At 41.2% G+C, this 576,716-nt stretch overlaps 2 protein-coding genes across 5 annotated transcripts; both read right to left on the reverse strand.

Annotated features, from left to right (window-relative positions):
• Positions 1–26,392: 26,392 nt before the first annotated feature.
• On the reverse strand, positions 26,393–416,025 carry LOC126457141 (NADP-dependent malic enzyme-like). Of its 2 annotated transcripts, XM_050093209.1 has the most exons (16): positions 415,919–416,025; positions 354,802–354,861; positions 228,057–228,164; positions 221,654–221,746; positions 131,551–131,806; positions 52,548–52,706; positions 51,619–51,800; positions 51,311–51,491; positions 51,087–51,215; positions 49,177–49,359; positions 48,192–48,417; positions 45,443–45,585; positions 31,841–32,011; positions 28,531–28,654; positions 28,323–28,442; positions 26,393–26,636 (listed from the first exon to the last, which is right to left on the reverse strand). In XM_050093209.1, exons 1-15 carry the CDS (start codon positions 416,008–416,010, stop codon positions 28,327–28,329), a joined length of 2,223 nt encoding a protein of 740 aa, XP_049949166.1. In that variant the 5' UTR covers positions 416,011–416,025; the 3' UTR covers positions 26,393–26,636; positions 28,323–28,326. The 2 variants fall into 2 exon arrangements, with proteins under 2 accessions (XP_049949166.1, XP_049949167.1); XM_050093210.1 differs by lacking the exons at positions 221,654–221,746; positions 228,057–228,164; positions 354,802–354,861; positions 415,919–416,025 and adding an exon at positions 167,227–167,356.
• Positions 416,026–426,014: 9,989 nt separating this feature from the next.
• On the reverse strand, positions 426,015–496,586 carry LOC126457142 (NADP-dependent malic enzyme). 3 transcript variants are annotated; one of them, XM_050093211.1, is made up of 12 exons: positions 496,449–496,586; positions 494,765–494,933; positions 471,088–471,246; positions 464,920–465,101; positions 457,061–457,241; positions 456,580–456,891; positions 453,565–453,790; positions 449,513–449,655; positions 441,359–441,529; positions 436,742–436,865; positions 432,178–432,380; positions 426,015–428,106 (listed from the first exon to the last, which is right to left on the reverse strand). In XM_050093211.1, exons 1-11 carry the CDS (start codon positions 496,475–496,477, stop codon positions 432,208–432,210), a joined length of 1,869 nt encoding a protein of 622 aa, XP_049949168.1. In that variant the 5' UTR covers positions 496,478–496,586; the 3' UTR covers positions 426,015–428,106; positions 432,178–432,207. The 3 variants fall into 3 exon arrangements, with proteins under 3 accessions (XP_049949168.1, XP_049949170.1, XP_049949169.1); XM_050093213.1 differs by having other exon boundaries at positions 426,015–430,433; XM_050093212.1 differs by having other exon boundaries at positions 426,015–431,117.
• Positions 496,587–576,716: the final 80,130 nt, after the last annotated feature.

Consider the following 576,716-nt stretch of genomic DNA (forward strand, 5'->3'; position numbering starts at 1 on the left):
CAACGGTCCCAACGCCTTCTCCAGAATCACCTTGACCTTTTTGCTGCATGGTGTAACCAATGGCTCCTGAAACTAAATCCTTCCAAGACCCAGGCAATCATCGTAGGTCGTACCACTCGCTCCTTCCGGCTCCTGGATTTCTCCCTTACTGTCTGCGCACGTCCTGTCCGTCTCACCCCCACCCTCACCTACCTTGGCCTCACCATTGACCGTCACCTCACCTGGATCCCTCATCTCCGATCCATCCAATCCAAAGCCCACAACCGCCTCCGCCTCCTCAAACTCCTCTCTGGCCGGACATGCACCCCTCCACCATCCTCCACACCTACAAATCCTTAATCCGTCCCATCCTCTGTTATGCCAGTCCTGCCTGGATATCTGCCCCCCCCCAAATTCTATCAGTCCCTCCAGATCCTTGAGCGTCATGCACTCCGCCTCGCCTTCCGTATCCGCCTCCCGTCCCCCACGCGGATCCTCTATGATCTCATTCCTTTCCCCCATCTGCTCCTCTTCCTCGAACATATCCGCATCCTCTACACCTCCCGCCGTCTTGAACCCCCTCACCCCCTGGTTGCTCATCTCCTCTCCCATCCTTGCCCCCTGCCACGTCTTCACCGTTGTGTCCCCCCTACCCTCCATCTCTACACCCTCCATCTCCTTTCCCAAGGTGGCTTCCGTCAGCTCCCCCTCCCGGATGATGCCCTCTCTCCCTCCATTTATCCTTCCTATCAACTCTGATCCTCCCTCCCCCTCCTTTCTTCTGTCCTTTCCCTGGGCTCCCTCTTCCCCCCCCCCCTTCCGTCCTGTTTCCTCCCCACTACGGCTCTCCCTACCTCCCTTCTCCCCCCCAGTCCTTTTGTATTCCCCTCCTCTACCTACCCCCCTCCCTGTCGCGTCTGCCCCCTACCCCTCTTATGGGTCCTCATCCTCCATCAGCTCCTTTCCCGGTTCCCCCCCCCCCCCCCTTCGCTTTTACTCTCCTTTCCCCCCTTTTTGTTTTCCCATCTCCTGTCCAGTTTCCCCCCACCTGCTCTCGACTGTGGTGTCACCTTTGCCGACTTTTTCGTGCTGTGTTCTAGTGCCTATTCAGTGTTGTGTTGCGAACAGAAACCATGCTGTCGCTGGGTGTGAATTTTATATACTTTGCGAACAGAATCCAGACTGTCGCCGTGTTTTTTTAACTGTCTATTGTTTTCCCTGTCTGCTCCGTATGTATTTTTATTCGCTTCATCATCCCTCTGTTGCTTGTTTTAATTTCCCCATTTTCTTTTCACCTTGTTACTCACTAAGTCCCCGATTTTATCGCCTGTTTTTTATTATTATTTATTCTCCTGCTCTTTGTCAGAAAATCTGTAGGCTGCAGAGCGGCGTCCTAAGCTGCTGCCAGCCAGCCCCCTTTGGGGGGAATTGAAATTCAATAAAAAAAAAAAAAAAAATTGTCAAATTAACATATATGCACAGACATGTGTTGAATACACAAACAATATTGAAATCCTGATGAGAATGCTCCAAGCAAACACAGCGCAACATGAGGCAACAATGCTATTAAGAACACCCACATCCATCCTACAACTGAACAATCAACAATATCATGACAAAATAATAAAACACAGTTGGTTATATTCAATACTCTGTGGAACACAGCTGCCACAAACCATGTGTCATCGAACATCACCACAGACAGATCAACCTAACACACAGTCTTAATTTAGGTACTCAAGCTTTGACACAAAATGTGAGACACTCTACTCCTTCCTCTCAAATGATATGTAACACTTATTTCATTGTCAATAAATTCAGTACTTTTATCATTTCACTGAGTGACAGTGTAGGATCTGGCCCACTCGTCACTTGTAGGGTGTCTAAGGGATGCCACATTCTCGGCATGCCATACAACAGTTCAAACAAATAACATAAGTAGTTTTATTTCTATAAAGCAGTTGACAATACTTAACTTTGAAGTTACATCATTTTCACAAGTAACATGCAAACAGTTAGATTCTTTGCTACAGTCAAAGTCCAAACAAGGAACTGATAAGGATCACAACTAGTTGTTCTTGTAGCACGCTCCACAAATATGTTCCATTGAGGCAATCTGAGCTGCCAAGACTGGCAGGAGCAGTGCTTATATTCACTTCTTGTAGGGCATGCTCTTGGTGCAGCGCAATCCAGTTCTGCACACCATTGGCCAAGGTTCCCTCAGCACCTTCTCTGGTCTTGTTGCATTCGTCGTATTCGTTCTGGCGCTTGTGGTTTTGTGGTTACACCAGGACATTCCTCTCCCCCCCCCCCCCCCCCCCCACAAAAAAAAAAGTGATAGACTGTCATCGTGTATGGAGTGTGACCATGATGGGGGATGCAGGAGTGTAAGTGCCTCAACGGCCCGTAAACTGTGGCTGCAGGGGATGTACTCCTTGGCTGTTTATGACCCGACAAAGATAATTCAACTCAGGTTTAAAAAGTCATATTTTTCCAGTCTACACTTTAGTCCTGCATCAGATAACACACAAAACAAAGCACATAAAATTGCAATATGTTCTTCATATGTATGACCTGCTACTAAAATGTCATCCAAATAGTTTTAACAGCTTGGCACTTGTGCAGTCAGCTGTTCCAAATACCCCTGGAAAGTGGTGGGCGTGGAAGTACTGCCAAAACACAAACACAAATATTTAAACAAGCCCAAATAAGATAATTCAACTCAGGTTTAAAAAAATCATACTTTTCCAGTCTACACTTTAGTCCTGCATCAGATAACACACAAAACAAAGCACATAAAATTGCAATATGTTCTTCATATGTATGACCTGCTACTAAAATGTCATCCAAATAGTTTTAACAGCTTGGCACTTGTGCAGTCAGCTGTTCCAAATACCCCTGGAAAATGGTGGGCGTGGAAGTACTGCCAAAACACAAACACAAATATTTAAACAAGCCCAAATAAGTGTTCAGTACACACACTTTTTGAGATTCTTCATCAAGTGGTATTTGAAGATACGCATGCGAAAATCAACTTTTGAAAAGTAGTGTCCAGCACCTAATTTGTCCATGAGATCCTCTGGCCATGGCAATGGATAAGTATCAATGACAGTTCATGGGTTGACTGTAGACTTAAAGTCAACACAGAGGCAAATGTGACCTGAAGATCTGGGGAGCAAAACCAGTGGACTTGCCCACTGACTAGCTGACATGGGTGCAATAATTCCGCTATCTTGTAATTCTTTAAGTTCAGCAGTGACTTTGTCCTGTAATACAATGGGAACAGGTCTGGCCTGCCAAAATTTCAACTGAGCTTTGTCTTTCAGAGTAATATGTGCAACAAAATTGTTAGCTTTGCCTAAACCTTCAGAAAAGAGTTCCAGGAATTCTTTTAGAAAGATAGAGACACTGTCTTTTGTATTGAATACAGACACTGACAACACATTGTCATGAATGTTAAAGCCAAACAAATCAAGAGAATCCAGACCAAAACTTTTCTCACACTGATGTGATTGTAGCACTGTAAAAGTCACTGTTTGCATATGCGAGCAATATATAGCAGGCAAGTACATGTTTTGAGAATGGGAATGTCTTGTCCATTATAAGCCATCATCAGCTTTAGAGAGGCATTGGGAGCCTAACAGTTCATATGTTTGGTGATTTAGCAATGTGTCAGAGGCACCCATGTCCAACTGAAATTTCACACGTTTCCCATGAAACAAAAAGTTTTACTCACGTATCACTGATGAAACTGCATGCTTGTTAGTTGCAGAGTTGGAATATACTGCATTAATGACATGGGCCTTGTGACTAGATTTTTTTGAGTGGACTAAATTCTTATGTTTGTTCTATTGCAAACGTATGGATTGCACATGTCTTTTCCTACCATAAGCATAACACTGAGCTTGTCGGGAAAGGCAGTCTTGGTGTTTGTACCATGAGTAACACCTAGGGCAAGATTTAATTCTGTTCGCCTGTGTCGCCACCTGTTTAGTGAACAGCTCGTGTGGCATGGTTGTTTACCTGGTGTGGCTAGTGCATGCTGCCAGTGTGGAATGGAGCAATCACAAACAAGAGACTTGACCTGGCAAATAGCTGGCTGCTCAAATGCATGAGCCGACAAGGCACCAGTATCATACTGATCTAGTATTTGCACTACCTGCTGAAATGATGGATTGAACTGTTTCAAAATTTGTTATCTGATTTTGATATCAGGTACATTTTACATGATCACATCTCACAACATAATTTCTGAATATAAAGCACCGCAAGCACAATTGAATTTGCATTACCTTGTATACACAGCAAATCTGTTACCCACTCACGGTAAGTTTGTTCTGGCCATTTTTTGCAAATAAAGAATTTGATATCTAGCTGATACAACATTCACTTGTTGGTCATAATAGTTTGTTAGAGCCTGTAACACCTGTTCATAACTAAGTTCACTCAGAGTAGCATTAGGAAAGAGTTTTGAATTAATCTGAACAATGCACTTCCTATTGTTGATAACAGATAGGGAAGTTTCACAGTACCTGGGACTTGTGGGCAATGAGATGAAATTCAAACTGGGTGAACCACAGTATCTATTCCTCTTCTTGTGCAGTAAATTGTTGGAAAGGGGGTATAGCAGCTGTTGTAGGTGGTACTTGTTCTGTCTGGCATGAAGTGCTGGCCAGTAGCTGGTGCACCATGTTGACTAACATGGAGATTTGTTGAGTCTGGAACTGAAACATCTGCATTACATGTGTGGCATCTAATGCTTGTGGCTCTGGCACCTGAGCAGGGGGCACGACAGGATTGGTGAGCATGTTGGAAGACACAGATGTAACAAATAGACAAAAATATGTACAAAAGAAAAAGAAATTTTCTGCAGCACCCACCTGAAAACATGATTAGCAAAACGACAAGAAACTGTTAGAGCAAAGTGAGCGCCCCTGAAAAGTAAAGAAAAGAGAGAATTAAGGTACCAGCACAATATACACAAAAAAGATGGTGGCCATCAGGCACAGGGATTGTTTCTAACACCTCGTTGCCAGTTGGATCTGGCTAGTTTTAGTTCTATAAAGCAGCTGGCAACACTTAACTTTGGAGTTACATCATTGTTGCAAATAACATGCAAACAGTTAGATTCTTCACTATAGTCAAAGCCAGACAAGTAACTGATAAGGATCACAACTAGTTGTTCTTGTAGCACACTCCACAAATACACTCCACCAGTGCCAGCACACTAAGGTGATCTGAGCAGCCGAGGCTGGCAAGAGTGGCTCTTATATTCACATCTTATAGGGGATACTCCTGGCGCGGCACCGTCCAATTCCACACACCATTGGCTAACATTTCCTCAACACCTTCTCTGGTCTTGCATTCATCATCTACATTCCAGCACTACTGGTTATGCCATACAGAATCATATTTCAAACAGATACCACAAGAATCTCAGAACAACAGCTAATATATCAGGCAGACAAACTGTAAGCCACTAATCTTTCAAGTAGTTGGAGTACCAAAATACAAACAAAATGTGTGTACCTAATCGCTGCTCACATATCATAGTGGGACCACTCACAGTGGAGCTATAACCAAATCCCGAACATGTGTTACATGTTAGGCCAGGAACACAAACACCAACCAAGCTCACTACAAACACACCCTGACAACACCTTGTCAGTGCCTGCAGCAAGTAACAAACCCTAACCTGATGACAATAGAACATAGTCAAGGGTAGCCAGTATCTTCACTTTTCAAAATGCATTACCCAGCACTGCAACAGCAGAGAAAAACAGTTCAACAACACTTCCAATTCCAGACACACGTATCAGTATCCTATTAGGAATGACACATCATGCTGGAAACTACAGCAAGTAATCAAAACAGTTTCAAAAAAAGCACAGCTCCGACCCAAAGCGAATTCCTCATCCGACAAAGACCACAGGACATCTGATGGTCCACAGTTCGCATCCAGCAACCAGCAGCCCACCTCTCCCCACTACCATTCTATGCAGCGCCGCATGTGGCATAATGCGGTGGAAGGGGTGGGGAGCGATCAGAGTATAAAGGGGAGGAGATTCAGTGGAGATGCTCAGTCTGCAGGTATCACCTGAAGATGACGGCAAGGAACACTGTCAAAATATCATGGTTTGAAAACGACTGCACCTGGTTGGAGACCCAAGAAAAAGTACAAACAGTTAATTTGCCAGGAAAGCCTAAGATCACACATCAGATTCCTCTATGGAGGAGATGAACCAGAGACTCAAGAAGCTGGATAAGCTTCGCGAATGGAAGGAGCATCTACTGAGCTCTCTCACCTTCCTGATGCGGTACCATGACCACAGCATAATACTGACATTCGCAAGGATTACCTATCACATAAACACCATGGCCGCCCACCGGATCACAAGAAGAGCTAGTCTGGTGCTTGTAAGGGAAAGGATCCGGTACACCCATCAGCGGCTAGACACGGCATCTAAGAAATTACTCGCACCCCACTTAGAGATGGCTTGTTTGCTCTCACCCGATTCTTGGGAGTGGGTCGACACTGTCTCTTGGGCTCATGCGGACCTGTCTCGACACAGCACCACTTCTAAACAAGTCTCCAAGTTCCAACTTCTGGCAGCCAGAGAACAACAGGTGCAAAAAGTGCAATGATGAATAGTAATCAACTTCACTGGGAAGGAGACTGACAACGCAGCAAAATCAGTTCTGGAAAAGGGACTAAATTTCGCACAATCACCAACTACTATACCCATCACAGACTTCATCAGTGGTATAGAACAAGTAATTTCCACCCTTCCCAGCAAAACAGGAGAAGAGATACATCGGGAAACATGCTGTGCGATTACCAAAGCCACTCTACCAAGGCCAAACATCATGAAAGCAGAAAGAGGTTCCATTCGAGAACTATGAAATGATTCTAAAATAGTTATTTTACCCACAGATAAAGGAAATTCAACTGTACTGCTTCCATTATCAGAGTACAATCACAAACTGTACGACCTACTCGAGGATCCAGCATACAGAAAATTGAAGGGAGACCCGACCAACAGGGTGAAAAAGAAGACTATTGAGCTTCTACGCCAGTACCTGCCAAAGGAAATCGTCAACCTCGAGCTGCTGCACCCCCAAGGCTCTATGGGTTACCAAAGGTGCACAAAAAGGATGTTCCTTTGTGCCCTATCATCATCAGCATAGGTGCCCCAACATACCAGCTAGCCAAATATTTAATGGAGGAATTAAGCCCTCACATCAGGAAATGTCAGCATCACATCAGGAATTCTGTACATTTCATTCAATGGCTGCAGGAGCTGTGCCTCCATAACCAGGACCTCATGGTGAGCTTTGATGTGGTCTTGCTTTTCACCAGAGTGCTGCTTGATGACTCTTTTAAGTTGATTAGGGAGAAATTCAACCCAACAATGACTAATCTTTTCGAATTTGTTCTCACATCAACATTCTCTCTCTTTGATGGAAACTATTATGAACAAACAGATGAAGTTGCCATGGGGTGTTCCCTGTCACCAGTGGTAGCAAACTTGTTTATGGAGGACTTCGAAGAGAAAGCACTGGAAGCTGCACCACTGAAGCCTATGTGCTTTTACAGATATGTTGATGACACATTTGTGATATGGCCACATGGAAGAGAAAAACTTCAAGAGTTTCTCCAACATCTAAATTCTCTGCATCCTAACATCAAATTCACCATGGAGGTGGAAGAGAATGGTGAACTCCCATTTCTGGACGTTGTAGTCAAGCGCAAAGCAGATGGCACCTTGGGACACAGTTTATACAGGAAAGAAACCCACACTGATCTGTATCTCCACGCTACCAGCTGCCATTATCCTTTACAGTATGAGGGTGTACTGCAAACACTGGTACACAGGGCATGTGCAATATCGGATGAGGAAATCATACAAGGAGACAAGGAGAACTTAAACACCTTAAGGATGTTTTCAAGAAGAACAGATATAACAAGAGTCAAATTCGACATGCTTTCAGGCAGAATGCACACGCCCAGCAGAGAGAGAATGAAGAGGATGAGAAGACAATGGTGTACATGCCTTATGCCAGCAAAGTATCCAACAGAATCGGCAGAATTTTGGCTTGGTGTAACATCAAATGTGTCTTCCGCCCACCTCCAAAAACACGTGCCCTGCTAGGTACAGTAAAAGATGACCTGGGGCTCCGCAAACTGGGTGTTTACCGTATTCCATGTAAATGCGGTAAGGCATACATTGAGAAAACTGTATGGACAATCAAAGAAAGATGCCAGGAACACAGAATGCACACTGAACTGAAGCAGCTTACAAAATCTGGAGTTGCAGAACATTACATGGATACTGGAGATACTATGGAGTACGCGAAAATGGAATTTTCACTTCTCTTTGAGTTAAAAAAAACCCACATATTTTTGAGGGAAATTCATTTACACATGCTTATGAAACAAGGAACAAACAATATTACATGTTACCTTGCCACAGACCATTTTTTTTTAATACTCCATAATACTCCATATTACTTGGCTTTGAAGCTTAGCAATAAAATGCATTCAAAGTTGAAGGACTGCAAGCTATACTCCATATGGCAAGAGAAGAGTTCTGACAGTTGACATGGCCTTGGCACCTGTGCTTTGGCATCCACGATGGCCAGTCATATTGTGAGCATTCATTCATGTTACTGTTGCAATGCCCCAGTGTTGCCGTAGTGCTGGGCAACCACTGCTTTCAGTCAGTTATACCACATGCTACGTTCAGGTTCATATGTATACATGTGCATTCCGCTACTTCTGTGAGTTTCTTTTCATGTTTATAAGTGGAAAAGTGTGTATAAGTGGAAAATGCCTGCCTGTACTGCAGAGAAGAGGGCTTTTGGGAAAGTAGCTATGCTGAAATTCTAAGCACGCGAATTTATATACAGATTGCATGTTTACTTTAAAAGGGAAAGGGACAATGGTGGGCCTATGACATCAGTGAGTAAAGTGGTTTATAGAGTGTCAGAAGCATTTAACATCTCTACAGTGACAGTGAAGAGAGCCACAAATAATAAAGAAGCTGTCAATTCAGCTGTAAGCCCTGTTATTGTGATGCCTGGAAAGTCAAGAAGAGATCATGTCTTGTGAGTGAAACAGACGACTTTGATGAAAGTACTATCAGGCAACACAAATACACTTACTACAGCAGGAAGGAGTATCCAACACTTAAAAAGTTGATGGCATTACTGTTGGACAATGATTTGTTCACAAGCAGAATGACAAGTCTCTCCATTGTTTTGAAAAAAACTGGCTTCCATTGGAAAAGTTCTCAGGACGAAAGGTATTAATGGAATGTGGAGACAATGTAACATGGAGATGTCATTTCCTGCACAAGTTGCTAGCAGTGAATTTGGAAAATGTAATATGGATTGACGAAACATGGGTCAACATGTGTCATGCACATTCTGTTGCATGGACAGATGACATGCACCATGGAACTATGAGTGTGCCAACTAGTAATTATTTCATGCTGGCTCTATGAATGGTTTTGTGCCCAGTGCTATGATGATGTTTCAGTAAAAAACTGTTGACTACCATGAGGAGATGAATGCAGATACATTCAAAGACTGGTTAATTACTCATTTGCTACCAAACATCAGACGATGAGGACAGCAGCAGCAAAGGTACTGAAGACTATGTGGCTGTGATGAGAGATGACCCATCAGATGGCAATGATGCTGGGGTTTCTGTTCTCCCACATGAAAAATAGAGGTAACATCCTTATTTGATATTTTACACATAACATTTGTGCAATTTGCTTTAACCTTGTTAATGTTGAAAATCTGATTGTGTGTAATTTTTATTTTGCCTGGAACCGTAGTCGTGGTAATTTTTTTAATGATGTTACTGCCATTTATTTTAGTGTTATACTATCCAAAGTTTGGTCATAAGTCATTTTCAAGTACAGCAACTTATATGGCAAAAGATATCAGACTGGTATGAAATACAGCTAAATCTGAACCATATAACAATAAAATAAAAATTGTTGCAGTCAAATGGCTGCAACATCATTAAAGAAATATTTATGTGTGTGTTTGTGTAAGGTGACAAACACTGGTAGTGCATGTGCAAAATTTCCCATCAATGAACACATCGGTCAGCAGAATACTGTCCCTGCAGGAATGCTGCAATGAATGACGCAGCATTGTTAGGTTCTGAAGGAGCCGAGTGTTGCCACGGGCCGAAGGGTAGGATGGGAAGATCTGTCAGCTCGTTCCCCCTGCCACTGGCTCGCTCCCCATCCCTGTTGAATGTCAGGGCTCTTCTCTCGACATATGGAGTATAGAATCCACAAGTGCAAACATTGAAAAATATTTAAAAAGCAAATGCTACTACAGTGTGGAATGATTTTATAAATGAGAACGATAAGTAGGAGATATTACATTGTTTTGTTTTCCTGTCTTTTCTACATTATGTTCTATGTGTATGCTTATGTTCCCTTTTAATGGAGGTATGTGTTCTTTTTATATGTGTCCATACTTATAAACTATGTATTGTGTAAACTATGTATCTAAATATCTAGATGCATACATATGTACTACTTTTATGAAAGTATGTGCTCTTTGTAGCAAGTCCATATTTATAAACTAGAGAAACAAACATGAAAAAGAAGGATTATAAACCTCTGTGAAAATTTTAAGAAACCGGAAGAAATCTAACACGTAATTATCTTTTAATATTTTAATGTGCTTCTGGGAGCATCCATATGCCTTACTTTAATGTATCTTGTTCTAAAGTACACTTACGTGGGCATAGAATTATTCATTGACAAATCACCAATGTTTCAATGAAATGATTGTATTCTATTCCATTCTATTCACTGATTCATGATTTATCACATCTATTATTACTATATGTGTTTATATTTATGAATGAAATGATTACACTTCAACCAATACTGTGCCATATAAACAAGATATTATATTGAAACTACTATAATGCCAAGCTATAAGTATTGTGAAAAATTTGTAAATGGCCATGAATTTTCATCTGACCATACACCATCCAAGCAAAGGAAATCTGTTAATATTCCAAACAATCAGTCTGATTCCCTGTAAAAATGAATGTCATCTAACTAACACAAATATGTTTCATCCTCAGTTGGATATGTGATGGTTACAATATGAATACTGGCAAATGTAAAATCACTCACGTGTGTGTGTGCCATACACACACATAATACCATGGTAATGTATACAGAGCTAGTTTGGAGGTTAGTTATAGAGCTGGGTAATTTGAGATATGGAAGAGAAATATTTATACACACACTATATTTATTTAACACTCCAGAGTTGTAAATTACAAATGATACACATTTCTAACTTATAATACCACTGTCATTCTTTGTAAGTGATGATGTTGCCTCTCAAGTGAAACCTAATCAAGAATGATATAATGTATGTCTATGCATCTAAAGAAAGAAAAAGCAAAAACTTAGCTCTGGAAGTATAGTTGTGAAGATCAGAACTTCTTATGTCACTGAAATAAATCAGATACCTGTGTTTCAAATTATATGCATAGAGACATTCTAGTCAGTCATACATGATCTATAGCTACTTATAATGTTGAATTGGTACACTCTGAAAAATTTTGTGTGCACACATATAGAATACTGTTGTTTACATTGAAATGCACAGGGTGTCCAACATAAAACCAGTATTAAAAGATAATTACATGTTAGATTTCTTCTGGTTTCTTAAAATTTTCACAGAGGTTTATAATCCTTCTTTTTCATGTTTGTTTCTCTAGTTTATAAATATGGACTTGCTACAAAGAGCACATACTTTCATAAAAGTAGGACATATGTATGCATCTGGATATTTAGATACATAGTTTACACAATACATAGTTTATAAGTATGGACACATATAAAACCACATACTGGTTAATCATCTCTAGTTGAATTTTTGTGAAGTGGCATCACTGTCTCAAAAGTTGAGTACATTATATTTTATTGGAAAGTTGAGTACAGCTGTGAGTTTGTGCAAAATTTGTTGTGAGAAGCTCATATTGTTTAGCTGTTACAGAAATGAGGCTGCTTGCATTAGAACAGTGAACTGATATTGTGGAGTGTTACATAAAGACAGGCTCCATCAAGGAATGTAAAGAAATGCTTCAACAAAAGTATCCTGGTAGGAAACTCCCCATGGCCATCACTATTCAAGATCCATTCAAAACGTGCAAGGGAAAAGGTGACCAAAATTAAGGACCCCTGAAACTGCAGACTGAATTTGCAAGAATATTATGAGCAGACCCCACAAGTCAGTAAGGAGTTAATCACAGCAGGTTTGAGCATCTCATATATTATGTCATTATGTACTAAAAGATATGAAATTAAAAGCCTATCATGTGGGTGTGGTACTAACATCAGCTGCTAATTGTTACTTGGTCACCTCTCTTTACTTCATGTCAGATGATGCCTCATTTCAATTGTCAGATTATGTAAACGCCCAGAATTTTGGATACTAGTCGCAGGATGACCCACATATTCTGCACAAAGAATCTCTTCATTAAGAGAAGATAGGTGTTTAGTGTATGTTGTCCATCATGTGCATTATTGGTCCCATATTTTTCAATTGCACCTTAAACAATACCAGACATCTTGAGATCTTTGACTCTTTCTATGCACAACAATTAATAGATGCAGAGAAGCTGTATGGAGTATTCCAACAAGCTGGAGAAACTGCTCGCACATCCAACCAAAGTATGCCACGCATTGCGGTGGTTCTTTATGTATTGGTTTTTATATATTATGAAAAGTTGCAGTTAGTGTTATTGAGCCTGCTTCACAACTGGAAAATTATTTATGTCAGTGATTCATTTGTGTTACTTCTCACAGTTAGTTTGCCCAACACGATGCTTTTATATTAAAAGGCACCACCAACACACAAAATTCCAGATATATAGCTGTAATTGCTATTAAAATTTATTTTTGTTAATTATTGTTTACTTTTGTGAAAATTCAAGGCAAAGGAGATTCTCACAATTTCATTAAGTGGGGATCAAAAATATTTATTAAACTCAGTTTACTCAAATATGATTAATAGTGGAAATATTGACTACTTTTATTGTTTCAAAGGAAGAACTGCTAATCAAGAGAAAGCACCTACATTTACATTTATTTTTACTTGTCAAAACCAGTGAATACTAAGATTTTTATTATGATCCTGGGCCATTATCATTTAAACAATGGTGCTGGACTCTGCACCAATGTTCCCCTACAAAATTTGCATAAAGAATTTAAATCTACCACTTCATGAATATAGAAGCTGGCACAGGTAAATGTTAGCAACATTTTAAGCAATATTTGGTTATAATTAGGCTAAATATTACATGAAATTTACATGTTTCCATGCCTCATAACAAAATGGCTTCTTACACTACAAAGAAACAAAAGGGAAGTGAGAGATCTTTTTGTAAATAGAAACAGAGGTTACAATTACATTCACAGATCATATTAATTGATTACACAGTCTTTTTTATTTTTCTGAGATAAAATTTATGTTTCTTTACGACATCAATCGTGGTATATTTGCGAAGTTATTCAATGTCATTTTTATCACGTTATGTGGTGTACCACTACATGGGCCCCCTAGTGAGGGTGTACCCAAATATTTCTAATGGTGGGCCTCATTCACTACCAGACCCGATCCCTTCATATGCTTTTTTAAGTCTTCAGTCACATTTGTCACTGAGACTCATACAAGTGTAGTTACAAACTTTTCACATTATTAAGTAAGCAGAGCTTTAACTTACACATACAGTATTTGTTTGCAATGTGTTTTCAGTTTCACAATTATTTTTGTCAGGGCTTGTGTGTAATTTACTGTCTGCCATGTGTTTGCACATGAAGGCGAACAGTTCAGACTAACCTACAACCAGGTAGCGAAAGGATTACACTGCCCCATTCGGGTTATGGGCATATGGGAAAAAAAGGGTTGAAAATAAATCCACAAGGAGTCTTCGAACTGTTTACTTTCAGGTGATATTTAATGATTTTTGGGAATGATAGACATTTAAACATACATATATACAACAATTATGATAAAACAGCATTTACGTCGACACAAAACAAAAATAGTTCATGTAGCAGATGCTTATTGTGCAAATTATTACAGAAAGTTTTTTATATTTGCTGGTTAAGAATGTCCATGACATGTTTGTCACTTGAGGTTCAAGTCCATAACAAGATATACTAGTTTCACATATAAGGCAAAAGTCTTTGTCAGTTTAGCAATTCTGATGAAAGTTTTGATGTTTATGGTGTTTTAGCAAATCAAGTTCATTTGACTTTACATTCATGAGCAAAATGTTCCATATTTTTGAATTAGTTACATAAAGTGTTCATGTAGTTTGATACTGAGAAAATACATGTTAGCATTCACATAGCTGTTGCAAAGTTTTTTTTACAAACATTATACACCAACGTTAGTTGAAGAAAATTCATCGATCATCACAACGGCAGTTGACAACAGTGTCGGTCAATATTCAGTGCAGGGCAGCAGCAGAAGCAGGAACAAGGCATGCGGAAAGCAGATTCAATGACCGGTGCCTGACATCAGCAGAGGCAGCGGACAAATGAGTGTCGCCCAGGGCCAATCAGCTGAGTGGCCCAGAACTGCTACACACCCTCATGCCACTAGTGCAACATGAAAAATTAACACACCGCAGATGAGATTTCTCACCAATAGTACTACAAAATACACTGGCTGTAAGGGAAACGTTATTAGGCCATACACTCCACAGTCATGCGTGTGTCTGTAGTCTGGTACCGAGTGCTGTGAGTTTTGAATCCATGCCAGATGGCATGGACCTCAATTACCACTAGAGATCTCTCCAGCCAATGCGCCTTAAGCTGTGGCTGTGCATGCGCTCCTGGCCCGCGTATAATGGAGGGCACCATGGTGGAGCGCGTGGTCCCAGCGGCCAATAGTGACATACTCCATCATGTATTTAAGTGTCTGCCTCTTGCTCAGCAGGCAGCTTGATATTCGCATTAGTCTGTCAACATCTCACCTACAGACAGCGTGTTTACATTACTTTGTTTCCGTGTACGAGTGGACGTTGTGGATTTGTGAGGTTTCACTTGTGACCCCATTGCTATTTGCGTGTTGTGGTTCATTAGGTCTTGCTCAGTCAACCGTTGTTGTTCATGTCCGTCCTTCTCCATTCATTTTGTTTGTTCACAGGTCACTCCCATTTGGTCCTGCTGCGCTTTCATTCTAGGCAACCCCGTGACCTGAACAGTCGCGTTTACAACATTTTAGCGACAAGGTAAATGGTGGTAGTTGTTAGCATGAAGCTGAAGTTGGTCTTGTCTTCTGAAGTAACAGCAGCAGCTCATGCAGTAGCAGCAGCAGCTCCAGTTAGACATCTTACAACAGTCGCTGTAGTTGCTAACGGACAAAGTCGATGCCCAGGACACATTACCACAATGGCTTCCGAGTCCTCCGGTGTCTGATGCTTTCCCACGTCTGCCATCGTTCCCACAATTTAATGACGCTAAAGAAAACTGGGAAACATACGTACATCAGCTGAAACAACATTTCACAGTTTTTCAAGTCACAGATGACTCCTTGCAGCAGTCGTTTTCGTCTTGGGCCTCCTCCGACTTGTTCTTTCTTCTCCACAAGTTCGCACCGTTGTCCGATCCTGTGGCTCTCTCCTTTCAGGAGATATGCCTTTTGCTGACCAACTATTATTCCCAATGCTACCATGTGGTTGCCTCTCGGCTGGAGTTCCACCAGTACCATAAACAGCCTGGTCAATCATATAGTTCCTGGGTCACGGACTTGCAGGGTCTCAGTCGTCAATGCGATTTTACGCAAACCAATCAGCAGTGTAAGGCTTTGTATGTGGACTCCCTGATCCAGGATGTGGTGGTTCAGCTGGTTCCTGATTCTGAGTCCACACTGCGGTGTTGAAACTTGATAACCCTTCCTTGGAAGTGATTCTCTAAATTGAACACTTCCATGAATTACTCAAGTGGCTAATGAGCGTCTTATGGTGCGGCCGCAAGTGGCGGCTATGGATGCATCTCAGCGGGTTCCGCCCTCACAATGTCGACATGGCCCTGCCGACAGAGGCGAGCGCCATCTGGACTCCTCTTTGTCTGATGTCTCTATGGCATTGGCACCTCCGGTCGCCCCTTGTCACAGATCACACAGCCCACTTCCATCTTGCCCACAGTGCTTTACCGCACATTCTGGAGCTGATTGTTCCCATCGCTGGAAAACGTGCATGCTGTGTAACAAGGAGGGCCACATCTGATCAGTTAGTTGTAGTCACTTGACTCACTCCAGTCTTGCCCTTCCTGAGCCTCAAAATACCGTCCACACTCTGAAATCGGTAGTCCCACAGGATGACCCATCAGTGCGGAAGCATTTCCTCACGCTCCGTCTTTTCACTGAGGATGTCAGTTTTCATGTTGACACTGGAGCCACCGTCCCCCTGATTAATATGGTGACATATACCCACATGGGCTCTCCTGAGTTGTCACCTCCCTCTCGGCTTTTGGTCGCCTATGGAGACGGTTCCATTCCCCTTCCTGGGCAGTTTGTCATCCAGTCTGAATCTATGGATTTTGCTAGTAATTATAACAACACTGATAATTCGCAAACCCAATCAACCACATAATCAGACAGTGATTGGCATTCAGCCATACTGCTTTACTCCGCTCAGCTCGTACAGCCCCATCCCCTTTTGTCTGTGGAAAGTTTATTTCTAGATGCGATGAGGATTCTCCTGACAGATATCACGTACACTATGCATCCATTCAAAAATCAACTTATGTTGCATTCAGAAATCAACTTAAAACCTGTTCAAAAATGTTCAAAAATCAACAGGGATGCATTTCAAAATCATATGAATGATCAATAGACCAACATGAGCTGGATGCTTTGTGAAAGAAATTTTTTTCCTCAAGAATATGAATTTGGCACATCCTTTTCCTGGTAGCATCTAGCCGCTTGCAGCGACTGCTTGCGCAGCCAACAGCCACATTCCTGTAGCCAGAAGCAGGAGCCCACTCATAACTGCTAAGCTGAATCTAAAGCCTAGTTTACATGACAACATTGGGTTGCACCACTCGTTGCATGTAATGTGTTGCACATGAGTTGTGATGAAGTTGAAACTTGTTGCGTGGAATTGCTGCATAAGAAAAAAATAAGAAACATGTTTCCATTAGTGACTGGATGAAGAAAATAGGTCAGCTTAATTTCTCGGTATTCTTGCTGAAATAATTTGTAATGGAAGACCCAAGAAGTTATTTTAATTATCTTACAATGTCACCATAACTGTTCATGTTTTTTCCAGGTAGAGTTCATTTTGCAATAAGGAATAAAGATACTGTAATGCATGAAGCACTTCACCACAACTGAAATTACTTATCACATTGCATGCATTACAATTGAGAACACTCGACACGCTATAAGATGCGAATTTAGTTGGTGATGACTCTTTTTCATTAACACCAATAATTATTAACATTAATAGTAATAATTATTAACATTAATAGCAGTAATTATTCAAACAGGCCACATTAAGAAGAGAATGGTTTGCAGTCTACAGTCTTGAAAATAGATCTGTAGAGTGGCAATATTTCAAAATTCAAACATATGTGAATGGGGAGCACTGTTGCAATGTTTTAAATAGATGAATATTGAATACAGAATGCAGCTTCTTGATTTGTGTAGCCTTCCATCTTGTCAGAGTTGGCCAACTCGACCGATGGGATTTTAGTCTTGTAGACGAGAGCATTTCCACAGCTAGAATTACATTTGTTTGTATTTTTCTTAATTCAGTTGTATAAGTGCTTCTAATTGAATAAATTTTGCCCTGCAGCTCCGATATGTTCAAACTTTGTGTGTTCTGATTGCACATGAAGGTCTCATGAGCAGCAATATATTACTTATTTTTGGAATCAGCATCACTGAAATCCCACAAACACCTACACAAAGCATAGATATCCAAAAAGGATATTTCAATTTGTTTACACTCTGCGAACACACATAACCTCAAAACTCAAGCAACTAGTGTCGCCAAAGTTGGAACATGCCAAAACTGTTTAGTTTCACCGATGAGTTGCAGAAACGCGCGATGCGCATGCACAGTGGCCGGTAGTGCAGTTGCCTGCAACCTAGTGTCATCGTGTAAACTAGGCTTAATGTAAACAGTTGTGACTTCACGCTCATTGGAGGCAATTTGTTTTTATGAAGCATTGCACAGTCTTTCTAAAGCCTTTGACACATTTTGCTGTTGGCTGACGCTTGCATGAGCACTGTGCGTCATTGCTGTATGTGGCGCATTTCCTTTGCAATTTAAGTTATTTTCATTTTTTTCCCTCATTTATGTTTTATTGTTGAAGTATTACTCTGCAGTAGCAGGATACAGTAATACCCTTTGTTAGAGTTCTGGTTCTTACCAGTCATAGTTGCGAAAGTTTGACAGAAAACTAATACAATGAAAAATCCCCAGAGTTCTAAAAAATTCCCAAGGTTTTCCAGATTTTCTCTCAGATGAAAAGATTCCCAGGTTTTTCCCATATCTTTCAGGTTTTATACGCCCTGATTACATGTATCATTTATCACATATATTGCTGGTATTTTGATTATTACATTTCTTGTCACTAATTGGCTTCACAGGTAGCAATTTGACTAACAGCTTTTCTTCTCACTGATTATCTGGATTCCTACTTATTTATCATGTACCCAACTAATTGCTGCTTAATTACATTGATAAGTAACTGTTAATTTCACTTATGTATGTTTTACTGTGCTACGCTGTGTTGTCTCAGGCTCGTACGTGTTCTGTAATTTGCGTGTAAATACCAGTTTTCTTGCTTTTAATTGACTTGACACCCACAATACTGTATTGCCAGCACATTTTGTATGATCTTTTTAGATATTAACTCAGTTTTTTTCCACCAACGAAAAACTCGTAATTTTTACTCCAGAGCATCAACTATTTAAGAGACTTATCTTTCACTTTTTTTTATACGTCCTGTGATGGAACATTTTTACAGCAGGGTCATGTGTCACATTTCAGATATTTCATGATGATATTGTCACTTAGTCTAGTCCTACGTGTTATGGAATAAGCCTTGGTAGCTGCACCACAGTTTTGCTGGATCACCATCTGAAAGTGCTGTAGCAGGGCTTATCTTTAAACTGAGTAGCCAGAAGTTTCACAGTGTAATAGTTCGAACCATGCAGTACAGATGAAGTGATCAAAAGTTGCTTCACATGCAGTTAAGTAGAAAAAGTCACAAAAGCCTCCTGAGGCTGGGATAAAGAATAGACTACCTATATCAGCTGAAGGCTAAGAGTAAAATGAACAGAATGGACATACTGACTGAGAACTAAATGCTTACTGACAGAAAATGGCACAAGCTTTGGGCTTGTAAGGACCCACTTCATGATATTACTGAACTTTGTCAAATTATAGTAGTTTATAAATTCTATAGGTCAAAATGTTCATCTTTTATTGGCCACTGATTTTGTCATTATATTTTGCTTGCATGAGGGGCAATTGAAAAGTTTCTAGCTCGAGATTGTTACTGTAATATCTTGCACAAACACCACTGCCTACTCTTATGGTGACTCTTTGTGGGTAGGAAGTCAATTTTTGTGGCTCCAGCTTTGTTAGTTTTGCTTCTAAAATGTGTTGTATACCATAGTTTAAACAAAATGATGAATACCTAGAGAATCAAGAACCGTGCTGTGACTGAATATCTTCATTTTAAGGGAATGGTGCCCAAGGAAATTGCAGAGGACATGCAGAACACACTTAAGGCCAGTGCTCCGTCTTATGCAACAACAAAAAACTGAGGTTCCGACTTCAAACATGGGAGAACAAGTGTGGAAGATGTACCAAGGAGTGGAAGACTTGTCACCATTGCCAATGATGAAACAGTGACTGCAATTCACAATACGATTTTGCAGATTGTTGAACAACATTGCAGCACATTGAAGTCACATTTAGAATCTCCCATGCGCATGCTCATGACATTGTTGTGGATATTTTGGGAATGTGGAAAGTTTCATCTTGGTGAGATGGGAACATGTGCAGTGTTGTGAAGAAATGGTCTGCAATTTGAAGTGGATGAAGATGGCTTTCTTGCAAGGTATGTGACAATGAACAAAACATGGGTTCATCACTCTGATCCTGAGACAAAACAGTCACAACAATGGAAACATCCTTCATCCCGTAACCCAAAAAATCACGAGTGCAAAAATCAGCAATCAATGGTCTGGTGCACAATGCCCTCTCTACGCTGGAAACTCTGCATGACTAAGTTTGAATTGTTACGTCATCTGCCATATTCTACAGATTTGGCTCCATCAGTTGTTTCTCTTTCCTCAAACCTAAAAAAAGACCTCAAAGGACAACAATTTGACAATGATGATGCAATGATTGATGGTGTGAACACTTGATTGGACTCGAAATTGAAGACCTTTTAATTGAATGGTTTGCAGAAGTTATCTGAATGTGCCTGCAAGTGTATTAGTGCACATGGGTATTACAAGGAGTACAACTCTGCTTCTGCTGTTTGCTCATAGGTGGCGACAACGGTAAGTAGCAGTCGAAAGAAACAGATCGCAGACGTCAGGCAGTTAGCATGGACCTCGGTCAATATAACCTTATTCAAACATTAGTCAATTTGTCTCTGCAACATAAAGTTGTTCTTGATTGAAAATGTCATTTTACGAGCCTAATTTTCGTCTTTTACAGGAGGTGTTATTGTTTCGTTTCAGTATGAAGAAAACAGCGGCTGAGTCTTATTGAATGCTCTCAAGTACATATGATAAGGATGCTATTAGTGAAAGAACATGTTGTGAGTGGTTTCAACACTTCCAGAATGGTGATTTTAATGTCGCAGACCGGCACAGTGGTGGAAGAGAGAATGTTTTCAAAGATGCAGAATCGGAGACATTGCTGAGTGACGACTCACTTCAAACTCAAGAAGAATATGCACAATTAGTGGGAGTGACACAGCAAGCCATTTCAAAATGTCTCAAGGCTATGGGCATGATCAGAAAGAAGGAATGTGGGTCCTGCATGAGCTGAAACCAAGAGACATTGAAGGCATTTGTGTGTTTGTGGACAGTTGCTTAAGACGCAAAAACGGAAGGGATTTCTGCATTGCATTGTGACCGGGGATGAAAAATGGGTGCATTACAATAACCCTAAAAACAAAAAAATCACAGGGATATCCCAGTCATGCTTCCACATCGACGACCAAACTGAATATTCACGGCTCCAAGATCATGCTCTGCATTTAGTGGGACCAGCTCGATGTCATGTAGTATGAGGTATTAAAACCAAGTGAAACAATCACAGGAGCTCTTTATCAAACACAATGTGTTTGAGCAGAGCATTAAAACACAAACAGCTGCAATACAGCGAGAGACACGATAAAGTGATTTTGCAGCATGACAACACTCAGCCCACATTGCAAAAGAGGTCAAAACGTACTTGGAAACATTAAAATGGGAGTCCTACCCCACCCACTGTATTCTCCAAACATAGCTCCCTCTGAGTATCACCTGTTTAGATCAATGGTGCACAGCCTGGCTGACCAACACTTCCGATCTCATGAAGAAGTCAAAAATTGGATTGATTCGTGGATCACTTCAAAGGATGAACAATTTTTTCAATGCAGGATTCGTACACTGCCTGAAAGATGGGAGAAAGTAGTGGCCAGTGATGGAAAATACTTTGAATGATACATGTGTAACCAATTTGTTTCACTAAAGCCTTAAATGTTGGGGAAAAAATGGCAGAAGCAAAGTTGTACGCCTTGTATATTGAAACTAAATTGGTATTATGAAATTTCTGTCATTCTTTGTTAGGCTAGCAACTTCCTGACCCTCCCTTGTATATTACTTGTCATAAGCAATATCTATTAAAGCATGCAGTACTGCTTTATTCCTATGGAATGGGAATCCCATTTTATGACCAAGGGATCCATCTTTTGTTTTACAATGTTATTAAAAATTTAGTAATTATTAATTAAGAACCCTTGCTTATTAATATAGGTGCCAAGAGATTCACAAAAATCAGGCAACCAAAAGTATGTCAACAGTCAAAAGTGTATCAACAGATCCTGGAAATTCACAATAGTTCAGCTATAACTGGCTCTGAAAGTTCGGACCAGGTGAAATCTTTAATTAATAATACCTTACAAACTAATTAAGTTTGGGTTAGCAAACACTTTACTGAAAAGAGGAAAAATAATTCTTTCATTTGAAAGTGGTCTTTCCTCCTGAAATTATCCCTTAGCTCTAAAAATTTTTCCTATGGGTAGATGTACAAAGTTTTTTAATTGCAGTAACTTTCTATTACCATCATTTCTGATAAAACTAATTAGCTCATTGTAATTAGAACAACAATCTGAATGAACTGAATAATAAAGTTTTGTTTGTATCATTCTGATAATTTACACAATATGTACTTCATGTAGGAAATTTGACATTGGAATTTTGAAAAGAAAACTAGTGACAATTTTATGTAGATCTTAATACATGAAACAGGGGTGTATACAAAGTAGGATGGTGGGGGTCAACCTACTCTGTCACAACATGATAGATAAATTACTCGTCAGGGACAACGTAAAATGGGACATTTTGCAGTGATAATTTCTCTACATAAACTTTGGACATGACGCTGAGGAAAGGAGAGTGAAGGAGAGCAGAGAGAAGGTAAGAAAACAGGAGAAGAATGAGAAGAGGAAGAGCATACTAGAGGGAACCAAAAGTATTGTAAAAGAAAAAGGTTGTGTTGTAAATCTGTTATACATATTCTTTTCCTCCATTTGTTAATTGCAGCCTAAGGAAAATCATGACCAGTTTCTTTTGTAGTGATTCAACAATTAACAATTTCTTGTACTTTTTTAATATATAATTATGTATTTTTGCATTTTACATAACAAGTGCCAAGTAACTGTTTTCTAGTTAGTAACACACTTTCTGTTTTAGTCAGTGCATGTTGCGGCAGAATAAAAAAAAAAAAAAAAATAAAAAAAAAAAATAAAAAAAAAATGGAGCAGTTGACACAGGAATACTCGATACTCAAGTCTTGTATTGTACAAACTCACTGTGAACACTCATTGACTTTCGTTAAAAATGTAATTGAGACTGTTTCTACTGATTTGCTTGATATCTCACTTTAGATAATGCTGTACCACACAGCCAGTTTAATTATGAATTTAATTGACTACAAAAACAATCTAGTAATGGTCAAAATGCATGTACTCCTAGGCTCAAGACATCACAATTTTGCTCTGTGTAAGTTATTAGTTATATGAAAAGCATTTAATACAAGAATACTTAAAAGATTTTAGCATCTTTTGACTCACTGTAATTTTGTAGTATTTTGATTACTAATAAATAACATTCCTAATTATGTCAATTTTATGTAATTCTGCGTAACATAATGAATGCTTTAGTAAAATTATTAGCAAGATCAGAACTTTGCAACAAGCCAGAACCCTGTCCTCTGTGAAATTGTATAAATAATCGGGTAGAAGCCATGAAAAACTTGAAAAACTCAATCTTTCAGCATACTTTTGTGATGCCAACTTTACACAACTTGAGTACATAAAAATTAGTTTTCTGAGTACACAAAACAGTTTGAAATAATGTAGCTGACACGAAATTTTTATTGAAGTTTAAGCATCAAAAGTGTTCTGACAAGCACGAACATTCAGGCATCAAAATTTTAGAATAGTGGAATGCACAGTTAAATGTGCTGATGAATGAACAGCAACTTAAAAAACATGTAAAATGTATTCAAAAGTTGCATTTCAATAGGAATATGTTAATAAGGACACAAGAGAATAATAGCTGTACCATGGATAAAAATCCAGTAGCTACAATCAAGGTTGCAAATCAATAAAGAAAGAAAAAAGTAGAGATCTGAATATGCAATCAGATATAAATATAAAAGTGATTACACACACACACACACACACACACACACACACACACACACACACACACAAATATAGTGAAATGTTGTTAGCAAACAAGAAAATTGTATTTATGGCCGATTGTTTCACAATTCCAGTACCATTACAGAATTTGAATTTGTGGTAACAATAAATCAATAAATGAGGGTCAAATCAAAAGGGGGAAGAAGATGGACAGAGTTTGTGTGGAAATGATACAGAAAATTAGGAGGATGAAATGGACAGATTGAGGGATTAGCAAGAGATGGAGAGAGAGAAATGGGGGAGGAGAAGAGACAGAGAGAGGGGGAGAATATGATGGACGGAGAAGAGGGAGGAGGGAGTGATGGACAGAGATAAGGGGAGGTGGTGATGGACAGAGAGGGGACATAGAGGTGATTGACAGAGAGAGGAAGGAGGAGGAGGTTAACAAAGAAAGTGGGTGGGGGAGTTGGACAGAGACAGGCAAGTGAGATTGGATGTATATCCAATTCCTGTACATGTTAGAAATGTGCACTACCTCAAACTTTCTTTTCCATTCAAGCAGACTGAGCCACAACAAAGGAAGGATGGCTACAGCTACCTAATAAATAAACTGACAGTGTATTGTGCAGACAGCATTTATCTACTGTTTACATCTACTGTACTGAAAAACCAGTATTTGTGATAACTAACTACTGTGGGCTGTGAAAGCTTTGGAGGCCCCTCATGAAAGTTTTTCTAGGAGCCCATGAAATCTATAGGTGGCCCTAATGGCAACAAATGTGACTTGTTACTGAGTAAAGAGCCTGCACAGGAGTAATTAACATTTATATTTCAAATAACTGTGTAAATTTATTACTGTGTATATTTCTGAACTTTGTCCTTCTTTTCTGTATTATTTTTATACATCTAATGATGACCTCTAACAGCTGAAACTAGTGATCATAATCTAAACCACATAGCAATTGAAACTGAAATAAACAACACATTTTATGTTTCACAATTTTTCAAACTTTATGAAAATGGTTTAAATCAATATCTTAAGTAAATGGTCATGACTGCATATAGTCTCCTAGTTTTCTTGGATTTCTTGCCTTTGATAACCATCAATGGTGTTAAGTCAGTCTTATTAAGACCAATCCCTGTGTAATTGTAAGACCACTACTTCTGAACCAGAGCCTAGGAGGATATTTTGATTAACACATAAATAGGAGAAGATATTAAGGTCACGAGGACTCAGTCTTTTGTTGCTATACTACACTTTTTAAAGTAGAATTCATTTTAGCCATTTAGCATGTTCTGTAGATCCAATAAAAATTTGAATTTTCATGAATGTGAAATGAGTCATGGGATGTGTTAATGAAAGATAATCAACTCTTAGAAATTTAATCTGCATCCGGCATCAGCAGAAAATTGTCAATGCATCATTTAATACTCTTTGTACTCATGCCAGCAAAATCTGCTGTAGAAAATTAGCAGGAAAGCAGTTATAGTTGGATCCCAAAGAACTTCAAATAATGCGTTTCATTTTGCATATGAGCATTAATGTGTACTTCGTGTCCCAGCAGCTCATTTTTTGTTTGTTTTAAATTGCACAATATGGGCTTTTGTGAGATTAAGACAAATTGTTTGCTGTGAATCATTTTGTGTTTCATTTATGTTATATTATTAATTTACATTATTATTAGAAGGAATGCAAATAACACTTAAAAGTGTTTACCATCATAAAAGGCTATGTGATCACATCAAAATTGTGGTGATGATCATAATTAAAGATGACTGTAATGGAAAATCAGCTAATAAACTTGCACTACAAGTCAGTTTTACTGGACAACATATATAAAGGGCTTACAGTAAATATCCATCACTGCATACAACAATTTTGACACTAGCCTAGAACTCTTTCAATATTCTATATTGTACTTGCTCAGAATTGAAAAGGGTATGAAAATGTTACCGACTCTACACAAGGAATTGTCTCAGCATTTGTACAACAGGATCTAAGTAAGCCACTAAAAAACTAAAACTAAATTAAGATTAAAATACAATCCATTGTTCTGTAAGAGTGTAGTGACGGTAAAATCCTTTAGGTTGTTAGGCTGCAATATGATCTTCTTCAGTGTCTTCTTAAACACTCAGGATACCAGTAGAGATGAGCTGAGTGATCAGATAACCAGAAACACCAAAAGATCTTGAAAAAGATCCCAGCAGAGGGGTCGAAACATTGACTGTGGAAGAAAAAAGTGAGGAGAATCATAATGTGACCTTACAGTGTAGATTTTTCCTAAAATGACAGTGGTCATCAAAGACTGCAGACTTACCTATTAATTTTATGACTGTGAATGTCTTTAACCATATCACCTCTTATTTGTTGCCAAAAAATGTAATTTTCCCTTACAGTTTTAAGTCAATACTAATAAGGAGTGAGGGGAACTGTTTAGGTTGCTTTCAAAACAATATTTTTAACAAAAGTATTTACATTTATTGTATATGAACACAAATATTCACAATAATATATATTCTGTAACACCTGTACACAGATAAACAGACAATTTAATCAAAAAAAGACAATATTTTACACATTAAAAATAAATAAACACAAAAGACAATTTCACAAGAAATGTTCATGTATCCCCTTTGCTCCTTATCTCCATTTCATTGAGGGAATGAGTCAGTGAAGTAGGAAACTGCTTTCATATAAGCCTGAAATTAGAAAACAAGGTATAAAAATAGCTACTAAAAGTCACAGACTTGAGAAATATGCAAATTCATAGTTTCCTCATTAAATACAAAATGTTTTATGGATGCATCCACAAATGAAGCTTAACATCTAATTATAATGTCAGATCTACTCTGTAGTGGCAACACAATAATCTTTTCCCTAAACACAACTATTAAAAAAAGACATTAGGGTTTCCACTAGAGTTTAAGGAAAGGAAAGGAAAGGAAAGGAGGGAGATGGAAAATATGATTAATGAGACAAAAAAATGAAGAACAAGGTGCTAATTATCTAGCCAATGTGCACAACATTCTGGTCATGTCAAAAATTTAAAGAAGTTATCTGTACATCTTTTTTATAATGAATTACCTCAATTAAGGAAACATGAATCAACAGAAACATTGGAAGAATCACTGTATTCATGTCTAGAGCAAAACTAAGTTGAGAAATACACAGTGTGGTACAAATATGATGTTGTTCAGGCTATCACTTCAGGGGAAGGGTACTTTCTGATGTTTACAAATAAATTTATTTCTCATTAGGCAGCTGGAAAAATCAATAGTTATCAAGTTACATGAAACTTTCCCAATTTTTACACGTGCTCACACACATACACCCGTACATGTGTGTTCCTCTGATGAGTATTCAGGTGAATTTTTTTGTTTTGGCAGATATTTGCAATTTCAGTTTTGCCATGTATAGCTGGAGTCAGACCAAACAAATGATGCTCATCATGTCTTTCATGTGAAGCTTAGTGACAATGGAAAATGTTTGTTTCCCCACTACAAACAAAATTATTTTTAAAAAGGAATTTTACATGCCCTTGTGATAGAGCATTCCCAAATTACTCTAGTGTGATATTCATTTTACTGATCTGTATTATCAGGGACAGTAAAACACACAGAATAACCAGTACTCCAGCAGCATCTGACTAACATTACTGCATGGCAGTAGCAACTTGCATGGACCAGTACAGTGCTGTTGCTGATTCATCGTGTTTTACTGTTAATATGCACTGATAAAACTAATATCACACAAGACAAAATTGGGATGACTCTTATAAAAGGGCATGTAAAATTGCACTTAAAAAATTATTTTGTTTGCAATGGGAAACAAACCGACACTGAGTTTCTCAAGAACAATGAGATGAGCAGTACTTGTTTGGTTGATTCCAGCTATCACTGCAAAAATGAAATTGCAAATATCCATTGAAACACCAGACAAAATGAGGCTGATAACTTATTTTTTGTCCCCATGATCATATGCTGGATATAAGGCCAACACCAATGAATGGACATCATCACCTTCAAAAGGTTCATAGCTTCGTACAGCATCTTATCCTGCCAGTGTAATCGTAGGCACCCCTGAAAATCTTAGTATGACAATCCACACATTTATGGTATCTCCAGTCTGATTTTTTTTTCTGGTTCTTTCTGTGCATAAACTAATGTTGCTGAAGGGAATAGTGTACAACTGAGTTTGCCTGACACACTGTGGAAATGCTAAACACTTCCAGATATGCTAGAGTACATTAGGGAAAGAAGATAATGAAATACATTACACATAATCTTAAAAATGAAATACTTGTCCAGTGTGTTCCCATTATTTTGTCTAATTTCTATATCCATCTCTCAGAAAGAATAAAATAAATAATAATATGTTAGACTTACCATTTCATAATTTAGGCCAATCATACACTGCAGGAACGGAAGATTTATAGTAGTAGTCATACAGCTGAGCTCTTATGAATTTTTCCAAGTTTTCAGGTCGTGGTAGAGTTGATGCCACTCCTAAAAGCAGGGGAAGTGCAATCAAAATTTTCAAATGTAAAACTACACAAATTTTACAGTAAGAAAAAATTAAGAGCGTTATGTTTACCTGTTTCATAAGCATACTCTGCTACTTTGACAGCAATTTCAACTGAACACTTCTGTATACTTGATAAAGGTGGGTAAAGGCTTCCTTTCTCCAAATCATCTTCACTGACCAAATCAGAAAGTGCCTGAAATAAGTCCAACCATTAGTGTATATCAGCACAAAAGGTATCAATACTGATCAAGCAAAGATTTAAAAAATACCAAAACTTTAATGGAAGAAAAAAAAATTGATAAGGAGGTGATGTGAATATATATGTATGTATGTATTTATTTATTTATTTATTTATTTATTGAACTGGGGACCTAGAAACAATGGAGAAGCTCCATCCTCACCGCAGCCCTCAGTGGTACACAACCCCTCAACTGGCTAGAGCAGTCCACTCACCCCACTGCCGCCCCACTCCGGTACCTTTTACGGTACAGAGTTTTCCTGTTACAGGCATTTGCATCACCGATGAGTAGTTTTCGAATTCCAGTTTGCCCTGTTTTCATCTGTGTTGTGATTTAGCAGATGTTGTTTTTCTGCTTTCCCTGTATGTAGTGTAAATCTTCAATATGCTGCCTCTTTAAATACAAAGCACAGCAGCTACCTTCATTATGGAAGAACCCACCATATGAGCATGAACAACTTGCTCACATTTGAATTCTCTTAGCTCTGACATAATGCACTCACAACTATACAGAACACTGTTCTGACCATGACACACACTTGCAATGTCTTGAGGACATTTCACAGATGGTGTTTGTGGTCTAATACAACAGCACAGTCTGAAGGCCTGGCATGCATTTCTTGCAGTGTTTTCATATTTTTGTCCAACCCCTGTAAATTTTGTCCCATACAGCCACAGTGAAGAGATCCTTATTGATGTAAAACATACTCATAAAACAAGAATGCATATCACATATCCAAAGTAACAACAACAAAAAAATAATTCTGATACAGATTTGATGGGCTAATGACAACTATATAGCTCTCAAGGTGATCCTTTGAGAATAAAACTAGTTGCATGCAAATAAATGAACAAATGGGACAGAAGAATAAATGATATATTACAAAACAACAACATATTAATGTGCATTTCTTGAATCCTAAATGAAATGGTTCTCAAATTTGGAATATGTCAATAATCTTAAATATATTAATATAATAGAAGGAAACATTCCACATGGGAAAAATTATATATAAAAACAAAGATGAGGTGACTTACCGAACAAAAGCGCTGGCAGGTCGATAGACACACAAGGAGATCTCCTTCCCTCTTTCCTGATGAGGCAACAGTTTGTTGCGAAAGCTTGAATTTTGTGTGTATGTTTGTGTGTCTATCGACCTGCCAGCGCTTTTGTTCGGTAAGTCACCTCATCTTTGTTTTTATATATAATCTTAAATATATTTTCATTTAAAAGTCAATTCCAAACTTGTCACTAATATGCAGATGTATGGATGCTGAAGAACATAAAATAATTAAAATTTTATAGGATTAAGATTGAATCCAGTTCTAACCAGTACCTTCATCTTGATTTTCAAACTTAAAATCAATATGCAGAGGAGTCTCTCTGGATTTTGGGCACTAAGAAAAAGTTGTTAGTAGATTGAAGCTTTGAATCTGATTACAAGATGTGCCAAGATATCTTTGCCACAGCTTCCACTCAGATGTTGAAATGCCAGTTTATTAAGTGTTTTAAGCCTGAAGTTTTCATTGAAACATAAAAAGTAACAGTGTAGCATGTTATGAATCAAAGAAGAGTTCTAGAGACTGCTTAAAAATTAAATAATCATAATCAATGTTTAGACTTTCAAAAAGCTTACCACTTCACTGTTGCTTCAAATTAGGGGCACCAATGAGATAGGAATGCCTCTGTAGCTTGCAAATTAATACCAAATCAAAAACTCTGTACATTAAGCAAAGGTCATTGTAATATTCTCTACTTTACCATTTGTTCAAAACCAAATACACTAAATGGCCAAAAGTGCAGTGCACACACGATGGAACATCAGGGTATGTATGTATGTATGTGAGCTTTATAACACTGCATCAACAACACAGATATGTCTCCTGTCATAAAAATTGAATGGAGAGACACGAACTTTAAGAACAAGTTATATGGACCTAGATGGTCACTGAATTACTGTGAAGGGGAAACACTACAGGAACACTAAATGTTATTTTAATTGTAATAGGAAGGGACTACAGAACTCTGAAGTGTACTGAATAACCTGATCATTAGATATTTGCCAAGTACTGCAGAGGACTTCATTTCAGTTCAGATAAAGATGGTAATATGAATTAGTTTTCATGATGATAGTGCTGCCCAGAAGCCTATGAACACAATAAGGAATGTGATATAGCTTTCAGTGGTGAAATTAATTCCACTGTTTTTCTGTAAAGCAGCAAAAGTAGAATTTACGGAGTGACGAAACACAGAGCATGATGCAGCTTTTGTGTGGTAAAGTGAGGACCTAGGAGATGTAACACAAACTATATGTCAGGGTATCAGGAGGGGGTGGAGGAGAAGGAGGGGGTGGAGATTAATGTTCAACATCCTGTCGACACCAAGGTCATTAGAGATGGAGCACAAGACTGGATTAGGGAATGAAATCTGTCGTGCCATTTCAAAGGAACCATCCCGGCATTTGCCTCAAGCAATTTACAGAAATCGTGGAACACTGCCAGTGTATTACAGCAATAGTGAAGTATGAACCAATTAGGCAGTCCTTGCTGATATGGGTAAGGACAATTCGTTTTTATCAATGGAAAAGCAAAACAGCTGTTTGTAAAAACATTATAGGCAGCCACATTGTTCTGAAAATGTACAATAGCTTGTAATCAGACATGCGAGTTTCATTGTGATGATGTTTCCACCAACAGTGGACAGGCCATTTCAATAATCAAATGGCCATTTGCCCAATCCGCATCCTCAACCCCAACAAAAAAATCTTAATTGTTTGAGAACTGGCGGTGTGACAGATAAATTCACTAAAAACTCAAATAATCACTATTCAGATGTCTTCAGTGAAAATGAAAATAAATTACATAGTCACTATATCAGGACTCGGTCCAAAGATTTTTCCCAAAATTGATGATAGTAAAAGGCTGCCCTAACCTGTATTAGTTACATTTATAGAATGTCAGGAACAAACAGTCTTGGGTGGAAACACTCAATAATGTAACTTATTTGATGCAATCCATTTATGTTAAGCATTATTCCTATGACTTATATTAACCATTAATATACACACTGAAGAAGTTGTTCTCTAGAGACAGAGACTATTCTGATTCTGATCAGGACATTACATGCAAAATATACTATACCTTTGCTGAAATGAGGAAAACTTCTTCACTTATGGTACGAATGCCAGCACAGATAACACCTAGTGCAACTCCAGGGAAAATGTATGAATTGTTACCCTGGCCAGGATAAAATGTTTTTCCTTTGTAAGTCACTGGATCAAATGGTGACCCACTGGCAAATACTGCTTTACCCTAAATTAAATAAATTAATAAGTGGTTTGCAGAACATATATAAACTTGGGAATATTATCATTTTAAATGCACATTTATGTCTACCAAATACACATTCCACAATTTTTATTCTGATCAAAGTATAAAGTCTCCTGCATTATTTGCTCTTATATTAACTTCACCTAAAAATGAGTCCCATATCTGATTTTTTATGTACTAACTCACATAATAGAAAATCCAGTATGGAATAATGACAATTTTATGAAAAAAAATAGACTGCTACTCACAATATAGTGGAGGTACTGAGTCCCAGACAGGCACAGTGTCTTCTTCTGAGTTAGATAACATACACACACATTCACACAAATGCAATTCACACGCTTATGACTTGTCTCTGACTTCCAAGGACAGACTCTGATCTCGGCAGCCAGAGAAAGTGTTCATGTGTATGAACTGCATTTCTGTGAATGTCAATGTTTAAGTTATTTAATTTGCGAGGTCTTTTGGCTGAAAGCTTAGTATTTAGCAGTCTTTTTGTTGCACCTATCTGTGGCTCAGCACCTCAGCTACATGGTGATTAGCAAGCTATCCTTTTAATAACTTTTTTTATTGTACTGTTGTGAGTGCCTTGTTCATTCTCCTTTTTTTACTTATATAATCTGTAATTATAATCTGCCATTATTAATTTAAAAATATCATGGAAACTTAAAACATTCCTACAGCACAACACTTAAAAATACAATTACATAACAGCTGTGATGACACTCTGTGTAATGTATACTAAATTGTTCAAAAATGTAGTAAAAGTATTTCAATATTCTGTTCTCTAACACACAATAAAAACAATATTTTGGCAGTAAAGAACATTAATTATCTAACTTTCAGCATAAGATGTGGCTTAGTATTTCAAAAAATAAATTATTCTTGTCACTAACAGTTGACACATCACTTATGATGGACTCATGAAGTGCACTATGAAGAAACTGGGGAATTAAGGCTAGATTTAACTTTGGCAATGATGAGGACAGGAAACAGGCATTCATCTCTTTAATGGTACCCTTCAGGGCATCATCTTTAACAGTTTAAAGAAATCACAAAAAAACCTACATCCAGGTGACCAGGAAGATATTTTATTTCCATTCTTATTGAGTTTGATTTTAGTACCTTTCATTAGGAAAAAGCAGGTTATTGTGTGATTATACACTTTCCCTTTTTTCCTTCTCTTTTCTTCATATTATATTCTTCAATGGATTTCTCCGCTTTGGGCATATCTCTTCTTTTCCAGTAATTTCTAATTTCAATTTATTTCTCCTTACAAGTCAGTTCTTTGTTCAGTACGTACTCTTTGAGTGGGTAAATTGGTTCTCTTTTACAGCACAATCACTGAAATTAATGTACTTCACAATATTTTCTTCTCAAATTTTCATAGCTAATAATATGTGTTTATTCTACTGTCACTACAGTTTCTAGCTTCTTCCTTTTCAAGTTTAACTGATTATCTTATAGCAATTTCACATGGAATCCCAAGGAAAAAAACTGACTTGTTCCTTTAATTTTGTCTATTTCATTTCTTCTGCATTACATTGTTTCTTAACTCAAAAGACTAGGTGACTTAACCTTGGAACCGAAATCCCATTTTGAAAGCTCAAGGCTCAGGTTATCTTGTCCACCCTAGCAAGCTCTACTGTCAAAAGTTTTGGGCAGATAACTAATCTGCTATGTTATGTACAATTAAGGCAAATCAGAATTATAAAAAAATTATCTTTTGCACACAGTTCATCAGTTTCATTAACACTTAAAACATATACATAAAATTTCAAATTCTTCACTAGATGCAAGTGAAGGGATAAAGCAGAAAGAATGAAATTGTACATTTTTGTTTTAAGGCACTGTTAGCTAGATTTTTTTGTATTAAACCTTTTAGTTTCTGCCCTGCTATTCTATATTCTCCAATTTTGTATTTATTACAAATTATTTCATACTTTCAAGAAAGAGAAATGTGCTTTACAAGTGAGGATATTTTAGGTGAGATGACAGGCACACAATGCTTTTGATATGTTACAGCTAGAACATGAGTGCATTGCACTCACAACCTCTTCCGCCAGACAGACATACAGTGTGTAAAGTTTTAGATGGCAGACTTCTCCCTAGTCCTGAATCGATAGAAGTTGGTAAACGTCGGGAGGCTTTGGTAGGCACGCACTTTCAACTGCTGCCAACATTATGTCGCTGACTGTGTTGTACAAGGTAGCCATTGTCGTCTGCTTCGTTATTGTTTTGCGCTGTACTGTTCTGCGTGTTTTTATTGTGCAGTTGTGCTAAACATTATCAAAATGAGTGAAGAGGCAGTTGCTGGCCCATCTCGGGAGTCGCCAACAACCCCTACCGGTAGGCCTACAGTTAGAAGGAAACCAGTATTACGTAGCAATGCTCGCAAAATTATATTGCGTGTGATTGAATGCTGCGAAAGAGAAAGGGAGCAGAAAAAATTGCTTCACCCCATTTACAAATCTTCATTGAGAGCTGCTACATACACAGGAGAAAGCATGCGTAGCATTGGAAGATTCATATAGTTTTCCAAGAATCATCCTCACCAGAAACGCGTAGCAAGAAAAGGTGAGTTTCCATTTCAGATATTTTGTTCGCGATCGCTTTGAAGGAGCCCCCTATTTCGTCCGAATTACCTTATATTTCATTTTTCCTTGCTACTGTATTGCTTTGTATGGAAACACCACTGGTTACTGTATTATTTCAAAACACATTCATATTACAGTACATTTCCAAATTCAAAACGCACAGAGGTCAGACATACATACATTCATTTGTATATATAGAGATTGACAGTTAGGTTATACTACATGACCTGTTTAAGTATATTTAAATTTTATAATTAATAGTTTAACATTGCGGAGAATTAAATAAAAAATTGCGAGCAGTGGGAATCAAACCCTGGTCTGCTGCATGACAAGTCTTTACCTAAACAATTGCGCTACGCACGCAACAGTATCCTAACTGTTGAAACATTGTCTATTACTCTTTTCGGGCATTTGGAGAACAACTCACCAAAGTTTGATTGCAATCGGATGAATGGTTTGTGAGTGCATAGTAGACAAACATACATACATTCATTTTTATATATATAGATTTCAATGTACATGATGATTTCAGTTTTGTTTACGAACAACATTTAAAGCGAGTTTTACTTCCAAGCCTTTCGTCTGCTTTCATGTAAGCATGACGCGCAATTTGTAGTGCTAGCACTGCAACTGGTAGGCGTGCCTTGTCCCCCCTCCCAACGGCTCCTCTCCCCTCGCCAGCCAATGCTTGCTTCCTCCTCTCCCCGCACTCCCCTCACAACTCTGCCGTCTTACAGTTAACACACCGTATGTACACATTCAATGTCAGTTTAAAGAAAGCGTGAACATGTAATGGATACTGACTAACAGCAAGTGCACCCAGAAGCATTTGTAGTTAAATCTCAACTGTTTTGCTTCCCACAGTCTTGTTTTGTCTTTGGGTAACAGTTTCTGCCATATAAAAGCAAACTGTGAGGCTGCAGTCCATTGCTAGTATTCAAATACTTAAGAAAAAAGCTTTTTTTAGTGTAAGAGCCTTTGGTTTCATACAGAAGTAAGCAAAACAATTTTTAGTGCATTACTCAACGCAATGTATTGAGGTTGGTTTGTTTAAAAGAGGGGGGTGGGGGGGATGACCAAACTGTGAGGTCATCAGTAAAATAATTACAGAAGAGAAAGATGAAAAAGGAGATGTATAGCATAATAACAGGATAAAGGAAGAACCAGAAGAATGACAGAAGGACAACCAACACAACTATGGACAAAACAGGAAAAGACCACAAAGAGAAGCAAGAAACAGGTAGAAGGGGTAAAAACAAGAGAGCAGATGACCGTGGCTGGCCGACCACAAGAATAAAAAGGAAAAGCCAGTCACTCTGTTGCACATTAAAACATCCACCCTAAAAGCATTAGAGTGGAGAACACAAAGAGAAAAGGACATGTGCTGAAACTTACACAGAATGGTAAAACCCACCATCACATACAAGAAGAAAAACTAAATTAGCTGATGAGGCGTTTTCAGCTAAAATTAATGGCAATGAGCCTGGTAACTGAAGAGTCTGTCACAGGGCAGCCAAAGGACAGCTCACCACGATCTGGGCCACTATCACCTTGGCACCGCACCGACACTGAGGTGGGTCATCACTCCGCAGGAGGCAGCCATGCGTCACCCATGCATGGCCAATGCGTAGTCAGCAGAGAACCACAGAGTTCCTGCAAGAGGCCTGTATGGAGGACTGCCACACATTCATAGTTTCCTTAATGGCACGAAGTTTCTTCTGCATGCTGAGGTTATGCCATTTCGTCTCCCAAAGCCACAAAACCTTGTGGCCTAGTACTGAACGCAGGTCAGTTGCTGGGAAGCCGATCCCCATAAGTGGTTTCTGTGTAGTCTGTTTGGCCAGCCTGTCAGCAAGCTCGTTGCCTTGGATTCCATGACCTGGATCCAGACAAATGACCGGACCATTCCAGGGCATAGATGGACTCCTGGATGGTTGCTACCAAAGGATGACAAGGGTAGCACTGGTCGATAGCTTGTAGACTCCAGGAGTCAGTACACACAAGAAATGACTCCCGAGGGCATAATGGATGGATGTGCTCAAAAGCACGAGATATAGCCACCAGCTCCACAGTGTAAACACTGCAGCCATCGGGCAAGGAATGCTGTTCAATATGTCCTCTATGGACATACATGAAGCTGATGTGACCATCAGCCAATGAGCTGTCCATGTAAACCACGTCGTGGCCTCAGTACATGTCAAGAACCAAGAGGAAGTGGCAGCAGAGTGCCACAGGGTTAACTGAGTCCTTAGGGTCATGTGAAAGGACCAGGCAAAGCTGTGTCCTAGGTGTACAATATGGAGGTGTAGGTGAATGGACCTCAAGTATAGTTGGTAAAGTCAAGGACTCCGGTTCGGAAAGAAGGGAACAGACATGAACTGCAGTTGGATGCCCTGACCTGCGCTGCCAATGTGGGAGATGAACCGTTGTGGGTGTGGGTTGGAAAAGGAGATGGTGATTCGGATGCACAAGAGAACTACAAATGTGTGCAATGTAAATGGCCAGAAGTTGTGCATGCTTGACCTGCAATGGAGAGACTCCGGCCTCCTCAAGTCACTGGTCACCAGACTCTTCCTAAAAGCTCCTGTCACTAGGTGAACACCACAGTGGTGCACTGGATGAGTAAACGCAACACTAAGGGCACCACTGAACCATAAACCAGACTCCCATAGTCAAGGCGGGATTGAACAAGGGCTCTGAAGAGCTGCAGCAGTGTAGAGTGATCTGCACCCCAATTGGTGTTGCTCAGGCAGTGAAGAGCATTGAGGTGCTGCCAGCACTTCCACTTAAGATGACAAAGGTGAGAAAGCCAAGTCAACCGGGTGTCGAAAACCAGTCCTAAGAAACGATATGTCTCCACTACAGTGAGTGGATTGTCATTAAAGTAAAATTCTGGTTTTGGACAAACAGAACGATGCTCACAGAAGTGCATAATACACAACTTTGTGGCCAAAAACTGGAAACCGTGGGCTAGAGCCGAAGACTGCACATTGTAGATGGCTCCCTGTAGGTGGTGCTCAGCAACACCAGTACTGGTGTAGCAGTATGAGATGCAGAAGTCGTCTGCATACAGAGAATGTGAGACGGACAGCCCTACAGTTGCTGCTAGACCATTAATGGCCACTAAAAATAGAGAGAGACACACACACACACACACACACACACACACACACACACACACACACACAATACAGAGCCCTACAAGACCCCATTCTCCTGGATATGAGGGGAACTATGGGAAGCACCAACTTGGACATGGAAAGTACGAAGCGACAGGAAATTTTGGATAAAAATTGGGACAGGGCCTCTGAGACCCTACTTGTATAATGTGGCAAGGATATGATGTCAGCGGGTGGTTTTATACACTTTTTGTAAATAAAAAAGAGATGGCAACCAGGTGTTGGCATCTGGAAAAGGCTGTTTGGATGGCAGACTCTAGGGACACAAGATTATCAGTGGTAGAGCAACCCTGGCAGAAGTCACCCTGACATGGGGCCAGAAGACCACGTGACTCCAGCACCCAACCCAACCGCTGACACACGATACATTCCTGCAGCTTACAAAGAACATTAGTGAGGCTGATGGGCTATCCACATCAAGCAGGTTGTTACCAGGTTTGAGCACTGGAATGATGGTGCTCTCCCGCCATTGCAAAGAAAAGATGCCATCGCACCAGATGAAGAGGACAAGGAGGTGTCGCTTGTCGTCAGATGAGAGATTTTTAATCATCCAACTGTGGATCCGATCTGGCCCAGGAGATGTGCCGTGGCAGTATGCAAGGGCACTGAGGAGCTCCGACTCTGTAAATGGGGTGTTATAGAATCCTCTGTGGTGTGCAGTGAATGAGAAGACTTTCCCTTCCAGCCACTGTTTGGGGGTGCAAAAGGCTGGGGATAATTCTCCGACACAGAGGCTTGATCATAGTGCTCAGCAAAGTACTCGGCAATCGCATTTGCATCTGTAGATAACAGGGCATTTATGTTAACACCAGGGGCACCTGTTGGGGTCTGGTACCCGAAAACATGTTTTATCTTTGCCCAGACTTGGGAAAGTGATGTATGGCACATAATGGTTGAATCATATCTCTCCCAACACTCCTGCTTCCACCGTTTAGTAAGTTGGCGAATGCAGGCACAGAGCCATTTACAGGCTATGAGGTGCTCCATGGAAGGGTGCCACTATAGAGCTCACCGATACTCCTTAATTGCTTCAGCAACTTCTGGCTACCACCAAGGGACTGCCTTTTGACGGGGGCACACTAAAGAGTGAGGGATCATGTTTTCTGCCACAGAAACAATTGTTGTAGTCACCTGCTCAATCGTCACATTGATGTTTCTGTATGGGTGAGATTCAGCAGTGACAGCAGAGGTGAAAGTTTCCCAGTCCACCTTGTTTAAAAGCCATCTGGGCAGGCACCCATGGGCCTGACGCCAGAGCAGTGACAGGAAGATGGGGACATGGTCACTGCCATACAGGTCGTCATGTGCTCTCCAGTGGATAGATGGGAGAAGTCCTGAGCTGCAAATTGATAAATCAATGGCTGAGTAACTACCATGTACCACACTAAAATTTGTGACAGCCACAGTATTTAAAAGACAGAGGTCGAACTGAGACAGTAAAGTTTCGACATCTCTGCCTCGGCCAGTAAGCACAGTGCCACCCCAAAAGGGGTTATGACTGTTAAATTCTCCCAAAAGTAGGAAAGGTTTTGGTAGTTGGTCTATCAGTGCAGTTAATACATTCAGGGATACTGCACCATCCAGAGGAGGATATACATTGCAGACAGTTATTTCCTGTGTTGTCCTTATTCTGACAGCCACAGCTTCAAAGGGGTTTGAAGGGGCACAATTTCACTAAAGACTTAGTTTAGGATATAAACGTGAACTCCACTTGACACTCAATTATAGTCGCTACAGTTCCTCTTGTATCCCTTGTAGCCACAGAGGGCAGGTGTCTGCATTGCTGGGAACCAGGTTTCCTGGAGGGCAATGCAGAAAGCAGGTGTAAAGCTTAACAGTTGCCGTAGCTCAGCCTGGTGGTGGAAAAAACCGCCGCAGTTCCACTAAAGGATGATGTCATTGTGAGACTGGGAAGGCATGGAACATTCTATGAGGTAGTTTACACCTCACGGTCACCTGCTGCTCCAAATTTTTGCCTGAGCAGTCTAAATCCATTGTGTTTGAGGGTCCGGCAAGAACTAGGTCCTCAGCAGATGCCAGAATCTCCACCTCATCTGCAAATGCAGAGCTTGTAGGTAGCAGTAATGTGGGTTCCACCAGAATTCCATTGGTCTTGGGGACCTTCTTTTCGGATTTCTCTGTGCTCCTTGGGTTTCCCTGCCTGGGACGACTTCACTGATTCAGTCTTTGGGACTGAGAATGAGCATGAAGCCCTATGACCAGGTGCTTTTGGGCTCTTCAGCCACTGGCGGGTGTCATCTATCCTACTAGCAGAAACCTGGGAAGGGAGAGACCAAAGGGACCAAGGGACCCCTTCCCAGCAAGAGGAGCCAAAGGAGACTTATGCTTCTGCAGCTCAGAAGTGGGGACTGATATCCCCGATGATTGGGGGGGGGGGGGGGGGGGGCGTTGCACCAGAAGTAGGTGGTGCGGGAACAACAGAGATGGAAGTGCCCCCCACCATCAAGAGGGCAGGTGTAGTCTTTCAGTTCTGAGAGGCAACAGGAATGCGAGTAACTGATGGGGTGACAATTGTTCTCATAGTGACAGCATAAGAGGAGGTCATAGCCACAGGATGTAGGTGCTTAAATTTAATCTTAGCCTCAGTGTAGGTCAGTCGGACCAGGGTCTTATATTCCATGATTTTCCTCTCTTTCTGTAAAATCCTGCAGTCTGGTGAGCAAGATGAATGGTGCTCTCTGCAGTTGACACAGATGGGATGTGGGGTACATGGAGTATTGGGATGTGATGGACATTCACAATCTCGACATGTGATGCTGGAAGTATTGCGGGAAAACATATGGCTGAACTTCCAGTGCTTAAAGCACCACATTGGGGGAGAGTTATATGACTTGACATCACAGGGGTAGACCATCACCTTGACCTTCTCGGGTAATATGTCACCTTCGAAAGCCAAGGTGAAGGCACCGGTGGTAACCGATTAACCCTTGGACCCTGATGGATACGACAGATGAAATTCACACCTCGCCACTCTAAATAGGTGCGCAGCTCGTCATCAGACTGCAGAAGAAGGTCCTTGTGAAATATGATACTCTGGACTATATTTAAGCTCTTATGGGGTATGATGGTAACAGAAACATCCCCCAACTTGTCACAAGTGAGTAATACCCGTGACTGGGCAGAGGATGCTGTTTTTATCAAGACTGACCCAGAGCGCATTTTGGACAAGCCCTCCACTGCCCAAACTTGTCCTCCAAATGCAACACAAAAAACTGATGCTTCATGAACATAAAAGCTTCCCCCATCAACTCTCATACATACAAAGTATCGGGGCGAATAAGCTTCACTGCCATCCTTAACCTGGCGTTCCTCCCATGGTGTGGCCATGGAAGGGAATGATTTGGGGTCATATTTCTTAGCACTGAAGTTAGACTTTGCTTGCTTTGAGACTACTGGCAGCAGACTACCAGCAAGAGATGTTGTACTACACTTCATGGCGTGTCATCCACCCCGATGCCACCCACTCCGACCAGGGCCCTCCCTACGTGCACCACCCAGCCCCAGCAAAGGCCATCTGGCAGGATGGCCATTTCTGGGAGTCCCGATGCCCCGGGGAGATAGGCATCTACTCCATGGCATACGTGGGGAGTGAACAGCACAGGCATCAGCAGAGCTATCACTGTGTTGTCAGGGGGCTACAAGCAACAGGGTACATGGTGGTCCTACCACAATGGACTGGCTACCGTGCTGGATATGTGGTGGTAAGAAGTCCATGGTCATTGTCTGTGTAGAAAGTGACACTGCATAGTGCATGGTGGAAAACACACCCTGGAAGGTGGCCTTGGCCAAGAGATGGAGAATGAGTGGAACTACAATGCAACGATGAGAAAATGGGCTAAAGATCTCAATGCACAATGGACACGATGCACCATGTTAGGTGCCCTTCCCCAATTGGCTTGCTCTTCAGGAAAATTTACAAAGATGGAGGTCAAACCCAATGGGGGACCATCACATAAAGGCTGAAACGTGTGAGACTCTTTTTGGTAACCTCTTACGACAGGCAGAAATACCTTGGACCTATTCTAACCCTAGGGCCTGTGGGGGACAGGGGAGGGGGGGGGGGGAGGGGGGTGGGGGTAATGTACTGAGTATCATGTTATTAATCATGTTATTAGGCATTATTTAATATTATTTGGAACAACTGAATATTATGCGTGTACTGATGTTAAGCATGCTTTGTCATTAACAAAAATTTGAATATCAATAATTTGTTGTAACATATTTAAGAATTTATATTCATTTAAAATGAAACTATCAAGTGTAAAAGATCAACAACTCTGTTCTTTTCAACCATAATTTACAAAGTTCCAAAAAGTCAGCATGGAAAATTCAAGACTCTTTCATAAAGGACCTTTTTAGTTCAAGATGTTAACCTATTAGAATTATTAAAGAATTTCAGCAGGATCCAGATAGCATAAATCAGGGAATCTGTGGTGAACATACTTTAATAACAATGTTAATCATCATCAAATTATGAGAAGTATCATTTCCTGCTCTAAAAATTCTACAATTACCAATACTCATCAAGAAAATTGCAATCTAAAACCAGGAAATTAAATTTTTACATATTATTTGGCAGTAGAAATGTTACACAATGTTTATGCTTCCAAGTTCATATTATACTCTATATTCTCCCAGCCAATCAACGGAAATTTATTTTCTGTCATGTTGGAATTTACACAGCCATATTACAAGCTACAAGCATGTTTATTTGTAAACAAATTTGGACACACTCGAGAACAGAACAACAAAATTCCACAATTTGCAATTTATTTTCTCAATGGGTTATCTTCAATACAAGAACAGTAGTCAATAACTTATTTGCAATCAAAAATAAGCTCAGAACAACCCTTAATAACTACTCACACTACAAAATTAAGCATTTACAATTAAGTGAACTTGAGGAGGTGCAGTGGTACTACACACATCTAAGAGAGGAATGGGAAGAAGTCATTTCTAGGTTTCCTGATTTGGTTTTCCTACATCACATCATGTGAGTGTCATAATGATTCCATCAATAAAGTTACTGGTGACTTCTCCTTATTACTGTCCAAATAATTTGGTGTTCATCTGTATCCACCCCATTACCACCAGGACATTATTTCTTAACTTTTTCCAATCTTACAGTCAGATTTTTTTTCTCTGTTTACAATGCTCTACGAAAACTTTTGATTGGTTGATTGGGAAGGTAAGGGACCAAGCAACTAAGTCATCAGTCCCTCAATTCAAGCATGTTGTATCCAGCAGCAGAGATGTCCACCAAGAACATTTTCTGATCTAATAGGGAGATTCATAACAGTAAAAGGTACAAGGCTAAAAACATAATGTATACCATGTGTACTGTCAATAATAGGAGCAAAATGAGGGAAATAATAAATCAGCGATTGGGCATCCTCAGGGCGCTGCATGCAACAGGAAACGTCGCATCCACAGCTGTCCCACCCATGATCCATTAGAATCAAGAGTGCCAACTGTTCAATGAAGTGTGACACCCAGTCAAGGAATCTGCAGCCTACATTGTCACAGAACTGTCTGAGCCTCTGATTCAGACCCTCCACTCGGTTCTGTACAAGAGGTCCACAATCGGTCCTGTCGACTATGCTGATTTGTTTGGGTTAATGTAGTCAATTCGAAGTATGTAAGTAGCCTGGCTGGAGGTAGGTAAATGTTGCAAATCATAATCACCGAGGTCCTTTTCACCCACACCCTGTTGTCTCCAATGAGGTATGAAGGGGAATTCACTCACTGACACCATCTGTCTGAACCTAACTACAGACCCCTGCAGTTGCCTTCTCAGGACCAGCACTGTTCTTATGGAATGCATGATAACCATGCAGCATTGAAGAATGGCCATCAGTGAAATGTGGTTCTTTGTGAGCAATGCAAACTGCAAAAGAAAATTAAATAAGGTATTGAAGTTCTGGTGGGTGGAAGTAGCACCATTACAATTCAACTGAATGATCACATGATTGGTGGTCAGAATAGATCTGAATGGGTCAGGAGGACTGGGAATGGTGCAGAACCACTGTCTGTCATTAGGACTTCACTAGGGGATCTAATGCTGGTGCCTCTAGGGGCACTGGAAGAGTCTTGTTCCAATTCTTCTTCTTCTTCTTCTTCTTCTTCTTTTCCTTCATAATGTTTAGTGGGCAAAGTTCATTTAAGAAGCTATCAACATTGAGCACTTGGACAGATGAAGAGTGGATAGCCCTGGGACCCACAAGTCATGGCTTATTCAGCCATAATTTGGTGTCGAGCCTCCAGTCCAAGGGTTGCTTGGAAAGGGACCCAAGAGGGAGCCCCATCACCAGTGGACACTGAAGATGGAGAATGCCTCTCAAGCTGGGTGTGGGAAGTAGTTCCTGAAGAAGGTACCACAGGAACCATGGAAGAGGAGGGTGGTGGGAGACATGGTTTGGGGAAGTTTGAGGTAGGAGGCCATGTTTATGACATTAGTATAATTTATAGTCATATCCATGAGATGTGGGCATTCCTGGATCTTCTGTTATTCCTTGAAAACTGGGCAAACTGATGAATGCACATGGAAATGTTACACACAGTTGACACACAAAGGTTAATGTTCAAAACAACTATCTTCGTTGAGTGATCATCCACAGCTGCCCTGTTTTGGGTCCACTATGAAGCAAGATGAAATATACCCAAACCTCTGAAGTACCTCATAGATAATGGGACACACAGTTTCGCATTACACCTGTACGCTTTCCCTGGAAGGACACTCCCTTCAAAAGCTAAGATTGAGGCACCAGTATCAGTGCAATTATCCTTATGTCCTTTCCTTACCTGTCTGATGAAATAAGCACTTCAATGCTAGAGATTAGTCCACCGGTCCTCATCTGTTTCCAGTGTAAGATCTCTGAGGAAGATGATTCCTTGGAACATGTTCAAAGTTTTGTGTAGGGCAATAGCCACAGATATGTCACCTAGATCATTACATGCCTGAAGAGCTGTAGACTGAGCAGCAGTACATACCAAGTACAAGTTGAAATGTTTCACTCCCAGACATGTGGCTTGTCCGTCTTCTCACATGTAACCAGGGAAGGGAACATTGTGTGGTCATATCTCTTTGCACTGTCTTTCCTATCTGAAAAGACTGCCGGGACCTTACTGCCATCAGTGGAAGAAAGTTTAATTTGCTTAGTATCACCAACTCTAAATGGGGCAACAGTTACTTGTCCAGAAACCTCTGCCCAGGGCCCCAGTGCTTCAGCCGTGATAGGCGCATCCTCATTGGCTTCCATGGGGAGTTTCCTGCTCATTCACCAACAGTGCAATCCCTGCTTGGTCAGCAGCCTAACATTGTGCATGCCCATTTTCAAAATGGCACAACCAAGTTCATAGTTGAAAATCAAACAAGTTTGACATGTCACTCATGTTTGCCTATGGCATAATAGGATATGCCATAATATTTTGCTCTCACGTGTTAATAGTCCATGAAAATGCAGCTCACATTAGTTTGTCACCCTGTTGCCCCCTCCCCCACTTCTCTCCCATGATGCACCTTAAGGTAAATTTTGATATTGCCTTTTTGCCATGATTGTTTTAATAAAGGAAACATTCTTTCCCTCTTTATCACATTGATAACAAGAAACACTTACATCTGTATTTATATATGCTGCCTCAGCAGTACATTCAGCCTTTGTAGTTGGATTGCTCAAAGCAAATATAATTGGATGCTCTGAAAATTCTGTCAAACTTTTCAGCAGCTCTGGGGTGAATACTCCTCCAACAGCAGCTGCACCTTTGAAATCAAATCAATTACAAAGTTATTAATTTCCTCACAAATTAAAAACAAATATTGGTACTTAATTTTAGTGGAATAAGTTATGAGAAATGGATGGAAAATGTGAAATGTAATGACTGTAAATTGTCCATTCTGAGAAACTAATCTGCTACTTATGTTAACCAATCACACAAAGTTGTAGATGCATTTTTCTATTTTTGAAGTATGACCTTTCACATTCCTATGTAGGATCAAACAGAAACTGAGGCGTCATGAGATAAGATGTTACATAATTATGAGAATTAGAAAAGTAAATTTAAAGAAAGAAAGGAAGAAAGAAAGGCACTTGAAAACATTAACATTAACTTTGTGCCTACCACATACATTTAATATTAAAACCACATTACTTCCATCTTCCTTGATCTTTTCTAAATGTTGTAACATTAATGCTAGAACATTCTGCTCCAGTATTGAGGTTGAAATATTACAGATGACAACAGAACAATTACAGACAAGATAATGCAGTGCAAAAATCAAAAAACTGTCATGGCAACTGACAATGGCCACAAAAGCCTATAAATAGCCATCTACATCTACAATCTGCAAACCACTGAAGTGCACAGCAGAGGTTTACATCCCACTGTACAAGTCATTAAGGTTTTTCCGATGTCATTCACATATGGAACATGAGAAGAATGATTGTTTAAAAGCCTCCATGTGTGTTGCAGTTAATCTAATCTTCCCCTCATGATCTCTATGGAGGTGATACAGAGGGGTTGTAGTATAATCCTTTAAACACCATTTAAAGCCAGTTCTTTAAACTTTATATGTATGCTTCCTCGGGATTGTTCACATTTATCTTCAATAGAGACTTCAGTGTCTCCGTGATGCTCTCCCATGGATTGAATACACCTGTGACCATTCACACTGCCCTTCTCCACATACATTCAATATCCCTGTTAGTCCTATTTGATATGGGTTCCACAGACTTGAGTAATATTGTAGGATGTGTAACATGAGTGATTTGTAAGCAATGTTCTTTGAAGACTACTTGTGTTTCCCCACTGTTCTACCAATAAACCGAAGCCTACCACCTGCTTTTCTCATAACAGGTTATGTGATCAGCCTGCTTCATATCCCTACAAAGAGTTAAACCGAGGAATTTGTACAAGTTGACAGATTCCAACTGTAACTCATTGACACTACAGTCATGGGATCCTAGTTTTTTTTCCATTTTGTGAAGTGCACGATTTTAAATTTCTTAACATTTAAAGAACATTGCCAATCTCTGCACCACTTTGAAATCTTATCAATATCTGATTGCATATTTATGTCGCTTCTTTCAGACAATATTTCATTATAGATAACTGCATCATCTGCAAAAAGTTTGAGGTTATGATAACACAGTCTGCTAGGTCATTAATATACAACATAACATCAAGAGTCCCAACAAATTTCCCTGAGTCATATGCGAAGTTACTTCTATATCTGTTGATGACTCCCATCCTCCCTACCGGAAAGTCATCAGTCCAATCACAAATGTCATTAAGTACCAAACTCAAACATACTTTTGATAGTAAGTATAGGTGTGGTACTGATTCAAATGATTTTAGGAAATAAAGAAATACTGCATCTGTCTGACTGCCTTGATCCAAAGCTTTCAGTATGTCATGCGAGAAAAGTGTGAATTGGGTTTCATATCACTGATGTTTTCAGAACCCATGCTGGTTGTCATGGAGGTGTTCATTATGTTTCAAATACCTCATTATGTTTAAGCTCAGAATATATTCTAAAATACAACAAACTGGTGTCAAAGATGCTTGATGGTAGTTTTGTGGATCACTTCTACCACACTTCTTGCAAGAGAGTGTGACCTATACTTTCTTCCACCTACTGTGCACATCTTCTGTAACTGTTTTCAAATTGAGAACACAGAAATGTATTTCAGATCATGGAGCTTCATTTATCTGGAATTTCATCAACTGTAATTATACATCTAAAAGTAACCATTTCAACCTACTAGTGAGTGGAGGCATTTGTATGAGAAAGTTGTTCGCTTTGTTTAAAATTACTTGGCATTCTTTAACCTAGCAAGGAACAGGCATTAGTGAGCACAAGAGCTGGAATACATATGCTATGTATATGTGTGACTAAGACTCCATTGTATTTAGTTTCTCAGCATTGTCTTCTTATGTGTCAAGAAGTAAGCACCATAAAATGTTTTGTTAACTATTTCTGCCTTGTGCACTTACTGTACAGTGATTATTAAAGTATTAAACAGCATGGCTGATGAACTACCAGATATTGAAGTATATGCATGAAGATCGTAATCAGAGCCACAAACAAAAGACCACTGATGCTGTCAACCATAGCTGTTTACTTCGCCATTTGTGGCCACTTGCATGCAGAATCTGTTTCCACTAAAATTGAAATTGTTAACCTTAAACAAATTTTAAGTCACATAGATATTAAATAACAGTATCCAGTTCCTTAACAATGAAAAATTACCTGAAGAGTAAGGAGACAGCTGAACTGATAAATGTCATTTGTACTAACTAAATATCAAGTCATACAAAATATTGAAGTACCTTTCAAGTCCCAGAATGTTTAAAGACAATAGTTACCTATGAGAACAGTAGGGCGTATTGTTTTGACTATATCTTCCAGATTTTTGATGGGCTGATGATTCTTTGCATACTCCACTTTGTGTCCTGTAACTCCACCTTCTGGTCTATCTTTCACAATCAGACCTTTGGAGTCCACCATCCAGATTCTGTCTCTTGCATCTTGAAGTGATGTTCCTTCCTTCTGCATTGCCATCACACAGAGCCCAGCTATTCCAAGAGAGGCCTACGGAAATAATTCTTTAACTGTGTAATGTTTCAGTGGTGACAATTTTTAAAACTATTTTTGCACTTGTGCTCATGTAAAAATAGAATGGTTAAGATTTTCACGCCCATTAAAAAATAATTTGATTACAATTTAGATGTAGCTTAGTTCTGGAGTATTAGTTGTATTTCTCCATATTACATATCCCATGTTAGAGACCATCAAAATGGCAACCCCATAAGTTCTGTTCTTTGTTTACTTTTGTTTTTACTACATGTCAATGATCTAGAAAGAATATCACAGTTCTTCTAAAAAATTTCTGAACATAAAGTTTTAAATAATTTAGGAGTAAAGGAGACCACTCACTGAAAAGTGGTAGCAATGAGTCATCAACAGGAACACACAAAACCGAGGAAAACTTGCTAGCTTTCAGAATTAATCCTCTCTTGAGCCACAGTACAAACAAACCAACACATACAAACCTCATTCACATAGAAACCTCGTTAACTCATTCTGCTGTCAATGACTCAGCATTTTGCTATTTGGTGAGTGGTCTCCTTTATTCCTAAATAATTTATGTTCTATTAGAACTTTCCTACTATGTTTACATGAAGCTTTATGTAATAATACAACAAAACAATACATTTCTTAGAAGTTTGTATAGAGTTCAAACTTAAGAATTTCTTGAAATTGATCAAGTTTTGAAAATAAAGACTGCTATATGTACATTTTTAATTATGTTTCTTAATGTGTAAAAATTATGAACATATGTTAATTTACCTCACCAGCACCCTGGAATAGTATGGTGTGATCAGAAAGACGTGTCTTTGTGACCCGAAGTGAAGCCAGCAAACCTGCCACTGCTACAGATGCTGTCCCTTGGATGTCATCATTGAATGTGCAATATCTGTCCCTGTACTTTTCAAGGAAGCGGAAGGCATTGCTGTTTGCAAAGTCTTCGAACTGCAACAACATAAGGAAAAACATACCAAATGTTGAGAGAGGAAAATGTTTGACATAATTATAATGAGTCCATCCAAATGGTATTATATAATCAGTAAAATTATAATGTAACAGTAGTTTTGAAGATTCTATGTTTTAAACTATTCTTCAGCAATAGGCTTATCTATTGAGGCAAGGGCAGGAGCAAAATTTTTAGTTTGTAAATGACTGTACTACGAGGGCAGTTCAATAAGTAATGCAACACATTTTTTTTCTCGGCCAATTTTGGTTGAAAAAAACCGGAAATGTCTTGTGGAATATTTTCGAACATTACCGCTTCATCTTGTATAGTTTCATTGACTTCCGACAGGTGGCAGCGCTGTACGGAGCTGTTAAAATGGCGTCTGTAACGGATGTGCGTTGCAAACAACGGGCAGTGATCGAGTTTTTTTTGGCAGAAAACCAGGGCATCTCAGATATTTATAGGCGCTTGCAGAATGTCTACGGTGATCTGGCAGTGGACAAAAGCACGGTGAGTCGTTGGGCAAAGTGCGTGTCATCATCGCCGCCAGGTCAAGCAAGACTGTCCGATCTCCCGCGTGCGGGCCGACCGTGCACAGCTGTGACTCCTGCAGTGGCGGAGCGTGCGAACACACTCGTTCGAGATGATCGACGGATCACCATCAAACAACTCAGTGCTCAACTTGACATCTCTGTTGGTAGTGCTGTCACAATTGTTCACCAGTTGGGATATTCAAAGGTTTGTTCCCACTGGGTCCCTCGTTGTCTAACCGAACACCATAAAGAGCAAAGGAGAACCATCTGTGCGGAATTGCTTGCTCGTCATGTGGCTGAGGGTGACAATTTCTTGTCAAAGATTGCTACAGGCGATGAAACATGGGTTCATCACTTCGAACCTGAAACAAAACAGCAATCAATGGAGTGGCGCCACACCCACTCCCCTACCAAGAAAAAGTTTAAAGCCATACCCTCAGCTGGTAAAGTCATGGTTACAGTCTTCTGGGACGCTGAAGGGGTTATTCTGTTCGATGTCCTTCCCCATGGTCAAACGATCAACTCTGAAGTGTATTGTGCTACTCTTCAGAAATTGAAGAAACGACTTCAGCGTGTTCGTAGTCACAAAAATCTGAACGAACTTCTCCTTCTTCATGACAACGCAAGACCTCACACAAGTCTTCGAACCCGAGAGGAGCTCACAAAACTTCAGTGGACTGTTCTTCCTCATGCACCCTACAGCCCCAATCTCGCACCGTCGGATTTCCATATGTTTGGCCCAATGAAGGACGCAATCCGTGGGAGGCACTACGCGGATGATGAAGAAGTTATTGATGCAGTACGACGTTGGCTCCAACGTTGACCAGTGGAATGGTACCGTGCAGGCATACAGGCCCTCATTTCAAGGTGGCGTAAGGACGTAGCATTGAATGGAGATTACGTTGAAAAATAGTGTTGTGTAGCTAAAAGATTGGGGAATAACCTGGTGTATTTCAATGCTGAATAAAACAACCCCTGTTTCAGAAAGAAAATGTGTTGCATTACTTATTGAACTGCCCTCGTATAACCTGTACTTTACTACATTGCAAAATAATATTAATAAAAACAATTTTGGTAGCAGTAAATTGCAACGTATCACATTAGTGAGAAAAAGTAATTTAGTATGATCTATTTTAAATTTTATCATAAAAATTGTTGCCCAAAGTAACATACTTAAAAGACTACCAAATTACCTGTATAAGTGTGTTTTGACCATATCGCTTCACAACAGCTTGCATGAATTCATCTACAAAGTCATCATATTCTTTCCCTGTGATTCTCTTATGCCTCAGACCAATGTAGAGAGGATCATCGAGAAGTTTCTGGAATAGTCATCACAGTAAACACATAAAAGTTGTTCACACAAGACATAAGATCAAGAATCTTGAGTCAGTCATCTGCATATTATTAGACATACCTGTGTATTGGTCCCTACATCCAGTGTAATTGGCAAGCATTGGTGAGGTTTAATTCCAGCTAGTGCAGTATAAAGTGCCAGCTTGCCTACTGGAATACCCATTCCATAAGCCCCTAAGTCACCGAGACCCAAAATTCTCTCTCCATCAGTAACTACAATAGCTCTGACGTCAGACTCAGGCCTGAGGAATGGATAAAACGATCTATATAACTTAACATATATCAAACAAAAACTTCAATTGAAGGAAGATATAAGTTTACTAGTATACATAAACCAGTTCACATAATAAGTAATGTGTGTGCTCTTACCAGTTCTTCAGAATTTCATAGACATGTCCTTTATCATGAATAGTAATAAATAAACCACGTGGCCTCCTGTATATGAGACCATAATTCTGGCAGGCTAGGCCTACAGTTGGTGTGTATACTATTGGCATCATTGTTTGCACATTTTCTGATAAGAACCGGTAAAACAGTTTCTCATTTCGGTCCTGTTGAGGTATCAAAAAACAATTATTTATTACATACTTGGTCCAGTTTAACAAATTCATTAATACTGTACCATATAACTACAACACTTGTTGTTATGCAGTTAATAGAAATGATGGTAAACTGGTAATTATGATACAGGACAATGCACAACATAAGCAATTTTTTTTTTCAAACCATGTAACATTATTTTACTTATAGCAATAGTATCTGGCCTCTTCTGATTTCAATCTCTTCTTCTTGAGTTTTGCATAAATAAAAAATAAAAATAATTTAAAAATTTGAAAGGATACTCAGAAATATGAGTTCTCATAACTAGTTCTGTTTGTTTCTGTTATATGGACAGTACCTGAAGAATGAAAACTCATCTATTAGATTTGAAATTAAGTGAATATTGATGCAATCCTTGATAACCTTATGCGATATCCTTTAGAAATTTTAGTCTGTTTCATGGCAAATGAAACACTACACTGAAAACAAGCATCATGCTCAAACAACTTCGAAAACAGGACCCATCACAAGCAGTAATGCACTGTATCCATTGTTATTGGGTACAGTAAAGTATTAGTGAAGTGATATAATGACATGTACCACAAAAAGGAAAGTAACTATGGTCTTAATTCAAGAAATATCTAGCATGAGATCACTTTGCTGGACAGCTAAAGTACAGAATTATATCTTACATTGTAAAATGTGTTTTGTCTACATCTGAGTGGCATATAACTCAGTTTTTGTAAATCTTCACTCACCTGGAGTCCCATGAGGTAAATATACTTGTTCAGATCATCTGGATAGCGTTGTACATTAAGCATGCACAGCTCCATCTGCTCCTCCTGAGTTTTAATTCTCGGGGGTAATAGTCCATGAATCCCTAACTGTTGTCTTTCTTGTAGGGTAAAGGCCATGCCCTGCAAAGAAAAAGAGGAAAAGATTAATAAAAATTGCTTCGGGTTTCTCCCTTATCTAGTATGTCACTCCTTACTGTGGGTTCCAATTCATTGATAGTTTAGTTTGCTATTTTCCACATTTTCCTCTTTTCACTTAATTATTATACAAATAAAGCAATGAACTTATGGTCCCAAATTATTTCAAAATATGTCTGATAATGTCCATGTAGCTTGCTGTCAAATCTCCCATACTGCCGCTCATATCTATCACTGAGAAGTAAGCTTGGATTTCAGGGTTTCTGATCAGGCCAGACCACGAAATTTCAATTCCAAATTGTTTGTGGTTAGGATTGAGATTTCCATATTTCTGTTATCAGCAACAAATTTCTGATACAGTTGGTAAAAGAATTTTCTGCCAATCATCTAGGTTGGTGGTGATGAATTATTACCAACCAAGCAAAGAAAACACGTGACCTGTGAAGGAGATAAAACGATGCAGGCAGGGGAAGTAGCCCTGAGTGCTCAGTATTGTAAATTGTCTTTATGTACTGCAAGACACACTAAAATTTCAACAGACTTACTATTAATAGCCTACACTGTGTATGGTGTTCAATTAGAACAACTACTCTAAGTAATTCAGCTGCCAATGTAAACGCTCAGTTGTACTGTTGGCTGAGATATCCTCTTGGGCATCGGGTGACCATATTGAAAATGTTTCCCTTGTTCACATCTACTGAACATCTTCCCTTTGTGAAATGGAAGGATTGTCTCTTAAGTGTAATTGTCACTTGGGTAACTGATAAGCAGTTTGGAGTGTAGTGATTATGATGAAAAAAAGGACAATATATATGACCTGTCTGCCGTCGAGTTACGGCCAAAAAAACTGTGCTAGCAATTTACCAGCATGCTCTATGGACGTCAGCATTTTTAAACTAGCGTCAACAATGCTCAGAAACACTAATTTGTTAGGTTTCTTCACACACGAATATATGGAAAAGTTCGTGACAGTATCTCGGGGGACTGCTAAGAGACTGTTGGGTGCCCACTTTGCTAGAACACAGCCTTGACCATTCATATAAATGAAAGCGGAAGATCATTAACTGACAAGTGAAAATTATTCTTTCCTGGCCTGCATTTGTTGGTCGAGGTACATAACAATGAACAATTGCACCATAACAAAAATCATTTGTTTCATATTTTCTTTATTACCAAATATTGAAGGTGATCTTGACCACCGGCGACAGGAAGGTGGTAGAATAACGTTAAACACGGTGTGCGCGAGACGTGCGAGGAGACACGGCAAGTATTCGCGGTAAACAGTGCAATGACATTACGCGGAACTGAGAAAGCGTGAACCGCTGAGCGGCGTAGGCTACGTGCAGCTGTCAGCGTACTCACGCCCGCTGTTTTAGCAATTCGGGGCAACTCGGGTGCTCTATCGTTTCTTCATACTCAAAGTCATCTCCACTTGACTGTGAGAAAACTTTCTTCATTTGAACAGTACCGGCACGCGACTGACAAGATCTCAATCAAACCAACACCAAACTTGTGAGATTCTGTGTGTTACGTGTGAAACGATGGTGGAAACCTTCAAAACGGTCACCGGTAGTTATCATAGGCAAATTCCCTTCCAAAAGGAAATTGGCAAGTCCACTGCACTGCACGCTGATTTGTGAAATATAGGTTTCCGTAACACACTAAAGCCTAGTTTACACGACGACATTGGGTTGCGCCATTAGTTGCGTGGAATGAGTCGCACGCAAATTGTTTCATATTTGACTAGACACGGCAAAACCAGTATACACTTCAGTTTCGTCGTTTTGTGGGTTCCTGAGTCGTGTCTGAAATGAAAGTTTTGGCAGCTGCAAGTCGCAGGAGTTGTGATGGAGTTGAAACTTGTTGCGTGGAATCGCTGCACAATAAAACATTAAGAAACGTGTTTCGATTCGTGACTGGATGAAGAAAAGACGTCAGCTCGGTTGCTCAGCATCCTTGCTGAAATAATTTATAACGGTAGATCCAAGAAGTTATTTTAATTGTCTTAGAATGTCACCAGAACTAGAGTTAATTATGCGATAAGGAATGAAGATATTGTAATGCATGAAGCACTGTCGCCAGAACCGAAATTACATATCACATTGCATGCATTACAATCGAGATCACTCGGCATGCTATAAGATGCGGTTTTAGTTGGTGATGACGCTTTTTCGTTAACACTAGGCCTAATAATTATTAACAGTACGGTAATAATTATTAACATTAACAGCAGTAATTCGAAGCAGGCCGTATTAAGAAATGAATGGTTTGCAAACTACTCTCTTGAAAATAGATCTGTACAGTGGCAATATTTCAAAATTCTAACATGTGAATGGGAAGCACTGCAGCGACGTTTTAAATAGATGAGTATCCAATGAAGAATGCAGCTTCTTGTATTTGTATAGCCTTCCCTCCTGTCAACAATATTCCTTAACAAAGAGTTGGCCAACTCGAACGATGGGATTTTAGTCTTGTAGACGAGAGCATTGCCACAGCTAGAATTACACTTTTTTGTATTTTTCTTAATTCGGTTGTATATGTGCTCCTAACTCAATAAATTTTGCCTTGAAGCTGAAATATTGTCAAACCATCGATGTTATTATCGCACATGACGGTCTCAGCGGCAACAATATGTTGCTTATTTTTGTTATCAGCATCACTGAAATCCCACAACACCTATGCAAAGCATAGATATCTAAAAAGCGAACGTTATTTTCCGCTCCCCTACGAACACACATAACCTCAAAACTCGTGCAGCTAGTGTCGCCAAAGTTGGAACACGCCGAAAGTGTTCAGTTTCACCAACGAGTTGCGCAAATGCGTGGAGCGCCTGCGCTGTGGCCAGCAGCGCAGTTGCATGCAACCTAGTGTCATCGTGTAAACTAGGCTTAAGTCTCACAAGAAATTGTCACAACAAGTGCTAACAAAACAACTGTACGTCAGAGAACTAATGGAAACAAACAAAAGATTTTGAGAAGTCCCTTCATGTGAACAACTGTAGGTATCTTTATCCCCTAATATCAGTTCACTTGTGTTTCAACACTACTTCACTGGTGGCGTTGACGCGGCGCAGTCTCTCGGCACGAATAAGTTTCATCAATCGTCATGTTGGTGTCACTGACTGTACCAGGAGTCTGCCAACCATTGGGAAACTTATTGGATCTTTTTTCTGCTCTTCAGTTTGCATTTTTAATCTATGACTGATATTCTGCTGTCTGGTAGTGTTTCTCTGTGACCACATTTTTCCTTATACTCAAGCAGCCAGACACTGTGGTCATGTGTGTGTGTGTTGGGTTTGCGTAAGTGTGTGTATGTTGTCTATTTTCGACGAAGGCCTTGTTGGCCGAAAACTGACTTTCTGACAATCTTTTTGTTATGCCTATCTGAGACTCAGCATCTCGGCTATATGATGAGTAGCAACTATCCTTTTCATAACATTTTTACATTCCATCCTGGATTTTCAATTGTTCAATAACGCAATTCAATACTTTAGCGTTATAAGGAAGGATGCTATTTCATACACGTAAAGAAGATCTCGAAGCAGCCTCAGAACTAGTGTCGCCAATTCCTAAACTGGAAATCACAATCTTAACAAAAAAGTATTTGAAATAAAATATATGTCACAAAAAAATACTAACGTAGAGTAATAAACACAGACAATTAACGATCGTACACTAAACCTCTACCTCTCTTTGTGTATTACCTCACAGCTGATGCTGAGCTGCTTTGCTTACACTGTGACAAGTTTAATCAAAGTCATCAACCCAATGGACGAGTGGGCCTAGTTTGCCCCCCCCCCCTCCCCCCCCCCATCCCTCGGGCGGAAATTGCAGTCTCACTGGGGGAGAAATGGAGGAATGTTTGGACCAAAGGAAAGAACGAATTGACTTCAATGAGTCCTCCTTCGAAGGTAACACAATTAAAAGAACATATCTGGAAAGTGAACAAACAGTCAACACTAGGGCAAAGTCGCACAGGGCCCGTAGCACTAATGAACCGTAGGGTCCCTTTTCAGGAATACATATTTAAAAAATCATATTACTGTACTTTCACATAAAATAAGCTTATAACTTTGGACAGAACAAAATATCTCGACATTCAATAGGGCTATGCTACATAGGAAAGCGTCGCGAATCACAGATTTGGACAACATGTTTTAGGTTGTGCTGAGCTGTGGAAACTGGATACTTTCCACTGCAACATTCGTCGGCATGTAACGAATAGACACAGGCGTATCAGAATGTACTCAACATTAAAAATTGCTTACGTAAACTTGACAGAAATGCGGCACACTGTCGTAACTTTAAATCACTCAAAGGAATACAAAAAAGGGTCACAGGAATGGCGCTATGTGTGCTAGCTTGTCGCTAACCTTAATTCAAACGGATTATCATTATACAATTGTTTCGCTTAGCGGTCCACCTAGTTTGACGTGAAAGTATATCAACAAAAAATTTTTAGGCCAGATTTTAGCAGCTCCATTTGTGATAAGTAAAACCAGTTAAATAAAGTAGAATTTTGGTCAATACAGTGAAGGTAGTTTTAGTGCAGTATCACTAAATCTCTGGCAGAAAAATTTTTTGGGGAATGCGATGTTGAATGCCACAGAAAGCATCTAAAACTGATAGTGCGTATTTTGACGAGGTAGCTTTAATAATCACGATTGAAAGTCCACTATTTTCTGCTATGGAAAATCATTGCTTGACAAATTTCACGATTATACGACGTCGTCAAAAGCAGAACACGCAAATACTGAAAACACCTGGAACAAACGTTACGAAAATTGGTTGCCTGAAAGACGCCTCTGGTAAGTAAATGTATCAGTGTTATCCAGTCGAGGTTTATCAGGAAGCTTGAGCAGTATAGCAATCTGATTGTTACGCCTGTGCTATTAACCACAGTATTTAGACCAGGAAAGTTCATAGCCAAGGACATCGAGACAATGCAACGCCTGGTGGAAAAGATATCATCAGCATTCTCACGCTGCTTACTGGCGTTTATAAATAATTCATCTGCGATCAATACTAAGCCCTAGAATGATGGGACTGCAACGCCAGAGAAATGGATATTCAGCACATTCCTGCAGAAATAATTTCCCGCTATTTGCAAACTCTATATCTACAAAGAAAGTAGAACAGGGTGTATCTCCTATAGTTCTAAACGTTTATTAAAAACGCGCGATTTATATGTATTCTAGACATGGCAGCTGATGACAAAAATAAAAGATCCGGTTCATGCAATTAATATTCTATAAATGAAGATACTTTTCCTTACTCCAAAAAAAGCTCTGTTAAGGCTGTGAAACTACTTCGTATGTGATAAAAATTTTATGAAAAAGGTCATTCTAAAAATTTGTAAGGAGAAGCACGTATTTTTTAGGGAAACATAACAGCGATTTTATACAGGAAACATAGTACAAGCATTGTCAGAGAGCAATTACTGGAAAAGGAAAAGTGAATCATGACTACCTTTTTTGTTACCTTTCCCAGACGGTATTTCTTCTTATTCTGACGAAACGGGTGTGTGCTGTACAAAACTCTTGATTTGTATGAGAAAATGGAAGAGTATACTGCATAATTTACATGCAAAATATACATTAAAAAATATACAAGTGTTTGTGAGTTAGTTAATCGTCGAATATTTCAATCCAAGCCAGTTCCAGACTAAGACGACTTAGCAACGTCGGCGTCAGATTCTCCTCCATAACGGCTAACAGGTATGAGGTGAATAACTGTTGAAAGGAGAGGCGACGTAACGGGCCTTACAAGAATCACAAAAAACTAAAAGGCAAAAGCTCTAACTTTAAGTATTTACAGACACTGGACTGTGTGAGTGCGTCACGCTGCAGTCTGGAACCGCAAGGCCGCTACGGTCGCAGGTTCGAATCCTGCCTCGGGCATGGATGTTTGTGATGTCCTTAGGTTAGTTAGGTTTAACTAGTTCTAAGTTGTAGGGGACTAATAACTTCAGCAGTTGAGTCCCATAGTGCTCAGAGCCATCTATATAAGGAGGAGGAGGAGGAGGAGGATGTGAGTGCGTCAACGAACTAATAAATCGCGCTTCTCAGGATAGATGACTCACTATAGCCTCATAGTATTACGTAAAAATAACATTTCAATTAATAATGCATTATTTCCTTTTATGTATAAATGTTTGTCTTTTAAGATCGTCCATGTCCTTTCTATTATTATTTTTTTAATTTGCTGTAAGACCTCCCATAAGTCAAAGCATCGAATCATAGTTGTCTATGTGCTTCACAGGAACAGTGTACCAAGCTCATTTCATATAGATCAACTGTTAGCTGAAAAATATTCTGCAGCATACGTTCAGATCAGTTTCTACGTTATCCCAACCCACAGGCATGCAGTCTATTACAAGGTAGTCCAATGGGCAAGAACCAATGGAGGCTTCGATGCAACGAAAAGTAAGTGATGAGGCATCTTCATGTTGAAATATGGACCCGGGTGTGTGCTGAAGACAGGATTTACAATACTTGAAACAATTTTTAAAACGTAGGCACTGATTAAAAAATACCAGTGTATCATAATTCGAGGCATGAATCTATTTCGACATTCCACATGTGTGCCAAAGCGTAACTTATGTTGCTATAGCATGGTATGTTTCTTCGTTTACCACACATTCGAGACTTATCGTCTATGAGGAACTTGCCCGATAGTCTCTCCTTACAGAAAATGCCAATAAATGGTCGACTCGTATCCTAGCGGACTTGTGGTCTATATTTGAGAAACTATTTAAATTCTTTCCATTTCGAGTTTTAACGTATAGAAAAATCGCGTGTACCTGTGGTTTTCTACAACAGAATGATCTAAATCATTGCTACTCTGTGTTGCAGAAGAATTGTGCGTGTCTATAGTAGCCTACTGATTTACTAGAAGATTATACGATAAGCGTTCATAGTGGGATTAGATACAGGAGATGTGTTCTTGATGATATTTGATTACGAAAAGTTGGTTATCATTCTACTCCTTCAATGGTAGACGAGTGAAGTACTGAGCGAGGTGGCGCAGTGGTTAGCACACTGGACTCTCATTCGGAAGGACGACGGTTCAATCCCGCGTCCGGCCATCCTGATTTAGGTTTTCCGTGATTTCCCTATATCACTTCAGGCAAATGCCGGGATGGTTCCTTTGAAAGGGCACGGCCGATTTCCTTCCCCATCCTTCCCTAACCCGAGCTTGTGCTCCGTCTCTAATGACCTCGTTGTCGATGGGACGTTAAACACTAATCTCCTCCTCCTCCTCCTCCTCCTCCGAGTGAAGTGTGAACACTACACTTCTGTTCCGGACACGATTCTAGCAAATATGGATGTCAATTTGACCCTGAATCTGTTCAAGTTGGCATGGTCACTTTGAATTCAGCCAAAGAAGCACTGCGGTTAAAGCTGAGGATGTCACTAGGATTTCCTTTAAGTCTTCTACATTAAAAATTTCAACCGCGGCATTTAACGCAAAGAAGAATGGGAAGAATAGCAGGAGAGTCTCCCCGGCATTGAGTGCACTACAACTCAGAGCACTAGCTGGCACGCATCGTTATAGAGAAAACCACTCGCGCGAAGTGATTCAGCGAAAATATTTGTAATAGAAGTCCGCTGACTTAATAACTTTATCAACCCGCTCAGTGAAAGGATGAAATAGCGTTGTTTGCCCACCTCGCTATCGAACAGTATTTGCATAAGTTATCAAGTAGCGAGAGTTCACCCACCCCGATATTGATTGTTTCCCTTCCGACGGAATATGTTAGAATTTTGGGCGTATCCAGTGAATTGGATGGGGGGGGGGGCGGGGGGAAGTTGAGGAGAGGAGGGATGAGGCATTAGGTGTGTCAACTACCTTCTGCCCCCTCCCCCTAGGAAAAAAATTACCTAAATTACCTACACTTAATCAACTCACATTCTGCTCCGCCGAATTTAATGGCTACTGACTGTAGTAAATACCCTCAGAGCCATTTTCGTTAAATCTGAGGTCTACTTCTCCATTCAGCGCAAAACACACAGGAATGTTTTACGTTTTCTTTTCTTTTTGTAGGTGTGATCTTCCATTAATTGAGAAAAAGATGTGTACCGTAACACATTACAATCGAGTATTCACCCTCACCTAGTACCTTTGAAGTGTCAGCTACTCAGAAACCGAAAAAGCCTTAATTTACAGAGAAGTATATTAAGGATACATCAGTCCAGTCCAACAGCAAGCGGTTGTACGACAAGATCCAGAAGAAAGGAATGACACCCAAGTGCTAACACTGCAAAACTTGATTGACATGCAAACGAACTGCTTATGCTTTGAGATGCTACTAAGTCTGCACGACACATATGTAGGCTGTACGGTCTCCCACTATAATAGTAGTGACCATACAGCATTTCCAAGGTGTATGACGACGCATCCACACAGAATGTGTGTTGTGCATTCGTTGTTCCCAGGAAGATGGAAACAGAAAACGTGTAGCCTTCTGTTGTTTGTTCATGTCTTCAGTAGTAACACCAGATGGGGCAGAAATAAGATTTATTTCGGGCCGACATGGTGTGTAATCTACCTCGATGTTCAGGGACTGGACAAAAATCTGAAAACACCGCAAGAAACACATGTTTGAACATAAATTCAGATGCTAGCCAAGCTGCAGATTGCGCTGTTGTCTCTGGCCACGAACGGCACCACTGGATTGTCCATAATAGGCTACGAGTGTTAGTTGTGGTCAGAACAGTGTTCTGTGTAGTTATGAGTGAATTCTAACGTGGGCAAATTGTTGATGCTCCTATGGTGGATACTTCCGTAACAAGGTGGCCGAAATGTGTGGTGCTTCAAGATCCGAGATTTACACAGCATACAGCGAAAGCTAAGTCACAACGCGGACAAAAGTGTGTGTTGAGTGATCGCAACAGACGGTTATTAAAGTAGACTGCGACGAGAAGTAAGCGGACAACAGCTGTGAAAGTCGCTGCAGAGCCGAGTGTCGCACTCGCGAGCTCTGTCAGCACCAAAACAACAGTAAAGGGGCTCCGCAAGCTGTAAATTGCAGCTTTAACTAGAATTCCAAAACACGCTTCAGTGATGCAGTTCCCCGTAACAGGAAAACGTGATGCCGAAGCCATAAAACCTGGACTATGAAGCAATGTAAGAAAGTCCTTTGTTCGGATGAGTCTTGTTGCGTACTGTTTTCAACATGTAGCCTAGTTTACGTCCTAAGAGTGAAAAATTGCGAGGGTTTTGTGACTATTTAAGCAACCATATCGTTGTATTCCATGATTGCTCTGCTGGAGCGCGTTACTGCCAGGGATTATGTGACCATTTTAGCTGATCGGGTCCATCCCATGGGACAACGTTCGTTTCCCAACGATGATTCTGTGTCCCAAGACGACAAGGTGCCTGTTTACATCGCTCGCATCGTCCAGGATTGCATTTGTGAACACGAGGATGAATTGTCGCATCTCCCCTGGCTACCACAATCACCAGGTCTCAGTATTATTCAGCCTATGTGGTATACTGTGGAGAGAAGAACGTTTGATCGCTATCCACCTCCGTCATCGTTACCTGTCTTTGCCACTATTTTGCAGAAAGAATGGTAGGATACCTCTGTTAACCATACAGAACCTGATTTACCCACTCCGTCACGACTGGAAGCTGTTTTGAATCTGAACAGGATTTTCTAAACCATATTGAGCCTGCTAATGTGTTGTGCCTGTGGTGCTTCCGTCTTTTTGTCGAATTCCTGTATATGTTAACGAACAGAATTCACGCAATTGGATCGCAGATTATTCACATCTGCTACAGGAGTCCCCTCCGCATGCAAAACGCCAGTGTTTATAATCCTTCCAATTCATATGTGGCATACAGCAAACCAATGTTTAACAGTACTGGTTAAAAACAGACTTGGTTGCAATTTTTGTTTCTTATTTTTCAACGATGCGTTTCGCCTTATTTAGGCATCTTCAGGTTATCTTTTCTAAATGGGCGCGAGAGGCACCAAGATCTGCATAACGCGTTCCTGTTCACAGGCCCCCCATCTTACTGTTACTCGCGCCTGTGAACGGGAACGCGTTATGCAGATCTTGGTGCCTCTCGCGCCCATTTAGAAAAGATAACCTAAAGATGCCTAAATAAGGCGAAACGCGTGGTTGAAAAATAAAAAACTAAAATTGCAACCAAGACTGTTTTTAACCAATAATGTTTATAATGACAGGTAAGAGAATCTCTATCACATTCTTTCATGGCCTAATGAGCAGAGTGAGCTACATAAATAATTATAAACATTACACATGAAGGCCAGCTATGGTACACTTGGTTTCAGTAGGACAATGCTACGGCGCAAACAGCCAGTAACACTATGACTTTCTTTGTCAAACCAATTATTGTGCTCGACTTCACAGCTTCTACTGGAGTTAGCGCATCCAAACATCATTGATTAAAATTTTGTGGCATATGGAAACGACTCCGGTGGAACATACAGCTTCAAACCGACTACAATGTAAATTAGCTCATCTTCTTGAAGACTTCGTAAAAATGTACACCAGATTAAATATTTGTAGATAGCCGAAATTTTAAAGAAGTCCCATATAATGAGGTATGGAGGGATAAATTAGACCGAAATACTTTTTTAGTACATTTTGCTATCGCTTTTAGCAGACTTCGGAATCGACACATCACTGTTGCTATTACCTTACGCTACATTTAGCTAGAAGATTTTCCTTGTCTCCGTCGCGTGTAAACTCGTAATAAGAGATTATCATTCTCTCTGCGCACCCTGTCTCTCTCTTTGTAGGTTGAGTGAAACGAGACATAACACTGCAATTTCAGACATCACTGTTTGTGACCTAGCCCCTTTCGTACTACCCCTATATCATCTGAACATTTCACGTGATAAATTGATTGTCATCTGGAACATGTTTCGACTCTCATTGACAGCAGCAGTGTACACTCTTGAACACAAGGCTACCTGTTTTCGAAAAAAGTATGGAATTTTTGTAACTATCCCAAAACACAGCAGCCAGTATCCAGAATGAGGGGGGGAGAGATAAAGAAGGAAAAAAGGCCATTAAGAGAAATGTCTGCGAGTTGCCGAGGTCTTAAAGAATGAAAGAAGGGAGCAAGGAATGGAGGAGGATTTGATTTTAGCGTCCCGTCGACGACTGGATTATTAGGAACAGGCAAAAGTTCGGAACCATTTCGCCATTTGCCTAAACGGTTTACGGAAACCATGCGAAGAACTGGGCTTGTTTTAATCTCTCGGAAATTTCACCATAAGTGTTATCATTCCGTGCGATATTTTATACACCCTCCCGTTTCCCAAGGTGTTCATAGTTAAATTGTGAAATATATGGTACTTAAACGAAAAGCCATTATACAAAGCGCATCAAAACCACGTTAATGAGGTATGATATTTACTTTATTGTGTTCAGAATATACCTGTTATTATGTTTCTATTATAGGATCACCGATGCCCATGTATTCTACGAGTCTAGCTACTGGTTAAATTCATAGTCGTTGACGCTTTCCCATGGTTCTCTCAATCACAATATCAGCAATTCTCATTTGACGTGTCATCCAGAATGTGGAACCAATGCGAAACTGTGGAAAACATTCAGAATTCGCTTGAAGTTTACGTCCTTTGTTCCACGTCCTCTTCAAAAGTTTATATCGAATTTTTCTTTGCGGAGACAACTATGACTCGTTCCATGTACTTGGACATGCTGCAGAAGAGTGTTATGTTGCAAGTGGGACAGTGGAGACTCCACTTTGCAACAAGACGGTGCTCCACCATGCTTTCTTCCGGACGATCGTGATTACATAAACGCCGAACTGTTCCAGCATTGCGTTGGACGTGTTGCTCATAATGACTCTTCTTCAGTGGCGCCAACGTTCACCTACTTAACTTCATGTGGTTCCTTTTTACCGGGTTATGTTAAAAATCGTGTGCTCCCGCCTCCGCTGTCAATTTGAGATAGTTGCAAGAAAGAAAATTAATTTGGTCGATGATATCCAAGTATTGAGACTTATGGCAAGAGTTTGACTACTGTACTGATTTTTGTTGCGTCACAAATGGTGCCCCATATTGAGCCGCTGTAAAGTGAGGACCCATCTGCTATTTCTGTCTTTAGTGATCACGACTAGCTAGGCTAATGTATCGGAACCACACAGTTGTAATCTTCCTTTTCTTCTTGACACGAAATATGGAACTCCGTTGCTGTGATGCAGACTTAATCTGCTGAAAAATCGTGATACGCCAGTTATCAGTAGTTCCAAGCGGCGCCTTTCCCTGCAAATATCAATGGTTATGTAGCCGCTCAGACATCCTAGTTGAGTAGATCTGTGTTCGAATCTATAGAATTCACCTCCGTACGATTCGAACCAGTGAGCCATATGAATAGTGCGAGACCGTCCTCCAAGATCCAACACCTGACGTTGAAATCTACTTCAATAGTCCAAAGCTTCATCTCACCCTCTTTTCTCACAACCAGCTATCGTCAAGCTGAACTACCAAATATCTTAAAAGCGCAGGCGACACATTCCTTCTCTGAAAGTAAAGTCCAGTAACTGTATGGAATAATCGTTTAGACTTGACGGAGGCTTTTAATTACTCCGCTGCAAAAACTAAAAGATGAGCCGGTTCTGATATGGAAGTCAGAGCAATGTGATCTCTGAGCAAATCTGTCTACGTATATCTAGTTTGTAGGCGGCTGTCTAGACTCAATTTGCGGTCTTTCTGTGGATCTGAACACATTATAAACTTTTTATTTCTACGCTCAACATGCCTTTTTAGCCGAGGTTACAAATACAAGACAGTGCGGTGGTTCTTGATCCGGAGGGCCAGAGTGAGGGGACGCTTTGCCTAAGGTGCTGGACTCTTTCAGGTGGCCTGGGGTTCAGTTCCCCGCCCAGGCATGCATATATAAGTTCTCCAAGATTTCTATAAACGGAGTAAGGCAAATCCCGAGATGTTCCATTCTAAGGGATACCGCCGTTTTATTTCTCCATTCTTCCCGAATTTCGAGGTTGTGACTCTTCTCAAATGACCTCGCCGTTGATGAAACCTTAACCCTATGGTGCACACGTGCACTGTAGTAGACAACTGTTAATGGTCGCTTCTTTGGCGTTTTCAATCAGTTCTGAAGCTGCAAATCTATGGAGGAATGTGCACTGGAGTGAGGTGCGTGCATTTGCAGCCTCAGCACTGACTGAGAACGCCAAAGAAGCGCCCATCAACATGTGTCCACTGCAGTGCACATGAGCACCATTGGGTTAAACGTCAATCTTCCTTCCTTCCTTCCTTCCGTCCATCAGGTATGTGATAAGCGCCCAGGTGACAGAAGAAATTTTCATCGTCAATAAGTCGGCGGCTGGAGGAATAAAATTATTGACCGTCAACTGTCTGTCAGTGTCGTAGAATGAATCTCAAATCCCTACACCGTGTCTCGTGGAATGAAGTAACATAGAGCTGTTGAATACGATTTGGCAGAGAATGATGATCTGGAGAGCGATCATATGATGTACATCATTTTTTATTTGGTTGCCTTGATCGCAAAGTTCTTTTAACAAAAGTAGTTTTGAAACATCATCTTCGCACGATTATGACTTGTTGCAGTGTAGTAGAATGGGAGCTTTTGAAGATAGCTATCGTATAGCCGAAACCGATACTTCTGTTAAAACACTTTGCGACCAAGATAAATAAAAAGCGGTGCGTAACAAACAGTGCTGTTAATGATCCGTTTGTAGGTGGTGGACTTGGATCTAGAACTTAAAACCGTTTGAGCTATTCAAGAAGAAAAGGCTATACCCAGACACGTCGTTTCTCTGTCACTCTTTCATTGTCATCAACAATAAAATCGTGACCTGCTCTCTACACGCTCAGTCGCAGACCCCTACAAGAGATACAACACGCCTGCCTCGTACAAGAAACCGAGCGAGGTGGCGCAGTGGTTAGCAGACTGGACTCGCATTCGGGAGGACAAATGTTCAAATATATGTGAAATCTTATGGGCCTTAACTGCTAAGGTCATCAGTCCGTAAGTTTACACACTACCTAACATAAATTATCCTAAGGACAAACACACACACCCATGCCCGAGGGAGGACTCTAACCTCCGCCGGGAGCAGCCGCGCAGTCCATGACTGCAGCGCCTCAGACCGCTCGGCTAATCCCGCGCGGCTTCGGGAGGACGACGGTTCAATTCCGCGTCCGGCCATCCTGATTTAGGTTTTCCGTGATTTCCCTAGATCACTTCAGGCAAATGCCGAAATGGTTCCTTTGAAAGGGCACGGACGATTTCCTTCCCCGTCCATCCCTAATCCGAGCTTGTGCCCCGTCTCTAATGACTTGGTTGTCGACGGGACGTTAAACACTAATATCCTCCTCCTCCTCGTAAAAGAAAGTTTGCAAGACTGTGCAAACAAAGAAAGCTTCTGCTATTCAAGCAGCTGAATCGCTAGGTGTCATACCATAAAAACATGCTACGTAGTAGGCCTCTGCTTAAAACATAAGGTACATCATAAGATAGTAGACGATTATCATAGGTCTTCCAAAGTCTTTTAGTGGAGGCAGTGAGCACCAAATAAAACTTGAAAATTCGTCGACAGGAGATGAATACTGACGCCATGCATTAAGTTATAGAGCATGTCACCAGCAACGCATATATAACAGAGATGCTACAGTCCAGGCAATAATTGAACGTAATCCCGCCAGATGGGTAGAGCCAAAATGTTAACAGACGTTCGGTAATATTACCCAACACAGCGAACTGAAGACCAAGTTAGGAAGGCAGCACAATTGTGTTTACGCCAGAGAAACAGTGGAAGAACAGAGTACACTCCGGCACTCATAAGTGGAGCGCCCATAAGCTGCACGTCCATACGCCAAACGCTCTGCGTAACACAACAATAACATTGACCGGTGCATTAGCTTAACGGCATTCCTCGCTCACTGGATCGACATTTATTCACAGTATTGAGTGTGTAAAGCCCTGTTTCGTCTACATAAACTACTAGCCGCTTTAACATTCATGCATCATTTTTTCGTAATCTGATGTAGTCTGTATTTGCTTAAACATTGTTGTTTCGTTCGCATGTGACTCCTTTATTCTGGCACTTTTTAAAACCATACACCGCAAACAAAACAAGTTCTAGGATTCTGTACCTCTCTCGGTAAAATATGGAACCCTTATAACACCACTTTGTTGTCAGTCAGTCTGTGCATCTGTTAAAAACCTTTTATAAGGTCTACGTCCCTTGACGGTGTGAAAATATAATCTTCTAAATAAATCAGTGCAATCAAAACATACGGCCATTTACGTCGCAAGTCTTGATACTCGCAAACTCACTTGTTGAAACCTACAGATGAATTATCTGTATACATAATTAAGTATGTACGGAACCCTCAGAGCCCAAGTTCTACTCGCACTTGTCCGATTTTTTATCAGCTGCTTCCTTTGATGTCCAGATTTGTCCGACAGAAGCTGTGAAATTTTCGCAAAGGTGTTTTTCTTTATACAGCCCTTGAATTTATGCCTAATAAACACAATTAACCACGTTGTCAATGTATTATTTATTGTGTATAATTTGCTCCTTCTTTGTGATTGATAATTGAGTCTTGTTCCGCTCACCGCTGCGTCCCTCCTGCTGTAATTTGCACACGACTGAGTTACTGTACTTAAAAATTTCACGTATATGTCCCATCTTTCTTGTCAGCACTGTCACTATTTCCTTTTTATCGTCAATAAATTTAACGGCGATAATTGAAAGCCGATGCCCGGGAAGGCAACTGCCGCGACCACTTCCCGCACTTTCGCTGCGGAATATCAAAACGCGCTACTCTGAACTGGCAGTCGGCGGTGCCTAGTCACGTTGCAGCAGGGTTTGCTGTCTGTTGTGTCTAGTCTAGTAGTACAGATATTGCTCACCACGCTGTCCCAGGCGGCGAGGCACTCCGGCAGGTGTCGGGCCCTCCGCAGCCATGGCGCGGGCCGCGGCTGCAGCTCCCACCAGTCGCCGCACATGGTCTGCAGCGTACTGCCCGACACTCCCCAGTGGCCACTAGCCGCCACAAACCCAAATATCGACCCACTTTCACGGCTAATCCACAATTCAGCCGTAACCGACCGCTGCACGCTAGGCCCTACTACACCCGGAAGACGCTGCGGCGTGTTTGAAACGGGGCGAGCCCTCGTGAATGGCACGCCACGCGCTGGCAACCGAACAGTAGCGCACCAGCCAATGCCATATCACAGTCCGTTTAACAGAAAATTCGTAAATACCAGGTGTAGAAGTATGAAACTGGAATTTCCCTATAGATGGTGCTAGCCTTCAGCGTAGGGCCCGTGAGACCGCGCCTACAGCGCTATCTGCTTCCTGTAGCGGCTGACGACGAATGTCAGCACACAGTCACCCAAGTTCCATACATCGCTGTCTGTTTCATACCCGTAAACATGTCGAGTTTTGTGCCTACGAACTACGATTTGCGGACAGCATTGGTTTTCTGTTATCATTTGAAGAAAACTGCTGCAGAATAGCATCGAATACTTGTCGAAGCTTTCGACGAACATGATCTTGGGAAAACACAGTGTTTCGTCGAGTGGTTCAAACAATTAAAAAGTTGTGATTTTGACGTGAGCTACGATGAGCCCGGGAAACCAACGAGAAAGTTCGAAGGCAACGAGTTGCAGGCATTATAGATGAAGATGATAAACTCAGCAGGAACTCGCGGAACAATTGAATGAGATGCAGAAAGCCGTTTCTCTTCGGTTCAAAGCTATGGAAAAGGTGCAGAAAGTAGGAAAAATGGGTTCCGCTTGAGCTGAATGAAATACAGCACGCAAATCGAAAGACCACTTGCGAAATGCTGCTCGCCAGATACGAAAGAAAGTCATTTCTCCATCTAACAGCGACAGGCGACGAAAAATGGATACATTTTGAGAATTCTTAGAGTCGTAACCTAGGTTGATTCCAGGCAAACCATCAACATCCACTGAAAGACCAAATCGCTTTGGAGAAAAGACAATGCTCTGTGTTGGGTGGGATCAAAAGTGTGTCATGTATGAAGAGCAGCTAAAACCTCGATAAAACCGTTAACACCGATCGCTACCAACACAAATAATCGATTTAAATCGAGTATAACGCGAAAGAGGCCAGAATATGGAAAAAGGCAACACAAAGTCATATTGCTCCATAATAACGCCCATCACACACAGCAAAACTCGTCAGGGAAACGATCTAGGCGTTCAGTTGAGAGATACTAGGGTATGCGGCTTATTCTCCAGACTTGGCTCCGCCCGATTATCATCTATCCGCATCACTTGGACACGATCTCGCTGAACAACGCTTCAGTTCGTTTGAAAATGTGCGAAAATGGCTCGCTGACTGGTTCGCTTCAAAACAAGAACTGTTTTTTGGGCGTGGCATTCATAGTCTTTCGGAGAGGTGGGAGAAATGTATAAATAGCAATGGAGATTATTTTGAATAAAATAATGCTTATCAGTTTCAAACAACAGACGTGTAATTATTGGTTGGTCTGGGGGAGGAGACCGAAAGGAGGCCATCGGTCCTATATGTGTCATCCCTCACCATTTGTCAGAGACTTGGAGCAGATGCAGTACGGAATTACTGTCCCACGCGTCGGCTAATATTAACACCACAGTACAAACGGCTGCGTGTGAAGTGCTGCCGTTACTAGGAACCATGCACTGCTGATTAATGGCGTCTTGTTTAGTTCAATAATAAAATTTTGGTTCTGCAGTTCTCTCGATGACAAGTGTCGACGAGTATGGCGGAGACCTGCGGAAAGGTTACGTTATTCTAATGTGTTACTCGTGGTGCGTGCAGCTATCGTGTGTGACTTCAGGCCACTGCTGGCAGTGAGCGAGGCAACTCTGGCGCCACAATGGTACATAATTGACGCTCAGTGTCCTTACGTCTCACTTTTCATTCGACAGTGTCGTAGTGCCATTTTGAACAGCAGAATTATCGTCCACATGTGGTATGTGTGTCTATGAACTGCCTGCGTCAAGCTAAGGTACTACCGTGGCCACCAAGATCCCTAGATCTGTCCCCCACATAACATGTGAGAGACTAGTTCGGATGTCAACTCAGTCCCAGTGCCAGAGTCCTGGATATTAAGGATCATTTATAACAATTGTGAGTGAGCTTGCCTCAGGACAATATGCACTGAAGCGCCAAAGAAACTGGTATAGGCATGCGTATTCAAATACAGAGATTTGTAAACGGGCAGAATACGGTTCTGCGGTCAGCAATGCCTATGTAAGACAGCAAGTACTTGGCGCATTTGTTAGATCAGTTACTGCTTCTACAGTGGCAAGTTATCAAGATTTAAGCTACTTTATTTTTTGTTATAGCCGGGGCACAAGAGATAGGATACAGCATTTATGAGTAGCGATGAAGTGGGGATTTTCCCGTACGACCATTTCACGCGTGTACCGTGACTATCAAGAATTCGGTAAAACATCAAATTTTGGACATCGCTGCAGTCGTAAAAAGGTCCTGCAAGAATGAGAGCCACGACGACTGAAGTGAATCGTTCAACATTACAGAAGTGCAACCCTTCCACAAATTGCTGCAGGTGTCAGTGCTGTGCCATCAACAATTGTCAGGGTGCCAAGCATTCAACGAATCATGGTCGACACGGGCTTTCGGATCCGTAGGCTCACTCGTGTACCCTTGATGACTGCACTACACAAAGCTTTAGGCCTCACCTGGGCCCGTCAGCACCGACATTGGACTGTTGATGACTGGAAACATGTCACCTGGTCGGATGATTCTCGTTTCAAATTGTATCGAGTGGATGGACGTGCACATGTACGGAGACAGCCTCATGAATCCGTGGACCCTGCATGTCAGCAGGGGCCTGTTCAGCTGGTGGAGGCTCTGTAATGGTGTTGGGACGTGTGCAGTTGGAGTGATATGGAACCCTTGATACGTCTAGATACGACTCTGACAGATGACACGCACGTAAGCATCCTGTCTGATCACCGGTATCCATCCACGTTCATTGTGCATTCCGACGGATTAGGGCAATTCCAGCAGAGCAGTGCGACACCCCCGTTTAGAATTTCTACAGAGTGGCTCCAGGAGCACTGAGTTTAAACACTTTCGCTGACCACCAAACTTACGAGACATGAACGTTATGGAGCATATCTGAGACCCCTTGCAACGTGCTCTTCAGAAGAGAACTCCACCCCCTGGTACTCTTACAGATTTATGGACAGCCCTACAGGAGTCATGGTGTCAATTATCTCTAGCACTGTTTCAACATTAGTCGAGGTCATACCACGTCGTGTTGCGGCACTTTTGCGTGCTCTTGAGGGCCCTACACGATATTAGGCAGGTTTACCAGTTTCTTTGGCTCTTCAGTGTATAATGATTTCATGGGACTCTTCCCAACCGAAACAGTCTATGCATCCAGGCCAGAGCGGATTCATCATCATACTTATGAGTGGGTTCATACTCCAAGTTCTTTGTAAATTTTACTAGATTTTGTAATCACTGCAATAACATTACATGCGCTCCCAATCTTGCAGTTTCATTTCGTTTCCTTTTCTCCTTCTGTGTGCTTCACTGTTTCAGGCAGTGTAAAATGCATATTGTCACACACTCATAACAACATGATTGGAAGATGAATCAACTTTATAAAATTGTATTTCCTGTTCTCCCATAGATGATTATTTTCGCTGAGCACCTTCTCCAATCCAACTACAGTACCATAACTCAGCTTCTAGGAAAAAAAAACCTGTCCTATATTTAAATTCGTGAGCCACGAAAGTCTCCACGCAGTCTAGACCGTTATTTTAATACTCGGCGGTCATCAGCGGATTCTGATAATATTGAAGCTACTTATCAGCAGGGTCAGAACCCGGTCAGGATCGCCAAAACCAGTACTATCCTGTTTGGCTGCAGCTTGCTTAAGATAACCTCGTTCTATCAGTGTTTGGTTATGGGAAACATTTAAGTAACTTATCGCAATTTTGACTCCACTACTACTTCGCAAATCTACGCAATATTACGCAAAATTACATCACTAGTCGATGTTTCGAGAAAAGAAATGCTGTTAGGACGACTCCTATACCAACCATTGGCAGCAGCGTTCTAGTTTCAGATGCAAAACTAAAGCACATATACTATTCCACTGAATGTTCAGTAAAAATAAGTATGAAAATAGATTATTTTCGGTGATGCAACGATCATCTAGTATGTGATGCTTACATGACAGTGAAACGTTTCTAGAAAGTATTTTAATTTCAGATAACTTTTTTTATTCTAGATGACAGGATTATTCTTCTTACAAAAGATCATCTTATTTCCTTTTCGACACATCTCAGCAAATATGTGCCATCATTGAAAGTTTCTTATTTATTTTCCTAGTTTAATCAAGAACTATTTAATTTGTAGAATTTTCATTAAATGGCTGAATAACTGTTATGGTTTGTTTTCTTATACTATTTTACATTTATCTCACGTGGATGACGTTATAGAACACTAGACTTTTTATACAAAGATGGATAATCCGAAAGTCACGCTTGGGGATTTACAAGCAATGATTTTTCGTGAATTTCGGATTATTTTACTTACTTTAGCAAAAAATCCTCATTTTTCAAAAAACAACAAAATACTTAACTCAAAATCATAAACATGGCAGCGAAACAGCAACTGTGTAAATCGGAAAAGGTGAAAAACCAGCCAACCAGCTGCAATACAAAGATTTATTAACCCTTGAAATGGGTTTCAATATTTCTAGAAATATCTTCAGAAGGAGTGGTCCCTGTTTTTAATATTTTAAAATTAATGTCCATGTGATTTTAAAATTTTAAAAACAGGGCCCACTCCTTCTGAAGAATATATTTTTGAAATATCGAAACCTAGTCCAAGGGCTAATAAACCTTCGTTTTGCAAATTTTTCAAAAATACTTAACTGTATCTTGTCTTGCATTTGCTGACTAAGGCAATTAAAAATCAAGTACCAGCTGAAATACACACGATTCTGCATGGTAAAAATTATGGACAAAGTACCAAATTAGGAGCTTAATAAGTATCTTCTGCTCTATTAAGTCAGATTTTGACATAGTAATCTTATATTTCATGCAGAAGCATGAATCGACCTCATCGCGGACGAACTTAATAACATGTGTGTCGCCTTGAACGTCGTATCAGATTCCGGGTTCATAACTTGGATAAGAGGATCCTGTTTCATAATGTACGACTGCAACATCTGACAACGTACGTGAGTCATTGTCAGCGTTCCGCAACCAAGATCATTCATACACGCTAATGTTAGCCGTACTCCCAGGAGACAACTAGTTCCATTCTCGTAATGGAAGTAATTAGCAGGACCAGTATTTCGGTAGCAAGAAGACGAAAGCTGGAGTGTGTTTAGTGATCATCGGACTATGCATCAATGTCAGTCTGCCTTCCCGCATAAATTCGTCGGATAAGAACCTTGAAGTCTAATCATAGTGAACATCAGAACTCATCATTGGTCAACAAAATAATTCACTCGACACTCTCCAAGAAGATGCGCAAGACCTCGGTGTTTGTTGCTTTTCAGGAATATCCATGGGAAAGGGGCGTAATGTAAAAACAAAGACTAGTCAAAAGGCAGTTACACACGTAGGTATTCTGTGGGAAAAGTTACAGTAACTCAGACTGGTTTTGTAGATTTTTTCATGTCACATTAAGAGCGAAGACATCAGTAAACGATTCTTGCTGAAGCTGTTGGCCAGAACAAATTACCCGTTGCATTGTTTTAGGACTTGAATTCAAGTAAATAACATATATCCTGATATAGGATTGAGATTACTGTTGTTGGATAGAAGGTACTCAGATATAGTAGATGCACGTGATCGCCAGTTTGGATTCGTTCTGTTGTCAGGGGAAAGAAGATGTGAACAACTCTGGCATCAGATAATTCAAGTGTAGTACCAAGAAAAGCGTAAATGTTGAGATTATGGTTCCAGGGCAAAGCTTCAAACAAATACAAGGAAACTATGATCAAAGCTGATACAAATGGGAAGTCAGGCCGATGAACTGATATATCTGTGAACAATTACGCAATGAAATTAAAGAGAAGGTGCTAATTTATGCGGCAAGTAGGTGTGCATTGAAAACGCTATTCAAAGCAGGCAGACGCCTTGAAAGGCTTAACGAATTAGTGTCTATTATTATGATCGGTATTGCCAATTAGAAGGGCTATTCTTTGCAGCACCACTCTCGTTGTTTACTCCTATTTGTCAACAACGCAATGTCTTTAGAACATTCGCGAATATGAGCTGCAAAAGACGAGATTACGGATATTATGATCAGCAGTATTCTGTAAATATCCGCTGCGTGAAAAAAGAAAAAAATTATCCACTCAGACTAGCCACAAAGTGGTTCAAGAAAATTGTGCTTCTGGAACAAAATTCTTTTCTGAGATTCGAAACGCTAAAAAAGAAAAAGCAGACGTTAGTGGAAAGGTAGATAATTTTCAGGAATTTTAGAAAGGTCTTCGATAAAATACGAACTCAAGCTTATTAGATATGACTATAACAGGTATTATGGATGTGCGATTGACAATGCTTCAATGATATTCCCGAGTACACAACCATGAGTGGATTATGTTCACCAGAAATGTTAGGAGCATGTCAAGTAATCGTAAAAAGACCACCGATATGGCTGATGTATCAGTTTATGCAGTACGTTGAGACTGTTCGCTTGTCTTGACTGTTTACCATCGGTAAAGAATATTAGGGAACTCCTGAATGACACACGTAAAACTCCTTGTTGATATAAATAATGCTCCTGGACTCTGACTTCCACCAGACAGGTTTGATTATCTTGGTTATCAATGCGGAGTAGGGCGAACGCGTAAAACCGCTTTTAGAGAGGCATATTGAACACTTCCAGTGATAAAGAAAATCCTGGGATAACGCAAAGTATTTGTAAAGAAAAATGCTTAGAAGACTTTCGTGTGAGTCGGTCTTGAGCGATCTTCAAGCGTTACGGATCGTCGCAAACTAGAATTTTGATATATTCATAAACTTAATGCCAATCTCCAAGGAATATTCCTGATGAAACTGTGATAAGAAATAGAGCTTCGTCACGGAAAAGTGATCAGAAAAATTTCGAGACCATGCTGTAAACATGTATTGTTTTTATCGTATACTGCGCCTACTAACCAGAATAGAAGGGAATTGTTGTAACAGACAATTCTCCCTCTCTTGGTCTGTGAGTGTAACGGAAAAACTCAAGAGAACTCTTTCACCATGTACTGTTAAATAGTTTGGATACTTTCTTTGTTGCTGTGAACACATTTTTGCGCTAGTATGGTATCGTTCCAAAAACCAGATCTCTGAAATTTAAGTATTGCTACGACCACCATGTTTCTCTTTTACAGATTTAGACTGTGACAGCAATATAAGGGAATATTATGAATTTTTATATACTACTCACATAAAGCAGTATTATTCGGACAGCAGTGCATGTTGGTGTCTATGATGTTATGACATTTAGGCGATTAAAACGAGCTACGATGATTGACGCATTTAGACGTTCAAAGAAGAGCGTATCGACATAAATACGACATTTTGAGATGGAACCTCCATCTTTCCTGTCCACTTTTTGTAGTTATCATGCTACCTTCGTGAAATTTTATAAGTAAAAATAGCTGAAAGTGTAACGTGTGGGTGTCACTTGAAAAGAAAATTATGGAAATGAAGTTAACTGGGTACGATGAAAACTTTAACTGAAGGAAGTTTAAGCTACCAATACAACCATGTAAATTTTCTTCGAATGCGACGAATAGCAACATGTGGCAACAACGTAAACTTTTCTTTTGGTAGGCAAACGACACTAAATTACAGTTGAATTCATGAAAGAGCCACATAGTATCCCGTGAAACCACGGGTGTATAATGTATCGTTTTAACTGCGTGGGTATCTTGCAGTTCGAGTTACAGATATGAGGTCTCCAGCCATGTGAATGTAGCGGTGAGGCCCTGTACCGGGAATAGAGTGACTCAGAGGAGCCTCGGATAACACAGCAAACAAACATCAGAAAATTTCACGAATTACCCTCGCTGGTGAGTACTGACAACTGGAATCCATTATCAAGACTGCCGCTGTGAGCGATTTCTGAGCACCATATGGTTAAAAGCGATTACTTGCTTAATAAACCCTTCGTGATAAGGGCGGTGAGAGAGGAGGCTGGTTGAGGGGGGAAATAAAGCTTTTAAGGGAACAAAACTTTCAGAAATGCAGTTACAAAATGTAATTAGAAAAGCTTCTGTGCTGTGACAATGTAATTAACTGCAACTTACGTCTTAGAACTAAAAGCAGCATGTACGCGGTGAAGGAGAGGGGGAAGGGGAGGGGGAGGTTTAACGACGACATTTCTGCTGGACCACGCACGGAGTTGAATTAGAGGTTACATTTCGTCCAATTCCCAAAATCGAACTTTTAAGTTTTAGCTGATCGAGAGAAAAAAAATCGAAGACAAAGAAAAAAAAAGAAAGACTCCCTAACCTGTAAGAGGCAAGTTTGTTAAGGTACACATAATAAGAACTCAACAAGTACCCTAAGGACTATGTAATAGAACAGGTTACTTTCCGGCACTCTGAGAATATGCACTCACAGAAGAGCACAGTAACCTAACACGACACATTTCAGCATATCTACTAGTCCGTTCTCCCGATAGAGCAAGACTGTCCGTATTCTTGAAATTTAACTCTAATTTCTAACCAGAACACGGAATGAAAGCACTATAATTTACTACATTCTTCCTTGCCTTTTCTTGCACAGTCAGACAGCCTCTCAGTATCTTCGTAGAGCTCCTGGTTAGGTCGCCTTCTGAATTCCCCATCTTCTTCTACAGGGCCTAGGACCTCCCTGAGTATTCTCCTCTGACTTCCAATTTCTCCATCGGACCTCTCCGGCTCATGGAAAGACATTTTCTGTCATACAGGGCTTTGGTTGTAAGACTGATGTGTAGTTGCTTATTTTTGTGCAAGTGAAAGACTGAGTCCACATCTCCTGGGTATAATAGCAAATTATGTCTATCAAATTTTTTTATTACCATTAAATTATTAGCGGTATTTTTATTACTAGGAAGCAGGTATCACTTTAATTTCTATAGGCCTATCAAACTATTTCAGTTTGGTAATGACTTTTAAGCAGGCATGTGCGAAAGAAAGTCTCCTATTGGGCAGATACTAGTCCCACTTCTTGAAAGACGCTAAACATCTAACGAAACGAGGTCTGCAAAAATTTTGTATGAGAAGAGCTGGATGAGGCATTTTTTTTCAATTACTAACACTGTTTTAGTGAAGGATTTTACAGGTCTCTTTTCGTCTGATCTACCTGGCGACACGAGTTGAACCATTCAGTCACCTGATTTCAGTCCATGTGATTTTTTTCCCCATCACGTGCCTTTTTTCCCCTCTCTGGGGCTTAAAAGTCACTCTGGAACAAATGAACTAAGGGAAGCAATACGAGAACTTTTTTCCATTCCGCTGGTGATGACCCGCAAAATCACGGAATATCTCCATAATATTTTCCAATAGTGAGTTATGAATATTGAGGTGTTACTGAGGGCCAGTTGCCTTTAAAAATGATCATAAAACTTGATTGCGTATATTCTTTTTAGCCGGCCGCTGTGGCCGAGCTATTCTTGACGTTTCAGTCCGGAACCGCACTGCTGCTACGGTCGCAGGTTCGAATCCTGCCTCGGGAATGGATGTGTGTGATGTCCTTAGGTTAGTTAGGTTTAACTAGTTATTAGGTCTAGGGGACTGATGCCCTCAGATGTTAAGTCCCATAGTGCTTAGAGCCATTTGAACCATATTCTTTTTGGCAATAACAGGTTTAGTGTTTCCTTACTCCCCCTTTCTTATTACCTTTGAAACTGAGGGCCGACTCTCAAGTATAATACAAACTATTGTGCAAAACTTGAGCAAGAAAGTACCTTCGGCAAGACGTGCCACCGCCAAGGAACACAGCTCGATGAAAGTTGGATCATAAACAGAGGGAAATGCTACAGTATAGTACATAAGTTAACTGAAAGAAATACGCGGTGTGACGATCAAATATGACACTTTTATTCAAAGACAATAATTACACTGAATGATGGTCTCCACGACGTTACAAAGGAGGGGGGGGCTAGTTCTTAAATAGGGTTTGTGACCACTGCGGACGACAGTGCGTGCTCTGCAACGTACTTCCATCTGGCGACATGGTTGGGATCGAGTTGTTCTGGTAGGCCATTCCATTCCTCCACTAGCGCTGGATGGCCATTGGTGCGTGTGGACGTGCTGCAAAACGTTTCCCCAACGCATCCCGACGCGCACGGTGCCGTCTGAGTAGGGGACACGGGCAGACCAGTCCATTCGCCGAACATCCTCTCGTTCCAAGAGCTCCTTCACCTGCGATGTTAGATGCCGCCTCACACTGTCATCCATAAAAGTGAAGTCAAGACTGAATGCACTCCTCATAACACCCCCATGTTGTTACAATACGTTGACCGGTGAGTGTACCGTGTTCAAAAATTTGGAGGTCAGTACGCCCGTACAAAGTTATGCCTTCTTGCAATACATAACACGTGGATCAGCAAAACGATTATGTTCGACAATTTTCTTGGATGCATTACGTGTTCTCACCTCTCGCCAGTTGAAGGCATGTCCAGAATCGTTACTAAGACAATCTGCTCTCATTCGAGAAGAGCACGCGATCCCAGTCGGTATGCTCTTGGCACCATTGCAAACGGTGCCGCCGACGCGCGGGTGTCAACGGAACAAAGCTTAATGATCGTCTGGTAAGAAGACTACCCCCATGCCGCTGTGGAGCGTGCCTTGTTGTCCTGCTGAATGTGGTTGCAGCTGCACCCGCTGTATAACATAGGTCCCTTCTTGTCTGCTGCTGTAGCTCATCGTGCGCTATTACCTCCTCTCCTTCTAGCAGCGCTGCCTGTGTTTCGGAACGCTCCCCATGGTCGTGAAACAAAGCTGTAACCAATACGAAACTCCTGAGCTACACCCGTCACACTTCGTCCTCCTTGCAATTTTCCTATGATTCTTCCCCATGTCTTCGTGTTGTCTCCACACCACCACAGTGCACGGTAACTGCTCGCTGAATGACACACACTGGCTTTTAGCAGTTCCTTCAAATGCTCGTGTTGCGAGGCCAGCCGCATTTGGCAAAGTACTCTCACTGACTTCACGCCATACGAAGTTCAGCGTCCTGTGGTCTACCGGAAGACATCTGGCAACATGCTCCCACACTTTCATTCACTTCCATCGAGTAATTAAAATTTACGTCGCTTTAACTATCTTGTATCTTGTATCTAAAGTTTAGCAGAGCAGTGTATGTGAACTAATTGCATTATGCTGATGACATTGTGCTGTTTGATTCTAATACAAATGATGACCTTGTTACTGCTGCTGTTACTGCGCTTTCAGCCGGAAGACTGGTTTCAAGTAGCTCTCCATGATGATCTATCACGTGCAACTCTCTTTACTTCTGCCTAACTATTGCCACTCACATTTTTCTGATCCTGTTTACTGCAGTCAAATCTTATTCCTCCTATTCAATTTTTACCCTCCCCCATACTTCTCTATGTAATTAAATGAATAATCCTTGACGCATCACCATGTGTTCTATTATCAACCTATCTTTCTTTTAATCGAGTCTAGCGTAAAGAACAGCTTTAACACAGTTAATGGCAGACTTTAGTCGAGTACGTGTATTATTTAAAATGAAATCGACGTGGGCGACTCTTGTAACAGGCAAATGTGTGTCAAATGAACCAATGAAAGTTCTTTGATGGATTCGAAGACATAAGAAAGGACCGGAAAGACGGCATAATGGTGATGAACACAATACAAATAAATTCGTAGAAGCCGTAACTTGCATGGAACTGTGCGTGAATAATAGAATCGAGAACAGGACGCCACACCGAGTCCTACAGTTTCCAAGAGTTAGCTAGCCTCAAAGTGACGACTGACAATTTGACCGACATAGGTAGCAGCAGAAAGCAAAATACTGAAAAGTTTCTAACGCAAGTGTGAAGCAATGGCTCGACTGCATAACAGTACTTTTTGACAAGGGACGTCAGCTCACAGTTACTGCTGTGCAGCACACTCCCTTCGTCAACGGTACAGCCAACACCGGTGAATTCTCAAACATTGAATTCATAAGGATAGTTATAAATGTCTACTGTGAATGGGTCAACAGGCCATATTCCTGTTATTTCTGCACAGGAAATTCGTGTGGGAGAGATTAATGTCGCTGCGTGTGACTGTGGTGTCGCCAGCCCAGGCTCAGGCGTATTATCGATTGCGTGGGCCGCGGGGCGCAGGGGGAATCCCCTCTGGCCGTGACGTGACGTGACGTCACGTCCCTGCCCTGCCTCTGTCAACTTGCTCTCGGCGGAGCAATTCCGCTAAGAGCGTCGTGTCTCAAAGAGCGCTCTCTTCGCACTATTTTTGGCGACCGTTTCGTGCTAAATGTCTAAAAATACGTAGCCGTTGAACAGCGCGGTATTGTCAGCGCCACCTAATGAGATCGTTAATCGAAACTGCACCGAATGCAGTAACAGAAGGATTTTCTGTATCTTGGTAGCAGCCACTACTGCTCCCTCCGCTGATCTCTGGTTGCTGTGGAACTTTGTCGCTTCGGTGGACGTGAACTAAATTAATTTTTAGATCATAAATTGATTGTTCGAGTGACGTAGTGAGTGAAACGACAGTGAGCGAGAAGGGTGAGACGGACCGCGAGATAAGGTCGCCACGCCGGATGGCGACTACTTGTTCTGTACACCGGCCAGCATGGCTGTGGTTCTTAGGCAGTTTCCCTACAGTCATTAGGCCGAAACTGGGCAGTTCTCCCTTCACAGCCTTAGAAATGCAGCATTTCCCCAGTTAAATAAGAATCCAAAGAAACAACCTAAATACATCCACAGTAAGTTGACGCATACAACACTGCTCTCCATTAACCGAAACGATGTCTTATCACAACAATCATCCCGCAACACAGTTCGCGCCAGTTCCAGTATGAGCGCTGACTGCTAACGGGCATCAGCTCTTCAATGAAAGCAGGACTACAGAAGACTAGAATAAAGCTTTTTGGTATTTTACTTTAAGGTAAAATGGGGATTCAGAGATTAAAATGTTTACAAACTACCTAAATTCATTTAACCTTACTTGTATGTGAAACGTAAATTATCAGATTGGAGAAATGAATGAAACTATTTCACTTTATTTCAAACGACAGTGCAAGGCATTTGATCTGACTCAATTTCGGCAGCTTAGTTATTGATTTCGCGTCTTACTGACGCGATAGGCAGAACTTGACTCTCTGAAAAGGTTGAGAATGTCAGTGTGAATCGAAACCAGGACCTTCGCGTCAGTAGCCACCGACAGTAAACATTACGTTACGAAGACGCTAATACTGCAGTTCACCTGGATGCTGGATAGCACCACCTCGTTATCAAGCAACATTCCATCTTCGGTAATGCCTACGGTTCAGTGGAACACTTTATAAACGCCTTTGTGAACGGATCCTTTCCTTATCTCACTTCTGATTCGTATCATATTGGTGGCACTAAAATCTTTGCATTACAAATTCTTACAACAGGAATTCTCCAACTGCAGCTGACGAAGGAAGTAATTCGTATTATTTAAATTTTAAACGAATACTCTGGAGCATTTGTTATCCAGATAAAAATCCATATGTGCCTTGAACGCTCCATTAATTTTGTTATGAATTCGTTTCTAGGTTTTAGCGAAAACAGATTTGCATGAAATACAGAAGCGACAGTGAAATGAAGTCCTTGAGAAGTACATACATCAAAAAAAGTTCTGCATCACCTCGGTTCTGAGAGTTCCGGAACCTGTACAGAAAATTGGAATACCACCCTACAGCGATACATTCAGATGTGGTGGTCCAGATTGGTGTACAAACCGGTACCGCTAATACCTAATAGCACGTCCTCTTGAATTAACGCATGCCTGTATTCGTCGTGGCATACTATCCACAAGTTCATCACGGCACTACTGTTGGTCCAGATTGTCCTACTGCTCTACGATTCGGCGTAGATCCCTCAGGGTGGTTGGTGGGTCACATCGTCCATGAACAGCCCATTTCAATCTATCCCAGCCATGTTCGATAGGGTTCACGTCTGGAGAACATCCTGGCCACTCTAGTCGAGTGGTGTCGTTATTCTGAAGGAAGTCATTCACAAGATGTGCACGATGGGGGCGCGAATTGTCGTCCATGAAGACTAATGCTTCACCAATATGCTGCCGATTGGTTGCACTATCGGTCGGAGGATGGCATTCACGTATCGTATGCCGTTACGTCGCCTTCCATGACCACCAGCGACTTACGCCGGCCCCACATAATGCCAGCCCAGAACAGTAGGGAAACACCACCTTGCTGCACTCGCTGTAGGGAACCTCCACCTTGTTGCACTCCCTGGACAGTATGTCCAAGGCGTTCAGCCTGACTCGGTTGCCTCTAAACACGTCTCCGACGTTTTTGTGGTTGAAGGCATATGCGACACTCATCGGTGAAGAGAACGTGATGCCAACCCCGCGCGGTCCATTCGGCATGTTGTTGGGCCCATCTGCACCGCGCTGCATGGCATCGTGGTTGCAAAGATGGAACTCACCATGGAGTGAAGTTGTGCACCCTGCAGCCTATTGCGCACAGTTTGAGTCGTAACACGACGTCGTGTGGCTGCACGAAAAGCACTATTCAACATGGTGGCGTTGCTGTCAGAGTTCCTCCGAGCTATAATCCGTAGGTAGTGGACATCCACTGCAGTAGTAACCCTTGGGTGGTCTCAGCGAGGCATGTCATCGACAGGTCCTGTCTATATCTCCTCTATGTCCGAACATCGCCGCTTTGGTTCACTCCGAGACGCCTGGACACTTCCGTTGTTGAGAGCCCTTCCTGGCACAAAGTAACTATGAAGAAGCGATCAAACTGCGGTATTGACCATCTAGGCATGGTAGAACTACAGGTAACACGAGCCGTGTACCTCCTTCCTGGGGGAATGACTGGAACTGATCGGCTGTTGGGTCTCCTCCGTCTGATAGGCGCTGCTCTTGCATGGTTAGTTACATCTTTGGGCGGGTTGAGTGACATGTCTGAACAGTCAGAGGGACCGCGTCTGTGATTCATTATACACAGTCAACGTCAATCTTCAGGAGTTCTGGGAACCGGGGTGATGCAAAACTTTTTTTTATGTGTGTACTTACTTCAACATTTCTCCCTACTGTGTAAGGTTGGCAGGTAATAATTTCGTATCCTGTAAATACATTGTGAAGTATGTTGAAGTGGGAATGCCTAGTGAACACAATTTTAATAACAAGCAGCTGTCAATGGTGAATATAAGCGACAGCTGATACGTTAAATAAATATTAAGACGTGTAAGGGAGTGTATTTGACGCCAACAGAATTTTCAGGTTACGTGACAAATTCTTTTTAAAATACGAACTTAGACTCAGTCGCAACTGAACAGATTCACGTAAGAGGGCTGTGATTTTCCACGATTCTTTTCTTGTAGAAGCTCGATGCCTTCTCGCGGAGCAGTAAGAATGTCCAAGAGCTTCTCCATGCCACCTGCTTTCGTTAATCTGATGTATACCAGTATACGCTAATTAATCATCACATATCATAATTATATCTATCTGTTTCTTCTTCTTCTGTGAATATCATAATCATTATTATTATTACTATTAGAAAATTGTTTGTTGCATTATTAGTCTTTCCTTCACCCTTAAAATTAAGATTAAGAAGCAATTTTTGACTAATCATTCATTTTATTTAATGTAGTCACAAGCGTAAGGCTAGAAATATGGCTCAAAGAAGATAGATTTCTATATAAAGCATTCTCGGACTTCTTGACGCTGCAAGAAGTCTGAGAACTTTGTGCTATTTTCTTCAATTGGTTCTCGTAAGAAACAAAATTCCTTCGATGTGTCTACGAAAATGTGATTCAGTGAGCTGAGTCATAATCTAAACTTTGAAACTAACAGCAGAACTTTTTGTTCTTCAGGGCCAGATATTGCCGTACTTAACACTTTCAGAGCATTTACCCATTACTCTGTAGCATACTGGATGTAACACAGCAATTTTGCGTCAAATTTTATCCCAAAACAAAGTCTTTCATCACGTTACGAAAGGCGACTTTCTGAGAGTGTTCTTGTTCCTTATAGAGCTGGCCCTCATCGCATAAAATGAGCAGTATCAACATCATCTAGTTCATATATTTGATCAGCAGAAGCGACATATTTTGATGAAGATTAATGTGGTTCGCGTACATGTCAACTTAAGAAGGAGAAGGAGGTAGTTTACGTAATTTGCTGGTCGAAGGTGTGAAATTAATTAGAAACGGACTGCTATGAAAGAGAGACAGATGGGATTTTGGAAAGGCAGGAGTTTGCAGCAGCATCACAAGACTTCAACTTGTTACGGTTTACAAAGACTTGCTTTCGGTAATAATTTATTCCGTTATACGCTAATTTGCCACGCTACCCATGAAACTACACATCAGCATCCTTCGATGCGTTAGGCATAGTGGAAATCCTTTTGCTTTACTCCACTTTGCAATAGCAATGAAAAATTATTTACGACAAATTGCTATTTCACTTTCTATTTTTCAGTAATCAAGATAATTTTGCATTTTGGTAGTTACATAAGCTTCGTGAATAACACTGCCTAAAACAGCAAACAATAGAAGCACAGTGGGCTATATCAGTCAACTCTGGAGCTTACAGCTGTTTCCATATCACAGCGCTAGTCTAATGCACTGTAGGCTGGTGCTAGTGGTGAGCGCAGAGACCCTCTTAAAGAAGCGGAAGGGCTATTCATGAGAAGACTCTTGACCCTCCGGTAGGAGAGCAATAAATAGCTCTCCTCACAAAAGCAAAGACATCGGGTGTTCGTTACTGGGGCAGCTCACGCAGTAACTACGTCGACTGCTCGTTAATGTCTTCATTTAATACACTTTTGTTTATTGTAAACGGCCCAGTCTCCATCTGTCAAGTTACACAAGTTCTTTTTTTTTTATTTTGCTATTGAGTACATTCAGTTAACAGAATCAGCTGAAAGCGGAGCTATTAGCCTGTTGTGAACTCTGAAAAGCTATACTTCTTGCCCTGGCATAGTAAGAATACGTTTCCTGTCTGTATATGTAAATTATCGAAGAACAGAGGAGATCGAAAATTGTAGAGAGAGAAAAGATGGGGAGCAAAAATGGAGGTAAGAATGACTAAACTAAATATTTCGTTTTTCTCCTTTACTTGTGACTCAGTGGTCTCCAAACAGGAAAAATTCAAGTTGCACGCAAAAATCTAAAACAAAGTGCTTTGAATGAAGCTACCACAAGCAGAGTTGATAGAGGAAAATGAAAGATTTAGTGATACTTCACTAAATGCTGTCACAAACCATTTCTAAGTGTACACCACTTTGGAAGCAATTTTCCTTTCCTCTGTCGTATATTGCGTGTAACGTGGCTTTTTGTCTAATTTTAGTCCAAAATAAAACGTCTCGTGTGGAGAAGGAAATTCACTCCCTGAGAGCGTCCTCGCTTCTCATAGACCTGAGCTTCGTCACACAAAATGCAAAGTTCCAACATCCATTAGTGTGCTTCTCTCATGTCCTCTACTTTTCAGTCAGACATAACTTTCAGTAGGTTAGATTAACTTCTGTCTGTGGCTCTACGCTGGTCACGTAGTGTTGCGCTGATCTGCTCATCAGGCAATGGGCAGTTCGAGTAATTCTAGAACATAAAAAATCTAAATATGACAATGCATAAGTGATAGTAATGATGAACTCCGTCTCTCGGCTTAACGTCACCTGATTTTGTTATACAAGACACAATTCTGTTCATAGCTTCATCTTCTGGACTGAGTTGACTGCTGAAAATCCCAACTCCAATACCAATGCGACTGGCTGCGTATATGTGAACGACCTGTAGATGAAGATATGCTTCGAAATGTGTTTTAGCCAAAAAGCTGCAATAAAGACAGGTGAAGGGTTTTATTATTAACTGTCGGTTAGCCAAGAAAAGCCACTACAACTATTATAAAAGCAGGTGGATTAACGGTGGTAACAATGTGATTCCTAATGAGTTCCAGATAAAGCTGCAACTTTTGGTATTAGTACTCCACTGCCAAGGAAGTTCACGAAACATTCCCTATTAGCAGCAGGTCGTAATTTTTGTTTATCCAACGATTTTGTTTAATCACTATATCACTGGAGGCACTCGATCCCTCTTGCAGTGGGTTGCAGTTCGGATCGGTGGTGGTGTCCTGATACAAAGGGTGCTTACAGAGGACGAAGAAAGTCTCCAGGCCTCTCGTCGGCCATCCCCCCCCCCCTCCCCACCGCTGATAAATGAAGAAGTATCAATGATAAAATTGCACACACATTTTTCGCCACACAACATCTGTATAGTTTCTTACATTTTCGGCAAAGCGAAGTACAGCCTCAACTCACGATTTATGCCGTAACGGTTCAGTGAGCACTATACGATAGTGAGGGTTCTTTTCTGGCCAACAAGATCAAATGACCGCACCCATGTTACGTACATCTCTCACGCTGTTAGAGACGAATGTTCCCGCAATGCACACTGCGTCTAAGTCCGTTAGTTGGGATCAGCTAATTGTGGTCATGTTTAGCAACGCCACTGCTGAAGTCTCCACAATAAGTCGCTACCATCGGGACTAAAGGAAGTGCTAGTTGTTATTTGGTCGTAAGTGTACGTAGCTTGCAGTAGCGGGCAAGAGACCAATGGCCATGTATCAATGAAAACAAGAGCTTTAGTGCTGCGTGTTTGATACAGAGCCAAATTGGTCTGGCCTGTGTCAGCCGACGACTCATGGCCTCGCGCTGGGCGTGCTGACGCGTTATGTTTGCGTTAGCGATTCACGTTGCGTCGGCCGCTAAAGTGTACACTTGTCAACAGGCGCGACACCCACAGCGTGACGTCGAATAAACACCCTGACAAGCACTGCGGCGGCCGAGTGGATTAGCGCAAAAACTGTGCCTAAGGCTCGACACCGCAGAGCACATTACTGTATTGAAGGGGTGATTCAGCGGATACTGCTGTTAGGTCATTCTACTAATGGCGCAAATGTCTTAATTTACTCTCTAAGATGTTATAATTTCTCCTCTTATGTATAAAAAAAACAGATGTGATTCAAGGTAAAGAAGACGGAACTAAAAGGGAGAGTTGCCAACTCCCTCGCCTCCTTCCCCACGAAAATGTAATAGCAGATATCTACAGAACAGGAACAAAATTCTGGAACGATTGAACCCTAAATCTGCCTCTGCAACGAAGGCTACTAATCGAAGCTGCAGCGGTGGGAATCGAACCGTAGATAACCTCTTCGAATCCTGTTGGCGAAAGAAATTTTCCATCGCTATTGGTTCAAATGGCTCTGAGCACTATGGGACTTAACTGCTGTGGTCATCAGTCCCCTAGAACTTAGAACTACTTAAACCTAACTAACCTAAGGACATCACACACATCCATGCCCGAGGCAGGATTCGAACCTGCGACCGTAGCGGTCACGCGGTTCCAGACTGAAGCGCCTAGAACCGCACGGCCATACCGGCCGGCTCCATTGCTATTATGTGACCTCTTAGGAGAGACGTGGAGGTGGCATATAGACTTGACCCCAAGTATCGAACCACTGCCCTGAATTCGATTTCCAAAACTCTGCGCATCATCTCATCGAGTGAGTGTACGCCATACTGTTGGTAGAGATTGTGTATCTCCTATGGGACCTGTAGCTTTTAGATTCCCCTTGACGTTATACGAGGGAAGCAGACTATGTGCTGGAACCTGGCTCCGCCCTGTGCCTTCCAATATTTCCATACTTACTGAGAGCAATACGATCACAACAATGCGTTACATTGGTCATCACGGTCACCCACACGACATGGATATATATGGCACACTACACTGGAGAAAGGTTAGAAATCCCACCTCAGCACTTCAGTGTATCACAGGAACGCACATCAAAATGTTTCAATAGACTCATTGCAGGCAATGCACGGGCGGCGTTCAATAAGTGCTGCAACACTTTTTTAGCAGGTTAGTTTTATTCACGATTCCAATACGCCATATTATTCCTCATTCTTTTGGCTACAAAACCTAATTTTTCAGCATAAGCTCCGTTCAATGCATTGGCCTTATGCCACCGTACTGGGAGGCTCTGATGGTATCATTCTAATAGTCGACGTGGAGTCAACGTCTTGTTGCACAACCAACCAACCATCTTCAACTTACTGCTTCCCGCGGAGTGCATCCTTCGTTGGTCGAAACAGATGGAAGAGATCTGGGCTGTGGCACGAACGAGGAAGAACAGTCGAATGAAGTTCTGTGATTTCATCTCGGGAGCGCAGACTTTGAGAGGTTTTGCATTGTGCAGGAGAAGAATAAGTTCGTTTGCATCAAGTCTAATGAGAGCGTCCGCACGTTCCAACATTGCAGGAGTCACAGCTGCGTGCGGCCGACCCTAAAGTGGGAAATGGGACGGGTTTGCAAGATCTTGTTGCGATGATGACTGACGCCTTGTCCAATCACTCACCGTGCTTCTGTTCACTATAGGTCTCCGTAGACATTCTGCAAGCGCCTATGAAAAACTGCGATGCTCTAGTTTCCCGGCAAAAGAAACTCGTGACAGCTATGCTTGGAACACGCCTCCGCTACAGATGCCATTTCGAAGGCAGCGTCTAGTGCCGCCACCTAGCGGAACTTTTTGGAACTAAAGGGCCGAAGCGCGAATGTTCCAGGGTGTCCCACAACAAATTCCGCATTTTTTCAACCGAAAGTGGCTGAGAAAAAAATGTGTTATGCACTTCCTTTTGTTCGATGGCCTTTATTTCGTCCGTACGTTTTGTATCCATGATTGCTTCAGGTACTCTAACACTGGCTTAATTTAGCAGGGACTCTCTCTCTCTCTCTCTCTCTCTCTCTCTCTCTCTCTCTCTCATATAACTGGGTGGCTATCGTGGGGAGAAATGCTCTATAGAAATTCTTCCGTATATCTCAACGTCGCAGTGAGTCAACTGCATACTTATATCAACACCAGACTGCTTTGTCTGCCTTCCAAACATTTCAGTGTAACAGGATTTTCAGCTTTCTGCAGTCAAGGGTGTCCTGTAAGAAATATACTGATCAAGACCAACCTGCTCTATTCTAGGACAAGAAAGCGGTATACGGTTTTATCTTACGTCTTCCGGTCAAAGCCTTTGCTAGCCGTTTCTTTGGCCCTGGGTCGCGGAGTAAAAGTGCTTGTCGTCTTCTGATGTCAGCTGCAAGTGAAAGGAACAACTCACACAGCCTTCGTCCTTAAAGAGCATGTCCCCAAGGCATACATTCTGCAGCTATAAAGAACTATGTGTCATGCCCAACTAAATACCGTTCACTTACTGCCATAACCATGCAGTAACTATATTAAAATTAGAATGGAAATAATCTTTCAATGTTAATTTTGCCAAGTATATCTCTACTCTTAGAATAACGTTTTAGCATTCAGTACATAACGTTTTTGTGGCGCGTCTTCCGTGGATTCAATAGGAGAAAAGCATACACCAAGAATAATACCGTCTATGCCAATTCTAGCACACGAATACTATGCTGTTATAGTTCTGCATTTGATCTGAGGCTCAAAGCAGTTTGCCTGTATGCTAAATGTTAGACATTCCCGCAATATACGTCCCGCTAATAACTGTACACCCAGCGTCGTCTTTGACAGTCAGAGACATCGAGATTAGACAATGAGAGCTAGAGAAATGGGCTCTTCACATAGAAATCTCTATAGTTTTCATAAAGATTCTCGACTTACATTTCTTTGGAGGAAAATAAAAGCTGGTACTAACAAACTTCATGGAAAGAAAAATAGTTCGGTTGTAGGAAGTCTTTGTGCATGGAGGTACAAGCTTACACACAGAAAACACGCACACGACCCCAACCCCTCAACTGCACGTAAACCCCTAGCGCATTCTGAAGTCAGACGGGCACAGCCCAATGGTAATTCGTACACAATCAAAACACCCATAGCCTCGTCTTCGCGTGGAGGCCTCACATCTTTATATGTATGGAGCTTACACATATTCTTCGGCGGTCGGAGGGATAACTTAATGCCTACTAAGCAAGGCTGAGGTACCACAACCACAACTCTAATTTTCTTAGATGCAATTGGTCAGCTGTTCCTCTGCCATCGGAACCAAACAGGCATGGTACATTAACTCCCAGCAGATGAAGCTAACCACTGCATGAACCATCACTGGGACATGTAAATGGAAATGGCGGTTTGGCGTCACTGGCCGGGAGGCCCCATGCGGGGCAGGTCCGGCCGCCTTGGTGGAGGTCTTATTACATTTAGCGCCACATTGGACGACCTGCGCGCCGGATGGGGATGAAATTATGGTAAAGACAACACAACACCAAGTCCCTGAGCGGAGAAAATCCCCGATTCAGCCGGGAATTTAACCCGGGCCCCGTCTACCATTCAGCTATCGGGGCGGATACTGGGAGATGTAAATGCAAGCCGTCAACTTCCGTTAATAATCATTCCAGACCTCAACATTACTATTTCTCAGAAACAGGATTGACTGGCAACAGAAAGCTAAAACCACGTCGTAAAGTATAACAGATCGCAGTGTGTCTGAGAGAAATAATTTCTCGCCTTGAATTTTTTGTTACTTGTTTTGAAACACGTATCTGCGATTTCAGAACTTTTCTATATGCATGTATTGGACACGGCTTCATGTCACACGTGTTAGTAACACGCTCCACCTTATTCTGTAAGCCCTTCGACATCCTGTGCAAAAAATACGCTCTCAGTTCTTGATGATGCATAATTTTTCATCACTAATGCAGTTCGTATAAACGTCTAGAAATCAACGGTTTCTTGCACGCTGAAATCTGATTTCAGTAAGAATCAAATAAACGAAATTGAACTCTGAATAACAACTGGCGTCAGTCAATTTTCTTCGGCACGCAGCGAGACCGGAGAAGGCTGGACGTCGTTGCCGTAGTGAATCCATTGTCTTTTTCTGAGCTGCTGGGGATGTCACAATGGAGGGCAGAGAATATCAGTGGGCACCAGCTTCAGAACATACATCTTGTTTACCGATTTTGCTGCCATACCGCAGAAATAAATACATGTGTCGAAGCCCGTTACGGAGCTATTTCTTCCGCTACTACAGTAAGGCAGCAATGTTTTCTTCAGAAACCGATTCACCGATAAAAATGGTAACATTCATACTATTGATACAGGCTCACACAAACACCAAAGCAGGGCATGAATTGTATGCCTGAAACCTCTAGTTCAAAATCCCTAGTATTGGCATGAGAAAATGAAAAATTTAGAGGTATAAGAAAAGAAAAAAATTGTGTTCTAACAAAATTTGCTACACTTAATGAAATTCAAAGTTTTCGAATAATGATACGATAAGAATGCAACGCACTGTATTAATTATTATAGATGTTAGCAAATCACGTCCCGTTGTTTCCGACACAGATATGAGGCACTGTTCACGCCAACTTAGAAACCGGGTAGTAGGTCGCATTGATTAAGATACTGGCCACATATTCTGAAGGTTCCTTTCTGGTCAAAAATACTTTATAAAACATAAATTTTTAGCTCTTGTAGATTTACAGAAGGCTTGTGAGAATTTTGACAGGAAGTAGTACGAATAAAATACAGGGAAACCAGATTGCAGTTCTAATACACGAAGGATATGAAAAGAAAACAGTAATTGAGCAGAGAGTAAGACGTGATTGTAGCCCGTCACCGATTTTATTCACTCTGTACACTGAGCAAACAATGAGGGAAACCAAGGAGAAATTTGGAAACGAAATTAAAGCTGAAGGAGAGAGACTCACAGACGGCAAACGGTCAGGAACATCAGTTAGATGGTTCAAATTGAAATGTGTGTGAAATCTTATGGGACTTAACTGCCAAGGTCATCAGTCCCTAAGCTTACACACTACTTAACCTAAATTATCCTAAGGACAAACACACACACCCATGCCCGAGGGAGGACTCGAACCTCCGCCGGGACCAGCCGCACAGTCCATGACTGGATGGTGACCTGAATAGATCTTATAAGAAGAACATCAACGAAAGTAAAACAAGGATAATGAAATGTAGTAGAATTAAAGCAAGTAATACTTATAGAATTACAATTACAAAATCAGACATTAAAAGTGGGTTTGTTATTTTGGCAGCGAAATAACTGAAGATCAGAGGACATAAAATGCAGGCTTGCAACTGAAGGAAAAACGTTTTTGAAAAAATTAAGTTAATTAATGCCGAATAAAAATGTAGGTGAAATTTCAGTGCATTACAAACAACATCTGTGTACGGGACGTTGATGGAAATCAACGGGGAGAGTTTAAAATGTGTGCCCGACCCGGATTCGAACTCGGTAACTCCTGCTTACTAGGCAGGCGCTCTAAGCCCTTTTTTTTTCTTTGTTGATCTCATTTTGTTCGTTGTATATATGTTCGGGGCGGACGTCTCATGACACGCGTTCAGGTTGTACGTTGATCCGTTCACTCAGTATTTTTTATTACAGAGGGAAGCTAACCCTCTGACCGAATACGCTGAGCTACCGTGCCGGCTTTTTTTATATTTTTTTTATATTTGTATCGTTGGTATGCGAACCGCCAGGCGACGGGCTCGCATGGCACGTTTAAGGAAATGCGGCCTGCCCCACAGGCGGCCACGACACTCCCAGGTCTCCGAAGGGGGGCAAACGCCGCACGCTTCAATATACGTAGCCGACCCTCAGCCAGAAGTGACCCGGGAACGGAATCCATGGACCACAATGTGCAATCGAAACGTCGATGTTCATGTGTCCTGCTGTTCACATGACGCGCAATTTTCTGCATTCTTCATCGACCCACGAGTAATCCACCGTCCTGGGTGAAAGCTCTAAGCCACCGAGGACATAGGAATTATGGCGGCTGCGCGGACTTTACCCAAGCAAGGCTCCGCAGAAGACCCACACTCTCAACTTACTCCACACACTACGAAAGTAGTGCTCCTTGAGCTTAATGGGCAGGGAGCACTACTTTCGTACTGGCTGGAGGAAGTTGAGAATGTGGGTCTGCTGGGGGACGTGCCTGGGAATAAGTCCAAGCAGCCGTCCTAATTCCTGTGTCCTCGGTGGGGGTTAGAGCGCCTACCTAGTAAGCAGGAGATCCCGAGTTCGAATCCCAGTCGGACACACATTTTCAACTCTCCTCGTTGATTTCTAGCAACGTTCCTTACACAGCTGACGTTTGTAATTCATTGATATTTCATTCTTCATGGCTATCAAGAGACTTGTCCGAAAGAACAGACCCCATACACTTGTAAAAACTTGTTACGAACACTTTTCTAAAAGTATTTTTTTGGAGTGTATCCTTGTACGGAAGTGAAGCGTAGGCGACAGAGTTCAGACAGGTAGAGAATAAAGGCTTTTGTAATCTACATCTACACTCCGTAAGTCACCATATGGTGTGTGGCGGAGTGTACTTTGTGTACCTGTGTCACTTTCCCCTTTTCCTGTTCTTGTCATTTATGATTCGCGGGAAGATTCGTTTGGGCTCAAATCTCTGACTTTATCTTGATGATCTTTTTGTCTCGAGACATATGTAGGTGGAATTATTGCTTGTCTCTTCTAGGAACGTACGCTTTATAAACTTTAATGGTAGACCGTACTTTGAAACCCGTCTTGCAGCACCTGCCACTGTAGTTGGCTGAGCATCTGCGTGACGTTTTCGCACTTGCTATATGTACTTTTAACGAAAGGGCTACTCATCTTTGGATCTTCTTTCCTCTTTCGGTCCTATCTGGTACGCATCTCATACTGACGAGCAGTATTCAAATTGTTTGAGGATTCTTCCAATGAATCTCAGTGTAGAACGTGCCTCACCTGCGATTAATACTCCTACATATTCTATAGAATTAATTGTTTCCAGTGATTGTTCTGTAATCGTATAATCTTACAATATTGGATCTTTCTGTCTATGCATACGTCAATATAGTAATTCTATATCTTTCATACTCTGACACTAATAGCAGCTGAAGGCTTCAAGAATACAATAAAAAAAATTCATCGCAGCTGCGGACCCTATCGCATTGAAAATTATGTAACACTAATATTCGACAGTAGGTAAATACTCCTTTTGGATAACATCAGTTAACTTCTACCTACACTGCTGCATGTAGAAAAATTCATGACTTGAAAAATGCGGTAAGCTTCAGGGTGTGTGTGTGTGTGTGTGTGTGTGTGTGTGTGTGTGTGTGTGTGTGTGTGTGTGTGTGTGTGTGTGTGAGAGAGAGAGAGAGAGAGAGAGAGAGAGAGAGAGAGAGAGAGAGAGAGAATGTTCTTAAATAACTATGGATGAATGTGTTTAAGACGGAATTCCCGTGTAATGTAGGAGATCAAAGAATAAAGGGGCGTGTCAGCTTTATTTATCGTAGTGATTAGAGCCGAAGAGTGATAACCTGTGATAATCACAAATCAGGACATGCGCGCTATACCAGACATGTCAAACAGGATCTGCACTATCGCGTGTTAATCAGCTTATCGCCATCAGGCGGTTGTGCATCTCGTTACTCAGGTGCCAATAACCCTGACTTATGGCAGCCAGAACAATGACGAGAAGCTACTTATATCCGTGCAGTAACTACTCAATAAATCTCTAGCTGTAGCTCATGCATAATGCCTGTGGGGATATTGTCAGAGAACTTTTTGCTTCTTATTAAAAAAAAGTCCTGAAAATATACCACAGAATCACTAGAGACAGATAAACTTAAGTCTATTGTCAACTGGACTTTAAACCGAAATCAAGAATGAAAATGAGATCTTTTAAGCAAGTAAGTCACATAATTCCTCGAAGAACAATAATTTATTGTTCATCGCTTAAACAGACAGTGAAAGCTAATAGTTGTCAACTACTACGGATGCTGAGAGCCACCGCTTTTGTCTGATGTTGCACCGTACCCAAGCATCCACGTCCAGTGTGGTAAAGATCGTGTAAAACGAAATAAGTGGTTGTAAGCCCTCAGTAAGACTTGCCGTGCCATCTCCGGCTGTCCGAGACCGGCGGCTTTAGAAAAGGGATGCACCTGCGCGAGGTAAGGTGTAAACCAGCGATTCGAAAACAAAACGTTTCCACCTCCGAACACATTCACTATACAGTCCTCAACCCGCCCGCCAACGCATCTAGTCGAGGAGCTCCTTTATGCAAGATCCTGCTGAGGCAGCCCAGCAGACCAGATCAGAACTAAGGCGAGCAACAATATTAGCTGCTATACTGGATGGCGCCTTCTGAAGAACTACCTCCCTTACAGGAAGAGGGATTTTCGAAATGGATATCACTGAAAAAATTCCACAGACGAGTGGCTGGACATAGAAAATGAAAGATCAGACAAAAAAGCAACAAACAATGATTTATCTTATGAACTGTCAATTATCTCTGACAACATGATCATTTGACGATCTGTTGCTATATACGACTGACTGCCAGATGCCGGTCGAAAATTACACAAGGTGGTCAGGTACAGTCTGAAAAGCTTGTAAGGGTGATGCAGGATAGGTTACGCTGAGAAAAAAGTGTTAAGAAAAAAAATTCAATACGTTGCGCTGTTTCCGACGTTAGCCAATCAGATCACTGTGCGCAAAAATTCAAGCATAAGCAGGCACTAAAATGCGGTAATGCACAGACATCAATGGGTCTACGAGCTACCACTTGTTCAGATGCTCATTAACAGTTAAAATGTGCTTTCTTCGGAAGTGTTTAATTTAAGTTAGGAAACGAAGAACACCTTTGGAAGAACATCTCTGGCAGGCGGTGTGAACATGCGCGTGTAACTAGCTGATTGGCCAACTTCAATGCTAATTAAATAGGAAACGACACAACGTATCAGTTATTTTTCTTAACAACTGTTTCTCAGCGCAACCTACCCTTCACCGCCCTTACAAGCTTTTCAGACTGTTTCTGACAACCCTGTGTACGCTGTTATGTCTTTATGTTACTCTTTTCTTGTAATGGAACATATTTCATCTTTATACTTCCTATACCACGTAGTTCCAATTTCTTTTTATGTTATGTTTGTCTATCCTTTGTACATCGCTTTTCAGGCGAATGAGTGAACTAAAAGTAAAGGTGGTGAGAGTAGTTTGAACACGAAGGAGGACTCTGAAAATACAACACGAAATACGTTATTCAAATGACTGCATTACGAAATTCACGTTTCGCCCCCTCTCCTACTTCATCAGCAGCAGAACCAAAATATTTCTAATCCGAAAGTGCATTTCACAATACCTACATCTACACACGGAAGCTGCACTGTGGTGTGTGGGGGAGGGATACTTCATGTTCCGCTATCTTCTCTTCCTTTTCATTTTTGATTTCACGAATGGTGGGAAGAATGATTGTAAATCTGCTCCAATTTCTCTTTCTGTCGATGCAGTCATTTCGCGAGACGTATTGGTGAGTAACATATTTTACACTTTTGTTGGACGTACTCTCCCGCAATGTCAGTAGTGCACCTCTCCGTGATACAAAACGCCTCTCTTGTAGCGCTCTAGTTTTGACTAAACCATCCCAAGACGAAACACGCCATTCTTCGTTGAATTTTCGCTACCTCTTCTATTAATCCAATTTGGTGGGCGAATTACATTTTACAGAAGATTGTTCCACTAAATCTAGATCTGACATCTGTTTTCTTCGTTAATTGTTTTATGGAGCCCTTCCATTCTTGGTCAGCCCGGATGGTTACCCCTCTCGTATTTTACGGCAGTAATTGTTTCCAGTGATTTGTCGCCAATTGTGTGATCATACTGAGGTATCTCACAACGTCGTACTGTGACGCCCTACTTCCAATTGCAGCTGCCGCATATCTTCGAATATTTTCTTCGCTTTTCACTATTTACACTTTATCTGAATGGAGACAGCTGCGTAAACACAGCTATTCAGAAATTCTAGTTGGCTACAATTCTGTCCAGTGCTTGGGCCGTGAAACCGTTCTCCACAAACACTAATTACCAAAAGCATAAGTTGTGAAGTATGGTAGCAGCCGTTAGAACAACTGACATACGAGTACGAACTGAAGAAAATGATGACAGCTCTAGACATTGTTTGATAACGCTTGAGTATATGGACTATCAGACCAGTTGTGTGATTGGATTGAAGAGTTCCTAGATAACAGAACGCATTATGTCATTCTCAATGGAGAGAAGTCTTCCGAAGTAATAGTGATTTCAGGTGTGCCGCAGGGGAGTGTCGTAGGACCGTTGCTATTTACAATACACATAAATGACCTTGTGGATGACATCTGAAGTTCACTGAGGATTTTTGCGGATGATGCTGTGGTATATCGAGAGGTTGTAACAATGGAAAATTGTACTGCAATGCAGGAGGATCTGCAGCGAATTGACGCATGGTGCAGAGAATGGCAATTGAATCTCAATGGAGACAAGTGTAATGTGCTGCGAATACATAGAAAGATAGATCCCTTATCATTTAGCTACAAAATAGCAGGTCAGCAACTGGTAGCAGTTAATCCCATAAATTATCTGGGAGTACGCATTAGGAGTGATTTAAAATGGAATGATTATATAAAGTTGATCGTTGGTAAAGCTGATGCCAGACAGGTTCATTGGAAGAACCCTAAGGAAATGCAATCCGAAAACAAAGGGAGTAGGTTACAGTAAGCTTGTTCGCCCACTGCTTGAATACTGCTCAGCAGTGTGGGACCCGTACCAGATAGGGTTGATAGAAGAGATAGAGAAGATCCAACGGAGAGCAGCGCACTTCGTTGCAGTATCATTTAGTAATCGCGAAAGCGTTACGGAGATGATAGATAAACTCCAGTGGAAGACTCTGCAGTAGAGACGCTCAGTAGCTCGGTACGGGCTTTTGTTGAAGTTTCGAGAACATACCTTCACCGAGGAGTCAAGCAGTATATTGCTCCCTCCTACGTATATCTCGCGAAGAGACAATGAGGATAAAATCAGAGAGATTAGAACCCACACAGAGGCATACCGACAATCCTTCTTTCCACGAATAATACGAGACTGGAATAAAAGGGAGGACCGATAGAGGTACTCAAGGTACCCTCCGCCACACACCGTTAGGTGGCTTGCGGCGTATGGATGTAGATGTAGATGGTTTATTGTGTATGGAAAAGCAGCCAATAATTTACATATAAATGGACGTTAAAGACTGGCAATCTACAACACTAATCACCTGTAAGGTAACCACCTCAGTCAGCAAATAGCAATACTGCTGTGCAGTTGTTGCTCTGGATAGCGTTTTGAGTTAGCTTGCAGGAGGTCGAGGGTTACATTCTGGGTCGAGGTTTATTTGTTTTTATTTACTATAAAACTAGTTTGCGTGATGCTGTGTGTGACACTAATCATTACACCAACTGCACAGCAGTATTTCTATTTGCTGACAGAGGTAGTTACCTTACAGGTGATTACAGTGTTATAGATTGCCGATCTGTAACGTCTATTTATATATAAATTATTAGCTGCTCTTTCCTTCGCTGCTTTTTCATTATCATAAACAAAACAAAAAACACTACTCAAGCGTAATACAGTTACTACAGTGGGTCTTCAACAAAACGTTTGCAGTAACGTACTACGAATACATGGAAATATAATCTTTTTCAGCGGCCAACTTTTAAAGAAGCCTTCTGCACTTCGTGAACGCGAATTGTTCCGCATCATTGCATCTATTGGGTTCCCAACTTTTTTCGTGTGTACCCTCCCCCAGTGGTCCCATCGATTAATACGAACTATCAATCTTGCCACGTCCAGGTCCATTACATTTCGTTAGTGGCTTACGTCACCAGTAGGGCCAGCAACATGTTTTGCAAATAATTTCGATGGGACCATCTGGGGAGGGTACATAGAAAACAGGTCTGGAATATTATATATGTGCGTATTAAATAAGAACCGCAAAAGACGTAACTGCAACCTCCTGTCACTATTAAAAGTGGAAAATTTATTTTTGATAAACCTAGTACCAACTGCGGCTGGATGTCCCTGATCACAAGTCCAGCAACTTAGAAAGCAAAACCTATTGTGTAAGTTGTACTGTGTAAGTCTTAGTTACCGCTGAGCACTCTAGTGCATGGTTTTAAACCGTGTTCCACGGAAGTGAACAAGTGCTCCGCGGAACACTGTAAAATGGCGGTTTTTTCTAATTTTATTATGATCTCTGTGTTATTAATTATGATATAAAAATTGGAGCAATCAATGAATAAAAGAAGTTTTTGTTATTCTTCAAAATGAATTAATTTTATTAACCTTCAAAATAAACAGGGTGTTCCATCGAAGTGGCAGCATTTTTAAAGTGTTCCTTCAGAGGAAACGTTTGGGAACTCTGCACTGGAGAAGTACATGGACAGCACCTAGCTGCACCCTGCTAGCATCGAGTAAACAATCTGGATTTACGGTCTCGCCTGCAGAATCTGATTAAAACGCTGTTTCTCTTCTGCTCTGCAGTTACCGGATAAACAACAGCCCGGCTCTCTCGCATTCTCGCTCAAGTTGTTTCTGTTCCGACCAGGGCGGAACGGCTGCATTAGTACGCAAAGCTCGAAAGGTACTGTTACAATGCCGGTCAAGTATTTCTTTGTCTTTCTCCCCTAACAAAACAATAACTCGCTGCAGCGTTTCCAACTGATGTTGATTAAAGAATAACAACGATACGACTGACTCAGTGTGGAAACAAACTATGCAAGACGTTACAGAGGGGAAGAAGAATTTGCTATGTCAGTATAATTATTACTGCGTTTAGTAAAAAATAGCAGGAATGCCTGCTGAAACATGTCGTGAGCTGAAATGACTAACTTTTCAACATTGGTGTTTTAAAAGTTTCCAGTGTTCCGGATATGTTGTGTATTGCAATCTAAACTGAAAATTATTTTTTGAAACAGTGACGGAAAGCCAGTCTGAAAATTTTGAAGAAAGCTGTCGCTGATTTGTTAAAAGTATTATGTTTTAAAAAGTGCTGTTCCTACTACGAATGTAAGTCGAGTTAACAGGTCAACAGGAGTGGTCTCCACATTCTCTTGCCTTCTGCAAACGTTTGGACAACCCAAATGATTTGTTGTAAGTCTTAAAACAGTGTAACTTCAAAATAACCGTCAACCGATTCACTTAGTACTTTATCTCTCTGTAATACTTGCGGTTAATTCCGTGAGTCATATGTTCTAGTGTTATTAACTCCACAACAAGAAAAGTTATTCCCACAGACGACAAAAAGTCCATTTATTTGCATGCAATTATGAATACACACTGTCAGTACGTTCATACTACATACCGATTTTTCAGATACCATGAGACCTAAGTACGTGCGTACGGAAATTAAAGGCGTGAGGTACTGGCGGTTATGAAAGTAGCTACCTGATACAGACAACCGGTGATTACAGTAATTAGACGTAATGAATAACTTGTTATTTATTTCGGTGAAGTTATTTCTTGCCACCGCCAACAACTCAATAATGCCACACGTAATCATGATTAGTTGCGTCTACGTCGTTGCATTAAATATAGCTTAGAGTGGTCTGAAAGTAGTGACAGGAAGGGCAGTCAAATGAAAACGAGACAGATGGGAAACTATGTTCAGCCATTTATTATTTCAAAAGTAATCGCCGTAACTACTAATACATTTATCCTACTGCGAGACGAAACAGTAAATGCCTCCATAGAAAAATGTTTTGCGGTTGTCTGCGGTACCATGACTGTACCAAGCATCTACTTACTTTTTTTCCATCTCTCTCGTTTTCATTCGACAGCCCCTTAGATAATGCCGAAGTAAGTGACAGCAGCGCCCTTTTTGAGAGCTAATTTACATCTCCATGACTAACAGGCGAGGAGAGAAGTAGTCATGCAAACTCTCTCACAGAACTTCTGTTCATCCATGGTGTTACTTTTTGGAAATCCTGACATATGATATTCACCATACACCACTGAACTGTAGCTGCTATATCGATACAAACAGGCTAAAAGGTATCTACTGGTAAAAATGTGTGAATCTCTTATCTGTAGGTAGTTATTTATCATTAATTTTTTCCGAATTATCGTCGAGTTTTAAAAAATTTTAAGGACCCTAAGAACTCAATTATGGAAATGATGCTAGAGAATCTCCTTTATTCAAAGAAACTAATCACTCGCCTTTATCCACAGCGTTTCGATAGCTAGCACTAATTCAGGAAGACAACAGATCTTATCGTTGTACAAATTCAAACTAAATCAGCGTCAGTGACGATTTCTAAGTAGTCAATTTTATCACAGTAGTTCCTAAGAAACATGTGCATAAGTGATCCTATCGGTAGATGAATTACGTATATTCTACGTAAAATACACCTAGGCAGCGAATAACCGGAAGATGATTAGCTCTATCTCTCAGTTTCTGGGTACATATACCTTGGAATTTTCGTCTCTGACACCCAGGCTAACATGGTACCTGGTATCCAAATCACCATGCTGATTTGTCCCAGCGTCTTAGTACGTGAACTTCTCACTCCTAAGTTCGCATGCGCTGAAGTAAATGTTTTGGAGTCCCTATGTTGGTCATCTCTAATCTCTATCCACGGCTAGTTCCGAAATCTTGATAATGTGTTCTCGAGACACAGGACAAGATTTCTGCTTTATGGCAACCCTTAAGAGGCACCTCAGCCAAACGCGTGATATCGTCCTTTCAGTACGCTAAACATATTATGCAAGGTGCTTCCAAAAGTAATCATAAAAATGTTGTAGTGCATCGACCTTTACATGGAAATCCGAGTAACAAAACGTAGTTTAATATATTTTTCTTTTTTATCTAGTATGCAACTGTCTAAAGGTCAGATCTTATAATTGTGCAGACCTAAATACCTATCAAAAACACTTACTTTTAGGACATCTCTCTCCAAATAGACGCCAACTCTAAGTCAGATAAAACAAGTCTTCTTACGGAAAGTGAAATGAAAGATCACCTCCTTCCTTCCTTCCTTCCTTCCTTCCTTCCTTCCTTCCTTCCTTCCTTCCTTCCTCTTATGCCTTTATTCCGCAGTTGGGCAGGGTCGGCATGGTTAGATACGGATCTGGCAAAGTTAATGTTAAGGGGTGTCTGGATGCCCTTCCTGCCGCCACCCTGTACCCCCCAGGATAGAAGTAGTGTACTCCAACTGTCTGCATCTAGGGTAATTCATGGAATAGTGCGAACGTGTTCAGATGTCAGAGAGTCGTTTAACTGAGGTGGTACGTGGGGACCAGCCCAGTATTCACCTAGGGGGATGTGGAAAACCGCCTAAAAACCACATGCAGGCTGGCCGGCACACCGGCCTTCGTCGTTAATCCTCTGGGCGGATTCGATACGGGGCCGACACGCCTACCCCAGTCCAGGAAGCAGCGCATTAGCGCTCTCACCGAACCTGGCGGGTGAAATGAAAGATCACTGTTGTGTAATAGTTGTCTGTGCAGTTCCCAGTCTTTCTAAATTAGAGAAATACCACTAACTGTAGTTTTGAAGAACGCCGTTTCTGTTAAAATGTTGACAGGCGCATGCTCATCGGTGTTATGAGTCTTCTTTTGCTGGAACACTGTTCTGAAGGCAGCTGTCTATCACACCTGAAACCGTTAACTGTGGAAGTTCAGCTCGTGACTGGTTTCTAGTCAGATAAAGAATGTAGAAGAATCTGTAAAGTAGGTCGGTGATCCAGACTTTCTCCGAGTCATTGAAGATGGGAATGTAATTGATGAAGCACTATGAAAACAAGTCCCTACAAAAAGTAAAGCATCCGGCGTTTGATAAACAGATTAACAATATGTCTTGGATGCCATAATAGGCGCTCGAACATTGGGCACTGACGTCCGCTTTCTTTCGACAAAAGGGCATTAATACACACTCCATAATGAAACCGTTGCCCGCCTTGCTAAAAGGAGCATTATGGAAGGACAATTCCGTCTAACACCAATCCCTTACTACCAGCAAAACGCCGGTGGCGAGTCTGAACCACATTATTTGGGCATGTACCAAATATTCGGTCGCACAGGCGGTCTTGTACAAAAAAATTAGTTGCCAGAGGCTGCCCTCCACCTGAGAGTGTAATTGCTTTGCTTCACCCGTTGGATATGTATAGGTATTTTTGCTCGCGAACTATATAAAAGACGCCGGAACCCAGCTATGACGTATAAGCCATGTGAATCTTGTCCTTCCGTTCGAAAACGGAGACTTCTGTTTGTGCTTTTGCTTTGCATTAAGAACATATCTTTGTAAACGACACTGTTGTCCAGCTTTTAGTTATAAGGTTCTGTGGATGTCACTTTCCTCTGGAAACGGTCCGGTTCGAATCCTGTATCGTAATTTGGTGTTTTTAACTTGTATAACAAGTTTGCCTTTGTACTTCATCTTCTTATAGCTATACTTCGAATTCTGTTTATTGTTCTACAGTGGACATTGCAATACAGTGGAAATTGTCAACATAGCACTTTTGTGACTACTGTTGGCTGTATGGTCTTTGCTGCCCAAAGCCAAAGATAAACAGAAAAATAGAAAAAAAGCACCATCCAGTAATACTAACAACCTAGAGACATCATGCTCTCGTTGTACCTTGGGGCATTCATACGTGAGTAGCAGAGGAAATGAGAAGCTAGCGACAAAGAAGCGTCGTCCGCGATGAATAAGTGTCACGGCAGCGCTCTGCTGTGTGGTGGATCGTGGAGGGAGGCAATGGCTTCCGTGTAGTAGTACTGCTGCCTATAGAGGCGTGACGACCCCACCGCACGCGACGTTTAGTCGATAGTCCTTCCGCCCACGTACAGTGGCTACCACTGTACCGCGGGTCGCGCGTTCTGGCATTAGCCCCGCACAGCGAACTACAACACCCCTCTAGGAAATAGGTGCCGACTGCGGGATAGTTGTTATTAATGTGTCACTAGTGCAAAAACAAGTAATACGCAGCTAGACATTGGTAAATATTACTGGAAGCCAAAAATAAGAATAATACGAGGTGTGGCTAGAATAAAACCGGACTAGTACTGGTGAAACAATAAAACGAATGCAATAAGGCTGAAAGTCGCGTGGCCTGTCACGTGACTCTCGCTCCGCCTACTGCTCGAGTTTCATCTGCCTCCTGCACTCAGTCTGCCCGTGGCGTCTATTTTAAGTAGTTGACGTTTTGTCTGTGCGTCGGAAAATGTTGAGTGTACAGAAAGAACAGCGTGTTAACATCAAATTTTGTTTCAAACTAGGAAAATCTGCAAGTGAAACGTTTGTAATGTTACAACAAGTGTACGGCGATGATTGTTTATCGCGAACACAAGTGTTTGAGAGGTTTAAACGATTTAAAGATGGCCGCGAAGACACCAGTGATGACACTCGCACTGGCAGACCATTGTCAGCAAAAACTGATGCAAACATTGAAAAAATCGGTAAACTTGTTCGACAAGATCGCCGTTTAACAATCAGAGCAGTGTCTGAGTTAACAGGAGTTGACAAGGAAAGTGTTAGGCAGATTCTTCATGAAAGTTTCAACATGAACAAAGTGTGTTCAAAAATGGTTCCAAAGTGTCTCACAATTGAACAGAAGGAACGCCGAAGAATGATTTGTTCTGACATCCTGGAAAACATTGAAAGTGATCCCACCTTCTTACAAAATGTTATTACTTGCGATGAATCGTGGTTTTTTACTTACGATCCCGAAACTAAACGCCAATCGATGCATTGGAAAACTCCTGGTTCTCCACGACAAAAAAAAGCACGAATGTCAAAATCTAAATTCAAGGCAATGATGATTTTTTTTTGACATCAAAGGGATTGTGCACATTGATTGGGTACCAGAGGGACAAACAGTGAATCAGCATTACTACATTAGCGTCCTGGCTACCCTACGTGAGCGAGTACGGAGAAACCGGAACGATTTGTGGAGAAAAAAAGTCATGGATCCTTCACCAAGACAATGCCCCAGCTCACAGTGCGTTGTCAGTGAAGACGTTTTTGGCAAAACACAACATTCCCATCTTAGATCATCCACCCTACTCACCTGATTTGGCCCCCTGTGACTTTTTTTCTTTTCCCTAAAGTCAAGTCAGCTTTGAAAGGAACTAGATTTGAGACTGTTGAAGCAGTAAAAGAAAAAGCGACGGAAGTAATGTATGGACTTACCGAAAATGATCTGCAGCATTGCTATGAACAGTGGAAAATTCGTATGGAGCGGTGTAGAGACCGAGGAGGAGAGTACATTGAAGGAGATAACATGAAATTGTAAATAATTGTAAATAAATGTTTTTTCCAGCATCAGTCCGGTTTTTTTCTAGCCGCACCTCGTATACGTACATCGATGGAAATTAAAAGTTTTACATCATGAACACCTTGATTGAACCCTACCAAAACTCCGGTAGTTCCATGCCTATGGGATATGGTGGTTACAATTTGATCTTTATTCGAGAATATTTCCAGTTTTTTCAGTCCAAAAATGTCAGGTGGAGAATGGCTCCGGTACATGGCGATCATTGGGTGTGTCTAACGTTACTAGTACTCTTCAGGTCCCCAGAGCACCCTCATACGCAATTTACCGCCATTTTTCGTTATTTGAAAAAGATGGAATCACTGGTATGAGGGACACGGGAGGGTTGTAGCGACAGATTACAGTGACAGTTGGCTGTAGTGCAAGGACCTCGAGGCGAGTGGAGGAGAGATGGACTCAGGGCGACAGTGTGGCAAGAATAGTAGACGGGGGTCCTTCCGGAAGCACTACACCACGGAAAGGTTGGAGGACTGTTCGACTGGCTCTGACGGATGGCAGTCGCTGAAAACGGGCACGAGACACAGGCAGAGTGTCAGCAACAACCGTCGGGATGACATAACTGGAAGCTGGGTTGAGATGTAGAGGCGGTCAGATGAGATGCTAACGTGTCTGCAGACGACCTGGTGTGAGGATACAGGTAGCAGCAGTTATTGAGATCAGTATCTCTCCAACTCCGTGATCATGGTGTGGGGATCTACTGGTTAAGACGACAAGAACGATTTGTTAACGTAGACGAGAGGGTGAATCCTTGAATGGTAAACCCTGTTGTTATACCCTTCTTGACTAGGGCGTCAGATCACATATTCTAGAAGATAATGCGGGAACCACAACGTAGTTCACAACGCAAACGCCTTCAAGAATGTGTAGATCCTCGACTACCCTACCCAGTTCCATGACTTGTCATCCACACAGCAGGTCTGGGATGCGTTGGGAAAACGTACATACTCTAAGAAAGAAAAAAAGATGCGAGGTAGGACTCCAACCACGGTCTCAGCTTCAGGCAGTAGAGACCACGAACGTCACAGCACAGAAGTGGTGGAAAAGCAAAATTTTGCGCGTCATATGATTTAAGTCGTGGAGTAGAAACCAGACACTTTGCGAGACATCAAACGATATTTTGCAGTACTAAAGGTAATACTCTCCGATGTTAACAGCTCCCCATCAGTCTTCAATTGCTTTCATCTACACCCATCGTTTAACAAGCTATTTCTGAACCGAAACGTCTCCTGCCAGTAGAACCCAATTCGATGTATCCTACTTGACTTTCGCTCGAAATACTCATCTAATATTAAATTGATATGTTACGTTTCGTACAGCCTTCTACACTGCGAAAGACAGACGTCATTTTCTACTCGTTCCAGTGAACGCAGACAAAAGACTGAAGCGAGATCTGTTGAATCCATTAAATTATTTTAGCCGCTCTGAGCCTTTGAGTATTTCATTTCCTATTCTCACGGAAATTAATACCTTAATTGATATTCGCGCGCTTGTTGTGGCATCCGTTTGTCCACATCAGCAAGGCAAAATGCGTTTGAAATAATTTTTTTCTATTCTTCCCCAAGGTCTTTTAATTTCGCACGGATCAGCAAGCAGAAATTTCCTCGCGCATCGTGAACTATATTGTTGGCAACTACACTTCTACTGACGGATAAATATTATCGACAACACCTCCACTATGGAGCTATCTTTATAGGAAAGCACACTTAAGTTCAGAGAGAGCGGCAGTATTGCTGATCCAAGGCCTATACATAGATCAGTAGTCAGGGCTCACAGTACTATGTTGTCATTATTTGCTGGCTGATGTGGCATTTACTTTGCTCTCTTCTTTTAGTTTTGTTCGTGACCCTCTATTATCCCATGTGATGGAGTCAGAAGGCCGAAATTACAACGTAAATAGCCGTCAACATTTGTGTGTTGCATCTCTGATACCTAATAGAGCATTTCTCCAACTATTTTTGCGGTACAGCGTCTGAGACCGTTTCTGAGCTCTGTATGATACTCCAGATTACCAAAAGCTATTATTCTAAAAGACTCAGCAAAGGAAACCTCACACAATATGACATTATTAAGTCTTTTTTTACATCGAGAATCATATCCTGGTCGGGAAATGTATTACCTATGAGATCACTTTGTGCATTGAGATTTTTCCTCTTCTGGTGTTATCTTATGTATTTTTTAAATGAGCATGTACATGTTAAACTTCAGGAAAAAGATCTTTTGTTGATAGCCGTCGACAGACCTACGTTTCATCGATTGTGAGGTGTTTAGCTGCGACAGGTCATTGGTGAATACTGGATACCAGAACCTTGCGTTACGCTTTTCTAACGTTCCAAAAACCCTTATTTTTAATAAAGCCACATTTCAAAATCACCAAGAACTGCTAATGAAATAAACTTTTATTTAGAACCATTTTCGTTTTTCCGGTGATCATCAGGTGTCATAAAATTGCTTACTTCAGCAGGTATCGTTCTTACTGTCACGTCAAAATGTAAAATGAAACATGCTGTTACCTCACTGTAACTACCGTCAACAGTAAAATCATTAACTCAGTCAACAGGAAATTGCATTAATATAGTTAACTAAATACCTTCTTTCTGAATCAGCTGCATTACAGTAATGGGGTACGCGATCGAAAACCCGTGCGCATACGAACCTTGGAATCCGTAATATTGGGGTCTGTGAAACTGGAACGTACCTGCAGATCGACCTCGCGGTTGTTTTATATGATTGCCTTAGGCTAATGCACAGGCGCTGTATGGTGCGCTGTCACTCGGGTGTAATGGCGTTCAGAATCAATTTCCTGTCATACGAATGTAGGTTTCCAGTTGTGTCCCAGGACCTCTCTACCACGGAAGGATAAATCATCCCTTTACTAACTTAACGTTCAATGTTTTCCATGGCCTAGTTTTATTTGGATACATGCTGCGTCTAATGACGTACTTCCACGAAAAAATTTGCAGTTAACAGTAGAAAATTCTTCGTTCAGACTAACTATGATGGGCACTTAGTTCAACAGAAGTACAAGCCCTGACAGGTTTTAATTTTTTACGCAGGTTGAGGCAGAATTTAATTTATTGCACAGGTAAGTGTAATATGCAGGATGAAAATTAAAAGACATGTACGTTATCCTAGTACGTAGTAAATATGCAACACAACAACTGCGTGACAGTCTAAGGTTTGTTATTAAATTCTTGTAGACAATTTCTCTGATTCGCGTTGTAGTAAATATGAAAAGGAATTAGTGAACTTAATGCTTGTTGGATATTTATATTTGCACGCAACCCAAAACTGCAGCAAGTTGGACACAAAAGCAAATAGCTCTTTTACACGACTGAGCGCTACAGCCGCATTCCACAAATGCAAGAACAGTTTTAAAAATGTAATGCTGATACACTGGACAGGCAAAGCTACATTTATTGGTATCAGAGCCTAGTCGTAATCTTACAATGAAAACTGAAAGTGTTTACCTGCATTGTACACGCTATCTGATCTGAATGAGGTAGACTTTTGGGGCGGACAACGGAGACAATAGCGGCCCCGAGCGGAGAGAAAGCGGTGATTGTCGACACTAGACAACTATGGTCGTCACATGCCCGGGAAACAATACAAGACCGTTCTGGACTTCGACACTTCCCTCTGTGACGATCATGCACTCCGACATCGAGCGACGGTATTTTTCTCACGTTTTTTCAACTCATGTGAAGAACTCTTTCGCGTTTGTTTTTGCCTCTAGAGCCCAGACAACTCAGTGAAGGGTATTGTACTCTTCAGTGCATTGCTACATTTGAGTAATATTCGTTCCAAAAAAACATTCGTAGCAATCGAATCCATGGACTGAATGGTGAATCAGCTAATAGCGGACGTACCATTCAGGATGAGGAGAAGAGGCTACGATGAACGGCATCAACATCTGCATCATTGCACCAGTTATGGCAGATGACGCTGGAGCGAGAAAAGCCTTTCGTTAATCTGCCAAAGAAACCTACGACAACAGCTAGCACTCTGTTTACCAATATTTAATCACCCATACCAGAATACTCTCTATGTTTGTTCAAATACTGCGAGGTTGCCATTGTTTACCACATGCTGACAGAGGTACGGGTGCTTCGGTCGATCCTTAAGTTACTTGGGAAGGGTGTGGGCCAATCTGAAAATACGCTAATTCAGTCCACAAGTTTAACAACCTAGAGAAAGTTTTCTCAAGGGTCGGTTTTTCAGCTTAATAACACTAATGACCTCGCTTAACCTACGGTGTATACACCCATGTTGAACATTTTTAACGCTCTCTTAAATGAATAGTTCTGACGTCTTTTTTATGCTCCTCTCATGTCTTTCCATGGTTTCCTACATCTTTGTAAAATCTTACAAGACGGAGGGACGATATAACCTATATATTTCTCTACGTAGTGGCCACCCCTTTAGACCTGATGATCCCGCGAAAGCGTGCAACAATAAACAATAAAGTTACCCAGATGTCGAACTGAACCAATAATTTGGCTTCTCTGCGAAAACAGCAATAGATTAACTACGAAACTTTGATTCCTCTCGCCAAAAGTATTTAGCATCAGCGGAAGTCAGCAAGTGCAAGAGAGAACAAGTTCTCCAACGTACTTTTAAAGCAGTTAAAGTGGTGTGCGAGAAAGCCAAAGCAGATTCACAACAGAAACCCATTACGACGCCGACTGTCTTATAGCGGCAATCCGTTCTCCGAATCAGCGCCCACTCCACACTCAGTGCTTTTCGCGTCGTCGTTCTTCCAGAGAAACGATATCCACCATCAAACAGACAATCAGCGCTCCGCAGCCTAGCAATTGTCGTGCGTGCTGCACCCATACCCCGACCAAGAGAAAGAAAGAGGACATTTCGTATGTCAACAGGGCACACATGTCAGTCTGATGGACAAACGTAATTTTCAAAAAATGGTTCAAACGGCTCTAAGCACTATGGGACTTAACATCTGAGGTCATCAGTCCCCTAGACTTGGAACTGCTTAAACCTAACTAACCTAAGGACATCACATACATCCATGCCCGAGGCAGGATTCGAACCTGCTACCGCAGCAGGAACGTGGTTCCTGATTGAAGCGCCTAGAACCGCTCGGTCACAGCGGCCGGATAAACGTAATTTTATTGGAAATGCACTACTGAAGACCAAACGCTTTATATTTACGTACAACTCTTCAACTCCTCTGGGAATACTTTCTGTTTGAATTGATGAAAGCTAAATTGGAGAACTAAGAAGAAACAAAAGTGAAATATGCGCAAGAATTTAAGCTGCAGACATAGTTTTATTTAGGAGTGCTCGCGCCAACGCAAAGCGCTAGACGCAGAAGCTATGAAGTAAGAGAAGCACCTGCTACAACCGAATGTTCTCATGGGACTAGGAACGTGGAAACAGTAACACAAATTACCGTTTGAGTAGTAAGAGGTAACAGCTATGTGCTCAAGGCTCGTTCACTTATCTAAGGCTTCTGTGGAAAGTGATGCAATACCAGCTTTCGAAACTGTTTACGACTTACGACCTTTAGGTCTAAAGCATAAAGAAATTGAGCTTGACGAACAAGTATGTACGAGGGCGTGCTGAAAATTAACACACCCGAATGTATATGATAACTCAAACCTTTTTAAATAAAACAAACTTTATTAACGTTCCACATCTTTATTCTACCTGTCTACATATTTGTTTCTCAACGTAGTCACCCTGGCGAGAAACACATTTCTCCCAACGACAGACCAGTTTATTGATACCGCCACTGTAGAAGGTTTGACTTTTGTTGACGGAGCCACAACCTCACCTCCGTCTGCACGGCTTCATCACTACCAAAGTGACGTCCTCTAAGGAACTCGGACGGTGCCATTCGAGACTGTATGGAGGATTATCGACGACAGTGAACCCAAGCGTCGGATTGCTGCAGATGTCGCAGAGTTCGTGCACGGTCTGGCATAATCATGCTGAAGAAGAGGATGTCCTTGTGTGGACGAACTCTTCAAATTCGAAACTTGATTACAGCACGCTGTTTCTCACTCACCGATATATAGTTACGTTACACAAAGCCACGTTATACGCAACAGTTCGGAGACCTCTAGCGTCAGAGGGCTGCAAATATGTACACATGTGGAATAATGATGTAGAATGTTAACAACTTTTAAATTTAAGACAGCGTTAAGAGTTTTCACATAAAAAATTCGGAAGCGTTAATTTTCAAAACGCCCTCTTAAAATGGAATAATAAAAATATTAAGATTTCCTGCAACTCACGAGATTTTTTTTAGTAAATGAAACAGGCATAATCCTAAAGTAGTTTTAAAAACTATGTATTTTTTTCCCGCTTGGTCCTATTTCGTGCGATATATGCCTTTGCCATTCATTGACAAAAAGAGACAGTTTATCAGGTAGTACAATGAATTTAACGCCCGCATCTCGTGGTCGTGCGGTAGCGTTCTCGCTTCCCACGCCCGGGTTCCCGGGTTCGATTCCCGGCGAGGTCAGGGATTTTCTCTGCCTCGTGATGGCTGGGTGTTGTGTGCTGTCCTTAGGTTAGTTAGGTTTAAGTAGTTCTAAGTTCTAGGGGACTGCTGACCATAGATGTTAAGTCCCATAGTACTCAGATCCATTTGAACCATTTTGAATGAATTTAACAGATTAAAATGGAGCGTAAGCCGTGGTGTAGCGTGAAATTTTACCTAACACAGCGTTCTTCTATACATGAAACAAATATTAAAAAGCAAAGGAGCATTTGGAACAGTCGGGGGATCAAAGCCCGTATTTCAGTGTTTTTGTCTAAGATAATTACAGAGCCACAGGATTTATCAGTAGAGAACTGAAATCGATGATCCATGGATATAAACATCAAAAGGTCACAAAATAACTTGAATTCAGGGCAGTAACTGTTTGGATGCAAGATTATAGGACCCTAATTTGACCAGGATAAAAATAAAGAACAACTAAATAAATAATAAATTAAAATTAGGCATACATCAGCATGTATCACCCACGTTCAGATTAAGGTTTCTGAAAAAATGAATTGGAGAGAGAGAGAGAGAGAGAGAGAGAGAGAGAGAGAGAGAGAGAGAGAGAGAGAGAGAGAGAGAGAGACTGACTTTCCCGGTTTGAGAACCAGCTCAGTAGGTATAAGGGAAGAATTTTAGAGTGATATTTTGGAAAAACGACTCCAGTATATTTTAAAAGACATCATGGCCGCCTTTGGCTTACAACTGTTTATTCACAAGAGTCATGAAACGTTAACTCAACCATTTGCTGTAAATGATAAAGGCAAAAATGTGGATGGGAGAAAGGAAAGAAATTTGGCTACGGCATCGTTGTTATAGTGTAAGGAGAAAAGAAAAGAACCACGAACGAAAAAACATATCTTGGGGAAAAAAAATTACTGGCGGGTAGCAGTAAGTGTGTGTCTTGACAGCAACCGTCCACTTAGTATCAATAACGGCGACAGTTAATAGACTTAAGTACTTGTCATATTGACAGTTCAATTTACAGAACTGTGATGACATTTCATAAAAAGCCGTAAGTGCGTCTTAATTTGTTTGTTAGGCTGCCCAGTATATTGTGTATTCAGAACACCCGCACTTTCGGCTGAAAATTAAGCTGTCATTAATTGCCGGACTAAAGTGATCACTGTTTAGACTCTTAAGGTTAATTTATCGTTATGCGTCTTAGTGAATGTTAGGGCACGCAGAAGACTTATCAACCCACTCAGTGGAAGTGCAGGGAACCAGTATGTTCGCATGAGAATGTACCGGCGCACGCAGGTCATCCGCAGCCGTTTGTCACCGAGTGACACGCAACCGGATGACTGAACATCCTCATGTTACTCAACATCAAAGGCTCTGAAGGAAGTGGGAACCTAGCACCGTTTGCCTCTAGAGCACGACAGCAGTGGCGTGTACTGTGACGGCGAATCTTTGACGCAAGAGAATTCCGGGCTGTGAAGAAACTCCACGTCACGTCCTATGCAGACAGGCGGTCGGGAACGGAACCTGGAGCTACAGAAAGGAAGCATTCTGAATACTGGTGACGTTTCATTACATTAACTGGTAACCAAACTATTCACACCTTCTACATCTCATTTTTTATTCCATATATAACAGTGGAGGAGGGGGGTATAGCTTACTGAAACTAGTTGTCATATTTCTCCCAAAAAGAAATAATAATCATCTTGCGAGAACTGAACAATTCAGAAATCGCCCACACCCAACGTGCGCGAATCACTGTCTCAACTATTTATACAGGATCAAAGAAAGGAATGTTAAGTCGTTGCTTCGTCATCACAAGTGTCAAAGTTGTAGCACTAATAAGTAGGACAAGGATATGGAAAAGCAACTGGCCGTAGCTTTGTCGTAAGCATTCACATCTAATGAACCAGAAAATAAAGAAGTCACGGAGAACATAAGCCGGCCGGTGTGGCCGAGCGGTTCTAGGCGCTTCAGTCTGGAACCGCGCGACCGCTACGGTCGCAGGTTCGAATCCTGCCTCGGGCATGGATGAGTGTGATGTCCTTAGTTAAGTTTAAGTAGTTATGAGTTCTAGGGGACTGATGACCTCAGATGTTAAGTCCCATAGTGCTCAGAGCCATTTGAACCATTTGGAGAACATAAAACAATATTTGAATCGGTCTTCAGACGGACGGACAGAGCTACAGAGTAACAGATATTCAACGAGACTCTTAAATATCGATTCGGAACTCCGTATTATTTTCCTTTACTTCTGTTTTCCCCAAGTATTTCGTTTCCCATTCAGTAATTCCTTTACTCACGTGGTTTTGCTCCCGCCGCAAAAGTATATGGCCACCGACAGAGACAGCATACAAAGAGTTATTTAATGCATCTCATGACAAAAAATACTGTTCTATCTCTGTATATCATTTTTCATTTTGTACAATAGCCAAACATTAGTGAAAAGAAGACAGAAACGCTGACAATGTTCGCACACGAAACGCCTATAAGAAGGGTAAAATGGCTGAAACATAACAGGGCCGGAATTACAAGAACTGCCTGGAGGGAAATGTGTGTGACCTTGAAGTAGAACTTTGATAAGCGCTGGCAGTAACAGAGACTAGAATGTAGCTAGTTTCTTTCATATACACTTACAGAAAAGTTTCATGTAAATTAAGAAAGTTGTGCAAGGAAAGTATCATTATAGTTGCATAAAATATTTTGATTAAGAAACAATGTGTATTACATTCGTTTGTGAACTTTACAGTTGCTTTCGATGTTGATTTTCGAGTTGAACTGTCCACTGTAACAATACGAGCTGAAGAATTTTAAACATTCACGAACTTTTAAATGTTCCAAAATCGGATTATGCCCTCTATATGTAATAATCGTGACTTTCAGATAAATACTACGCTATATCTTCTTGTTGATAGGAAACTGGACCACATTTAGATGTGAAGTCGTCACCAACAAAATTCTGAGCAACACACGAGATGCGTGCCCTCGCCCAACGTTTGCACTGGTATATTACCAGATCCAAATATTTATGGAAGAATATTGTCAGTGTTAAAACCATATTTCTCCGTGAGTGCATTATGCAACACATTAACAGGCAATAGAACGTAGATATCTATACACAAAAACAATTCAAATGTTTTTGTAAGTCACCAGAAAGGTGAACGGTAAAACAGACAACGATAAGAGTAACAATGCACCTTTTCGTCCACTATACAATGTAGTCACTATCTACTGTTGGTACGTCGCGAACGAAAACCGTTATTCTAGTACACGACAAATAACGTCTTAAGGTCTATCATGGAAAGTGTCTAGATGACGGGTACGTTGGAATCTTGTACAACAACAAATAATAACTGCACGGCTTTTTACTACTCAGAACAAATGAGCACAAGAGACGAAAAATGATTCACTTCCCAGGAGGCATCATGCTGACATCGTCTAACATCGCCTATTGCCTTGAAAATGATTTCAGATTGGTACATAACACGCAATTTTTTTTTCCAGGCACGCGATACCCTGCTGAAGCACTCACTGACAAACAGATTACGAAGAGCTACCAAATTACAACTATGTTGATTGCTGTTCCAAGTAAGGAATAAGATGGCGTGATTTAACAAGGCAGGGAAATGCGACGGGGTGTCTGAGAGCTCGTCAAACCCATGCATGCAGCCCTGTACCACGGCTTTTGTCATCTTGGAAGCCGGTGTACCCAAGGCACACTCCATACGAAGATACAGAAGAGAGGATTTCATCACCAAGGCTCTTGAAATAACGATCCTAGTTTATATTCACTAACCTGCACGAGGGGGCCGAATCAAGGTACGAAAAACATACCCAAAATGCACGTTTAAACAAGAAAAAGGGGAAGAAGATTCACCGCGAAGAAATTATCCTAATGGGACGGAAATCGGTAGAGATGATGTACATGTACAGACAAAAATAATTACAATTTCAAAAAAACTGATCGACTTATTTAAGAGAAAGAGCATCACAAAAAATGGTTCAAATGGCTATGAGCACTATGGGACTCAACTGCTGTGGTCATAAGTCCCCTAGAACTTAGAACTACTTAAACCTAACTAACCTAAGGACAGCACACAACACCCAGCCATCACGAGGCAGAGAAAATCCCTGACCCCGCCGGGAATCGAACCCGGGAACCCGGGCGTGGGAAGCGAGAACGCTACCGCACGACCACGAGATGCGGGCAGAGCATCACAAATTGAGCGAGTCAATGACGTGTTGGTTCACCTCTAGCCCTTATGTAAGCAGTTATTCAGCTTGGCACTGATTGATGAAGCTGTTGGATGTCGTCCTGAGGTATATCGTGCCGAATTCTGTGCAACAGACGCGTTACATCGTCAAAATCCGTAGTTGGTTGTGGGGCCCTCCCCACAATGCTCCAAACGTTTGCAATTGGGCAGAGATCCGGTGACCTTCCTGGCAAAGATAGGGTTTAGCAATGACAAAAACAAACAGCACAAAGTTTTGCCATGCGGGGGCCGGCATTATCTAGCTGAAATGTAAGCCCAGGATGGCTTTCCATGAAGGGCAACAAAACGGAACGTAGAATATTGTCGACTTACCGCTGTCCTGTAAGCGGCCGCGGATGATAACCAAAAGAGTCCTGGTTGTCAAGCCGTATGGCGGGAAACAATTAGGTTGGTACCCCACCGCTCTCCAGGGCGTTTCCAGACACGTCTTCCCTGGTCAAGGAGGCTCAGTTCGAAGCGGAACTCATCACTGAAGACAGTTATTCTTCATTCGATGAGATTCTAAGCCGAGAACTTGTCTAGAGACACCCCAGGCAGCGGTAGGATACCAGCCTGACTTTCGCTCGCAATACGGCCCGACAACCAGGAGTGATCCCTGATTGCTTGTCTTCTCACTTCCAAACGCTACCATGGCCAGCAAGGTCGCGTGATCCCTCCCAGTTGCGAACGTTTGGAGTATTATGGGCAGGACCCTCCAACCAGATCGTGATTTTGACGATCTAACGTGTCAGTTGAACAAAGCTTCTCATGATAGCCCTTAGGAGAACATCCAACATTTCTGTCAATCAATGCCAACCCGAGTAAATGCTTGGATAAGGGCCGGACGAAGAAAAACGCTTTATTGACTTGCTCAATTTGTGAAGCTCCTTCTCTTGAACAAATCATCCAATTTTTTTGAAATATAATCATTTGATTTGCCTGTGCATGTACATCACGTCTACCGGTGTCCGTTCCATTCGGATAATTCCTTCGTGCCCCGTTGTCTTTTTTGTCTTAGAGTGTATCACAGAGTCATCTCTAACCTAAACTACACCCTCTACACACGGCAGGTTTAGTGCTTTATTGGGCAGTTGGTGGATATGACGCCTTGCATCTGAGGAGCGAAAATAGCGACTCGTTCAACCACACGACGCAATTACAGTCAGCTACTGTCCAGTTTCTGTGCTGTCTGACTTAGTGAAGCCTTACGCACAGCTGTAAGCAATGGCCTTTTGCGAACTACCCCGGTCCGATGCTGATAGCGTACAATTGCCTCTGCAGTGCTCGCTCGGTAACTCATTAAGATCGACCTGCATTCACTTGCAGCGCATTTCATGCTGGGTTTGAGACCGGTTGTCAATGAAAATGTTTGACGCTCTTCTGCGGCCCCTGTTGGTTAGGATATTTTTACTACCATTGCGAGAGGTACGTGTTTGACAGTCTGCGTCGACACACCAACAAATCGACTTCATTCACGGTGTGGTCACGGGCACGTCCGAACACGATGACTGTTCTTCTGCCACGGCTGCAAGTCCATCCATCTTACTGTCCTGATTCCATACAACCGACTGACACACACACACACACACACACACACACACACACACACACACACACACACACACACACAGAGAGAGAGAGAGAGAGAGAGAGAGAGAGAGAGAGAGAGAGAGAGAGAGAGAGAGAGAAAGGTATATATTTTAGGAAAAAAGACCGTCGACCTTCTGTATTTTGGTTTTTAGGTTTCATTTCCGATATTTAATAGAAATGAAATCTAAAAACTGAAGTACAATTAGATTAGATGTAAATTTCATTTTCGATACGTTTAAAAAATAAAAACAGAAAACAGAAATGTAGACAGTCAATTGACCTTTTTTTAATGAAAAATGCTCACTTCATTGTTAGAAGTGTTCAAAAAATTCCAGCCTATACGCAAACGTTCTGCTTTGAAGAGCAAAGGTAAGACTTTCTTCACAGTTCTTACAGTTGCTAAATGTTTGATTTCTTTTATGCATTATTTGTTGTATTTATGAGATTATGAGCGCCACGTTGATTTGTAGGCTTTATTCTTCTAATTATGAATGAGTTAGTTGAACTGTAAGTTTTATTCTAGGTACACAAGTACATTAATAACGTTTACGTTAATACCTTTTATTTTATTCATTTTGTTGTACCTCGATATATTTCCTTAGCAACTATAAATTGCGTTGCAGGTTTCTGGTATCATCTTAGGCAGCAGGTGTGGGGATACAATTGCATTGAAGTTCCTGTCTTCGTAACTTTTGCCAGTGGCTACAAATCGTAATGTAGCTGAGAGCTTCCCCTCGCAACCTACAGCCTCTCTCATGACTTTACCGTATTCTTGTTCGTTAAGAATTGTTTGATGATATGCAGTAGCTCCGAAAAGCATCTTTTCATTCTTTCTTAGGTAAATACGATATTCATCGGCTCCCACCGCTACAACTAGGAGAGTGACGTTGAATTAATTTCTTTGCATAAGCCACTTGCCGCAATTTCCTTTCGACTTTTTTGGCCGTGTTACCTCGTAGGGCGCCAAGGCAAATCCCCATTGTTTCTGTATAAAACCAAGCGGCATCTCGTCGAACGTAGCCCCATAAACTTCCTATAAACGATTCGCTACCTGCAAAACAGGGTGGCGTTGTAATAGCTGAGTGCAGTGTGTCGAGACGTGACTAGGGTGCCACGAAATTGAACCGTCAATCGCTGAACAGACAAATCAGTGCGCTTTTAGGGCCCCTATAATGGCGCGACTAACAATTTGTCTACTGAGCTTATAAAACTGAATAGGAAGCATAATCTTTACATTTGTATTGTATGTTAACTGGGGACCTAGAAACGACGGAGAGGTTCCGTCCCCACCGCAGCCGCAGTGGTCCACAATCCCACGACGCAGTCCACTTCACCCCTACGCCGCCCCACACCGAACTCAGGGTTATTGTGCGGTTCGTTCCCCGGTGGACCCCCCAGGGAACGTCTCACACCAGACGAGTGTACCCCTGTGTTTGCGTGGTAGGGTAATGGTGGTGTACGCGTACGTGCAGAAATTGTTTGCGCAGCACTCGCCGACATAGTGTAGCTGAGGCGGAATAAAGGGAACCAGCTCGCATTCGCCGAGGCAGATGGAAAACCGCCTAAAAACCATCCATAGACTGGCTGGCTCACCGGACCTCGACCCAAGTCCGCCGGGCGGATTCGTCCCGGGGACCAGGAGCTCCTTCCCACTCCGGAAAGCCGTGCGTTACACCGCTCGGCTAGCCGGGCGGGCATCTTTACATTTAGTATTATTGCTCTCTCCAGAGGACAGAACGTTGATCAGAGTCGCCCTGATAAACTGCATGCTTAGCGTACCCAGTATTCACTGATGTTCTTCCAGCCTTATACTTCGCTAGGCCGAGCGACAATATTAACTCCATCGCTCTCTTCTTGAGGCAGTAAATTATCTTGGTATGACTCGTCATTTTTCAAAGTAAACTATCTGCAGAGCAGCCACACTGAAGGCGCGGTGCAAACAGCTGATAGGCTGGCAGCACGCGCGTAATCGCACATCTCCGGCGAGAGGAAGCAGGCACCGCCGCGCCCTCTTCGCAGGGCACACCGCCGCCGCACACGACCTCGCCAAAATGCGAGCGCACGTCACGGCCGGGTGTGGCGTAGCTCTGAAATAGCGACCCCCACCGCCACCGATACCGCCACTGCTGCCAGATTGCGCCGTCAATGTGAACGCCCACCCCGCCCATAAAATTCCACACGCTGCCCGCATTGAGCAGCTGGCCTTTTCTGTAGCTGTTTTTTACTACTTCAGATGAATTCTGTGGTGCTTCATCCAACACGGCTACAGTAGGCACTCTCTTCACTAACTTCGGATTTTTCGAGTGAGTGTTACTACTCTAACGACAAAAAACAAAAATCTTTTAGTCTTAATTTACGTAACGGAGATCACGTATACGTATTAAGTATAGCACTAGATGTTCAGTTATCAAATACATTGTGGCGTACGCGTATTGAAAAACTAATTTATCTACATTTGCAAATCGCTTATTTTCTGTTTCCAAAAAACTGTTAAGATCTGGGTTGGTGTAAGTGGAAGCAAATAGGGGGTAGAGATTTTTCGCATTGCTATGGGTCTTCGACTGCATTTTATCAAATCGACGTCGTCTATGGCTAAGGTTAGTGATAAGCTGTTCGCGTGTGATAGTAGACTACTCTTGTTCTTTATATGTCTATACATCTCACAACTTTCACCACCATTAATTCTGTTTTACATCTCTTAAAAGCTGCTCTTTACAAAAGAATAGAGTTAATTATTATCGCATAAACGACTCCTGTCTATCTACTTTGACAAAAACCTTACACTATCGTCAGAGGAAAAAATTATTTAATGTCACACTTGTTGAAACAAAGTAGCCGCTATCGTATAAAAAATAAAAAGCCCACAGGTGCTAGATGATTTGAGAGGGATGAGGGAATTCCGGTTGTGTAAAAGACAGGAAGAAGCGGAAAAGAAGGTCCTCAAATCAGCTAAATTCGTTTAGCTCTCCTGCTTAACTAACCTTCGATATAAACTTTAACGTGAATGACAAGCGACTGACGCCGTACCATTCGGTTCAGAGCTTTTTCGCCTTAATTACTGTCTACGCAGGTAAAGAATTTTCTTCACTGTAATTTGGGGATTACTGAAGAATGGGATACAAACCGTGGGCTTTGACCAATGACCTCAAAAGTTACCATAGATGATGTATTGTACAGATTTAACAACAAGGACGAGTACCGAGAAACAAAGGAATATAGGACAGAGAAAACAGATGGTAGACATGTAGTACCTACATTCATATTTCGAACATAATGTTAAGTATATCGCTTCTTTGAATCCTAGTATCCTATTCTTCAGTTGACTTGATTTATCTATTCCTATGAATATGGAAGACTTTAAGTTGGGTTCGTCAGTTGCAGTACGAATACAAATTTTACAGCTGTCGGTTTTTTTTTCGCCTTCGCTAGCACTAGTATCCTATTCTTCAGTTCATCGATATGGGCGAACTGAATATGGGATACAAATTTCATGTATGTCTATTTTTTCGCCTTCGCGTAGTTCATTTGAGTTACAGGATGCCAATGTTAAGTACGTCGATATTTTCGTTTTCGCTAGCATTGGTATCCTATTCTTCAGCTGAGTTATACGTATAGGTCAACTGAAGTATGGGATAAAAAATTTACGTATGTCTGTCTTTCCGCCTTCGCTAGTACTAGCATCAGCTGAATAATAGCAGGTCTGTAGTAGACGAAGAAAGCCACACCTGTAAAAGTTCTATGTTGTACTTCAGTTGACCTACATATGTCAGCTGAAGAATAGGATACTAGTGCTAGCGGAAGCGGAAAAGCCGACATACGTTAAATTTATGGCCTGTACTGCTGTTAACCTATACAGATCAACTGAAGTTTGGGTTTCAACTCATATATGTCAACTGAGGTATTCCACGGTAACGTTACTTCTGTCACTTTATTCTTTTACTTTCTTTCTTGGCAAAATGGTTCAAATGGCTCTGAGCACTATGGGACTTAACTTCTCAGGTCATCAGTCCTCTAGAACTTAGAACTACTTACACCTAACTAACCTAAAGACATCACATACATCCATGCCCGAGGCAGGATTCGAACCTGCGACTTAGTGGTCGCGCGGTTCCAGACTGAAGCGCCTAGAACCGCTCGTCCATAGCGGACGGCTACTTTCTTTCTTGCACCAGTATCCCATTCCTCAGTTGAGCTGATAAATCCATACCTACAAACGAAAATCAAAATGCAAAAATTTTTCAGAATGAAAAAATTTATCCAAAATACACGAAACTCACTAAGTGAAAATAAATACCGAATGAACTGGAACGAACAAATTATTTGGATTAATACAAGCGCCAAAAATCTTACGCAGTATCTAGCCCTGTACTTTAAAAACACATTCATTTGTATCAGTTTACAATGGTGACGTCTCGCCACAAAAGATAACCGATTTATTACCTATGGCTCGAAAATAAAGACATTAATGACTATGAGTAAAGTATGATGTCATTGATCAAAGACAAAGGGTTGTATCCCCTTCGTCAGTGAAATACGATTAGCTTTCCTGCTTAACTAACCTTCCATATAAACTGTAAGATGAATGAAAAGAAACTGATGTCGTATCATTCGGTTCAGCGCTTTTTCGCCTTAATTTCTGTCCACACAGGTAAATAATTTTCTTTACTGTAATTGATTAGATATGTGAGGAGAGATTTACCAACAATTCATTGTTCGTCGGTGTTCTTCATAGAATATTATAAACTGAGAACTTTTTTTACAGTGAATGTTCGTAAAACTTCGTTAGTAATAACAGGCTACTTTAACAAGAAGGAAAAGCGTTTCTTACATGTAATACAGAGGCTGAGACCGAGAAAGAAAAGAAGCCAAGAATCACTTATCTTCTGTTGTTGGCCCAATTTCTGGAAAGATGGGTAGTCTCATATGATAACATAGCATCTAATGAGAGAAAGCCTTCTTTGTAATGTTCAAGACGAAACAGATCTCCAAAGTCCTGATGTGTACCGCATTCTGTGCGAATTTGGTAAACTGTTGGAACAATCGAGGAGTTGTGCAAGGGTCATATAAGCGAAACACTCGACTCTAACAACCAATCAAATAAGCTCTCGCCGAAATGAAGTACGTTTAGGTCGGTATTATGGTGCCAATGCCACGTTTCTGGGGTAGTGTAATGGAAGCGTTTATGGAACTAAATACGTCAGAAAAACAAACAAATCTGGACAGAGGTTTCAATTTAAACAAGAACGAGTGACCATCAAAGGGCGCAGCGGGCACCGGGAGTCGAACTCTGTTATAAATAGCGGTGCGACTGGAGACCACTCAGCGAGTACGAACTGACACAGTTCGCAGCAGCTGAAGAAGGCGGCGCCTGGGTTTATCGTCAACATATCGCGCTTAGAAATAAAATTTAAAAAAAACTCGGCTGAACACGCAAAAGCCTACAACTCCAGAGAGCGCAACAGCACTGTCGCAGTCACAAAACCAATCGGCGGCAGCATTCCGACTGTGACTTCCAGGATTCCGAGCGGTCTCTTCTCGGAATTCTGTTTGGGTACGTGCTCTCACAACATGACGCTGCCGTTCCGCGAAAGCTGACTTGCAGGACCTGGCGTAACGCCGCCTAGTCATGCTGCTCCTTCCGCCGCAATCCCCGACGGGAACCTGGGATTTCCTTGAACTTTCTTTGTTTTAAGCTTTGCTGAAATCAGCAGTCTGCATAAATCTCGATTCGACATGAAGTGGATTTAAAGAATGCGCTGCATCTGAGGCTGGATTAAATACGAGCTTCCGAGGCGCTGCATTTGAAGTATTCCCGCTCGTGCGTCAGAAACGTTAACACCAAGTGAACAGTATCATCCGGAAAAGTCCTGCGCTGTCACGGTGGAGGAAAGTGCACGGTGAGTTTTCATATGACGAGGTGTTCTGGGAAGCTGATGAAAGAAGGATGTTCCCGGCTACCCAAGCTACTGAGGCTTTATCACATAATTTGCTACATCCTACGTGACATGCCAATACGCCGACGACTCGAATAATTCAGTCGATATCAAATACAATAAAGACATATTGAAGTATTAGACTAGGGGAACCCGAAAGTAGCGTCGTCTCTGCGACATTCAACATTCGTTTGTCACTTGCCATCTCAATGTGTACTTCAGAGTCGTGCAAAAGACATATTAAGGGTAGAATGACTTATTTATTCGTAAATAATTTTTTTTGCAGTTTACGGTAAAAATTACCAGTCAGATACCGGGAGAGATACATGTCCAGTATCGTATCGCGAGCATAGTTGCTGTCGGAAACATACGCGATATTTATCGAAGAGCATTAGACACTCGCGAATGTCTAAGTTCCAATCGGTTAATTTTGATTTTTCCGACTAGTATCGACCAGGATAACCAACAAATATACACAATGACATGTTAAGGGCGGAAGCGGAGACAAATCCCTGTCAAGACAATCGAGGAACTGCTAAACTCTCTCAACCAACATTAGTCAACCATCCAAGAGATTCGTAAAGACAAAAAAGCTAAGTGATCCAGCACATCAACTTATTCCTCCAGCGGCACAATACAGAAGAGATTTTTGTCCGCTTGATCGCTGGAGATGAAAAATGGGTTCTCTGTGATAATCCAAAACGCAGTGGCTCTCTCCGAATGAAGCGCTACGGAGTACAATTAAGCCAGTTTTACGCCCCAAAAAGGCGCTTTTGTGTATTTGGTGGAGAGTTCCGGCGGTCGTTCATTTTGAAGTGCTGAAACTAGGACAAACTGTGAATGCAGAAGTTTACTGTGAACAATTGGGTAGAGTAAATTAATCTTTAATTGAAAAGCGCCGAGCGATCGTCAACAGGAAAGCCCTATTCTGCAACACGACAATGCAAGAACGCACTGAGCAAGGGGAATCCTGGAAAAAATTAATTAACTGGGGCGGGAGGTACTGCCTCACCCATCATACTTGCCCGATATCGCGCCATCGGATTTCCGTTTTTTCCGATCACTACAGCATTTTATAAGGGGCACAAAATTTCAAAATGTGGACTATGTCGAAAATTACATCTCCAAATATTTTGCTCGAAAACTAATTGACTTTTATCGGTCCGGCCTCAAAAGTTTGCACAGTAGATGGTAAATTATTGTTGATAACGAAAATGATTACATCATTGATTAAAAAATAAATACTTGTTAACAATTTATGTTTGAATTTAATGTGAAAAGATACTACTTTCCATTCCCACCTAACACGAACGTCTAGCGAATTCTTACGTTCGGTTTAGAATTTCTGAGTGGAGTGTGCATCTGTCTGACAACAAGTGGAGGAACAGGTAGTAATTTTCTTTGTTTTTTTTATCTTTTATGGAATACTTGAGGACAAACCACGAGAAACCTTATTCAGAACTCTCCTAAACGAGAACCTGCCCCTCCGGGAGTCGTTATTTGGATTAAAAATGTCCTTTCAGTTCGCCTTTTTCACAACTGCACAATTTCGGCTGTGCAGCCATTTCAAAGTGATGCAAACCGTAAAAGAGCTATATGTGAGCTACACTCAAGATTTACGTTGACTGTACGTCGTTAAGACATTAATACTGCTTGATTTCATGGTCTGTATTTATATGCTTGGTGATTTTTGTTGTATGGGCTTTATGCTATTGGTCAAACTATGCTTCTGCTACCTTACCTTGTTTGAAAATACTAACGGCATCTCTATATCCTCTAATGATGTTTCCAGCATTACGAGACGAAAAACGTTAGGCAGAGAAGCTTACCTTAGACCGAGGCATAATGGTGGTGGTGGTTGTTGATTCGGGGGAAGGGATCAAACAATGAGGTCATCGGACCCATCGGATTAGGGAAGGAAGTCGGCTACGCCCTTTTAAAGGAACCATCCCGGCATTTGACAGAAGCTATTTAGGCAAATCACGGAAAATCTTAATCAGGATGGCCGGACGCGGGTTTGAACCGTTCTCCTCCCGAATGCGAATCCAGTGTGCTAACCTCTTCGCCACCTTGGTCAGCGGCATAATGCTCATACAACAAAAACCATCAAGGATATTAATAATTAAGCCCTTAATCAGGATGAATTAATGAATATCCAAATCGAGTTTTTCATATTATAAACCAATAGCCAACTCATTGCATGTCGCGCACTGGTAGGGAAGATGTATCTCAGAACAACGTATAAAACTACACCGAAAGTACCGAGGTGCTGCCGGCCGGTGTGGCCGTGCGGTTCTAGGCGCTACGGTCTGGAACCGCGTGACCGCTACGGTCGCAGGTTCGAATCCTGCCTCGGGCATGGATATGTGTGATGTCCTTAGGTTAGTTAGGTTTAAGTAGTTCTAAGTTCTAGGGGACTGATGACCACAGATGTTAAGTCCCATAGTGCTCAGAGCCATTTTTTTTTTCTTTACCGAGGTGCTGGCGCCAACAAACAGCTGTCCAGACCTCTTTTGGAGCAGGAGGAGTGCGTAGCCAAATTACCGTCTGGCATCTGGCTAGTGCTAACTAAACGTATTTGCTCCGATTAGATACATCTGTGGGAATGGCCATGACCTTCGTTCGGGAACCGCTCCAACCGCTCTGTCACAAAGGAAGAAAACAGCGGAGATTTCCGCTCGCGACAGTGTTGTTCTCACGGTCACGAGTCCACTCATTAACTCCTGCCGCAAGACCCATTAGTGTATCAATGTAAGACGCTTCGACACGAAGTGGAAATCGTCCAGGTCTTGCTGAAGGACGACATGGACATTCGCTACACGTATAGCTGGAGCAGGGAGCCCTAAAGCATGTTTTCACACGGATCGACTTTTAACCGAGCTCTCGTATATTCTCTAAATGTTCAGTAATCTAACCAGCAGTCCATCACAGCTCTTACGCAATTGTTGAGACATTAGAACACCGGAAAAACTGTCTCAGAAACGTAGACTGACTTCACAATAAGGAAATGAGAAAATTGCAACAACACGTCCATTAATTTTGTTAAGTTTCAAGAAGTGCCTCTTCTAAACCTTTAACTAATCACTGTTAAGCTCTGTATTTGCGACTTCTTGTATACCTTACAAAACACTTATGCGTTTGGAGAAGGCTGGTAGGACGCAAAGTAATATCCAGATTTTCCTCACAGAAAAGCGCAAGTAACGAACGCGATGAAACGTACATCAACGAATCGTGTTCCTCACTCCAGATGCGCAGAGGAAGTCTCTACAGCTTATCACAGTTCAACAAGCTAATTCATTTTTTGCGGACAAAGTGCACACCACCTAAGGCGTTATCGACCGTCTGCTCGTCAGCGTGACGACTCAGAAAAATCGTGACGTGAAGTTGTATTACTGCGAACTGTCTTATCGTTTCGAGGTGGGCGACGCTTTTCGGTAGTAAAAATCACCTGCGGTGAGACGGACGACGAATAACTTCTTACCTTCACAAGAATCTTTCTTCAAAGTTAAGACATCGTCAATAAGCGGCGATTAGGCTTACGACAAGATGCGAAAACCATTCACAATGTACACAACAGAATTCCATTGCTTTCCACCCTGAAAAGTGAGGCTTCAGTTCTCGTTGCGTTGTGATTAAGGGAAACCACAGAAAGCTAAATTATGTTTTCCTCGTGGGAATTCGAACTACGTTTCTCCCAAGTTCGTTTCTAGTTATCTCAACCGCTACTCGTCGGCTAGGGTACTGTAGTTAATTTCAACTGTCCTTTGTCAAAACTACGTAAGAGAACAACGTTTTAATGGGGCATACTTAGGATGTAACGAAAGTAACTGAAATCGTCTACATCATTATCTAAAATTTAGACTTAATTAAACTTTTAGATTTATGTTCTCTGATTTTTTGTTGTCGTCATGATTGTGCTCTGTATGCTTGCTTAACAAGATGCTTATTTGTTACAAGAAGCGTTTATATTTTGTCGCAACTTTATACGAGGAAACGGTGGTCGTAATACTGGAATAACTCCTTCTGAACAGACTTCGGAAGGCCCAACGGTATCGGCCGATCGCCATGTCATCCTCACTGATAGGTGTCAGCTGATGCGGAAATGAAGGCGTGGTCAGCACACTGCTCTCGCGGCCATAGTCAGTTTTCGTGACCGGAACCGCTTCTTGTCAGTCAAGTAGATCCTCAATGGGCCTCCCAAGGGCAGTATGCACCCTACTTGCCAACAGCGCTCGGTAGGCCCGAACGGTCATCCATGCAAGTGGTGACCTAGTGCGAAAGCGCTTAACTTCGGTGATCTGATGGAAACCGGTGTTACCACTGCAGTAAGACTGGAATAAAGTATAATAACTTCAAAGTTTAGTTTCCTCTCGCACTACCATGTCGTACCTGACCTAAAGTTTAGCATCTAAGCATATCAAAACCATTCACTGTTGTTAAAGCTGCAACAATACCGTTACCAGACTATCTGTCATGAAGTATATAATAAACATAACCGTCACTCACAGACTAGGCCTAGGCCCGTTCCGACTAGCCGACTGCTGCCTACAAGGCAGTACGAGGAGCGACCTGTGATCGTGGGACGTGTGATCACTATGTCGCCAATCCCTCCAGCCGTTACTGTCACCAGATTAAATACGATACTGTCGCTGTCTCTTTATTCAAACAGCTCCTCATTTGGCGTACCGGACTACCCTACCACAGAAAAAAATTTGAGGAAGTACCGGGAATCGAACTCGGGCCCCTACCTAACGAAAAGCGTCGACGCTAACCCTTTTCTCCCCTATTTGTTTCTTCGTTGTCTTTCTTCTTCGAGGAGATCGGCTCTATGCGGACGTCGCAAGGCGTCTCTCAACATATAGAGATGAAAACTTTACTCATTTTTTTAAAATGTTTTTATTATGGAGGGTGACTAGCCGCTGACCAAAAACGCTGAGCTACCGTGCCGGCTGCCATTCGGCTAAGGGGAAGGTTAATTTTTTTTAATGGTCCAAGTGCGATGGGTATTTTGGATTACTTAATAGGAAACCCAGCAGCGTCAGGCTATAGCAGCCCGTCTTATTGTGACAGAGATTGCAACCTGTCTTATGTGCAACTGAGTGATCATAGAATTTGGCAGAGGTGATTAAAGAATTTGTTTAACTTAGAAATTTGAAAACATAATACAATAAACAGAATCATATGGGAAGAACATATTCTACTTTTTTTTAAATGTAGATAACAAGTGACGCAATTTGTAGATCCATATTTTGCAGATCTACATTTGAACTGGTCGGTGGAAAGAAGGTGCTAACCCTCTGTTTAGCGTGAAATTACTTGATTACGGTATTTCTGCATTTTCGAATGCAACACAAGCTTTTAACAAGCAGCTCCATTAGTGCCGCTAGAAGTAACTATCTACGATGTAAATTGTTTTGTCTTACATATTTATATCCTTGCCTCTGAATATAACCAACATATAACCTGCAGTAACACAAAATTACTCTTGTGGATTAGCACTTTTTTCCTGTGGTCCCTTCGTCTGACCCAATAGTACTGAATGGGGACGGCGCACAATTATCAGGAACATCAAAAAACTGAAGTGAGTGAGGAAATCAGTCGAATGTTTCAGTTTTTGCAGGATGTGAGCATTGCTTTAGTTTTTATTACTTATTGACGAAGAAAGTGCTCTCAGATTGAGCTTTCAGTAAAGGCCCAAGAATGCTCTGCGAAGTCGCTTCTTAGAAACGATGTAACCGTTTTTCCACTGCTGACAAACAGCTAAAGTTCATTTATGTTGGTAGGTATGTCTAAAAACGCTACGCCGCCAAAGCAAATACAGGAAATATGCTCGGAGCATGATAGCCCTGCAGCACAATGGTTATCATGCGATAAGGCAAAGTAGGTACAAAGAATTGGAAACTATAATATAGGAAATCATCTTGGCGAAGCGAAAGAGAACACGAAATATTAAAGTCAACATTTCTATATGGCCCAAATCCTTACGCGTATGTGGGTGCGGACTTTCCAGTAGCTAAATGTCGACATTTCGGCTTGCAGCGCCCAAGGCCGCGGGTTCGAAGTCGAACGAGGCCGGCCGGTTCTTTGACAGCAGCTCGCCGGCTGCTGCCCCGCCTACTTTTCACAAGTGCGTGCGAGAAAACAGCTGACCAGACGCCTTTAAAAGCATTCCTAGCTGCAGGAAGAACAGGAAAATGCAGCGAATTGATGCCGTGAGAAATCCGACGTCAATATTACGATGTAATGAACGCAAAAAGTCGAAAACGGGCAATTTTTATTTTTTAATCAATAAGTTATCACTACCGATTTTCAAACCTTGAGAAACAAATCTCCCGTGATGTCGGTCGGGAACAGAGAAGGTGCCTTATACAATAACAACTGAGTCATATTTACCTAACTGTAAATTACTGACAATACTACATTACATTTGAAACACTATACACTCACGCGGGAACCTATTTACTGGAAATACTCGTTTAATTCAACGACAAAATAGCACCTGGCTAGAAAGCGAACATGCATGCTGCATTTAGCTTTTCCGTTGTCTCTCGAGTAGCAGCTTAATGCAGCATCAAACATTTTTCGGAAATGTGTTTCGGGTAAAGTATGTGACTAAGCATAGCGTAAAACGCTGCAAAGTCACTTCGAAACGACCCAAGGATGAAACAAAATCTTTATTACTTTCTTGGACACACCACGTATCGATGACCCTTGAGAAAGGTACAGGAAGCTTCCAGCTGAACAAAACAAGCCAAGAAAATTCCCGAGTTAGGTTGCAAGAGCTATCCTGCAAAAGCTCCAATTATTCGAGTAGCTGTTAAAAGATTTGTGTCATTTCCAAGGTAGGCACATAGGTTTTTAATAGCAAATCGAAACAGGGAAATGAGTCATAAATTGAATGAGAAATTCAGTCCGTTGTCCTGCGACAGGCGTATCATCTTAGTCAATGTAGATTTCGAAGCACAGTTTCATTTTCAGCACTCCATCCGGGCGTTAGTTGGCATTCACTGCGATGTCAACGCGATGGAAAGCCTGTCAGAGAGTGGGCTACCTTACACAGGACATCGCAATGTACTTCTTTCGTCATTTTATTTACTTTGCAGGTGTACTGTTTGTCAGTCAACTATTTTTGACTTCTGTCAATGATCAGTCAAAACCTGTCGACAAATTCATGCGTCTCACGTTCTCATTACTGTTTACAGTGCGACAATTGTAAGATTAAATGTCCCCTCGTCTTGCAGGCTGGCATCTGAGCAGGGAAAACTTTTTGCGCGACGTACCTTATTCAGCTGAGGGTTTCGCAGATGGTCGAGCCCTCTGGTGAGCGAGGGGCAAGCGGAGCTGCCGCTCTCGTTGGCCGCCCACTGGCCCATCTTGTCCCTGTGCAGGTCGGACATGGTGGATGCTGCTGCTTCTGCTGCTGCCGGCTCCGTAGCTGTGGACGTCTCCTTGCTGCTGCCGTCGCCGCGTTTGCACGAACACGCCTTTCCTTCTGGCTGGCCGCTCTCGACGGCAGTACCGCCATTATAACTCATCCTGTTGGAGGGGGGAAAAGCGGCCGTCAGTGACGTCACACAAAGCGTGCGCTTTGGAGGCAGAGGCGGTGGCGCCGCGCGGCGGCGGCCGGCGCTACTGCCAGGCGATCAGCTGAGCGGCAGACGCTACCGAAGCTGGCTCTGGGTCAGCTGCCGTGGATCTCGACCTACATCAACGAGTTTGGGGATCCCTGTCCTTGTAGCTCAGATGTCAGCTGCTCTCATGGCTGCGCGCTTCTTGATTGTGTGCATCTGCAACTGCACTGCACGCACTGTGACGAACCGTATTCAATAATAAGACGAATATTTCCCTGGAACGCCCTTCCTTCTATCGTTAAATACTTCACACCCTTCCTCAGGATTAATTTAACCATTTTGCTCTTCCAGATACTGAAATAATTGTTGATATATACCTGAGACAGGCGAAATACCCTCAGACTTCAAGAAGAATATGACAATTCCAATCCCAAAGAAAGCAGGTAGTGACGGATGTGAAAATTACCGAACTATCAGTTTAATAAATCACGGCAGCAAAATACGCGAATTCTTTACAGATGAATGGAAAAACTGGTAGAAGCCGACGTCGGGGAAGATCAGTTTGGATTCCGTATAGAAATATTGGAGCACGTGAGGCAATACTGACCTTACGACTTATCTTAGAAGCTAGATTAAGAAAAGGCAAACCTACGTTTCTGGAATTTGCAGACTTAGAGAAAGCTTTTGACAATGTTGACTGGAATACTCTCTTTCAAATTCTAAAGGTGGCAGGGGTAATATACAGGGAGCAAAAGTCTATTTACAACTTGTACAGAAACCAGATGGCAGTTATAAGAGTCGAGGGACATGAAGGAGAAGCAGTGGTTGGGAAGCGAGTGAGAGATGGTTGTAGCCTATCCCCAATGTTATTCAATCTGTATATTGAGCAAGCAGTAAAGGAAACAAAAGAAAAATTCGGAGTAGGTATTAAAATCCATGGAGAAGAAATAAAAACTTTGAGGTTCGCCGATGACATTGTAATTCTGTCAGAGACAGCAAAGGACTTGGAAGAGCAGTTGAACGGAATGGATAGTGTCTTGAAAGGAGGATATAAGATGAACATCAACAAAAGCAAAACGAGGATAATGGAATGTAGTCGAATTAAGTCGGGTGATGCTGGGGGAATTAGATTAGGAAATGAGACGCTTAAAGTAGTAAAGGAGTTTTGCTATTTGGGGAGCAAAATAACTGATGACGGTCGAAGTAGAAAGGATATAAAATGTAGACTGGCAATGGCAAGGAAAGCGTTTCTGAAGAAGAGAAATTTGTTAACATCGAATATAGATTTAAGTGTCAGGAAGTCATTTCTGAAAGTATTTGTATGGAGTGTAGCCATGTATGGAAGTGAAACATGGACGATAAATAGTTTGGACAAGAAGAGAATAGAAGATTTCGAAATGTGGTGCTACAGAAGAATGCTGAAGATTAGACGGGTAGATCACATAACTAATGAGGAGGTATTGAATAGAACTGGGGAGAAGAGGACTTTGTGGCACAACTTGACTAGAAGAGGGGATCGGTTGGTAGGACATGTTCTGAGGCATCAAGGGATCACCAATTTAGTATTGGAGGGTAAAAACGTAGAGGGAGACCAAGAGATGAATACACTAGGCAGATTCAGAAGGATGTAGGCTGCAGTACGTACTGGGAGATGAAGCAGCTTGCACAGGATAGAGTAGCATGGAGAGCTGCATCAAACCAGTTTCAGGACTGAAGACCACAACAACAACATATTTCTGTCATCAACTGTAAGCTAACGCACCCGCCCCAATCCAAATGAAGGTTCCAAACCAGCTATTTACTGCCTACGTGAAACTCTTCTCATCTCTTACTCTCTACCTTTCAACAGTCAGCTACTTCCCTCAGATGTATTATACATTTACTTTTTCAAATATTCTCTCCATTACGGTTCCACTAAGGTGGCGCAGTGTTAAGATACTGGACATTCGGTTGGAAGGAAGACGGAGACCGTTCAAATTCGAATCTGGCCTTCCAGGTTTCCACGGTTTCGGTGACTCAGTTAAAATAAATGGCAGGATAGTTCCCCTGATAATGGATACTGCTTCTCCAGATTGTAAGTCCAGTGCCACTTTGCTCTGTGAGGCAGAGGGTGGAGGACAGGTGGAGGGTGGGGGGTGGGACAGAATATTTTGTTCTATATACTTACGTAGTCCGTCGTCCTGCACAAAGACTGAGCCCAGGTATTAAATTACAACGGAAGAATTTCACCATCTGTTGACATAACTCTCCGTTGAGATTTTGCTTGTATATAGCGGACACACATTTGTTAAAATGAACTAGAAGCTATTGTGTACTATTTGGAGGGATAGGAAATGGTAGTAAATTAAATATATGATAAAGCGAACATCTCTCACTATACAGAGAAAAAACTAAAAATGTTTTGGAGAAAGTAAAATAAATCTTCTGTTTAGCAAAGAAAATGACCAAAATAAGTTACATTAAAAATATGTAAAAAAAAAAAAAAAAACAAGCCAAAGCAAACGTTATCTCTGATAGTGGATGTCACAAGTTATAATATTGTTGGGTCAATGGTCAAAGTCTTCGTGATAACAGGTTCAACGTAATATCAGACACACAACACACACATTCATACACACACACACACACACACACACACACACACACACACACATACACACTGGATTAAAAATGTTTCAAATGCCACTGACCACTATGGGACCATAGCTTCTGAGGTCAAAATAGTACGCTGTCCACTGGAAGCCACCTGTGATAGCTTGAAAGCCTCCTCTTTTATATTTTTGACATTAGGAACACGATTACAAGTCATAATTTTGTAATAAAAGCGACTCTACGATAAGTTCCCCATTGCGGTTGCTACTTTCAAAGTGTCTGTCTTCTCAGTTTCTTCGACGAAAGCACAACTTTTGAGAAAAACACGCGAATGATAACAAAAAGAATTAATAACAAAATTGCGAAAAGGTTATATTTTGTTTGTAGGAAAACGAAGCACATATACTGAAAAAGATATTTCTTGAAAACTGCACGAACGTATACAAAATGACGAAAGGGTCGAACACAGGCAATGTCGTACATCTCTCAGGTAAAGCCTAAGCAGGTAATGTATTCTTAGAAACATAATTCTGCATTTTTGAACTATATGAAATTCGGTATCCATCTTTCCTTTATTCTTTTGTATTTCTTCAGTCGAAAGGAGAATTACACAAACTTTGGAAAGTTACAACTATATATTCAATTTTTTCTTAATTCTGAGTGCTTCAGAAGCACTAGACGTCACAATGGATTATCTTTCCTCTAGAACATTATTTTTCTTAATTTATTCTACGTGTAAGGTTAAATTATTGATATCATTTACCATTTCTCAATACCCAGCGTGATAATAAGGAAACCTCGATGTGAATGGGGTGTTGAGCACTAAGTTCCGTCCTTCCAGCTCTAGGAAATACTACAGATTAAGCGATAAGTCTGGAATAAAGAGAGTAACCATTGTACGGGGCTTCTGCACAGAAACGCCAAATTTTTTGAAGTAGTTTAAAAATAGCAAATTTTTTTTTTTTTTTTTTTTTTTTTTTTTTTTTTTTTTTTTCTGATCTAACTTGCCGGTTGGTTGCAGAAGGACCCGGAGTTGCTGCCCAATTTTTGTCAAAGTTTGGAGCATGTTCATTTTTTCATTGTTGCCCGTCAAGTGTCTGGTGTTAGATCAAGAGCAGGCACACATTGTGGTTTGGTACGCAGGGCTTAAATCCACGGTTTGGTGCAAAGCCTTTTTGGTGCTGTTTGGAAGAAAGTAGCACCAGATGCCAAGAGGATAAAAGCATGACGAAGGCAGTATCTGGACACTGAGAGCGGTCTGAAGCGGCATGCAAGGGATCAGGGTGTCTCTGAAGAACAAGCTGAGAATGTTCGCCATCCGTTCCAACGATGTCCACGCAAATCAGTTTGTTGAGCTTCGCAGGAACTTCAGATACCACGTGCAACTACTCATGAGGTCTCCAAAAAGCGGTTGCGCCTGTGTTCACATAAGGTGCAGATTCTGCATGACATAAAGTCTGCAGACAAGCAACTGCGATATAGATTTGAATGTGAAACGCTTAACCGGATCGACCGGAATCCTGCTTCCTCGACAAGTGTAATGCTTTCTGGCGAAACCACTCAACTGTGAATAAGCATAAGGTCACATCTGGAGGTCACAGAATCCGTACAGTTTCACGGAAATGGTACGAGGTCGCCCGAATGTGAACGTTTGGTGCAGCCTCAAGTGCGGCAAGATAACTGTATTGCTCTTCTTTGCTGGGGTGATTTTCACAGAAACGACGTACCTATACATGTCGGAAATGTTTGCTTTCCCCAAGTCGAAGACCTGAAACCAAATCTTTGGTTTCAGCAAGATGGTGCTCCACATTACTGGTTGTCGGATGGTCGAACAACTCTGAATTGAACATTTCTAGGACGCTGGATTGGAAGACATGGGACCGTAAACTGGCCTCCGGTTCTCCTGACTTCACACCACTGGGTTTTTTATCTCTGGGGTAAGGTGAAGGACAGGGTGCTCGCCACTGCAATGCAACACCTTCAAGACCTCCGTATTCGGATTATGGAAGTCATCGGTTTCATCCCTCCTGATATGTTGAAGCTGACCCGGATGGAAACTGAGAGCAAACTAAACATTCTTCGTGTCATCGCACGAGCTCACGTTGAAGTGTTCTGATATCGCGTTATAATTTCTTTGAAATCTGAATTTGGTGTTGGAGCAAATTGAAAATAGGGCATTTCGATGTATAATCCCCGTATTATTACCGACCGAGGTGGCACAAATCTTGGAATTCGACTTACATTTCAGAGGGAAGCAAATTAAATCCATGTCCTTCCTTCCAAATGGTTCAAATGGCTCTGAGCACTATGGGACTTAACTATTGAGGTCATCAGTCCCCTGGAACTTAAAACTACTTAAAACCTAACTAACCTAAGGACATCACACACATCCATGCCCGAGGCAGGATTCGAATCTGCGACCGTAGCGGTCTCGCGGGTCCAGACTGTAGCGCCTAGAGCTGCTCGGCCACCCATGGCGGCCCTTCTTTCCAGATTTAGGTTTTGTATGCGTTCTTGGAATCGCGTAACATAAACGCCGTGATAGATGCTTTGTAAAGAGAAACATCCTATCTTACATGGCCGGTCGGAGTGGCCGAGCGGTTCTAGGCGCTTCATTCTGGAACCGCGCGATCGCTACGTTCGCAGGTTCGAATCCTGCCTCGGGCATGGATGTGTGTGATGTCCTTAGGTTAGGTAGGTTTAAGTAGTTCTAAGTTCTAGGGGACTGATGACCTCAGATGTTAAGTCCCATAGTGCTCAGAGCCATTTGAACCATTTTTTTTTTTTTTTATCTTACATGAGGTCTCTGTTCCGTGATTGACGGGTAGTTAATATGTAATCTCCCTTCCGTCTTTGCCTTTGCAACGTTATGGCTTTATTTCCAGGGATATTCGTTGCCTCCGTCTAAACTTGTGAAGTGTGTCGTATGTGTGACTGTATTGGTTGGTGCCTGTGTCACTGAGGAAGAGTACTGAGGCCGGCCGCTGCGACCGAGCGGTTCTAGGTGCTTCAATCCGGAACCACGCGACGACCGCCACGGTCGCAGGTTTGAATCCTGCCTCGGGCATGGATGTGTGTGCTGTCCTTAGGTTAGTTAGGTTTAAGTAGTCCAGGGGACTGATGACCTCAGATGTTAAGTCCAATAGTGCTCAGAGCCATTTGAAGAGTACTGAAATGACATTTCGTGTCTTAACCACTGCACCATTTCGCTTTCTTTCCAAACATGCATCGCCATAGACACTGAAATGAGGACCAGTGGAGCATTTGGAATTTAATACAGAACGTTGTAATATAGAAACACCATTTCTGCTTCCCTCGCCACCAGAATTCGCGTGGGTAATACGTGTCCTCAACACTCTACAGGTTGGAGTGTCACCCACTTAACATAGTGGCGCGGTACCAGGTGTAGAAGAATGAAACCGGACTTCCCCTATAGATGGTGCTAGCCGTCAGTACGGGGCCGAGAGACCACGTCTGCAGCGCCAGCTGCTTCCACGTCCACAGCGCCAGCTGCTTCCTGTAGCGGCTGACGACGAATGTTAACACACAGTAAACCAAGTTCCACACATCGGTATCTGTTTCAAATCCGTAAATATGTCGAGTTTTGTGCCTACGAACTGCGATCTGCGGACACCACTGATTTTCTGTTATCATTTGAATTTGTGGACACCAATGGTTTCCTGTTATCATTTGAAGAAAACTGCTGCAGAATCGCATCGAATGCTTGACGAAGCTTTCGGCGAACATGCTCTCGGGAAAACAGTGTTTGGAGTGGTCCAAAAAATTCAAAAGTGGTGATTTTGACGTGAGAAAAGAAGAGCGCGGGAAACCACCGGAAAAGTTCGAAGACAACGAATTTCAGGCATTCTTGGATGAAGATGATACTCAGACTCAGCAGGAACTCGCGGAACAATTGAATGAGACGCACAAAGCCCTTTCTCTTCGGTCGAAAGCTATGGGAAAGGTGCAGAAAGTGGGAAAAATGGGTTACGCATGAACTGAATGAAAGACAGAAAGCAAATCTAAAGACCACTTCTGAACTGCTGCTCGCCAAATACAAAAGAAAGTCGTTTTTCCATCGAATAGTGACAGGTGATGAAAAAATGGATATATTTTGAGAATCATAAGCGTCGTAAATCATGGGTGAATCCAGGAAAACCATCGACATCGCATTGGAAAGAAGACAATGCTCTGTGTTTAATGGGATCAGGATGTGTCATCTATTATGAGCTGCTAAAACCTAGTGAAACCGTTAACACTGACCGCTACCAACAGCAAATGATCGATTTAAATCGAGCATCACGTGAAAAACGACCGGAATATGGAAAAAGGCAACACAAAGTCGTATTGCTCCATGATAACGCCACATCACACACAGCAAAACGGGTCAGGTAAACCATCGAAGCGTTCAGTTGGGAAATAGTAGGGCATGCGGCTGATTCTCCAGACTTGGCTCCGTTCGACTACCATCTATTTGCATCACTGGAACACAATCTCACTGGAAAACGCTCCAGTTCGTATGAAAATGCGCGATAATGGCTCGCTGACTGGTTCGCTTCAAAAGAAGAATTTTTTTATTTTTTTATTTTATTTGGCGTGGCATTCGTAGCCTGCCGGAGAGGTGACAGAAATGTATAAATAGCAGTGGAGATTATTTTGAATAAAATATTGTTTATCAGTTTCAAACAACAGACCTGTAGTTATTGCAACAAGTATCTGGTTTCATGCTTCTACACCTGGCAGCTGCACGGACATTGCTTGAAAGTGTTTGTCTTTGAAGGGAATTCTAGCAGTCAATTTTGTTACTCCTCTCGCTGTTCGAAATAACAAAATTTCGAGAAAATTATCAAATGTGTGTGAATTCCTAAGGAACCAAACTGCTGAGGTCATCAGTCCCTAGACTTACACACTACTTAAACTAACTTACACTAAGAACAACACACACACCCATGCCCGAGGGAGGACTCGAACCTCCGGCGGGAGGGGCTGCGCAGTTCGTGACACGACGCCTCTAACCGCCCGGCCACTCCACGCGGCAAAATTTCGAGACAAATGAACTGCTTCGACGGTTTCTTTGGGATCGAGAGATAAGTATAATCGACCAAAACTTATCTTGTTTTGTGCAGTCACACTCGCGAGCTTTATACAAAGAAGCCACTGCAATAAAGTAGGGATTTAGGCGCACTTAGAGAATCCGACTCCTTGCTGAATTTACATTCTCTGTTGCAGGATGGAAAATTCCTGGCACGCAGACGCCCTTCGCTCTAAAACAGATTTATTATGCTGTCGTAACTTCCATGCGACGCTACTGAGAGGCTCTTCGGAGCGCTTCGGGTAGAGTGATGTGCATATCGATTTGGAATTCAGTGTCTAGGCTTACCAACATCCATGAACCATAGACATTCGCTAGATTAATAGCTTCTGTCACGTATACACGATTTCATTATCGATTTGTATACATTTACCATGCTTCTCTCATCCTTATATATTTCCGTTTTCTTCCTTTATTCGTATCCGGTAACCTTACCATAATGAATGTTAATAAGACTGAAATATCTTAAATTACATGTATTTGTTACTATATCTGTTACCACTCTCCTTTTTCTTCTTCTTTTACTACGTATTATTGTTAATATTGGCCCACTCATTTGTAGATGATACTTACATAATGATAATGGTTCCACTAATAAATTATCTCTAAATTCACCAAGTTCTCCAAGAGAACGATGAGCTATTCTGCAGATCTTCAGTAAAACTCTCTTTTGTAGTTCCTTTCAGAGCGATGGACGCATCGGTCCGAATACAACGGATTGTTTAATCTGTTATTATCCTACGGAGCCATAACATTTTGAAATTTGCGTTTTGTACAACATGAGGAGAACGGTATCTGTAGTATGGAGGAAAGCTTTTCTTTAACAGCTATCTCTGTTCCAGCTTTTTTGGCGACCTCAACATGCCTTTCCTAATATTCTGCTATTATTATTGTCATTATGTACTGTTCATGTACTATGCATATTGTAACGTTGACTCACTAAATATGTCTGCTGATCTAGCCAGGTGAAATAAATGCATAAATAAATAAACATACCACATATATTGCTTCAGTGCCGTGGATTTTCACTACCCTAAACAATTTGTACCTCTCTGTAGATGCCGTAAGACAAAACAAATGACTGTGCTGCAAACTGCATTCGCGATCGCGCTTCATTTACGCGTGTTATTAACAGTCCCAATTGTCGCAGCTTGCGCGTCAGAGGTGTTAACCGAGTTGATGCAGTTCCGGATTGTGTTAACTGGAACTGTCTTGAGTATAGTGTGCAGTGTGGTGTAGTGTCGTGTTTTTGTTTTTGTTCTTAATGATGGTGATAATGACGACGACGACGATGATGATGATGATGATGATGATGATGATGATCACGAGAGAAGGGAGAGGGTAAATGTCGGTGTCACGCGAAGCCTTTTCCTCTCGATTAACAATAACAGAGTCTTCAATTTTAACATCCCATTAACAGTGTTATATACCTTCACTCTATGAGACCGCAAAGAGCAGAAGAAAAGAATAACAATGTAAAACCTACATCAACCTTCAAATGTTCAGAATCGGCTGTATAAAGCGTCGCTTGGTTTTGACTCAGTCTCCAAGCGATAATACAGTGCCTCCGTTCCGTCATGAGGGTTTCGCTCCGTGTGGGGATCGTCTTAAGTTTGAAGCCATAAGACGCTAATGATGGTGATTTCTTCACCGGATTAACGTGTTGAGATAGACAGAATCTCTGAAGGAAAGGAGCTATGTACCGGTATATTTTTCACCTTCTAACTTGCTTTGTTTCCTGCTCATCCTTAACAAAACCAAGTCAAAGTTACGATGCGCAAGTAGTGAGTACATCATCCAAAATTTTTCACCCAACACATCATCAACCCAGTGTTGGCAGGTGCTGAAAATCACTATAGTTACTACAAAACAGATACAGACAAAAATCACTGAAAGGATTACAGTTTTTTTTAATTTTCCGTTAATATGTTTTCCAGAAAATTCTGAATAGTATGGGACATTTTGACCCTAGTTTCTTCATTTATTCATAAGAGGAGAAGAGTTTTTACGATACCAGGTGTCACCCTGGCCCTTCGCTTTCCACATTACGAAAAACAAAGACACTGTAACGAAACGCTTGTTAAAAACGTGGTAAATAGAACCAATACATCTAGACATTTTCAGAACGTCCATCTGTCAAAACAGCAACACTCCAAATGCAACAACGAACATACATCCAGACGGAAGGTCCCAATGCGAAATAGCAGCTGAAAATGCCATTGGAAGTCTTCAGGCGACACGGCCATGCGAATTGACTTTTTTCATTTCTGAAAGTATCATCATCAACCGGGCGCCAGTGTGCAGAATGAAAATACTTAGTTGTCAACCGGACATCAATACACCGGACTAGCGCTACTACAAAAAAAAGAATGTCCTAAATTTTTTGAATGATGTGCCGCCATCTGACTGTAATAATTTTTCTTTCATAATTGCGTAGGCTTCCGCGGCCAGAGTCAGTCGACATAAAAGTTTTCTGGGTATGGTACCGCGTCATAATGTAAAAAACTACTGCTGCTGGAGAAAAACCAACGTTTCGGCCACGGTTTCAGCGGCCTTCTAGACCCAAAAGAAGGCCGCTGCAACCGTGGCCGAAACGTTGGTTTTTCTCCAGCAGCAGTAGTTTTTTACATTATGACGCCGTACCGTACCCAGAAAACTTTCATGTCGATTTTTTCTTTTATTGTTATACGATCTAGGTTTCGGCTTTAGGCCATTTACAAGTACAAAAACAGGAATAAACGAAAGAGCATAAATCATAAAAGCAATAATCACGGAAATCATGAAAAATAATGTACACATATCAAAAAAAGTTTTGCATCACCTCGGTTCCGAGAGTTCCAGAACCTGTACAGAAAACTGGAATAGAGATCAACATAAACATCATTTCCGCCCTTTTTATTGCTCATGAAAACCACTCATTGCTTGTTTACCACCATACAGCGAGACTTTCAGAGATGGTGATCCAGATTGCTGTACACCGGTACCTCTAACACCCAGTAGCAAGACCTCTTGCATTGATGCATGCCTGTATTCATTGTGGCACACTAAGCACAAGTTCATCAAGGCATTGTCGGTCCACGTTGTCCCACTACTCAACGGCGATTCAGAGTGGTTGGTGGGTCACGTCGTTCTTAAACAGCCCTTTTCAATCTATCCCAGGCATGTTCGATAGGGTTCATACCTGGAGAACATGCTGGCCACTCTAGTGGAGCGATGTTGTTATCCTAAAGAAAGTAATTCACAAGATGTGCACGATGGGGGCGAGAATTGTCGTCCATAACGGCGAATGTCTCCCCAATATGCTGCCGATATGGTTGCACTATCGGTGCATGGCATTCGGAGGATGGCATTCATGTATCGTATGGCCGTTACGGTGCCTTCCATGACCACCAGCGACGTACATCGACCCCATATAATGCCAACCCAAAACATCAGGGAACCTCTACCTTGCTGCACTCGCTGGACAGTGTGTCTAAGCGTTCAGAATGACTGAATTGCCTCCAAACACGTGTCCGACGATTGTCTGGTCAAGGCATATGCGACACTTATGGGTGAAGAGAACGTGAAGCCAATCCTGAGCGGTCCATTCGGCATGTTGTTGGGCCCATCTGTACCGCGCTGCATGGAGTCGTGGTTGCAAAGGTGGACCTCGCCATGGACGTTGGGAGTGAAGTTGCGCATCATGGAGCCTGTTGCGCACAGTTTGAGTCGTAACACGACGTCCTTGTTGCTGCACGGAAAGCATTATTCAACGTGGTGGCGTCGCCGTCAGGGTTCCTCCGAGCCATAATCCGTAGGTAGCGGTCATCCACTGCAGTAGTAGCCCTTGGGCGGCCTGAGCGAGGCATCTCATCGACAGTTCCTGTCTCTATGTATCTCCTCCATGTCCGAAAAACATCGCTTTGGTTCACTCCGAGACGCCTGCGCACTTCCTTTGTTGAGAGCTCTTCCTGGCACAAAGTAACAATGCGGACGCAATCGAACCGCGGTATTGGCCGTCTAGGCATGGTCGAACTACAGACAACACGAGCCGTGTACCTCCTTCCTGGTGGAATGACTGGAACTGATCGGCTGTGTTACCCCCTCCGTCTAACAGGCGCTGCTCGTGTTAGGTTGTTTACTTCTTTGGGTGGGTTTAGTGACATCTCTGAACAGTCAGAGGGACTGTATCTGTGATACAATACACAGTCAACGTCTATCTTCAGGAGTTCTGGGAACTGGGGTGATGCAAAACTTCTTTTTTTTTTAGTGTGTGTGTAAATACCATGAGTCTTTACCTTATTTACATATCAAACGACATCATACTGGTATGAAATTCAAGTCATTTTTGGAAAAGCATATGCGGTAATATAGTCCAGATCTGTCATTAGTAAAAGTGAGATTATCTCCAAAACGCCTAAACATATTGCAGACTTTCATTTTTGGATGCTACTGCACAGCTGTTATCTGAAACTGCCACCCATGCAATTGTGTCTGAACAACAACTGACATGGAGATAGATGCAACGATCTTCCAAATATCACCTGAGAGACTTCACAGCCTGCACAACGCAGTCTGTGGTGTCTTAGGGAATAAGGTAGTTGAACTGTTTATTTTGCGTGATAAATACGTTATGTTTGCATACAGTGGTACATAACAGTGTTTTCAGTTTATGACATAGAGGTTCACTATTAAAGTTCACATGTAAACATCGTGAAGCGTCTTATCGTAATATATTTGAAACAAATATGGAGTTTCTACATTGTAATAAAGTTAATTATGTAAAACATGGTGCACTATTTAGGCGAGAAGTAGTATGTTTCGTTACAAATTGCAACAGCAGTACGTAAATGCTCCCAAAAGTCCCTCACACCAGCGCAATCAACCAAGAAAGCCACTTATGGTTGGGAGGGTGAAGTAATATGAATGCAACTGTGGAGCCAAAGCTTTTGGATCATATAACAATAAATAAAAATTATGACAGTCAAACGGCGGCGGCACCATTCAAAAAGTTTGCCATGACTGTGGCTTCAACCAAAAAAAAAATCTAAAATTTTTCTTATTGTTGTTGGAAATTTGTGGTAAGTTCTAATGGGGCCAAACTGCTGAGGTCTTCGGTACCTAAGCTTACACACTTAATCTAACTTTAACTTACGCTAAGGACAACAAACACATTCATTCCCGAGGGAGGACTCGAACCTCTTACGGGGGGAGCCGCGTGGAGCGTGACAAGACGTCCAGACCGCTCGGTTATCCCGCGCGGCTTTCTTGTTGTTGCTGTGGTCGCAATTCTCCACGCTAGTCCATCCCATACGTCTCCGCATTACTCCTGCAACCTACATTCATTTGAATCTGCTTAATATAGTCAGATCTTGGTCTCCCACGACAATTTTTAGCCTTCACACTTCCATCCAATACCAATTTGACGTTTTCTAGTAACTAATACCCTTTTTCAATCAAGTTGTTTCATAAACGTTCGAAGGGAAACAAATAGCGTGTAGCAGCTTGTTTTTTTCCTAGTGCTATCCAATTCTCACATTCTATCTCGTTTTATCTTTTTGGTTAGATCAAGAACGTCGAGATGCTCTCCCACCTCCTGAATAACAGCGACCATCACCTCAGTCCAGTTATAGCGGCTGCACGTGAAATCATCACTAGAATTGGAAAAGAGCACAATCCGTACCAACAGACTGTAGTAACGCACAAAAACGAAGCTTTTCCACCTAGTCTCCCGGTACACAGTCGTTTATCTGTCATAAGAAACCACGAAGTTTTCATTCGCTGCCGTCATCATCATCACCGCCACTGTTGCGTCGTCCGAAGAGTGAGCTGCCAAAGCAAGGTTTGGCACCTCGCAACGAAACCACAAGAAAGGATAGTCGCTGCAAGCCTTATCGACGAATGTGCGACAACGGCGTAGCCACGCCCAGAACGTTTCGCTACGCCACCGCAATGAATCTTCTGCTTACGGCTGAGCACACTACCGTTTATCCCATTCCGTGACTAAGACGACAGCATCGTCTTCCAGTAGACCAGCTGTGTGATCAGTTTATGAGGCAGACAATGACGTGAAAGTTATTGTTAACTGTACTCTGAGAGACCGTAATTTGTCTGTATCAAGTGATACGTTTGTCCAGAAACAGTTGTAATTGCTCGTGACATTCCTGTCGAAAAGGATTGTACAAAGTAATGTAATTCTTCTTATCTACATTGTAATAAAGTGAACTAATATTTTATGTGGTATAGTATCCACTCGGTCTCCTCCGGAAGCAAACCAAATACTCCACCGCTGGACCGGCGAGTGTATTTTCGCCCGGTTCAACAAGAATCATCATCGACGACAACTACAACTACAAATAGAAATATAACTACTACATCAATACAGCAGCAACAACAGCTACTACTACTACTCTACTAATACTACAGGGTGGTGCAAAATAGGTGTTATAAAGCGCTTGGCTACTGTGGTTTAATCGTATACTGTATATGATTCTCCTTGCGACTATCAACGATTTCTCAGTTCACGTTTCAGAACGGAAGCACCATCATCGGAAGACTGTTTATCGTAAAGGAAGACGTTTTATGCAAATTCTGGGCATAACTTGTCATGAGACATACATTCAACAGTACATTTGTTCCAAAAACAGCACCATCCTGAATGACCTTTTCTCAAAGAGATTACAGTACAGAACGGAAGTCTAATTCTGATGACAAAATTTGAAAATCCCCTGATACTCATTCTGCAAAATGTTTTCCCTGTTTTTTGTAGCTTGATAAAACGTTTTGAAAACACCTTACTGCAGGAAGGACCACTCATTACGACCAACCTCAATTGTAATACTGGAGAATGTGGAATGAGTAAGAACCCTATTCATTGTGGAGTCCACTGCATCAACAAGACATGCAGCTTAGCAGCTTAAGGTGTCAAGACGATCTCCCCAGAGAATAAAGAAAGAGATACTTAACCATTTCCCTTAGAAAATTCAACAGTGCCAACCTTTGAAGCTCACGAATGTGAAGTGGCGATATTATTTTGCAAATGAGATGACTGAAGGTTTTGTAAACGTAACAGTCGATAAAGATCAGATAAGTTTAGTGGTGAGGCACACTTGTGTCTCCATGGGTACGTCAACAGACAGAGCTGGTGTCACTGTGGTACTGCTAATTGACACGTTCAAGCTCTTGCTCCACTTCATCCACTAAAAGTCACTGTTTGTTGCGTTACTGAACCCATTTTTATTGATGGACTTGTCACAGCAGACAAATACAGACAGGTATTGGGACGCGAATTTGTTCCGGCTCACAGTGGGCCAGATCTATTCAAAACCTGGATATAATAGAAAAACAGATATAAAATTCCGCGAAACTGTGATTTTTCATATAGATTCTTTAGGTCATTGATTAGAAATCCCACGTCAGAATTACAAAACTCAAAGTGATGTATCCAGTTTGGAGGAACAAAAATTATTAATTTATAGGATTCGAGTAAAACGTCGGGTGTAAAGTATAGTGAGGTCGCTGATAATGAACAAGAAGTTGAAATTGCCGTATTGAAGCGTTTTATTCGATATTTTACTTTTTCAGTTGAAATCATTGTCAATTCGTCGCTTCTCTCATTATTGCTTTCAAAAGGGACACTGTCGGATTGTGCACTGGAGACGGTTCGAGAAGCACATCTTTTACCTCTGGTGGCATCTGTTTATCTTGAATGGATTCGAAGATGCCAGAAGCCGATGGAATACGACATACATCGTTTTCTCACGGGAATGTTTGCGTGTAAAATCTACTCAGTAAGGCCGGGTATCCTTATTCCGAGCTTCCTGCGCATCTTCGGATAGCCGACCAATACGCAACGGATTAGCTTCGATTACGGCATATCCGTGCTTCAAAACTATGTGGACTTATGTTGGCATTAGAATATTATGCTACCAGTTGGCACCCGAGTTTCAAGGAATATAGCTCACCAAGAATTTTACAGAAAACGCTAATGACTTTTCTGTGCAGATTATAGTTGGTAACTACAATAGTGAGGGATACATATTTACCGTTTGGCACTGCCGCAAAGAAAATTTTGTAGCCAACAACTTCGGATAATATCGGTAGAAGTTTAGTGTAAAGTCGATATACGTCATTACACTAGTTAAAAATGTCATAAACATAGCTTTTTAAGTGCTATCCATCTTATTTAATCCAGAAAACTAGCTAGGATCGCTGACATAGTAAACAAGCGACATAAACAATATCTGAAAAACGTTTTGTTGTTCGATTCACTGTTTACCGTCACGGCACGTAACACGTCGACTTGAGACTGGAATGATACCGTAGCATTGGGCGAGTATGCACTAGTGCAATCTGCAGAAGATTTCGCGGGGCTAAACTATTACCCGCACTTCTTTTCTATTCCGTCCAGGTTTTGAAGCGATTTGGCCCATTGTGCGCCTGCAGGACGTCAACGAATGCTCCGAAACGACTTGTTTATGCATGATGGGGCACGTCCATACCGTAATGCGGACGCATTCGATTTCCTTTAGGGGAAGTTCACAGATCGGATCGTTGCCCCGGGCACCTTAGCATTCACTATGCGTGATGTGGAATGGCTCCCTTTTGTCTCGATCTCAACCCGTGTGATTATTTCTTATGGGGTTACCTAATGGACAGAGTCTTCAAAGATGCACCTGCAACACTCCAGGATCTTCGTATTGCAGTTACCATAGAGATTCGTGCAGGCGAAAATGATGTTCTTCAGAAAGTCATCAGGGAATTCAGTTCAAGGCTCTACACGCTCATTGCTGCAGAAGGAAAGCAATGAAAACCTTCAGTATTATATTTCAGGTTGTCTGCTATAGCATTAATATGTTAACAAGAATCTGTCTCCCCTTATTATGCCGTAGTATACTAAAACTTTCTCTAACCTATTTTGCACCACCCTACATCTGACACAGTACTGCACAGAGGCTTCTTCTAGGCTCTAGACCAATGGTCGTCAAACATGCGTTCCGAGTCAAGTATGCGTACGGACCGCAGTTCTTAGTTGTATTTCCTACTCAGTAACAAACAAAAGTTTTTGCAGAGACAGTAATATTTTAGGACGTGATTGATTTTAATTGACGATGGTGAATGCGGACGTGAGCTAAGTAAGGTTTGCCGCACACGTCAGGGACAGACGGTAAGTAACGTTGCCACTGCGGGGTTAGAGGATTTAAGGAGGGGAATGTTTTGTTGTTTGTCTCCCTGTACTGATAACAAACGGGTATGTGTTCCTCATCCGATCGGCTGCTATGGTATGAATTTCAAACGGGAGTAACTTGGATTCGTTAATACCCATTACAGAGATGATTTTCAAATGCAGTACATGTTTCTAGCAAGGAATATGAAATTAAATTAACGACGTTGTAATACAGCGCGGCATTAAAAATTTAGCGAACATTTGTGATCGTGTTCCATATTGCACTAGGCACGTAAACTAAAGTACAATTACTGTTGTGAATCAATTAATAATGGCTCACACAGACTATACAACACAACTTTGTCAGGTAATTGCAGTGTCCCAACATTGGGGTCGTTGAATGTGGCAGCAATCTGAAACAGAGAACAGTCGACACGAAGTGTCACAAATGGTGTCGATTTTAAACGGTCAGTACTTGGGGGCCAGCGTCCACACTATAGCTTGTCTCTTGCGAGGCTCATAACGTAATAATTTAGATAGATTACCAATCAATAATAAGATCGGTACTTGTATGGCCCGAGGTGCCGCCCACAATATCAGTACTGGCCTTTGAGCAAGAAAGTTTGACGACCACTGCTCTAGATAGCAATATTCAGTTTCACACAGCCAGCCTTACAACTAATCGAATTTAAAAATTTAAAATGTTGTCATAATCTAACCATTAAGAGGTACAGTTTTACGTCAAATGTTTGACGCAATAGCTCAATTATTACAGTTAGAAGCTGCGCATATCTTGAGGCAGCGGCAGTGGGACTCCTGATGCGCATATTACCCAGACTTCATTCATCTGTTATTAGAGAATAAGAGCACTTAGCGATTTTTAACAAACTTTACGCATAATTTCGAACCTTTACATAATTTTTTTGTCGCTGGCAACCCCCACAAAATGAGGAAAGGAAAAAGTTATACCCTCACTGCATTTTCGCTATTTATGCGGTCAAACTTCAGTGTCAGGCATTAGCTTTAATTTTTTATTTCGTTACTAATAAGTCTATTTGCAACACATTTTGCAGACAGTATCCACATATATCACCGACCGTGCCTGCAAAATTATATAATTGTACGAGACATAATTAAGGAGATACGAAGTCATAAACATTGAGGGGGGGGGGGTTGTTTTGGGAGAGGAGACCAGACAGCAAGGTCATCGGTCTCATTGGATTAGAGAAGGATGTCGGCCGTGCCCTTTGAAAGGAACCATCCCGGCATTTGCCTGGAGCGATTTAGGGAAATCACGGAAAACCTAAATCAGGATGACCGGACGTGGGATTGAACCTTCGTCCTCCCGAATGCGAGTCCAGTGTGCTAACCACTGCGCCACCTCGCTCGGTCATAAATATTGAGATGCGTGTAAAACTAGCTCGCGTTTGAAACGGAACGGCCCGCCGGAGTGGCCGTGAGTTTCTAAGTGCTACAGTCTGGAGCCGAGCGACCGCTACGGTCGCAGGTTCGAATCCTGCCTCGGGCATTGATGTGTGTGATGTACTTAGATTGGTTAGGTTTAATTAGTTCTAAGTTCTAGGCGACTGATGACCTCAGAAGTTAAGTCGCATAGTGCTCAGAGCCATTTTTGAAACGAAACGTAAATTACTCAGACTATACTCATGCTACGTATGATAATGAGATCGCTTAGCGACTGCCAACAACTTTAAACATGTAACTTCTGAAATTTTCTCGGCGTATTTCTTCTTCTAATAATTTTCGGATGTGCAGCCGGATCGCGTCGAAATTTTGCCGCGTTATTTCGGCCCAGAGACGTCCGGGCATCTTCAGATGAGTAGACAACTACTGAAGAGCCCAGGTGCATTCACGCTATTTATGCCGAATCTCGCAAATGTGAAATGTGCTGGCGTCCTTCGGCACAGGTGACAGCATGCGCGGGACAACCGAGTTGTGTGTGCTGCCTTCGGTAGTGGAAGTTAGAGATGATCTAATCGTTGAATATCGAATGACCCCGTCGATTCCGCTGTGACTGGATAATTTTAACTGTAGGATTCCAATTTTTATCCCGTTGAAAGCCATTGTCACGATTTACGATTATCGAAAGACGTATTTCCACCGATCCTTTGATTATTGATTCTCAAAAACTGGAAACTGGAGCTGAAATTTTTATTCTAGTGTATTACATTGAGTGTTCCATGGAAATACAGTGTTCTGCTACTGCTGATTTTAACAGAAACCGAAGACTGGTGTGTCTCTCATGTTCTGTACATCATTCCTGGACAGTTCGTGTCGTCTGACCTATATTGCAACTCCACACTCACAGCGAATTTTGTAAACAGAGGTCAGCACACAAAACTCGGCTGTCCCGCGCATCTCATCACCTGTCGCATGGGCCGAAGGACGCCAGCACATTTCACATGTGCGGGATTCGGCATAAATTGCGTGAATGCACCTGGGCTCTTCAGTAGTTATCTACTCACATGAATATGCGAGGACGTCTCTCGGCCGAAATATCGTGGCAGAATTTCGAGAGGATCCGGCTGCATACTCGAAAACTATTAGAAGAAATTTAAACATAATTTAAAAGCTTTTCTAAAATTTTTCTCCCTAACGTACTTAGTATGAACTATTTAATTCACTAACTCATTTGCAAAGTAATCAGACGTTTGAAGGCTCCGTTTTAAACATGCGACTTCGATTCTTTAAAGAATCGGGGTTTGCGAGTATTTTTCTAAATGTGACCAATTATTATGATTCTTAGTGCACTGAATAACCCGCTGTCTTGGTGATTCGTAGACGCAGCTGTTATTGGCAGTGTTTGAGCACGGAAGGCATAATATAAACAATCGCTAGCCGAACTTTGTGGGTAAACATATGGATAAAGCCACGGGCCTATGGGAAGGAAGAGAGATAGGTCCTGTCGAGAATAAGGTCATTAGAGATACTGCAGAAGCTCAAGTAGGGACTGGACGAAGAAGGAAATAGGCCCAGTCATTTTCAAATGTACCATCACGGTATTTGACATTAGCGACTTGACCACAGAAAATTTAAATCTAAATATGTGGTGGAGGGGTTAAGGAGGAGAGAGGCGACAGAATCACCGTCCGCACAAATGCGAGCCCAGTTGTCCTACCACTGCACCACCTCGCTAAATCATGAACGAATGAGCTATCGAGGCAAAGACGTTTCTGAAAAGATCATTAAGTTCGTTATGGATGTTGGCAGCTATTCTTGACCTTCGTTACACGTTCAATTTATTTCTATGAATTGCTATCATTTTTTGGACTTCTTTAAAAAATATTACAAATATGGCAACTGGTAATTCAATGTCATTTCAATGCACCATTAAACCCGACTCACCTAGATGTCTTTCAAATTAGATGCATCTAATAATCCAGTGCCATTTGGGAAACTACCAGTTTGCACAGTTGTATGACAAGGGTAAAGAAATTTACAGATCCGTAAGTTTTGGAAATTGCTTGAAATTTAAAAACGTCTGTCTCGACATAAATGACTATAATTCTGGTTATCATCCAGATACAGGAACAAAACTTATCTAATTGGAAATCTGATTCGTTGATCTTTACACTGATACGGAACATGGCGTGCTTCTACGTATTTTCAAATCTATGTCATTGACATTGATCTTTGACCTTGAGAATTTCGAAACACCCGCCTTCAATTTTTTTTGAAAAAAGTATATTCTTTTGACCGGTTATGTTACTATAAAGATGGTACATATCAAGATAGCGCGCCAAAGGCATCATTCTCAAACATTTATTTCGTCTACATCACTACACCTACAAAATGCGGTAAGCAGCTATGTATTCTGTTTTCGAACAGTAGCCAGTAGTAGTCACACTATTATTCTGACCAACTAGTGAAAATTTGTTGCTGTGGAGAGCCAGTATGAGATACTTTTATTTATGCTAGTTGTCATTAGCTAGTATCGTGGGTGTGCCTCGTTGACTCCAATTGCAGTGTACGTGTGCTGTATACTACTCTTTAGTAGTAGTTTGAAAAAAAAAAATTGATCTCAAATTAAAATTGTATTGCTACAGCCCTTGTAAGAAGAAGGTCATGCAGGAGCACTGATAAATGTGAGGAATGTTCAGTAGTGGTAGAAAAATTTGCAGCAAATGTTGAAGTCCAATATGACAAATCCTGTCTACCTCTACAGGTGTTGCTCAGCTGTGCTTCCACATAAGATGTAAGTGAAGATGAAATAGCATCTGATCCGGCACTGGAGTCTTTAAATACTAGCCTTCACAATTTAGGTCAATCTCCTGTGATGAAAAAGATGCTTTAGCGTGAGAAAAGGTTTACCAAGCAAAATTTGAAGAAGGTTATCTCAGTGTTAGAGTGTACTTAAGTGGCAAAAGAGCAAAAAGAAGAGTGTGAAAAAAATTGAGAAAGAGTAATCATAGCCCACTCCAAAAGAGAAGTTTCACAATTCAGACAGTATCCACGACGAAGTATATATTTTGAGTGTAATTTCAAAGAGCTGGAGTGCAAGGAAACTTTAGAGTGCATGGTACAGACAGCAAAATAGCTCGCAGTAGCAGAGAGCCAAATCCAAAGCCAGCAAAGACACTGTATGAGAAAACAAATTGGTTCAAATGGTTCTGAGCACTATGGGACTTAACATCTGGGGTCATCAGTCCCCTAGAACTTAGAACTACTTAAACCTAACTAATCTAAGGACATCACACACATCCATGCCCGAGGCAGTATTCGAACCTGCGATCGTAGCGGACGCGCAGTTCCAGACTGAAGCGGCTAGAACCACTCGGCTACACCGGCCGGCTTCAAATGTATGTGAAATCTTATGGGACTTAACTGCTGAGGTCATCAGTCCCTAAGCTTACACATTGCTTAACCTAAACTATTCTAAGGACAAACACACACACGCATGCTCGAGGGAGGATTCGAACCTCCGCCGGGACCAGCCGCACAGTCCATGACTGCAGCGCCTTGACCGCTCGGCTAATCCCGCGCGGCATGAGAAAACAGTCCAGCGTATAAATGATTTCTACTGTGATCATAATGAGACCCGTGTCACGCCAGGAAGAAAACACTATGAGACTATGAAAGAAAAGTACATAAGCAGAAGCAGTTAGTGCTGCACAGTTTTAAGGAACTGGATGCATATTTCGAAGATATATATGCAGATGTATTATTGGAGTCTCAGAATTTTGTGAATTGCAGCAAAAGCAAAGTGTTGTTACCAATGCCAGTGTGGCTGATGTTGACTGAGTGTGTGTTGCATATCAGAATTTAAGTTATGGTTGAAGGATGTAAACTGAAGGAACTAACAAAGTGCGAAGAACACACACTACCATCATAGAAACACTGTGTAACATTTGTTACATGCAATCTCGCACTTTCAGTATATTTCTTCGTTGCATGCCTCTAATGTTCAGGTGTGACAAGACTGGCTGATTATCTATTTGAATGTTTGGTACGAATAGTACTGATGACATTACATAGACTATATGTGTTGCTTAACTACAGACAGGGTAGTTCTAGAGACTATAACAGAATCAGCAACTGTTTTCGACGACGTGTTTGCATCAAGTTTACAATAGCTCCTAACACACTTATTTATCAAGCAGGTGTCACAGCGCTTTAAAATTACTAAAGAAGTAAATGAACCTCTTACTGTTTGTGATTTTGCAGAGAATTACTCCTCCATCATTTAAGATAAAGTACAGGTATTCCACTGGAATAATTCACAGCCATAATTCAGCCATTTGTAGCTGACCACAGAGACACGAAAAATAATGAAATACACCATGCGTTATTTGTGGAAATGTCTGTTCTCATCATGATTCAGTGTGTATGTATTTTTTTAGAACAATTTCATGAGTTTCTTAAAATGCCACTTTCGAACTCCAAAGCACATTCATTACTTTTCGGATGTATGTGCTGCCCAATACAAGAACAGAAAAAATATCATGGATCGGTCCTACTGTCAGGAAGATTTTGATGTTACAGCAGAATGACATTTTTTGCGCATGGTAAAGGTCCTTGGGATGGGATTGCGGTGACTGGCCAGCCTCAAGCGACTGTCTGAAAATCATATTTTGACAGCGCGACAGTTGTTTCAGTGGTACAAATAACATATTCCCTTATGTGTCTTCCGCTACACATCGGCTCCCAAAACTTGTGAAGACATTTCCAAGACAAAGCAACGTTTCAAATAATGCAAGGACGACTCCAGGTACCCATAAGATTCTTTGATAATACGAATTAACAAAGGTGTAGTAAACACATAGACATATTCCAATTCTTTAGTGAGCAGAAGAGACAATGGCCGCTGTGGTGAATAAAATACTGTTAACAGGCATACACGAATATCTTGCCTCTATGTACGGCAGTCATTGGTGGATTGCATGTCTTACAAACTTATGAAGAAATTCATGAAGTACAGGCCAGATTCTTGCATCTCCATCACTTGCGCTTCCTGTCAAACCATACCCTTGTGTTGTAAGAAAATGTCTCACAAGACTAGATCAAGTGACACCAACAGCAAAGACATAGCCCTACACTCTCCCTGCATCAGACCTAGTGAACGTTAGCAATTTAATTGGAGACTTTTCAGATAAGTTGTAAACACTTTTCGTTCCCTTTTCATTGAAGATGCACCGTAAATGGTTCGTAATACGACTAGAATGATATAAATCATATTTTTGTACAAGACTACTTATGAATTGCACTTTTCAATATATTGTGTTCCACATTTTTGTGCGACCTTCCGCATTCTGATAGCGCACTGACGATGACAAAACAATTTTTTTGACACGACGCCTTTGGTATGCCATCTTGATATTAATCCTGTTTGTATTGAGTCACTCGAACAATACGGTGCATTTAAAAAAAACTGAATGAGGGTGTTTTCAGATATTCAAGATCAAAGGTAAGGTCAATCACCTTGTGTGTGAAAATTCTTAGAAACCTGTCGTGTTTCACATCAGTGTAAAGCCCTACTGACTTGTGAGCAGCTTCTCGATTATGTAAATTACACACAATTTCCAAACTTAGTTAGTCTGTAAGTTTCTTCACAATAGTCGTATGCCTCTAAAAACTGGTAGTTTTCCTGATCTTATCCGGCTCATTGGGTGCACAAAAATTTGAATTAAATCTGAAATAATCGGACTGAAACTGTTATTTTTCTTGAAATATCCCAACAGAGAAAGAAATTTTATCGTCTTGCTGAAAATTGGGAACCTGATACAACTATTCCTTCTCAAAGTCTAGATGTACTGCCCGAGTCCAATTCTCGCAAAGATGAGTACCAACGGCGTTGATAAACAGCTGAAATCGATACAATTGAACAAAAATCCGGGGCCCTATGGAATCCCTGTCGGACTCTGTAAAGAATTTGCGCCTGAGTTAACCCCTCTTTTAGTATCGTATATCCCACGAATGAAAATCTTTTCCCGGTAGTTGTAACAAAGTGCAGATCACACCGGTCTATAAGAGGGGGGTGGGACTCTCAAAATGGGTCCACAAAGCTACCATCCTATACCTTTAACGTCCATCTGTTGCAGAATCTTAAAATGTTCTGACCTCAAACATAAGGAAGTAGTTTGAATATATTCCATTCCATACAGCATGTATTGCAGATACACCAGCTACGCGAAACCCAACACACGCTCCTCTCGCACGACATCCTGAAAGCGATAGATCAAGGAAGTCACGTAGATGCAATATTTCTAGTTTTCCTAAAAGCGTTGACCTTCTGCCACCCGAATGCTTGTTAACGGAATGCGATTATATTTGTAACCAACCAAAATTTGTGACTAGATAGAGGGCTTCTTGGTAACGAGGACGCAAAAAGTTATATTGGATGGAAAGTCATCGGCCGCTATAATTTCGGGTGTGCCATATTGTTTATAAACGACCTTAGAGACAACAGCGATAGTAACGTCACAATTTTTACATGTGCTACAGTTATCTGAAATGAAGTACTACTTAAAAAGGCTGCATAATCATCCCTGCATATCTTGATAGGATTTCAAAATGCTGAAAAGATTGGCGACTTGTTTTAAATATCCAGAAATATAACATTTGCACTTCTCAGAACGAAGAAAAACTTAAGAGTTTACGACTTCAATATGAGTGAGGTAGAAATGGAATCCACCATTTCATACAAATATCGGGGAGTAACAAACTGTAGAAATATGAAATGGAATGATCATGTAGATTCAGCAGTAGCTAAAGCAGAAGAAGACTTCGTTTCACTGGTAGGATACTGGGAAAATGCAATCAGTATACGAAGCAGATTGCTTTCGGAACACTCGTGAGACTCATTATATTGCTGAGACGTGTGCGACCCGTACAAAATAGGACAATGGGGGGACACCGACGTATACAACGAAGGACATTACGTAATGTCACAGGTCTGTTTGGCCCATGGCACAGAGTCGCGGGATGTTGGAAAATCTGAGCTGGCATAAGCTTGAAGATAGACACCAATTATCCCGCAAAGCGCTACTCACAATGTTTCAAGGACCAGCATCACGTGATGAACCTATAAGTCTACACTCCTCCTATGTATCGCAAGATTAGACTGATTATAGTGGACACAGAGCCTTTTAGGCAGTTATCCTTCTTGCGCCCCATACGCAGACGAAGTCCTAAAAGTTGGTACAACGGAAAGTACTTTTTGTCATTCACTTTGCATGGTTTTGCAGGGAATGGTTGTAGATGTAGAGATAGATACGTCAACACCTAGAGACTTGTACTCTTCATTCCTATAGCACAGTGTCTGGTTCCGTGATCCGACTAACACAGGGGCTGGTGATCTTTATGGTGCATTCATTGATAACTCTAAGACAGTTTTATAAAACTGTAATGATCGCCTACTAAATTTTACGGTTTTAAAGACGCTCTTGAAACGATATTCGGTAGAGACATGGTGTTATATGTAAGCAAAGGAACTGTAATGCTGCGGGATACTGACATGAACTTGTGCTCTACACTCAGGACACAAAAGTCATGGGAGAGCAATATGCACATATATAGTTGGTGGTAGTATCGCGTAAAAGGGCAGTACACTGGCGGAGATGTTATTTGTACTCGGGTGATTCGTGTGAAAAAGTTTCCGACGTGATTATGGCCGCGCGACGGGAATTAACAGACCAGTTGGAGTTAGATGCATGGGATATGCCATTTCGGATATCATTAGGGCATTCACTATTCCGAGACCCGCACTTTCAAAAGTGTAGTGAGAATACAAAAATTCAGGCATTAACTTTCACACGAACAACGCAGTGGTCGATGCACATATTAACTAAAAGCAGCTGCGTTTGCGTAAATTTGTCAGTGCTAACAGACAAGCAACACTGCGTGAAATAACCGCAGAAGTCAATGTGTGACGTAGCAAGAACGTATCCGTAAGGACAGTGCGGCGAAATTTGGCGTTAGTGGGTTACGGCAGCAGACGGTTGACGCGAGTGCCTTTGCTAACAGCACGACATCGACTACACCGCCTCTCCTGGGCACATGACCATATCGGTAGGTTCAAATGGTTCAAATGGCTCTGAGCACTATGGGACTCAACTGCTGTGGTCATAAGTCCCCTAGAACCTAGAACTACTTAAACCTAACTAACCTAAGGACATCACACACATCCATGTCCGAGGCAGGATTCGAACCTGCGACCGTAGCGGTCGTGCGGTTCCAGACTGTAGCGCCTTTAGCCGCTCGGCCACCCCGGCTGGCTATCGGTAGGTCCCTAGACAACTGGAAAACCGTGGCCCGGTCAGATAAGTCCCAACTTCAGTTGGTGAGCTGATGGTAGGGTTCGAGTGTGGCGCAGACTCCATGAAGCCACTGACCCAAGTTGTCAACAAGACACTGTGCAGGCAGATCCTGGCACCATAATGGTGTGGGCTATGTTTACATGGAATAGACTGGTTCCTCTGATGCTACTGAACCGATCATTAACTAGAAATGGTTATGTCCGGCTACTCGGAGACTATTTACAGCCATTCATGCTCTTCATGTTCCGAAACAGCGATGGAATTTTAATGGGCGAAAATGTGTCAAGTCACTGGGCCACAACTGATCGCGACTGATTTGAATAACATTCTGACAATTTGAGCGAATGATTTGCCTACACAGATCGCCAGAAATTTATCCCATCGATCATTTGTGGTACATTATCGAGAGTACAGTTCGTGCACAAAATCCTGCACCGGCAACACTTTCGCCGTTATGAACGACTAAAAAGGCATGTGCATGGCTCAGCATTCCTAAAAGGGACTTCCAACGACTTGTTAAGTCCACAGCACGTCGATTTGCTGCACTACGCCGGGCAGGTTCAGGTCCGACACGATATTAGAAGATTTCCCATGACCTTTGTCACCGTGGTGTAACAAAGGAGGGAGTTCTGCTTTGTAGTACGTAAATAACTGATGCTAGCAGTTTTCTGCTGGAAGCCCAAAATAAATTTACCTAACATGAACGAACATACCTACAAAGAAATGTCTTGGATTTAGTTAATTACCAAACGATTAATTACAAGTTGTCAGCGATTATCAAATAGCGTTTGGTTTTATCTACAATGCCGTATAGCAATAGTTATCAATATTATTCGAATGAGCCAGGGCAATTGATTATCATAAACCAATTCAGTGCTACCATTAGATGAAAACTACTTTGCCGTAACCAAGAAAAATACCTAGACACGGTTAGTACAATATCCCCTGCATTACTTAACCAGTGATCATGAAGAACGATAGTATCTGTGCTACAGAGTATATATCGCAAACCAGGCATAACTACTACCGAAACAGCTAAATATCGGCTCAACTATTCAAATTATGTCTCAGCACTAGATATAATGAAAACATGAAGTGAAAAAAGAAGAGAAAGACATAAGAATGAGGCAGGAAGTTTGTATTTGGGTGGTTGCTGAAATGTGGAAGAGAGCAAGGGACAATTTTCAACATTACAGCCTATACCGCGAACAATAGGAAGAGACTGCTAAGGAAAAACGGATGACACAAACTTAGTAGGGGACTGAAACAGTAAAGATGAGTGAAGATGCTGCAGGTTAAGAACAACAAAAAGATAAAGACGATCAAACCGCAGTTGGGCACCCAGAAAATTATTGAGATAATCTTGGCGAAAATCAACAATAATTGTAAATATGTGTGTGTGTGTGTGTGTGTGTGTGTGTGTGTGTGTGTCTGTGTGTCTGTGTGAGAGAGAGAGAGAGAGAGAGAGAGAGAGAGAGACCTATTTTTAGTGATGAGATATGACTTAGAACATAAAATTTTCATTGTTTGTATATAAAATTCAGACAAAGTTACACTGTACAAAATGGTAAAAGGGGTAATAAATATCATTATTTAAAAAAGTTTATTAATTTCACTAGTATCCATTGTGGCATGAAATAACTAAAAGGTTATTTTTGTTGCTTAATTGTAACATGTATGTCAGACCATGAGCAGTGTCCAAAGAGTAAAGTGTTAATTTTGCTATTAATGTAAACCATTGTTATATTTAATACTCTGTGAATGGGCAGCTTGTAGCCACACATACACAGAAATCCTGGATACGTAACCTGTAGAGTGATTCTTCCACATTATTTAGAAAGAAACTACGCAAATTATTCATGGGTTATAGAATTACTTACTTTCTACCTTCGCAAAATAGGGCAAACCTACGAATTATTTTCAGAAAAAGGAGAAGAACATCTACGTTTCACCTGATGTATGTCTAATTTAACATTAGTTGCCAAAATTACCGACGTATCTTTCACAATTATCGAAAATAATAAAAAAAATCGTAATGTACCGCAAAAAAATGAGGGTTCGGTAATACGTACATCATCTTGTATTTGTCTCCCTCCATGTAAACGCTGTATACGAAGCTTATAAGAAACTTTTAAAATATTTGGCTGCTGCTGTTACGCAAAAAACTCTGAATGGACTGCTGCTGTCCCACGAAAAACTCCGAATGATAACTGTCAGTGGTAACTATGTACCGTAATTATCTTTGGCTTGGGTCTGAAAGTGATACACATTCTTTGATAATGACGGTGTGTCTGTCGTCACTGCTATTCTGTGCAACAACTACACAGAAATGCTGTTCATGTCTTCGTTCTCCAGTGGTCCGTGGGTATTAAAGAAAACAGCATAATGTGCGCAAACAACGGGCGCTTGTGCCACAAATTATGAAAATGTGTTTATAGCGTACGAGTAATTTCAGTCACAGACGTTAAACGCCTTTTTCAGGGTTAAGTGAACAAATAGAATTTTTTGATGTTCCCTGTTTGTGGATGTCATTATCGTCGCTGTCGAAAGAAATGTAAGCCCTAATCTCCCTTCTTTACACGTCGTTATGACCGCCAAAAAGATATGCCTGTGCTGTACCATAACACAATAAGCTGTTTCCAGAATCGTTAATTTCTCGTTTTAGTGTTTGTTTGGTCAGAACTATACGCTTTTTTTTTAAATTTCAGTTTAATGTCTCGCCAGTAGCTACACTGAACAATGGTATTAACTTGTCGCAAATCTGCGAGTTGCTGGACTTGCGAACTCGATATTGTGTTCTAGTCACAGCGAGAATTTGATGCGAACGAATGTGTATCTTGGAGTAACACCCTATTTCGTTAAATAGCATGCGTTCACATTCAACGTGATAACCAGAAACGTCGATGTACTCGCATATAAAAAAAAGAGTATCCAATCAAGTCTTTTTGCTGAATAACCAAGCGAACGAATAAATAAGAAAAGGAAAACACACCGACAATATTAAAGTCACGGAACTCCGCGCCGCAGCAAGGAGAAGGGGTTACACAGCGCTCCGGGCGGCCAGTGCGTGAAGCCTGTTGACATCTGCCAAACGACCAGCTGATCATCTGACTTCTGCCGTGGCTGTCGCTCGTAGTCACTGTGACCTAATTAACGTGGGTCCCTAAGGATATACTACTGATTAGGACGTTGTTTTAAACAGCTATGTTACTATAAAGAATTTGTTTTGACAACATACGTCTTTTTTAATGACTTAAGACAAAAAATTCCTTGTAGAGGTATGCAACCATTTGTCGTGATCTCTCAGGTTTTCTCTGCGTGACTGAGTAGTGGTACGCTTTCAGATCTTCGACCGAGTTATGGATTATGTGCAGTATTCAACGACGGGCCAAGTGGACTTTTTGGGCCCTCGCAGGGCAGCGTGGTTATGCATACTCGTCACCTGGACTTAAACCACAATAACAGAGCTCAGAACACCTGAAGAAGACTAGTGGGTCGGTCGTCGAAATACTCTGCACAAAAACGGAACCAACAGTTTGGTTGAACGCCCTAAAGATCACCATTAACCATCTTTTGATCAGGACTCAGTGACGAACAAGAAAATCTTTATGGTTAATTTTGTTATATATTGCTCTGCAAAACTTAAGTTAGAGCTAGATAAAGTAACATAATAATAATGCGGGAACATGTTAACAGATGTCACCCAGTCGTGCAAAGAAAGCTGAACGTCCAGATGGCCTGAGGTCAGCGAGACTATAGCGCCAGTAGCATGTGGCAGTTGAAGCAATGGGAAAAAACAGTGTGTGTCAATCAGCGAGTACAAAATTGTTTAGGCTTTCTTGGCCAATTGTTGACAAACTGCCTAGTGGCTTCTGTCTCGGGTTCTTCGGCCGATGTTCATCTGATGATTTTACTGACATTTCGCCAGCCCTAGTGGCTGGCATTGTCAAAGCTTCACCCTCCATTTCCGGTGGTGAACTGGAGCCGAGCTCGCGGCCGCAGACTATATGTACCTGGCGTGCCAACGTCCGAGGGCTTCTCCACGGTCATTTCCGGCGCGGTTCTCCTCTTGCTACCTGCGACGGTCGTTCGCTGCAGTACGGGAAGCCAGGATCCGTTTACCTTAAGGCTTTCCTCTTTCTTGTTGAAGCTATTCGCGTGTTTTTGTATTTCTACAACTTCTCTGAACAAGCGGATGTGATAGTGCTTCCCTACAGCCAGAACTTCCGTGTCAGCGAAGTTTATTACGTGGTCGGTCTCACTCAATGCGTGCTCTGCCACGGCCGATTTCTCCACCTGTCCCAAACTGCAATGTCGCTTACGTTCTTTGATCCTGGTGTTGATTGGTCGTCCAGTCATTCCGACATAAACTTTTCCCGCTGGGAAATACCGTATACCATGCACATGGGGAAAAGTTTATGTCGGAATGACTGGACGATCAGTTAACACCAGGATCAGATAACATAAGTGACATTGCAGGTTGGGACAGGTGAAGAAATCGGCCGTGGCAGAGCACGCATTGAGTGAGACCGACCACTTAATAAAATTCGCCGTCACGGAAGTTCTTATTGTAGGGAAGCACTATCACATCCGCTTGTTCAGAGAAGCTGTAGAAATACAAAAACACGCGCACAGCTTTAACAAGAAAGAGGAAAGCCTTAAGGTAAACGGATCCTGGCTTCCCGTACTGCAGCGAACGACCGTCGCAGGTAGCAAGAGGAGAACCCCACCGGAAATGACCGCGGAGAAGCCCTCGGACGTTGGTGCACCAGGTACATATAGTCTGCGGCCGCGAACTCGGCTCCAGTTCACCACCGGTATTGGAGGGTGAAGCTCTGACAGTCAGTAAAATCATCAGATGAACGTCGGCACAAAAACCCGAGACAGAAGCCATTGGGCAGTTTGTCAATTAGCGAGTAGTTATGATGTGCTATGGTGGTGTTCTTCATTGGAACATGGCCCAGAGACAACGATTGGATGACTTCATATGGGTGAAAATCATTGGAAAACTGGAAGGAGGACTTAGTGTGACGAATGTAGCCCAGCAGTTCAGTATTGCTTACAGCTTTGTTTTACGTACAAAAAAAAATAAAAATGGTTCAAATGGCTCTGAGCACTATGGGACTTAACTACTGTGGTCATCAGTCCCCTAGAACTTAGAACTACTTAAACCTAACTAACCTAAGGACATCACAAACATCCATGCCCGAGGCAGGATTCGAACTTGCGACCGTAGCGGTCGCGCGGTTCCGGACTGCGCGCCTAGAATCGCTAGACCACCGCGGCCGGCGCTTTACGTACATAGGGAGCGTTATTAATTACATGCAGTGCTGTCTGAAGGAGAGCAGATGGTAGACCACGGTCAGGTACAGCAACAGCTGACCGCTAAATTGTGCAACAGGGAAAAAGGTAACCGCGTCAAATAGCAGGTGCAACTGCAACCGCATCTAACAGGACTGCAAGGCACACAATCTCACGCTCCATAGTGGCACTGTTTGTTGGTGCCAAGAGCTGGAGGTGGACCAATGAGAAGTGGGGTCCCGTACTCTTCTCGGATGAGAGCAGTTGCAGTGCGAGTAGTAATTCTGGACGTGCCCTCATACAGAGGGAGGTGGAAACATATAATGTCCCAAGGGACATTGCCTAAAATGATCGTTTTGGCTGTACATGTGTTATGGTATGGGGAGACACAATGTTACATGGGAGTACTGGCCTCCAAATCTTTGTACAGGGTTCATTCACCAGTCAGTTGTTTCGATGCTTTTCTCCTTCCCCATGTGCGTTTCTTCAGGGATGTATTCGGCCCTAACTTAATTTTTATGGTTGACAACGCGCGATTGCACCGAACAGCGCAGATGATACAGCTCTTGGAACGAGAGGATATTAGTCGAATAGAGTAGTCTGTCCATTCCTCCGGCTTAAATCGCATCGAGCACTTGCGGATGCGTTGCAGAGATGTACTGCAGCACGTCCAATGCATAAACGACTATAGACCAGTTGTCAGTCGCGCTGGTGGAGGTATGGAACGGCCTACCTCAAGGACTCCTTACAAGCCTTTTGGCCAGCATTGGAGCACGCTGCGCAACATGGATTGCTGTCCGTGGTGAACACACGCCCTGTTAAGAACCATATTCCGTGTTTTGTAATGTCCAGGGAAACATTATAATTGGGGTGCCTTCAGTTTAATTACTTTCTTTGAATAAAAGTGTCATATATTTTGTTCGTCTCATTGCGTCTTTCTTTCAGTTCCCTTCTGTAATATACTGTAGCCGATCTTTCTATGTAGGGTCCAGGTTTCATAGAGCTACGTTACTTGGCAGTGACACATCGTGTGAAAGTAACCTTTTTCTTAGGTATTTTTTCTTACGTGTGATGCATTCCAGTACTCATAAATTTCTGGGGGCGGACTCTCCGCTCCGCACGGCAATGTTTGGGATAGTTCCATCAAATTATATTTTCCTTGCTTCTGGAGAACTGCGACGTCTTCAGGCAAATGCAGGAGATTCATCAGCAAATTTCTCTACAACTGTAGAATATGTAGGATTTGATTAATGCAGATAAAGTACGCGGAAGGAGGTATTTATATTGAAAGCCCACCTATTTATTCAAACGTAAAGTTAAGAAGAATGCGTAATAGTAGCGCCTCGACTTACGTGTAATGCTTCTTTCTTGTATGGTGTTCACAAACTGAAATACGGCAATCCCATCTCCACCAGACAAAATCAGAAAGCAGCACCAGTAAATACGACTTCTCTAAGATAGTATCCTACGCGAAGGAGATCATTATAAAATAACAGTATCTCCTGCTAAACTAAACGGAAAGATTAATGTCGTTGATTCTTGAGCTATGTATACCACAATTTCACAATTTCCAAACTGTGCTTATCATTCATCTTCAGTTTTCGTATTATATAATCAAATTTACTTTTACATTTCAGAATGAAATACAGTCTTCAGCTGCACAGTTATTTTTGTTTTGCTTTACAGTTTCGACAGATTAATCTGTCATCTTCAGAGGCCCACAAAATTTGGAATAATATAGATCATAATAGCCTTCCCACACATTTATGTAATGTATAAGAAGTGTATTACCTTTACTGTAAATTAGCAATCTGTGGCTATAATTATCACATGTAATACGTACGATTTTGCCATGTTATGCCATTGTACTTCCGTGAAGAAGATATTGACATCTGCTAAACCAATAATAAGTAAGTTTTTGTTACACACTTTTTATACTTCACATAAATCTATGGCCAAGTTCTTATGGTTTATATTATCTCAAATTTTGTAGACTTCTGAAGATGACAGATATATGTACCTAAACCGGTAAAACAAATTAAAAATAACTGTGCAACTGACGACTGAATTTTATTCTGATATATCTACCATAGTACAGTTGCTCAGAGAGTAGCAACTATAAATGAAATCATATGCAGGGTGAGTCAGGAGGAAAGGTACATACCTTGAGGGGTGACAGTATCAGTGATTCTGAACAAAAAAATTCATATGGGCGTATGTCTTATTTCGAATGATTTCCGAGACTGAACACATTAAATATCATTTTTATACGTTTTCCTTTAATGTCTCGAAAATCGCACTGTACAGCGGAAACGTATCCCAGTACAAAATTAAACTACATTAAATTTCCTACAAAAAGGTCCTATTCATTTTTTCTCTAGGACTAATAGTCTGCCCGAAGAGAGCGCGAGAATACTGAAAATCTCGCGCGACGCACTCGCTCTGTAGCGCAGGTAGTTCTTGTAGGTCAATTTGAGGTAGCTTCCCGACGTGATAGGCCACAAGTTTTCTGTGTGAAACTGTTGGTCTCCACTTCCTCTAGACCACTGTGGTACGTTTTAACCAATGACAATGATTGAATAATATCTCGGAAGCATTCGGAATAGGGCATCTGCACAAATGAAGCCTTTGGTCAGAATCACTAATACTATCACCCCTCAAAGGATGTACCTTTCCTCCTGACATCATATACGCACTTTTATCAGGTCAGAAGGCCCTTTGTTAAACGGAAGTTTTCATTAATTTCATACTATCTCTGTCGACTCACGTGCTTGATAGAGAGGTATTATGTCAACTGATACACGTACTTATTAGCTGCTTAAATGTCGAACAGTTGCTGGAGGCAAAATGAATAAATAAATAAATAAATCTTAAGATTAACCATAGTCAAGACTTCCCTATTTATCGCTCATCCTGATTTGTTCCAATTTTATGCGAAGGAGAAGTTCAACGTCTCGTCGACAAAGAGATCACTAGAGACGGAGCACGAGCTCGGTTTAGGGAACGATGGAGAAGGGAAACGGCCGCGCCCATTCGAAGGAACCATCCTGGCATTTCCCTTAAGCGATTTAGGGAAATCACGGAAATCCTAAAACAGGATGGCCAGACGGGGGTTTAAACTGCCGTCCTCGCGAATGCGAGTCCTTTACGCAAAGCACTGCGCTACCCCGCTCAGTACTTTTATGCGGACAATCTTGGTTATCAAGGTGAAAGACGATGAGTTTCTAGTGAAGTGCACACATATAATGTTCTAGAGTGTGTCGTTACGCATATTACAATAGACAGTTCTGGATCAAATTCTTCTTTGTGGGATACTGCAATGCGGAACAAAAGAATGAAAACTTTTCGATCACTATTGGAAGGTGTTCATCACGATGAAGATGTGTAATGATTGGAATATCCTACACAATGATGCAGTCAGATACACAGAAGAACTTTATCAGGGCGCGGAAATTTATAAACATGTATCGAAGACAACTTACTGAAAGACTGCTCCGAGCTTCTCCAACATGTCTGCGTGTGGTGCAAGCCTGGGGCAGACGGACTGGCGCTGGCGGATCGTGACACGGCTGTATATAGTGCGACCGCAGCAGGCTGACCGGGGATTATCAGGCGCCGTGTCCCGGGTCAAGGGAACGCGTGCTGCAGCTCTCTCGGCCGGGACGCGAGCGTGAAGACCACGCAGGGTCCACCAGGTCTCGCGAGCCCCGGGTCGTCGCGTCGCGCTGCGCACTTTACGGTCGCTGCAATATTCTCGGACCACTACTTCTGCATTTTTGCTACTCAGCTCATTTCTTATCAGTGGTCGTGGCATGGAGGTTTGAAATTTCGTCATGTCCTGTACTTGTGTATCTCAGTCTGTATCCGCTATACACTTCGTAAGCTAACTCAATGTCGACAACACCACTCCAGCTATTGTACACGCAGTACAGTGTGTTCAAACGAGAGCTCCCAGATTTCCAGATGCCGGTAGAAAAGAGAGAGAGAGAGAGAGAGAGAGAGAGAGAGAGAGAGAGAGAGAGAGAAGCTGTGAAAGATACATACATAATTGTGGTTTGGGGTATGTAAAGTAAATTAATTTTTTTTCAGGCGCAAAATAACTATCAGAAGTGATTATATCTCAAGATAGAGGCTATTGCGTGGTGTAGTATGCCGAAACGAAATCATCCATTGCTGTCCAAAGAAATTTCCCAGGTAAATTTCAAAGGGGGTTACCAGATGTAAAGACGATTAAGGCTTGGTATATGGGGATGAACAAAAATATGAAAACACAAAAATCACAACACGTTACTATGCGTAGTACCGTTGGCATTCAAAACAGCTTCCACTGGTCTCGGGATGGATATGTATGCGATCTATATGGTATTCAAGGGAATCTAACACCACAAAGGCTCCGATGACTCCGGTAGTCAGGGGAGATGAAACAATTCATTCTCACGCTCAAAAAACCAGTCCTGGATGAGGCAAGCTCTGTGGACAGGGGTCCTGTAATCTTGGAACACAGCATCACCAAAGGGGAGCAAGCATTGTACCGTGGGATGGACCTGATCAGCCAAAATGATCACACACTCCTTGACAGCAATGCAACCTTGCAGAATAACCATAGAGTCCATGGAATACCATGATATGACTGTCCGAATCGTGACTGAAGCCCCGTCACGTTTCAACCTCGCGACGTAAACTCAGTCAAAAGTTGTAAACAGTGTGCAATAAGACTCATCTGACCAAATAATCTCTTCCATTGCCCCACAATGCAGGTTTTATGGCTTTGGCGAACCGTTTTCCGTTCACTGGAACTTGTGTCACTGATGAGCGGTTTTGGAATTTCAGTTCACTCTGAAATTCCCCTGAAGTTCCGTTCGTGTTGTTTTGGTGCTGAAAGGGTTCGCAGATGCGAGATTAAGTTCTTCCGTGACTTTTGCAGTTGTCGTCCTCCTACTTTTCGTCACAATCTTCTTCAAAAACGGTCTGTCGCGATCACTTAACATACACTTTCGTCCTCGTTGTGACTTAGCAGATTATGTTTTCCGCCTTCCCTATATGCCGTAAATATCTTCTGTATGGTGCCTCTTGAAACACCAAAGGCTTCGGATACCTTAGTTACGCAATTACCCACCATACGAGCATAAAAACTCTGCCACCTTCGAATTCACTTAGATCCCACACAATGAACTCAGAACTACACAGAACACTTTTCCGGCCACGACTGACACTTACAGCGTATTGAGGACTGACATCGCACAGATGACGTTCGTGGTCAAATACAACAGTCCTAACTGCAAACTTGACTACCATCTGCATTTATGTTCAAGCACGTATTTTTCGCGTTGTTTCCATATTTTTGTCCAACCCCTGCATGAAAAGTTACTAATCACTGAGAGTGTAAACATTCAGTCAGGTTCTGGCACAAAATGCACACGTAATGAAATGGTATAGGAGACAAGAGAGACCTTCCATAGAAGCCCATCAAAATCAGTTAGCCGAGCATCACGAGAGCTACACATCCCTTGCTGAACAGTTCACAAGGTACTGCACAAACAACTTCGCTTGCACACTTACAAAGTTAAGACTGTGCAAACATAGAAGAGGAGCGACTTACAGCTTCTCCACAAATATGCCATAGAAATGTTGGACAGGCTTGCGCAAAACCCCAACCATGTCGCCTTCTCTGGCTAAACAAGCTTTCACACATGTGGGATGGTCAACTGACACAACGATCGCAAATGGGATTCGGGAAACCTCCACAGTTTCCGGAACCTGTCAGAGATAGCGGAAAGGTGAATGCGTGGTGTGCAATGATGAATAACATCGTCGTTGGACCATTTTTCTTCATCGATCAAAAAGTAACAGCAACCGTGTGTATGGAGCTACTTGAACAATTTATTGTTCATCAGCTTCTTCCCCTTCAGCCAAATTTCTCTTCCAGTAGGATGGTGCACAACTGCACTGGAGTTCGTGGCTTCCTGGACAGAATATTTCCACAGCGATGAATAGGACGTGACGGACCAACCAAGTGGCCACTGCGATATATGGGCATAATCCCTCTGTATTTCTTCCCGTGGGTTGTGTGAAAGTCATTGTGCAAGTCTCGCTTGTACGCAAAAATTCCAACTTACTTTGTGGGAGTAGTACACCGGAGCTACTTTGTTCTATAAGTAGACTTTTATTCATGACTTAGTGCAGCCGTAGTAACTGTCACTTCTTCTGCTTACCAAATGTCTATCATCTGCGTGGGTAACAAGCTTTCTTTTCCGAGAGATTGTAGCACCTGCGATGAAACAGAAACTATTTCATCCCTTGTTGTTGTTGTGGTCTTCAGTCCTGAGACTGGTTTGATGCAGCTCTCCATGCTACTCTATCCTGCGCAAGCTTCTTCATCTCCCAGTACCTATTGCAACCTACATCCTTCTGAATCTGCTTAGTGTATTCATCTCTTGGTCTCCCTCTACGATTTTTACCCTCCACGCTGCCCTCCAATACTAAATTGGTGATCCCTTGATGCCTCAGAACATGTCCTACCAACCGATCCCTTCTTCTGGTCAAGTTGTGCCACAAACTTCTCTTCTCCCCAATCCTATTCAATACTTCCTCATTAGTTATGTGATCTACCCATCTAATCTTCAGCATTCTTCTGTAGCACCACATTTCGAAAGCTTCTATTCTCTTCTTGTCCAAACTATTTATCGTCCATGTTTCACTTCCATACATGGCTACACTCCATACAAATACTTTCAGAAATGACTTCCTGACACTTAAATCTATACTCGATGTTAACAAATTTCTCTTCTTCAGAAACGCTTTCCTTGCCATTGCCAGTCTACATTTTATATCCTCTCTACTTCGACCATCATCAGTTATTTTGCTCCCCAAATAGCAAAACTCCTTTACCACTCCAAGTGTCTCATCTCCTAATCTAATTCCCTCAGCATCACCCGACTTAACTCGACCACATTCCATTATCCCCGTTTTGCTTTTGTTGATGTTCATCTTATATACTCCTTTTAAGACACTGTCCATTCCATTCAACTGCTCTTCCAAGTCCTTTGCTGTCTGTGACAGAATTACAATGTCATCGGCGAACCTCAAAGTTTTTATTTCTTCTCCATGGATTTTAATACCTACTCCGAAATTTTCTTTTGTTTCCTTTACTGCTTGCTCAATATACAGTTTGAATAACATCGGGGAGAGGCTACAACCCTGTCTTACTCCTTTACCAACCACTGCTTCCCTTTCATGTCCCTCGACTCTTATAACTGCCATCTGGTTTCTGTACAAATTTGTAAATAGCCTTTCGCTCCCTGAATTTTCCCCTGCCACCTTTAGAATTTGAAAGAGAGTATTCCAGTCGACATTGTCAAAAGCTTTCTCTAAGTCTACAAATGCTAGAAACGTAGGTTTGCCTTTCCTTAACCTTTCTTCTAAGATAAGTCGTAAGGTCAGTATTGCCTCACGTGTTCCAGTGTTTCTACGGAATCCAAACTGATCTTCCCCGAGGTCGGCTTCTACTAGTTTTTCCACTCGTCTGCAAAGAATTCGTGTTAGTATTTTGCAGCTGTGGCTTATTAAACTGATTGTTCGATAATTTTCACATCTGTCAACACCTGCTTTCTTTGGGATTGGAATTATTATATTCTTCTTGAAGTCTGAGGGTATTTCGCCTGTTTCATACATCTTGCTCACCAGATGGTAGAGTTTTGACAGGACTGGCTCTCCCAAGGCCGTCAGTAGTTCCAATGGAATGTTGTCTACTCCGGGGGCCTTGTTCCGACTCAGGTCTTTCAGTGCTCTGTCAAATTCTTCACGCAGTATCTTATCTCCCATTTCATCTTCATCTACATCCTCTTCCATTTCCATAATATTGTCCTCAAGTACATCGCCCTTGTATAGACCCTTTATATACTCCTTCCATCTTTCTGCTTTCCCTTCTTTGCTTAGAACTGGGTTTCCATCTGAGCTCTTGATGTTCATACATGTGGATCTCTTATCTCCAAAGGTCTCTTTAATTTTCCTGTAGGCGGTATCTATCTTACCCCTAGTGAGATAAGCCTCTACATCCTTACATTTGTCCTCTAGCCATCCTTGCTTAGTCATTTTGCACTTCCTGTCGATCTCATTTTTGAGACGTTTTTATTCCTTTTTGCCTGCTTCATTTACTGCATTTTTATATTTTCTCCTTTCATCAATTAAATTCAATATTTATTCTGTTACCTAAGGATTTCTACTAGCCCTCGTCTTTTTACCTACTTGATCCTCTGCTGCCTTCACTACTTCATCCCTCAAAGCTACCCATTCTTCTTCTACTGTATTTCTTTCCCCCATTCCTGTCAATTGTTCCCTTATGCTCTCTCTGAAACTCTGTACAACCTCTGGTTCTTTCATCCCTTACTGCAGCACAAATACCTCGAACTTAACACAGCGAAATAATAAAATTCTACGTTCAAGAATGGCTACTAGTGCTAATTTGTTGTTTTATCGTTAGTTGGACGTGAACGAACAAAAAATATAAACGGCTCAAAGTCTTCCGACTTCTTCCTTTCCAGAACTGGAGAGCCCAACGCTGAAGAAAATGGTTAACATACAGGGTGTTAGGGGTATAAGTGCAGGTATTATGATCGTTGGTACCTTAATATGTACCCACTTCAGCTTTTTAGTTGCTTTTCCTTATCGTCTAATAGTCTTCCCGCAAACACATCAGATAATTACTACCTGATGGTTTCTGCACGGTCTTAACTGAAATACCAAGTGTACTACGCCTTTCAGTTTAGACTAACCATTTTGCGTCCATGTGTCCATAGTTGGAAACCCGACCTGCCGTCCACGGAAAAGTAAGAATTAATGGGGTGTTCTTGCCACATGTACTTGGGGAGGTACTAACCAACCTAAAAATATACTATTCATAATAGCTATACTTATTAGTCCTGTAAATGAGCTAAGTACTGATGTAATGTTGTTCAGTATACTGCCCACACTCACCAATGAAGATATCTGTACGTATACACCTAACACCCTGTATAGTAATTCGAGTCCTCGAGGGACTCCCTTCTGACGTTTAACATCGTTTCTCCAGATATTTACACTATGTGATCAAAAGTATCCGGATACCCCACAAAAAATACGTTTTTCAAATTAGGTGCGTTGTGCTGCTGCCAGGTACTCCATATCAACGATCTCAGTAATCATTAGATATCGTGAGAGAGCAGAATGGGGGTTCCGCGGAACTCACGGACTTCGAACGCGGTCAGGTGGTTGGCTGTCATTTGTGTCGTACTTCTGTACGCGAGATTTACACACTTCTAAACATCCCTAGGTCCACTGTTTCCGATGTGATAGTGAAATGGAAACGTGAAGGGTCACGTACAGCACAAAAGCGTACAGGCCGACCTCGTCTGTTGACTGACAGATACTGCCGACAGTTGAAGAGGGTCGTAACGTGTAATGGGCAGACATCTATCCAGACCATCACACAGGAATTTCAAACTACATCAGGATCCACTACAAGTACTGTGGCAGTTAGGCAGGAGGTGAGAAAACTTGGATTTCATGGTAAAGCGGCTGCTCATAAGATACACATCACGCCGGTAAACGCCAAACGACGCCTCGCTTGGTGTAAGGAGCGTAAACAATGGGCGATTGAACAGTGGGAAAAAGTTGTGTGGAGTGACGAATCACGATACACAATGTGGCGATCCGATGGCAGGGTGTGGGTATGACGAATGCCAGGGTGCGTAATGCCAACAGTAAAATACGGAGGCGGTGGTGTTATGGTGCGGTGGTGTTTTTCATGGAGGGGGCTTGCACCTCTTGTTGTTTTGCGTGGGGCTATCACAGCACAGGCCTACATTGGTATTTTAAGCACCTTCTTGCTTCCCACTGTTGAAGAGCAATTCGGGGATGGTGATTGCATCTTTCAGCACGATCGAGCACCTGTTCATAATGCACGGCCTGTGGCGAAGTGGTTACACGAGAATAACATCCATGTAATGGACCGACCTAGACAGAGCCCTGACCTGAATCCTATAGAACACATTTGGGATGTTTTGGAACGCCGACTTAGCGCCAGGCCTCACCGACCGACATCGATACCTCTAACCAGTGTAGCACTCTGTGAAGAATGGGCTGCCATTCCCCAAGAAACCTTCCAGCATCTGATTGACCGTAAGCGTGCGAGAGTGGAAGCTATCATCAAGGCTAAGTGTCGGCCAACTCCATATTGAATTCCAGCATTGCCGATGGAGGACGTCATGGACTTTTAAGTCGTTTTCAGCCAGGTGTCCGATTATTTTTGATCACATAGTGTTATTGTTTACGTAGCTCCATTTCTGTAGTCGGTCATACCATCATTCACGTCGTGCCTTGTTAAACCAAATAATATCACGATTCTTGCAGCAAATTTCCCACCAATAACATGGTAGTAGCCCGCTTTGAAACTCCATCACACTTTCAGTGGATGTGAGATCTGGAGAACGAGCTGGCTAGAGCAACCGTCGAAATCGTCTTCTTTTAGGCATATCAGGACAGCACAGGTAACTGCGGTCTTGCAGTATATCGTTGAAAGATAATTTCACATAGATCCTGACGTCATGTAACAGCCATCGGCATTAACAAATCAGAAATATGACTCCTGATATCCAAATTACCAGCTATGTTTTCAGGAGGTGATGGTGTTGTGTGCCTTGTGGCATTGCACATTGTGGTGCCCATATGACCATGACGAATACATGAACGATAATTGTCTTGCTGAAAACAAGCTGATTTGCTGACTAAAGGTATACCGTGAATGGCAAAATGGCGCTATCCAAAACCGGCACCAAGGCATCTGTGGTGCACCTCAGGCCATAAAGAACAGGGATGAATGACGGATGTCGGGATGTGTCCGGGCGAACAGACGTGCAACTGTTGAGCAACCGACCGCCCAGATGAACCAAGTGGCTGCCAACTGTGTCTCCTCGACGACATTTCAGCGAACGTTGCTGCATCTGGACCTACGCAATAGGCACCTGGTTAATACATCCATACTGACTGCTGGCCATCGGCGACGAAGACTAGAATTTGCACGTCAATAACGCAAATGGAAGTCTACTGAGTGACGACAGGCGGTCTTTTCAGGTAAATCTCTTTCCGTGCACCATCGGAGAGATGGCCGTTGGCATATACGGCCCTGCAATAAGTGTCGGAAGGGCCGAGATAGAGGAGGGAGCGTTATGGTCTGGAGAATATTTTCATGGCATCCCATGGGCGATCTCGGCATTCTGGAAGGCACAACACAAATATGCATCAGTTCTTGGGGACGAGGTCGATCCCTGCATGGAGTTTCTTTTTGCTGGGCACAATGATATCTAGCAGCAGGACAGTTGCACTGCTCGCAGTATAAGTATGTGTTTCGAAGCCCAGCACAGTGAGCATACCTTACTCCCCTGGCCACCAAACCCCGCATTTAAATGCATCCGAGAATGTGTGGGATACCTCGATCGCGTTTTTGCTGCCATGGATCCTCAACCGATGAACCTAGCGCAGCTGACCACTACACTGGAGGCGGCATGGCTCCACGTCCATGTCGGTACCTTCCAGAATCTCAATGGCTCTTTCTGCACGTCCTTGCTGCAAAAGGTAATTATTCACGCAATTCGCAGATGGATAAATTAATGTGACTGGGCCTTGTAAAGTGAAATTCAAGTTTTTATGTTCTTTTGTTGCAATACTGTGGCCATCGTACTTTATTTGTGGTGTTGATGGTTCAAATGGTTCCAATGGCGCTAAGCACTATGGGACTTAATATCTGAGTTCATCAGTCCCCTAGACCTAGAACTACTTAAACCTAACTAACCGGCCGGCCGGCCGCGGTCCGGAACGGCGCGACTGCTACGATCGCAGGTTCGAATCTTCCCTCGGGCATGGATGTGTGTGATGTCATTAGGTTAGTTAGTTTTAAGTAGTTCTAAGTTCTAGGGGACTGATGACCTCAGATGTTAAGTCCCATAGTGCTCAGAGCCATTTGAACCTAACTAACCTAAGGACATCACACACATCCATGCCCGAGGCAGGATTCGAACCTGCGACCGTAGCAGCCGCGCGCGGTTCCAGACTGAAGCGCCTAGAACCGCTCAGCCACAGCGGCCGGCGTGATGTTAGTGAAACACAGCCAGGGTTTAAGACTGAATTCACTTCTTGTAGTGTATAACTGCTTCTGTAATTTTCACAAGCCCTTCTGGAAGACTTTCCCTTCCATAAATAATGAGATTGATTTTAATCAATATGTTATTTTCAACTCTATTTCATCCATCTTGCTATTAAAGGCCTTCATCTTGTGTTGTACTAATTAGAATGGTGTAATAAATTAACATGTGTATTGTGCATTTGAACCCACTCCTTACTAGCCATTTTAATCCGACATTCATGTCCTTTATGTCACTAGAATACAGTCCAACTAAACCAGAAAGTATACTGTTCCATCAGAAAGTGAAGTCTAAAACAGTAAAAGCATAAGTACTTCAATATACAGTCCAAGGAAAAAAAAATTACGCACCACGAAGGAATTATCCGAATGAGGCGGAAATCGTTAGAGAAAGTCCTTCGCACTTTGAGCAAGTCAATAACGCGTTGCTCCCCCTATGACCCGTTATGCAAGAAGTTATTCGGCTTGGCATTGATTCACTAGTTACTTCCAAGTCGTGCTATCTAGGCGGGAGCTATGGTTACTGGCCCTACGCTTCATTCCGTTTGTTTGACGTGGTTGTGAAGACATGATCACTATGCCCCCCCTCCCCCCCCCCCCCCCATGACTGACTAGCTCACCCGCCACACATGCATGTTCCCATAATTATTTGATATCACCTGAAGATAAAGCTTTATGCTTCGAAACCGATCGTGGAATAAATCAAGAAACTACTGGAAACTGAAACGGATTTTCATTCCATAAAAATGTTCCATTAGTAGCGGAAGTTCAATTGATCAAATATTTTTCGCTTTCCTGACTGTCTGTTGTGACCTGAAATATCGTAAAATTAGTTAAGTTACTTCTCCATTTCATTGCTTCGGGAAAAATACTATCTGTTCCCAGCCCGGATTTTCGGTGAATAGAATCTCAGACGACTAGTTATTTCTGTAACAATCTCATGTGAGATAGGGAAAGTTAGGTAACTTCAAAGTCTAACATTTACAGTTTCAGTCACAACTAGAATCATCTTCCAGCTGTCTAGCTAACCCTCTTGTTGAGATTTCCTTGTTTCGATATCTTCCTTGTAAAATAATAAATAAACATGTTTATATATCGTTACATATTCTTTCCTTCACTATGATTTTATTTTTTTTCATTTTGGTTCCGCAGGACTCCACGGATATGATACGTGAATTGGGGGTGGCAATCACAGAAACAAAGGCAGGATACTCTCATGAAATTTCAATCACCAACTTTCTCCTCAGAATGTGAGAATATTCTATTGGCGCTCACCTACATCATCATAATAAAATAAGAGAAATAAGAGCTCGCACAGAAAGATTTAAGTGTTCGTTTCCCTGCGCGCTGTTCAAGAGTGGAACAGTAAAGAAATAACTTAAAGGTGGTTCGATGAAACCCCTGCCAACCACTTAAACGTGAATTGCAGAGTAATCATTTAAATGTAGCTGTAGATGTAGATGTTCCGTCAACCAGGGGAAAATACAACGCTCCTTTGAATTTTGGATTCGAGTACATCAGCCGTGAAGTGTACTGATACCGTATAAATCAGACACTAAAGATAATTTTTTCAGTATTAAGCAACGCAATACGCCCATGACAGCTTCCATTTGTAACTAAATGACATCGGCGGTAATTTATCTTCTAACCTGTCTCTATAGCTATAGAAAAACTTGTGAATTCCCAAAAAGTGTGTGTGTGTGTGTGTGTGTGTGTGTGTGTGTGTGTGTGTGTCTGTGTGTGGTAGTACATTGAACCTATTATGAAGACTTTGCCCGTTGTCCAAACAATAATAGAACTTGTGACCTTTATTCGATCTCATTGCTTGATAGGAATGAATGTCCGCTATCAGAGATAAAGTTCCCGCTTGGCTCGTTTGGTTTTTACATGTGTTCAGTGCAACTTGTTTTGGTCAGTGTCTCCGGTTCTGCTTACAGTAAGAGATGGGCGCTTCATGTTATATTTCATTTGGTAATGATTTTTGTCCTTCAAAAACGTACACAGTAGCTTCTCATTCATTTTAGCAAATGAGTATCAGCCATATGCAAGCCAAATATCAACGATGAATTGTATCAACAGGTAGTGTATGTTGCGGTGAAATTCTTCATTTGTAATTTAATACCTGGCCACTATCTTCAAGCTGCAGGGCGGGTTACATAAGTACACAGAACAAAAAATTTCGTCCCATCACCCCCACCTCCCAACCTCCACCCGCCCTCCACCCTCTGCGTTACCGAGCAAAGTTCTTTTTTGTGGAGGGGTGGGAGGGGGGGGGGGGGGAGGAGCGCTCAACTGCGCGATCATCAGCGCCCGTACAAAGTCCCAATTTTTAGTTTTTACACAGTCCATTTTCTTTTCACAATCCAATCTAGCCACTCTCACAAATGATGTTGATGATGATGATATGATGAGAACAACACATACACCCAGTCCCCGGGCGGAGAAAATCTTCAACCCGGCCGGGAATCGAACCCGGGACCCTGTGAGCGAGAAAAGTGACACAATAGTCAGTGCACTGGTCTCACAGTCTAGAGAAATAGGGTCCAAATCCCCTTTTAGAGGAACTATCCTGGCAATTACCTTTAGCGATTTAGCGAAACGTGAGTAGGATTTTGGCTAGGGAGGAATTACCTGTTTGGAACCTTCATTTGGATTGGTGCATGTGAGTTAGTTCACAGTTGATGTCAGGTAGATATCAAGATTTATTTTAATATCTGGAAGAGGAAAACGGTTAAAATTATCCCGTGAAAGGACGTTTGTGTCTGTCTGTGTGTGTGTGTGTGTGTGTGTGTGTGTGTGTGTGTGTGTTCAGGCGCGTGCAATGGCTGCACATGAAGATGAGAAACTGAAGTGAACCAAGATGGGTGCAAAATAAACTTTATAAGATGGCTATTGTCTCAGTAGTTACACTCCAACAATAATAAAAAAAACCGGAAAATCATACTCTCACCTTGGTTTTTCCTCCTGTTCATCGGACTCAACTCCTGCACATGCACAAACACCAAAAGAGGTGCACCGTTATGATTGATCGGCGCTGAGAGGTGATGCTCAAGTCGCACAGAAGACAAACAAAACGATAGTGTCAAAATAATAATAATGCTTCACTAAGACGACGTCTACATAACCAACAACCTTAAAACTTTAGTTAACCTACGGGGCTCCAGAGAAGTGAATTAATGTTTATGTGAAATCTCTTCGATCCACTTCCAGTATCATATCTCAAGGTCTTCCAGTCTAGTCCACCTGTTTGCTTCAGTTTACCTGTGTGCCAACTAATGTTGCTTCAAACCATGAATACCATGAATGAAACTTTTTCCGAAAACTGTGGGAATTTTCGTTGGACAATATGAATGTCTATTTTCTTCCTTTCAAACTACCAAGTGCGTATTACTTTGGCTAAATATTGTTACGCCCTCTCTCGGTGCTTATATTTCCCTAAAGTACCACAGATTAATGGAACGTAGTGAAAACCTGAAATATTTTGTCCTTAATGCTTACAATTAGTTCGCAAATTGTGCCGTCTTAAGAATCCAAGAAAAGGTATTTCCATTTTTGCACAACCCCTTTTTTTTTATCACTTTCAGGAAGCAACGTGATGAATCATTCCCTCCTGTTCCGCATAGTGCACCTAAAAAATTTTATCTATCCTTCTGTAGTTACACATGTGAATAGTTTGCTGCTTCTACAGGTAATTGAAACATAGAAGAAATTAAAACTTCCTAGCAGATTTAAACTGCATGCCGCACCGAGCCTCAGACTCGGCACCTTGGCCTTTCGCGGATAAGTGCCCTGCCGACTGAGCTACCCAAGCACGACTCACGACTCCTCCTCACGGCTCTGCTTCCTCCAGGATCCCATCTCCTAGTTTCCAAACAACGAGTGCACCAAAGTTCTCCTGCGAAACTTGCGAAACAAGCACTCGTGGAAGAAAGTTTCGTAAAAGAATATCTGTGAAGGAGATGGGTTTCCCGAGGACTTAGAGCTGAGAGAGTGAGTACTGAGTGGTGCTTCGGTAGCTCGATCGATAGAGCACTCGTCGGCTGAAGGTAAAGGTCGTGAGTTCGGGTCTCGGTTTGGCGCACAAACGTCCCAGGAAGTTTCATATCAGCGCACATTCCGCTCCACTCTGAAAATTTCGTTTTGAGCTTACATAAGATATTTGTCGAATTCCTTCAACAAGTTCTCGAAATGTCAACAGTAAACCCTCTGTAACACAGTAAATTCTGTCTCAGTAACATACTGTACAACAGGGTATCCTTAACCCACTACGACGGAAATCCTGTTCGTATAGGAAAATCGAAATTCATCTGACAAAAGTGGCCTTGACGATAAAATCGAAACGAGTACCTTCCTTAGCCGAGAGCGAAAAAAAAAAAATAGTGACTAATTGCTGCAAACCCTCCTCAACCTTCCGTAAATTTTATGTGGCAGTTCTGCTTTAAGTGGCTCCGGACGCATCCATCTAGGTAATTGTGAGTCCTGTCTGTATTCACTGGTCGATCATCAATCGTGTAATCAAACAATAACAGGCTTGTTTATATGTAGTACATTACATTCATTCATGTTGGGGCGCAAGCGTTGACCTTCTGCACATCTTTCCGCTGTAACTTTTCGGTGTTACGGCTATCTCATACACAACAGCATCATCAAAGCTCATCAAGTATTCCGTTAGGTCTTATTTCGTTTATTTAGGGACAGTCAAAACTGTACAGAAATCCGAAGTCAAGAGACATGATATAGATCTTGGTTGCGCTTTCTGTTGTCTTACGTAGTTAATGGACGAAGAGAGCAAAGTTAGTAAACAGCATCGGTGTTAGCGGACTGTGCGTTAATTCCTGCAGGAAAGATTTTCGGTGTTCTGGAACATCGTAATACATGAGAGTAATTTACAAATCAGATAAAATTTTGGTTTCCCCACGCGTTATAGTGGGAGCGGTGAGTGGGCTGATTGTGCGAATGGTTACAGTACGGACCACTCCGTACATCCCACTCTGACGGTGATCAGTAGCCAGTATTGCAATCAATGTACGGTAGCCTCTGCATAGCCGTAAACAGTTACGTCAGTCACGAGAAGCTTGAGAATGTTTACTGCCGAGTCGCAAGATAATTTATATCTAAATCCAGAAAAGCTGCATACTGTCACGTTGCCTCAAGTGCCCTGCGACTTCCCCGTGCACTGTACCGCATTAAAAACACTCTCACTTATGTTGCGATTTTAGCCCGAGTACCAAAAATTTTCCAATTGGGCATACTAGTAGGACAATAATCGGCAAGTATGAACAAGTCAATCTCAGCCAGCTGAAATGAGTCTCCTTGAGGAACAGTAAAGATAATGGTACAGATACTCCTCGAGGATTCTATATTCTTGAAGAGAGACGGAATTTTAATTTACTACTATTTTCTGACGTATCCTATCCTCATCTGACCGACTGATAATTCACACTTACAATGAGTTCCACTTTCTAAAGTCTTACTAAGCAATCACAGTGGAACGCAGTGACGTCTCTGATGTGCTTCTTGCCTGAATAACTTAGAGTCACAAACATGTAATCACCATTAATCACTGACAAAGGAGAAATTACCGAAAAAGTTCGGTATTCTCCCATTTCTCGACGTCCAATATCAGCATAAAGGTTCATACCATTACGACACCAAAATTCGAAGAGGAATTATAAAATAAAGCACATTTAGTTCACAGGTCACACACTCATTTCCCATTTTAAATTACAGGACTCTCATTCAAATGACTAAATAATATGTGACCGGTCCTATGCTAAAGGATCAATATTTTTGTAACTTCGTTTTCCCGTGTGACACACGTGTGTGAAGAGAATAACGGCGACATAAGACGTTGATATCCACGAAAAAGTTTTTGCAGAACATACCGCTGAAGCGCTTTTCGAATTACCGATCAGTTTTGGAGAAGAAAGAAAAAATTGCTGCAGATGACAGGGAACCCACCCAAAATTAATGAATAAAACAAGTGTTATTAAGAAATCTCGGTAACGACAGTAAATATATTTATTCCGAGGATCGAATAGGTAAAAAGACAAAGTCTAGTAGAAAACATTGAATAAGACGGGACATATTGAATTTAAATGAAGGAACGATAAAATATAAAAATGCAGCAAATGAAACAGGAGAAAGGGAATACAAAAGTCTAAAAATGAGATTGACAGGAAGTGCAAAACGGCTAAGAAGAAGTGGCTAGAGGATAAATATAACGATTTAAAAGCATGTCTCACTAGGGGAAAGATAGACAGCGCCTACGGGAAAATTAAAGAGGACTTCGAGGCAATGAGAAGCAGCTATATGAACTCAGGAGCTCAGATATAAACCCAGTGCTAAGCAAAGAAGGGAAAGGTGAAAGGTGGAAGGAGTATACAGAGGTTCTATGCAAGGGAGATGAACTTGAAGGAAATATTATAGAATTGGTAGAGGACGTAGATGAAGATGAAGAAAGACCTAAATCGAAACAAGGCCCCATGTGTAGACGACATTTCCTCAGAACTATTGATAGCCTTGGGAGAGCCATCCATGACAAAACTCTGCCATCTGGCCTGCAACGTACGTGAGGCAGGCGAAAAATCCTCAGACTTCAAGAAGTATATGATATTTCCAATACTAAAGAAAGCAGGTTTCTGACAGATGTGAATACTACCGAACTATCAGTTTAATAAGTCAAGGTTGCAAAATACTAACGCGAATTCTGTACTGAAGAACGGAAAAACTGGCAGAAGCCGACATCAGGGAAGATTAGTTTGGATTCCGGAGAAATGTAGGAACGCGCGAGGAAATACTGACCCTACGACTTCCCTTAGAACATAGGATAACGAAAGGCAAACCTATGTTTATAGCATTTGTCGGCTTAGAGAACGCTTTCTACAACGTTGACTGGAATACTTTCTTTGAAATACGGAAGACAGGAGCGGTAAAATACGGGGAGGGAGAGGCTATTTACAACTTGTTTAGGAACCAGACGGCAGTTATAAGGGTCGGGGGGCATGACAAGAAAGCAGTGGTTGAGAAGAGAATGAGACAGGTTTGTAGACCCCCCCAGAGTTATTCAATCTGTACACTGAGCAAGCAGCAAAGGAAATCAAAGAAAATTTTGGAGAAAGAATTAAAGCTCAGGGAGAAGAAATAAAAACAGAAATAAAATCTTTGAAGTTTGTCGATCACGTTGTAGTTCTGCCAGAGACTACACAGGGCTTGGAAAAGCAGTTCAACGGAATGGGCAGTGTCTTGAAAGGAGGATATAAGATGATCATCAATAACAGCGAAACAAGAATAATGATACGTAGCCGAATTAAATCAAGTGATGCTGAGGAAGCTAGATTAAGAAATGAGGCACTTAAAGTAGTAGTGAATTTTGCTATTTCCGCAATATAGTAAGCTTTACTCTGCTTATGTGAGTAATGAATAAACAGTCTAAGCATATGAACTTTTCATTCGGGGCAACCTTTACAGTTTTTGATGACGTGTTTCGATTTCTTAATAGCTTCAGAGTGTCCAAATTTGTGAGAGTATCGTCGATAGCATGTTGTGCACCTATTTCTCTTGCTGCTAGTTTTCTTGCAAGACATGGTTCCGTGAAATTGATGTTCCTGGTGTGGTGATCCTGGTACATCTTTCGGGTTTGCTGTGTGTATCAGTGCAAGTGCAGCTTTCTTTCTAAATTCAGTTATGTGCACATTTTTCTCAATTACTAATTTGTAGACAGTATGAGCATTGACAACTGCCTTATTTGTGTGGAGCTCAGCTTCAGTTTTGTGGTACCACTACTTTTCGTAAAGTGCAGGCATTAGATACTAATTGATCTGACACATCTATGAAGGATTTTGGGCAATTATACTTCAAAATTGTGTATACTTTTGTGGTTGCTCGTTTTCCTGAGGTGGTTGCTACCATTTTTGGAACGTTTTTAGTGGGCAGAAACAAGACATCTCTCTTGTCCTTCCATTTTCCTATAATAACATTTGTGTTACTGTGCATGAATAACATTTCAGCTTTCTTAACCTTTCCATCCGCTACGGTCGTTGGATTGTACTTTCTTTTATTCGCCAATGTATCAACGAGGTGGGTTGAACGTTAGTTCAGCTTATGGGCTAAGGTGACGCTCCTATAGTTCAAAAATGGTTCAAATGGCTCTGTGCACTATGGGACTTAACTTCTGAGGTCATCAGTCCCCTAGAACTTAGAACTACTTAAACCTAACTAACCTAAGGACATCACACACATCCACGCCCGGGGCAGGATTCGAACCTGCGACCGAAGCGCCTAGAACCGCTCGGCCACACCGGCCGGCTGCTTGTATAGTAACTGCCGACGTACAGAGTGCATCCGGCATTGAGCAGTGGACCCATCAACTCCATCATTACACTGGAGGACATATCATGACCTGCGGGTGCAATCTCCTTTTCAGCATTAACGTTTACATGCCAGGTACAGCCTCCTTGAACATACCGAATAAACAGCTTGAGACCACATTTATTACGTTACACCGGAATGTACTGGCGAAAGCCCAGCCTTCATCTGAACGGCACCATAGTTTCGTCAATGGACACTTTCTCGCCAGGACAATATACTTCGTGAAACTGATCGTTTAGTAGATCAACTAATGGTGAGATTTTGTGCAATTTGCCGTTGTTTGTACCAGAATTGACTGAAAAATGTAGCGTACTCAAAATGGCCTCAAACGTGTTCCGGGGTAAAGCTTTACTTACTTGTGTACAGTACATTCCTTGACCAACATTTCTGCAGTGTAAGTTTTCGATCCAAACCAATCCACAGAACAATTCAAGAAAAAAGAAAAAGGACACGCAGGATTGCTTTGTTATCTGTGTTTACCCATCGTTGTAGTCTGATGTGTTCTATGCATTTTTCGTTAACAATACTGTCAATAACTCGTTGCTCGGCATAACGACTCGTGCCGGTGACTATCATTTCTAAAACTTGGTCATCAAAAAACCAATCGGTAAAAATCCAGTTCATTGCATCTTTCGTCTTCAAATGATCGGATATTCCCTCATTACAGTTCGTGGTAAAATCATTAATATTTCCAGTTACATCGCACCAAGTAACTTCGGAGACGCCTCTTTGAGGCAGGGTTGCTGATTCCCCAACGGTTGTTCTTTCTCTCGGTTCGCCTGCATCGGAATCGACGGGACCACGATCGAAACTCTCAGGAGAGTATTCAGGATCATCGCCGTCAGATATGTCGCCGGACAAACCGGCCTCACTCTCACTGAATTCGCTTTCCTTGTCCACCCAACCTGCAACTGACCCTGTCTAGGACGTTGTCACAACCTCACAAGAAAACAAGCTCAAACCTTCAAGGATACGCTATTTGAAACACAAATAACCTCTAGCAACGTTGCCGCGCGAGTTATCGCGATTGTAACCAGAGGTCGTAAACGCAAAGTAACAGAGTCGACTGTCACACTATCCGTCAACGAAATTCGAAACCAAACGTACACGGTCTCTCCAGGAGGCCAGGGCAACTATATACCCATTTGCAATCATTGTCGCTGTTTTCACGATTTATATACACGGCCTGGAATGTGTGTATCATTTTGATGCACACGGCCCGCTAGGCAAGGCATCTTGTGTGTCAATTTGATTGACACGGCAGCCAAAGTGTTTAATTTATCTATGGTTCGCTTGTTCGCCTGTCAGTTGTGCAGCTCCGGGTCATCCTTATTAGAGACATAGTATCAAACAGTTGAGTTTTTAGGTGGGATTTGATATTTGTGAATCTGAGAGAAATTATGTGGAATATTTTATTATGGAGATGAAGACTTATTTGTAAATATCTGTTATTGATCCTACTGATGGAGAAGACTTTTTGGAAGACTTTCTCAAGGTAACCAATGCATGCGCAAGAATGAAATGTTTGTTTCTCAGAACTATTTATTGAAGGAAATCTTTGTCCCTCAGATAACTAATAACATGTAAGATTAGCTTTAATTTGATCTCTTTGTTTTCATTATGACACAACGCAACAGGCAGGAATGTCTATAATTTTTGTAGTGAGAGAATTTCGTAAGTGTCAGGGTCCTCTTATGCTGTACCGTCTTTTCTGGCAATAATCAGAGTTTAATTTTTCAAGAACGTCTTTCTTTAAAATAAAGCTTTTTTCCATCATTCTTAGTAAAGTTTTGAATGTGTTGTCGTGTTTGCATTGCATCTTACGCTACACGAAGCCACAGATTGTTTCTGACAAGCAAAAAACAAATTTTGAAGCGAATAGTTTCCTTTTTCTTGAGCTGCTGCGCCTACTGATTTCTATTTGCTATCAAGAACGTCAGTATACAAAAAACATGCTGAGCATGAGTCGAGTTACTTTCAGTTCAGAGCATATCTCACTTTGCGTTCTTATGAAGAAACAGTTCGTAGTCATAATTAGCAGATGTCGTGCTAAGCAAGCAGGTTAATTTACAGTGAACAGTGTAGGAAAACTCAAATAGTTACTTTCCTTCTGAATAGAGCAGTATTTTAGTTTTTGGTGGACATTTTAAGTCAGAAATTGCACTTCGTGTCACGCAACTTCTGTAATTCACTTCAGTATTGAGTTCCAGTTAAATAGTTTTCAGTGAGCGCACAGTCAGTTAGTTTTGACATTTAATTACTTTTCATTATTTCAAATTAAGTATTTCACTAAGTTTAAAGTTTTGTTTCGCGAAACAGTTCACATGTGCAACATAGAGCCAACCAACTGTCAGTATTCGTCCGCATCTGAACACAATTTCTCGAGGAGAAAGTTTTTGAAAGAAAAAAGAATATTCAGTATTTTTATTTACAGATAAACCTTAATATAAAGCTTACAAAGTCTACGCACTAATATCAATGTTACTGTTTTACTATTTTACAGCCGGCCGAAGTGGCCGGCGGTTAAAGGCGCTGCAGTCTGGAACCGCAAGACCGCTACGGTCGCAGGTTCGAATCGTGCCCCGGGCATGGATGTTTGTGATGTCCCTAGGTTAGTTAGGTTTAACTAGTTCTAAGTTCTAGGGGACTAATGACCTCAGCAGTTGAGTCCCATAGTGCTCAGAGCCATTTGAACCAACCAACTATTTTACATATTTTGTGATAAGATCGGATTGTGCCTCGAATAAGAAGAAGAAACAGTACAAGCACGTGGTGGAATGGTACATTGTCAGGATCGTTGCCTATCGAGTCTGCGGATTACCATTCCGCGTCCCTAGAAACCGAAACGTAGCGGGATCGAAACCTGCCGCCACGGTAACTCAGCGTTTTCTGTCAGAGGGCTGGGCGTCCTCTGTAACAAAAAAACTGAGAGAGGTATTCCACAGCGAATTTGATGTCATGTGACGTCTCCTCATGCCAATGAGAAAGAAGGAAGAAAAATAAAAGCCCAGGGGAACCACGTTAATTTTCAGTAGTAGATTATGAAATGGCTTCTGAAATACTTGCACCCGCCTCTTGAACCACAAGAAAATATCATCATTATCAAACTTCCTGGCAGATTAAAACTGTGTGCCGGACTGAGACTCGAACTCGGGACCTTTGCCATTCTGGAATCATTATCGTTCTGCAATATTGCTCCTAGCGACATTGTCATGCGAATGTGGAATCGAAGGGTTCAGTAAGGCTATAGAAAATCGTGCAGAATCTCATCGGCTCCACGCATTAGCGCCCGAGAGGGCAGACAGTTCTTTTTCTCGGACGTGCAGTATCGAACAGCCACGTCACGTATTTTGAGTCTAGAAATGGGCTTGTTACGGGGAACGAAAGTACCTACACGGGCAGTGTGACCAGTGTGACTACGTATGGACATCGCTTACGGTCAGCATGACAACAATTATTGAGATTCCCTTGACATGGCAGCAAAGAGAAGCTCGCCAACAACACTGGATACAAGAATGGCACCAGGACGTCTTTTCTGACGAGTCCGGATTCTGGCACAGCACCGCGATGGTCGTATGCGTGTATGGAGCCATTGAGGATTAAGAGTCTTGTCAGACTGCTTTCGTCATCGGTTCATGGATTCAGGACCTCGCGTGATGGTACGAGTTGTCCTCGAGTACTCATCATCTGTGATCCGCATACCCGACACATTCAGCAGTCGTTACATTTCTGTCAGTGTAAGACTGTTGTCTGAACCCCTTCTTCGAGGTCCCTATGACGTTATCTTTCAACAAGATAACGCAAGACTGCATGATTCCCGTGATGTCCCAACCTAACTCGAAATAGAGGGTGTTCGTCGTTGCCCTGGTCATCACATTCTGTAGATATCTCACTCATTGAAAACGTCTGGCCACGGGTTGTTGAGACACTAGCATGCCACCCTCCCCAGCCACTACAGCTGATCAACTTTGCCATTGAGCTCAGGCGTTATGGAATGGCGTTCCCGTATTTGTCATCCGAGCTCAGTTCGACTCGACTTTTCAGACTGCATTAAGACTGGTAACAAGACTAACTCATCCATTGGGCGACACTGTATGCTACCCCACGACTGAACAAACAGACAAAATGATTCGACGGACCGAAACTCGAACTTTGTAATCTTTCACGCAAATCATGTGAATGAAGAAATGAAGACCCTGACAGTGCCGACAAGGACCTGGTAAGGGCGCATGGACGCGTGTACCTTGATTACACCCAGAGCGGGCCAAAGTTCTTTATTTTATCAAATTTTCGTAGTGAAAGTCTTACAGCTAAACTGTATGGGTAGCATGACGGCGAACGCAGGGCTTGGCAGGCTGGTGAACGAGGTATGCGAGGACATGTTGTGTCTACGAGAACCGTACACACGAGGTGGAAGAATTCCAAGCTCCCCCGAAGTAGTACATGCAAATCACAGGCACAAACAAGGTCAAGGTTGCAATCGTTGTAGTAAACACAGACATTACAGTAACATAAATAACGCAACTTTGCACACAGCACATGGTTACAGGCGAAATCACTTCAAACAGGGAAACATGGATCATCTCGTCGGCCGGCCGAAGTGGCCGTGCGGTTAAGGGCGCTGCAGTCTGGAACCGCAAGACCGCTACGGTCGCAGGTTCGAATCCTGCCTCGGGCATGGATGTTCGTGATGTCATTAGGTTAGTTAGGTTTAACTAGTTCTAAGTTCTAGGGGACTAATGACCTCAGCAGTTGAGTCCCATAGTGCTCAGAGCCATTTGAACCATTTGATCATCTCGTCGAGCTACGTCCAGTACTCATTTGATATAGAGCCTTTCGCTGAAGTAATAAAAGAAATTGCGCTATTTGCAAATGGTAGACGACTACTTATCTTAACCCTCTGGCACTCTGACAGAACGGACGCCAGAGGACAAATAATAGTCGACGTTATAAACGAATGTAATCTTTTCGTTTTAAACAAACCAGGCCACTTACCATGGAAACAGTGGAGTAGGCACAGACATTTCTCTGGCAAACAGCGCATCTTCAATACAGGTAGCGAACTGGCAGGTGCTCAATAAGAGAGTACACAGTGACAACGCAATAATTATGTACACTAAAACAGACACAGACACAACACAACACCCAAGGTTGCTGCTACGCAAAGCGAACAGGCAAAAACTAAGACACGTGGCTGAAGAGTTTCTTCTATGCGTCACCCAAGGAAGCATAGATTGAAGAGCTCAAGTTCTTACAGACGTCTTACAGAAAGCACAAGCTACAGCAATATCTGCAGCACGCGACTCAGCCAGCCAACGGACACCATGGTTCCTACACTCAAAGACAGCACAGGAAAGAGAAATTAGACTTCAACATTACCGCGACGCTAAAACACGATACAAAGATGAACTACGTAAGACCAGGAGAGACCACTGGGACGAATATTTTTGGACAAACTTACAGAAGATCATCTGGGGGGCAGGGGAGGGGGGGAGCTGTTTAAATTGCAGACTTAACGCATGAAGACTCCTACAATATTATCAACACTTAAGAAAACAGATGACACGACCACAAGAGGCTGGAGATGCGCAGCACAGTGTCTCCTCAACAAGCTACTTCCTGACAACCAGCTTCACACCGTCCTTCGCAGACTACTTTATGACAAATACGAAAACGAAGGTATCACCGTCCCCTTTGCTAGCGAGGAAGCTGCATTGGCAATACACAAAAAAAGACTCTGGGCCCTGACGGTATCCACACCGAAACCATCAAACAACTGCTCCAAGTATCGTACCATACCTGACAGACTTACTGAACGATGGTGCTTTCGACAACTTCTAATGGCCGGCGCTGTTTGCAAGACATAGAGAGACGAATATTCCGCTGGGTCTATACAACAGCCTTAGAGATTGCTGTGAAAATAGGAAATTGGAAGACTGGTCGCCGAAAGGTTATAAAGAGGGTAACAAGGGGTTGTCCGCAAGGATCCATATGCGAACCGATTTTCTGGAACATAGCCATGGAACCGCTACTGAAAGCACTAGAAGACAACGACATCGCAAACGTGGTGGTTGCGTACGCAGATGAACTTATGGTCACGGTATCTGCAAATTCCAAGTCTCAATTAGAGAGTAAAGCCACGCGGCTCCTCTCGCTCATTGGTGAACGGCGCACGAACAACAAACTCACAATAGCAAACTATCAAAACTGTTTACCTAATTCTGAGAGGCACACTGAAAAGAAATCCAATTATAAAGTTGAACAACATATTTACAAAAAAAGAGTGCTATGACAAGATATATTCGCATTTATATTGATGAACATTTACATTTTAACGAACTTGCCAGACTGTTAATTAACAAAGCGACGAAATTCATGCATAAACCTGCAAGAACATTATAAGGTACAGACTACTCATATAGATAATGAGAAAATATTAAACAGCACTCATTGAGTCAACAACTTGTTCTGCGGATAGTGCTAGGGCACATCGATTACGCTTAGGTACACATAAAACCATTGCGAGGCGCGGCCAGAGGAGTGTTCTTCTCAGAATCTTGGATGCTTTCGAGACGACCTCGATTGAGGCACTAGTTTTCCCTACAGATCTTACAGTTCGCCAAAGAGCAGCCTACTAGCTGAAAAGGAGAGAAATAATTGCCGCAAGATGTAACCAACAAACGGAAATTAAACAAGTTGATACATGGCAGACAGAACGGGACACAACTGGTACGGGAAGACGATTCTATTCTTTCTTCCCCAGTATCCGAGAGCGGATGATTTTGAAGTACATAAATCCAACAAGCGGCATGGTGCACTATCTCATGGGCCACGGCTCGTATCCTGTGCATCTCCACAGGTTTGGCCAAAAACAGACTCACACTTGTGCCTATGGCGAGAATGGCACACCTGAGCGCGTAAGTGTTCATCTGCGATGCCCTAGGACACACAAAACCGTGTTTACGGTACCAAGATATAGGGCAATTAATACGCAGACAAGATGACTGGAGCTCTAAAAACAACACTAAATCGAATCATTCTGAAAATGTAACTCTCTATGTAGTTGGTTGCTATACCATTTCATAGCATGTAACACTATATGAAAATGTGACATTTCTTCTTCTTTCGCTGCATTAGGTGTGTCACTGGCACGAAGTTGTAACGAGCTCTAGTACCTGGTACAGCTGACTATTATGTTTTAAATAAACTCCCAATCTCGAATGTTACCCTCACTTCGGAAATAAATTTTAACCTAACGGATCAATATATTATTAATTAATTATTACCACAGTCAGGACAACATATGTAACAGATGTAACCATACATATAGAAAGTATAAAGGTAAGAACTGTCACATCACATCTATGTAAAATTGTCATCTCTTGATTCTTCCATTAAATACACTTTTAATTTTAATTTGAAATACATCAATAACGTATTATGTATCTTATTTATTACCATCATCTAAGTTACCGACAAGTTTAAACAAAACTATACAGGGTGTTACAAAAAGGTACGGTCAAACTTTCAGGAAACATTCCTCACACACAAATAAAGAAAAGATGTTATGTGGACATGTGTCCGGAAACGCCTAATTTCCAAGTTAGAGCTCAATTTAGTTTCTTCCACCTACGCTCAATGGAGCACGTTATCACGATTTCATACGGGATACTCTACCTGTGCTGCTAGAACATGTGCCTTTACAAGTACGACACAACATGTGGTTCATGCACGATGAAGCTCCTGCACATTTCAGTCTAAGTGTTCGTACGCTTCTCAACAACAGATTCGGTGACCGGTGGATTGGTAGAGGCGGACCAATTCCACGGCCTCCACGCTCTCCTGACCTCAACCCTCTTGACTTTCATTTATGGGGGCATTTGAAAGCTCTTGTCTACGCAACCCCGGTACCAAATGTAGAGACTCTTCGTGCTCGTATTGTGGACGGCTGTGATACAATACGCCATTCTCCAGGGCTGCATCAGCGCATCAGGGATTCCATGCGACGGAGGGTGGATGCATGTATCCTCGCTAACGGAGGACATTTTGAACATTTCCTGTAACAAAGTGTTGGAAGTCACGCTGGTACGTTCTGTTGCTGTGTGTTTCCATTCCATGATTAATGTGATTTGAAGAGAAGTAATAAAATGAGCTCAAACATGGAAAGTAAGCGTTTCCGGACACATGTCCACATAACATATTTTATTTATTTGTGTGTGAGGAATGTTTCCTCAAAGTTTGGCCGTACCTTTTTGCAACACCCTGTATATATACACTTGTACTTTACATATTTTTAATTTTGATTTTATTCTTTTGTAAAATTCTCAAGAAAAATGTACCAGTAATAAAACTGCATATTATAGTCATTAGCAATTGTTTTATTCAAAAAATGTTAAAAGTTTTCACATAGAAAATTGGAAGGCATTATTTTTCCGCACGTCCTCCTCTTTAATACGGGGAAAAAGTGGGCCTCCATAGCATGTTTCCTTCCGAAATGTTCAGAAGTTTCTCCTGTTGATGGGTGATATTCTAGAACAATATTACATGCACATATCTTACACAGCTTTATCCCTTAAGGCTTTCATCACCATCTCGTCCAAGTGGCATCATTTATGGTGAACTCAACGTTTAATGGCGTCCTAGTTTCTCAAGCAAGGAATCTATCTAATCCACTTGACAATGACTAAACGTACTCAGCGAGATTGCTTAACTGATTCTCTATAATAGTGTAGGAACGTCGCTTTGCCCCCATGGCTTATTTTTTGTCATTGTCGTTCATTCGTACAGCAGCGGGCGCAGATGGCCAGGAAATAAGTTTTGTAAACGATACGATCTGGCTGTATTTAACTTCCGGACTGTACGAAATAAAAAACGTACTTTCCAACTGGAATCTTAGTTACGATATATAACTTTATATACATCTCTTCTTGTTGACAGTTACTGCGACGGAAGCCAAAACCGCACATGTCTCCATTCATGTTCGTTTCCGTATTATCATACAGTGAACTGCTACTGGTACCGGCGTTGTTTACATCGTTCCTCGCTTTTCCTAACGCTGTGTTCAGTACAGTTTAACAGTATGTCTGAAATTGGTTACTGAGTATCTATTAAAATGTATTTTACATTATACGTGCTACACCCGCATTTGGTCTGCTAGGCAGTGCCAAATAGGAGAACAATGCTCAGCCCTGGGCTGTCCCTGGCGGTTCCTGTTCTCAGACTGACCACAGCTTAACTCAGCGAAAAACTTTCTCCGGTAGCAGCTTGCTCTTGAACTCGAGACATTTTAAGGCTCTGAGCACTATGGAACTTAACATCTATGGTCATCAGTCCCCTAGAACTTAGAACTACTTAAACCTAACTAACCTAAGGACATCACACAACACCCCGTCATCACGAGGCAGAGAAAATCCCTGACCCCGCCGGGAATCGAACCCGGGAACCCGGGCGCGGGAAGCGAGAACGCTACCGCACGACCACGAGCTGCGGACGAGACATTTTAAATCCCTCCACTTCGCATAACGTCTAAAAACATTCTTCGGAGAAAGTAATACCTAAGAGTTGAGGATGTAGCTTTTATCTACAGGCACGCGTAACAACTGCGGATATTCGCTTATGTTAAGAACTCAGCAACCGAAGAGAGCTTCATAAATCGGTGCGTCTTTCACTGCGAAAGCTGCTGAGCTGTAATGCCTCGTTGGCTCTGTACACGGACCTTCTTGTTCTGAAAGCAGCGAGTGTATTCGTCGTAAAAGCTCATTTTGACATGTGCTTTGTCCGTTTCCAGTTCTACATAACAAGCAAAGGGAGCCCATATGTAAACCTATAAGTGGACCTGTGAATTTGCTTACTAACGTTCATGGATGTCGAACTGACCAGCGGAAACCACCCATGAAAAAGATGAATGGAATTGTCTCTGATAGGGGACGATGTGAAGGTGTTGTGATCTCCATTTCGAAGACAAGTTCGGTGCAGCACTCCACGCTGGTCTGTCCTGTGCAAGCCTCTCCGTCTCCGCATGACTACTGCAACCGATATCCATTTGATCCTCTTTACTGTAGTCAAACCTTGATCTCCCCCTATAATGTTTAGCTCCAACACATCCGATCCAGCACCACACTGACGATTTCTTCATGCCTCGGGATGTTTTTTGTTAACTGATTCCTTCGTTTAGTCACGATGTGCCGAAAATTTCTTTTCACCCCAGTTCGATTAAGTTCCTCGTCACCGCATAAAGATATTTCAATATTGAAAAACAGTCTGAGTATCAAAGTTATTTAATTTCAGTAACGCGTTTCGTACTTTTGGGGAATTATCAGATTGTGTAAATGTAATTGGATATAAAAACCGTCCGCCATAGAGTCTTGCAGAACGAGAGGTGAACGTTAAGCACAACAGCGGACACCGCCGTAGTAGCACAGCATAGGACCACGCTTGCAAAAATATAAACGCGGTATCAAGCTGTGCACGGAGCAATAGGTCCGTTTAGCGCTCACAAAAATATACATGTATGTGTGTGTTTGAGAAGTTTGATGATGGCTGAATCCACGGCCTTCGTCAAAATTTTAAATAAAATCATTCAGCTTTAAGCTGTTAAAATATTATTTATTGCGACTGCAATTTCGACACGTGGCCATTTCCAAGCATTGTGGGGTGTTGTAACCCATTCAATAATAATGTGACATATTGTGTCAGAGCAGCTGCATGTGGTGTTGTGAATTGTCTGCTGTTCCATATAGCATAAACATTAGAAAGTTGGTCAAATAATGATATAAACAAGAGTAAAAATGCACACCGTTCAAAATTCGTAAATTTTCGCATTTGAACATTTAGTGTGATGAGTGGGCTTGAATTTGTGACGAAAGCAGGCCCATTCTTCATTGCAACTTTGAAGCAACAACTCGCAGAGACTCTTCTAATTGTATTTAAGACCGACGTTTCGTCTTGATTAACCCCACTGCGAAAAAAGTTCACTTATTGTCATTATTAGTTGTTAAATGTTTGGTGAACAGTTACGTGATGAAATATTACTCACGACGTTTCTCAGCCTACCTACTGACATGATCTACTGCTCAGTTCTTGTGAAATAAGACAGCAAATTAATGCTGGGGGAGCAGCCTAAGTTGCTTCATGGAAATAAATATCTCACGCTAGCAATATTTTTTCAAGGAAGTCTTCTTCTTACATAATACTAAACAAAAATCTTTCAATGAAAGCCAGTGTCCCTCTCTATTACTCACTGCTCCCATCCCCATGGGGCCGCACCAGTACCTTGAAGACGGCTGCGCTAATGAACGTTGGGAAAACGCAATTATTTCGCAATGCTATTCTTCGCTCAGTCTCACAATACGTGGTCTGCCAAGGCCTCTCTTCTAGCCGCTGATGATGGGTCAGTTATTGTATGCATACCTGTAATGCGTGCTAATCAAGAATAGTATTGCTTCTGCGTTATTTTTTAGGTGAGACTGAAATAAAAGAAAATAGAGGTAGAAAATCAGTTCTCGCTACTGAGACCATACAATGTACGCCATTTTGGTGACATAAAACTTGATAATAAGGAATTATGTGTACACTCCCCTAAGTTTTCTTCTTCGTCAACTATACTGCAGACATGCAAGCTTGTCACAGGTACCAACCTACCTTTATTAAAGGTCAATTTTCACGGCGCGTTACTAACATGTGCACCAAAGCGCGTCTCAGGTGACTACGTATTCGAAATGTAAATTTTCCATTATGGACGTAAGATCATAGGGCAAATCAGTAATCACCACTTTAAAAGAGCGTACAGAGAGCCTTGGTACAATGCAACTGCTGACGTAAGTCACGGCAGTGGAGAGGTGTGGATATGCTTGTCGTTTGTACGGAATCAGCGCAGTAAGATGATTCGAGTGGAGACTGTACAGAATGACAGAAAGGAACTATTGTGTACTCTGAGACAAAAAAAGACGCATCACGAACGAATTATCCGAATGGGACGAAAATTGGTAGATGTGAGGTACATATACAGACAAAAAACTGTTAAAGATTCAGAAAAGCTGGATCATTTATTTAAGAGTGTAAGAGCTTTATAAATTGAGGAACTCAATAACACGTTGGCCCACCTCTGGCCTTTATGCAAGCAGTCATTCGGCTTCGCACTGATTGGTGGTTGTGGTGTATGTCCTCCTGTGGGATATCGTGCCAAATTCTGTCCAGTTGGTGCGTCAAAATCCCGAGATACTTGAAGGGCCTGCCCATAATGCTCCAAACGTTCTCAATTGATGAGAGATTCGGCGACGTTGCTGCCGCCCGGCAAGCACGAAGACAAACAGTAGGCTGGCCGTTGTGACCGAGCGGTTCTAGGCGCTTCCGTCCGGAATCGCGCTGCTGCTACGGTCGCAGGTTCGAATCCTGCCTCGGGCATGGATGTGTGTGGTGTCCTTAGGTTAGTTAGGTTTAAGTAGTTCTAAGTCTAGATGACTGATGATCTCAGATGTTAAGTTCCATAGTGCTTAGAGGCATTTGAACCATTTGAACAAACAGTAGAAACCCTCGCCGTGTGCGGACGAGAATTATCTTTATTAAGTATAAGCCCAGGATGGCTTTCCATAAAGAGAAACAAAGTGGAGCGTAGATTATCATCGACGTACCGCTGTGCTCTAAGGGTGCCGCTAATGCCAACCAACCAGTCCTACTCCAGTCAATGAGATTCCTGGCAGTAGAAATGTCTGGAGACGCTCCAGGCAGCGGTGGGATACCAACCTGAATGTCGCCCTCCGTATGACCTGACAACCAGGAGTAATGGTCTGGATGGTCTGGTTTTGCGGCCCCCTTGCAGCACAGAGGTACGTCTACTATACTCTACACCCTCTTCTGTTGCCCTTCATGACAAGCCATCCTGGACAGCAAGATAATGGTCACCCCATACCGCGAAAGCTTCTACTATTTTTCTTCGAGCCTGCGAAACCCTACCTTGGCCAGAAAGGTAGCCGGACCTCTCTCCAGCAGAGAATGTTTTTAGCATCATGGGCAGCGCCCTCCAAACAGTTCGCGGTTTTAACGATCTAGGGCCCCAATTTGACAGAATTTGGCACGATATCCCTCAGGAGAACACCCAAAAACTCTATCAATCAAAGCGAATGTCGAATAACGCTTCCCTAAGGGCCAGATATGGACCAGCGCGTCATTGACTTTCTCAGTTGGTGAAGCTCTTTCTCTTGAATAAATGATCCAATATTTCTGGAATTGTAATAATTTGTCTTTATATGTGCATCACATCTACAGATTTCCGTCTCATTCTAAAAATTCCTTCGTGATGCGTCTATTTCTTTTTTTTTTTTGCTTTTTTTTCTTATCGTGTGTTCGGATGTGACCATGACCACTCCATGAGTTAAGTTTGATTTGTTTCTGTATCAGCGCGGACTGACCAACCTGTCTACAAGGAATTGTGTACCATTCGCAGCAATATAACACAGCATAAGAACAGTGACAGAAAAAATATAAGGGGCGATCAAGTTTCCGTTCGAAAGTCTTACAGTCCAGAATCGGTGTACCAATCAGGCAAAATCGCCTTGAGCATTGAGGCAATCATCCCACCGACACACCGTGTGGAAGATATCCTTTGATAAAACGCCGGGTCCCGCTGCGTGAAGAAGTTCGTAACTGCCTGCTGCACATCCTCTTCCGATGGGAACTGGCAACCCTTCAAGGCCTTTTGTGAGAGACCAAAGGCATGATAAAGGCATGGAGACAGATCAGGGCTATGGGTCCCTTGCCCAAGTGTCACAGTCGAGTTTTGCCCCTTTTTCGAATGATACAAGGCGTCGAGTGCGCTTGACACGCGGTTTGTGGAATGCGTAGTGCGAGTTCTGTGGTCTTTTGTAGACGATGAGAAAGTTGAGATTCCGTGGAAAGATCTTGTTGTAACGCTTTCCACTGTTTCATGAAAATACAAAGTGAACTGCCCTTCTATCAATTTTTCAATATCCTCCGTCAGTTCTGTCTGCTCAGGTTACCAGCCACTGTAGTAGATTTATTACACCTCCTACAGGATCAAGTCACATAAACGTGACTACCCCCTACGTTCGACGTCAACGTGCAATAACCACTCACAGACGACAGGTCGCAGCACTAGCAACGGAGGATATATGAAGTGTGTTGGGGAACGCGGAAAACAGTCCAGGTGTTGTAACGCGGAAACGGAGCGATTTATCAGTCCTCAAAAAGAGCGTGATCATCAGCATTTTGGCCAAGGGCGGAAGCATATCTCAAACGCAAAGTTTATAAGCTACACCTGTGTAGCCCTGGTTATAGTATATAGTGCATAGCTAAATCGGCGCCGAGACAATTGTGTTTCACCGCGGGCCATAGCTGACAGGGTTGAAAGGCGGCTGCGGAGATGTCTACGGGCAAATAGACGTGCAACTGTTGAGCAACTGCCAGCCCAGATGAAACAAGGAGCTACGAACCAAGGAAATCCTCAACGACAGCTCAGCGAACGTTGCTCCGTGTGAGCCTCTAGAGCAAGCGCCTGGTTCATGCAACCATACTGACTGCTGTTTATCGGCGACGAAGGCTGCAGTTTGCATGCCAATATTGCGACTGGGCGTGCACTGAGTGGCGACAGCCGGCCTTTTGATAAGAATATTGTGTTTGTTTCACACATGGCTGTTGGTGTGCAGGGCGTGAAACACCTGGAAGCAAACACTTTGCAACAATCATCGGAAGAGTCCAGGATGGAGGGAATACTCAGGCTGATTTCGTCGTTGTGGCAGGCACAATGGGTCAACACAAGTATGCATCTATCTCTGGAGGCCATGTCCACCCTGCATGCAGTTTATTTTCCCTCAGCACGATGGCATCTACCAGCAGGACAATGCAACGTGTCACCCAGCTAACAGTGTAGTGCGTGGTCCGAAGGGCACCAGTATGAGTTTACCTTACTCCCCTGGCCACCAAAGTCCCCAGATTTAAATGCAGTTGAGAATCTGTTCGCGCCATGGATCCTCAACCGAGAAACCTAACGCAGCTGGCCACGGCACTGGAGTCGGCATGACTCCAGATCCCTGTCGATACCTTCCAGAACCTAACTAACTCTCTTCCCACACATCTCGCAGCCGTCAGCGCTGCAAAAAGTGGCTATTAACGCTTTTGACGGGTGGTCGTATTAATATGACTGATATACAGGACATAAAATCCCGTCTGAGGCCTGCGATCATTTTTATGTTAATAATTGGCAACCAATGCTGTACAATCGCAATAAAGTAATGAGATGTTCATTTGACTCTTTTATTAGAACATGTTACGCGTTTCGGGATTACACCCATCTCCAGACATCACAAACTTCAACTCCTTCCTAACCAACCAGGCGTATAGCCTTCACACTCAAAGAAAGTGGCGAATAACATATGTTCGACACTTTCTTTGGGTGTCAAGGCTGTACGCCTGGTTGGTTAGGAAGGAGTTGAAGTTTGTGATATCTGAAGATGGGTGTAATCCCAAAAGGAGTAACATGATCTAATAAAAGAGTCAGTTGAACATCTCATGACTTTATTGCGATTGTACAGCATTGGTTGCCAATTATTAACAGGCTTATGACTTGACAGTGTATTTTCCTGGTAAATCTAGATGCATAGACGGATCTCATCATCAAGAATATTTAGTTGAATCGACAACATTTAGATTTGTAACAGAAATTTAAGAAAATTATTAACTTCTCATGGAAGGACATCATATTTTATTATTATTCGGGGGCAATTGTTACTTTTCGCGCCTTGCATGTCTAAATCTCTGTTTTGACCATCTGATGACTTTACTAGACGGTAATCGGTGGTAAGATTTGCAAAAAATCTAAGAGAGTTGGTTAGATTGTCTGCTAAATCATTATATATATTAATAAAAGAAGAGAGTCTATATCGTTTTCCTTGGGGAACCTCAGATATAACTTCGGTTTCACTGGTTTACTTCGTGTTAGCTACTGTAAACTGTGACCATTCTGAGAGAAAATCAGGAATTTAGTGGCTCATAGTTTCATCAGAAGCCGCTATTGTGATGTGGTGTCAAGAGCTTCTGTAAATCTAGAAACATGGTATCATCTTTGAGTGGCTTTAGCTGGATACGACATACCTGAGGAAACTTGTGGCCTCTGTTCCTCGTAGAACTGAGGCCATTAGCAAGGCTGAAGGTGGCGTTACGCAGTATTAGAGTGATGTCTCCTAGGAGACAAATTTTTTTGCCCCGTGTACTTACGTTTCAGGCATCTCGCCATGTCGAAGGAGTGCCACGGGAGATCACTTGGATTGAGAGCAAATGGACCGGAACGGTACGTGTGTGGTAGTGAACGAAACAGTGTCCTGGTTGAGAGCAGGTTCGCACTTGGTGTTAGGGCGCCAGACAGGGGCCAGCTGCAGCAGGAGTTTGACCAGAGGCCGGCGGCCTCCTAACCGCCGCTCGTGCATGCCGGGGACTTTCGCCAGGTGTGCTCGCACCGGCTCACTACCTCGTTACGCGGTTCTCGCTTTCCCTGTCGGCCGCAGTATGTGATTACAGGCGAGGACGTCACGCCATACTGCTCTTCGTGATGCAATAGGAGCTCACTGGTATTTAGGTACGACTTCACAGATCCCTGGTGGCTTTAAAAGGAGACAATTAGTACAGTAAAAAAGAATCTGCAAAAATAGACTACGAAATTTACGTTATTTACTGATCTTCTTCCTTACTTTATATGGTATATTGTCACTCTAAGCCCCAACAAGTTAGTTGTTTTTACAATGTTCGGCGCGTTTAGCCTGCGTTTCAGTGAAGCTCATCCACATCTGGGCAAATTACACTTCAACTGCAGGTCTTAGGTGACTGCCTGCAACTTGGTATTTCTATACTTGGTATCACACGTAACTCTGGCGTCTGCAAAAACTAACCAAGCCGGACATAAATTAATCATCCCCGGAGACAGCACGTTATAATCATGTAACACCGCTTCCAGCCTTTATAAATGGCCACAGATCGATGAAGCAGAGAATGCACAAGTTTCACAAGTTTCTTCAGGTACACCATATCGATATGCAGACCATTCATGGATCATTAGATCACATAAGCTACCAAATTTGTGGGGTCGTTGGTTGCTACTTCCATCCACCGTTGCAAACGTACTGCGCAACAGAATTAAAACATCGTTTTTGTTTTTGGCTCACATTGCGACGTAAAAGTTCGAAATTTGGCTCGAAGGTGCCTACGACCTTGCTCTGTGACGGTGCGAAACGTCACCCTTGGTCTCGACAACGCTTTGAACGACAAAATGGCGACACATGGAAAAGAAAAACAGAGCTCAGGAGTTTATTGACATGAAAGGTGGGTTAATTACGTCACAATGGCATTAAGTTTCACCACAAATTACTTCGCCGCCAAAGTGGGTGTGTCACACGATGATAACGTTGTCACAGCCATTCTTAACAGTGTCCCCCCTTCTTTTGACGCCTCTGCGATAGAGACCAGAACCCCGGATCACAGCGTTGAAATCACGCGATTGTCTTATGAGTGGCGGAGGAAAACATTACAGACTCACCGCCGCTCAGAATTGACACGAAAAGGTCTTATGGGATGGCATAAGGGGCGTCAACGAAATTACCCCTTTCCTTAGGGGATCGATTCCTACTCATTTCGCGGTCAAAAACGATAGTTTGCAGTGCGATGGGCAACAGCAAGACGTTCTTAACATCCTTTGACACTACTGACGCCCCTGGACGCACATTGTAGGGCTGCATCCCCATTGAACGGGATCGCACCCCTTTCAAGTGCAGCGCGACTACAATTTTTGCTCTCTTGTGCAGATTGGAACCACTAGGGCCCGTTCAACAAGAACATAATAATTCCAGTCCAAAGAAGCAGGTCTTGACAGATGTGAAAATTACTGAACTATCAGTTTAATAAGTCACAGCTGCAAAATACTAACCCGAATTCTTTAAAGACGAATGGAAAAACTGGTAGAACCCGACCTCGGGGAAGACCAGTTTGGATTCCACAGAAATATTGAAGCACGTGAGGCAATACTGACCCTACGACTTATCTTACAAGCTAGATTAAGAAAAGGCAAACCTACGTTTCTAGCACTTGTAGACTTAGGGAAAGCTTTTGACAATGCTGACTGGATTACTCTCTTTCAAATTCTAAAGGTGGCAGGGGTAAAATACAGGGAGCGAAAGGCTATTTACAATTTGTACAGAAACCAGATGGCAGTTATAAGAGTCGAGGGACATGAAGGAGAAGCAGTGGTTGGGAAGCGAGTGAGAGATGGTTGTAGCCTATCCCCAATGTTATTCAATCCGTCTATTGAGCAAGCAGTAAAGGAAACAAAAGAAAAATTCGGAGTAGGTATTAAAGTCCATGGAGAAGAAATAAAAATTTTGAGGTTCGCCGATGACATTGTAATTCTGTCAGAGACAGCAAAGGACTTGGAAGAGCAGTTGAGCGGAATGGGCAGTGTCTTGAAAGAAGGATAAGGATGAACATCAACAAAAGCAAAACGAGGGTAATGGAATGTAGTCGAGTTAACTCGGGTGATGCTGAGGTAATTACATTAGGAAATGAGGCACTTAAAGTAGTAAAGGAGTTTAGCTATTTGGGGAGTAAAATAACTGATGATGGTCAAAGTAGAGAGGATATAAAATGTAGACTGGCAATGGCAAGGAAAGCGTTTCTGAAGAAGAGAAATTTGTTAACATCGAGTATGGATTTAAGTTTCAGGAAGTCGTTTCTGAAAGTATTTGTATGGAGTGTAGCCATGTATGGAAGTGAAACGTGGACGATAGATAGTTTATACAAGAAGAGAATAGAAGCTTTCGAAATGTGGTGCTACAGAAGAATGCTGAAGATTAGATGAGTAGATCACATAACTAATGAGGAGGTATTGAAGAGAATTGGGGAGAAGAGAAATTTGTGGCACAACTTGATTAGAAGAAGGGATCAGTTGGTAGGACATGTTCTGAGGCATCAAGGGATCACCCAGTACCCATTAGGTATTTTGAGCCCTCGTGTGGCGTGTTCACGAGCGTGAGGATGGGGGGGGGGGGGATGTGACATTGGCACAGACATGAATAAAACGGCAAACAGTCCATCTAAGCCCCCCCCCCCCCACAGTTCGGCTAAAACCGCGGTGACACCCGCCCCTCTTTATTAAGAATTTTAAAAATGAACTTTTATAAAGGAACCTGTTAAGTAAAATTACAGGCTGCCTTTGTACAGGATCAACCAAAAGGCCAGATTCAGCCGCCTAATGGGAAAGATTTCTCCTTCCTTCGCACACAACGGCAGTTTTCTTTCACAAAGTGTGAGAGTTGTGTGTTTAAGTATATTTGTTAAGTGTGTGTAGTGTGCGTGTGTGTGTGTGTGTGTGTGTGTGTGTGTGTGTGTGTGTGTAGTGTGGTGTCATGTTGGTTTTGGATGGTAATGAGACAAAGGAGAGGATGAGCATAGAGCACAGAGCCTACTCCTCCGTAAAAGCACCAAAGGGAGCGCTAAGCTTAACGTCCCCATCCGGCGGACAGATCACCATCGACAGTGTCACAAGCGCTCACGTCATGAGGCACTGCGGAGAGGTTTGGAATTTAATACAGGACATTGGCGCAAAGACTGGTGATTAGGAACTTTACCCACCAACTCACTTCCCCTTTGCCGTAACGTCAATGGGAAAGCAGCCAACAGCACGTGACGTACCCATGTGATTATCCATTCAAGTACTGCTCACTCCCGACATTGCGTAACTTCGATGATCTGCCGAGAACAGATGAAACCAGTGAGGCAAAGCCGTCGGATTTTATGTGGCAGTGAGACGTCTGTATCTTAACTTTTAAAATCTGGCCTGGTGTCTGAGCTGTTCGTTCAGACTTGACTGGACGGAGATCCAAAAGTGTATCAAGATGGCTGGTTCACCCTGTTAATCAGTCAGCCACTAATACTTTCTGAACAGTTTTATCAAAACTTTAAATATACAAGCTGATTCAGTTGCTCTTACTGATGCTGTTTTAGGCAGCGCAATGTTATATCTAGCCTTCAAAAACTGTGCGCGAGATTTTCATATTGTATCGCTCGCTACGCACAAACTGTTAGTCCTACAGAAAAAACGAACAGGACCTTTTTGCAGAAAATGTAATGTAGTTAAATTGTGTACTGGGATACGTTTGCACCAGAGGCTGTAGTTTGCGGGTTAATCAAGAGAAACGTACAAGCGCACCCCCACTCCCACTCGCAGCCCCCGCCGGTCAGAATTTCTAGTATGTAGTTCATGGCAGTTCCTCCTACCAATGTACAAAATTTTGCAACTGCGCGAGTTATTTCCCACATTCGAGCTTTTTTTTTGTCTTCGTTGACTGGCCTTATTACGCCACCGGCTTAGACGAGCAGTTGCATATCGTAACATTGATGTTTACGTAAATTTTACCTAACAATTTTGTGAATTTTAACAGCATAAAATAAACCATTACATCGTTGTATTCGTCAGGCCTTCTGACTAAGAAACTGCTGTGCTGGAAAGAGATTAGTTTGGACTGAACTAGTTTTAGCGTAACGTTTACAAAAGTCTTTCACTAATCTCACGGGCACGTTTAAATTAGTAATGTTAAGAAACAGCTGACTATGTTCAGTTAATAGAGACCGAAAAAGATGGAAAATCGAGAATAGTTCGTGTGGCCGGAAATTTTTGTACTGTGGTAGGAGGCAGTGCCACGAGAAACATACTGGAAATCATGACGGGTGAGGGATGAGTGTAGCGTGGAGGTGCCTTTGAAGGTCACTTTCGTACGTTTCTCTTGAATAGCTCGAAAACCGGGCCTCCAGCAAAACATACCCCAGTATAAAATTTAACAACATTAAATTTCCTACAAATTCGACTCGGTACTTCCTCGCTGGTTATCCATTCTATACATACAATCTCCAGTATTTCTCACTAGCGTCAAATTTCCTACATAAGTATCCTGTTCATCTTTCCTGTACGAGTGACAGTTCGAGCGTAGCGAGCGATAGAGTATGCGAATCTCGTGCGTAGTTTTTGAAGGATTGATATAACTTTGCGGGTTGCAGAAAACGACATCGGTAGGGGCAGCTGAATAACCCTGTATGTCTATTTACACTGCCGATACATAAAGAAGTTTTGTTGGATGTGTATGAAACATTTTATTGAAAAATTTCATAGATAACTGCAGAATTCTACCACAATTCTCGTCTCATTTTTGAAAATATTGCTAATGACATAGTTTCCACCCCCCCCCCCCCCCCCACAACCAAATTAAATATCATATCGACAACTTCGCTGGAGGTCTTCTTTAAGCGTGTCGAGAGCAGATCTCGGTTAATACCATCTGCACTCCAGGAACTGATTCCGGTCCACGAGTGTGAGATTCCTCAGTGAATTGTGGATGACTGGTGAAAAATCATAAATCGTGATTCATCAACGTTTCACTGTTCTTTGATCGTACACCGTCTAATTGCCACCAACTTTAATTAAACTTTTTATTCATATAGTTCATTTAGACACCAAAAATTTCATTTCTTAAGTGAACTTGTTTCATTCTTCGCATTGCGTCCCCAGCAGCTTTTGGTTAGGAATAGTTGATGCAAAAGATGGAAGCCTGTTTTCTCTTGGAGTAGCGGCAAAAGACACTGCCTCCGTGAGGAATATGCTGTGTAGTTGACCATGACGTTGTGAAAACTGCTGATTCTGCCTTCTCTGCTTATCACTTACATAACATGATTAAGGGAAGGCTTTTGCGTAACAGTGGCATCACACACTGCACTGGAGGAACAGCGATGCCTCTGACGAGATAATATTTTCACAATAGTTTGTGCGGAGGTGACAGGCACGCCATCAGAGCGTGAATCAGAGCAAAAGCGCCTCGTCACACTTTCCTCTCGAGAAAAGCACTTAACGTCGGTGAGGTTTCCCTTCGTGTATTGCTCTCGAGGCAGCTGCTCCAGAATACTTTGTAGAGTCATCTAATTGTTAAACCTGGCCTTATTTCGCAAATCTGGAATTTCTAACTTAATCCACACCGAACAGCGGAAGCCCTCAAACAAAATTTTAAAACTGTAAGAATCCGACTTCTTTAAAAGTGTACAGATATTAAGTTGTCGGATATGTCAAAATCTGTTGCGCGTTATACTAACCTTCTTGAGGCATTTTGCGACTTTTGTCTTACTACTTGCCCAGGAATGAATTCTACGTGACAGATACTTCGCTGGAGAAGAATAACCTCTCTAATTCGTCACTATAAATAGCAAATTCACACATAAAAAAAATTTGCATCACCTCGGTTCCGAGGGTTCTGGATCCTGTACAGAAAATTGGAATAGAGGTCAACATAAACATCGTTTCCTCTCTTTTTATTGCTCAAGAAAACCACACATTGCATGTTGTACCACCATACAGGGACCTTCAGAGGTGGTGGCAGCCGGCCGAAGTGGCCGTGCGGTTAAAGGCGCTGCAGTCTGGAACCGCGAGACCGCTACGGTCGCAGGTTCGAATCCTGCCTCGGGCATGGATGTTTGTGATGTCCTTAGGTTAGTTAGGTTTAACTAGTTCTAAGTTCTAGGGGACTAATGACCTCAGCAGTTTAGTCCCATAGTGCTCAGAGCCATTTGAACCATTTTTAGGTGGTGGTCCAGATTGCTGTAAACATCGGTACCTCTAATACCCAGTAGCACGTCCTCTTGTATTGATGCATGCCTGTATTCGTCGTGGCATACTATCCACAAGTACATCAAGCACTGTTGGTCCAGATTGTTCCACTCCTCAACGGCGATTCGGCGTAGATCCCTCAGAGTGTTTGGTGGGTCACGTCGTCCATAAACAGCCCTTTTCAATATATCCCAAGTCTGCTCGATAGGCTTCATGTCTGGAGAACATGCTGGCCACTCTAGTCGAGCGATGTAGTTATCATTAAGGAAATCATTCACAAGATTTGCATGTTGGGGGCGCTAATCGTCGCCCATGAAGACGAATGCCTCGCCAATATGCTGCCGATATGGTTGCATTATCGGTCGGAGGATGGCATTCACGTATCGTACAGCCGTTACGGTGCCTTCCATGACCACCAGCGGCGTACATCGGCCCCACATAATGCCACCCAAAAACAGCTGCACTCGCTGGACAGTGTGCCTGTGGCGTTCAGAATGACCGGGGTTGCCTCCAAACACGTCTCTGACGATTATCTGGTTGAAGACATATGCGACACTCATCGGTAAAGAGAACGTGATGCCAATCGTGAGCGGTCCATTCGGTATGTTGTTGGGCTCACCTGCACCACGCTGCATGGTGTCGTGGTTGCAAAGATGGTCCTCGCCATGGACGTCGGGAGTGAAGTTCCGCATTATACAGCCTACTGCCCAAAGTTTGAGCCGTAACACGACGTCCTGTGGCTGTACGAAAAGCATTATTCATCATAGTGGCGTTGCTGTCGGGGTTCCTCCGAGCCATAATCCGTAGGTAGCGGTCATCCACTGCCGTAGTAGCCCACGGGCGGCCTGAACGAGGCATGTCATCGACAATTCCTGTCTCTCTGTATCTCCTTCATATCCAAACAACATCGCTTTGGTTCACTTCGAGACCTGGACACTTCCCTTGTCAGCTCTTCCTGGCACAAAGTAACAATGTAGACGCGATCGAACCGCGATATTGACCGTCTAGGCATGGTTGAACTACAGACAACACGAGCCGTGTGCCTCCTTCCTGGTGGAGTGACTGGAACTGATCGTCTGTCGGACCCCCTCCATCTAATAGGCGCTGCTCATGCATGGTTGCTTACACCTTTGGGCAGGTTTAGTGACGTCTCTGAACAGTCAAAGGGACTGTGTCTGTGATACAATATCCACAGTCAACGTCTATCTTCAGGAGTTCTGGGAACTGGGCTGATGCAAAACTTTTTTTGATGTGTGTAAAATGCGTTATCATTTCGAGAGTCAAGTTCGTGTTCTGTTACAGTGGAGGGGTTATTTATATTCCCAGCGTTGAATGATGAGCTTTTTATTTGTTGTTGTCTTCAGTCCGAAGACACGTTTCATGCAACTCTCTGCGCTAGTCTACCCTCTGTAAGTCCCCTGATTTCTGCATAACTGCTGCAACCTACACTCAGTGGAACATTTTATCGTAGGCAAGCCTTGGTCTGCCTCTACAATTTCTACCTTCCTCCCCAGATACCCCACTTTGTTCCTAACCAAATTAACGATGCCTTAGTGCCTCAAGATGTGTCCTGTTCACCGATCTCGTTTTTAGTCACATTCTGCCACAAAATATTTTCCTCTCCAATTCGACTCAGTACCTCCTTACTAGTTATTCATTCTAAATACATAATCTCCAACATTTCTCAGTAGCACCAAATTTCAAAAGCTTGTTTCATCTTCTTCACCAACCGTTTGCCGGCCGTTGTGGCTGAGCGGTTCTAGGCGCTTCAGTCCGGAACCGCGCGACCGCTACGGTCGCAGGTTCGTATCCTGCCTGGGGCACGGATGTGTGTCATGTCCTTAGGTTAGTTTGGTTTACGTAATTCTACGTTCTAGGGGACTGATGACCTCAGATGTTAAGTCCCATACTGCTCAGAGCCATTTTGAACCAATCATTTTATCATCCAGTTTTCACCTCTGTAAAACTCTAAAGTCTTTCAGAAAAGAATTCTGAACACTTAAACTTGTTCAAAATAAATTCACTGAACGCGAGTTACTTGGACTCAGCTGTGTTAGATATACAAAGATGTACTACCTGTTGGTGACATTTGAAAATTTGTGTTACATGTTGTCCACGCGAACCAGTTCCCGACTGTGCGGCTGGTCCCAGCGGAGGTTCGAGTCCTCCCTCGGGCATGGGTGTGTGTGTGTTCGTCCTTAGGATAATTTAGGTTAAGTAGTGTGTAAGCTTAGGGACTTATGACCTAAGCAGTTAAGTCCCATAAGATTTCACACACATTTGGACATTTTTGAACCAGTTGCCAACGACCCATGTTTGTACTGCTCAGGAAAAGGCGTCTTAGAAAACAAATCTAGCGCTTAAAATATCATCGATCGCTTTCCACTTACACGGGCCAGTATTTCAAAATACATTTTTCGTCTGTTATTTTACAAATGTATCATCGGACGCTCAGCGACTATTCCTGCCAAAAAGTATGCTATGTCATGAATGAAAATTCCTTGGTACTAGTACAACCCGATTTACACAACTAACGAGTACCACTAAATATAATAGTAAAGCATTTATTTAACCTGTGGTCGCTAGTAGATTGGTTACATCGACATCGTATCTAAGATTAATAAAAATCCAGTACGAAGTTGCTCACGAATTGACAGAGCTCTAACATACAGAATCTCCAAGCACTATGTAATTCCGACAGAGAACGAGACGGAGAGAAGTTACGTTCGGTAGAGCTCTTCTTCGTGTGAGAGCCACTACGAACCTTCGTGCATAAGGTTTTCTACCTAACTCCGCCACCGTATATATTTACGAAACGAAACAATATGTGAAAAACGCATTTGGCCAAGATATGCACCTGTGTTAGAGGCTCACACAATGGGCAGAAATCCAAAAACCATAAATGTAGACAAATGTCACTCTAAAAACAAATTTCCGTCTTTTTTAAAATGGTACGTATATGTTTTCTCTACGGGAATGAAAACTAGAGGTAAAATTAGTGTTGGCATAATTGTTTACACTGTTATAAGCCTTATCGCTCCTGAAATACGTAGACTTTAAAGGATAGCAACGGTGCCACAGTTGCTGCCGTAATGCGCAAAGCAATGGCTGCCTACAGAGGACTTCAGGGCGTTGCAGGCAACCGGCATTATGGCATTACAGCATTTCGGCAGAAATTGCGACACTGTTTCCATTATTTAAAGTCTATGTATTCCAGAGGGCATAACGTTTAGAACTGTGAAACCAAGTCTGCCATCACTAACAGTACCTACAGTTTTCATTTTGGTAGAAAAGACATACATGTGCCATTTAGGGCTTTCCAGATTCAATAAAATAATAAAATAGTACGGGCGAGTACAAGCATGAGTTAATATTCTACTCCTGGAGGGGAGGGAGTGCCATTCGATATTCCATTGAAACGATCAGTTCATACTGGAAAAAATGGTTCAAATGGCTCTGAGCACTATGGGACTCAACTTCTGAGGTCATTAGTCCCCTAGAACTTAGAACTAGTTAAACCTAACTAACCTAAGGACATCACACACATCCATGCCCGAGGCAGGATTCGAACCTGCAACCGTAGCAGTCGCGTGGTTCCGGACTGAGCGCCTAGAACCGCTCGGCCACCGCGGCCGGTTCTGGAAAAAATAAATGACTTCATAAGTGATAACTGTGGATATAGGAAGACGACCTTTAACTGAAGGTGTGACTATTCAGGCAGTTCTCACTAACAAAGGAAGTACGAACTATGCTTCCAAATCCAGCGTGAGACTCCGTGGGGAAGCTACATCCTGCCTCCGTGCATATTTAGACCTGACAAAAAAATGCAATATAGCCAATGGCTGGAATTACTAAAACTTTTTCATCTGCTAATTACGTATAGGCCTATAGTGTACTGGAGATCTTAATCCTCAGGTTATAATGTCTTTATTACCATTTACTGAATATGAGTTAGAAGCATTGTATGCTATTATATGTCACCCATGAGTTGCAAATTCCCGTTATATGGAAAGCATTAAAAGGTTCATGTACATACCATCCAAATATTCACTTGATGAATAGCAGGGGTACTATAGGCATTGCACTTATCTGTCTCTCAGACTCCAGATTGTCTATTACTTGATGGTTTTATCCCTGTGTATAAAGGCTTCTTTCAGCGGCTGTAGCAATACTACGAAAGTTAGCCTGACTTGTATAGTGGCGCAGGCCACAGAGTCAGATTGGGCAAAGATGATACAGGGAGTAAAGTGTAACCTTTTCAGAGGAACAACTTAAATAATTTCAGTGAACTATAGCATAACTAAATCTGGAAAGTAAGTCTGATCTTTAGATCTCGCTTTTTGTGCATTTTAGACAGAGCATGAACCACCTCGAACGGCGGATTTTATTGCAGGCAGTAACGTGAAATCGGTTAGTTGCGCATAGAAATGGAAACATCAGAAAACTGGTGAAACTGTCATTTACTATCGATAAAGCAATACTTTTTGAATTCCTTAGACCATTCAGCCAACATATCAGTTTAGTAACGTAGTCATCTAAAAGTCATTTATTACACATTGTCTTTGTTTTATTACTGATGAATTATTGATTTTTTTCATTCTGTGTCTTTGTGGATCACACGCAGTACAGACGCCCTAGTGCGGACTAGAACCCTCAACTACTACTTTACAAGGCAGTGAGCTTGGCCCAGCACCACAATGACCAGCTCATTGTCTTTTTTTATCGAGCTAAGTTTGAGGCTGCAAGAAACTAAAACAGATTGATGGGATGAAAGTTCGTTACTCAATTGTAAAGAGTATAGAAGGAAGAAAGATTCACTATGGTAGGTGTAACGTGTAGGAAACAGTGTTTATCACATCCATCTGTGCTGGTTCGACGTAGGTGATTACGAAACGAACGTGTAGGATAAACAGTACCAAGGAAAATCTCTCCGAGTTCCTACGTCTGATGTTACTGCGCGTATGTATTACCTTACACGGCTAAATAAACGAATAACGTTGGAAGCGTCAGGTGTTTGCATAGAAGTGAGCTACGGTTTCTTTCCTGAGGCATAATAATCAAAGGATCTGCATTATCCCAGCATCTTTATAAAGGACTATGCTGAAGCTTCCATATTGGAACCGAGAGCAAACGGAGATGTCTGTAACAGTGGCGTCGAAATTCTCTCCGAGTGAACGTAACAGTTACTAGGAGGAAGTAGTGCGAATACGAAATATAAAAGAAGACTACTCGCAGCTTATGCAGTAGGTACAGAAGCCATTTCAAAATATAAAGATCAGGGGTTTCTACGTACACTCAGCTCGGAGGCAAGGCGATGCTCTCTCATCACTACAACATACTAGAGAAAGTCGTAAGAGAAGTGAATTGGGATATGGGATCAACAGAAGATCACACATGTTAACGTACAATAAGATGACATCGTTCCTTCTCTTGGAGAATGAAATGCTTGCAAGATAGAATACATAAAATATCCTTGCACATGGTTTAACGCCAGGAATAAGTGAATTACTCAGAACGTAGTTATACATTATAGGGGAAATGGATGATATACAGTATGTATAAGAACAAAGAGGGAACAACAAGAATGGACAACGAGGAAAGAATACTCGGATTAAAATGGTGGTAAGACAGGGAAGCAGTATTTCTTCCCTCCATCTACATCTACATGACCAATCTGCAAACCACATGTAAGTGCCTGGCAGAGATTTCATAGAATCACCTTCAAAATAATTCTCTGTTATTCCACTCTCGAAAATCGTACGGAAAAATCGAACACCAGCATCTTTCCGTGCGCGGCCTGATTTCCATTGTTTTATTATAGTGATCGTTTCCCCCAAAGTAGGTCGGCGTCAACAAAATATTTTCTCGTTCGGAGGACTAAATTGCATTCGGAGGAGAAAGCTGGTGATTTAAATTTCGTGAGAAGATCCCGCCGCAACGAGAAACGCCTTTGTTTTAATGGTGTCCACCCCAAATCCTGTATCATGTACGTGACACTTTCTCTCCTATTTCTCGATAATACAAAACGTGGTGCCTTTCTTTGAACTTCCTCGGCGCACTCCGTTAATTATATCTGTTAAGAACCCCACACCGCGCAGCAGTAATCCAAAACGGGAAGGACAAGGTAGCATAGGCTGTCTCTTTACTAGATCAGTTGCATCTTCTAAGTGTTCTGTCAATAAAACGAAGCTGGCCGGTGTGGCCGAGCGGTTCTAGGCGCTACAGTCTGGAACCACGCGACCGCTACGGTCGCAGGTTCGAATCCCGCCTCGGGCATGGCTGTGTGTGATGTCCTTAGGTTAGTTAGGTTTGAGTAGTTCTAAGTTCTAGGGGACTGATGACCTCAGGCGTTTTAAGTCCCATAGTGCTCAGAGCCATTTGAACCATTTTAAATAAAACGCATTCTTTGGTTCGCTTTCCACACAACCTTTTCTGTGTGTTCTTTCCAATTTATGTTATTCATAATTGTAATATCTAGGAATTTAGTTGAATTTGTGATCTTTACCTTTGATTGATTTACCATGTAACCGAAGTTTAGCAGATTTCTTTTAGCATTCCTGTCGGTGACCTCACATTTTTCGTTATTTAGGGTCAATTTCCTATTTTTGCGTCATGCAGATATCTTTCCTAAATTAATTTGCGATCTGTTTTGATCTTCTGATGACTATACTAGACAATAAACGAAAGAGTCATCTGCAAACAACCTACGACAGCTGCTCAAATTGTCTAATAATCGTTTATATAGATCAGGAACAGCAAAGGTCCTGTAAGACTAGCTTGAGGAACGCTAGAAATCACTTCTGTTTTACTCGATGACTTTCCGTCAGTTACTACGAACTGTGACCACTCTGACAGGAAATCACGAGTAAAGTCGCATGGATGAGACGATATTCCATAAGCACGCAATTTCACTACTAGCCGCTTGTGAGGAACAGTGTCAAAAGCCTTCTGGAAATGTAGAAATACCGAATCAATTTGAAATCCCTTGCCGAGAGCACTCAACACTTCGTGTGAGTAAAGAGCTAGTTGTGTTTTACAAGAACCATGTTTTCTAAATCCGTGTTGAGTATGTGACGATAGGCCTTTGTCTTGGAGGTAATTCACAATGTTCGAACACAATATATATACAAAATCCTGCTGCATGTAGACGTTAATGATATGGGCCTGTAATTTAGTGGATTACTTCTATTGCCTTTCTTGGATACTGGTGTGAGCTGTGCAATTTTACTGTCTTTTGCCGAGCGAGAGGTTGTATACAGGTTGTTACAAAAAGGTACGGCCAAACTTTCAGGAAACATTCCTCACACACAAAGAAAGAAAATATGTTATGTAGAGATGTGTCCGGAAACGCTTACTTTCCATGTTAGAGCTCATTTTATTACTTCTCTTCAAATCACATTAATCATGGAATGGAAACACACAGCAACAGAACGTACCAGCGTGACTTCAAACACATTGATACAGGAAATGTTCAAAATGTCCTCCGTTAGCGAGGATACATGCATCCAACCTCCGTCGCATGGAATCCCTGGTGCGCTGATGCAGCCCTGGAGAATGGCGTGTTGTATCACAGCCGTCCACAATACGAGCACGAAGAGTCTCTACATTTGGTACCGGGGTTGCGTAGACAAGAGCTTTCAAATGCCCCCATAAATGAAAGTCAAGACGGTTGAGGTCAGGAGAGAGTGGAGGCCATGGAATTGGTCCGCCTCTACCAATCCATCGGTCACCGAATCTGTTGTTGAGAAGCGTACGAACACTTAGACTGAAATGTGCAGGAGCTCCATCGTGCATGAACCACATGTTGTGTCGTACTTGTAAAGGCACATGTTCTAGCAGCACAGGTAGAGTATACCGTATGAAATCATGATAACGTGCTCCATTGAGCGTAGGTGGAAGAAACTAAATTGAGCTCTAACATGGAAATTAAGCGTTTCCGGACACATGTCCACATAACATCTTTTCTTTATTTGTGTGTGAGGAATGTTTCCTGAAAGTTTGGCCGTACCTTTTAGTAACACCCTGTATAACTGTTAAGTATGGAGCTATTGCATCAGCATGCTGTTAAAGGAACCTAACTGGTATACAATCTAGAGAGGAAGACTTGCTTTTATTAAGTGATTTAACTTGCTTCACTACTCGGAGGATATGTACTTCTAAGTTACTCATGTTGCAGCTGTTCTTGATTCTAATTCTGGAATATTTACTTCGTCTTCTGTTGTGAAGGAGCTTAGTGAAGTCTGTGTTTTGCAACTCTGCTTTAGCAGCATTGTCATCGACCGTATTTCTATTGCTGTCGTGTACAGAAGGCATTGATTCTGTCTTGCCGCTAGCATAGTTTACATGCGACCAGAATCTCTTTGGATTTTCTGCCAGGTTTCGAGGCAAAGTTTCATTGTGGAAACTATTATAAGCATCTGGCACTGAAGATCGCATTAAGTTTCTAGCTTCTATAAAACATTGATAATCATGAGTGTTTTGCGTTCATCTGAATTTGGCATGCTTTTTTAATTGTTTCTGCATTAGTGTTGTGGCGTGTTTTGTGTGACAAGGAAGATCAGCTCTGTCGTTCGTTAATTTATTTGGTATTAATCTCTCAATTGCTGTCAATACTACCACTTTGAATTCAAGCCACACCTGGTCTACACTTACATTCTTAATTTTGAAGGAGTGGAAATTAACTCTCAGGAAAGCGTCAAGCGAATTTTTATTTGCTTTTTTTGAAAAGATATATTTTTCATTTATTTTTGATGGATTTGGCAATTACGATATTCAGTCTCACTACGACAACCCTGTGTTCACTAATACCTGTGTCTGTTTTGATGCTCGTTATTAGCTCAGGATTATTTGCTGCTAAGAGGTAACGTGCGGTTTCACAACTATTTACTATTCGAGTGGGCTCATGAACTAACTGCTCGAAATAATTTTCATGGAATGCATTTAGTACAATTTCAGATGATGTTTTATGCGTACCTTCAGATTTGAACATGTATTTTCGCCAACATATCGAGGATAAAGTGAAGTCACCAGCAACCATAATTGTATGAGTGGGGTACGTATCTGAAATTAGGCTCGAAGTTTTCTTTGAACCTACAAAGTACATGGTACACATGATACTGGAGCATTGTCTTCTCAGACTGCAATGAGGTAACCAGCAGTGTCAGTGTGAGGAAAGGAAGGAAGGAAAAAACAATGATGATGCCTCATCGTCATCTAGATCACTAGGAAAGGGCTTTAATGCACTCTGTGAGAAAATTGATTATTTGACTGTAATATCATACTAAGCGAACGGTAGATATATAGCACGTTGTTGTTAGTTTATTACCGAGAGAGGTGGTGTAATGGTTAAGACACAAAACATATCTTTGAGAGAAGGGGTTAAAGTCTCCGTACGACCATCCAGATTGAATTTACTATAAGACCGCCAAAAACTTCAAATAAATGAGAAGGAAAGAAATCCGAAGAAGCTCCAACACACTTCTCGCAGAAACATATCCAACTAGGCATTTGCTGTATTTCCTACAAGCTTCCTTCCTTTACAATATATCATTAACAATCCATTCTGTTACAAACAGCGAATGCTCCCATTAGAAATTGCTAAGCCCGTAAAGTTTAGCAATTAATGTCATACCCGCCCTCAATCACAGTTTTGAATACGATCACCCTCATCATATGTTGCTATGTAATGAAGAAGCCTTGAGGTCAGAAAGCATAAATGCGTAGATGTGTCTCTCAACATTGACCACCATGTCATTTTTTTCTTCAGTCGACACAAATAAACTAGCGGCTTGCATCCAAACAGTTTGGTACGCTTTAGTCAGACACGCATCGAACCCTTATGTGTTTCGACTATTTGGCATACAAAACGCCTAGCAACTCAGCATGTTGGCAGGTCTGCAGAAAATAGCTGTGTTTGGCAGTTACACAGTGGTATTAAATGAAAACTTAAATGTTTGTCTATGTCACAATTAATTCATATTACATTATGAAGATTCGTCAAGCGGTTACAATTTTCTGCGGCCACCAGTAGTCTGTGTAACTACGTAGTACTTCAGACGAGTCAATAACAGACGATATCTGAGAGCAAAGAAATGGAATCAATAAAAAGACACTTAGCTTCTGATGTTACTGTTAGTGTTATCTATGGATAAGTTTGAGGCTACTGAACCTAAAAATTTTGTGTAGCTTCTCTGTAAGATGCGCCGACGTGTAGCTGCTATGTATTCCGAGGAAATATGTCTAATCATCTAGAGAAGAGCCACTGAGGTGAGGGGCTATAATGAAGGCGCAGCCCCTGGGAAATCAAACAGATGCCGCGGGCTGGGACTCTCGATGGCCGTGACTGCCTCGGCACGCTATTACCCTCTTCGGAAATTAGGGCATAGTTGCGTCATAACACAAAAGACACTATGTTGCACATCGAGTTGTAGATCGTTGGTTGTGACACTGTCGATTCTAATGCACTGCATGATCATCGATAATATGAAGTGGAGGTAAGCTGCTGAAGGGTGGGGAAGGAGGTGAAGACGTTAGTTTTTTTATTCTACAGTCCTGATTTGTTTCCATTTACAGTGGATGAATGTTGATATCTAAGAGATACAAGTTATATCGCTACAATATCTTTCTATTCCAGTATGATATGCAGTAACGTAAAATTTACTGCAGTGAAAACACTAGCACTTCGTTCATACTTTCATCCACACTTCACATGCCGTGCATCGCATTAAGTTGCCAGAGGTGTTCGAGGTACACGAATATAACAGATATATCTCATGTTACATAATGGGCCAACATCGCTATTCGTTAGCATGATAGATTCGTAAGGATAAACTTTTAAAAATTCATTCTGTATTTGTAAGTTAACAGTATACATGAACGAGATATTTAAAGGTTATCGAAACTTAGTTCTCGTATTTATCCGCCCCGATTAAGTGAAAAGTGTAAACGTCTTGTGTGTGTGTGTGTGTGTGTGTGTGTGTGTGTGTGTGTGTGTGCTTGTGTGCGTGTGTGATTTGACTTTATGGGCGCTCAACGGCGAGGTTATCAGCGCCATGGTGCATGATGCATTTTAGAAGGAACTAATGTGAGTAAAATAGCTAAAATTACTATACACAGTAAGGATGAAACCTAAAAAACGACACTCATGCACTCACTCGCATCTTGTGCATTGTGTATTCTACCGCGGACCTAGCAACAACGGAGAGACTTCTTCCCGCCATAGCCCTCAGTATTTTACAACCCAACAACAGACCACAGCAGTCCATCCACCCCACTGCCGCCCCACACCGAACCCAGGGTTATTATGCGGTTCGGCCCCCAGTGGACCCCCCCCCCCCCCCTTCCTCCCCGGAACGTCTCATACCAAACGAGTGTAGCCCCAAATCAAATGTCTGCGTGGTAGAGTAATTATGGTGACACGTACGTGCAGACAGTGTTTGCGTAGCAATCGCCGATATAGTGTAACTGAGGCGGAATATGGGGAACCAGCCCGCATTCGCCGAGGCAGATGGAAAACCGCCTAAAACCATCCACGGGCCAGCTGGCACACCCGACCTCGACATTAATCCGTTGGGCGGATTCGTGCCGGGGACCTGCACGCCTTCTCGCTCGGGAAGCAGGGCGTTAGACCGCGCAGCTAGCCGGGCTGGCCACTCCCACCTTACTCGCACTGATTCACACAGCACTCTATTCACACGACTGAAACATAAAGTTTTTGTATGTCCATCCTTGTGCCACGAGGTCTGGAGGACAACGGCCGTCACTATTGTAAGAAAATGAAACGCCTATAACCGTCCTTACGTTGCAATATATTGTGTAGCTACCAGTTTCGGCGCTTCAGTGCATCATCTCCAGACCATAGTTGACGCGGAAGGGGATATCACCATCAATATATACTATGCATCAGTGGCCAACGACTGGTGTACGCAGACTATCTGTAACTGTGATGTTGTCTCTCCAACTATCAAGTGTCAGCTCAAACATAACATCTTCTTGAAAGTTGGTAGTACTAGTTTGTAGAAGGGGACAACCAAAAGCAAATAGGGTTGGTCAATTACAGAATTTGTATTTTACAGGGAACTTAAAGGATTTATTGTGGCCACCGCATTCTAATTCACTGATGAATTTATTAGTATAAACAACTGATATGTGTTTGTGTGTTACCAGTAAAATAAACTAATTCGAATATTAGTACAATCTGACTTCTGTATAAATTCAGTGCAGTAATGCAGTCATTGTAAATAAGTGTTGTAAAATGATCCTCTATTCAGTGTTTATTACCTCATAACTGAAAATTTGTTCAAAATTTTTCTGAATCGTTCCACATCCATGACGATCATTCATTCAACTTGGGATCTGTGGAAAGTACATTAGTATACTCGTATTTGTTTCTATTGTCAATATTTATTGTGAATTCTTGTTCTTCTGATAGGTTCTACATCCTGGAGGCTCTCCTCGCTATAGATCAATTGAAACGAAACGTACATCTGACGAAATTTAAACAGACAATATAAATAATTGCATCACCTTCAGAATAGTGTCAATCAGCCGTACCGCATTTGTCCCAGAGTTTCACTCATTCATGCAAACAGATTTTAAAGTAGCCTGAAGTTAGGCTGTGTAGCGTCTGCTGTGATTTTTGTTTCAGTTTTTCTAGCCCCAAAAACGCTTCCCCTTGGATTTTGTAGAACAGAAAAAAGTCACAGAGGGCCAGATCCGTTGTGTAGTATTCAGTGGGTAGGATGACAGCAAAACTGTTGTCATTTAGTTTATACCAAAAAACTATCACCTCTGTGAACTAGAAGCGGGCAATAGACCGCGTCGCTCGAACTGTAAACATAACTGCCACTGCTAAGAGTATCCTACGAGTTCCACATCGCTGGCAACGGGTTATACACGATGCTGGTGACTACTTTGAAGGTCAGTAAAACTTTAAAACACGTATCTATTTTGTACGAGTTGTTAATAAATAGTTGCCACTATTAAAGTTCCAACCCTCGCATATGGCTGCTCTTGATCGCTTTGTGTGTACCTATTCGAATTAGGAGGAGGTCGAACAAGAAACATATGGATAGCACCTGATGGTTGTCTTAGCAATGATGTTCAATCAAGGGCCGGCTGACTTTTTCCTTATACTGCAGCATGGACTCTTATATGTGATCAACTGACAAGAGCTTAGCTGTGAAATAACACCCCGACGCTCCCTGGTGAATTTCAGTTAAAGCAGACGTCACTCTGTCTCTACATGTCCACATGTCAGGATGTATAGATGGCGTGCCAAAACGTCCGAATATTTTCAATCTCAGATAAACGCTTTAAGAGTGCGGCGAATTCCCAGCACGTTCTTGTCGGGACTCTGCACTTCCCATGGAATAGCAGTGTATGATCTGATGCTCTTCTACGCCAAAATCCAAAGTGCATATTTCGGCAGTTTCTCAAATAGTAATCTGCACGCAATCCATATGTATATGTCTTTGCTCTGACGATGTTTTGTCATGTGGAACAAAGAGGCTCCGTGCTCAGCACGGGACAGGGAATAAGGTGGCGAACTGTTCCGTACACTGGACTCTGGGAGAAATAAGGTTCACTTCATATGACTAGTGCCACAGGTCCGTCCTTCTCCCATTGAAGCAGTGCTCCTTCTTTAAAGACTTTATATAAAATGTCAGCCTTCTCAGCTTCACGGCAGACTAGATTATTTTGTAACGGACCTATATTCAAAATTTATTTTAACCAGTCTACAGATCAACAGATGTCTTTCAATGATCATGTTCAAAATCGGCACTCACCTACATTTCGCCGGCCGCGGTGGTCTCGCGGTTCTAGGCGCGCAGTCCGGAACCGTGTGATTGCTACGGTCGCAGGTTCGAATCCTGCCTCGGGCATGGATGTGTGTGATGTCCTTAGGTTAGTTAGGTTTAAGTAGTTCTAAGTTATAGGGGACTGATGACCACAGCTGTTAAGTCCCATAGTGCTCAGAGCCATTTGAACCATTTTTTTCCCCTACATTTCCATATACGTCTATGCACTGGAAGGTGGAGAATATAGCGGATACCATTGTAATTTCCCATATTTTCCCTTCCGTTTGAGCAAGACGAATGGTAAGAACGACTATCAATAAACTTCCATGCGGGTTCGAGTTTCTCTCGTTTTCCCATCACGGTTGTTTCACGGAATGTACGTGAAAGAAATTAATGTGTTTCTTACCTCTTCTTGATACGTATCCTCAATGGGTGACGATAAAACTTTACAAATAATTAGAAACTTCAGTAATTAATGAGTGGTCAGTTTTACATGTTACCCTATATGTGGCACTGTGATTGGAAATAATACATCTTGATGTCAATGCTGGAAAAATAAATAACATTTTTCAATTGGGATTGCCGAGGTGATTTTCTTGCAAGTAGCCTAAAATTTTTATTATCAAGTAAAAGCCATTCTCCAATCATTTTTCTGTTATACACTCGTGAATGAAGAACATATTGTGTTCTATTCCTACTATTTCTGATACGTGTTTTTACCCTACTCAGAAAGAAAATTTCATGCGTGGAATAATTTGTTTGTTAGTGAGACTTTAGACGAGTAAGATTTGATGAATTGATTAGAAAGTCAGTTACGTTTTATACATGCAAGATTAAAAATCGGCAGGTAAGTTAATGGAATATGCTAACTCGTTTTTGTAATAATGTGACTCTTTCAGCGTCACCAGCTTCTTGCAAGTACGTACCTTGCATTAGGGGTTTCGGCGAAACCACTGGGGACTTCTGCCTTCGGCACTTCTGCCTGAGGAATTTCTGCTTTAGGCAAGTCCATTGGTAACCTAGAAAACAAAATAAGCAAATTGCACGTATTTTATTACGGTATTGCTTACTTCATTAATTCTAGTACAAGGTGGAAAGTTATAGCTTCGTTTTAAATACGTAATATTGACTTTTAACGAATGAACATTATTGAATCGTTTCTCAACTTGTATCTGTGCGTGAAATATTGATTTTGTAGTAAAAGTACGAGAACGTCTTTTCTTGGAATGTTCGTTGGCATTAAATATATATTTAATCATTTTGAATTAGCGTCAGTATTTCAGTCCATATTCTTCAACAACCTCTTATTCTTATAATTAAATGTTTCCCTGAGTCATTTAAGTCTCTTTTCATTATCTACGATAATGATCGAAGCAAACGAAATGAACCCGGGAATTCTGGCTTGCTACACAAAAATGCTAACCTTCACACCACCGCAGTACGATGGGCAACTATTCTGCACGAAATACCTATGCTGAGTGCCCTACCCAACACAAACTTCAATTCATTTTTCCCTTACATATTGTCACTACTGCCAGGGCCCTCCGATATTTGCAAACACCCCAGCATTGGACGTAATGGGACGTCCTTGTAACATTGGTGATCTTATAGATCTTATAATTAATTGCGCACGAAATATTATTTTGATGCCCTTGCAAGTCACTCTGAGATCGCAACATTGTACCAGTGAATGGAGGGGTTACTAGGTAAGAGAAACGTAATACATCACGGTGTGGTTTACTGTTAAAATTCCGAGAGCACGCGTTCGTAGAAGATTCACTCAATGTATTTCTTCCTCCTGCGTATACCTCGCGAGAAAACCACGAAGTCAAAACAAAACAGATTCGAGCTACGATAAAATAAAACAGATTCCAGCTGCCAAAATGTGAACTGCTTTCTCTTGTATAGGTGAGACCATACCGCCAAGTGTGGTATGACAAGAGCGACTCTGTAGAGCAGATGAAAAGTATCAAAAGCTAATTTTTTTCCGTAGTATGGGACAATAGCCGACACGATGTAGTTCTTTGACAATTTCCTACTACCTTTTAGGTGGTAAGTAGATAGGTCCCTCATCTGTGCATCAGAAACACAACACACAAACTGTTAAATGATACTAAAGAACGAAACATAATCTGCAAAAATGGTTCAAATGGCTCTGAGCACTATGGGACTCAACTGCTGAGGTCATTAGTCCCCTAGAACTTAGAACTAGTTAAACCTAACTAACCTAAGGACATCACAAATATCCATGCCCGAGGCAGGATTCGAACCTGCGACCGTAGCAGCCTTGCGGTTCCAGACTGCAGCGCCTTTAACCGCACGGCCACTTCGGCCGGCCCATAATTTGCAGACTGATAGCGTGCACAACATTACTCTCCTCAAATTAAGGCTGTGCGAGTCAGGAAGGTCATCTGGTCACAAAAAATAAAGCCATATCCAGGAGGGTAAAGACTCATCATGCGCGATTCCTACAGTAACAGCACAACGACGGGAAGGAAACAACATCAAACACAATCTGGACTGCACCTCAATTTGTTGCACAGACTGAAAACTAACTGCAGATGTAGAAAAGTGTAAAGTAATGCATTCTACTAAATTTATCAATTTAGTAGCCTTTTACAGCTCACTAAAATGTAAATGTAAATGCCGTGTGGCTAGGGCCTCCCGTCGGGTAGACCGTTCGCTTGGTGCAAGTCTTTCGAGTTGACGCCACTTCGGCGACTTGCGTGTTGATGGGGATGAAATGATGATGATAAGGACAACACAACACGCAGTCCTTGAGCGGAGAAAATTTCCGACCCAAACGGGAATCGAACGCGGGCCGTTAGGTAAGACATTCCGTCGCGCCGACCACTCAGGTACCATGTGCAGACACAGCTCACTCATGAATGACAGTTGTTGTCAGTGATCTCATAAAAATACCCGAAAGTTAAAATGGGCGTGCAGTAGAACTATCATACAGATTAAGCAAATGGAAAGTTTCTGTTAACAGATGGAATGCTGCTTATTTTCAGTTTCTCTGCGACAGGCAATTGTTTCTACAACACATGCGAAACCATTATGTACAACATGAGAGCTCACGAGTGTGTTTGATTTTTGGGTGAATGAAATACTGCGAAAATTTTATTTGGTAGACTCTTGACATAGATCGTACAACATCTCATGAAGTCCTACATAGAACGAGTCAGACACTGCAGTAGTAAAGGCAGCAGGTTCGCCTTCAGAGCGACCGAGATTCATAACCCCTTCCGGCAGACCAGACGTAGACTTTTCCTGTTTCCGTCAAATGTAGTTATGAAATGCTGTATGTGCTGACGGTAATAGATGACTAAGGCAGACACATGTATGGTGATGGCCCGAAGTACTTTAAAAAGTACTTGAAAAATACTTGAAAAATGTAAGAACTTATTTGCGGACGATATGTATGGATGTTCTGCAGCACCCCGTAGACAGTGAACATAAGAAACCTGAAAATGAAGGTAGCCTAACAACATGGTTTGCTTTTGTATCTAGCTGCAGTCCCTGAGTCAAATGGTTTTCTTTTTTTAGAGAAGTAATTATTCTTATGGCATTATGTAGACAGTAGTTCCTCGTGCACATTATCCACTATGGAATGAGAAACTACTGGAATACAAAATGGAAAAACGCAACATTTTCCTCCTAACTTACTGTAGTTTGCAGAGCACAGATGTACGTAGTTGTAGAAAGCTACATAGTTCCGTCCTGTATTATCCTGAAGTTCGGCCACGAACCGGTGCCATCATTTTAATGTCAAGATTTATTATTGGCAGGTATGTTAGTGGAAGATGCCAGCTTATGTGAACTTCGCAGCCACCCTTTCTTTACACGATCCTTCACGAAAAGTCTTGCTACACCTAAAATTGCCACACGGTTATTTAATTCCACCAGTTCTGCTTATGCATTTTCCTTGATTTATTCAAAGTTTTGGTCTCTCGTATTTGTTCCGGCAACAGAATGCAATTTTCAACACGTGATACTTTGACTTTCAATCAATAATAACGGGCATATGAACCCTCAGGGCTATATCGCTTACAAGCAGAAACGGAACAAAGTCAGTCACGCCGCAATACATGCTAAACTGCGGCATACCTATGCGTTAATCGACAGCAGACACATACCATCTGGTCTATGGAAAACCCTGCGTAGTCCAAATCGAAGTAAATTAGAAGCTGCACCCGATGCCGTTGTTCCATTGGAGGAACTAACACGGTACTTCACGTTACCTTCAGCCAAAGTTGAACGGCAAACGAAACAGAGACTTATTGTTTACTTCATGGGGTTAATGACGGTAGCCGCGAAAAATTCTAAGCATGTTATTGGTAATACTGTCAAAAAATCCATCATGCGTATCAGATCAGCATGTAATGGACACGATGTAATTACAGTGCAAATGATTGACCACTATTACCCACAATAAAAGACATCTTCAACCACTCTTTGACCACAAATGTTTTCCTGAGGCCCGGAAACAGGGCCTTACGAGCCACTACCGAAAAAGTACGTTTTCACAGCTCCATCTGATTTGGATTCTTCCGGCGCTGTCCAAGGCCTTAGGATATAATATAGTCCACATACGCAAGCCAACTATTTAACTACAAACAACGTACTAGACGAATATCAATCAGGTTTCCGCAAACATATCAGCACATCTGCTTTAATAAAAGTAACAGACGACATGAAGCTTGCTATGGATAGAGAAAAGGCGACTATCATTTACTTCTTTGGCTTTAGCAAAGTCTTTCACACTAACTTTGTTAAACTTAGCAGCCTAAATTTATCTCCGAGTGCAGTGCAATGGTTTCGCTCTCACATCTGACTACTCGCTAACAACGCGTCATGCCCGCCACGATACTGTTACAACCCATGCAGGCTGTAGCAAGCGTCCCCAACAGTTTGCTAAAAGATCCTATACTCTTTTTTATTGTACGTCAATGAAGTGTTTTCAGATCTGTCGTGCTGTAAATACTACATGTATGCTGACGACCTCTAGTTATAACTTAGTACAAAACCAACAAACTTGAAGACAGCTGTGAGCAGAATCAAAATAGGCTCATAATACAGCGTTAAAGCAAAATCCATTAAACATTCAAACAGCCCTGACTTGTCATTCTAGACTCATTAGCCCGAAATTTCGGAAATCTCTGCCACGTTTAATTCTAAATGGGACAAATATACATTTCTCTCCATCAGCTAAGAACCTGGAAGTAACAGATGAAATGCTAACCTGGGCAGAGCAAATAGCTGCAGCATCAAAGAAAGCATCAGCATCTCTCCATACTCTACAAAATATAAAAGGCCCTTCCCATTTTACCTATAAAAGAAAGTTGTATAAACGCTTGTACTTCCAACTGTTGGTTACAACTATTTTCTCGTCCTAGGTCTTTCCCAGGATAGCTCACTGGGCCTAGAACTGGTCACGAACACCTGCTTTAAATATCTCTGTGACGTCTGGTGTTTTTGATCGTTTTATGCACTGTCATCCTGGCGACGTGTGGACAAGCACAGATATTTCCGTGTATTCTGTTCGCTCTACCGCGTTATCAACGTACACTGTCCCTCATATCTCTCTCGAACTTAACGTCGTTGTCTGAAGAGCACAGCGGAAACATTCGTTTCAATGTCAGAAAATTCCTCTTTGCCCTGTTCCACTATTCAACCGCTTTCTCGAAGTGATTTTCAGTAGCAGAAACCCGACACTAGAATGACCTCAATCATTATAGCAGAGGTTAATGACATATTTAATAAAGCAGCAATATATATCCGTTTTTTGTGGCAGTTCGCGCTCGTTACCACGTTACAACTAAGTACTCTTCTTTCCAACTAGAGCTTTCTCATTTTCCAACATTCCTAGCTAGTGCCCTCTACCTAAATTTGTCTTCCTTAGAACTCGGTACCTCACAAAATATCACTTTCGTACATCTATAAATCCATTTTCTCTCTGTTATTTCACGATCCAGCCAAATTAATGTGACCATCTTCAAACCCTGAATAATCACCTTTTGCAGCACAAATGTGCAGGAAGAGACCCAGTGAGGTTCTGGAAGCTACCAACATGGATGTGAAACCATGCAGACTACAGTGTTGTGGCCAGCTGCTCTAGGTTTCACAGTTGAGGATCCATGGCGTGAACAAGTCGATCAAGGTGGTCCCACAGATTCTCGACTTTGTTGAATCTGGCGAGTCTGCTGGCGGGGGGAATACGGTAAATTCATCCTGGTGCTCTTCGAACCACGAGGGACATTGCGAGCTCTTGAAATGTTGCGCTGTCCTGCTGGTAAATGCCACTGTGCCGAGGATAAAAGAACTACATGTAGGGGTGGATATGGTCCCCAAGGATAGATGCATAATTGCCTTCCAGAATGATCACCCAAGGAATCCCACAAAAACGTTCGCCAGACTATAACACTCGCTCCTCCGTGCTGGACCCTTTCGACGGGTGATGCAAGGTGTTTGCTTTCAGATGTTTCACGCCGATTGACGATAAAACGTTATTCATCTGAAAAGGTAACCTGTCGCCACTCTTGGACGTCCAGTTGCAGTAATGGCGTGCCAATTCCAGCCTACATCGCCGATGAACAACAAGCAACATGGCTGCAGGAACCAGGTGCCTTCTGCGGAGACCCATACGCAGCTACGTTCTTTGAGCAGTCGTTGAGGAGACACTGTTGGTTGGCCCTCGGTTCATCTGGGCGGTCTGTTGTTTAACGGTCGGGCGGCTATTCGCCCGTACCCATCCCCGCAACCCTTTTTCGCCCATGTCATCTATGGCCTGTGGTGCACCACAGTTGCTTCAGCACCGGTTTTAGATAGCATCATTTTGCCATGTGTGGTATAACTTAACCACGGTGACACGCGAGCAGTTTTCAGACTTAGCCGTTTCGGAAATGCTTCCACCTTTGGCCCGAAAGCCAATGATCACGTCCTTTTGGATGTCAGATACATGACTCCGTTTCCGCATTATGACAACGACTGCACTGTTTTCCGCATCACTCGGTCACGCTTTATATACCCTCCACCGCTAGCACTGCCACCTGCTGTCTGTGAGCGGTTACTGCATTTTGACGTCGAACATAGGTAGGGGTCACATAAATGTGACTGGACCGTGTGTCATTGTCATTATTATTATTATTATTATTATTACCAGCAGTAACATCAGCATCTGTAGTGGTAGTAGCAGTAGTAGTACCGATAGTAATAACTTTATTACTTCTTAGTCTGTACCATTATTAACCTTGTCATTAGACACATTAAAATAACTTTTAATTTTAAACTTTGTTTCAGCATCCACAATCTTTTGTGAGTAAGTACCTTTTATTAGGAGTTTCGGCGTAGCCATTGAGAAGTTCTGCCTTCGGCACTTCCACTTGAGGCGCTTCTGTCTGAGGCATTTCCGCTCTGGGCAGATCCATTGGTAACCTGGAAAACAAATGAAATCAGTTGCACACAGGAATTGTATGGTTGCTGGTTGAAAGGTTATTTATTCATTCGCTCTTGTATAACTTCGTTATCCCTTCTTTACCAGCGGTAACTGAGCGAGAGAGATGGAAAACCAAAGCAGAAACATGATACACCCTTCAGCAAAACAGAATAATAAAAAAAAAAAAAACGGACAAGTGCGAGTAGGACTCGCACTCCGAGGTTTCCCCACAAACTTAATTATGTATATAGATTGTTCATATATAGGTTTTGACGAGTTTGCGAGTATCAAAATATGTTACATATAAATGGTCGTATCTTCTGATTGCACTGACTGAGAAGCTTAATTTTTTTACATTGCCAATAGACTGTAGAATATAGCATTTGAGATAAATATAATCTTGACATCTACCAGTTTTTGAGAAGAAAAGGGTCTTAACTGACGGACTAGCAGATAGACAAAGGGACAACAAAGTGATCCTGTAAGAGTTATCTCTTTTTTTTGTTCTACTGCCGTACGGAACCCTAAAAACACGGAAGTTCAATTTTCGGTTGCAAGCACCAGTTTTCGAGTTTGTAGTACACTGGGTCGTTCAGTACGGGGCACTGAGAAGATGAAATGAATAAACTGCAGAAACAGAAGAAATTCAGTGCTATGTAACGCTGCTGGATAACAGTACCGTTGTACAAGATGACGCCTTATTGCTTGACGTGCTAAACGACGATGAATATACTCGCGAATTTGACTAAGAAACGAAATAACACCCCCACCCCTATCACTAATGTCTACAGTCTTCGCATTACAAGTACAACATTTTAGCGTACTGATGAAAGACATTCATTAATCTCGTTATGAAAAGGGTGAGAGAGAGCGCAACCGAGAAGGAATATATCGTCTTTCGCGGCCTAAATGTCCCCGACAGTCAAAGAATAATAGCGAAATGATCATAACAGCCACTTACTACACATTTGAAATAACTGCGTCTTCAGTAGCACTTCAAGGCAGTTGTTACTCTTCACATGACTGCTACAAGTCTTTTTCTTATAATGCAAGTTCCCAGGTGCAACTCACCGTTTTATGTCGACATGCACTATCGTAAAACTAGGTTGCACCTCAGAAAACTAAAAAAAGTCTGCAGAAATGAAAAAAAAAGTCGTCTTTGATCGTGTTAATGCATAAGATAACGTGTTCCATTCGAAAATCTGGCCCGTAACGGTAATTTTACACTCCACTCTCCGTCTCTCTCAAGTGCTCCGAAACATATTGCTTCCAGTTCGTTTTTAATGGAGAGACAGAATCAAAAGAGTGTTGTGTCCATTTTACTTCAAGGAAGATTTACAGAACCGTTACTGCATATAAAGGAAAGTTTTAGCTCTTTGAGACAGTCCACAGACGACCCAATTTTATATAAGACGGTCACACAATTAGAAAGTTGTTTCAAAATGCAGAAAGCCTTAGCGCTTAATCCAAAGAGTGTCAACTGACTCACACTACAATTCAATGAAATGTAAGCCGTGTAAATAGACTAAAAGATCCGATATGGTATGACTACAAGATTGGTAATCATTCACTGGAATTAGTTGCCACCGTAAAGTATGAGGGACCATCTGCCCGGAGCGATTTTAGGTGCAACGACCGCAACGAAAGGCCGCTCGAAAGGTAAATGCTGGTCTGAGGAATAATCCAAAGAAAGGGCAATTCAAGCAAGGAAGAGGTCGCTTACAGTATCTTCCACCAATTTTGCGTATATTTTGTCGATATGGATTAAAGGAAGAGATACAAAAGATTCAACGAAGAGATGTTACAGTAATCCTCCAACTTAAATCTCGAGTAGTGAACACGACAGTGAAGCAAAAAGGCATAAAGAGTGGTACCTACAAACTTCCTCCCCATGCCATTAGCGAATAAGAGAGAAAGAATGGCAATCGATTCTGATACACTATGCACTCTGCGTCACACATTGCACAGGTGTAGATAACAATCAACATATAGAATATTAGACAGTCTTTACAAAATGTTTTCCTGTCCATAAGCCTTCCACTGTTGTTCCATAGTGAAAAAATGGCGCATCATGTAATAGGCCCTGTTGAAGCAGTGATTTGGGTTAGGAGGTGACACAAGAAGAAAGGCTTACTAACAAAGGAAAGGGTAAATTTTTACGAGTCTTAATACAATGGGGAAACTGGATTATCAGGAGAAGGACACGTAAAGGCTCACTCTAGGTGTTGTGAGGGTCAGTGAAATGAAATGGAAAGAAGATAGAGATTTCGAACACACGAATATGGGGTAATATCACTAGTAGCAGAAAATTTTATAACAGGTGCACGGTTTGTTATGAATAGGGGATAAGTCACAGAGTGAATTACTTTAAACAATTCATTGATAGGATCGTTCCATCAGGATGGAAAGCAAATCAACGCCAACAACAACACTTCAGGTACACATCCCGACGTCATTAGCAGAGGATGAATACAGAAGGAGAGTGTATGAGGGAATGGGACAAATAACTTAGTACGCAAAGGGCGTTGAAAATCTAACAATATGGGTGGTTGGAGCGCTATGGTAGGGTACGGAACTGAAGGCGGTGTTGGTGGAGAATATGTCTCGATAGTAGAAAGGAGAGAGGAGAAAGACCAATTCAGTTATGCAATAAATAGCGAATACAGCGTTACAAATCACAGGAAGAGGTGGTAAACTTGGAAAAGATATGGGGACACGGAAAGATCCGAGTTGGATTATATCATAGCGAGAAAGAGAGGGTTAGAAATCAGATACTGGATTGTAATGCGTACACAGGAGTGGCTACAGACTCAGATAACAATCTAGTAATGAAGAAGAGTAGGCTGAAGTACTGAGGAACGATGATGTGCGTTTGAAGTTGTCTGATGCTGTAGGTACTGCGGTAATTAATATCACAACACTAAGTTCAATTGAAAAGGAATGGACTTTTCTAGAAAGGGCATTACGGAAGTTTGACGGACAAACGTAGGCACAAGGAAGGTGAAAGGGAAGATGCCTTCCGTAAACATCGAAATACTACTTCCGTTGCTCGACGGAAACATGAGGTATGAAAATGCTTAGGAAAAGACAGCAACACAGTAGTAAAACTCACTTAGGACTGAACTATATAGGAAATGCGGGGAAGTTAAGACAAAATGGTTGCAGGAAAAATGAGAAGAATTTGAAAAGTAAATGGCCGTCGAAAGGACAGATTCAGCTTATAGAAAAATCAAAACAACTTTCGGTGAAATAAGTTGCCAACGTTCAGAGTGGAGCGAAATTCTGCTGTTAAACGCAGAACACGTGGTAGAACAAGAGTTGGGGGCCTATCTGGAACACTTGGGGGATCCAATATTTAAGTCTGAAAGAGCTTTGGAAATTTTGAAATTTGTGGTAAGTTCCTATGGGACCAAACTGCAGAGGTCATCGGTCGATAGGCTTACACACGGGGGGAGCCACGCGAACCGTGGCAAGGCGCCTCAGCCCACGCGGAGTTGGAGGAAATGAGACTGGAAAAATATCCACAAAATTTTGGAGTAGTAAGGGAGTCAACTATCACATCAACTTAACAGCTCAGGCATCCAAGTCGTTGACAAGAATAACGTACAGAAAAATAGAACAGAAAATTTAGAAACGCTCATAGGACTTGTTGACGAAGGAAAAGCGTTCGAGAATGTATTGCGATGCTTAGAAAAATTGGTGGAAGCTCTAGGGAAAGGCGGATAATATACAATATGCGCAATAAGTAAGAAAGAACAATAAGGGTGATAGACCAAAGACGAAGTTCTCGGATTGTAGAGGGTGTAGGACACGCGCCTTGCCTTTCTCCCGTACAATTCAGTCTGTCCGTTGAAGAAGCAATAACGTAATTAAAAGGTAGGTTAATGATTGAGATTAAAATTCGGTGAAATTGAAAAAGAATTGCATAATATATTGAATGAAATGAACGATCTAATGAGGGCGAAATATGGATTGAGAGTTATCAGAAGAAATGCTAAAGTGATGAGGAGTAGCCGAAGTGAGATTAGCGATAGTCTTAACATCGAAATTGGTGACCGTGAAGTAAACGAAGTGAAGGATTCCGGTACCTTGGAAGAAAACTGAAGGGCGAAGGAAGTAAGGAGACCAGCACAGTCGAAGAGACCATTCCTGAGCAAAACAAGGCTGCTAGTATCAACCTTTGGCCGTAATCTTTAAGGATACACGCCTGGAGCTCAGCAATGTACTGAAGCGAATCATGGACTATAGGGGAAAATCGAAGCGCTTGAGGTGTGATGCTATAGAAGGATGTTAAGAATTACGTGGACCGCTAAGGTAAGAAAGGAGATGGTTATCCAGGGAATCGACGCAGAAAGAGCAATAGAATAAAAATGGTAAGAACATGGGATAGAATAGGGAAAAACTTCCACGATATTAGAGGGTGCTGCAGAGAGTAAAAACTACAGGGGAGATTAAAACATATTCAACAAATAATAGAGATTGTTTGGTGTGAGCGCTACTCTGAGTGTGAGATGAAGAGGTCGTCACAGGAGAGGAATTCGAGGCGGGCCGCATAAAACCAGAGGACTGATGGGAAAAAACCACAAAAAAGACAGCGATCGGTTCATGTGCAGTCGAATATTTTTGTAGGGGCTGTCCTGTGTTGGTCCATGCCTCAAGCGAGTCACGTAGGTATGAGAAAGCAATATCTTCAAGACTCATAATCCATAATCTGTCAGTCGGTTGATAACAGAGCTGTACAGCTGATGAAAACTAAGACACTTGATTTCGGAATAAGATCATCGTTGCTTTAATGAGGCAATGACGCGATATTTCTGCTTTTAGTCGGCTTAATCTGATTTACACCGCTGAGTTGTTTACTGCAAAATGCTAAGCTGTGTGACTGGGGCAAGAGCCATTGGAGTAGCACAAAGTACACTCATGAAAATACGCTTCCGCTGCTAAAACAGCTTTGGCTATGGAACTCAACTGTTTTCTAGTCCTACCAAGCAGTTCTCAAAATTCTTCTCTGTTGCAACTGTTCAAATTATTTTTTCTTCTAACTTACAAGGAACTGAATTTCAGGTGAAACCTCACTCTAGGGAGTTCTAGGATGTTGATCCCACAATTGTTCGAAATTCGGCAAACAAACACATGTAAACCGTCGAAAATAAGAACGTTCGATAGGAGCGTAAATTGTTGGGGCGGTTAGTAAAGTTGTTGATGCTCCCTCTCACTGTTTCACTATACTACGCACATGAAGTTACACCATCTAAAATTGACATCGAAGGATGTGTCCATGAACATCTCATTCTCAAGATTGCAAGAAACCTCACAGATACTTAGAACTAATTCTTTTGAGTGTGCTGTTATTCTAAGTCTATGGCACATATGTGCGGGTGGGCTTTTTAGTACTATTTTTTTTTCCTCTGTAGGACTGCGGGTTCCCGAATAAGAAAAATTTTACACACATGTCCATTAATAATTAGACAGGATAATGAAGACGTGAAAGAGGCAGTGAAGATTGAACAGGATGTGCAGTGTGTGAATGGAAACGGTTAGAAAGACTGAATAACGTTCGTGAAAACTGAATAACCAGGAAAGCTCTGTCTGGATAATTCCTTACTGGAGAATTCAAGTGAGGGAGTAGAAGCAATAGCGATATATGTCTGATGTTGTTTCTAGCTAGCTAGCTAGCTAAAGGCTGGAACGTGTTTTATTTTATTTTTGATTTGAGCATAGCGGATCTAAATTCTGACCTTTGCTTTCTCGCAATGTAATTGTTTCTCAAGATACCATTCCGATGAAGACATACTTAGAGGTGTGGAAACCTATGTCAATGTACCAAACAGTTACTTGGAACCGGCTGGCTGTGTAATTCCTGTATCTGAAAATTATATACGGCTGCTGAGAAACAGCCATATTTAAAACTGTATAATGATGTGTATTTGTTGTATGTATTTTACACTCCAGCTGCAGTCCAAGGTTTTCCATTTAACATGACAGATTTCCATTACACTACAATTACCTCCGTGTGACTTCATAATCCCAGAATACGATGTTCTTGCCATTAGTTTCTTGAATTTTAGGTAGCATTACCCATGATGTGTGTACGCGTGACCTAGATAAAATGAACTATGGAAGATACGACAGTGCATATGTAACGCCGTCAATATAAAGTATCGCATAAAACCTTAGTCGTATTGTCAAAAGATGCCGGTAGCCACAGACAACAGAATTAAAATGATAGTAATTGTTATGTAGAACATATGTGGACAAATCTATTGCACAGATAGGTACGGGTCTAGTTCGAGCGCTTAGAATGAATAATCCGATATGGGGATGGCGCCCTCTGTTCATACTTTAAACTGACGGCAAGCGCCTAAATTTGCACTTCCGAATATTCCATCATTTGTTTCACTTAGGTTATACGTGGGTGCATCATGAGCATGCACCCAAAACAATAAAAACACACATGGTACGAAAACTGTAATATGGTTTTCTGAAGTCATCTGAAGGTAATTGTACTGTAACTGTTTCGGTGGTGACAACCTTGCATGGCAACTGGAGCGGAAAATCGATAGATAATATTGTTGTTGCTGCTACTCAGATGTATTCTGTATCATCGGACCTCTTTGATAAAGTGCCGTGCTGAAGTCGAAAGCCCCATCACAGGCGGTGGTTACCGTAGCAACGCCACGTCGGTGCTCCTATATTCCGACGCTACCATTACTTGTCACAGCACTCTCAGGCCTGCGACGTATGTGATGTTCTTTTTCTGTTCATGCACAAGTAAAACTTGAACAGGAGGAACTACTTACATCTTCCGATTTATTATACTGTGAATGAATTTCACTATACGGTCGGGGCACATCATCATACTTTCCTATCGCGTAAACTGGTGTCATTATTAGAATGATTTAGAAACAAATTACACCTGCTGAATACTAATCCAGACTTTTCCGTGGACTTAATAATATCTTTCAGTTGAACATCTGAACAGTTCTTCAAAAGCTGGCCGGAGTGGCCGAGAGGTTCTAGGCGCTACAGTCTGGAACCGCACGACCGCTGTGGTCGCAGGTTCGAATCCTGCCTCGGGCATGGATGTGTGTGATGTCCTTAGGTTAGTTAGGTTTAAGTAGTTCTAAGTTCTAGGGGACTGATGACCACAGATGATGAGTCCCATAGCGCTCACAGCCATTTGAACCATTTTGAGTTCTTCGAAAACTGCGTCATAGTTTCGTGCATCTTTCATTCTCAAAACTGATGCACTACGTTTCAGCCGCTTGCAAAGATCGTTCTTTACGATGTGCTGCAGCCACCTATTTTTATACTTCACTGTAGACATTGCTGTCAGCAGAACTTTCAACTACATGCGTTGTAAGTGTGCTCCTATACGTATAGTCAAAAGCTGAAGGTAGGCACTTTCAAATAATGTGACACAGAATATGAATCGAAAAAAAAAGAAACCAGTACACCGACCATTAATGCGCTATGTGGAAAAGTAAAAAGACTGCTGACTCAAAACTAATAAACTGGTTATATGGCTTAGAAGCTAAAAGCAATTTCCTTTTTTTTTTTTTTTTTCATGAACACATCCTTTCATTTGTACCAACAGGGCGAACACTAGCATATCGTGTTATTTAGGTGGGTGCATGAATATTACAACAAATATGAATCAAATTTGTCTCATAATTAGTATGTGTGAGGGTAAGTTGAAAAGTCGTCGACTTGGCATAAAAGACTTATTTAGTTACATAATGCATGAATTTTTCGATGTAGTTCTCTTTTAGATCAGTACACATTATTCAACTTTTCTTTCTCCAGCGAGTAATTTTTATGTTTCAAGTACGAGTTTGGAAGCTCTGCAGAATGGTGTTTCTTCTTCTGTAGTCCAAACGTCCCCTCGATTTTTTCCTTCAGCTGGTACAGTAGACTAGGTGTAGTTTCCAGTTATTGTTATAGGCTTTGGAACGTAACTAATAATAAGAGTAACTTTGGCATCACAAGGAACACTGGACAGAACGTTTCCGCTAAATGAAATTAATATCGCCTTTCTTGGTACAGCCCTTAGCCTCCGCCAATGATTTGATTCCTGTTTAGCTTTCGGAGTGAAGCGTTGGATCCACGTTAGTACATTGTAACAAATTCCCTCACAATATAAGTTATTTCTTCTCGTAACATGTACTGTAGTTTCTCCTCTGACGCTCCTCTAGCGTTATCTTTTTTCATACGCTTTTCATCATATTTTGTCGAGTACTAAAATGTGCACTTTGGACCTATGTTACAGTTTTGGGACGTTTTTCACATGGGTCAAGAGACAACCTTCGAATGCAGATGCCCAAATGCAAACTACTGAAAATGAAGGAATAGTCTCCTTAAAAAAACAAATAGTCAACTTTGGATGATTGTTCCGTTAATCTTGTTTCTACAAGACAGAAGTAAAGGTAATTTCGGGAGTATCCAAGTTATCATTATAGGGGCGTCACTGTTCACAATTTTTATAAACCATCTAGTAGATAGCGTCCGAAGCTCCATGATGATCGTGTTGCCTGCAGGGAGGTTGCAACATCAAAGCACTGAAGCGAAACGCAGGAAGACCTGCGGAGGATCGAAGATTGGTGCTAGTACGTTCATTCGTGAGTTCTTACCGTGACATTTGACGACGACATGCTGAACCACTTGACAGTAAGTGCACAGCTGTCTTGAAAACATTCACAATGCGATGCGTTTTCCTTACGAGGGAAACACGGCAAGTGCCCTAACCCAGTTTCGCAGAAACTTAGCTCTGTGGAAGAGGAGCCAAAATAAGCGAGCACCTGTCTCGGCTTATCCGTAGACACTCGATAGTTTCTGAGAAAACTATCAGCACAGTTTTGGACGTAATTATACGCCTTTTAGCGCATGATAAACTCAACCCAATTGGTGGCAAAGTGGTTCTCATCGCGGTCTGTTATTTTTGCTTTCCTTTCGTAGCCCGATTATTTCTTTTATGTACTTTATTATATTTCATTTATCTACGCATTTCCGTTGAAGATTACCACATGAAAGTTTATTATCAAGTTAGGGTTAGGTTAGGTTAGTGTTTAACGTCTCGTCGACAACGAGGTCATTAGAGACGGAGCGCAAGCTCGGGTTAGGGAAGGATTGGGAAGGAAATCGGCCGTGCCCTTTCAAAGGAACCATCCCGGCATTAGCCTGAAAAAATTTAGGGAAATCACGGAAAACCTAAATCAGGATGGATGGAGACGGGATTGAACCGTCGTCCTCCCGAATGCGTCCAATTAGGGCCCAAGAGGATTGTAGTAATTGTAATATTCCAACTGGGTTTCACAATGATTGTAATACGTTTATTATATAATATATGTCTGTATAGTATTTTCGCGAGTTAGAATCTTCTTAAATTCTCATATTCTTATATTTCATCTATATTTCATCATCACATCAATTCTTAACTCAGAAAGATTTGGTGCATTTCCGTGGAGGATACCGATCGTAGAAACATTCCAACACCAAGAGCATCGCGCGAAGGCAGGTTTGCCACAACAGCATTTCTTCGTACGAATCTCGCTCGGAAAAGAAGATTTCACGTGCTGGCAATAATTTCGCAGCAAACCACGCATAACAGATCACTTTTCCAAAATCTGTAGCTTGTAATTTATTATTAATCAAGCTATATTATAGGAATTGCACAGTATATTATAGGAATTGCACCGAAAACAACTTCAAATCATTTTTCCATTCTTTTAATTTATTTTATTTTTAATTCTTTCACCAGACACACAACTGGTAGACGAATAAGGACAACGTTATTTCAGTATAAATTGGAAAACATTCTTCTAAGGGGACTGTTAGATAAATGAAAAATAAAAATAGAAGACATTGGTTCAAATGGCTCTAAGCACTACGGGACTTAACATCTGAGGTCATCAGTCCCCTAGAACTTAGAACTACTTAAACCTAACTAACCTAAAGACATCACACACATCCATGCCCGAGGCAGGCTTCGAACCTGAGACCGTAGCAGTCGCGCGGTTACGGACTGAAGCACCTAGAACCGCTCGGCCACAACGGCCGGCCAAAAATACAAGTAATAATCGGGTTTGAACATGGGGTGCAAAAGCGTGAAGCCACGACTCTAACCAGTGCGCCAACGCTCCAGTGCAACTGGTGACTCGGTAAAAGGCACTTACATTTCCTCGGTAACTTTAACCATCGTTTTTTCAGAAATGGTCGAATATCTACGGATAAGCCGAAACACGTGTTCCCTTATTTTGACCCCTTCATGAGGGTAGCACAGTACACTTAGTTGATCGTAGCACCATGAGGGAGTACATGAAACTGAATAACCCCTTCAGAGTCCCAGAAGAACGCCACCATGGCTTTAGCGGCTGAGGGTGTGGCTTCGAGCGTTTTCTTCGGAAGAGAGATGATGTGAAGCCACTCCATGGATTGCCGTTTTGTTTTCGTTTCGAAATGATAAACCATGTTTCATTGTCTGTGACGATGTTCGACAAAAAATTATCGCGATCAGCCTCGTAACGCTCAAGCGGTTCCTCACAATTAGTCCTGGTCTTTATAGCCTTGTGTTAGGCGGCGACGAACCCAGCGGGCTCACTCCTTTGAGTGCCCCAGCTGGTAGACGAGTGTGTCAACACAACCAACAGAGACATATAGTTGAGCAACGAGGTTTCTAATTGTGGTTCGTCCACCACCTCGAATTTGAGTGTCTCCGCGTTCCGTAGACGCCTTGCCCAACGACTACCCGTGATTTTGGTCATTGCCAGGTCTTTGTACACATTCTACAAGCGCCTGTGAATATCTGCAATGCTCTGGTTCCCCGCAAGAAAGAACTCAATGACAGCTCTCTGCTTGGAACTCATCTCTGTTGTAGATGCCATTTTGAAGGATACATGTAGCATCGCCACATATCGGAACTTCATGAACCTATAGGAGGCGAAGTGGGTATATCCCATACCAAATTCCGCATTTTTTCAACCGAGATTGGTCGAGGAATAAAATATGTTGCATTACTTACTGAACGCCGCTCGTAGATTGAGTTCCACGCTGCCTCCTAGTGAACAAAATACGAGCGTACGAAACATCGACCAGCTGTCTGATTGGACTGAAAAGTTTCTAGCAAACAGAACACAGCATGACATTCTCAATGAAAAGAAGTCTTCAGAGGTGGAGATGGCTTCCGGCGTACTTTGTTTTTCATAATGCATAGGGAAATCCAAAAGTCATGTCCCATAGGATGAAGTCAGCTTTGGTAATTAAGTAGTCTTGGCCCATAGGACAAAGTCTTCGTATTCAGGGATACAACAACATGAATATCTGAAGTAAAAAAGTCTAGTGGACATGGGCTCTAAAATGCTCATCTTAAAAACTATGAGTATTTTTTTATCTTTGATACTGTGAAACGAATCTCTTCTATTGCAAGCTCTTTGCTTTCCATATTTTAGGAGGAGGGTATATGGACTAAAACAAGAGAAATTGCCTTCTAAACATGGGCTCTAAAACGCATACCTTAAGAGCTAGGAACACTTGTTCAGTTGAAGAGATGTGTTTTATAGCAGCGAAGTTGAGAGTCCATGGTTACTGTACTTTTTCTCTTGTTTTGGTCCACATTACTGCTTACCAAAACGTGGAACGCAAAGAGCTCACAGTTGAAGAAATTTGTTTCACATAATCGAAGATGACGAAGTACTCATAACTCTTAAGTTATTCATTTAAGAGCCTCTGCTTACTGAATTTTTTTTGCATCGAATGATTCTTCCTGTCATATCCTTGAAAACGACTTTGTCCTGTGAGCTAAAACCACTGAATCAACAATGTAGACTTTGTCCAGGACATGACTTTTGAATCATCCTGCATATAAGTGACAAGTTAGACAGCATCGAAAAGTTCCATGAGGCTTTCCGCGGACGATGCTGTCGTGTATGGAGAAGTGGTGACGCAAGAAAATTATAGAGAAATGAAGGAAGAAGCTTGGTGCAGTATAAACAAATGTAACGTATTGCGAATGCGTAGACACATAGACACTTTACTGTATGTCTGCCCAACTGCAGAGCAGTAACTACAAGCAGTCACTTCAATAAAATGTCCAGGAGTATGCGTACAGAGCTTTTTAACGCGGAACAAACACATAAAATTAATCGCGAGTAAGACATATGCCAGCCTGAGATTCTTTGGAGAAACTCTCAGGAAATGTATTCCATCAACAAAGGAAGTAGCTTACGAAACACTCGTTCGACCATTGCTTAAATATTGCTCGTCAGTATAGGATCCGTACCAGACAGGATTGATTGTAGAAACAGAGAAGTTCCAAAGAAGAGAAGCGAGCTTCGTTACGGGTTCACCCAGTAAGCACGAAAGTGTCACGGAGCTGATCAATGATACGACACGCCAAGTCATTTTCCTTGGCGGAACGACTGCAGCAGGTCTATCCACTCTATTGGTGCCACTGAGGAGGTGCTGAAAGGATAAGGAGCAGGTAACATTTTCCAAGTCGCCATTACTGCTGTGCCATTACTGTCCTGCGATGTCTAAATGAAAACTAAATGAAAGAACGAAGCGGCGGGTAGTACACAGGCCACATTTCTACTGTAATGAAAAGAAGTTCAGTTCTCTTTTTCCTTTTCTGAAACTATACCCCAATATCCTTACGCTATATCGGGAAATGAAGGAATGCTAAACGGTAGCGTCCGGTCTAGGATCTCTTAAGGACTACCAGTACGCTTGGAGAAGATTAGCGAAGAAAATGCCAGTGACCTTTCCAGTGGAACCAGTCAGATATCTGCCTGATGTGATTTTGTCCAATCTACAGTATCTCTAGATGGTAGACTCGGTAGCTCCCCAATGCGAATGCTGTACTACCTTGCTATGTATGGTTCAAATGGCTCTAAGCACTATGGGACTTAACACCTGAGGTCATCAGTCCCCTAGAACTTAGAACTACTTAAACCTAACTAACCTAAAGACATCACACACATCCATGCCCGAGGCAGGATTCGAACCTGCGACCGTAGCAGCAGCGCAGTTCCGGACTGAAGCGCCTAGAACCGCTCGGCCACAGAGGCCGGCTTTGCTATGTATGTTATAATTAGCTAAGTCGTAGTTGATATCGTTCCACAAAGAGAGAAGCTCTTTAGTGACCAGATGTTGGTAACTTTTGCATCCACGTCTTTTTTTTTATTTTTGCAAATCTGCATCTATATGGCTACACTCCAAAACAAATTTAAGTCCAGAGGGTCCACCGAACCACCTTTACAATAATTCTCTATTATTCCACTCTCGAAAAGCGCGCGGAAAAAACTAACACCTATATCTCTCCGAGCGAGCTCTGATTTCCAAAGTAGGTCGGCGTCAACAAAATATTTTCGCATTTGGAGGAGAAAGTTGCATTCGGAGGAGAAAGCTGGTGATTGAAATTTCGTGAGAAGATCCCGCCGCAACGAGAAACGCCTTTGTTTTAATGATACCCACCACAAATCGTGTATCATGTCCGTAACACTAAAAAAATGGCTCTGAGCACTATGGGGCTCAACTTCTGAGGTCATCAGTCCCCTAGAACTTAGAACTACTTACACCTAACTAACCTAAAGACATCACACACATCCATACACGAGGCAGGATTCGAACCTGCGACCGTAGCGGTCGCACGGTTCCAGACTGTAGCGCCTAGAACCACTCGGCCACTCCGGCCGGCGTGTCCGTAATACTCTCTCCCCTTTTTCTCGATAATACAAAACGTGCTGCCCTTCTTTGAACTATCTCGATGTACCCCATTAATCCTATCTGGTAAGGATCCCATACCACGCAGCAGTACACCGAAAGAGGACGGACGAGAGTACTGTAGGCAGTCTCGTTAGTAGATCTGTTGCATCTTCTAATTGTTCTACGAATAAAACGCAGTCTTTAGTTCGCTTTCCCCACAAGAGTTTCTATGTATACCTCCCAATTTAAGTTACTGTTATTGTAATTCCTAGGCATTTAGTTGAATTTACGGCCCTTACATTCGATTGATTTATCGTGTAACCGACGTTTAACGGATTCGTTTTAGCACTTTTCATTATTTAGGGTCAATTACACCATACAGTTACATTTTCTAAATCATTGTGCAATTTCATTTGATCTTATGATGACTTTAGTAGACGATAAATGACATCTTCATCTGCAAAAAATCTAAGACAGTGGCTCAAAATGCCTCCTAAATCGTTTGTATACAGAAGGAACAACAGAGGGCCTTTAATACTACCTTGGGGAACGCCGGAAATCACTTCTGTTTTACTCGATGACTTTCTGTCAATGACTACGAACTGTGACCTCCCTGGCAGGAAACCACGAATCCAGTCGCATAATTGAGACGATATTCCATAAGCGCCTAATTTCACTACAAGCCGCTTTTGTGGTACAGTGTCAACAGCCATCTGAAAATCTAGAAATACAGAATCAATTTGAAATCCCTTGTCGATAGTACTCAACACTTTGGTCAGTAAAGAACAATTTTTCCTAAGTCCGCGTTGAATATATTTTTAAAAATATTTGTAAATCTCTACAGGCGAACAGAGAAGCTTTAGATTTAATATTATTGGAGCTAGTACTCCGTTAAACAGAATTTTGATACGTTTTGCCTTCAGAAGTCGCAGAAAAAGTATGAACTCTTCTACGAAGTAGGTTTTCCTGCATCAGTCTTTATTTGGGTTTGAAACAAATACTTATTCTGTGCGCAGCTAGCCTTCATTGGTGCTGTGGAGAAGCTCATAAAAAAGACAAGAAGAAAATGTCACATTTTTTAATACTCGTTTCCTGTTCCAAGCACCGCCAGTTTTCATCGTCTGGGTTGACAGACTTACAATTAGTGGTTTTTGCAACTATCCTCCACGACTATTGTAACTCAATGATTCGTATAGATGCCACAATGAACTTTAGTGTAACGCAATGAAACTGTCAACCACAGAAGAAGGTGGCTTTTAGGATAATCTCAGTTATGGACAGCTTGGTCATCTTGTTGAGATAAAGACCGAGCAGATGTGCGCCACTTGAGAGTATCTGTTTTCGATAAATGATAAGCTTGTATTTGTTGTGATAACGGTGACATCCCCACAGAGTGGCAGGTTTTCGCTGATATGCACTTCTCGTGGAGTTAATTGCGTGAATGACAATCACTGATAAGATTTCTACATTTTGTTTTAGAAGATTGTTTCTTCTTTTTTGCGAGAAAATAAGTTTCACAACTCCTTTAGATGAGACAGAGTTCCTTTCTAAGACTTTTCTTGTAGATGTTTGTGCGAATTGCAGGGAGATGTGTAGTCTCTCAAATCGCTAACAGTGAATTACACAGCAATTGTACAGGGGGGCAACACATTTAATCAACCAAATAACCTTATATTTTTTGGAACACTGCCTGAAAGGATTCCAGCGCATAGTTCAAACCACAGGCCTTGCTATTCTTTTCTTAATAATATACAAATATACGTTTCCGGCATTACATGGCCGTTTAAATCGAGAGTTTCAAGATCTTGATGAAAGGTTGTAACGTAACAATGTCTTGCAGTAGGTGTTCAGTTAAAATCATGCACTATTAAATTTATTGAGGATGATTTTTAGTTCATGCGTTTTAAACCACAGTTTTGTTATTGCGTTTCTTTAAGTATTAGTAGGATTTACTAACGAGGGAACGGTCTAACCTGAAATTTTTCACACGGATGAAAACACCGAAATAAATGTACTGTCAAAATTTTAGCGGCTGAGCCATAGTGCAAGTATTCTTCAAAAAACGTTAAAATAACGCACTTTTCATACGAAGAACCGCTTGTAATCCCGCTTTTTGCATCCCTGCCGCCCGAATCAGTGAACAAGCAGACGCAGGCGTGGCAGGAGAACGTAGTGCTGCGTAGCCGGAGTCCCAAGTGCACAAAAGTGAATTTCAAGCACTTAAACGATACCAAAAATGTCTCAAATTATTAATTTTTTAATAACTTGCAGTTCATATCGACGGCTAAACTGTTGTAGATACAATAGTTACACAAGTGATTAGAAAAGGAAAGAAAATCAGGCCAGCGTACAATGTTCCATTACAGGCGACTTCCATCAGTTGGGACTTTTTTTTGTTGACTTTAAATAGCTTATAACAATTCCTATAACACAGTTATTATGATAATTTTTGAATAATTAATATTTTGTTAACAACGAAACAGTTCCTTGTTTATTCCTTGTAGTCGTCACAAAAATGCGAAGTGTCTACTGGATGACGAAACCAAACATTTTCCCTAGATCCCGCACACCTGATAACGGAAAAGAATTAATGCACTCGGGCATTTAAAAGAAATTACTCGTTTTATTTAGACGCAACTGGAATGGAGTAAGAAATGTTCGTGGCCGTTGTTCTGAATATTCTGCTGCGTAAAAGGCATACTTGACCAAATTTGTAAAGCGTGTTTCTCTGATAAACCTGAAATGACAGAGAGCTATCGGAAATTATACTGTCCGACACTTTTCTGAGAAATGCTTTACACTGTTGGATTTTTTTATCAAATGGCTGAATCACACTATTAGTTCTGGGTGGAATCAGAATTATATTAGTTTTTTCGTCATCCTCCTAAAGAGGTGTCGTTATGTCGAGGCCAAGAGTCTAACAAAAGCAATGAATTATTTTCTGCAAATGGTAAGAAGACGTTTCAGATGTAATGTTGAAAATATTTTCTCTCATCTTCCACATTTTGGTGAATCGATTACAAGACTTTTGCAAGTAAACAGTACTTTTTTAAAACAATTTCTGACCATGTTTGCCTTGATGTTTCTGAAGAAAAATCACTGGCATTGTTGTATACGGATGTTTCATAGCAGTCATCAGCTGCTCAAGTGACTCTGTCTTTTTTCTCTCGAAATTATGAAGTGTGGTTTGCACTAAACTCGACTGATTGGCTTTATATACACCGTTTATGGGATAACGAGAAGTTTTCTCTCCCTATTTTGTAAGACTGGAATACTGATCACGTACGATAAAAATAATTACACTTTTTTAAATAATAGCCTTAACGGGTGACTCAATGTGTGGACACCTTCCTGACGTAGTCCACCCGCTGTGTACATATTTCGTACTTTGACCGTGTATCTATGAGAGCGAAATTGAGACATAAACATCACATACACTTAAATATAATACACAAAGCATTGGCAGCCTAAAGTCTTCCAGTTTCTGCCAGTTCAGAAGTAAGCAGTCCAGCAGTCAAATGATGTACAAAATATAGTGAGTACACTTTAACGTAGTTGATTGTAATGGAGGTGCAGGATGTGGGTGAAGCCAGTATTGGCAACGAGAAGAGAGGTGCAGAAAAGCATGTTTTGTAACAAGTGTATACCCTCATTGGGCTGGCTGGCTCTGAGCACTATGCGACTTAACTTCTGAGGTCATCAGTCGCCTAGAACTTAGAACTAATTAAACCTAACTAACCTAAGGACATCACACACATCCATGCCCGAGGCAGGATTCGAACCTGCGACCGTAGCAGTCCCGCGGTTCCGGACTGAGCGCCGAGAACCGCTAGACCACCGCGGCCGGCTATACCCTCATTGGGGATATGTGTTTTCTTTACAGAGAAGAAGTTGCAGATAGCAATAACAATGCACTGTTAACTGTTTTATCATCCTATAAAAAGGCTTCTAGGAATAATCATTCGAAGAAAATTCTTGTTCATTGTAAAATCAGTTAGACGATAATGTTGATAATGGTGGTGAGAGGAAGGGGGACGGGAAAGTAGGTAATATCTGCGTACACTCAGGGGTAATGGTCGCAGAAAGGTTAAGAACCACTCCTCTATAGTATTACGTATGAATGACGTCTAGTGGACTGATGACCTCAGATGTTAAGTCCCATAGTGCTCAGAGCCATTTGAGCCATTTGAATGAGTCTCCTCTATATGTTTACATGAGGTAAGCTTCGCAATTTTGCGGCTTCCGTTCCCGTACAATTTCCTGAATCTGTTTAACCAGGTCGAAGAAACCTGAAAATCAGCAATGTCGATCTCCCTTGCAATTCAGAGCGTCCAGTCTCGTAGATCTCCCTTGGTAACGGTGGGCTTGACTCTCACGAGCAGTTCTAAATCTCTAGAATACTTTTTCTTTTACACTTTTGTGAGTTTCATTTTGGTACATATTTCGTATTTCATGTAAACTTTCATATTCATATTTTGGGAAAATAAACTGGCTTTCCACACTGCTTAAGGTTAAGCATTTTCTCCCTCCTTCGTTTAACCAAAATATTTACAGCATGTGCTTTGTCATTGAAACCTGTAACTATACATGTTACCTTTGCGCTTGGAACTTACTCTGATTTTGTTGTGGACTTTAATTAGCTCAACTACCATCGTCTGAACTGCAATTCATGGAACTGTATCAGTTATTTATCATTTCTTCTAATGTTTAAACAGTTTTTAACGAAATGTAGACATCGTTGGAATGAATGTCCAAGAAATTAAATCATAAAAAAGCACATATGTAGCTTTTCATGAGAAGTAGGCGATTTCGATTGCATTTCTTTGTATTTAATTTTTGCAAGACTGAGAACATTAATTGTACTAAAAATTACTTTGAATCTCTAGATCATGCACAAAGACAGATGCTGTTAGGATTTATACATCAAGAACTCACAGCCGCTTGGCGAGCGACGAAGCTGACAAATTTCAACATTTAAAAAAAAATACTTGCACTGTGTCTTAGCAGCTACAGTTTTGACATTATGTTCCTTTCGGTGTATTCTTCAACAAACAAACAAGTGTTTACAAACACTATGTATCTATCAAAACATGCGGTGCATGTTAGAAGTCTGTTCTGTGACTAAGCTGGAGTGCTCAGTGATACAAATTTACGTGTGCAACAATAGAAATATGGTGGAAATGCATTCAGTGACAAATCTGAAGCGCTCAATTCTCCAAGTTTGTGTGTTCAATGATGTGAATGCGGCGAAAAATACAAACGTTGTCTGATGGACAAAACCTATGAACACAAGTACTCCAAACCGACATTTCACGATAACTAATCAGTAAAAAACGCAGCACATGTTGTAATGAAAGCATGAAAGCCATCTGACGATGAGTCGTAATGATTCGAAACCGGTAAATGTAACCCTTTGAATAAAGAAAGTTAAAAGAAAACATTTTGTTCTGCATTCATCTTCTGTACCAGGATATACTAAAATACTATGCAAATTTCCAGCTTCCGTGCCTATTGTCGCCTAGGGTGAAATATTATAGGCCCCCTCAAGTTCCTCTTCAAATTTCTTCTTCACAATTAACGTCTCGAACCCGCTACTGAGACCATTTTTAGAATCTTCTGGTGTCTCCGGTTAGCTGAACAGTGGTCGAAAAGTCGAGAATGAAGAATAAATTTCAAGAGGACATTACGCGGCCTAACAACGTAGAAGATCTTAGCTACCATGAAAAGATAATATGATTTACACGTATACACTGCCTGAAAAGAAAGTGAAGCACCTTGAAAACATGGTCGGATGTCACTATAACTTTTTTACGTGCACGCACCATCGACAGGCATGTAAATTATTTAAGTTGCAATTCTCTGTGACAGATTGGACAGCCAATAAAGTGGATTAGCGCTGTTCCTATTTAGTGTTGTTACCAGGTGAAGCAGAGTGTAAAAAGGGGCTTCAACTGTGTCAGATGTGGAACCATCACTGTGAAGGACAAGGAGATGTCGCGTACTCGTGAGAGACAGCGTTATCAGTACGTTGTAGAGTTTGAAAGGGGTCTTATTGTGGGTCTCCATTGGGCTGGCTGGTCGAATCGTGCGCTACCCATATTTGTGAGGCATTCAGTCATTACAGTGGCCCGATGTTAGACTGCATGGGAACGTAACGTGTCGTCAGCCATCCGAGAACAATTAATGGAGTCCACGCGACATTCCGTGTCATCCTGCACCGTTAGTTAGAGGTTAGCAGCAACCGGACTAGAGAATTATTGTTCTACCCGTGTCGACCGCTGCTGTGACCGGGAAGCATGAACTGCTGATGCATGTCGTCGCGCTGTGTTCAGCGGTCAGTCGTAATTCTGCCCTACCCGAGAGAAATATCGTCGGCGAATATGGCGGCGACTTGGGACGAGTTCCTCTCATTCCAATGTTTTGAAGAGACTCCGATGTTACTCCTGGTATAAGGGCATGGGGTGCCGCAGGACATGACTTCACGCCACTGCTGGTAGTGACTGAGGGAGCTATGATGGATCAACGGTACATCGTGGCCATCCTGCGTCCTCATGTATTGTTACTACTCATGCGGCAGTATCGTGGTGCCATTTTTCAACAGGACAATGCTCCCATACACGTGGCATATCTCTATGAACTGTCTGAGTGATGCTGAGGTCCTTCTGTGGTCAGGAGGATCCCCAAATGCGCCTCCGATAGAAGATGTTTGGGACCAGCTGGAACGTCAACTCTGTCCCAGTACTGGTATCCAAGATGTCAAGGACCAGTTACAACGGTTGTGGGCCGGCTTGCCCCAGGAGAGGATGGAGCATCATTATGACACCATTCCCAACAGTACCAGTGCTTGCGTCCAGGTCACAGGGGATGCAACTGAAAACTGATAGGTTCTCACGGCATACTTACAAAATGTCTGTAAACTGGGTGCACCAGCAGCAGACAAAAACAGAAAGCGTATGGGCAGAAAATGACGACATTTGCGCATCATAGAGCTCTGTTTCAGTTGCGGAACGGGCGTCATGTTTATTGTTGGATAATAGATAACTGAAAGTGTTCACTGGACAAGACAGAGCTCTGATAACAAAAAACTGAGAGCCCCCGTTGGTACAGGCATAGGACAGTACAGGGACCCATCACAAATTCCTCTCCTGAGCTAACCTCTTCATCTCAGAGTAGCACTTGTACCCTTAGTCATTTGTTGCATGTATTCCAATCTCTGTCTTCCCCTACAGCTGCCTCCAGTACCATAGAGGTTAATCCCTGATGTCTTAACAAATGTCCTATTTTTCTGTCCCTTCTGTCAGATTTTTCCGTATGTCTCTTTCTTCGCCGATTCTGCGGAGAACTTCATCATTCCTCACCTTACCTGACCACCTAATTTTCTACTCTCTTCTGTAGCATCACATCTCGGCGCTTTTATTCTTTTCCATGATTTACCACCATACAATGCTGTGCTCCAAAAGCACATTATCAAAAATTTCTTTCTGAAATGAAGACCTATTTTTGATACAAGTAAACTTATCTTGGCCAGTAATGCCCTTTTGCCAGTGCTACTCTGATTTTTATGTCATCCTTGCTCCGTCCGCGACCGGTTACATAGCTCCCTAGGTAGCAGAATTCCTAAACTTCATCTACTTCGTGATCACCAATGTTTCCAATGTGACAATGTTTCGTAAGTATGCGCTTGAACGTCGGAAAAGACAATGTAGCTCGACAGCAACGAAAGTTGACAAAAACAATTTGCTTGGCAGGACTTAAAATCCGAGTTGCCCCACAAAATGAGGCAAAGAGCATGACCGAATGTTTGCAGAACGCCAGGGAAGAAAAGAGGCTTTTATTTGTAAAGGCCACTAGTTGATTATATTCGTGGGATGAAGCTTTTTAAATTCTTCTGAAAGTTCTCTCCACTACGGTCATGAATAATAGCGATAAATATTTCAGAAACATTGTTGTTAGACGCTTGGTCTAATCCAGCCCGGATGCAACCAACTCATGTACGACACAGGTTGCCTGCAGACGTTGCCACCTCTTCCACGCTTTGTGAAAGCTATACATCGCTAGATGAGACGAATACAATTGTCCTGCTTGATAATGGGTCACACTAATCTACCAGAGTTAACCTCTGACTGCTGATGTTTCATGTGCCTAAAATTCATTAATAACTAACACCCAGGGAAATGACCTTCATCCATACTCCGAAAACCGTTGTGAAGTGCATGGCAGGGAGCAGCTCCCATAGTAACAGTTTTTAGGTCTTTTTCAGTTTTGTTCCTGTATGGAGAGCGGGAAAAATGATTGCTTGAACGCCTCTTTGCGCGCTGTAATACATTATGTGATCAAAAGTATCCGGACATCTGGCTGAAAACGACTTACAAGTTCCGTCGGCAATGCTGGAATTCAGTACGGTGCTGGTGTCCACCCTTAGCCTTGATGACAGCTTCTACTCTCGCAGGCATACGTTCAATCAGGTGCTGGAAGGTTTCTTGGGAAATGGCAGCCTGTTCTTCACGGAGTGCTGCGCTGAGGAGAGGTATCGATGTCACTTGGTGAGGCCTGGCACGAAGTCGGCCTTCCTAAACATCCCATTCTACAGTATTCATGTCAGGCCAATCCACTACAGGGATGTTATTTTCGTGTAACCACTCCGTCACAGGTTGTGCATTATGAAGAGGTGCTCGATCGTGTTGAAAGTTGCAATCGCTATCCCCGGATTGCTCTTCAACAGGGGGAAGCAAGAAGGTGCTTAAAATATCAATGTAGGCCTGTGCTGTGATAGTGCCATGCAAAACAACGAGGTGCGCAAGCCCCCTCCATGAAAAACATCACCACACCATAACACCACCGACTCCTAATTTTGCTGTTGGCAACGCGCACACTGGCAGATGACGTTCACCTGGCATTCGCCATACTCACACCCTGGCATCGAATGACCATATTGTGTACCGTATTTGTCACTCCACACAAGGCTTTTCCACTGTTCAATCTTCATGTATGTATGTATTTAAAAATTGGGCATACTAACTTAAACCTCACAGTATATTTAATGTCTTATGAAGTTCGTTGCGAAGAAAATGTGAAAATAGTAGTATTATCTGTAAATATAACAATGGGAAAAGAAAGAGCCTCCACTTTTCAGAACTTAACCTTTTCTTGCGCAAAAAAGTAGTGTACACTACTGGCCATTAAATATGCTACACCGCGAAGATGACCTGCTACAGACGCGAAATTTAACCGACAGGAAGAAGATGCTGCCATATGCAAATGATAAGCTATTCACAGCATTCACACAAGGTGGGCGCCGGTGGCGACATCTACAACGTGCTGACATACACAAACAGCAGTTGAGCGGCGTTGCCTGCTGAAACGTTGTTGTGATGCCTCGTGTAAGGAATAGAAATGCGTTCCATCACGTTTCCGACTTTGATAAAGGTCCGATTGTAGCCTATCGCGATTGCGGTTTATCGTCTCGCGACATTGCTACTGTCGTTGGTCGAGATTCAATGACTGTTAGCGGAATATGGAATCGGTGGGTTCAGGAGGGTAATACGGAACGCCGTGCTGGATCCCAACGGCCTCGTATCACTAGCAGTCGAGATGACAGGCATCTTATCCGCATGGCTGTAACGGATCGCGCAGCCACGTCTCCATCCCTGAGTCAACAGATGGGGGCGTTTGCAAGACAGCAACCATGTGCACCAACAGTTCGACGACATTTGTAGCAGCATGGACTATCAGCTCGGAGACCATGGCTGCGGTTACCCTTGATGCTGCATCACAGACAGGAGCGCCTGCGATGGTGTACTCAACGACGAACCCGGGTGCAAGAATGGCAAAACGTCATTTTTTCGGATGAATCCATGTTCTGTTTACGGCATCATGATGGTCGCATCTGTGCTTGGCGACATCGCGGTGAACGCACATTGGAAGCGTGTATTCGTCGTCGCCATACTGGCGAATCACCCGGCGTGATGGTAAGGGGTGCCATTGGTTACACGTCTCGGTCACCTCTTGTTCGCATTGACAGCACTTTGAACAATGGACGTTACATTTCAGATGTGTTACGACCCGTGGCTCTACCCTTCATTCGATCCCTGCGAAACCCTACATTTCAGCAGGATAATGCACGCCCGCATGTTGCAGGTCCTGTACGGGCCTTTCTGGATACAGAAAATGTTCGACTGTTGCCCTGGCCAACACATTCTCCAGATCTCTCACCAACTCAAAATGTCTGGTTAATGGTGGCCGAGTTAGTGGCTCGTCACAATACGCCAGTCACTAGTCTTGATGAACTGCGGTATCGTGTTGAAGCTGCACGGACAGCTGTACCTGTACACGCCATCCAAGCTGTGTTTGACTCAATGCCCAGGTGTATAAAGGCCGTTATTACGGCCAAAGGTGGTTGTTCTGGGTACTGATTTCTCAGGAACTATGCACCCAAATTGCGTGAAAATGTAATCGCATCTCAGTTCTAGTATAATATATTTGTCCAATGAATACTCATTTACCATCTGCATTTCTTCTAGGTGTAGTAATTTTAATGGCCAGTAGTGTACATGCTTCAACACAAATGCAGACTAAACCAAGCCTATAGGTTGAGCAATTGCATTTGCCCACGAACGTCACGTATGCAGTGTCCTCAATACTTTGCAAGTGTCAGGCGGGGTCAGAACACAGCACTTCGTAGTCGTGAGTGCATCATATCGGAGATAAGCGAAACCGAACTTAGAGAATTTGTCGGTGCTCGTGTGGTTGGTGCTTTCATAACCTAGCTTGCCGAAATGTTCGGTGTTTCAAGAAGTATCGTATCGAAGATTTATACCCCATACAGAGAAAGCGAAAAAACATCTTCCGCTAAGTTACAAACGGACCCAAGTGTGTGTCGAATGATGACGACAGACGGTCGTCGTAGAGGACTGTGACAAAAAATAGGGGACAACTGCTGCAAAAGGTCACTGTAGAACTGGAAGTCGGTCTCGTTAACCCTATCAACACCCAAACAACACGCAGGGAGCTCCATAAGCAGCGAGTTGCTGGGCGAGCTGGAATTCCAAAACATCTCATTAGTGATTCAAATGCCCGTAACAGGAAAACGAGGTGCCGAAGCAATAAAACTTGGACTGTGTAGCCGTGGAACAAAGTCATTCGGTCGGATAAGTCTTGTTTCACACTTTCTTCTAACTTCTTGCCGAGTTTACACCACGAGAGTGACACAAGGTGGGGATATGATGATGATTTGGGCAGCCGTATAGTGGTTTTGCACGGCCAACATTGTTTTTCTGCATAGTCACATTGCTGCCAAGAATTATGTGACCATTTTGTCTGGTCAAGTCCGCCCCCTAGTACAATGTTTGTTCTCATGTGATGATGCTGCGTTCCATGACGACAGGGCACGTGTTCACAAAGCTCACATCGTTCAGGAATGGTTTTGTGACCATGAGGATAAACTGTCGATTCTCCAATGGCCATCGCATCTCAGAATTGTTAAGTTTCTGCTATCTACTTTGGAGAGAAGGATGCGTGATCGCAGTCTTCCTCCACCATATTTACTTACACTTGCCACTATTTTGTAGGAAGAACGGTATAACATATTCTTGAAACCATTTATTATCCATTTCGAGAGGACTGGAAGCTATTTTGAGTGCGATTGGGTTTGCTACACCGTTTAGGCTCAAAAATGGCTCTGAGCACTATGGGACTTAACATCTGAGGTCCTCAGTTCCCTAGAATTTAGAACTACTTAAACCTAACAAACCTAAGGACATCACACACATCCATGCCCGAGGCAGGATTCGAACCTGCGACCATAGCGGTCACGCGGTTCCAGACTGAAGCGCCTAGAACCGCACGGCCACACCGGCCGGCCACCGTTTAGGGATGCTAATGTTTGTCTTATTGGTATTTCCATAGTTTTGTCTGAGCCGTGCTCCGGATCGTGGTTGTGCAGTTGACAGATTGGCGTCGTGTGTTCGGATCGTGACCTCTCGTTTTCTTAGTTCGTTCACTGGCGCCACTACGTTTGCTCGCTTTGTCTGTCTGTGAGTGGCAGCAGCGCTGTTTATCGATAGCGAGTACTGTGGTACTACCTTTGGAGCGACATCTAGTATTTCCGGGTCGTCGTGTGTCGGAGTTCAGTGGGGACGGAGCAGCAGTGAGGTCCGAGAGCGCGAGTATTGGGAAAGGGTGTTGGCGATACATGCACTGCCAGAGGAAGGATGTGGTCGCGAGAGTGCACGACAACGTCGAGGACCGGATTCAGCAAGTTTAAGTTGAATGGATCATTATATTCGAGTAGAGCAACTTTCACTTCTGTGTGTGTGCGTCCGTTCGTCGAAGTGACCTCGTGCCATCAAGCTGTCAGTTGGCGGTTTTATACTCACACGTTTCCCTAGCCAGACTTGATTGGCAACGACCGGATGGTTGGTCGTTCGGTCGGTCGTCTCAGTGGACGACGTGTATCTGGTATTTCGACCGTTTCTGTGTTATTAGCGTTCATGTCTACGTGCAATTCGTCTTGTTGCTGTACAGTGACTGTTTTAGCATTGTTTGAGTTGTATGTCGAATTGTCTTTTGTGATTCCATGTGCATCTAGTCAGATTTTGAATAGTCAGGTTTGTCTTAACCCTGTCTGCGTACTAGGATTTGGTGGAGTCAACTTGTGTAATTAAATGCTTGTCATTTGACGATGCTAACTGTTATTATATCGTGGTATTGGTTATCGCATCTCGGGTGGATTTTGCGAGTGTGTTGGGCGGTGTTAGGCTGTCCCTAGTTTGAGTTTCCATCCCGTTAAGTGAGCTTAACTCTTGGCTGCCTGTCTCACCGCTTACGCAGCTGTAGGGACTTTTCTCAGGTCGATCATTAGAGCACTGTCTGTGTATCACTCCCTTCTCTATTTGGTCTGATTATGTCAATTGCTTAAAAATAATATTTTGTTTTCATTAATTCCTATTGCTTGTGGCCTTCAGCTGACAAATAATTTGAATTCTTCTTAAAAAGGCCTTCAGCTGTCAGTGTAGCTTGTGTTAGTCAATTTTTTTAAATGATTGTTTTAAAAAATGATTTTGGTATTTTCAACGTGTAATTGTCTTCCTGATTTGTGATTCAGGCTTTCAGCCGTTAATTGTTCCGAAGTATTGCTCGTGGCCTTCAGCCGACAAATAATTTGAATTCTTTCTTAATACGGCCTTCTGCCGTCAGTGTAGTTTGTATTATAGTCAATTTTTAACGACTGTTTTGAAAATTATTTTCGTATTTTCAACGTGTAGTTGTCTTCCACACTTGTAATTCAGGCCTTCAGACGCTAATTGTTCTGAAGTATTGCTAGTGGCCTTCAGCCGACAAATGTTTTGAATTCTAATAAGGCCTTCAGCCGTCAGTGTGGCTTGTGTTACAGTCAATTTTTTTTAAACGATTGTTTTTAAAAATTATTTCCTTAAATAAAGTGTAAGTGCTTACTGTGCAACCAACGGTAACTGATTAGGCCCCGTCCACACATTTCCGTGCTTTCCATAAGTCCCACGTCTCATTGTCTACCCTCTGTATAGGCACAAGAGCGAAAAAGGAGTGATGGAGGTAAAACGCAAGTAGCCCGTGAGCCCAGTGCCAACAATGAGCAACGTGCCCACCTGTCCCCTGGAGGCTAGACGAGGCGTTGCAGGAGAGCGCCACCGTTCGTAGCGTTCGCCGACCTCGCGGAGTCCAAAGGCAGCCAGCCGACTTGAGCGTTCATGCGTTGCGACACGCCCCCTAGCCTCGGGCCTACAGCACGTGCTCCACCGCCAGCGGCGGCGAAGGAAACACGCTGGATGGCTCGGAAATTGCTGTAGCTGCGCAAGCCTTAGGCTGACTAACGCCGAATCACTCCAGCTCTGATGGCTTCCCTGCGGCCACGGACACTATTACGCTCACTCGGCGCTGCTGATTGCCACTTTGGAACATAATTTATTCCGGACGAGAAACGATCGAGGGAAGCTGACGTCGCTTTCCTGAGCAGTACACCGATTGGTCAAAAGTCATGGGAGGCCACTGGATGTGATGACGATCGTCAGCGGCTGAATACTAAGCAGTCCTTTTATCTACACCAATATCTGAAATGGGCTCCAAACAGCCTGCATTCAAAGCGGCAGTGATCCACTTATGGCACTGAGCTTGAGTTTCTTCCGGTGAATAAAGTGTTCAAACAACTTACGGGAACGTAGCCGGCAGATGTCTTCGACAATCGCCGATAAGTCGACGTACGCACGTTCTATTATTTCTAAGGCAAAACTGCATCGAGAAAGCGCTCTGCAAGGAAATTTAATACGTTGGTGCACGTAACTTAAAGATGAAAGTAACTTATGCATATACCCTCATACTGCGAGAGGGGGAAGCACGTAATACACCTGGTAACGTTGACGAACATTATCGTTTTGGTGGTAGAGAAGCTACGGTGTGTGGACATATAATGTTGCGGGGGCGTGCTGACCTCCACGTCTAAAAACTGTACTCTCACCAGTCACCGTTACTGTGGCACTTCTGTGCGAGGCTTTTCAGGTGACTTTATTTTTTGGATTCTACACATCAGTCGGTAAAAACGGAACCCCTATAGGATCACTGCTGGCCGGAGTGGCCGTGCGGTTCTAGGCACTACAGTCTGGAACCGGGCGACCGCTACGGTCGGAGGTTCGAATCCTGCCTCGGGCATGGATGTGTGTCATGTCCTTAGGTTAGTTAGGTTTAATTAGTTCTAAGTTCTAGGCGACTGATGACCTCAGAAGTTAAGTCGCGTAGTGCTCAGAGTCATTTGAACTATTTTGATAGGATCACCTGGCGTAATGGTATGGGGTGCCATTGCTTACACGTATCGGTCACCTCTTGTTCGCATTGACGGCACTTTGAACAATGGACGTTACATTTCAGATGTGTTACGACCCGAGGCTCTACCCTTCATTTGATCCCTGCGAAACCCTACATTTCAGCAGGATAATGCACGATCGCATGTTGCAGGTCCTGTACGGGCCTTTCTGGATACAGAAAATGTTCGACTGCTGCCCTAGCCAACACATTCTCCAGATCTCTCACCAATTGAAAACGTCTGGTCAATGGTGGCCGAGCAACTGGCTCGTCACTATATGCCAGTCACTACTCTTGATGAACTGTGATATCGTGTTGAAGCTGCATGGGCGGCTGTACCTGTACACGCCATCCAAGCTCTGACTCAATGCCCAGGCGTATCAGGGCCGTTATTACGGCCAGAGGTAGTTGTTCTGGGTACTGATTTCTCAGGATGTATGCGCCCAAATTGCGTGAAAATGTAATCACATGTCAGTTCTAGTATATTTGTCCAATGAATACCCGTTTATCATCTGCATTTCTTCTTGGTGTAGCAATTTTAATGGCCAGTAGTGTATTTTGATACTCGCAAACTCACTCATCAAAATCTATAGGGTACTTCCAGTTAATCTAGAGTAATGAAATATGTCAAACAGGAACGTTTCACAGTACAAGTAAAGAACAAAATCTGAAAATCGTCAACATGTAATTGTATCACATGACTTTTTCTCTCATTCGTTTTCCCACTGCCTGACTGTCCATTTAAGATCCATTATTCTCAGGAACTGGTACATGAATGAAGCTCCAATTTATGTAGCAAACTAAAGTTTATTTTCCCTTGGTGGTGCTTAAAATATAGGCATCCCTCATACGTTGAGTTTCTATCTTGTAAATATCGGAAGTAATTTACCCAGTAGTGCCCGTTATTCTAAACCATCTTATTCAGACCGGGCCTGACGGACCTGCTCCTTCCGTGGTTCCCTGTCTGAAGTTTGGTTTTTAGCGTAATAGTTGTAATATTGATGTAATGCTCAACTGTTAAATGGTACTTTATTATTTTCCCACGTCAGTATCTTGAATATGTCCAAGAAACTACCCTGATTGAGCAAATATGTTTTCAGAATTGTGTGATTCACTTTGGCCAGTGTTATAAGAAAATTATTTTTTTATTTATTTGTATTGAACCTATTTGTAACCTGTAAACCTGAATTGAAGAGTTTCCATTTTTAATGTATGTTTGGAAAAATGCTCTGTATTTATGGTCGTATGATGGAGTAAGAGAATTCAGAGGAAACGTGTTTTGGCCAGGCGGCCTTCTGTGATTCATCAAATACGTTTTCAGAATTATGTGACTCATCATTGGCCAGTGTATAAAACATTTATTCTTTTTTTCTGTTTATTTACATTGACCCTATTTGTGTGTTGTTTACCTGCAAATTTGAACTGAAGAGTTTCCTTTTTTATGTGTGTTTGAAAAATGTTCTATATTTATGATGGTAAGAGAGAATGAGAGAAATCAGAAGAATTGTGTTTTTGCCACGCAGCTGAATTATAAGATCTATCTGTGCAATAAAATATTGTTGGACTCGTGTGAAGTAACAAATGACTTGTGATAAATGGCCTGCACTTTAGCTGTTCCTTTATCCTGGGGCGTCCACTGACATTTCAAAAAAGGCAGGCTGAGTTTCGCACGAGCTTTGCTTTCTAAAACCTTGCTGATTTGTGAATAGAAGGCTTTCCATCTCAAGGAAATTTAGTGTATTCGAATTAAGAATATTTTGAACAATTCTGCAGCAAACCGATGTTAAGTACTCTGGTCCGAAATTTTGCTGGTCAGTTATTTTACAATTCTTATACGCAGGAGTCACCTGCGCTTTTTTCCAGTCGCTTGGGACTATGCACAGGGCGAGAGATTCGCGATGAATTTCAAGCTAAGTAATGGGCCAATGACGTAGAGTAGAACAGATTTGGGATTCCATCCCGACTTGGTGACTTATTTGTTTTCAACTCTTTCATTTGCTTCTATTACTATGTCCTCCATATGGGAATCTGTGCGATGGTCAGCCGACAGTATGTTTGTATAAATCTCCCGCGTGAACGATTTCTGAATTGCAAAATTTAAAACTTCAGCTTTCGTTTGCTATGTTCTGTTGTTACACCAAACTGGTCAACGAGAGACTGGATAGAAGTCTTCGACCCGCTTGGCGGTTTTACGTAGGACCAGAATTTTCTCGGGTTCTTGGCAGGATCTTTTGCTCTCGGTCCTGAGAAATATTTGTTCGCGACAAATTTCCTGGGAGAGCAGAAAATAATAGAACTGTGTTACAAATAATTCGACAATTCACTGATAAAATTTTCGCAATCGTAGTGTCTGCTCTGAACGCGATCTGATTTCGCTGTTTGCGCATCGACTGGCGAGTGTTCACCAGAGTACCTCAAGCTAATAACCAGAGTACTACTGTACAAGTAGTCTGCTACCCGAATAGCTGCTTTCTTTATGTAGTGCACCCCTGACCTATCAAGGCAGCCCCTTGTAACATTAAGACAGGATATTGTAATATATATTTGACTTTAAATGAATCGTACAACTTAAAACTAGCGGAAGAGATGCCAACAACACGAGTACAGAGAAAACGCCAACGCTTTTTTCTAGGTATATGCTATATGAACGAGAAAAGCCATATCTAGGAGGACTAGATTAAAAGGCCTGACAACACTGATTAGTGACATGTCGCTATCCAACCTTTAATAATTGCATTGTGTGTTTTATTGATCGGGAAATTCCGGGAGAAGAACAGCGCGGGTGTAGGTGAAAGTCTGTGTTCACTAAAATTCCCCGCTGGTGGGACGAGAGGTGCGTGGCCCTCCCACACGCTGGAGGCTACCTGTGAGTGAAGAGCGGCGTCTCGATATGTTCCCAGAATTTTTCGATGGAAGCTGAGTAAGAACCCTAAGAGGTTTTGGCCGTGTGTAAAAGCCGAAAGTGGATCAAAATCATCTATTTATTCACGCAGTTACCACACTTGCACCTAAAGGGAAGAAAATAGAGACAAGGCCGAAATACTGAATTTGGTCTTCCGAAATTATTTCACCGCGGAAGATCGTAACACAGTCCCTCCTATCAATCGTCACACGAACGGTGAAATGGCAGATATTGAGATAACCGATCGCGGAATAGCAAAACAACTACAATCGCGTAGCAGTGGAAAGGTGTCAGAACCAGATGATAGACCTATAAAGCACTCCGTCTTCAAGCCACAAATGGCCCATCGGGACCATCCGACCGCCGTGTCATCCTCAGCTGAGGATGCGGATAGGAAGGGCGTGTGGTCAGCACACCGTTTTCCCGGTCGTTATGATGGTTTTCTTTGACCGGACCCGCTACTGTTCGGTCGAGTAGCTCCTGAATTGGCATCACGAGGCTGAGTGCACCCTGAAAAATGGCAACAGCGCATGGTGGCCCGGATGGTCACTCATCCAAATGCCGGCCACGTCCGACACCGCTTAACTTCGGTGATCTGACGGGAACCGATGTATCCACTGCGGCAAGGCCGTTGCCAGATACCTATAAGTTTCTACAAAAATTATGCGAAAGAACTTGCTTTCCTTCTAACGGTAATTTATCGTAGATCACTTGAGAAACGATGGGTACCTAGCGACCGGAAGAAAGTGCAGGTCATTCCCGTTTTTAAGAACAGCCATATATCATACGCACACAATTATAGACCTACATCGTTGACGTCAATCTGTTTTAGAATAATGAAACAGGTTTTATGCTGGAGAATTCGGGAACAGAAATCTCCTCTATAAAAATCAACATCGATTCTGCAAAAAGAGATCCTGCGAAATGCAGCTCGCTCTGTTCCTCCATGAGGACAACAGTACCGTAGACAACGGCGTTCAGGTTGATGCCGTGTTCCTTGATTTCAGGAAGGCATTTTACACCGTCCAGCGCTGCCGTTTAGCGAAAAAAATACGAACTTATTATCGGAGCACTTGGGACTGAATTCAAGACCTCCTTGCAGATGGAACTCAACACGTCGCTCTTAACGGAACAAAATCGGTCGCTGTAAATCTAATTTCCGGAGTACCCAAAGCAACTGTGACAGGACCGTTACTGTTTACAATACACGTAAACGATATTGTAGAAAGCGTGGGATGCTATTTAAGGCTGTTCACAGATGATGCGGTTGTTTGTAACAAAGTAGCAACGCCAGAAGATAGTAACGATTTGCATAATGACCTTCAGACAATTGATGAATGTTGCAGGCTCTGGCATTTCACCCTGAACGTAAATAAAAGTAACATATTGCGCATACATAGAAAAAGAAATCCGTACTGTACAGCTACACTATTGATGACAAACAGCTGGAAACACTGTCTACCGTAAAATATCTAGGAGTAACTTTCTAGACTCAGATTCATGGGAAGAATCTCAATGAAATGTAACTCGTCCACGAAGGAAGTGGCTTATAAGGCACTTGTTCGACCCATTGTTGAGTATTGTAGGATCAGCATTGTTTGAGGTTTCTGACAACAGGCAGGTTATTCGAATGCTTGAAGTTTAGTATTGTATTAGCAGCAAACACAATTAGCGGAATTTTTATTCAGATCTGTGAATTCGGTGATATATTCAGGCAATTAACGTAAATACTTTTTACATTTTATGATAATGTGGCGAGGATTACATGTATTACGCACTCAGTAAGAGATTAAGAACAACTTTTAGATGTCAGGAGCAACTTTGAAATTTCGAATAAAGTAATTATAACTGTCCTGCGACGATACATTCAGGTAATTAATGTAATTATTTTTTGCGTTTCATCATAGTGAGAATGACATGTTTTTCTCAGACCACTGCTGCATATGTTATACGTACTTTTCGAAGTACAAGCCTTTTCCTATTCTGCTGTGTAATTCATCGGATTAAAAGACCTACTACTATATTTTCTGATTCATAAGGAAAGCAGTGCCTTAGGGAGCCTTTCATTTACCACCCTAAAGAGGTACGAGGCGTGTTTTTTAAGATAGTACCTTTTTGCCACACCGCGGCCGCAGTTCTACGGTCGGTGTTCTGTGCATGCGCACTGGGTACCTACATCTGTTGTCTACGCACTGACGCCATTACAGTCTGATTCTTCCTTGTTTACGTTGTGTACCGAGTGTTTAAGATGCCTCCGATAATCGTGAGTCCCGCCGACTGTGAAGTACGGGTTGTTATATGATTTCTTAATGCTAAAGGCCTAAAAATGATCGATATGCATCGTGAGACCTGTGCAGTTTCGGATTAAACATTATGAGGGATGGAATGGTAAGAAAGTGGGTGAGAGCATTTAAAGATGGCCGCACAAATGTGCATGATGACCAACGGAGTGGGCGTCCTTCGGTCGTTAATCAAAGTTTGGTGGATGAAATGGACAATAAAGTGAGAGAAAGCAGACGCTTTACGATGACTTTCCTAATGTTTTTCGTAGTGTTCTGTATGGCATTGTGACCGAGCACTTGAATTACCGAAAATTGTGCGCACGTTTGGTACCGAAAATGTTGACGGACGTGCACAAAACCAAACGTTTAGACAGTGCATTGACTTTCCTTGAGTGGTACCACAACAACGGTGATGATTTCTTAAGCCAAATAGTTACGAGCGATGAAACATGGGTGGCCTACGTCACACCAGAATCAAAGCAACAGTCCATGGAATGGCGGCATTCAGATTCACCCAGAAAAGTGAAGTTTAAGCAAACAATTTCTGCCCGGAAAATCATGTCACAGTTTTTTGGGACAGAAGAGTATTTCTTGTGGAATTTCTGCCTCGTAGTGATACAATCAATGCAGTAGTTTACTGTAAGACGTTGCACAATCTGCGCCGTTCAATTCAGGACAAAAGACGTGGAAAGTTGAGCAAGGGCATCGTTTTGCTGCAAGACAATGCCCGTCTGCATGTGGCGAATCAGACCAAAGATCTCATCACATCTTTTTGATGGGAAACTCTAGATCATCCTCTGTACAGCCCCGATCTAGCGCCCAGTGACTACCATCTGCTCCTGCACTTGAAGAAACACCTGGGCTGTCAGCGTCTTCAAGACGATGACGAAGTCAAAACAGTGGTGTTGCAGTGGTTAACAAGTCAGGCGGCAGACTTCTATGAGGAGGGTTTTTAAAAACTGGTACAATGTTATGATAAGTACCTCGATATTGACGGAAATTACGTAGAAATGTAGATTAAGGTACACGCATTCATGCAAAATAAAATTATTGATGTATCATAGCACGTCTTTTATTAATTTCAAAACGGTACTTACTTTTAAAAAAAACACGCCTCGTAAACACAACGATTACCCCCATAAACCATGGACCTTGCCGTCGGTGGGGTAACTTGTGTGCCCCAGCGATACATATAGCCGTCTCGTAAGTGTAACCACAATGGATGGATACCAGTCGAGAGGACAGACAAGCGTGTGGTTCCTGAAGAGGGACAGCAGCCTTTTGTGTAGTTGGAGGGCCAAGAGTCTGGTTGATTGACTGATCTGGCCTTCTAACATAAAACAAAATGGCCTTACTGTGCTGGTACTGCGAAAGCGAGGGGAAACTACAACCGTAATTTTTCCCGAGGGCATGCACCTCTACTGTGTGCTTAATTGATGATGGCGTCGTCTTGCGTAAAATATTCCGGAGGTAAAATAGATCGTCATTCGGATCACCGGACGAGGACTACTCAGGAGGATGTCGTCAGCAGTAGAAACAAAACTGGCATTCTAAGCATCGGAGCGTGGACTGTTAGATCCCTTAGTCGGTCAGGTTGGTTAGAAAATTTAAAAGGGAAAATGGATAGGTTGAAGTTAGATATAGCGGGAATTAGTGAAGTTCTGTGGCAGGAGCAACTGGACTTCTGGTCATGTGAATAAGGGATTACAAAAACAAAGTCAAATAGGGGTATGCAGGAGTAGGTTTAATAATGAATAAAAAAATAGGAAGGCGGGTAAGCTACTGGGAACAGCATAGCGAACGCATTATCGTAGCCAAGATAGACACGAAGCCCACACCTACCACAGTAGTTCAGATTTATATAACACCGCATATGATGAAGAAATTGAAGAAATGTATGATGAGATAAAGGAAATTATTCAGATAGCTAAGGGAGACGAAAATTTAATAGTCATAAGGGGACTGGAATTCGACTACAGGAGAAAGAAAAGAAGGAAAAATAGAGACTATGAGCTGGGAGAAAGGAAAGAAAGAGAAGACTACCTATAAAATTTGCACAGAGCCTAATTTAAACACCGCCAACGTTTGCTTAAGAATAACAAAAGAAAGTTGTATACGTGTAAGAGACCCAGAAACACTGGAAGGTTTCAGTTGATTATACAGGGTCAGTCACTAACTATTGCCACCAAGAATAACTCCGAAAGTATGATAGAAGCTGAAAAGTTTGTGAGACAAAAGTTGCATGGGACAGCGGGGGCCGTAATACGACTTTGGTTTTTTGTTGCTGGCCGCTGTAGCCGAGTGGTTCTAGGCGCTTCAGTCCAGAAACGCGCTGCTGCTACGGTCGTAGGTTCAAATCCTGCCTCGGACATGGATGTGTGTGATGTTCTTAGGTTAGTTAGGTTTAACTAGGGGACTGATGACCTCAGATGTTAAGTCTCGTAGTGCTTACAGCCATGTGACGCATGTGAACCATGTGTTTTTTTGGGTGTTTTTTGTTGCTAGGTGGGGTCGCCTCGGAGATATGAAGGTCAACTTTGTTTTATTTTTTTTAATGGGACACTATAGTTTGGTAGTTACACACACCAAAAAAAGTTTTGCATCAACTCGGTTCCGAGAGTTCCGGAACGTGTACAAAAAACTGGGGTAGAGACCAACATAAACATCATTTCCTTCCTTTTTATTGCTCATGAAAACCACACATTGCATGTCGTATCACCATACAGCGAGATCTTCAGAGGTGGGGATCAGATTGCTGTATACATCGGTACCTCTAATACCCAGCAGCACGTCCTCTTAAATTGATACATGCCTGTATTCGTCGTGGCATACTATCCACAAGTTCATCAAGGCACTGTTGATCCAGATTGTCCAACTCCTCAACGAGGTATGTCATCGGCAGTTCCTGTCTCTCAGTATCTCCTCCATGTCCGAACAATATCGTTCAGGTTCACTCCGAAACGCCTGGATGCTGCCATAAATTTAGCAAGTAACTTGTAAATAGACAGAAGTTTTTGCTTAAATCCTGAATGACAACCTGCTCTCTCTGTGGTCAAGCAACAAAAGACAGATTAAATGCTACGTTGAGTGTGTGTGTGTGTGTGTGTGTGTGTGTGTGTGTGTGTGTGTACGTGTTGTCTTTCGGCAGGTGGTCCGCATCCGAGGACAACAGCACTCTCTCGCTGCATTTGTGCTTTGGAAATAACAAGATGTGGACGTGAGAAAATTGTCGGCTGTTGTCCAATACATCACCTGATTGCATTTCCATCAGCTGTCTGACTTATAGTAGACCATCACTCGCTCCAAGTGGCTCTGAAGGGACGACGTGGTTTCTGTTCATCAATCACTTACCGTTTTTCCTATGCCGTTGTTTACGCGTGTAGAAACATTGCCTCTGCAACAGTGTAACATCCACCGTAGATACCGTTCACCACGCAAACCCGAATTCTTGCTTAATCCTAGATATGTTCCGACTCATGAGTTTTGCACCGATTTTCGTACCACGTACCGCGTTCAAAGTCTGTTACCTGGCGACGTGGAGATATGTTCACTAAACAGCTGGCAATAACTGACTGCTCAGATATACTGGCTCCATATGCCGCAACCATTCGCAACATTCGGAGGTTGTACATAGCTCATCTTTAGACGCGACATCCCTTCCCGTGACTTTTGGCCACTCAGTATATATGACTGTTCACAAACTATAATGACGAGCTAGAGAGCAATACCGGGGAGTGAACGAAAATATGGAAACACGATAAAAACAACAAATTACTTTGCCTATTGAAAGGTGTGTGTGCAAGCGCGCGTAGCCTCGGCAAAGAAGCTGCATTGCAAAGAGATGAGACAGTGCAGAAAACAGATTCTTTCTTTAATTAAATTTCACAGGGACCAACTTTAGTGTCAAAGTAATCGGTTTTTCATCAAAGTTCAAAGATTTTGTGATAACAGTAATTTTCAGACAGGTTATGACTGTCTTAGAATTCTTGCAGTTAGTTTGCTCTACGCATTCTCGCAGTTAACCAACAGTTTCCGTTACGCAAACTGCCACTTCAAGATTTGGTATTCGCACCATTCAAAACGGGAGCCCAAAGTTTAGCATCTAACAGACAGTTTAACATTAAAACACAATCAACATACGAGATCCACTTTCAATAAAATAAATTTAAACAAATAATTTTCACTATTACGGTGTAAAAGTAAACCATTGGCTTTCAAAACAGCTTCCAGTCGTCTCGGAATGGACAAGTACAGGTCCTGTATGGTTTTCAAGGGAATCTGAAAGCGATCACGCAACCTTCTCTTCAAAGTAGACTACAAAAGTTCAATAACACTGATATATGGTGACTTTGGTGGCAAGGGGACACCCGATAATTCATCCTCGTGCTCACAAAACCTATCATGGACGATGCGAGCTGCGTGAACAGGGGTCCTGCCGCCAATGGGGAAAAAACATTGTACCATGTCATTGACCTGACCAGCCAAAATGGTTCCGTAATCCTTGGCAGTAATGCGATCTTGCAGAATACCCATGACACCCATGGAATAGTATGATATAGATGCCCAAATCATCACCAAATCATCGCTGTGTTTCTCTCTTGGGACGCAAACTGGACCGAAAGTTGGAAAATGTGTGAAACAAGACTCATTCGACCACATGACTTTCCTCTGTTGTCAATAGTCCAGGTTTTCTGACTTCAGCACCACGTTTTCCTGGTATGGACACTGGAATCACTGATGAGTGGTTTTGGAATTGCAGTTCGCCATGCAATTCCCTGGTTATGGAGCTCCATTCGTGTTGTTTTGGTGCTGACAGGGTGCAATACCAAGTTTTTGTCCAATCCCTGCATTAGTGTATCTAATAGTATCATACTATTCCTTGATAATCCCATGGTTTCTTAAGAATCCTTATTGCAAGGGAGTTGCTCCAAAATTGAATAGAATTTTCTCCGCACAGTATATATATAAAAAGAACTTTAAATAAAAATAGTCGAACGAAGTACCTGCATCGATAATCACACTAATGACCATTAAAATTTCTACACCACGAAGACGTGCTCGAGACGCGAAATTTAACCGACAGGAAGAAGATGCTGTGATATGCAAATGATTAGCTTTTCAGAGCATTCACACAAAGTTGGCGCCGTTGACGACACCTACAACGTGCTGACATGAGGAAAGTTTCCAACCGATTTCTCATACACAAACAGCAGCTGAGCGGCGTTGCCTGCTGAAATGTTGTTGTGATGCCTCGTGTAAGGAGGAGAAATGCGTACCATCACGTTTCCGACTTTGATAAAGGTCGGATTGCAGCCTATCGCGATTGTGGTTTATCGTATAGCGACATTGCTGCTCGCGTTGGTCGAGATCCAATGACTGTTAGCAGAATATGGAATCGGTGGGATCAGGAGGGTAATACGGAACGCCGTGCTGGATCCCAACGGCATCGTATCACTAGCAGTCGAGATGACAGCCATCTTATCCGCATGGCTGTAACGGATCGTGCAGCCACGTCTCCATCCCTGTCTACAGATGGGGACGATTGTAAGACAACAACCATCTGCACGAACAGTTCGACGACGTTTGCAGCAGCATGGACTACCAGCACGGAGACCATTGCTGCGGTCACCCTTGAGGCTGCATCACAGACAGGAGCGCCTGCCATGGTGTACTCAACGACGAACCTGAGTGCACGTCATTTTTTCGGATGAATCCAGGTTCTGTGTACAGCATCATGATGGTTGCATCCGTGTTTGGCGACATCGCAGTTTACGCACATTGGAAGCGTGTATTCGTCATCACCATACTGGCATATCACCCGGCGTGATGGTAAGGGGTGCCATTGGTTACACGTCTCGGTCACCTCTTGTTCGCATTGACGGCACTTTGAACAGTGGACGTTACATTTCAGATGTGTTACGACCCGTGGCTCTGCCCTTCATTCGATCCCTGCGAAACCTTACATTTCAGCAGGATAATGCACGACCGCATGTTGCAGGTCCTGTACGGGCCTTCCTGGATACTGGCCAGCACATTCTCCAGATCTCTCACCAATGGAAAACGTCTGGTTAATGGTGGCCGAGCAACTGGCACATCACAATACGCCAGTCACTACTCTTGATGAACTGTGTTATTTTGTTGAAGCTGCATCAGCAGCTGTACCTGTACACGCCATCCAAGCTCTGTTTGACTCAATGCCCAGGCGTATCAAGGCCGTTATTACTGCCAGCGGTGGTTGTTCTGGGTACTGATTTCTCAGGATCTATGCACCCAAATTGCGTGAAAATGTAATCACATGTCAGTTCTAGTATAATATATTTGTCCAATGAATACCCATTTATCATCTGCATTTCTTCTTGGTGTAGCAATTTTAATGGCCAGTAGTGTACTTGGTGGAAGGATTCTGCCTTTCTACAGACATATTTACATTGATTTGCAAGTCTCCCTCGTTTTAAAATCTTTGCCAAACTGGGAGAAGGAACCCAGTCTCTTTATCACAGGCGATGTACTTAAAACCTCTGCTATTTGACAATTCCCAATACTGGGTGCAGCTGCAGGTAATCGTTTCAATTTGTCATGAAGTTTCAAAACAGCGCACTTCCTGCTGTATGGTGAAACACTCATTCAGAAAACAATCTATGGGCTATTACTAAGCCATCCTTTACCACGTCTTTTATCTAAGCAGCTTCAGATGAGAAAAGTACGCAGAAGAGCTTACGAGGACTTAAGAAACCACGTAATCATTGACTGACTGATCCGTTGGTTCTTTGTAGAATATTTTATTGTGACTGTTGACGTCGTAATAGCCGAAAACTGGTTTGTTAAATAAATAATAAATATTGTAGGATACTGTAACCAGTGTTGTGTGTGTTTTCATTAATAATTTCGTAAGCACTTTAGAAACTATGTGACACATGTCGTCTCGCTAAGATCAACGTACGACAAGTGTTGAACATTCTCAGAAGGCTGTACATGTTCCGTATTTTATGCAGACTCAGTTTTGATGCTGTACGGATAACAAGTGCGTCACAGTGTGTGAGTGAAATAGCGTGGCAACTGGAAACGTACTCTTAAGTTCAAGTACGCGTAGCAGTACGAATCTTGTGGGCAAAAAGTCTAAACTACACACTGATTCACCGTGAAACTCTAGCGATATCTCCATCTCTTCGGCAAGCTGAAAGAACATAAGAACATGGACGAAAGATTTTTTTGCTGAGAGAATAGCTCCGTGACGAAGAAGAGGATTCCTGTCGTCGAGGAATTGAACGGTAGAAAGTGCCGGCCATTGTTTACAGAGACTTGGTGACTATGTTGAAACATAGTGTCATGCATCTGTGTCACTTTGACGTATAATGCAGCGTTCAATAAATGTGACTTGGGCTGCCATAATAACGAGCTCGGTGGTGCCTTCCTGAGATAACTGCAGTACGTGTTAGCGATTCCGTCTCGCTTAGTGGGCATGAGGAATCTCTGGACGCGCCAGCTTTCAAAGTAACTTTATCGGCGAGAGAGAGAGAGAGAGACTCAAATCTTACCAAGCTCTATGGTCGGAAATGTCTCGGTGATAATACAAACATTTCCTCTCAGTGTCTTCCCTTTTTCACGTTATCTGTTTGTTGACGAAGACAGTTTCGGTGAAAGTACGTCTCTGACTTTCCCTTGAATTACTGTGTTCACGGTCGGCAATTCTGCTCCGTTCATCAGTAGATGTGAAGATTCCCACTCACATGAGTCGAAGAGAGAATCAGAAATGAACTCCAATTTAAAAAACAAAATATCGCCGCATGTAGCTGCAGAGTTTTACCAGACAAGGCCCGTGTTACGATACGGAAACATAACGATAGTAGCGCTCGCAGTGGCCTGGCAGTGAATTTCGAAAATGGGAAAACATGACACGAAAATCCGTATTCTCGCTTTGCAAAATAAAAGAATTAGATGATAACATTTTTCAATTATATTTTTTGGGGGGGCCTCTTACTCTAATGGTGAATTGTATACTTGGAAACATTTTTGTGACTTTATGAAGTAATACATTCGAGAAATCTCAGTCAAAACAAATATCACGTAGCTGGGGGTCCACAGTCTTGTAAAGTTTTGTAAGTGACATAGTCGGCTTTTGACTGTAAAACTGTTTGTCTGTGAACACCAATATCGCAATTTTGACCGTGTGTCCATTATCAAGTGGAAATAAATGCGCTTCAGCACTTGTCAAAATCTAAAAAAATCATCTGACATGACGTGATGTGACACAGATTGTGGTTCATCGCATTCTGTTCCTGATTGCAACGTTCTTGCGTGTATGGCATTCTTTGAATTGCATTGTGAATGTGTTGCCCACATTCTAATTTATTGTACCATGCTTCCGTAACATCGTGCGGAGGAAACGATTCCATATTTGTTTTTGATTCATATGAAACAGAAGCTGGTTTCGTCGCATGGTGTTCTGTGGACTAATGTACATTTGTTCCTGTTTACGAATCCGTGTGGGTACTGCTAGATTTATATACGTTGGCGGTACTCGTGTATTGTTTGTATTCTACTTTATTTTAGTTCGCATTACGTTTTTCGTATTTCCTAGCGTTTAATGGAGCTCTCTGAAATTTTTTATTGGAATGGGAGGATGATTCAGGTGCACTGATTTCTGTTACAATGTATTGCTTCTAGTATCTGTTAATAACGTGTAAACACATCTGCGTAACTGTTGTTCTGGTCTTCAATCCAGAGACTGGTTTGATGCAGCTCTCCATGCTACTCTATCCTGTGCAAGCTTCTTCATCTTTAATGTTAATGTGTGTGAAATCTTATGGGACTTAACTGCTAAGGTCATCAGTCCCTAAGCTTACACACTACTTAATCTAAATTATCCTAAGGACAAACACACACACCCATGCCCGAGGGAGGACGCGAACCTCCGCCGGGACCAGCCGCACAGTCCATGACTGCAGCGCCCCATACCGCTCGGCTAATCCCGCTCGGCTCTTCTTCATCTCCCAGTACCTACTGCAACCTACATCCTTCTGAATCTGCTTAGTGTATTCATCTCTTGGTCTCCCTCCACTATTTTTGCCCTCCACGCTGCCTTCCAGTACTAAATTGGTGACCCCTTGATGCCTCAGAACATGTCCTACCAACCGATCCCTCCTTCTAGTCAAGGTGTGCCACAAATTTCTCTTCTCCCTAACTCTCTTCAATACCTCCTCATTAGTTATGTGATGCGCCCTTCTAATCTTCAGCATTCTTCTATAGCACCACATTTCGGAAGCTTATATTCTCTTCTTGCCCAAACTATTTATCGTCCACGTTTCACTTCCATACATGGCCACATTCCATACAAATACTTTCAGCAACGACCTCCTGAAACTTAAACCTATACTCAATGTTAACAAATTTCTCTTCTTCAGAAAACCTTTCCTTGCCATTGCCAGTCTACATTTTATATCCTCTCTACTTCGATCATCATCAGTTATTTTGCTCCCCAAACAGCAAAACTCATTTACTACTTTAAGCGTCCCATTTCCTAATCTAATACCCTTTGCATCACCTGATTTAATTCGACTACATTCCATTATCAAATGGCTGGTTCAATTGGCTCTGAGCACTATAGGACTTAACATCTTAGGTCACCAGTCCCCTAGAACTTAGAACTACTTAAACCTATCTAACCTAAGGACATCACACACATCCATGCCCGAGGCAGGATTCGAACCTGTGACCGTAGCAGTCCCGCGGTTCCGGACTGCAGCGTCTAGAACCGCACGGCCACCGCGGCCGGCCATTTCATTATCCCTTATCTGCGTAACTACTGTACCATTTTTAGCATTTGCAAGGTTCAAATGGCTCTGAGCACTATGGGACTTAACTTCTGTGGTCATCAGTCCCCTAGAACTTAGAACTACTTAAACCTAACTAACCTAAGGAGATCACACACATCCATGCCCGAGGCAGGATTCGATCCTGCGACCGTAGCAGTCCCGCGGTTCCGGACTGCGCGCCTAGAACCACTAGACCACCGCGGCCGGCATTGCAAGGAAGAATGTTGTAGTCACTAAAAGACTAGAAAGCATACTCATTTATATCCATACTCTGCAAGTAACTGTGAAATGCATGATACTCAGTGGCAAGGAGCAACATTATTCAAAGCTGCAATATATACTCATTCCGTGACAAGATGTAATAAAGTTGAATGCCAATTCTGTCAAAAGCTGCCCACATGGAATTCTCCATTAAAGGCAAGAAAGTACAGAAAACAGATGCAAACAAAAACGAAGTAGAATAAAGACAATGTACTTGCAAGCATTTAAATCGAGCAGTTCACATACGGATTCGTAAACCGTAACCAATGTGCATTAAACACCGAACACCATGCGACGAAACCAACTTTTGTTTTATATGGAACAGAGATCCATAGTATCATTTACTCCACCCAGCATTATAGATGCAAGCAGAAATCAACCAGAATTCAAGCAACATATTTATCTGCGTCTATATCTCACAATTATTCTGCAATTCACTGTTAAGAGCTTGGCAGTGGGTTCATGAACCACCTTCAAGCTATTTCTCTGCCTTTACGCTCTCGAGCAGCACACGGGAAAAACGAACACTTAAATCTTTCCGTGCGAACTCTGATTTCTCTTATCTTATTATGATAATCATTTCTTCCTATGTAGGTGGGCGCCAACAAAACATTTTCACACTCTGAGGAGAAAGCTGGTGATTGGAATTTCATGGGAATATCCTGCCCCAACGAAAAACGCCTTTGTTTTAATGATTGCCACCCCAATTCGCGTATCATGTCTGTGCCAGTGTCTTCCCTATTTCGCAATAATACAAAACGAGCTCCCCTTCTGTGAACTTATTTCAAAATGGTTCAAATGGCTCTGAGCACTATGGGACTTAATATCTGAGGCCATAAGTCCCCTAGAACTTAGAACTACTTAAACCTAACTATCCTAAGGACATTACACACATCCATGCCCGAGGCAGGATTCGAACCTTCGACCGTAGCGGTCGCGCGGTTCCAGACTGAAGCGCCTAGAACCGCTCGGCCGCAACGGCTGGCTGAACCTTTTTGATGTACTCTGTCAATCCTAGTTGATGCGGATCCGACACCACACAGTACTCCAGAAGAGGGCGGACAAGCTTAGTGTAAGCACCACTTTAGTACACCTGTTGCATTTTGTAAATGTTCTGCCAATAAGTCGCAGTCTCGTTTCCTTTCCCCACGACATTAACTGTGTAATCATTCCACATTAAGTTATTAATAATTTATAAAGCAATTCAGAGGGCAGCAACCACAAGAAGCCGTAATCAGAAACACAATGCAATGAAAGCAACTTCTCTTTACTACGAAACAAAAACAAATATGGAAGATTTTGCATGACTCAATAAGAAAACGTGCTGATGAAGGATTGATAAACTTGCAGCGCTCCAAATGGCCTTACAGTGAAGCACGGTGGTGTTATCGGAAACTCTGTATGAGTTGCATCCCCATGGTTAATGCGTCATCTCATAGCCAAAAACTTGTTATGTTTTTAGTTATATTTCACGACATTGTACCATGTATGTGTATCTTAACCTTCGACGTAGTTATGTTTCTCGTATCTAACTACGATGAAAAAGATACCTTTACTTTTGTGATGACCCGCCCACGTGAGAGCTATCAGCTACCAGTGAGTCACTGATCTGATCCCTACAATCAGTAAAGACTTATTCTTCTTGTATGGGTTCACACGAAGTCGACGCAGATTTTTAAGCAGCCCACGGAGGTGCTGTGCGAGTTGGAGATCATCAGAGATTGAACATATGCTCAGCTCGGGAAGTAAACAGAAAGGAGGACTCATGGCATATTTCAGGAACCGTCCCGTCATTCGGTTGAAATGGTTCACGGCAACTAGAGAAAACTTATAACAGGGTGAGAGGAAATTTTAAGCGCTGTTCTTTCAGTTACAAAATGAGGGAAAAAGTATTTCAGTTTAACGTCCCGCCTATGTCGAGCCCGTAAAAGACGGAGCGCTAGCTGGGGTTTGACTCGGATGAGACGTAGAATCGGCCGTGACTCCACTGAAGCAATAATGCCTGTTTCCTTAAGTTATTTAGGGAAAACCACAACATACACGTAACAAGGGGTAAAATATTAAAATCTGGCTGAGCCACATAAAATTCGTGATAATATCACATGTCACACGAGGCGTTTCGAGAGCAGGCTTTCGTCTACATCTAAATCTACATCTACATGACTACTCTGTAATTCACATTTAAGTGGTTGGCAGAGGGTTCATCGAACCGCAATCATACTAGTGCACCTGTTGCATTTTGTAAATGTTCTGTCCTCAGTTAAAATACACTGAAGAGCCAAATAAACTTGTACAACTGCCTAATATCGTGTAGGGCGCCGCGAGGCCACTCGATTAATGTCTGAAGCAGTGCTGGAGGGAACTGACACCATGAATCCTGGAGGCCTGTCCATAAATTCTTAAGAGTACGAGTGGGTGGAGATCTCTTCTGAACAGCACGTTGCAACGCGTCCCAGACATGGTCAATAATGTTTAAACTCGGAAGGATTGCATTTCTGTCACGGTCAACGATTCTCTCCATTCCTCGCGGGATCTTTTTTCGGCCGCAGTGATCTCGGAGATTTGATGTTTTACCGGATTCTGACACCATGAATCCTGGAGGCCTGTCCATAAATTCTTAAGAGTACGAGTGGGTGGAGATCTCTTCTGAACAGCACGTTGCAACGCGTCCCAGACATGGTCAATAATGTTTAAACTCGGAAGGATTGCATTTCTGTCACGGTCAACGATTCTCTCCATTCCTCGCGGGATCTTTTTTCGGCCGCAGTGATCTCGGAGATTTGATGTGTTACCGGATTCTGACACCATGAATCCTGGAGGCCTGTCCATAAATTCTTAAGAGTACGAGTGGGTGGAGATCTCTTGTGAACAGCACGTTGCAACGCGTCCCAGACCTGGTCAATAGTGTTTAAAGTCGGAAGGATTGCATTTCTGTCACGGTCAGCGATTCTCTTCATTCCTCGCGGGATCTTTTTCCGGCCGCAGTGATGTCGGAGATTTGATGTTTTACCGGATTCCTGATATTCGCGGTACACTTGTGAGATGATCTTACGGGAAAATCCCCACTTCATCGCTACCTCGGAGATGCTGTAACCCATCGCTCGTGCGCCGACTATAACAGCACGTACAAACTCACTTAAATCTTGATAACCTGCCATTGTAGTAGCAGTAACCGATATAACAATTGCGCCAGACGCTTGTTGTCTTCTATAGGCGTTGCCGACCGCAGCGCCATGTTCTGCATGTTTACATATCTCTTTCTTTGAATACGCATACCTGTACCAGTTTCTTTGGCGCTTCAGTGTATATAATATATGATATTTTCTTTTCACAAGATGAAAATAGAAAAATCTTCAGGTCAAAGACTTTCTACATTACTTAGCATTCAATCCTTTTCAGGTTCAAAATTCAAATGGCTCTAAGCACTATGGGACTTAACATCTGAGGTCATCAGTCACATAGACTTAGAACTACTTGAAGCTAACTAACCTAAGGACATCACACACATTCATGCCCGAGTCCTTTTCAGGAACTGTTTGTTCGGTGATTTTAGTATTTTCTATGCTGTCAAAATGTTGACATCCTTAAAGAGTCTCGTACATTTTGCTTGGAGATAAAAGCCTTAGCTCGAAAGGAGTCGTGCGAATTGGTGATCTTATCACGAATTTTGTGTGTGCTAAGGGCATAGCCTACTTAGCCGCATAACATCAAAGGGGCTAGCGAGTTCGTTGTGTCGGCCTTGGTGGCCGAGCGGTTCTAGGCGCTTCAGTCCGAAACCGCGCGACTGCTACGGTCGCAGGTTCGAATCCTGCCTCGGGTATGGATGTGTGTGATGTCCTTAGGTTAGTTAAGTTTAAGTAGTTCTAAGTTCTAGGGGACTGATGACCCCCCGATGTTAAGTCCCATAGTGCTCAGAGCCATTTGAACCATTTTTTCGAGTTCGTTGTCCCCAACCAATCTACGAACCATGGTTACTACATTGTCCTTTGACCTTTCTCGGAAGACAGTTTGGTGATTAGGCGGTTTACGTCACCTTATCTCTACTCTTTGTCAGTCACATCTCCGTACAAACATTTATCCTGCCACCGGAAATCGATTTGCTTTTTTTTTCACATTGAATGCCACCACGATGTCGCAACTACGTAACCAGGTAAATATTTGATGAGGAAACCATTATCTTGTTCGCTAATACTGGTCTACGGGACGATGCCGCTATTTTCACTTCAAGTATTAATTTACTTATTTCAGGAAGCTAGATGTACCCGTACCACTTTCAGGTCCTCCAAGCTAGGAAAAATACTTCACGCTGACATAGGGTGAAACCCGATATTTCATGAGACAGTTAGATACCTTAAACGTTCATGCACATAGCCGGATACTGGATATTTATCGCCTGTCGTCATAATGGAAGTTGGTTTTTAATTTTCTATATGCCGAACACAAATGCCCCACAGGCTTACTTGCTGGTTTTTCTCTGACGAGCAGCTACGACCAGAAACAGCCTCTGCCCCGACACGAAAGATAATCTATCTGTGGCCGGCATGATATGTTTGGAAAACGGCTATTTATCCAGGCAGCGAGGTGGGTTAACGAGAAAGCATCTAACCGGGTTGCACGCGGTAATGTAATTCCTTTTACTTGATTCATGGGTTTGTACAACGCGAGGCTTCTTAACCACGATAGAAACCACGTTTGTAAGTATAGAGCAAGCTGATTGCTCGCGATGAGCTTTTACCGCTTTCGACGTTTTGCAGAAAGCACTCTTCTAGGAAAAACGCAAGCTATAGCGCAAAATTGTAAGGCAAAAGCAGTTTGTTACCCAACAACCATCGCAATCGCTGCTTTAAGCGAGTGTCCTTAATGATCCTTTCACTGGGTGCTACTGGTGCTTCTGCTTTACTGCAGTGCAAGGACGTGCGTGAAAGCGTATTTCTATTATAAAGCTGGTCGACAAAGTTGGCCCCACTTTTTGCTCGTTACTGCAGATAGCTCTTTTCATAACAGTTTGCTTAAGAGCACTTGTCCGTCGACAAAAGGCGCCTCTTTTGTGCGACTTTCACTTACAACAAACAGAAAAAACTCGAGTGCACTGTCATTTCATCGCAGGGAAATCTTTCTACATCTACATACACCCTACGCAAGCCACCGTACGATGCATGACTGAAGGTAGCACGTACCTCTACTAATCATTTCCCTTCCTGTTCCACTCGCAAATAGAGCGAGGAAGAAACGACTGTCTATACGCTTCCGTACGAACTCTAATTTCTCTTATCTTATGTTCCTGGTCCTTACGCCAAATATACTTTGGCGGCAGTAGGATCGTTCTACAGTGAGCCTCCAATGCCGGTTCTCTACATTTTCTCAACATTGTTCCTCGAAAAGAGCCTCACGTGCCCAACAACGATTCCTGTTTAAATTCCCGAAACATCTCCGTAATACTTGCTAGTTGATCGAACCTACTGGTAATAAATCTAGTAGCCCAGCACTGAATTGCTTCTCTGTCTTCTTTAATCCGATATGGTGGAGATCCCAAACACTCGAGCAGTACTTAAGAATGGGTCGCACCTTGTATAAGTCATCCAGTTATCTACCAGATCTTTTGTTCCTTTTAGATTTTCTCAGTTTCTGTTATTATTGCAACGTCCACTTTCCTTTCTAGAAGTATCTGATTTACCTCGATCTCTTTGTTAGTCAATTCTCGAACGTTTCACGTTGCCAAAAACATATAATCAGCATAGTCAAATCGTTTGACCTTTAAGGTCTTCCGGTTGCTACCACTTGATGCAGTCCCGTATTCGAGACTGACTGTGAGTTTGACAGTAATTTTATAATTCGACGACCGCTCCACGAGAGCTGGGCGGGTTATGTCACTTGATGGGGCAGCCACTTATACTCATCGCGACTTGCCTGATTTTCCTGTCGGAGTTGTCTCCCCTAAGGAAACTGGCTTCACCACGCCTTTAGAGCCCTTTCTTCTGTAAGTTGTGGGACACACTTTGTCTAGCTCCACTGCCGAGACCACACTAGCTTTCTGGTAGCTATGCTACCGCCGGCACAGCACTCTACTTCAACAAACCACGCATTCCCTCCTGTCCGGCACTGGAGGTGCGTCTATAAAGCAGTTTCATCTGAAAGGATATAGAAATACCCATTTAAAAAAAATATATTTATCTTCCAAGTTAATCTCCACTGAGTGAAATACACTCCTGGAAACTGAAATAAGAACACCGTGAATTCATTGTCCCAGGAAGGGGAAACTTTATTGACACATTCCTGGGGTCAGATACATCACATGATCATACTGACAGAACCACAGGCACATAGACACAGGCAACAGAGCATGCACAATGTCGGCACTAGTACAGTGTATATCCACCTTTCGCAGCAATGCAGGCTGCTATTCTCCCATGGAGACGATCGTAGAGATGCTGGATGTAGTCCTGTGGAACGGCTTGCCATGCCATTTCCACCTGGCGCCTCAGTTGGACCAGCGTTCGTGCTGGACGTGCAGACCGCATGAGACGACGCTTCATCCAGTCCCAAACATGCTCAATGGGGGACAGATCCGGAGATCTTGCTGGCCAGTGTAGTTGACTTACACCTTCTAGAGCACGTTGGGTGGCACGGGATACATGCGGACGTGCATTGTCGTGTTGGAACAGCAAGTTCCCTTGCCGGTCTAGGAATGGTAGAACGATGGGTTCGATGACGGTTTGGATGTAGCGTGCACTATTCAGTGTCCCCTCGACGATCACCAGTGGTGTACGGCCAGTGTAGGAGATCGCTCCCCACACCATGATGCCGGGTGTTGGCCCTGTGTGCCTCGGTCGTATGCAGTCCTAATTGTGGCGCTCACCTGCACGGCGCCAAACACGCATACGACCATCATTGGCACCAAGGCAGAAGCGACTCTCATCGCTGAAGACGACACGTCTCCATTCGTCCCTCCATTCACGCCTGTCGCGACACCACTGGAGGCGGGCTGCACGATGTTGGGGCGTGAGCGGAAGACGGCCTAACGGTGTGCGGGACCGTAGCCCAGCTTCATGGAGACGGTTGCGAATGGTCCTCGCCGATACCCCAGGAGCAACAGTGTCCCTAATTTGCTGGGAAGTGGCGGTGCGGTCCCCTACGGCACTGCGTAGGATCCTACGGTTTTGGCGTGCATCCGTGCGTCGCTGCGGTCCGGTCCCAGGTCGACGGGCACGTGCACCTTCCGCCGACCACTGGCGACAACATCGATGTACTGTGGAGACCTCACGCCCCACGTGTTGAGCAATTCGGCGGTACGTCCACCCGGCCTCCCGCATGCCCACTATACGCCCTCGCTCAAAGTCCGTCAACTGCACATACGGTTCACGTCCACGCTGTCGCGGCATGCTACCAGTGTTAAAGACTGCGATGGAGCTCCGTATGCCACGGCAAACTGGCTGACACTGACGGCGGCGGTGCACAAATGCTGCGCAGCTAGCGCCATTCGACGGCCAACACCGCGGTTCCTGGTGTGTCCGCTGTGCCGTGCGTGTGATCATTGCTTGTACAGCCCTCTCGCAGTGTCCGGAGCAAGTATGGTGGGTCTGACACACCGGTGTCAATCTGTTCTTTTTTCCATTTCCAGGAGTGTATATTCAATCCTGCGAGATTTGTCAATTTTTATCACCCCGGTAAAAAAATTGCTGATTGTTTCTACGGTAAACTCATTTACATCAGATTTCTCCTCTCGAGGAAAACTTCTTCCTTCATAAATAATTTTAGATCTTAGGAGAAGGAAAAACTTGCATGTACTCAGATCTGCATAATATGAATAAAACAAAGTTCAAATGGCTCTGAGCACTATGGGACTTAACATCGGAGGTTATCAGTCCCCTAGAACTTAGAATTACTTAAACCTAACTAACCTAAGGACATCACACACATCCATGCCCGAGGCAGGATTCGAACCTGCGACCGTAGCAGTCACGCAGTTCTGGACTGAAGCGCCTAGAACCGCTCGGCCACCGCGGCCGGCTAAAACAAAGTATATGGCTATAGATAGAGAGATGTTCAATGAAACGCGTTTGGCTGTCAAGAGAGCAATGCGTGAAACCTTCAGTCACTAGCACCGAGCGAGGTGGCGCATAGGTCAGGACACTGGACTCGCATTTGGGAGGACGACGGTTCAAACCGGTGCCCCGCCATCGAGATTTAGGTTTTCCGTGATATCCCTAAACCGCTCTGGGCAAATCCCGGGATGCTTCCTTTGAAAGGGCACGGCTGATATCTTTCCTCATCTTGGACACAGATCACGCTTACACTTCGTCTCTAATGACTTCGATGTCGACGGGACATTAAACCCCAACCCCCCTCTCCTTTCCTCATTGACAACCGTAGTTGAATATTGTCGAAAGATCTTTCACAAAATCCAAAGAAATTCTCATCGCGTTCTTCCCAAAATCCAAAGAAATTCTCGTCGCGTTGTATAGGCTGATAAAACACCGAAGTTAGCGTCCAGTCAGTCATGGACAAGGCAGGAACTGAAATTGAGAGTAGCAAAGCAAAGGCAGAAATGCATAACCCTGTTTTCAAATGTTCCTTTACAATAGAAGGCCCAGGAGTATTGCCCCATTTTAATTCTTTTACCACTGGAAAGATGAGTGAAATAGATGTTAGCGTCAGTTGCGTAGAGAAATAGCTGAAATCTTTAAAACTAAACAAAGCCCTAAGGTCCAATAGAATCCATATCACACTCTAAACCAGACTTGCGGTTCATTTAGCCCCTCTGTTAACTTTAATCTTTCGTATTTTCCTCGAACAAAAAACCCGTACCCAATTGTTGGTAGAAAGCGCAGGTCACACCTGTTTACAAGAAGTGTAGCAGAAGTGATCCACAAAACTACCATTCAGTATCCTTGTCATCCATTTATTGTACAAACTTAGGACATGTTCTGAGCTCAAACATAATGTATCTCGAACAGAACAATCACCTCCACGCAGCCAGCATCGATTTCGGAAAAATATGTCATGTGAAATTCAGTTCGCACTTTTCCCACATGACATGCTGAAAGCCATGGATCAAGGCAGTCAGACATATGCAGTGTTTCTCGACTTCCGAAAAGCATTTGACTCAGCACCACACTTAGGCTTATGGTCGTATGGGATATGAACCGAAATTTGTGAGTGGACTGAGGATTTATTGGATGGAGAGTCATCGACAGATGTAGACGTAACTTCGTATGTACCTATGGAAGTGTGTTTGATGCTGCGCAGTTCATGTTATGTGTTAATGACCTTGCGGATAATATTAATAATAACTACAGACTTTTCGCAGATGACTCAGCTATCTTCAACGAGGTACAAATATTGTGTCAAGCCTTCGTAAGATTTCAGAGCTGTGCATATATCGGCAGCTTGCTCTAAATGTTCAGAAATGTAAAATTTTGCACTTCAAAAAACGGAGAAACGTAGTATCCTACGACTATAATATCAATGAGTCATTGTTGGCATCGGCCAACATACAAATAGCTGGATGTAAAACTTTGCAAGGATATGAAATGGAATGATCACCTAGGCTAAGTCATGGGTAAAGCAGACTACGGTTTATTGGTAGAATATTGGGGAAATGCAACCAGTCTGCAAAGGAGATTGCTTACAAATCATAGAATATTTCTCAAGTGTGTGGGACCCGTACCAGATTGGATTAGCAGGAGATATTGAACGAATATAGAGAAGGGCAGGACGAATGGCAACAGGTCTGTTTGATCCGCGGAAGAGTACCATAATTATATAATAAAAACATTGAACTGGTAGATTACTGAAAAGAGGTGATGGTCTGGGAATATGCTACAACACCCTAGGTCTCGCAGTCATAAGCATCGTGAGGACATGATTAGATTAATTACAACACACACAGAGGCATTTAAACAATCATTATTCCCACGCCCCATACGTGAATGGAGCGGGAAAAACGGAAATAACTAATACAGTGGGACGTAGCCCCTGCCTTGCACCTCACGGTGGTTAGCAGAGTATAGATGTAGATATAGATCTCGGGAATAAGGAGTGAGGGGATCATATAAGATGCCTTCCACTTCAATAGTGTCACGAATCTTACATCGACGGCTACCCTTCACGATTCAATGAACTTTGTCGCCAATTGGTCAGAAGCAGCTTAAGATGGGTTTCCAGCATGTACTGCGGCTGTTGTTCACGTCCGTCCGACCTCAAATTAATTCATGCAGTAATCTCTGACGCTAGTGCAGATTTGCCCATTAACATCTTTCAGCTCAGTTCTTGTCTGGGTCGTAGTTTCATCTCCAAATGTTTTATCGCTGCTCGATACTCGTCTTTACCTAATTCTGTGAAAAGTGGACATCGGTCACTTTTGATAACTGATAAGAGACATCTGCGCGTTGCTTATGAAAGTTAGAACAAAACCGTAAAATCGTCGCCAAAATTAGACTGTTTCAAAGATATTTACCAATTCACTGTCTGATCTGTTAGGCAACAAGGCTAATCCTTTTGGAATCCAGAGAGAACGCGATCCAGTTCGCCAGCTTGCTGTCTCTTTGCCGCCAGGGTACGTTAACACGTTCTGTAACAGTTATTTGGGAAGTTCGTCTGTCTGCATTGTACATTCGTGATACATACGTTAATCTACGAATAACGAATGAATCTTTATTATGGATTGGTATCAGAATTGGTTGTTTTCATCTGCAGACTCATCAAGATAGAAAAACAAGGTAGTGTTTCATAACATGGGTATGGAAGTAGTGCGGATTCTTGAATTTGCCGAATCTAACCCCACCCGTACAAATAAAAGAAAAAAAAAAAAACAGTAATAAATGGCGTAACACAAATAAAACGCACTTGAAAATGGGAATAATTTCCCGAGATGCGTCCTGCGAAGTATAACTAAAAGGAAGATCGTAACTGGTAGCAGATACGCTATTCCATAAACAAACCCACTGTTTTTTTTATAGTCGCAGCTTTCATCAACCATTTCTAGTGAGCCAAATAAAATAGTAATTTTATACTGTATTTTTCGTGCCTTTCAGTTTAGCCTTGCCATCTTATATGCGTTGAATTAGCGGACTCACGTGCTGGAGCAGTAACTAGATGAATTAGAGCTCATCTATAGACCTCCTCGACTGGAGCAGAGAGCTTAGAACCACCGAGTTTTGAAGCTGATGGTACAACAATTCAATTTCGTCTTCGGTTGTATTTTTTCCTCTTCATGTTTAATCATGGTTTTATATGAAAGATGAACATTACGTGAGAAGCAAAATGTGGGTGTGCGCTGCACACTCCGAGCACACACAATTGCGTTCAGACAGTTCCCGCTATCGAATTGAATGCAGGTTACACAATAGCAGGACGGCTGGAATGCCAACGGCCGTGAACTGGTAGACGGCAGGCGTGGCAACGGAACCCACTGAATCAGATTTGTGTTCCGTAACTGACTGAAGCCGGTGGTATGGAACATACATGCAATTACACATTGTTCGTTCTATCTATTCGAGTTTCTCTTTGTCAATCACACTCTTTCGTTAGGAAAAATTACGTATGAGGCAATGTATATGTGAAAGATAATTCTCTTAATATTGATTGACGAAACTACATCATTTGTGTTAGTTTTAAATTAAAGCGTTTTTACATTCCCTTATTCAACTGTCATACTAAATTCTGAGTAATTCCTGTAATTATATATAATGTATAATTTCTGTCATAATGTGCACCGAAGAGAGCAAGATTTCCCCCTCTCACCTAATATGTAAGAGAGGGCCTTAACGCCCTAATCTGGTCAGGGTAAATAAGCAATATATATATAACCCGTGAAGCAGTATTTTGTAGACACACCGACCGTAGCACAAAAATATTTAAAACTGATAGTAGAGAGTAATTTAAAAAAAAAAACACTTTAAGAAATCGTATACACAAATCCTCTCGATACCTAGTTGAGTTTCTAAGATGGCAACAAGGATGTCCGCATCTGATAAACTGAAACTGTTTTCTTCAAAACTGACAGTGAGAGTGAGAATTTTCTAATGAAACTGTACCCTTGCCCCTGCTAACAGTAGCAGAGGAAAATCACAACATAAAAGCTCCTGAAATCGATAGTCATCGTAAGGAGCTACCTCGGTGGACATCTTACGAGGCGAATTGAGGATTGCCGCAATTCCTCTACGAGTAAGTTCCCAAATCTGTTAACTGAAGTTGTATATTCAAGAAAGAGGAGAGAAATAAAGAATCAGTCTTATAAAGTGTTGATATAAGCTCTACAGCACGATATTCGCCACTCACCTCCAACACATTATCGAGAATATCCTGCTTGACAGAGTTGGTAGCGTCAGCGTGAATCCTGCTCTGATAACATTTTGATAACGAATCAGAGTATTGGGGAGGATAGAATCCCCGAAACATATGCCCAAGACTCAAATCCTTTCTAAAAAGAATACGAGGTGAGTGATGAACTGGCGCTGAAATTTTAAATGACTGTGGTGATATCAGAAGACATGTGTGGTGCATAAACATAAATCCTGACAATGTAGATACTGGTTCAGTGATGCATTACAATTGTAAAGAGGAGAGGCAAGATACTTTAGAAAGATTAACTCCAACCATATGATGTGTTATGCATATGCATATCTGGGAAAATCACCGTACACTTTTAAGTTTATAGGCTTCCCCAGAGAAAGATAAAAAATAAACGACATTTGAAAATTGCAAAAGCTCGAAAGAGTAGTGTGTGAAGCAGAACGTGATGATGATGCCTTACCACTCCAAAGAAAACTTACGTGACTGTCAGCTAATGACAACCCAAAAACTATGAATTACTGTCAACTAATGCGTCCAATTTTCTTTTCTTTGAATTCTTTAAAGTGTTTATGCTATCAGACGATTTGAATGATAGACCTAAGTGGACAGGTCATTCTTGGTTTGGTTATTGTGTCATAAAACGATGATATACCCAATACCGTTAAGAGATCTTCACTCTTATTTACATATTATTAATCTATATTCAAATAAGTGTTTCATCTATGAATCTAGTTAGAGTAATACATACATGCAGGGCAGTTCCAGTTGCTAGCAATATATTCACATTGTTAATTTTTATATCATTTCTGTATCCGCAGTGGGAAAGATATAACTGATGCACAATAATTTAATTATTTACAGTTTAACAGTACCGCCCAGTTCTTCAGTTTAATTTAACTTTACTCTAAATTACACCTACTAGTCAATCAGCAGTATTAATACATTACTGGAGCGAATATTGATACTATTACCGTGTCTGGAAAACCACCCAACTTCTCTAAGTGCCCGTTTAAACGAGCTCCTCGCGGAGGCCGTGAAGGCCTACGGGATGTCTACCGGTCCCCATGCCATCCTCTGTCTTGTGGTGTCATGCGGATGCTGTATGGAAGGGCATGTGGTCAACACACCAGTCTCCCGGCTGTGTTGCACACTTTCCAGACCGTGGACCCGCTACCATTCGGTCAAGTAGCTCCTCAACTGTAAGTGCCCAACTGCTACTCCAAGTAGTGCATGGTCGAGGCGCTCTCGTCACGCCATTTGTGTGTGCAGAGGCTGGAGAGGAGACGCAGACTGCATCAAGCAGCTGGAGCTGATTCCTGCCCGTCAACGAATTCTATCATAGCTCAAACTGATCGTTTCGGTTCACCCCCCCCCCCTCCCCCCAAATTCTGTAATGGGAATCAATATTAAGTAAGCGTTTTGGCCATCGAAAGAAATTCATCATTATGCAGCTGGAATATCTGCAGTAATACGGAATGTATCAAATTCCAAATTCACTGGGTTAGACAGTATTGCGTCTCGTTTTCTACAGCTCAAAGCATCCAACTGTGAGACCAGCAGTTTCGAGACATGGGTTATTTATGTAAGGGGAAATCTAAAGGCCGCTTCCGTTGGTTCAAGACATAGATAGTGTTGAACAGAGTTTTTACGCAGTCCACAGTGATCCCATTACGGTAGCCGAGAGTTAGCCATTCCTCAAGTGCCTTTCTAGCGTGTTTTGTGTTTCAAACCACACAGGTTTCAGTTGCTTCAAGCCCTTTGTGACGATAATAAACAACAACGTGTAGAGTTTTGTGAACTCATCCTGAGCGTGCTGATGCAAGATATTTTCCGTTCACGCTTAGTGTTCAGTGCTGATGCTATGTACCCCTTACGTGGATACGTGAACCGTCACAACCTAAGAATATGGGAATCGTAGTAGCAACAGACCACATTCGAGCTGAAACTTCAAGTTTTTTGCAATCCTTCCCTTTTTTTTCAGAAAAGGCTGATACAGAAATCACGTACCTGGATATGTAGGTGACCTGGCTTTCTCCACAATTTCACAATTGACGCCAAATCATAGGAACCGTGATCTCTTTTGTTATAATGAATAAACAAACACCGTCTGGATCACACCTTCTATTACCTATTATCGGTTTCAATCTGCGCAGCAGATCATCTTCAGGTATGAAAGTGCAGTTTGACAATCTGCACTTCGAGAAACTGCACTTTACGGCGCCAGACCTGAAGACGATCTGCAGCGCAGACTGAAACCAGTAGTCGATAATAAAAGAAGCGATCCAGACAAAGTTTCATTTTTCCACAGTTGGTAGAACACGCTGAAAATTTCATTTTTCAAGAGGACGAAGTACCAATGCACTGGCAGCTACACGTACGAATATTTCTTTACAATACCAGCTTCAAAGATCAGACGACCATAAGGGGCATATGGATCTCGCAAAGGACCAATCACGTCCAAGGTGGTCAACTGATCTCATGGAATGTGGGTTTCCCGTGTGGGTTTTGTGAAAGACTCCATCTAAGCCCCTAACCTCTCAAACGTATAGCAACAGCGGACGCTCGCAAAACTATGGGACGAGTTTGACTGGCGTCTGGTGGAGGGCACATTGAACATTTGTGAAGGGTAAATGCCGAAAATTCCCCACGGCTGGAAGAAATATAAGGTTTTTTTAAGTCCTGTCGACATCAAGGTCACCAGAGATGGACCAAAAGCTCGGAAAGGTTCAAGAATGGGGAAATAAATCGGCCGTTCCGTTTCAAATGAACAATCCCGGCACTTATCTGGGGTAATTTAGAGAAATCACGGAAAACCCAAATCAGGATGGTCGGACGTTCATTTGAACCATCGTCCTCACGAGTACGACTCCTATGTGCTAACCAGTGCGCCAAATCACTCGGTGAAAGTACCCCAAGATTTTGTGTTCATTTACGTAAAAGATATACCATTGTAACCATGGTTTTTTAAATATAAACTTTCTAGTCATATGCGTAAGTTAAAATTTACCTCATGTTTCTATCTTCATGCATGTAGAAGATGTACTCGTGAGAGCGAAGTAATTTTGAGACAAATTCTGTATATAAGCTCCGCGGCATATTGTTCTGTGTCCTGATGTTCTCTGGAACCACCAGTAACTTAAAGAAAAAAAAAGTGCTCACCCGTAAGTTCCAGACTGACACTCGCCGACGTACGCACAGTGCTCTGGTCAAGTCAGCCGGAACCGGCACCGTTATGATCCGGCCATCGCCTTGAACTTTTGCCACACGACGCTGTTTGCTTACTCGGGAGTGTTGCCTGTGGAGCTGGATTCACTTCTTCGCGCGCCGTTCTTACAATAAAAAACAGCCTCCAGTGGGTTACCCCTTTGCGACGCCTCCAAGCAACTCCAACTTCAACTTTAAAATCGACGTATGAGCCCCGATAGCCGAACCGTGATAACGAGTGTAGGAAAGGTGTCCCATCGGCTCACGTCTGGAGTTTTTACTTACTCTTACAATTCTATTATTCTGCCAGTGATACTTTTTTTGTACTGGGTGGTTATAATTAAAGTGCAGCTGATCACAGAGGTCAAGAATGGGCTGTAATTATTGTATGGCAGCAAAACTTGGTGGACATTCTAATGCGTCAATGCGAAACCGATTTACGCTGGAACAAAATTAGTTCCAATTTTGACCACGAGATCTAAATTGAGGGCTGTGAATGGAAGAAAGACGTGTAGAAATATTCCCATACGTAATGGATTACGAACGGGGATTTGGCGGAAAAGGTCAAAATGCGAGAAAGGTATAAACTTTGGTTTTACTATTAACCACTGCTTACACAGTATGTTCAATATGAGCACCGAAAACGTCGACGAGATGCTGTAAAGCACCAGATTTGCACCTAGTGGAGAAAACTGGAACTAACTTTCTTCCATCGTAAAAAAGTTTCGCTACCAGACGAATATTACAGCCCACACTGGACCTCTGTGAGTGGCTACACTCAATTATAACCACCTGGTAGTTGGTACCTAAAGCGAATCACCACAAGAAGTATTTCTTCCGGTTCAATTTTGCGTTGGAGTTGAAGTTCTAGAGAGAGTAGCATAATCTGAATAACTGACGAAGAACGAGTTTGACTAAACTAGCATGGGGAAGAAAAATGATCCTGTCGTTCAAGGGAATCAGCCCTGGCTTGTCATCTTTAGCGATTTAGTGACTTAACAGGAAATCTAAATTTTGATGGTTGGACGGGGACTGGAACTCTGTTCCATCCTAATGAGAGCACAGTATCATGAACTTGGCCTACTCTTGTTACAGAGGTGTATGAGAGGAATGGAAAGGTGAAGCTGAATAATCCTTGCAGCCAGTGCATCCCTCTCCAGCAGCTCCAAGGCGGTCGCCTAGCTTAATGTCTTTGTCCGACAGGACGGATCTCCATCAATAGTATAAGACTTCTCGCTTCCCTGAGTAGCTGCGGAGACGTTTTCTGTGTGGTCTAGAACACTGCTGCAAAGCCTAGTACTCGTAAACATTGCTACACGACCGTTTCTGCACTTGTTCGTCAATCTCGGTGGTGCAAATGTCCATCACAAACTACCTCTTATTAATGTCACCACCCAAGTAAGCGAGCCATTCTGCACCAACCGACCGCAGTGTCAAAAAATGGTTCAAATGGCTCTGAGCACTATGGGACTTAACAGCTGAAGTCATCAGTCCCCTAGAACTTAGAACTACTTAAACCTAACTAACCTAAGGACATCACACACAACCATGCCCGAGGCAGGATTCGAACCTGCGACCGTAGGGATCGCGCCGTTGCAGACTGAAGCGCCTAGAACCGCTCGGCCACACCGGCCGGCCCCGCAGCGTCACCCTCTGCCAATGGCGTCATTAGGATACGGTATGGAGGGGCATGCGGTCAGGACACCACTCTCCCAGCCGTTGCAAGTACCAGACCTTGCGTCCGCGACTTCCTACTCACTCACAAAGCTCCTCAGTTGGCATCACGAGGCTGGGTGCACACCGTTACAGTCCTCCCATCAAGGAAATATCCCTGGCAGTACCTGGAATCGAACCCAGGTCCACCGCTTAGCTGTCAGATACGCTGACCATTGACTTATGCGCTTCTGTAAACCATATATTGTAACTAACTGAAGACTTGTATTAGCTTGACAAACACATACTTGTTCTTCAGTTTTATGAAAGTCAGCAGACGGTACTCACTGCTGAACAAAAGACGCTTCCAGAGACGATCATGTACAACGATTTCCAGCTTTCCACGTCATATCATAACGTTCCCGTTTCTTGTCGCCGTACTGTATAATCACCAACAACACAAAAATGATGATCCACCATGCGTGTCCTCATCAGGGTCACTTACGCGAAACGTTTACAGCTTAAGACAACGAATAAGCAAACCATCAAGATGGTATCAAACAGAAAGGCTTGCGGCACATGACTAAATAAACAAATTGTGGAAGGAACTAAGGACTAGTGGAGTTAACGTCATTAGGTTATTACACCCGGAGCATAAAGACGGGGTGAGTACAGAAGGAGAACGGAATCGCATGTGTTCTTTTCAAGTAAACCGTCACGGCATTTGTCATAAGCGATTTGAGGACATCACAGAAAACTAGAACTGGGATGGCCGATAGGAACTTTCATCGTCCTTCCCTCGGATGCGACTCCACGGTCTCACCATCGCCTTACCCCCACTCATAAATACACTGAAGCGCCAAAAAACTGGTACAGATATGCGTATTCAAATAAAGACATATGCACACAGGCAGAATACGGCGCTGCGGTCGGCAACGCCTACGTAAGACAAGTGTTAGATCGGTTACTGCTGCTACAATTGCAGATTATCGAGATTTAAGTGACTTTGAACGTGGTGTTACAGTCGGCTCACGAGCGATGGGACACAGCGTCTCCGAGGTAGTGATGAAATAGCGATTTTCCCGTACGACCATTTCGCGAGTGTATCGTGAACATTAGGAATCCGGCAAAACATCAAGTCTGCGACATCACTGCGGCCGGAAAAAGATCCTCCAAGAAAGGGACCAACGACGACTGAAGAGAACCGTTCAAAGTGACGGAAGTGCAACCCTTTCACATATTGCTGCAGATGTCAATGCTGGGCCACCAACAAGCGTCAACGTGCGAACTATTCAACGAAACTCCATCGATATGGGCTTTTGAATCCGGAGGCCCACTCGCGTACCCTTGATGACTGCACGACACAAAGCTTTACGACTCGTCTGCGCCCGTCAACATCGACATTGGACTGTTGATGACTGGAAACATGTTGTCTGGTTGGACGAGTCTCGCTTCAAATTATATCGAGCGGATGGAAGTGTACGGGTATGGAGACAACCTCTTGAAACCATGCACCCTGCATGTCAGCAGGGGCTGTTCAAGGTGGTGGAGGCTCTGTAATGGTGTGGGGCGTGTTTATTAGGGAGTGATGTGGGAACCCTGAAACGTCTAGATACAACTCTGCCAGGTGACATGTAAGTAAGCAGCCTGTCTGATTACCTGCATCCATTCATGTCCATTGTGCATTCCGACGGACTTGGGCAATTCCAGCAGGACAACACGACACCCCACACGTTCAGAATGGCTACAGAGTGACTCCAGAAACACTCTTCTGGGTTTAAACACTTCCGCTGGCCACCAAACTCCCCAGACACGAAGATTATTGAACATATCTGGAATGCCTTGATACATGCTGTTCAGGAAAGATCACCAGCCCCTCGTACTCTTACGGATTTATGGACAGCCCTGCAGGGTTCATGGTATCAGTTCCCTCCAGCTCTAATTCAGACATTAGTCGAGTCCATGCCACGTCGAGTTGTGGCATTTCTGCGTGCTCGCTGGGGCCCTACATGATATTAGGCAGGTGTACCAGTTTCTTTCGCTCTTCACTGTAAATTGCACTGAATTTTCACTGAAAACCGGTATTTTCACAGAATTATTTCCCTTACTTCCTTCGAACCAACCCCCAAAATCAATAACAGCATGTTATACACACTTAACAGTAGACACATTTCGTCGAACTGAAAAACAATTTTATTGGTGCATATTAATGCAAAAATGCTTTTCGACACTATGTTCTTCATTAGGCTGTGACAAATTCCCTTAAACAAGTCTATTCAATGACATTAGATGAACAGTTTTCTAGAGTCGCACTTGTGCGCTCCAAACTAAGCAAAAGAAGTGGAGCTCTTGCGCAGTCCCTATGCATTAACGTTTTGTGCAGTGATAGGGACTGTGTGCTTCCAAATGCACTGAACTTTGAAGGTGACCAACAATAACTCTGCTCCGCTTATAAGGGTATTCAAAAATTGTGTGAATTCTTTGAGAGGTGGTAGCACTTATCGAAACAAGAAAAATAACTCCAATAAACATGGGTCCGAAAATGCATACATTCTGTGATGAACACGTGTTTACAGGTGTTCATCGTGGCGTCCATCCACTGCAATGCAACCCTCTGTCCTCCGGCGTAAAGAATCACGCATCCTTTGAAGTAAAACCGGATAATGTAACTGCTGGCACGAATTGAAGACGAAATCCGGTAGTTTCCGCACATCGTTGATTGGCGTGGCGTAGACCAATTCCGTCAAGTGGGACTGAAGTCTGGGGTCGAGCAGACCAAGGTGTACTTATCACTTCTCCCCACCGACCAGTAGCGGTCCTGAAATGTCTGCGTCAGAAGTTCGCGCACATTGTGACGAAAGTGTGCTGGTGCACCACCATGCATGAGCCACATTCTTTGCTGCAATAGGTAGGCAATATCTTAAATAGGACCTATTAATCTATCGCCAAGTACGCCTGCCCACACATTGATCTAGAATCGGTGTAGATGCCCTCTTTCCTGATTTTCTTGGGGATTTACATCTATCCATACATGCTGGTTATGGAAGTTCATAATACCATCTCTTGTGAATCCTGCCTCATTGGTTAATAAAATTCTTTGATCTGAACAGTGGATTTGCGACACACTTCTGCAGCAGCCATTGACATAACTGCCATCTGCCATGAGATCCTGTGTCCTTAAAGCCTGAACGCGCTGTAGATGATACGGGTACAGCAATTGTTTATGAAGTCCCCCCCCCCCCCAGATAAGAGAGTGAGACACGTCTTTTTCTGCTGCTAATCGTCGCATACTGGTCCCAGGGGTTTCTTCCACCAAACGTAGCACACGCTCCTGCATGTCAGGCGTGGAGGCAGTGCAGGGCCTTCCATTGTCAGTCCTCTAAGATGTAAGGGTACTTGTGCCCCTCATACGCAGGAAAACTCGGCCGAACAGCTTTATCAGAGGGCACTCTGCATTGTGGATATTTTTCAGCGTAGATGGCAAGGGCTCGTAGGCTACATCCACTTGCTAAACCATAGCACAATATCATATCCGCCATTTCACTTGTCGAGTAGTAGGCTTCCATTGCCAACAAGTGATGGAAAATAGAAAATGTAAATAAATGTACTACACCATTTGTACGCACAGGTAGCGAAATATCAACAGACACATAAGTGAATATGTGTTTGGAAGAGGGTAAAAAAAGCCAGAGATGCCAGTACTATACAATACGGCATGCAAACACGACCAAATCTAACGTAGCCTATAACACGTCTCGAACCACACAACTGACTGCAGACCACCTAATGGTAGATAAAGTACTGTGAGTTAGGCGTCTTAATACCCTGCCGATACATCTGACATATTGCCAGTGCAACGACTGTGCTAATATTCGCAACCAAGCGTCGTATTCTGCACTGTTTTTTCAATACCCCGTACACTCCCTTACCGCATCACGTGCCTGCAACACCAAACGGCAGGCGACATTAGTCTCGCGGTGGGCAGTGGTCATAATACTTTAGCTCACCAACGTACTTCGTAAATAAACGTATTTCGTAAGTGCATCATCAGTGTCGATTCTTTGGCATCAAACGTCTGTACACTATCTGATCAGGAGTATCCGGAGATCTATTACTGGACATTAACACGGGATGCGTCCAGCCTTTATGGCGGCCTGAGCTCTGCTGGGGACACTCTCAATGTGGTGTCTTAAGAATCGAAAATACGGACGGTATTGACGACAGACTCAGGGGTCTGGAGCGAAGCAGACGTTCTAGCACATCCCAGAGGTGTTCAACTAGGTTCAGGTTTGAACTCTGTGCAGGCCATCCCATTTCAGGACTGTTATTATCTCAAAGCATTGCCTCACAGCTGCTGCTTTATGATAGGGTGGATTTTCGTGCTTACAGAAACAGGCATCATCTATGAACTATTCCTCTACTGTTCGCAGCACATAATGCGTCAACTGCAGGCTAAGCCAGCCTCTGGCGTACTCTGAAAGAATTCTGTCGGCAAGGAGGCCTTGAATCCAGACGCAAAGCTGCTCCTATACTCGGTAAGCTCGGTAAGCCTGAGCGCCGATGTCTACAGTACTGTGGATCTCATGGAGTGACACAGCGATCTGAGTTTCGCAAGACCTCCGTTTGTGGAGTCAATGTTGATTTTGAATCCTACAAATAAATTGACGTCAACGATATGAGCCTATACTTTTGTGCTCCTGTCCTACGACCCTTCCTGAAAACGGGAATGAACTGCGCTTTGCCGGCCGCGGTGGTCTAGCGGTTCTAGGCGCTCAGTCCGGAGCCGCGCGACTGCTACGGTCGCAGGTTCGAATCCTGCCTCGGGCATGGACGTGTGTGATGTCCTTAGGTTAGTTAGGTTTAAGTAGTTCTAAGTTCTAGCGGACTGATGACCATAGATGTTAAGTCCCATAGTGCTCAGAGCCATTTGAACCATTTGAACTGCGCTTTTTTCCAGCCGCCAGGTACACTTTGCGCTTCAGCGAACCTTGTCTTCTGGGTATTTCACTGTTTTTGTCAGCAGTGAATATTGCATTTAGCACTTTAATTCTGACGGCTATTGTTGATACCATTTAGAAAACGATTCCATTTAGAAAACGGAATAGCTATCAAGCCTTCGCGTTTCCCGAGGCTGAAATGTGCTGGTACTAAGAGAGATGGACCCAAGTGCAGTCTCCGCCGGCAGTGGCAGTTAATACCCGACACGTGAATGTACTGTGCAGAGGTAACAACACTGTACGGTGCAGCAGAAGTTGTTTGCAATACGCGAGAGGCGGCTGAAAGCCCGACCGGCTGCGATCGACCACTTTGCTGTGTGCTGGAACCAGTTCCCAACGCGGCCATCTATTGCAATTCCGGCGGCGAGCGGCCAGGACTTTTAACAGGCAGGCCTTTCGCGGGCAAAGCTGTCTGAGGCCAGAGAACGGCTCCGGGCCCGCGGAATGCTAAACAGCCATAAAGTGCCTGGCGGGTGCGGCGTATCGACTGGCGAGTCGGACCACAACACAGCGCACAGGTTCTTTGTACGATAAGTTGGATTTCCTTTCTGTCCGAGAAAATACTTACAGGAGGTATCTCTGTATGTAGGCAAAAGTCCATAAAAATTGATAATAAAATCTTACTCCAAAGCTGAAATAATTAGTGCATTATCATTGTTACCCAGAAAGCAACATTTGAAGCAGACAATGGGCAGAGAGCGTAAATTGGTGCATTATGCAGGAAACGGTGATTTTTCTCTATTTTAATGTTTTAATTCAGCGTTATGTGATTATAACGGTACAGCCTCGTGAAGCGTTTGGATGAACTGAAAAATGTGTTAAACGAAATAATGCTTCGTTCCACAGATAAGATTGTTTTAAAAGTACCAAAATATTGCTAACATGTATTTCGATATTAAGTCATTTTATTATATAGGTTGAAAGTAAGAAGTGATATTAAACTCTCCTGGCAGATTTAAACTGTGTGCCGGACCGAGACTCGAACTCGGGACCTTTGCCTTTCGCGGGCAAGTGCTCTACCATCTGAGCTATGCAAGAACAAGGGCTGTGAGGACGGGGCGTGAGTCGTGCTTGGGTAGCTCAGATGGTACAGCACTTGCCCCCAAAGGCAAAGGTCCCGAGTTCGAGTCTCGGTCTGGCACACAGTTTTAATCTGCCAGGAAGGTTTCATAACAGCGCACACTCCGCTGCAGAGTGAAAATCTCATTCAAGAAGTGATATTGTTAGCAAGTAGATGCCAAAGGCATATCCTTGCGCAGAAATTTATGAAATATTAATTACATTCTTCCATTTTTTCTTGCCATGATGTTGACTTCGCAATTTATTCTTACGTAATCATTAATACTGATAACATTTTTCACATTAATGAAGGACGAAGTAATAATTTCATCCTCGGCTCAAAAGGAAAGAATATTACGCAAACAGTCGTACAAAGTTATGAAATAAACATTTTTTTATCGGAATGTTACGCACCTGAGGCCTTTGTTGTGGGAAGAAAAGTAAGGCACGATGCTGTGTCATCGGGTTTTAATTTTTCTCCGTATTTAGCAATTACTGGGAAAAAACGATGACACCAGTAACTTTATCTTTTAATGAAGCAGTGAATTGTGTGAAAGTTGCTGAAAACGGCCCTCAAGAGGTGAAAAAATGCCGAATGAATCTCCTAATTATTACTAAAATAATTAACGTTTTCTAGTATATTCTACCCCACATGAACGACGGACGTTGCCGGGATGGGGTGGATAGCGTACCTCAACGCTACAGATAACCGTACCAAAGGTGTACACACAATGAAAGAGTATCTGTGGGGAGGTCAGACAAACATTTAGTTCCTGAAGATGGGACAGCAGTCTCTTCAATAACTGCAGGGGCAACAGCTTATATGATTGACTGATCTGGTCTTGTAACATCAGCCAACACGACTTTGCCGCACTGATACTGCGAACGGCTTAAAGCAAGGGGAAACTGCAACCGTTACATTTCCCGAGGGCATAGAGCTCTACTGTATGGTTAAATGAAAAGCGCGTCCTCTTCGGTAAAATATTCCGGAGGTAAAATAGTCCCCCGTCCGGGTCTCCGGGAGGGGACTACTCGAGAGGATTTCGTCGTCAAAAAAAAAAAAAAAAAAAAAAAACACAACATTTTACGGGTCCGAGCGTGGAAGATGAGATCGCTTAATCAGGTAACTATGTTAGAGAATTTAAAAAAAGAAACTGGAAGGTTGAAGTCAGACATGATGAAAATCAGTGGAGTTCTGTGGCAAGATGAACAGGACTCCTAGTTAAATGAATACAGAGTTATAAACACAGAATCAAATAGGGGTGATGCAAGAGTAGGTCTAATAATGAATAAGAAAATAGGAATGAGGGTACACTACTACGAACAGTACAGTGAACGCATTATCGTAGCCAAGATGGACATGAAGCCAACACCCACCATAGTAGTACAAGTTTATATGTCAGCTAGCTTCGTAGGTGATGAAGAGATTGAAAGGTTTATGATGAGATGAAAGAAATTATTAAGACTGTTAAGAGAAATGAAAATTGGAAATTTGTGGTAAGTTCTCACGGGACCAAACTGCTGAGTTCATCGGTCCATAGGCTTACACACTACTCAATCTATCTTCAACTAACTTACGCTAAGGACAACACACACACACACACACACACACACACACACACACACACACACACACACACACACACACATGCCCGAGGGAGGACTCGAACCTCCTACAGAGGGAGCCGCGCGAACAGTGGCAAGGCGCCTCAGACCGGGCGGCTACCCCATGCGGCGAAGGAAAATTTAATTGTGAAGGTGGACTGGAATTCAACACTAAGAAAATGATGAGAAGGAAAACTAATAGCTGAATGTGGACTGTGGAAAGGAATGAAAGAGGAAACTGCCTGCCAGACCATTGCACAGAGTATAATTTAATCATCACTACACTTGGTTTAATAACCATGAAAAAAGATTGTAGACGTGGAAGAGAGCTGGAGACACTGGAAAGTATCAGATACACTATACAGGGTGATACAGCGGCACAAACTTATGGGTTTTATGCAACCTGCAACGCCCTCCAATATTACACGCTAAATTTTCATATTCTCTCGCTTGGTATGTACAAACTACCAGTCGTACAGAAAAAATGAAAGGACCTTTTTCGAGGAAATTTAATGTACACTATTGGTCATTAAAATTGCTACACCACGAAGATGACGTGCTATAGACGCGAAATTTAACCGACAGGAAGAATATGTTGTGATATGCAAATGATTAGCTTTATACATTACATTTCCTGCAAAACTGCCCTTTTCATGTGTTTCTGTAGGGAAAATAGTTTAAACCTTGCAACCGGGAGAATTTGAAAATCTCACATGTGTTTTTTGAAGGCATTGTAGGTTGCATGAAGCCCAGAGGTAGGGGCAGCTGAATCACCCTGTATGATGGTAACACAGAGATTTCGTATCCAGATTTTGAACTGTAAACCATTCCCAGAGGTAGATGTGGACTCTGTCCTCAATTTACTGGCTACAAGATGTAGATTAAAGTTGAGGAAATTGCAAAAAGGCAGTACAATTAAGGAGATGGGCTCAAGGTAGGTTAAAAGAAGCAGAGATTATTGAGAATTTAGAGGGAGCATCAGGTAATGGATGAGTACAATTGGAGAAAGGGATGCTGAAGCGGAATGGGTAGATTTAAGAGATGAAATAGTGAAGGCAGTAGAGGATTAAATGGGCAAAAAGACAAGGCCTCGAAGAAATCCTTGGATGTCACAGGAAATAGCGAATTTAATTGATAAAAGGAGAAAGTATAAATAATGCATCAAATGAAGCTTGCGAAAAGGAATACAACAAATGTCTCAAGACTGAGAGTGACAGAAAGTGTAAGATGGTTAGGCAGGAATGACCAGAGGACAAATGCACATCTACAGAAGCACATATAGCTAGGGGAAACATAGAGACCAGTATAGAACAGACACAATGCGTTCATATAATTGATTTGGCTCGATGGACAATGAATCCACCACCTTCGGTGCAGGCGTACAGTTACATTTGACGTCCTACGGGAATCTCAAAGTAGCGAGTGTGGTGGACATGGATGGAGAATGCGGATGGGCGGCGGTAGGTGGGAATGTTAGTCGGCTGGAAGGCGTGCCGAGATGGTCCGTGCAATTGCAACACACACAGTGCCTGGATGGCGCAGTCGTTAACGCTACTGTCTAGTAAGCAGAAGATCCCAGGTTCTAATCCCACTGCGGCACACATTGTCACTTTGGCAGCACTGATTCGGCATAAAGTCCCAATCCAGCTGACATCAACAACTCCTTTCCTCTATTTCTGCCTCCTCCACTTTTAATTGACATAACATCTTGTAATATCTCTTTATATTCGATGAATTATTCAGATACAATTCTACCCTTGAATGACGTTTACTAATTTTCTATCTTCATACTCGCAGAATCCATGCGAAAAGTAGCTCATACAATAGCTATGCCATGAGCGCAAAGGATTCTTTGTAGTACTCTCTCTGGTGGTTGTTAGAAAAAAAAGAGAAAGGGAGCTTCCGAGATTGTCTTCGTGCCGATTAGCCTTGGTTTGGAAGAACTGTAATCTGATTATTGAGATTTATCACAGAAGATAACTGATACGAACTGTACGATTAAAAGGAAATATATATAGATTGCTCCTTCAAAAAAAAAAAAAAAAAAAAAAAAAAGGTGTGTATTTGAAATTTGAGAATTAATGATATTTATCGATATATAGCGTAGTTGTTAATCAGAAGGGAACTTCCGAAAGACTGGATACGAACCTGCATTCAATAATCCAAGAGCTCCATTACTTCTTCGGAAGGTTAAACTTCATCAAAGCCAAATATCCGCTTGATATGAGGTTTCCCGACTGATTATCCAACGCTCCCAAAATTACGAGGCATTTTATTTGTACAGATTAACAGACTGCCGCAAAGCACGAGCCTGCAGAGAAGAAGAATCATCACCTGATTTCAGAGTCATTTTGAGTGACTGAGCTATGACTGTGTTTCCTATCATGAATGATTGATTGCTCAAACGAATTGAGAGCTACAGAATTACGTAGAAAAGAAGGAAAAAATTACAGTGGCGCCAGTGTGACAGGACTCTCTTGGATCGTTATATAATATATGTATTTTTTGTTTCATGAAAACCAACGAGAACGAGAGGTAACTAATCTGAAGAGAGATTCGGTGCCCATAGTAAAAGATTGCTGATACCAAGAAACGATTTCAACTATTGGACAACACCGAGACTACAGAACAAGGCCAGAGAAATCTAATTTTTTTATCCTGTAGTTAAAATAGTTTGAAATCAATTTAGAGAGAACTTTTTTCCAGATAGTAGTTAGATTGTAGAACTGTATATTGTGTGATTTTCGTATCTGGACATCGAACTTTATACCATCTGTGAAGTAATTTGGAAGTTAAGTGTGTCTACGACAGTAAATTTGAAACTGTATTTAGTGATTTGAACCTGATATTGACAGTTATTTAATGGTATTGACTAGAGCGGCATTTAAAATGTCATTGAATCAGCAACGAGACGTGCAACAGCTTTCAGCTGTTTGCGAAGAAGCAGAGCCCACGGATAGCACTTCTGAGACTGTTGTGGCTAGCGGTAGCAATATAAATAATCTCGCTGGTTCAGGAAACATTCATACAACAGCTGATCAGACTGTTGTTGAGACTTTAGTTGTTATTATGCAACAGTTGTCTCTATTAGCCGAAGGCCAAGCGGAGGTAAAACGAGACTTATCCGTTATACAAAATGAACTCCAAAATCAACTAGCCGAAAATCAAACAGAATTACAAAATCAGTTAAGAGCAACCTTTACCGAATTAGATCAGAGATTAAATACCCAGACACAGGAAATAAAGGAACAGGCAGAAAGGACCGAACAGAATCTTATTGCTCGAATTGAGCAGGTCCGCCAACAATGCCAAGAAAACAATAGTAAATTAAAAGCGGAACTAACCGAATATGTATCCATCAAAATTGACACGATACAAAAACAAGTAGAACTGTTTCCTCAAGTAATACAAGCTCAAAAGGACATACAGTGTTCCGTAGCTATGATACCAGAAATAACAGAATCCTAAGATAATCTAAAGAAGCAATTTGACGAAGTGAAGGAAAAACAGGAGACAGTGGAACATAGAATGAATGTACTTGCGGGAAAGTTTTCAGAAATGACATTAGAGCGGCAAAATTTTCCTTCGGAAACCATAGAAGAAACTGTGAAAGTAGCTTTACAGTCAATTTCAGAGAGTTCCGAGGAGAATTTTTTCAACAAAGGGTTAAAGGAAGTTCGAGAACAACTTGGCGAAGAATTCTCGCGTTGGAAAGAAAATATCGAAAGATCACTAAATCTCTCGCAGGAGGATTTAGAAACACCGACAAGTAGGAAACAAAACTCTCAATCTGTGCGTGAAATTTCGTCCACGTCAAGATCCGATGTAGACAGAACTGGAACGTCACAAGTTAGATTCGATAGAACGGATAGCCACAGGGAAGAGTACGAACAGGATGATTTTTGGAATCGTAGTACCGTTGAGGAAAAGATGATTAAACAGAGACAATTTCAAATCTTTAACCCTGACAAAAAGAATGTTCATCCTGTAGTCTTTATTCGAAGTTTCAGAGGTCTATTTCCACGATCTTGAACAGAATGGCAAAAGATTAGTTTTGTATCTGGATATATACAAGGAACAGGAGCATTGTGGGCATCCGAACAAACATCTTCTTGTAAATGTTACAAAGAATTTGAGCAGGCTTTTCTAGCAAAATATTGGTCTGCTGGAATACAAGAAAGACTTAGGCAGGAAGTATTATATCCTGAGCCTTTCTCATTTTCTAGAGGATCTCTAAAGAGATATTTTGAGAAATACATTAATAAATCTTTGTATTGGGATGTACCGATTCCTTTGTCGGATATACTTAGAATACTCAAGTCCAGACTACCCACCAGTATAAGGAATCAACTGTTATATGTAAATGATAAGGATATAGACTCATTTATGACTACGCTTGATCGTATTGATATAATTGAGGAGGACAATAAAAGAGCAAGAGAAATGTCATATCAAAGAAGAGCAATAGAAGCGAATCCGAGCTGCAACTCGAGTGGGAATGGCAGTAATGGTAGCAGTAACAATAATCATAACCAACTACACTCTCCGAGGAGACTTAGCAATGGACAAAATGCAAACAATAATTATTACCATAATGGAAACTTTAGTAATGGTGCAGCGAGGGGCTGTTTTAGGAACAGTAGGAATTTTAATCGATATAATCCAATGTATGGCAACACAGGACAGTTCTACCAACACCAGCAGAACAACAACAATAATTACACGAATCAAGCAAGACAACATAGAAAGAATTCACCACAACAACCGATAAGCACTGAAGTAGATGAAGAGACAAATATCAATCGGACCAATAATCAGTCAAACTAAACATGACCGCATCGTGCCCCGGAGGAGCGGTCAGGGGATCTGTTAGGGGCGAAACAGTAAAATTACAATTGTTAAGATATAATGATGGTGAGCTGTTGACTGAAGAGTTAACAAAGGATTTAATAACGTGTCATAATGACAGATCGAGTGTTCCAGTATCGGAAGTATTTGTTGAAATAGAGGAAGTTCCAACGAATGTGGTATTAGACACCGCCGCTTCCGCCAGTGTCATCTCAGGCGCTCTTTTTAGGAGAATTATTAGGAAGAAGAAGGTACCAATTTTGCCAGTACAGAACTGCAAAATCATCGGAGCTGTTAGAGCACGCTCTCCCAATGTCAAAATACAAACACAATTAGAGATGAAAATGGGAAATGTAGCAATAAAATGCACGTTCCTTGTAGTGGAGAAGTTATTAGTGGACTGTATTCTTGGTATTGGGAGTATGCAGGAGTACGATTGTCAGATTGATTTTTTGGAAGGAATAGTTAAATTTAGATTAAATGGAGAAGAGATAGCACTGGATTTAAATAGAAAGGAAACTGTGCATGAGAAATATTGTCGCGGTGCCATAATTCAATTAATTGACACTACAAACGGTCGTTGGAAGGAGCTTTCAAAAGATTTGATACAACAGGAAGACTTTAACCAAACAACAATGATAAAAGCTAGTGAATCAAATCAGCTTACCGGAGAACAAAGGCAGCAGCTTCATTGTTTGTTAGAGGCATATGAAGAGATTTTTGATGAGAAATCAGGAATTATTAAAGGGTATATTTGTCACCTACAAGTGAAGCCACATCAGACTTACTGTTACACGCACTATCCGATCCCCTGGCGTTTAAAACAATCCGTTCAAAGGGAGATAAATAGAATGTTAGAATGGAACTTGATTGAGCCATCAACTAGTCCATATTGTTCTCCGCTCTTAGTCGTTCCAAAATCTGGAGGCAACGGACGAAAAGTATGAAGACCAGAATTTAAAATGGGAAGAACAGATTCGACTCGCGCTTGTCAATTTAACTAAAAAGGCAATACAACGGAAATTGACATATGAAAAACGGATTTACCGGATTCAGACGTTTCATCTTGGAGAACAGGTTTTATTGAGGCGACACATCCATTCCTCGAAACTGATGAAGAACATAAAGAAATGGAATCTTATTTATACCGGACCACATGTTATTGTAAATATACCAAATCCTGGATCATACTTGTTGGCATATCCCGAATCGAAAAGAATAAAGGAATTATTCCCGCATAATGATATTAAGAAATTTAGTGAAGGATCGTAGATCTGTGATACCAAATATGGAGAAGAATTTAGTGTGGAATTTGACTATGAGTCGAATGTGTATATAAATATCAAGAATTTATGTTGTCTAGAGGTTAAGAGACAGTGAGACTACTCCTGTGCTAGGTTAAGAGACAGTGAAATTACTCCTGTGATAGGTTAAGAGACAGTGAGATTACTCCTGTGATAGGTTAAGAGACAGTGAGATTACTCCTGTGATAGTTTAGCACAACATTTTTAAGATAGGTAGAAGAATTTGTTAATTACTAGTGTTTGTAAGTGTGGACTATGAGCAGAAGCCACAGTGATATACAATGAAAGTGCATCTACATTTCCTCAAGACACGGCGCTTATGTGAGAAGTAGGTGAATACGCTGTGTATATGACGTGCGCTGTTCGCGCAAGAAAACAGATGAACTGTGAAATGAAGCAACAGTCGATAATGTCACTGCTGCAAACAATTGAAGAAACTCTCTGGTTGCGCGAGAGAAAATTATTATAATTTTTAGATTTTTTAATTATGCCTTCTTTACCAGGAGAATTAATTTAAGAATTTTAACTAACATTTTAAGAATAGCAGTTTGTGTGTTTCATATTATGGACGTAACTGTTGAAATATATTTCCATAAATGTTCATGAGAGGATGAAGAAGATTCTGCGATTGGATGATTTGTTAAATGAACATACGTCATCATTAATGATATTTATTTGCAAGTGGATCTATAAATCAATTAATTATAAGAATAATGAAAATTTTTCAAATTATTCCTTTTGTGGAGTCAGTGTCATATGCCTATGTTTAAAATTTTTCATCAGGTGTAAACTTAAATTTTCTCCTTAATTTCGTAATTGAAAGCAAACCTCGGACAGATTCAATGCTCTACTTCCACCTGCACTATAACAAAACGAAGATTAGATTAAAATTTTTTTTTTAGAGGAATACATTCGATATGAGCTACAACAAAATTTAATTGCCCACAGTCTATTTGGCAATGTTTTGGACAATCAGCAGTTGTAATGCAAAACAACTTTGGTATTGAGGACTACAAAAAAATTTGCGATTGTCAGGACTCATGGATGTTCCAGTCTAGTACAGATGGAAGAATATAAGAATCCACTCTGATTTTGAGTTCAACGATGAAATAGGGACTTCGTTGCCTTAATCCACTCTCTTCCAGGGATTTATTCAGTCAGAACTTTTTCTTATTCCACTTTAAACCTGTTTCATGTTCACGTCCCTGACCATCTGTTCCTGAGATCATCTTCCTGTTTCTACGGCACGTTACCAGCTTCTATCCTGTACCATAAGCCATCGCCTGTCCTCCGTGCCGCGTCCACCAAACGCTGTACGTCGCCTACCCGGTGTCTGTACCCAGTACTCCTGTTCCATCGACTTCACAACGAGATCGCCGGCTACATCGTCGAAAGAAGAATTTTAAAAATATTTTTTGATTCGGCATAAAGTCCCAATCCAGCTGACATCAACAACTCCTTTCCTCTATTTCTGCCTCCTCCACTTTTAATTGACATAACATCTACACAGTTGCAATTCTGCGTGGTGTCTGTCCTTTCGGACATATGCAATAGAACATAGGCCACGCATTCATATAATTCTGGTACATATTGTGCAGGCTATAGAATGGTGATTAAAAGCGAAACACGGGTAATCGGGGTTTCGCTGTATAGTATAGGGGGCTCTGTGGCAAATAAACGTCGAACAGGATTTCCAGGGAGCTCTGTTTTGATATCTGGTTAGCCATAGGACTTAGGTGGACGAGAAAAAGGCAGATAGCACAGCGTCCACAGCCGGCGTTAAAATGAGGTTGCCGCTCAGGTGTGCGGTTAAGTGACTTCTCTGACAGAAGAATGGCCAGGACATAACACCCCCAACAAGACCAAGCTTCTTAGAGTACAGTGGTGTTTAGACCAATCTCAACGTTGTTGACAGCTTCACTTCGGACAGTGCATCATCAAAAAACGTTGAGGAATGACGGACAACAGGCAGAGGGTCATTTGTTTATTAAGGAACATACCCCTCTTATTGTGTATGAGATCTCTATTATTTTCTTTAATTGTGTAAAAAACTTATACACAAATTACAATTTGTTCAAAGAATGTTCGAAAGTGTTTGTAAGAGGTGCTCGAAGAAGAGACTCTCCTTAGTCTCACTGCATGTTTGACTCTTTCGCAGATATGACCATCCCAATCCGTCCAGCATACCTGCGTTCTGTTCTGTGTTTGAACAACACAATGACTTGGGAAATTGGTTGTGTTTTATGTGGAAATTGGAGGACTGGATCCAACAAGACTGCTGAGACAAAAAAAAAAAGAGACAGCTGAATCAAACGCCTTCGTCAGAGTGGTACCAGAGGTCAGAACACAACGAAAGGTACTGTCTTCAGCAATGTCGTAAACGGGAATAATCAGGAATGGGATTAAAATTCAGGGCTGTCAGGATATTAGCACCAATGATATCGCTATCATCAGCAAGGTTGAATGGAATGGGCAGTGTAATAAGCACGGTGCTCCAGTTAAGTATGTTAGGAGAGGTACAGGTCCTACAACATTATCAGACACTCCAGCATTTTTATGAAGAAAACACTGCACAAATTCCATTCAAGATGCAGTATCTAGTAATCTCAGCGTATGCACCTTATGAAGGTGCTACAAGTCTAGGAATAGTCCTGCAAAAGCTTTGAAACTTGTTAAAACTGATCGTACTTGTCAGCAAGTGAAACTGATAGTTCCCGTAAGTCTGGTTGCTCTGTAACTACCAAAAATGATCTCACGCTGTCAGAAGCCGGTCAATTTGAAATGACAAAAACAACGTTACACAGACGGAAAATAAGTCTATAGTCCTCAGTCTGCTACGTAACGTCTGTCCATAGCACGTGCCACAGTACGCCTCTTGCAATCAAAGCATTTTCATTGCATTTGTCGTCTTGAAGAAGTATTCGACAACGTAAAATAGTGCAATATATTTCCGAATTCCAGGATATAGATTTAGCAACTTATGTACAAGAATCGAGAAGGGACAAAAGAAAGGAAGATCAAAAAGGAAAATGGCTGCAAGACAGGAATGCAATCTTTCTCCCTTGTTCAAACTCTACATCGGGGAAGAAAGTGACAATGAAAAAAATAATCGGGAATGGGATTAAAATTCAAGTGTGGGGATATCAGTAATAAGATTCGCTGAAGACATCGCTCAGTGATGGTTGAATGGAAAGAGGAAACTAATGAGCACGCACTATAGACTAAAAGTAAACCAAAGAAAGACAAAAGTAGTGATGACCATAGCCGAAACGAGATTAACGATCAGATTAACACCAAAATGGGGGACAACAAGGCAGACGAAAAAAGGAAGCTCTGTTACCTTGGAAGCAAATTAGGAATGACGGACACATAAAAAGCAGACTAACACATTGAAAGCGGGTATTCCTTGCCAAAAGAAGTCAACTGGTATCAAACACAGGTCTTTTGAGGAATACATTTCTGAGGATGTACGTGTGGAGCACAGCATTGTAGAGTAGTGATTCATGGACTGTGTGAAAACTGGAACAGAGAAGAATCAAAACGTTTGAGATCTGGTGCTATAGAAAGCTGCTAAAAATCAGGTGGACTTATAAGAAATAATGAGGTTTCCGAAGGATCGGAATGGAAAACGCTGACTACAAGAACGGAATGAGCATGATGGTAGGACTTGTTTCTAGAAACCAGTGAATAATTTCCATGGTACTAGCGGGAGCTGTAGAGGGTAAAGACTGTAGGGGGTGTCAGATTGAAATATATCGAACGAATAATTTTGAACGCTTTGTACAAGATTAACTCGTGATGAGCCCCATCAAACTAGTTAAAAGACTGATGGCTGCCCCCGCCCGGTTTTATTAATAATGATAAGAATAACAATGAATCACTTCTATCTCCGCATCTACAAAATCCATTGTCTCATATCACGCTTTTCATCGTGAACATGCTCAGCACTAACACATCAAGTATCTTGGAAAAATCAACAAAGTACAATAAAGATATTGCGGTGCGGATGTCTATTGCTAGGAAACTGAAGCTTGTACGTACGACATGACGCACGTGGAAATATGCCTCATTAATGTTACGTGGGTACCGTAAAACGGGGTGAATAGAAACAGCTTTCAACTTAAGAACAACAAAAAAACTGATAATTTTATAAAGAAATACGAAATTCAAAATTGTATAGGATTATTGGTTCTGCATCTAACTTTGAACTTGCAATTAGACTTGGATCTAGCTTATCCTCTTATAACATAAAAATTAGAAACCTGTTGTCTCTATTCGCCCCGCAGAGAAGGGTGAATCAAAACAGTAGCGCAAGTCTTATAATTCTTTCTGTTTGTTGATCTTCGGAGGTGAAAAGGGACATGTCAAAATCTGTTTTGCGTATAGGGGAATAACAAAAAAAATTTGTCTGCTTCGAGAGTTTTGTTCAATATAAAAACTGATAATTTTACGTGAACTGTGTTTTTTTTATTCTGTATTCCAAATACAAATCTCTAATTACTTTATTGCAACATTAAATTTATGAACTTAGTATGTTTTTTAATACGTTAAGACACTGAAACACGTTTAAAATGGAAGTCTTTGAATCTACAAATCATTCTCCGAGAAGTAACAAAGATCTTCCGAACGACATCGCCTTGACTGAAAAAGACTCCTGGTCTGTTACAATAAATCTGCTTAATCGGCCTTGTTCTTTTTTCCAGATAGCATCAACGTTATCTTTGCCTTCTAAGTGACAAATGTTACATGCTTGCAATGTAAATGACTGCTTACTTTTTTCATATGCTTTAATCACAACATAATCTCCTGGGTTGAAAACAATGCCCGGCTGTACTGCATTTCCGTTAAAAAAATTTTTGCGTCACACTAAAATATCGTTTAAAACAGAGCTTGCGGTTAATGAAACAGGACTGCAAATGTTCTTACCACATACTTGAATTAAAATAGCAGAACTTAGATTTGTTTCAAATAAAGTTCGAAGTTTTCATAGCCCTATTCTGCAGTTTCGTCTGCGACTTACACTGAGGTGACAAAAGTCGTGTGTTACCTCTTTTAATATTGCGTCGGGCCTCATTTTGCCCTGCGTAGTGCAGCGTGGACCCAACAAGTCGTTTGAAAAGTCGTTAGTCGTCACCTGCAGAAATAATGAGCCACGCTGTCCCTATTGATTTTGTACACGAACTTTTATCTCTGCTAAACCCTATAAATGTTTGACAGGATTCATGTCAGATGATTTGTATGACCAAATCATTCGCTAGAACTGTCCCGAATGTCCCTGAAACCAGTCGCGACAATTGTGGCCCGGTGACATGGTGTGTTATCGTGGGAACATGAAGTCCGTGAATGGATGAAAATGGTCTCCAAGAAGCCGAACATAACCATTTCCAGTCAAAGATCGGTTCAGTTTGACCAGAGGACCCAGTCCATTTCATACAAACATAGCCCACACCATTATGGAGCCACCACCAGCTTGCACGGTGCCTTGCTGACAACTTGGATCCGTAGCTTCGTGGAGTCTGCGCCGTACTCGAATTCCACCATCACCTCTTAACAGAAATCGAGCTCATCTGACCGGGCCACGGGTTTCTAGGGTCGAACCGATATGGCCACAAGCCCAGGATAGGCGCTGCAGGCGACCTGTTAACAAAGGCACTCGCGTTGGTCATTTGCTGCCATAGACCATTATCACCAGATTTCGCCACACTGTCCTAATGGATACGTTCGTCGTACGTCCCACATTGATTTCTGCGGTTATTTCACGCAGTGTTGCTTATCTGCTAGCAATGACAAATCTAGACAAACGCCGCTGCTCTCGGACGTTAAGTGAAGGTCGTCGGCCACTGTGTTGACCGTGGTGAGAGGTGATACCCAAATTTTGTATTCTCGGCACACTCATGACACTGTGGATCTCGACATATTTTATTCCCTAACGGTTTATGAAATGGAATTTCTCATGTTTCGAGCTCCAACTACCATCCCGCGTTCGAAGTCTGGTAGTTTCCGTCGTGCGGCCATAATCACAACGGACATCTTGTCACATGAATCACTTGAGTACAAATGAGAGATCCGCCAATGCACTGTCCTTTTGTACTTCGTATGATACTATTGCCATTTGTGTATGTGGACATCGCTGTCCCACTACCTCAGTGTACAAGTGGTGCATTGTGACATAAGCACTTCTAAAGCCAGCTTGTTCCTCAGTTTTATTAATACCTGTCATTTTTCTTTTCCATAGCCTATAATTTTAGGGAACATTTTGTTCGATATACACGCTTGTAATTGAGTTAACATTCCTCCATAATGAAAAAATGTAGTGCTACGAATTTCCGCTGTCATTAGTTTCCCGAATGGTATGAAGGACAGCGCAGAAGAGCGTATTTGAAGGGACACGTTAGCAATGTATCTTACTGCGTGTTGAGGAAAGCTCTTGTGTCGATGTTACCAGCGTAATTTATGACGGACGACAGTCACACAAGTATACCATTTCGTTATTGGTTAATTACGCATAAGCTAGCGTGCAGCGTGTTGGTGGCTTTCAAACAGAATTAAAGTCTAGCTTCGGCGCATGACGCACACGTTTTAAGATTGCCATCTGACTTATCAATTAAGACGTGCTAATGAAAAGATAGTTTCGCAGTATTATAAATAACTGTGTCGTAAGCTTCCCAGATGCAGTTATGGACTTGTTACAATGTAGTTCTATTAAAGTGCTTATGATGCCTATCAAACTTCCACCAGGTCCTCCTCGGTAGCTGCGCGGTCAGAGCGGCGGACTGCTTACCGGAGAGGGCCATGTTCGATCCCCGGCCGAGTCGGAGGTTTTTTTGCTCTCGGGGACTGGGTGTTGAGTTGTCTTCACCTTCGAATAATCATAAATGACATTCCACCATTGAAACGGGCGTATGAGCCCGAAAGCCAATTATTTATGTACCCGCAACAAGAGGGTGAGGAGGGGCGAGTAGTAAGAGTATTGACGCGACCAATAGCAGACGTCAGTATTCCGTGAAACTAACGGGAAACGATGGGTAGTTTAAATAAGCCAGGTATTGTAAGCAATACGTCGACGCGACCTATGGAGAGTTAAAAGAGAAGAAAATGTTGGCTGATACCTGCTTCGTACGTGGAGTATCTGTAGCCTAATCTTTACGAATGTAATGCCTACCCGTGACGGCTTCTAATCTTAACAAGTGCTGTGTTGAGTTGTGTTCGTTTCTTCCTTCTTTCAGGAAAATTTCGTCTAAGGTGCTTCTAATGGCAATACCAGCAGAGTTAAGTAATAGGAAATTTGTTTCAAACCTATGTATTCTGGAGAATACGTATATCGAGAACTTCGGATATAATGTTATGACTGTAGCTATCCTTGGGATACTGTCCGTAATGTATTGCACTCAAATAGGCTATTACGTTATGGTATAAAGTCAATGGAAATAATCTTCAGTCCGAAGACTGGTTTCACGCAACTCTACATGCTACTCTAGCCTTTTCAAACCTCTTCATCTCTGAATAACTACTACAACCTACATCCATGTGCCCTGATAACTGTATTCATCTCTTCAACTCCCTCCACAATTTTTACCCCTCACACTTCCCTGCAGTAGTAAACTAACGTCTCAGAGTGTGTCGTATCAACAGATCCTTTCTTTTAATCAAGTTGCACCAGACGTTTCTGTTCTCCTCAATTCTATTCAGTACCTCTTTATCAGTTGCGTGATCTACTTGTCTAACATTCAGCATTTTTCTGTAATACCACATTTCAAAAGCTTTTATTCTTTTCTTGTCTGAACTGTTTATCGTCCACATTTCACTTCCATAGAATTACTCTTCTGATGAATACCTTCATAAAATATTTCCTAGCACTTAAATTGATGACAAATTGTTCTCCTTCAGAAAAGCTTTCTTTGCTGTTGCCAATCTACATTTTACGTCCTCTCTACTTCAGCTATCATCAGCTATTTACTGCCCAAATAGAAAAATTCATCTACTTCTTTTATTACCTCAGCATCATCTGATTTAATTCAACTGCATTCGATTACCCCTGTTTTATTATCGTTGATGTTAATCTTACATCCTCCTTTCGAGGCGCTGTCCATTCCGTTCAAGTACTCTTCCAAGTCATCTAGAGAACCTTCAGGAGAGGTAATTCATCCACGAAAGAAGCATGTAACAAACCATTTGTAAGACCGGTTCTTGAGTACTGCTCATCACTCAGAGATCATTACGAATTTGGATTGCTAGAAGATACAGGGAAATTCCAAGATTGTCTCCACAGAGATGCCCAACAGTGGCGTTGCCCACCAAGGAGAAATTTATTGTTAAAATTCCTACAGCGCACATACCAAGGAGAGTCGTACAACATATTACTTCCTCCAGCATACGTCTCATGAAAGGGTCGTGTCAAGAAAATCAGAGAAATCACAGCTCATACGGAGTTTACTGACACTCGTTCTTCCCAAGCGCCACTCAAGAATGGTAGTTCCCTCCGCCACTTGGTGTAAAATGGCTTGCGGAGTATAGCTGCAGATGTAGATGTAAGCGAGAAGTTTTGTGAGGAATCTACTTCTGTGTTATCAACTGTTGGAAATGGGCGGCTGGATTCAAACTTGGTCGTATTTTTCTTGACAGTGACTCACGTGAAAGACGGAACAATAACTGGAACGTCAGATTAAACCACCGAAAAGGGCACAACATGGTGCTGACGTTCGGCAATTGAAGATTTATGAAATAGCTTGCTCCACAGATTTATCGCTGGCAAGGATAACAATACATTACTTGAAGAACAAATGTTGAGAAAGCTTTTTGCAAGGTGGGTGCCTCGTTTGTTGAGTACAGACAAAGCGCATGCGAAATAAAATTTCTCAGAAATGTTCGTATCATTTTAAATAGAATCCGACTGAATTTGTTTGCAAAACTGCTACTACGGATAAGACATTGCACCACATCAACGTAGAAACTTGGTAGTTGACGAGCAGCGGGTGCATGGAAATCGATCTCTCTGCGCCAAGAAAGGAGAAGATGATTTCATTTGTAGGAAATGTTACGGCTAGTGCTTTCTGAGACCCGAAAGGAGTTATTCCTATTTATAGCCCCGTAAAGAGCAAAAAAAAAACTAACTGGGAAATAGTACTAAAGCGTTCTGGACCAAATGAATGAATGAGAATATTTGGTTAGGGAAAACGATGGGGCCACAGGGAAAACATAAATCCGTTTTCTGTTCTTCCCTTTTCTAATGTATTTCTCCTCTCACCTATATTTATTAACATCAAAATCATATGTTATCATTTTGCAGCCAAATGGATTCATATTCTGGCACCTACATACAAGTACAAAATCACTGAGATGTAATCAACAACCAACCATCAAAATATAAAGTACTACTGAGCATTGTTATATACATACAGTTACAAAACCTGCATTAAGTCTAAAGGTAGGAATCTGATAAAGACACATAATAAAATGTGAGTATCCACAACTCGTAGCATAGTAAGTTACGAATAGCCAAACAAAAATTAACGATAAAAAGCGGTCTGTGTTTGGGAGCAATTCTAGTGGGTTATTGGGAACACTACGAAGGGAAGAGATGGAAGAATAAAGGGGGGCACCATAGTGTCACGTCGCCGTCATCAACATTAACTAAAAGAGAGAGTTAAAATATTTATTGTTCCTCCTAGAATATTTGAAAAGACGGCTCGAGTTCAAAGTAACTAGTCACCTTTCATTAAAACAACGCACGTGCCCAGTTAGGTACAACGGTAAAACTTGAGTACTGGAAACCCTAATTATTGGAACATCCACTCAGTTCACGATTTCTTCTATTCTCTGACTTTCATCTTCTCCAACATGCGAAGAAATTTATGGTTCGAAAACATTTTGAGTGCAGTGAACAAGTTTGGCAGCGGTATGCAGGTATTCTGCAGACCATCGAGGACGATACTTCAGAGATGGCATCTATTCAGTGGAAAAACGGTATTGGTTGCCCTAAAATAGGTCTACATCGAAAAATAAGTGTATTTTAGATATAAAACAGTTTTTCTCCTCTATACCGAGCAAATTTCATGTTTCCCTCTATACGTGTACTGCAATTATACTTTGCAACGTGTTCCTCGGCCACATCCTGTTTGTAGTTCATAGTTCGCTGAATTCCATCAGGTGATGCAATGAACTCGCATGTTCGTCCCGCAATGTACAGTGCAGACTGAAACTGTTGTCCCACCTTGCTCTTATCGGACGTCAAAGAGTTCGCGTGCTGTTGAGGTTTGTACACTGCGCAGACTTCCTCTCTGTCACTCTGAAGTACAAACGCAAACGCTAGTAGTTACTTCTGCCACTACAGAAGACAGCGCATACAGCAGCTCTATAGAACAGATGTCATAGGAAACAGCATGCCTGACAAGGTACGCACATCGGTTCGCAACACGCGATTACCGTTGTGATTAAAAATTGAGTTACTCAGTTCCGTTGATTTGACAGTCAGTGTTGGTATAAAAAGCGACCGAGGTATCAGAAGTAAGTTAGAAAATTGCAGATTTGTAAGCGATGAGTATATTCTGATAACAGAAACTCTATATCAAAGGACTGTCACTTTATAAACAATGTAACAAGGAGGCGAGCGTTATTTGGAATGAATGACAATGCCTCGTTTAACCAATGTAGGATATTGTGAATATATCTCCGTAGTTTTTGAGTGAAACTGTCACGCTTGTTCCACAAGCAGATCTCTCTCTGGCCATAATTTCTCCACGATAAACAAACACCAACATGTACCGCGAATGTAACAATATACACTGAGGTGACAAAGAGTCGCTTGAAGCGATATGCACATATACAGATGGCGGTAGTATCGCGCACACAAATATAAAAGCGCAGTGCATTGGCGGAGCTGCCATTTGTACTCAGTGTTTCATGGGAAAACGTTTCCGGCGTTATAATGGCCCCCTCGACAGGAATTAGTAGATTCTGAACGTGGAAAAGTAGTTGGAGCTAGATGCATAGAGCATTCCGTTTCGGAAACCGTTAGGGATTCAATAGACCGAGATCCACAGTGTCATGAGTGTGCCGAGACGTTACCTCTCACCCCGGACAACACACTGGCCGACGGCCTTCACGGAACGACCGAGAGCAGCGGCATTTGCCTAGATTTGTCAGTGTTGACACACAATAAACACTGCATGAAATAACCGTAGAAATCAATGTTGGACGGCCGACCGCGAGAAACTTGGCCTCTCCACTCGCTGGCCTGTGACTTCAACTTTAGCTCAATGTTCCTAATCAAAAATTAATTAGTAGCGATGGTTCAATAGAAGAACGCTTGACCTCCAACGTTGAGTCTCTATTTCTTCAAGACTACAAGGTTCTGCGGCTTCTGTTTAGCAGTAGGTGTCGCATCAACCACAATTTTTTCTTTTGCTTAAGCCATTCGTAAGAATTTGAAACTCTAACTTTGGTGGAATCGTTGTGGCTCTTATGTCCCTCGGAGATCTTCAGGATCACCTGTCACACGTTTTACATTCCGTTCATTCGTTGGTGTTTTGGGCTTTCATGGCCTGGGAGCATCGTTTACGCCGACTGTATTACTACAATGATAATTAGACCTGTGTTATAGTCCACTGATAGTAACGTTCCAGAAAGGAGGAAATAAATGAAATTAAAATTTTATAAGACAGTTGCAGTTATGATATTTGCTTACTGAAGTGAATCGTGGTTATAAGTAAAAGTCAAGAGAGTAACATACAAGCAAGAGAGATGAGATTTCTAACAGTATGAGCAGTAAAAGGATGTTCATGAACCGACAGATTTCGAAAATCAGAAATTTAGAATAACTGAATATATTTACTATCCTCAATAAAACACGAGAAAATAGGAGAAAATGGAATGAACATCTCGAAAGAATGAGTGAGAGGAAATTCCTCTGCACATAAGAAGATTATAGACAGTTGGGAGAAAAGCCAACGAAGACCGAGGAAGCGATGGGAGCCATCACACAAAACCACAAAAAGGTGTAATCTTTGAAGAAGAATATAATAATAATAATAATAATGAAAAACGGGAACGTATAACTTAAAGTTTCTGTAAATGCTAATCTAGCACTGCAGTTCTATAAAATAAGAGGTGTATCTCTTAGTTATTTAACATTGCACATCTATAAAATGAGAGCCGTCACACCAAACCACAAAAAGGTGTAATCTTTGAAGAAGAACATAATAATAATCAAAAACGGTAACGTATAACTTCAAGTTTCTGTAAATGTTAATCTATCACTGCAGTTCTATAAAATAAGATGTGTATTTCTTAGTTATTTAACATTGCACATCTATAAAATAAGAACTACCTGTCTCTCAGACTCAAGACAAGAGGCAGATGCGTAACGGGTAGGAAATTAGAAAAGATTTGAAACTGAACAGTAAGAAACATAAGGATATATAGTTCAACGCTGAGATAAATGGATTGGATAGGTCTCCGGGAGGAAGTACTGGCGTGTTTCTTTCTTTTTTTTTTTTTTTTTTTTTCTTAAGAAAAAGAAAAGAAATCATTCCCACATTCACGCCAAGTGGTTCAGGCAAGCCACTGAAAAACTAGATCGGGATCACCGACGGGCATTTGAATATGACTCCAGTGTCTTGAAGTATTGTGCTACCTCATGCAATAGGTAGTTGAAGGTAAGCAATCTGTGATCAAGAAAGATAGCTGCATTTTTGTCATAAGGGCTGATAAGCAGATTATAGCATGCCTGTGTGACCGATGACGATAAACGGCGAGTACAGAATTTGGTTCATCTAGGTAGTGGCTGATTCGAATCACCGTAATACCGGCTGTTACCGTTAAGACGCACCTTCTTATCCAGAGTTTTTTTCTTATAGCCACAGAAAACGGGCAGATGCGGTTTACAGGTGTTGTGCTTCGCTTTGAAAGAAACGTCCTGTTTGAAGATTGTCTGGCGTCTGCAGGACAGCGCCAAGTTCCCTAAGGATGCGAGGAACTTGAGAGGGAGGGGGCAGGAGGGGCTTAAAGACTTTCCCTCTATAAATGAATGGACCCGCTGTTAAGGTACAGCCTTCTTGGGGAATCAAGGGTGCAGAGAGTGGACACAGGATGTATTCAAAGATGTTTCTCTACAAAATCAGGCAAATGAGACTGCCGTAGGAACACCGTCGAGTTGGCATGTTCCGCCCCTTCCGCCGATGATGGGAACCCAGGCTATGGAATCCATTGATTTCTTGAAGCGCAATTACAAAGTGTGGTGCTCTGTAGCCAAGACTGGGAGGATGGACTTACTCAGCGCCGACCTTTCATTTGGGGATTGCGAATTGAGCCCAACAACTCCCGACAAGGCACATTCGGAAATTTTCGCACGGGGCTTGAGGTCTTTCCATGCCATTACCTCGTTACTCTGTCTGGGACCCAGATTCCGAAGTCATGCTATTCTCGTTCTGATTCTAATACAAGAGATCTTTCTGACGGTTTTCTAATCGGTTTTCAGATTTACCTCATCGGTTTCCATTCGGTTCAGGTTGTTTTTGTTATTGGACAAATTTTCAGTTCCAAGATCATTGCACTGTATTTCTGCTGTCTGACCTACGTCTCCTAATAAATCTTGGGCACCACTTCTGTTGTTTAAGTACTGCAGATAAAAGACGCCGCGTGAGAATCGGGTACAGCGAATGGCCTCTGCGGCCGGAACAATAAAGGGGGGTTGTCCGGTGATCCAGATCTAGGTGTCCAGTGGCTCCCCTGGATATCTTAAGGTGAATGCAGGATCGAGTACTTAGAAAACAAAACAAAACACACCACGGTCGATTTGCTTACGAAAATCTCATCCTATCCAATCCAGTAATCTCAGCAACGAACCTAAATTCCTTTCGTTTCTTACCATCCAACTTCAGATCATTTCTATTTACTATCGTTTACGCTTGTATATCTCTTGGCTCAAGTCCAAGAGACACGTAGTTCTTATTTTATAGATCTGCAAAGTTAAATAACTGTGAGACGCGCGTATTTTATTTTATAGGTCTGCAGGCGGCGGTTTACCTGAAGAACAACAAGACAGTAAACAGCGGACAGAGCGAAGGTTACGCTGCTCTGAATGTCGCCCATAAAGTAGCGGGTATATGCAGATGCAGAGTCAAAAGCTGGCAGTCGGTTAACAGTCACGCAACACCACGCCAGCCTACCAGGAGATGAACACGCCGCCCTGAGGACACCCTACCAGCCACTTGTTTCACCACTCACCATCGATTCCATGATGTGTTCAGACAAAATGATTAATATTTCACTGTCCCTACACGCCCAGTTATACAGTCGTGTTATGTCCAGCCAAACTGGCCCTGAGAATTTCTGTTTATAGTTTATATGTATACACAAATAATAAAGACAATTGTTACAATCTATATCTGTTTTGAATTTGTTACCGTATTTTTGGCGCGCAACGTGGGGACAATTCCATTTAATTTTCATATTTTATTTTTACTACAGTTTTAGCGCCCATTGTTGGGCACGACAAAGCCGCAGTAGCTCAAATTTTACTACATTTTGGCGCCCAGCATGGGGCCATTTCAGTCAGTTTTACTTCAATACAGCCATCATTTTTATCACATCTTGGCGCCAACTACGGCGATATTTCGTTTCCATGTACAGCGTGAACAATAAAACCGACAAACTGCAGGGACGGATTCATGAAAATGGAGGAAAACAGGTCTTTTGAACATTCCGGAAATACATTGTTGCCACGATAGATGGCGCTGACAAATGGAAGTTCCTCTGACCACGTGCCGCGTGTTCCTTGTGTGTTGATCGCCGTGTGTGTGACGCAGCGTACTGTAAACAGTGGAATGATAGGGTACTGATGTCAGTAACAAATCGAGATGGTGTTTGTGTACGGCCAAGCAGATGGAAACGGTCGAGAGGCAGCTCGGCTACACCAAAACAGGTGCCCTCACAGACACCAACCACATCACACAACATTTCAAGCCCTTTTTGGGCGTTTGTGTGACCATGAGTCCTTTCAGACTGACATCCGTGCAGTGAGGTGGTAGACCGTGCGTACGCCAGATTTGGAAGACCGGGTTCTACAGGATACTGAGACGAACCCTACTGCAAGCTCCAAACAAGTGGCCCGCCAACATGGTGTAAACCAGAGTACGATTATGTGTATCCCGCATTACAACCACTACTATCCCTACCATCTGCAATGAGTGCAAGTATTATCAGAAGCGGATTTCCCTCTACGGGAAGGATTCTGTCGACAGTTTCTGCACCAGACCATCATAATTATGGGACTCCTGTCATCACTCTTCTTTAACAACGAAGCAACCTTTACCAGACCTGGCATCATCAATCTGCATAATCGTCTGTGGGCCACAGACACGACATGTCGTCAGAGAAAATTTCATTCGTCAGTGCCACCTACTGTGGCAACATTGCATTCCGGACACAGGTTCATAAGACCTTTTTTTCTCCATTTCCAATCAGGAATCAGTCCCCGCAGTTTGTCTGTTTTTTTAATGTTTACCCTGTACAATCCACGTTATAGCGCCAAGTATGGGGCTTGGAAATGCAGGAGTAGCAGAACTTTTACTATATTACGTTTGTTGTGTAAGCTTAGGAGGGAAGGTTGGAACTGTGTGTGAAGGGGCTTGACAATTAATACGAGCCGTGTTGTTCGCCAAATATCGTGGACTGATAGTGTTGACGGTGATCTGACTGTTGGATTGGAATGTTAAGACATAACAGTGTCCTCAACTATATGAGAGAAGAAGGTGTCTGCATCGACACTGGTTTTCACCCTCTTTTCGTCTATATACAGTCGAAAGAAGATAGAAATTGACATTACATTTTAAACGCAGTCGTCACAGTTAAAAGATTTGTTTAGGAGAGGAGGAAATGGTGTAATTGGTTTTACCTATTTTTTAAAATTATAATGGCAAGTAGTCCCCCAGTGTTTCCCATCCAATAACATCACATTTCCTTACGCTACAGACACGGGTGTTTGCCTTCATTTTTTGAGGAAGACAACAGTCTTCTAATTCGATATCGTAAAAAATAAAGCTGTTGAGTGTATTGACGAGAGGCTACGAAAAACATACTGCAATTTATGTGAAAAGTATTACTAAACGCTTTCTGTTTTTTGAGAGCATCATGTTTTCAGTATGAAGTAACACAAAATATAAAAAGTGAGGATTTATTTAATTATTTTTTCAAGTTTCTTGACACTGTTGGCCAGGAGATACGCGATCTGATGCAATTTATTTTATTTACCTTAGGGACTGAAAACTCATGAAGTCAAGATCGCACGTGAAATCTTCTTTAGTTCGATGGATTACTACTTTTGGCAAACAATCTAGCCACCGTCAGATGTAAAACAGATTTTTCCTCGTGTTAGCAACATACAACAGCTTACAGAATTGCACATAACAATGTGGCAAGGTTCAAGAGTATATACACGAATTAATTACAGAATACACACCATAAAATATTCTTTATTATTGTTAATGCCATAACAGCTTCACACCTCGTTATAATATTCCTTAAAATGACAACAACAATACATGACGTAATTAGAAACAGCTTTTCATTGTAACTGAACTGTGGTCATAAAACTGAACATATACATTAATACAGGGAAGGAGCAGTGACAATAAAACAATATTTGCATAATGAAGTATCCAGTAAAGTGTCTAAATGTAAAAGATGTCGTCTTACCAAAGATTTATGCCGTTACAACTTAATACATGATCCACCCAGTATTTACAACATTTCGTAATAGAGATCATCATATATCTGTCGCTGTGACATGGTACATGTGAATAATATGGCAACTGACGCCCAATACAGCGTACAAGAAACGCGTCATTCGTCATATGCATAGTATACACATGTGTGTCCGGTACCGTGGCGAACTGGGGACCGACGACCACTAGGTTTTCACAAACAGCTTGAGGCGAGGACCGCCAGGTGACGTTAGTAGCTGGCTATATAACTTACACAAAATCTACAAGCTCCAATAACAATTTAAGGAGCAACGTGATAATGTAATTAAAATTAATAAGCTGACGTCAATACAACTCGTCTTACAGTTAAATCAGAAGGACTTCAACCATAATAATTAGCATAATAGGAATCTCCTGATGTTATGTAAACCAAGCCATGTAATTTTATGTAATACCTTATCGTACTGACATTTTACAATGGATTATCGGCTTTAGCCACTGTCTCAAAATATATTATTTTTATTGTTAAAACAAGTCTACACACATGAACTAAATTACAAGCAACGTAGCCTATACGCAACCCTGTGGGCCACAATTGAAGGGAACTGATGGCAGACCACTTTTCCGTCACTGTGACGGTAATGGTAGTAACAACAGATCAGACTATTGCTAATCTGAAAAAGAAGTAAAGTGTGTGAAAAGGCACATGATGAAAGAACGGCTTTTTTAAAACGTGTTATGCACATGTCTTAATAACGAAGTATGGTTTAAGAAGTTTCACTCATCTACAACATTGTGAATCATAACTGAGGTCGAAACAATGTCTGGCAATTTTTATGTCTTAAAGCGACGGTACTAGGTAACAAATGAAAAAGTACATGTGTGACAATGTAAGTAATGTAAAGGGATATTGTAAAAGAAAAATAATAAAAACTGCATTTAACTCTGTGGCTAGATGCTTACCAAGTGCATGCATAAAAGTGTAATACTTCGGTTCTTGGAATTTACCGTTGTCTCATATATTCGATTTACCATTTCTGGACGTCCATTTACTGAAATCTGTGTATTTTTCAATAACTTTTTACCATTATCACATGATTGGCATTCCCAATCTTATGAGAAAAGCCTTACATAAAGCCCAATTACGAAATGATATAAATAATGATTGTGTCAGTAATTAAGATGTAGCGGCATAACGCTTTTTATAAGATGATATGTCTACATTTAGTTATTTTAGTAGATTGTTCCTTATGCAAATACTGTTTAATTTTCACGGCCTCCTCTCTGTATTAATGTGTTTTTTCAGTTTTATGACCATCGTTCGATTGCACTGGCTAAGGGTGATGGAAAGCTGTTTTTAATTATGTCGTGTATGGATGTTGTAATTTTAAGAAAAATTACGACAATGTATGAATCCTTTATGACACCAGTAGTAATCAAGAACGTTTTATCGGATGTATTCTGTAGTTAATTCGTGTATATACTCTTGAACCCTGCTAAAATAATGTTGCAGTTCTGTAAGAAGTTGTGTGTTATTAACATAATAAAAAATCTATATTATTTCTTAGGTCTGATGATGGCTCGACTGTTAGGCGAAAGTAGTAATCAATCCAAGTAAAGATGATTTCATGTGCGCTGTTGACTTCACGGGTTTTCAATCCCAAACATTAATTTATAAAATAATTAATTTTTGCTTAGCGTGTTAGATGCTATCCTCCGAAGATAAGATCAAAGCAAGCTTAGAAAAAAAAATTATGCATAAATAAAGAGAACACGGCTATGTCACCTGCTTCATCTTATTCAAATCTTTATCTTAATGTTGTATCTATTTAGGTATTCTGATTTTTGTATAAATTTAGAACCTGTCAGTTATCCTGTCATTCTATTCCGGTTTTATTCAGTGTCGGAAAAATTTTATATTTCGTTTCCAACTAATAAACGTGTTTTTCAGGTCAATGCATTTTTTTTAGGTGAATCGCTGAAGAGGCGTCTTCGCCTTCGTCTTCTCGACTCTCTGCTTGTATTGATTCAACTTTTAAAGGAGCGCAGAAGCTGTGTGTGCCAGAAACGGGCGATGCTTGGTCCTCTGTCAGGGAAATACGTGATGTCACGTGTAAATAATGTAAGTATCCATATCGATTCAAAGACTATGAGATAATATGTACTTGTTGTTTTAGTCTTCAGTCCGAAGGCAGCTTTCATGTACATGCCGAATGCCGTGTTTCTTGTACGTTGTAAAGGGCGTCAGTTTCCACACTATCCACATGTACCACGTCACAGCAACAGATGTATGGTGATCTCTGTTACGAAATGACGTAAATGCTGATAGGGTCATTCACTAGATTGTAACGCCATAACGCCTTTGGTAAGACGATATCTTTTATATTTAGTCTTTTACTGGGTAGTTTCTAATTCAAATATTGCTTTATTTCCACTGCCTGTTCCCTGTATTAATGTATATTTTCAGTTTTATGACCATCGGTCAATTACACTGGCCACGAACGAAGAAGTCGCTGTGGCACCAACACGAGTCAAGAACGTTCTATGATATGTACTCTGTAATTAATTCGTGTACATATTCTTGAACCCTGCCAGAATATTACGTGCATTTCTGTAAGCTGTTGTATATTGCTAACGCGAGAAAGAATCTGTTTTATATCTGAAGATGGCTAGATTGTTAGCCGAATGTTACACTATCCTGTAGGAGCCTCTTCTGTGCAACTACTGTAACTTACATCCATCTGAATAAACTGCTTATTGTAGTCAATCCTTGGTCTCCTTCTACAATTTGACCTCCACTCAACCCCCCCCTCCCCCCCCCCCCACACACACACAGACACACACACACACTTTTCCTTCAATTGCCAAATAATGTGTCCCATCAACTGATCCCTAATCCCTTCATTAATTGGCATACTTATCCATCTAATCTCCATCATTCTTCAATAGAACCACATTTCAAAATTTCCTATTCCTTTTCTGTCTGAATCGTTTATCGTAGACGTTTCATCTCTGTACAAAGCTACACTCCAAAGAAGTACCTTCATAAATTGTTTCCTGACGCTGAAAATAATACTCATTTTTAACAAATTTCTATTTTTCGGATATACTCTCTCTAAATATTTCCAGCCTGTATTTCATATCCTCTATATTTCGACTATCGTCTCTTATTTTGCTGTCCGAATAATAAAATTCATCAACCACTTTTAGTGTTTTACTTCTTAATCCCCTCAGCATAGCCTGATTTAATTCGACTATTCTTTTGTTTCAAGATAAGAAATAAACGAACTTACAGAACGTTAAGCGAGTTATACCCATAACGGATGCAACTGAACTCCGTGTCTGTTCTTTTATAGGGTATAGAATAATTTCCGCTACCAGTGACAACTGAATGTGATTTGCGAGTGTTTAAGACACAATGAGTTTTGAGTTTATGCTCATCTTCAAGTGATTGTACATTGATTCTCATGTTTCGACATAGAGTTCTCTGTTTAAACAGAAAGCAAATTACGTGATGTAGACCCAAGTGAAAGAATTGGAAGTAGAGAAGTGACATGTTGGAATTTAAAACATTTTATTGGCTGTGATCCAGCAACCGTATGCTATTTAGTTACAGAAACCTATGTACAGCCACTTCTGTTGCACAAAATTTTGTTAAATGACCACTGTTTCGACTGCACTAGGGCAATCTTCATCAGAACAAAGAGTTACATATAATACATGTAATCACACCATGATTTAAAATGTCTCCACTGACTTTATTAAACTATGGTGCGATTACATGTATTTCATGTAACCTTTTATTCTGATGAAGATTATCCTAGTGCAGTCGAAGCAGTGGTCAATTGACAAAATTTTGTGAAACCGAAGTGGCTGTACATTCGTTTCTGTGTTTCTGTATTGAAGAGACATGTGTTGAAAATACCGGTGTCCTTGCAGACAGCTAGAGTATTCAATTCGTAATTGCACATTTGTCACAATTTTTACAAACTCATTTTGATTTTCCAGGCGTTAACTGCACATATGCGACCACAGTAATTATTTAAACTGCTATATCTGTCTTTTAAGACGGTAATGGCACTTTAAATGTTAACAACTGCAGATAAGACGTCCAGCAGTTGTAGCCTCGCTGGTGGAGGAATGAAACTTCTTACCAACCTCGTGACCAAGATGGGAGCACGCTGCAGAGCATATGTATTGCCGTCCTTGGTGATCGTACACGCTATTAAGAACAACGTTCTGCCGTTTTTAATGTCCAGGGGACCACTATGAATCACGGTGTCTTTAGTGTAATTACTGTCCTTGAACATAAGTGTCATTTCTCATTTCTGTTCGCTCCATGGCATACTTCTTTCAAGTACTTTCTGCATTATACTGTAGCAGTTCTAGAAAGAAGTTTCATAGAGCTGTGTTAGTTGTCAGTGACATATCATGCGAAATCTGCTTCGTCTTTAAGTTATGCAGACCAGTGCAGTAAGAGTTCCCATCTTCTCCTCTCCCCTCCGTCCCCCTCTGCCTGCCAAGCCCATACCCTGGGTGTTCTTGGTTGAATATGAGTTCCACCTTTTAAGTTTTTACAAATACAATGAAAGAGAGTCAAATTTTTGGTAGAAACCATTCTTTGTTTGTCAAAATACTCGGCTTTAAAATTGTTATCTTTTGCATGTGTTCGCATCAATTCTGGAAACGTGTCTTACTCCCTGATTTTGGCAAAACATGCTTTTGGGAGGATTTCAGCTTTCTGAGGTGATAAAAATAGTGGTCCGCGTGTTTTTTTCACATAAGGGAATCCGTTAAGATAATTATTCAGGTTAATAAGGGAAATGAGACGTTATTCTTCATCAAATATTTCACAGTTTTAGGGTTTTCGAGAGGTGAAATTGACACGATGATTCAGTTCTTTTACTTATTTCATCGATAACGTGTGTATACCATCAAGCACCCACTATTCTTACACACCATAAAGCAATGGTCGCGATATGTCCCGTCTAACCAACGAAACAAGAAAATATTTTCTTGTTTTCGATTGATCTTGGAACACCCCAGCAGTTGTAATTAGCGACTCGTACCAATATATCAAAGTTTCTTCTCCTATCACGATGTTCTATACAGATTTTACATTTTCTCGGTTGAATTTTTTGAACGTTTCCTTACTTTATTTGACACGAGCGAGCTTCCAAGCATTAGTCGAATTATGCAGAATCCGCCGGTTACAGATCTTTTCAAAGTCAAGTATCCATACAATTCTTTTAACTTCGGTTATGCAAAAGACCATGTATTTCTTTTTCTGTTTACACAGACATGTTTCGACACCCAGGTTTTATCTCCTGAGGGTCTCTATTTCTTTCTGTGTAATATCATACAAAGTTCATAGTTCTTTCCCTACTTCAGTTCCAAAAACTATAAAATATGGATCTTTTAAAATTTGTTTCGATTGCTCACATGAAATTACTTGTGAAAATTGCTTGCTTTGATATTTTCCATCGTTTTGACTACATGTAATCCGCAAATAAACATGCTTATTTTTTTAAATACTTTTTAGTGACGAGTGGTAGTGTGTGTTATTGTACTTACGTTTTCTGTCTCTTGTGGTTTCTTTCTCTTGCTATAGTATACACTGTTTTCGACATCATTTTATATTTTAATTTAACCTGTTTTTATCCTTATTTTACACAAAACGAGATTTGAGCAAACACTTATGTTGCCACTCTCATAGAGAGGCACTATGTTATGGTCGCTGCTCATTTATTCATCGTTTTGTTCTGTCCAGTGTCGTTCTAATTTCAAATGTTTGGTGAAAACCTTTATAGCTTGTCTGCCGGGGAATGTATATATATATATATATATATATATATATATATATATATATATATATATATATATATATGTGTGTGTGTGTGTGTGTGTGTGTGTGTGTGTGTGTGTGTGTGTGTGTGTGTATTCGAGGGTGTCTCGACTCCGTGTTTTTTATGGGGAAGTGTCGCTGTATAATTCATTGAGAGTTTCGAAAAATGTTTTGTTGCACGGTGTTGTATATTCTTTCAAGACTTTCTGCGTGGTAGTTCTTCTCTATCGTGAATTTTTAATAGAGACCATTGCTATCTCTGAGGATCTTGAGAACAGTCTCAGTGTTGTTTGGGTGCTGTTTTTCTTGTGTGAGATGATCTGGAAAAGCGAAGTTTGTACTGAGATCCTCAGAATACCTAGTCTTAAAATTCTGCATGTCTGGCCTATGAACCACGAGTTACCTTATAGAGTCCAGCTTTGGAAAATTCATCTGTGGGTTTCTTAGTGCTTAGATTTTTCTACACTGTGGTGTTTGTGCGGAATTATATTTGTAGTCCTTGTTTCTTCAGAATGTTCCCCACCCTGTACTGTGCTCTTAGTTATGCCTAAGGATTACTGCACTGTACTGTATTGTATTGTGCTCTTATGCCTAAGGATTCACCTATCTCACGTTAATAACACTGCCATTTGGACTTGATGAAATACCTGCACTAATTATGCAAGAAGATGCTTCTCTTCTAGCAGCAGATTCCATAGGTCGCTGAAACAATGGAGGGTAACATGTGACTGGAGAAAAGCGCTGGCCATTTCCGTTTTCAGGAAGGGACATCGGAGTGATGGACGTAATTATACGGTTACATTGATGACATCAGACTGTTGCTCAATAATGGAACGCGTTATTCTCGCGTATTATGACATTTTTGGAGAGTAAAAATCTCTATACGAATCCAACCGGATTGCGCAATTATTAATACTGTGGAACTCTGTTCTTTCTGTTCGTCCATGAGAACAGACGTAGACAACGGCACCCAATCCTCAATTTCCGGAAAGCATTCCATACAGTTTCACACTGTCACTTCACGACGGCACTATCTTACGAGAAACTGCACCAGATCTGGCACTCGCTTCAGTATTTTCTAGCAAAAGAACTCATGACATCGTTCTTACCGGAACGCAGTCATCGAATGAAAAATTAAGTTCAAGATTACCCCAAGTAAATGTTATAGGGACATAGCTGTTCACTATATGTATGATGTAAGCTACGTGAGACTCTCTGCCGATGTTTCTGTTGCGTTTAGGAAAGTACCAACGCCAGAAAAATATAGTGGAACGCATGAAGGCCTACTGAGCATCGACGGTTGGAATATCGACTAGCAGCTGTCCCTCAGGGTAAACAAACGTAACGTATTTCGCATAAATAGGCAGAAACAGGCATTACTGCTCAATTACTCAATTAGTGATAAATCATTGAAAATAGTAATAGCCGGAGCAACCTAATGGAATGACCACACACAAATCCACTCGTGTCCAAAATTAAAGCAACAAACGGAAATTTTTCAAGGTTGTGTTTATTTTGCCACAGAGCACTATAAAGAGGTGATAGGAAAGTAGAAACAATGTAAAGAACACAAAACGTAAACGACTGCAACATGCATAACTGTAGAGAAAAATGTCCTTCATTTTATCCAACTTACCTGATTTGCACACACAATCCGACAACTGCCTAATGTGCTCAATGTGGAATGCGACCACCTCTGGCAGCAGTACAGGCCTGACAAGGACGGGGCATGCTGTGCATGATAGTCTCATGTTGAGGCAATAATGCTCATTTTTCCTGCAAAGCTGCTCGCAGTCTTGGAGAGTGGTTAGTGAATGCTGACGTGATTCAAGCTATCTCTTTAGTGCATCCCAGACATCCTCTATGGATTCAAATCGGGAGAGAGAGCAGGCCACGCCATGCGTGCATTATCCTCTGTTTCCAAGAAAACATTAACCACCCGTGTTCTATGAGGCCGAGCATTACCATCTATCAATATGAAGTCTGGGCCCACAGAATCTCGCAACAACTGCGAGCTAGATCCCAAGATCTGGTACCGATACTGACAGCTATTAAACCTTGGCGATTCACCCGTACAATTTAATGAATAGGCGTTCGAGTGGTAAACATAATCCCTGCTCATACCATTAGGGATCCTCCCCAATATCGGTCTCTTTCCACAATGTTTGGGTTCCGGAATCGTGTTGCACGTTCCCTCTAGATGCGAATCCATCGAGAATCACTCCCCAGACTACATCGGGACTCATATGTGAAAACAACATTGGCCCCCTGGTCGTCCGTCCAGGTGGTATGTTGATGACTCTACTCTAGACGTTCCCTGCTGCGAAGAAGCCTCAGAGGTACACATACAGCAGGTCTCTGACAGTTAAGGTCACTCTGTCGAAGCCTTCTGCACACTGTTTGCTTCGTTACAACACGTCCAGTGGACGCTGCGAGCTCACATGTCAGTTGCCGTGCCGTACTAAGGCGGTACTGTCGTTCCTTTGCAGCCAATTAGCAGTCCTCTGTTCTGAAGTCACACATGGTCGGTCCTGCCCTGGTCTTCAGGATACAGTTTCGGTCTCTATAAACTGTCGCCACATCCGAGAAACAACAGAACGATTCACATTAATCCATCGGGCCACATCAGTTTGCGAGTATCCTGCTTCCTTTCCTTCAATGGCCCTCCACTGCATAGAGTCTGGTAGTCATCTTCTCTGTGCCATACTTCACCGTCTGTGACTGTGTACACAGCGACTGTGGATGCAGGGCTACCCGGCAAACACTACCTCGTTTCATAGGTGCCCTGACGCTATCGTTGGCATGGTTGTCCGTTGACCGGAATGCCATCTTCCGTGCAGAACACTATCGTACGGACATCTGGTTGACAGTTTATGTGATTATATCGTGAATATACAAAGTACGGGAAATAGCGATTTGTTGCTCTAATTTTGGACAGCATCGTAGTTGTAGGAAAGCACACGTCATGTTGAGATTCACTGGTGGAGTCATAAGCAAAAGCAGTCACTTACGAAACACTCATTCGACAGATTCTTCAGTATTGCTCATCAGCCTGAGACTTATCAGGTTATTTATTAGAAAAGTTCCAAAGCACAGCCGCACGTTGCGTCATGGGTTCGTTTAAAAAAAAGGTGCACATTTAGCTCCAGTGACAGCGCTACAAGAGAGTCGTTGAGCGTAATGGGCAGGTTTACAGTTGAAACTCACAAAGTGAACTTTCTAAGAAGCGTCAGCCAATATGCAACTTCCTGTCACGTTCATCACCGGAAATGACGACGACGAGGAAAATCTGAGAAACTGAAACTGATACATAGTCTAATGGATAGCCGTACTTCCCACGACCCACTACCGAATTGAACAGAATAATAACCAGTGAACCCCCCTCCCCCCTTTGTTAAGGAGTTGAAATTCCATGTATAAATCAGCTTCAAACGTTTGATTACTTTGCAAATGAGTTAATGTTTTAAACATTCGATGTTAAGCATGTAAGCGAGAAAGAGTTTGTAAACGGTTTGAAATTATGCTTAAAGTTTCTTCGAAGGTGCTAAGTCTTCTCATTATGAAACACTGGATTCGTATGGCCTGAGAATTTGCATTTCATTTTAAGCTATAGCTAGTTTTTCAGGCAACTCCTGAATTATGTGTCATACGATGTTATAATTTCCAACATAAATTCAGTGGTTTACGTGAATATTGTCTGCAATCTGTTTTGCGAGTAGACTCAGTAGATGTAATGAAATGAAACGTCATGTCTGCTGCTGAGTTTTACTGCATGAAGAGAGAAAATGTAGTAAGCAATAAACCTTTTTCCTTTCTTCGTTTTGTAGGAGACGTCAGGGAGAAAGTTTGTTAAAGCTTTGAAATTATGTGTAAAGTTCGTTGGAAGTCTCTAAGTGCTGTCATTCTTAAATACTGGACGAATGTAATCCGAGTATTTGCGCGCCGTCAATTACACTGCCTCAAGCCAAACGCACAGTTTCTAGCTATAATACGTATCTCGTTGCGTTAAATTTTTAACATAAGAGCGTACATATTAAAGAGTAGATTAGACAGCATGTTAAATTTTTCAATTCGATAAATTATTACGCAAAATACTGAAAATCAAATTTTTGCTGCTATGGAAGCCTGCAACTAGTACTTAATTACTAATTCCTAGTAACCAAATGAAAATGAGTCAGATAGAAAAGAAGTAAGTAAACTGTATATTATTTGAAAAGAAATAGCCATAACAGTTAATACATTTATCTCATTGTGAGACAAGACGGTCAATCCCTTCATGGGATCACCTGTGCTGTTGCCTACGTTACAATAATTGTACCTGCACGTGCAACTCTTCGTCTGAAGCAAACCGACGGCCACAAATATCTTTCTTCCTGGCTCAAAAACTATGGAAATCGTATGGGGAGGGATCGGGACTGTATGGGGAATGGGGAATGGCTTCTAGAGGAAGTTTACAGCGTACTCGGAACTACCTTTTTTGGGCGTTTGGATTCGATGGCGAGCTTCGATTTTTGCAAACTGCCCGCATACCGTTGTGCGTTAATTGTGGCTCCGTTTTACGGAAACTCAGTGAGCAGCAGACCCTTGCAGTCAAAGAAAAAGGTCATCATGACTTCCCCGAAGCTGGTGTGCCTTTGTTTCGACTAAGATGCAGAAGTTTCGCTGGGAAGCCCTTCACATCCGCCATACAGATTCGACCTCCTCCCGTACTATTTCCACATTTTTGACCCCTGAAGCAAAACATTTGCGGCGATCTATTTGCTCCGGACGAAGAGATACACGGCTGAGTACAATCATGGGTTCGTAGGTAACCGCAAACATTTTCCCATGAAGGCACTGACCGTATTGTTCACAGTGGGATAAATGTATTAGCGGTTATGGCGATCACTTTTGAAATAATTAGCCGTTTGTTTACTTTTTTCCACCTCTCCCGTTCTTATTTGACTGTCCCTTGTAATACAGGTAGTAGTACTAGAAGTAATTCTGTGAAAGATGACAAGTGACTTCGGAGATCAACTGAGTGGAATGGACAGTGTTTTCAAATGATGTCATAAGATGAATATGAACAAAAATAAAACAAGGCTAATGGAAAGCAGTCGAATTACATCACGCGATGTTGAGAGTATTAGTTTAGGAAATGAGACGCCAAAATTATTAGAGGTGTGAAGTAATCTTTTGGGCCGACGTAAATAGGATATAAGATCTAGCATTTCAGTAGCAAGAAAAAGTATCTGAAAAGAGAAATTCCTTAATATTCCAAATATGTGTTAGGAAGTCTTATCTGGAGGTACCTGTCTGGAGTTTTATCACGCACGTGCATGAAGATACAAAGCAGAAGCTTTTGAAATGTGCTACAAATCCATGCTGAAGATTACGTGGGTAGATCGCATTACTCATGAGTAGGTACTGAATCTAATTGAGGAGAATTAATTTGGCACTATTTTAGATGGTTTAGTGAGTTAATGTGACGACCAGCTATGTTCCGCGTGAAAGAATAATAGCCTCTCACAGATGGCCGGTGGCAGCACTAGCAGAGGAGGGTATGTAAAAGACGTGGGGAAAGCAGAAAACAGCGCAGTCGTCATAATACGGAAATGGAGCGCCTTATTTGAGTCCAAAAGGGCATGATCATTGGCTTTTGAGACAAAGGTGCAAGCATTTCCAAAATTGTTAAGTTTGTTAACTGTCCGTATGCTAGTGTGGTTAAAGTAGTCATACCTGGCTCGGCGAAATTGTGCTTTCCAAAACTGGCGCCGAGGAAACTGTGGTGCGGCACGGGTCGTATATGTTAGAGGATTGGATTGGATTGTTTGGAGGAAGAGACCAAACATCGAGGTCATCGGTCTCATCGGATTACGGAAGGACAGGGAAGGAAGTCGGCCGTGCCCTTTCAAAGGAACCATGCCGGCATTTGCCTGGAGCGATTTAGGGAAATCACGGAAAACCTAAATCAGGATGGCTGGACGCGGGACTGAACCGTCGTCCTCCCGAATGCGAGTCCAGTGTGGTAACCATTGCGCCACCTCGCTCGGTGCGTATATGTAGGAGGTGGATGACGCTGCGGCGAATAGACGTGCAACTGTTGAGCAACTTATCGCCCAAATGAATCAAGGGGCTACCAACAGGACCGTTGAGCAAACGTCGCTGCATATGGGCCTCTGCTGTAGGCGGCTGGTTCATGCACACAAAATGAGTGCTGTCCATCGGCGACAAAGGCCGGAATGTGCACACCAATACCGCATCTGGATGTTCAATGATTGGCGACAGGTGGCCTTATATAGATGAATCACGTTTTAGGCTCCGTCGGGCAGATGACCTTTGGCGTATACGGCATGAAACGTCTGTAGGAGGGAGCGATGTGGGCTGGGGAAAGTTTTCGTAGGATTCCCTGGGTGATCTCGTCATTTTGGAAGGCACAATGGCTCATCACAAATATGCGTGCATCCTTGGGAACCATGTGTATCTCTGCATGAGCTTTTTTCCCTCGGCACGATGGCATCCACTCAGCAGGACAATAAAACGTGTCATTCAGCTCGAGTTTACCGTACTCCCATGGCTACCAAACTCCCGGGATTTAAACCCAATCACCAATCTGTGGGACCACCTCAATCGGACTGTTCGCGCCGTGGATCTTCAGCTGAGAAAACTGAAGCAGCTGGCCACGGCATGAGAGTCGGCATGACTCCACATCCCTGCAGGTACCTTCCAGAACCTCACAGACTCTCTTCCTGGACATTTTTGCAGCAAAGGTGACCATTCAGGGTTTCGACACGTGATCACATTAATGCGATTGGACAGTGTACTAAAAGAAGTGATCGGTTGACAGGATACATCCTCAGACTTCAAGGAATGGTAACGGAGGGAAGTGGGTTGGAGTGGGGGGGGGGGGGGGGGAGGGGGAGGTCCAAGGCGTGATTATAGCCAGCAAGATCAGGTTAAAATAGTTATGCCGAGATACGGAGGCTTACACAGGATAAACTAGCATGGAGAACTGCATCAAGCCAGTCTTCGTACAGAAGACCACAACAACGATAACCAACAGCTACATGGGATCTAGTGAAACGGGAGGACAACCAGCCACAGAACAGAATAACATCACTATTGAGCTGAATGGACAGGTTATAAATGATGAGTCACAAGTAGCAAATATATTTAATAATTAATTCTTAAATATCATAGAAAATATAGCGCCAAACACTTCAAGAGAAGAATGACAGCAGTATGTTGAAAAAACAACTCTCTCGAAGTTCAGTCATATGAGTAGGAATGTCTCGCCAACTTCTCTTTCTGAAATTAAGACAATTAAATATTCATTCAAAATAAAAGCTCATCTGGATTTGATGGTGTTTCGAACTGAGTGCTGAACATTATTTTGTTCCCATACAATGGGGCCCGTATTATCTGAAATATGTGATCCATCACTAACTCAAGGCATTTCCCCCGAGAGACTGAAAAATGTTGTTAAATTCCTCTTTGAGAGAGAGATGACAGTAACTGCCGACCTGTTTCGAAATTGATTTCATTTTCCAAAATTTTTGAGAAGATGATGTCTTCTCGAATAGTATCTTTCCTGAGCAACGATAATATCTTCAGTAAATTAGAGTTTGGATTTCAGGAGGGTTTCTCTGCAGAGAATGCAATTTACACGTCGACTCACCAAATTTTAAAAGTATTAAATAAAAAAACAGCGCCGGTTGAAATTTTCTGCGTTCTGTCTAAGGCATTTGACTGTGTGAATCACTAGATAAAAGAAGGCTTTATCGGATTTAAGGTATAGCCAATGGATAATGTCACAACTAACCAAAATAATGCTGAAAGTTGTACTTCGTAATTCAACCAATGTAGTCAGGGGACATTATTCTGCCTGGGTAGAAATCACGTGTAGGGTTCCGCTATTGTTCCTCATATATGTAAACGATCTTCTATCTAATATGCAACAAGTAGAATTAGTTATTTTTGCAGATGACGATAGTATCAATCCAATCATACATACAGCAATAGAAGAAATGGTAAACAATGTTCTTAAAAGTACCATCGACCATCTGCGAATGGTCTCACCCTCAATTTGGAAAAGACACAACACATTTAGTTCTGCACATCTAGGGTTACTACACAGATGACATGTGTTACACATGGCGAAGAAAAAAGAAATAGGGAGGAAACTTCAAAATTCTTACGTGTCCATACTGATGAGAATTTAAACTAAAAAAAAACACGGTCTGGAACTCGCAAAACAACTTCGTTCAGCCACAGTTGCACTTAGAATCATTGCAAATCTTCGGAAGAGACGAATCAGTAACTTGACGTATTTTGCGTATTTACATTCAATAATGTCATATGGAATAATGTTCTGGGGTAGCTCATTTTTAAGAATGAAAGCTTTTGTTGCTCAAAAACGTGCTTTAAGAACAGTATGTGGTGCTCACCCATGATCATCTTGTAGACATCTGTTTAAGGAGTTGGGCATCCTCACCACTAGTTCTCAGTATATTTATTCCCTCACGAATTTTGTTGTAAATAACCCACTGCAGTTCAAAAGGAACTACGATGTACCTGACTGCAATATCAGAAGAAAAAAATGGCTATCATTACTCCACATTTAGGTTGTCTGTAGCGCAAAACGGGTGCACAATGCTGCTACCGAAATTTTCGATCACTTTCCCAATGATACAAGGTGTCTGACAGACAGCAAAGTAAAATTAGTTTCTCCTTGACAAGTCGTTCTATTACGTAGAAGAATTTCTGTTGTTGTAATGTGTGAGGCTGTTAGGAAGAAATTACTAAATCAGATCTGTATGTATTCTTTCTTCTTTATAAAAAAAAAAAAATAACTAATCAGCATCTCGGCATGTTCACAAAATAACTTAAGATGTGACTATAAAATTACTCGTTGTATATCATTACGATTTATCGTGCAAACCATTGATGGAACGTCACACAAACTAACCACAACAATAACAACAACAACAACTCCAAAAGTACTCTCCACCACAAATCATCAATTTGCTGAGTATACCTGTCGATGTAAACGTCTTGGTATTGTTTTTTCACTGTCTGTAGACACCAACGTGTTCGTTAGACAGTTTATGAGCTTATCATGGTACCCAACGGCAGCCTTATCGATCGTTCTTTCACGTTGACATGCGGCGTTAATTATAACCCAACAATGCCAATGATCAGATTATCTTCGTTTCTCGCTGATTAATCCCATGACCTGGTGCCTGGTGACACCTTTGCAGCTAATGTTTGTACATTAAGGCTCACCGCGACACACTTGTCGACCATTCACTCCTGTTGGCATATGACAGTGACCAGAAGCCAACAATTCCAGTGATCTGAAGATCTTCGTTTGCGCTAATTAACTGCTTGACCTGGTGTCTACGACCTTATTCCTTAGCCGGAAATTTTTGTACCCTAGCCGCACACTGTGGCGTGACGAGGTCGTGGTCCGTAGTCCGGGCGGTCCACGCATTCCGCGGCACGCCGACGGCTGCTGGAGGACTCGTGGCTTGGCCCGTCTGGTCCCAGAGGCGGGTTATCTGGCGTTCTCACGCCACCGGCGCTCGTATCACGCCTCAGCCTCGTGGCGCAGCGGAAGATGGCCGTCTGCGTCATACGCGGAGGTGCCGTCCGCCTTTCACTGGATCTGGGGATCAGGTGACGGGCTGTTGCGTCACCGATTCCGACCAGCTGCGCTGCTTGAAGTGGCAGGGGGGGGGGGGGGGGGAGGGGGGACGCAGTTCAGGGGCACCAAAGGTGGAGGAGCGAAGAGAGCCAGAGTTCAACGACTCGTCGATGTCGACGACGTTAGGGACGGAGTCCTAGCTCAGTCACCCGTCGGCGGAGCCGAGGTCGCTAACTTATGCCCGTGCGATGGCGCGAGATTCGGAGGTAGATGGTCCGAGACCTGATGAGGGAAGTAACTTTCATCATCAGTACGTGCCCAGCAACATGTCAGTGTGCGTCAGATGGGGGCGTTAACCCCGTATCTCCTACTGGTGCTATTTAAGAAGGGTGGGTTATGTGCCGGTACCAGGTTTCATGCTCTCCCTTCTCTCAACAGCATACAAGACAAACATGATATCACGCTGTACGTACACCCATTACAGTCACTTACTCTCAACGGATACACTTAAAGACACAACTCCTATAAAACCTGCGGAAAGGTGTCATCGTGTGCGGGTGGAGAAATCGTTTCCGATTAGGCGACTCCCACCTAACATCATACGACCCCCTTCTTTTTGGGAGGGGGGCGGGGGGTAGCAGCTCATTTGAACAAGGGTGGTGGAATAGTGGAAGATATCATCCTGGTATTTGTCTAAAGCGTTATAGGAACACCACGGATTTTTAAAATATCTGTGACCGAGAGCTGGTTTGAACTTCTCTCCTCTTGTGCTCGTATACAGTACTAGCCACCACACCAAACCACTACGTGCAAAGCTGAGACACAGCATATTTAAGGGTAGTTTGATGACTCTGGTAAGAAGGTAGGAAAAATGTTTGTCTCGCTTATTTCTCGACGTAGTCTCCTTCGAGGGATGTACACTTGGTCCAGCGTTCCTCTAGCTTTTTCATCCCATTGGCAAAATAGGTTCTGCCAAGCTCAGAGAAATACTCGTTGACTGAAACTGTCATTTCCTCATTTGATGAAAATTTCTTCCTAGCAAGTCAAAGTTTCAAGTTTGGGAACAGCAAGAAATCATTTGAGGCCAAGTCTGGCGAACAGAGTGGACGAGACACAAACTCAAAGACCATTTCATGCACATTCTCCAGTGTTATCGCTGATGTGTGGGATGGTGTATTATCCTGCTGAAAGACACCGTTTTGCTTGTGAACTTTTGTCTTTTTTAGCCAACGCAGGTTTCAAACGATCCAACAAATGAAGCATTATAGAGTCCAGGTAATGTACTGCCTGTTTCTATGTAATATTTAAGGATTATTCCGTGGGAATCCAAAAAAACAGTGGCCAACAACGTACCAGCTGACTAAATGGTCTTTTCCTCATTGGTGCACTTCCACAAATCTTTGAGCATTGTTTAGACTGTCATTTTGACTCTGGTGTGTAAAGATGGATGCAGGTGTCATTAACTGTCACAGAACGGCGCAGACATTGTGTTAAAAGTTGTAGCGGGTGCGCTTTTGGTCGACTGTGAGCAGTCGACACCGGACCAGTTAAGACGGCTGTCAACAATGAAGTGAACATTGCACATTGTTGACATTCTTTATACGATCCTTTTAACAATAAAGCTTACCAACCAAGAAGGCGCAATAAAAATTTTCCATTCTTTTACGAAAATTTTCCAGACTAATGAAACCACATTCCTATTTATTTATTTCCTCTCCGCATTTTTCTTCCCCATCCAATGCTAATATTATACACTTGCTTTGAGTTTCAGTGTGAAAGTACAAGGGACACGCAGAAGTAACGAAAGTTTCACCGATGAGTCACTCGTTTAGAAACAAACAAATCGACAGTAAACTATGACTTTCATTACGTAGTGACTACTGCAGCAGCCGGCCGGGGTGGCCGAGCCGTTCTAGGCGCTACAGTCTGGAACCGCGTGACCGCTACGGTGCAGGTTCGAATCCTGCCTCAGTCATGGATGTGTGTGATGTCCTTAGGTTAGTTAGGTTTAAGTAGTTCTAAGTTCTAGGGGATTGATGACCTCAGAAGTTAAGTCCCATAGTGCTCAGAGCCATTTCAACCATTTGACTACTGCAGCGCTGCTCCCAGTCATATTATTATTCAATGTATGAGAATGGTAATAGATGGAACACAAAAACACTTGTGCCCCGAAGTCTTCCGACTTCTACCGGCTCACAATTTAGGGAGCTCAGATATTCATAATGGAAGGAAACCCGCCATGTCAACGATCAAGAGAAGTTCCACAAGTAGCACTTGTCTTTCTGCACCATACTCTTCAGTAAACTACTTCAATAAGCCGATCGATTATGATGAGACATCAGCGTCATGACACAGCTGAAGGTCAAAAAAGAGTATCGCACAAGTACACTTCAGTAAAAAGCAACTTTTACCATCTATTTGTCGCACACTTAATTATGCTGTAAGAATATCGGTATTTTTCAAATAACTTATTCATCTCTCTAAACTGTTATCAAGCAACGAACAAAGCTATTGACTGTTAATTATTTTCCTCACGAAGGTTCTCCTTTCAGTTATATACACATTCTTGTATAGTGCTTGAAGGACTCTTTTAAAGGTTAACCTCTTGGTTAAATTGACTCCATACTGCCAGAATGCTATTTTTATATGCACAAGCAGATAAGTACATACTAAACAAAGAGCAGTTGTTTACTAGTTATTTATATTTACAAGTTATTTATACGGTGATATAATTTCCCTTATGGAAATATCAGTGACAGTGCAGCGTGGGTAAAAATTTAAACGCTTTTCAAAAACTTAATACAACTTTTTTAATCTTTAATAGATTTCCAAGAAACGCAGCGAATTTTGATCATTCGATGACGACAGTTTACTAACTTTAAATTAATATCCCCATTGTCTACTGTTCCTGTAATCGGGGAGGGGGGGGGGGGGGGGGGAAATACACTACTGGCCATTAAAATTACTACACCACGAAGATGACGTGCTACAGACGTGAAATTTAACCGGCAGGACGAAGATGCTGTTATATGCAAATGATTAGCTTTTCAGAGCACTCACACAAGGATCCCAACGGCCTCGTATCACTAGCAGTCGAGATGGTAGACATCTTATCTGCATGGCTGTAACGGATCGTGCAGCCACGTCTCGATCCCTGAGTCAACATATGGGTACGTTTGCAAGACAACAACCATCTGCACGAACAGTTCGACGACGTTTGCAGCAGCATGGATTATCAGCTCGGAGACCATGGCTGCGGTTACCCTTGACGCTGCATCACAGACAGGAGCATCTGCGAAGGTGCGCTCAACGACGAACCTGGGTGCACGAATGGCAAAACGTCATTTTGTCGGATGAATCCAGGTTCTGTTTACAGCATCATGATGGTCGCATCCGTGTTTGGCAACATCGCGGTGAACGCACATTGGAAGCGTGTATTTGTCGTCGCCATACTGGCGTATCACCCGGCGTGATGGTATGGGGTGCCATTGGTTACACGTCTCGGTCACCTCTTGTTCGCATTGACGGCACTTTGAACAGTGGACGTTACATTTCAGATGTGTTACGACCCGTGGCTCTACCCTTCATTCGAACCCTGCGAAACCCTACACTTCAGCAGGATAATGCACGACCGCATGTTGCAGGTCCTGTACGGGCCTTTCTGGATACAGAAAACATTCGACTGCTGCCCTGGCCAGCACATACTCCAGATCTCTCACCAATTGAAAACGTCTCGTCAGTGGTGGCCGAGCAACTGGCTCGTCACAATACACCAGTCACTACTCCTGATGAGCTGTGGTATCGTATTGAAGCTGCATGGGCAGCTGTACCTGTACACGCCATCCAAGCTCTGTTTGACGCAATGCCGAGGCGTATCAAGGCCGTTACTACGGCCAGAGGTGGTTGTTCTGGGTACTGTTTTTTGAGGATCTATGCACCCAAATTGCTTGAAAATGTAATCACATGTCAGTTCTAGTATAATATATTTGTACAATGAATACCCGTTTATCATCTGCATTTCTTCTTGGTGTAGCAATTTTAATGGCCAGTAGTGTATTCATAACAGAGTTTTGCGAGCACCCCCGGGTATGCCTGTAAAGACTTGGGAACAAATAACAGTATTCGCTCTAAACACGCTTCTGTTCTTTTCGCGTGTAGATAACAATGTTTAGGAGGGCTGTAGTCACGTAAACAGTAAGATAGCAATAGTGGATAAGAGCAGACATCGAGTAAATCGGAGGCGACAGGATAAACTATCGATTTCTCTGTTAATTTGTACATGATCGTTTGCAGCCAGATGAACAGCGTATGAATATTTAAAGCACTGCTCGTATAGCATAACGTGCAGCTCGCTAGATTGCAAGAACGGAACGTGACCCACACCTGGACTGAATCGGCGCGGTGTATTAACGACCGTGGGCTCGGACATTGGCCAGCTTGAGTGTGGTTTATTAGGCGATTTGCACGGACCTTTTCGCATATATGGTGCTGGTCTTTAAATTTAAACTCAGAGAGTGGTAATTAAAACACGATAACACAGAGAATAAAGTTTACATGGCTTCCGCTCCTTGGGTTACCATGACGATTTTCCGATGTATTCACCACCAGTCACAACCGGTGATGGCACCAACAAATCTCTCCTCTATCTTCTTAAAACAACAAAATTTTAAGTCTCTGTATGTCCATCTTTTTAGCGATGGTTGCGGAACTCGACTGTTCGGTGGGGGATGTCAAATCAAACGCCTTTCAGCCGTCTATTTTCTACCGTATTTAATTGGGCAACCAGTTTCAGCGTTTTACTACGTCATATTCAGGCCCCCGACCGACGTGTAAGAATAATCTACCTTGCTTGTAACCATAACATGGGCCAGCAATACCGGTATTTGTAGATATTTGTTGCAGTGAACACTTAAACCATCTTCTCCTATAGCCTCTCTCAGTCCATCTCTTCTCCCTCTCTCTGTCCATCTCTTCCTCTTTCCTTTTTCTGTCCATCTGCCCCTCCCTCTATGTCCATCTGCTCCTTTCCCCTCTGGCCATGTCCTCGTCTTTCCTTACCCTGTCCATCTTCTCCTCTACCCTTTCTCTTTCCATCACCTCCCTCCTCTCTCTGCCCACATCCCCTCTTTCCATTCTCTACCCATCTCTTCTTCTCCCCATTCTCTGTCCATATCCTCCTCCCCCATTCTCTCCTCATGCTATCACCCGTACTCCAATAGGAGCTTGCTGGTTCTTACCCACAATATTTCTGTCCAGATAGTAAGCAGTATGTGTACCAAATTCTGTTGAAATAGATCCAAGGGTTTAGGAGGAGCTTTTTACCTGTGGCTTTGCCAGCGTACGCACATGTCACATATATTTCACATATTTTTAAAATATTTCACGCAATTTTGTCCAAATATTTCATCTGTATCTTTAGTGAATTTCGCCCTGCAGTTTAATTTTTTCGAATCTCAGTGTTTATGACGTCATATCTCCTGAGCTAGGTGTCGTACAACGATATAATTTTGTAGAAATATTTAGCGGCATAAATGGATACTGTCGGCAAAATGTGTCGCGAATAAATTTAGTGGTATAGAAATAATAAAACTTAATATCTGATGCCCCCCCATGAACTATGGACCTTGCCGTCGGTGGGGAGGCTTGCGTACCTCAGCGATACAGATAGCCGTACCGTAAGTGCAACCGCAACGGAGGGGTATCTGTTGAGAGGCCAGACAAACGCATGGCTCCTGAAGAGGGGCAACAGCCTTTTCAGTAGTTGCAGGTGCAACAGTCTGGATGATTGACTGATCTGGCCCTGTAACACTAACCAAAACAGCCTCGCTGTGCTGGTACTGCGAAAGGTTGAAAGCAAGGGGAAACTACAGCCGTTATTTTTCCCGAGGGCATGCAGCTTTACTGTATGGTTAATGATGATGGCGTCCTCTTGGGTAAAATATTCCGGAGGTAAAATAGTCCCCCATTCGGATCTCCGGGCGGGGACTACTCAAGAGGACGTCGTCATCAGGAGAAAGAAAACTGGCGTTCTACGGATCGGAGCGTGGAATGTCAGATCCCTTAATCGGGCAGGTAGGTTAGAAAATTTAAAAAGGGAAATGGATAGGTTAAAATTAGATATAGTGGGAATTAGTGAAGTTCGGTGGCAGTAGGAACAAGACTTTTGGTCAGGCGAATACAGGGTTAGAAATACAAAGTCAAATAGGGGTAATGCAGGAGTAGGTTTAAAAATGAATAAAAAAAATAGGAATGCGGGTTAGCTACGATCAACAGCATAGTGAACGCATTATTGTGGCCAAGGTAGACACGCCTACTACAGTAGTACAAGTTTATATGCCAACTAGCTCTGCAGACGACGAAGAAATTGAAGAAATGTATGACGAAATAAAAGAAAGTATTCAGATAGTGAAGGGAGCCGAAAATTTAATAGTCATGGGTGACTCGAATTCAGTAGTAGGAAAAGGGAGAGAAGGAAACATAGTAGGTGAATATAGCTTGGGGCTAAGAAATGAAAGAGGAAGCCGACTGGTAGAATTTTGCTCAGAGCACAACTTAATCATAGCTAACACTTGGTTCAAAAATCATAAAAGAAGGTTGTATACATGGAAGAAGCCTGGAGATACTGACAGATTTCAGATAGATTATATAATGGTAAGACAGAGATTTAGAAACCAGGTTTCAAATTGTAAGACATTTCCAGGGGCAGATGTGGACTCTGACCACAATGTATTGGTTATGACCTGTAGATTAAAACTGAAGAAACTGCAAAAAGGTGGGAATTTAAGGAGATGGGACCTGGATAAACTGAAAGAACCAGAGGTTGTACAGAGTTTCAGGGAGAGCATAAGGGAACAAATGACAGGAACGGGGGAAAGAAATACAGTAGAAGAAGAATGGGTAGCTTTGAGGGATGAAGTAGTGAAGGCAGCAGAGGATCAAGCAGGTAAAAAGACGAGGGCTAGTAGAAATCCTTGGGTAACAGAACAAATATTGAATTTAATTGATGAAAGGAGAAAATATAAAAATGCAGTAAATGAAGCAGGCAAAAAGGAATACAAATGTCTCAAAAATGAGATCGACAGGAAGTGCAAAATGGCTAAGCAGGCATGGCAAGACGATAAATGTAAGGATGTAGAGGCTTATCTCACTACAGGACAATTAAAGAGACCTTTGGAGAAAAGAGAACCACTTGTATGAATATTAAGAGCTGAGATGGAAACCCAGTTCTAAGCAAAGAAGGGAAAGCATAAAGGTGGAAGGAGTATATAGAGGGTCTATACAGGGACGATGTACTTGAGGACAATATTATGGAAAGGGAAGAGGATGTAGATGAAGATGAAATCGGAGATATGATACTGCGTGAAGAGTTTGACAGAGCACTGAAAGACCTAAGTCGAAACAAGGCCCCGGGAGTAGACAAGATTCCATTAGAACTACTGACGGCCTTGGGAGAGCCAGTCCTGACAAAACTCTACCATATGGTGACCAAGATGTATGAGACAGGCGAAATACCCTCAGACTTCAAGAAGAATATAATAATTCCAATCCCAAAGAAAGCAGGTGTTGACAGATGTGAAAATTACCGAACTATCAGTTTAATAAGTCACGGCTGCAAAATACTAACGCGAATTCTTTACAGACGAATGGAAAAACTAGTAGAAGCCGACCTAGGGGAAGATCAGTTTGGATTCCGTAGAAGTATTGGAACACGTGAGACAATACTGACCCTATGACTTACCTTAGAAGCTAGATTAAGGAAAGGCAAACCTACGTTTCTAGCATTTGTAGACTTAGAGAAAGCTTTTGACAATGTTGACTGGAATACTCTCTTTCAAATTATGAAGGTGGCAGGTGTAAAATACAGGGGCGAAAGGCTATTTACAATTTGTATAGAAACCAAATGGCAGTTATAAGAGTTGAGGTGCATGAAAGGGAAGCAGTGGTTGGGAAGGGAGTGAGACGGGGTTGCAGCCTCTCCCCGATGTTATTCAATATGTGTATTGAGCAAGCAGTAAAGGAAACAAAAGAAAAATTCGGAGTAGGTATTATAGTCCATGGAGAAGAAATAAAAACTTTGAGGTTCGCCGATGACATTGTAATTCTGTCAGAGACAGCAAAGGACTTGGAAGAGCAGTTGAACGGAATGGACAGTGTCTTGAAAGGAGGATATAAGATGAACATCAACAAAAGCAAAACGAGGATAATGGAATGTAGTGGAATTAAGTCGGGTGATGCTGAGGGAATTAGATTAGGAAATGAGACAATTAAAGTAGTAAAGGAGTTTTGCTATTTGGGGAGCAAAATAACTGATGATGGTCGAAGTAGAGAGGATATAAAATGTAGAACGGCAACGGCAGGGAAAGCGTTTCTGAAGAAGAGTATAGATTTAAGTGTCAGGAAGTCGTTTCTGAAAGTATTTGTATGGAGTGTAGCCATGTATGGAAGTGAAACATGGACGATAAATAGTTTAGACAAGAAGAGAATAGAAGCTTTCGAAATGTGGTGCTACAGAAGAATGATGAAGATTAGATGGGTAGATCACATAACTAATGAGGAGGTGTTGAATAGGATTCGGGAGAAGAGAAGTTCGTGGCACAACTTGACTAGAAGAAGGGATCGGTTGGTAGGACATGTTCTGAGGCATCAAGGGATCACCAATTTAGTATTGGAGGGCAGCGTAGAGGGTAAAAATCGTAGAGGGAGACCAAGAGATGAATACACCAAGTAGATTCAGAAGGATGTAGGCTGCAGTAGGTACTGAGAGATGAAGAAGCTTGCACAGGATAGAGTAGCATGGAGAGCTGCATCAAACCAGTCTCAGGATTGAAGACCACAACAACAACAACAACAATATCTGATGCGGCAGTTTCTCACGTATCACAGCGTTTATGTCGTCATATATTCTGAGCTGAGTAAATAATATAATTTTGCAGGTAAATTCAAGGTGTATGTGAACACTGTCTGCAAAATGCATCACAAATCCAATTACTCGTGACGACCTAATAAATTAAATCATCATTCCTACATGAACAGCGAAAATTTAGTAAGGGATAAACTTTTTTTCTGTTCCATCAGTTTGTGAGGGTTGTCAGCGAGAAAAAGCTTCATGAAGGTTTGAACGTATGTTAAAGTTTTCTGCTAGTCACTAAGTACTCTCATGTTAAAATAATGGATGAATAAAGTCTGGGTATTCGTACTTTGTGGGCTACTCTTCTTTTTCACTGCCCTACTCTTTCATAGGTATGTCCTTATCCCCACGGCTATCCTTTCCAGACAGTAAGTCATATGTGTACCAAATTACGTTGAAATCGGCCCAGTAGTTTAGAAGGAGATGTTGAAGATAATCGTTCATACATACATGTGCCGTATGCATTTATATATACATACATTTTTATAATATGTGTCGATTTATACACGAAGGTATATATAAATACAAAAATAAATTTAGAGCCCAGAGAGGAAAACTTTTCATCCAAAAATGTTTAATGTTGATTAGTTCTTAAAAAAGCCTAACAGCCACGACAATTACTTAGTTACATGTTTCATGGGTAAGTTACTATTCGAGTCTCTATTTCGATTTATCAGATATTTTTTTCAGATACAATTTTTTGCACATAAGATAAAAATTTAAAACCGAAAGCTCCATCTTCATGGCTTCCAAGGTACCGATGGTTGACGCACATAGGAGATTATCCTGACAGAAGAACTTGGGCCAATGGTATAGATTTGAGCACAGAATCGCTGTTGAGGAAAGCCATGTACAAAGACAAGATCATGCTACTGACCGCTATTGTTCTTGGATGACGAGACACTTAAAGAAGAAGAGGAGCGCGTGACTGAAGTTTCGCGTATATTTTCCAAAATTTCGGAGCTATATTATGGCAAAAGAACGACTAATATACCATTTACATCTCCAATAGCCATAACCGTTATCGCCTAGATTCGTTACGTAGAATGTAGCAAGTGGTCGTATCAACCCAGACACACGGAGAAAAAAATTGCGGCTGAATTTTACTCTGAGTAAAAAAGATTATCGCGAAATTAGCTGTCGTCTCGCCTCGTTAAAATCACTCACAAACGCAATTACTCCGACTGTGTTTATTTCTCCGTACCCGACTGCCCCACATTCTTCTACTGACCGCAAGTGCTCTACCAATCTGAAGGTAAAGACTGTGAGATAGCATCAGAATCTGTCTTGCAGATATGGTTGAGCTGGCTGTAGGCCAAGGCAACAAAGTAATTTACATCTAAATATACAGGGTGTTTCCCAATTATTGTTACAGGATGCTAGTGGTTGTACGGTTGTACAAGGTGTGGTTTGGAATTAACCCATGTCCGGAAATGGACTGTTTGGCTATAGGTTTGAACATCACTTAACTTTACGGTCTGCCACTTCATGGTACGCATAGAACGAAGACAATGAACTCTGACCTGTGTGCTCTGGGACCCTATGACATGTTTCCAGTGCTCGTCGTCGAGTTTTCATTCTACGTGACGAAGGACGTCCTCTTCAAACTCAGGAACTCGGCGCGTCTGTGAAGCACCGCAATCAACCCTCCTAGATGGGAACCCACCAGTTTCTCACAGCCGATGTAGCCGGTCGAACCTGGTGTGGTATGTGATGTCTCACTTACAACAGGGACTGATGACGGAGCCCTCCTCTCATTTTGTACATGTACGTCAAGCGGGAGATTTGAAAGTGATTCGACCTTCAAACTTATTTTATATGCAAAAGGTACCTTTTCGGACGTATATTCTACATCAAAACTTTATCTACAAAAGTGCCCTCTACAGCCCCTAGAAGCTATTATAGGAATTATGAAACAGCCTGTGTAATACTTAAGCCACTGTAGAGTACGTGGCGTAGAGTGCCTATATTAATGATTTTCTAGATTTTTCCATTCGAGTTGTGATTGAGCGAAAAATGATAGCTTATATGCTTCCCTAAGTGCCATAATATCTGATTTTCTAATGATCCCTGAGCAGTACATAGAACAGAAGCAGCAAAACTCGCGTGTTCTTCTTAAACATCACTTCTCTAAATTTACACCGGAGCAATTCTCCACACACACGCCAAGACACGTACGCAGTTTCGTACACACACACACACACACACACACACACACACACACACACACACACACAGCGAGACTATAATGGGCCGCATAAATAGCCCTCCCTGCATCTGGAATAGAGAAAAAAGTGAAAAAAATGTTCACTGAAACGATATAGCTTTTCCTCCAAAGATTCCCATTTACGTTCTCTGCGCATCTTTACACTTACCGTCCTGTGTGCTGTCATGACTACTTGGTAAGTACACGAAATGCTTGAGTAATTACACGTGGTTGTACTACCGTATTCTATGCTGTCATCTTTAGGCGTATAATGCACTGTTACACAAAATCTTGCAACAAACCTGTCTTCGACTCCTTCTTTACTTTTGATGGTATACTTCACCCATTTCATATTATTTCTTCGTTTTACTCCTAGACACAGGTTTTCTCTACCAAAACTACTGTTCGATAGTTTTGGTACGCTACATAAATGAAGTAGTAAATTGTAGGGTTACCGGTAGTATTAGTATGGAAAGAAACATAAATGAATGTGTATTAGAGAAACTGGGAATCGATGACTTCTACTTGATTTTTGTTCCTTTGTTTGTTTTGCACGTAATTAGAACCACAAATCGTTCGTGCAAGTCTATTGTGTATTTTATATCCTTACGAAATATAAATTGCATTTTATGAGTAATAAAACTTGGTTGATGGCGTTACTTTTGCCCTTTTTTTGTAACCAAAGCAAATACTCTTCATGCAAGTACAGTTTACATGCGCAAACATAAATTCATATAATTGTTGTTATTATTTTGTACTCAATATGACGTTCTTCATCGCGATCAACGGCAAGAAATTCCTTTTATTTTGGTACGTGCTTAAGTTGTTTATGAAGAAAAGAAACATATTTTATATAAGCTCGACGAGGTATTGAAGCGATGTTTCATGTGTTTTTGTTTCGAATTTCTTTTAATTTTCCCTTTTTTTAAAATTACCTTTTATAGCGTTGAATGGTATATATGCATCGATCTTTTATTTTTACTACAATGGCCCTCATTTTCACGTTACAGATCAACAGTTTGGAGCGACCAAAATGATGTAACGCCCAATAGGTATGCAAGACTCCTAATGTGGTTACGAACTGACCAAGGCGGCTGGAAAACTACCTTCGTCTACGCTTACTTATTATGGTCCACTGTAGTTTAACAACACTGCTCCTAAATATTTATACTGTGTGATGGACTCCTCAAGTATAGGATGGATATTATCGGTTTCATTCCTTTGATTCCCGTGGATAAGAGCATCGTCTGAGAACCATCAGCTCAATGAAAGTCTACGTGTTCAGCGAAGAGAATGCCTCAGAATATTATCATCAGTTCAGAAATGGACTGCGAGAAAAAAACAACGGCTGCTGAAATGAGCACAGAGGCTTGGCGGCAAAGGTGTATATCTGAGGATTTCACCTCCAGTTCATAATAGCCAGTAGTTATAAAACGCCTACGTCAGAAACTGTTAAGCATGTGGTTGAACAATACTTTACACCAGTAACAGTAAAGTCCGTTCTCGAAACTCCGTAATTTCCTATTTTTAAGACTTTTTAAATAAACATATACACTGAGCAATGTAAGCACAAACATCTGTCAATTTACAAAGCAGTTTCGGCCCAAGTTCTCGAAAACTAAGAGTTCTTCAGTTTTATATATCAGTATTTTTCCCTATAAATACAAGGATAAATGTCTAGAAAATTATTCAAGGATCAGGTATCGAGAAGTGAAGAAGTAATATAATCCTGATGATGTATACGAAACATCAACAGGCATTCTTCTGACTAGGAGATCTGTTACAAATCCTTTCTCCTACTACGTCATTTGTTACAATGAACAAGGTAATAAGCTATGGATTGATGATAAAGGAAACAGCTCTGATGAGTCTTGGTTCTGTTCGAACTAATTTAAACGGTGAGGGTCTTTACCTCGAGTATTCAAATGTTTCTCACGGTTCCTAGTGAGTCTCAGAAGACTATGCAAACTTAGAGCCCATCTGTCTGCAAATCTTTGTTATGGAGGTTCACCATGTACTTATGCCTGCATCAGACCCTGCACTAGCCAGTTGGTTGGCGAATCGCTGTGACTCTGAGACGTGTTTAATCAGTGGATTTAAACATATCCCTCAACCACCCTTTGTTTCCATTTTATTACTCGTTTACGAAGGGGCGAAGGGTTTCGGTAAGACCTCTTAGTGCATTGGACAACTTTTTTTAATCATAAATTATTGACTAGCTTGTTAACAATTGTTGAGGGGATCCTCTCAAACGATTTGTGGATCGATTATGAAAGAAAAAATTATTATTAACACAAGGCGTTTCTATGTTGGTGTAAACTTTCGCGAACGGATGATATGCGCGAATGTATCAAAATGAGAAATGGAATCCTACTCAAGAAACTATTGAGTGGGAAATAAAGAAACCAAAGGGCTTGTTGTGTAATTGTCAGTGGAATACAGGTACGTACGAACCTGCTAACTCTGTAGGGTAGGCACTGCACTCGCGGAAAACAATATAGCTACAGTATCTACACCTCTACCATTCGCATAAAGCGCAGACTTTAACTCGTGCTGTCTAATGCATGTTTCCTTCACACTAGACTGCATCAGAGAATGCTATGTTTTTGAGACAGATACTGCCTACAATGTAGGAAGATATCCACTTGATTTTCATGTACGTACCCCTTGGGGGCAGCTAGCCGGTAACGGCATATCTCTACCATGTTAATAAACATGTCAATATATCAGCTCAATTTTGCACATATTACTCTGGAACCTTTTAGTGGACATTCCCCGAGAATGGATGGGAAGAAATGGTCCTGTTTCGTGATTAGCTCGTGTTTCAGATCTGACCTCGCTTCATTTGTTCTCGTTAGTTCACGCAAAAGTGTTGCTTATGAGACAGAAGAGGTTCTTCAGTCAATAACTCCTGTTTCGTGTGACAGTTCAGACAACACCGAGGTTTTACAAATGGCCACGATGAAATTTTTATAGACGATGACTCCTACATAGAAACTTGGATGCGCAACATTTAAGAATTCTTTTGAATATACCACCTTGTGTAAATCGCAATGGTCAGTGAAATTACTATAAACGTGTGTCCATTTCGATTTTTAGAATCGTCAGAATACCAATAAAAATTTTAAATTTTCGCTTATCACTTATACTTTACTATATCATCGTTCGTTATTGCAGACTGATACAATGGCCCTCAGGTGCACGTCCAGCAAGACGTGGCAGCTGCCTCTCCCTCTCCCCCTCCCCCCCGTTTCCTACATATGAAAAATCTTTATCAACACAAGTAGAAATAAGCAATATGTCGCACCAAACACAGACGTATAGATTCACCACCAGTTTCAAGAATGTCAGAACATGTATGGATGTTAGGCTATTGGCTAGTAGCAAATATGGCCATAGCTATTAGTTGTGAAAACTGTAAACTATTTCGTTATTCGTCTCGAAACTAACAGTAGATGCTACAATGGAAAACATCCACCGCAACCTCTTAGCGAAGAACCAGAGTGCGCCCTTGTTACCTCTTGTTCACTGTCCCCGAAGTTTGTATTATCATTACTTAAACTCCTAATATCGTTTCGGACCTCCATTTGTCCGGCGGAGCGCAGTAACTCGACGTAGCATGGACTCAACAAGTCGCTAGAAGCCTGCTGCAGAAATATTGAGCCATACTGCCTTTATAGCCGCCCGTAATTGCGAAAGAGTTGCCAGTGTAGGATTTTGTGCATGAACTGATCGCTCTTGTATGTCCCATAAGTGTCCGATGGCAGTCATTTCGGGCGTTGTGGGTAGTCAAATCATTCGCTCAAACCCTCCAGAACGTTTTTCAAACAAATCGCGAAAAGTTTTGGCCCGATGAAATTGCATCCTCTTTTGGGAACATGAAGTCCATGAATGGGTGCAAACGGTCTCCAAGTAGCCGGACATAGCAATTTCCAGCCATTGACCGGTCAGTAGGACCAGAGGACCCAGTCCATTCTATGTAAACACCGCCCTCACCATTATGGAGTAACCACCAGCTTGCACTGACCCATGTTGAGAACTTGGGTCCATGGATTCGTGGAGTCTGCGCCACACTCAAACCCTACCAGCATCTCTTATCAACTGAAAGCGTGACTCATCTGGCCAGGGCATGGTTTTCAGTCGTCTAAGGTCCAACCGATATGGTCAAAAGCCCAGGACAGGAGATGCAGGCGATATCGAGCTGTTAGCGAAGGCTCTCGCCTACGTCGCCTGCTGCTGTAACCCATGAACGCCAAATTTCGTCCCACTGTCCTAACGGATACGTTCGTCGTAGGTCCCACATTGGTTTCTGCGGTTATTTCACGCAGCGTTGCTCGTCTGTTAGCACTGACAACTCTATGTAAATGCCGCTGCTGTCGGTTGTTAAGTGAGGGCCGTCGGCCACTGCGTTTTCCGTGATGAGAGGTAATGTCTGAAATGTGGTTTTCTCAGCATAGTCTTGACACCGTGCATCTCCGAATATTGAATTCCCTAACGCTTTCTGAAATGGAATGTCTCACGTGTCTAGCTCCAACTACCATTCCGCATTCAAAGTCTGTTTGAGACCATAATCACGTCGGTTATCTTTTCACACGAATCACCTGAGTATACCCGCTATTTACGTCAGCCGCGGGTTACTTCGCCGATCAATGCTTCGTCCAGCACTTCTGCGTTTCGCAACGGTATCACGTGCAGGTGCCGCCATATCCCGAGAAGAGCCCTGAAGCGTTGTTAATATTGTCTGGACAGGTTGGGCAACGACTTCCAGCGTATATAAATCTCGCGTACAGCGACTGCGGTAATGCGGCCGGTCTAGCCTTGGACCACATACTATAGCTGGCCGCTAGCCGCTAACCGCCGCACTCCCACTCACCGGACCCTCCCTGCGTTTCTCACCGACAAGGTTGCCGGACAGCGCGATCCGTCTAGAGATTGGCTAGCCTCTGTTCAGCGCACCTGCCTGCTATAGCGGCCACTGGGTGAGAAGGTAATTCAGCCAATGCACCCAGTCTGAATAAACTGTAGGACCAGAAAGAATGTACGAGAGGAATACAAGAAGTAAGTTACACATTATTACGGCATTGCAAGTGTCTTTTACTGAATGCTACAATACACTTCAGAGTGACAGATACAGGGGTTGGATAAAAATATAGTAACACTACGAGAAATGCATGCTTGAACATAAATGCTAGCCAAGCCTGTAGATTGCGGTATTGTATTTCACCAAAAAAGACACATGTGCAATGTCCTCAATATATTGTAAATGTCAGTCATGGTCGGAATAGTGCTCTGTGTAGTTGTCAGTGCATTATGTTGGAACTAAGTCAGTTCGTACGTGAGTAAATTGTTGGTGCTCGTGTGGAGGGTGTTTCAAGAGGCACAGTATCGAAGATTGTTACCATACAAAGGGATAGCGGAAAAACGTCATCGGCTAAGTCGCAAGGCAGACGAATATGTGCGTTGAGTTATCGTGATAGACGGTCACTGAAGAGGTCTGAGATGAAAGGTAAGAAGACAGCAGCTGTAAAAGTAACTGCAGAACTTAATGTCGGATTCGCGAAATTTGTCTTCACCAAAACAACACGAAGGGAGTTCCAAAGCAGGGACACGCAGGGCGAGCTGCAATTCCAAAACCACTCATCAGTATACAAATACCCGTACCGAAGCAAAAAAAACCTATGGAGCATGGAAGACAGCCGTCTGGTCGAATAAGTCTTGTTTCAGTCTGTTTCCAGCTTCTGACCGAGTTTACGTCCCGAGAGTGGTACATGGCCGGGCTTCGGTGACGATATGGGGAGCAATCTAGTGGTATTCCATGGGCCCAATGATTATTCTGCAAGGTTGCATTACTGCCAAGGATAAAGTGGTCGTTTTGGCTGGCCAGGTACATCCCACGGCACAGTGTTTGTTCTACAGTGGTGATCCTTGTTCCAAGACGAAAGGGCCCTGTTCGCACAGCTCGCATCGTCCAAGACTGGTTTTGTGAACCCGAGCATCAATTGTCGCATCTGTGCTGGCGACCACAGGGACTAGATATCAGTATTATAGAGCCATTGTGATCTACTTTCGAGTGAAGGGATCGTGGTCTCTATGCACCACCATCATCGTTATCTGAACTAGCCACTATTTTGCAGGAGGAATGCTGGAAGATTCAATTGGAAACAGTACAGGACCCTATGTTTATAGATCTCGAGACAGTTGGAGGCTGTTTTGAATGCCCACGGTCTATTATTATTATTAGGTAACGTAATGTGTTTCCTGTTTTTGTGTTTCCATATTTTTGTCCATTTCCTGTACATGACACTATTTTTCAACATAGTGACCTATTCACTGTAAAGAACGATGGTTCTTTTTTTTTATTTTTTTATGTTAGAAGTTTAGGCACTCTGAGGAAACGTGGACACATACTTTCCGCTTGCCTGACGATTCGCTAATTGCGTCATTTATTCATAGAGAAAGAATGTTCGGCCTCGTCCGTCTTGCTACTTTAATCTCGTGATCCATCACATAAGTAATTTGCTCTGTTTCTCACTATTGACTGTAACTAATGACTGAAACTATAGTTCGCCACAATTGTAGAAAATGCTTTTAGTAATTTAAGAATATTTAACCTGATTATGAGGCTTCTGGCTACGAAACCGGTCGTTAAATAAATTATTTACAAGAGCAGGCCAAGCGGTTATAATTGAAGATTTTAGGACAGACAAAAGTGAAGAACAAATGGGCATACATCATGAGAAGTGAGGATTCTACCAACACACAGCAACTGAAGTGATTGCAATCAGTAATAGCAGTTGCACTCCTGCAATTTACGGGAAGAGCAAGCCCTAACTTCTGCTGACTTCAGCCCTCGCGTAGTGTCGAGCAGCGGCGCTGTATGCTCCCTATGTATCATCAACTTTTCTCAGCCAAGGACTGTTTCTCCAAAAACTAGATGCTCAATAATCGCAAAAGTCGGTGTATGCCATTCAGAAGCCCCATGCTACGTCTACGTCTACGTGATTACTCTGCTATTCAGAATTAAGTGCCTGGCAGAGGGTTCAAAGAACCACCTTCAAGCTATCTCTCTACCGTTCCACTCTCGCACTCTCGAACGGCGCGTGGGAAATACGAGCACTTAATTTTTTTCCGTGCGAGCCCTGATTTCTCTTATTTTATCGTGATGATCATTTCTTCCTACGTAGGTGGATGCCAACAGAATGTTTTCGCAATCGGCGGAGAAAGTTAGTGATTGAAATTTCATGAGAAGATCTCGTCGCAACGAAAAACACCTTTGTTTTAATGATTGCCACTCCAATTCACGTGTCTTGTCTGTGGCACTATCTCCCCTATTTCGCTATAATACAAAACGAGTCGCCCTTCTTTGAACTTTTTCAATATCATCCGTCAGTCCCACCTGATACGGATCCCACACCGCCCAGCAATACTCCAGAATAGGGCGGACAAGTGTAGTGTAAGCAGTCTCTTTAGTAGATCTATTGAACCTTCTAAGTGTTCTGCCAATGAATCGCAGTCTTTGTTTGGCTCTACCTACAACATTATCTATGTGATCGTTCCATCTTAGGTTATTTGTAGTTGTAATCCCTAAGTATTTAGTTGAATTTACAGCCTTCAGATTAGTGTGACTTACCGCGTAATCGAAATTTAGCGGATTTCTGAACTTGGCACTTTTCTTTATTCGGGATCAACTGCCACTTTTCGCACCACACAGATATCTTATCTAAATCATATTGCAATTCATTTTGGTCACCTGAAGACTTTAGAAGACGGTAAATGACAGCATCATCTGCAAATAATCTAAGAGGGCTACTCACGTTGTCTCCTGTGTCTTTAATGTAGATCAGGAACAATAGAGGGCCTGTAACACTTCCTTGGGGAACACCGGATACTAATTCTATTTTACTCGATGACTTTCCGTCTGTTACTACGAACTGTGATCTTTCCGACAGGAAAAAACAGCTGTAAAACGTCTCACGGAAGATTTTCAGCGAACGTTTGGGTGGTAAAGTTCATTATTACTTAATAGGCACGTGTCTGTTTGCTCCCCACTTAACTGCACCATAGTACCCTTCGCTTCTGAGTATCATGCTCACCATGTTATTGGAAGACATTCTACTTGATCAACATGTACGTGGTTCCAACCTGTTGGTGCCCCTCCTCAGTTTGTTCGCGAACGCGTGCATCACGCTTTCTCTGAAAGATACATGCGAAGAATTGGTCTTCTTTGCGAACAGCTTGTCCACCTGACTTGATGCCAATTAATTTCGATTTGTAAGGTCATGAGACAAGTCTCGTATCTGATACTGAAGAATATCCCCAGCCCAATAAAGGCTGGGGGACACCACTTTCAAAAACTGTTGTTAACGAAGTTCGTTGCGCAACTAAATACGAGTAAAATTATCACAAAATGTTTCTACTTGCAGCCAACTATAAATTTCCCTGTTTTGGCTTGTAATGTTCAGTTCAGCCGATTTCGGATGAGAATTTTCCATTTCAAAATGTTAGATTTCCCCATCTCGATATCCGCGAAAGTTTGAACCACAATATCAGAAACAACCAGTATGTCCAATTCCTTACTGCTACGATAAAAGACAAATGTCTTACCTTAAGGTGTATTTTGCCTCTTCTGAATGGTACAGAGAATATTTATCAGTGATGCTCATTCTGAAAAAGAAAGAACAGGCATAAAATTATTTTCAGGTCTACCTGGAAATAATTGAAGGTTCTGCTGCAACTACAGTGATGCTTAATACTAACACTATTGAAAAAATGATCAAACGGTTTTCATTCGAATGCTCAATAAAGAAGCACAGTTACCGATAGAGCACGAATGGAGTGGGGAGAAGTGGAAAGTAGACAAGTAGATGAGCAGTTATTTCCTTATTTTGCAGGCAAAAGATATTACGCAGGCTGATACGCTCATAAAAATTCAGCACGAATTGAACATAGCAGCCTCCGAATCCAACTATGCTCCTTTATCTCGACGTTTCTTTATTTAAGCTTCATAGCTGCAGTCTATTATCTGGAAACCTACACAGGCAGTACACTGACATTTTTGTGGATTGTAAAAAATTCACACTATCTGACCAAAAGCATCCAGACACATATTAGTGGACATTAATGTGCGATGTGTCCACATTTGGGTCTTATGTCGGCTTGAACTCCGCTGTGGGCACTTTCAACGGTGTGTCTGAATGGCTGTCGAGGCATGGCGGCCGTTTCTTCTTTAAGAGGGTCTGGTGCGAACTCGGGTTTCTATCTCATTCCAAAGGTGTTCCACTGGTTTCAAGTCGATACTCTGGGGAGCTAGTTCATTTCAGGAATGTTACTGTCCACAAACCATTGCATCACAGATGCCGCTTCATGACATGGTGCAGTGTCATCCTGGTATAATGATCGTCTCCAATCCATGTCGCTGTTACTACTTCTTCACTGTCGAGGCAATACTCCCCGCCTCCTTTTATGCTGGCTGGTCAGCATCTCATGCCATCCAACAGTCTATTCCGCGTTACGTAAGAGTGTTCCGATACTTTTGATGAGATAGTGCGTACATTAATTATTCATTTCTGGTAATTATAAATATTACAAAAAATAAAAATTCCAATTCTACAAAAATGCTAATGCTACAGCTACTTTTTACCACCACTAAATTACTAGAAACCCCCCTTAACTAATTACCCTACTAGTAACACTTCTTTTGGAGCTACATATTCTGTTCTGTTCATGTTCATTTATTAAGACGAATATAGGCTGTCCAGGTAGCTGCACGGTCAGGGCAGCGAAATGGTCACCGAAGAGGACAGGATTCGATTCCCGCCAGGGATGATGATTTTCTTCGCTCGAGGACTGGGAGTTGTGTTGTCATTAAGTTCATATCGTCATAATTGACGTTTCACTGCTGAGATGGCTGTCTGAGGAAGTCCAGAAAGCCAAAAAAATAAATGATATCAGGGAGAAATTCTTATGTTCTTCTGCCTATGCTCGAAGTGTCCAATTCATTTTGCCATAGTTGTAATATGAGGTCTTCTATCATCTTTTCCGTATTGGCCTGAGTTACAGGTATCCTTCGAACTTCCATTTGGTTGCCTTTCTTTACCCAATAAAGGGCACCTTTCCCTGATTTCCAAGCTGAGTAGGCAAATTTCCAGAATTAATATCAATGCATCATTCGGGATCGTACAGTAGGCGCCTATTAATCTTAATGGCACTTCTCATTCAACTCCGCTGACTATTGACAGAAGAGTTTTCACAAATGACCAGAAGAGCACTAATGTTTGCAAAAAAGGCCTCTCCATTTTTTTTCCTGTCACGAACAGTACCAAGGTCAAAACAGAAAACTGTAGTGAAAAATCCATGTAGACATCACAGCCACATTGTAAATACCAAAGCAGAGGAGGAAGCCCGCCGCGCAGGATTAGCCCAGCGGTCTAAGGCGCTGCAGTCCTGGACTGTGTGGCTGGTCCCGGCGGAGGTTCGAGTCCTCCCCCGGGCATGGGTGTGTGTGTTTATCCTTAGGATAATTTAGGTTAAGTAGTGTGTAAGCTTAGGGACTGATGACCTCAACAGTTAAGTCCCCATAAGATTTCACACACATTTGAACATTTTTTTTTTGGAGGAACCCCTTCTATTCGCGGTGTTTTACTTGAGTAAAATTAAACATGTATCACGATGAAAAAACTCGATGAATCAGTTGCATACACAGTACCCGTATTTTATACACGTTTTATTATCGTCTCAGACACATACTTACTGATAAAAAAAAGTGAAGCACACAGGAGTCACAGTCGGATGTCAATGAAATTTCATACACATACACACCATCGGCGGGTATGTAAATGATTAGTTGCAATTCTTTGTGACAGGTAGAACGACCACGAGAGTGCATCAGTATTGTTCGTGTTTTGTGTTCTTACCAGGTCTGCTAGGATATATAAGGGGCATGAACAGCTTCAGTTGGTGAATGATTACTATGAACGACACGACACAGAGATGCCGCGTCATCATGTGCTGGTGATGGGGAGTCAGTGTTACCAGCGTGTGAAAGAGTTCGAAAGGGGCCTCACTGTGAATCTCCATTGGACCGGCTGGTCGAATCATGCGTTATCCAGATGTGGGAGTCATTCGGATGTAACAGTGATCCAACGGTGGGGAGCATGGGAACATGAGGGTCGGCATACAAAAGAGTCCAGCTGACCGCGTCTGATCATGACATGGGTGAATCACTGTTTGGGGATTGTGCACCAAACACATTGAAAACCCATTCACATTTGAGCCTGCCATCTGTGAACAAGTAATGGACTCCCTGTAATATTCTGTGGTATCCCACACTGTTGGCCAGAGACTAGCATAAGGCGAATAAGGAGATTACCATCCCATGCGTAGGCTGCCATTAACGCGACCGAGTGAGGTGGCGCAGTGGTTAGACACTGGACTTGCATTTGGGAGGACGACGGTTCAATCCCGCGTCCGGCCATCCTGATTTAGGTTTTCCGTGATTTACTTAAATCGCTCCAGGCACATGCAGGGATGGTTGCTTTCAAAGGGCACGGCCGACTTCCTTCCCCGTCCTTCCCTAATTCGATGAGACCGATGACCTCGCTGTCTGGTCTCCTTCCCCAAAACAACCAACCAACCATTAACGCGACAACATAAACGGCTGCGTCTGGAGCAGTCCCATGACCAGGAAGCATGGACTGCTGATGAATGGCGTCGCACAGTGTCCAGCAATGAACCGCAGTTCTGTATGACCGCGTATGACCATCGTCGGCGAGTATGGCGGCCATAGGGGCGCTTCCAATTCTTTATATGTGCTGGAAAAGCATAGTGCCTTTACTCCTTGTGTCACGGCTGGTAGTGATTTACAGAATTCTGACAGCACAGTTTCACGTCACGGACATCCTGCGTCCTCTTGTGTTACCTCTCTTGTGACAGTATCACGGTATCAGTTTTCAACAGGGCAATGTTCGCCCACACAAAGCACGTGCCTCTATCAACAGCGTGCGTGATGTTGAGGCACTCCCATGACCGGCAAGATCCTTGGATCCGTTCCCGATGGAATACGTGTTGGACTCCTCGGATATCAGCTCCATCGTGATGTGCGTGATGTTAAGGTACTCCCATGGCCAGCAAGATCCATCCCCAACGATGATGATGATGTTTGGTTTGTGTAGCGCTCAACTGCGCTGTCATCAGCGCTCATACAAAGTCCCAATTTTTACACAGTCCAACGATTAATGATAATGATGATAAAGTGATGAGGACAACACAAACACCCAGTCCCCAGGCAGAGAAAATCCCCAACCTGGCCCATCCACGATGGAATACGTGTTGATCAACTCGGATATCAACTCCATCGCACTACCAGTACCGAGGATATCAATGACCGGCTACGACAGTTGTGTCCCAACTTTCCTCAGCAGATGATGCAACAGCTTTATGACACTATTCCCAATCGACTCGGCGAGTGCATCCAGGCATGAGTGGTTGCAGTTTCATACAAATAAATCTCAGCCATGGTCTAGGGGTAGCGTCTTTGATTACTAATCAAAACGTTCTCGGTCTGGAATACTGCCACTGCTTAAATTCAGAAAAAAAAAAAATCAGCAATGGCACCCGAAGACTTCCGGCATGAAACGTCACCCTCATTCTGCCAACTGCTTTGTCAAGAGAGTCGAGGAGCGAGCATAGGTTACGGGCACTTTCTTGCCCTTGGGATGGGAAACTGCCCATAAAGTCTAAACAAACAGCAGTTATCAACGGCATGAGGATTCAGAAGGCAACGGAAACCTCTGCGTTAAAGACACATAATGTGTTCCCATAAGACATGTGGCCTGTAACTGATATAGTGTCATCACAATCTCTTCATTGACAAAAGATTCCGGGCTAGTCCCCATTTGGATCTCCGGGGGGGGGGGGGGGGGGGGGGGGGGGGGGGGAACTGCCAAGTGGGAGGTGACCATGAGAAAAATATTGAATAACAAACGAAATGATAATGTTCTACGAGTCGGGCCATGGAATGTCAGAAGTCTGAAGGTGATAGGGAAACTAGAAATGATGGAGTGATGAAGAGTAGGGTGAACTTTAAGAAATTAGTCATGAAGAATCAGTCTGCAAAAATGTGGGATACGAAAGTTCTAAAGAATGAAGAGATGCGCTTGAAGATCTCTGAGGGTATAGATACTGCGATAAGAAATATCTCAGTAGGCATTTCAGTTGAAGAGGAATGGGGATTTCTAAAAATCACAGAAGTTGGAAAGAAAACCATACGGTAACTGCGAAGAAACCATGGGTAACGTAAGAAATACTTCAGTTGCTCGGTGAGAGAAGGAAGAACAAAAAGGTTCAGGGAAATTCTGGAATACAGAAATACAAGTCACTTAGTAAAGAAGTTAATAAGAAATGCAAGGAAACTAAGGCGAAATGGCTAAAGGAAAAACATGAAGGAATCGAAAAAGAAATGATCGTCGGAAGGACTGATTCAGCATATAGAAAGGTCAAAACAACATTCGGTGAAATTACAAAGAAAGGTGGTAACTTTAAGAGTACAATGGGAATTCTACTGTTAAGTTCAGAGGAGAGAGCAGATAGGTGGAAATAGTACACAGAAGTCCTCTAGGAGTCAGTGTAAAAGAGGTAGTGGCTCCAGTGTTAAAATCAGAATTTCAAAGAGCTATGGAAGACTCACAATCGAATAAAGCAGAAGGGATAGATATCATTCCATCAGAATTTCTAAAATCACTGGGGAAACTGGCAACAAAACGACTCTTCACGTTGGTGTGTTGAATGTATAAGTCTGGTAATATACCATGAGACTTTCGGAAAAACATCATCAACACAATTCCGAAGATTGCAAGAGCCAAAGAGCGTGGGAATTATCATACAATTAGCTTAACATCTCATGCATCCATGTGGGTGACAAGAAAAATACACAGAAGAATGGAAAAGAAAATTGAAGATGTGTTAGATGATGATCAGTTTGACTTTAGGAGAGGCAAAGACACCAGAGTGGGAGTTCTGACGTTGCGATAGACAAGGGAAGCAAGATTAAAGAAAATTCAAGATACGTTCATAGAATTTGTCGGCTTGGGAAAAGAGTTTGATAGTGTCAAATGGTGCAAGATGTTTGAAATTCTGAGAAAAATAGGGATCGCCTATAGGAAAAGTGGGTAACATACAATGTGTACAAGAACCAAGAGGGAACAAGAACGAAGTGCTCGGATTAAAAAGATGTAAGAGAGTGTAGTCTTTCACTGTTACTGTTCAATGTACAGTATACATCGAAGGGGCAATGCCTGAAGTAAAATGAAGGTTCGAGAGCGGAATTAAAATTCAGAATCAACCGATGTTAATGATGAGATTCGCTGATGACATTGTTGTCCTCACTGAAAGTGAAGAAGAATTACAGGACCTGCTGAGTGGAATGGACAGTCTATTGAGTGCAGGATATGGATTAAGAGAAAATCGACGAAAAAGAAAGCAATGAGAAATAGCAGACATGAGGACAGCGAGAAATTGAACATCAGGACTGGTGATCACGAAGCAGATGGAATTAAGAATTTCCCATGACGGACGGAGCAAGGAGGACATAAAAAGCAGACTCGCAGTGAAAAAAGGGCGTTCCTGGCCAAGAGAGATTTCCTAGTATCAAACCTAGGTCTAAATTTGAGGAAGAAAGAGAATGTACGTTTGGAGCACAGCACTGTGTGGTAGTGAAACATCGGCTGTGGAAAATCCAGACAAGAGGAGAATCGAAGCGTTTTAGATGTAGTGCTACAGAACAATGTCGAAAATTAGTTGGATCGATAAGGGGAAGAATGACGAGGTTCTCCGCAGAATCGGCGAGGAAATGAACATAAGGAAGACACTGACAAGAAGAAGGGACAGGCTGATACATCTGTTAAGATTAAGACATCATGGAATAACTTCCGTTATACTAGAAGGAGAAAAAGACTCATACTGCCAAATCTCCGTAAATTTTGCTTCAATCACTAAAATGATATTACATACTCACTCAGCCAGTGAATATTTACGTCTCTCAATCATCATCATCATATTGAAGTAAGCACTCTCCTTAAAATGGTTTTAGAATGGAGTGTACTTTTTGTCTAGAGCACGTCACAGTGCAGATCTGACTCACTGCCACATCCTCCTCGTGCATATTCGTCTCAGCAGTAGACAGTACGCTGGACGGCTGCGGTACTGGATAACCTCCAGCTTGTCCACATGACATCAAAGGACGTCCATCTAAATACACAGGATCAGCTCGACGTTGGAGCACAAGAAATGGTGTGCACCTGATTACATCGATGGCTGACGCCACCTACTGGGGGCTCGACTGCTGGGACGTAAGACACTGCATCGAGCTCTGTTTTCCACAAACTACAATGGCCAGTGGTGGGATGCGTGAATGCTGCCAGTGGCGTACAGAGCAGTCATCTGTTGTATAGTGATCATCAGCGGCCGTATAATTCGCTACCGTTATCTGTCGAGCTGGAGAGCATGAAAACGCCAAGGGTTTTTCATGACCATTAGCTACAGTACGTATTGAGGGCGATCTGAGCCGCAAACGACAGCTCTGGGAGTGTTTATTAGAGCCTTTGTTATCGCTTCTCCTTCAAGTACTTCTCACGTCTTATTTCAACAGTACAGTGCCGGTTCATGTGGCACAAGGAGTCTAGAATACAACTGCTCTGCAATTTCCTCAGTACTGCAGAAACACATTTGACACTTTGGTGAGTTGCAAGAAGGCAGGGCGAAGAGAGAGGCTTTACGCCATACTGATTTCTCAGATTCAGAGGTCATAAAAAGTTATACAACCCTAACGTAATCTAATGCATAAATATCTTTTTAGGCACTTGCATCATTCTTGGTACTGAATCTTTACAAACACTTGTGCCTCACCACAGTGAACTGATTTTCGATTACTTATACGCGCAATCATTCCTAATCACTTAATACAAGGTGTACATATAATCCCGACAACACTTTCAATTATTTATTGCACAAGAACTAAAAATTGTATAGATATCATACATATCTCATTTTAAGGAGAAACTCTGAAAGTTTTTTTTCATGTATACCGCCACAGCGCAGTTTGGAAATTTGCCGATAGTCAACACCAGGAGCAAACATGGCGAGTTCACGAGCGGAGAGAGCTTTCTGTGCGTTGGAGTTAAAAATGGCCTCCCCGGTCACCAGATCTCACTCCGTGTGACTTTTTCCAGTGGGGACACATTAAAAATGGTTCAAATGGCTCTGAGCACTATGGGACTCAACTTCTGAGGTCATTAGTCCCCTAGAACTTAGAACCAGTTAAACGTAACTAACCTAAGGACATCACACACATCCAAGCCCGAGGTAGGATTCGAATCTGCGACCGTAGCGGTCTCGCGGTTCCAGACTGCAGCGCCTAGAACCGCACGGCCACTTAGACCGGGCGACACATTAAAGATCTGCTGTATGACCGCCTCAACCACGTGATGTAGCATCTACCACGTGATGTAACAGAGCTCCGGGAGAAAATAGGGGTAAGGACTGTCACAGTTGACAATGCCATGCTGTGACGGTTATGGCAAGAATTCGATTACCGTATTGACATCTGCCGGGTCACTCATGGTTCGCATATCGAATGTTTTTAAAAAAAACTTTCAGAGTTTATCTTCAAAACGCAATATGTATGACATCTGTACAATGTTTAGTTCTTGTGCAATAAATAATTGGAAGTGTTCCCGGACTTTATGTACACCCCGTATATCAAAATTCATTTAAAGAAATTCACTGAAACGAGATGAATTGAATCAATGGAGATGAAACAAACGAAGATATAATGGAATTAATCAGAATTGTTTATGTGAGCCGGCCGAAGTGGCCGAACGGTTCTAGGCGCTACAGTCTGGAACCGCGCGACCGCTACGGTCGCAGGTTCGAATACTGCCTCAGGCATGGATGTATGTGATGTCCTTAGATTAGTTAGGTTTAGGTACAACATCTACATCTACACTGATACTCCGCAAGCCACCCAACGGTGTGTGGCGGAGGGCACTTTACGTGCCACTGTCATTACCTCCCTTTCCTGTTCCAGTCGCGTATGGTTCGCGGGAAGAACGACTGTCTGAAAGCCTCCGTGCGCGCTCTAATCTCTCTAATTTTACATTCGTGATCTCCTCGGGAGGTATAAGTAGGGGGAAGCAATATATTCGATACCTCATCCAGAAACGCACCCTCTCGAAACCTGGCGAGCAAGCTACACCGCGATGCAGAGCGCCTCTCTTGCAGAGTCTGCCACTTGAGTTTATTAAACATCTCCGTAACGTTATCACGGTTACCAAATAACCCTGTGACGAAACGCGCCGCTCTTCTTTGGATCTTCTCTATCTCCTCCGTCAGACCGATCTGGTACGGATCCCACACTGATGAGCAATACTCAAGTATAGGTCGAACGAGTGTTTTGTAAGCCACCTCCTTTGTTGATGGACTACATTTTCTAAGCACTCTCCCAATGAATCTCTACCTGGTACCCGCCTTACCAACAATTAATTTTATATGATCATTCCACTTCAAATCGTTCCGCACGCATACTCCCAGATATTTTACAGAAGTAACTGCTACCAGTGTTTGTTCCGCTATCATATAATCATACAATAAAGGATCCTTCTTTCTATGTATTCGCAATACATTACATTTGTCTATGTTAAGGGTCAGTTGCCACTCCCTGCACCAAGTGCCTATCCGCTGCAGATCTTCCTGCATTTCGCTACAATTTTCTAATGCTGCAACTTCTCTGTATACTACAGCATCATCCGCGAAAAGCCGCATGGAACTTCCGACACTATCTACTAAGTCATTTATATATATTGTGAAAAGCAATGGTCCCATAACACTCCCCTGTGGCACGCCAGAGGTTACTTTAACGTCTGTAGACGTCTCTCCATTGATAACAACATGCTGTGTTCTGTTTGCTAAAAACTCTTCAATCCAGCCACACAGCTGGTCTGATATTCCGTAGGCTCTTACTTTGTTTATCAGGCGACAGTGCGGAATTGTATCGAACGCCTTCCGGAAGTCAAGAAAAATAGCATCTACCTGGGAGCCTGTATCTAATATTTTCTGGGTCTCATGAACAAATAAGGCGAGTTGGGTCTCACACGATCGCTGTTTCCGGAATCCATGTTGATTCCTACATAGTAGATTCTGGGTTTCCAGAAATGACATGATACGCGAGCAAAAAACATGTTCTAAAATTCTACAAGAGATCGACGTAAGAGATATAGGTCTATAGTTTTGCACATCTGCTCGACGACCCTTCTAGAAGACTGGGACTATCTGTGCTCTTTTCCAATCATTTGGAACCCTCCGTTCCTCTAGAGACTTGCGGTACACGGCTGTTAGAAGGGGGGCAAGTTCTTTCGCGTACTCTGTGTAGAATCGAATTGGTATCCCGTCAGGTGCAGTGGACTTTTCTCTATTGAGTGATTCCAGTTGCTTTTCTATTCCTTGGACACTTATTTCGATGTCAGCCATTTTTTCGTTTGTGCGAGGATTTAGAGAAGGAACTGCAGTGCGGTCTTCCTCTGTGAAACAGCTTTGGAAAAAGGTGTTTAGTATTTCAGCTTTACGCGTGTCATCCTCTGTTTCAATGCCGTCATCATCCCGTAGTGTCTGGATATGCTGTTTCGAGCCACTTACTGATTTAACGTAAGACCAGAACTTCCTAGGATTTTCTGTCAAGTCGGTACATAGAATTTCACTTTCGAATTCAATGAACGCTTCACGCATAGCCCTCCTTACGCTAACTTTGACATCGTTTAGCTTCTGTTTGTCTGAGAGGTTTTGGCTGCGTTTAAACTTGGAGTGAAGCTCTCTTTGCTTTCGCAGTAGTTTCCTAACTTTGTTGTTGTACCACGGTGGGTTTTTCCCGTCCCTCACAGTTTTACTCGGCACGTACCTGTCTAAAACGCATTTTACGATTGCCTTGAACTTTTTCCATAAACACTCAACATTGTCAGTGTCGGAACAGAAATTTTCGTTTTGATCTGTTAGGTAGTCTGAAATCTGCCTTCTATTACTCTTGCTAAACAGATAAACCTTCCTCCCTTTTTTATATTCCTATTAACTTCCATATTCAGGGATGCTGCAACGGCCTTATGATCACTGATTCCCTGTTCTGTACATACAGAGTCGAAAAGTTCGGGTCTGTTTGTTATCAGTAGGTCCAAGATGTTATCTCCACGAGTCGGTTCTCTGTTTAATTGCTCGAGGTAATTTTCGGATAGTGCACTCAGTATAATGTCACTCGATGGTCTGTCCCTACCACCCGTCCTAAACATCTGAGTGTCCCAGTCTATATCTGGTAAATTGAAATCTCCACCTAAGACTATAACATGCTGAGAAAATTTATGTGAAATGTATTCCAAATTTTCTCTCAGTTTTCTGCCACTAATGCTGCTGAGTCGGGAGGTCGGTAAAAGCAGCCAATTATTAACCTAGTTCGGTTGTTTAGTGTAACCTCCACCCATAATAATTCACAGGAACTATCCACTTCTACTTCACTACAGGATAAACTACTACTAACAGTTCTAAGTTCTAGGGGACTGATGACCTCGGATGTTAAGTCCCATAGTGCTCAGAGCCGTTTAAACCATTTTGTTGATGTGATACCAGGATTTATCATCAAAGATATCTGCTTGCAGTTACTGTACAAGTATGGAAAATGACAAATAACAACACAACGCCACTAACTGCTTCGTTGTGTGCTTTATGATGATTTACAGTTCCCAGTTGTGTATGTCTTCATTTCCACTAACGCAGAGGTGGAGTACGCAATAATAACAGAATTTAATGCCTGCATAACATGTGTCACATTTGTATTCCTCACCTTCTGTAACATCGGAGGACCCTCGATGAGATAGAAAAGATTTACTGCGAGCATAACTCATTGTCTTAACCAAGTACTTGTTTCGTCATTTACATTGTGATCCAACGCTAGTGAGAATTGCTAGCAATGAAGGGAGACCACATGCTGTCATCAATGAAAACTGTCTAGCAATTGAAATTCCCTTTGTCCAGATGGCCAAATAGGAACCTATTAGGAATATACGAAAATACACTCAAAAATGAGGTACGTAATTGCTACTGGATCTGTCTGTGATTGTGCAAATGGTTCAAATGGCTCTGAGCACTATGGGACTCAACTGCTGAGGTCATTAGTCCCCTAGAACTTAGAACTAGTTAAACCTAACTAACCTAAGGACATCACAAACATCCATGCCCGAGGCAGGATTCGAACCTGCGACCGTAGCGGTCTTGCGGTTCCAGAGTGCAGCGCCTTTAACCGCACGGCCACTTCGGCCGGCTGTCTGTGATTGTCTAATAAGCTTCGGGTTCATTAATTTTCGTTACTGCAAACTTCAGGTGTACATAAATATGTAAATCGAAGCCAGACTCCACAATAGACGTTCCTAACCGAAGCTAGTGCGGTGGCGGTTCGAATCCTACTGCTAAAAGAAATCCTCATCGTCATTATTTCACTGGTAACGGAAATAGATGTAGTGCAGTGCAGTGTCTGATCAACAAATTGTCTACCTGCCAAGTCCTGAATTAATCACAAACGTCTGTGCACCATCTTGTGGGATGAGGAAGTATGCCATTGTTAGCAGATATCATTTCGTGGAGCGAGACCTTGAGCAGAGTAACTAACTTGATATTATGTACAGGCATCCAGATTTCGTTTTCTCCTTCCTTTTGTCTTCGATAACAATTCAAACACGCTTCATGTACGTTCTTAATTGATGTACACTGAGGAGATAAACGTGCAAAACTCATACTTTTCGAATGGAAATGTGTCAAACTAATACGAATAAGAATCTAGCGTACGACTCATTCCCAGAATAAATTTTCACTTTGCAGTGGAGTGTTTACTGTTTTGAAACTTCCTGGCAGATTAAAACTGCTTGCCGGATAGGGACTCGAGCTGCGATTGCTCTACCCGCTGAGCTACCCACTCACGACACACGAACCACTCTCACAATTTTTGGGAGGCAAGGGAGAGAAACTGGCAGATGTAAGGCTGTGAGGGCGCGTCGTGAGCTGCGGCTGGATAGCTCAGTCGGTAGAGCAAGTGCGTGCGAAAGAGAAACGTCCCGAGTTCGAGTACCTATCCGGCACGCAGTTTAAATCTGCCAGGAAGTTTCAATTAATTATTGCGTTATTTAGTGCAATTTATCAGTAGAATTCTACACCAAACCAGCGTGCACTGCATGTGATAAGTATGATCTCGTGAATCGTACGTGGATATTTGATACCTTCACAACAAACTGTGAGAGAGTGGGTGGCAAAGAGGGAAGGGAGAGTGAGCCGATGCGTAAAGTGTTGCGACAGATGTTTTATCATTCCTTGGATAAAAACAATGTATTTGGGTGAGTAAATGTACAGAGATTGCAGGAAAACAGCTGGTATAAGCAACTGCAAAATTGTGGCGTACCTGACAAATGCCAAAATGTGAACCTCGAAGCCAATACACCCTGTAAAACAGAGTTGGTGACGATCTGTGGCGCAGTTGACATAGGAGCACAATGCTGGAGAAGGAACAACTGCTTTGGAGCACATTTCTCTTTATACCTTTTATCAGCAGTTCAATAGAGAGGCTATCACTTATTCTTTAACACTGAGCATGTGGATGCCGCAATTGAAAAACAGAAAAATGCGAACGAATTGCCTGGTCAAAAGCAACAAGTTTACTGTTATACCATGACTATTGTCTTGCCAGTATACTTCGTCCTCAAGAGAACGGTTGCTCGACTCTTGCATTTAAGGATACACTCTCGTTGTGACGGTGAGATTACGCTGCAGATGTTCAAATCACTTAAGGGACTGCAGCCGGATGAGGTCATCGACAACCGTCGATATTTCGGCAGGACACGAACGGCAGGGTGAGCTGCTGTCGAAATATCGGCGGTTATCGACGACCTCGCCTGGCAGCCGTCTCGTAAGTGATTTGAACACTGTATACGCCGGGGGACCCTCATGTCTCATAAGCTGTATATGATGTTCAGCAGAGCCTCCCTGGTTATTACAGAAGGCAACACGAAATATGTAATATGTGAAGGGGGGGGGGGGGGGTCGTCAGTATTCTGGGTGGCTTGATGCGGCCCGCCAAGAATTCCTCTCCTGTGCCAATCTCTTCATCTTAGAGTAACACTTGCATCCTACGCCCTCAATTATTTAGTGAGTCTGTTCCAGGTATGAAGATGGGTAATACGACAGTATTATTAATCATCATTTGCAACCTTCAATGACTAATCTATTTCCCACCAGTCCTGATACGGTTTCCACTGCGCGACTATGTCCGCAGCTCATGGTCTAGGGGCTAGCGTTGCTGTCTCTGGATCACGGGGTCCCGGGTTCGATTCCCGGCCGGGTTGGGGATTTTCTCTGCCCAGGGACTGAGTGTTTGTGTTGTCCTCATCATTTCATCGTCATCATCATCATCATTTGTGAGAGCGACTAGATTGGACTGTGAAAAGGAAATGGACTGTGTAAAAATTGGGACCTCGTACGGGCGTTGATGACCTCACAGTTGAGCGCCCCACAAATAAAACATCATCATCACTGCACGACTATTGTCAATGGCACAAGTCTATACGGGATGGTTTTAGTAGCAGGTGTATGATGAAAAATTTCAAATAATTTTCTAGCCCCCACGTTCACAGTATTTCAATCACGTCGCACACATGACAGAAAGTATCGAACGCCATCTGTGAGCTAACTCATTTACAATAACTGTGTGTCAGTTGTAAGTACTCGGGCGGCAATGCGAGGGCCGATACGGAACACTGCTCCTGGCCACAACCATTCTGAATACGAGAACCCTGACTACTGGGCACGATAGCATCACAAATGCAAACGCGCGATATAATGGGTGAAACCGAAACACACCGACAAAATTTTGGAGGTTGTAAAATGTAAACTTTCACGGCCGGAGATGTCACAGTTAATAAAGAATTCCGGGCTGTTATGCCGTGGCTGAATGGATTTCATATTTAAATGCAGCGTTTCGTCCCAATCTGCCCAGGAAATTTTCAAGGGGGATCGAACTTCTTTCAGTGTCAGAGTCACACCGTGGCTCCCAACAGATGGACGAGCTACTTGGGACGAAAGTTGGATTTGAATGTGAAATCCATTCAACCACTGCATAACAGCCCGGAACATTTTCTTAATTGTCATTTCGGAAATTGTTCAGTGGTATTTTCCTATAACGAGACGCCAGAGACCATGGATCCCATATTACCAGAAAATCCCTAAGAACAATCTGAGTTTGGGTTCACTCATTTTAGCAGTGTGTCCCGCGCGTTGTGTCACCGTGCTGATTCTCTCCTTCTCCTGTGTTCATCACGTTTACTAGCTTCTGTAAGTGATAACCCGATACTGGGTGTTGTTGACTCGTATGAATGGCCATCATTAAGTTCAGGTAAATAATGGCCACCTCTTCTGAGAGCACGGCATGCGATTACGATCACACTGTTCACAGTTTAAAAAATTTGCTCGAAACGACAGATGTTACAAGTCTACTCGACACTGTCGTCGCGCGTCTGCAGTTCGTCATCTTCGCTATAATACACGCGGGTAGAATGTTATTGTGCATAACTGAATAATTACTTCGCCAATGTAAATACCATTTCACTCGTTGCAGTTTCATTAGTTATGCCTGTTACAGGGCCTCAAGTAATCGTTCGCAACGCTGTCTATAATCATTATCCGTTACTCGGCTCTCACTCTTTAAGTTCGTACGTCACTTGTAAAACAGACTTCGGTACACACTTTATGATCAAAAGCATCCAGACACTCCTATGCAATGCCCAACTGACCACAAGATGTCATTAGAGGCCGCCCTGCTAGTATAAAAGAAGGCAGGGTGTACTTTATTGTCAGTTGACCAGCAGCAACAGCGGAATGGATAAGTCAGGACAGCTCCGTGACTTCAAACGTCGACTAGTCATTGGATGTCACCTAAGTAACATATCAATCAAGGACATTTAATCCCTTCTAAAGCAGCTCCAGTCGACAATTGGTACTGTGACTGTGAAATGAAAACCCGAACGCACAACAACTGTCAACTCTGATCCTCACCCCCCATCCTTTCCTCTGTCCTTTCCCTGGGCTCCCTCTTCCACCCTCCCCCCTCTTCCATCCTGTTTTCTCCCCGACTACCCTCTCCCTACCTCCCTTCTCACCCCCCCCCCCCCCCCCCCCCCCCCCCCCCCCGCCTTCGGTCCTTTTGTAGTCCCCTCCTCTGCCTTTCCCCACTACCTGTCGCATCTGCCCAGCACCGCCCCCCCTCCCTCTTATGGGTCCTCGTCCACCATCGGCTCCTTTCCCCCCTTCCACCCCTTCGTTTTTCCTATCCTTCCCCCTTTTTATTTTCCCATCATCTGTCCAGGTTCCCCCCACCTGCCCTCGGCTGTGGTATGTCATATTTGCCAACTTTTTAGTGCAGTGTTCAAGTGAATGTTCAGTGCTGTTCGTCTTTCCAAAGTGTTGCGAACAGAAATCGTGCTGTCACTGGGTGTGAATTTTATGTCTCTTGCGAACAGAAACCAGACTGTCATCGTGTTTTTTGATTGTCTGTCTATTATTTTGCCTGTCTGCTTCATATGTATTTAATTAGCATCATCATCCCTTTGTTTCTATGTTTTAAGTTCCACGTTTTTTCCGCCATGTTACCATTTAAGTCTCCGATTTTATCGCCTGTTTTTATTGTTTATTATCTTCATCTTTTTGAAACAAATTCGGGGGGAAACGAAACTCAATAAAGAAAAAAGAAAAAAAACAACAACAACTGCTAGGCAAAGACCAAGTAGACTTCATTTACGGACGGACGGTGAGCGTCGAGCATCGAGCATAGCGGGGGGGGGGGGGGGGGGGGGCTGTAAAAAACCGCATATATCAACGGAAGGAATCGCTCGTGAGTTCCACAGAACTACCAGCAGTCCAGCTAACATAATTACCGTCCATAGGGAGTGTAAAAGAATGAGGTACAATGATGGAGCAGGTCCTCGTAACTCACACATTCCTGTGGTCTTTATTAAGTGGTATTTGAAATGGTGTAAAGTGCGACGCTACTGGACAGTGGATAACTAGAAATGAGTGATTTGGAGTGATGAATCACGCTATTCCCTATGGTAATCCGATGGAAGCGTTTGGTTTTGGCGAATTCCTGGAGAACGTTAGTGCCAACAGCGAAGTGCCAACTGAACAGTATCGTGGATGTGGTCTTATGGTATTGGGATGATTTTCGTTCTCCTTATCGTGCTTAAGCAAGAGCTAAATTTGGAAAAAAATGGATACATTTTAAAGCATTCCGTACTACGTATGGCAGAGAATCAGTTGTGAGACGATGATGTTTACATCAGCATGAAAATGCACCCCGTCAAAAAGCAACAACCGTGAGGCAGTATTTGACAATAAAATCCCTGAAATGGACTAACCCGGCCAGAGTCCCGATCTGATTCCAACGAAACACTTTTGGGATTTTTTAGAACGTCTATTTCGCTCCAGACCCAAGCATCCAACGTCACTACATTATTTGGTTTCGGATGTTGAGGGAGAATGGTCTGCCACGCTTCCACAGACATTCACACACTTCAAAGCGTCCTCAGAAGAGTTCAGGCCGTCAGGTGAACGGTGGACACGCTCGGTATTAATTTCTACTTACAGTTATCCAGATATTCTGAACAGAAAGTGTACAAAGCCCATGCACCATAGCTACTGCAAGCACATATCCGCTTTATATGCTTATACTGGGTACACCAGAACGGTATGTTAAACATCGAAAGTTTGTGGAGGACGTCTTGAGGAAGCGAGTTACGGCAGGAATCCTCGTCCAGAAAGATCATGCAACGACGCAACAGCGTCAAAGCTAAAGTGGCCAACGCCTGATGCTAGGCCACCCTTTTGGCAGCAAGCCTGAGATTGTTCGTTGACGGATCGCAAACGGAAATTATCACGATAGGGCGTTGGATGGTGTCTAACTCGTCCACGCTTGTCAAAACAACGGTGTAACACCGAGCGAGGTGGCGCAGTGGCTAGCACACTGGACTAGCATTCGGAAGGACGATGGTTAAACCCTGCGTCTGGCCATCCTGATTTAGATTTTCCGTGATTTCCCTAAATTGCTCCAAGCAAATGACGGGACGGTTCCTTTAAAAGGGCGCGGCCGACTTCCTTCCCCGTCCTTCCCTAATCCTACGAGACCGATGACCTCACTGTCGGGTCTCCTCCCCCAAAAAACAACAACAACGATGTAACAACCGCTTAGCTCAGTGATGACAGTGTACAGACCCGTGTTTGATGCCAAAGGGTGGTCCAACAGAAAATGTTGGTTGGTTGGTTGTTTTGGGGAAGGAGACCAGACATCGAGGTCATCGGTCTCATCGGATTAGGGAAGGACGGGGAAGGAAGTAGGCCGTGCCCTTTTAAAGGAACCATCCCGGCATTTGCCTGGAGCGATTTAGGGAAATCACGGAAAACCTAAATCAGGATGGTCGGACGCGGGATTGAACCGTCGTCCTCCCGAATGCGAGTCCAGTGTCTAACCACTGCGCCACCTCGCTCGGTGAAGATGTTGGTAGCTGTAACTTAGAAGTTCTGTAGTGATTTAGCTGACGTTTCCGCACGTGGATCCCGATCTTCAGTTTCTTCCCCAAGAACTCTTCAGAGTTTCTCGTCATCATTTTGTTAGACTCTGTACACACATTCTTTTTTCGCAGCACTACCAGTTCGTGTTGGTCCAATCTCGTGCCCCAACTATAACGTCCCAGACAATTACGGGGTCTGCACGCCCTCTCTGCTGACGCTATACTAATGATACAGTAGTGACTCTACAGTGTGCTTACACTGCACATCTCAATCTGGCCGGCCGATGTGGCCGTGAGGTTCTAGGCACTTCAGTTTGGAAGCGCGTGACCGCTACGGTCGCAGGTTCGAATCCTGCCTCGGGCATGGATGTGTGTGATGTTCTTAGGTTAGTTAGGTTTAAGTAGTTCTAAGTTCTAGGGGACTGATGACCACAGATGTTAAGTCCCATAGTGCTCAGAGCCATTGGAACCAGCCATCTCAATCTGTTGCGATATACGTTTAGTTACATACAACAGACAATTAGAATCCTTCCCATGAGAATTGCAGGAAGTCTGCTGACCAGAAATAAACGAATTAAGCTGCCTAATGATGAGAACGCTAGATGAATAAACTGAATCTCTCACTGATGAGTAAAATCACAACGGAGGAAAGGAAATACTAAAGTGCATGCGGGATGTGTAATAGCTTACGCACATAGCCTTGTAGACCGCCGTTCTGGCCACAGAAAGGCCAGTCGTGATCGCCCGGCCGCCGTGTCATACTCTGCCAATGGTATCATTTGGATGCGTTCTAGAGGGGCGTGGGATCAGCGCACCGCTCTCCCAGTCGTTGTCAGTTTTGAAGACCTTGGATCACCTACCTCTCAGTCACGTAGTCAGTAGGCATCACGAAGTAGACCCCTCTATAGTCCTCCGACCAACGAAAAATCCCTGGCAGTAATGGGAATAGAAGTCGGTTCCTCCTTACGGCAGTAAGACACTGACAACTATTTTTTCGATCTGTTTCTTCATCGTTTTTCGTTTGTGGTTCTGTGTGGATGTCGCGTGACATCTTTCAAATTCCGTCGTTGAGAACTTCACTCAGTTTTTTTTACTGCAAAGGGTGGTTGCTCCCTTGACCGAACACGCTGGGCTACCGCGCCGATACAACAGAAAATTAGAGACCACGCAGATACGGAGGCGGGTGTAGAATCGAATGAGAATACGAAAAACGTACGATACCCTCGTATATCACGCGTATGCCATGTTAGAGAAGTAGAAAATAGCATCTAGAAATACCCAATACTTCCATGTAAAGGATGACAGGAATGTATTCGTGGTCACGTAAATAATGGATAGCATGCAACTAAGCGTAATGAGGCGTCAGACGCTGGGACGCCAGGGAGACATGAGGACACTACACTTTCCACGATTTGTTTTAAAATTTAATCGTATGGCTAGGGCCCCCCGTCGGGCAGACCGTTCGCCGGGTGCCGGTCTGTCAATTTCACGCCACTTTGGCGACCTGCAGTCGATGAGGATGATGAGGAGGACAGCACAACACCTAGTCCCTGGTCGGAGAAAATTCCCCGACCCAGCCGGGAATCGAACCTGGACTCAGAGGATTGACAATCCGTCACGCTGACCGTTGAGCTACCGGGGCGGACACTTTCCACGAATGGAGTGGGTAAGGAAACTACTGACAGAGAATTAAGAGTGACACAAGCAGTTTTGGCTTCAATATTGGCCCACGGGTGTGCTTGTCTACGAAGCAAAAGGAATTGGCACACCGAACACAGAATACCGCGTAATTAGCAATAAACATGTTTCTCCAAAACTTGAGAGAAGAAGCTAACATAAAACTGGGCAACTTTATCACTGAGGTATTACTTTCTGGCAACAGCATTCTCAAGCGTTTTATTCTCAAATACTGGAACTTGAGTTAACATGTAACAGAGAGCTCTTCCGAAGCGTAATATCGCATAGTGCCGCCATTAGTAATGAAAGCTACAAGTACGTGCATTGCACATGGCTTCAGTGATGAATCATGCTTCGAACTGAGGCCCGATGACCACCGAAGATGTATTTGGAGATGCCCCGAATGGCCATGGGGTACCAGCTTGGTTGTCGCCCGCCATACGGCCTGACAACCGGGAGTGGTGATTAGGGGTGCCATTTCTCTTCATAGCAGGACCCCTTTGGCTGTCATCCGTGGCAGCCTTACAACACAGCGGTACGTCGACGGTCTTCAAGGCCCCGTGTCGTTGCCCTTCGTGGCAAGCCATCCTGAGCTTACATTTCAGAAAGATAATGCCCGCACACACACGGCGGGAGTTTCTACCGCTTGTCTTCGTGCTTGCTAAACACTACCTTGGCCAGCAATGTCGCCGGATCTGTTCCCAAGTGAGTACGTTTAGAACATTATTGGTAGGGCCCTCCGACCAGCTCAGGATTTTGACGATCTAACGCGCCAGTTTGACAGAATTTGGCACGATATTCCTCAGGAACACATCCAACAACTCTAAAAATCAACGCCAAACAGAATAACTGCGTGCATAAGGGCTAGAAGTGAGTCAGTGCCTTATTAACTTGTGAAGCTTCTTCTCTTCAATAAATCATCCGATTGTAATCATTTATCTGTCTGTACATGTACATCACATTTACCGATATCCTTTTCATTCTGATAATTCCTTCGTGGTGCGGCGTTTTGTCTTAGTGTACGTTAAATGATTTTTTTGAAGTTATTAGCTGCTTTTGCACAAATGGCTTAACTTTAAAATTTAGAATATAAAAGCTCTTATAGTTTTGTATTGAAACTTGCTGGAAGATTATAACTGTGTGCCGGACAGGGGCTCGAACCTGGGAGCTTTGCATTTCGCAGCCAAGTACTCTACCGTCAGAGCTGTCCAAGCACGACTCAAGTCCCGCCCAACAGCTTTACTACAGCCAATACCTCATCTCCCACTTTCCAGACCTCACAGAAGTCCTGCTGCAACATTGTGTGACTAAAAACAGCCTGGGAGATTAGCATAAGCCCAGGTTGGAGTTCTGATCCGGCTTACAGTTTTAATCTGTCAGGAATTTTCACATCAGTGTACCCTCCGCTGTAGAATTAAAATTCATTCTCGAAACTGTCCACCAGGCTGTGGCTGAGCCGCTGCTATTACTGCTATAGATGGACATACCGGCTATTAGGTTTGGTGGTCATAATGTCCTAGCTGATCACTGTAAATGGTAACTCTCTTGACAGTATTTCGCGTCCAAAAGGCCTAACGGAAAGTCTGTTTGCGATCTGTCTGAAGGATGGTGTAATCAAAAATGGTTCAAATGGCTCTGAGCACTGTGGGACTTCACATCGGAGGTCACCAGTCCCCTAGAACTTAAAACTACTTAAACCTAACTAACCTAAGGACAGCACACACATCCATGCCCGAGGTAGGATTCGAACCGGCGACCGTAGCGGTCCTACCTCAGTATTTCACCATGACCCGTGAATACTCATGAAAGGCGGATAATGAAAGGCGGATAAGGTTTGGCTTCAAACAACTGACTAAATACATGATCCGTTTTGGTTTTTTTTTTTTTTTTTTTTTTTTAGTTACGTACTGCCTTTTAGATTTGTATCTCTGTATCAGAATGTTAAAATATAATTATACACAGAAAAGTGTCTAAGTGTGCCTAATATATCAACCTGAGCGCGATGATAGTCATAAATTGTTTCCCCACCCTTCGTCGCCAAAATGAGCCTTTTGGGTAGTTGATTTAAATGCGCTGATTGCAGGCTCTGATGATCAGGTACCGTGAGATGCTAATGAGCGATGTGGCAACTTGATGGAGGTAAATAACTCGTCTTCTGGAGGAACAGGTTTCATATTCACGCCCTGTTAGGCTAATTTATGTTTTCCGCAGTTACCCTAAAGCACCTCAAGCATATGCCCACATAGTTCCTTCAAACAACGCTGCGGCTGACAGGCTGCATCATCCGACTCCTCCTCTTAGGACTTTGAGGTCAACAGAAAGTTAAAACAATCACGTATCTTCAGTTTCTCTTAACATTAAAGGATAATTATAACTCAGTTTATCGAGCAGCAGGTAAGCTGTGACATTATATTCTCGAGATCTGAGAACAGATGGGTGCACTGTGAAATTGAACACCTGAAACATATAGAGGATGCTTTATTCAAGCAGTATCTCTGTGATGAAAAGCAGTTGTTATGCTGTCAAGTCTTTGTGAGTGTTTATACCGGCAAGCAGTTCTTCCCTTCCGTTTGAACTGCGTGATATGGTGTTGGGCACAGATATAGTGGATCGGACAGGAAGTACAAAGGGCATTTGAATTTGGCACTTAGAAGCGACAGTTTTAGGGTAATTTGAAGTTGCAATCAATTTGGTTCAATGGTTCAAATGGCTCTGAGCACGATGGGACTCAACTTCTGAGGTCATCAGTCCGCTAGAACTTAGAACTACTTAAATCTAACTAACCTAAGAACATCACACACATCCATGCCCGAGGCAGGATTCTAACCTGCGACCGTAGCGGTCGCGCGGTTCCAGACTGAAGCGCCTAGAACCGCTCGGCCACAAGGGGCGCCGGCCGGAGTGGCCTTGCGGTTCTAGGCGCTGAAGTCTGGAACCGCGAGGCCGCTACGGTCGCAGGTTCGAATCCTGCCTCGGGCATGGATGTGTGTGTTGTCCTTAGGTTAGTTAGGTTTAACTAGTTGTAAGTTCTAGGGGACTAATGACCTCAGAAGTTGAGTCCCATGGTGCTCAGAGCCATTTGAACCATTTTTGAACCACCAGCGGCCGCCATCAATTTGGTATTGAGCTTATGAGAGGGGGGAGTCGGGGGGGGGGAGGGGGGGGGGGGAGAAGCAACAGAAGTGAGAAATGTGGAACACATTAGTTTGTTCCAAAACCACTAATGTAGATCGGGAGATATATCACACAGTGATGGAAATTCGCAAAAGTGACACGCTAAAAATTCATATCTGATATTGCCTGTTTGCCAAGGAAGTAATGTGTGAAATACAAATTACAAGATATGGTACGTACGATTATTCAGTTGCACTTGTGGACGTTCATAACTTTTCCTTTTTTCCAACACGGATCTGAGGGTCAAAAACTTGAGTCCACACCACAAACTTTTTTTTGTGAAAGTATCGCGATAAAATCATAACAAGTATTTCCTATTCATATGTAATTTAATTACCAGTCTCTTAAATACATGGTATTGCTCGTTTCACAACAGTTCTCGCAAACGTGACGTCATTTCGACGTCACACGCAATGTCGATGACTGCATAATCGGCTGTCGGATTTGTGACATCGAAGAATATGGATATCATCGCTCCTCGATTCACTCGCAGCAATTTAGGCTGTCCAGTTAGGTTCCTACCTAACCGCACACTCGGTAGCCGCCACATATTCGGAAATAAAGATACAAATATTAGGGAAATGGGATATATGAATTTTACTTATCTTGTTTCAGCAGCAGCAATTTAAGCTGTTCTCTTAGGTTTCTGCCTAACCACATACTCGGAACTCGCTAAATATTTATTTCATCCTCCGTTCTCAGATCGGACTGAATGTAAATAACATCCAATATTGCAGAACATATTTGTTAACATTCAGTATTGCAGAACATACTTGTATTATATTCGTAAGAAAGTAACAGAAAGTGTTAACAACACTAACATGAAAAAAATTGCATGTAATAGGACACGAACCAACAACTGTCGACTCCAGAAACCACAACGTTATTCATAATTCTAGCAATTAACCATGCGATATATAATTCCGGTCTTGTTTATCATATTCTATCTTGAAGGCTTGTATCGCTGATGCATTATTAAGTGACATTTAATGATAATGGTGATGCGTTTCTGATAAGTTTTTAATGCTCCTTTATATTGAAACGGCATATTGCAAATTATAAAACAAGTGTGTTTCATTTTTAATTTGTAAATTATTGACAGTAATAACTCACTCCTAAGAGGGCACTCTTATATGAAGGCATGAACCATCGATAAATCATTACGTCAAAATGATGTCACGTTTGCGGGAATTATTGTGAAACGAGTGTTACCCGTGATACATCGCTTACACAGAGTAGTACAATGGTTACAGAATAAATAAATCACAAATTTGGACTATCGCTGGCTCTGTATGCCCGATGGGCCAGCTACGTTATTGGGACAGCAAAATTAGCTCCAAAAAGAGAGTTGGCTTCTCAAACTTAGCAGAATTCTGGAAGCTGTTTTAATCACTCAAGTAGTCTTCTCATAAGCTCTGAGTTTGTTCCGATTTCTGAGTAAAAAAAAGAAAAAAAGAAAAAGAAAAAAGACCAACAAAATTTAGGATTTTTTCCCTAATTCCTTCGAAAGAAAATGTTTAATCGAAAAAGCCAAAGATATCAGAAATGTAGAGGATTAAATTCTGCATCGATAAAGTTCCAAAACTGTGCTGTTTGATTAATTTTCCTTACAGAAACTTGTTTAATCGTTAGAAAAAGTGCAGTATCTGAGAACTGGCAATTTGACGCAAAATTTTATAGGAAAAAAGTTGTAGAGTATGATACTGTGTTTTCAAATAGGCAAAAAAAGTAACAAAAAACCTACACAGTAAGTAAATATCGCCATTATTCGATTACGTGTAAATCACATGATTAACGACCAACATCAGCTTTCTACTTCCCATCGACTGAATTCTTCCTTTAATCACTTTTTTAGTCTTGTTGCTGGTACATAATCCCTAATATACAGTACATGTTGTCAAGGCAATAGTTCTGAAAACTATGGAATGAGCAGAATAATATCGTATAGAGGATAAACCATTGGTTTATGTGGGCATTAGTATAATTTGGTTTATTATTGTTTTATTAGGAATAAAGAAATTTAGTTCAGTTAACAATAAATTGAGTTACATATGATAAAATAAAACTGTGTTGAAGTAATACAGTTAAAAAAGTTTTTAGACTTAACAATAAATGATTAATGTCTAGCTATGTACAATCTGACAGTATCACTTCTTTAAACGCTTGGAGGATAAATGTCCAAATAACAGAAGTAGTAGGACAAAGTTCGTACCAACGCATTTTGTTAGTGTGTGTTGCCTACATTAGGGGCAAGTATGCACTCAGGGACACACCAACTGCTCTCCTTTGACTGACAGGTCATTTACCTATTGTTCTCCATTGATTGACAGGTCCTTAACCTATTGTTCTGTTAAAAGGATCCTTCCTTTTGATTGGAAGGTCCTTAACCTATTGTTCCTCCACCCTTTCAGTCCCCTCCTCCCGAAGGAAACCTCTAACCCACCTTCTCCCCCTCGATGCTACAGGTACACTTTCAGGTCTATGTTATTGGAATAGCCCCTCTCACTCTTATCAGTTTGACTACTTAATTAAATTGATCGATTAATTAACCCCTCCCCCTTTGGTAACCCCACCTCCCAGAAACTGGTGGGAAAAAGACTTAGAAGATCGGTCATTTGGAGGGAATTCGATTGCAGTGTATGGAATATTGTTTAAACAATTTAGACTATGTATAAAATAGTGCTTAATTATTTATGGCAGTGTATGGAATATAGTTTACTTATTTAGTTAAAGAATTTCTCAGGAAAGCGGCTTTAGTGTATGGAATATTGTTTAAATAATTTAGAAAATGTGTGGAATATTGTTTATTTAAACAATTTATGGGATTTAAGGAGTGTATGGAATATATGAAAATTGATGGCTGTGTGCTGGAGAAGAAGGATCTCATAACAGGAAATTCAAGGGTATATTGTTTATGTATAAGAAATTCAGATTACAAGGGTTGGATTTCTCCTGCTCATCATTCTCTGCTGTTTGGAAACAGCTAGGTCTTGTAAGAAGTAATTACATCAATCACTTTTCTTCTTTTTATTCCAATCATTCAAGGAATACCGTCATGAAACACCTATCACACATAATTACGCTGGTGGAACTTTCGATCGCAAAGCACGCACCACCCGGCATCTCCTGACCACTGGACTGCATGGAACGCCACCAGACACACTGCCAGGAGTCAGGATGCAGTGGCCGCCCTTCTGAATTGAAGACGCGGCCGTCAGTTGCAGAACCATGTGTAGGTGTCAGTTCGGGTCCCGTGAGCATGACACGGCGGCATCCCTTTCATACTTGACACCTGAGAAGTTCCTTTCGAAACACATGTCTACCTAGACAGCATTCTTGGCAGAATGACGCATATCCTTTGTACCTACGGTGCACCAAGATGTTCGTATGGCAGATCATCCTCAGCAAGATGTTTGCATAGTGGCTCATCCTCACAGGCACAGCTAAAAGGCTGTCATTCTTATAATGACGTCACATGTCTGTGTAAATAAGAGTCAAGTCTACCTCTCAGAAATCTTAAAGTGTTGAAGAAATAGTTAATGATCGCTTTTGTTGTTGGTGTAAGAGCTTTTGTGATGTGTCAGCTTGTCTGCATGGAGATTATTGTGCTAACAGGAGCTGTTTACGAAAATATGTCAGAATAACACCGAATACATTCTTCCTGATGCTCCTAACGAGACATCACGTGTTCCCTTCCTGGAAATCGTGATGTCCTTTCAACATACATCTCAAAAACGATAGACATTCTCACCACTAAAAGCCTTCACTGTGTATGTGCACACTTGCGAAAACACTGTTAATCATAAAAGCATTCTTGGTGTTTCGAAAGAGAGCACTGTCTAAGCACAGACAGTGGAAACCAGAACAATTATGCATCCAGAATTCGAAGCACTGTCCTGCTGAAGAGAAAAATGGCGTGAATTTTTGGTGTCCCACAGCTACTGGTCTGGAGATGTCCTACAACCACAGTGGCGGATGTGTGACAGCATCCCCACCAGAGACAGATGGCCTGCTTCAACTTGTCTTTGAACACTTGATTTATCAGAACTTTCCGTAGATACCTTGCCTCCATCTTGTTCGAACAAGTTTGTACAGGCTCCTATGCCCCAGCACGAAGAACATCTTGTGAATGAATGGAGTATTCTGATTGGCTCTTACTGAATTTACCTGCCAAATTACAGATACTACCGGTGTGGGACTGCTGTCCACCACTTTTTCTGCAGACAAGACTTTCAGCTACAAAACTATTTTCTACAGATCGCCGTATTGCACTGACAGTTAAACCCCACAGAAGTGGTCTGCAGATCGTAAAATACATCCCACGTAGTCACCGTGCCGCTGTGCAGCGCTGAGAGAGGAAACTGCCGCCGTAAACGCGGCCCATGACCGCAGCTGCAGAAGAGCGTATCAGCCGGTCAGCCTGAGAGAGACCAAGGGCCGTGGATGACCCCACACCCCAGGAGGATCAGGTTGGTAGTAGTTTGAACGCTATAAGAACTCCCAAAGCAAACACTTGTCGTATTTAATCTTCTCAAGTTTCCGCAGAGTATACATGTGACACACGTGGTCGCCGACTCAATGCAAACTTGGTATTAGTTCACTATTCTACCATCTGGGGAGAGCCACGAGCCAAGTCGTGATAAGCCAGAAGCTTTCTCGGACTCTCTGAACCGGTGTACTAAGGATGGGCAAGCCCCAGCTCAGAACAAAGGCATCTGCTGAGATGCTCATTCTGGCCCTGACCTGCTTGCTTCCTGCTGTGCTTTCTACAGCCATCTCGAGACTCACAAGAACATTGGGAACCAGGCATATATTTATCAGTGTAACTACACTTAAATATTAGGATTGCTGCCGTATTCTGACACCGAGCAATGTACTGGAAATGTCTCCTCTTGACAGCCGTGGTTCTGGAACGAATCTCAATATCTATAACACACATAATTTTCCACGTAAAAAATCTTTCATTCCCCTTACGGCTATCGAAGTGCTGAATCTATACCTCCCTCATAGCAGGACACATAGTAGCAACCACCAGACACTCGTACATAAAACGCGAAGATAGTTGTACTAAGGCTGGGTCGGTTCTCTTCGAAACAAAGGCGTCACTGTTTCTGGCCTACACCTGCTTGCTTACTTTCTACACGCATCTCCTGTCTCTAAGATTACAAGAACACATGTATTTTCACACGGTTTGCCAGAATATTATACCATTTCGCGATTCTTCTCGGTATCAAGCACATAGCAATATCGCTTGCATAGAAGTATCGCATGCACCATATAATTCGGAAGATATATACTGGAAATTATTTCTCTAGAAACCCAAAACTTTAGCGAGGTGGATCGTGCTGTAAACCACTGAGTACCTAGAAACTGTTCTCGTCTACGAAGACCTTTACGTGAGACCTCGAAAAAAAAAAAAAAATAGAAGAAACTGATATTTTCACTCGTGAATACCAATGACAGTGACATAACAGATTCCAAATCACCTTTATAAATTACAAAGTCAAATAAGGTGTTTCTCATGTCTTGAGAACCAGCAATCGTGTCTTCCACCCGTCTTTCACCTGCTGGATGCACACACCGCAATCGATGTTCTCTCAACTAAATAAAGACAGGAAATCTGCAGAAGTAGTCAACTAGAGAATTTACATGGAGGTAATAATGGTCCAGCGCAAACACACGTCCATATTGAATCTTCTTAAATTTCCATGCGATCACGAAAGCAGTCCAACACATACTAAGTATTAATTCGTTATTCGGCCGTCTAGAGGATGACACGGTCATATCAGCTACATTCCTGCATCCCTACAGGCCTCTCCATTTTGGACGGCTCCTGCCATTGGCAGGAAACGTGAATCATTCCCACTGCAGGAAACCGCCACCGCCACGTGCCACGCACCCCTAGACAGAATCGTCTTAGGAAACCTGCCACATACATATTTGATTGCTTTACTTACGATTAAACATTACGATCGCGGCCTCAATTGGCAAACATTTGACAATGAGCGAAGTATCGAAAATAGACCCTGCTGTGGCGCTGGAAATTGAAATATCTTACAATTCTCATGAATTGACATACGTTTCCCTTTGCTTGGCATGGAGTTCCATGCCAAGTCCATACCTTCCTTACGACTGGACATAGTCTTTTCTCCTGCACATGTCGGAACACACACACATACTTTACAAGCCTGATGCTCATGGCGATACTATCAAGAACCTCCTACTACTAAGTATAGTACTTCGCCAATAACTGATTGCCTGGCGACTGGATGCAATCGAGTACAGTGCTATAAAATGCCTCCTGATCAGAAAAATAGTGCTTATGCGCTAGGTATTGGCAGCTATACTACATTTACAAGCAATTTTAGAACACGGAACGAGAGTTTGGGTCAGGATTTCATGGGTAAAACTGACATAAAAGCGATAGGATTGCGAAAAACGATGGAAAGTACGTATAAATTGAGAGAGTATACACCGAAATGCGGGGAAATTGAGGAAGTACTTATGTGTCTTCTGGCTGGCGCAGAACAATTTGTACATGGAAACTATTATTCGACATCAAGAGGAATCCGAGAAAACGTCAACATGGAAGCGAAGGGAACCAGGGAAACAGTCACATATTTCCGTTGAAGCAGCATTCTACCGTATGTCTATTGAGGTAACAGTGATACACGCGAGTTGACTACTGTATTTGACTCTTTTCGGGGAAACAGAGAACCATCTGCCTCGAAACTTACATGCATCTGTGTTAAAAGGATGACAGAGAGTGGATGGAATGATCGATTGAGATGGAGCTGTAATGAGGTTTGATTTAATGTCTGACTGATGATGCATTCTAGAGAGGAAGGGAGATGTTGCTGCGGTGATTTGACCATTTTTTCCACTGTTCTGCATCAGTCACATGACACAGCCTGTGTTCGACTCGTATATAACCATGTGTTCTGTATGTGACTTAGAGCACTGGCTACTTGTGATCGTTAACAGCAAACCTCTCAGTCATCAGAGGACTTCCATCTTAAGTGTGATGAAACGTGACCATCCTGTTTAGACACATTCCTCTAAACGAACGAAGATTTATTCCCTTGTTCACCTTGGGTATAAAATCGAGACTTCAGTTTCATAACTAAGATGATTCTAAGTTAGCGTTAGGTGTTTGTGAGACACTGCAATCACCGTGTATACATCTGCCTGACAGCTGTGCTGTTTACAGAGTAAGTGGCGGCATGACGTGTAATTTCAAATGTTGTACGCCGCTGCTATGCGTTTGTCTGTTTCCTTGTAAGAGGTATTCTCCGTTACTAATTATCATTTTATAGGAGTGATGCGAGCATAGTATAATTTCTGAACTGTGATCAGATGTGTACAGTGGACACTATACATCTCTGGAAAGTTACAGTGTGCATATATCACACGGAATCGATATATTAAGGAAGTAGTTTCTTTATTTTACAGTTTGTTACCATAGTTTATCGTGGAGAAACCTGCAAGAAGGATGGATGTCATGCATTGAAATATTAAAAATTCTGCATTCCACTGAAGTGATCTATCATTATAGCCTGTTTTAAGCACAGAACTGTGTAGCCTTAGGATTGTGGTTGTTTATGTTCTCTCTTACCAATATGCTCCTGGTACTGATCCCAGGCGCTAGAACAATACTTTAAAATTGATAGCGTATTGGATTTAGGTAAAATGCTTTGAACTCCATCCGTCTGGAGCTCCATCATGCAAAACACCACCCATTTCTTGTTTTCTTCACAGTCTGCTATTACATCACAACACTCTCAAATCTACTACTATACTCCGATAAGGGGTGCTATCATCCTCGACATGGGCGCATCTGGAGAAATCTTGTGCACTTGCATGGGCAACGGCTCGGCAAGCTCCATTCATTCACGTGATGCGGAATGTAGTTGTCTACTTCTGGTCAGCTGCAGATTAAATTGGTAACGGTGCTGCAGGGCAGGTTGGTCAAAGTGTGTGGGAGTCATTCAGTCTCTAATTTTATTCTAAGACTCCGAAAATGCCCTGTGACTCCCATCCGCATAGAGATAGATCATAAATTATGCACTACACTCGAGGTGCCAGAAATATGTAAAGTGCTGTCTGGTATAAACTGATGATGTATATGCTCGAGAATTAACAATGAATGGACGTAGTGCACAGTCATCTATTTACATTCTTAATGATACTCGCAAAGTAGAGAAGGAGTGGTTTAGCGCTGATACTAAATTAGGAAAGATGCTGTCGCATCATTGGTCAGTGTTGAAATTACTGTAAAATTGCTAACATTGTTCGCACAGTCATCTGTGATGCTTATTATTACAGTACATCGACAGTGTCTTTTCCATCCCATCTGTCCACTGGTACACTGTTGGTTACCACATAATGACTGACTTACATCGCTTGTTTGAGATGGAAAAAGACTTTTGGTGGAGGGGCAACACCTTCTGGGGATGGCTAGCACGGAAACAGTGATCACGTACATGACTGCAATATGACGAATCAGTCGAAATGGAATACAGATCCGTCAACTATTCCGTCACTGTGACAGATGAGTTTAAATGTAGAGGTCGTCAATCACCTTCGGACAGCAGTTTGGAAACGCTCCACAACACCACCATACCCTTCCTGTTTCGTTATGTTGTAACTGTCTTTTATTTAAAATCATCCGGTGTGTGTGGTGTGTTATGATAGCACCAGCAACAACATGATATACACCGTGTGACATCTAGTTTTCTGTGAGAAGCAATGGATCAGAACATGTTAATATCAGTTTAGAACCTGACACAGACTTCAAAGTCGTGGCAGAAGAAACAAAATTATGGCAGTGTACAAAGTGTGTTACGGCAGAAAAAAATAATGTTTCAAACAACGACACAGGGTCACAGGGGGTGTCTCTTGCGACTTATAGTATAGTTTGTGGGATATGGTCATCCTCCTACAGTGCAGGTGATGCAACTTTACATTGGTCTGTGCACTGGATCAATACCTATATATATATAATGGGATCATCACATGTGCTTGATGCCAACACGCAGACAGTATGTGTTTTCGGCATTTGGGAGGAGGAAGATGTGGTAAACATCATATTTAGTTCTCTATTGGATGAAGTTAGTGGACCTTTTATAGTTCGTAATTTTTCCCTGTTGGATGGTACAAAATAACGATGATAGTATATTGTGGTGATAGACGTGAATGGGCCCTGAGGGACGTGGGTCTGCTTCGAACTGCAGTACCAGTATGTAGTTTGGGGATGCACAACAATGCAGTAGCAAGGTCCTCGTCCTTCTCCCAGTTCCCGTACTGTCTTTTATACTACCTCATGTTGCAGGAGCAGGCTTCGTTTGGCGCTGACCTTACACACCGTACACTGCTGGTGGAGCTACAACAACATGTTCCCATTTCCACCAAATGGCCAAAACGCGGTCCTGTAGCACTAACTCAGGTCACTCTGTTTCTACACAGGTTGCAGAATGTGGTAGATATGGTTTACTCCGACTTCCGCTCAGTTTCGACTTAAATTGGAACGATCACATGCGCAAAGCTGCAAGGTGGTAGCGCAGAGTCTGAGGGGCAGTTGCAAGATGCATAACGACTATCTAAAATAGTACTGTAGCTGATAGTTTCGAAAAAGGTGACTCTTTTCGAGGTATGAGAGTGACAGAAATATGATGCACTAGTTGCTGTAATCATTAAAGGACTTCTTCATAGGATCCATCACAGGTATGTGGTTGAATGGAAAGACTTGATTCCGAATCCCAAACAGCATTTCTACCAGAGAGCGTAACACTAGAGATCTGAAAAGCCTGTGTACATTTCTTATGACCTCAATCAGCACACCATCTACTGTTTGTGATCCTTCTCAATCAACCTTCGCCTATAACCCAGTGGATGTACTGCAGAACCTCTGACATGGCATCGAGACAGAATGCGTTACAAATACTGGAGAAATATCTAGCGGAGGCATGAGGGAGTTGCAAATATCGGTTTCATACCACGATCCGTAGCCGAATCATTTTCTTAATTCGGTGATGTTATCACAAGGTTAGATCGTAGGCGATGTGTATCTGCACTGTTGGCCTGATAATATACATTTATATTAAAAATGAAATTCCTCCAGCTGTATTTAAGGTGTCGATTTTATTATGGCAACTATTTTCAATGTTGTAACAATGTCATCTTCAGGCCCATACACTTGTTGACGTCAATTGCGTGCGGCTGATACTAGAAGTTAGTGGTGAGATATGGACGTGCTCCATGTGGAAGGTGGGTAGTAACTAACCTTAAATACAGCTGGAGGAATTTCTTCATTTTTAATATAAATTTATACCAGCTGACATCCCACTGTCCTCCAATTCAATTATGGATGTACGATGATAATATACACTCCGGAGATCACCGTCTACATTCAGTGTCACGGTATTTGTCAGGAAAAACCACTTCATTTGGAGGTAATGCCATACCTCGATTTATAAAACCAGCATAGGGTGATTTGTACGATGATTACGCCACTCTTTCTAAGACACCGTGGCACCACTCGCAGGAAAAACTTATGAGACATGTCCACCCATCGCTGATTTTGGGTCAGTATTAATTCGTATCGCCAGCAATCAGTTATTGGCGAAGTATTATACTTAGCTGTAGGGGGTGCAGTATAGGTTTCCCATAAGCATCGGGCTTCTAAAGTGTGTGTGTGTGTGATCTGACATGCGCAGAGGAAATGACTATGTCCAGTCATAAGGAATATATGGATTTGAAGTGGAATACTGTGATAGCAAAGGGAAAAGTATGTCAAGCCATAAGAATGGTACAGATATTTCTACTTCCACAGCCACAGCAGTGTGTATTGCTGATACTTCGCTCATTGTCAAATGTTGGCCAATTGAGACCGCGATAGTAATATTTAATTGTAAGTATAGTGATCAAATATGTATGTGGCTGGTTTTCTAGGACGATGGAAAGAGGAATGGGAGAGAAGAACAGCAGTAAACTGCCACAGTATGCCATGCATCTTTAGTAAACCAAAAGGATTTGATTGCCCCCGCAAAGTTTGGTCAACTCTTAATCGCATCAGAACCAACTGTGGGAGATGCGCCGACTCCTTACACAGATGGGGTAAACTTCCTTCGGCCGCTTGCGACTGTGGCGCTGAGAGACAGACGGTCAAACACATCGTGCAGGAATGCCCACTATGGGCATATGAGGGTGACCCACAGGATTTCCTAATGGCGACCCAAGAGGCACTCGACTATATATTATCTAAGCTCGACGTCTGCTTGTGATTGCTCTTCTGTGAGTGTAAATTTACAATTGGTGGTGTCCTTATATACAAACTGTTATTTATTGTTCTGTTTATACATACGTGATTTTTTAAAAATCGTGTTGTTTCTGTAATTTTTACTGTGATATGAGCCATAGGCTAAATAAATAAAATAAATAGGACGATTCTGTCAAGGGGTGCATGGTGCATGGCGGAAGAGGTTGCCTGTGGCGGGAACGATTCATGTTTCGCGCTAACGACAGGAGCCATCCGAATGGAGATGTCTGTAGGGATGCAGAAATGTAGCTGACTTAACCGTGTCTAGACAGCCGAATATCGAACTAATACTTAATATGTGTTGGACTGCTTTCATGACCGCATGGAAATTTAATAAGATTCAATATGGACGTGTGTTTCTGCTGGACCATTATTACCTCTCATGTACATTGTCTGGTTGACTGTTTCTGCACATTTCCTGTCTTTATTTCGTTGAGAGAACATCGATTGCGGTGTGCGCATCTAGCAGGGGAAAGACGGGTAAAAGACACGATTGCTGGTTCTCTGGACTAGAGAAACACATTAGTTGACTTTGTAAATTATAAGGATGATTTGGAATCTGTTATATCACCGTCATCGGTATTTGCGAGTGGAAATATCAGTTTCCTGTATTTGTTTTCGATGTTTCACGTAAAGGTCTTCGCAGACGAGATCGGTTTCTAGGTATTCAGTGGTTTACAGCACGATCCACCTCACTAAAGTTCCAGGTTTCTAGAGAAATAATTTCCAGTCTATATCTTTGGAATTATATGGTGCAAGCGATAGTGCTATGCAAACGATATTTCTATGTGCTTGATATCGAGAAGTATCACATAAATGGTATAAATATTCTGGCAAACTGTGTGAAAATACATGTGTTCTTGTAATCTCAGAGACAGTGGGTGCAGAAAGCAAGCAAGCAGGTTTGGGCCAGAAACAGTGACGCCTTTGTGCCGAGGGGAACTGACCCAGCCTTTGTACAACTGTCTTCGCGGTATATGTACTAGTGTCGTGTAGTCGCTACTATGTGTCCTATCGTGAGGGAGGTATAGGTTGAGCATATACACTCCTGGAAATGGAAAAAAGAACACATTGACACCGGTGTGTCAGACCCACCATACTTGCTCCGGACACTGCGAGAGGGCTGTACAAGCAATGATCACACGCACGGCACAGCGGACACACCAGGAACCGCGGTGTAGGCCGTCGAATGGCGCTAGCTGCGCAGCATTTGTGCACCGCCGCCGTCAGTGTCAGCCAGTTTGCAGTGGCATACGGAGCTCCATCGCTGTCTTTAACACTGGTAGCATGCCGCGACAGCGTGGACGTGAACCGTATGTGCAGTTGACAGACTTTGAGCGAGGGCGTATAGTGGGCATGCGGGAGGCCGGGTGGACGTATCGCCAAATTGCTCAACACGTGGGGCGTGAGGTCTCCACAGTACATCGATGTTGTCGCCAGTGGTCGGCGGAAGGTGCACATGCCCGTCGACCTTGGACCGGACCGCAGCGACGCACGGATGCACGCCAAGACCGTAGGATCCTACGCAGTGCCGTAGGGGACCGCACCGCCACTTCCCAGCAAATTAGGGACACTGTTGCTCCTGGGGTATCGGCGAGGACCATTCGCAACCGTCTCCATGAAGCTGGGCTACGGTCCCGCACACCGTTAGGCCGTCTTCCGCTCATGCCCCAACATCGTGCAGCCCGCCTCCAGTGATGTCGCGACAGGCGTGAATGGAGGGACGAATGGAGACGTGTCGTCTTCAGCGATGAGAGTCGCTTCTGCCTTGGTGCCAATGATGGTCGTATGCGTGTTTGGCGCCGTGCAGGTGAGCGCCACAATCAGGACTGCATACGACCGAGGCACACAGGGCCAACACCCGGCATCATGGCTTGGGGAGCGATCTCCTACACTGGCCGTACACCACTGGTGATCGTCGAGGGGACACTGAATAGTGCACGGTACATCCAAACTGTCATCGAACCCATCGTTCTACCATTCCTAGACCGGCAAGGGAACTTGCTGTTCCAACAGGACAATGCACGTCCACATGTATCCCATGCCACCCAACGTGCTCTAGAAGGTGTAAGTCAACTACCCTGGCCAGCAAGATCTCCGGATCTGTCCCCCATTGAGCATGTTTGGGACTGGATGAAGCGTCGTCTAACGCGGTCTGCACGTCCAGCACGAACGCTGGTCCAACTGAGGCGCCAGGTGGAAATGGCATTGCAAGCCGTTCCACAGGACTACATCCAGCATCTCTACGATTGTCTCCATGGGAGAATAGCAGCCTGCATTGCTGCGAAAGGTGGATATACACTGTAGTAGTACCGACATTGTGCATGCTCTGTTGCCTGTGTCTATGTGCCTGTGGTTCTGTCAGTGTGATCATGTGATGTATCTGACCCCAGGAATGTGTCAATAAAGTTTCCCCTTCCTGGGACAATGAATTCACGGTGTTCTTATTTCAATTTCCAGGAGTGTAGATAGCTATAAGGGGAATGAAAGATTTTTTTACGTTGAAAATTAAGTGCACTATAGATATTGAGATTCGTTCCAGAACCATGGCTGTCAAGAAAAGACACTTCCAGTACATTGCTCGGTGTCAGACTGTGGCAGCAATCCTAATATTTAATTGTGGTTACGCTGGTAAATATGTGCCTGGTTCCCAATATTCTTGTGAGTCTGGAGATGGCCTTAGAAAGCACAGCAGTAAGCAAGCAGGTCGCGGCCCGAAACAGCATCTCAGCGGACGCCTTTGTTCTGTGCTGGGGCTTGCCCATCCTTTGTACAGCTGTTCAGAGAGCCTGAGAAAGTTTCTGGCTTATGATGATTTGGCTCGTGGCTCCCCCCCCCCTCCCCCTGGATGGGTGAATAGTGAACAAATACCACGTTTGTGTTAAGTCCCCGTTGGGACCGCTTGGTGTCGTGTGTATACTCTGTGGAAATTTGAGAATATTGAATATGACGAATGTTTGCGTTGGGAGTACTGATAGCGTTCAAACTCCTACCAATCAGGTCCTCCTGGGGTGTGGAGTCGTCCACATCTGACTGTCCTCTCTCTGGCTTACACATTCTTCACAGCTGTGGTCATGGGCTGCATTTACGACGGCAGTTTCCTCCGTCAGCACTGCACAGTGGCTCGGTGAGTACGTGGGATGTATTTGGCGAGCTGTAGACCACTTTTGTGGGGTTTAACTGTCAGTGCAATATGGCGATCTGTACAAAATAGTTTTGTCACTCAAAGTATCGTCTGCAGAAAAAGTGGGGGACACTACCCCCACACCGGTAGTATCAGTAATTTGGCGGCTAAATCCAGTAAGAGCCAATCAGAATACTCCATTCATTCACAAGATTTTCTTCGTGCTTGGGCATAGGAGCCTCTACAAACTGGTTCAAACAAAATGGAGGCAAGGTATCTACGGAAAGTTCTGATAAATCAAGTGTTCAAAGACAAATTGAAGCAGACCATCCGTCTCTGACGGGAATGCTGTCACTCAGCCGCCACTGTGGCATTGGGACATCTCCAGACCAGTAGCTGTAAGACACCGAAAATTCACGCCATTTTTCTCTTCTGCAGAACAGTGGTTCGAATTCTGCTTGTGTAATTGTTCCGATTTTCCCCATCTTTGCTTAGACAGTGCTCTCTTTCCAAACACCAGGAATGCTTCTGTGATTAACGGTTTTTCCGCGAGTGTGCACATACACGGTGAAGGCTTTTAATGGTGAGATAGTTTACCGTTACTGAGACACATGTTGAAACCAGGACATCACGATTTCCAGGAAGGGAACACATGATGTCTCGTTAGGAGCATCAGAAAGAATGCATTCGGTGTTATTCTGACCCATCTGGAGGGTGCTCAGTTTTGTTCAGGTCGGGGCAGGTTGGTCCAATTCAGGAATGTTATTGTCTGCATGTCACTGCCTCACATATGCTACTTTGTGACAGGGTACAGCATCAGGATGATACAGTCATTGTCTCTGAACTTCTTCTACTCTATGCAATACACTGAGCTGTAAAATATGTTCACACACATCCGCATTTAGCATTTCCTTAAGCGCAATAAAGGAGCTATACCCTAATCACTAACAACTCCTCCATACCATAACACCTCATCCGTACTTCACGATACACACTATACAGGATACAGGTATTTGCCAAACCCAAACTCCCCATCGGATTGCCACAGGGTATAATGTGATACGCCACTCCAAATCACTCCTTTCTCGTCATCCACTGTCTAGTGGCGTCGCTCTTTACACCACCTCGAGTGTCACACAGCAGTAAATATGAAAATGTACATCTTACTCGTAGGAGATGCTGCTCTACCATTGTATCCCAGTCCTTTTAATTCCCCATTAACTGTGCTAGCTGGACTGTTGATAGCACTTTGGAGAGCACGACTGATTGCTTCCACTGAGTTCATTTTTACAACCACACTCCGTAATGTTCCTTGGTCACTGTCCATCTGTACATGAGATCTGCCTGGTGTTGGTTTACATGTGATTGTTGATTCCGTTTCATTTATCAAATGTTCAAATGTGTGTGAAATCTTATGGGACTTAACTGTTAAGGTAATCAGTCCCTAAGCTTACACACTACTTAACCTAAATTATCCTAAGGACAAACACACACACCCATGCCCGAGGGAGGACTCGAACCTCCGCCGGGATCAGCGTTTCATTTATCAATCACATCAGCAACAGTCGACTTGGGCAGATTTACAAGAGTTGAAATGTCCCTGATATATTTATTATGCAGGTGCCATCCAATGACTAATACATGTTCGAAGTGAGTGAGCTCTGCTTACTGACCCATTCTGCTGTTAATGTTTGTCTACTGACAGTACAATAATTCTCGCCTCCTGTGCTGGAGGCTCTGCTTCCAATGACGTCTAGTGGTCAATTCTGCAATATGTAGAGGTGTCCATATACTTTTCTTTTAATCAGATAATGTATGAGCTGTACTAATACTGTCGCCACCACTGTGAGTGTCTCCGTGCCGGTGGAGTAGCGTAATATTAAGAGATATGGACGCACTTTGTATGCTACTCACACCACGAGGAGATCTCACCTCAAAGAGTGGTATCTCACTAGCCTCTGCAAAGGTGGTGCGAATAGGTCTGGCACTACGTACTGTAGTGGCCACTGTGAATCCCTCACTGGTGACTGCATTTAATGTTCTTAAATACACCGGAGTTAAAAGCTTATGGATGGTAGTAGGTTTCGGTTGAAGTGTCACTGCGAAGTATCATAGTTCGATGAAACTTTGACCATACATGGAAAGAACTGCAACAGTGTAATTCAAAGGTAATTGAAGGAAATACTCTACGAGACGAACAGAAATGACATTTTTATCAAAGACGATAATTTCACTTAAGTCTCCGCGATTTTTGTTGGTCTCCTGGACATTACAAAAGGGAGGACATAGTTCTTAATAGGTTGTGTGAGCACCAAGGATGCCAATACATTGTCTACATTGTGCTCTCATACTGGCCCCAAGGCTGGTAAGAAAATCTTATGATAGAGCGTTCCGTTCCTCCGCCAGTGCAATTGAAAACTGCTCGATGCTGCATGTGGACATGCTACAACACATCTTCACTATGAATTCCACACCTGCTCGAAGAGATTTAAGTCCAGTGAATGGGGAGGCCAGTCCAAAAGGTCCTCCAGTTTCGCTGTTCGATGTAGTCGCACATTTTCATCCATAAAAATAAAGTCTGGGCGGTATGGAAAACTGGCAATGAGCGTTTGGCGTCATTGGCCGGAAGGCGCCTTGTGGTGCAGGTCCGGTCACCTTGGTGCAGGTCTTATTACATTCGACGCCACATTGGGTGACCTGCGCGCCGGATGGGGATGAAATGATGATGAAGACAACACAACACCCAGTCCCTGAGCGGAGAAATTCCCCGACCCAACAGGGAATCGAACCCGGGCCCCTTAGGACGGTACTTCGTCACGTTGAACAGGACTCGATCCAGCGACCGACGACCTACAATTACGGGGCTTGGACGCTAACCACTTTTTTTTCTTTATTTTTTTTTACAAAACTAAATGAAATGCATCCTCTGCAAAAAAAATAAAATAAAATAAAATAAAATAAAATAAATCATTTTAAAACAATCACAAATTTAAAGGAACAGGGATGTTTTTTTTATTCATTTATTTATTTTCAATAAAGATCAACCTGTTAAAAGGAACATGTAGATCATTTCATCGTATAGTATGTGCATTACATATTGAGTGGTGAGAAAAGCGTGAGGTTCATTATCAGCTGTCAAATGTGCACACCAACTGCACCTGGCACATCCCAACTGCGTGGGGGGTCGAGGAAGACTGTATGAAGATAGTTGGCAAAGGTTTTCCGATAGTGTGACCATCTACGAACATCATTGCGGGCTTGCTGCAAGAAATACCAAAATTCAAGTCTCGACTTGGCAGCATCCCCATAGAGGTACGCGATCGTCCAACCTTTGACCCAGATGATCGACTGTGATTTAGTCGCCGGAAAGTAGTCACTCTCCGTATGTAAGAAGGAAGCAGGTGTAATATGTTGCGGGGTCACACGGAGGTAGCAAGCCACCATCTGTCTTCCTAGGAGCCAGACGTCCTCCACCGCGATACAAGTTAAGCGGTGATGGTCGTCATCCACTTGGCGACATTTCGGGCATAGTGGAGTGTCCACTAGTCCAATTGCATGGAGCCGTTGGTTGGTGTTGAACTTGCCACAGGCGACAGAGAACCACAGTGCCCGAACGAAGGTAGGAAGGAATTTTTGGCGCACATGTCTCCAAATCTTCGGCCAATGCAACCTGGGGTGTTTGAGTTAAATGACATTAAGACTTATCCGTCGTAGCAGCCAAACATAAAAATCCTTCGCGCATGGCGGTCTCGTGCGCGGCAGCTCGTCTCTCATATAACTAAGTTCCACGATAAATGTTGATACATGCGCAAAATGTGGCGTAATGTTGCCCACCGCCACCGGAGGTGTGAGGGACGCTGGAACCAGGAGATCCATTAGGCGGGATGTAAGGGAATCACGCCCGCTACGCCATTGCTTGTACATCGTGGCTAGAAGGAGCGCCGTCGCTCGGCAGTGAACATTCGTAAGCCCGAGTCCCCCCTTGTCCGTAGGGAGCGTGAGCGTTTCGTATCGCACCTTGAGGGGCGATCCAATCATCACAAAATAGCCTAGTGCTGATTGAAGTCGATGTCCGAACGTGAGTGGTAGGGGCAGGATCTGCGAAATATGCACCATTCGAGAAACCACATAAGTGTTCAGATACTCGACTCGCTGCAAAGGATCAAGGCGCCGTAGATGTTGTCGGACCATGGTACGTGTTGTCTGTAAAATACGTCGGTAGTTAACTGCCGCAGTATGTTTTACAGATGAGGTAAAGTCTAAGCCGAGATAGCGGAATCGTTGCACATAAGGAAACAGACTGATTTCTTCCGGCGTAAGGCCCCTTCCAACCGGCATTGGAGCCGATTTTTTCATGTTCACTGCACTACCCGCCGTCACACTGTGGTCCAACAACAGTTCAAGCACCGTCTTCACCTTTTCCTCAGAACGAACGAACAGCAGGAGGTCATCCGCATAGGCACACATTTGAAGGTGTAGCCCCGTAGTTCCATCCCAGAAAGAGAATTGGTTAGCCTCCCAATTAATGGTTCCAACGCTATCGCGAACAGCAGCATCGAAAGAGGGCAGCCCTGGCGAATGGATCGTCGAATTTGAATGGGCCCTGCTATACGCCAATTAACCTGTACCAAGGATTGTGCGCCCACATATATCCTTCTAATGAAACCAGTAAAACGGTCTGGAAATCCCATTTGTTGCAGTACAGCGTACAGATAGTTGTGGCGCACCTTATCAAAAGCACTGTCAAAATCAACCGCCACCATCGCCGCTTTAAGCCGGCTCGCCTCCGCCAGCGCTATCACATCACGGCATTCGCCAGTAGCTGTTTGCACATTCACCGATCCACCCGGTGTCGTCTGTTCCGGAGAGAGAACGCTACGAATTAACATACGACATCGGGACGCTAGCAACCGTGCAAAGATCTTATAGTCGGCATTAAGCAGGGTGATGGGGCAATAATGTATGACCGTAATTCCTGGCTTCGGTTTATGTACTGGCACCAAGAGGCCTTCCATGAAAGCTGGTGGAATAGGCGCATCGGAATTTAACATCTCGTTGTACATTTCTGTCCATCGCGGTGCCATTTCGTTGCGAAATTCTCGATAAAATTCAGCAGGAAGCCCATCAATGCCCGGGGACCGATCGCATCATGTACTTCCTCACTGCTAATGCCTTCCAGTAAGGTTCCCGCAGCTTCCACCGTCAGTGTACGGGAGACGTGCGTGGCTATACGGTCGAGGTCATCGACAGGGGCTGCTTCTTCCTGATAGATGTGTTGGTAATGGTCGACGAATGCAGAGACAATGTCCGCTTGACGCGTCACTCTTCGGTCTTCGCGGGTAATTAATTCCCGTACCAAAACGCGTCGTCGGTGCTTTCGTTCATTCACGACGTGGTGCATGGAAGCAATCTCGTGCCTTATCGTATCGTGACATCTGGCGCGCACCATGGTTCCCTGAAGATGTTTCCGAGCTAAAGCCACTAGTTTAGCTTTTATCCTTTTGCGTTCGATCCAGATGTCCTGTTCCGGCGGACCATCATCCAGGTCGCGCAGTGCTGCAAAATAAAAGTCGGTCGTACGGCGGCGCCATTCTGCCATCTCCCTGCTATATGAGATGAGCGTACGGCGAAGCGCCGGTTTAGCACAAGTCAGACACCAATCAAGCATCGTCGTATACCTTCCAACCCTTCGCTCGCACATAGTCCATGTCTCAAGGATCCGTTGACGGCATTCAGGATCATGTAGATGTTGAATGTTTAGTTTCCACGGGGCCTTACTGTTCCACACCTCTCTACGGGGAAGAAGCACCGTACAGATGTAAGCGCTGTGATCGGAAAATGCCAATGGCCAGCGTTCCGCGTCCTGTAAATCATTTGCATGAGCCCGTGAGATATAAATGCGATCTAATCTGCTCGCCGAATGACTTGTCACACAGGTGTATCCCGGTGCATCTGCATGTCGTAATTCCCACGTGTCACTACGTACAAGGTCGTTGACAACGATTCGCAACTCCTGGCTGATGTTTGCTTGCGGCGATTGGTCTTTCTGGCTGAGAACACAGTTGAAATCTTCACCAATTATTACACATTCATAACGTCCATGGAATAGTGGGGCAATGTCTTCTGCATAAAATCGCGCCCTTTCCCGCCGCCGATTATTTCCCGACGGTGCATATAGATTGATGATGCGTGTCCCAAACGTCGTGAAAGCCATTCCCCTGGCCGACGGAAGATAATACACGTTTTCCACTGGGAAGCCATCTCGCACGTAAACTGCCACCCCACTCCCATTGTGATCTCCATGTGACGAATAGGATTGGTAGCCTGCGATGTATGGGAGTGCAGCTATGTGCACTTCCTGCAGCAAAGCAATACCCACATCAGATGCCCAAAGCGTTTCCTTCAGTAGGTGTATTTTGGCCTGTGAACGCACGTCATTTATATTTAATGTCGCAATACGGTTCGCATGGCGTTGAATCCCACTCTGTCGAGGCGCAACAACATCTCCCTGCATCGGCGCTGGGGGCTGAATTATAATACGTTCTCTCGCCCCTCTCCCTTCACCTTCAGCGATTATTAGGCCGTCTTCGTGAGTGCCGGCTGCCTCTGTATGACGTCCGGCGCCTCCTCAATATCGTCATACCACATATTTTCAGGTTGTGATATATTCGTGTCCATAGCCACAGCATCTGCGTCTGGAGAGCCAACTAGTTGTGATTCCTCTTCAGCATCACCACGTCCCAGTACCGTCAATGTGACAGACCGCTGCGGGTCTGATCGAACAGTTTCCATTGCCTCATTCTGTTTCGTAGAGGCTGTTGTGTCGTCTTGGTCCACAGGCACATCGTCGTCGGGGCAAGTGAAGTCATCCCGAGGAGGCGTCGTGCGACGCCGCCGTTTCCTCCTTTTCGGGGAACGTTGTTTGCGTGATCTTCCTTCCGTGTCCTCAGATTGTAGGGAATCACGGCTGCCCGACAGAAAAGCATCCGTAGGAACTGGAAGTGTTTCGAGTCCCATCGTTGTACTTGTCGGGAGTTCGGTCGAAACTGATGTTGTCGTCTCAGAGTGCGTTCCAGACGGAACAGCATCCGTAGTGGCTGGAACTGCTTCGTGTACTATCGGTGTGCTTGGTGGGAGTTCGGTCTCATCTGATGTTGTCGCCGTAGATTGCATGCTCGATGGAGCAGCATCCTCTGTCATCCCGACGTCTGCGACAAGGTTTCGGAGAGTGCCATCTTGATCTTCCACCGGGGCTGTGTCCTGTCGGTCATCAGCGGACGCAGTGAGGGCTTTGGCATAGGTGATCGGTAGTACTGTCATCGCCGGCGATGGCTCCCGCACATCTGAAGGCAGTTGCGTAATCCGCCGTTGCATACAGTTCGACCTGAGGTGTCCCTCCTGACCACAGCCAGAACATGTACGTGGTTGACCATCGTAAATCACCACCGCCCGACAACCACCAATTGTCAGATAGGACGGTACATGCTTCTGAAGATCAATAGTGATTTGTCGCACTCCGTTAAGAATGGGGTACGTGGCGAATTGTGTCCAGCGTTCTGCCGTGTGACCATGTACCGTACCGTATGGCTTAAAAGCCTCGATAACTTCTTCAGCCGGGAGCTCAAATGGCAGCTCAAAATCACGTATTGTCCGTACACTCAGACCAGCATGTTCTACAGTTACCGTGTCCACATTCCCGTCACTATGGCAAAATCGGAGACCTGCTTTTGTCGCCAGTAGAATTCTCTCACACGCCGCGTCATTTACCATCTTAACATACACCGTGGGACTAATGATGGACAGGTGAATTCCGACAATATTGTTTGGCGGTATCTTGACTTCCTCTCGAAAGAATCGTTCCACTGCCAAAGCCTTTGGTCGTTCTTAGTCTTTTCAGAAATTGAATCGTAATGTAGTTTTCCTGTACTCGTTCGCCATGATCGTTGTTACTAGCCCGCGCGCAGACTAAGTCCACAAGTAAACAAACACTCGCACACGCCGCACAGGCGGATGTATCGGACCTCCGCTTCGCACGGCCGCTAGCGCCGAACTGCCATTCAGCTATCGGGGCGGACTGGGCGAGATGAACCCCTGGAAAAGTGCACATGCGGAAGGAGTGCTGCTTCACAGTAACGTTGATCGTTGAGTGTGCCGTGTTCAACGATTTGTTGGTCAATATGCCAATGCAACATTACGCCCCTTCACACTACAACATCTGTACCACCAAAACAATCATGTTCCTGTGTGAATTACGTGTCCCCACCTTTCTCCAAAAGTGGATACGCCCCGCATGATCGTTTTGATGGTCCAGGTGTTATGGTGTGGGGACGCATAACGCTGCATTCGACTATGACTTCAGTTTTAGGGTTCTATACCTCAGTCGGTAAAAGTGGAACCCTTATAGGATTATTTTGTAGTTCACCTGTCTATCCGTCCAATTATTAAAAACCCTTTTTCTCAGGAACGGCTAACATACTAAGGTCTGCGATCCCTTGATGGCGTAAAAATGTTAAGCTTTTAAGTCAATGCCTACATTTTTTTGTTATTTGTTATGCGACTTCAAACTTAAAGCATTCCTAGAACCGATATTTTGCCGGCCGAAGTGGCCGTGCGGTTAAAGGCGCTGCAGTCTGGAACCGCAAGACCGCTACGGTCGCAGGTTCGAATCCTGCCTCGGGCATGGATGTTTGTGATGTCCTTAGGTTAGTTAGGTTTAACTAGTTCTAAGTTATAGGGGACTAATGACCTCAGCAGTTGAGTCCCATAGTGCTCAGAGCCATTTAAACCATTTTTTAGAACCGATATTTTGGCATATCAGTGTCAATAAAAGGCAGTCGTCGAGATTCTCGACTTCCGAGATGGGTGAACTGTGCAGGTGGAGCAGCTCTTGGAACATGCGGAAATTTGGCGAATGGACTGGACTGCCCGTTTCCCAAACTTAAATCCCACCGAGCACGCGTGAGGTGAGTTGGAGAGACGTACTGCAGCACGCTCACAAGCACCAACGACCATTCAGCAACTGACAACCGCGCTGGTGGAGGAATGGAACGCCCCATCACAAGAACTCCTTACCAGCCTTGTTGGCCAGCAAGGGAGCATTTGCAGAGCTTGCAGTGCTTCTTAAGAATCGTAACATGCCTTTTGTAATGCCCAGGGGCCACCACAAATCGCGGAGACGTCAGTGTTATTGTTGTATTTGAATAAAGATGTCATCTCTGTTCGTCTCATTCCGTATTTCTTTCAGTTACCTTCCATGATATACTGCAGGCGTTCTTTCTGTGTATGGCGCAATTTTCATTGAACGGTCTTACTTGGCAGTTACACGTCACGTGAAAAATACTTTCGTGGTTAAGTTTTGCACACCAGTGCATGATCGTCTGCCGACACGCACATCATACATGCGTACTCGAATTGGGATATTATAAACGCCGGAAATTTCATTCTGATCCCCATGCCCTGTGGCTGACAGATTTTGAAATATCTGACTTTTTGAGAGACCTCGCATTCAGTTGCCTCTGGTGTGGAAGCCAAGAAAAACTTTCATCAAAAACGAGACCGAGATGTCTCAAAGATTGTTTAAAATTTAAAATGGTGCCCTTAAGTGTCGATTCAGGCCAAGTGAAAAAGCGTGAATTATTAGAAAGGATTATATATACAGTGGTCCATTGACCGTGACCAGGTCAAATATCTCACGAAATAAGCGTCAAACGAAAAAACTACGAAGAACGAAACTCGTCTAGCTTGAAGGGGGAAACCAGATGGCGCTATGGTTGGCCCGCTAGATGGCGCTGCCATAGGTCAAACGGATATCAACTGCGTTTTTTTTAAATAGGAATCCCCATTTTTATTACATATTCCTGTAGTGCGTACAGAAATATGAATGCTTTAGTTGGACCACTTTTTTCGCTTTGTGATAGATGGCGCTGTAATAGTCAGAAATGTATAAGTACGTGGTATCACGTAACATTCCGCCAGTGCGGATGGTATTTGCTTCGTGATACATTACCCGTTTTAAAATGGACCGTTTACCAATTGCGGAAAAGGTCGATATCGTGTTGATGCATGGCTATTGTGATCAAAATGCCCAAGGGGCATGTGCTGTGTATGCTGCTGGGTATCCTGGACGACATCATCCAAGTGTCCGGACCGTTCGCGGGATAGTTACGTTATTTAAGGAAACAGGAAGTGTTCAGCCACATGTGAAACGTCAACCACGACCTGCAACAAATGATGATGCCCAAGTAGGTGTTTTAGCTGCTGTCGCGGCTGATCCGCACATCAGTAGCAGACAAACTGCGCGAGAATCGGAAATCTCAAAAACGTCGGTGTTGAGAGTGCTACATCAACATCGATTCCACCCGTACCATATTTCTATGCAACAGGAATTGCATGGTGACGACTTTGAACGTCGTGTACAGTTCTGCCACTGGGTACAAGAGAAATTACGGGACAATGACAGATTTTATTCACGCGTTCTATTTAGCGACTAAGCATCATTCACCAACAGCGGTAACGTAAACCGGCATAATATTCACTATTGGGCAACGGAAAACCCACGATGGCTGCGACAAGTGGAACATCAGCGACCTTGGCGAGTTAATGTATGGTGCGGAATTATGGGAGGAAGGATAATTGGCCCCCATTTTATCGATGGCAATCTTAATGGTGCAATGTATGCTGATTTCCTACGTAATGTTCTACCGATATTACTACAAGATGTTTCACTGCATGACAGAATGGCGATGTACTTCTAACACGATGGATGTCCGGCACATAGCTCGCGTGCGGTTGAAGCGGTATTGAATAGCATATTTCATGACAGGTGGATTGGTCGTCGAAGCACCATACCATGGCCCGCACGTTCACTGGATCTGACGTCCCCGGATTTCTTTCTATGGGGAAAGCTGAAGGATATTTGCTATCGTGATCCACCGACAACGCCTGACAACGTGCGTCAGCGCACTGTCAATGCATGTGCGAACATTACGGAAGGCGAAGTACTCGCTGTTGAGAGGAATGTCGTTCACGTATTGCCAAATGCATTGAAGTTGACGGACATCATTTTGAGCATTTATTGCATTAATGTGGTATTTACAGGTACTCACACTGTAACAGCATGCGTTCTCAGAAATGATAAGTTCACAAAGATACATGTATCACATTGGAACAACCGAAATAAAATGTTCAAACGTACCTACGTTATATATTTTAATTTAAAAAACTTCCCGTTACCAAATGTTCGTCTAAAATTGTGAGCCATATGTTTGTGACTATTACAGCGCCATCTATCACAAAGCGAGAAAAGTGGTCCAACTAAAACATTCGTATTTCTTTACGTACAGCACGAATATGTAATAAAAAATGGGGATTCCTATTTTAAAAAAACGCAGTTGATATCCGTTTGACCTATGGCAGCGCCATCTAACGGGCCAACCATAGCGCCATCTGGTTTGCCCCTTCAAGCTAGACGAATTTCGTTCTTTGTAGATTTTTGTTTGATGCTTATTTCGTGAGATATTTGGCCCGGTTACTATCAATCGAAACTTTAAACATTTTTGCTCTTTCTACTCCTCCAACGACCTGTCACCTGCAGCTGGTGGATGCCTGCTGCAGTGCTGGAAGAAGCTCTAAAATTGGAAAAGCTGTTTACGAATAAGGGACACTGAATTTATTCCGTTATTATGTATATAATACTGTTAATAGCCGTTGAAAATATTCTTGAACTTAGAACACTACCTTAAAGGACATTGTTCTCTGCTTCAAAATGACTGGACACATGATTGCCAAAATAACGTGGGGGAATGAAATATCACAGGAAAACTGGTACATGGCCTCAGACGCCACTTTCACTGTAGTGATCACCACGGTGTTATGCCTCCAAGTAGTGTAGCTGTTCTTCTCGTTGTATAGTTGCCTCTGGAAGGGTCCTATTACGGATGATCGATCGACATCTGAACCCATTCTGAAAGCTCCTGAAAGGAGATGTTTGGTTTCCAGATTCCATCCAAGGAGGAGGTTGAGCATCCATATCGAGGTTGCTCCCACGCAGCTAATGCATGCCAGTCAAAAACAACCACTCAGTGATGTACAGTTCTCCTCAGGCTTAAAGAACGAGCCCTGAAATAATCGTGTTATCTATATAAAATTAAGAATGGGGAAGAGGATTCGTTTACTTCTCCCTCTGGGGTGCCGCAGCATGCTGTAATGGACCCTATGACGAGCATGCTTTGCGCGGCGCGAGTTTATCACATCGCTGCACACAACGCCCAGGTGGTCGATGACTGTTCACCGACGACAACTAGCCTCAGGCTATGCCATACCTCTTGTGGCGATTGCGACCTTGCAGTAAAATATTACGTCTACAACTTTGCTCCTGCCGTTTTGCAATAGGTGGCAATAGCGGTAAGTAGTGGTGCAGGTCATCAGTGTCACATTACACAGATCACAGAGTCATATTACGCAGATCTGCTACATAAAAATTGTTTCAAATTTATTAAGTGATTTTTATAATGTTTTCTACGCTGATTTCTGGAAAAATAGTGAAAAAATTCCATCACGTACCGCTATTTCACAAACTGCTTGTCTAGTTTTAACTTTTTTCGATACTTCAGCACTCTAATGAGTTTGAATTTTGATTTTTAGGATCTCCATAAACTGTTATTTAGCCATTTTTATGCTAGATATACGTAAAATAAAAAGTAGGAGAAACCAACAGTATTTTCATGTCGGTGCCTGTCTGTCGCGCTGCCCCTTCACCCGCCATCACCAAGCATTGAGCTTCTGCTATTGTCCTTCAGTTCACAGTACCTCTTCACTCTGTGCTGTTCACGCGTTATTGTTACTAGTGCTTTAAAGTAGTGACTGTTCTCTTGTGTTGTGAAGTTATTTTATGGACAATGGATACCAGAGGATGTATAAACTCATCAGATTGCTTCTGCTACATTTGTGGTGACGAAACCGTTAAAAACAAGACAACAAAGAAACATTTCCGATTTTGTTGAAAAAGTACATATTTCGCCTATTTTGGTATCAAGTTAGGCGATCAAGATAAGCCTTGGGCCCCACACAAAGTTTGTTCAGTGTGTGTTGAAGAACTGAGGCAATGGTTTCAACATAAAAAGCAGTCCTTACGTTTTTGAATACCAATGGTTTGGACGGAGCCCAAAAATCGTAGTGATGATTGCTATTTTTGTTCTTGCAACGTACGAGGTTTCAATTTGAAAAACAAAAAGGATATTTCTCATTCTAACATTCAATCAGCCATTCGCCCTGTTCATCATGGACGTTAAGTACCAATACCCTTTCCTCCATTCTTTGGATTATATAGATGATCACGAGCCATTGGCTAAGCAAGGTGATAGTGAAGAAGGCAGAGATTGCTATGATCCTGGCACAACCGATCCCTTCCATTCTCACAGTTTGAACTGAACGATTTAGTTAGAGACCTATGCCTTTCTAATGAATAGGCAGAGGTTCTAGGATCTAGATTGAAAGATAAACATATGTTGGCTCTGGGTACATCCTTTTCTTGGCGTCAATCGAGGGAAAAGGAGTTTGTATCTTTCTTCTCTCAAGAGGGTGACCTGGTGTTTTGCAGTGATGTTCCTGGACTTATGGCACGTTTCAAAATAGAATATGCTCCTGATGAGTGGAGCTTTTTTACTGATTCTTCAAAAAGAAGCCTTAAAGCAGTACTTCTACGCAATGGCAATACATATGCGTCTATACCAGTTGGACACTCGGTTCACTTAAAAGAATGTTACGAAAACCTTGAACTGGTTTTAAGCAAACTCTGCTATTCAGACCACAAATGAACACTATGTGGTGATTTAAACGTGATTTCAATGCTGCTTGGTCAACAAAGTGGCTAATAAAAGTTCCCTTGCTTTCTCTGTGAATGGGACAGTAGAGACAGCAACACTACATAAAAAAAGCTTGGCCCTTGAGAAAAACCTTACAGGTAGGGGTTAAAAATGTTGAGAGGAAAAGCTTTGTGGATCTCAAAAAGGTGTTAATCCCACCACTTCACATTAAGTTGGGGCTGATGAAACAATTTGTTCAGGAATTGCCAAAAGAAGGGGAGTGTTTCAGATATCTTTGTGGAGAGTTTCCTGGTTTATCCGAGGCACAGCTAAAGGAAGGAATTTTTGTCGGACCAGACATTAGAAACTAATGACAGATTCCAACTTTGTGGACAAAATGGAAACAAAAGAAAAGACAGCATGAACATATTTTAAATTAGTTGTTACCGGTTTCCTTGGAAACAAAAGAGATCCAAACTACAAGGCAATCGTCGCAGACATGCTCGGCAACTTTAAGAAGCTGGGCTGTAACATGAGCATTAAAGTTCATTTTCTCCACTCATATCTTGACTACTTCCCTGCAAAACCTTGGTGATGTAAGTGAAGAGCAGGGCGAAAGATTCCACCAAGACATCAAAGAAATGGAAAGAAGATATCAAGGAAGAAGGAATGTGAACATGGTGGCGGACTACTGCTGGATGATAAAAAGAGATCATCCTCAACGAGTCCACAGCCGGAAAAGCAATAAAAGCAGCTCAGGCAGAAATCTAAAGCGTTATTACAAGGACTTATGAGCTTAAAGAGAAATGGAAGTATACTGGAAATGTAGTTTAGAACATGATTTATAAATTAAATAAAATTTTATAATGTTGGAAAAACGTGGTAGATTGCTTAAATTTTGTTATTATACCCAAAAATACTCCCTTTTTTGTGGGAAAACCTGACGTGATAGAAAAAAATGATTGTATTTTTCAAATCAGCGCTGAGAAGTACCTCAAAGTCAGTTATCAAATTTTAAACAACTTCAAAAAAATTTTTTGCAGACCTGTGCTATTAGTCGATTTGTGATTGCACCATAAAATTAATCTCGACTGAGTATGTCAACTTATGAGCTCAATTATCGTCACTTGCGGGAAGTTTTAATTTTCTCTTTGACATGACGAAATCTGCGGCTAAGGATCATAAAACGCTGGGTAAGAGTTATGGTGAGGCACCAGTTAATGAAAGAACGTGCAGAGAATGGTTTCTACACTCCAGGAACGGTGATTTTGACGTCGAAGGTCGGCATACCGGCGGAACAGGTTTTCGAGGCTTCTGAAACTGACGGAGACAATCACAGGAGATCGTTATCGAACGCAGTTTATGCGTTTGTGCCGAGCACTGGAAGATAAACGGCCACAATACAGCGGTAGACATGAAAAGGTGATTTTCCGTGAAGTCAACAATTCGATCCCATGTCGCAAAACCGGTCAAAACATACTTGGGGACGTTGAAATTCTCCAGACATCGTTCCCTCTGACTACCATCTTACCTTTTTCGATCAATGGTACAGGGTCTGGCTGACCAGCACCTCCGGTGACATGAACATGTGGAAAATTTGGTTCTGTCATAGAGCTCCTCAAAATACGCTCAGTTCCTGCGCCACGGGATTCATATGCTGCCCGGATGATGGAAGAAAGTTGTGGCCAGCAAAGGTTAACACTCTAAATCGTAAACTGTTTTGAAAGCTTTTCGCAATAAAGCTTCGAACTTCGAGAAAATCGGCGTATGCAAATGTTTACACATAATAAGAATAAATAATGAATGTCGCGTGTCTTTATTATGGATTCAGGCTCCTCTTTGCCACTCTCGCATGTTCACCTTTATGATATGAATTAAAACATTTTATTGCGTGGATGTGAATAATTTAAACCAAGTTACAGTATTTTATGGTGATTAACAAATATTTATGGAGCGATACTTAATACCTTATATACCAAAGAAGATTAAAATTTCGATTGTAATTATTATGTAATTTTAATTAAGTGGTTAAATGTAAATGGAGAGGTTATTTGATTTTGAGAAGTGGTTTATAACAGCATATGGCCAAAATTCACAAGTATATCTTTGGTCTTATAATACCGTACTTTGACGATGTGAATTTACGAAAGAATATATTGGTGTTTCAAGGATAGGAAAGAGCTAAAAACTGCATGTTAATGAAAAGTTCGCAGTATAGTTACCTGGGAATTTTTATGATTTACACTTTCAAATGTAATTGCTAGTACAGAAGACAGAAATTCACCGACTGTGTTCAAGCATAAATGCTAGTACAAAAGACAATAATCCACCGGTTGTATTAAGTGTCTATTTAAATACCCTAGCTGGTTGTCTGAGCAACGAAAAGAATCAGCAACTAAATTTCACGATGATTTCTGATTCCTTTCTTTACCTTGCTCATCCTCAAATGAGGAGAACCTACAAAAACACAGGAAGCTAACGGCATACAATCCAAGGAATTATTTATTAAAAATATAAGTCTGTACATTTAAGAGTACGATTTTGGGCTTCGACGCGGAAGTCCAACTGACACCAAAGATAAAATTTATTAACCTAAAAACCAATATTAAGGCCCGTCCACACGCAACGATCTGTCTGCGCAAATGTCTGCGCACATCACATCTGAGCAGACAGATCGTTGCGTGTGAACAGAAGATTTGCACCAACCTGAGGTGTGTGCAAACCTGGAAGTTGGAGTTGGAGGTTTGAGCGAAACCTCTCAAATCTGTCGGTTCAAACCACATCTGCGCAGACAAGTTGGAGCGTGTGGACAGGAGATCGTTGCAAATCTGGCGCGAAACAGCTGTTTGCTCAGTCTAGTGTTTGTATTTGTGTGCACAGGGCATTAAAATGGCTGATACTCGTCAGTGTTCTCGAGAGTTTGTAAGTGAATTCATTGAAATATACAGAAACCACCCATGTTTGTGGAAGATTAAAAGTAGAGAATATAGTGACCGAGACAAAAAGACAGCAGCATACAATGCTCTAATTGAAAAATTGCGGGCAGTTGGCGCCTCGGCAAACAGAGAAACGGTAATAAAAAAATAATTTCGTTGCGAACTGGCGAAGTTATTTGCGGATGGATGTCGAAACTTATAATTATCTCTTAAAGCATGTAACCCCTCATATTATGAGAAAAATACTTGTGTGAGAAGGGAAATTTCTCCTCATGAACGCCTGGCAGTAACATTAAGATTCCTAGCAACAGGAAGGAGCTACAATGATTTGGAATTTTCATCTGCAATATCGAAACAAGCATTGAGTGAAATAATACCCAACACATGTGAAGCTATTTACGCTTTCCTGAAGGATGAGTTCATGAAGGCAAGTCAAGTAAATTAGTCTGTCAGCGAACTGTTTACCGAAAAGAGTTATCCAAAGTTCAGAAATCTAGAAGATCTGGTGTAGGAGTAGATCAAGTATACCAGCCAACGTTATGGTATTTTGATCTACTTGGCTTTCTTAATACGAAGTACCAGGTGCAGTTGTGGTGGTTATGGAACGGCACACGGTCGGGACATCATAAAATTCATTATTCGTGTTGTTCTAGACTGCTTGGAATCTTGTTGCTCGTTGGCAAGTTGAGGTTAGTAGTAATTATTGGTCAGTTCTGTTCCAAATTACCTGACGATACTTTTGACTTTTTTTGCTCCTGTCATATCACTGTCTAGATCAGAGACTTCTACCATTTTAGCTTACCTCGGCCACATTGGAAAAAGACGAGTATTTTTGGGCCTGACATAATATACTTAATAGTAATCTCAGAAAAAAAAGAAAGGAATGAACCAATGAGAGAATAGCATCGTGTGCCTTGAGTTTCAAGAAAATATTCAATTTATCCTGACTTTGCACACACGGAATTTTATGGGTTTTTGTTTAACCAATCGTGAGATAGATGCTCACTTCATGGGCAGCATTGATATTTGCTTTGTGCTGCATACGGCCCGCGGGTTGGGCACCCCTGGTCTACATTATCTGTTACCTCTTTCCTTTCACTAAGTCCCTTTCCGCCAGGTTAGCTCAGGCTACTTCACCTGTCTTGAAGTATAATGGTAAGCAGATACTCTCTGGATCTGGGAGGTCCTGTTTCGAATCCCAACATTTTTAGATTTTCGTGAAATTGGGATTTTTTGATAATTTTTAGTGTTTTGAATACTGCACAAAAAGGGGGAATTCAAAATTATCCAATCGTCCGAACATCGTCGTCCTCCCTCCCATAGACATCTATGATTGGAAGGTTCTGAGTTCGAAACCTAACACTGGTATTTTTTTTTTTAATTTTCACAATTTTTTACATTGTAAATAACTACCCCCAATTTATTATATTAAAATAGCGAACACATGACTCACATGGATATTTATGGTTCAGAGACCCAGGTTCAAACAGAGTGAGGTGGCGAAGTGGTTATCACTCTGGACTCGCATTCGGGAGGACGACTGTTCAATCCTGTGTCCGGTCATCCTGATTTAGGTTTTCCGTGATTTCCCTAAATTTCTCCAGGTAAATGCCGGGATGGTTCCTTTGAAAGGGCACAGCCGACTTCCTTCCCCGTCCTTCCTTAATGGGATGAGACCGATGACCTCACTGTTTGGTCTCTTCGCCCAAACAACCCAACCCAGGTTCAAAACCAGTAGAGAGAATTTTTTTCGAAATTTTGATGCTTTCTGCTGCATCGGCACTTCACTAGTACCTGTATTCCAAGGCATCTCATTGCTTTGTGGCGACATCAGTAATCCACATCGCTGCAGTAAGTGGAGGTACCCAACGCTGACTATAAAAAATATCTTTGCTGCAGTCGGCATAGTGGCAGTTGTTGATGGTTGTATACTCTCTTTTTCTGTTTTACCCTAAACGAGTACCACAGAAGTTGTTAGTGAAATAACTGAGAAATTATTTTATATGGCGAGATATGAAAAACGAGTTACCACAGTGGCAACATTGTGAACGTAACGTCGGGAATAATGGATTCGTTGATGCAATCACCAGAAACTGGAGTTGGGACGAAAGAACACTTGTCACTCGATCTAGGATCACATCCACAACTATTCATTCGCTGCAAAATGGAATGATGGATGGAAACACATGGAAATGTTAAGCATCTCACATTTTGGGAGACATGACCACAATTCTGGTTCACGCAAATTGAAAGCATATTTTCACCGTCATCGGGTATCCAGTAATGCTGATTGACTCAATACTGTTGATTCACTTCTGGATTTGGACGTAATAAAGGAAATAGCAGAAACCTCGCAAAGTTAAAATGCGTAAAGTTACTCCCATACGTTGGTACACTATGTCACCAGAACGGCGATTGCAAAAAAAAAATTCGCACAAATATGGGTGAAAAGACTCCGTCACAACTGCTCGAAACTCTACAGACACCAGCAAACCCTGTGTACTTCTGCCTAAACAGTATTTTACGTGTATTATTGCTTCGCAAACTTCCAGACCACCATTCGCACTGTCATTGCAGCACAAATAGACTTGACATTGCAAGTCTTAGCAAGGAAAGAAGACACAGCTTATGTAAGGCTTCTGCGTGTACTAGAATCAACAACAGCCGACACTGAGACTGTGGAATGTGCACAGTTGTGGAAGCTGAAGTCACTGACTCCAGAGTATGCATGAATACTTTACAACAACGCAGCATCAGAATGATGGACACTCAGTCTAACAGTCCTGTCAGACATGGAAACCGAAGGATGTTTGTTCACTGAGACGTAAAAAAAATGTCCCAGGGATGGTATGATGTCTCTATCCCTCGTTTCGCTGTATTCTGGATCCTACAGAGTAAATGCACGAGGGAGTCAACAATTTCAAGAGTGAAAAGAACAGCAACCAGGAGACAAGTCTCAATAGAGTGGCTCAAACCTGCGTACATCTTCGAGGGTGCACTACTTTCTCCTCCCACATCATCGCACTCCAACGCAGAGGCAAGCATTTCTGCAGATACTTTCGCTGAACCTTTGCCCACAGAAGAAGACAGCAAAGTGACAACCATGTAACAGGAGCAACATTTGCTGCACCAGCCGTTTCCACATACTGGGGGACTCTGGTTTAAGAAAATGGAGGGGACGGGAAGGGGAGGGGAGGGGAGGGGGTGACTGATTAAGTGACATCGTTAATTCACTTTGCCGCAATAAGTGAGCAAATCCACTACTGACTATAAAATGAATCTTTGCCACTGTTGGCACAGTGACAGTTGTTTACTCTTCTTTTCTGTTTTAACCTACAATAAAAGTTTTAGTGAAATAGCAATTATTTTATGTGGCAAGATATGAAGGGCGAGTTCCCATAAGTTCTATCGATTGAAATTCACACTCAGGATGTCTTTGTTTCGAGTCCTGACAATAATATTTTTCAGTTTTCAAAATTTTCTCATTTTTAGCGAACTTTTGCTATTCTGATGCTGCGCAAGTATCTTCTGACTTCATATCACAGGTTTGATTCCCAGTTGCAGCAAATAGCCAAATAACAATGGCAGCTATTTTTGCAGTACAAGTGTCTCATTACAAAATGGCATTGTACCCCAGGTATCAGCACAAAAGGTTCCCCTTTCATCATAATTGACCACCATTCACAAAACTTTAATATGACATTGCTTGTTGTCAACCATCTGATTCTCGCAAATTGTATCAATTAGCAAAGTGACCATGTTGACTATTTAAATTAAATTGAAATTTATTCATATGAGCATATTGGATTTTCTAAACTTTAAACAGTATCTTCGAACTTTGTGGTACAACATGTGTATATCATGTTCTATGTATGACAACCAGCCACTCAGAATTGAGTGAGCACACACCTGAAATAACACAGGTACCAAAAACTTCAAGTCAAACTGCTTAAAGAGTCATTCTCTCTCTCTCTCTCTCTCTCTCTCTCTCTCTCTCTCTCTCTCTCTCTCACTCATCTGCCACACTGTGTCAAGAAATGGGAACTTAACATCAATCATCCTCTTGTAGACATCAAGAAGCTGTCTTGCACTCAACCCTTCCTTGCTAAAAAAACAATACATACCAATGATTGTATAAGAACGTCCCATCCTCTTGCTACCAATGTTAGGAAACAGAAATATCCATACAAACAGACAACAATGACCAAAGTCAAATGCAGGTCAGTGTGAGTGAGTGATAACAACTAATGGACAAAGTGTACGCTATAGTGGCCATCAGAATCAGAATTGTTACACTTAACAAGTGTACAACATATACACTCTCCTCTGGTCATCAACATACTTGTTGACAATGGTCATTTGGGGTACTGTATAATCGAAATTCATCGTTGAACACAATGCTACACCATTCATCAGCAGTTCATGCTTTCTGCCCACAGCACCATTCCAAATGCAGCCACCTGTGTTACGGTGTTAAAAGCAGCATAAGCTTGAGGTGGTAATTCCGTAATCTAACTGTCTTTAGCCTCTGACCTACAGTGAGGGATGACACAAAAATGGCTGAGTGTCCATTTCTTTTTCTTGCATGACAGGCACAAATGTCAAGGGATTATGAAGTGCTTAGTGCACAATACAATAATCACCCCTTGCAGTGATGTTACATGGTTGACTGTCCTCACATAACCATGCAGTTCAACATCAGGCCAGTGTCACATCCCAATGTCCCATAGTTCCAGATAGTGCACGATTCGGTCAACTGGGCAAACGGAGAACATCAAGGATCCCCTTTTCAAACCCTGTCAGGAGCTAATAACTCTTTCTCATTTGAGTATTGCGCCTTCATGTCCTTTACACTAATCACTGAACATCAGATGCTGTTCATGCCCACTATATGTCCTTCCACATCTGGTAACAACTCTAAATGTGAACAACACTAACACCCTCTGGTGGCCACTTTGTCACAGAGAATTACAACTCTAATCAATTATGCAACTGCTGATGGTGTGTAAGTGTACAGCATTGCATTGACACCCAACCCTGTCTCCTGGTTGCTTCATATTTTTTTGTCAGGTAATGTATACTTTAACTTGACTACCAGTTCTGAAGTGTCACACTGCGTACTTTGCTGGTTAGCCCCCCCCCCCCCCCCCCCCCCTGTGCATAATAAATATTTATTAAGACATTAACTGACTTGAAATCTTTCTTTTTATTAACTAGCACTAGGAATGTGTTAGTAGCTGACAGTGAAGTTCAATAAAACGTAAATAGAAATATAATACACTTAAGAGAGACTGCCTCAAAGGAGATGACATACAGATCTCTCACAACTGGCTTCATTCAACATAAATGCAAAAATACTATTTCAAAAATGCTTCATACAAGTCCTATGGAGCTGTCCATAATTTCATGTTTTGAAGGTAACTACTGACCTATCAGAAACCAAAGTCTAGAGACTTGTATCATTTTCAAAATAAGCAAAGCAGCATAGGAATACCACTCTCATATAGCAGGTCTTGCCTCAATAAAAGATCTAATAGATCACTGAATAGTATATTTCGTGGATGCGCGACAGCCAAATCCTTTCAGTTAAAATATCAGTGGTCATGAGTTATCATGCCACATAACAGTGCACTCCACCTATAAAATGTAATGAAATCTATTAATAACCTTATAAGCCCTTATAGGTGTAATAATGAATTTAACAATGCCATTACAGCTGGACGGTACATTAGATGCCTTAAAATAAGAGAACTAATCAGTTTTACTTGTTGAAAGGATCAACCCTGCTTTCATCTGAAGCCATTAAGAGAAACTATAACAAACCTTTCAGCAAATTAACTGAGCAAGGGACTGAACCTTGCTTATCCAAAATCTGGAATTATTGTCATAATAATTTTTTCATTCAGATGGACTAACAACTATTTCTCAGTTTAATTCAATGAAAAATATATTTTTGGTGCCAATTGTGGTCAAATATTTGCAACAAACAGATTTTTTATGAAGTACTAATGCAAGGACGTCACTAAACACACAACACCACTAGGCATGAGATCTTCATGTCATTTGGAGTAACTAAATAATAATCAGGCAACCACAATTAATAATCATGTAGTAAAAAAGAAAAAGAAAACAGACCTCACCTCCCTCCCTCCCATCCCTACCTCGTCCTGTCACTCTTCATCTTCATGAAAAAAACTATGTTTATTTCTTTTGAAGTTTTAAATATGAATGTAACACATTTACTTGTAACTTGGTAATAGAGAAATTCGGATTGCTGAAGTCTTGCTACAGTTTTCAAGTCATTCTGAAATGATTGTAACACCTAACATTTGGTCTTGTGTTTGTACTAAATATTTAAAGAAAATCAGAACTACAGTCTTGTTTCAAACACCACACTGTGTTGTTTTTCATGATTCATGTTTTCCTATTAAACCAAAGACAATGTTACTACCAACAAAATTAATTAATTCTGTGAAGCTGTGTGATTTTTTTAAATTTTATTTTTGCACGAAAAAGCTATCAGTTAGCACCATCAATGTAATATTATTAATGGGTGATGGTTTTGTGTACACTTCATGGCGTACTTTTAAATGTAAGAACATATTCCACAAAGATCAAAATAAAATTAGTGAACAGTTACATGAAAATTGAATACTTTTCTGATGTTATGATTTTACATTAAATCTGATACAGCTCTCATGTTGGAGCAACTGTGAGGAAAAAGTATAATGCCTAAGTGAAAGTAAACAAGGAAATGTTCATGAAAAGTAAATCGATCATTTGATGGCTACACAGAACTGGTACTGCACTGTTTAGTATAATGACAAAATAAACAAAATGGATTGAACACTTCATTAAAAAAATATGTACTCATTTATTGTTTGTCTATTTAGATAGTGTACTTATGATATTGGGTCTACAAATGAACAAACTTACTAAACTGTCATAAAATATCTGGATAAAGCAAGCAAAATTTGCTGTTTGTTTATTTCTGCTAACCAATTATGGATGACAAGTGATTGAAAATTTCATTGATATTATGGCACACAGTGGTAACTGACCTCGGTTTCCAATGGTTTGCACTGACTGTTGTTATCTCTGCCTTGTTTCTGCCACGAGCTTTGTCAAGACACACTGCTACAGAGTTGCCCATGACCAGTCATAGCACTCCAGCTGACAAGTTACTGGACACTGCGGCAAGCAGAGCAAGACTGCAAGGCCCACAGAGCCCTGTTGCGCAACACCTTTTCTCTCACTGGCACAGCAGCCAGCCCGCCCTACTCACTACAACTGCAGTGAAAGGTGCCATGACTTCTAACATACAAGTACATAACAAACTGTTACACAAATCAATGAGGGTCACCAGAAGCAGTATTTACTAAATGCTAATTGCTATAACAAAATAAACATATCAAAAATTTTCAGCTTTTTCTTATATGTCCTTGACATTCTTTCTGTTACAGATAGCATGTTAATGCTTTCTGGTTACTCCCATGTATTTTTACATTAAATGCTATACATCTGATGACTATTAATTGCAAATCATGTCAGTAATGTTCAGGGTTTCTGTCTCACTACCCTAACAATTGTGTCCCAGATCAAATACTCCTCATACAAAATAATCAGAATAATGCCTGAACAATCAACAATAACAGAATGATGGTTTTATGCTCTTTGGCACGTTGTATCAGTGTGTTGCTGTCACAGCCAGTTGCCACACAAAGTAGGGTACTCAGTGGATTTTTATTAAGGCTCAGATTTTTTGTAACACAATAATTTAAAACATAAAGAGAGTTTAATAAATAGTGTTACCTGGTTTCATCCATAATGTTATAGCACTGAAAGTGTTTGCTTGTTATAAAATGTGATAAAACTCAAAATTGTTTTACAACTGTCATTAACCAAAATTCCATAGGAAGTATGTACACATACCTTTCATAACACTTTAAGAAAATTGCACAATTTATTTTTGTTTCAATTCCAATGATCCCTGTGAATGATATTTTCAGCTGTGTAGTCCAGTGAAAGAAAACACTTTGAATGACAGGTAGCAGAGATATTCTCATTGTGCATGAAATAACTGTCTTCATTAGGCCCCATTAACACATTTACCTATCATCTGTTTAAAACATCGAGAAAAAGCCACCACACAAAATTCCAACAAAGTAAAATTTAATTGTTATTGCAATTTCACTTATGTGCAGTATAGAGTTTCTATATACCATCAACAGTGAGGTCATTAGAACAATTACATAAGGATGCAGGAAGCAGCTGGCAGTGGCTTTTTCAGCAAAATCATCCCAGATTTGCCTCATCTGCTTAAAGAAAAGCTAAATCTCGATAGGTGGGTGAGCATTTGAAGCTCATTCCTCTTGAATGGGATCTCAGCACAATAACCACCGTGTCATCTTGCTCTTTTTAAACAGATTAAGTGGCAATTCAGACTACTATTATTCTTCTGTTTAATCCTTTTACTGTCTGTTCTGTCACTGTCTACAACACACAAATTTGTCAGCTGGTTCTATGACCTCACTGTTAACTTGCATAACTTTATTTTTGATATGTTGTTTACACTTTACTTTGGCCTCAACATTAATTATCTGTTCTACTTTCAAACTTGTTCTATTAATATCACACATTTGTTGCTGACATTTGTCTACACTACAGTCAAACAGAACAATGTCATCAGCAGAATGAAGGTGGTTCACATATATTCCATTAACAAGTATTCCTTCTTTATGACTAGGTCTGTTACTTCAGGTGTGGCTGAAATGCCATCACAATCTTTCTCAGAATATACAAGTTACATTGTAAGTGGTAATCTGTACTCATTTCATATTTCTGTAATTTGGTTCATAACTTGCAAGTCATCTGTTAGGCTGTAACCACTTCTAAAGCCACCTTGTTCCTCTGCTTGCTTCCAACTTAATATATTTTTATGTGGATGCTGATACTTTTAATGGATATCTTGTTCTTTATGGAGTAGATGATGAGAAGCCTATATAGTTCTTTCACCATCTGTCCCCTTTCTTGAAAAAGTAGAGAAATTATTATGTAGTTTCAGTTTTTGGGAATAGCTCCATTTCAAAAACATTATGTGTATAATTTTGCACATTACTTTCGTATTATTTTCCCTCTAGATTTAATAATTTGCATTGAAACTTCTTCATCTCCAGGCACCTTTCCTTTGTTCACACACTGAATGGTTCCATATACTCATAGGCCTACTTCTTATGCATGACTTACAGCACAATGTAATTACAGGAATAAATAAGTCAGCAACCATTTTTTTATGCATATTAATTGTGTATTGAATTTTAAAAATATATTTCTTTGCAATTTCATGGCTGTTTGTCTAATGAGGAATGTATACATTTACTTACAGCATGAATTACCTATTTAAATTTTTAACACTAAGCAGGTACTTGTGAGTATTGACTAAAACATACAGTAAAGGCTTTTAACTATGAAGATATAGAACCACTTCAACAGTTTTTATATGTAGGGCAGCCGAATACAAGAAACTGGATGGACAGCAAAAGAAATAAACAGAGATGTAAAAATTACTTGGAATGCTCTGGCGAACTAGGCACAGTTTTCAAAACTAAGCTCCTGATGTGTCTGAAAAAGTATAAAATATGTGTGTATCACCAGTTTTGACTCACGGCAGTGGGACACAGTGTTTCAGGGTAAAATAAATAAATAAATTTGGTCAACATTAATCAAGTGAGGCACATCAAGAATAACATGGAGAAACAGGAGAACTTACAAACTGAGCGGGAAACCAGCAAGATTATAAGATAAAATGGAATGCAGTGCAGTGGAGGTAATTGGGACGTGTAGCCCAGTAAATGTGTGGTAGATGTACTTATACATCAACATTTATACTCCACAAGTCATCTTATGGGGTGCAGCAGAGGGTACTTCTGGTACTATTACTCTTCCCCCCCCCCCCCCCCTCCCCCCATTCCATTTATGAATGATGTGTGACAAGATGAATATCAGTGAACTTCCATATGGTCTACAATTTCTCTGATTTTCTTGCCATCATCATTTTGTGAGATGAATGTTGAATATCATCTCATGTTTGACTGGAACATATGCTCTCTGAATTTCAACTTGTAGCATCTGCCTTTGGAGTGTGTTGATCATCTGTATAACATACTCACATCAAACAACAATCCCAAGATGAAGCATTCTTTCTTCGTTAGATATTCTATCTTGCATTAACCTATACTTATGAGAGTTCCTGATGGATGAAGAACACTCAACAATTAGTTGAACAAGTGATATAAGCCACTAAATTTGTGGTGAATTGTTTTTCCTTAAGTTCTCCCTCTGAATTTCATCTTGGGATCTGATTTTCCTAAAATTAGTTTTATGCGGCACATTTCACTTTAGAAACAAAGATGATGAGACTTACCAAACAAAAGCACTGGCAGGTCGATAGACACACAAACAAACACAAACATACACACAAAATTCTAGCTTTCGCAACCAACGGTTGCTTCGTCAGGAAAGAGGGAAGGAGAGGGAAAGACAAAAGGATGTGGGTTTTAAGGGAGAGGGTAAGGAGTCATTTCAATCCCGGGAGCGGAAAGACTTACCTTATGGGGAAAAAAACGACGGGTATACACTCGCACAAACAAACACATACCCATCCGCAAATACACAGACACAAGCAGACATTTGCCTTCGTCGTTTTTTCCCCATAAGGTAAGTCTTTCCGCTCCCGGGATTGAAATGACTCCTTACCCTCTCCATCCTTTCGTCTTTCCCTCTCCGTCCCTCTCTCTTGACGAAGCAACTGTTGGTTGCGAAAGCTAGAATTTTGTGTGTATGTTTGTGTGTCTATCGACCTGCCAGCGCTTTTGATTGGTAAGTCTCATCATCTTTGTTTTTAGATATATTTTTCCCACGTGGAATGTTTCCATCTATTATATACATCTCACTTTAGGTCATACCATGTGGTTACTCCTAGGAATTTTGCAACAGTTAATATTTCCAATGATTTGTCACCAACAGTGTAATGGAAAGTATGTATCCATCTATCTGTGAGCAATTCGTTACATTCTGCAAGTATTCCTGCATTTTACTAGACTTCTGGTTTTGCAATGTTCATACAGAAAACAAAACTGTCTATGAGCAACCGCATGGGGCTTAGAGTGTTATCCACTAGATTAGGCTGTTCCAGCTCAAGTGCCTGCTCAAACACATCCAGGTGCCCACAGGAAGTAGTAGGCAAACAGCTGGCACTTGGGCAATCAGATAGCAGGGTTGTAGTTTAATGATTGTACTGCCCTTGCCTCAGGCTGTTGTGGCCAAGTGATTTCCACATGTGCATGCCATATGGGACAGTGTTGGGGGAACCTACTTTGGGGTACTCTCAAACTTACAGATACATCTGTTGATTCTGTTTCATGAAGAATGACAAGCCGGGTTCTAACAGGGAGGAAGTATTGAATCTAATCAGTAAGATCTTATTTTGTTCACTGGATGACGGTGCAGAACTGTACCGAAGGCCTTCTGGGAGTCGAGGAACAGAGCAACAAACTGAGTGCCGTTGGCTACAGTGCTCTGGATCCTAAGAGTGAACAGAGCTAGCTGAGTTTCACAGGATCTCTGTTTGCAGAATCCATGTTGATATTTTAGAGGAAATTTCCATTCTCCAAAAAGTGTTAATGGGTTTTTGTATAAACATATTCCATAATTATACGACAGATTGACATCAGTGAAGTAGGTGTATAATTATAGGCTTCTTGAAAATGGGAATTCCCACACTTTTTGCAATCATTAGGTACCCTTTGTTGTACCTGCAACTTATGATCAACCACTGTTACAAGGTGAGCAAGTTCTTTTGCATATTCTGTGTACAATTTAACGGGTATCTTATTTGATCAAGATGCCTTTTCCCTGTTGAACAGTTTGAGTTGGTTTTGTTTTTCATGTTCACATACCTCACATCTCCCATTTCAGTGTTCATTTGGTGATTAAAAGGAGAAACTATATTATGATCTTCTGTCATGACACTATTTTGAAGAATCAATTCAGTGTTTTGACCTTTGCTCTGTCATCTCCCATTTGGTACCAGTTTGGTCACTGAATAACTGAACAGATCATTTCAACCGGGTTACTGCTGACACAAAGCAAAAAAAGTCTTAAGATTATTTAGATTGGTTTTAACACAGCTACTGAACCACAGTTGGTCTTTTCCATCCCTTAAAACTTTGTTCAGCATACACTAATTTAAGATTTTTGTATAATACTTCTGAATTTTATCCATTTTTGCTCCACATCTTTATCCTCAGAGCTAATTTCGACTCCACAGATACTCTGTTATTTATATTATGTCACTCTTGCTATGCAATTGTGTTTTCCTTACTTTCTTAACACACTTTGTAGCATGTAGTCATTGATGCTACCTCCGGCTTATGATCACTTAGCTCTCCTTTATATTAACTAATCTGAAAAGTTTGGGTCTGTCTGTTGCTAAGTGGTTTTCTCTATCTGCTTGACGTAATTTTCAGAGAAGACTTTCAGAACAGTTTCACATGAATCCCTATGTATGGCATCAGTTTTAATTGCAGTCTCTTCCATTCTACAACTGGCAAGCTGAAAACTCCCTTCATTACAATAGCATCATCAGGAAACTTACGATATTCTGAAAGTTCTCTGAAGTGCTCTGCCACCACAGCTCCTGGAACAAATACTCTAAAAAAAGCAGTCAAGGCCCGTTTGAACTGCCTTTTCCTTCTTTCTTTTTAAGTCATCAGTCTTCTGACTGGTTTGATGCGGCCCATCACGAAATCCTCTCACATGCCAAACTCTTTGTCTCAGAACAGCACTTGCAACCTACGAGGTGCATTCAAGTTCTAAGGCCTACGATTTTTTTTCTCCAGACTTGAAAGAGGTAGAAACATGCGCATTGTTTTAAAATGAGGCTGCATTCATTGTCAATACACCCCAGAGATGGCAGCACCAGCAGCGAGAATGAGAACTGTTTTAAATACTTAAAATGGCGACGTTTTCCTTACTTGAACAACATGCAATCATTCGTTTTCTGAATTTGCGTGGTGTGAAACCAATTGAAATTCATCGACGGTTGAAGGAGACATGTCATGATGGAGTTATGGATGTGTCAAAAGTGCGTTCGTGGGTGCGACAGTTTAATGAAGGCAGAACATCGTGTGACAACAAACCGAAACAACCCCGGGCTCGCACAAGCCGGTCTGACGACATGATCGAGAAAGTGGAGAGAATTGTTTTGGGGGATCGCCGAATGACTGTTGAACAGATCGCCTCCAGAGTTGGCATTTCTAAGGTTCTGTGCATACAATCCTGCATGACGACCTGAAAATGTGAAAAGTGTCATCCAGGTGGGTGCCACGAATGCTGACGGACGACCAAATGGCTGCCCGTGTGGCATGTTGCCAAGCAATGTTGACGCGCAACGACAGCATGAATGGGACTTTCTTTTTGTCGGTTGTGACAATGGATGAGACGTGGATGCCATTTTTCAATCCAGAAACAAAGCGCCAGTCAGCTCAATGGAAGCACACAGATTCACTGCCACCAAAAAAATTTCGGGTAACCGCCAGTGCTGAAAAAATGATGGTGTCCATGTTCTGGGACAGTGAGGGCGTAATCCTTACCCTTTGCATTCCAAAGGGCACTACGATAACAGCTGCATCCTACGAAAATGTTTTGAAGAACAAATTCCTTCCTGCACAGCAACAAAAACGTCCGGGAAGGGCTGCGCGTGTGCTGTTTCACCAAGACAACGCACCCGCACATCGAGCTAACGTTACGCAACAGTTTCTTCATGATAACAACTTTGAAGTGATTCCTCATGCTCCCTACTCACCTGACCTGGCTCTTAGTGACTTTTGGCTTTTTCCAACAACGAAAGACACTCTCCGTGGCCGCACATTCACCAGCCGTGCTGCTATTGCCTCAGCGATTTTCCAGTGGTCAAAACAGACTCCTAAAGAAGCCTTTGCAGCTGCCATGGAATCATAGCGTCAGCGTTGTGAAAAATGTGTACGTCTGCAGGGCGATTACGTCGAGAAGTAACGCCAATTTCATTGATTTCGGTGAGTAGTTAATTAGAAAAAAAGAATCGGAGGCCTTAGAACTTGAATGCACCTCGTACATCCTCAATCATTTATTGGGTGTATTCCAATCTGTTTTCCTCTGCAGTTTTTGTTGCTTAATGCCACCCAAATTATTTCAAGGAAGTACTTTTTTGCATTCAGGGAGATAAGACTGAGAATATGACCTGATGGAAGGTGAGTTGATAGCACCATGAAACTAGCAGAAAAACACACACACACACACACACACACACACACACACACACACACAAGTAGCTGAAAAAATAGAAAAGTCTAGAAGAATCCTTTAAAGAGTTTGGATGTCAAATGGTTGACAGTGACGATGATACATTTTTTGCAACTATTTTCCTGCTTCCAAATGATGTATATGCAAAGATGATGATAGAGTGGTGATATTTATCATAGAAAGTGGTACATCCCACGTATTATACAACTACAGTTGTAAGGTCGATTCACGGTTGATGAAGCTGAAAAATTTGTCGAAACATCCCACAATATATTTCAAATGATGGTGTTCACGCATGCTGTGAACAAGATGGGGGACAGGACAGAATTTCAAAGTCAAGGCTTGTCAGGAAGAAAGTTTTGATATTGATGTTGGGGGCAATGGTGTTGTCTGTTGACATGAACACTCAACTATTTTTCTGAAATCTCTGAAGTGTTAATGGTGGATTTTTTGCTTTTGCCCCTTTTTAGTTTTTATTTTATTATTTTGCCTGGCTTTTATGACATATTTTAAATATTCCATGGTGACTTAAGACATTGTTTTCATGGAGAGTTCTTCCATATTTTCTTGGGTGTACTACAAGTTCCCATCATCATCAACCGGTTGAAGAGCATGCATTGCTGTCCTTGATGACCACAGAACATCACATTAAGAACCACGTTCGTAATGTCCTGGGGACCATCATGGATTGCACTGGCTTCAGCATAATTATTGTTGCTGAATAGAATTGTCATTTCTGTTTGTCTCATTGTGTCTGTCTTTCTGTTACCTTCTGTACTATGCTGTAGCAGTTCTTTCTATGTGTGGTCCAAGTTTCATCAAGCTATGTTACTTGGCAGTCAGTAGCATACCATGCGAAAGTTACTTTGGTCCTCAAGTTATTTATATGGGTATGTGATGGCCATTCAGAGATTTTTCTGTTTGAATAGTTAATTATTTCTATACAAGATTTCCTGTATGGTAGGTATGGAATTGTTATGAGGAAATGTATTCAATCTACTTTTGAAAACACTTCTGTTATCTGTCAAACATTTTATTTCCATGGGTAGGTTTTCAAAGATTTTTATACCTGTGTATTTCACCTCTGTGTCTATGTTATGTTTATTAAAGGATAACACTGATTATTCTTCCTTCTAGTAGTGTACTTGTGAATAGCTCTGTTACTTCAAACTCTGGTGTGTGTATTTTGTAAGACAATAAATGATTTTGTAAGTGAATAAATTTAATACTTATAGCTTTAATTGCAAGGGGTGTGTGTGTGTGTGTGTGTGTGTGTGTGTGTGTGTGTGTGTGTGTGTGTGTGTGTGTGCGTGTGGTGGGGGTGGGGGGGCACGTGCGCGCAAACCCCCCCCCTCCCCCCCCACACACACACAATAAATTTTAATTACTTTCTTTTATGAAATTAATAAGTCTTGCCTAAGTGAAGAGTTACCCATAATATTATCCGTAAGTCATCAGTGAATGAAAAATGTGTGAACTATATTAAGTTACTGACTTTACTATTCTTGTAGCAAAGGTAGCTGAGCCTAAAGTTTTGCAGGCCTATTGTACAGTTATTCCAGTTTCATATTTCATCAATATGCACACCTAAGAACTAAAAACTTTCAATTCTGTTTGTTACTTCTTGTTGGTACATTAGGTTAATAGGAGGCCAGATATTTTTGACAGTACAAAAATAGATTAGGTACGTTTAAGTTTAAAAGTAGTTCATTTGTGCATTTTGTCAGTGATGTTCACAAAACATCATTTATTATTTTCTGTGTTTATGCTTCTTTGGTTGGCTTCACAGCTACACTTGCATCAAGTAACATTCTCAAGGAGTGTGAAATTTGGAGAATATCTCTATAGATTATAAAAACGTATGTATGATGTTCGGTATCTGCTCCTAAATTACAGGATCAATTTGAATCAAACTTTGTACACATTTCACTTTCTATCTGGAAAGAAACAGTGTAGGGACAAGAGCCATATACCTCTCAAAAACCTGGTGGGTTGGAGAGGAGTGTAATGTACTGTGCACAAATATTCAGACTTTATTCATCCAACATTTGAAAATGAAAGCACTTAGCGAATTCCAACACACTTTATGCCCAAATTCAAACCGTTACAAAGCTTTTACTCATCAACATACCCCTGCCCACAAAGTAACAGGAGGACAAAGCTTCTCACCCACTATAACTTCGGTGTTCATGCGGTAAAGGTGCGACTTCACACATGATGTGCTTAATTTATTACTTCCTTACCACTAACTGCATTTGTAAGCATTTCACAGACAGTATCTACATATACAGCGGGTGTACGTGAACAGGGAAAAAAATTCCAGGTTTTTCCCACATTTCCCAGTTAGAATGCACTTTTCCTCAGGTGAAAATACACTTATCCATGGGTGAAAATACACTGTACCTCTGGTGAAAGTACTTTTTTCCAGGTTAAATAACAATATAGTTTTTCTCAAAGCTGTGAAACTTATCAAGCCTTTGAATGGTGAAGGTTTTATACATCAGCATAGAGCTTCGGAGCACTTAGGAAATGAAACCCAGGGAAAAAACCAATGTGTTTTGGAAGGTCTTTAACATGCAGAAAGATGTACACAGCATATTTTGCTATTATAAAAGTATAAACATGAACTGCATCGAATACAGCACAGTAGCTTCCGAAGCATTTCTGTTGGCCAATCACAGTTCAAGTCACGTGATCTACCAGCCAATGACAGCAGATACTCAGAGCACAGACACATGAGGTAGTTAGCCAGTTGCAACATCAATGTTACATAGTGCAAACACACAAATAGGAAAAGTTAACGGTACAGCTACAAGCTAAGCTTTCACATATTTTATTTCAAAAATTTTTTGCCTTTTTCCGAGGGTGTGTATAGGCAGGATCCTAAGAGCACAGCTTAATATTTCTGGATAGGCGATTATACATTTCACTGCAAGGCACCGAAAAGTTTGTGGATTACATGGCTGAAGACATGTTCCATCAAACACTTCGACTTTTCCATAGAAATTCCTGTTACAGATAAAACTACTCAAGAACTCACTTCACATATTTTTGAAAGATAATTACATATTTTGCCATTGTTATCAATTAATTTTTAACCTGTTAAAGGAATAAATAATACAAAAAACTAACCTAAAAACTTGGTCTTTTTTAGTGTATGTTATTTAAAATAAGAACACTTGGTGAATTCCAACACACATTTAACTTAAATTCAAATCCTTTCTAAACTTTCCTTAATTACATGCATAGCATAAATTATTCAACACATTAACTCATTTGTAAAGCAAACTATGTTTGAAGCTGTTTTATACGGGGGAGTGAGATTCTTTAAGGAACTGCAGGTTTACTTGTTATTTACTGTCTGGAAAAAAGAAGCATAACTCAGGAACACATGGAGCAATTTCAACCCTATTAGTTAAATACGCAATGTTATTAGTATAAATATACTATGGGAATAAGATTCTCCAGTACCACTAGAGTTACGGGTGTGGGTAAGAATTGGTGAAGTAAAAATTTTCAAAAATGTCCTATTGGTATTTATTTCCTGCATTTACTTGACTTGGATGCTTTAAAAGTATGAAGTGTAATTTATCTCTTATTTTTGCTGTTCACAGTGTCAAGCAGGTTGCGAGAATGAGCACCCAGTGAGCCAATAATTGTGTTGATATGTTTCAGGAGATAAGATCAAGCCATACAGCTGAATACCACAGATGAATTTAACATTCTCTATGGAGTTGTATGGTATGAAGAATCAGATATATGTATGTGCAGTATGCATCACATACACTTCTGTTCAACATCTCCTCGTAAGTCCATCGATCAATTTCAACCAAACTTTGTACACATATTACTTACTAACTGAAAAGAAATACTGAGGAGGTAAAAACCACCAACCTCCCACTGTGGTGGAGGTGGGAGTATTGGGCAGAGAAGTGAGGGGTGAGTAAGTACACAGAGGGGATGGATGAGGAGGTGGACAGAGAGGGGGAGGGGGGGGGGGGGGGGGGAAGGGAATGAACTGAGACAGGGGGAGTAAAAGATAGATGGAGACAGGAGGAAAGGAGAGACACACCAATAGAAGATTGGAATACACAAATACCTAGGCAATGCTGAGTTTTTCAACTAGGAATCAAATAAATTTACAATTATAATGAAAAAGTTTACATTATTTATGAAATGGTTACAATATGAATGGTTTCACTTGCTCTGATAAAAAGAATGTATCTAAACAAATATCACCTCTATTTATATGTGAGTTTATTACTAGTTACTTTCGTTATTTATTCTTTAAGTTGATTGTAGTGTCATGAAAATTTTGCTGTCTTCCATCTTGTACTTCACACTCTTGTTCATACCAAATCAATGAATACAGAAAGTGATGTTCATTTCAAGAAGTCTAATACATTTAATTTCTATTAGAAAACACCAAAGATTATCTCTGTTTAAGGATTTATTATAAACACATATTTAATCACAATTATTAACAGTTACTAACATACTGCTATCACAATATAAATAGTTACAAGACAATAAAAATATATTTTAAACACTGTCCTTAACATTAATGAGATGATATCACAAAAATGAATCACAATTTCATAAAGACCACCATCTTCATGCACAAAGAGTAAGATACAAATTTGTTTCAAATTCTGCAATGGTAACACTATGTGAACATCAAGGTCAGTAACTTATGAAAATTAAATGAAGATAATGCTTCATTTATTTGAAGACAGGTTTGGAACTGAATTTTTGAAATTATAGATCAGAGATTAACTTTTAGTCTGGTTATCAATATCAGACAACTAATGTACAATAAAGTGTATGAAAATCTGATGTTCTCCAAAATTCCTCCAAACATACCATGGAAAGTCCTTTTTGATATTCTTGTCAGTAAAATTGCAGAAAGCTGCATGAAAATGTGGAAAGAATATTTTTAAGACAGGTCAGATTCATGATACTGTGTTTTTGTATAAAGAGATGATTAGATTCATGCACGCATGCACCTGCACGTACGCGCGCGCGCGCGCACACACACACACACACACACACACACACACACACACACACACACACACACTTTTCAGCACATAAAATAAATAATTTTCACTTTTTCATTCACAGAGATGTAAATTTATGACTCAGTTACAACAGTTATTCAAAAATACTCTCATTCATGAGGAATACCAGAGAAACAAAATGAAGGGAAGGTGGCATGCAAGTGACAGCTGAACACTGGTTACAAACTGAAATTCTAAAAGAATATTTAACTTTCAAGATCTGAGATCCACTCAAACACACAGACATGCTTAAACATATTCATCAGAATACATTTCACTGTGCTGTACTAAGTTCAATAACAATCTTTTTTAATTTTATTTGTCTAAACAGTAAAAAAATAATAAAACGAAAAGACAAAAATTTCCTGTTTCAGTAAACTATAAATGAGCCACAGAAGTACTGCATCCCAGGAAACCAAGTGCTACATTTACATGGGAAAAAAGGAGGAATACGCACACTTACTTTGACAAAATGTCCAGTCATGTCTGAGGAAAGGGAACTGAAAGTGAAAACATTACTTACTCTGGCATAATAGTAAGGGTAATATTGCAATGATGTGATGAACTTAGGAGAGTTCTAACAAAAACAACTGGGGTGTAATGACTAATATAAAAATGAGGGATTAACAGCTGGGGTAAAAATCACATGCCTTGAGAGCAGAAACACTATGGCAATAAGGTTGGTGAGTACTATCTACAGGAAGTATACACGGTAATAAGAAATATGCAAGTGCTGCAGAAACATTTTTTCTGTAACACTGATAACCGAGGAGGACTGGGAAAATATGAACCTCACAATAGACTTTTTATGCATAGAAAAGTCTTGGAAGTAATGAAAAAAAATGGTAGATTCCAATGATATAAAACTGTGAGAATTGTCTCACAAAGAAAGAGGTTCTACCATTAAAAAGGTCTATAACAGGATCTGACAGCAAATCTTTGTTTTCATAAGAAGTAGTGAGGGTGCAAAAATAGCGCACTACAGTTGAATGCACCGAGTATTAACACATTTTGACATAAAAATTCCAACTCCAAAACAACAAACGGGTATCAACAACTAACAGATTCAAGTATGTTTCTGCGATGAACAAGGGCTAGAAATATGAATGATACAAAATAGTAAAACTGTGAAACAAAGCATACACAATGGAACTTCAAAAGATCAAAATTCAGGCAACTGAGACAGAATGAACCAGAGAGCAAATATATTAATAATGTCGAACACACATCTTGTGTTTTCTCCACTATTCGATGGACACATGTACCCATCTAGACATAGAAACAATAATATTCAGTAACAACAAAATTAGGAAATAAGATAGCTTGCCTGTGAATCAGAGTTGGGAAATGATAATTGCATGGGTGCTTGAAGATTATCAAAGAATGTAGATTGCTGGTGAGAAATGGAAGAGTAACAGTCACTGAATATACAGTGTTTCAGGAGTGTGTACCACTGAAACACACTGGAAGAATGTATTACCAAACTGAAAGATAACATTTAAAGAAATAGGTGGAACGGTATGTCTATTGAGGATAACAAAATATTCATTTACAAGGTATCCTGGAAATTCGGTCTTCATTAGCCAGCACAGGTAACTGCAAAAATAAAATTGATGTGTAAAATGTAATCACCTGTAGCAGATTACATGGGGTAACTGTTCGGTTTTCAGAAAGTTTTGTTGGCAGAACACTACTACACAATAATACACTATTTCGGAAATGGTTTCATTTAACTACCCAATCTTGGTTAGAACATTTCGTGAAACAGTGCAATATAATATGGATGTTTTATTTAAATAAAAAAAGGTTTTTTTATATATATAAAATGTCCATATTTTGGTGTAACGTTGCAAAATGGTGAAATATTTTCCTCTGCCAAGCCACAGGCTTCATAACTCTTAACTTCAGTAAGAAGAGAAAACATAGCATGCCAGACATTTTTACCATTGGTGTGCCAATTACCATAAATTAGGTGATGTAATTGGTTTATATTTTTATTGAAAAATATACTATTAAAGCACAGTGAAATTAAAACATACAGAGGGTCAATTTTAAATAAAATTTAATGTGGACAATATAGACAAATTGTGGAAAAACACCCAGAAAAAGGACTAAAGGCACTATGTGTCTGTCTTTCATCGAATTCTCTTCTTCAATCCAAAACACAAGTATATACCTGCACAAACACACAACTCCATAAACAAAGTGATAAATGGATGGGATACTTATTAGTGGAAATATTTACGGGTAGTATTTTTTGATTAAACATCAGTTCAATGAAATATTACCGCAATGGGACAGATAGTAAATAACGCAATTCACTGTTGATGAACAACTAAGATTAATTAAATTCTGAGTAAAAAATGTACTAATACCAAAATAGTCCCAATAACACATTATAGCAAGGTTTAAAGTTATATAATATTCACCGAAAAAAACACGCAACAGACTTTGACGGTACAAACAAACAAAATTGTAAGAAGAACTGTCACAATGGTATTAACACCAATAATACTCATAAATACATAAATAAATAAATAATCACAGACAAAAATAACTATGAAAGCTATAAACTGTGCAAGGCTACCGAAAAGGGAAGATGGCTAAAAAACTTTTAACAAAGTATGGGCTGCAACTGGACCAAAAGCAACACGAGAAAATATCAATGTGTTTCAAAAGAATGTCTTATTTTCCTTGCTACTGTTTCTTATTTTTCTCACTTTTACATTTTTCATTCTTAATAAGCCTCAGAATCTTTAACATTCATTACAAATTTTTCCATATTGCTGTTGGCCAGGTCGTGGCTTTTTATCCAGTCAATACAGACAGGTTTTACCTATTTTTATAATGCTGGATGTACCTGCAAATAATGATGATGATAGTAATGAAGAAGAAGAAAAATATGACTAAAATGAACAATGCACTTAATACTGTTGCTGCAATAATCCATAACACACACACTAAGTGTTAACATGTCTAAAGCAAGAACTGACTAAAATGGTACGGCTTAAAAAGATCCGTTCTATCACAATAAGTTTGGTTTTTCCAGCAAATAACACACAAATCTGACAAGTTTCTATAGGAACTTTGAGTAAAAACCAGAATCATAAACACTGTTATTAAGCCTGCAATGGTTTCTAAATTTATGAAACATGTATCTTATACACCATTTTTAACCTTTACTTTAATTAGAGCACTTGATTTTAACTGGATAACAAAGGACAATACCACAAAATTAGGAGACAGAAGAAAGAACAATGAGCGAACTGGTATGACTGGTTAAATTTTACAGTATCACACATCAATATACGTAACAAGAAAGTCCATATACTTTGTTGATCAACATACGCTCAGTTTCTACCTTTAGTCACTGGAACAAAAGTGAAACTAATAAATTATTTAAAGAAATCAAAGTATCTCAAGAGGTTTCTGCAGATCTTACTGGGTGTAGAAGCCACACTTGTACACACATAATGTGTTACTGACATCAATGGAAATCTTTGTGGCCTTTGAGTATAGTTCTGGTACACACTGTACTTATGCTTCAGTTAGTTAAATTGTAATGACAACCCTCTGTATATGTTCATAAGGGGGCTACCTATTTTAGTAAGTATTTAACGACAATAATATTTTGTACTTAGGCAGAAATATTAGTCACTGTAAATAACTAATAAGAGTAAGATCATTATGGATGAAATTTGTTAAATATAAAATAGTTTCTACTTAACTGACTTGACAAAATATCAAAAATTATAAAAATAAATTAATATCTAGTCTCCAATTAACATTTACATACAAGAATGGTGAGTGCTCACTAATGGTGACATTATTGATGAAAAAATGTTAATTGGAAGAGGGTAGGGGTTTTGCGTCTTTCTACAGACAGTAATGTGAGGTGCACAAAACAAAGGAATTTCTACCTTTGCTGGTGGGTTTTCTGTTACTTAGGCCTACAACTCTATGCTCCTTGCTTTTGTAGGCTTATCTATAGTAACACTCTTGGATGCAGGAAGTTCAGGCCATGGATATACATCAGGTAGTGCATCTTCGTAATTATGATTATACATAGCAGACAAAACTACTGCTCGCTTGTCCTCGGGCTCTGGGTATACTGATGCTGTACCTGCAACATACAAATGATATGTCTGAAAATCAACCAGAGTTTTGTGTACGTTTCCTGCTACAATTACTCTTATGCATTTGTTGCAGTATCCAGTTCCATTCTTCCTACTCCACTTCTCAACAGGAATTTCTGTTACTGCATTTCTGCATCTTGCTTACATTTTTCCATTCTTTATAAATAATTTAGGAGCAAAGGTAACAACTCACTGGACAGTAGAGATGTTGAGTTGTCAACAGGCACATGAACACAAATGAAAATTTTCTAGCTTTTCGACATGCATTTCCAGCATTCTTCACAGTGCACCACAGGGTTAATGTACTACATCTGATTGTCAATGTCACAGACAAAATACAGTGAGTTGGGACATAGGATCCAAATGACAAGAGGTTGTGAAGCAGTCAATGAAATCGAGCACATTGTGCTTAACAGCATGTTCACCACTGGATGGTCAACTCTGCTTTTGGCCACTGTTGGTAATTAGCATGGTCCATCTCTATGCCACACCCACTCCCAACCATTTGTCATATGCTTGTATCTCTTTGGAAGGCCCAGATGCAAGACCTGTCCAATTCACCCACCTAGCATGTCCTACTCACATTCAATCACAGGCTTATTCTACCCCATGAGGCAGAGCCATCTGTGAAAACAGCTATGTTACACACCAGCTCTGCTACAATTTCTGTGCAACACTGTATTTGGGCTTGACCACCAACTAGCTGGCTACTTGAATGAATGCCCACTGTGCAACTTTGGTCAAGCGCTTAACTGACGACACACGGCTAGTGTAACACGTTCCATTTCACTGGCAGCTTCACAACCCATGCTGTCGGTTTTTCTCTCTCTCAAACACCAGCTTTTGTGAACTACATAGATGGAAGTTGTCCTTGTACACATCCTTTATTCCTGTAGTCTCCCTGGCCTCAAGCTTTGCTAGTCTCCTGTCTCGGGACTGTAACTTTACCCATCCTGCAACCCCTACTCTGCACCACTGTCATCACGTGCTGCACAAACTCGTCAGCACTGGTCCCCATGTGTCACTTTTCTATCCCATGCACCTGATGCCTCTCTCACACACATTCCTATCCCATACATCTGCTGGTTCCCTCCTGCTCCTCATCTTCTCTGTTCCCTTTCCCACCCCACCTGACACAACCCCTCTTGCAATAAAGCTGCAGAGCTGCTGTCCCAGCACTGTATATTCAGATTGCTTCATAGAGCAATACAGGAATAGGCAGGCAGGCAGGCAGGTAGGTGTGTGTGTGTGTGTGTGTGTGTGTGTGTGTGTGTGTGTGTGTACTACAGCTCCACAAAGAATTTGTCTGAAAGCTGTGAAATTTCCAGTCTTGTTTATGTGCCTGTCAATGGTTCAATTCCTCTACTATTCAGTGAGTTATTACCTTTACTCCTAAATTATTTACAAAATAAATACAAAACTGGAGAATGCAGTAATGAGGAAGTAAAGTATACTTAACAGAAAGACATGAAAGTATTGCAGGTAGTGACAAATCTTTAGAAATTTGTACCTCTTGAAACATGGGATTCTCAACCTGCACATAAAGGAAAGAAATGGTAACGACAATGAGAATTGTCAACACTTAAAACAGAAATGATATGTTACTTGGATCTGAATTGTGAATTGTGGTTTATTAGTCTCATAATGTACATAATCTTAAATCATTTGATTCAGGTACAGGAGACACGTCAAAATTTTGGTAAAGTTTTACCATACACATACAGCACCTGATTTTAACAAATGGTACCATAACAATAATACAATTTAAAAATATACATACAATTAAAAAAACTAACAATTAATTACAAAAACTGATTTTAAAAAATGGTATCCTAATAATAATACAATTTTGTTACACATACAATAAAAGACTAACAATTAATTACCCCTTGCTCAAATTATCATGTCATCCTCTATGAATTATTCTACTGAATTGTAGCATTTCTCCCACAGAAGCTGCTGTAGTCTTATTTGTACCCTCTCTGGCTTCATATTAAATATATTTTTGGCCATTAGCTGACAGAAAAATTTTCTTGACAGGCATTAACTCAAGAAATTTAAGAAACCAAATCTCAATACCAGAAACATTAATCAAACACTGCTGAAGCAATGATAGTTGACATGACAGAAATAATAATAATAATAATAGCCAGATCATCTATCAAAATTCATTTTGGCTAGAAGCGATTCGATCCCTTCAGCCATCTTTGTTTACATTTTTAAACCCAAGTATTTTTCCTTTTGCCAACTGCTCTCTGCTACTGTCTTGCTTTAATAATGTTGACAGATGCTATCCACTACAATGTCTTATTAATGTCTCTTCCACCCTGACTTAAAAGAGTCAGTTTTGACACAGTGCACTGGAACTTCAAATGATCAAGGAAAGAAAGACATACCAAAATGCTCAGAAACGGACAAGAATGGAGCACTAGGAGATGTCAACATTAAGAGTACAAGATGAATTCCACTGGTAAGGGCAGAACATATAGGTGGAATGAGTACACTGAAGGCCTACAAGAGGAGGAGGAACTGTGTATTGTCTTCATACAATAGATGGAAATCTGTTTGGAAGACATAGGGTATTTAATATTACAATCATGAGTCTGACAGTGCTTTGGAAGGCATCTTCTAAGACCGAAAACAAAGTGCTTGTATTAAAAACAATTTAAGACAGGGGTGCAGCCAATCTCACCTTTTGTTCAGTAACAATATTATGGAAAGGGTAGTTGCTACTACCATATAGTGGAGATGCTGAGTCACAGATATGCACACCAAAAAGGCTGTCAGGAAATGAGTTTTCAGCCAACAAGGCCTTCATTGGAAAACACACACACACACACACACACACACACACACACACACACACACACAGACAGAGAGAGAGAGAGAGAAACTTAACTCACATACACATGACCAAGTTTCTGGCTGCTAAGACCAGACTCAGTATGTGCACCACGGAAGTAAAAAACAGAAATAAAAGAAGGATTTTAGAGTGGGAATAAAATCCTGGGTGAAAGAACATCACCGAAAGATTTGCTAATGACTTTGCTATGCACAGTGTAAATGAGAAAGAATTATAGGACATACTGAATGGAATAATTGATCTACTGAGCAAGCACAGAATATGTATTGAGAGTAAATCAAAAAAACACTTTACCTTAAAGAGGACAAGCAGGAATGAGATTAGTGATACAATTAGCATCAAAACTGGAGTCTATGAAGTAAATGAATGAAAGAACTCTGCTACCTTGGAAGCAAAGTAACACATGTTTAACAAAGCAAGAATGGTATAAAAAGCAGAGTACCACAAGCAAAGAGAGCACTTATGACCAACAGAAGTTTACTAGTATCAAACACTGACCTGAATTGAGGAAGAAATTTTGAATACATACATTTGGAGCACATCATTGTATGTAAGTGAATTCTTGACTGTGGAGAAACTGGACAACAAGACAACTGAAGCATTTGAAGTGTGTTGATATAGAAGGTTGCTGAAAATTTCATGGACTGATAAGATAATAAACGAGGAGATCTCTGCAGAATCGGCAAAGATAGAAATATGTAGAAAACATTGATAAGCAGGAGGGGCAGGATAACAGGACATCTGTTAAGTCATCTGGGTGTAACTTCCACGGTAGCACAGAGAGCTGCAGAGAATAACAACAGTAGGGGAAGAAGGAGACAGGAATATATCCAACAAATAATTGAAGACATTGGGTATCAGTGCTAGTACAAAGTGAACAGGTTGACACAAGAAAGGAAGTTTTGGATAACAGTTCCTGCAGGCCTCTTTCCAATCCTGCATATTTACTAATTTCCCCTTCTCATCCATTACTTATATCATCAGTTTACTTTTTTCTCCTTCAGTGACTGTTTTTAAGTGATTTGGGTGACCGTTTTCTGTATCTCCTTGAACTTTATCTCTACTACCTACAGCCCTTCCACTTTCAATCTCATATGTTGATAGTGTGTCACTTGTAATTGCTGGTTTCAATCTTTCTGATAATTTTTACCTGGAATTATGATGTCTTTTGTCTAGTTATTGGGAAGTCAAATATTCTTAAACCTGTTCTGCTAGGTTAAGTAATCTCTTGGCATCAGGTTTCATTCACTGCTCACTTGTAAGAAATTTGTATATTTATTTCTGTTTCTTATGTACTTCATGATCTATATCTGTCTTGAGAGTGTAGGGAACAATAGATAAATTTCAACAAACTGATTCATTACATCGGCAAACAAAATAAGACTTCAATCTCTAGTCAGAACCACTTATACCGTAAGATCTATACTTCTGTTGTAGATCAAAATGTAAATACCGAGAAAATGTGTGAATCAATAAGGTTTTTACCTTTCTTGTATGCATACTCTGCTATACGTGTGGCAATGTTGACTGAACACTCTCTTATGCACCCCAGAGGAGGATACAGTCTTCCATTAGCCAGATCAGCATCAGTCACATGGTCTGCCACTGTCTGAGATCAACAACAAAAAAGTAAGAATTCTTTAACACCAACATCACTATTAGAACATTCTTAATTGCTCTGCTTATGCAATGACATCCAGTTTTTGAAGTGCACTAAAAATTCAGAGTGTATCACAAAACAACCAATGGAGTGGGGATATTAATTTTGTCTCTCTCATATAGCAAATGACAAAACCATCCATAGTGGCCAAATTTCTTTCAAAACCCTACATGAATTATTATTAAATGGTTGCAATTATGTACTTCTTAAAACAAAAATGCTTCATCTTGTTGACAGTAATACAAAGCTGTGAAAATACACTGAATAAACGTGAAACATATCACTGCAGTCTCAAAAATTAAATTAACATTACTGCACTCTTATGACAACCTAAAGCATGCTAGAGCAAACGAAGTGTCATAGTGAGAACGAAACTATTTAAACCCCTCTGTGATGATGATATAAGCTAAAAAAAAGGGGGGAGACTATTATACTTGCAGTAGCAGATAACATGAACCTATAAGTGGAATGAATTTGGAAAAAAATACTGTTAATTTACTGAAAAACATATCTACAGGGCTGTTTACTAAACTGTTGAATATAAACTAAATTTTCTGTCTTTTTTTCCACACCTCTCCTACTTTTGGGGTAGCAATCTACCTACATTTCCAGTACATACTATATTCCATACTGAATTCTACATCAATGCAAACATTAATTTAAATAAAAACATTTGGTGGAATGCCTCAGCATCTTGTCCTCAATAAGGAACACTGTTCCACCTAAGTCTTAAAGAAAAAAATCTTAGTGACTTATGAGGGTCCTGATAACCTAGAAAAATAATGTATAAGGCCTCGTAAATACCTGACAATGTATGTTCTTTCTTGTCTAGTGTTGACTGTTTGGTAAAGGCAAACAAACTTAACAATGTTAACGATTGATTTTTGGAGGCACTAAACAATTTAACAATGAACTACTGTAACACTGAAGTGACATTAGCTTCAACAAAAGAGTTGCCAATAAACATTCAACAATAAGGCATGATCCATAATTTACACAAGATTAGATACTAACAAAAAATAAAGAAATATACATTTTTAAAACAGGTGACTCCAGCTAAGGCAATTGAGCCAAACTGAACAAGGCTGTATATATTTTATAATTAGCTGGTACATAACAGTGAGCAGAGTTGCATCTTGACCATCTGAAAACTTGTTCATGTCCTGAAGTCGTCAGCCAAACTAAATTTTTTTTCTTTACTTTCATCAGGTCTTCGGTTCTGTCTTAAACAATGAATGACATTATGAGCTTATGGAATATCTGCAACCGAATTGCTGAGAGTAGAAATTATATTAGTTGTGTTTCAAGAATATCTTTACAACATGCATCATGATGATTACAATAGCTCTGAGGCTGTTCACTAGCGATTTTATTATCTTTAGAGAAATGGTAGTTCAGAAGTACAAAAATCCTGAAGAAACTTGACGATTGATGCACGGGAAAAAAAGACGAGGTTGGGAGCAAAATGTCTACACAATAATTAACAAAGACTAATAATAAAGAAGTAGTAATCTGATATTGGTTTCTCTGTCTTAAGCATACTGCAATTTAAAAGAGAGTTTTACTGCAGACGTCTTTCACTTTTGTTTATGAAGCATCTTCTGTGGTTATTCTGCAAATTAGATACATACGTTTGTACATTTATGGGTGTTTTAGATCAAAAACAGCATTTTTGTGTATGAAATTGGTGTGTACTGTACTTAGTGTTTCTGCCCCTTGTTTACATTTTCTCCAAACCACTGATTCTTCTCCCTTTGTTAGCAGAGGTTGACATCGAAAGACTGTTTCAGGTGTACACTTTACAGTTTTTGCCTTTCTGCACTTTTTATTATTCTGCATTTGCATTATTTACAACTCGAAACAAAAATTCTGTTTTAGATTCAAACAACCAAAAATGCTCAAACATATGTATCCAAATTGCAAAATAACCACAGAAGATGCTTTATAAAAAACAGTGAGACACATCTGGTGTAAAGCTCTCTTTAAATAAACTGCAATAAGCTCAAGATGGAGAAACCAATAATAACTGATTTCAACAGCTGCTGTGGAAAACTGCCAAGCAAACAAACATGTTAGAGAAGCAGTGACACTATGATGGCTAGAGATGCAATCATAGTCTTTCTTAACAAATTTGAAAGACTAGTTCACGATGAGCATTACAATATTTTATATTGCTAATACATTTTTTCCCAATGAATACAGTCTCCTTTAATACGTATTCACCTTTGAGGTCCTTTACAGAAGGTTAAGGTTATTATGAAAAATTACAAAGAATTGAGTTGTTCTACAAAATTTTGGGTGAACTCTGATGTCTGTAACTTTCTGGTATAATATTTTGACATAAAGTCTTCTGGCCATCTTCAGGTGAATACTAACGAGCAATACACTGAGCTCTCCTATTTAAGACTCCACCAGCACATGCGTGGTACCCTAGTTGGCATTATGGATATGTTGTTTCTTCTGTAAGTCTGTGCTGCTCTGAGCGTCATACATGGTGAGAGCTCACCTCTTCGATACAAAAACGATTGTCTCCACATGGTAAGATGGCAATATGATGCCGCAGGGCGTGAAGTTTTTCTATAATCGGATCCCATGCAGAATATAATTGGAAACAGCCACCTCAATTCATAAGTGATTCAGACAGTTATATTTCTACAAATTCATTGATGATTGAGCTCCAAAAGTTTGATGTATGGGCCACAATTGTAGTTTCATTACATTTCATCAAATGATGAGTAAATACAGAGTTCAGCAGCTTATTTGTTTGGAGAAATCGAGTGTGCCGTCGATGTTCTATAACATAATCTTGCACAGTGCACGTTGTTTGCCCTATGTAATGTGGCAACATTTACACGGAATACTGTAAACACCTTCTTTGCACAACTCTAAGTAATCTTTAAGAGATCCCAAATCAGCTGATATTTTGGAAGGAGGTCAAAAGATTACTTTAACTTTATGTCTTCTTTATATTCTGCCTATTTTACCTGAAACATTTCCGATATCTGGTAGCCAAGCAGTCATTTTGAAGGCTTCATCCTCTTCCTTGTTTTGTCATTTCCACGCTGTAGCTTCCTTTATACTTGTCAAGATGAATGTCTGTTGTTCAAGAACACAGTATGGAGGTGATCCAGTTCCATTTGCAGGCTACCGGCATCCGAGATGGTATGGGCTCGGTGTATCAAGATCTTCAGAACACTCATTGTTTGTGCAGGAGGATGGCAACCAGTAGATTGTAATTAAAGATCAGTATGAGTGGCCTTTCAAAATACACTGAATGCCCAATTGTGCCATCACTCTCACTTCACACCAACACATCTAAAAACATAAGCAACCATCGTTCTCCACCTACATAGCAAAATTTATTGTTTCACATAGGGCCAGGTGTTGGAGGAACCCTGAGACTTTTTAAACGGTAAGACCAAATTATAAAAGTGTCCTCAGTGTAATGCCAAAATACTGTTGTTTTTAAAATAGCTGAGTCGAGTGCTTGCTCCTTAGATACCAACAGCCTGCAAACGGAACTGGAATACCTCCAAACTGTGTTCTTGAACTAGGGATATTCACCTCAACAAGTACAGACATACAAACAATAGAACAAGGAAAAGGATGAGGCATTCAAAACGACCATTTGTCTACCATAGAGTGGAAATGCTTCTGCTAAAACAAGCAGAATATTAAGACAACATAAGTTAAAGTAATCATTTGACCACCTTCCAAAATATCAGCTCTTTTGGGATCTGTTAAAGATTACTTAGAGTTGCACAAAGCTGGTGTTTACAGATTCCACGTGAATCCGTCAAATCTGATATAGTGCAAATGACGTGCACTTGCAAGATCGTATTATAGAACATCAGTGACATACTTGCCTTCTCCAAGGAAGTAAGTCAACTATTGCTGAACACTGTATTTCCACAGGTCATCTTATGATATATAATTAAACAAAACTTGTGGCCCATATGTCAAACTTTCAGAGCTCACTCATCAATGAACCACTAGAAAATACGATTGTCTGAATTGATAGAGCCGTCTCCAATTAAATTTTGCATGGAATCTAATTATAGAAAAACTTCATGCCCCACGTAATCAGCATCCTCCTGCAATCTTACCATGTGGAAACAATCATTTTGATATCTAAGAGGCAAGCTTTCACCACGTATGGCGCCCAGCGCAGCGCACAGACTTACAGTAGAAGCGCATGCACAATACTAACTAGGATACCATGCATGTGCTGGCGGAATCTTAAATTGGAGAACTCAATTTATTGCTCATCAGTATTCACCTAAAGATGGCCAGAAGACTCTGGGCCAAAATATCAAACCAGCCTGTTACAGACATATGGCAGTTTTCCCGAAATTTTATAGAACAATCTGTACTGGTCAGGGAAGTTTTAAAGTTCAATTCAATTACTGTTTAAACTGTGTACATAGTAAATATTTTCTTACCTGTGCAGCAATAAGAAACAGCTGTTCCTCAATATGATGAATGCCTGTGACAATAACGCCTAATGCAATGCCGGGGAAAATGTAGGCATTGTTTCCTTGTCCTGGATAGTAAATTTTACCATCAAGCTGTACAGGTGGGAACGGAGAACCACTGGCAAAAATGCAGCGGCCCTGTAAAAGAAAATCAGTATGAAGAAAAATTAATTCCATCTAAACCCATATGTTGCTAGTATTTGCAATTTAATTATTTTTTCCTTCTTTTCTGAAAACTATGTGCCATTTCCATAATTCATTTCCACACACAGAAATTGCAATTTTCACTCCATGGAGTGCAGTATTGTTTTATTCCTACCATTTTATTCTAACCACGAAATTATGAAAATAAATAACAGCAGTAATTTTCATGTTGAACACAATTTCATGTTACATGTTTGGAGCTGTGAACTAACAGATTCGATGGTATGATGAGGAATTGGGTGAATCAATGCTGGTGCCACGAAGACAAATATTAACATTATGCCTATGCGAGAATGGCCTTCTTTGAACTTTTACCACAAATCCTGGAATAAATCATCTAATATAAGACAACTGGGCACAGCAACTGAAGTAAAACGAAGTGTCTCTTGGCATTACTGAGAGGCTATATACACAAAAAGTGGAATGAAGTACCAGGCCATAGGCCTCTGTGAATATGTCATTGAACAATCTTCGAGTGCTGAAGTTCAGCAAAAGACTCAGAAATATACAACATAGTGTTTCTGAGTGTCTATGGGCATCCAACAGGAGATGTTTTAAACTTCATTAAGCAATTAGAATGGGTATTATAAGACTTAAAAGTAACTAGGAAGTGACTGTGTAAGGATACCAATATAGATTCATTTCAAATATTTCTGATTAAGGGTACCTTGGCTTAATGATGTCCAGTTTTAGTTTAACCACCATAACAACATTTCCAACAAAAATTTCATGAACAGTAACTGCTGACTCAATTACACATTCAGGGAGAATTTACAAGATGAAAAATTGGAAGACATTTACAAAGAGTACACAGTAGGGAGAAATTAAATCTTCACTCAAAATATTCTTATAACATTATGGATCCAGTTTTCATATACAACATATCAGGGACATTTGCAATAGATGCTGAGCAAAAGCGTGGCTAACATCTGGGATCCAAGAACTTTGTGCTACGAAGAGAGTTTTATTTAATGCAGAGAACTAACTCTGATTAACACTTAAAAATACACTACAAGAGGTCTTGAAACATTCTGCAATGCGTCATGAAAAAGGCTAAAACCATGTACTATGCACAAAAAATTCAAAATCTGAAGTGCAATGGAAAGGCAATTTGGAGCATTATTGACGGTGAAATGAATAAAATCAATAAGTCACATGATATGAACCTCCTGGATGACTGTAGCAGTGTAAAAAACATAAAATTCATTGCCTACTAAATTCAGTTGATTCTTCCTAACAACAGTTTGAAACACAGAAACATAAAGCGATACAGTGAAAGCAGATACGTTACACAAACCTAGATAGGCTACGCATACTCCATTGCCAGACATCAGTGTTGCTAAATCATCTGTTAAGAGAGATCACAACATTAGGTTTTTAGTAAGCAGCTACTCTTCTAAGATTAACAGATGATTGAGCTGATCCTCCTCAGTACACAAAATGTGACAGAAAACTGTTGCAGAAAATACATAAAAAACATGCCAAATTTAAATGGATGCAAAATCTCCAAGATTGGCGATATTCTACAGAAGCTCGAAATTTAGCACGAACTTCAATGTGAGATGCTTACAATAGTTTCTACAATGAAACTTTGTCTCAAAACCTGGCAGAAAATCCAAAGAGATTCTGGTCGTATGTGAAGTATGCTATCGGCAAGACATGATCAATGCCGTCTCTGCGTGATAGCAATGGAAATATTGAAGACAACAGTGCTCCCAAAGCAGAGTTACTAAACACCAGTCTTCTGAAATTCATTCACCAAAGACGACAAAGTAAATATTCCAGAATACGAATCAAGAACAGCTGCCAACATGAGTAATGTAAAATTAGATATCTTCGGAGTAGTGAAGCAACTTAAATCACTTAGGAAAAGCAAGTCTTCCACAGTCCAGGCCGTATACTAATTAGTTTCCTTTTAGAGTATGCTGATACAATAGCTTCATAGCCCCTGGCAGATGAGCAGTCAGCACAATGGAATGTCATACCTAACAGCCCGGGTTCGATTCCCGGCTGGGTCGGAGATTTCCTCCATTCAGGAACTGGGTGTTGCATTGCCTTTATCGTCATCATTTCATCCCCATTGACACGCAAGTCGCCGAAGTGGCATTAACTCTAAAGACTTGCACCAAGTGAACAGTCTACCCAATGGGAGGCCCTAGCCACACGGCATTTCCATTTCCATAGCTCCATACTTAACAATCATACACAACCGTTCACTCGACGAAAGATCCATACCAAAGGTCGGAAAGTTGCACAGGTCACACCAATACTCAAGAATGGTAGTATGAGTAATCCACTACATTACAGGACCATATCATTAATGTCAATAAGCAGCAGGACTTTGAAACATATACTATGTTTGAATATTATGAATCACCTCAAAGAGAACGGTCTATTGATACACAGTCAACACAGATTTAGAAAACATTGTACTTGTGAAACACATCTACCTCTTTACTCAAACAAATGTTGAGTGCCATGGGATTTCACATTAATTCTGCATTTCTAGATTTTTTGACACTGCACCACACATGCGGTTTGTAGTGAAATTGCATACTTACGGAATATCGTATCAGTTATGTGACTGACATCATGATTCGCTGTCAGAGAGGTCGCAGTTCGTAGTCATAGAGTAAAACAGAAGTGATTTCTGGCGTTCCCCAAGGTAGTGTTGTGCGCCTTCTGTTGTTCCTCATGCATACAAACGATTTAGGAGACAATCTGAGCAGCAGGACACAATGTGTGGTGCCCCACAGAATGCCATATTGTGGATAATTTCTGGTGGCCCAAAAGAAAATGAAATGTAGAGCATTACATAAAGAACTGCATTCCTTGCATTCAGAGTGTAAGGATGAGTCGGCAGTGATTGTCATTAAAAAGGTTAGATGAGGTGGATAGACCATTCCAAATCATAAGACTAGACATCTTTAGCCACTTCACACAAACACCAGCAAGGAATCAATATGTGTTGCCTATAATTGATCATTTCTCATGTTACTGAGCCACGATTGCCATACCATACGAAAAATCAGAAACAGTGGCACAGGCTATGGTTAATTGTTTGTTACTGAAGTTCGTAACACAAGATACTATTATAACTGACTAAGGTACTAACTTTATGCCTGAGAGTTTAAAGCAATTATTCTGGTTATTATGTATAAAGAAATTACAAACTATGCATTACGTCCACAAGCAAATGGCAGAACTGCAAGAATTCACTGACAATAAGAAAAATGTGAAGTTGTTATGTAAATAGTAGCCATAATACTTGTGACATGCTTCTAAAATTTGTCATGGCCATGTACAACTCTTCAACCCATGAAAACTTTGGATTGTCCCCATATGAGGTTATTTTTGACTGAGAAATGCCCTCTCCTTTTGAATTATGCCAACCTACCTCAGGAGAAGGTAATCCTCAGTTCAAAATTTTGCAAGAAGTTTAAAATTTATCTGCCATCAGGTCAAACAGATGAACACAAAGGCTCTATAAAGACAGGAAGGCAGCCACAGCAAGAGGCTAAATTGTCTAAATACCGCATCAGGCAGTTGGTAATGCTATCTAATCCTTACATGCTGAAATAAAAACTAAAGAGTTCATTCGTGTTACCACGGAATTTGTGAGGTAGTCGAGATGACGTCTCTAATTAATGTAGAGCTACATCTCCTGACCCAAAGCACAATTGTGCATGTGGAGAAATTTGTTCCTTTCAGAGTGAACCTGACACACTTTGTAAATTACTGGCTGCTCTTCCTGGAGGGGGAGATAGTAAGTGGCTGAAGAAAATATGAGAAAGAAATTCAGAACCAGGAAAGTGAAACAGGTTGTAACTGCAATTGTTCCCACTCATTCCTGTGCTCTTAGGACAAGCAAACTAACAGAGAATTTCCACTTTCCACTGGAAGCAGCCTGGATCCAGCCCAGAATGTAAAGACAAAGAACAGATGGTAGCAACTCGAGCTCCGGTTGTCAAGCACAAGACAAAGGGGAATATGAGAGAAAGAGGCATCACCACTGTGCTGTTGCTGAGGCTGTTGGGCAGATACAAATTGGCAAAGACTCTTAAAATCAGTCCTGTGTCTAGTGGGGTACTATTTGCACATCAGCTGAATGCAGTAATATCAAAACATCAGTGGTCATTAAGCGTGGTTGTCAATATATGGGTAGAAAATCAAGATTGACATTTCAAAGATACCTTTGATATATTACAATTCATGATGCAAGGCCAGACAAGTTGTGGAAGGGAACCAGATCTTGAAATGCATACTGCACAGCTCACAAGTATCCACGAAAACATGGTGAACATACCTGTCAATTACACACAATTGATCATTGTGAAGGTTTTACATACTCTCACCTGAAGTGTCACTGATACTTGCATTGAGCCACAGAGCTGCAGGAAGCTCTCCTCCATGCTCCCCGTAGCAACTTGACACTGATGAGCTTACCTCCTGCACAGTTCTTGGAAGGACATGTAAAATTTGAAGTGAGTTGCCAGCACCCTTAGAATTGTTAGCAGCAATAGAGGAGTCCTTACCATTCCACTACCATATGGAAAGTGTGGACGGTATGCAAGAAGGAACCAGGTTAAGAGCCGGGTGCAGTTACCACTAAGTATAAAGATAGACAATTTGAGTGTTTTGCCAGCCACCATTGCTCAGTAGAATGGGGATCCTGCAGAAATTTGTGTACTTATGGATACATGAAATATTATTGGTATCACCTGATAGAAAGTCACACACCCTACTCTTCACCTCAGAATTATTGCAGTGCTGAACTATGCATGTCATTGTCTACCCCATCCAAGAATACACACAGTCTCTGAGTCATGTGAGTACATGCGGTTTCATTCCAAGAAACCTGCGACAGCGTGCCCCAGGGAGGTTATTACAGGGGAAACCTAATTCTATCAAAACCCAGGGTCACACTGGCTACTCTCAGCATCAAGACTGATAGTTATCATTTGCACCTGCTACGAACGGTCATTTTCGCAGTGCTCAGTGAATAGAACAGGAGGTGCAATGAATGCTGATAAAAGGTACACTATGCTTTCAGGTTACCTGCCACTATCACCAGAACCACCACCCTCAACACCAATTACTTGTTAATGTACCTGCGAGATCTACTCTTCCAAATCCTACGCAAGGAAACCATAACCTACTTACTTGGTACACTAGACCTAATCCTTCTAGCTTCCTTGGACCAGACGATGGGGCCATAAAATGGTCATGTGACCAAAGAAAACCTGTAAGGTCATATGAAAAAATATTGGACCGAACACCACAACTAGGTCATCACCAGCTGCCTGCCTAGTTCTGATAATAATGTGTTTTATGTACTGCTGCCTCAGACACAGTGTTGCCCAGTTGCCAAATCTCCCCTCCCCCCCTCCCCCCTCCTCCTCCTCCTTACCTTTCTTCAACCAGTGAGCCCACAGTACTCATATCGGTATCCTTGAAATGTGACTCATCCACTGTGAGTGAAGTAAAGTTGTGAAAATGGGGTACTAGAAAAAGGACAACCTATGAAATCTATGTGTGAGCATCACAAAATGAGGCAGTGTACATAATGTAACATAAAAAGGGAAGGAGGACAAGCAAACGGTAACACAAAAAGTGCTTCTCTCTGCTCCATGCCTCCATGCAGTAGAATGTTAAGTGTAGAAATAATAATGAAAAAAAAAAACAGCATGTCTGCTGGAGCACAGAATTGTAATCAGGTCGCAGTACAGTCAGCCCACTGGCCATTGCTCCTGCTGATAATGCAATTCAGCAGACGCCAACCCATCTGAAACCACCACGCCCACATGCCAATGACCTGAGAGTGGAACAGCCTTCCGGAAGCTTCCGTACTTTGATTGACTGCCTCATGACAACAGCAGGACCCCAGTCATCAGCTTCTGCTCTGAAGTTTCTGTGGGCTTTCATAAATGATGCAGAATTACATTGTTTTAGAAGTATCACTCAAAATGTAGGCATGTCCACTTGTAGGACAATGAACTGATTCTAGTACACCATGCAGATGGCAGACAGCAGTAGTGAACAGTGGGGACAGCACTTGGGTTGTTATGTTGAGAAAGCTATGGACATGATGGAAGGCGACTATCACAGATAACAATGGACCACATGCATTTTGTAGATGCAAGTAGTCAAAACAGATAGATATTAATAAATGTTTAACTCAAGTGTATTGTCTGGAAGCTCTTGTATAAAAATACTGTTTACAACTGGATCACTGAATTTGCAAATGGCAGGGAATCTGCAAGTATGAATGTGAGTATTGGTCATCTGTTAACATCGTAGTCTCTGGGGGAACACTGAGGTTGTTCTGACATCAAGGTGTACTATGACATCCTGATATGCCTTATTGACAGAGAAAACACGCAAAGAATATTTCGGACTAGATTTTCAGGTCTCTGGTCATTAGCCACTTCTAAAATTTATCAGAATGTTTGGATTCAGTAATGTAAGTTCTGCGCAATGCTGATGATTGTACTAAATAAATCTTGGCTCTGTCAGTACCGAGAGAGCAGATGGTGGTCTGTTTCCAGGTACATAAATTCTTTGTTTGAAATATATATAAAACAGTAGCTGAGAGCTATAGCAGAAGGAGCAGTGAATTTTTCAAAGTAGAATTCTTTCTCCTATTATACACATGTGAAGAAACCTAGAAGAGATCAACATAACTATCAGAAAGAATACATTAGCCCTAGTCATAATTTATTCTTAGTACACTTTACAGAAATAGCCAGAAGTGGTTTCTTCTGTCTTTTAATGTACAACTTTCTACACATCCAAGACAGTGCTCCTTCATTAGGGCATTTAAAGAACTTGAAATGTCAATTAATTAATTAATTAGCTGTTTGAAATATTGTGGTAGCCTTGAACAACAAGCTTTTTTTTTTTGGCAATTTGTTTACAGATCAGAGAGAGAATTAAGGATTTCTATAATCGTCTGTTATGGGGATATTTAGTCAGTTAAAACTGTCAAAGGACACAGACCTGCCATTAAGAGATGTCAACTGATATGAATTGTTCTTAATAACACTTGTCCATATGTAGTCCCTTCCCTCGAGCAGTTTGGTGAGATTTTCTGGCATTACTGTTTTTTGACTGACTAACTTCTCACTTTTGACTGTCGAAGATCTTTTCTTGGAGCATACTATGTCCCCAAGAAAGAGCTCCCCCAGTCAGACAACTCACTGATGTAGCAAGACTGCAAAGACAACTGTGAAGAACCAATACCTTTCAACTATTTTTATTTAGTGGAAACCTGAGACTCCTGCACTATATTCATCTGAAAAATCTCTGCAGTTAACAGATCACAGCTATAGCAAAACTAGTAGAAAAAGCATAAGGTCTTAAATTTTGTTATTTTAGATAACATTATTGGGATTTAACAGTGATCTGTCAGGTAAGTAAAATTAGTAAATAATAGTCTCAGCCACATTGCCATTTTTAAAATATGATCGGTTTCAGCCTCTAACAGAAGGCCATCTTCAGCTAATACACCATCCGGCTGATGATGGCGCTTGGAACAGCTGTGCTGACACTAGTCAGCAAAACTGGGGGTCAGCACAGCTGTTCCGAACAACATCATTGTCAGCATCATCCGGATGATGTATAATCCGAGGATGGCCTACGACCAGTAGCTGAAATTGGACATATTTTAATAAACATCCATGCGATTAAGACTGTATTTTACTAATTTTTCTTAAATTTTACCCTGTACGAATAAGTCTACATGCACATTATGGAGCCTCACATAGCAAATTGTTTCTTCTATTTCATAGAGTTTTGTCATATTGTCTTGGCAAGACAACAGAGGTTTATCACTAATTCTACAAACAAATACTAATGGATCCTTTCTCTTGTTTATGTATGTTATTCTCAGTTATTTACAGTTGCAGAATTGCTCACCTCTGTGTTTGTATATGCTTGTTCAGCAGTGCACTCAGCTTTACTTGTTGGATTGCTCAAAGCAAATATAACAGGTCTCTCATTGAAAGATGCCATATCCTTCAAAATTTCTGGTGTGAAGGCTCCTCCAGCAGCTGATGCACCTGAAACAAAAAAGCTGATTACAAAGGTTGTTCTGCACCTATTTCAACACATATTCTATATGTTACATATCGAAGAAAATGGGATGATGAAAGAAAGCCAAGGCAGTTTTCATCAAACCATAATTTTCATGTACATTATTCTGGAAAGACCACCATTTTCTTTATGGAAAAGAAGGAGCTGCTTCCAGCAAGGTGTGTTTACCATGGGTGAATTTGTATCCGTCACTGACCAGGAATTATGTATTTACGAAATTTGGATTTTTTCCTTCTTCTTTGCAAAAACCCTTGTTTCCAGACGCCAGAGCAACTGGGGGTGTTCACAGAGGTGTTTCCATTTTCTGCTTTTAGAGGATGATGATGATTGGTTTATGGGGCGCTCAACTGCGTGGTTATCAGCGCCCATACAAATTCCCAACCTCTGCTCAATTCAATCTCACCACTTTCATGAATAATGATGAAATTCTGAGGACAGCACAAACACCCAGTCATCTCGAGGCAGGTGAAAATCCCTTACCCCACCGCAACCCGGGACCCAGTGCTCTCTCTCTCTCTCTCTCTCTCTCTCTCTCTCTCTCTCTCTCTCTCTCTCTCCTCTCCCCTCCCCCCCTTTTCACAAGGAAAACTGTTATAGTCGCGAGTGACCGGTGAGCGGTGCATGGTAGAGAATGGAAACACAAAGCTGCCAGGCAGGGAGAGCCTCTGGAGGTATTGCTAACAACGAATGGACAGGACAGACGAACAATTACGGAATGACAGAAACTACGACAGAACAGGACACAACAAGAGGCATGCAAGCAAGAACTGATAAACATGGCAAGACAACAACAATGCAGGAACACTCTAAACAACAACAGTACCAGACTGCCGGGGAAGCACCACGCAGCCGCCTAAATACATGATTGCGAGAAACGCGATTGGCCGCAGTACAGAGAGTGGTACACTTGCATGACGGGGCTCGCTGTGCATGCACACGCCAGAGCACAGAGACCCATAGTGGGTATCCAGGTCCATACCCTCTGGTGCACATGCAACTTCCACACCTTCTGACACCAGAAAAACAATCAGTTCTGCATCTACACATATTCCACAAGCTACCATATCATGAATGGCAGAAGGTATCTTGTGACACTCCCCCTCCCCCTCCCTCTCCCTCTCCTCTGTATTTAGGTGAAATGTATGTTGCCAGCAGTACAATGTTCTGCAAGCAGCTTCAAATGCTGGTTCTCTAAAATTTCTCAATAGTGTTCCACAAACAGAATTTCATCTTCCCTTCAGGGATTCCCATTTGAGTTCACGAAGTATCTCCGTAATACTAGTGTTTGGATCGAACCTACTGAAAATCTGCAAATGAATCTAGCAGCCCACCTCTGAAGTGCTTCAATGCCTTCCTTTAATCTGACCTGATGTGGATCAAAAACACTCAAGCAGTACTCAAGAACGGTTTTCTCAAGAACGTGTTTTTGTGGAAAGGGGGAGGGGGGGGGGGAGGAGAGAGAGAGAGAGAGAGAGAGAGAGAGAGAGAGAGAGAGAGAGAGGGGGGGGGGTTCATTGGTGGGATAGAAGGCATCTTAAGTGATGGAATGGAAGCAGAGAAGGGAGTAAGTTGGTGGAGGACAGGGACTAGTGAAGGAGGTGGTGGGGGGTGGGGTTACAGGGACAAATAATATGTTGTAAGGAGAGTTCCCAGTAGCACAATCCAGAAAAGCTGTTGTCAGCAGGCAAAATCCAGATGCCACAGGCTGTGAAGCAGTCACTGAAGTGAAGCACATCTTGCTGGGCAGCATGTTTAGCAACTGTGAGATCCAGCTGTCTATTGGTCACTGTTTCGGAAGTTTGTTAGTTGCCACGCCATCTAGAAAGTGGCACAGTGGTTCAGCTTAGTTTGTAGATCATATTCATGCTTTCACAGATAGCTCGGCCTTTAATGGAGTAAGAGATAACCGTGACAGGACTGGAGTCAGTGGTAGTGGAAGGATGTATAGGGCAAGTCTTACACCTATGTCTCCTGCAGCGATATGAGCCAAGAGGCAAGGGCTTTGGAGCACTAGTGACGTAGGGATGGACAAGAATATTGTGTAGGTTTGCTTTGCTGCAGATAGCACTGTAGGATGGGAAGGAGAATGGGGAGGATATTCCTCATATCACAGTTTGATGAGATGTAGTTGTAACCTTGGCAGAGAATGTGATTCAGTTCCTCCAGTTCTGGGTGTTATTGAGTCATGAGAGGAGTGCTCCTTTGTGAGCGGTATGTGAGAGGTGGTAGGTGATTGGAGAGAAAAGGCAGGGAGGTCTATTTCTGGACAAGGTTGGGAGGGTAATTTCAGTCTATGAAAGCTCCCATGAGACCCTTGGCATAATTGGAGATAGGGAGTAAATTACAGATGAATGACATCTGGTGGCTTGGCTGTGTGGGAGAGACCTCTTGGTATGAAATGGATTGCAACTGTTTAAACGGATGTATTGGTGGTTAGTAGGTTTGATCATACTTTTTACCACTACATGGATGCAAAACAAGACATCTACAAAAAAAAGTTACGGGGAATTGAAAAACAGAAGATGATCAAAAGAAGAAGGGTCGTCTGACCTTATGAAATGACCGTTACTTATGGTACTGAATATGCAGAACGGACCTCTCCTTCAAGAAAAGGTTAAGAGTCACTCACATCGTTTGTGTAACATCACAAAAAATACATACGTAAATACTCCAATTGACAACGAGAATAAATTCTCGAAAGACGTTTTGCTCAGCATGAATAAAATACGTAACTGGCACTGTGCTTAAACTAAAAATATTTGAGCAATGAAAAGTGAATGACAGTGTCAACTAGCGCTCCAAGTGGCTGTACACCAAAACATGCTAAATATGGTTCGACAAAGGTGTCACAATGATCACAACAATCACGAAATTGCGTTTGCACAGTAGAGACAGTTTGGAAATGGTTGTAATTGGTCATGATATCTTCGTTCCATCACGTCAAGTAGAGCTTGGCAGTGGCGGGAGATACGGCACAAACTGTTCCAACTTTTACATGTTTACCGGTTCAAATCAGCTGAGTAGAGTACCCTGGTGTCAACAAACTTAAAGACATAATATCTGTAAACACTACCGGATGGTCAACATCATGCCACCGCCATTTTTTCTCCACAAACATTTTTCATGATGTGTAAATTGCAAGAAAATTATAAATTTGCTGATGCAAAATTGGGTGAAAATCAACATTGTGGGCATAGGAAATACAACAAGACCAATAAAAAATTTCATGAACGGTGGAAAAACGTTAATTCAGGGAACGTAAAAGCGGGATCATACTGTATAACCTATCACGGTGATTTTAAGAACACACTGTTAATAGTTGATCAATGTATCATCAAATACTTGAAATTATTGCTCACAATTCCTATCTTATACATTGTTACTGACTATAAAATTGCTGTGTTTTTTTTATATTTTGTGACTACCTTACTGTGCACGTCTTTAAATAGGTACAATGTAAAGTGCCACACCCACTGTTTGCTGAGTACTCAATGAGTAAAACACACGAAGCAGTCTTATGAGTCTGAATCAGTTTGTTTCACACAGTCAGATGTATTGAAATCACAGGAATAGTTATCATAAATTGTCCCTCATTTACTTATGTTAGGCTCAAAGTCTTTGCACTTTGCTGACCTCATTTTGGGAAAATGCTTGTAATAGCAGTGGAAATAAATGGGCATTGACTGAAATACAAACACCAACCACATCATATTCAACATTTAAAATTTTTCCAGGCATTAATCTGTTTATCATTTAACAAGAAATGGGATACGTTATGTGGCACCTAAATCAGTAACGCGACAAGCAGTTCGAGACAGAATAAATATACCAAAAAAATCCACTTTGGCAGTATGTTTGAGAGAAGGAAGGATTACCAATTAGTATTGAAGGCTTGATCTCCTTCACAACAGCAGCAAGACTCTTTGTGGCTGCATGGTCCTTAGCATAATATGCCTTGTGACCATCCAGTTTGCCCTCAGGTCTGTTTTTGGCTAGCAAACCATCAATGTCAACCATCCAGATCTTATCTCTTGCTTCTTGGAGAGTGGTTCCCTCTGTCTGCATTGCTTGAACACAAAGGTCTGCAATGCCAATTGCTGCCTGCAAGAGAAATGTCACTTACACAGTATTTCTATACAGTGGCAATCAAAGATAATGCATACTGGTCAGAATATACACTGTAACCCGTAACTCTTTAAGATTTTCTCAAATTGTATGTTAAATTTTACACACAAATTAAAAACAAACATCAGATTTATCTTATTGAGCACTAGCACTACCTCTCACAGTATATACAACTGTAAAATTCTGCAGGAATACACTTCATAAAAAATAATGGTGTATACGTTTTTACAAAACTTCTAAAAGAATAAAGATGCAACAAATACAGCACACAAAAGGGAGCACAAACGCTTAAAAACTGAGACTGACAGGAAGTGCAAAATGACAAAGCAGGAAGGCCTGCAGAAAAAATACAAAGCTGTGGACCACGCTGTTCCAGCTGATTTGCCTGCCCATGGACAGATGGTCCGAGAATGGGAGACGTGGTCCAACACCTCACATATGGGCAGTCTTGCAGCTGGGTTTTAGTGTAAAAGATCATACTGCACTGGCCAAGTGCATGCAGTTTGCAAGGTGTGCTCTTTCACTATGAAGCAGTGTCCCAAGAGACTGTTGTAAATGATGGGAGAAATAGATACTTGCCACCTACAAGAAAACTGAAGGAGCCTTTTGAGAAAAGAGAGCTCAGATGTCAAGCCAGTATTCAGTAAAGAAGAGAAGTCTCAAAGGCAGAATTAATATACACTAGTTCTATACAAATGAAACAGACAAAGATAGTACAGTGGAAAGGGAAGAGGAAGTAGATGATGACAGGATGAGAGATATTATAATGCAACAATAATTTTACAAAGCACTGAAAGACCTTACGTGCAACAAGTCACCTGTAGTAAACTACATTCCCTTAGAATCATTGAGAGCCACGGGAGAACCAACCACAAGAAAACTGCTCCACCTGGTAGTACAAGATCAGAGGCAAGCAAATACACCCACACTTCAAGAAGCAATAACCCCCAATTCCAAAGGAGGTAGCCACTGATAGGTATCAGTATTATCAGACCATCAGCTGAATAAGCCACAATTGCAAGTTACTAACGCAAATTATAACAGAAAAATAGAAAGTCTGGTAGAATACAGCCTTGGGAAAGATCAATTTGAGTTCCAGAGAAATGCAGGAACATCCATTGCAATACTGACCCCACAACTAATCTAATAGAATAGACTAAGAATGGTAGACCTCTGTTTGTAGCACCTTGATAATGTTGACTGGAATACACTCTCTGAAATTCAGGGGGTAACAGGGATAAAAACATTACCTACAACTTATACAGAAAACTGACTGCAATTAGAAGTGCCTAAGGACATGAAAGAGAAGCAGCAGTTGAGAAGAGAGGAAGAAAGAGTTGGAACCTATCTTTCGTGTATTCAATCAGTAAAGGAAACCAAAGAGAAACCTGAAAAAGGAGTTACAGTGCACTGAGAAGAAATCAAAATTATGAGGTTTGCCAATGGCATTATAATTCTGTCAGATCAACAAAGGACTTGGAAGATTAGAAGACAGAATGGAAAGGTCTTCGAAAGAGATCATAAAATACAAACTCAAAAAGTAAAACAGGGGTAATGGAACATACTCAAATTAAATGACAAGATTGCTGAAGCACTAAAATTAGGAAATGGGACAAAGTAGCAGGTGAGTTTTGCTATTTGGGAAGCAAAATAACTCACAAAGGCAGAAGCATAGAAGATACGAAATGTGAACATAGTATTTGTCTAGAGGTTAGTCTGGTACAGAAGTGAAACACAAACAAACAGTACAGACACGAAGTGAAGAGTTCCTTTTATAATTTAATTCTACAGGAAAAAGAGTATAAAAGTAAGTTGGATAACCAACAACTTGGCTAAAAGAATGGTCCAGTTGATTGGAAATATCCTGAGGCATCAAGGGATAGACCATTTGAAAATGAAGGGAAGTGCAGAAGGTAAAAATTGGAGGAGACAAAAGTTTGACTACAGTATGCAGTTTCCAGAGGATGTAAAATGTAGTTGTTATGTGTACACGAAGAGGCCTAAAGTGGAGAGTTACATCAAATTAGTCTTAAGAACTATGGAAAAAAAAAGAAACAGAAGTAGCAACAGTAGTACCGAAAAAAAAGATTACAGAGCATATGGAAGAATAGTGGAAAAGAATTTGGCCATGAAAGAAAGAAGGTTAAGATTTATGGTCTCATTTACCAAAAAGCCTGTATATATTGAGCACTAGCTTGGAATGGAGACAGAAATCAGACTTTTCAGAGAAGCTATCCCAGTATTTGCTTTAAGCAATTTAGGAAAACAAAAAATGACAACCAGGTGCAGATCTGAAATGCTGTTTTTCTAAATGCAAGGCCAGTTTTATAACCACTGAGCCACTACTGTCACACTGAGGTCATCAAAGTTTAATTAATGATGCTTCTCAGGTGTACAAGATTGTGGGGCACTAAATGCCAGTCTACGATAAACCTTTAAACGTCCCTGCAGATTAAAACTGTGTGCCAGATCAAAACTCTAATGTTTCACAGGCAAGTGCTCTACCAAATGCTCATCTTACCTGAACTAATTTATGACAAACCACAGAGAACATAAATCAAGATTGGTGGACAGTGATTTGAACCTCTCTATGCATAAATATGACATCAATTTCCTTAACACATGAATATAGAATGGGGAACTGAAATAAAGGAGTAAGAGTTTACTACAGCTGAAGGTAATACATCTATATGTAATGGATATGAATATGATTTACTTTGTTCATATTATAACGAATTTCATTATGAAAACAATTTATATCATACCTCTCCAGCCCCTAAGAAGAGAATTGTATTATCCGAGAGTCTTGTATTGGTGAGACGGCGAGATGCCAGTAAACCTGCAACTGCTACACTTGCCGTGCCCTGGATGTCGTCATTGAACGTACAGTACTTATTACGGTACTTATCCAAGAAACGGAAAGCATTGTGATTTCCGAAGTCTTCAAATTGGATGAGTACATTCTGGCCATAGCGCCTCACAACAGCATGCATGAATTCATCAATGAGGGCATCGTATCGTTCGCCAGTCACTCTTTTATGCCTCAGGCCAATGTAGAGGTGGTCATCGAGCAATTGCTGAGTAACACAAAATTTAGCTCAAGTTACAAATTTCTTCACATAACTGCCAAGAACTCACTATCAATCAACAAATCTTTTGCAACAAACAGTGCAATAAACAGCATCCTTACTGAAACAACAAAATTAAATAATCTATTCATCCGTGTTATACAACACAGTAATTTACCTGATTGTTTGTTCCTACATCGATTGTTATGGGCAGACATTGGTGAGGCTTGATTCCAGCAAGAGCAGTGTACAGTGCAAGTTTTCCAACAGGAATTCCCATGCCACAGGCACCTAGATCACCCAGGCCAAGTATACGTTCACCATCTGTCACAACAATGGCTCGCACATCAGATTCAGGCCTGCACAACAAATAAAATAACTTGAGAGTTAAATTTGCTCATACGCTACAATTAATAAAAGCAAAATATGAAATGAGTAGCTTTCCTCACAACAGTTCTTATAAACAAAAATATCAGTAACATTTTCTAACTCTGTTATGTTGCAATATTAAACAGCACTGAATACCAGACACATTCTACCACTATTGATCAAATCACTGGCATGGATAGAGGAACAATTTATGTTAAACATAATAATAATTAGTAGTTTAACATGCAAATAATGTACAGCCTTTGAAAGGTACAATGGAACATATTTTGCAGAGATCTAAGCTTCAAATTCAATTTCAAAAAAGGAAGAAAAGTTGTAATAACTGATGTCATTGTCACCACCACCACCACCACCACCACCACCACCACCACCACATCCCAAAAATCAACTACGAAATTTATGTTCTCCTAAATCTGATAACATTTCATCGACTTTTTGTACATAGAAATAAGGGAATGGTTTTTGTCACTAGGAACTGCAGATCACCTGGGATGAAGGGTTGCATGGGTAGAGTGGGTAAAGAAAGAAAGGAGATAGGGAGTGGGAGGGAGTGTTGGAGAAGTGTAGCTAAAGGGTAAGAAGGAGAAGCAGTAGGCACACAATGATGTTGAGGGAATAGAACAGAGGAAGAGAGAGCCTATGGAGATCAGTGTGTGAATGCAGGAGGGAAAAATGGAGGTGGTGTGGGGCAAAAACTAAGTGAGATTGAGGTTAAGAGAATTGTGGGATCTAAGGATGAGTTGCAGCATCCTAACGAATTCAAAGCCTCAGCTTAATCTCTTATATACCAAACAATGTGGATGCTTAAGCATAGCTACTTCTCCTTGGAGGGGAAACTATACAAACAAATCTGTTGTAGCATGACCATGTGTGCCCTCATAAGCCAACCTATTCATGAGCTTCCTAGAGCATATCTTTCTGGCCAACCAAAATCCCATACTTCTCCCTCTGCCATATCCACACAGGGTCCTAAGTCTTCCATTACCTTTTGGAACCAGCTGCAAAGAAGCACCATCCTCGTTGGTCTTCACTTAATATTGTCCAAGACTGAAACAACTACTTTGTTGTCTGTCGTCTAAAGTATAAGGAAATTTGTTACCAGTGGATAAAACTATTATTTCTGTTCCAATTTTTTAAAAAGTTTGAAAATTATTTCACTGTTATGCAACCAGCAAAGTTTTGAAAAATATGAAGAGGAAGGAAATTGCTTCAGACAGAGGTGAGGGAAACACTTGAGTTGCATTGAAGTGTCTAAAGGATTAGATTTAAGATATTTAGCAAAAAAGTTTCTTTGCTTTCATTTGTGTAATTACACTGCCGAAACTAAAATTAGTACACCCTTTTAGAGTTTTCCAATTCACACAAGATTCTTTGTTACAACAACACATGAAATGATTACATTTGTGGATCAACAGCACAAGCTGTTCTAATGTGTTAGATATTGACCCACACTGAAACACCTGTACCATTATGTGGTGTGCCCTCTACAGGTGACAATGCAGGCTCTGATTCTGCATCAAATCAATCACACAAAGGGCGAATACCGTCCTGGGATACATTATGCCACACCTGTTAGACCTGTTCACATAGTAAGACTTGGTTGATGAGTTGCATTAGTCACTTCTCATCTCATATCCCACACGTTTTCAGCTGAAGATGAGTCCACAGATTGTGCTGATCACAGAAGTTGCTACACATCTTGCAGAGGGCAGTGAGTGTCATGGACAGTATGTGGGTGAGCATTATCCCGTTGGAGCAACACGACACCTTCCTGTTGCAAGAATGGCATAAGAACTTTCTGCACATACCAAGTGCTGGTTAGTGCCCCTCCAGAAACACCAAACGAGGACAAGAGTTGTAGCTTTCTACATTCCAGGCCTTAACCCCTGGGATGGGGCCAGTGTGTCTTAGGCGAATGCACTCTATGAGACAGTGCGCACCAGGTCCATGTTGTGTGAATGAACAACCATCACTTGCGTGGAGGCAGATACTGCTTTCATCACTGAAGACCAAAGTGTGCCATTTCATCTTCCACATGATCCTCTGATGGCGCGAGTCAAACTGCGCATGTCAATCCTGCAGTGTAAGTGGAAGACAGGCTAGAAGTGTCTGTGCCCGTAAACTCTCTGCTAATAACAGGTTTGCAACAGTACCTGTTGACACGTCTTATCTGTGCTGTGGTAGCTGTACACTCTGCCACTGCTGCTCTTAAAATATGACACTTCTGGTGGGCATCTGTGCTATATGGATGTAAAGAACCTCATCTATGGGTGTGAGAATGTTCTTGTGACCATTGACACCAGCATCATTGCAAAACTGATGCGGCACATCCAATTTGTGTGGCAATTTTCCGAAAGGACCATCCCACCACCCAGAGGGTGACAATTTGACCTCTTTCAAAATCTCAGTCAGCTCTAAGAAGCACAAGTGCATCTTCACCACCTGGATGTTTCATATGTTTGCACCACACTGAAGCTTCTGGCTGTGAGAATTCCCTATGAAAGGGTATACATAGATAGTACTCTGGTAGCTATGCCACTAAACTATCTGCTGAAACCATTATCAGTACATCTAATATCCCCCAGGTGGCTTATGGCATCATCGGATCACAACTGACATCATCTTTCCCGTTGTAGTAATTTTCCTTTTCCAGCAGTGTATATATTATGTGTAGATGACAATAAATACAATATTATTGATATAATATTCCAACCTGAGCAGCAAGACACAGTGGTCATGTATGAGTGAGTTGTGCTTGCATGGATATCTGTGTGCTGTCTACTTTAGAAGGCCTTTCGGCCGAAAGCTCACATGTTAGCAGTCTTTTTGTTGTGCCTGTCTGAGATTTGGTATCTCCATACAGTGAGCAGCTATCTATCCTTTTCAAAATACTGTTATTATTCCATCCTGGATATTCCACTGTTTGAAAAATAATTATATGAGACAAAAATAAAGAAGGTATGGTAATTGAGAAGTAAGCTACAAAAACGGAACACCAAAACAGGCAAAAAAATATATAAAGGTGAAAGATTACACTGAACCTAGCAAAAATTAACACTGAATTGTCTGCAAAATAAAATGGTTTTTCCTGTTGACAATGTGTTTGCTTTGTATAGTCAATGGAAGGATGGTATCAGGTAACCAATATGTGAAAAGAAAAAAAAAGCATCTTATTTTGAGCGCCAAACTGACACCGTTTGCTGTTCATTACAGATTATTAAAACTAACTTTGGACCATGACAGGTTATATCAAATGGTTGCCAACAAAACTTCCAATTTTTCTTTGCGTTTTTTGGACTGATGTTTGTGGTGACAGACTGCTCTGTACCAGTGACCAAGGTAAAGATGAAGTTGCAACAAGATATAATGTGAATTTGATGAAGCAAATAAATCGGGTGTATTGAGAAATAGCTCAGCAACAGTTGTTTAACTGTCAAGTAATTATTTTGACTGTGTATTTCTATTGATGTAGTGAATATCTAGAAGATCTTAGTGTTAACACTTGTTTTTCCAGTGCACTGTGCATTTCATGGTTAATTTTATGTCAGATTTTGTGCAGTTACTTCAATTCACCGTTACAAAAACTGTAGTCAGTCTGCTTCTCTGTCCTCTGGCATTTGCAACCAGGTACTGACATACTCCCTTGTATTTCCTACACACGTAACAGCATGTGTTGCCAGTATTGGTCCATGATGTTACAACACTGTCACAGGTCCAGACTTAACAAAAATATTAGACTGGAAAAAAAAAGATTCCAAACTCCTGAAGGTAGAATTTTTTATGTCTTCAAAAGGTAGAAATAAATTTTGTTTTCTTAAACTCTGGTGTGTGCCAAATTTGAAAATTGTCATTGTTTTGTTAACTGACAGATAGAAATTCCTTGTCTGCTTCAAATATTCATTTTGAGTGGATCATAAAAATGCTTATAGCTGATACGTAACATCAGCTGGTCATCTGGCCTTCAAGGTAGTAACACGATTTATATGTCAGCATGTACACATTAATGCTGAGAAACTTTGTGCTCAACTTTTAGTGTGAGTGTGTGTTAGTCTGACATTTTAAATTAATCAGCTACATTCTTGTCTCTCAAGTTGCGTGTGGCAGTGAACTGTACCAGAAACATGAAAATCCTCTTACTTACATTACCTGCATTATTAGTTTCAATTTCAAAGTGTCATTCATAACGTGTACCAGTTCTTTTACTCACCACAATTAAATACCAGTTCTAGCATTTAGAGAAACATTCACATCACACCAACATTTCCATTTAAAACATTCATTATCTGACACAGATTTTAAGCTTGAGGAAGACATTTTACGCATAAACACAGACTGTCAATATAAAAGACAAAGATATCTGCAAATATGGGGAATGGTAAAATACAGTTCCATTTGGCTAACAACATGTGAACTGACAAATGAGTACAGTTTATTGCTCTCAAAAAAATGATATAAAAACACAGTGTGTGAGGATATCATTATCTTAAAATAGCAGTGCCCATGTTATTACGAACTACGATGCAATGTTCCCTCACACAAGCAGAGGAACAGGCACTGCAGTGGCTACAGGTGTCAAAAAATACAGGGAATTTATTTGCAGTTGCAAATATGAACCATCGTTGGCTGTATATTGGTATGACAACAATGAAAATTTTTGCTGTACTGAGAATCAAAAGTGGACTTCCCGTTTCACATGATCGGTTGCGGAAACATGCTGCATGTATGTCCAGAAGAACATTGTTTCATATTTCTTAATAACACAGGCATTGCTATTTCATATTCAGTTACCAGTACCACGTCCTCAACTCTCAATAAATATGTCCTTCCTGGGCAGGAATATATGTAATGTATGGGTGCAGATCAGGACACATGGACAAGAACATATGGAAATCTGGGTTTGGCTGTGATTCATGCATATATGGCAGAAATGGTTATGGTGACTGCTTGTGTAAAGTGGGAAGTCTGGGTTCCAGTCCCGGTCTGAAACAAATTTTCATTGTCATCATTCCAATATGCAGCCAAAGATGGTTCATAGTCATAACTGCAAATATGTTTCCTGTGTATCATCATCATCATCATCATCATCATCATCATCATCAACTGATCTAGTCCTCTTGTTTGTGTCTGATAGTACAGCCAAATATAAATTGAAATTTTCATTTCATTGTCTACAACTTAATTCAAAAATACAGTTTCAGTTCCTAATTTTCTGCAAGTAGTATAGTCAATTAGAGAGTGATTTTTTTTTTATCATCACTCTTTGCCAAAGAGTTTTATGATTTCTTTTGAGAAATGTTGGAACATACCAATTATAGGGTAGTATGTCAAAAACCACCTAAGGCAAGGTATCTCACTTGCTAAAATGGCATCATTCATGATAGGGGTAGAGGTATTCTTGTGTAGGATGTGTTTACACTGGATGAAATGTGAGCTCTCATGTGTCTCCCAATGTCTGTCATGAGAAAACAATACTGGGGCTACGGTCAGGAGTGGGAAATGAGAATGGGGGGTGGATTGGGTGGGTGGGGGGGAATATGCATATAGTGTTAGGGCAGATTTAACAATTGACTGTTGAAACTGGAGTGATCTGCTTTTCCTCCAAAATTTAAAAATAAATATGTTGGCAATGTATGAAGCCTTGCCTTTTCATATCTCTTCATTAGTTTTAAGTAATTGTATTTCTTTGTGGGATTTTACTATTTCAAAAGATAGACAAGTTTTTTTTTTCTTTTTAACTTTTTTCTGGGTTTTCTTATATCAGTCATCTTTCCACTGTGAATTCAAGGACTTGAGCACCTAACTTACAGTAAGAGGAGATAGTCATTATTTAATGTAGTATACCTTTAGTTTACAGTCATTACAGGAACTGTGTGTACCGGTTTGGTTTCACAGCAAAAGGTCACTTTCGATATACACTATGTGATCAAAAGTATCTGGACACCTGGCTGAAAATGACTTACAAGTTTGTCGTGTCCTACATCGGTAATGCTGGAATTATTCAATATGGTGTTGGCCCACCCTTAGGCTTGATGATACCTTCCGCCCTCGAGGGCACACGTTCAATCAGGTGGTGGAAGGTTTCTTGGGGAATGACAGCCCATTCCTCACAGTGCTGCACTGAGGAGAGGTATCAGTGTCGGTCGGTGAGGCCGGGCATGAAGTCGGCATTCCAAAACATCCCAAAGGTGTTCTATAGGATTCAGGTCAGGACTCTGTGCAGGCCAGTCCATTACAGGGGTGTTATTGTCATGTAACCACTCCGCCACAGGCCGTATGTTATTAACAGGTGCACAATCCTATTGAAAGATGCATTGGCCATCCCTGAAATGATCTTCAACAGTGGGAAGCAAGAAGGTGCTTAAAACATCAACGTAGGCTTGTGCTGTGAAAGTGCCATGCAAAACAACAAGGGGTGCTAGACCCCTCCATGAAAAACATGACCACACCATAACACCACCACCTCCAAATTTTACTGTTGGCGCTACACACGCTGGCAGATGACGTTCACCGGGCATCCACCATACCCACACCCTGCCATGGGATCGCCACACTGTGTACCGTGATTCGTCACTCCACACAATGTTTTTCCACTGTTGAATCGTCCAATGTTTATGCTCTTTACACCAAGAGAGGTGTCATTTGGCATTTACCAGCGTATTATGTGCCTTATGAGCAGCCACATGACCATGAAATCCCAGTTTTTTCACCTCCCACCTAACTGTCATAGTACTTGCAGTGGATCCTGATGCAGTTTGGAATTCCTGTTTGACGACCCTCTTCCACTGTCAGTGGTCTCTGTCAGTCAACAGATGATGTCGGCCTGTACCCTTTTGTGCTGTACGTGTCCCTTCATGTTTCCCCTTCACTATTACATCGGAAACAGTGGACATAGCGATGTTTAGAAGTGGGGAAACCTCATGTACAGATGTATGACACAAGAGACACCCAATCACCTGACCAAGTTCGAAGTCCTTGAATTCTGCAGAGTGCCCCATTCTGCTCTCTCATGATATCTATTGACTACTGACATCGCTGACATGGAATATCTGGCAGTAGGTGGCAGCACAATGCACCTAATATGAAAAACATATGTTTCTGGGGGTGTTCGGATACTTTTGATCACATAGTGTAGTAGTCTATATTCCATTTTTTATTACTGGAGATAAAATATTATTGAAACAAAAAAGATAAAATTCTGAAAGTCAACAGACAGTTTTGGTAAGAAACTCATTCTTAACAATGTGAACATTGCTTTGCTTTATCTGTCTTCTTGAGTAAATTAGTTTCCATTTGTATGAAATTCAGTAATGTGGCACTGACGTATTGCTATTTTTTATTAACAGTATTCTCATAGATATGGATAGTCATCTTACATAGGAAGAAAGCTTACAGCTTAAACTGACACTATCCTCGAAGATGCCTGAGAACACATTGGTTACAGTTTTTGGTGCTAAGCAGACTCAATCCTATCACGTACATATCCCATTTAACATCATAAGTTTTTATCATATATGGATCATACCAATAAACCTTTGCAGCAGCTCAGCAGAATAAATCAGTCAAATACAAAATCAGTTTTTACCAAGCCACTAATATTCACACCTGTTACAAATTCATTCAACTAAGAACATCTTAGTTTCAGCTAACCAGTTTTTGATGACATTGTAGACATGTCCAGCATCATTGATGGTGACGAATAGCCCACGTGCTCTCCGGTAAATAAGACCAAACTTCTGGCAAGCAAGGCCGACTGTAGGAGTATAAACAATAGGCATCATCTGCTCCACATTTTCTGATAGAAGCCGGAAGAAGAGCCGTTCATTGCGATCCTGTCAAAGATAATTTAGTGGACCTACACATCCAAAATCTCCCCTAGCATTCAGCACACTAAAAGGTTCAACTAATATTCAGGAACATAAACATGTGGGTATGAAATTATAATTCTTGAAAAATGCTGCTTCTCTACTGTTCATTCATCACTAACAGTGTGTTAACACTTTTTAATTTTCTAAGTATGGCAGGTTAAGTATACAATAATACACTGAATTCTCTTTTAAACAGTTACTACTCACCATTGATGAGCTTATTATTTGATATATAATATACTATAATTTTCTCTTTAACCATAATAACTGCTTATTGTAAGATTAAATTACAGGTTTTTTATTATGCTATATCCAAATTGAAGCATCTCAAACTAAGTCACTACAAAGAATTAAATAATAAGCCCAGCAAAGGTGGTTGCGAAAGTTTATAAAAAGCATAAAATCAGTTGCACAGTAATGTAAGACTAAGCAGCCATTGTGACTGTATTAATAATTAACACTGTTTAAATAAATAATATGAGAGACAAAAGAAGAGTGCCTGTTCATGACTATGAAAACAGGAGCAAGACACTGTTCGGAGAAACACTTACCAGTTGGAAAGTAATGCCCAAAACTTCAAACAGAAAAACTACTCTGTAGTTTGTCCCTGTGTGATGCATCATGGAAGGTAAATAAAGTATGTAATGTACCAGTAGCTTTCCTCCTCCTCCTCCTCCTCCTCCTCCCCCCCCCCCCCCCTACCCCAACCCACCCCACCCCTGTACTACTTATGTATGCTGCATAGGAAGGCAACTAGCTGCTACTCCTTTGTTGAAGTCCACATTTCCCTGAATTTGGAAAACCTCGCCTACATGTACATGTGGCAACGCTAAACGAAAACATATAAAAATCTGTTACTGTTATGTACCAAGGAATCACATCATATTTGAGTGCAGATATTGGTGCAAAATGCAATGCAGTGCACGCTAATGTGAGGAGTGTATGCAACAATATTTAAACATCCACGCCGTCTGTGTGTAGAACAGCACAGCTGCTGTCTTGATCAGCTATAGCCACCGCTAGGTGGTGGTAAGTGTGTTGTTCAATGGAGATTAGGAATCATCCTGTGCATAGAAGTTTATTGCCGAGTAAATTCATTAAAATATTGTGTAATGTATTATGCAAGTTTGTAATGATAATGTAACTGCACATATTTTGTTATTTGTAAATGAACTTAAAAATTGTAACTAATACAATCAGGATAAGGGTTGGTAAGACATTCTGGCATGACTGGACATTGAATGCTTTGAATTGAGAAAAAGTGGGAATGTGGACAAGATTGGCACAAAATGTAACTATAATGCAAGTTCTTGGCACGAAGTGACACAGTTATAGTGGTTGTTACACAGTGCCAGCTCGAAACATTAATTGTGGTCAGATGGAGGTCAGTAGAAATCCTTGAAGAAAATTTTAGAACATTCATCAGACACAGTCCATACAAGCTTATGTAATGAAGTAGAAAGCCAGTAATGAAACAAGACATAAATTAAGTATATGTTGCAAACTGATATGAGAGAAAGCCTTGCCAGTTATGAGACAGTCAGACAGTGTTAAATGTTCATAGAAGTATCCAGAGTATGAAACACACACACTGGGCTTCAAGTGTACTTTTCTGTGAGATTTTTAGATGACACTGCCTCTTCCCTAGAGTACCGATATAGCAATCAATATTTTACAATCCAGTGTTCATGTTTTGCAGCTGTCAAAGAGTTCACACACCATCTACCAGAGGCAGTCTTGTTCGGCATCAATGGCTGATTTGTTCTCATTATTTTTGTGACTTTCTTTGAAAGTGACAGAGCAAAAACTTCTTTGTGAATAGGGACAGACCTCTACTAGCACTATTGCAGCACTTAACTAGCCTCGAGTCCTTGCAGAATATCATTTTCTGTGCTCTTTTTTCATTAATAAATATTTTATGTTCATAGTATATTAGTGAGTATATTTCACATGAAATTTCAGCTGATTTGGTCAAACGTGTTAACTGTTATGGTACACAATGGTAGTGTTATTTGGATAGTGAGTGATCTGTATTTTGGGGAGAACATGTAACCTCTAAGAGCAGAGACATTTCGTGGTCTGTTTTCTTGAAAAGGATATTTGCACTTTTGCTAAATGTGCTGTGGCTTATAGAACAGAGACAGTTCAGGCACCCACTGCGGCTAAATTCTTACATTGACGATCAGAACTAAAATACATTATTTTACTTCTCAAGTACAGCGTATCAAAGTAATGCGTACAACGGTCCTAGTCAGTGCTTTCCATTATATATGTGTCACTTTCATTTTTTGATTATTCTATTAATAATGCAACTACATTTCAAAATTATTCTTATGATTTACCTTACCTTTCAAACACACATTATTGGAACTACTGGAGGTAAGGCTAACTATAATGAGATAAAAATCACTTGACAGTTGATACTTCACACACTGTAGCCGGTTTTCTCAAATCGGAGAGCTCAACGTTATGCCCAAACTGCTCACTATTGCCAAACTGCAACACCAATTGGTTAGTTCAGCTCCAATTTCTTGTCCAGCTTTCTTTCTTGATATCTTTGGATCCAGAATTCTGAATCTGGCCTTTTTATTTTGTATTTCATCACACATGATGATAACCATATTAAAAACAAAATGAACAAAAACACACACACACACACACACACACACACACACACACACACACACACAAACAAACAAACAAAACGATGCTAACGAAATACACAAATTTAATACATAGCACTAACCAAATGCTACTGAATCCTTTCCCACAAGACATGATTCAGCATCATACATACATTAGAAAGCTTCACACGGCATTGCGTGAAGCAGAATTTTGGAAGGCTGCAATTCATCATTGCGTCTGTGTCACCAGAGTCATAACTATCTCATACAGTGTAGACTCAAAATGTTGAAGGTTGTAGGTTTGAATCTCATCAGACCATTCTGTTTTAGTTCGGAATCTGCCTGTGTTGCCCATAATCTGCAATCGAGTCAACCAGAACCACTGATCAGTTGGTAATGTGGCAGTTCATGTAGCCACTGTGAGGGTAGTTTCAGGTAACCAATGATAATGAGAAATTAGCTTGCATTTGTTGCAGAAACTGAAATTTTTCTGCCTCGAGTTTCTTCATAGAGGTTAGCTGTAATTACCATGAACAAAATGATCGTGATTTTAGTTCTGTCGCAGAATGGTGATCACTGTTTTCCCAGATACATTGCAGATCACCAGGTTGTGGTTATGTTAGGATGCTAGTTTAAACTCAGGGCTACGAAACATGTTGTCTGCTGCAGTTGTCACTGGTTGCTTAAAATCAGCTGTCAACAGAGTACCTTGCATTTCTGTTATACCTTGCAGTGGCTACTTCCAACATTGCTCTGCATTACACATTAACAGCATTTGTGGAGTGACCTGCCGTGCTTGGGTTTCACCTGTGACCGAGCAGTATCCAGCAACTGATGTAGTAACACTGCACCGGTAAGTGACAGGTGTCAACTGTTCAACTGTCAAATAATTTTGATCAGACAACACAAATGGCTCTACTGACGCAACCCCCCCCCCCCCCCCCCCTCTTCCTCCCATTTCCTTACAGAAAAAAGCAGGAAAGACCAATCAGGTCATTACAATATGCACAAAAACGTGTGATACTGTGTGGTCATACAAATGAACAATAGATGGACTGATACACGCCACACAGATTGCATCTATCTTGTTCGCCCTTGTCCAAGAAAATAAAAACAAATCACCACCTCTGCAGCTCAATAGACAGAGGACCACTATTTTTACTCTTTATTCTCGTAAATGCTTTCAATGCATTAATTAATGCTTACATCTCCTAGAGTGGAAAATGCTATCACAGCACACTGTTTAAATCCTATCACACCAAGCTGTTTCAACCACAGGTCTTTTTCAGCCATTCCACGAAGCAATATACCAATATCATTCAGACATTCTGCAAACAGAAATAGTAACTGACTGCAGAGATGTGCGCAATAAAGTTTATGGGCTAAATCCGAATTCTATATATTAATTCTGTAAACTAGGTGACAAAAACATGAGTTATTACATTCTGATTGTTCTTGACACAAGAAATATTGCAACAAACTGGAAACTGGTGGTCCCTTGACTGAGACAAGGGCAGTTAGATAAAAGTAAAAAGAAAATACAAACTGTATAGATGGTATATGAAAGGAGATATCACTTAATACATTTCAAGAGCAATATCAGGGTTAGTCTAAATGATTCATTGGGTTCATAACACTGTATATTGACATACAAAGGTTAGCGACACATGAAAAGATATACACACTCACCAAGTTGAAAAAGTCTGCCTCGTTGCTCACATGCTTCGAGATGGCAGCCTGTGACAGCACTCTATAAGATGGCAGCAATGCTGGAGAAGAGCTTTTGTGTGTTAGGGTATGCAAAATGTCCACTGGATATGAATATTCAGTGTGCATTCATACACAGGTACAGGTATACTGCACCTGGTAACCAGAACATTGTGCACTGGTTTCCACCAGATTTGTGATACTGGTGGCCTGTTTAAAAGGAAAGGCATCGCGTGACCACGTGTTACGGAGGAAATCCTACAGCACACAACACAGAGGTGCACAACACAGTTCTTTGGCACAGCCCACAAACTTCAATTATTCATGCAAGCTGTGAACTGGGCATTCCACAGAGAACAGTGTGGGACATTTTGCAGCAGTGTTTGCATTTCAAGCCTTACTGTTTGCAACTGTTACAACACGTGACTCCAGAGGATTATGCCCACCGACTGGGGTTTTGTACCTGAATGCAGCAACCTATAGAAGAAGAAGAAGAAGAAGAAGAAGAAGAAGATGATGATGATGATATTCAGTGACAACAAAATTTTCCGTCTATCGGGAAATGTGAATCTTCACGATGTGAGAGTGTGGGGTATTGACTAGCCACAAGTCCGTGTGGAGTTGGATAGGGATTCACCAGACGTGAATGTCTTCCACGTCATACCCGAGACACAGATGTATGGCCCATTTTTCTTCATCAAGCAGATGGTAACAGGTTCCATGTACCCAGAAATGTTGTAGTTACTGTTGTTGCCACAACTACTGACTCCTCAATAGTCATATTTCAACGGGACAGAATCCATCTCACTATCGCCTCTGCCTTTCTCAACAGACAATTGCTACATTGCTGGACAGGGTGCTCTCACGCCTCATGGGGTCGGATCTCAAGCCATATGATTTCTTACTGTAGAGTTATGCTTAGGACAAAGTATGTGTATCCTTAATGTAAACAACACTGCAAGAACTGCATGAACCCATCACTGTTGCTGTGGCAGACAATGATAATGGTGTTAGTGAATGTACTGATGGAAATGGATTACCGCTTGGACGTGTGCTGGGTAACCAAGGGCACATGCACTAAATGTTTGTAAACTGAACCAGAAAATTTGTAAGAGTATCTATCTTTTCATATATCACCTGTTTTTGTATGTCATACATTTGTAAATAAACAGTGCTTTGAAACACGATGAGTCATTTACGCTAACGCTGTCTAATGAGAAGGATTGGCTTTTGCAGACAATGGGACAGCTAACTGCGAATGCTCAAGATTGGACACCTTATTTTATCTACATTACTGTTCACACACAACCAGCCATTACTGACTCAGTAACAGGTAAACAGTCACTCTTTCTTTGTCTCATAATGTTTATAATGGTCTTTTGCACTGGAAATTCACAAAATGCTAATTCTGTTATTTAACTTTATATTACAAAAAGAATACAAATCAAGTTTGTTTTCTTTCTGATGCACACAGAACTTCTATATTAAAAAGTAAATAGTTATTTCTTCTACGTACAAATCCATAGCAAATGATACTTACACATTATAACACAATAATGTTAATTGCACATAAAGATTGTCATACTATCTTAAAGAATTATTTTACAACATTTTCTCACCTGCAGTTCAATGAGGTACAAGTACTTGTTCAGATCTTCCTGGTATCGTTCTACACTAACTTTACAGAGTTCTAACTGCTCTTCCTGTGTTTTGAATCTTGGAGGCATCAGCCCATGAATTCCTAAGCGCTGTCTTTCAGCTAAGGTAAATGCTAAACCCTATAAAAATAAGCAGACCGAAATATTCGGTGAAAGGAATACTAGTAGGAGAATCTTCAGGTATGTGGGACAAGTGAAAGTATACACCAACATAGAGAAATAAACATTGGAAACTACTTATAAATACTACACTAACAACTATGATTAACACTAATATTCATTTTGACATTTGTGTCAAAGAATATATACCCACCAATGCTGCAACTGATCATGTCAACCAACACTTAGAAAAGCTAGCGGTCTCCAAAAATTGCTATTTCTTCCACTTACACTAGTCAGCTGCAGCAAGAAATAAATGTCTCAATAAAAGTAAATGTATTAAGGAGTCCATACCAATTAAAAACAAGAGACAGAACACAAAGGGCAAATTTCATCATTCAAAAATGATTGAACCAAAGCAGATAAACTTGGGTCTAAATAATTTGATTAATGCAACTGAGTTTAACATCTGAGACAACTATTAAAGTAAAACAAAAGAGAAAATTGTTTGTTGTATTAGGAGTAAACAAAGCCTTTGATGAGGTCAAAATTTCAAAATTATAATTCAAAACGAAAGGCTCTCAGTCACAAGAAATCCAATAATTTAAAATTGTTGTATTAGGAGTAAACAAAGCCTTTGATGAGGTCAAAATTTCAAAATTATAATTCAAAACGAAAGGCTCTCAGTCACAAGAAATCCAATAATTTAAAAGGAAAGTTAGGATTACTGGTTCCTTCTTTGTTGAAAGCGGTGCAAAAGTCCAGATTTTTGAGAAATTGGTTTTACTAAAGATTCGCATTCTAAGAAGCAAGGCACATGTTTTCACATGATAAAGAGAATCATTTCCAAGTAGTTGTCAATGTCAGTAGAATTCACCAACAGCCATTTACTTTAAGATATTATTTTAGTGTACTGTGAAGGCAACCAGTTTAGGCATTTCATTATGCCATCTTCAGGCCCCACACACATCTATCCAAATAATGATGGCCTTCACAATAAAATAAAATAACATCTTAAAGTACATGGGTGTTGGTGAATTCTACTGCCACTGACAATTACTTCAACTGTGCAAGTTGGTGACATTTCCTCATATTGAAACATCATGTAATTCAGCCTTTGTCTGGCCACTACACGAGTCAATAGTCAAGAGAAACTTTTCTCTCCCCACACGAAGCATCAGCTGACTACTAAGGAAGCTGATATATAATCTTGTTGGTATTACAGATTTTGATGATGTTATTACATTTGTATATTTTTGAGAATATTTGTTTATTGTTCGCTGAACTCAAGGGCCAAATTTACCAGATGCTTCTTGCAGACGAACAGGTACCTTGGGTAGTAATTTCTCAAACAGAATTAGAGAAAAATCTCTGCAGATGTCAAGTTTTCTTCTATAGTTTCTGCATAAAAAGTTCTCCGTTTACTTGCCGCGTCAAATTTGGATAAAATCCCAAGCTTTCGATGACTACCTCCGCCATCTTCATCGGGGTAAAACTGACTGTCGTGGGCCGGTGAGGCTTCCGCTTTTATAAGCAGTGGACGGCTTCTCATTGGCTGGATGACGTCACGGTGAAACCGGCACGTACTGAGGTGGCTGCCTCTATATCCATAGATTTTGTTTGCGCGCTTTATCCAGCATTGCTTGCAGCGCCAGCCATCGCAACAGGCGGAGAACTGCGAGGAATGTAAGAAGTCTCCCTCTGCGCTCTTTCTTTGTCAATCGCGCGCTTCCATGCATTGCTGAGTGCATAACCGGAGTCTCTGTTGAAATTATTTTCACAGAGTCTAATTTCAACTGCTTCCCTGAAGAGTCCCAATAGTTTGAAGCATGAGCAAGTAGTCTTGTTTCATCGAATAAAATTTTATGTTTATTTAGCAAACTGTGCTCAGCCACCGCTGATTTTTCTAGGTACCTTATTTCAGGTGACGCTGATGTTCCACACAGCGATCGGCAACAGTTCTTATAGACTGGCCCAAATAATTTTTCCCACACTCTCAAGGAATGCTGTAAATTCCCAGTACTCTCAGGCCAAGATTACCTTTCATGGGTCGCAGCATTTCCTTAATCTTCCTGGGTGGCCGGAAGACTGGTCTGATTCCCTGCCGGCTCAGGACTCTGGCGATCTTGCTGGTCGTTGCACCACAGAATGGTAGCAGCGCTATGTGTTGGTCCTCTTGATCTGTTCAAACAGCGTCCTTCCTTGGTTTCTTCGCCAGAGTAGATCTGATATCACGATCGGAATATCCATTTTTTATGAACACCATTGTCAGATGGTTAATCTCTGAGCTGAGATGATCCTTGTCCGAAATAGTCCTTGCTCTGTGTACCAAGGTATTCAGCATAGCTCTCTTCTGAGATGGGTGGTAAAAACTATGCGTGCTTAGACATAAATCTGTATGCGTCAGTTTACTGTACACAGAACGTCTGAGACGTCCATCTGATTTTCACTCCACCAGCACATCTAAGAAGGGTAACTTTCCATCATTCTTCACCTCCACTGTAAATCTTATGTTCTGATGTATACCATTCAAATGATCAACAAACTGCTGCAGTGCCTCACTGCCATGTGGCCACATTAAAAATGTGTCGTCAACATACCTGAAGAAGCAGGATGGATGTAAGGGAGCACTGTTCAACGCTTGTTCTTCAAAATCCTCCATGAAGAAGTTAGCTATGGCTGATGACAGTGGCGAACCCATGGCTGTTCCGTCAGTCATTTCATAATATTTTCCACCATACAAAAAATAGATGGTCGTCAAAGTGTGTCAAAATAATTTCAGTATTTCAGGAGAGAAATGAGCAGCCAACAGTTTTAACGTATCTTCCACTGGAACCTTTGTAAACAAAGAGACCACATCTAGGCTGATCATGATGTCATTCAGACCTATCCTTATCTGCTTTATAATGTCAACAAACGTTTTTGAGTTATTAATATGATGGCTACAGTGGCCAACTATAGGTGCTAATAATTTGGTTAAGTATTTTGCCAACCGATATGGAGGAGACCCAATAGCACCTAGTTGTTCTGGGAGGCCAGAGTTCTTCAGTAGCTCCCCTGTTTTCCTACTAAGTGCTGCTGTGGGATCCCGTTTAAGAATGCAGTATGTGGCATCTTCCAATAATATGACCACTTCCTTATGATAATTGGTAGCATTGAGGATCACTGTGGCATTCCCTTTGTCGGCTTTTTATGCAAGGACTGCATCGCGAAAGACTTCGTAGTCATTCTATAGTTGCTGTTTCTTTTTTCTTTTTTTTAAATAAATTTTGTGTTTTTGTTGAAGAATCCCATGCTTACATTTGAACTTCTTGACCCATCTTTCAGAGGCTTTAAATTCAAACTCTGTGAATTGCCCTGGTGCCAACAAGGCCTATTGCTGCAAACTCTGTGTAGTCACTTGTTGATCGCTTTCTTTAGCTTCCATAAAATGATCCTAAGACCAGGAATCGATGATTGCATACTTATCAAACCGATTTTTTAAATTTTTCTTACCATTTGGATATATATTCCTTTTTTAATTGGATGAAGCTTTTTATTTATTTAGTTGCAGTGTTCATAGATTTCACGTAGGATGAGGTTTTGCAAAACTTACAACTTTTGTTTCATAATCCAGAGAGAGAGATATTCTGCCTCTCTTATTTTTGCCCTTCTGCTTCATATTCATCAGATGGGCTAGTATGTCAAATTTCTTTGAAACGTTCTGCAACACAGCTTTCCTTTTCATGAATGATTTGTCTGTCAGTAACAAATATTTTTTTCAGCCAGTATGTCGACAGTACATGCATAAATTTCCTCACCCATCAACACCACTTCACGAGAAATTAGAGATTCCACTGCTATCAAATTATCCTCAGTCAGAAGCCTATGTAATGAACAATCGCATCTTTCAACAGTAACTTCAACTTTTCACTGTGTGATGAGTTTTGAGACAATTTCATCTCCAACTTCTGATATATTCATGGTTTTCCTACTAACAGACATATTCACTTCAACAGTCCTTAACAATATAAACACTCCATCCTCAGCAATATTCCAGAAAGAACTAGCATGTGCATTTGAGTTTATCCAATACAACCAGTTAAAATGTAGAATATGGCAACATACTGTAACCTCTAAGTACTATTATTTCAATAGTGCTGATAGCTTCTTAGATGTTCTGAAACAGCTGCCTAACTAAAACAGATCGACAAATAAACTGTTCCATCAAATAAACACATTAAAAAAGTTCTAATGAACAACTTGCATCTGTTCATGTACAATAATAACTGGAAAAACAGCAATGACTTTTTAATGTGAACAGTACAGTGTTAATATTTAGATCTCCTCTAACAAATGGATTTAATATTACACAATATTAATTTTAGCTCCTTTCATTTGGTCTTGAACAGTTGCATCACATATAAAATAAAATAATTAATGATTTCATTTATGATCATTTTGATTATTCATTTTATTTAAAAATCCTTCTAATTATAAATAAAGGACAAAAAAATACTTTGGCAGAAGCTGATGTGTGCGTGTGTAAAATGTTCACTACTTTTCTGACTACTTGATTCCAAGTGATCATAATTCTGCTATAATGCCTCTTTTGTAATAACCCACAATGTTGTTAATGTATACCAAGACACCTGTTTTAGTCTTTTGTGTAGCACGCAGAATAATAGTGGGATGAGCTACAATCAAAACCAACAAGAGATTTTGGGAGGCAAACACCCGGTGAAATAGCATTATTTTAATACTGCCAGAAAACAAATTTTTTTCAAGTACTTATTTACAGGGAAGACAACCTCTTCATCAAACAAAAATTTTTTTCTTGCAAGCAATTTTTCAGGTTAGGAAGTTTAACTAAATAGTGGAGAAAAAGGGTTCTATACATCAAATACTCAACATAAAATACAAATCAACCTCCAGAAATTATCTCATCACACACAATTCTGTGAATATAATAATATCATAATCATATGGCACTAGCACTGTGCCGCAATTTATTGGTTCTCCACAACTACTGGAACAAACATAAACAACCAGATCTCCATAAATTTTAACTCTGATATTAAGAAAGCATCTGCAGTTGAACGAAAGCAACTTGGCAGCTAAGAAGTTCCCTTAAATAAAGCTGCAACATTAAGCATACTTTGCTCTCTACATACAGAACCTGTTCATTCAGAGGCCATAATGTGCAACACACTTCGAAAAATTTGCTCCTCTAATCATAATAATGCATCTGACAACTGCACGACTTTCTGAAGCACCTACACATCACAAGCTCATACACAGAAAGAAGGGATGTAACACTGTATTTCAATGCCCTGTAGTAAAAGACTGAACACTACTTTGGACTGAGTAAGGATGGGATGGAAAACTGGTCATGAACTGCCTCAAATGACATATCCCAGAATACATCAGCATTTTAAAGAAACTACGAAAAACCTTGTAAGGTTTTTGAATCCTCCTAGTACATTGTCCCAACCAATTTATCACCTTACCCACTGAAAAACTGCTGTAGTTCAGATGGAATGGCTGCACTGTTAGCTCTTCTGTTCAAAATGTTACTTAAGGAGGGTGATCATAAAGTTATCATTAAAAATGTATGTTTATAAGCTTCAAAATGGTTCAAATGGCTCTGAGCACTATGGGACTTAACTACTGAGGTCACTAGTCCCCTAGAACTTAGAACTACTTAAACCTAACTAACCTAAGGACATCACACACATCCATGCCCAAGGCAGGATTCGAACCTGCGACCGTAGCGGTCACGCGGTTCCAAACTGAAGCGCTTAGAACCGCACGGCCACACCGGCCGGCATGTTTATAAGCACTGTATACACTTATTGCCCCTCTATTCATTTCTTTACTGTCTCTGATGCAGCTCTGCATTTCTCATTTGTCGTTAGTACTAATCCTATGGGCACCAAATGATTTATAAGGTATTCAGAAAAGTATCTGTTTTGACCCATGACAACAACAACATGACTGGCATAAAACAGCCATCGAAATCAAATGTGCTTAAAATACATGCCATACCAAGAATTAAAATTATTCTCACAATGTCAAATAATTTTGGTTTGAAATGTACTCAAGCTAGTGTACAGTGTGTGTGTGTGTAACGTTACGTGCAAGTGAAGGTTCCATGCAAGATCACCTTTGGCTCAGGCTATTCTATGTTTACTCTTTGTTTTTCATAATTTATCACTCTACTGTTTTGTTCGCTCTGTCTCTTTATCATCATCTTGCGTTACGGGTTATTTTAAAGCAAATAAAAGTGAGTTTTGTTAACCCACAACAGTTGGTTAACTAAGGGGTTAAATTCTACATACATTTGCACTCTGTAATGCACTGTGTCGCACTAAGTGCAGGCACATTAATTGCATCAAGCATCTTCTGCATTCCATGACAGCACATCTGTAGCCTACTGATTCTGCAGTATTACTACAATGGTAGATCAAGTACTGTGTCAGTTGTAGATACACCTTCTATTGTGATGATAAACAGCATCCTAGTAAAAGTACCATCACTCTGGCAGCAAAGCCCTATGCTATGGTTCGCACAGTTGTAAAGCTAATTTGTCTTGGTGCAAGTCACTGCAGATCATACAAAATATAGTTATGCTGTGACAGCACTCAGTGAAGAAATAGCACTGGAAGTGCAGAATATTCTATCAACACCATCGAACATGGACAGACATCCAGTGATTAAGAACATTCTAATCACATAACTTTTACACCTTAGGTGAAGAGACTGGAAAAACAACCTTGACTGAAGAGTTCAGAGACTGCACTCCATTGCAACTGCTGCACTGATTACTTTCGTTGGAAAGCAACACAGTAAGCAATGACATTCTGCAAAGCATTTGGCTATCATGCCAAGCCACCTGACGCGCAAAAGATTTTAATCATGTGTACCGGTGATCTACATGCACTAACACAAACCACTGACCAACTATCTGAAATGTATCATCTGTGTGTGTTGCAGCAGTTAGCCCACATCTGCAGCCAGACAGCAACTACGCTGTGCTACAATCTCAGATCACCAAACTTACCACACAAGTAGCTGCCATGCGAACTCCGAACAACAGTTGCCAATCTGATCACAATCACTTGCACCTTCGGCTACAAAAGTGTGTTTGTAACATCACCAATTTGGGTATGATGCACGTAGGTGTACCCACCTCGTGAGCAGTGAAACACAACAGGAACTCAGTGATGACGACCACTAACACTACAAATGGCAGCTGTCAATTGTTTATCACAAACCAAGGTAAGAAATTACAGTTGCTAATAAATAAAAGTGCAGATGTGTTGGTCTATCCATCCATCACCTCATAAATGTGATGCCAATGGCTCTACAACAGTTACATATGACTGAATTAAACCTAGGCCTACAATGCAGGCTTGGGTGGTAGTTTGTTGTGCAGACATCACACGTACCGTACTAGGAGCAGGTTCGCTATCATTTTATTAAGTTATGCATGACTTCTGCCATCGACAACTGCTTGACACTAGTACAGGACTAGTAGGTCATGTGGATGAAGCAGGCATCCAGGTGATAACTTGAGATTCTCAGTTTATCAAACTTTTGAAACAGTTCACCCAAGTTCATGTGTCAAGCTTCCATATTGGCTCCTGTGCAGCACCCCACAGTGCATTACATTTTGACTACGCCCAGTACCAAATCATTTAATGTTGCAGAAACTGAAAGCAGTTACACAGTAATACACATCCATGCTAGAACAGGGGATCTGCCATTAATCAAATAGTAGTTGGGCATTTCCCCTCTATGCAATACAGAATAAAAACAAATGACTACATTGCTTGTGGAGACTATCAACTGCTAAATGCAAGACAGATTTCAGACCGGTATCCTATACCACACATTGAGAATTTCACATCAAACGTCAGTGGTAAGAACATAATCTCTATGTTTGACTTCGTTAGAGCTTTTCATCAGATACCTGTGGCACCAGACGACTTTCCCAAGACAGCTGTATGCATGCCTTTGGGGTTGTTAGAGTTCACACTCCCCTTGGATTTAGTGGTAAGCTGGCCCATTGTACAGCCCGTCAAAAATTGAACACAGATCAAGCATAAAAGTAGAAAGGAGGAGGACTGAACAGTGGAAAAAAGAAGCAAAAGAGAAACAGTGAATGGTCCAAGTTCTACCCAAGTACCACATGTTATGCCTCTTGTGTTCAATTTTGGAAGTTTTGACTCTTGAATTCATTCTTTGCAACATAGTTCACACCCACTTCTTTGTTGTTTACATTTCTGTGAGAGGTCTATGCATCATCTTGCCTGCTCTCACTGTTCATCACATTTACTTTCAACGATAATACATTCTTACCATGTGACTCATATCATGTGATGAATAGTGAGAGCAGACGAGATGCCGCATAGTGCTCTCACAGAAATGAAAACAACAAATAAGTGGGTGTGAACAATGTTATACAGAATGAATTCAAGAGACAAAATTTCCGAAATAGAATACAAGAGGCATAACATGTGGTACCTGTGTAGAACAAATAAGAGGTATGTACATCTGGAGATCCCCTCATTACACGTCGCTGATGCAAATGGACATTATACCATGACACAATCTGGATACAGCGAACAAACACATCAATGACCAGATGGACATTCCATAATTTTGAGAAAAAATAAATAAAATAAAAATATGGGGCATGAGGGAGATTTGAACCCAGACCTCCCCCTTTGTAATCTACCATGATGACCACACTACCACAACATGGAGGAGGAGATTAGTGTTTAACGTCCCGTCGACAACGAGGTCATTAGAGACGGAGCGCAAGCTCGGGTGAGGGAAGGATGGGGAAGGAAATCGGCCGTGCCCTTTCGAAGGAACCATCCCGGCATTTGCCTGAAGCGATTTAGGGAAATCAAGGAAAACCTAAATCAGGATGGCCGGAGACGGGATTGAACCGTCGTCCTCCCGAATGAGAGTCCAGTGTACTACCACAACATGATAAACATTAACGTCACTCAATATTGCACATATTAAAGTTATACTGTTCACCGTTTCTATTTCACTTCTTTTTCCCACAGTTCAGTACAACTTCTTCCTATTTTCGTGCTTCATCTGTGTTCAGTTTCTGACACGCCAACTTACCACTAAACCTGAAAGGGTTGTGATGGGGAGATTCCCCGATCATATGGGCCAAAGATTTATGGACAAGGTTACACGTGACTTGCATTATCGCTATATACATACAAACGATGTTTGGGGCACATAATGCTCACATGCTGTGCATCTGTCGCACCTAAAACTCTTTGTCCACTTAAATGTGGATGGCCTCATTGTTAATCTGCCCTAATGCATCTTTGGAGCAGCAGAAGTTCAATTCTTAGCTATACCACTAACGCTCATGGAATTCAGCCATCAGAAGAAAAGTCAGAAGCAATAATTAGTTTACCACTACTTACAACAATCAAGGAATTATGACGCTTCACTTCCTCAGTGTAAGAAACTTTTATCATCACTTTGTCCGTAATTACGCTCTCCTAGCTGGCCACTGAACAAATTCGTACAATGCATATCAAGACCAAAGGATAAACTTCAGTGGAATCCAGAAGCTGAAACGTCATTTTCAGGTTTAAAGACTGCCATTGCTGAAGCAGCACTCTTGGTGCAACCAGAACTGCAAATGCACCTTGCACTGATGGCTGATGCATCTGCCTCTACAATCTGTGCTGCACTACAACGACACATGAATGGACTCTGGCAACCCTCGCAGCAAAACTGGTCAACACACAACTGTGAGCTGCATCCATCAAGAAGTTCCTACCCATGTTTGAAGGACAGCAGTTTATTTTGGTAATGGATCAAAAGCCACTAATATATGCCTATTGCCAGCGTCCACAGAACGATTCGCCACGATAGCTTCGACATCTTGATTCCATGGTCAATTTACTACCATCAATCTGTCACATCAGCAAAACAATCTGACAATATATTACATAATTTGTTGGTGCAACCATCAAGCATGCAACTCTGCCACATCGAGCACCCCCGTCAGCTCTCCAGCTATATTCTGATGTTGCCAATAATAGAACATAGCTATTAGTGACTGCCAGGTTCCCACCAACAGGCCATTACCTTGCTGCACGACATGTCACACCCAGGGGAAAGAACCACAACAAACAAGGAGAAGTGAGCATTCGTCTAACCACATATGGACAGGGATTGAAAGCAATTTGCATGACAATGCATGGCCTGTCAATGCAATAAAATTAGCAGACATGTCAGGACACCACTGGGAAGCTTCCTCTTTCCAAATCTATGACTTTAACACTTCCATAGAGATCTCATGTGACCTCTCCCCCTATCGGAAGAATACGCTTATTGCCTCACAGTTATAAATTATACAAGCTGGGCTGAAGTATTTCCGATAATCGATATAACCACTGAAACTGTCACGACCGCATTATTTCATGGGTGGATTGCCCATTCAGCATACCCCTGCGGATCACGGAGATTGTTTGAATCCTGTATGTTCAAAGCATCACTCTTACTTGGCATGAAGTGAATGAGGACTATAGCATACCATCTATTGGCAAACAAATTAGTTGAGCATGTACACCATCAGCTCAAAGCTTCGTTGCATTGCCATGATTTGCAATAGGGGACAGAGACACTACCTATCATTCTCTTAGGTCTACAAATGTTCCTGAAACAAGACCACCAAGCATCTACAGCAGAGCTCGTGTATGGTCAGCCTATCCATCTTCCCAGTGTACAAAATGAATCTGTTGACAATAAGAGTTTGCAGACAACTTGCGTACAAGATATGACAGCTCTGACCAGTGACTCCAGGCGATCAGCCGAAGAGCTGCACGTTCTGTGTTCAACAAGCTAAGTGACTGTCACTATGGTTTTATCCAACATGAACGGTGTGCTAGGTGCTCCAGCCACCCTATGATGGACCATACCACGTAGTTAGCAGGCATGACAAAACATTCGCCATTGACATAATGTGCACACTGACTGCTATAAATGTCAATGGACACAAGCCAGCCTTCCATATAACCACCACAATCATAAGCCAGCTGCACCCACCACAGGCATGACAAGCGCAACTGCCATCCAACACACACAGTGGAGCAGCCACAATGGTCATTAGAGCCCATCACTACAAAACCAGCAATACGCGACCTGTTGTCACCCAATCCAAATCAAGCGTAGTGTTCAACAAAAATTATAAGTGACACTGAGGGGGGGGGGGGGGGGGGGAGTAGTGAAGTGTAAGCAAGCTAGTGTACAGTGTATGTGTGTATGATGTTGTGCTACGTGCAAGTGAATGTTCTGTGCAAGATTGTCTTTGGCTCAGCACATGATCTATGTTTACTCTCTGTTTTCCGTTATATTTCACTCTGTTGTTTTGTGCGGTCTGCCACTTTAATGTCACCTTGTGTCACAGGTTATGTTAAAGCTAATAAAGTGAGTTTTGCTAAATTGCAACAGGCTCAACAACTTACAACCAAACCACCACCTTTCAATAACCTAGGCCTCAGGCTATGCTAGCTATTAGTATGCCACCACAACAAGGCATTCCCCACTCAAACATTAAAGCTGCAGACAATTAAAATATCATCATCATCAGTTACCTGCTATATTAGCAGGTCCTTTGCCTCTCCATTTTCTGCGATCCATTGCTTCCTTCTTAAGGCTGCTGTATGTTGTACCGTCCATCATGTCATCCAGTATCTGGAATCTCTTCCTTCCTCGCTTCCTTCTCCCTTCTACATAACCTTCTAAAACTGTTTTTATCAGTCCGTCATTCTTTCTTAATATATGCCCAATCCAATTTCTTTTTCTTCTCTTTATTACATCTAGTAACTGTCTTTTCTCTCCCACTCTTCTCAGTACCTCTTCATTTTTTACTCTGTCCATCCAACTTATTCTTTCCATCTTCTGCCATGTCCAGATCTCAAAAGCCTCCAGCCTTTCTCTGTCTTTTTTCCTCATAGTCCATGTTTCAGTGCCATATAGAAGAACACTCCATACAAGACATTTTATGAGTCTCTTTCTGAGTTCTCGGTCCAGACCGCTGCAGAAGATTCTCCTCTTCTTACAAAACGCCTCTTTTGCCATTGCTATCCTTGTTATAATTTCTGTGGTGCACTTCCAGTCGGTGTCTATCCTGCTTCCAAGATACTTAAAATTTTGCACCTGTTCTAGTGTTTCTCCATTCAGCACAATTTTTATTTCATTATTTCCTCCTATTGCCAATACTTTTGTTTTATTTGTGTTAATTTTCATTCCATATTTTTTTCCGTTAGTTGCAATGGTGTCCACCAAATCCTGTAATTCTTTTTCCCCTGTGGCTAGAAGGACCATGTCATCAGCAAATCTCAAGCACCCTACTCTTCTTCCTCCAATTTCTACTCCTTTGTCATCTAATGAGCATTGGTCAATCATATTTTCCAAGTACAGGTTGAAAAGAGTAGGTGATGAACAGCATCCTTGTCTTACTCCTTTCCCTAGTCTGATCCAGTTTGTACTTTCTCCTCTCACTTTAACTGAAACTTTTTGATTAAGGTACAATGAGTTTATAAGTCGTCTTGTTTTCCAGTCCACTCTCATTTCCCTCATAATAGTCGCCAGCTTGTCCCAAACCACATTGTCAAATGCCTTTTATAAATCGATGAAACACATATATATGTCTCTTACTTTTTCAATAAACCTTTCTCCCAAGATTAGTAGGAGCCCTATTGCATCTCTGGTGCCCGTATTCCGTCTAAAGCCAAACTGCTTCTCGCCGAGATTCTCCTCTATTACTCTTTCAAGTCTTTTATTAATTATTCTTAACATCACTTTGGCTGCATGTGAAATGAGGCTGATTGTCCTGTGCTCGCTGCATTTCTTGGTTCCTTGTTTTTTCGGTAATGGAATCATTACTGTTGTCAAAAAGTCCTCAGGCCATTCACCACTGTCATATATTTTATTACATAACCTCAATATTTCTCTTATTCCATTGTGGTTCAAGCATTTTAGTATTTCTCCCGGTATTGCATCTGTACCTACTGCTTTGCCATTTTTCATTGCAGCAATGGCAGACTTTACTTCTTCCATTATGATGGTCGGTCCTTTCTCTTCATCACTTACACTGTTGTGTGATTCAAGTTCCAGAGTTTCTGGTTTGCTATTTGTGTCATATAGCTCTTTTATATATTCTTCCCATCTCTGGAGGACATCGTCACGATCTTTGTACACTACCTCTTCGTCTTTACTCAAAATTTCCATAGTAGCACTTCCTGCTCTGATTTGTTCCCATGTCACAGTCTGTACTCTGTTATATAGTAAGTCGTATCTTCCCTTCCTGTCCAGTTCTTCAATTTCATCACATTCCTCTTTTAGCCATTTTTTCCTAGCCTGCTCTGTTTCTCTTCGCAGTTCGTTATTTAACCTTCGGTATATCTTTCTTGCATCTTCAGTGTTCTTGTTTTTCAATTTTCTTCTCTCCTCCATCTTGGAAATCATTTCTTGTGTGACCCATGGTTTTTTTGACCTTTTACATATCCTACATTTTGCTGTCCTGCTTTAATGATTCCTTCTTTCAGCATATTCCAGTACTCGTTGGCATTATCAGGTGCTTCTTTGTCTCGTAATGTGTTTAGAAAGTCCCGAGACAGCATTTCTGTAATTTGTTCTTTGTTGGACCTTATCTTCTCTAGATCCCACTTCTTCACCATTGTCGCCTTTTTCAGTTTTTTCATTCTTATTTCTATTTCTGCCATAAGTAAGTTGTGGTCACTATTAATATCTGCACCTGGTAATATGTGCACCTTCTTGATTCCATTCCTGTATCTTTCTTCTACCAGTATAAAATCGATTTGGTTTCTATATTTATCCCCCGGTGATTTCCAAGTGTAGAGCCTCCTCTTATGGTTCTTGAACCATGTGTTTGCCGCTATCAGCTGCTCTTCCCTGCAGAAGTCAATTAACCATTCACCTCTGTCATTTCTCTTTCCAAGACCATGACTGCCTACTATGTTTCCCTCTTTCCCTTCTCCCACAATGGCGTTCCAGTCTCCCATTACTATTTTGCAGCATTTTTTATTTTCGTCCATTATTCTCTCTATTACATTGTACGTTTCCTCTACAATTTGGTCATCATGTTCTGAAGTTGGCATATACACCTGGACAATCAGTAAATCTTTTTGTGCTCCTTTCAGCCTTACACCAATAACCCAGTCATTTGCATAGTCTACATACTCCACACATTTAGCCAATTCCTTTGTCATAATCATTCCTACTCCATTAATTCCTTTTACTTCTACTCCTGAGTAGTAGAATACATATTCATCTGACTGCAGCTCTCCATGTCCATTCCATCTTACCTCAGCAACTCCTACGAGGTCCATATGATTCTTTTCCATCTCTCTTTTAAGGTTTTCTAGTTTTCCTGCTTGTAGCAGAGTTCTGACATTCCAGGTACCAATTCTCGTTTTGATTTTTTGCCTCCTTTCAAGATGTCCCCCCGGAGATCCAAATGGGGGACTATTTTACCTCCAGACACTGATTTAACATGAGAGGAAGCCATTTTTTGTGCATAAAATGGAGACTGCATTATGCAGGGAAGATAATCTGCGGTGGTATTCCGTTGCCTTCCGCAGTTCTGGAGGCCGCCCCTAACATGGGATTCAGACGCCTTTTGCAGCCGCCCGCTCCGGGTCAGATGCTGCATGAGAAGTATAGGTTGGAAAATGAAAGACCCCTAGCCCTCGAAACCCAATATGCAAAGCAAATAATGTATACTACATCATTTATAGGTAGCTGGTATACATACATTCAAGGAATATTAGTGAGACAATGATGTATTGACAAGTTACGTAGCAGTGACTTATCAGCAGGGCCTAAAGTTGCAGGTTTTTTAACCTTACAGAACCCAAAATGTGTTAAATCATACTTAAAAGCCCAAAAGGGCTTTACAGAAAAAAAACTGCCTTTCAATAATTTTCTAAACCAATACTAAAGAAAATTAATAATGCGAATTTGAGCATATTACAAAATGACATGCTAAATCAATTTATACACCAGCACTGCACTGAAATCGAGAATGTGTATGGTGCAGTGGTGCTCATCTTGAGAATTTAATAATATTTCAGCATACTGCTGCATAGGTGACACTTTTTGTAGTTCGAAAGGTACAAGAAATATACCCCACACAAAACAATGCTGTTGATGACGTGTCACTTGGAGAATATGTACATTCTGCTGCACTGGGAGGAACAAAGCTAGCCTTTCATTAAATGCCATCGGACAATAGATAACATATATTAATGGCACAAATTTTTGGGGTAATTCATCACTGAGGACTAAAGTATTTATTGCACAAAAGCGTGTAATCAGAATAATATCAATATAATGGAAGGAAACATTCCACGTGGGAAAAATTATATATAAAAACAAAGATGAGGTGACTTACCGAACAAAAGCGCTGGCAGGTCGATAGACACACAAACAAACACAAACATACACACAAAATTCAAGCTTTCGCAACAAACTGTTGCCTCATCAGGAAAGAGGGAAGGAGAGGGGAAGACGAAAGGAAGTGGGTTTTAAGGGAGAGGGTAAGGAGTCATTCCAATCCCGGGAGCGGAAAGACTTACCTTAGGGGGAAAAAAGGACAGGTATACACTCGCACACACGCACATATCCATCCACACGGTCTGTATGTGTGGATGGATATGTGCGTGTGTGCGAGTGTATACCTGTCCTTTTTTCCCCCTAAGGTAAGTCTTTCCGCTCCCGGGATTGGAATGACTCCTTACCCTCTCCCTTAAAACCCACTTCCTTTCGTCTTCCCCTCTCCTTCCCTCTTTCCTGATGAGGCAACAGTTTGTTGCGAAAGCTTGAATTTTGTGTGTATGTTTGTGTTTGTTTGTGTGTCTATCGACCTGCCAGCGCTTTTGTTCGGTAAGTCACCTCATCTTTGTTTTTATATATAATCAGAATAATAGCTAGAGTCCACCGAAGATCATCCTGCAGCCATTTATTTAAGGATCTAGGGATATTCACAGTAGCTTCTCAGTATATACACTCTCTTATGAAATTTGTTATTAACAACCAAACCCAATTCAAAAGTAATAGCAGTGTGCATAACTACAATACTAGGAGAAAGGATGATCTTCACTATTCAAGATTAAATCTAACTTTGGCACAGAAAGGAGTGAATTATACTGCCACTAAAGTCTTTGGTCACTTACCAAATAGTATCAAAAGTCTGACAGATAATCAACAAGTATTTAAGAAGAAATTAAAAGAATGTCTGAATGACAACTCCTCCTACTCCATAGAGGAATTTTTAGATATAAATTAAGAAAAAAAAGAAAAAACCAAACAAAAAAATATAAAAAACTAAAGAAAAACAAAAATTAAAAAGTTGTTATATTAACTTAATTATGTTGTTAAATTAACTTAATTATGTCATGTATTGGAAAATATGACTCGTTCCACATCATTATGAAATATCGTATTCAGGATCCATGGAACTAGTATTAATCTAATCTACACGTATGTCTAAAAACCCCCCATGAACCATGGACCTTGCCGTTGGTGGGGAGGCTTGCGTGCCTCAGCGATACAGATGGCCGTACCGTAGGTGCAACCACAACGGAGGGGTATCTGTTGAGAGGCCAGACAAACATGTGGCTCCTGAAGAGGGGCAGCAGCCTTTACAGTAGTTGCAGGGGCAACAGTCTGGATGATTGACTGATCTGGCCTTGTAACATTAACCAAAACGGCCTTGCTGTGCTGGTACTGCGAACAGCTGAAAGCAAGGGGAAACTACAGCCATAATTTTTCCCGAGGACATGCAGCTTTACTGTATGATTAAATGATGATGGCATCCTCTTGGGTAAAATATTTCGGAGGTAAAACAGTCCCCCATTCGGATCTCCGGGCGGGGACTACTCAAGAGAACATCATTATCAGGAGAAAGAAAACTGGCATTCTACGGATCGGAGCATGGAATGTCAGATCCCTTAATCGGGCAGGTAGGTTAGAAAATTTAAAAAGGGAAATGGATAGGTTAAAGTTAGATATAGTGGGAATTAGTGAAGTTCGGTGGCAGGAGGAACAAGACTTTTGGTCAGGTGATTACAGGGTTATAAATACAAAATCAAATAGGGGTAATGCAGGAGTAGGTTTAATATTGAATAAAAAAATAGGAGTGCGGATTAGCTACTACAAACAGCATAGTGAACGCATTATTGTGGCCAAGATAGACACGAAGCCCACGCCTACTACAGTAGTACAAGTTTATATGCCAACTAGCTCTGCAGATGATGAAGAAATTGATGAAATGTATGATGAGATAAAATAAATTATTCAGGTAGTGAAGAGAGATGAAAATTTAATAGTCATGGGTGGCTGGAATTCGACAGTAGGAAAAGGAAGAGAAGGAAACATAGTAGGTGAATATGGATTTGGGCTAAGAAATGAAAGAGGAAGCCACCTGGGAGAATTTTGCACATAGCATAACTTAATCATAGCTAACACTTGGTTCAAGAATCGTAAAAGAAGGTTGTATACATGGAAGAAGCCTGGAGATACTGACAGGTTTCAGATAGATTATATAATGATAAGACAAGAGATTTAGGAACCAGGTTTTAAATTGTAAGTCATTTCCAGGGGCAGATGTGGACTCTGACCACAATCTATTGGTTATGAACTGTAGATTAAAACTAAAGAAACTGCAAAAAGGTGGGAATTTAAGGGGATGGGACCTGGATAAACTGACAGAACCAGAGGTTGTAGAGAGTTTCAGGGAGAGCATAAGGGAACAACTGACAAGAATGGGGGAAAGAAATACAGAAGAAGAAGAATGGGTAGTTTTTAGAGATGAAATAGTGAAGGCAGCAGAGGATCAAGTAGGTAAAAAGACGAGGGCTAACAGAAATCCTTGGGTAACAGAAGAGATACTGAATTTAATTGATGAAAGGAGAAAATACAAAAATGCAGTAAAAAAAGCAGTCAAAAAGCCCTGACAAAACCCTACCACTTGGTGAGCAAGATGTACGAGACAGGCAAAATACCTTCAGACTTCAAGAAGAATATTATAATTCAAATCTCAAAGAAAGCAGGGGTTGACAGATGTGAAAATTACCGAACTATCAGATTAATAATATACTAAATATAATAAAATACTAACACGAATTCTTTACAGAAGATTGGAAAATCTGGTAGAAGCCGACCTCGGGGAAGATCAGTTTGGATTCCGTAGAAATATTGGAACAGGTGAGGCAATACTGACCCTACGACTTATCTTAGAAAATAGATTAAGGAAAGGCAAACCTATGTTTCTAGCATTTGTAGACTTAGCAAAAGCTTTTGACAATGTTGACTGGAATACTCTCTTTCAAATTCTGAAGATGGCAGGGGTAAAATACAGGGAGTGAAAGGCAATTTACAATTTGTACAGAAACCAGATGGCAATTACAAGAGTCGAGGCGCATGAAAGGGAAGCAGTGGTTGGGAAGGGAATGAGACAGGGTTGTAGCTTATGTTATTCAATCTGTATACTGAACAAGCAGTAAAGGAAACAAAAGAAAAATTCGGAGTAGGTATTAAAATCCACGGAGAAGAAATAAAAACCTTAAGGTTAATTGATGACATTGCAATTCTGTCAGAGACGGCAAAGGACTTGGAAGAGCAGTTGAACGCAATGGACAGTGTCTTGAAAGAAGGATTTAAGATGAACATCAACAAAAGCAAAACGAGGATAATGGAATGTAGTCGAATTAAGTCAAGGACTTGGAAGAGCAGTTGAACGCAATGGACAGTGTCTTGAAAGAAGGATTTAAGATGAACATCAACAAAAGCAAAACGAGGATAATGGAATGTAGTCGAATTAAGTCGGATGATGCTGAGGGAATTAGATTAGGAAATGAGACACTTAAAGTAGTAAAGGAGTTTTGCTATTTGGGGAGCAAAATAATTGATGATGGTCGAAGCAGAGAAGATATAAAATGTAGACTGGCAACGGCACGGAAAGTGTTTCTGAAGAAGAGAAATTTGTTAACATCGAGTATAGATTTAAGTGTCAGGAAGTCGTTTCTGAAAGAATTTGTATGGAGCGTAGCCATGTATGGAAGTGAAACATGGACGATAAATAGTTTGGACAAGAAGAGAATAGAAGCTTTCGAAATGTGCTGCTACAGTAAAATGATGAAGATTAGATGGGTAGAGGAGGTATTGAACAGAATTGGGGAGAAGAGGAGTTTGTGGCACAACTTGACTAGAAGACGGGATCGGTTGGCAGGACATGTTCTGAGGCATCAAGGGATCACCAATTTAGTATTGGAGGGCAGTGTGGAGGGTAAAATCGTAAATCGAGACCAAGAGATGAATACACTAAGCAGATTCAGAGGGATGTAGGCTGCAGATGAAGAAGCTTGCACAGGATAGAGTAGCATGGAGAGCTGCATCAAACCAGTCTCAGGACTGAAGACCAAAACAACAACATGTCTATGACAATAATTTTGTAGTTACAAAGTAGAGATGCGTGGTGTGTTGATTCGCACTGAATAGCAAACTAAGCATATTTCTGTCATACCTAACAGAAAATTTCCAAAGTTGATCATTTTATGGCAATGGGTTGGGAAAGTCTCCAATTTTGCGACTGAGTAATATTTTGCTAAGCCTTTCAACAACAAGTAACCAAACAGAGGCCATCCTCAGACATTTACTGACTACTAGCGCCAATGAATTAATACTGCAGAAGAAATTCAAACTAGCACTTTTCATTTATTGTAAAGAAGAACTGATGGAACATTCAGTAAACATTATAGGTTACTTTTATCATTTATTTCATCTACCACTCTGTGCTAGTCTTGTTCCCTTGAATTTTCAAATTGAAAGTTACAATCAGTTTTCCAACAAGCGTATGCAATTCAACTGAAGCTGACATTTCATTTCACATGATCTCGTTTCATTGTTTTATTACTGCCATCTTCTTAGAGTAACAATTTCTTCAACACAAAGAACCCAAAGCTCACATTACAAGTGTCACTAGGAAGAAGAACAAAAACCAGACTCAACCAATGATCTCCTCTATGTCAAATCGCACTGGGGACAGCTTTAATCTAAGCTTGTGTGAGGCTTTAATGTCAGCTAATGTGCCCTGAAACATGCTAAAGAACTCCTTTTTTGGGCTTCTAGAGAATATCAGCAGGCTGCAATACATCAGGGGCAGTCAACACTGCGCAAAAATTATCAGTAACACGGGTACGAAATGGCTATTGCCGATATTAAAACAGACACTTGGGACCACTATATCCGGCTTTCAGTCAATGAAACCAGTGACAGTTGTGGCAAATTTGTAGACAATGTTGTTGGGGAAATCAGACTCCATGGCAACAGGAAAACCTCACACTTACTCCAATGTAAAGAATTGGAGAAGACAAACCACAATATTGTAACAAGCCCAGGAAAGACGGGGGGGATGAGAAATTTTTGCAGTTGGAAATAGACTGTGCTGCCTATGTCAAAAGCGGGAGCAATAATGAGATAATTGAAGAGTTGTGCCAATGACAGTCACAAACGACACTCCAAGCAATTTGAGTTTTGTCAATGGTTATGTTTCTAACCAACAGATTATAACAGTACTGGGTACTACACATTGAAGCTTGAATAGTTTGGCTCATACATCTATACATTTGTTACACTCAGCTTAATTGAGCGGCCCAGATGTCTCATGTTTGGCTACGTTTTTCGTCATAGAGTGCCAGCTCACACCTGTCATAAATGCAGTTTTTAAGGTTGGTTGGTTTTGGGGAAGGGGACCAAACAGCGAGGTCATCGGTCCCATGGGGTTAGGGAAGGATGGAGAAGAAAGTCAGCTGCGCCCTTTCAAAGGAACCATCCCGGCATTTGCCTGAAGCGATTTAGGGAAACCATGGGATCGAACCGTCATCCTCCCGAATGCGAGTCCAGTGTGCTAGCCACTCGCAGTTTTTAAGCTGAAATAAAATATTAAAGAAACAATGCAGGCAACTATTGCGGTGAAATTTAAAATATTGAGTCCCTCACATTGATTTATAATTTGAACAAATAGTTTATTTCTATTTTTCACTATATTCACTAAATACTTAAAATGCAGTCTGAGGGCCTTTAACAACAGATGCTAGAACACATATCACGATCACGGCACCCGACAGTCTGTTCAAAATTCACAATATACACTCTTGTCTGTTGTCCTAAACCACTATATTGTGCTCCACTTGATTGCTTTTGAATGTCGCTACATACATAATTCTCCGCAAACATGGCTATCAACCCACTACTACCCCCAGATGTGCGAAACGTCCAGCTCTCAGCGTCACTCAGGACCAACTCTCCTGTCATCAAAGACAGCCGCCCTATCCACCCTCGGACCGACTGCCTAATTCAAAACAATGTTTGACAAAAATTATGAATATTCTAAAACTAAACAAAAAAACATATATGCTATATTGAAAAATATGGAAATTTGCTGGGCAGTAACAATTTAAAGTCCAAATTTTTTGTATTTGCTACCTTTTTTCACAAATAATGTTCTTGTGACATGATTTTGCTTTTCTTGGATTTTCGAAACTAAACATAAATAAAGAAAAAAAAGACATACTTAATTACTCATCTACCTCTTTAAACTTTAGAAAGACAGTTTCTCTCAGTCAAATGCTATATTCCAATCCCTTATTCAAAAATGGTACACACTATGCTAAATTGGCTATGATTGCTCGATGCAGCTCTACTAGCTGCAAAGTAAACACTTAGTTCATATTAATCAGCCAAAGCATTGCCGATATTAGTTTTGAGCTTTCATAAATTTACAACAACAATAACTTTTGAACAATTACATATTTTTTTGGCGCGTCAAGATAATTTAGCTTCACACATTTTTCTGTCCATGAGTGCCAACTCACACCTCCGTGTCACTCTTAGTTCTGTTTTTAAAACAATAAACTGGTAGCCAAGATCGTAGGAATTTTTTTTATTCCATGATTACCGGTTTCAGCAAAACTAAAGCCGCCATCATCGGATCTTAGGACACATACAGGTTATAACATCAAGACAGACAATGGTGATAATAGCTGCCTATAACGCACAGGCCTTACAAAATTGTCATACATAGCACACAGGTGCCCAAGAGATATGACATTATAAATTTTAAGTGTCTCCATTACACACAAGTGCAAGCTAGGCTCCAGTTCTGTTCAATATATATACCAATGACCAACCCGTAATCCCCAACAGCAGGAATTTCTTCTATGCTCATGATCTCACTCTGGCAGAAGATCTGTCAAAATACTACAGGATAAACCAGCTTAAATCAAACCCACCACAGACACAAGTGTATGCTTTTCATCTGAGAAGTACGGAAACCACCCACAAGTTAAAGATAGAATGGTCAGGGGTTAAATTGGAACCTGTGACACTCCAAAATACCTATGAATAACACTACAGATCTCTAATGTTCGAAACACACTTCATGAAATTCAAATCAAAAGTCTCCATCAGGAACAACCCACTGAGAAAACTGGCCAGATCACACTGGGGCAGCCAAGCTGAATCATCTGAATTTCTGTAATGGCATTATGCTACTCAGCTGCAGATTATGCCTGTCCTCTTTGGTATAAGTCAACGCATGCCAAACAGGTGGCTATTCTCCTAAATGACACATATAGGATTATAACAGGCTGCTTGAAGTCAACTGCAGTCGAATTGGCCTACCACCTTGCAGTTATTGCACCACCTCCTGCTCGAAACGAAATAGCAGCAAACAGAGAAAAGAATGAAACTGGAGCAGGAAAAGTGCAGTCCATGCATGGACAACAACCCTACTCACAATGACTATGGTCAAGGAAAAGTTTCCTCAGAATACTGGAGAAACTAATAACCACAGATGAAGAAGTCAGGCTGCAACTATGGATGACAGACATCCCACCCCTCTAGCCGGAAAATATTTTCCAAATCTTTGCACCCTCATCATGATGAGAAATGGCCAGTCTGGAAGTTCTTGAATAGTCTGAGGTCAGGAGTGGGCAACCTGACAAAATGGGGTACATTGAAGAAAACAAAACCCAATGTGACTGCAGGGAAGAACACATTATTCAACATATGCTTCAGTGTCTAGTATGTCCAGGGACCTCCACAGAAGACAGCCTTCACCAGGCAATTGAAAATGCTCCAGAAGTTGCCAAATTTTGGTCAAACATTTTATAAACTGTGTTGATCTGCCTATAACTGTATAAACTGTGTTTTGAGTAGGTTTCTGACATAATAGTAATAATAATAATAATAATAGTAATTCCTTTTTTCTTTGCAAAGGAAAGGCTTTTCTAATCAATTCTTTTAACCTATTATGTGAAAGGACCAATCACATCAAATACTTCAGTATGATCAGAACAGGCAGCTGACATACAGTTTAGATACACGTACACGCACAGTAGTTAGTGTTCTTCTTAAAGACACACATTATAGTAGGATTAACAGTGCATTTTTTAAAAACTAGTTCCACCAATGACAATCATGTTACCTTGTTTAGCCTCGGATCTCGCAGGTGATCTATACCACGCACCATATTGGGACAAAGTTCATCACCAGTAACTTCATGGTACGCTCTCTGCAGAGCAGGTGCAGCTGTCCGTAAAACATCCTGTCTACTGAACCCACTTCCCAGGTGTAGTAGTCCAGGAAGGGACTCCCTATGAAAAATAATACTTCCCTTTATAAAATTAAAATTCATATGGCCTCAAACATGCAGTAAAAAAAACTTAATACACCTATGTTACACCTAGGCTAGCTGCAAAAACTCAACAGACTGGAGTAACAAGTATTGCTCAGCTCTACATTGTGGCTTAATGTAAAGGAAGTCGTGAAACATCAAAGCACTTAATTACAGAAAGTAACCAAACAGCAGCAAATGCCTCTGGAAACAGGCAGGAAATTAAACTAACTTTGCTTGTTTCTGATCACCATAAATCCCAAGGGTGTTGGATTTTGAATATTTGCTAGTGAAAATAATACGACCACTTTTATGTAGGTACTAATGGCATTGACAACATACAACTGCAACAACATTAAGTGATATCACGTGAAAATGCAAAGCACAGAACATTGCATTACAAGTTGGTCTCAGCTGAGTATGCTATATCCAAATGCTCCAGAAGTGAGAGATGGAAGAAACTAAATACCTAAAACATTAATGGTACAGTGTGGAAACTAGTCTCATACATGTACTAGGAACACTTGAAGGCAAAACTGTTCGCATTCTTCTATCATAGCAGCACCAGCTGAATTCGACTAATGCACGAGGAAGAAATAAAGGTATGATATGTTACAATGCGTTATCTGAAGCTTTCTCCAGCAATTACAGTGTGCAATTATTATCACCAGTTTGACAGACTTTTACTGCAGGATCCTACAGCATTTTTGCAATGCTTTTGCCACACACCGGTAAAATGAAATGAAAGAGTATCCAAAACAACAGTTTTTTCGTGGCAACTAGGAAAAAAGTGCAAAAATGAATCATTGCTTCGCCAATAATCAACTCCAATCAATGCAGCCGAATACTGCCGAGATATTAACACGCAAAGGTTAATTCTAAATAGGCTACGGTTCAGACTATCTGATGCATTCGTCAAGAAGCTGTTTGGTTAATGGTGAACAAATACGAAAAATTTGATGATATTAATCGGTTTATTTATATTTTAATGATGATTCCTATGTTATTATCACAAGATGACTGGTATTAGGAACGAAATATATAGGTCTGCAAAGAACACCGAAAGTATTTTCATATAAAAGACGGGAAATTGTTTATGTCATTTGCAGTGCTTCCGACACTGAACCAACACAACAGCTGATCTCAAACTGTTATTTAGTTTCAGACGTCAGATTAGGTCTGTGCCGATATATACTGCCTACAAGTGATACACAAAAATGTAAATCTACTTCCTTTCAAATGTCACGAATCGGGAATGGCATTGGAAATACTGAGGAAATTTTATGAAACATACAACAAAACCAAGGCGAAGAACTCCAGCTTTTTCGATCCTTACGGTAAAATAACTTTCTTTTTTTAAAAAAAAGTAGGTCTTCTATAATTTGACTGATGGGCCATCACTTTATTTTTGGATATTGGAATCATTCCAACGTTTTATTTATATGAACATAAACACAGCAAGAACCTAGCTAAGCGGTATTGTGACAATACTCACCTAAACACTCGTGGTATTATAGAAACCATATTATTTACGTTTACACCACTTACAACCTGTACCGGCTTCCTTTCCTCTACTAACCCACCCACACCTCTGTAGTCAACACTGGAACTGATTTGTCAGTGGTTTCCTCAGATGGCACCATAGGTGATATCTCTGGAACCAATACAGTGGCGCTTTTTTAAATATGACGCAGGACGGTGTCGAAAAATTAACAATTACTTGTAGAGGGGATTCTCAAATCCCACGTTCAGCAAAGTTTGTGTTGTCAGAACGTCAAAGTGCAATACCGAATAGGGCGCAATTTCTTATTTAGAAAATTATAGCTGTCATTTATTTTTTAATTGCGGGGGTAAATAGTATCTATACAAAACGATCTTCTTTTCCAATGAAACCGTAATAGACCTACAGTTATCAGGAAAATAAGAGCTCCAGCGTCTACCAGTTTGGTAGGTAGGTGCGTAGTTGTACACCAGTTATAAATCGTGTAAGTTCTCATTTTCCATGGATCATTTGCATGATAAATAATGATGTGGAATGATCATTTTACCTTCAAATAACAAATTAATTTGTAAATGCCGCTACATGCTGACAGTTTTATGATAAACAGATGTGCATTAGTAATTCTTACCCACTACCGTTTACAAATTACAATAACAAATTCTTCTACTGAATAGAAGGAGCTCTGACAGAGGAACTTCTCAGTTTATTTTTGAATTTTACTTTGCTGACTGCCAGACCCTTTATATTAATGGGCAAATGATCAAACATGTTGGTTGCAGAACTGTCTCCGCCCATAGGTTGGCACTGGACAGGATAACAAAGTGAGGTATGTTTGCCTCATTGAGCTACAACATGTAACGTATTGGAATTAAAATAAAGGCATTATTTACTATCAACAGTGTTTACACTGTGACTTTCAGACTGTTACCACCACTCACTCACTCCTCTGTGTGCATCTACACTACTCAACACTTTTAAGAACACAGTTAACCACTTCTTCTGTTACTGTACATATGCTTGTACCCATTACAATACTAGTGTCAGAAGAAGGAAATTGTGGGTTCAAGCTAACGTTTTTAAAAGTAAGCTCGACCTTACTTTGAAACTGAGCTTGAACCTACAGTTTCATTAATCTATCCCAAATTTTAATTTCTAGCTGAATTTTCACATGAATAAAATATAAAAAATATAAATTTTGTAATTAAAATTATAAAAAATATAAATTTTGTTATATAATACTTACAAAATTGAGAGAAAAGAAATGAGAGGGATGTTTCTTCTTATATTTTCTTTTGTAGAAAAAATAGACTTTAACAAAATAAGGGAAATCGATTCAATGTATTATATTTTTATGTGTTCTACACCTTCTGTAATTCTTTGATTCTTAAGAACTGTTGTTCTTTCATCATAGAAAGGTACTTATATTACGATATCCATCTTTGCCATACTTATCTGTATGAAATACTTGAATACTTTTGTTAAGGACAAAATAAATTTCGAACTAGGAATATAGTCTGTATATCTTGAATAAAAAACGTAAAATTGAATTCTACTTGAAAATTTACTATTCAAAATACAATTTTTTCCACCAAAGCTCCTGTCTTGTTTGCAGAAATCCTGGGCCACGCTACAGAGGAATTTTCATAAATGCTCAGTATTGAGCGATATCCAAACCATGAAATTCCACTAGCAAACATTTCATGATTCATACCCAGTCACCTAATGCAATGAGCTATCAACGCTAGGCAGTATACAGTGCTTTAATTTTATATCTCATTTAGCATGAGCGTATTATCTTGTGACACCTAATTAGTCTGCATGCTGAAAGCCATGGCATTATCTATATCTCATTTCTTGTCACAGGCCTACTAGTCATTCACAGCTGCTCAGTTACTAACAGTATTCCAAATAGATCGATTTTCAAGCAAATGTTAACCAATTTAAAAATTTAAACTTAATCTACATAAGAAGCCATCCATAAGAGCCACCATAAAAATAACAATGTATAAAATTTTTCAATTCACAAATATTCCCTTAATATTCAATGCTGAGTGTCATGTACTAAATTCTTTTTACCATGTGTAACTACATATGCTAGAGTATCTACAAGAACATTTTCTTTAAAAGTTGTAACCAGTTTTGTTATCTTCTTCTGACTTGTAACAATATTTTTTCTGTGAGTCATATCAGTCACATAAAGTGGATAATTTGTTATGAAATTATATGGACTAACATCTACATCTCCTTTTAGTAGTGCAACTCTTTTAAAATAGAGAAATGCATGATATGGTTTCAGAAAATTATTTGCTGGATTAATATTCCACATCTCCTCTTTTCTTCATTTTTAAGGTTAATATACTTTAGCTTGATGTGATCGAATAATTATAAGAGTCAAGCAACTAATTATTTTCATTATTTATTTGAAAAGTAATAAATGCTAAATATGGTATATCAGACTCTACTAGATTATAGTAATTCATGATAACTAGCTCGAAATGCGTCTTCCCACTTAATCCTTCTACATAAACTGTTTGAAGATCATAAAAGATAGAAAAACTTTGTGATTTTTCAGTATATTTTCTCGTTGATCAAGCTCATAATTCGGTTCATTTTTACAATAGGCACATGAGTTTCCATAGATTCTACTATATTCTACAATAATTTTGCCTCCATTTGGTAATGTATCTTTTATTTCAGTTCCAGCATCATTGTAATGAGTCCATCTATGAGCAGGGTCTCCAGCACTTGAATTCCAATTAAAAAATACAGTAAGATCTCCCTCTCACATAATTTACTTATAATCTTTGAGAATCTACCAAGCATTCCAAGTGGATAAAGCGCCCCATTTTTCGAACACTTCATATTTCTGTTAGTAAGTACACGTTCTTTGGTTCTTATTTCATTAACAAGAGATAAAGTTAAATGTAACACAACGCTGGTGAAATAAAAGGATGTTCAATTCTAGATATAATTTTGTTTTTCTTTCTTTATGGCCACAAAATCATCAATAAACTTTTAACTGGATTTTCTATCACATGTTGAATAATCTGATCCATCACCTTTAACAATTCTAAAGCTCAACATAACAGAGCATGACTTGCATGAAGCCGTCAAAACCTATATTAAGGTTCATCACACCATTATTACTAGAAACATTTAAATTATTTATACTTTTCTCATTCACAGGAATGAGTAAAATTGATAGCTCTCGATCTAATTCATTATTTATCACAGATAACATTTTGTGTTAAGATGTTTCTAAAATAACTGTTAAAGTGACATTAATGAAGTCAAGTAAATTACTATTTTTATCACTCATGGTTAATTCTAAGTCTGATGTAGTGTCAGAAATTGGAATATAGACAGGATAAAGTGGTTTGTCAATTAGCAGCCCACCAAAATCAGCATTAGGCTTGAATTAAGGAATTATATTAATTTCTGGATGAAAATAATCAGTAAGCTTCACAAACATTCCACCAGTTAAATTAAAATTAATATTTATTAACTCAAATAAGTGATTTTAGAAATATCATTAGCAACGACTTCTTTATTAGCTTCAATAGTTTGATTACCAAAACCAAGTAAACTTTCTGAACTATCTTTTATATTCATATATAATTTAACATCACTCTCAACAATTCTATTTAAAATTTCGTCTGCTTTAATGTGTATATTAATTTTTTAGGATGGATAAATTATTCTAAGGTTTTAAAACTATAGTGGCCAACAGGAATTTCTATCATTTCTACAAAACAACGTAATTTATCATTTTTGAGTAAAATTTGGAGTTGTACAAAACCCAGTCAGTTCGACATTATCAAGACTTCTCATTTAGCTACAGTCAATGTTTTTTTTGAGAACAGATTACTTACCACTCAACTGAAATAGGCGACTCATTTGATATTAATAAAATTTTATTTAATTAAATGAAAACAGTCTGGGAACCAAAAATAAGAATTCCAGAGAAGAAATAAATAAAAACATGGTAAGCTTTTACCAAATTCTGTTCGATACGCTATAATAGGATCAAGTAGTTGTGGACACACAACATTAACGATTGACAATGATATTCTAGCTCCAGGAAGGTTAAACTGGAATAAGATAAAACACATGTATGTTTACTCAAAAAGTTTAGATCACCCGAATTATCAACAATTTATAAAAATGCATCAAAAGTTGAAGGTAAAAATAATGATAAGATTACTACTTTTATTGGGAATAATGATGGAACTATACCTATGGATCAGTATTCCATGATTTCGTTGTTTAAAATCAAAATGTAATTAGAGAATATTTTACTAGAGCTTAGACATATTCTAAAATACCTAAGCAACAATTCAGGGATAATATAGGTTTCTTAAATATTTTAGAGAGAGTGATACAATTTTACATGATATTTAGCATGAGTCCTTGGTGGAGATATTAAGTGTGATTATTTTAAAGAAAAATGACGTAAGTGTTGGAATGATCAGCTTGGATTTGTTACAATAAACATTGCTAAGAAGCCTAATGAAGGGGAATATAGATTCCAAACAAAATCTTTCTTATAATAATGTTATTAATGTAACTTCCTGGCAGATTAAAACTGTGTGCTGGACCCAGACTCAAACGTAGGACCTATGCCTTTTGCGAGCAAGTGCTCTACCATCTGAGCTACCCAAGCATGACTCATGACATGTCCTCACAGCTTCAGTTCTGCCAGTATCTCATCTCCTACCTTCCAAACTTGCCCGCAAAAGGCAAAGGTTCCGAGTTCGAGTCTCGGTCCGGCACACAGTTTTAATCTGCCAGGAAGTTTCACACCGGCGAACACTCTGTTGTGGAGTGAAAAATTTCACTCTCTGACGTTATTAACGTTTTTATCCTTATTAAATAAGCTCTTTAAAAGATGATTTTGCACATCTGTTAGACTATGATGATGATGTTTTACTTGAACACAGAAATGAATTTAAAGATGCTTTTGATTGTATAATATGATATGAACATTAGAAAAGATAAGTCAACATTATTGTAATTGTTCATAGTTTAGTAATAAAGATAAATGTGGTTGCTATTTCTTTTGGTGAGTGTAAAAACATAACTAAATACCTTATTAATTTTTACAGTCTTAATAGAAACATTAACATTGAAAAATAAATTAATTAATGTTTTTAATGTTAGTAAATGTTTGCAATACAAGACCCAGAGGTTGTTAGAAAAGATAAATGAGATAGAAAAAATATTTGAAAATTAAAAGAAGAATTTAAATAATGGAAGGCACAACCAAGAACAGAATACGAAAACTATAAAGAAGAAGATCAACTTGTTTTTGATACAACCGAAAAAGTTAAAGAAGGAATCGAAGGATTAGGTGATAATGAGCAGAAAGCTATTGAGGAAGATAGAGAAGTTGTAAAACAAGTTGTTCCTTACAGTCATCATATTAGTCATCAAGAAGAATATGGGGGTATATCACAAGTTAAACAATATGATAGTCATCAATGTGAATCAGAAACACAGATTGTGTTGAGTAAATATGAAGCAAAGTTTAAAGTTAGAAAGAAAGGTAGATCAGTTTCAGGGTGCTGTTAAAAAAATAAAGGAGGATGGTTTTAGAAAAATAAATATAACTGGGAGAAAGTTAAAGTATATCAACATAGTGGAGACAAAGTCTTTCGATTTAGACCTGTAGGTACCTGTAAATATATTGGTGATAAATTGGTGATAACTTAAAGGTCAATGAAAAGGAATATGAGGGTACACATGGACTAATGAATCTGTTAACCAAGAAACACATTACTGTAAATAATATGGGTGGAAAATTTAATGGTGTTGATTTATCAAATTATGCAGATATATTACTTCACTCGAAATCAGTATATTTTTAAATGAATCGAAATAAAATAAAATCAAGAAGAAGAATTAAATACAACACTAGGACAAAAAATTGTTAATGACTACTTTCCGAAGTTCAACCGATTTCTACCAAATACAGACCATCAAATTGTGGTTTTCCAAAAATAGAAGTAGATGTAAACTTGTTTGGAAATTTAAAGAAGAAATGTACAGAACATGAACTGATAATATTTGGATGAATGATGTTGGAGATGTAATTGTCAGATTAGGAGTAATTCATTGTGAAAAATTAAATGGAAAGAAAAATTATCATAATGTAAAAGTTTGAACAACACGCATGTTAACGAATAAATTCAATGATTTCATTATCAACAATCCAAAAGGAAGTCGATATTTGATTAGAATCTCAATAATGTTGCTCACACATTTTGGAAAAGTGAAAAGCATAGTAAAAGATTAGTAAACCTGGTTTTAAATAATATACCAATGCAGTAGATGCAGCTACCAGGCTACACATACTGCTGACCTTTCAGCAAAGTAGATGAAAGATTAGCATGTGGCGATAAAGGCATAAGTCAATTAGACAAAGCTTGTAAACCACATGATATAGTCTACAGGTATTATAAAGATTTAGAATCTAGGCCTCAAGCCGATGAAGAATTTCTGTTAGCTGCTGGAGAGAGAATGCATGTTACAGATACGTCACTTGATGAAAAGTAGGAATGACAGTTAGAGGAATAATGTATGGAATGTATGGAAAATGAAAATTACGTATGGGGATTGACGTTGATTAAAACTGATGTGGATTATACATTGTTTAAAACAAGATAATTTTATAATTTTTAAAAATATTAGTTTTATTAAATATACATAAATTTTTGTCTGATTAAATGAATAACTTTCCCATTGGTTGCACTTCGCAACCTACTGGCAAAACTAAATAGAAATCAAAATTAAACTTAATAATGATCAATTAAACAGTATTCATAATTTTTAACTGATGCACAAACAAGTAAGAGAGAGAAAAAAACTGGTGGCAATTGACTCATAACATTTGCTATTCCTATCATAAAAAATGATTTAACATTTAACAAAAAAGAAAGATGTTCAGGACTAACAAAACATGAAGGTGGTTCTCATCAGTTACTTTTTGTAGCAGCCACTTATCTAGCAACTATTGGTGTACTATCTGGTGGAGCAGCTGGTATTGCAAAGGCAGTAGTGCACAAAAAATGGGATACAGAATTAGAAGAAGAAAGGATATAATTTTGCAACAGAGAACAAAGGAATTGGAAAAAAAATTCCAAATAATAATCGATATGGGTTGTAATAAATTAAGTAATTTTGATATTTAAAAACTTTCTATAAAGTTTAATATTAAACACTTTCGTGGTGTTTTTGTGACTGATGAATTCTTAATCATCCCAGACAATGCAAATCTGGAACAGTAAAGTTAGATACATCTGATCAGGCTGGCTCACATTGGATCTGTTATTATAGGATAAAAAATTTATATTTTGTTCATTTGTAGGAAATGATCTTGAAGAGTTTGTTAAATATACTGTTTTGTGTCAATTGTACTATAATATACAATGAATACAAAATTTCAATAAAATAGTCTTTGGCCATTTGTACATATTTGTTTTATAACTGGTGTCAGATACTTATAAGTTTACCGAAATTTTGAATTTAGTAAATGGACATTTTTGGAAGTAAGGAGCATTCTAAATGCTGCTTCAGTATCTGCAAGATCAGTGTGAAAAACACTGGAAAATTAAACTTAGTAGAAAAAACTGGAAAAGAACTGGAATTAGAACCAAAGATTTTCAGTCAAATATTAATAAAGAGACGAATGAAAATACCAATAATTTAAATGATGTTTATAATGGATATGCAGAATTAAAAATCTTTAGTAGATGCAAAAATAGAGAATTCAAGTAAGCAATTACAAAATGAATTAAGCAACATATTTAAAGCCTCTGAAAGTTATACTGACTTTAAAAGTAAGAGACTGGTACACATAACAGGTCCTGTAAATCGTTATGATGCAGTTATCAAACAATGTTTAGAGAATGAGTTAAACAATCTTGCTACAAAATCTGAATACACAATTATTCTAACACAGCTCAGTAACAGTGTCAATGTAGTAGAATTGAAAGCTGAATGTGAAAATATTCCAGGAGTACAGTTTGTAATTGTGCTATAGCAGATTGTCATAAAAAGATAAATAACATCAATGCAACTCTTAATTCCGTATTACACTGAAGCGCCAATGAAACTGGTATAGGCATGCATATTCAAATACAGAGATATGTAAAGAAGCAGAATACGGTGCTCCAGTTGGCAATGCCTATATAAGACAACAATTGTTTGGCACAGTTATGAGATCGATTACTGTTGGTACAGTGGCAGGTTATCAAAATTTAAGTGAGTTTGAACGTGGTGTTATAGTCAGCACAGAACGATGGGACATAGCATCTCCTGGGCAGAAATGAAGTGGAGATTTTCCTGTACGACCATTTCACAAGTGTACTGTGAATATCAGGAATCCAGTAAAACATCAAATCTACGACATCGCTTCGGCATCGCTATGGCAAAAAAAAAAAATTACTGCAAGCACGGGACAACTGATGACTGAAGAGAATCGTAGTGTGACAGAAGTGCAACCCTTCCAAAAATTCTTACAGATTTCAATGCTGGGCCATCAACAAGTGTCAGTGTGCAAACCATTCAGCGAATCATCATCGATATGGGCTTTCAAAGCGAAAGACCCACTCGTGTACGCTTGATGTTTGCACAATTCAGAGCTTGATACCTCGCCCAGGCCCATTGAAAGGTGGCTACACTGAGCCACAGCGCCAGAGATTGCGCCAAAGAGTATTATTCAGCCGCCTCCACTGGCAGTGCTTGGGGAGAACTCGTAGTAGTCAGTGCTTGTTGAGATGTGCTAGTGAAAAGTGCTTGTTGTGAACTCGTAGCAGAGAGTGCTTGCTGAGATGTGGTAGTGAAGAGTGCTTGTCGAGAGGTCGTGGTGGAGAGTTCTTGTTGAGATGTGGTAGTAGAGAGTCGGTGTGGAGATGTATTGTAATGATTAAAGTGATTTTGGTCAATATATGAAGGTAAAAGAAAAAAATTTTTCCTTTTCTTTTTATTATCTCAATGTCTTAAATAATGCAGCATTACAGGTTCAGTCAACAAAGCATCTGGCTTGTGTTCTTGTATTAGAGTGTAATTCTGCTTTCCTTACGCAATTATAGTATTTCTATTTTTTAATTACTTCAGTATAAATGATATTTAAAATTTCTTGTCTTAGTGAAGAAGAACCGTGCCAGATGTGTAGGTTGAATCACACTTCCACACACAGAACAGCTACACTTGTGCTTTGTTGGATTCGTAGGTTTTATAGTTGCTGGGGACTTAATTAATTAATTGTGTTAACGAAAATTTTCTTTCATTCTTTGTTGTTATTCTATGCAGTCAGATTGCATACAAAAACTAGTCAGGGCCAACCGTTTACGAGACTTGCGTAATCAGACAGACAGCTACGAACGAAAAATAAAAAATTATTTTCAAACTAAATAATTAAGCCCCCATGCATGTGGCGACCGCTGCTTCGGATCGTCCCTTGGAATTCTTCTGATTGTAAAAATAGTAGACAGAAGTATTGTTGTAGTAATTTGTAGTTTAGTAATTGTAGTCTATTTTTCATGTGTAGATTTGGTAATTGTCATTCTTCTAATGGTATTTTTTCTCAGAATTTGATTTGTTGTCTTGTATACGCATTTGACAATTTAGTGCAATTATTTCAATTGTTCACTAATCGTGTTTGAAGGAAACATTTCGTGTGAATGGTATTGTTGGAGATAAAGTGTCATTGTGTGCAATATTCATATAGTGACGAGTTTTGTATATTTTGTAAATGATTACGCGATCAATGAAAAGGGCAAAAATGATGAATAGTGAGAATGACGAAATTGTTAACATGGCGAACTCGCCAACACAGGAGAACAGTGTGATGAATAATGAAGTGGAAAACAATTTAATAAGTCGGGAAAATAGTCCGGAACCATTTCAAAATTTTTCTCAATCAGAAAATTCACAGAATACGAGATTAACGACAGAAGATTCTGTAATAGTATCGAACACAGATGGCCTTACAGCTATGACGAAGGAAGCTGGTTTTGTGGGAAATGTTAGGGGCGAAAGGAATTTTGAACTAGTTCATACGGAGCAGTTGGTGAGTGCAATATAAAATTTGGGAACACGGTTAGACTCACAAATAGGAACAATTAAAACAGAGATAGGAACAATTAAAACTGAGATGGGAACAATTAAAACTGATATGGGAACAATAGAAACACGGTTAGGATCTGAATTTAAAACAGAGATTGGATCAATTGAAACAGAGATGGGAACTTTGGAAACACGGTTAGACTCACGAATAGGGACATGTTTCAAAAATATGAAAGATGAATTAAAGAAAGAAATCAGACAAGAAGTACAACCGATTTTGAATGCTCACAATAATAGATTAATTGCAGTAGAGATTAGACAAAGGGAACAGGATAGAGAACAGGAAGAAAGAGATCGTGTGATAGTACAGAAATTTTCAGAGTTAAATTTACAACGTGCAATAGATAAGGAAGAAATATTTGAGAGAATCGAGGAATACGTACCAAATGACAGAATAAATAACCTAACACAACAATATGAACAGTTAACTACCAAATGTGTTAATACTGAAACCCGAGTCGCGACATTTACGGAAGACATAAATAAACAGAAAGAACAAATAGGTGATTTATCGGAAAGAGTTGAGGAGATTTCAGATAAACTGACAAGTCTTAGCTTAAGTGGGGACAGAGATTCAGGTGATACAGCACCATTGCCATTTGCAGAAACCGAAGAGTATCAGAACGTAAATAAGCATGTTGAAAATCAGGGAAAATTTAATGAACACGTGAAAAGGGAATTTGAGGCTTTAAAAAAGCAAGTCAAACAAATTGAAGGCGAAATCGTAGGAAAAGACAGCAAAAGAAATTTAGAATCACAGATACCAGAGGGGTTTGAAGAAAATAATTTGTTTCATTTACGAGAAGCAACAAGAGAGCGCCAGGCGCGAACTTGACAATAATCAACGTTGGGACTGGGACAGACGCGGTAGGTCTTTGTCGCCACGAGGCGAAAACTTTGACTATAAACACTTTTTGACTGTTCGGAAATTTAAGATCTTTCGTAATTCTAAGAATGACATACATCCATGTTCATGGTTAGATCAATTTATGTACGCACTTCCACCAAATTGGCCACTAAGACACAAACTGGAAATTATGTGCGGCTATTAATGTCCTCAGGGGATTCACTACTCTAAGTGAATATGTGCCGTAGCGAGCATAGGGCCCCGAGCTGTAGTGGTGCTATTTCCCTTTTAGTTTTCTGCATCGCTGCCTACTCTTTTACTATTCTTTGCATCTGTCAAAACAACTCTTCGACTATCAATCTATCTAGTGAGTAAGTAAACATTAACCAGATATGACGATTTTACCCAAAAGAGATTTCGAAAATTACTGTTTGGACTTACTGTACCTTCAGCAGCATTCATTCGTAGCTTAAATGAAATTTTACCTGTTTATCTTCGTGACAATATTACTTCATATGTTGATGGTATTCTTATTGCTAAACGTTCTTGGAGTGAGCATAACAAAATTTTGGATTCATTATTACGTATTTTTGCAAGAGTTGGCATTACAGTGAACTTGGAAAAATCTGAATTTGGACGTTCACAGGTGAAATTTCTCGGTCACATTATTTCTACAGAAGGTATTCTTCCTGCTCCAGAGAAATTAGACACTATTCGTAATTATGCTGTTCCTACCACAAAACGTGATGTTCGTAGTTTCCTTGGTGTCTGTAATTTTCTTAGACGCTTTGTTATATTGGACAATTTGGCCACACCTCGTTTATGTGAACTATCTGGAAAGAAATCTAATTGGTGTTGGGATGAGGAAGCTCAGTCAGAATTTGAACAGCTTCGTGATGCTTTAGTTGCTGCTCTACTTCTTTCACATCCGGATTTATCTAAAGATTTTTGTTTGGCGACGGACTCATCATACAAGGGCCTAGGGGCACACTTATTTCAAGAGATAGAAGAAGACGGCGTTGTAGTCCAGAAAACTATTGTATTTGAAAGTCGTGTTCTCTCTAAACCAGAAAAGAATTATTCGATTACGGAACTTGAAGCTTTGGCTGTTGTTTGGGCTTTTACAAAATTTCGGACATTTTTGTTTGGCAGACATACTAAGGTTTACACCGATCATCGAGCTCTGGAATTTCTTATGTCGACAAAATTAACTCATGGCAGATTGTCACGATGGGCGTTGTACCTACAGGAATTTGACTTTAGTATTGTTTACATACAGGGTTCTTCAAATATTGTTGCTGATGCTTTATCACGAGCACCTATGGGTTTGAAACAAAGTGTTGAAGAGGACTGCAAGGAAAACAATTATTGTTTGATGTATATTCAAGGTGTTACGTTTGAGAACTTTATTTCGTCTTCGCTCCAGGACATCGCTAAGGAGCAAAATAAGGATCCAATCTGGAAGGACATTAAGGAGAAGTGGAGGAGAAAGGAAAGCGTAGCGATTAGACAGCATTATTTAGTTCGCAATGACATTCTTTTTAAACGAAAATCAGTCGACAACTCTGCTTGGTTAGTTTGTATTCCTGATGAGTGGGTTAATAAGCTGATTTGGTATACGCATTTCAGTTATGCACACTTTGGTCCCAGAAACTGCTTTCATAAATTACGGGAAAATTGCTACTTCAGTAATATGGAAAAACGTATTCGATCTGTTCTGGCCAAATGCAAATTATGTCAAAAGGCTAAGCCGCCAACAATTTCTCTCAGAGCACTGTTGTTTCCTATCATTCCAGCGAAATTAAAGGACATGGCTGCAGTTGATTTGTTCGGTCCAGTGGTTCGTTCTACTAATGGTTTTGCGTACATTTTTGTAGCAGTGGAACTGACGTCAAAATATGTGTGTTTTACACCGTTACGCAAAGCAACAGCTCATTCAGTATCTAATGCTTTCATTAACCATTTTCTTAAAGAAGTTGGTTATGTTGATAAGGTTATATCAGATAATGGATCACAGTTTTGCTCTAAAATTTGGCTTCATACTCTATGACGTCGTAAGATTAAACCAATTTTCATTTCACTTTTTCACCCTCAAGCTAATGCTTCAGAGAGATGGATGAAGGAAATCAATAAATTGTGTCGTCTTTATTGTCATCAGAATCACAGAACTTGGGATCAGTATCTTCATATTTTTCAAAACATTCTGAATGAACTCCCTAATGATTCAACTTCTTTACCGCCTATACTGATATTAAAATACAAAGCACCGACAAATTGCATATCTGAAATCGTTCCTTTTCCGCCTTCGCGGATACTGCGGCATTCTGAAGTTGTGAACATGGCTCTGCAAAATATTGCATCTGCGGCTGCTAGAGGTGTGTAATCAGCTAAACATCCTGGTCGTTTAAAAAATCTTGTCAGTTGGTCAGAAGATGTTAATGAAGTCTCATCGTTTGTCTCACAAAGAAAAAGGCTTGTGTCGCAAATTTTTTCTGCTTTATAACGGTCCATATAGAATTCGCAAAATTATTCATGATAACACTGTTGAAGTAGAAACTCTTAAATCACGACGCTCTAAGGGAATACATCATACATCTAACGTAAAAATTTTTGTGGAATGACATACTTTTGAGAAACTAACAGCTAGATGTAAACATGCGGAGAGTACAAGGATACCACACTGTGTTTTGGCGGCGGCACATACTCAAAGCAACAGTCAAGTCTGCGCGCCGCACAAGGCAGTCGTTGGCCACAAACAATTGGTTCCTACGTCACGTGCCTACAGCTGATCGAGCACTCAGTGCGAATGCACTGACAGCCGTAAACAAATACACAGTCTAATTTCTTCGATTAAATTCAGTATAAAGCTATAGTGACTTGATGAATTATGTTATTAACGTTCAGTATTTTTCAGGATACGGTTGTATTAAATATTTAAAAACTTCAGGTAAATTCTGTGTGTCTCCGACGTTAAGAGGACTTGCTATCGAGAAAATTTCAGAAAGAATGTAATTTCCAAGAAGAAACTAATAAACTAAAAAGGTAACTATTAATTGAGTTTATTTTTTCAGGTAACATATTTCCACTTAGGTACGTACTTTAGACTAATTTGCTGCTTGCAATTACGTGATTCATACTTTGTGCTAATTTCATGTTCTATGAATTTACTTGTGAAGCGACGTGCTTGCGTACATTAACTGATTTTGACAATGATTGATGATTGAATAGGGTTGTTATTTGTATATATTATGCATCGCTTGACTGCTATGCTTTTTCACTGATGTCATATTTTTCTATTATGTGCCTGCTGTGCTTATTTATTAAAATTATAATTGTAACCTGATTAATAGTGCTGACTGTGATTATGTATGTAAGTTATATTTTTGTGATTTATCTGCTTGCGCCTTCATGTTTACTTATTAAGATTACATATGAACATTTATTTGCTTATGCTGATATGATGCTAATGACCTGTTTATTATGTGTTAGGTAACATATTTGCTGCCTTGCTTATGGATTGCATATTTATACATTTCTGTTTGTTGTCATAACTACTCTTTAATTTGGTATATAGAAATGCTGATATACTGTGTATGAACATAGAGTTTAGGTCACATTATTGTATTAATTATAGATTGTTCGCTTGGCAGAGCCTCGTTGTAAGAATTGTGCTGCATCCACTTGTTGACATTCTGTTCTCTACTGGTATATTTACTCGCTTTTGCATGTTTTGCTTACGCTCAGTGCCTTATATTTTTAAGATAGGAAAATGAACTGCTATAATTCGACATAAACGACATTAGTACAAGAAACTTCATAGAAGTCACATGAGCTGGATGGTTTTATGGAAGCTGTATAAATTTATGCTAATAGGAAGGAAGCTAACGACATGACATACCTTTACTAGGTTTAGACCATTGACAGTTATTACACTGCATTTTTCGTGAGCAATTGAAATAGGAAGTGACACTTGACACAAGAAATACGCCACATGTTTGCTTCTGTTTGCAATGATTCTTGAAGTGGTGTACACACTGTGAAATATTATGATCATTCACACTCCGTAATCGTACTTAATTACTGAGAGTTATTCGAACTAAGACTGTTAGAGGTCATGTGTGCATTTCTTTTGTTTATAATTCATAATGAGTAGAAGATTTGGGTCAGATGGATTACACAGAGGTTGTGTGTTGACAGTGTGTCTTCGGATTGTATGGGATGATGAGGTTTGCATTAGGATTTTATCTGTACTTGTTCGAGGAGACTGACTAGAGGAAAGAGTTGTTATGGAAGTGAAATGATATTGGTAATAAGGTTTATATGTGTCAACGTATTGAAGAGGTATTATTGAGGTATTGAGATTATATGAAGTTGATGATTATTGGAGTTTTTGTGGACAAGAGGTAAGGTAAATGATATTGATGATAAGATTTATATGTATCGACGTAAGAGGTATTATTGAAGTATTGAGATTATGTGATGCTGATGATTATTGGAGTTTTGGTGGATAAGAGGTAAAGTAAGTGAGGTGCATATTTTTTTTTTTTTGTTGGTCTATATGGAACAAGGAGGATGAAGATAGCAGACTATAACACTCAAGTAGAAGGAAGATTGTCTCCACACACTTTGTTAACTCACTAAGCAGTACATACTTTTTTTTGGAGAGAGGAAGTATTTGCATATCTTGGCTCACTGACAGTTGTTCAGCAACCGTACATTTTGATCTGGCTTGGCAAACATTGGTTTTGACATGATGACTATGACGTTGACTAACTATTATTGACTGTTATACATTGCTGCCACTACTACTTGATACACATGATGAACATCAAATTTTGACAGAATTGCATTTACACAGTGCATGAGGGCTTAATTATTTAAATGAGAATAAATTTTTATTTTTTCTGGCTGTATGTCCGATTACGCTGTTTCGTAAACGGTTGGCCCTGACTAGTATTATTACGCTATCTGACTGCATAGAACAACAACAAAGAATAAAATGAAAATTTTCTGTTAACAAATGGTTCAAATGGCTCTGAGCACTATGGGACTCAACTGCTGAGGTCATTAGTCCCCTAGAACTTAGAACTAGTTAAACCTAACTAACCTAAGGACATCACAAAGATCCATGCCCGAGGCAGGATTCGAACCTGCGACCGTAGCGGTCTTGCGGTTCCAGACTGCAGCGCCTTTAACCGCACGGCCACTTCGGCCGGCTTCTGTTAACACAATTAATTAATTAAGTCCCCAGCAACTATAAAACCTACGAAACCAAAGCACAAGTGTAATTGTTCTGTGTGTGGGAGTGTGACTCAACGTACACATCTGGCACGGTTCTTCTTCAACAAGACAAGAAATTTTAAATACCATTTATACTGAAGTAACTAAAAAAATAGAAATACTATAATTGCGTAAGGAAAGCAGAATTACACTCTAATACAAGAACACAAGCCAGATGCTTTGTTGACTGAACCTGTAATGAGGCGTTATTCAGGACATTGAAATAATGAGAAAAAAAAGAAAAGTAGTTTGTTACCTTAATTTATATTGATGAAAAGCACTCTAATCATTACAATATCTCCACACCGACTCGCTACTACCACATCTCAACCAGAACTCTCCAATATCACATCTCAGCAAGCACTGCCTACTAGCACATCTCAGCAAACACTCTTCACTATGACATCTCAGCACCGACTACCACGAGTTCTCCCAAAGCACTGACTACCACGAGTCCTCGACAGGCACTGACTACTACGAGTCCTCGACAGGCACTGACTACTATGAGTTCTCCCCACGCACTGCCTGTGGAGGCGGCTGAATAATACTCTTTGGCGCAATCTCTGGCGCTGTGGCTCAGTGTAGCCACCTTTCATATGCCCCACCTCCACGGGCCAGAATTTGATGGTATTTTTGCCAGCATTGGTGGTGAAAATACCACCAAATTCGTCCACAAAAATACAGACAAAAATAAAAGATAATATTAATACCTAAATATCACATAACTAGTTAAAATTTTGGCTTTGCACTGACCTTTCAATAACCTAATATATGAAATACAGTAAGCAAGACAACTTCTTTTCATACATGTGACTTTACATAACAGTTCACACAATACACAAAAAATCAGTTAATACAAATGTTCACATAAAATGCTTTCAGTGATTAGTTCCAGTAGTAGCACCCAGCGATGGTCAACAGGTGCAAATACCAACAAGTGACATCATTTTAGTAAAAGCAGTTTCATCAGTGGCACCCAGCAATGTTGAACAGGTGCAGACACCAACAAGTGACTTCATTTCAGTAGAAGCAGTTCCATCTGTGGCACTCAGCAATGTTGAACAGGTGCAAACACCAACAAGTGACATCATTTCAGTAGAAGCAGTACATCAGTGGCACCCAGTAATGTTGAACAGGTGCAGACACCAACAAGTGACATCATTTCAATAGAAGCAGTTCCATCAGTGGCACCCAGCAATGTTGAACAGGTGCAGACACCAACAAGTGACATTATTTCAGTAGAAGCAGTTCCATCTGTGGCACCCAGCAATGTTGAACAGGTACACACAGCAACAAGTGACTTCATTTCAGTAGAAGCAGTTCCATCTGTGGCACTCAGCAATGTTGAACAGGTGCAAACACCATCAAGTGACATCATTTCAGTAAAAGCAGTTCATCAGTGGCACCCAGTAATGTTGAACAGGTGCAGACACCAACAAGTGACATTATGTCAGTAGAAGCAGTTCCAATAGTGACACCCAGCATTGTTGAACAGGTGCAGACACCAACAAGTGACATCATTTCAATAGAAGCAGTTCCATCAGTGGCACCCAGCAATGTTGAACAGCTGCAGACAGCAACAAGTGACATTATTTCAGTAGAAGCAGTTCCATCTGTGGCACCCAGCAATGTTGAACAGGTACACACAGCAACAAGTGACATCATTTCAGTAGAAGTAGTCCATCAGTGGCACCCAGTAGTGTTGAGCAGGTACACACAGCAACAAGTCACATTATTTCAGCAAAAAAAAAAAAAAAAAAAAAAAAAACAGTCCGTCAGTGGCACCCAGTAATGTTGAGCAGGTACACACAGCAACAAGTGACATTATTTCAGTAGAAACAGTCCATCAGTGGCACCCAGTAATGTTGAGCAGGTGCAGACAGCAACAAGTGACATTATTTCAGTAGAAGCAGTTCCATCTGTGGCACCCAGTAATGTTGAGCAAGTACAGACACCAACAAGTGACATTATTTCAGTAGAAGCAGTCTATCAGTGGCACCCAGCAATGTTGAGCAGGTGCAGACACCAACAAGTGACATCATTTCAGTAGAAGCAGTCCATCAGTGGCACCCAGTAATGTTGAGCAGGTACACACAGCAACAAGTCACATTTCTCAGCAGAAGCAGTTCCATTAGTGGCACCCAGCAATGTTGAACAGGTACACACAGCAACAAGTGACATTATTTCAGTAGAAGCAGTCCATCAGTTGCACCTAGCAATGATGAGCAGGTCCAGAGAGTAGTCCATGACATTCACTATCACTGATCACACTGTTCATCAGAGTTTATAAGCAGAAATTAAACATGTCCTAGTGGCACCAATCATGTAGAAAAAGTATAAGTAACAGTCCATAATATTCACTACCCTAATCACACAGTTCATCAGCAGAAATTAATCATTTCTGCGTTGCACCCATTATGTTGAAAAAGTGCAGGTAACAGTTCATAATATTCACTATCACTAATCAGACAGTTCAGACATGAACAATAGTTTGAATGCACATACAAATGATTTTACACTATACATACAAATCATAACAAACACTCAAATGATGTCAGATAATTGTCATATTAACTATTACAAATACACAAACATGGGTGTCAGTGCAAGCCACTACAAACAATAAAATAATATTTAGGAGATAGGTGGGTAGGATTAGGAAAGGAAAACACACAAAACACACTCACTCATCTTTCATCCACATTAAGTACTACTGTGTAATTGAATAGTGTTAACTGTGTAAATGTAATTCTGTCAAAATTTGATGTTCATCATGTGTATCACGTAGTAGTGGCAGCAATGTATAACAGTCAATAATAGTTAAGTCAACGTCATAGTCATCATGTCAAGACCAATGTTTGCCAAGCCAGATCAAATTGTACAGTTGCTGAACAACTGTCAGTGAGCCAAGATATGCAATTACTTCCTCTCTCCAAAAAAAAAGTATATACTGCTTAGTGATTTAACAAAGTGTGTGTGTAGACTATCTTCCTTCTACTTTAGTGTTCTAGTCTGCTATCTTCATCCTCCTTGTTCCATATAGACCAACAAAAAAAAAATGCTCCTCACTTACTTTACCTCTTATACACCACAACTCCAATAATCATCAGCATCACATAATCTCAATACTTCAATAATACCTCTTACGTCGATACATATAAATCTTATCATCAATATCATTTACCTTACCTCTTGTCCACAAAAACTCCAATAATCATCAACTTCATATAATCTCAATAATACCTCAATAATACCTCTTCAATACGTCGAAACATATAAACCTTATTGCCAATATCATTTCACTTCCATAACAACTCTTTCCACTAGTCAGTCTCCTCGAACAAGTACAGATAAAATCCTAATGCAAACCTCATCATCCCATACAATCCGAAGACACATTGTCAACACACAACCTCTGTGTAATCCATCTGACCCAAATCTTCTACTCATTATGAATTATAAACAAAAGAAATGGATACATGACCTCTAACAGACTTAGTTCGAATAACTCTCAGTAATTAAATACGATTACGGAGTGTGAATGATCATAATATTTGACAGTGTGTACACCACTTCAAGAATCATGGCAAACAGAAGCAAACATGTGGAGTATTTCTTGTGTCAAGTGTCACTTCCTATTTCAATTGCTCACGAAGAATGCAGTGTAATAATTGTTAATGGTCTAAACCTAGTAAAGGTATGTCATGTCGTTAGCTTCCTTCCTATTAGCATACATTTATACAGCTTTCATAAAACCTCAGCTCATGTGACTTCTATGAAGTTTCTTGTACTAATGTTGTTCGTCGAATTATAGCAGTTCATTTTCCTATCTTAAAAATATAAGGCACTGAGCGTAAGCAAAACAAGCAATAGCGAGTAAATATACCAGTAGAGAACAGAATGTCAAGTGGATGCAGCACAATTCTTACAACGAGGCTCTGCCAAGCTAACAATCTATAATTAATCCAATAGTGTGACCTAAACTCTCTGTTTGTACACAGTATATCAGCATTTCTATATACTAAATTAAAGAGTAGTTGTGACAACAAACAGAAATGTATAAATATGCAATCCATACGCATAGCAGTAAACATATATCTTACGCAATAAACAGGTCATTAGCATCATATCAGCATAAGCAAATAAATGTTCATATGTCATCTTAATAAGTAAACATAAAGGCGCAAGCAGATAAATCACAAAGTATAACTTACATACATAATCACAGTCAGCACAATTAATCAGGTTACAATTATAATTTAAATAAATAAGCACAGCAGGCACATAATTAAAAAATATGACATCAGTGAAAAAGCAGTGCAGCCAAGCGATGCATAATATGCACAAGTTACAACCCAGTTCATTAATAATCATTGTCAAAATCAGTTAATGCACGCAAGCACGTCGCTTCACAAGTAATTTCATAGAACATGAAATTAGCACAAAGTATGAATCACGTAATCGCGAACAGCAAATTACGTCTAAAGTACGTACCTAAGTGGAAGTATGTTACCTGAAAAATGAACTCAATTAACAGTTACCTTTTTTTAGTTTATTAGTTTCTTCTTCGAAATTACATTCTTCCTGAAAATTTCTCCTTAGCAAGTCGTCTTAACGTCGGACATGCACAGAATTTACCTGAAGTTCTTAAATATTTTATAGAACCGTATCCTGAAAAATACTGAATGTTAATAACATAATTCATCAAGTCACTACAGCTTTATACTGAATTTAGTCAGAGAAATTAGACTGTGTATTTGTTTACGGCTGTCAGTGCATTCGCACTGAGCGCTCGATCAGCTGTAGGCGCGTGACGTGGGAAGTAATTGTTTGCGGTCAACGACTGCCTTGTGCGGCGAGCATACTTGACTGTTGCTTTGAGTATGTGCCGCCGCCAAAACACAGCGTGGTATCCTTGTACTCTCCGCATGTTTACATGTAGCTGTTAGTTTCTCTAAAGTATGTCATTCCACAAAAATTTTTCAAAAGTATATCATTCCACAAAAATTTTGGAAAGTACGAACCTCACGTTTTGTGGCAGGAACAGCATAATTACGAATGGCGTCTAGTTCCTCTGGATCAGGAAGAATACCTTCTGTAGAAATAATGTGACCGAGAAATTTCACCTGTGAACGTCCAAATTCAGATTTTTCCAAGTTCACTGTAATGCCAACTCTTGCAAAAATACGTAATAATGAATCCAAAATTTTGTTGTGTTCACTCCAAGAATGTTTAGCAATAAGAATGTCATCAACATATGAAGTAATATTGTCAGGAAGATAAAAAGGTAAAATTTCGTTTAAACTACGAATGAATGCTAATGAAGATACAGTAAGTCCAAATGGTAATTTCCGAAATCACTTTTAGGTAAATTAGTCATATCCGGTTATTGTTTACCATCTCTCTAGATAGATTGATAGTCGAAGAGTTGGTTTGACAGATGCAAAGAATAGTAAAAGAGTCGGCAGCGGTGCAGAAAACTAAAAGGGAAATAGCACCACTACAGCTTGGGGCCCTATGCACGCTACGGCACATATTCACTTAGTGTAGTGAATCCCCTGAGGACATTAATAGCTGCACATAATTTCCAGTTTGTGTCTTAATGGCAACTTTGGCGGGAGTGCGATAAATTGATCTAACCATGCACATGGATGTATGTCATTCTTAGAATTGCGGAAGATCTTAAATTTCCGAACAGTCAAAAAATGTTTATATTCAAAGTTTTTGCCTCGTGGCGACAAGGATCTACCGCGTCTGTCCCAGTCACAATGACGATTATTGCTAAATTCACGCGCCTGGCGCTCTCTTGTTGCATCCCGTAAATGAAACAAATTATTTTCTTCAAACCCCTCTGGTATCTGTGATTCTAAATTTCTTTTGCCGTCTTTTCCTACGATTTCGCCTTCAATTTGTTTGACTTGCTTTTTTAAAGCCTCAAATTCCCTTTTCACGTGTTCATTAAATTTTCCCTGATTTTCAACATGCTTATTTACGTTCTGATACTCTTCGGTTTCTGCAAATGGCAATGGTGCTGTATCATCTGAATCTCTGTCCCCACTTAAGCTAAGACTTGTCAGTTTATCTGAAATCTCCTCAACTCTTTCCGATAAATCACCTATTTGTTCTTTCTGTTTATTTATGTCTTCCGTAAATGTCGCGACTCGGGTTTCAGTATTAACACATTTGGTAGTTAACTGTTCATATTGTTGTGTTAGGTTATTTATTCTGTCATTTGGTACGGATTCCTCGATTCTCTCAAATATTTCTTCCTTATCTATTACACGTTGTAAATTTAACTCTGAAAATTTCTGTACTATCACACGATCTCTTTCTTCCTGTTCTCTATCCTGTTCCCTTTGTCTAATCTCTACTGCAATTAATCTATTATTGTGAGCATTCAAAATCGGTTGTACTTCTTGTCTGATTTCTTTCTTTAATTCATCATTCATATTTTTGAAACATGTCCCTATTCGTGAGTCTAACCGTGTTTCCATTGTTCCCATCTCAGTTTTAATTGTCCCTATCTCTGTTTTTAATCAGATCCTAACTGTGATCCCAATGAGTCTAACCGTGTTTCCATTGTTCCCATATCAGTTTTAATTGTTCCTATTTGTGATCCCATTGTTCCCATCTCAGTTTTAATTGTTCCTATCTCTGTTTTAAATTCAGATCGAAAATTTAATATTACACTCATCAACTGCTCCATATTAACTTGTTCGAAATTCCTTTCGCCCCTAACATTTCCCACAAAACCAGCTTCCTTCGTCATAGCTGTAAAGCCATCTGTGTTCGATACTATTCCAGAATCTTCTATCGTTAATCTCGTATTCTGTGAATTTTCTGATTGAGAAAAATTTTGAAATGGTTCCGGACTGTCTTCCCGACTTATTAAATTGTTTTCAACTCCATTATTCATCATACTGTTGTCCTGTGTTGGCGAGTTCGCCATGTCAACAATTTCGTCATTCTCACTATTCATCATTTTCGCCTTTTTCATCGATCGCATAATCATTTACAAAACATACAAAACTCGTCACTGTACGAAAATTACACACAATGACTCCTCATCTCCAACAATACCATTCACACGAGATGTTTCCCTCGAACACGATTAACGAACAATTGAAATAATTGCACTAAATTGTCAAACCCATAGACAAGACAACAAATTCAAATTTTGGAAAATACCATTAGAAGAATCTACACATGCAAAATAGACTACAATTACTAACTACAAATTACTACAACAATACTACTGTCTACTATTTTTATAATCAGAAGATTCCAAGGGACGATCCGAAGCAGCGGTCACTCTCCAGCAATTACAGACTGTGGGGTGTGGCATTGACCAGCTAGAATTGCCAACGTCCGTCGGAATGCACATTTAATATGAATGGATGCAGGTCATCAGACAGAATGCTTTCGTATATGTCACACTTCGGAGTGGTATCTGGACATATCAGGGGTCCCGTATCACTACAAGTGCACACACTTCACACCATTACAGAGACTCCACCAGCTTGAAGAGTCCCCTGCTGACATGCACGGTCCATGGATTAATGGGATTGTCTCCATAACCCGTACACATCCAGCCACTCATTACAATTTGAAACAAGACTTTATCCAACTCGGCAACATGTTTCATAGCCAACAACAATCTAATGTCGATGCTGACGGTGCATAGGGGCTTAATTATTTAAATGAGAATAAATTTTTATTTTTGGTAGCTGTATGTCCGATTACGCTGTGTCTCGTAAACGGTTGGCCCTGACTAGTTTTTGTACGCAATCTGACTGCATAGAATAACAACAAAGAATGAAAGAAAATTTTCGTTAACACAATTAATTAATTAAGTCCCCAGCAACTATAAAACCTACGAATCCAACAAAGCACAAGTGTAGCTGTTCTGTGTGTGGAAGTGTGATTCAACCTACACATCTGGCACGGTTCTTCTTCACTAAGACAAGAAATTTTAAATATCATTTATACTGAAGTAATTAAAAAAATAGAAAGACTATAATTGCGTAAGGAAAGCAGAATTACACTCTAATACAAGAACACAAGCCAGATGCTTTGTTGACTGAACCTGTAATGAGGCATTATTCAGGACATTGAAATAATGAGAAAAAAAAAGAAAAGTAGTTTGTTACCTTAATTTATATTGATGAAAAGCACTCTAATCATTACAATATCTCCACACCGACTCGCTACTACCACATCTCAACCAGAACTCTCCAATATCACATCTCAGCAAGCACTGCCTACTATCACATCTCAACAAACACTCTTCACTATGACATCTCAGCACCGACTACCATGAGTTCTCCCAAAGCACTGACTACCACGAGTCCTCGACAGGTACTGACTACTACGAGTCCTCGACAGGCACTGACTACTACGAGTTCTCCCCACGCACTGCCTGTGGAGGCGGCTGAATAATACTCTTTGGCGCAATCTCTGGTGCTGTGGCTCAGTGTAGCCACCTTTCAACAGTTAACACTAGTCAATTACACAGTAGTACTTAATGTGGATGAAAGATGAGTGAGTGTGTTTTGTGTGTTTTCCTTTCCTAATCCTACCCATCTATCTCCTAAATATTATTTTATTGGTATGTAGTGGCTTGCACTGACACCCATAAATATTATAGGTTTACTGATATTTGTGTATTTGTAATAGTTAATATGGCAATTATCTGACATCATTTGTGTGTTTGTTATGATTTATATGTTTAGTGTAAAAGCGTTTGTATGTGGATTCAAACTATTGTTCATGCCTAAACAGTCTGATTAGTGATGGTGAATATTATGAACTGTTACCTGCACTTGTTCAACATTGATGGGAGCCACTTAGAAATGTTTAATTTCTGCTGATGAACTGTGTGATTAGTGATAGTGAATATTATGGACTGTTACTTGTACTTTTTCTACATGTTTGGTGCCACTAGGACATGTTTAATTTCTGCTTATAAACTCTGATGAGCAGTGTGATCAGTGATAGTGAATATTATGGACTGTTACTTGTACTTTTTCTACATGATTGGTGCCACTAGGACATGTTTAACTTTTGCTTATAAACTCTGATGAACAGTGTGATCAGTGATAGTGAATATTATGGACTGCTCTCTGGACCTGCTCAACTTTACTGGGTGCCACTGATGAACTGCTTCTACTGAAATAATGTGACTTGTTGCTGTGTGTACCTGTTCAACATTGCTGGGTGCCACAGATGGAACTGCTTCTACTGAACTAATGTCACTTGTTGGTGTCTGCACCTGTTCAACAATGCTGAAGGCCACTAATGGAACTGCTTCTGCTGAGAAATGTGACTTGTTGCTGTGTGTACCTGTTCAACATTACTGGGTGCCACTGATGAACTGCTTCTACTGAAATAATGTCACTTGTTGCTGTCTGCACCTGCTCAACATTGCTGGGTGCCACTGATGGACTGCTTCTACTGAAATAATGTCACTTGTTGGTGTCTGCACCTGTTCAACAATGCTGGAGGCCACTAATGGAACTGCTTCTGCTGAGAAATGTGACTTGTTGCTGTGTGTACCTGTTCAACATTACTGGGTGCCACTGATGAACTGCTTCTACTGAAATAATGTCACTTGTTGCTGTCTGCACCTGCTCAACATTGCTGGGTGCCACTGATGGACTGCTTCTACTGAAATAATGTCACTTGTTGGTGTCTGCACCTGTTCAACAATGCTGGAGGCCACTAATGGAACTGCTTCTGCTGAGAAATGTGACTTTTTGCTGTGTGTACCTGTTCAACATTACTGGGTGCCACTGATGAACTGCTTCTACTGAATTAATGTCACTTGTTGCTGTCTGCACCTGCTCAACATTGCTGGGTGCCACTGATGGACTGCTTCTACTGAACTAATGTCACTTGTTGGTGTCTGCACCTGTTCAACATTACTGCGTGCCACTGATGGATTGCTTCTACTGAAAAGATGTCACCTGTTGGTGTCTGTACTTGCTCAACATTGCTGAGTGCCACTAATGGAACTGCTTCTGCTGAATGATGTTACTTGTTGCTGTCTGCACCTGTTGACCATTGCTGGGTGCTACTGCTGGAACTAATCACTGAAAGCATTTTATGTGAACATTTGTATAAACTGATTTTTTGTGTATTGTTTGAACTATTATGCAAAGTCACATGTATGAAAAGAAGTTGTATTGCTTACTGTATTTTATATATTAGGTTATTGAAAGGTCAGTGAAAAGCCAAAATTTTATCTAATTATGTGATAGTTACGTATTAAAATTATCTTTTATTTTTGTCTGTATTTTTGTGGACGAATTTGGTGGTATTTTCACCACCAATGCTGGCAAAAATACCATCAAATTCTGGCCCGTGGAGGAGGGGCATATGAAAGGTGGCTACACTGAGCCACAGCGCCAGAGATTGCGCCAAAGAGTATTATTCAGCCACCTCCACTGGCAGTGCTTGGGGAGAACTCGTAGTAGTCAGTGCTTGTTGAGATGTGCTAGTGAAAAGGGCTTGTTGTGAACTCGTAGCAGAGAGAGCTTGCTGAGATGTGGTAGTGAAGAGTGCTTGTCGAGAGGTCGTGGTGGAGAGTTCTTGTTGAGATGTGGTAGTAGAGAGTCGGTGTGGAGATGTATTGTAATGATTAAAGTGATTTTGGTCAATATATGAAGGTAAAAGAAAAAAATTTTTCCTTTTCTTTTTATTATCTCAATGTCTTAAATAATGCAGCGTTACAGGTTCAGTCAACAAAGCATCTGGCTTGTGTTCTTGTATTAGAGTGTAATTCTGCTTTCCTTACGCAATTATAGTCTTTCTATTTTTTTAATTACTTCAGTATAAATGATATTTAAAATTTCTTGTCTTAGTGAAGAAGAACCGTGCCAGATGTGTAGGTTGAATCACACTTCCACACACAGAACAGCTACACTTGTGCTTTGTTGGATTCGTAGGTTTTATAGTTGCTGGGGACTTAATTAATTAATTGTGTTAACGAAAATTTTCTTTCATTCTTTGTTGTTATTCTATGCAGTCAGATTGCGTACAAAAACTAGTCAGGGCCAACCGTTTACGAGACACAGCGTAATCGGACATACAGCTACCAAAAATAAAAATTTATTCTCATTTAAATAATTAAGCCCCTATGCACCGTCAGCATCGACATTAGATTGTTGTTGGCTATGAAACATGTTGCCGAGTTGGATAAAGTCTTGTTTCAAATTGTAATGAGTGGCTGGATGTGTACGGGTTATGGAGACAATCCCATTAATCCATGGACCGTGCATGTCAGCAGGGGACTCTTCAAGCTGGTGGAGTCTCTGTAATGGTGTGAAGTGTGTGCACTTGTAGTGATACGGGACCCCTGATATGTCCAGATACCACTCCGAAGTGTGACATATACGAAAGCATTCTGTCTGATGACCTGCATCCATTCATATTAAATGTGCATTCCGACGGACGTTGGCAATTCTAGCTGGTCAATGCCACACCCCACAGTCTGTAATTGCTGGAGAGTGACTTCAGGATCACTCTTCTGAGTTTAAACACTGCCACTGGCTCCAAACTCTCCAGACAAGAACATTATTGAACATATCTGGCATTCCTTGCAACATGCTGTTTAGAAGAACCTCCACCCCTCGTACTGCTATGGATTTAAGCACAGCCCTTCAGGATTCATTGTGTCAGTATTCTCTAACTCCACTTCAGACGTTAGTCGAGTCCATGCCATGTTGTACTGTGGCATGTCTGTGTGCTCATGGGGCCCTAAGCGATATTAGGTGGTGATGATGATGTTTGGTCTGCGGGACGGTCAACTGCGCAATTATCAACGCCCATACAAAGTCCCAACCTTTGCTCGGTCCAGTCTCGCCACTTTCATGAATGATGATGAAATGATGAAGGCAACACAAACACCCAGTCATCTAGAGGCAGTGACAATCCCTTAACCCACCGGGAATAGCTTAATTAGGCATATGTACCAGTTTTTTTGGCTCTTCAGTGTAGATGAGTTCAATAGATTGAAAAGTAAAGTGTTTGCAAAACAAGGATGAATTTACAGAGGCGGGATCAAATATAAACATCCTCAATATCAACAGTTGGTAGGACTGGCCCCGCGCTTCTGCTATGCTTAGGCGGGATAGTTAGAAGTGAGGAGAGCTTACTGTTAGATATTCCCCACCTTTTCGTCGGTACCACTCACGATGCCTGAGCAACAGGTGCACTCCTCTATTGAGCAACGCATAATTATCAAATTCCTCGCTCGTGAAGGAGTTACAGTGGCGGAAGTTTGCCAGAGATTGACTGCACAGTTCGATGATGAAACATTATCAATGACGTATGTGTCTTCCTGGCATAAAAATTTCAAGGAAGGACAAGAACGTGTGGAAAAACAACAACACGATCACCACCCTTGGACCAGCATTACAGACAAAAAATTTGTGCGGTTAAAGACATTATTGACGACGATCGACGGGCGAGAGTATCAGAAATTGCTAAAAAAGTCGGAATCAGTTATGGGAGCAAGCAATCATCACGAACGACCTACAGTTCTGTAACGTATGTTCCAGATGGTCCCTAAACCATTGACCGAAAATCTGAAGTTGAGACGTTTGGCGGTCTGTCAGAGGCTTACAGCTAGGTTTGCGGATAAAGGCGATGAATTTTTGAGTCAGATCCTCACCTGCGGCGAGACATGGGTTCACCACTACATTCCAGAATCCAAACAAGCCAGTAAGGAGTGGCTGAGGAAAGGGGTGGCACCACCACTGAAAGCCAAGTCGCCATTGTCAGATGGCAAGGTTTTTTGAACTGTTTTTTTCGATCAGCGAGGCATTTTGCTGATTGATTTTTTGCATGAGCGACACACAATCAATTCTGCTTACTACTGTGAACTGTTGAACAAGGCGAGAGTTGCATACCGCCTCAAAGATGTGACCAATCGATTCGACAGGTCATCCACGACAACGCGCGACCCCATACTGTCTCCAAGCTACAGGTAACAAACTGGACTGCACTTGATCATCCTCCTTACAGCCCGGACTAATTGCCTTGAAATTTCCATTTATTCACACTGCTTAAAGAAGTATTTGGAGGGCGACGATTTGAAGATGACGAGAGTGTTGAAGACTTAGTGCACAACTGGCAGGTGACACAACCCAGTTCTTTTTATGGTGAGGGCATCAAAAAGCAGCCCATATGCTGGGACAAATGCATTTCCAAAGCAGGCGACTACATGGGGAAATAAATTGTAATTACCTTGAGTTTTTCAATACATGAATTTAAATAAAAAATAAAATCCCATGTATATTTGACTTGCCCTCATACGACTGGTGATGAACAAAAAAACCCCATAATTTTCAGTATGTGTTTACCGTTAAAAAGTAGTTGTGATTGGTAAAAACATGGAACAAATATTTATCCTTTAATGATTTTGAAATTTATAGTGTTTATGAAATGTCTACTGCCAAACGAAACAGTAAAAATATTGCATAAATAAAATTTTCTAAATGTTAAATTAGAACAAAGTTAAAATCTGTCCCAGTAGATGCAAAAATAATTTTATTCGATAAAATTTAATCATAAATAGATGAATAAACCCCCCCATGAACCATGGACCTTGCCGTTGGTGGGGAGGCTTGCGTGCCTCAGCGATACAGATGGCCGTATCGTAGGTGCAACCACAACGGAGGGGTATCTGTTGAGAGACCAGACAAACATGTGGTTCCTGAAGAGGGGCAGCAGCCTTTTCAGTAGTTGCAGGGGCAACAGTCTGGATGATTGACTGATCTGGCCTTGTAACATTAACCAAAACGGCCTTGCTGTGCTGGTACTGCGAACGGCTGAAAGCAAGGGGAAACTACAGCCGTAATTTTTACCGAGGAAATGCAGCTTTACTGTATGATTAAATGATGATGGCGTCCTCTTGGGTAAAATATTCCAGAGGTAAAATAGTCCCCCATTCGGATCTCCGGGCGGGGACTACTCAAGAGGACATCATTATCAGGAGAAAGAAAACGCATTCTACGGATCGGAGCATGGAATGTCAGATCCCTTAATCGGTCAGGTAGGTTAGAAAATTTAAAAAGGGAAATGGATAGGTTAAAGTTAGATATAGTGGGAATTAGTGAAGTTCGGTGGCAGGAGGAACAAGACTTTTGGTCAGGTGATTACAGGGTTATAAATACAAAATCAAATAGGGGTAATGTAGGAGTAGGTTTAATAATGAATAAAAAAATAGGAGTGCGGGTTAGCTACTGCAAACAGCATAGTGAACGCATTATTGTGGCCAAGATAGACACAAAGCCCATGCCTACTACAGTAGTACAAGTTTATATGCCAACTAGCTCTGCAGATGATGAAGAAACAGATGAAATGTATGACGAGATAAAAGAAATTATTCAGGTAGTGAAGGGAGATAAAAATTTAATAGTCATGGGTGACTGGAATTCGTCAGTAGGAAAAGGGAGAGAAGGAAACATAGTAGGTGAATATGGATTGGGGGGAAGAAATGAAAGAGGAAGCCACCTTGTAGAATTTTGCACAGAGCATGACTTAATCATTGCTAACACTTGGTTCAAGAATCATAAAAGAAGGTTGTATACCTGGAAGAATCCTGAAGATACTAAAAGGTATCAGATAGATTATATAATGGTAAGACAGAGATTTAGGAACCAGGTTTTAAATTATAAGACATTTCCAGGGGCAGATGTGGATTCTGACCACAATCTATTGGTTATGAACTGCAGATTGAAACTGAAGAAACTGCAAAAAGGTGGGAATTTAAGGAGATGGGACCTAGATAAACTGACTAAACCAGAGGTTGTACAGAGTTTCAGGGAGAGCATAAGGGAATAATTGACAGGAATGGGGGAAAGAAATACAGTAGAAGAAGAATGGATAGCTCCGAGGGATGAAGTAGTGAAGGCAGCAGACGATCAATTAGGTAAAAAGACGAGGGCTAATAGATATCCTTGGGTAACAGAAGAAATATTGAATTTAATTGATGAAAGGAGAAAATATAAAAATGCAGTAAATGAAGCAGGCAAAAAGGAATACAAACGTCTCAAAAATGAGATCGACAGGAAGTGCAAAATGGCTAAGCAGGGATGGCTAGAGGACAAATGTAAGGATGTAGAGCTTTGTCTCACTAGGGGTAAGATAGATACTGCCTACAGGAAAATTAAAGAGACCTTTGGAGAGAAGAGAACCACTTGTATGAATATCAAGAACTCAGATGGCAACCCAGCTCTAAGCAAAGAAGGGAAGGCAGAAAGGTGAAAGGAGTATATAGAGGGTTTATACAAGGGTGATGTGCTTGAGGACAATTTTATGGAAATGGAAGAGGATGTAGATGAAGACGAAATGGGAGATAAGATACTGCGTGAAGAGTTTGACTGAGCACAGAAAGACCTGAGTCGAAACAAGGCCCCAGGAGTAGACAACATTCCATTAGAACTACTGATGGCCTTGGGAGAGCCAGTCATGACAAAACTCTACCATCTGGTCAGCAAGATGTATGAGACAGGCGAAATACCCTCAGACTTCAAGAAGAATATAATAATTCCAATCCCAAAGAAAGCAGATGTTGACAGATGTGAAAATTACCGAACTATCAGTTTAATAAGTCACAGCGAATTCTCTACAGACGAATGGAAAAACTGGTATAAGCGGACCTCGGGGAAGATCAGTTTGGATTCCGTAGAAATGTTGGAACACGTGAGGCAATACTAACTTTACGACTTATCTTAGAAGAAAGATTAAGAAAAGGCAAACCTACGTTTCTAGCATTTGTAGACTTAGAGAAAGCTTTTGACAATGTTACCTGGAATACTCTCTTTCAAATTCTGAAGGTGGCTGGGGTAAAATACAGGGAGCGAAAGGCTATTTACAATTTGTACAGAAACCAGATGGCAGTTATAAGAGTCGAGGGGCATGAAAGGGAAGCAGTGGTTGGGAAAGGAGTGAGACAGGGTTGTAGCCTTTCCCCGATGTTATTCAATCTGTATATTGAGCAAGCAGTAAAGGAAACTGTTGTGTCTAGACAAGACAGCCTAGACACAATGAGAGGAAGCCGAAAGGCACGCGCTACGCTCACGCAGATGGGCGTGAGGTCTGAAACAGGATACGTAATGAATGCTATAAAGAAAAGTACGTAGCTTCTGTAATACTTAACTTTAATCCATCGTTGTTGTATACATCGTTATTGACGCTATAAGTGAGACTCCATAGATACATGCAATGTTACTAATGGCGCCTTGCTAGGTCGTAGCCATTGACTTAGCTGAAGGCTATTCTAACTATCTGCTCTGCAAATAAGCGAGGCTTCGTCAGTGTGCATCGCTAGCTACGTCGTCCGTACAACTGGGGCGAGTGCTATCCCGTATCTCGAGACCTGCCTTGTGGTGGTGCTCGGTCTGCGATCCCTGACAGTGGCAACACGCGGGTCCGACATGTACTAATGGACCGCGGCCGATTTAAAACTACCACCTAGCAAGTGTGGTGTCTGGCGGTGACACCACAGAAACAAAAGAAAAATTCGGAGTAGGTATTAAAATTCATGGAGAAGAAGTAAAAACTTTGAGGTTCGCCGATGACATTGTAATTCTGTCAGAGACAGCAAAGGACTTGGAAGAGCAGTTGAACGGAATGGACAGTGTCTTGAAAGGAGGATATAAGATGAACATCAACAAAAGCAAAACGAGGATAATGGAATGTAGTCAAATTAAGTCGGGTGATGCTGAGGGAATTAGATTAGGAAATGAGACACTTAAAGTAGTAAAGGAGTTTTGCTATTTAGGGAGTAAAATAACAGATTATGGTCGAAGTAGAGCGGATATAAAATGTAGACTGGCAATGGCAAGGAAAGCGTTTCTCAAGAAGAGAAATTTGTTAACATCGAGTATAGATTCAAGTGTCAGGAAGTCGTTTCTGAAAGTATTTGTATGGAGTGTAGCCATGTATGGAAGTGAAACATGGACGATAACTAGTTTGGACAAGAAGAGAATAGAAGCTTTCGAAATGTGGTGCTACAGAAGAATGCTGAAGATAAGGTGGGTAGATCCGTAACTAATGAGGAGGTATTGAATAGGATTGGGGAGAAGAGAAGTTTGTGGCACAACGTGACTAGAAGAAGGGATCGGTTGGTAGGACATGTTTTGAGGCATCAAGGGATCACAAATTTAGCATTGGAGGGCAGCGTGGAGGGTAAAAATCGTAGAGGGAGACCAAGAGATGAATACACTAAGCAGATTCAGAAGGATGTAGGTTGCGGTAGGTACTGGGAGATGAAGAAGCTTGCGCAGGATAGAGCAGCATGGAGAGCTGCATCAAACCAGTCTCAGGACTGAAGACCACAACAACAACAAGAGATGAATAAACTTAATCGCCTTTTAGACAATCATATTTGGTGTCTAAATTGTAAAATGGAAGTCGAAGACTTCAGTAAAAGTAAATGTGTTAAAAAAGTTTTGAAGGTAGTGGTTGGAATATTCGTGAAGAAATTATTAATGAATTGCATATACTGATGAGAAAAAATTTTAAAAGAAGAATTGTTGGTTTTGGTATAGACGATTTATGGCAAGCAGATTTAGTAGAAATTGATCCATGGAATGTAGAAGGAATTTCAAAAATAAATAAAGGATATAAATATTTATTAGCTATTACCTATTGTTTTTCAAAATATGCTTGGGCTATTCAAGTTAAAGACAACCGTTAGAAATATTTCAGAAACTTTTGAAAAAAATTAAAGATATCTAAGAAATTTGCAAACATATAATCGTAAAAAATTTTATACTAAATATTGTCAAGAACTTATGTAAAATGTAAAATTAATCTGTATTCAACTATTACAGAATTAAATCTGTTGTAAAAAGACTTAATAGATATTCAAAAGAAAAGGTACTTATCAAAACTACTTCAGCTGACACTGAATCTCCTTCTAACGTAAATGATGAATATATTAATATAGAAAACTCAACAACAAAAATATATCCAGTAGAGGTTACTGAAAAAAATTACGAGCATGGCCACTCTGTCTGAAGATAAAGCAAAATAGAAAACATGAGATAAAGCTACAATTAGGAAATACAAAGGCATTTTTGAAAAAGGATACATAGCCAATTGGTCAACAGAAATTTTTGAAATTGAAGATGTGTTTGTTCTAATCCTGTAATATACAAACTGAAAGATAGAAAAAGAAATTTTTATGAATATGAGGCACAGAAAACAAAATATCCTGATGTATATCTTACTGAAAAAGTTTTGAGAAGGAAGGTGATGAAGTATATGTTAAATGGTTGGGATTTGATAATTTACATAATACAGTAGAGCGTCGATTATCAGAAGTAATTGGGGGACACGGGTGTTCGGAAAACTGGTTTGTTCAGGTAATCGAACTGTAAATGTTTATTTGCCAAAAAGAAGTACTGTACAGTAAATTTATTCATAAAAACAGGCATCTCTTTTAGTATTACAAAGTAACATACAAAGGCAACTTCAGCAGAAATATATAGTGTGTGGCACAGTTTATTAAACAAAAATATATACATATTACATACGCATTTTGCATGAACAATACACACCTGACTTTGAAAGAATCATCTACTGGAGAATCATCCGGCAGTTTATCTCCCTGTATTGTAAGCTAACGAATGCCGTGTCTTGACTTGAAGTATTCTAACCAGCCTGTGCTCACTTTAAAGTTCGAAGGCCCTCCAAGTTTTTCGTTGAACTGCATTGCCTTCTCACACAGAATGGGACCTTAGATAGGTTCTCCTTCCGATCTCTTTTGTGTAAACCACTTGTAAACACATCATCTAGATCTGTGTTAGTAGCGATCTTCATATTGTTATCTCGTACTTGTCCCTCATAGAAAGGACGACACCTGTACGTTTAAGCATTTCGTATCGTTAAGTTCACTTCTTCACGCAGCACCACACAAGTGGTCGTAACAGAGAACAAAAGGTTTGTCACCGTGAGAAGCTCTTCTTGGGGGCGCGCAATCCTTCAAACTGCGCGGAGCGGCACGCCTCAACTCTGAGCTGGCGCAGCTGTTGCTGTGAACAGCTTTGATACTGCCGCTACTTCTACTGCCATTGCCAAGCCGACAAAAGTGTGCTGATTGTTGAAACACACCGACTGGCGGCTTGGCCGGTCAGCAGCGCCTTGTGGAGGCCCCATTAGAAGCAATGTTCTGCTAGCGGTGGCCCAGTGCGGCGACTACTGTGGAAAACTTGGTTTGGGAGTGAGGGGGATGATGGACGGTAGGGTCGGAGAGTAACAGGTGCGAGCGAGTACACATTTCGGTCAAGCAGTCGTTCGGTTGACCGACGTTCAGATAATCGACGCTCTACTGTACTTAAGTTAACAAGGACAGCGTTATTTTACAAAACAACAGCTAAAGCAGTCGTGAAATCGTATCAAAGAATTCTTACATCTTGTAAAATTTGTTGCTTATTGTATCTGTTCTATTAATGAAAAGTAATGTCTGTAGTAATTATTATTCTGATACAATTCTTCTTTCTTTCTATGGTTCAAGTTAATCATGTTAAGATATATCCTGTTCTTATTATTTCTTCAATATTTGGAAGACTATCTTGAAGTATATATAATTGAGTTCACAGCTTTGCTGCTTGATACCTAATCACATATTAACCACACTCAGATTCATTATCAAATAAACATCAACAACATGTAGTTTCATATTTTTATTTGTAACTACAACCATATACCCTCATCTTCTTAAGTACTGAATTTCTTCTCTTCTTTTCTTCAGAATACGCAAAACCAATTCTTTATCTGTTTATAACTCTTCAATTTGCCCTTGTAAGTTTTCAGTTGTCTCTTGTGGTTTATGCTGACTGTGTTTTCTAATCGTTGGTAAAACTTCTTCATAAACCCAGTCTCAGAACTGTTCAGCTAACCCCACTTTTGACTTTTTAATTAATGAATAGAAGCCTGGTTCATTAGAAAAGATAGTGTGTGCCTGCATGTCTGAAGGGGTGGTAAATCAATACTCCCTATATATTTGTAATTTTTTCTATATTTTTCCCTTATATGATATAAATTTACTTCTCTTGTATTTTTAAACTCTAAAATTTCAGCCACATCATTATCAACTTATCACAAATATTTCCTTATTATTATAAATAATCCTGTAATAATTATGAAATATAGTCATTAAGGCGTTTGAGAAACAGCACTTTCATATTTTCTATCTGTATGTTATTCAGATGATGTTGTATCTACATTCATAGCTCAGTTACCTGATGAGAATGCGAATTATTTATACAATCTAAATGGAGAAGAAACAAGTATTGTATATGTATAATATAAACAGCAGGTATACATCAGATAAAACTTTTGATCAATTTGTCTTTGAGGAAAGGATAATCGTCCAATATAGTATTGTAATATGTATTGTAATAATTCAGATATAATTTGATTTTTTTAGAAAATTTTTTATATAGTAATTTATCTTCTTATTTCAACATTTATAATATTTCTAGATACCAATATTTCAGCAGTTTCTTTTGTTTTAAAGGAGGGATTATTTTCCTTATAATTGTTAACATGCACTTGTTTATTGTTATAAGCAATTCTGCTGTTATTCTGAAATAAATTCATTAAAACAGATGTGCTTGGAATTGGTTCCATTTTACAGAAAACAGCTCTCATTATATATTTTTTTATTTTCATTAATAAAAATTTAATATATGTAGAACAGATTCATTGGTGAATACAGTTTTTTTCATAAGTTTTTTGGTTGTCGCATTTTGCTCCTACTGAAAATTATTTTTGTAACTTATATTCTTCATCTACATGTTATATAATATCATTCATAGTATTTTTATATATATTAATATTTCAGCATATTCTTTAGCTATTATTATTATTATTCACGTTTGGGCCCTACTGGACCACGCGAAGTACAATCACGGGGCATTCAGTTATTTTCTTTTAGACTTTCTCTCTGCCCAAATTGTTTTCATTCTCTCGGAGTGAGCTCTTTTCCTTTCATCAGACCATGTGGTTCCAGTTTTCTTTGGTTTTTCAGCTTGACCAACTACCCAGTCATGAATTTTTTGCCTAAATAATTTTCTGTCTTGAATTTCATCTTGTTTTATATCTGCCTCTTTCATGTCCTCTTTTATAGCAGCAATCCATTTTATTGTCTCAAATTTAGCTTTACTTCGATTTTCGTAGAATTCCACTACTTGTTTAGTTAGTCTGGTAGCATCCATTCTTTTAATATGCCCATAAAATTTTAATCTGCGTTTTTTCATATCCGAATATATGCTGGTGTATTGTTGAATTTCACTATTTGCTCTTAGCCTGTATGTGCCTTCTTCAGTATATTTTAGACCTAGAATTTTTCTGATTACTTTTCTTTCTCTTTTTTGGATTTCTTGAATGTCCTTTTTTCTGTTTAAAATTAGCGTTTCAGCCCCATAAAGGCACTCTGGTTTTATGACCGTGTTGTAATGTCTCAATTTAGAGTACCTCGAGAGACATTTTTTGTTGTAGATGTCTTTTGTAAGTCTAAAAGCTGTCTCCATCTTTTGACAACGAATTTCATTTCCAATTTTTTCTAGACCAGTCTCTGAGATTGTTTCACCTAAATATTTGAATTGCGAAACTCTTTTGATTTTTCCATACTTAGTTTCCAAAAGTTTGGGTGCCAGTTTGTTGCTAGTCATATACTGTGTTTTTTCAAATGAGATTTGGAGACCTACTCTTTCTGCTGTTTCTTTAAGAATTTCTATTTTAAAATTCTTTAGCTATAATATATGTATTATTCTTTTCTTACATACTTGCTTATAATATTTGAAACCTGTATAAGTGAACATATTTTTACTATTGTTGTTTGTGAAAGGAGTTGGATATGATAGAAGTAATGCAATAAAATATTTAAATGATTTTGGTCATCTGAATATTCCAACAACAGGAGAAAAATCTCAAATGAGTGAGAGTGTATTTAGATAAGCATTAATTATATTTTGGGACACACACAGTCTTGAAAAAATGGTGAGTTAAATAAACCATCATGAGTTAAGTAAATCATCAGCATTAATTCCAGAGGTAATAACTGTACTAAAATGCATTGCAAAAACTAGAACATATAAATTTTTAATTTTCCTAATAATCTTTTTTCTATGTAAATAGATGCAAAATTATGTAAATACTAGAAAACAAACAAGTCAATTGATAATTGTGCTTCACATAAATACACAAAAGATTGTTATAGGACAATTTGTATGCTATGTATAAATGTGTATCATATAAGACTTTAAGGTAACAAAAGAATTCCTTGTATTTGTGGAAAATATTTTTCTATACATTGGTTCGAAAATCACTTACAAGAATTTGCATGTTAAAAATTTTCGAAAATACTGGCTGAGACTGATAACACAAATATATGTTGATTGATAAGAGATTGAAGGTTTACATTAGTGTTACCCAAACCCATCATTTGTAAACAAACACACTAGTAAAAGTAAAAAATGTACTCGAGAATGTATCAAAAATAAGAAATGTGGGTGAGCATTTTTTAAAATTCTTTACTAAAACTATTTTACATTAAATAGGAGACTAAAATTGGTCAATTCATGATTGCCCAACTTCGTGATTGCTGTAGAACAAATAATTTAACTGGATATAGTAAATTAAATCATCTAATTACATTTATTAATAGGTATCAAGGTGGAAATATTTGGATCTTGTCTAAAATTGGAAATGATGATGAAATTTTTCAAAATAAAATGAGAAAACCACTAAAAGAAATATTTCCTTTGTATTGACGTATTTGAGAATATAAGAAACAAAAGAACAATTAAGGATTATCTAGTTGACAAATCGTTTGCAAACAGACTACAGATTATAAATTCGAGAACAATCTAAACTTGTTTTAGCCAAACTTCTTCTTGAATGCATCAAAACCAAAAGTTATGAAAATTATGAAGTATCTAAAAATATATCATGTATTGAAATTATATTCTAAATTTTTTGTGGAAAAATCACAGAATTAATATTTAAAAATCCAAAAGTATAGAATCACCAGAGAGGAAAATTTAATTAAAAAACTTAAGAATGAAAAACAAAATATTTTATCACAATGTCTAATTTTCAAGTGTGAGAATTGGGTAGATCATTTAATAGAATATTGGCTTGCGATTATGAATTAGTAGATATGTTACACCAAGTCTTATACTGACTTGCCAAAAACAATAAAAAATATGAAATCTTGTATTACTATAAAAAATTATTTCTATGGCCTACAAAATCTGCATTATATTCGTAAATAAAAATATTTGTAGAGTTACACAATATATAAATGTTGGTCTAGATATGGGTCAGAAACTTGAAAGTTTTGAATTTCCTGTAATGGTTGATAATACACCAAAAACTTCGAAAAGAATTAACTTATCTATTAACGTTCACTCATTGATGAGAATTATCAAGTGTATCCATTAAAAAATAACAAAATGTAAAAGAAAAATGTATGCAACTCTCCTTTGTTTTATTAATAGAAGTAATTCATGCTATTGTTATATAAAAAATTTATCTATATTTGTTTCAAATCAAATTAAAAAACATGAAAATGTAAAATTTATTTGTGGTATGTGTTTACTCTATTTCAGTTCCAAAGAAAAATTTGATAGTTATGCAGCAAACTGGTTAGTTAACACACCATTAAAAATAGAATTCCAGAATGACATTTTCACTCTGCAGCAGAGTGTCCACTGCTATGAAACTTGCTGGCAGATTAAAACTGTGTGCTGGACAGAGACTCGAACTCCGGACCTTTGTCTTTCGCGGGCAAGTGCTCTACCAACTGAGCTACACAAGGGCGACTCACGCCCCATCCCCACAACTTTACTTCTGCCAGTATCTCGTCTTCCACCTTCCAAACTTTACAGAAGCTCTCCTGCGAACCTAGCAGAACTAGCACTCCTGAAAGAAAGGTTCACAGGAGAGCTTCTGTAAAGTTTGGAAGGTAGGAGACGAGGTACTGGCAGAAGTATAGCTGTGGGGGTGGGGCGTGAGTCGTGCTTGAGTAGCTCAGTTGGTAGAGCACTTGCCTGCAAAAGGAAAAGGTCCCTAGTTCGAGTCTCGGTCCGGCACACAGTTTTAATCTGCCAGGAAGTTTCATATCAGCGCACACACCACTGCAGAGTGAAAATGTCATTCTGGAAACATCCCCTAGGCTGTGGCTAAGCCATGTCTCCGCAATACCCTTTCTTTCAGGAGCGCTAGTTCTGCTAGGTTCGCAGGAGAGCTTCTGTAAAGTTTGGAAGGTAGGAGACAAGATACTGCAGAAGTAAAGCTGTGGGGATGGGGCATGAGTCGTGCTTGGGTGGCTCAGTTGGTACAGGACTTGTCTGCAAAAGGCAAAGATCCCAAGTTCGAGTCTTGGTCTGGCACACAGTTTTAATCTGCCAGGAAGTTTCAAAAATAGATTTATCAGAAAAGTTTCATATTTAAGTTTGATTAACTATCAACATGCACAGAATGTTCCATTCAATACTTATGCTAATTCTGAAAGTTTACTCTTGAAGATGGACAACTGCTAATCAAATCCAGAAAATCCATATACAATGAGATTTCAAAAAATGGATCAAGTGGTTCCTATTACTATATCAAGTGCATTAATGGTCACAACAAAGTTGCCGTTATATACAGATGACCAAACACTCATAAAAAATTAATCTAAATTTCCAGTTTGAAGAAACTGGAAGAATGTATTCTGAAATTGAAGAAATAAGACCATTAAGGTCTGAAGAACAATGAAGTAATACTAGATCTAAAATCTGCTCATTCGGTAGATGTCATTACACAAAAAATAATAAAAAAGTTCACCATGATCACATGCTTGAAAATTATATACATCCATTATGTAATAACAGTAATCGTAATATGCAAGTCTAAATTCTCTACTAATTTATTTACATAATCTCTCTGGATATGACTCTTATTTGTTTCTAAAAGGTCTTGGTTATGGTAGAAGGGATACATATTTACTACCAAATAATGAAGGCAGATATATTAGTTTTGGCAAAAAGATGGTAAGTTTGGAGGTGAGGTTTCTTGATACATTTAAATTCATGTCTTCAGACTCTGACAAACTTTATTCAAAGCTGGAAAAGAATGAAATGAAAAATATTAAAACGTTCTTTCCAGGATATCCACTAAAGCTAGCAATCAAGAAAGGTGTTTTTTTATTGCAATTGTATGAGTAGTTGGAATAAATTTCAGGAAAGACAGCTTCTATTGAGAGAAGAATTTTGAAGTAAACTGAATGATTGTGATGATTATAAACATGTAAAGCGAGTTTGGGAACTATTTAATTTCAAAAATTTTAGTGAATATCATTATTTGTATCTTAAAACTGATGTTTTGTTATTGGCTAATGGGAGTGGAATATTTTAGAAGAACATATGCAAAAGTGAATGATTTAGATCCTCTTTGGGGTTCTGCATGTTACAGTAAATGACAAATAACAAATGAAAGACTATGATGTAAAAAAGAATCGAATTATTTAGCATATTTAGATGTATATAATTTATGTGGTTATGCTTTGAGTCATTATTTGCCTTATGGTGGCACTGAATGCGATGAACCCAATAACTTCCATTTTTCAAAAATAAGTGAGATTTTGAACACTAGAATATCCAAAAGAAGTGCAAAAATTACGTAAAAATTTACCACTTGTTCCTGATCATAATATGTACCAGGAACTAAAAAAAAAAAGTTATTGACTACTCTGGAGGCTAAGCACAGTTATGTCGTCCACTAAAGAAATTTTAAACCGTATCTATCTCTAAGAATGAAGATAACAAAAACACATAGAGCTCTAAAATTTAAAGTATCTGGTTGGTTAAATAAATATACAGGTTTGAACGCAGAAATGGTGATGACAGTGGAGAACAGTTATGAGAAATATTTCTGTATCTTAATGAAAAATTTTGTGTTTGGTAAGACAACAGAGAACATAAAAACAGAGAATACATAAAATTTGTGTGAGACAGAGATAAATGTGAGAATCTTGTACCGAAGCCAAACTTCAGAGGAAGAACAATATTTTATGAAAATCTTGATGCTGTCCATATGAATAAAACAAAATTATGTTGAACGAGCCAATTTATATTCGAGTGAGTGTATACAGTTTATCTAAAGAACTGATTTACGATTTTCACTACAATGTAATTATACCAAAATATAGAGAAAATATTGAAGTTTGCTACTATGATATATGTAATATACAGACTGAAGATTTATATGAAGTTATGCTGCTAGGATTGATAAATTTTCTACTAGTGACTACTTAACAGATATTTATGGTATTCCACAAGAGAAAAAGGAAGTTTTAGGAAAAGTGAAAGTTGAATGGAATGGGAAAATAATGGTAGAATTTTGTGGTTTGAAAGCAAAAATGTATGCTTATGAGGTTAGTGAAAAAATTGAAAAAATTCTAAGGAAGTTAAGAAATGTGTTGTTAAAAGTTTAGAAGATTGTTAAGACTGTTTGTTTAAAAATAGATATCAATACAGAACTATGAATTTAACACAAAGCACAAAACATGAAACTTATTCAATCAAAATAAATAAAAATGCATGTAGCCCACAGCCCACATGGCACTCAGACTATGAGCTATTCCAGCTTATAGCACCTATGGTTAAATTAATTATGTTATAAATATGACAGCTGTTTGCTAAGGTGCATAGAGGAGGGAGACCACTACCACCTCACAAACTGACCAAGTAAATTCAAAGATTTTGTCAGAGGGTGGACTGTTCAAAGAACTGTAGCTGTGGTTCAGAGCTCCATTTCCGTGCGTTACAATGTTAGGTAAGAACATAGACCTTATATCTTCACTCTAAATCCACGCAACTTTAAATTGCTGATGTATCCCCCAATGCCATTGCTTTCATAAATTAATCTCTCTTGCGAACCTTCGTACCAAAATTTAGTAGTGCCAAACATAGAATAAGCAGTGTCTCTCTGCTAGAATCAACTAAGTGATTTCAGTGCAAAGAAAACGATGACAATTAAGTGGACAAAAAATTGACTGGTCTAGCGGTTCTAGGCGCTCAGTCCGGAACCGTGGGACTGCTATGGTCGCAGGTTCGAATCCTGCCTCGGGCATGGATGTGTGTGATGTCCTTAGGTTAGTTAGGGTTAAGTAGTTCTATGTTCTAGGGGACTGATGACCTCAGATCTTAAGTACCATAGTGCTCAGAGCCATTTGAACCATTTTTTTTTTTGAAAAAAATTGACTGTTGTACTGTGACCACATGCAAGAGTAAACAATTATATTATTGAGTGCCTTATGTTATTTTTTATTTTATTAGCCATGTCGCATTTACAGTCTGTTTTGGAGTATATGCTACTTACTATGCTCAGTTGGCAATACTTACGATACCTAGTACAGATGTGAATTGGTCTCAATTTCTTCCACGTTTCAGCGTTGTTGTTGAAAAGTTACTCAGGTTAATCTGGACTAGTAGAATGAATATCGACAGTTTTACTTTGCAACCACTTAGTGTTATTTATCACAGTGAAATGTGAGGGCTGGAGTGGCTCCACCTTACGGAGAGAGTGAAAGAAATGTTAGCTGCAGCCATTCTATTGTCAGAGGTGGAGTGTCTGTGAGTGGTGTTGGCTTTGTGTTTGTGTGTGTGTATGTGTGTGTGTTTGTGTGTGTGTTGGAGGGAGGGAGGGGAGTAAGTACCTCGGGTAGTAACGGGATCTACAAGGAACCGATTGACCACATACAAGGGTGTGCATTTCCTCTCGTCAATAACTTCTCAGATAAGACTATGGAACCGTTGCAGTATGAAATCTAGAGCAGTACCACAACAAAAAACAAGCTGTGACAGATAAGCAGTTGATGCGGGGGTAGCAAGAAGACAGTTTTATAACAGTTTATGGTTCATAAAGCCAGAAAATCGTCGTACAAGTAACTCGATCTGAACTGCTTCCCGCGAAATAATCACGATGTTAACGGAACCCTATGGTAGTATTACAAGTGCTTCTTTAATTGGTCCAGTGAAATACAGGGGTGTCAGCAGTTAGACAAAATTGCTCACAACCAAACATGTATAAACACTCAAGCCAACAAAGATGTTGACTTATTACTTAGAAGGAGACAGAAAAAGAAATGTTGAACTGCAAAACAATGTTTATTCAGTTTCAGTTCAATGGATTCAATGTGCAGTTAGATAAATACTATTAATGAAGTTTTCATCGCACCTGTGAACGCTGCCACAGCAATGGAAACGTACAAAGGTGATTCGGCAAGTAATGCAACACAATTTTTTCTGAAAGCAAGTTTGTTTAATTCAGTATTCCAATACACCATATTATTCCCAACTCTTTTGGATACAAAACCCTATGTTTCAACATAATCCCCATTCGACGCGACGGTCTTACGCCACTTTAGTGGCAGGGCCTGTATGCCCACATGGTACCATTCTACTGGTCGACGTTGGAGTCAACGTCTTGCTGCATCAATAACCTCCCAATCATTCGCGTACTGCTTCCTGCTGCGTGCATCCTTCATTGGCCAAACAGATGGATGTCAGTAGGTGCGAGATCTGGCTGTAGGGTGGATGAGGAAGAACAGTCCAATGAAGTTTTATGAGTTCCTCTCTAGTTCAAATGTTCAAATGTTCGTGAAATTTTATGGGACTTAACTGCTAAGGTCATCAGTACCTAAGCTTACACACTACTTAACCTAAATTGTCCTAAGGACAAACACACACACCCATGTTCGAGGGAGGACTCGAACCTCCTCCACAGATGGTCCTTCGTTGCTCTTTATGGTGTTGTGTTAAGTGGCGAGGAACCCAGAAAGCACACTGCTTCTAGTACCTCAATTGGCGGATAGTGTATCACCCCTACCAACAGAGAAGTCCAATTGAGCTGCGAGGTATTTGATTGTGATCTGTCGATCACCTCGAATAATAGTGCCCGCACGTTCCAACACTGCAGGAAACACAGCTGTGGGCGGCCGGCCGGCATCTGTGACATCGGGCGAGTTTGGGCAGCCTTGTTGCAATAACGACAGATCCCTCGCCGAACGACTCAGCGTACTTTTTCTCCGTAGACGTTATGCAAGCGCCTGTGAATGCGATGCTGTGACTTTCCGCCGAAAGAAACTCAATGCCAGCTCTCTACTTGGAACGCACCTGCGTTACAGACGCTATTTTGAAGGCTGCGTATAACGCCACCATCTATCGGAATTCGTGAGACTATAGGGGCTGAAACGAGAGTATTACACGCTATCCCACAACGAATTCCGCGTTTTTGAGCCGGAATTGGCAGAAGAAAAAATGTGTCGTATTACTTATTTAACGCTCCTCGCATTCAAGCGGTAGATCAAGTCTCTCCAGTAAGCTACCTAAAGCTTAGCAAGCCATTTCCCTTAAAGTCTGATATTCACATCCTTGCTTCTACATCCATCCCTTTACCATACTGCTGCACATTGTTTTCCACCAAATCGCTATCAGGTAATTCAAATAAAAAGGTTAAACGATATATCACTTGTTAGTTCGGACGCCAGCTTGCTTCCCAACGCTGCACTGTCTCTCTCGTCCCAGTGTTTCCCTTCCCTTTGGAACCTCCTTATATATTTCGTTGTTCCTGTGGGAAAAAAGAGGAAGAAGAATTATGGCATAATGTCCTATCGATAACGAGGTCATTAGAGACAGAGTACAAGTTCGGACTGATGATGGAAGTTATCATCTCGGCATTTGTCTTAAGCGATATAGAGAAACCACGAAAAAACAAACACGAATATTCAGAATGGAATCTGAACCGCCTTCCTCCCGTATGCGAGTCCAGTGCAGGACGTTGCTCAGTCTTACCTCGGGATTGTCGTTTAGGATTGATCTAGATATTCCCCTTCGCTGCAAGTTTTCAAGGCACCAGCGTTGGTCTATACCTTTGGTGACCTCTGTCTCTCTCTCTCTCTCTCTTTCTCTCCCTTCTTCTGTTTCTTTTTTTTTTTTTACGGTACTAGGATATTCACCTTCTACCGCTGGGATGATGTCCAGGTTACCTGTTACGGCGTTGACCTCCCCTAGACATGATAAGTCGTTAAAAATACCAGATGGAACATCACAAAGCAGTCTAGTTCAGATTAAGTGTGACTTCCTTGACACACTCTTGCAGCAGAAACTATTTGTAGAAAACAACCATTTCACAACGTTTCCGTTTCACTTTGCTCATTGTACTGGGAACCCTCTTCGTAACAAAGGGCGTTTCATTTTTTTTTCTGGGGAATATGTGACCTTGCAATAACTTTCTTGCGCACACGTCTATAAGTTACCTAAAACAGTTGTAACGGCACAGACGAGTGTTCGAAGTGCACACAAAATCCCTAGTTGTTAATCTACGAGGGAGTACTGAAAAGTAATGTCTCCAATTTTTTTTATGTAAAAAGCTTTTTAAAGCTTTTTAAACAAAACATATGTTATTAACATTCTGCATCTTTATTCTTCATGTCTACATATTTGCAGCCCTCTGCCGCTAAAGGGCTCCGAATTGTACGACGGTATGTAACGTAACTATGTTGCTGCGTGAGAAATGGTGTGCTACAATGGCGTTTAAAATTCGAAGGGTTTCTTCACACATGAAGAACCCTCTCCCTCAGCATAACAATGCCAGACCACACGCGAGCGCTGCGACATCTGTAACAATCCGAAGCCTTGTGAATGTCGTCAGTCTTGTTGCCTCAGTATCGACTTGGCCCAACCGATTTCATCTGCTTCCAAAACTTAAAGAATACCTTCGAGGACTTCACTTTGACAGTGATGACCCGGTACAAGCAGAGGTGAAGTTGTCTCTGTGTCAATAAAGTCAAACACTTTACAGTGACGGCATAAATAAACTGGTCTCTCGTTGGGCAAAATGTGTTTGTCGTCATAGTAAAGGGGGGGGGGGGGGGGAGGGCTCTGAGCACTATGGGACTCAACATCTTAGGTCGTAAGTCCCCTAGAACTTAGAACTACTTAAACCTAACTAACCTAAGACATCACACACACCCATGCCCGAGCCAGGATTCGAACCTGCGACCGTAGCAGTCCCGCGGTTCCGGACTGCAGCGCCAGAACCGCTAGACCACCGCGGCCGGCGTCGTCATAGTAACTACGTTGAGAAATAAATATGGGTGTGTAGACATGAAGAATAAAGATTTAGAATGTTAATAAAATTTGTTTTACTTAAAAAGCTTTAAAGCGCACTCTAGTAAACCAACAGCTGTGGGACCAGATTGCTCGCTGTGTTCGTTGTGTGACTGCTGCGTTGTGAGAAGCATTCGAATTTCGGTTCGACTAGCAATAGTGTGCACTGCAAACGGCTGTTTGTACTATTGGTCATGTTAATGCGACTCTGCGTACGCAGCTTTTCATGATGCGATTTTGCACACATTCTTCGTGAAGTAACCGCAGCGGAATACAGGAGCCGCTGTGAGACCAACGTAGTGTCCTCACGCGGATGGCGAGTGACGGGGCAGTGTTACGGCTATGTTTGCTGTCTTGCCAACTCATTTGCATGAATTTTTAAGGATGCAAACGATGTAGCGCACAGAGATGTTGACCGAGCTTTTAGGGGCGTTACAACTCTGGAAATATGAATAAGCAATCTAGTTGCTTGTGGAACTAAGAGTTTAAGAGACTTCTTGGAAGCAATCGTATTTACGAGAACTATTGAATCTAGAAATCTTTAACATTCTCTTCTTATTTCCATAGTTTATCTTGTACCACCACTGTCGATACTGCAGCTACTGATCTGCATTTTGATGTTAAGTCGTCTGAAAATTTCATGCACTCTATTGGCGAGTGAAAACGAACACTTCCAAAGACTCATATTAATGCGATACACTACTCCATGGTACTAATTCAAACTCTTTTATGCATCTTATTAATTTAGTAAAAGTCGTTGGGATGCCAAGCCGTCCTTTCCTCCACCCCCGCCCTCCCCCCTCCCGCCTCTGATAAGCACAATTCGTGTTATTAAACGATTTTCAGCGAGTCAGTGATTGTACATACTAGACCAGCGAGGAGCTGGGTGATCCTCATGAAAAATAGCAACACACTCTGGACGAGATGTCCCAGTTGCTGTCTTGTTTTTTTCCGGTTGTTGCTCTTCGTATTTTGCATGGCTGAGGACAATGTGCAGGCGTGATGCAAGAAGCTAGTGGAACTACTCTGACAGCATACAACATTTGTTTTAGTAAACGGCTAGACCCTTTAATGGTACCAGGTTGTCTGTCTAACGCAGTGGTCATCAAACCGCTGCCCGAATCAGGTATTCGTGTGGCCCGCAGTTCTCAGCAGTATTTTATAGTAATACTAGCAGACAAACCTGGCACTGCCCAGGTATTCGTTTCACCGTCTTTCTATTAGAAAAGGAAACAAAAAATGAAGTCTATTTTTAGTGTAATATCGAAAAATTTTATTTCCGTGTATCGTGAAAACATTTCTGCAATTATGAAATAGTCGTGCAAATAAATATGCGAAGTATGCAAATGTATAAGTACGGCATCCAAATTAAGAAACATGGTCCCGGACAGTCTCTGTACGCTGGGTGCAGCTGCTTCGCGTGATTAAAATGAGATTTTGTAAACGTCTCTAAGGCAACGCCTCTTCGTAGTGCTATAGACGGCTGTTGTTTTCCCCTACAGGCGTTTGGGGTCAATTCTAGTGTCCGATTCCACTCGTCGGCCTTGAGCAATGACGTCATACCCAAGGCAGAGACGCTACATAGAGGCAACCTATGAAAGCAACGGATCATACTCGTAAAGAAACGAATGTAGCATACGATAAAACTACAAACACAGTTCACGTGATTAATTACTTAGCCACAAATTATACCGACAAGAATTAAAGGCAACGAAAATAAATAAGAACAGAGAAAGGAAGTGTACATGTCTGAAATAGATTATTATCGTAATTTATGCGATTAAGAAAAGCACAGAGAACCTTTAAATCCAGTACAGTATAGCTCATAGTAAAGTCATAATATTATGAATAAGCGTAAACTTTTAATACTAATAGCTAAAGCTAATGGAAAGAGTACAAAGTAAAGAAAACTGACAAAAAGTGGAGTCTGACAAATACTGAAATCGGTAACGGGAACCGACCTATATAGCTTAATTCTAGTTATCGATTCCAACTATTCCATAGTTCGTTATTTAGGTAGTTTTAACAACAAGTGTGTGCATTAAAGTGTTACAGGATTTCTATATATGGTATTACTATCTTCATTACTATGAAAAAGAGAAAAATTAGGAAGCTATATCTACAATAGTTATTAGTTTTTTGTATTAGTTCTGAGATCAATAAGAAATTTAGAAATCCTAGAAAAACATAGTCCACAAATTTACTGCAAAAACGTCCAAAATTATGAATCATCCAAAAGTTGGAATCGGATTCTAGGCTTTCGATGATTCATTATATATAGTTTTTTCAGGACGTGCATGTACTAAAATGTAGGTTAATTTAATTTCTGCATTTCTACTGCTATCTGAACTATTGCAAAAAAGTTACTAATATTGGAATCGGTAACTAGAATTGACCTATATAGAAGGTCAGTTCGAGTTAGCGATACCAAATTTTGTAATTCACCGCAGTAGCTTTAGAGAGCAATTACAAATGTAGAAATGGTATTACGTATCAGTGCATATATCTGCAAAAAGAATTTTCATATGAATCATGGAGCGGTTTTAATCTGTAACTGGAATTTACCTACATAAGTTAATTCTAGCTATCCATTCCAATATTCTTTATTTTTTGCAAATATTTGTTTGTCGTGCACTGGCTTTTCTTTTAGAATTTGGTGTGTCGGTTTCTCCACATTTTATGCTACTGTTTCGTGTTTCTTGTCATTCATTTAATTTTCCCCTTTTTCTGTTACATTTCAGTTTCTCCCGGACCTGCACCTCCACTTTCCTGCACTTCTCCCGTTAGATTCAATCATTACTGTAAAATTAACGCTTTTTCATAGCATATGACTTCAGCATGCGCTTTACTGTAATGAAATTTAAAGGTTCTCTGTGCTTTTCTAGCCGCATGAATTGCGAGAATACTTCTTACCAGACATAATTTTTTTAAAAATTCTTTTTCTTATTTTTGTTATCTCCAGTTCGTTTCGCTATGATTCATTACTAAGTAAATAGCCGGCCGCTGTGGCCGAGCGGTTCTAGGCGCTTCAGTGCGGAATCGCGCTGCTGCTACGGTCGCAGGTTCGAATCCTGCCTCGGGCATGGATGTGTGTGATGTCCTTAGGTTAGTTAGGTTTAAGTAGTTCTAAGTCTAGGTGACTGATGACTAGAGCCATTTGAACCATTTTTTGAACTAAGTAAATAACTGCGTGAATGTGACTGTGATTTTATCGTATGCTACCTTCTTTTGTTTACGATTATGATCCGTTGCTTTCGTAGATTGCCTGTACGTAGTGTCTTTGCCTCAGGTAAGACGTCATTGCTTACAGCCGAAAAGCCGACGATTGGAATCGGACACTAGTATTAATCCGGAGTTTGTGCTTTGCGGTTGAAAGCTGTCAAAAGCGCTGCCAGGCGTAAGGGATTTCCTTAAGTTGACTCGACTGTAGAAGTGCCTTAATAGTAAACTTCATGCATGATGCGACATTCTTTTCAAATATCTCAGTGTTTATGACATCATACCTCTTAAACTGTATTATGATATATTTGTGTAGGTGCATACAGTGGCATATGTGGATACGGTCAGCGAAACATGTTGCGAAAAGAGTTAGAGCCAAAGAAGTGATAAAATTAAATATCATGCATGATGTGTCTGTTTTTCGCGTAATTCAGTGTTTCTAACGTCATACCTCGTGAACTAAGTTTCGTACAATGATATAATTCTGTAGGTACATTCACGTAAGTGAATACTGTCTACGAAGTAAGTTGCCAGTAGAGTTAGTAGCAAAGGAGTAGTAAATTTAAATGTCATCACAATGTGGCAGTTTTTCACTCTTCTTAGTGTGGGTGACGTCACATCTCCTAAATTGTATGTGCTGCCATAATATAACTTTGTAGGTGCATGTAGCGGCATATGTGGATACTGGCTGCAAAATTTATTGTGGACGTAAGTAATAGATTTGGAGGTCATACATGACGCAGCAGTTTTTCACACATCTCATTGTTTATGACGCCATATCTCTTGAACTATGATAGATACTTTCTTACCCCCCACACAGGTTGTTGCCTGACATTGAGGGATATGTGAGCCGAAAAAATTGGCTCTGAGCACTATGGGACTTAACATCTGAGGTCATCAGTCCCCTAGACTTTGAACTACTTAAACCTAACTAACCTAAGGGCATCACACACACCCATGCCCGAGCCAGGATTCGAACCTACGACCGTAGCAGCAGCGCGGTTCCGGGCTCAAGCGGCTAGAACCGCTCGGTTGAAATCGGTCAATTGGTTTAGGTGGAGATGTGGAAAACACACACACACACACACACACACACACACACACACACACACACACACACACAAACACACACACATTTTTATAATACGTATCTATACATCTAACGGCTAATAGCCGAATCCAAAAACGTCAACTATCGTTAAGAGTTTCTTAATACAGTAGTTTTTCTGCTCAGTAACAAACGATAAGAGACATTAATATTTTAAGATATGTTTAATATTAACTGACATTGGTGAATTCGGCTGGAAGCTTAGTAATTTTAGACGCTCACCTCAGGGACAGAGGGATAAGTAGCGCGGCCGCTGTGCAGTTAGAGAACGCGAGGAGAGAAATGTTTTATAATTCGTCTTCCAATACTGACAGCTCATGGGTGTGATCGACTCGTGCCGAACAGCTGCTAGGGTATAAATTTAGAAGGATGGGTCCATGATGCGCATTACACAGACGATCTTCTTCAAATGCGGTACTTATTTGTTGCGAAGAACATTAAATCAATACAACTCAGTGAGTAGAAGAAAACTGACATTTAAATCATGAAATTTTAATGATGTATGATACTCAAAATTGCATTTAAATATGAGTACAAATACTATTATTAATAAAGTCATACACACGATCATTACTTGGGGGCCAGCGGCCAACTTACAGTGACGTTACTATAGTTAGTTTATTGGGAGTTCATAACACACTATTTTATATAAGGTACCTATTAATTAGATCGGTACATGTGCGGCCCTTGGTGCTACTCCACAATATCGGTATTGGCTCTTGAACAAAAAAGTTTGACGACTGCTGTTCCAGCGGTTTCCAGGGGCAACAGAAATTTGGTAATAAATATTTCATATACAGAATTTAAAAATTTAAAATGCTATCATAATCTAATAATTAGGAGGTATAATCTTATCTTAAAGTTATGTTAAAGTTTATGTTAAAGTTTTATAGCAAGAAACGAAGTGTTTATCTTGAGGCACGTAAAATGTTGTCATAATCTACTCATTAGGAGGCATAATCTTAAGTTGAAGGTGGAACGCAGTGAGAAAAGTATTACCACCAAAACTTGTGTATTTGTCTTGAGGCAGCGCAACTGTGCCTGCAAGAACCCAGACTATATATTATTTGAGAGTACTCGGTAACGTGCAGCCAACTTTTTCTCACAGACCTTCCGCCCCCCCCCCCCTCCCCATCCAAATGACGAAAGGAAAAAAAATTATCTCTTAATACATTTACGCTCTTCATGCAGTGAAAATGTAACATCAAGCATGACTTTTTGGAAGACGCATAGTTCACGATACTCGTATATGACGTCATAAACAATGAGCTGCGTGAAAAAAAATCAGCTTTTCCTAAATACGAAGCGCAGATTACACTTACACTCATCCAGTATTTGATAAAGAGAGCACTTAGCGACTTCCAACCAACTTTAAACTTCATTTCATACGTTTTCTAAACTTCCTGACGCTTACAAAATTAAAATGGCTCTGAGCACTATGCGACTTAACTTCTGAGGTCGTCAGTCGCCCAGAACTTAGAACTAATTAAACCTAACTAACCTAAGGACATCACACACATTCATGCCCGAGGCAGGATTCGAACCTGCGACCGTTGCGGTCGCTCGGTTCCAGGCTGTAGCGCCTAGAACCACACGGACACTACGGCCGGCTGCTTACAAACTTAACGTAAATACTTAACTCAGTTGCAAAGCAATGATAAGTTTGAAGCTGTTCCGCAAGTGTGTGGCAGCTTGATACTTTAAAGAATCGGGGATATTTTGGTTGTTATCTAAAATATCTAGATGAAGTACTAACAATTAAAGATAATATCTACATTTTTCCGTTATGGATTGTGAGAATTCAAATTGTCGTAGACGAACTCATTGCAATGATTGAAAATAAATTGATAAATAATTGCATAGTAGAGAAGGGGATATCTTTCGTTTTAAACATTTCATACCAATTAGTATTCTAGAACGCACAGTGAACACAATCATCCTTCAGCGCTGAAATATTTTGCAACAAGTTGGTTCTGTGGTTTTCCTCGTCTACAAAGTGGGCCACAACCACAAAACGATCGTATCGCAGATTCTAGGATAGAGTTAAGAACTGATAATCTTCCACCACTGCAGAATAATGGAGAAACGTGAGGTAAATAAATCTGGCGGCCTAGCGTTCAGCTCTTCAAGAGTTTCCTCGTTTTACATCCAGGTAAATACTAATTATTCATGTTCTTCGCCACTGGAGACCTTTATCTTTATGCCCAAGCAATAATCATAGCGTGTGGTTCGCTACACGGACAGTCTTTGTTCTTGCTCACCGGCAAACTAGACGTCATGCTGACGTCATCGCTTGATTACTATGGCGTATGTCATCGCCGCTGCTGGCGCCTGCATCGTCACAGGCTTTCTAACTGGGTCACGGCGAAATGCTGCCGACAATCACTTCTTATTCGCAATGACATAAATTTCTCCCTTTTTTACCAACCCACATTAAATTTTTGTGTGTCTCATTTGCATCGTACTAGCATCTCTCTCTTGATGTCTCTGGCGTTTCGCGACAGAAACTGCGCAAACATCATGCGTGATATATCGTTTACTCCTATGTAGATGCGTGTACATGTATGTACTCCTTCTTTCCCCTGAAGTTTATACAGTCTGTTGCGAGGTTTGTTTATTCAGAGTTTGGCAAATTTTATTTTATTCTTAAGTTTTGTGACCAGATGCTCTGTATGGCGCCACAGCCATCAAAGTAGCCTCAAGGAGGAAAGTCGCATACACTATCTGTCTGTGGATCGTGTAAACGTTGTTCTGTGTGTTACTATGTATTCAACACTTGTGTATCGTATTGTTTCAGGCAGAATTTAGGGACCACTCGACATTTACCAACACGAACGTGGAATACCGCGCAAAAACACAAACTGTGGCGGTCTATTGGCCTATGGTCGTATGCCTGCGGGTTAGGAAGAAAAACTCCACTGCCCCTCGTCTGTCCAAAAGCTTCAATACGGATTTCTTGTGTTGTATCTAATTAGTGATATGCACAATAACACTTTGCTCGTAATGGTTTTCGAGTCAAGTGTCAACAAAAAAACGTTTACTATGAATGAGTCATAGGAGTAATATGTAAGTGGCGATCTGCGCCTATTTGAGATTTTGTGTTGGTGTTTGATTGTGGGCTACAAGTGCTAATACAGTGCCGAAGAGCCCAGCTTGTCCATTAAGGAGGAATCACCACTAACTTTCTGATATCTTTGGGCATTATTTATGTGTAACTACAAGTATTCTGTTACTTTTGTGTTGCAATTTTTATGCTACGGTCGCAGGTTCGAATCCTGCCTCGGGCATGGATATGTGTGATGTCCTTAGGTTAGTTAGGTTTAGGTAGTTCTAAGTTCTAGGGGACTGATCACCTCCGATGTTAAGTCCCATAGTGCTCAGAGCCATTTGAACCATTTGCAATTTTTATTGTTCCGATGGCCTGAATCCGTTTGACCAAGATACACCCGCCGTACTGTAAGTCAACAATACGACAGTTTGTTACGTAGCAATCAGAAGCTGCTTCTGTGTATTTGCTGAAAGAAAAAGAGATAAAGCAACAACATTTCCTTGAGGAACACTGTACGCGTAAACTATTTTACTCCCTCCCTTCCCATGGAGCAGAGGTGGTGGTGGTTTGCGTGTCACAACAATAGAGATAGCCGTATCGTAGGTGAAACCACAACGGCTTGGTATCTGTGGAGAGACCAGACAAACACGTAGTTCTTGAAGAAGGGCAATAGCCTTTTTATAGTTGCAGTGGCTACATCTGGATGATTGACTGATCTGGTCTTGTAACATCAGCCATGTCCACGTTGTGCTGGTACTGCGAACGGCTGAAAGCAAGGGGAAACTACAGCCGTTACTTAACCCGAGATCATGCAGCTCTACTATTTGGTTAAATGATGGCATCTACTTGAGTAAAATATTCCGGGGGTAAAATAGTCCCATGTTCAGATCTCTGGTTGGAGGCTACTCAGGAGGACATCGTTATCAGGAGAAACAAAACTGGTGTTCTCAGGTTCGGAGTGTGGAATGTCAGCTCTCTTAATCGGGCAGGTAGGTTAGAAAATTTAAAAAAGGAAATTGATAGTTTGAAGTCAGATATAGCAGGGATTAATGAAGTTCGGTGACAGGATGAACAGGGCTTCTGGTCAGACGAATACACGATTATGTGAGGGTTGGGACTTAAATAGTGGCAGATATTTATTCACAACCGATACAAAAGAGTTACATGTTAGTACCTGTTACTATCCTTCAAAGTAGTCACCAGTGTTGTGTAGAACCCGTTGCCAGCGATGTGGAAGAAGTAGAATACCGTCAGCAGAGCCTGTTCTGTTGATGGTGCGAATGGAGCAGTCTACTGCCCGTCGAATCTCTGGAACAGTTCTGAAGCGAATGCCACGAAGCCAAAACTGAAACGCCAATCCAACGAATCGCGTCATTACGGGTCGCCGCCAAAGTCGAAAGTGCGTCCCCCAGTATGGTGAAAGTTATGGTGATTCTCGTATACGCCTGTGATGATGTTATCCTAACGCATTAAGTTTCTCCATGACAGATTTACTGTCCGTTTTTGGAGCATCACCTGCGACCAGCTTTGCGAAAGAAGCGGTGACACTTTCTGCGTAACCCACCCATCATTTTGCACGACAACGCGCGGGCGCATACAGCGCAAGCTCTGGCTGCTCGGTTCGATCGACGGGTCTGGGAAGTACTGTACCATCCACCATACTCCCCGGACTTAAGCCCTTGTAACTTCGATTTGATTCCGAAGATGAAGGAACCACTTCGTGGCATTCGCTTCAAAACTGTTCCAGACATTCGAGAGGCAGTAGACCGCTCCATTTGCACCATCAACAGGCTCTGCTAACGGCATACTACGACTTCCACATCGCTGGCAACGGGTTCTACACAACGCCGGTGACTACTTTGAAGGACAGTAACAGGTGCCAACATGTAACTCTTTTGTATCGGTTGTGAGTAAATAGTTGGCACTGTTTAAGTTCCAACCCTCTTAAATATCAATCATATATGGGTAAAGCAGGAGTAAGTTAATAGGAATGCTGGTACGCTACTATGAACTGCATAATGAACACATTATGTTCATTATGCCAAGGTAGACAAAATCAACACAACAGTAGTAAAAGCTTATGTGCTAACTTTCTCTGCAGATGACGAAGAGGTTGAAAAAAATGTGTGGAGGCATAAAAGAAATTATTCAAACAGTTAAGATAGAAGAAAATTTAGTTGTGATGGGTGACTGGAATTCGACAGTATGAAAAGAAAGAGAAGGAAAAATAGTAGGAGAACATAGCCCGGAGGAAAGGAAGGAAAGAGGAAGCCGCCTGATAGGATTTTGCACAGAGCGTAATTAATTGTCGCTAACAGTTGGTTTTAGAAGAATGAAAGAAGACTCTATACTTGTAAGAGCCTCGGAGATACTGGAAGGTTTCAGATCGATTATTCACGAGTAATGGTAGGACAGAGTTTTGGAACCAGATTTTAAAGTGCAAGATATTTTCAGGGGCAGATGTGCTCCCTGACAACAATTTATTGGTTATGAACTGCAGATTAAAACTGAAAAAATTGAAAAAAGTAGGAAATAAAGGAGGTGGGATCTGAATAAGTTGAAAGAACCAGAAGTTGGTGTGTTTCAGAGGGAACATTAAACCACGATTGACTGAAACGGGGGACTATAGCAGAAGAAGAATGGGTAGCTTTGAGAGATATCATGGTGAAATTGAGGCTTAGCGCCTTGTATTGCGCCTATGTAAGTCGGACAGCGGCAAGCAGACAGCTTCATATGTGAGTCATAGTTCTAACATGATAGACGTGGGATCTCATCCAGCAGTTACCTGCAAGTAGTTACGACTGAGGGCAAAAGGACTACGAAATCTTATGTCGTTAAAATAGTATATTATGGAAACAAAATATGTATCTTCCATGAATATTATGACTTTTATTAATTATTGTTTATTTAATAAGTTCAATTATTAATGCGAATGGTGGTGTGAATGTTAAGTATTTGATAACTGAATACTGTTACGTCTATTAACTGAGTGTACTTTAGCATGAGAACTGTGATCTTATAGAAAGAGTGAATAATACTCTCAGGGGAAATTTATAGAGTGCCACTAGCCAGTTTTGGGACTAGGGAAACAAGAAGCATTTTGCGATAATTCTGTGATTTAAAGGGAGAATTATTTCGATAATTATGGAATTTATAAATTTGTCTATTTACTAAGTTATTCATAAAAGCTGTCAGGTTGTGATTGGTCACATGTACAAGATTAGCGCGGACTGTCAAAGGAGTAACTATATATCGCAGTTTTCACTCGCGAACTATCTATCCTTTAAGAGCTCAGTTAACTTGATACTAAGAAAACATTTGATGTGACTAGTAGAGATGTGTAGTACCATCACTTTCCGCTGCAGCTTTCTCTAGCCGACGAACATTACTCATTTTCTAACAAGTCAGGTCTGTACGAGAAGAAATCACCGCGAGGTGAGTAGATTATTTTCTTTAGGTAGAAACACATTTAAACCGTGCCGTTGCAAAGACAGCGAAGGATCACATAGGTGAAAAGACGAGGCCTAGTAGAAATTCTTGGCTATCACAGGAGATGATGAACTTAATTGATGAAAGAAGGAAATATAAAAATACAGTAAATGATACAGGCGAAAGGGAATAAAGACATCTAAAAAATGAGACTAGCAGAAAGTGCAAAATGGCTAAGCCGGAATGGACAGGTGACAAATGCAAGTCTTTAGACGCAAGTGTAACTAGGTGAAAGATAGCTACTGGCTGCAGGAAAGTTAAAGAGGAAAGAAAGGTAGCCACATGAATATCAAGAGCTCAGATGGGAAAACAGTGCTAAGCAAATAAGGGAAAACTGAAAAGTGAAAAGAATACATAGAGGGGATATAAAAGGGAAATGAATCTGAAGGGAGTGTTATAGAAAGGAAGGAGGAAGTAGATGAAGATGACGTGGGAGCTATGATACTGCAACAAGAATTTGACACAGCATTGAAAGACCTAAGTCAAAAGAAAGCCCCTGGAATACACGACATTCCCTCAGAACTACTGATAATCTTGGGGGAACCAACCTTGACACAACTATCCCACCCGATGTGGAAGATATGTGAGCTGGGCAAGATAATCTTGGACTTCAAGAAGAATTTAATAATTCCAATTCGAAAGAGAATTATTACTGACAGGAGTAAATATTGCCGAAATATGAGTTTCATAAGACATGGTTGCAAACTACTGACACGTAGTATTTACAGAAGAACGCAAAAACTGGTGGAAGTCAACCTTGTGCAAGATCACTTTGGATTCCGGATAAACGTAGGAACACAAAGGTAATATTGACCCCATGACGTATCTTAGGAGACAGGTTAAAGAAAGACAAACCTACGTTTATAGCATTTCTAGACTCGGCGAAAGCTTTTGGTAATACTGAGATGTTTATATTTTCCCACCTCCGAGCTGAAAATGTTTTGAGTGAAATGCCCAGTCGATACGCTGTTGTTTTCACGTCATTTCTACCAACATTGAGAGTTGTGTAGTTTTCGAGGTTTAAATAAATTCCAAAGTACAGCGCAGTTTTAATACCAATATATTTCCAGGACTCTGGTGTCCGAGCCTGGTGAACTGTACCGGTTACTTCACATGTACCCAAAGTTGACATCAAACGACACAGAGTTCACAACAATCAACAAACGAGTGAGCCTACAATACATTTGCTCGCAACCCTAGCCAAAAAACGAGTGCCTCAAGAAGCCTGCGTGACCTCTATTTATACTTTTGTTAACAGTTACAAATAATGAAAATTACAATTTTATGTACAATCACAATTAAAAGTTAAACCGAATATGAGATACACATTGCTAAAAATTTACGATCTCAGTACTGAACAAGGTGAACGTATTTTCAACTTAGTTACGAGTTAATATGACATTTTCTGACCAATTATGTTACAGGGAACAATTACATTTCTAAATTTGTTTATAACAAATCAACTAGTGCCTGAATTTTAGTGCTAACATATATCGGAGATTCAATTAACATGTTTTATTTATATGTTCTACTTAATTTGCTGTAGTAATTTTATACTGATAGGTTTACTGGTACATACTGACCATGTGCTACATTTCTTTCGATTAGTTACAGTATTAATTTCATATTTATATTACGTTTCTCACATAAGAAAAATGTTAATCAGCAAAGCATCGTTTTCGAATTATATGTATACTGAAATAGTGGTTATTTTTGTATGTAATTTGGAAACAGGTCACTTTACAATTGGACGATTAGGACTGGTGTTTATCTTTAATGCTCTCCGAGGGGTTCTGATAGGTAGCAATGAGATACAGTAATATTTCAATACTGACTGGACTCAACTATTTGAAATTTTAAAGCCAGCTGGGATGAAATGCAGAGACAGAAACGTTATTTACAACTTGAACAGAGACCAGATTATAGTTACGAGAGTGGAAGAAGAAAGGAAGCCGTAGCTGAGAAGGGAGTGAGACAAGGATGTAGCCAATCCCAAACGTTATTCAGCATGCACACTGTTTTTCTAGGGGTTCTTTGCGGTGTGGGGGAGAGCCATATACGTGAAGAACATTATTCCATTCGAGTCCACTGCACGGAACAGGTATTTGAATGTTGTGCGGGTGTGGTTGAATTTAATTGTTTTTATTTATAGGTCTCCCGACTTTGATTTCAGAACATTTCTGCTCGAGTAAGAGAGAGTTCTTGGTTCACTTCAGTGATAATTCCTTAAGTGAGTGCAATAAAGAGGATGGTGGTGGATCTCCCTAGTTTGTATCATTTGATGACAACGGTATTCTTCCCAACGAGAGTGAAAGGGAACAGTAGCACAACCACATACAACATTTTTGTTCATTCTTTATTACTGGAGGAGCATTTTATTAGCAAAAGGAAAATATCCTTTCAGACCACGATGCACGAATTTTAACGATAAAAGATTCTTGAATTCTGTTAAATACAATTGTAAACTATTTAGAAAAGCTAATCCAGTTGTAACAGAGTTTTTTAAACCCAAATCAGGGACAAGAGTGGCAGGGTGTTTACAGTGCTGATAACCTAGACGATAAATATAACGCTTTCTTCAACACATTTCTCGTTCTGTTTGAAAGTTGTTCCTGTTAAGTTCAAAATATGGTACTTGCACTAACAGGCAGCCCGGATGGCTGGCTAGGTGGATAAGAATATCATTTAGAACAAACTGCGAATTGTATCAAAATGTTAGAAGCAGTTACAATAGAGCTGCAGCAGCTAATTACAAACAGTATTGTAAGGTGGTTAAAAATGTGATTTCATAAGCAAAAAGTATGTGATACGCAAATGGAATAGCTAATTCTCAGAAAAAATTAAAACGTACGGTCAGTCGTGAAGGAAAATCTGGCCAGCAGCACCAGGTTGGGTTAGTAGTAATAGTAGTAGTAGTAGTAGTAGTAGTAACGTTTCAGTTACTGATAAGTCGGATATATGTACAGTATTTAATAATCACTTTCTGAATACAGAAGATGAAACAAAGAGAAGTTTAGTTCCAGCAGGGAGTCATGTAACACTGTTAGAAAATACTTTCCGAGATTGTTATCTGAAATACTCTTCCACGATACTGACAAGAGGGAGACTGAGTCAACAATTAAGTCACTGAAGACTAAGGACTCGCATGGATAGGAGTGGGTACCTACCGACATATCGAATTACTGTTCTGTATATGTTAGCCCAGTACTTAGCTGTAAAAGTAATTTTTTCTTTAAGACAGATTATAGCATTTAGTAGTGAAGCCACTTTATAAAAAAGCAGAAGGGGATAATGCAGACAACTGTTAGACCTATCTTTATGCCATCGGTGTTTGCTAAAGTTAGTGAAAATTCTGTATATATAAGCGTAATCGATCTCTTCAATTCATAATCACAGTTTGGTTTTAGAAGTGGTTTGACAACTTAAAGTGCTATATCCTCTTTTCTCTATGAGTCTCTGGACGGATTAAATAAGCCTCTGTGAACGCTAGGCGTCTTCTTCTGTTTAACTAAGGTGTTTGATTGTGTTAGTCATAATACACTGAAGAGCCAAAGAAACTGGTGTAGGGTCCCCGAGAGCACGCAGAAGTGCCGCAGCACGACGTGACATGGACTCGACTAATGTCTCAAGTAGTGCTGGAGGGAATTCACACCATGAATCCTACAGGGCTGTCCATAAATCCGGAAGAGTACGAGGGGGTGAAGATCTCTTCTGAACAGCCGGTTGCAAGGCGTTCCATATATGCTCAATAATGTTCGTGTCTGGGGAGTGTGGTGGCCAGCGGAAGTGTTTAACCTCAGAAGAGTGATCCTGGAGTCACTCTGTAGCAATCCTGGACGTGTGGTGTGTCGCATTCTCTTGATGAAATTGCACAAGTCCGTCGGAATGCACAATGGACATGAAAGGATGCAAGTGATCAGACAGGATGCTTACATACGTGTCGTCTGTCAGAGTCGTATCTAGACGTAGCAGGGATCCCATATCACTCCAACTGCACACACCCTACGCAATTACAGAGCCTTCATTAGCTTGAACAACCCCCTGCTAACATGCAGGGTCTATGGTTTCATGAGGTTGTCTCCATACCCGTGCACATCCATCCGCTCGATACAATTTCAAACAAGACGCGTCTGACTAGGCAATATGCTCCATTCATCAACAGTCCAACGTCGGTGTTGACGGGCCCAGGTGAGACATAAAGCTTTGTGCCGTGTAGTCAACAAGGGAACACGAATGGGCCTTCGGCTTCGCAAGCCCATATTGATGATGTTTCGTTGAATGGTTCGCACGCTGACACTTGTTGATGGTCCAGCATTGAAATCTGCAGCAATCTGCAGAATGGTCGTTGGACGATTCTCTTCAGTCGTCTTTTGTCCCGTTCTTGCAGGATCTTTTTCCGACCGCGGCGGTGTCGGACATCTGATGTTTCACCGGATTCCTGATATCGACGGTACACACGTGAAATGGTCGTTCGGGAAAATCCCCACTTCATCGCTACCTCGGAGATGCTGTGTCGCATCATTCGTGGGCTGACTACAATATGCCCTTGTAGCAGCAGTAACCGATCTAACAACTGCGCCAGTCACTTGTTGTCTTATACAGGCGTTGCCGACCGCAGCCCCGTGTTCTGCCTGTTTACATATTTCTGTATTTGAATACGGATGCCTATACCAGTTTTTTTTTACTATATTACAGTAGAAGTTTGACCATTGTGCAATAATGGAAGTGAATCACAATTGGTTCACCTCTTACTTTAAAAACAGACAGCAGAAGGTTATTCTCCGCTGTACTGAAAATGGCTACGACGTGCAGTCCTAATGGGGCGCAATAAAGTGGGGAGTGCCCCAGGGGTCGGTGCTGGGACCTTATTGTTTTATATATATATATATATATATATATATATATATATATATATATATATGTCTTATAGTATTACTGGTGGTTCTAAAGTATTTCTGTTTGCTGATGTCATCAGCTTGGTAGCGAAGGATGTTTTGTTCAATCGACACAGTATCAAATAATGCAGCTCAAGACGTAAGTGCATGGCTTGTAGGAAATAAATATATGCTCAATCACAGTAAGACTATGGTTTTACGGTTTCCAATACACAGTTCAACGAAAACTGACATTTCGATTGCACAGGATGGATATATGATTAGTGAGACTGAGCAGAAATAAATGTATGCTAAATCACAGTAAGACTAAGGTTTTACGGTTTCCAATACACAGTTCAACGAAAACTGACATTTCGATTGCACAGGATGGACATATGATTAGTGAGACTGAGCAGTTCAAATCCCTAGGCGTTCAGATAGATGGGAAGCTGTCGTGGAAAGCCCATGAATAGAGTTTTATTTAAAAACTAAATGCTGCTTTATTTACCATTAGAACAGTGTCTGAAACAAGTGATAGTTCAATACGAAAAGTGGTCTACTTTGCTTATTTTCATTCGCTTATGACGTACGGTATTATTTTTGTGGTAACTCTTATGATTCAAAAAGGGACATTTTGACTCGGAAGCGGGCGTTTCGGCTATATGCGGTGTAAGTTCGTGGATCTCTTGCGACCCCTGTTCAAAAGTTTGGGAAATCTGACCCTTGCCTCTCATTAGATATTTTCTTCAATGTTATTTGTTGTTAACCTATATCGGCTTATTCCCAAGAGCTATCACTTTTCATTCAGTTAACACCAGGCAAAAATCCAGTTTGCATTTGGAACGCACCTAGTGAGAATGGCGTGCAGTATTCTGCTGCATTCATTTTCAATAAGTTACTAACAAGAGTTCTAAAATCTTAGCAGTAATTCACTCACTCTCAAGTTTTAAAATCATTTATAATGGATCAAATCAGATTTAACAGAAGAGTTTCCTCATGCCTCACACCTTCTGTTCTGTCGAGGAACTCCTGGAAAAAATAAAAAAGTAATCTAATTCCTTTGTTACCTTGTTGACTTGTTGACTGAAAAAGAGAAATTTGTTAACATCGAGTGTAGATTTAAGTGTCAGGAAGTCGTTTCAGAAAGTATTCGTATGGAGAGTAGCCATGTATGGAAGTGAAACATGGACGATAAATAGTTTGGACAAGAAAAGAATAGAAGCTTTCGAAATGTGGTGCTACAGAAGAATGCTGAAGATTAGATGGGTACATCACATAACTAATGAGGAGGTATTGAACAGAATTGGGGAGAAGAGGAGTTTGTGGCACAACTTGACTAGAAGAAGGGATCGGTTGGTAGGACATGTTCTGAGGCATCAAGGGTTCACCAACTTAGTATTGGAGGGCAGCGTGGAGGGTAAAAATCGTAGAGCGAGACCAAGAGATGAATACACTAAGCAGATTCAGAAGGATGTAGGTTGCAGTAGGTACTGGGAGATGAAGAAGCTTGCACAGGATAGAGTAGCATTGAGAGCTGCATCAAACCAGTCTCAGGACTGAAGACAACAACAACAACAACAACATAAATATATACTGACATTCCTTGGTAGTAACATGTCAGATTATAGAACCGAAGGTCTCGTCTTCGCCCCTAACAGGTATGAGACGTGCAAAGGTACAACTAAAGAATAAAAGACAGGGCGGTTTAACAACTTCGGAGATTCGTTTTCGTATATTTATGGGCATATCCACAAAAATCTAATAAAATCAATTGTGTATGAAAATGGGAATTCTAAAATGTAAATTTTACTTATTTGCAGACAATTTAAATTCTACCTGTCAGTGTGAGAATTAAGAACGGAATTACTACTTCGATTTGGTTTAGCCATAAGCAGAATGACAGTACAATTATTGAGATAAACTCTAGTCTGCAGTTCAGTTTGTTTATTGATAAGTGTTCCTGGTTTCTTTTTAAAATTTCATATTCTGGCTTTATGTGCACCAAATAACTGTTAAAGCATAAAGAACAGATAAATATATAAACCAAGTTATATTGCATTTATGCATATTCAGGGAAGCTGACATTCAGTACAACAAGTCAAATTACTAACACGTTTTCTCAGTCTTAATCTTCATCTAACGATAATACATTCCTGTAGACAACATGACAATGCTACAGATCCTATCTGATGAATCATTTATTAATATCATTCGCAGTCCTATTGAACTTCATTTCCTGTTTAACGTTCTTTGTTCAGTATTACATACGGCGTCTAACAATCAGGCGTATTTACATTATTAGTGTATACAGGATGTATTATTTTGATCAAACACCACGTAATGGGTTTTAACATGAAAGTATTATTGAATCATTAATCTACAGGGTATACTATAATTAAAACTGAAAACTGACACGGATGAGAGTATACGATAAACAAAAGCAAAAAATGGTTCAAATGACTCTGAGCACTATGGGACTTAACATCTTAGGTCATCAGTCCCCTAGAACTTAGAACTACTTAAACATAACTAACCTAAGCACACCACACACATCCATGCTCGAGGCAGGATTCGAACCTGCGACCGTAGCAATCCCGCGGTTCCGGACTGCAGCGCTAGAACCGCACGACCACCGGGGCCGGCAAACAAAAGCAAAAACAGTCCAGTAAACTGGAGTCTGCAAGCCCGCAGTTTGCGAGATAATTCGAATGTGTGTTTGCGAGCGGCCACTGACTTTAATATGGAACGTTGTCCTACTTGTTATAAGTGTATTTTAAATGTAAAATTTCTCTTAATTCCCCATCAAAACGGGCTAAATTCACTCACGGCCCACGGTTGGAGAATGTGGTAGATGTATGATGGGGCAAGGGCATTTTTTGCTACTTATATAAGGCGACATCCAACGCGCCAGCGTGGTCCAAGATGGATAGGTCGACCAGAGCCCTTATCTTGACCTCCTAGATCATATGACCTCCAATCTCTGGATTTTTCTTTTTGGGACTATCTCAGATGTGAGTTACGCAGCATTGCCTTTAGAATAATTGAAGAACTGGAGCAGTTCTCTTGCAGTCTTCTCATAATTTACAAAATGATTCGGATGAGGGGGGGAGGGGGGTTAGATAGAATTCATAACCCACAGCAGAGATGAGAGTAATTCTATATCCAAATGATGCAAGGACGTCACGTGGAACACCTCCTTTAATGGATATGACTGTACAGTAACCTGTAACGTGTAACGTGCTGAAATAGTATTATATTTCTTGTTAAGGTAGGCTAAGGGTAAAATTTGAACCCAATTTTATGAAAATTTAATGAAAAGTTTGTATTTTAAACGTATTTATACTAAGTAGGAAAATATTTCATTACTGAAGTCAGTGGCAGTTCATAAACTCACTTTGACAAATATCTTGCAGTTGACTTGTTTCGGACCCATTCGCTTTGGAACAGTAAGAGTCCAAGCGCTGGGGAACGATGCTTCTCATTGACTACTCAAGTGAGGCTCTCGGCGTCAGTTTTTTCCGTGTGAATCCACCGCTAACGGTCACATTACGCGCAACTGTGTACGCACATTAGTTGGTTCAAATGGCTCTGAGCACTATGGGACTTAACTGCTGAGGTCATCAGTCCCCTAGAAATTAAAACTACTTAAACCTAACTAACCTAAGGACATCAGACACATCCATGCCCGCAGCGGTCGCGCGGTTCGAGACTGTAGCACCTAGAACAGCTCGGCCAATCCGGCCGGCTCGCACATTAGTTGCTACGGAGGATAATCTATTAATTCTCTTAATTACGGCACGCACTTCACACAGGTGTATTTTCTGCTGTTTATTAACCGCTACCGATTTAAAAGCGCTCAAGGCTTCATCATCAGGCGCACGTGATGGCCATCAATTTACTGTGGCCACTTAAAGTGGAATCGTACTTGATAACGATCCGCAGCTATGAAAGAATGTATTTTGCGGTTGCATTTTTTGTCTATAGCCGCTACGTGTGTCTGATGGTGAAGCCTTGAGCATTACGAAACCGGTAGCAATTGAAAAACAACATCACGACAGTTGTGTGGGCTGAGTACATTTCAAGTTCAATTCTCAATTCAAGGACAGTTCACTTTTTATGAAAACTAGCGTGACCACGTTGTTCCCTTTTTTGTGAGATAGTGTTCTTTCCGACCTTACCGGTTATGCAGACCTCCTGTACGAACCGTCTGGCTGGCCTTCGAGAACTGACCGCGATCCTGAATCTTGTGAAAGTCAAAGGTGAGCCAAGCGACCAACCTCGACTTTATGCAGACTCATTAGCAAGGTGCTTCTCATAAAATTTTGGTTTCTTGACGTTCGGTTCAACGACATTTCTGTATTTACCGTTCCGTTACGCCTTCGCGTTTCTGACTGAGCGTGGTTATAGAAGTCTGTTCTCTTATACGGTGGCACTGTCATGAAACTATTTGAATATTCTGTTTTAGGATGCTTTGTTCAATCTGTTTAACGTCAGAAAGCATTGAACTGGATACATATGGGACTGACACATGCAGAATGACCTGTCTGTTGCTCTAGACAGGCAGACCATTATTTATTCATATATTTACTGTCATTTTCACTAAAATAACATGTTCTCTATAAAAATCCTAAACCAAACTCAGTTACTAGTTTGCTGTGACTTCAAAAGTATTCTCATTGTAATAATTTCTGGTTTCTGTTCGAGATTGCTACCTGATCCTACTTAACATAAATCTACACTGTTGAGCAAAAACATTACGACCACCTGCTCCGTATCGAACTGGTCACCTTTGGAGCTCATTACATTCTATTATGAATTAGACAAACGAGGAAGAGGAAAATGTGGTGCGAATCCAAACAACCTAGACCATAGAGCAAAGCAAGAAAGCCGCTTGGTCGGATGAGTCTTGTTGCACACTGTCACCAACATCTGGCCCATTTAACGTCCCAAGAATGAAAGATGGCGGGGTTCGATAAGGATTTGGGCAGGCATATCATGATATTCGATGGGCCTCTTGGACACTCTGGAAGGTCGCATCACTGCGAACGATTACGTGACCATTTTGGCTGATCAGGTCCATTCCCTGGTACAATGTTTCTTCCCCAGTGGTTATACCGTGTTCCGTGACGACATGGCCTACGTTCACACGGCTCGCATCGTCCGTGACTGTTTTGAGTGCACGAGGATTAATTGTTGCAGCTCCCTCGGGCCAGTGGCCCCACTGTCACCAGATCTCAGTATTACTGAGCCTTCGTGATCTGCTTTGGAGAGAAGGCTGCGCGATCGCTATTAACCTCAACCATAATTACCTGTGCGTTCCACTATTTTGCATCAATAATGGTAAAAACCATACAGCATCTGTGTTTATCCATTCCGAGGCGACTGGAAGCTGCTTAGAATACCAACGGTTTTCCTACACCGTATTAGGCATGCTAATGTGTTTTTGGCGTTTCCATATTTTTGTCCACCACCTGCATATTCATCACATCCACGAAACATTACTGTGAAAATGAAATTACCATTATTTAAAATGTTTAGAATATACAAGTAAGGAATCATTTACTGAAAAAAGATTATAGATCAGTTAACTTAAGCCCTATTTCTAAGATGAATCTACTAATTTAATGTAACTTGGAGAATTATTAGGAAATTTCTTTACTTGCCCGCACACCAAAGTTTTTTGTAGTTCTTAAAGTATTCAAGTACGGAGACAGTATATTATTAGCTTTCACACTGAACGTCGATTCCTGACATTTTGTAAGTTTTCGCCAATTGGAGCTTCTTAGCATTTCTGTGAGTCAAAAAAGCCTACAGTTTACGCTTCACAATTCCCGTTGATCCAACGTGATAGGGATCTACGCGGTCGAACACCATCCTAAAGTAGGTCGCATTAGCATTTAATAAGCAATCTCCTTTATTGACAGAATTCAGTTTTCCAACATTTTACCAACCAAAGAAGGATTGCTATTTGCTTTGTCCACGGCTGAACATGTATCGACATTGTATTTCATGTCCAAGATCAGTCGTAGATATTTGTTTCTTCACCTCTCACTCATTGGTCTTTTAGTTATATTTACCACATTTGTATACTACGTGAGCGGCCTCAGTTTTCTTGACATTTATAGATACTTTCCCACATTTATATCACATCAACCGTGAAAATTCTTAAGTCACAGTTAATATTCACTACTGTAATAATCATTCACAAATCCCATTTTACATTCTTGCCACTTGCAGAATAGCGTAAGAAAAGAGCGATCTGGGCTAGATATGATCGAAACTTCTGGTGGATGTCAGTGAGAGGGCTATTTGGTTACGCTTCTGTACTTGCAGTCACAAAGTGTTTTAGTTATTTGCAGTACGTGGTACGCTTGCGCTACCCGTCAGTTGTTTATGGAGGACGCTTGTGGTCCGTTCTAGTTTGGTGTTAACTAACGGGGTGTGTTTTCACCGAAACTATTTTCTCTTTCTTGTCTCTACAACGTTAGGAATACCTTCCGAGTGACATCTGAGACGCATTTGGAGTACACGTTGAAACCAAAGGGATGTTGACACTGACACTTCCCCTTTGTATGTAAAGAATGACAGTGCTGGAAAAACTCTTACGTTATTTGAGTTTCAAACAGCTGAGCAAAACTGAACGTACTCAGACAGTTCTCTCTTTACTTATTCTGATCATCACTAAACTGACACACAATATTTTTAGCGCAACGCAATCTGACTTTCAAAAATCCCTACAAAAGAATGGCCCTGACTAACAATAACTTTTACCTTTCATAAGTCACTTACCTCACAATAATCTTCGTTACTCGACCTACTGCAATACAGCGAGCGCCAATACTGCCAGCTAAATAAAAGATTCTAACTACTGAAGGCACTAACTACTGATAGGCGTAGTTAGCAAATGAAAGATTTTGATAGAGAACAAACAATGTATTTACCTTAACAGTGTTCAAAAGTCATAACACATGTATCAGTTCATGACATCCAGTCTTACAAATTTCCTTTTTCTGACGGACACACGTCCAGAACGTCCGCTCATAGTAACCTTTCAAAACTCTGGCATCTCTCTCCCCACATCCACCACTGCTGGCGGCTCACCTCCAACTGCCCAAAGCTACACGCTGTTCACATCCAGCTGCCCAACGCTATACTAGCGACTATTCCAACACTGAGTGCAACCAGCCACAGACTGCACACAGCGCAGTCAGCGATTTTCAGACAGAGCACTACGTGGCGTTACCAACATAAAAACCTAAACACCTACTTATAGCATCCTTCACAAAGTCAAAGGTACAGCAAGGATCGAAGCTTGTGTCATTCCCCTTTTCAGACAGCGAATAACACTAGTTAGAGGGAGGCACCAACGTCAGCTGCAATTGGACATCGAAGTAATTCAATGGCGAATGTTAAGAATTTGTGCAGGACCGGGATTCGAACCCGCATTTCTCGCTTTATACGAGAGATCGCTTTAACTGCGTCGGTTATCCGAGCGCGCTTTCCGCCCCATCTAAATTCTCAGCTTATCGCACATCACGACGCATCACGACGTAACGTCTCCGTCCATTTACCTCATTTTGGTCATAGCGTTTCCTGTACTCTCGCAGGAGATACGGTCCGCATGGTGCTTCTGCACTAAAGATATCTATAAGCTTAACTGCTTCGAAATTCTCAGTGCAGATGGGCAATAGGGTCCGTACCTCTTGCGGGAACACAGGAAATGCTGTGAACAAAATTAGGTGAATGGACAGGGACACTACTTCGTGGTGTGCGATAAGTTGAGAATTTGGGTCAGACGGAAGTCCTGCTTTGATAGCTACAGCTGTTAAGGCGACTTTTCGTGTAAAGCAGGAAATTCGGATTCGAGTCGCAGTTCGGTACAAATTCTCGTCTTCCGCCAATGAACTATTTGAGTGTCCAGTTGCGGCTGAGGTCAGTACGTGCGTGGAGACATTCATGTTTACGGCTGCTGTATCAAAAATAGTAGTGTGTCTGTTCCTTTGGGCGTGGCCGAAAGAACAGGCATAACAATACACTGTACGACAAAAAAGAAAAAAGGGCGCACCAGAAGGCTTTCGACACCGTTCCTCACAAGCCTCTTCTAACCAAACTGCGTGCCTAAGGAATATCGTCTCAGTTGTGCCTCTGGATTCGTGATTTCTGTCAGAAGGGTCACAGTTCGTAGTAATAGACGGAAAGTCATCAAGTAAAACAGAAGTAGTATCCGGCGTTCCCCAAGGAAGTGTTATAGACCCTCTATTGTTCCTGATCTATATTAACGACATAGGATAAGATCTCAGTAGCCGTCTTAGACTGTTTGCAGATGATGCTGTCATTTACCGTCTTGTAAAGTCATCAGATGACCAAAAAGAATTGCAAAATGGTTTATATAATATATCTGTATGGTGTGAAAAGTAGCAATTGGCCCTGAATAAAGAAAAGTGTGAAGTTATTCACATGAGTACTAAAAGAACTACTCTGAATTCCGATTACGCGATAAGTCACACAAATCTGAAGACTGTAAATTCAACTAAATACAATTACAATGACAAATAACCTAAATTGGAACAATCATATAGATAATGTTGAGGCTAGAGCAAACCTAAGACTGCGATTCATTGGCAGAACACTCAGAAGATGCAACTGGTATACTAAAGAGACTGCTTACACCACGCTTGTCCGCCCTATTCTGGAGTATTGCTGTGCAGTGTGGGATCCGTATCAGATGGGACTGACAGATGACATCGAAAAAGTACAAAGAAGGGCAGCTCATTTTGTATTATCGCGAAGTAGGGGAGATAGTGCCACAGACATGATACGAGAATTACAGTGGCAATCATTAAAACAAAGGCGTTTTTCGCTGCGACGGGAACTTCTCATGAAATTTCTATTACCAGTTTTCTCCTCCGATTACGAAAACATCCTATTGCCACCCACTTGATCCTCACGATAAAATAAGAGAAATCAGGGTTCGCACAGAAAAATTTAAGTACTCGTTTTTCCCGCGCGCCGTTCGAGAGTGGAACGGTAGAGAGACAGCTTGAAGGTGGTTCATTGAACCCTTTTCCAGGCACTTTATTGTGAATAGCAGCGTGATCAAGTTGACCACGAAGTAATTATCCGAAAACGACGGAAATCGGTAGATGTGGTGCACATGTCCAGACAAACAAATGATTACAATTTCAGAAAAACTGTATCATGCATTCAAGAGAAAGAGCTTTACAAATTGACCAAGTCACTTATGTGTTGGTCCACATTTCGCTCTTATGCAAGCAATTATTCGCCGTGGCACTGATTGTTAGAGTTGATGGATGTCCTCCTGAAGGATACCATGCCAAATTCAATCCAGCTCGTGGGTTAGATCATCAAATTTCCGAGCTAGTTGGAGGGCCCTGCCCATAAGGTTCCAAAAGTTCTTAGTCGGAGAGTAGAAACTCTCGCCGTGTGTGGGCGGATATTATCTCGCTGAAGTGTAAGCACAGTATAACTTGCCATTAAAGACAACAAAACGGGGGGTGGAATATCGTTGACGTACTGCAAGGCTGCTACTGTGCCTCGGATGACAACCAAAGGGCTTCTGCTATGAAAAGAAATGCCATCCCAGACAATCACTCCTGGTTGTCGGGCCGTATGCCCCACTGTCCGGGGCATCTCCAGACACGTCTTCGCTGCTTATCGGGGCTCCGTCCGAAGCGGGACTCATCACTGAAGACAATTCTACTTCAGTCACTGAGATTCCTCAAGAAGACATCCAACTGCTCTGTCAATCAAAGCCATGCCGAATAACTGCTTGGATAAGAGCTAGAAGTGGACCAACGCGTTATTAACTTGCTCAGTTTGTGAAGCTCTTTCTACTGAATAAATCAACCAATTTTTTCTGAAATTCTAATCATTTCTCTGTCTGTACATGTACATAACATGTACCGATTTTCGTCTCATTGGGGCAATTCCTTCGCGGTGCGTTCTTTTATTTGCTTTAAAGTGGATGTAGAGACACACTAGAATACTAGACCCACAAAAATATATTTCCTCACACTCAAAGCTATGTTTTTACGCGACCTCTTTCAGACAATAGCTTCAATGAGGCTCAAGTGAGACCTCTATATTGCCCATTGACCAGGGAGTATCTTTTTGATCGGTTAAAATAAATCATATAAACACGTAAACGTGAACCTGTCAAGAAAAAAAATCTAACAGAATTTTCAAAATATAGGACAACTGGATTATAATGCTGCACTTCATAAAACGCGAATACTTTGTTACACATAAGACTGCGTTTCCGATAAGTTCGGAAAACAAAGATGAATTTACAATTCGCCAACTGACGTCTCTGCATAAATTAGACGTTGATATTTCAATGGATCGTTTACTGAATCATTTGTATTACTGACCGCGAACCATACCTGGATACTATCCTGTTCACTAAGGGCAAAGAAAATCAGTCATAAATCCAAGTGTTTGTTTGTACACCACAGTAGGTACTTTAATAAGTATAGGCCTGTCCGAGGTGATACAGCAGCACCTTTCCCAGATTTCAGAACCAGAACACCGAGTCGGCTATGAGGAAATTTACAATGTAACACAAAATTAAAATGAAAAATCTGTAGACACTCTCCCACTTACAGTGTTGCATGTCTCGTTTAGTGACAGGAAATCTTAGTAAAAATATTCAAACCCAATTTTTTTTTAAAGTTTCGTTATCGTGCCCTCGCCAACAGTATATAAAACCCTGTCAGAATTTATTTGTAATTTAAATCACCACTGGTACTGGTGTCGCCACTTGGGAAACGTATGACTCATGAAAGAAACCGACGTCTACTCATTCTCTAAAGCAGTCCAGTCCAGGTTTCTTATATGGAGTAAAAAAAATTAAAAAAGTTTCCACATGAGTTTATGTATGTTTAACTACGTCGTATGCTGGTATGACAGGAGATTAGTCGTTATCGGCTAACCACGCACGGAGGGATTCGATTTAATCGACACAGATACATCTGATGTATCATCAACATCAATAAAGTGCATCCCGAGCAAGTCTGAGTCTCCGAGATGCTATCGTCAACAACGATGGGGGGGATTAAATACGAAAGTGCTAGTCTGCGTCCAAAGTGAGTAGCTCTTGAACTGTGCCTTTGTGGGGCTCTCGCGTGAAGTAGCAGTATCGCGTCTGCGCGGACACCTCTCGCGTTTCCAGCTGTAGTTTTTGTCTCTTTTTGTTGGCGCTTTGCGCTAGACGGAAGATACGCTACCTGACCTCGGATGCCCCGCCTCCGCGAAGTGTGCTGTCTCTGCGACCTCGCTCGCTGGTCTCCCTGTAACTTGAGAGCAGATGAAAGTGCCCTGCCGGTCGCTTTCATCACGCGCTTAAAGTGGCGAGCACCAAATGGACTGCTGCGTTTTCCAGAGTTTCAACTGATAACTTACGTTCGAGGATGTGACGGCATGCTATAAAAGTGACTGCCATTTCTTTCATTTCTTATATTCTCAACTGACAAGTGAACAGTGCAGCGCTAATTCGTCTGTTGTCCTCCTCGAAAGAAACAGTATGCCTCGTTCTACATCTACGTACGATGTTTGATCAAAAAGCAATCGGATTTCTTTTTATTCCACTGGTTGTACCCGATTTCCAATTTTTTTTAATATTATTGCCACACATGTTCCTTATGTGTGCTTGGGTTTTCATCTGCTTTGAAAAGTTACGTTATTGTTAACATTCGGACAGGTTATACAAATTTCCGCGTACTCGTTGAATTTTTACTTTGGAAAAAGATGGAACAAAAAATTTGCATTAAATTTTGCTTTAAAATGCAATAAAGTGCAGCGCCGCATTCGAAAAATTGACTGTGGTTTGTGATGAAACCACTATTAGTAAGATAAGGGTTTGTGAGTGATATAAACGTTTCAAAGAGGGTCGAGAAGACGTCGAAAGCGACGACCGCCCTGGACGCCCTATCGTATGAATTACTGACGACAATGTGGAAGAGTACAGAAAATGGTTCTGGAAAATCGCAGAATCACCATCAGAGAGGTTACTGACGATGTCGGCATATCCTTTGGCTCACGACAAGCAATTTATTCGCATGTTTTGGTCACGAAACGTGTAGCAGCAAAGTTTGTTCCGACATTGTTGAATTTCGACCAAAAACAACGTCTCGTAGACGTGGCTCAAGAATTGCTGAATGAAATCGACAACAATCCAGAATTTGTAAAGAAGGTGATAACAGGTGACGAAACATGGGTATACGGGTATGACGTCGAGACCAACATCCAGTCGCCCTAATGAAAGCAGCCTGAAGAGCCAAGACAGTACAAAAAAAAAAAAAAAAAAAAAAAAAAAAAAAAAACTCGATTACAAATGAAGGTTCTTCTCACTGTTTTCTTCGATTACAATGAGATAGTGTATCATGACATCCTGCCCCATGGTCGTACGTTCAATAGGGAACGCTACATGGAGGTTAGTCTCAGTTTGCGTGAAGTAATCCGAAGAAAACGACCAGAATTGTGGCAGAACTACTAGTGGAAATTGCGTCAGAATAACGCTCCCGCACACGCCTCAATGCTTGTTCGTGATTTTTGGACAAATAACAGAACCGTTATGTTGCCTCTGCCACCGAATTCGCCAGACATGGCCCCCTGCGATTTATTTCTATTGCCGAGGCTGATGAGAACCATGAAAGGACGTCTTTTGCACCATTGATGAGATAAAAACAGAATAGCTCTAGGGGCTGAACAACATGACGAAAAGTGATTTCCAGCAGTGCTTCCAAGACTGTAAAAAAGCTCTGGCACAAATGTAGTATCTGTGGTGGGCTCACTCTGAAAAGGACAAAGCTGATAGTGGACGAATAAATTAGTTACTCTTTGATGACGCCTAGTGCATACTCCGCAAAACCAATATACTATGTATGTCGGGAGTACGTTGTGCTTCTGATAGTCATTCTCTTTCCTGTTTCACTCGAAAACTGAGTGAGAGAAAAGCGACCGTCTGTACGCAGGATAGTCATAATTAAACTTCAGCTGCTTGAGAGCGCCTCATTCAAAAACGAAGGATCATAGGACAATGAAATTTTGTGGAAACGTTTTTAAGAACATGTTGTCGAGAAACAACGAACAAACCATTGAAAGAAACACGTTTCAGTTTTCAAACGACAGTAACATTTGTTAATTGCATACCATGTTTACATTCCAGGTTACAAGCGTTGCTCAATGTGATGGCCACCTGCATCCACGACAGGGTGGAAGTTTATACGAATACCATTTCGCACTTTTCGAAAGGTGGACCATGGAATGTTCAGCTGTCGTGGCACAGCTAACGCACTGTTTGAAGATAATACATCGCATCCCACATTCCCAGCCATGGTAACACTAATTTCTTCATCAGTTTGTGGCGGATTTAGCCGCCAGTGCCTCCCAGGAGCAATTCACCAATAGCCCGTTAATTCGAACTTCCGAATAGAGTTTTTCAGCACAGTGCGGAAAGAGAACCTTTCTGCATTCCTTTAATGTGTCGGTATTGTTGGCATTGTTTTGATAAAACAGCTTTAAAGCCCTGTTCCCTTGTTCAGAGCGATGTTGACTGTAACTATAATGGACATTGATGCTTGTGTTTCAACCCTACGTCGCCATACCAGTACAGGTGCCTAACGGCAAGTCGTGACACTAACGCTACTAACAACGTAAATCCTGCATCGCACGATCTGAACATCATTCCTACAATTGTTTATCAAAGATAAGTGACCAAAAAGCCGTATGTTTTGAGAAGTTGTTACTTTATTTTTAGAACCAGTTTCGGAATGTTATTTTCTCCTCCGTGTATCTGATACTCTGTACACGGAGTGCATAGGCGACTGAAGATGGCATTAATGAGACAATGACTTCTGAAAACATACGGCTGTTCGGTGATTTTTCTTTGTTAAATACCTGACAGGCCGCTGTGCCTTATCAACGATGGATCAACAGAGATAGTCACTCCTATAAACTAGGATACCGGTACCCATACGGTAAATAGTTTTCCGTCTACACTAGCTCAGCTAGCCAAAGTTTAATTATAACAACCCTATACTTCCGTACAAGCCCTAATTTCTCTTATCTTCACGGCATTTACGAGTGATGTACGTGACAATAGAATTATTCTGCAGTTTGTTGCAGCTGCCGATCATTTAAACTGTTTCAACACTGTTTCACGAAAAGAACGTTTTTTTCTCTCCGGGTATTAGCATTCGATCTGACGAAGGTCGTTCGCTGGTCGAACCTACCGATAACAAATCTACATGATCAAAAGTGTCCGGACACGTGGCTGAAAATGACTTACAAGTTCGTGCCGCCCTCCATCGGTAATGCTGGAATGGTCCACCCTTAGCCTTGATGACAGCTTCCACTCTCGCAGGCATTCGTTCGATCAGGTGCTGGAAGGTTTCTTGGGGAATGGCAGCCCACTCTACACGAAGTGCTGCACTGAGGAGAGGCATTGATGTCGGTCGGTGAGGCCTGGCACGAGGTCGGCGTTTCAAACATCCCAAAGGTGTCCTATAGGATTCAGATCAGGCATCTGTTCAGGCCAGTCCATTACAGGGATGTTATTGTCGTGTAACCACTCCGCCACAGGACGTGCGTTACGAACAGGTGCTCGATCGTGTTGAAAGATGCAATCGCCATCCCCGAATTTCTCTCCAACAGTAGGAAGCAAGAAGGTGCTTAAAACATCAATGTAGGCCTGTGCTGTGATAGTGCCATGCAAAACAACAAGTGTTGCAACCCCCTGCATGAAAAACACGACCACACCGTAACACCACCGCCTTCAAATTTTACTTTTGGCACTACACATGCTGGCAGATGACGTTCACTGAGCGTTCGCCATACCCACACCCTCCCACCATATCGCCATATTGTGTACCGTGATTTGTCACTCCACACAACGTTTTTCCACTGTTCAATCGTCCGCTGTTTACACTCCTTACAGAAAGCGAGGCGTCATTTGGCATTTACCGGCGTGATGTGTGGCTTACGAACAGCCCCTCGACCATTAAATCCAAGTTTTCTCACCTCCCACCTAACTGTCATAGTACTTGCAGTGGATCCTGATGCAATTTGGAATTCCTCTGTGATGGTCTGGGTAGATGTCTGCCTATTACACATCACGACCCTCTTCAACTGTCGGCGGTGTCTGTCGGTCAACAGCCGAGGTCGACCTTTACGCTTTTGTGCTTTACATGTCCCTTCACGTTTCTACTTCACTGTCACATCGGGAACAGTGGACCTAGGGATATTTAGGTGTGTGGAAATATCGCTCACAGACGTATGACACAAGCGACACCCAGTCACCTGACCACGTTCGAAGTCTGTGAGTTCCGCGGAGTGCCCCATTCTGCTCTCTCACGATGTCTAATGACTACTGAGGTCGCTAATGTGGAGTACCTGGCAGCACAATGCACCTAATATGAAAAACGTATGTTTTTGGAGGTGTCCGGATACTTTTGATCACAGCACGCCTCTGAATTGCTTCGGGTTGCCCAAGCCTTCTGTAGGTGTCCTTCATAGATGAGACAATATTTCCGAAATTCTCGCCGTCTGTACAACAGACATTACGTGCTCATTCCATTTCATGCCACTTTGCGAACTGCTCGTAGGTATGTATTAGATGTAATCTTGTCAAGCAGTAAACCATAATATTGTGTTCGAAGATTACAGGATTGGTTTTGCGACTCGCTACATTCACTAACTTACAAAATGGTTCAAATGGCTCTGAGCACTATGGGACTTAACATCTGAGGTCATCAGTCCCCTAGAACTTAGAACTACTTAAACCTAACTAACCTAAGGACATCACACACATCCATTCCCGAGGCAGGATTCGAACCTGCTACCGTAGCAGACTGTAGCGCCTAGAACCGCTCGGCCACACCTGCCGGCCACTAACTTACATTTTTCACCTTTAGAGCAAGCTCCCAATCCTCACATAAAATAGAAATTCTGTAATAAAATAAGACACCTACAGCCATCCTTAGGAGGTCATTTATTATATGGCTACCAGTTTTGGTGCTTCAATGCACCATCTTCGGACCTTAACTGAGGCTGATGGGGTTAACTCTACTCGTTACACGATTCGTCACCGGCCAACATCTATGAATTGCCTTTCACATAGTACCTGTGACAACGATGTTGTATCTCCAACCATCAATTTACCAACTGTAGTCAGTTGGGGTATCATTCTAGCGACAATACAGGCCGCAAATGGGGAAAACCACTGACTTAAACAACTTTGAAAAGGGAGAGACGGTATTTGGGAGAGAGCTTCTCAGAAACGGCGAGGATCTTCACGTACTAGTTTCGTGAGCTTCTATGGAAAGTGGTTACAGGATGGTGAAATCACGCATAGGCAACAGGTATTGGAAGTCCACCTCTCATCACAGAATATTTAGCTCGGGGACTTGCCCCATCTTTAAAGCAGGATAGGCGCCGATTAGTTCCATAGGTGATGCCATCATACGCTGCTGGTACAGGCACAAGTGTCTCGGAGAACACTTTTAATCGTTTATTGTTGAAGATGGGACTCCGCAAGAGGCGATTCCTACGTGTTCCCATGTTGAACCAAAGACGTTATCAGCTACGACCGCAGAGGAAATGGGATCATGGAGACAGGAAGGTCAATTAGAGGGAACGTATCGCCTGTTGAATGAATTCACGTTTCTCGTTATAACAGATCGATGGTTACGTCCTGATATGCCATAATCCAGGCGAAAAGCTGTTCTAAACATGCACCACACCATGGGCGCATGGTTGTGGGGACAGTATTACGCTAAACTAAACTCCGTCCGAACAGGCCTTGGAAGGCCCAGCGGCACCGACTGGCTGCCGTGTCATCCTCAGCCCACAGGCGTCACTGGATGCGGATATGGAAGGGCATGTGATCAGCACACCGCTCTCCGGCCGTAAGTCAGTTACGAGACCGAAGCCGCTAATTCTCAATCAAGTTGCTCCTTAGTTTGCTTCACAAGGGTTGACTGCACCCCGCTTGCCAACAGGGCTGGACAGACCGGATGGTCACCCATCCAAATGCTACCCCAGCCCGACAGTGCTTAACTTCGGTGATATATCTG

Source organism: Schistocerca serialis, chromosome 2, assembly GCF_023864345.2.
Source record: "Schistocerca serialis cubense isolate TAMUIC-IGC-003099 chromosome 2, iqSchSeri2.2, whole genome shotgun sequence".
Classification (NCBI taxonomy): domain Eukaryota; kingdom Metazoa; phylum Arthropoda; class Insecta; order Orthoptera; family Acrididae; genus Schistocerca; species Schistocerca serialis.

Excerpts from the sequence above, each read along its gene's own strand:
- LOC126457141 (XM_050093209.1), bottom strand. The coding sequence starts at position 416,010 with ATGGGCAACTCTGTAGCAGTGTGTCTTGACAAAGCTCGTGGCAGAAAC. Across the intron at positions 51,216-51,310 it reads ATGTAGGGACCAATACACAG|AAACTTCTCGATGATCCTCT; the intron begins GTATGTCTAATA and ends TGACTATTCCAG. Across the intron at positions 45,586-48,191 it reads ACGCCCTACTGTTCTCATAG|GTGCAGCTGCTGTTGGAGGA; the intron begins GTAACTATTGTC and ends TTGATTTCAAAG.
- LOC126457142 (XM_050093211.1), bottom strand. The coding sequence starts at position 496,477 with ATGGTTTCTATAATACCACGAGTGTTTAG. Across the intron at positions 465,102-471,087 it reads TGTACCTCATTGAACTGCAG|GATCGCAATGAACGGCTCTT; the intron begins GTGAGAAAATGT and ends TATCTTTGACAG. Across the intron at positions 453,791-456,579 it reads TCTTCTTAGGGGCTGGAGAG|GCAGCAATTGGCATTGCAGA; the intron begins GTATGATATAAA and ends TTTCTCTTGCAG.